The sequence below is a fragment of the Lynx canadensis genome, chromosome F1 (genome assembly GCF_007474595.2).
Source record: "Lynx canadensis isolate LIC74 chromosome F1, mLynCan4.pri.v2, whole genome shotgun sequence".
Classification (NCBI taxonomy): Eukaryota; Metazoa; Chordata; class Mammalia; order Carnivora; family Felidae; genus Lynx; species Lynx canadensis.
The window spans coordinates 18762499-19294415 of NC_044319.2; the positions used below are offsets into that span (position 1 = coordinate 18762499).

General features: G+C 41.7%; 1 protein-coding gene and 3 long non-coding RNA genes across 12 annotated transcripts; 1 reads left to right on the forward strand and 3 right to left on the reverse strand.

Annotated features, from left to right (window-relative positions):
• The first annotated feature begins 5294 nt into the window (after window positions 1-5294).
• Window positions 5295-127587, forward strand: BRINP2 (BMP/retinoic acid inducible neural specific 2). Its single transcript, XM_030302389.2, has 8 exons — window positions 5295-6080; window positions 63059-63408; window positions 104683-104873; window positions 105947-106155; window positions 118399-118504; window positions 121232-121468; window positions 123902-124124; window positions 125767-127587. Exons 2-8 carry the CDS (start codon window positions 63137-63139, stop codon window positions 126881-126883), a joined length of 2355 nt encoding a protein of 784 aa, XP_030158249.1. The 5' UTR covers window positions 5295-6080; window positions 63059-63136; the 3' UTR covers window positions 126884-127587.
• LOC115505040 lies at window positions 90703-125093 on the reverse strand. 8 transcript variants are annotated; one of them, XR_003965892.2, is made up of 10 exons: window positions 125012-125093; window positions 124793-124913; window positions 124051-124278; window positions 121258-122321; window positions 117381-117647; window positions 117055-117219; window positions 115706-115804; window positions 112363-112619; window positions 108917-109066; window positions 90703-90868 (listed from the first exon to the last, which is right to left on the reverse strand). It is a non-coding gene; the product is annotated as an uncharacterized LOC115505040 (long non-coding RNA). The 8 variants fall into 8 exon arrangements; XR_003965891.2 differs by lacking the exon at window positions 90703-90868 and adding an exon at window positions 106139-106380; XR_004343091.1 differs by lacking the exon at window positions 90703-90868 and having other exon boundaries at window positions 107301-109066; window positions 121258-121658; window positions 122067-122321.
• LOC116737836 lies at window positions 126760-133640 on the reverse strand. The gene is made up of 4 exons (XR_004343093.1): window positions 133568-133640; window positions 127587-130683; window positions 126958-127023; window positions 126760-126848 (listed from the first exon to the last, which is right to left on the reverse strand). It is a non-coding gene; the product is annotated as an uncharacterized LOC116737836 (long non-coding RNA).
• Window positions 133637-473989, reverse strand: LOC115505042. Of its 2 annotated transcripts, XR_003965900.1 has the most exons (8): window positions 473754-473989; window positions 473469-473588; window positions 366728-366818; window positions 267742-267886; window positions 246696-246757; window positions 198959-199080; window positions 147263-147376; window positions 133648-133720 (listed from the first exon to the last, which is right to left on the reverse strand). It is a non-coding gene; the product is annotated as an uncharacterized LOC115505042 (long non-coding RNA). The 2 variants fall into 2 exon arrangements; XR_003965901.1 differs by lacking the exon at window positions 147263-147376 and having other exon boundaries at window positions 133637-133720.
• Between the last annotated feature and the right edge of the window lie 57928 nt (window positions 473990-531917).

Consider the following 531917-nt stretch of genomic DNA (forward strand, 5'->3'; position numbering starts at 1 on the left):
CTCCCCCGGCACGAGCACGCTCTTGGCTAGGAACTACCTGCAGAGCGTTTTTTAAAAATCGGTCTTTGCAATGCAAAATCTTCCCTCTCGCATCATCATCCGGATGGCTCGGGAAGGGCACACAGGCACACACCTTAAAAGGCGTTTCCTGAGAGCAGGTGGGGGGGGGGGGGTCTTTCTAGATGCAAATGAGCCCCCCGTTATCTTGTCGGTGTAGGTGGCCCCATTCTTTTTTACCCACTGTTTGTGCAAATATATGTTGGATAAACGGGTGCTGAGAAATATGGATGTATATATTTTTACTCAGCACTACTTTGCAGAAATATTTAGAGGAAATACGTGGGTTGTAGATCTCTCAAGAGGTAGATGTGAACAGCAAAACAAAGCCAATGCACTGTATACAGTGAAGCTGAAGACCAGAAGTTTTATTGGCGATTTTTCTCTCCTTTGTTCCATTTCTGTTACAAATGTTATCTCTGGTAACCAATATAAAAATGATGTGGGGAGTGCTATAACTTACAGAAAAAGTAGAACTAGCCGGAAGAAATTGTTGAGCCTTTAATTTTAGAGAATCCAGTAAATAGATCAGAGCTGGAAGGACATGTGGAGACAAAGTGTCTAAGTACCCCTAACGAATTGGAACGGAATAAAAGAATGTCCCTCCGGTATGGACCAAGTCAGTCCCAGCCCCATCAGAAGTAGAACAGCGTAGATAACGGCAATAACCCATATAAGGTGTGTTTCCACTAGTGCTGGGCAGTGTTGCCTTAACAAAACAGTGACTATATGCAATAAACCGTGATAGAAAAGTGAAGTTTGTGTGTGCTGGAATCTGATGTTTTACTGAACTTTCTCTCACGTGATAACCAATAATTTCTTTTAAAAGTTTGCCCCTCCAACATCATTTATTCCATGCTGCTTAAATAGTGTTGTAAGTCTCCTATAGGTAGTTCCTACTCTCCAGGAATTTAATGCACCACACTCTCCAAAGAGGATCCCCATTTTAGAAACAATTTCATTCTCACTGTACCTGGTGTTAATGTATTGGCATATATGAATGTATGCCCTTTAAAAGAAAAAAAAAAAACCACCTTTGCCACATATTTCCCCGTGGCTACTCTAGTTGATGGATGAGAATAGAGAAAATGAGCCATGTTCAAGGGGTGAAAGACCTGTTTGGTATGAGAAAAAGAACAAAAATACTTTATTACAAGTTGTCTTTTGAATCTGATAAGCTGAGAACCATACTCTGAGAACTAACCACTGCAAAAAAGATTTATCAGCTAATGATCCTTCCCAAAACGCATCCTTCTCTTCATTACTTCCCTAGGAGGTACTGAGGAAGAGAAAGACCCTGTGATACCTTTTTTCCTACTCTCCCTATCATAAAAAACACTATTGAACTTAGTTATGCGACGTTTACCATTGAAAAACTAGAGTAGATGCCAGGAAAACATACTTAGTCATAAAATGGGAGAAATGGCATAAAACTACCAAATCATCTGTTAGTTCAGTCTCCCATTTAACACAGGAGGCACTTGAGGCCAGTGAAATAGGTGATTTGCCCAAGATCAATCTAAGAAGGGGTGGAGCTAAGACCGCAAAGGAGACTTCTTTGCCTAATGCTCTTTCCACAACACAGTTACATTACATTTCGGTGCACCCATGGATTATCATATCACAGTAATTCATTCAGTAAACATTTAGGTACCTACCATATGCTGGGCATTAGGCTAGGCACAGACAGATTCTAGAGGAAAAATACTCCTGCTTTTAAGTAGCATATAGTCTATTACTTTGAAATCTTTTTTTTTTCTAATTTTCTAAAGTGTCGAGTAACTTTAGAAACCCCATGTGAACCATTTTGGGTTGATTTTCTAATAAGTCAATATCTAGTATTCTTTGCCTATCTATAGTCATTTTTACACGGTTTCCTACTCACATTTACAAGAAAAAGTGTGTAGACTAAATGGTCATTGAAAAAATGAGTATTGAGTTGGAAATAGTTGGAAGTTGTTGACTCAAGCCTTTATAGACCTCTTGTCTTTCTCTATGGAAAGATCAGACAAAAGAACTGTACAAATAAATTGAGGTCAGATTTTTTCAGGGCACAGGATTCCTGTAAACATAGATACAATGTCACATGGCCTCCTCTTAGAGAATTAAATACCTAGAGATAGGGGAAAGGTTGAAGTTCACAAAAGCTAGACCATCTGTATCCTGTGATGTTTTACATTTAAATGGAACTGGGAGAAACTTGTAAGCATCTCAATCATTACCTTCTTGTACAGGCAACATGATGTAGTGAAACAACAGGTTGGGATTCAAGTCTAGAGTCTGTAATTTGCTTATTTGGAAGTGAGATTGGGCCATTCTTTTTTTTAAATGTTTATTTATTTTTGAGAGGGCGGGGGGGGGGGGAGGACCAGACAGAGAGGGGGAGACAGAATCTGAAATAGGCTCCAGGCTTTGAGCTGTCAGCACAGAGCCCTATGTGGGACTCAGACTCTAGAAGGGCAAGATTATGACCTAGGCCAAAGTCCATGCTTAACCACCTGAGCCACCCAGGCACCCTGAGATTGGACCATTCTTACCTTCTGTGTCCCCATCAGTGAAATGGAGTCCACAAGTAATACAAGCCACAGATAAGTGCAAATACTTATATTCACCAAGATGTATTCAATAGCAGATTCTGTTAATGTCTAATCTATCCCCTCTCCCCTGACAATACACATGTGCATTCCATTCCAATCAAATTAAAGCCTGTTTTCCATTTCCAGTCCTCCCATGCCATTTGGTCCAACTGGGATGCACTGCTCTGTGTTCTCCAGGTCGTGTCTCATCTCCCCAGACCAATCTCCAGCCTCATCTACGTAGTGGGTCCTTCTACCACATTCTTGTCTCACATAGCTCGTCACAGAGAGCATTTACATGCATGTACTCTCCACCTTACAAGGCCGAGGGCCACTTCCTAACATAAGGTCTTGCATTCGATATTCCTGTTTGCAAAATAGAAACATACATACTTTTTAGAGTAGTGAGAAGAAAATGAGGCTAACTGTATGGAAAGGATCTGACACATTTTAGGCATTTTAGTTAGTGTTCAGTAGTGTGATAGCCTTTGACCTTATTTCTTTATTCAATTATTGCAGATAGAAAGTAAGCTTCAGAATCTCCTTCATGAAATGGTCTCCCTTGTAGTAGCCAAAAGCAAAAGAAGTGATTTACACTCTTGGTGTATACCAAGGGTAAATGACTGCATGTGTTCACCAAAAGAAATGTACATGAACATTCATAGCAGGTTTACTTTTAATAATCACAAAAAAAAGGAATCAAAAAATGTGTCATTAGGAAAATAGATACATGGCTTATAGTCACACAATGGAATACTATACAACAATAGAAAATACACAAGCAGACACACGGATGAGTCTCACAGACATCATGATAAGCAAAAGAAATCAGACACAAAAGTAGGCATACATGCAGATTCTATATTTATGAAATTCAACAAAACGTAGCCATCAGTCTTTGATGATGGAAGTTAAAATAGCGATTATCTCTGGGGGTGAGGGGGATTTTGACTGAGAAGTGCAGACAAGCTTCCGGGGTGCTGGAAATGATGTAGGTAGTCATTGTGGATGCATATATAGGCAAAAATTCATCAAACTCTACACTTGTGGAGTTTTTAATGTATATTATACCTCATTAATTTTTTTAACATGGCTTAGAACTCCATACCTACAGTAAGAAGAAGGAAGGTCAAACTTGTATAATAAGATACAGAGGAGGTGAAAGTGATGGATGGGTGGGGCTAAGGGGGGGACCATATGAGAAATAGTTCTAATTTTTCCCCATTCATTCAGAACATCTGGCTCCTTGATGCTTTTTAGCTAATCCTGATGTATAATACTTGGGCATTCATTAAACCTCTGCTTTCTTTTACTTTTTTTCTAGTTTTTTACAAAATAATCTTTGATGTCGCTCTTCATTCAAGGAAGCTAAATCAAAACACTTATCTCCCTTTCTCTGTGTTTTTTTCTCTCTCCCTATTTTCCCCACCACAAGACTTGGTGTGAACTCCCCAAATTCCTTTGCCAGCTCCAGCCCCTAGCTCTTCTGTTGAATTGGATTTTTCTTTAACAATTACTCTCCCATGCTCTTGCCAAAATTTAGTGGAGTATGTTAGTTAGCTGGACATAAATCAGCTGTGCATCCCCATTAGGACATCAAGAATATATTTCACACTCTTTGATCCAAAGTTAATAATTTTTTTTCCTTAGTCTTGCCTTTTCTCCCTCCCCCGCCCCCCAACCCCTCAATTCATAGGCTCAGCAACAGCACCTGCTTCACAGAAACAAGGCTGGTCCTGTTCTGATTTCTTTAGTCTTCCTTTAAAAACCAAATGGAGATCAACAGTCCCTCTTCCTGACACACACTGAAGCAAAAAGAGACACACAGAAGGAGAGCACCAAAGGCAAAACAATTCTCTTTTTTTGGAAGCAGGACATTTTTCCCCTTTAATCTCTTCCCAGAAACCTGAAGTTCTCCTCTTTGCCTTTGTCTTCACAATCCTGGTTTTGGGGACAGAACGTTTCTTGATTTAGCTGTTCAGAGTCTCTCTCTACTCTTCTTACTGAGTTCCTGCTCTTTTTCCCTCCCTCTCTCACATCTCTGGGTGTGTGTGTGTGTGTGTGTGTGTGTGTGTGTGTGTGTGTGTGTGTGTGTGTGTGTGTGTGCGTGCGCGTGCCTGCCTGTGTGTGTGCCTGTGCGCGCGCGCACTGTAAGATAAGTATTTCTCACTTGGGGGCTCATTTCTAATTAAGCAATTCAGGACCAAGAGGCTAAAATGCACAAAACAACTGAATAAAACCTCAAATTAGAAGGAAAATGGCTCAAATGGGTCCCTATCTCTAGGAGTTCTAGTTAAGCAAGCAAACAAAATGGTCTGGGACAAATGATTATTGTAACTCAGGAAGATTAGAAGAAAATGTAATTAGCTCCCAGCTTCTTCCTGTTCGGCGGCCTTCTTACACCCTCCAACTCCCCAGCCAGCCGTGAATTTATCCAAGGCTTCGTAACCCACACCAAAAAGTCCCTGCTGCAAAGCCGGGAGGGTTAACAGAGCTGGTACCCCAGCCTGCCAGCTAACCAAAGGAGACAGCCGGTGAGACTCCGAGCCCGCCCCCTGCCCAGCCGCCCAGCCAATGGGCACCTGTGGGGAGTGTGGCGCTGTGTCTCATTGGCCGCCAACCTACGTGCATAAGAAAGAAAGAGAGGGGCTGGCAGGGCAGCATTGTTATCTTAAGACACTCATCTGGTGTCTGAGTCTGCAGGTGACACTGCTTAGGTACGGAGCGCGGAGTCGGAGCAGGGACGCGCCTGGGCTGCAGCCCTGGGATGGAATCCACCTGCCTCGGAAGCTGCTCGCGGCTGCTCCGGCAGCGCCTCCGCTGAGCTCGGAGGCTCCCGTTAACACTTGCCCAGGGACGTGCACCTGCCTTACCGCGCGAGCGCAGGGGCAGGTCTGCAGGCGGCCGGCAGAGCAGTGGAGCCGGAGGAACTGTCTTCGCCCAGGTGCAAGGCAGTGATTTCGGGAGAAGGAGCGGGCGGGTGAGTCTCTTTAGAGTTGGAAGGAAAGCAAGATCTTGGGTTTCTCTTCCTTGGAGGGACGGGGGACTCCCCCAGCTGGGTTTTGCACTTTCCTTCCCTCTTCCACCCGCGTGCGCCCCGGCCTGGCGCTGAAGCCCCACTTCAGACATGCTTTGGGCGACGGGGACCCTCGCTGCTCAGCAGGAAGGCAGCAGGCAAGTGGTCTAACGGCGGCGGCGGCAGCAGCAAAGCGGGGAGCAAGAGAATTATTTGAAAAGAGACATCCGCTCCCTCTCAAACGCTGAGGGGGAGGCATTCGCGTTTCCCCAAATGAGAAAGAGCCACAAGAAATCATGAAGTAAAAACTTTGGAAAGCTGCCACTGGAGATGTTGCACAAAACCCTGGAATCTTTTAGGAGTCTCCTCCCAGTCGGTGGAGGTTTGGGGAGCAGCTGATACAGCAAGGAGGGCTCTTGCAAGGATCCAAGGTAACAGTGCAGGGTTTTGGTAATATTTCTCTCTTCCCTTTTCGTTGTCCTTCCGTGTGTCCCTTGGTAAATGGATCATTTCGCCCTCCTACCACCCTCTTGCCCAGGTGCCTGGCAGTTAGAGGGAATGATCCCACCTCTTAGTTTCTGCCTTGTGGAGCTGAGCAGTGGACTTTGGGGTTTAGCAGGAGATCGCCCTGTTACTGCCTCCCTGGTGTTGCATGGCTGTCACAGGGCTTGGGCACTCTGCCTGACCTATATTGCTTTTGCCTGGTTTAAGTCCTCAAAGTTAGCGCAACTCCCATTAGCGTCAGAAAATCCAATCGGGCTGGATAATTGCAGAAGATGACGGGGACTTTCGCCTGCTCAGCGGCTGCTGGGCTGAACTGTATAGGCTGTTCGCTGTGTTTGGGAAGGGCCCCCAATTGCTGAGGGTGTGATACATGGTACATCTATATTCACATGCTCCTAGAGCTGGAAGGATTCACATGCTCCTAGAGCCCGTGGCATGTCGGTTAGCAGCTTCTTCCTCCCAGGCACATGCAGCCAAGAAAAAATTTCTGAAGAGTGCAACCCTGTGGGCTGCAAATAGTCTCCCCAGGGTGGTGGCAGAGCCCCATCGATTGAGTGGAGCCTGGCAGCACGCTGGAGATACGGGGAGAGAGCGGTGGTGTGCTGGGAAGGAGGGGCAGGCTGAGATTATAGAGCGATCCCTGTCCCTGGTTCTGTGATCATCTGGGTCCACAGTCTGGTGCTGCCTATGGTATGTGCGTGTGTTTATGTGTGTGCCTGTGCTCACAGCCGTATGCAGGAGGCAAGCTGCTGCCCAAAGAACCACGCGTGCACAGCTCTGCCTAGGAGAGATGCCTGGAGTGTTCCTTGCTAGTAAGAGCGTGAACTTGGGAGCCGTGGTTCCAGCCCGGAGGAGTTTTCTCCTCACCAAGCAGTCCCTCTGCATGGTACATATTTATCCAGGGTATATAGACCTAAGCCAAATATTAACTAATAATCAAGCTAATGCACTGTAACATGATTGAACAGACCCCTCTGTAAAGAACTGTGTGTGTGTGTGCTCTTCTTAGCCCTGGGAGCTGGGGTGCCCGGAGCAGGAACAAATGTTTTGTTAAAAGGGTAGCAATTGTAACAGGCCATGTGTATGGCTGGATAATCTGGGCCTTATTCAGCAGGAATAATGATATGTCCGCGTAGACCAATCAAGGAGGATAAAAGCTTTATCATAAGTCAAGCATTTCTGCCTCTGTCCTTCTCCAGACATGTGCATGTGGAGGGGACACTCTTTCTGACCATGTTCTCTAGGATGCATATAATGCCAGTATTAACCGAGCAGCTAAAGTATTTTACAGAATCCCCTGGGGGGCAGTCTGCTGACATCAGGCAACAGCAGAGTGATGCTGGAGTTGGTGTGTTTTCCCTCTTGATTTCACACAGTTGTGTGTATGTTATTTGTTTGAAGCAGGACCCTCCGGAGTTCCCTCTCACTCCCAATAAGTTGCTTTGCAGCACTGGAGACATGACCAAGCAAGGCTGCCACAGTGATCCTGAAATCTTAGCAATATCATAGCTGCTGCTCACTCTGGGGAAGGATGCATGCTTTGCTTCTTTCAGGAGGGATGAGATCTGGTAGGCGCAGAGCATAGATGCTATGAAATGTTTGAGGGAAAGGAAGCAAATGTCAGACCCCGGTCTTCCCTGCTGGGGGCGGGGGGGGGGGTGCGGTGGGGACTGGATCCACAGGGTTTCACAGCTGGGCAGCAGCCATGGAGAAGACAGAATCATCCTTGACTCTTTCTTCTCCCTCCTCTCCAAAAATGGGGCTGGCTTTGTCTCCCAGAATGGAGTGATGTGCACTGCAGTGTGGGCACCAGGAAGGAGGAGAGGAAGGAAGGACTGGGGAGGGTGCTCTACCAGCACTGGGCCAGGCTCAAGGATGGGGGCAGATCATCCTCTGGGCGTTCCCTTCTGGCCCTACTGACAGGTTGTTTACTGAGCAAGGCCAGAGGGCACAGAACATCCCTGCGTCATCAACTCCTTCTGATCGCCTTTCCCAAGGCACAGGCTGGCCACAGGGGAGCACCACATAAGAGATCCCTTCTGAGACGGTGCTCCAGAATCCCTCCCTAGCTCACAAACAAGAGGTAATCTGGAGGGACTTGAGACAGCTGCGTGGGCACTTTCTGCTGACGGGGATGCTTAGTGTCGAGGTTTCCTGGTTAGTGTTTTGTTTTCCCCACTGTGCAGTGTATTTTTGGCGATTCAACTCTTTCTCTTAAATAAGAAGAGCTTGTATCCGTTTTACAGTGGCATCCTTTTCCAATGGGCCAAGAGCATTTCAGGGAGCTCATCTAATTAAGCCTCGCACAGCTGATTGTCTCACTTATCTTTGATGACCCTAAGTGGAGCTTTCCTTCTTGGAAAAGCAAGGGCCGAGAACCTTGGAAGGATGAACTGCTTTACTTGGGGTCCCATGGAATGGGGTCTGGGGCTCAGCCCTCCTGGCCCAACCCCAGACTCCCCCGACTTCTCCTAAGGAATGGTTTCATCTCGGTAACTGAGATTTCATTCGATTGCTCTGTGCTTCACAGGAGTAGGAAGTGGCAGTGACGTAGGGCTTTGCCTCCAGCCCTGACCTAAGCGCTGCGAGGGATAAAAGTCTTAGAAGACCTTGCCTTGGCCCTCAGTGATCTTACAGTCTAGTTAGGAAAAGAGGCTACGTCTGGGAAAAAGATAAACGACAATATACATTCTCAGCAGCAGTTCAATACAAGAGATTCATGAGGCTGACCTAATTAATCCACGATTGATTTGTACAGATAACGAGAGCTATCAGTATTCCAAGGAAGGAGAATCTGAGTTGTGCCATGGGGGACGGGGTGGGATTTGCTTGGAGAGGAAGAAATGGAGAAAGGATTCCAGCTGACAGAGATGCCAACTGAGGCATAGTTAGAATGCTGGAAATTTCGAGGCTTGCACGTTTCCTTGGGGTTTACCCTGGGTCATTTCTCCCTTGGATCCTGGAAATACCATACACCTGAGTTAGTTACTTAAAGCATCTATTGGCCTAGAGGAAGCTACTCTCAGACCTTGGATACCTCATTAGGCGTTGAAAATTACCTAGCCTTCCAACCACCCTCAAGTCTAATCATACATGATGAGAAAAATAATGCTCAAGGTCAGGGACCTTATCAACATTGTATCAAAATTTTCGGTTGAAGATATTGGGGAAGAATCAGGCAAATTTCAAGAAAACATGAGAGAAATCTCCTCGTGGTTTAGAAACAGAATCTCCTAAGAGAGAGTCTCAATTTTCCTCCATTTCCGATTTCCCCACCCAGATGTCCCTATTGGGGTTTAGTTGAAACTGGCAAAATGCCAAAGCCCTTAGGCATTTAGCATTGAGCAGAAGATCTTCAATCTTAAGATTCTTGAGCACACCCATGTGCATAACCTCTTGCCTTCCCTCCTCTTTCCCTTTTAATAAAACATATGCTGTAGCCGTCACAAAGGAGGAGGCCACAGAAAGCAGGAGGGTGGGGCACAGAACCGCCCGCAGCTGTACCGGGTGCTGTGCTGCTCAGCCGAGCAGGAGAGGGAACCAGGCAGGCTGCCAGCCTGGGCAGCTTCAAGGAAGGGCCATGGGCTGCAGACGGCCAGGAGATGGCTGTGACCAGTCAGCCACACAGTTTGCTCCAGCAGCGAGCCTTGTCTCCTAGAGTAAAGGTCAAGGCAAACCATAGGTTCTGCGAGAGAACAACCACACTATTCATTGGTCTCCACTTGGCTTGAGACATCTATTCACCCTGCATGTCACTTGTTGCTTGGGTGGCCCCATTCCAAGATGGAGGCAGTTCCTAACAGGCACTGAGAGTAGAATGACCTACCTAAAGTCACACCATAATTGCCCTCAGGTCAAGAGGAAAATCCCCAGAACTTAGTTTGTGGGATCCCTTAGCCCCAAAGGGGCTGTCTGAGGACAGTCCTAAAGGATGTTTACTTTCTGTTTAAAATCTTCCCTTAGGCCTCCCTGTCGCCTTTGTTTTCTGTGTTCAGTGATCAGGCAGCCAGACGGTGGGTCTGATGCCTTTTTCTTTTCTGTTCAAGAAGTATCCATGCCATGTCGGGGGCCAAGGCAGAGGTCCAGGCCCATGGGTGTGTGGGGAGTGGTTGTGGGGTTAAAGGCTTTTCTCTTTGGAAGTGAAGAGAGGCCACTCAGCTGTGCTTCGGACTGGGGGCTGCGGTGGGTAGGGATCATCTGGCCAATGAGAATGCTGGTTGATCTCTTTTGAGATCTTTACTCTGCCACGCAGACGGAGATAAACTTGAGTAACGTCATTATAGCATGGAGTCTTCAACACCCAGTTCTATCATCCCTTTTCCTGGAACCCATGTGGAATGCAGATATGTCTGGAATGCAGGGTTGAGCAAGGGAATGGGTAATTTCACACCTCACAAGACGGAGTTCTAATCTGCGCTGTGCTCCTCATACAGTAGCCACGAGCCACATGTGGCTCTCGAGCACCTGAAATGCGTGCTGTGAGTATAAAGTGCATACTGAATTTTGAAAACATGGTTTAAAAGAACGCATGCAAAGTGTCTCATCACTAATTTTTAATATTGATTACCTGCTAAGATGATAATCTTCTAGATAGCTGGGGTTAAGTAAAATTTATTGAGATTAGGTTCACCCCCATTCTTTGTGCTTCTTCATGTGGCTATGAGAAGAGTTGAGATTGTGTATGTGGCTCACATCGCATTTCTTTTGGACGGTGCTGGTCCAGGGGCTGTAGAGTAGTGTCAGGTAATGTAGACAAAGGACAGAGGCGTGAGATAAGAGGAGCCAGAGACATGAAGAGATAGAACGTGGAGGGAGCGATGCCAAGCAGCCCAGAGGGCCTCGGGGTGTGTATTTCTGAAATCGAGAGTCGAGGAGGACACATGCGGCTTCCTTTGATTTACATTTGAGGGGCACCTCATCGACTATGATTCAGCCCACCCAAAGCATTTACAGAGCACTGCAGCCCTCATTTGACATTCAAACAACTCACAGATGACAGACCTGGTCATTTTATCCTAATGTTTTTGAGTTTCAGCCTGACAGTAGAAATAACCACGGAGATTATCTTGAGGGTTTCACCCCAAAGTGTGAGGACACAGCAGCTGGGACCAGCTAGGCGTGTTTGCTTTTCATATCTCCGTCTTTCTTCTCATCTCTACCACGTTATCATCTTTCCTTGGGAGAATTTTCCTTCAAACCAGATATGTTGCTCGTGTGGTAGGGAGAGAGAAGGGTCACTGCTGTGTGTTCAATATTCTTTTGTGGACCTATCAGTAAGAAGACTGAGGGGGAAGGCATCATGATTGAATTTTGTTTAATAATTACAGATTTAAACGTTATAATTCACTCATTGTTATCATTGTTCTTTTTTAACATTTTTATTTATTTTTGAGAGACAACACGAGTGGGAGAGGGACAGAGAGAGAGGGAGACACAGAATCCCAAGCAGGCTCCAGGCTCCGAGCCGTCAGCACAGAGCCCGATGCGGGGCTCGAACCCACGAACTGTGAGATCATGACCCGAGCTGAAGTCGGATGCTCAACCGACTGAGCCACCCGGGCGCCCTTCGTTGTTATTATTTTATTATTTTTAATTGCAGTGTGGTTTGGCGACAACTCGAACTCCACAAATTGCTCAGCATTTTATAGTTTACGAAGTATTTTCCAAGCTTTCTCTCACCCAATTCTCTGATTTTCCTTTCAAAGTTTTCCACGATCTGTCCCCAAACTACCTTTATTACTTTACTTTCTAATCCTTCTCTTGTATGCACTTCATTCAGTCTTGCTTAGTCAAACTGGTCTACTAACTGTTCTTCATGGTTAACCATGTAAAGTAGGGCTTATTACCTCTCTGAGCCTCCGTTTCATCATCTAGAAAATAAAAAGTAATAATGCTGCATCTCTCAAAGTGTTGTTCTAAATGTTAGACAGGACAAATTACATAAGGTTCCAAACACAGTTCCAGGAACATGGTTGATGCTCAACACATGTCAACCTCCTTTCCTACCAAAGGTCTTCGCTTTGATATTGCCAAGATTAAAATGTCCAAAGGTGAACTCACTACGTACAAATTTCACACATAAAATGAGTCCCCTCTCTAAATTCCCTGCTTTGGCTAAAGGCTCACCCAAACCCCCAGAGGCATAATTAAGAAATACAGGTTGTCCTGGGTTCTACTTCCTCTCACGAAGCCACCCACATCCAATCAATCCCAGAGGCCTGACAAGGTCTACCTCCTACTGGTTTCTCAAAGCCTCCCTTCCCTCCACCCCCCCCCCCCCCCCACTCTTTTGTCAGGCTCTCATTCCTTCTCATTTGGAGTTTCCCAATGCTCTGTCTCCCTGTTTCGTCTCTTAAAGCCTAGCCAGTCCAGTCTCCTCCCTGCAGCTAGGGCAAACTTTCAAGATGGTAAACTTGAGTACGCTTCTCCCCTTATTGTAATCCTCCAATGATCCCCACTACAGTCAGGGTAAGACCCTAAATGTCTTCACATGACAAACAGGAGATACTTCACAAGCCGGCCTAGCAGTCTCCCCATGCCTCTGTCCACGCCCCGCTTAGCACTCCAGCCGCCTGAAATGACAGACAGGACCGTTAGGTGTAGCTGTGGTTCTCCTGCAGGACCGTCCCCTGACCTGTCCTGCTTCTCCAGGGTTTCAGACCTTCAAGACTGTGTCAAGATGATCTCTTCTGTGAACACCTCCCCGAGATTCTGAGAAAGAATTAATTCCCTCCTCTTCTGTACTTGTACACATTTCACTCAGCCTGTCTTTTTGTGCTGTACCCACCGCACTATCATGAATTGTTAATATGGCCATCTCCTGCACTTAAAGGTATGGTTGGGATTGGCTTTCAAAGACGTATTTCTCAGAAAATATTTATTTAGTATATTATTAGGTATATGTGCCACGTATTCTTCTTAGGCACTGGGGATTCCACAGAGAACAACAGACAAAATCTCTGCCAGCAAGTTGCTCACCTTCCAGGGGGAAGATAGGGTAAGAATCGTAATAATGATTATTATTAAGATTGCTGATAATAGCTAACAGTTGAATAGCACTTATGTGTCAGGCATTGCTGAAAGCTTGACATACATTAGCTCGTTTACTTCACCTAAGGATCCTATAATTCTCATTTTGATAAGTCCTACATTCCCATTTCATAGGTGATGACTTGGAGGCCCAGCGAGGTTAAACAATTTGTCCAAGGTCACACCGTTAGTAAAGGGGGTATTTCGTGTTCTAACCCAGTTTCGATTCTGAACCTGTATTGTTTCTTACTATGGTATCCAGAAAAAATAGACATATAAACAAATAAGTGAGATCATTTCATGTGTTGGTAATGAAGATTATTAAAATGGAGTATTAGAGTGAGTGAAGTGGTGGTCAGGGAGGGTCTCTTCAAGGAAGAAACATTTTTTTAATATTTATTTTTGAGAGAGAGAGGGAGACAGAGCATGAGTGAGGGAGGGGCAGAGAGAGGGAGACACAGAATCCCAAGCAGGCTCCAGGCTCCAAGCTGTCAGCACAGAGCCTGACACGGGGCTCGAACTCACAAACCGCGAGATCATGACCTGAGCCGAAGTCGGACGTTCAACAGACTGAGCCACCCAGAGCCCCAAGGAGGGAACACATTTAAATTGAAACCTGATTGTCAATTGAGGAAGGTAGAAATCCCAGGGTGGGGAGGGATCAGGAGAAGAGAAGTTGTATGCTGTTTGTAATCCAGGCTCTAGCTGCTGTGATGTCCACTGCTCGTGGTAGGCACTCAGTCCTGAGTGGTCTTGGGGAGCGACAAATTGTCCAACTGTTCCCCAAACCTCTGCCATCAGTCCACCTGTCCCTTCTGTTCTTTTGGTTTAAAACATATCTCACAAGGTGTCTGGTTTGCTGCTCCCCAGAAAGGTAGAAGGTGCAGGGACACACACACACACACACGCGCGCACACACACACACACACACACACACACGCATCCCCGCTCTGCTGAACCACTTTATTTCACTTCTCTCCTGTGAATGACGTATCACTCAGAACCTTAGTGAAGTGACAGGCACAGGCACAGCGAAGAGGCTGGAGACAACCCAGAGGCATGAGCAAAAGGGGAAAAGAAAATTATTTTTTAACAAGACGAGAAGTGACTTGGACTGGCGGGAGAAAAGGGAATTGGATCAGGGAGGGGCATGCAGGGTGGGGGTGCTTTGTTTCCTCACCTGGGTGGTAGTTTGTGTTACAGTTTTTCATATGTGTTTTATGTATATCCACACGTATATGTATACACACGTATATACACAAACACACATATATATTTATATACAACACACTACATATATACACATATATACATATATATCTTCTCTATGAATATTTCTCATAATAAGGCTAAAAAAATTGGTGGAGCAAGTTCATACCTATTTAATGTGCATCCAAAGCCTACTTTATGACAAACATTGTACCAGGCTTGTTTTTACTTATATTGTTGTATTTAATTTTTTTAATTTATTTATTTTGAGAGAGTGAGTGGGGGAAGGGCAGAGAGAGAGAGGGAGAGAGAGAGAATCCCAAGCAGGCTCCTCACTGACAGTGCAGAGCCTGATGCGGGACTTGAACTCACAAACCTGAGCAGAAACCAAGAGACGCTTAGCTGACCGAACCACCCAGGTGTCCCTAATTTTTATTACCGCCTTTATGAAGTAAATATCATTCCTGTTTACAGACTGAAAAATAAGGAGGACAAAGAACAGAGGAGTTGCCATTGAGACCCAGGGCTCTTGCCCCCTGCACCATGCACTCTACCTTTTGCACGGGAAAGCTCCAAGGGTCAGCAAGGTGGGGAGGAAAGGCCCCTGATTTCTGGGTCAGGCAAACTTGGGCCTCAATGTAATCTTGGCCACTCACTAGCTGTTTGAGCTCAGATACACTTCATAACCCCTCTGAGCTTCAGTATCCCCATCTAGTGCAGTGGAGACAGTTAACCCCTTATCTGCACAAGTATCGTGATGATTGAAGAGGATTGAAAAATATCAGCAAAGTGTCTGCTACACAATGGGCACTCAAAAATGGCAGCTACTGTGTTCGTGTCCTGAAGTATTAAAGCTCATCAGACTTTGACTTTCGTGGAGAGCAATGATGGCATTTAGCTGCGGTCAGTGGGAGTCAGGTAGTATGTGCTGTTAGATGCCAGTGAGTCAGGAACTTCCGGGCAATAGTACCGTATGCCAGGCAGCATGCTAAGTGCTTTCCAGGCATTGTCTCATTTAATCATCCTACACCCCTCTGAGAAGACTTGTTCTCTTCTGTTTGTAGATGAGGACATTAAAGTTCAGAGAGATTAAAGAGCTAATCCAAGGTCACACCACTTGGAAGTGGCAGAGCCTAGTTTTGAACCCAGGTCTGTCAGGTCCCAGAGCTCATGCTCTTCCACATTGGGCTTTGCAAAGTGATCACGGTCTTAGGTCGTGTCCGGGGGAAAGGGCACATTTGTGGTCAAGGTAAGGGTATCTGTTCCAAGGTCTGGGCTAAATCAGTCAGGAGTGGACTGGAAACACTGTTAAACCCTTAGGGGATTTGTGGGGCAAGCCAAGAGAGTTACTACATGTTCAAAAATGCTGCCAAGTTTCAAGTGCAATGCCTTACACGTTCAAAAATGCTGCCAAGTTTCAAGTGCAATGCCTTACACGTCGGGGGTATTTTGTATGTGCGGGCTGAATATTTCAAGTACCTGTGTTTCTGAATACAGGCGTCGTTCCATTTTCAAAAGAGCAGGCAATTTTAAAACAAATAAAATGAATCGAGTCCCTAGGCTTGGAGGAGAAGTTTTCCCTGAATTATGCAAGGACATATTAGCAGTGGTTTTTAACCTTTAAAGAAGGAGACAAGTCTAATCAAATAAACCCTTACCCAGAACCCCAATAGATGAAGCAGATAAGAGTAGACTTCCCTGATTGGAGCAGGTCTGGGGACCTGGAGCTCCCCCACCTGTCACCTGTCACTTGTCTTTTCTCATCTGCATGTAGTCCTTGAGGAACCTCCTTGGAACCTAAAGTCTGTTCATGGTACGCTGCAAACCACTGCACTACAGAATTCCTTTAAAAAGCAAGACTTGGCGATTCATGTAAAATAATGGGTGACATATTGAAATTGATTTTAAAATAGGAAACTCTCAACCAGCCCCCAAACACCTGTGAATTGACTAATGACTGTTGTTCATTCTTGTTCTGGATTGAAGGTGCATGAAATTCGACGCGTAGAAATAAAATGTCTGCTTTGAGTCAGGCACAGTGCTAGTCACGGTATCACTGGCCGTAAGTTCAGTGTAACAAATCCCTACAAAGTAGGTATTATTCCCATTTGGCAGATGAGAAAAAATAAGTACAGAGAGGTTAAGTCGATTATCCAAGATCTCACAGCTAGTGAGTTGTGGAGTGGGGCTTCAAACTCAAGTCATAGGATGGATTAGAAAGCCAGAGTATAGCCACAAACCTGTGGCCTCTGCAAGCATGGATCAGGAGTGATACTGCCTCTCTCTGTCAACGTTTTTTGTTTTTTTTTTTTTCTTTTTTTGTCGTCGTCGTTGTTTGGTTTTTTGGTCTTTTGTTTGTGTTTTACTTTTCCCAATACTCCTCAGTGGTGAGATTTTACAGAAAAACTCTCTCTGGACCCTCTGACCTCCAATGACTCTGCTTTCTAGTGCACTGAGGCCTCCTGGGACCCCGGCCGAGGTCCTCCCTCACAGCCCCTTCCCCTCCTCATCCCTAACCTCAGGGAGGGACTGGCCATCAGGGTCCATCCAGCCTCAGTGGCAAGACCTTGGTGACCAGGAGGCAGCGAGTGTCCTGGGCACCAGGCTGCTGGGCTGAGGAAGTGTGGGGGATTCCTGCTCAGCTGAGGTCTGGTGGCCTGGAGATGGGGCTTACTGGGAGAGTGTGGGGTGGGGTTGTGGAAGGAAGTCCTTGGAATACCCTTAGAGGTATGGAAATGCTTAGGCACTCAGTAAGGAATGCGGGGGCGGTTAATTTCTGCCTCCCCCTCACTGGTGTTCAGCCATTTAGCATGTGCTATAAATAAGCCATCAGGCAGGAGCAGGGGAGATGGGTGAGCAGCCTTCCGGCGGGGAATGGGGTCCTGGGGGCTCCCTGCACGTGCCTCTTTCCCTTCCCGCGATCTTTGTCCTTTGGGATCTGAGCCCTGCGGGATAACGGAGCAAGGTCAACATCCTCCCGAAGCCTCGGGGCACTGGAGACCCCTAGAGGCAAAAGGCTGCATTACAAGCCCCCCGGTTGCAGAGGTGCAGGCGGGGAGCCTTGCCGGGAGCCTGCCGTACCTTTCCCAAGACCCGTGCCTGGAAGTGCAAGCCCGTAATCTCCCAAGGGACAAGGGCGGGTCGGAGGGCGGTTGTGTGTGGGATGGGGTGGGGGTGGTAGCAGCAGTACTGGCGACCCTCCCCCTCCCTGCCCCCACCCATTGTCCCTTCCGATGCCAGTGGCTGCTGCTGCCAGCTTCTTAGCCCCTGCAGCAGCCCCGTCAGCCCTCCCGGCAACTCCCCACCGCCTCCATCCAAATGATGTCTTTCCCTCAGGGCCTCCACGCCTCTCAGTAACCTGATCAACTAATTTGTCCTGAAGTATTAATGACTAATAATGATGCAATGTGCTGCCCTCTCAATTAACACTCGAGCACTTCTGAAGACAGATTCACATATTTTAACCCGAGTAGGAGACTGGTGTTTTTTCCGTTTTGAGAGGAATTTGTAGGCCCCTCAGAGGGAGCCATACAGACAGCTGCCTGTTCAGGACCTATGCTGCATTACTCCTAATCTTCGCGATGTTGGGGGCGTTATGCCCAAAGAAGGCCTGCTCTCACCCACAGTCCTTAAAAGCAGGGCTTGGTGCTGGTGATGGGCACACACAGGAGACCCTGTCTCTCCTGCCTCCTCTCCCACAGCTAAGTGGGGACTGAGAGAAACCCGAGGCGGCAGAATCCACCCTGACGCCCATGTAGCCTTCATTAGGAGAAGTCTGGAATGCAGGAGTTGCCATAGACGGCTTCCCGATGTCTCAGTATTACGTCTCTGGGCGTCTGGTGGGCTTTCACTCACTTGTGAGATGATCTAGGCGTCTAGAGATTCTGGCCCCGGGATGATTCACTTGGGTTCACGTGTCTGGCAGGCTCTGCTATGTGTTAGCTATGCACTGTGCCAAGGTAACCACACAAGCCTCAGTTCCCACATCTGTAAAATGGATGCAGTAAAACTCGTGTCACAGGATTATTTTGAGTCTGAAATGAAATGATGGAGAATTAGCACTTCCTGTAATGTTCGGTGCATGCACAGTACTCAGTAAACGACAGCTCTTTTTCCTAACCGTGTTGTTTTTGTTTTTACCATTTTTGCCCTATCCCAAACTTTCAGTGCAGGGCAGCATACAAAGGTCCTATTTATTAGTTAAAAGCAGGTGAAGCAGTGCAGCCTCCTAGGTGTGGTCGGTTTGGTAATGAACTAGATTTCTTTCCAGGTGACAGCACTGCATGGAGTTTTTGGGTTTGTCTCGGTCTTTTTTTTTTTTTTTTTTTTTTTTTGCCTCTGCTTGGTTTTTTTTAATGTATCTCACAAATGCAGTGAGCAAAATGGATTTGGCAGTGACTTAAAAAGACTTAATGCATTTTGAAAAGAAAAAAAAAGGCACAACAAAAACTGGTTTGTTTCTGTGATATATGGTTCGTGTGATATGACAAAAATCCATTTTTATGCTTAGGAAAATTGGCTAATTTTAAAACAGTTGACACATGCCGTATGCATATAGAGTAATGATAGATTTTGCTCAGGCAAACAACCAAAGAACACAGGGCCGGTGATATCTCTGTTAGGGCTTTAGTCGGTTAAATCCTTATTTGGTGGCAGACCCGTTCCACACAGGAGAGGAGAGTGAAATGACAAATGGACTCCTTGTGGCCTCAGGTGCTAGAGTCAGATATTTTATCATAAAGATACCAACCACCAAGCTTGGAACACACACTGTGTTTTCATGAAGCGAGCAAGAGCGGACAGACTTAGGAACCTACCTGAAGAGCAAGCTGTATGTGCAAAAAGGTGAACAGTTTTTAAAGATATTATCTGGACAAAACAGGGAGAATAGTGCAAGGGACACTGAATTGTTCAGCCACCCTGATCTGGTGAAATTTGCCTGGTCATTTCTCCTGCTGGACCCACGGATGCTTTTCGGACTCCTGATAGCAGCCTTTAGCATCCTCTGGTCACACTAAAAGGGGACGCCCACATAGTCCCCGTTACTGCCATTTAGGACAACGAGATTACATATGAAAATACGACACTACAGAAGTTGCGTGTGAACTAGAAAGTGATCATGAAAAGTTTAAGATGGAGACAAGCTCTCTGTTAGCTTGATGTCCCTCCCGTAGATTCCTCCACTTTTGGCTCCTAGTGTAGGTCAGCCAGGGACCCATCTCCATCACAGGCTAATGACATGCTTTCTATTTGACTCAAAAAAAGCCTTTGGCTTTTTGTTTTTATTTTATTTTATTTTATTTTATTTTATTTTATTTTATTTTATTTTATTTTATTTCATTTCATTTTATTTCATTTCATTTCATTTTATTATTTATTTCAAGGCAATATTTAATTAGTGACTGCAGAGGAAAAAAGCTGAACAGCTTAGAGAAGGTTTATGGTTCAGGTCTGCAACTGTCAGCAATTTGACATTCTAATCCTGTTATTTCTCACCTTAAACTGAACAGAGTCAGCAGGGTTGGGTTGTTTTTTTTTTTCTCCTCTTCCCATAATTCATCTAGCTATTAGGTTCCCCTCCCCTACTTCCTACGCTCCTCCTTTGCTTTATCTGACTTCTTTGTCCTGTTTTTTACTGCATTTCTTTCTGGATATCAAAACCAAAACAAATAAAAAAACCAAAACAGTATCTTGGTGGTTGATTGGTGACTGAACCACTTAGAAGAGAAATTAATTCTTCTACTCCCTACTTTGATTCCCAGAATGAGCCCCCTGTATCCCACGTGAACTTGACCGCTCAGGTGACTGCAGCTGAGAAACTGAGCAGTGTCCCTGGTTCTCTTCTTAGGTGTAGACTGTAAACATTTTGTAGCCAGGATCTGAGCCTTCTATCTAGCACAGGGAAAAATTTTTAATGTTTATTCAATTAAACAACCTCACCATCTACCCCCATAGCATCCACTTTTCATTAAATAAAATACAGGCTTCTGGGAGGTTAACAAGTATCCTTCCTGTTGCGAAAAATTTCGTATTCAGGATTTCAAATGTATAGAATTCCAAAATCAGGAAAGTGTTTTCTTTAATGCAGTGGTTCTCAAAATTTAATGTGCACCTGGGGAGCTTGTTAAAATGCAGACTCTTCAGTTCCTCCTTCGGAGAGTCTGATTCTATAGGTCTTGTATAAAATTCAGAAGACTGTGTTTTAATAAGCAGATGATCTAAAGACCACCCTTTGAGAAACACCATTTTAAGGCAAACCAAATAAAATGTCACCCAGTTCAGTCTGGCCGAACATTAGTGTCCCTTAAGCAGTTAATGGGTGTCATGAAGGAAATAAGGTCTGTGCTTGGAAGAGGTGGGGTCATGGTTCTCTTCTTCCCACCTGCCCTTCCTATACCATTGGAGGTTTATAATTCACTTAGCAGGCTAGAGGTTCTGAAATGTTTTGCAATAAAGAAACATACAATTTCACTTTATTTAGACAAATATTTCCAATATGTCTTGACCTTGACATTTTTAATCATTTAACTTTATGGCGAAAAACCTATGCAGTTGGGGCGAATTCCATACGGAAACCATTGTCATGGGGGGATGGGCAGCATCTACTGGACAAGGGAGATACAGCAGCCCGGCTCCACTATAATCAGATTTCCCAAGGAGAGAATGTGTAACATTCGTGTGGCACCACATTAGTGGGGGAACCACTGACCGTGGGAAGATCTTATCGTCCGGAGAAGTGTTGGTTATAATAGCTGTCATTGGTTAAGCATTTAGTATTCACCAGGTACTGTTCTGCATTTTTGAATATGTATTACCTTATTTACTTCTCAAAATAACCCTATGAGTCAGGCACTTTATCCCCATTTCACTGAGGATGAAACTGAGACACTGAGAGGCTACTATTTGCTTAAGATCACAGAGTTTGAAAATAGTTGACTAGGATCCGAACCCAGGCAGTGAGCCTCAAGAGCCTGTCCTGTTATCTGCTCTATCAGACAGCCTCTCGTGCAGTAGCGAAGGTTCTGGGAATTTCTGCCAGGGAGGAATGACAGCTCCAGCTACCTCTCAGTGCCTCAGGATTCTCTTCCTGCGTGAGGGCCTGGGATCATTGCCCCTTATTCATCAGAGAATTTATTATAATGACCGCCTGACCCTCTGAAAGATTTTGCTGTACTTAAACACAAAATATGCTTAGCAAAACAACCTGACAAGGATGATTCATGGAGAGCAATTAGGTGCAGAATCCTGTGCCTACCAAATAACGGACTGGGCTGAAGATCTGGCCATCCTGCTGACACCTTCATACGAAATGCAATCGCCTGGTCCTTGTCAGGCTAGCCTGGTCTCAACCCCTTCATGTACCTGACCATTGAAGGAGTCCCTGAAGGGGCAAGCTGGGCTGGGTGACACAGTTCCAATTTACTTCACCTCTTTGGCCCTCGGCTTCCTAGTCTTAATTCAAAAAGGGGAGGGAGACTAATGAGACCTGCATTGTGGCAAGGCATAAATCGGTATGTAGGTACATATATGTGTACGTATGTAGGACGAGTAGAGCTTTCCTGTCAGTTCCTTCAAAGGTGTTAATGAGGAGATAACAGGAGGTCAAAGTCATGGTCCTGGGGAGTGAGAGGGAATTGAGAAAGAAACATCTTGGCTCCCAGATCCTGGATCTCTTCCAAAATGCAGGTGGGATGTGGGTCACTGGAACTTACAATCCAGCCAGGAGTTTTTGGTTACTTTAATTTCCTTCTTTGTAAAAATGTGAATAATACTAGTTATAGACATATCCCACTGGGGAACTTGGACTCTCCTTTATTAATGAAAGCTGGAGAAGTGTCGCAGGATAACGGCGGAGAATTTCCCAACCCGATTTCCAAAGAACTAACACTTGCCAAGCATCCTTTTAGACACTCTACAAATTGTAGACTATTCAGTTGCCCCCTTGAAGATCAGGAAGCTGAAATTTAGGCAGGTTTGTTACCAAGAGTCAGATACTCAACCGACTGAGCCACCCAGGCTTTTTGTGCATCCAGGCTGCTGACCTGCCATCAGGCACCAGCCCCAGGAGCCCATCAAAAGAGCTGGTCTTCCAAGGTCTCTCCTTCTGAACTTACTCCTGTGGATCCTGAAGCCCCTTGGCAGTTAATGAGCTTAGTGGAAAATCCCTCCCTCCCAAACTGAGCACATACACTCACCAAAATAAGTCTTCTCAAAATAATTTTCCTTTGGATCAGGTCTCAGACGTGCCAAGCACAGGATCAGGACCAGAGCAGGGACTGAGCATTTCAATCCTGCGGGCTTCACGTGAAGCCTGGATAATCAACCGTGAGGAGCAGGAGGAGGAGGAGGACGACAAGGAGTGTGGGGGTTAGTTTAACTAAAGCAGACCTTGTGAGGGCTTTTCTAAGCACTCCCATGTGGAGAGCCCCACTCTTCTCAGAGGAATACAAATTCTATTCCTTTTACTTGATCATATAGCAAGTGCTTAAGATCACAAACTCTGGGAAGGCTGCCTGTAGATTTATCATTATTGGTTGAACCTGAGTGGCTGTGGGGGTACAGAAGGGTTCATAACATTCTTTCCACTTTCGTATACGTTTGGGAAAGTTCCATAATTAAAAGAATAAGATAAATCATGAATTTGGAGAGAGAGAGAGAGAGAGAGAGAGGGAGGGAGGGAGAGGGAGAGACTTGAACAGAAATTCCACACAAACACTTTCTTGCTGCGTTATCTGGGACCAATGATTTACATTTTCTGAGCCTTTGTTTTCTTACCAATACAATGGAGATAATATCTGTCTAAAAGGATTATTGTTGAAAAATAAATGAAATAGTGAAATAATGAACTTAGCTCAGCGACAGGCCCATAAAAATTGCTCGATGAATAACTATCTTTGTGGCTGTGTTATTTTTTATCTTTGTTGTTAGTATCATTTTGTGAGTTCCTTACAGCAGTTACTGTACCTTCTTGAGGTTCGTATTCATCCTATCTAGTTCAATTCCAAGCTCATATAACAAGAGCAACGAATATTTATTGAGCTTCTCCAAGGCGCCAGGCATTTTCTAGGAGCCAGAGATAGAGCAGTGAACAAAATAGACAGAAAATAATATCCCAGCCCTTATGGAGCTTATATTTTTGTGGGAGGAGACGAAATAAGCAAGAGTCATTATGAATAAGTGAGTGGTATTTTTTGCTAGAAGATAGTAAGTGCTGTGAGAAAAAAAATAGAGCAGGGGAGATTGGAACAGTCGAGGAGGGTTGCACAATTACATGGGATAGTTAGGGCAAGACCCAATGACAAGATAACATTTGAGCAAAGTCCACAAGAAGGTGGGAAAGTGGTTATGTGGTTATCGGGAGAATTTTCCCCACAGTGGGAAATTAATATATTTTGTTTAATAGCTCCTTGAGACCTATTTAACTCTTTTTTGAAAATATTTATTTATTTTTGAGAGAGATTGAGAGAGCACGAATGGGGCAGGAACAGAGAGATGGGGAGAGAATCCCAAGCGGGCTCTGTGCTATGTCAGCACAGAGCCCAACAGGGGGCTCGAACTCATGAACCATGAGATCATGACCTGAGCCAAAATCAAGAGTCAGATGCTCAACTGACGGAGCCACCCAGGTGCACTGAAACCTATTTAACTGTTATATCACCTCTTAACTTCCACGCTATGCATGCTTTATCCCATGGTAGGCTCCCTAAGAGCTTAGAGAATGTACCATAGTTTACATTTATGCTTAATCCCAGAGCTCTATAGGTTAAGAACTCAGTAATTGTTTATGGAAAATAAACTCACACCTATCTTTGCTGAGAGTTCTTTTTTGTAAAAGCAGAAACTGCATTGTATACGTTTGCAATAGAACTCACCCTCTTTACACATACCTTTATAAGACGTCCTTTTCTAAGTTTTATTAATGTGATGCTTTCAATTAAGCTAACTCAGGACACAGCACCAATTAATTATAGGGAAATCTGTAGCTCGGAAGAATTTGGGGGAGGTGAAAAAGGCGGACACAGGACACAGGACAGACACAACTGATGTCTTTAGTGCAGTCCTAACTGGGACAAAACGTTTTAAGAGTCTTAATGCAAATTAAGAATTGCAGTTATACATTATGTGACCTTAATTGAAAGCAATAGGCCCCAGTTAGATTTGATTCCACAAATCCAAACAAATGACCAAAGGCTGCTATTAAGGAAGCTGAAAAAAAGCTACCTGAAAAAAGTAATTTTCTTATGATGTTGTCAGCAAGATTTTCTGCCATGGAGTTCTCTCACAAGGTCCATTTGGTAATCATGTTCTTTAGTAACCACACCTCCCAGAACAGGATCCAAGACCGCTCCGCCTCTGGTCAAGCACCTGTCCACAGTGAATGGTGTTGAGAGACGGCAGAATGATTCATTTGGTTGCTCCTGATGTCTTCCAGAGAAGAACCACAGCCAACAATGGTAAATTACCTTCTGGATGGTAAATTACCTGCAGGCTTGTTGAAGATCCAACAGACAAAGACCCTGATCTCGCCTCCTTAACACAGACCTGCCCTGTCTGGTGCTGAGGAATCTGGACTTTTTTTTCTTCAAGTAACTTTATCAGTATAAATGCTTCTCAAATTGGGACCTACACAGCACAGATCATTATTTTCAACAGAGGCCTCTACATTGTGATGTTTTGTCCTCATAGAGCCTGACGGAGTAACAATACATTGTGTAACTGCCAATCTCCAGAGAGACCCTCACAAAAGCAGGTTGTCTGTCTCCTGTCTCCTAAGGCAATCTCATGAATAAACCATCTTAATGTTAAGTCATGTGCATAAATAACCTAAGCCAGGCTTGTGAGAGAAAACAAAAAGAGAGTATGTGGGACACTGATCACTCACCATCGGTGTTCCCTCAGCCAAGATTCGGGAGGGTTCCTTGAAGCTTGGTAACAGGTGGTTTACCCATAAGTTTCAACTGAACAGAAATTCCATTCCATTTTAATGTCCCCTTTCTGGAACTCAGCTGACAGTGAATAGGACTGATACAATTCTAAGCTTCCTCAGAATGTTCCCATCTTCTCCTCTGTGAGGCTGACTCCAAGCTAGAATGACTAGGGAAAGTTTCCTTTGGACATGAATATGGATCTTTAACTGCTTGGCAGGTGGGGGAACAAGTCACAGGTCTTTTGAATCCATCCATTGAAAGACTACAGAAACACCATGGAGAGGAGTTTACTTCTCTCGTTTCTGATTGTATCTCCTCACTCACTTTTTCTCCCTAGACTGGAGTTATGTGGCATTTAAAATAATGTCCTTTTAAGTCTATTTACCCATCTGTCTCCTAGATCAGTCTCTATCCCTCAATCTTCTCTACCACATGTATTTCAAATTCAAGTTTAGCTCTTTCTGCTTATGTCACACTTCTCTCCAATCTTTTCCCCTTGTTCTTTGTCAGCCAGCAAAAATCTCTCTCTTCCCATCTCCAGAACAGCCTACACACCATCTGTCGAGGTTGGCAGGCTCCTGTTCTCTCCTCTTTCTTCCCCTAGTGGGAGTCAGTCAGGAAAAGCATGTGGATCCCCTTTGAAGCAGCTATAGGCAGACCAGACCATCTGATGGTTCCTCCTTCACTAATGAACTACAGTTTCATGGGATAGGAAGTGCGCTTTGGGGGACCCGTCTGTCCGCTTGGACCCAGGGTGTGGTTAGAACAGACTCTTGGGTCAGATGGCTTGGTTTCAGTTCTGGGCTCTACTAGTGATGTGATCATGAGTGAGTCACTTAACAGAGCCAAGCTTCTTCATATAGAAAATGTTGTCGACCACTGTGTCTCTCACAGGGCTGTGGTGAAGATTAAGTGAGGTGATTCAGAGTTTAACACAGTTGCTTGGCCCATGAATGTTATGATATATCCCAAGCCAATGAGCAAAAGCCCAACGTTTCACTCAACAGTCCAGAGAAGATCCAACATCTTAATATGGCAGAGGGTCCCGGTGGTGTTGTTATGTGTCCAGAGAGCATTATCCCTTTAGGAGAGTATAATATTTCCATTTGCTTCTTTGCCACAGAGCACTAGTTTACTAATCCGGAGTCTTATCGCTAAAGAGTCCTATCAGAACTTGTGTCCTAATTGAACGAGTAGTAATTTGCACATAGAGCATTTCTGGGCTGAATTTCAAAGAGCAGCCAAGGCTTATGTCAGGAAGGCTTTCTAACAGCAACCACTGTTACCCCGACCTTTTCCTCCAGGAAATGCATTGCTGAAGACATTTGAAGTGAAAGTGGATAAAACTCTGGAGAGTATGAGGATGGGAACAAAGTACAGTAGCCCTTGGGGATGTAGGACTTAATGGTCTGGCAGGTCCCTTTCCAAAGCTGGTTCACTTGATTCATGTGTCTTTCACCTATAATGTATACAGAAGAAACCTAGATTAGAAACACAAAACATTTTCAGTTGTCCAGCTGCATATTTTGTAACTAGAAATTTATAGTGAATAGCCCTTGTGAAGATCGGATCTATTTTCTATGTTACATAAAATATGCATTTCTTCTTATATGTTCTTTGATACATGGCTTGCTTTAATCTTACATTAAAAAATAAAAAAATTATAATGGAAGACCATATTTCTTTGAAATAGGTTTTAAAGTGTCATCGATCAATTGGAATAATGAAAATAATGGAGAAACAAGTTTAAGTGTGGGATTCGTGATCACTAGTGGAACAATTATTCCAATAATTGCTCTGCTATGAGCAGAGATAATAGGGGTCTCATTTCCTGTCATTACTTCCCATCTTTGATGGAGGTTTCTCACCAATCTCATAAAGTTAAGAGTGTTTTGATTTGAACCTCCTTTAACATGGGAAGGATAAACCTTTAGCACTAAGATCAGAGACCTGAAGTCCTTCATTGACAGCCAGCTGTACATGTTATCATGCCTCTGTACGTACTTGTGCATGCCCACTTGGGCTGTGGGTGGATGGGTCTGGTAATTAGCAAAGGATTAGTCTAAGAGGGAAACGAGTTGCAGAAATATAAGTGAGATTACAGAGACCCACTGTGAAAGCCGTCTGGTTCCAAACTCAGTCTTAACTTTTTTTTTCCCCTTGCTACACTGCCTGTGTGTGCGTGTGTGTGTGTGTGTGTGTGTGTGTGTGTGTGGAGAGGAAATGAGCCCACCCAAGCTCTATTCTTATTAAGGACATCAGTCATCTCCCTGGTACAACTGATTTCCAAGTTTTATACTACACTGACCATGGGCTGACCCTATGTTCAACTTTGGATTATTTATAGTGGTGGGCTAGTGGAACATGAATAAATGTAATTCAGAGAACACTAAAACTTATTTTACCCAAGCCTTCCTATAAATATCTCATTGGAGCAATGAGCAAGGGCAAAAGAAATCAGGTTTTGCCCTGCGGAGCCAGCATGTAGAAATGAATGAGTAATCAGGTAGTCAAAAACAAGGTACAAAAGCAAAGACCCCGAATAACTTAAAAAAAAGACCAGATTTAGGAATATTCAAGATCGAGGAGCCCAAGAATAACAGATTTGACTGGATGGTAAGAGCCAGCCTACAGGGGCAGCCGGATGGGCCTGTTCCAGTGGAGGTAACTGCCCAGCAAATAGCAAACCATGGCCGGTGTGGGCTAGAAGAACCTTGGAAGAGGAAACCCACTTGGGTTGTGAGGCATCAGCTGCTCATGAGACCAGGCCCGTGTTCCCAGGTGGTGTAGCGAGGTCTAGGACAGGCTCTGTGCACTTTTCTCCTTCCTCTCTATGGTTCCAGTGTAGGGATGTCAGTACAAGTGTTCATTTCATCCTTTTGGAAGACAAGAGCATGTGGTGGGTGAAGGGAAGGAGCCACATCTCCTCAGTAACACTGTCATGTTTCCAAAGCTGTTTTGATCAGCAATAACAAATGCCTGGATTTGAGCAACTGCAAGTGATTTCCCAGGCTGTGAGGGGGAGGGATTAGGGAGACAATTAGACAAAATCGTCTGTGTTATCGTATTGAAAGCAAATATCTGCCTTATGTTAATGGCCTTTATAGGATCCACAGACGTAATACTAATGGAATTATAGGGGACATGGTCAGGAATGCCCAACAAGAGCCTATGGTAATTGAATTAGTAGAACCTTCGGGAACCATATAATTGCATGAAATTCTTAGTTTTCCCCTTGTTGGGCAACTTTAGAAAATCTTTATTTCTGTCTCTCTTCATGGAGAAGGATTAAAAGTGTGTCCTTCTTGAACTTGAGCCTTGCCACTCAAGCATCCCTCAAGTAGGATTTAACTGTGAGAACCTTGCCATGTCCAGCATGTGCCCTCAACAGAGGCAAGGTCTTTTCAGCAGACGTTGTTGGGTCCATTTATAGAATTGTGTTGTTCTAGGCTTGTCTTTCCCATCACATGGTGAAACTGTATTTAAAAAGTATTAGCCTGCCAGTGATGGAAGGAGACCCAGTCACCTCACCTGTGGTCATTCCAGTCACCCCGTTTTATTCAGGAGGTAACCAAAGCTCAGGGCTAACTTGTTCAAGGTCACAGAGCTAGTTATTGGCGAAAGCCACACCTGTAACTGGGGTCCCATTCTTCCCAGTCCGTTCTTCCCGTGGTCCTGGACTTTGGCACGCTCTTGTCACAATAGAAATGCTGGTGTTAGGACCAGACTGAGACGGGCAAGTGAAGAAGAAGCTAATGACACTTAGGAGATGATTCGCTGTGGATCTTATTGTTTGTATCATGTTAAAAGGGGTAACACTGGTGTTACTTATGTCCTGGCAGTATTCAATAGGAGAGGCATGGGCAGTTTTTTTATTTTTTCTCCAATAACATTTTTTAATGTTTATTTATTTTTGAGAAAGAGAGAGACAGAGTGTGAGCAGGGGAGGGGCAGAGAGGGAAACAGAATCTGAAAAAGCACAGAGCCTCACGCGGGGCTTGAACTCACAAATCATGAGGTTATATCCTGAGCCGAAGTCAGCCACTTAACCCACCTGAGCCACTCAGGTGCCCCTCCTCAATAACATTTTTAAGGTAACTTATAAGAAAACAAATTCTCTGGTCCTCCCAATACCCTAAAAATCTTCCTCTGTAATATGATCTCAGTCTTACTTCTTTCCATTAACAGAATAGCTTACTTCCCATTATTTTGACACCCACGACTTGAGGAGGATACGTAGTGGGGTTCTTTCCACCAGTAATATGCTTCTGAGAAGCCAGGTCTGGACAGAGGTCCTGGACTCCACTTGGACTCCACCTGCCCACGATACCCAACGTGTGAATGGACAGGATCATAAAGATGAGAAATGCCCATTTTCCTGGTATCAGCAACTAGGGATGAGATACATTCTTTTTTTTTTTCTCTTTCTTTTTTTGGGGGAATGAGACACATCCTTAATTTGCAGGCAAAACCTTGTGTCTAACCATTTAGTGTATCAAATCTCTTTCTATCCCCTTTTGATTTTAATAAGCCTTCATTTCTCCCTCTCTCCTGAACAGCTACCCATGACTAAGAAGATTTAACTTTCTTTCCATACATATAGGGATGCCTCGCACATATTTGCATATGAATAGAAAAGGTAGGACTATAAAGCGGTGTGTGTGTGTGTGTGTGTGTGTGTGTGTGTGTGTGTGTGTGTGTACGCGCGCACGCGCAGGTGCGCTCACGCCTACACCTGCGAGGGTGTGAAGCATGTATGTCAAGACCCGCATTACCCAATAAGAGTTGACCCAGAATTGGCCTATAGTCTCCTTGACAGGCTTAATGCTCTCTCCAATGATGCCCTACTAATCAGAGTATTTTTGGATATTCTTCTTAAAATATTACTTTCTGGGTCTCATAGCAAAATATTTTCCGCTCATCAAACGCCTGCTGGTCACTTATCCTACATCAAGCAGTATGGCAGGACCTGAACGTATAAAATAAAAGAAATGCTCCCCATTCTCGAGGAGGCTTACAGCCCAAGGTTTTCCCAACTCATCTTTACAGTCTTTGTTATTCATCATATTTGGTTCTGACTTTTAATCTAAACATAAATTATTCCCTCCAAGGACAAATATTTGCCACTGTTAATTATATTTACAAGAATGTGCTTCGGGTTTTGGAGGTACTTCCAAAAATATTTTTGGGTCGCCGCCACATCCCTGAAATAAAACAATGTACCGGAGGGACATCTTTGATGAGCAAACTACTTTTTTTGGAGATTTAAATTCCAGCCTATTTAGCAGACTATTGTGACTGTTTTATTTTTCTAAACCCTTTTTCATGTCTTTAAATATCCCTTTACATCATTAGTTTTCATGCTTTTTTGTGTTGCCACCATATGGAATGAAATTCACTTGCTGACGGCACCCTCACACGCATGCAAGACTGACTCCAACAGGTTGTAAGGAATAGCACTCACCCTTACAAAGAACGCTGGGCCTCTAATACTCCCCCCGCCACCCTTTTTTTTCCACCCTAACAAAACGCAGTAACTCAGTTCATGGCCCGTGAAGGCCCTCTACGTGACACTGTCATTTTATTAATTTTTAAATTACGTGTGTTTAAACACTTCCCGAAACACAATGTAGGAGGACTATGGCATCCGTCCCCCAAAGGAGCAATGTTCTGGAATCTCCTGCGGGTACCACGTTCCACAACAGCTTTATCCCATGTGGTTTTATTTATTTTTATGTTTATGTTTTCACTACTTTCTCTGTTTTTACCCTGTTCTTGATTTTGTAGTGGAAAAGGTGTTGCCAGTACACCTTAACGGTTTTTTTCTTTCTGCTTTTCACCTGTCTCTGTACTATATTTACTTCTAGGCTGATGGTATTTTCTTATTTAAGGACTTACCAGCTCTATGAAAATAAGCATTCAGTAAAGTTAGCCTTATTGTGTAATTGTGATTCTTTTATTATGATGGGCATCAGACTAACTTGACTTTATTTTTTTACCCTTGGACTCCTTTCACCCATTTTTTTTTTAAATTTTTTTTTCAACGTTTATTTATTTTTGGGACAGAGAGAGACAGAGCATGAACGGGGGAGGGGCAGAGAGAGAGGGAGACACAGAGTCGGAAACAGGCTCCAGGCTCTGAGCCATCAGCCCAGAGCCCGACGCGGGGCTCGAACTCACGGACGGCGAGATCGTGACCTGGCTGAAGTCGGACGCTTAACCGACTGCGCCACCCAGGCGCCCCTCCTTTCACCCATTTTAAAACAGCAGTGGTACTATTCTGTAGTCTAGTCTTCTGCTCACAAGCTCAGAAGGGGCCCTGGGCAGACTTGTGTTGGGCATAGCACATGCTCAATGCCTTCTCTTTCCTCGTCGCGCCCTTGTCCCTCTTCCCTGTCCATTCTTACCTTAAAGCATTTAGCCCTCCTAAGTTGTTTCTTACTTCATCTGGGTTTGAATCCCAGCTCTGCCATTCACTGACTGTGTGCATCTAGGCAGGCCACTGAGTTCCTCCGGACCGAAGTTTCCTTAACTATGGTTAAGATTGGGGAAATTGTGGGATGCTCTCAGTGGGCATAGTGGAGTCAAACCAACACCAGTGCCTGCGAGCAAGAGGGAGTCAGTTCTTGGAAAGCAGCTGGCAAAGAGCCGAGCCTACCTAGGGATGCCAAGGGGCAAAGCAGAAGTCATCGACCAGCCATAGAACCCGATATGCCAAAAGCCAAGTGGAGAAAAATGCTTGGAATCCAAGTCCTGGACGAGTAGCAAAGATGGCCTGTAGGTAGCATTGTTGGTAACAGATAGGCCAAGAGCAAAAAACCCGGCAGATGGCATTTTGCTGATTTGTTGCTTCTTTTAAGAGGGTTTGGTGTATATCCCCCTCCCTGGGCTGTTGCCTCAAAGCATTTGTAAAGAATAATGATACCTTCCTCACTGGGTTATTTTAAGATTTTGATGACACACTGAGTACGAAAGTGCTTTGAACACTGTAAAGTGCTCTACAAATGCTAATTTCTCTATTTACCCCTTTTCAAAACTGTTCAAAGCTGGCAATTTATATTGGGATAAGAGAAACAAATGTATGGTCCGGAGTAGAAGACTGCTAATGTTGCAGGAGATGCACATTTTAACAGATTGCATTCTCCTAGCCCAGTTGTTTTCCGCCCTAGATATGCATTAGAATCACCTGATGAGCTTGGAAAACTTAGTGCCCAGGCCCTAGACCTGGAGACGCTGCACTGATTGGTCTGGGGAGGGGCCCAGGTGTTTGGTGTAGAAGGTGATCTAATTGAGAACCACTGCCAGAGGAGGAGACCGCATATGTTAGAGTTTAGGTGAGCATCTAAAGGACAACCCGAGTCCGGCCCACCCTGTGTGCACACTCACAGATGCGGGGCACTCTGCACTGGTTTCTTCAATTGGAGCATAGTCATTGGGCAGCTGCTCTCTGTCCCGCAAATCCTGGGAAATCAAAGGGAAATAATACAGAGTTCCCAACCTCAAGCAGTTCAGTCCATGGAAGACATGGGCTTTCGCGTAGGGCACAAGTAGTTACAATTTCATGTGGTAAGTTCTGTAATGGGGTAGGGAAAATAGAGGTGTGAGACTACAGATTCGACCAGGAAATATCAAGGAAGCTTTTCAGCAAATGCGAAATTTAATATGAGTGATGACAAACGTACCTTTTGCCAGGCAAAGGATAATAGTGACCGCAAACATTCATTGGACAATTAGCATAAAGAGGCGCTGCTCTGAACTCTTTGTAACCCATCTAGTCGTCCCAATGACAAACTTAGGAGGTAGGTGTTAATATTAGCACAAATTCCCTACCAGTTGGTGGTAGGGAAGTGGTTCTCCAAATGCGGTGCCTCCCAGGCAGTGGCGTCATCACTAGGGACCTTGTTAAAAATGCAGGTTCTTCAGGGCGCCTGTGTGGCTCAGTTGGTTTGACTTCAGCTCAGGTTGTGATCTCGAATTCTTGAGTTCGAGCCTCCCGTCGGGCTACGCGTTGATGGAAGCTTGCATGGGATTCTGTCTCCTCCTCACTGCCCCTCCCCTGCTTGTTCTCTCTCTCTCTCAAACTAAATAAACTTAAAAAAAAAAAAAAAAGAAATGCAGGTTCTCAGTCCCCACCCCAGACCTACTGACTGAGAAACAGTTGGGTGGGCTTTGTAGCCTGTGTTTTAATAATCCCTTCAGTTGATTCTGATTCTGCTCTGTCTAAAACACCAATAGGTTAAGTATCCTGCTCAGTGTCACTCAGAGACTAAATGGTAGAAGGAGGATTCAGACCCAGGCAGTCTAGATCAAAGCACCCGCTCTTAACTTCTGTGCTGAGAAGAAGGAAAATCTGGGGCGTCTGGGTGGCTCAGTCAGTTAAGTGGCCGAGTTCAGCTCAGGTCATGATCTCACAGTCCGTGAGTTCGAGCCCCGTGTCGGGCTCTGTGCTGACAGCTCAGAGCCTGGAACCTGCTTCAGCTTCTGTGTCTCCCTCTCTCTCTGCCCCTCCCCTGCTTGCTCTCTCTCTCAAAAATAATAAATATTTTTTTTTAAAAATTAAAAAGGAGGAAAATCTTTTCCCAACTCATATGTTGAAGCCCTAAACGCAATGTGACTATATCTGAAGATAGGATCCTTAGCAGGTAACTAAGATGAAATGAAGTCATAGGGTGGAGCCCCAATACCATAGAGCTGTGTCCTAAGAAAAGGAAGAGAGAAAAGATCTCCCTCTCCCTCTCCCTCTCCCTCTCCCTCTCCCTCTCCCTCTCCCCTCCCCCTCCCCCTCCCCCTCCCCCTCCCCCTCCCCCTCCCCCTCCCTCGCACCATGGTCTCGGATTCCCAGCCTCCAGAACTGGGAGAAAATAGGTTTCTGTTGTTTAAGCCACCCAGTCTGTGATATTTTGTTATAGCGGATTTAGCTGGCTAACGCATACCCCCACCCAGGAAGAGGGCCTGGCATATGCAAAGGAGCAGAGACAGGAGAAAGCATGGGCTTTGCCCCGGGGCAGAGCTGAATAGGATGGGGAATAAGCTGTTGGATGAGGGGCAGTGATGGAGTGTAAGGTGTGACCAAAACAAGAGAGATTGAAGCCAGATCCTAAAGGCCCTTGCATACAAGGGAAAGGCACTCAGACCTTCTCATGTGAGCAATGAGAAGCCAATGGAAGATGTTAAGCAGACCAGATGGGCATTTAGAACAGTCACTATTAGGGGAGAAAAGGATGGATAGGAGTATGGTGATTTGGTGGGGGGGGGGGGGGCGTCGATTGATGAGTTGGGAAACTTGCTTGTTTTCACTTCAAAGCAAAGCAAACATGAAGTAAGGTCATAGAAAATTGGGTCTAACGTCTAAATCTAAGATGCACTGAAATCAAGATGTCTGTGGAAAATGCATATAGAGATAAAGAAATGCATACGTATAGAAACAGACTTACATACAGATTTAGACGAGCGTGGATTGGAGGATGTTAAGACCTGCACTAAGCTGTTAACGTTTCTTACTCCGAGCAGTGAAACTGGAGGGGGAAGCAGAATGAATGTGCCTCAGACTCTGTACTGTTTTCCTTGTTGCCGACAGCACGAGGTGCCGATTTCACCTTTTAATGAGCACAGTAATGACCACATCTGTGTGTGTTGTGTGTGCGCACACACACGTGCAGGTCTGGAGCTCAGGTTTGTAAATGGGGGCCGCGTTGCTGGATGGGCAACAGGGAAAATGTGGGAGCTCGGGAACCTTGGGAATGAGGAGGAAAGTCCTCCAAGAATGGTAGGGTCGGGCCTACTCGGTTCAAAGGATGGGCAAGAAGGGGCTCTTGGGTGGCTCATCCCGTTGAGCATGGGACTCTTGGCTTCTGCTCAGGTCATGATCTCACGGTTCATGGGTTCGAGCCCCAGGTAGGGCTCTGCGCTGCCAGCGAGGAACCTGCTTGGGATTCTCTCTCCTTCTCTCTCTGCCCCTCCCCTACTTGCACCCCCTCTCTCAAAATAAAAAGAATAAACTTAAGGAAATAAATAAAGGGCGGTCAAGGAAAGTGTAGGAGCATAGACCAGTCCCAGAATGCCGGAAGAGAGTCCGTGATCCTGGGGAAGCTGTTTCTTCGTCCCTCACTGTACCCCCAGTCCCTCCTGACACATACTAGGTGCTCGTGGTCCAACAATTGTGAAACGAAAGTATACCTTTTAGCAAGGGGAGTGACCTCGGTGTCTTGGGCTCAGGCTAGTCCTGCAAAATGGCAGTTGGGCAATTGGAGATTCTAAGAGTCAAAAGAAAGACGAATTGTATTTTCTTCTCTCTGTCCTCCCTCCTGTTGACATCTCCCGTGCTAATCCTGGAGAAATGCACTCTTGTAGATACGGAGTCACACGCCATATGTACAAGCTTCACACAGACATGGATGTTGTATTCTGTTTTCATCCCTGAGGTAATACTTTAGGGAAAAAAAACACCCTTAGATATTTTGCTCATCGCAAGATGGGGGTGGAGGTGGGGTAAGCGAATGTAAAGGTCCCCCACCCTTATACCTTATTGCTCTCGTAGGGTCAACGTAATAAACTTTTAAACTTGGCAGCATGATAATTCTCTGACAGACAGCAGTTGTAGGCCAAACTTGAGGAAAATCAATGAATGATCTATTTGCAGCCGGGTGGTGGTTTGCATTTCCAACTCTGGCCACATGTACTGGAGCAGCTTTTGTTTGACTTTTTAAGGGCAACTTTGCACAGCATGAGCCCAGCTTGCTCTGGAGAAGGAGGAGGATTAGCTGATAATTTTGATCACCAGCTCCTTCTGAGGCCCGCATCACAGAGAGGAGAGGACACTGGAGAACCGCCCAGCCCTCCCCCAGATGTCCCAGGCAGATCGGAATTGAGGGCTCTTTTAAGGACTCCTTCTCATTTTTCCTTACTGTTAGCTTCTGATCTGGATTTCCCTTGTCTCCATGTGGCCTCCGTCATGTTCCAGCTGAAGTGCTTTCTCTCATCTTTCCTCAGTGGAGATGCAAAAAAAAAAAAAAAAAAAAGGACAGCATTTTCAGGGTAAAAAGGGCTTCTTAGCATTCTAACTCTGAAAATTGTATTTAGGCTGAGCAATTTGGGATTCAGGCATATCCCAAGATGACTCTGTTGATGATGATGTATGAAAGAAGGGCAGGAAAGAGATCGAAGGGTGTCTTCTTTAAAAATAAAATGTGCTGGGGCTCCTGGATGGCTCAGTGGGTTAAGCGTCCGACTTCGGCTCAGGTCATGATTTTGCAGATCATGAGTTCAAGCCCCGTGTCGGGCTCTGTGCTGACAGCTCAGAGCCTGGAGCCCGCTTTGGATTCTGTGTCTCCCTCTCTCTCTGCCCCTCCCTTGCTCGTGCTCTCTCTGTCTCTCTCAAAAACAAATAAACATTAAAAAAAACGTACCGAATTCTAGAGCATGGCCAACTCCTTTTTCCCTTATGCTCCCAGCCAAGGCCTTGGTAGACATTGACAGCTCCACCTATGATCTATGGAGAGATTTGGACGATCGTTCACCATCTCCACAGTGACCTCCCTAGTCCAAGGCGGTGTCATTTTTTACCCAGTCCATTTTCTGACCTCTGACCTCTGACCTCATCTTTCCTCCACCCTTGGCATTCTAGATAGATTATCTTCTCAACAGAGCAGCCTTAGCAAACCTACTCCAGCATAACGTTGTACTCAGGTCAAGCTCACGCCTCGTGGTTCTTACAGAATCTGGTTGTGCTCTACCTATCTGACCTCATGCTCTCCTGCGCCCTCACTCCCTCGTGGCCCTGCTGCCACACCAGCCTCTGTGCCATTCCTCTCGCTGGCAAAGCAGGCTCATGCCTGCCTGCTCTTCTCCCTCAGCCTGATGTGCTTTATTCCTCCAAATGCCCTCTTAATGTTCCCATTTCACTTGCATCGAGTCTTTGCTCAAATATACCTATTACTTGAGTACTTGATATAAGATAACAACCCCCTCCCGACACTGTTGCTCTCTATCCTCTTGCCTTGCTGTACTCTTCTTCATGGAACTGTTCCCACCTGATATGTTATATATTTAATTATTGATATGTTTGCCATCTGTATTCTATCCCACTGGAATATAAATGTAAGAAGTAGTTGACTAGTGCTCAGCGTGTAGAAATTCGTCAATATTTTGTGGAATAAGTCTAAGATATAAAAATAGTATTTATCGTGACTCATAGTTTATAAAACAGGTGCTGAATAGAACCTGGACATTCAAGAGTTCTAGAAGCTTAAACTTAGGAGGGCACATCTGTGCAGATCATCTATTTTCTCCTACCTTGCCCCTCGTTGGATTAGGATGAGCTTGAATGGGAGTCTTCTGGCAATTTTAACTTCACCAACTGTATCATAAAGGACTATTTCTTGAATCAAAGAGAAGGTTTCTTAAGTTTTCTCTCGAGACCCTAAAATGGGTCCTTGCTTATTATAAGAAGTCCAAGATTTTGCCTTGTACTTCTTGGCAGCCCACATACACTTAACACATAGCCTTACATATAGTTGCTTGCCAACTTTTGTTGAAGAATTAACAATTGTTGGGTATTTGTCTGATTGTAGTTTTTTTTCTCCTGAATCCTAGGCTTACAAACTTTCATCTAACCTAGATCCATTGAGGTGAGGTGAGATCCAGTGCTCTAATATGAATGCACTGGGATGAAGTGGGGTACAAAAGCCATATCCAATTCACTTTTCCTCCATCCATCCATCCATCCATCCGTCTGTCCGTCCGTCCAAGGAACATTTTAAATGTTAGGTAATGTGTTAGATACTGGGGTTAAAATGACAAGCCAAAGCAAGTGATAATGCAGCCTTCATGGAACTCTCAGACTAGCGAGGGAGACACGCTTTGATCAAATAATGATCCAAACAAATATGTAAAATTATATTGGCAAGTTTTACGAGTAAAAGACAATGTTAACAGGTGCTTGTAGTCAGGAATTTGACTCTGACAGGGACATTCAAAGAAGGCTTCCTTAAAGAGGTGGGTTGAGTGAGAAATAGATGAACAGAGCCCTCAAGAGCATTTGCTCATCCAGAGGCAATGTGAGGAGCAAATGCCCCGTGGTTGAAGGCTATTAGACTCATCCCAGGCCTTTAAAGAAGGTCTACATGGCTAGTGCACAGAGCAAGGTAGAACATATGGGTTTGGGGAGGTGGGAGGAGCCAGATCATTCATATTAAGAGTGATGGGAAGCTGTTGAATGATTGCTGTGTTTTGGGGTTGAGAATGAGCAGGTCTATTAGTTTTCTTTTTCCTTTATTTCTTTTGTTTGTTTGTTTGTTTGTTTGTTTGTTTGTTTGTTTGTTTTTAGAGACAGAGAGAACAGGCAGGGGAGAGGGGCCGAGGGACAGAGAGAATCTTAAGCAGGCTCCACACTCATCACAGAGCCCAACGCAGGGCTCAATCCCACAACCCTGGGATCATGACCTGAGCTGAAATCAAGAGTTGGTAGCTCAACCCACTGAGCCACTCAGACACCCCAAAGGTCTATTTTCTATAGCTGCATAGCAGTTTAGCACAAATCTAGTGCTTTAAACCAACTCACATTAGTGATCTCCCAGTTCCCATGAGTCAGGAACATGTGCATGGCTTAGCTAGATCCTTTCCTCGGGGCTTCACGTGGCTGAAGTCAATGTGTTGGCCAGGCTATATTGTCCCTGGAAGCTCAGCTAAGGAAAATCCACTTTTACGACCTTGCCACTTGTTGGCAGAATTTACTTCCTTACAGTTTTAGGTCCGAGGGCCTCAGCTTCATACTGGCTGTCAGCTGGAGACTAACCTCAGGTCCTAGAGGCTGTCCACAGGCCACTGCCACATGGCCGTCTGCATAGGCAGTTCACAACCTGGCTGTTTGCTTCTTCAAGGCCAGCAATAGAATCTCTGTCTCCAGTCTGCTAAAATGGGGTCTTCCCTAATATAATATAATAGTGAGAGTGACATCCCATCACTGTTGCTGCATTCTGTTGATTAGAAGCAAGCTACAGGCCCTTCCTGTACTCAAGAGGAGGAAATTATACAAGGATCTGACTCACTGGGGGCCACGACAGCAGGTAAAAAGAGATGATATGTTCAGATCTGATGCATTATGCAAAAAGCATTGGAAGTCCAGATGAGAGAAGATCGTTTAGATTAAGGTGGTGGCAGTGAGAACAAAGACTTATGGTTAACTTTGAGCAACATTTTAGAAGTCAAATTGGTAGGATTTAGGGATAGGTGATACTTAAGGGACAAGAAAGAGGAAGATACCAAAATTACTGTGAGGTTTCTATTGAATAAGTATATCAGTGGCACTCAACGCTGTCCATTCATTAAAATCCTTTGAGGGGGCTTTAAAAAATACTCGCTGCAGGGCGTGACCCCACACTTTTTAATCAGAACCGTTAGGGGTTCAGGCATTGGTATTTTTAAAAAGGCTTTCCCGGTGATTCCAATGTGCAACCAGGATTGAGAACCCCAAGAACATATTATTCTGCCCTACACTTTGCTAAGATCATGAGCCACTTAAGATCATGAGGCTGATTTTGCACTTACTGACTTGAGAAAGTTTTGAGATGTCAAAGTACTCAGGTTGTACACAAATCCTATGAGCTCAGGAGGGAGGCCTGGGCTTGAGGCATGAATTTCTTATAATCTATGGGTAACTGCTTTCTGTGGCCACGAATGTGGGTTGACGCCTCCCAGGGTAGAGCATATAGGGAGAAGAGGGAAAGGTCTGGAACTGTACTTTGAGAAACTCTAACGTTTAATGACTTGGTATAGGAGTATGGGCCTGTTAGAGAGAAAGCAGAAAGAAAACAAAGTATGGGGTCAAGAAAACCAAGAGGAGGGCGTGTTTATGAAAGAGGCATTAGTCAATGGTGTCAAATGAACTTATGGAGGTGATGTGGGAGTCACTCTAATGCCTGACTCTCTCTCCAATAAAGGATGTCAGAAACCTCTAGTTACTTTTAATTGAACCCCTGACCTATAGCATCTGCAAACTTTCTCTCTTTTTTTCCTCACTACAGAGGTAATGAGTGTAAAATGTGGGCAATTTAGGAAACACAAAAGGAAGGAAATTTTAACTACCCATAAGCCTCCCAACCAATGATAACTACAGTTGGTATTTGGTATATATACATATACACGTACATACATACATACATACATACATACATACATACATACCATGGCTCCAAAGTGGTATCTGTGTGGTGTTCTTTTTTAAGCATATGTACATTATTTTTAATAGAGCAATGACTTGCATACTGTTTCATATCCTGTATTCACTTAATGTATCTTAAGCAATTTTCTGTATCATTAAATATTCTTATATAGCATACTTTTAAATGATTGTATTATACTGAATTGTATGGATATGCCATAATTTGCTCAATCTGTTGTACAACATTTAGGTGTCTTGAATTTTCCACTATCATAAGGACCACATTTTAAAATATAAAACATAATCGGGGGGCGCCTGGGTGGCGCAGTCGGTTAAGCGTCCGACTTCAGCCAGGTCACGATCTCGCGGTCCGGGAGTTCGAGCCCCGCGTCAGGCTCTGGGCTGATGGCTCAGAGCCCGGAGCCTGTTTCCGATTCTGTGTCTCCCTCTCTCTCTGCCCCTCCCCCGTTCATGCTCTGTCTCTCTCTGTCCCAAAAATAAAAAAATAAACGTTGAAAACATAATCGGGAGTGCGATGGGTCAACAAAAAGCACTTGGACCTTGGGAATCCATGGAAGAATAAGACACAGGTAGAGACGAGCTTCATTGCTGGAAAGAGAAGTACAGAATGTGACCTAGATCTGGAACTAAATCAGGCTTAGATACACAAGCCCTCCCATCGCCACCCCTCCGAGCCGACTGCCGTGCCACAGAAGCAGAGCTCCTGCGTTTTATTGGATGACAGGGAGCAGGCAGAATGCACATCCACTGCATGCAGACAGCTGGCAAAGACAAAGAAGTCTAGAACTAACGGGCCCAGACCAGCTTCAGTGTTCTCTCAAACTCACAGAATGAAGCATTCTTGGTGAGGAGAGAGACCAGGGCTGCTGCTCCTGGTGAAGTAGTCCCCATAGGTGGTAGCCAGCCTTCAAGATGGCCTTCAACGAGTCTCCGTTCCTGGTATCTACCCCCTTGGGTAGTCCCCTCCCCCAGAGTACCCGGTTAGATCCACGTGAGCGGTACCTGCAGCAGACATTGTGGTGCGCAACTTGCATGGCTGGGTTGCAAACATCGTGGTGGCTTCTGCCTTGCTCTCTTGTGGAGTACCCACTCCGGAGAAAGCCAGCTTCCGTGTTGCAAGGATATTTGAGTTGTCCTTCGGAGAGGTCTGTGTGAATGAAGAGTAATGGAGAGCTCCTACCGAGAGCCAGCGCCAACCCGCTGGCCTTGAGAATGAACCAACTTAGACTGGGGTCTTCTACCCCCAAATATTCAGATGCCCGTAGCCCTAGGCAACGTCATGAATGCAACCTGGTAAGAGACCCAGAGCCAGCCCGACTTCCTGACCCACAGAAATTGTGTGAGATAGTAAACATTTTTTTTTTTTTTAATTTTCAGCTGCTAAGTTTTGTGTTCATGGCTACACAGTAACAGGTAAAGAATATACTTCAGAAACATAAGTAGCTCAGTTTCTCTCTCTCCGCTGTTGTCAAGCAATAAACCATCCTTGTAGCTGAATCTCCGTGCGCATCTTCAGAACAATCGTCCAGAGATAGACTTGCTAGATCAAAGGAAATGCAGAATTGCAGTGTTACAGGGTCAAATCTTAAGTGTGTTGTTTCAGACACCATGACATTGGCCTTCACGCGTGTGCCCGTGCCATCACTTCTCTTGTCCCATTCATACCCATACAGATCCATGACTTTGTTTTCAGCCCGTAGGCAGTGAGGCTGGAACAGGAGTAGGGGCAGAACAATGACAGGAGTCCTCAAAGATTGGTCCCATGGCACGTGCTGACCTTTGGAGGGTCATCTTTGTGAACATAGAGAGGTTGGTGCTTAAGATGCTCGAGGTGGTTTCATTGACGAGACTGCCCTGGTGGAAGTGTTTGCTGCATTGGATGGAAACACACCGATATGTGGAAATGCAAAGATTCCTAGAAAGAAGAAAAAGGACACGTGTGGAGACCGGGAGAGAGATGAATGGAGAGAAGGGGAAGGAGGCAGGAGTAAAACAAAGAGGTCTAAAGCAATAGACTGCACATATGGCATTAGAGTTAGAGGAAGCCGTACCCACCACAGGAGAGGGAGGTTTCGGCTAATGATCGCACCCATGGCAAGCTGCTCCTGTTTATGGGCAGGAAGCTATCAAGTTCCAACAGCTGCAGCATCATGCTTTTCAAAGGCCTAATTTTAGAATGCTCCTGATAATGCCCCAGGAGTTGCTAGATCTGAATTAAAAACTCCAGGTCCTTTCCTCCCCCCCTTTTCTAAATAAAACGTTATTGATTTACTAATGGCCTTTGCATCCTGCTGAAAACAACCCTATAGAAGAAGAAAGATGTTAGTAGAGCCAGAGGGCTAACAGCTTGGAAAAACCCAGATCGCAGGTGGGCAGGTAGACAGAAGAGAAAGGGAGGGTAGAAATTCAGGGTACAGAGAGGCTTTGAAGGGGAAGAGTGGGCTGTGGAAAATCAATGTTGCCCTGGGATCGGGATCTGGATCCGTAAGCGTGGAAGTCCTGTGTGGATGATAGGCCCCTCGGGTCTTTGTTAAGACCACAGTTTTGTTGGAAGAGTGGGCTCCAGTGAAAGGTCTCTGGGTGGCAGAAACCTACCTAGATTCTCATGCCCGCCCATTATTAACTGGCCACATAGACCTAAACCTTGTAATCACAGTCTGGACTCTGGTTCTTCCTCTATGAAACATGGGGCCCTTCTACAAGTCTAGAATTCCAGATGTCAATTGCCAATGTAGTCGCCATCTTGCTGGGAGTCTTCTCTGTCATTATTACAGTTTTTTTCCTGGTTGCTTCCTTTCCCCGACCTGCAGGGCGGGAGAGGACAGAGCTGTGCTAATGGATAGAGGATGATATGAGTGAGCAGGAACCTGCTTTTGGAGCGGGGGGAGGCAGGCAAAGCGAGAGAAGTCGGAGATCAACAGAAGCAAAGGGAGAGAGAAGCCAGGTGGGAGAGGCCGGCAGTGCCTAAAGCTGCATAGAAGCCAGGGTGATGAGGGAGAATTGGACTGAGGAGGGTAGAACCCAGCGGTTACAAGCCGGCTCTGGACCGGACAACCCGTCCCGGCCATAAAACGCTGGCACCTTGACAAATTACTCAATCTCTTTAGCTCTTCATTTCCTCGTCCATAAAGGTAAAATATCCGTAGAACGCAAGGCTGTTTATTGTTCTGCGGATCCAGTGAGACAGTGTATGTAAAGCAGAGAGAACATCGCCTAGCACCCAGTTACTACTCAGTGAGTAGGAGCTACAGGTACTACAAGTACTAAAAGGTCCAGGTTTGGAGAGTGGAAAGTTGCTGTGGGTTTTGCCGAAGTCAAGCTCAGTGATGTTTGTGGAACGAGGGGTGGCCGTGTGTGGGTCGGTTCAAGAACAATGTTGAGAGGCATTTTGTAGTTGGGGGCGGGGATAGCTCTGTGTCTGTGAATACACCAAAAACGAAAATGGGAATTTAAGTGTTTGAAGAAGTACGCTTACCATTCCCTCCATGCCCATGGTGGTGGCAGTTATGACCCCCTAACTGCTGATAACTGCCCTTGAGAGAAATAGCTCCCAGCTGCTACATCTGTAAACCGTGCACATTACTCCCCGGCGTCTCCTCCCCCGCATTCCCTGTTTGTGTCACTGCCTCGAATGTTTGAACCCTTTCAAGCCACGTCAGGGGACTCTACTCTGGGGGCGTGTGGATGGTACCCAGAGGTGTCCTACGTGGTCCGACAAGTCTACCTTTGTTGTCCTTTGCCTTTTGGGTCTTTGCTTGCACGCGCTCTCTCTATCCCTTTACAGTCGTGGTGCATCAGCAACGTGGTGGCTTAACTGTCATTCCGGAGGTGAAGAGAAAATGCAGGATGCGGCAGGCCCTCGGATACGACTGCACGGGATACAACTGTGTTTTGCTCAACAACACAGGGAGCCATTTGCTTAGACTATGGAGTGAATGGTGTCTCTTGGCGTTTGCAACGACAGTCTGAACCCGGGTATTCAGTGGCCCTGTAGGGGAGGGGAGGGTCCTAAGTCAGGATGAGAAAAACAAGACAGAAGAACTGAGAGCATCTTTAATTGAAACTTCAGGGGACAGCGAGCCCAGAAAGCATATGGGTAATTGCTCCCCGGGTCCTCCACACCAGCTGCGATGTCAGGAGGGCACTTTCAGCCTTTGGGCCGCTCATTAGGGCACAGAGCGAGGATGGATGGAGTGAGACAGAAAGCCCCATCCTGCTGAATCACCAGTGCCAGTTCCAGGATCTGCCCGGGCCATCCCCATGGGCAGCCTGGCCAAGGACTGAATAAGCACAAGGCTGTAGATTTGGCAGGATATCAAGGATGGTGGGGCGGCAGGAGGGCTGAAGGAGCCGGAAGGAGCGACATTTGTGAATGAGTGTGATGAATTGTCTCTGTTTGTTTCCACTAAACCCCAGCTCCGCTTCACGCGCGGGGAGCAACCAAGTGTGAGCGGGTGAGATGGTTGGAAATGGCAGGATTAGCTGACCGGCTGTTCGCGTTGGTAGCTGAAGCTCTCTAGCCAGGGCAGCTGGCTCAGGTCTTGCTCAGTCATACAGATGATGGGACAAATAGAGATAGAGCAGCACTCCTAATATCTTACATTACTTTTTTTAATTAGAAAAAGGTGTTTTTTTTTCTGATTACAAAAATAATGCATTGTTTTGTAGAAAATTTGGACGTACCTAAAATCTAACAAAGGGAGTGAAGGGTATCCATGATTGCAGCACTTGGCAACAATTACCAGTATAAATTGACTTGTAACACTTTTCTCTGGGGAGAGCACAGCTTTGCAATATTTGCTCCTTTCATTCTGCACTGGAGGTGTGTGACCGTTGGTCTGAAGAGGGTAGAGCGTCTTCTTTATTGTTACCATGGAGAAGCCAAAATAGCAAATGTAGGGACTTGCTCAAAATCTTTGTGATGGCCACGTCCGCCGCTTTTGGCCTCTAATAATAAAAATAAACTGGACTATCAATGTCTGTCTAGTGCTTTTCATCGTAAAGAACTTGCCTCTTTGGTGCCATTCTGCCATGGATTTCCCCTGTTTATTTACCCAAGTGCTAGTCCGGAGGCGGCCATGATTTAAGGGCGGTTAATTTAGTAGGCGGAGGCAGAAAAGGAGGGGCCAGGACCTCTGGTCCCTTCACGTCTATGGAACCGTGCTTCACTCAAAGTCTTTATGCTTAATGGCAACAGGATGGAAAGAGTATCCTGCTCCGGATGGTGTAAAGTTAGAGTCTCTGTGTAGGGGAATGGTGTGAGCAATGTATCCCTAATGTACAGGGATACATAGGAGCAGATGAATTGTGGACCTATCCCGCCCCGTGTTGTCCGATATGATATGGTAGCTATGAGCCATATGGGGCTGTTGAGCACTTGATGTGTGGCTCGTGTGACGAAGAAACTAAGTTTCGAAATTTTACCTCATTTTCATCAATTTAAATTTCAAAACTTCTCAATTCAGTTATCAGAAAAAATTTAAGTGCGCTTGGAAATACGTTGGGTATGTGATTTCTTTTTTCAACTGTAGATTATTTCAAATCTAAACAAAGAATCAAGTATTCTTTTTTAAAAAATTAAAAAAAATGTTTTTAATGTTTGTTTATTTTTGAGAGAGAGAGGCACAGAGTGCGAGCAGGGGAGGGGCAGAGAGAGAGAGGGAGAGGGAGACACAGAATCTGAAGCAGGCTCCAGGCTCTGAGCTGACAGCATAGAACCCGACGTGGGGCTTGACCTCACCAACCATGAGATCATGACCTGAGCCGAAGTCGGACGCTTAACCAACTGAACCACCAGGCGCCCCTTAAAATGTTTTTTTAATGTTTATTATTTATTTTTGAGAGAGAGAGAGAGACAGAGTGCAAGCAGGGGAGGGGCAGAGGGAGAGGCAGACACAGAATCTGAAACAGGCTCCAGGCTCTGAGCTGTCAGCACAGAACCCGATGGGGGCCTCGAACTCACAAACCGCAAGATCATGACCTGAGCCGAAGTTGGACGCTTAACTAACTGAGCCACCCAGGCGCCCCAAGAATTAAGTATTGCTGATGAAAACTTAGCATCTCCACTGACATGAGCTGTAAGTGTAAAATATACCCTAGATTTCAGAGTCAGTGTGAAAAAATACAAAATATATTGGTAATAATTTTCTCATATTAATTACATATTCAAATGACAAAAATTTGTGTTTTTATTTTTCTAATTGAGATATAGGTGACATACAACATTAAATTAGTTTCAGGTGTATCATGTAATGATTTGACAATTACACTCATTATGAAAAGCTCACCATGATAAGATTAGTTACTGTCTGTCACCATACACAGTTATTTCAAATGACAATATGTTGGATTCACTAGGTTAAATAAAATATATCACTAAAATTGATTGCATCTGCTTAATTTTACCTTTTTAATGTAGCTGGTAATAAATTTAAAATATCTGTGTAGTTTGCATTATATTTTTATTGGACAATGCTGGATACAGCCACGTGTATCAAGTCTCTAGCTGTATCTCCTAAGATGTAAATAATGAGGGTCTGTCTGTCCTAAATAAGAAAGATCCGTCTGTATCTTAGATATCCCTCTACAGTTCAATAGACAAACATCTTTTTGAATTATGGATCGGTAATTCGCCCAGGTGTCAGAGTTAGAACAACTGTGGTTTCAGTGTTGGTTGCGTGAGCTCTGTAATCATGTATGAATTTCTTTTTTTTCCTTTTTCCTTTGTACAAGGAAATAATTTCAATCTCATAAAAAAAGTCATACAGGAGTACAAAGAACTCGCCAGATGCCCTTTATCCAGAGACCCTATTGAAGTTTTGCAACTGACCCAATAATGTCTTTTATAACAAAGGAGCCAACCCAGGACTGTACATTTCTTGTAGTTGGCGTGTCTTTTTTAAAGTGCCCTTCAATCTGGAACAATTAGTTCCTCGGTCATTCTCTGATCTTCGTGACCTTAACATTTTTGAAGATTATGGGCTTGCTATTTTATAGGATATCTCTCAGTTTAGGTTGTGTAATGTTTCTTCGTGCTGAATTCAAGTTGGGATTTTTTGCCTGGACTGTGCTAGAAGTGCTGTCATCTCACTGGATCCCGTCAGGTGGCACATGATTTCTCTTTGTCTAAATTCTAGTGATGTTAGGGGCACCCAGGTGGCTCAGTCGGTTAAGCATCAGACTCCGTTTTGGTTCAGGTCATGATCTCATGGTTCATGAGTTCAAGCCCCACATTGGCTCTGCACAAGACAGTACGGAGCCGGCTTGGGATCCTCTCCTTGCTCTCTGCCCCTCTCCCATTCTCTCTCTCTCTCTCTCTCTCTCTCTCTCTCTCTCTCTAAATGAATAAATAAACTTTAAAAAGAATTTTAAAAGGTTCTAAATTCTGGTGATGTTAAGTTGGATCACTAGAGTAAGATGGAAGCTATCAGTCTGTCCACTGTAAAGTTTTTTTTTTCTTTGTATAACTAGTAAGTATTTTGAGGAAGATCTTCTGAGACTGTGAAATATTCTTCTTTGATGAAGAATGGGGGTATTTCACAGTTTAGCACTGATTTATGTTTCTTTTCTGAATGGATTATCACCGTGAGAATTCCTAAATGATGGTTTTCTAATTCTATCCTTTTTTTTACATTTATTAGTTGTCATTCTATTATAAGAATTATAAGAAAGCTCCCCCCTCCCTGGGTATCGGTGTATGTGTGTGTAAATAATGTGGCCTCATAGATTCTTATTTTACTCAAAGGAATATAATCCATTACTATCAATATTTATTTTGATGTTCAAATTGTCCCAGAATTCATGACGGGAACCTTTTCAAGCTGGCTCTGTGTCCTTTTGACATGTATCCATCCTTCTTTGGAGATACATATACACATATGAACCCAGTAGTTTGCCAGAGCTTACAATGGCTTATGGGAGCCCACTGCAAAATTTTCAGGAAACGTGTGAGTCATTAACATTAAGTGGGTAGCTTGGAATCAGGCATGTTGGGAAGTATTTGCACCACGGAAACTGGCAAATGCTACGATCAGAACTTTTTCCTCCCGAGAGCTGGATGTTAAAAATTTGCCAGGACACCGATGTTTCTGTCATAAAAAGATGTTCCGAGTTCATGTTACACCTTAACTGCCACAGGCCTGTAATCATTCATTTCTCCAACAATCCCTGATTCCTTTTGGTGGAAGGAATAGGACTTAGAAACCAAGATCTTAAAGTGAGGTGAGTCCTACTGGACATACTTGGGGTGGACAGAATTGGGAGGGATAGCTTGTATGTGTGTGTATGTGTATGTATTGCATATAAATATGTATGCATTATTGTGTAGACATATATACACATATATACCTTATTGCCTATACGTACATATGTACATTTAATACATATATAATTTAATACAATAATATGTTATTGTATATATATGCATATATACACTTTAATTTTAAATAAACATTTTACTTTGGAATAATTTTATGTTTACAGAAGAGTTTGAAAGAGCACAGAGGTCTTGTGTGTCCTTCATCCAGCTTCTCCTAACTTTAATATCTTGTAACCGTGGTCCATTTGTCAAAAATAAGAAATTAACATAGGTGCAATACTATTAAGTAAACTATAAAATTTATTTAGATTACATCCATTTTCTACTAATACCCTTTTTTCTATTCCAGAATCCAACCCAGAATATCATATTATATTTAATGTGCAAACACACGCACACACACGCACACACTTCTATCTATCTATCTGACATCTATTTATCTCCCCGTCTGTTCATCTGTCAGTCTCTCTCTCTCTATCCTTCTATTTCTCTATCTAGATTTAGAAATATGAATTCGTACTTCTAATCAGGCCAAACCAGAGGGTTTATTCTAGCTTTTTTTCTTTCCATATTTCCAACTCCTCTCTTTGACCGTGAGAAATTTAGCTCCTGTTACCCTTAATATACTTACTTATTGGCTAACTGCCCCCCCCCGTATGAAACCAGTTTTCTGACTCCACTGGGCTCTACTGCTCCACTCAACTACCTGCCTTACATAGATCCAGATCCTTGCTAGTCCCCCCCCCCCCACGCTGCCCGCTGCACAGGCCTGCCTATTGGCTTTCTGACTGAACAGGAAGGAAGGAAGGAAGGGAGGGAGGGAAGGAGGTGCACAAGTTTCTAAATCTCTTAGAATCTCATTTTCCTTATATTATAACTGCTTGTGGATTAGTACTATCTACTTTGTTGATAGTAAAGTGCTTAGCACAGTGCCCAGTAGAAAATAATAACTCAATAAATAGGTCTTTTAACTGTTGTTGTTGTTGTTATCAAGGACCGATTAAACAGGAAACAGGAAGCCTAGAAGGAGGGATTGTGGGGATGAGAAGTTTTGGTCTTCACCACTGTGACATATGTTGGCAAACTAGGTGTGCATGAAAAACTTTTCTAAAAAGTTGGCCTTCCAGTATTCAGGGATACTGTATGAGTCTGAGATCATTAGAATTTGTTGGCCTAAGCCAGAGCTGCTCAATCTCAGCACTACTGACATTTGGAGTCAGGGAATTATTAGAACTGTCCTGTGGATTATAGGATGCTTAACAGCTACCTGGCCTTACCCACGAGAAATAGCACCCCTCTCCAAGTTGTTGCAACCAAATATTTCTCTGGAAATTGAGAAAGGTCTCATGGGGCAAATCTCTCTCTCTCTCTCTCTCTCTCTCTCTCTCTCACACACACACACACACACACACACACACACACACACACACTGGAGACCCATCAGAATAAATACTTGGCTCTGTCTTAACTGTATTCTCTGTTACCAAGTTTGAGGAATGGGATATTTGATTTAATTTCCCAAGTTCTTAGGAGTTACTCTCTACTGTTTTTCCAAAGATTTGGACTGAAAATCAATGATACAATTCAAAATTAGGCTGAGAATGATCTTCGCTTTGAATCAGAAGCTGCAGAGCCAAGCCTCAGTTGTCACTCAGTTGTGGACATCTGTAAATCCCAGTCAGCACAGTCATTCTAGTGTGGCTTTGGCTAATCAGGCTTGCCGCGAGAGAATTATTGTAAGGGTTTGCCCTCACCTTTCTTTGAAAGAAATCCCAGCGTTACCTTCCAGCCTCCCTTCCACCGTCCCCTTCGTGCATTTTACATTCTAGCTAAATGTTCGTTGTCCGACAAACATTAGTCGGATGAACGAATAGCTATTTATTAGCTTTCCTAAAAGGAAGGAAGTGGGGAAACTTATCGCCACATCTTCCAAAGGGTTTAATTTATCAGAAGTAGTATGGGTAGTCCGTGGCAGGGTGAGCCAGAAGGAAGTCTGCATTAAGATTTGTAGAGAATTACTCTAGCTCTTCTACCGGAAACTCGGAAACCTTTTTGCACAAGGACCCAGACGGTGCTGGAGCTGCCGCGGTCTACCTAGGTCTGCGGCTCCCCTTTGTAGTGGAGAGAGAACTTGGTGCTAAAGAGCCAGAGAGGGGGGCGCCTGGGTGGCTCAGTCGGTTAAGCGTCGGACTTCAGCTCGGGTCACGATCTCGCGGTCCATGAGTTCGAGCCCCGCATCGGGCTCTGGGCTGATGGCTCAGAGCCTGGGGCCTGCTTCCGATTCTGTGTCTCCCTCTCTCTCTGCCCCTCCCCCGTTCATGCTCTGTCTCTCTCTGTCTCAAAAATAAATAAAACGTTAAAAAAAAAATTAAAAAAAAAAAAAGCCAGAGAGGAACACGCACGGACAAATACATTCAATGGGCAACAGCGTGGCAGTTGCAGACGTTCAAAATGATGGGCACAAGTCAAACCTGAACTCCTCGGGGCCACACTGACGTCGCCCCGAATTCAGAGCGCCTTTCACTTTGCACCACCTCCTGGAGTGGGGTTTTGGCAGTCCGGGCAGAGCAGCGTGGGCTCTGCGTAACGCCCAGGATCGCAGGGCAACAAGGCTTCTCGGCCGAAGGCTGAACGAGAGCGCTCAGAAACCTCCTTCGGGATGCCGATTTTAGTGTGTGAACGCCAGCTTCGGGTAACCTGCCGTTATTCACTTAAGAGGCTGCTAATACGCAAGCAGCCAGTAGAAATCAGTGCGAGGGAAGGGGAGGCATTCGGCTCAAGAACGGGAGAGAGGACTGGCCGTGATGGATCAGCTTGCTTTCCGTCATGTCTCTCGAACCCGCCAGTGCGCTTCAGACCGTACTTCTAGAAATGGTTTCTCAAAGCCAGCAATCCCGAAAGGTGGACTGTGATTGCCTGGTCCATCCGGGAACCTCAGATGGGCTGGCTCTGGCCACCACCCCATACACACCACACCCAGCGCAGCAACCTTCCCGATCGTGCCCACTCGGTCACTGCATGCCACCCTCCCCCAGCTGCCCACCGGGACCAGTCAAGAGCCTGTGTGGGGGGGAAACGTTGCCTTCCTCAAAAAGCAAGCAAACAAACAGAAAAACCCACTTAGGGATGGGTTCCTTGGACTGTACTGCAGAAAAGGGATAATGATTCTTTCTCCGTGTACTTATTGACATTCATTGAGCAGCATATAGTTTATTTTAGCTAGACTTTGTGATGTAGCATCTATATTTAATTCCACAAGCTGTCGGGCAGCTCATATATTTACAAACACCATCCCGGAAACAATGTGTTTGCTGGTCACAGCTGCATCTGTAACATCTCGGGAGCTCTGTGCTGTTTGGCACAGCTCAGGGAATTATCATTTTACATTCTGGTCTGTGCCAAGGCCCAAACAGGGCAGAGCTTGGGCTAAAAGTTCAGATTCAGTGACAGGCATGGCGGGAAGCCAAGAGCAAGAGTAGCATTGAGGGCCGAGGGTCAGGATGGAGAGTTGCTCGTCAGCCCCACCTCGGTGGGGCTGCCCACAAGGTGGTGAGCAATTTCTACGTGATTGGCTTAGGTTTATTTTGGCTTCTCAGGCCTGAAAGAAATACTTAAATTGTCCTGTGTGTATATAGAAGCTGGCTCTGCTGGGAAGCGAGCTGGGGCTTGAGCAGCGGAAGCCGGGCTGGTGGGAAGGAGGCAGGATGGAGAAGGTTTCCTCTCTGGAGGATGGAACCAGCAGTCTGCTAGGGGTTGGAGCGAATGACTCAGTAGCTGGACCCAGGGAGGGGCACATCCAGAGGCAGGTGGCAATTGGCATGATCTCGGTCGCACGAGGACCAGCTTTGGCCAGCACGCATCAAGAGGAACACAAAAAGAGCTTGGGGGGGGGGGCAGTTCAGAATTAGGCAAAAGGGTAGGCAATTCTTGGAGGTCTGTCTCCTACAACAGCAAGTAGGGGAGCTGAGGGCAGCGGGTTCAGGAGTCAAGAAGGATGCGAACCCCTTACCTGAGATGCACACGCTAAGATTGGGTAGAATGGAGGGGATGGGGATCTTGGGCACAGGCCCATTTGGTTGGAGGGTCTGAGGAAAGAGCGCAGTAACTCAGGGGTTGTGCAGGAAACCAGCACCTATGGGTCGTCCACCCGGGCCCAGGTTGGGGGAACATGCCTGGCCTTATGAATTTTAAGATAGCACAAGTGATATGTAACTGCCTTCTCCTAAGGCCATGCTGACAGGCCACCTAAACAGGAGCCACACAGCTTCCCCAAAAGCAGAAGGCTTAAATGTCTTTATCCACGTCAGGAAAATGATTTTGGGCGAGACCTACTTTTAAACTCTAAGATTTTAGACTTTTCATCACTCTGTAGCAATTTTTTAAATGAGAGTGAGTGACCTAGAGGCATCCAGGATAACCTCTGTGACTACAGCTCCCTTAACAGAATAAAGTCTGTGGATCTTAGGTTTTAGGTCATTTTGACCATACTGAGGACTCTCTTGGAAGAACATTACTGGCTTCTCTGTTCTTGAGCGTTCCCCAGTGTAACACGGGCATAATAACAACATCCACCTCCTAAGGTTCTGTGAAAATTAAATGAGTCAATGAATGGAAAGTTTTAAAGACCAGTGTTTGGCACATAGTAGTTGATGCCTGTGCAATAATTGGTGATGATGACGATGGGGGCTCTGGAACTCAGGGGTTCCCACTTCTGGAAATGTCAATTTCTCACGGACACGTGTGAAATAGACAGAATAAGCTCTAGGCGTGGCATTGGGAGGCCAGGTTCACGTCCTGATTTGCCCCCAAGTCAGCGACGTGACTGTGAATAACTCGCCGCACCTCTGTGGCCCTACGTTTTCTCATCTCTTGTCCATTGTGAAGGGGATTCCATCACTGGCTCGCACTGGACAGTTGCATCAAAAGTTCCTTGGGGGATTTGCAAAATATTTCAAAACACAGAAATAGACCCCAACCTAGGACGTCAGTTATTTCTCCCTTTCCCTCCCTCTCTGTCTCTATACCAACCCCCACCCCCATGATCACTCTCACCAACACACATACACCGTACACACTCCAGGCTGCTGAGAACCACTGGATGATTTCCAGCTAATTTCCAGGATCTCACCCTGTTCCCCCCAGTTCTATGACATGATCAGGTGGAAATTAATCAGGGACCCAAAGAAGGCAAAGTTACCAAGTGATGAACACAGAGCCAAGCTTTGAGAAGTTTGTTGGAGAAAATGAGTCTAAAAGATGTCACAGGCAGACACAGACTCACGGAGGGGAGGGGGGGGCAGAAATGCACACAGTGTTAGGGCCCACAGGCAGATAACAAAGGCTCAGGTGACAGAGGCCACAGATAAAGGCAGATGGACTGCCCACTTCTGAGTCATTAACTATGGAGGGCCTGGGGAGCAGGACCGGTGAGGCCGCTCAGAGTGACCTCTAGAGATCCCCAAAGGCTAATGGGGACATATCTCTTTAACAGAGATTTTACCTTCTCAGGCTCCAGCGTTCTTACCTGTAAACAGCAACAAGCAAACAAAACCCCATAGTGGATGAGGCGGTGCCTGTGGACTCTTTTTGGCTCTGATACTTACGTTGAAGCGTTGGAAGAAATAACAGCGAACAGATACACAGCACTCACCACAGGCCAGGCACTTTTTAGAGGCTTTGTAAATGCTGGCTCGCTTAATCCCCACAACCCTATGAGGAGGCATGAGTATTGTTATCCTTTTTTTTTTTTTTATGATTTTTTTTTTTTTTTGGGACAGAGAGAGACAGAGCATGAATGGGGGAGGGGCAGAGAGAGAGGGAGACACAGAATCGGAAGCAGGCTCCAGGCTCCGAGCCATCAGCCCAGAGCCCGACGCGGGGCTCGAACTCACGGACCGCGAGATCGTGACCTGGCTGAAGTCGGACGCTTAACCGACTGCGCCACCCAGGCGCCCCTGTTATCCTTTTTTAATATACATCACAGAAGAGGAAACTGAGGCCAGGGAGCTGGAGCCAGCGTGAGAAACCGGGCAGCTCGACTCGCTGGCCTATGCTTGCGGCGCTTCTCCGTGGACCCGCTGGCGGGGGTCTCGGTGTGTGGCAGAGGAGGGCAGATGTATCTCAGGGCCACAAGGAACTGCTATTCTTTCCTAAAGGAGTATAATGGAAGTGGTTTCGAGGAAGGTTGATCTGCGTGGAGACCAGGTTTTAAAGGCTTTGAAATAGACAACCTTTCGCTTAGAGGTTCTGTTTGATCAGCACTGCCTTCTTTCCCTTTTCTGGAGGCCTCCGTGACCTCAAGAGAAGCTCCGGGGCACAGGGGCCTCCCTGGTCGCACACCGCGACCCGGGCTTTACCGCGTGAGGCTGTGGGCAAGCCTGTCAGGTGGCTTGTCTCTCCAAGGAAAGGGCCAAGGACATCCCCCAGGCGCGTACGAAGCCTCTACGACTGACAGATGAGTCCGCCCTTGACAAGTGAAGGGCTGGTTATCACACAGCAGAAACCTATAAATTTGGAGCCCTGAGGGGGTGGAGCCTACAAAGTCTAATTGTCACTAAAGCTGTGTGTGTGTGTGCGCGCATGGGCATATGCGTGTGTGTCGTTCTTTTAAACTCCTAGGACCCCCAAGTTCCTATACTTTCTTCCTGTTCCGAGGGTAAGTTCTGGGTCTGTGCATCAGATTTAGTGCCATCACCTAGGACATTCCTTGTGCATAGGAATTGCTTAACAACTGGCTGTTTGAAGGACAGAAGTGGGTGAGGATGAGGACAGCTGCAGTATAGGTCTTGGAGTCGGAATGTCTGAGTGTCCCTTCTGCTTCTCCGGAGTGACCTCGGCGAGGCCCTTCCCCTCTTCCACCCTCTCCTCTCAGAGGTCTCAGATGAATGTAAGAACATTTAGGAAACAGTCATTATAATTAGCTCTTACCTGTGCGCACATAATCATTAATCTTGCTCCCCTGATCTTACGCAGGGAGGACAACCATATGCCTCACCTATTTTAAGTTGTTTCCTGACCAGCGGTCGGGAAATGCAGCAAATGTAGCTTGATGGTTCCGGGCCGGTTCTGGGGGAGAAACCGAAGGTTGTGTCACGGAGCCTAGAGCAGACATGGCCGTCGGGGTGTGACATCTGCCTGGGCTCACACAGGGAACGACGGCCAAGACGGAAGCTCTCGGAAGTGCAACCAGGAGCCTATGACCAGGGCAAACGCGCCGTGGTTAGTCTCTGTGGGGGCTGGAGCTCATCCCGACGAGAGGGGAGACTGAAAGTCACTGAGGTGAACTAACAGCACTCCACATCTACCTGCCCTTTAGGAATCTCCACCCCAGAACGCCCTGTCATTTCTCTTGTCTGTCCGCCCTTTCTAGACAAAGGGGAGGCTGAATTCACACCAAGATGTGGTGGAGGACAAGGACAAATCACGCTTTCTGTGCGTTTCTACCAAAGACACCCTCAGATTTAGTCAAGAAAACATCTCCTCAATAGAGTTGGCCAATTAACCACTCAAATGGCTTGAAAACTTATTTAATGTCACTGCCTAATCATTTTATGAAATGTCACTGCTCCAACGGGCAAGGATTTTGGCTTTATACCTCACTTTTTATATGCTTCACTCCCTTCCTGAAACAGAGTTTCCTCCCAAGTAGGACTGAAATCTTAATGCCTTTCCCCATATATTTGCGCCCCTTGTATTTGCATAGAATCATGGAATTTCGGCACCGGGCGGGATCCTAGGGATCATCTTACCTCTGAAATCAATTCACTGATGACCAGAGGACGCTCCCAGAGGGAAGTGACTTGCTCCCAAGGGAACCTGTAAGTGGCAAAGCCTACGTAGTTTTATCGATGTGAATCATGTTAAGGGATACCGGAGGATCTGAAGAGGGTAGACCTGGGGGCGGCTGGGTGGCTCAGTTGGTTGAGCGTCCAACTTCAGCTCAGGTCATAATCTCATGGTTTGTGGGTTTGAGCCCCACTTTGGGCTCCGTGCTGACAGCGCAGAGCCTGGAGCTGGCTTCAGGTCCTGTGTCTCCCTCTGTCTCCACCCCTTCCCCACTTACTCTGTCTCTCTCAAAAATAAATCACCGTTAAAAAATGCTTTAAAGCAGGTAGACATTGATCTACCGCTGAAACACCTGATTCCCTCTTGCAGCTCACATCCATTCCTGGCCTCAGCATTTTCATCTGTTAAAAGGGGATAAAATCTGGAAGATGAAGTTCAAGTGTAATTTTATCACCTGTGCTTCTTCGTAAACAGTAACTGCCACACAAATATGAAGTGATTTATGCTGGCATTTATTAATGACCATTGTTGACAGAATGAATGATTTTGTTAATTATAATGACACTTTCTATTTCTCCTTCTCTTCTGGACTCTAACAGCAGCTTAGCTTGGCTGTGCCCTCAACCCCTCTGATAAGTGACCTTCCCTCTAGAATAGTTTTCAGAGAGGAAACTCTACTTCTTTAAAAATTTTTCTTTTGGGGCGCCTGGGTGGCGCAGTCGGTTAAGCGTCCGACTTCAGCCAGGTCACGATCTCGCGGTCCGTGAGTTCGAGCCCCGCGTCGGGCTCTGGGCTGATGGCTCGGAGCCTGGAGCCTGTTTCCGATTCTGTGTCTCCCTCTCTCTCTGCCCCTCCCCCGTTCATGCTCTGTCTCTCTCTGTCCCAAAAATAAATAAACGTTGAAAAAAAAAAATTAAAAAAAAAAATTTTTCTTTTGGGGCGTCTGGGTGGCGCAGTCGGTTAAGCGTCCGACTTCAGCCAGGTCACGATCTCGCGGTCCGTGAGTTCGAGCCCCGCGTCGGGCTCTGGGCTGATGGCTCAGAGCCTGGAGCCTGTTTCCGATTCTGTGTCTCCCTCTCTCTCTGCCCCTCCCCCGTTCATGCTCTGTCTCTCTCTCTGTCCCAAAAATAAATAAAAAACGTTGAAAAAAAAACTAAAAAAAATTTTTTTTTCTTTTAATTAGGCTTCACGCCCAGGGTGGAGTGCATTACAGGGCTTGAACTCACAACCCTGAGATAGAGACTAGAGCTGAGATCAAGAGTAGGACGCTTAACCAACCGAGCCACCCAGGAGTCCTGAGGAGACTCTATTCCTATCTCATTTGCCAAGATTTAGCACGGGAGCAGCAGATGCCCCAGATCCTAACTGCTCTGAATATCGACAGGTCCGGGCATAAATGGGAGATTGAGACCACCAGGAGAACATGACACTGTCCCCCCCCCAGGTCCTCAGCTGGTTGACAGAGTGGTGGAGATACGATTCTCTCCATTTCAAAGGCCGCACTGCCTGCTTCTCACGTGACTTGGTCTGTACTCGATTTTCTCTATTGGCAAAACCGTAATCCCTTTTATTCACGGCTCGATGAACTTATTTCACTTGTGCCTTTGGTCCAAGGCTAATTTATTATTTGTGTAGGTGTAAAACTCTGTCGTAGGTGTAGTGTAAGTAAATGGAATTATTTGGCTCTCACAAGTACATTTGTATTTTGTTCCTCAAGGAGCTAGCTCAGCCATGACTTTAACAATACTCACGCGGAACATGGAGGTTTACTTACACAGTCAGCTTTAGCATAAAACGACCCTTGGAAGCATTGTGGGGAAGGTGCTAATTGTTTCAACCTGCTGAATATTAGCAATCCCACCAGAAGTCAGGAGAATTGAGATGGTTATAATTTGCTGGACGTTTGCTGTTACAAAATCCCTGGTGACATTATTTGTGGAGCGTAAACAGGAAATGGCCCCAGAGCCCTTCCCCTGAAAGAGCCTAATTCTCCCACAACTGTCAATGCAGCCGTTACTTTGTCTCTTTTTTTTAAAGGTGAGGGAACACAGTCTAGAGATGTTTTAAGAGAAAGTTTTGAAACCAGTTTAAAACTTCTCCCTCTTGAAAAGAGATCTTTTCGTCAGGATGTCTTCAGATGCCGAGGAAAAGCGGCCAAATGTTTCCCGGGAGCAGTCAGCGCTGCATTCAGGCGATCCTGCTGCACTCAGCAGACTTGGCCCCGGCAATCAAAACCATTTGATTCCAAAGCTGATACTCCTAGAACCAGGCAGGTTCCAGCACATTGTGAGCTCTGAAAAAGCCTAATTACAAAGAATGGCAAGAAGCACACATTGACGGAACGGATCTCCTTTCTTTCAAAGAGCACACAGCCTTTCACACCTGTCCTCAGAAAACTCCTGATTGGCAGGCGAGGTGGCGGCCGCCACTGCCCCCCCCCCCCCCCCCCGTGTTAGAGCACAGGGCCCAAGAAGTTCAGGAGCTGAGCCAATGCCACGTGTTGCCCCTGGCTCACCGTGATCCCTCTATAAAACGCGCGGAATTGAGTCGTCACATAAATTTGAGGACGAACTATGTGTGAGGGCTGGAATGATAAAAGCAAAGACCTGAACTCTGACCTCGAGGGGTCTGTAATCTAGACAGCGGGGGGGGGATGGAGGTGAGCAGCACCACTCTGCTCAGGAAACTGCCATGCTAGCTTTCTCGCGTGCCGAGAACAACAGATGGTTCTTCCTCAGGGAGCACGGAAATCTCTCACCAGACCAGGCTTTTGCACAGGACGGGAGAGGAGTATTCCCACCTATTATGTTGTCTGTATTATTTTTTCTATTGCTGTGGAATGAATTGCCACCAACTTTGTGGCATCGAGCAGTACAAATTTACGGTCTCGCGGTTTCTGGGGGTCAGGAATCGGGTATGGGTTAGCCGGGTCCTCTTGCTCCAGGTCTCACCTGACTGAAATCAAGGTGTCAGTCAGGGAAGCGGTGCTTCCCTGGGGCCCCGGGTTTTCTTCCAGGCTCACGTGGCTGTTGGCAGAATTTGTTTTCTTGGGCTATGACTGTCATTCTCATTTTTTTTTTTTTTTTTACTAGCTGTTGACAGGGAATTGCTCTCAGTTCCTAGAGGTGACCCACAGTCCCTTGCTGCATGCCCCCCAAGAGGCCATTCACAGTATGGCTGTTTGCCTTCTTCATATCACCAGGAGCTTGTCTGACACTTCACTTTCTTTTAAGGGTTCTCATTCTCCTGATTAGGTCAGGCCCACCAAGGATACTTTCCCCTTTGAACAACTCAAAATTAAGTGATTAGTAACTGATTAGTAGTATCTGACCATATTCATAGGTCCTACTCCCACTCAAAGGGAGCAGATTATGCAAGGCGTGCACAGAAGGACATGGAGATTATGTGGGGGAGTGCACAGAGGGACACGGGAGTCCTGGGGGCCATTTTAGAATCCTGTCTTCCACAGTGTTCTCCCACCGGTCAACGCGTTTCCACTTCATAGTGTTTGCTGCCTTGGCCTGCGGAGTCAAGTAGCCCCAGTCTCCAAAATGACCCTTCTCCCTTCCCCTCCGTCAACATGCCTTTAAAAACAGAACAGTATTGGGGCGCCTGGGTGGCTCAGTCGGTTAAGCGTCCGACCTCGGCTCAGGTCATGATCTCGCGGTCCGTGGGTTTGAGCCCCGTGTCGGGCTCTGTGCTGACAGCTCGGAGCCTGGAGCCTGTTTCAGATTCTGTGTCTCCCTCTCTCTCTGACCCTCCCCCGTTCATGCTCTGGCTCTCTCTGTCTCAAAAATAAAATAAACGTTAAAAAAAATTAAAAAAAAAAACAGAACAGTATTTTATAAGAGGAATTAATCACCAATAGAGTTTCAGATAATGGAGCGAGCCCTTGCTTTTGTATAATCAATGCTTAGCATAGTGTCTTAGGAGTTCCCAATTTATGCTTCTCAAGAAATGAATGTGTGAATGATCAAATGAGAAATATTTTGGGCATCCTCATCGGATTACATCCTGTAAAAACAAGTCCTACCCCCCCCCATGTGCAAGGCGGACTCCTTTCAGTTTATATCACTTTTCCCCTGATTCAAGAGTAATGCATGCTTATTATAAAACACTCAGGGATTCTTCTTCCTTCTATGATTTTATTTTTTATATTTAACTTTTTAATCCATCTGGAACTAATTTCCCAATGCGATGTTTAAAATATTCCATCCCCTACCCGATTAGTCTGTAATGTTTTCATATGTATACGTGTATGCTTAGCTCTTGTTGATAATGAGCTCTATTTTTGAGCTGTCTGTTCTATATCATTGATCTGCCCATCCAGTTTGTGTGCCAGCATCACCTATTTTAATGATCAGAATTCTGTGCTATGTTGCGAGACCCAGTAAGGCAGGTGTCACCTCCGTGTTCTTCTTTTGGCCTCTGTCTCGACCAGTGCACGAAATGCGGGTCTGTCTTGTGGTGGCTCCGGCTCTTTAGGTAGGCACAGCCTTCTTGGCAAGGTCTGGACATGGAGCCAGATCTAAGCTCATATTCTGTCTCTGCATCTTCCTAGCGCAACTCCGCTGAGTCCCGGTGAGACGCAAACCTGTAATAATAACGCCATTGTAACAAACTTACTGTGAGAATCAACTGGGGCAGCTTCTAAGAATCACCCAGCACAGGGGTGCCTGGGCGGCTCAGTTGTTAAGCGTCTGACTTTGGCTCAGGTTGTGATCTCGCGGTTTGTGGGTTCGAGCCCCATGTCGGGCTCTGTGCTGACAGCTCTGAGCCTGGAGCCTGCTTCGGATTCTGTCTCCCTCTCTCTGCCCCTCCCCTGCTTGCGCTCTCTCTCTCTCTCTCTCTCTCTCAAAAATAAACATTAAAAAAAATTTTTTTTAAAGAATCACCCAGGAGCACATAGTAGGTGGTCAATACCTCCTAGCTGGGGTGGAGGAGTGAGTCTGAAGGTGCATATTCTCATGCATCCTTCCAAGAGGAGGCCACAACCCTCCTGAAAGCATCCTGTACAAATGCTGAGGCTCGGGTCTCTCACACTCGGGCCAGCCTTTAGGCTCTGGGTATCCAGGATTCATGCTTGGCCCCACCTCCCGGAAGCCTCTTCAGGGCTCACACCGGTCCAAGGGAAGTCTGGTGGTTTTGTTGAACTGGAGCCATTGCAGACGACACTGGGGACTCTGGAAGGGGGCGTGAATCAGATGCTGAAGGCTACTTTGTCTGCCCTTACAGGGCTCTGGAAGTACCAGAGAATTAACATCCTTGTTTCATCCCCAAGGAAGGAGCCTGTCTCCTTGGTTTTGGCAGCCAGAGAAAGTCCTCAAGGCCACAGATTACAGGTCCTGGGGGGTAGGGTCAGAAGGCATCCTAGCACATTCTAGCACTGAAGTGCTCCTGGCGAGGGGAGACGGCATGTGCTGTTCAAGATCTGAGGGACAAATGCAATTGTAAGGACCTCCATAGGATCGAATCAGTCCTCTGTGTCTGCCCACAGGTTTGTAAAGATGACTGTTTATTCTTAGACAAGGTGCAGGCACTGGAGATCGAAGGCCGTATGAAATATGAGGAGTCACAGGTAGTCAGGAGTTTTGAAGGCCAGATCTTCTTGCCTGGCCCCTTCCCTTCTACTCAGAGAAGGCCGGGCATATGCTCATTCACTCCTTCAAGGAGGGTCTCTAAACACCAGCTGTCTGCTCTCGGGACCTGGGACAGAAGAATACACAGCCCTGCCATCAGGGAGCTCCCATGCCCTGTGGAGACAGAACTACAGGCCTCGGGTGCACTCGGATCTGCTCTCTGACGGTAGGCGATCCGATTTCCCGCTCTAACGCCATTCCTGTGCGGCCTTCAGTAAGAGGGATCGGATCCTGAAAGCTGGAAGGAGTCTTAGATATGATCTCATCAAGCCCCTTTATTTTCTGTAGGAGAAAACTACAGCCAGAGAAGGGGAGTGATTTGTTCAAGTTCACCCAGCTTCCCAGCAACCACGGGACCTCCCTACTTCTGTGCCGCACGCTTGGCTGCCCGAGAACCGGGGTCTCCGTTCACCTGGCCTCAAGCTTTTCGAGGCAGTGGGGGCGCTGTGGGCCTGCGACGGACCCCCAGCGAACATTCTGAGGGAGGGAGACAGAAGCAGAGGGCGTTGAGTCAACACAGGAAGGGAAGCAATTTACTGGAACGGCTGGGCAGACCTCCAGGGTTCAAAAATGTGGTTTCTTCCTTCCCTCTTTATCTCCCTAACCCTCACCCTCACATGTGTGAAAATGAGGACGGCGGTCTTCCCCCTAGGATTGTTTTAAGGATCGAAGGGAACACGTGCCTCGAGCACTTTGCCCAGGGCCTGCGATGAAGAGGTGTCGTTAGCATATAAGGGGGTTCCTGACGTGCGAGGCGCACAGGCCCGCGCGGGCTGAGACCAGGGTGTCCAACTGACATCGCCGTGTCGGACTTTTCTAGTTCCAGGAGCCCTGGAGGAGCGGCACAGAGCGGGGGAGCGTGGCGAGAGAATGAAGAAACCAACCGCCCGGGAGAAGCATGAGGCGGCAGTGCGGCACTCGGCTTAGAGGGCTCGGGCGGGCGGCGGCCCCATGGGCAACCCTGCTGGCGCTGGGCCTCCCGGGCTGGGTGCTGGCGGTCTCGGCCACGGCCGCCGCCGCCGCGCTCCCCGAGCAGCATGCCCCCTCCGCCGGCCAGCCGCCCCTGGACTGGCTCCTCACCGACCGCGGCCCCTTCCACCGCGCCCAGGAGTATGCCGACTTCATGGAGCGCTACCGCCAGGGTTTCACCACCAGGTACAGGATCTACAGGTGAGTGGGGCCCGGCGGGTCAGGACCCGAGCCAGGCAGCACCCCCGCGCCCCCCCCCCCCACCGTCCGGAGCTGCAGGTGCTGTGCCAGCTCCCCGTGCCCCCAGACTGAACTGGGGGAGAGGGCGGGGGAGCAGCCGGCAGGGAAAATAAGCCTCCCATGTTGGTTTTTAAAAAAAGAAAGAAGAAAACACATACAAGCTGGAAAACCTGCTGATGCCTCCTGGGGAACTGAGCAAAAGGGTTTCTATTTATAGGCTGTGCTGCTTATAAATTGAGGACAAACCAGGCAGCATGGAGTCAGCGTGTGGCCCGTGCTGCCGCAGGAGGTCAGAGTCAAATGCTGGGGCCGGGTTTTAACTAATGGGTTAGATACTTTCATGAGTTGTAATTACCTAGACATGCAAATGAAGGAAGGGCAGCTCCAGCTCCTGCCTTCGAGGTCGGGGGAGATCTTCCAGGTCAGGGGGCAAGTCTGCCCTCATCCTTGTCCCCACCACAGCCGCGGCTGGCCTTGTGCGTGGACAAGGGCTATGTCTTCTTGGCCCTTTAGGCCCATCCTGGGGAGCGTCGGAGCTGAAAGTCAGCCATGAGGCTGGCCGGGCTCATCTGATGAGGGATGAACCTGGTTGCTGGACCAAGCATGTCAAAAATAGAAGGGTTCTCAAAATCCTCACCTTGGGTGACCCAGCCAGCCTCAGGGCTCCCACGAGTGCATCTCTGAATAAAAACTTCCCCTTCATCCCTCTGCCCACTCACCCTGTTGTCACCGCTCTTTTGTCCTCTTCACCTTGCCCGTGGCCTTCAGACAGCCCTGGGAGCTTTGCTGAAAGTTTTTTCTTTTATCAAAGACATCTATTTTTCCAATTACAAATTAGTTTCTAATGCAACAGAAAGAGAGAAAATAGGAAGAAGCACAAAAAGAAATAAAACCAGAACGTCCCTTGTTCCTTTTAGCAACTAGAGGTTGCTATTGTTAACCGTTTGGCGCGTGCATTTCTAGTCACATGAACATACTGAAATTTTCGGCCCCCTTGCTAGATTTTGCACTTTTCATGGCTTATGCACACGCGCTCATTCAATCCTTACAACAGTCCTACGTTGGAAGGACAGTTATTATCCGCTTTTTACAAATGAGCTCATTGAGGTCCAGAGAGGTTAAGGAACTTGAGGAAGGGCACACAGCTAGTAAGGGTGGAGCCAGGATTAGCTTCCTTGTAGCCAGACTCCAGAATCTGGGTTCTGACAGTATATTTAGAGACATTTTTCCGTTTCTGGGAGTTTTTTAAAGTTTCTGCGATAACTATGCAGTCTGTGTAGGCTAGTATAAGGTCTCAGAAATAAGGTTTCAGGGTATTCATCCCTGGAAGGTTCCCAAATGCTAAGAGCAGCCATTTATAGAAGCTGTTCTCCTGGGTTCCCACACGTGGATGCAGAGGAAGGGACAAGATCAGGCATTCGAGGGGCTGGTACAGAGAGAGAAAGTCCACTCTCAGGAGCAACCCACCCAGCTCTCCTTTCAGACCCTTTCTCTTTCTTCCATCGTGCTTGGATCCGGTCTGGTCTTGGACGGGATTGCAGTTCACAGTCTGCTTCAGTGGCTCTGGTCCGCGCCATCCTCTAAAGACTACGGAAGAAATTTGCTGGGGCCACTGAGGCAGAATGCCGCCAACTCAGGCTGGGAGAGGCAGAGTTAACGCCGGCTCAGGTGAAGGTAAATGGGCAGAAGAGTTTGACTTGACTTTCAGTAAATGTACAAGAAACTGAACATATGCACCCCCCCCCCCACAAATTTTCTATAAAGTAAATTCAGAATAATGATTCTCTTTATTAAAAAATTTTTTTCCCATCCTCAGAGACAGGGAGAGAGAGAGAGAGGGAGAGAGAGAAAATTCACCCTAGAATGTATTTAAGCAGCAAATCCCTCCAGTCCAGGAAAACAAGATTTAATTTACCTTAGACTTTTCAGTTCATCCCAATCTTTTAGAAGCACTTTTTTTTTTTTTAAGTATATTGGAACTGAAATGTTAGGCTGGGAATCCCAACACCACCATCCACTTCAAAGGGCTATAGAAACTGGAGTGAACAAACTATCACTTCTCCCTGAGTAGATTTTTCTTCTCATTGAGTCCCAGCCCCAAGCCTGGAAGCCGCTGGATGCTTGGGCGGGAGCTCCGAGCTGGCCCATGGGGAGTGTCTGTAATCACTTCTGCACCATCAACCGTTCTATCAGCTGGCAATGGTTTTCTGATCACTTAATGTGACAAGCTCTTACACTGTGCCATTCTGTTTCTCTGGGGTCAGTTATTGCACATGAACCTGTACTTGGGGAAACAGTAACCAGTCATTCTGACAGGAATGCGGCATTCTGATGGGTGACCCTTTGGTGGGGCGAAGAGAGAATGGTCACACACGGCTGCTCCAGGAGCATTCTGGGAGTTTTGCCTTTAGTTATTAAGCAAGATGGTGGATCCATGGATACTGTTGTAGGGAATCTACATTACTCCTGTGGGAATTCATTTTGATCCCTTCCTCTTTTGTCTCCAGTGGCAATTCTCTCTGCAAATTCAAGATGTTGCTTACTTTGACTAAAGTGGCCGCAGAAAACTGGTAAAATACACATTGAGGGTCGTCCCCAATGACCTGAAGGGCATTTTGTCTAGAAGGGCAGAGAGAGAAAATGCTTACAGGAAACATCAGTTCTGTGGTGAAATCCTGGGTTTCAAATGGCATTAGTGTTTTATTTGTTTCTTGAAGAAAGTTTTCAGGAGGTAGAAATCAGATGGTATCCATATGTGCCTTCCGTAGAAGAAAGGAGATGAACTGTGGTGTGGGAAGAAGAAGACCTCCCAGTGCGGCTAGAATGTTCGGTGCAGAGGCCGTGAAGCTCTCTCACACAATGAGAGAGAGGCCCTCCTTCTCTTGTGTGTAAACAGATCATAACTGGCAAAAAGCAAGTTTCTAATATTAAGCTCTGAATCCCATCTATTCTTACGTGGATATCAGAGTGTGCTCTCCCTTTGAGAAGATGCCTGGTTGTTCTAGAATAGCTTTGGCCTCTAACCGTGGGCCCCTGGAGATTGTTGCCCTGTCTGTTTCAAGTTTGTATTCATGTAGGCATAGATGCTTCAGAGTGAAAGTTCTGGAGCCAGATGACCCGGGTTCTAATCCTGGAGCTGCAGCTTCCTAGCTGTCTGTTGTTGGGGAAACTGTATAATTGCTTTGTTCCCCAATGTCCTTATTTATAAAACCAGGACAATAATAGTTGTCTGCCTAAAAGATTGATGTGAAAATTAAGTTAGTTAATTGATGTTAAGCACCTAGAACAGTATTTAATGAATATTCCCTATTATTAGATTGTCCTCAACAAATATTAGCCAATGAAAGAATGGCAATGAGGTAAGAGCCATGGGTGCTTTGTGATAATGTCTGCTGAAGTCTGTCCACATTCAACAGACTATATGACGAGGAGGGGGAAAAAAGCATATTAACCTTTATCCTTCAATCTCTCTCTCTTTGGGAGAGGAAACCAACCAAAGGATGAATGAATCATCTCTGGGGCACACACTCACTGGTCCCCACAGGTAAAAATCTTTCTCCTACAGTCAGGGCTTGCTAACTGAGCAGGCCTTCCCCAGGACATCCTACAGAAGCCAGTCACTGCCAACTTCTTGTCCCCAGGGACAAAACGAGCAATCTCGGCATGGCACTGTTATGAGAAGAAAGACAATAGGCGCTCTTGTCAAGCCTTCCTAAATAACAGGATGGGCTTGGCCATGATACCCAACTTGGGGCAAGCTTTTAAATGCCATTAATCAACTTCTCCCCGTGTCCTCCAGCCCTGTTAGATCAAGATCTGAGCAATCAGCCCATTTCTCAGACTCTGTCCTTTAACAGGCTAGTCATAAGAGCTAGAGGAGCAGAGCTCTTGTGTCCAATTCCATCTGTGACCTCCGTGCCCCCTCCCTTGCTTGACTCCATAGCCCCCACTAGAAATACACATAAGTGCTCCACCTCTCACAGCAGCCCTGTGAGGCAGATGGGGGCTGTTAGGGTCCAAAGCAGTGAGATGGACTTGTTCAAGGTCACAGCCAGAAATAGCACCCAGGGCTCCCGACTTCAGGTCTCCTGCCCATTACTCTAGCCCATGCCACTTCCCTCTGACTGGTAAGTGCATCTTCATTATACCACGCAACCTAATCAGGCACCTAAATTGAGCTGATGCAAATGTAAATATGGTTTCTCGAAACACTCTAGCGGTAATGTTCCATTCTCCCCTTGCTACAAATCAAAGTAATGAGCAGTCTGGTTTTTTTTTTTTTTTATTTCTTTTTGTATTAAAGCTTTAATAGAGAGATAATCATGGGATTGGAAAAAATCCAAGCCACTATGATGAAACGCTTGAAACTCGGAAAGAATAAATTAAAATTAAGAGAGAAAAGTTAGAAATCATACAGAACAATGAGCATAATATGGTGGTTGGGAGGAAAGCAAAACTAGGTATAATTCCAAATTATTGATCTTAGTTAGTCATTATTGCCTCCGTTTCTATCTGCTGCTTGTTTAGGAAGGAAGGGTCTGGGGCTACATTAGAAGCCTTTGGGGAGGAAAATGAACAAACAAAGAAAAAAGAAAGAAATTAAATAGGTGTCATCATTGACAAAAAGGATATTATACTTTCATCATATTCTGGGCAAATTTTGCAGATTTTGAGAACCAAAGTAGAACAAAGCTGGAAAACGAGAGAGGGGAGTGATACCCAAAGGTAGGTAGCATTGAGGCAGGAATGCATTTTTAGCAGGTGCATCTGGAAATTTCCAACGGGGCAAGCAGGGACAGAACCGGATGATGTGGTGAGTTAGGGCAGTGAAGGCAAAGAACTTTTCAGTAGACACCAGAGCAATAACCCTAAGAAAAGACAATCTTTGTGCAATTCATCAGGATGAAAAATAAGATTTGGCAATAGCTCACATGTGAGGGAAGTGAGAAACAGGAACAATCAAATGTTTGATCCGTGCTGCTCCAAGCGTGCCTGGTGCACCTGCAGCATCTGTGATAACGTGAGAGCTTGTAAGCAGTACGGGATCCCGGGCCTCATCCCAGACCTACAGAATCAGAATATGCACTTTAACAAGAGCCCCAGACGAACAGTATGACATGAAAGCTTGAGAAGTACCATATCTGATTGCACTAAGAGCTTGGGAGGTAGAGAGAAGAGCAGGACTGAGCAGGGTGGAGAAGGACAGAAGCCTCCGTGGTGAGGCAGCATCCCCCACGATGCGTTAATATTTACTGGAGATGTTACAAATGAAACAGAATAGTAGTCAAGGGAGGTTAAGTTCAGGAATTATTAGTGCCAAGGCCCATGAACGTGTAAGAATAGATCCAGCAGCTGGGAGAAAAGTTGAAAAGCAGAAAAGGCTGGAGGGCCTAGAAGCAGCCTGTGGGTGCCTCCCGGGAGATGGAGAGGTGAGGAATCGGAAAGCAGCTGTGGAAGCAATCACACAGGAGGAGCTCCAGAGCTGATTTATCATCCGGACCACGTCTCACGGACTAACAAATACTGATTTGGATAAACAGCGAACCCTGGGAGAGGCACCATCTCCAATTAAGAGATCACAATCCACATAAATAAACGGCAACCAAAGGCAACCTCAGGCTGCCTGGGTAAATCCCAGTGATTTCCGAGGCGTTCATTACAGCAACTGAGGTAGAGACGGGCTGTGTTATCATGCAGCTTCAGGGCACCACGAGGGAGGCCGTGCTTCTCAGGTGGATGAGACAGGCAGGAAGAAGGGGAGCTCTTCTGGAGAGAGGGCCTCACCCAAGTGAACTGGTTGATCTCTCAACTTCTCACTGGACCTATATTTTGACAAGGGAGCTGTGATGGAAGGAGAGAAATGAATGGTCTACAAACTAGAAAAAGACACACAAATTAGAGCAAAATTAGAGGCAATGAGCCTCTAGATCTGGTAACAGGTGCTATTTTTCTGTTCACAGGTGAGGCGTCAGGAAAGGGACAGAACAAAACATTTAGAATTTACTTTAACCAAGAGTTTGGTGCTAGCTAAAGGTACAGCACCTCTGACATATAGGATCTAATCTGGGCTGTGGACCCAGATTAAGGAATGAGCCTTTTCCTCACCCAAGGAATTTCCTTCCCGAAATGTCTGGAAGGCCCCCGAATCGGGTGTCGCATAGCCTCATCCTCAGACGGCAGGGTCCTGTCTCCGACTGTGACGTGGAAACATACTACACAATGCCACAGACATATACGAAGCTTCCATTGTGTAGAAATAACTGAATGAGAAAGTGTTCTGCTCTCTTGGAGCAAGAAGAAAGAGCACATAAATAATTGCAATTTAAGAGCATTACACAGAGCAAAATTCAATCAGTATTTTTGAGGGCCGACTCTGTGCTTGTGCTTCTACAAGATTGCGATCATACACCATGACAAGGAAGGACACAGTTCTTGATCTGATGGAACTCACAGATAAGTACGTTTGGAGAACCCTGCACAGAAAGGTCAAGGAAAGCTGGAATCAAAGGGAAAGTATAGACCAAACTCTGATGAATGAGAGGAAACTGTCCAGGTGGAGAGCTGCGGGAATGGTGTGGTGGGCACGGGAGCAGTGTAGCCAACGTCCTGGGAGCACAAATTGTGGTTTAGAAACTAGGCAGCCAGGCCCAGGTATTTAATGTAGATGTCAAGAAGCATGTGACTGTGTCTCTCCTTCACCTGCTCTGTGACACTATGTTATTTCTGCCGTGACTTGTCCCTCCAAAATGCCACAAGGGCCTCTTAGGCACTGGCTTCTTCCAGGGTTCAGTTTCAAAACACTCGCACCTGGAGGGGCACAGATTACTCATGTATTAGAGACGGGTAAAAATGAAGTAGAAGTAATTGTATATCCAGAGAAGGTAGAGCCAAATGCAATTCCTTCCATTTCTACCTTGGAAAAAAGGGATGTGAATGTTCCCCTGGTGAAAAAATGGTAAGCAGTGCTTTAAGGCCCAGTAAAGCTACTGGTTCATCTGAAAATCCTGCATCATTTATGCTTAAAAAATCAAATTCAGGTTAAGTTTACCACACTGCGTATTTGCTCACTCGGTCCTCTTACAAGTATTTATGGAGAGTCTCCTTTGGGCAAAACATGATTCTGGGTATGACGGCAGGCTACAAAAGAGAGAAACCAGGGTTCTGCTGATTTCTAGGAGTTCAGCGGTCCAGTTTGAATGACAGTCCACACACCGGAGAACATGTTGGAAGGTTGCATTTCATGCTGGGGAGAAGAAGACATTTAGTACATTCTCGATGATTGATGGACAGATTTGGCCCATAGATGCTGTGTCAGAATGAATTCTCGGGATGCCAGTTCCAGTTTCCCCAAGGGCAAAACGACTCTCGTCCCAAATGTTTTTATGTCTTTGAGGGCTATACCCAGGTTGTCCACCCTGGCTTGAAACAAGATTACAAAGATGGTCTGTGAAGAGGAAATGTAAAAATAAATATGTGCAAGAAATGAAGGGAAAAATCCAGGATGGCCAAGGGGAGAAAAGCAAGATCAGTTTTGTTTTCAGAGGAGATTTAGTAGTGAGATCTTGAGTCAGTCGGGCAGAGAAAAAGAGGATTAATTTTTGCTTCGAGAAATAATTAATTTTATTCATGAATGAATTGCTGCTTAGAGCCGTGTGTATGAGTGAGGTAGGCTTCATCTAGAAACCATCACGACACAGATGCTGGCAGACAGGGACACTGGCTCGTCATGTGGTCTTTTCCTTTTCTTTTTCTTTTTTTATTTTTTCTCCTCAAGAGAAGAGCTTTTTCTGGGTCAGGGATTCTCATTTTTTTTCTTTATTCCGCTTCTGCCACATTTATCCTACCTCAGGGCTTCCCACATCTCCCACAAGAAAATTATTTCAGTCTCGTGTTGCTTAGAACAGTGAATGGCACGTGGCAGGGCATTTATTCATTCAGCACATATTTCCTGAGCATGTGAGTGTTCTGGCCACTCCACAAGTGCTGGGGACACAGTGATGAAAGAGACGTGGCCCAGGCCTCAGGGGGCTCTGCCCTCAAGGAAGATTCACCGGAGCAGGTGGCTGGAGGTGGGGAGGTCTCTGAAGCGGCACAGGGTGCTGCGTGTGGGGAGTGTGGTTCCCACACCAATCCTCCACCTCTTCCAGGATTAGAAGCAGGTGAGTGTACTCACAAGGTGCTGAGGGCAAGTAGAACACATTTATTACCATCAAGCTGGGTGAGAGATGAAGGTCTGGACCCGAGTCAGAGGCAGGGTTCCTATCCCCACCATCCATCCCTGACTCAAAGTAGAGCCAACTGGAGCCCGCTGGTGACCTTGGCTGGACTGATCTGCCCAATCCTAAGCAAAGCCACTGGAGGAGGCATCGCTGGATACTGTGGATGGGCCAGCTCTGGTGGAGCTCCGCAAGAGCTGACGGTGAGAAGGGGGAAGCTCTCAGAGGGACTGTCGACTGGAGGGCATAGGTGACTGAGGGACAAGAACTGTTTGTGAGCAGAGATCTCAGGGCATCGACCACACAGTGATGAGTGTGAACCATAGGATAGCCGGCTCGTACCAACCTCCCCGATTTCCCCATGGGATTAGGTGCGTAGGGGGCAAAGAAAAGAGGTTGTTCTGTGAGTGCAGACATTGGGCAAAATTTCTATTTAATTTTGGAAAGAAAGCAAAATATTTATTATTAAATATTAATGTTAATAAATAATAACTATAGAATTATATATATAACTATATATAACTATATATAACTATATATAACTATATATATATATATATATATATATATAGTTATATATAGTACAATTATCCTAATGAGAAACCTACAAGGGAGATGCTGTCTGTATACATATATTACAGATGAAGACACTACGTTTTACAGGATGTCATGCATCTGGTAAGAGGAAGAGCCAGAACTCAAGCCATACAATAGAAGATCTAACTATTAAATATTATTGAATCAAATGCATAATTTTAGCCTGGGATTCTTTTTTTTTAAACATTTATTTATTTATTTATTTATTTATTATTTTTTAATATAAATTTTTTTAATATTTATTTTAGAGAGAGAATCAGAGCAGGGGAGGGGCAGAGAGAGAAGGAGACAGGCTCCGTCCGAAGCAGGCTCCAGGCTCTCAGCTGTCAGCACAGAGTCCAACGCAGGGCTTGAACTCATGAACCATGAGATCATGACCTTATCTGAAGCCAGATGCTTAACCAACTGAGCCACTCAGCGGCGCCTATTATTATTACTTTTTAATATAATTTATTGTCAAATTAGCTAACATACAGTGTATACAGTATGCTCTTGGCTTTAGGAGTGGATTCCCATGATTCATTGCTTACATACAACACCCAGTGCTCATCCCAACAAGTGCCCTCCTCAGTGCCCATCACCCATTTTCCCCTTTCTCCTACCCTCACCCCCCCACCATCAACCCTTAGTTTGTTCTCTGTATTTAAGAATCTATTATGGTTTGCCTCCCTCTCTGTTTAAAACTGTTTTCCCCTTCCCTTACCCCATGGTATTCTGTTAACGTTCTCAAATTCCACATATGAGTGAAAGCATAGGATATCTGTCTTTCTCTGACTGATCTATTTCACTTAGCATAATACCCTCCATTTCCATCCACATTGTTGCAGACGGCAAGGTTTCATTCTTTTTCACCTCCGATTAGTATTCCATTGTGTATATACACCACATCTTCTTTATCAATTCATCAGTTGGTGGACATTTGGCTCTTTCCATAATTTGGCTATTGTTGATAGTGGTGCTATAAACACTGGGGTGCATGTGCCCTTCTGAATCAGCTCTCCTTTATCCTTTGGATAAATTCCTACTAGTGCTATTGCTGGGTCATAGGGTAGTTCTATTTTACATTTTTTGTAGAACCTCAACACTGTTCCAGAGTGGCTGCACCAGTTTGCATTTCCACCAACAGTGCAAGAGGGTTCCCATTTCTCCACATCCTCGCCAACATCTGTTGTTTCCTGAGTTGTTAATGTTAGCCATTCTGACTGGTGTGATGTGGTATCTCAGTGTGGTTTTGAATTGTGTTTCCGTGATGATAAATAACGTTGAGCATCTTTTCATGTGTCTGTTGGCCATCTGGATGTCTTCTTTGGGAAAGTGTCTATTCATGTCTTTTGCCCATGTCTTCACTGGGTTATTTGTTTTTCGGGTGTTGAGTTCAGTAAGTTCATTATAGATTTTGGATACTAACCTTTATACCATATGTCATTTGCAAATATCTTCTCCCATTCCATCAGTAGCCTTTTAGTTTTGTTGATTGTTTCCTTTGCAGTGCAGAAGCTTTTTATCTTGATGAGGTCCCAATAGTTCATTTTTGCTTTTATTTCCCTTCAGAGATGTATCAAGTAAGAAGTTGCTGCAGCTGAGTCAAAGAGGTTGTTGCCTGTTTTCTCCTCTAGGGTTGTGATGTTTTTCTGTCTCACATTTAGGTCTTTTATCTATTTTGAGTTTTTTGTGTGTATGGTATAAGAAAGTGGTCCAGTTTCATTCTTCTGCATGTCGCTGTCCAGTTCTCCCAGCACCATTTGCTGAAAAGACTGTCTTTATTCCATTGGATACTCTTTCCTGCTTTGTCAAAGAGTAGTTAGTTGGTCATACATTTGTGGGCCCAATTCTGGGTTCTCTATTCTTTTCCTTTGGTCTTTGTGTCTGTTTTTGTGACAATACCATACTGTCTTCATGATTACAGCTTTGTCGTAGAGGATGAAGTCTGCGATTGTGATGCCTCATGCTTTGATTTTCTTTTTCTACATTACTTTGACTATTTGGGATATTTTGTGGTTCCATACAAATTTTAGGTTTGTTCTAGCTCTGCGAAGAATGCTGGTGCAATTTTGATTGGGATTGCATTGAATGTGTAGAATGCTTTGGGTGGTATTGACATTTTAACAGTATTTGTTCTTCCAATCCATGAGCATGGAATGTTTTTCCATTTCTTTGTGTCTTCTTCAATTTCTTTCATAAGTTTTCCATACTTTTCAGCATACAGATCTTTTCCATCTTTGGTTAGGTTTATTCCTAGGTATTTTATGGTTCTTGGTGCAATTGTAAATGGGATTGATTTCTTGATTTCTCTTTCTGTTGCTTCATTGTTGGTGTATAGAAATGCAACTGATTTCTGTAATTGATTTTGTATCCTGCAACTTTGCTAAATGCATGTGTCCATTCTAGCAGCTTTTTGGTGGAGTCTTTCAGGTTTTCCATATAGAGTATCATGTCATCTGCGAAAAGTGAATGTTTGACTTCTTCTTTGCCCCACTTTGGATGCCTTTTATTTCATTTTGTTGTCTGATTGCTGAGGCTAGGACTTCCAACGCTATGTTAAACAACAGTGGTGAGAGTGGATATCCCTGTCATGTTCCTGATCTCAGGGGGAAAGTTCTGTTTTTCCCCATTGAAGATGATATTAACTGGGCTTTTCATATATGGCTTTTTTGATGTTAAGGTATGTTCCTTCTATCCTGATATCTTGAGGTATTTTATTAAGAAAGGATGCTGCATTTTGTCAAATGCTTTTTCTGCATCTATTGACAGGGTCATATGGTTCTTATCCTTTCTTTTATTAATGTGATGAATCACATTGATTGATTTATGAATATTGAACCAGCCCTGTAGCCCAGGAATGAATCCCACCTGATCATGGTGAGTAACTCTTTTAATATACTGCTGAATTTGATTTGCTAGTATCTTGTTGAGAATTTTTTTTATTTTTTTAAATTTACATCCAAATTAGTTAGCATATAGTGCAACAATGATTTCAGGAGTAGATTCCTTAATTCCCCTTACCCATTTAGTCCATCCCCTCTCCCACCCTCTCCAGTAACGCTCTGTTTGTTCTCCATATTTAAGAGTCTCTTATGTTTTGTCCCCCTCCCTGTTTTTATATTATTTTTGCTTCCCTTCCCTTATGTTCATGTGTTTTGTATCTTAAAGTCCTCATATGAGTGAAGTCATATGATATTTGTCTTTCTCTGACTGACTGATTTCACTTAGCCTAATACCCTCTAGTTCCATCCACATAGGTGCAAATGGCAAGATTTCATTCTTTTCGATTGCCGAGTAATACTCCATTGTATGTATGTATGTGTGTAATATACATTTCCATACTTTTCAGTATGGAATACTGAATATACACACATACATACATACACACACCACATCTTCTTTATCCATTCATACATCAATGGACATTTGGGCTCTTTCCATACTTTGGCTATTATTGATAGTGCTGCTATGAACATTGGGGTGCATGTGCCCCTTCAAAACAGCATACCTGTATCCTTTGGATAAATACCTAGCAGTGAAATTGCTGGGTTGTAGGATAGTTCTAATTTTAATTTTTTGAGGAACCTCCATACTGTTTTCCAGAGTGGCTGCACCAGTTTGCATTCCCACCAGCAGCGCAAAAGAGATCCTCTTTCTCCACATCCTCTCCAACATCTCTTGTTGCCTGAGTTGTTAGTGTTAGCCATTCTGACAGATGTGAGGTGGTATCTCATTGTGGTTTTGATTTGTATTTCACGGATGATGAGTGAAGTTGAGCATTTTTTTCATGTGTCAGTTGGCCATCTGGATGTCTTCTTTGGAGAAGTGTCTATTCATGTCTTTTGCCCATTTCTTCACTGGATTATTTGTTTTTTGGGTGTTGAGTTTGATCAGTTCTTTATAAATTTTGGATAATAACCCTTTATCTGATATGTCGTTTGTAAATATCTTCTTCCATCCCATCAGCTGACTTTTAGTTTTGCTGATTGTTTCCTTCACCGTGCAGGATGAGGTCCCAATAATTCATTTTTGCTTTTGTTTCCCTTGCCTCCGGAGACATGTTGAGTAAGAAGTTGTTGTGGCCACGATCAAAGAGGTTTTTGCCTGCTTTCTCCTTGAGGATTTTGATGGCTTCCTGTCTTACCTTTAGGTCTTTCATCCACTTTGAGTTTATTTTTGTGTATGGTGTAAGAAAGTGGTCCAGGTTCATTCTTCTGCATGTCACTGTCCAGTTTTCCCAGCACCACTTGCCGAAGAGACGGTCTTTATTCCATTGGATATTCTTTCCTGCTTTGTCAGAGATTAGTTGGCCATACGTTTGTGGGTCTATTTATGGGTTCTCTATTCTGTTCCATTGATCTGAGCATCTGTTTTTGTGCCAGTACCATACTGTCTTGATGATTACAGCTTTGTAGTATAGCTTGAAGTCCAGGATTGTGATGCCTCCTGCTTTGGTTTTCTTTTTCAAGATTGCTTTGGCTATTGGGGTCTTTTCTGGTTCCATACAAATTTTAGGATTATTTGTTCTAGCCCTGTGAAGAATGATGGTGTTGTTTTGATAGGGATTGCATTGAATATGTAGATTGCTTTGGGTAGTATTGACATTTTAACAATATTTGTTCTTCCTATCCAGGAGCATGGGATATTTTTCCATTTTTTTGTGTCTTCTTCAATTTCTTTCATAAGCTTTCTATAGTTTACAGTGTATAGATTTTTCACCTCTTTGGTTAGATTTATTCCTAGGTATTTTATGGTTTTTGGTTCAATTGTAAATGGGATTGATTCCTTGATTTCTCTTTTTGTTGCTTCATTGTTGGTGTATAAGAATGCAGCTGATTTCTGTGCATTGATTTTATATCCTGCAACTTTGCTGAAATCATGAATCAGTTCTAGCATGTTTTTGGTGGAATCTTTTGGGTTTTCCATATAGAGTATCATGTCATCTGTGAAGAGTGAAAGTTTGACCTCCTCCTGGCCAATTTGGATGCCTTTTATTTCTTTGTGTTGTCTGATTGCAAAGGCAATCCAATACTATGTTGAATAACAGAGGCAAAAGTGGAGATCCCTCTCTTTTTCCTGACCTTAGGGGCAAAGCTCTTAGTTTTTCCCAATGAGGATGATATTAGTGTTGGGTCTTTCATATATGGCTTTTATGATCTTGGGGTATGATCCTTCTATCCCTACTTTCTTGAGGGTTTTTATCAAGAAAGGATGCTGTATTTTGTCAAATGCTTTTTCTGCATCTATTGAGAGGATTGTATGGTTCTTGTCCTCTCTTTTATTGATATGATGAATCACATTGATTGTTTTGTGGATATTAAACCAGCCCTGCATCCCAGGTGCAAATCCCACTTGGTTGTGGTGAATCATTTTTTTAATGTATTGTTGGATCCGGTTGGCTAATATCTTGTTGAGGATTTTTGCATCCATGTTCATCAGGGAAATTGGTCTATAGTTCTCCTTTTAGTGGGATCTCTGTCTGGTTTTGGAATGAAGGTAATGCTGGCTTCATAAAAAGAGACTGGAAGTTTTCCTTCCATTTCTATTTTTTGAAACAGCTTCAAGAGAATAGGTTTAACTCTTCCTTAAATGTTTGGTAGAATTCCCCTGGAAAGCCATCTGGCCCTGGACTCTTGTTTTCTGGGACATTTTTGATTACTAATTCAATTTCTTTACTGGTTTTGGGTCCATTCACATTTTCTGTTTCTTCCTGTTTCAGTTTTGGTAGTTTATGTTTCCAGGAATTTGTCCATTTCTTCCAGATTGCCCATCTTATTGGTGTGTAATTGCTCATAACGTTCTCTTATTATTGTTTTTATTTCTGTTGTGTTGATTGTGATCTCTCCTCTTTCATTCTTGATTTTATTTATTTGGGTCCTTTCCTTTTTCTTTTTGATCAAAGTGGCTAGTGGTTTATCAATTTTGTTAATTCTTTCAAAGAACCAGCTTCTGGTTTCATTGGTCTGTTCTACTGGTTTTTTGTTTGTTTGTTTGTTTCAGTAGCATTAATATCTGCTCTGATCTTTATTATTTCCTGTCTTCTACTGGTTTTGGGTTGCATTTGCTGTTCTTTTTCCAGCTCTTTAAGGTGTAAGGTTAGGTTGTGTATCTGAGATATTCTTCCTTCTTTAGGAAGTCCTGGATTTCTATATACTTTCCTCTTAAGACTGCCTTTCCTGCATCCCAGAAGTTTTGGGTTGTGGTGTTATCATTTTCATTGGCTTCCATGAACTTTTTAATTTCCTTTTTAACTTCTTGGTTAGCCCATTACTTCTTTAATAGGATGTTCTTTAGTCTCCAAGTATTTGTTACTTTCCAAATTTTTTTCTTGTGGTGGATTTCAAATTCCATAGCGTTGTGGTCTGAAAATATGCGTGGTATGATCTTGATCTTTTTGTACTTGTTGAGAGCTGATTTGTGCCCCAGTAGGTGGTCTATTCTGGAGAATGTTCCATGTGCACTGAAGAATGTATATTCCACTGCTTTAGGATGAAATGTTCTGAATATATCTGTTAAGTCCATCTGGTCCAGTGGGTCATTCAAAGCCATTGTTTCCTTGTTGATTTTTTTATTAGATGATCTGTCCATTGTTGTAAGTAGGGTATTGAAGTCCCCTACTATTATGATATTATTATCAGTGGGTTTCTTTATGTTTGTGATTAATTGATTTATATATTTGGGTTCTTCCACATTTGGCGCATAAATGTTTACAATTGTTAGGTCTTCTTGATGGATAGACCCCTTATTTATGATATAATGTCCTTCTTCATCTATTTATACAGTCTTTATTTTACAGTCTAGATTGTCTGATATAAGAATGGCTACTCCAGGGGTGCCTGGGTGGCTCAGTTGGTTAAGCGCCACCTTCAGCTCAGGTCATGATCTCACAGTTCGTGAGTTTGAGCCCCACTTTGGGCTCTGTGCTGACAGCTCAGACCCTGGAGCCTGCTTCAGATTCTGTGACTTCCTTTCTCTTTGCTCCTTCTCCACTCGTGCTCGATCTCTGTCTCCCAAAAATAAACATTAAAAAAATAATAATAAAGAAAGAATGGCTACTCTGGCTTTCTTTTGTTGACCATTAGCATGATAGATGGTTCTCCATCCCCTTACTTTCAATCTGAAGGTGTCTTTAGGTCTAAAATGGGTCTCTTGTAAACAGCATATAGATGGGTCTTGTTTTCTTATCCATTCTGTTACCCTGTGTCTTTTGATTGGAGCATTGAGTCCATTGACATTTAGAGTGAGTACTGAAAGATATGAATTTACTGCCATTATGTTGCTTGTAGAGTTGGGAGTTTCTGGTCCTTTATAGTCTTTGTTGCCTTTGGTCTTTATTTATTTTTTGTTTTTGTTTTTTCATCTTTTCTCCCCTCAGAGAGTCCCCCTTAAAATGTCTTGCAGGGCTGGTTTAGTGGTCACTATCTCCTTTAATTTTGTTTGTCTGGGAAACTTTTTCTCTCTCCTTCTATTTTGAATGACAGCCTTGCTGGATAAAGAATTCTTGGATGCATATTTTTCTGATTCAGCACATTGAATATATCCTGCCACTCCTTTCTGGTCTGCCAAGTTTCTGTGGATAGGTCTGCTGCAAACCTGATCTGTCTTCTCTTGTAGGTTAAGGACTTTTTTTCCCCTTGCTGCTTTCATGATTCTTTTCTTTCCTGAGTATTTTGTGAATTTGACTATGATATGCCTTGTTGATGGTCTGTTTTTGTTGAATCTAATGGGAGTCCTCTGTGCTTCCTGGATTTTGATGTCTGTGTGTTTTCCCAGGTTAGGAAAATTTTCCACTGTGATTTGCTCACTTAACCCTTCTACCCCTATTTGTCTCTTTTCCTCTTCTGGGACCCCTATGATTCTGATGTTGTTCCTTTTTAATGAGTCACTGATTTCTCTAATTCTTAAATCGTGCTCTTTTGCCTTAGTCTCTCTCTTTTTTTCTGCTTCATTATTCTCTATAAGTTTGTCCTCTATATCGCTGATTCTCTGTTCTGCCTCATCCTTCCTTGCTGCTGTGGCATCCATTTGAGATCAAGGCTCAGTTATAATGTTTTTTATTTCATCCTGACTAGCTTTTACTTCTTTTGTCTCCACAGAAAGGGATTCTAATCTATTTTCAACTCCAGCTAGTATTATTATCTATGTTGGTTATCTATCTATTATTATCTATTATCTATGTTGGTTAAATCCCTGGCTGTCATTACTTCCTGATCTTTCTTTTGGGGCATCATTTTGAAGGAAGTAAAGGAATTAATGAGGTTAAAAAAATTAAAATTAAAGAAAAATATTAAAATCAAAAAATTAAAAGCAAACACACACACACAAAAATCGAATAAATTATGCTAGATCCTAGGTGTGTTTTGGTCTGGGTGTTTAAAGAGGCTTGATAGATTAGAGAAAAAAGGGAAAAGAAAAAAAGGGAATCGTTTGAAAATTTGAAAAAATGAATACACTGAAGTAGAATAAAATGAACTGATGGAAGTAAAAGAGAATTTGAAAAAAAAATTTACACAGAAGTAAAAAAATTAAAGAAAAATATTTTTAATAAAAATTGAAAATAAAACATGATTTTTTCTCGTTCTGTATTTAAGAAAAAGAAAAGAGACAAAAAAGAAAAAAAAACAAAATTGAATAGATGCACTGGCAAACAGACTGAAATATGACAGAAATTCTTTCGTTTTCCCCTAGAAGTCAAACTATGAAGCGCTTTATAGTCCATATACTAAGCAGGTGGAGACACTTGTGTTCCTGAAGAGTGAGGTTGACTCAGTTGGGCAGGACTTAGTGTAATGGCTCCATTCTCCACTAGATGGCGCTGCTTAGCTTACTGGGGTGGGTTGTTGTGACGCTTGTAGGTGTGTATGCGCATGTGTGGGAGTTGTGAAAATGGTGTCCCCCAGCTACCCAGTCTCTAGTATTGGAACTCTGTTCTCCCCGATCAGCAATCGTGCACCTGTCCCTTGTCTTAAGCTTCCATCCACTGTTTGCTTTTACACTGTCCATGACCAAGCCCCAGGCAGCACCTCCCTCCTGAGTTTTATCTCAGATGTGGCTGTGTTTCCCAACCCCTTATTTCTGAGGGACTGCGGCTTTGACCCATTCTGCTCCTCTGCAGGAGGGTCTCACTGATCGATGGCCGGGTGCCAGCCGCATCCAGGAACGTTTGTGGGACCGTGCTGCTGCCGAGGCCCAGAGACTGAGGCCGGGTGCTAGCCCGCCCCAAGGGAAGTTCACAAGATAGTGTAGCAGCAGCATTTCAGGGATTATGGCAAGTCACAACACACATCTGTCACCAGGCTTCACCCCCAGCGACCTTGTTCCAGCACCAGTGAATGTGGTTGTTCTCCTGGGTCCACTGGCGCCTTTGTCTTTGGGGAAGTCACACAGCCTCTACCAGATGTCCTCTCAGCAGGGGAACCGGCTCTTCCCTTGTGGCCTGAAGACCCTGGACTCCACTCTGCTCCTGGGGATTCACCCTTCTCACCAGAGCTCGGCCAGGTATGGAGCTGCAGAGTTTCAACCTCTGTGCTACCCTGTTTATAGTCTTAATGGAATTTAAACCCTCTCCTTCCTCCTTTCTCCCTTTTTAGTTCAGTCCCTGCGACTATTACCACTTTCACTTTCTCTCCAGCTGGTTTTTTGGGGGGAGTGCTTTTCCCGTATTCTCCGTCCCTCCACCCCCACCCCCCATCTCTGTCCTCTGTCTGCACACAGAAGTGGCTCCCTGCCCTCCGCGGTTTTCTCTCCCCCAGTTCACCTCTGCACCATGTACCTGCTGAATTCTGTGGTTCAGGTTGTGCAGATTGTTATGTTAATCCTGAGATCTGTTTCCTAAGTGTGCAGGATGGTTTAGTGTTGGTCTGGCTGTATTTCATGGACCTCAGACACAAAAAAACTTCCATGCTGTTCCACCATCTTGGCTCCTCCCCTTGTTGAGAATTTTTGCATTCGTGTTCATCAGGGGTATTGGCCTGTAATTCTCCTTTTTAGTAGGGTCTCTGTCTGGTTTTGGAATAAAGGTAATGGTGTCTTTATAGAATGAGTCTGGAAGCTTTCTTTCTGTGTCTATTTTTTTGGAACAGCTTGAGAAGAATAGGTATTAACTTTGCTTTAAATGTCTGGTAGAATTCCCCAGGAAAGCCATCTGGCACAGGACTGTTATTTGTTGTGAGATTTTTGATAACTGATTCAATTTCTTCACTGGTTATGGGTTTGTTCAAATTTTCTATTCTTGTTTGAGTTTTGGTAGTGTGTGGTGTCTAGGAATTTTCCCATTTCTTCCAGGTTGTCCAGTTGGTTGGCATAGAATTTTTCATAGTATTCTCTAATAATTGTTTGTATTTCTGTGGTGTTGGTTGGGATCTTTTCATTCGTGATTTTATCTATTTGGGTTATCTCTCTTTTCTTTTTAAGAATTCTAGCTTGGGGTTTATCAATTTTGTTTATTTTTCCAAAAAACCAGCTCCTAGATTCATTGATCTGTTCTGGTGTTTCTTTTTTTTAATTCCAGTTGTTTATTTATGATTTAATATTTATTATTTCTCTTCTTCTGCTGGCTTTGGGGTTTCTTTGCTGTTCTGCTTCCAGTTCCTTTTGGTGTATGGTTAGGTTTTGTATTGGGGGTTTTTCTTGTTTCTTTAGATAGGCCTGGATTGCAATGTATTTTCCCCTTAGGACTGCCTTTGCTGCATCCCATAGGGTTTGGAATGTCATGTTTTCATTTTAATTTGCTTCCATATATTTTTTAATTTCTTCTTTAATTGCCTGTTTGGTGCATTCATTCTTTGGTAGGATGTTCTTTAACCTCCATGCATTTGGAGGTTTTCCAAATTTTTCCTTCTGATTGATGTCATTGTGATCTGAAAATATGCATGGTATGATCTCAGTTATTTTATATTTATTGAGGACTGTTTTGTGACCAAGTATGTGATCTATCTTGGAGAATGTTCCATGTGCACTCAAGAAGAATGTGTATTCTGCTGCTTTTGGATGAAAAGTTCTGAATATATCTGTCAAGTCCATCTGGTCCAGTTTCTTTATTGATTTTCTGCCATTGTTGTAAGGGGAGTATTAAAGTCCCCTGCAATTACCATATTCTTATTAACAAGACTGCTTATATTTGTGATTGATTTATATATTTGGTTCCTCAAGTTGGGGGCATAGGGGGCATAAACATTCACAATTGTTAGCTGTTCTTGATAGATAGACCCCATGATTATGATATAATGCCCTTCTTCATCTCTTGTTACAGCCTTTAGTTTAAAATCTCATTTGTCTTATATAAGTATGGCTACTCCAGCTTTCTTTTGACTTGTAGTAGCATGATAGCTGGTTCTCCATCCCCTTACTTTCAATGTGAAGGTGTCCTCAGGTGTAGAATGAGAATCTTGTAGACAGCATATAGATGGATCTTGCTTTTGGTCCATTCTGTTACCCTGTGTCTTTTAATTGGGGTATTTAGTCCATTTACTTTCAGAGTTATTATTGAAAGATATGTATTTAATGTCATTGTGTATCTGCAGGTTTCATGCTTCTGGTGATGTCTCTGGTCCTTTGTAGTCTTTGCAGCATTCCACTCACAGAGTCCTCCTTAGGATCTCTTGCAGGTCTGGTTTAGTGATGATGAACTTCTTCAGTTTTTGTTTTTCTGGGAAAGTCTTTATCTCTCCTTCTATTCTAAATGACAGCCTTGCTGGATAAAGGATTCTTGGCTGCGTATTTTTAATATTCAGCACATTGAATATTTCCTGCCACTCCCTTTTAGCCTGCCAAGTTTCAGTGGACAGGCCTGCTACTAGATGCTTTCAGAATTCTCTCTTTATCTTTGTATTTTGCTAATTTCACTATGATATGTTGTAGAGAAGACATATTCTTATTGAATCTGAAGGTAGTTGTCTGTGTCTCTTGGATTGGATGTCTTCTTCCTTCCCCAGATTAGGGAAGTTCTCAGCTATAATTTGTTCAAGTAAACCTTCTGCCTTTTTCTCTCCCTTATTCTGGAACTCCTATGATACAGGTATTATTACATTTCATTGAATCAGTTCTCTAATTTTCCCCTTATGGCCCAGTATTTTCTTATCTCTCTTTTTCTTGGCTTCACCATTTTCCATAATTTTATCTTCTGTTTCACTTATTCTCCACTCTGCTTCCTCCATCCTTGCTGTCACTGCATCTAGTTTATTTTGCACCTCATTTACAACATTTCTTAATTCATTGTGGTATTTCTTAGTTCCTTGATCTCTTGTAGCAATAGATTCTCTGCTGTCTTCTATGCTTTTTTCAAGCCCAGCTATTAATCTTATGACTATTACTCTCAATTCTTTATCACATATATTGTTTATATCTGTTTTGAGCAATTTTCTAGCTATCATTTCTTCCTGGAATTTCTTTTGAGAATTCTTCTATTTCATCATTTTGGCTAGTTTTCTGTCCTTTTTGTGTTTTAATAGCTTGTTATATATCCTGCATGTTTAGCACTACTATCCTAAAAAGGGGTCATACCCTATCCAGGGTCTGGCCCTTCAGGAGGTGTTTTTGGAGTGTGTTGCATGCTCTCTGTTGTTGTGACTCTGGTTGTTTTATCTACCTACTCATAGTGGTGGTTTGGACTTTCCACCAGGTGTGCTTTGATTTGTTCATTGAAGTAACCCTGGAAAAAATTATAAAAGGGAGGTGGTGGAAGAAGCCTTATTACATACAAAGACAGAAATGACAGGGGTGGGGAAAAAGAAAAGAGAGAAAAAAATTGACCAGGCAGAGAATCAGAGAAATTACATGGATTAATCGAGAGAGAGACAGAGAGGAAAATAAAGAAGGAGGTACAAAAGACGTGTAGAAAGAATAGATTAAAAATGTCTGCTTAAACCAACAACTAGAAAAGAGTAGGGAAAAATAAGAGGTAGCAAAGGAAGGAAAAAAAATGTGTGTGTGTGTGTGTGTGTGTGTATATACACATATGTGTGTGTGTGTGTATGTATGTATATGTATACATATATATACATCATATATATATATATATATATATATATATATATATATATATATAATAAGAATTGAGCAAGAATCAAATCAGAAAATGCAAAACCACTGGATGGGTATCTGATGGTCCTTTGGAACCAGTGGCTATGCTGGTCTGGAGGAGGGACTGTCTGGTTGGTCAGTGTCAATCTTGCTCCAGTAGATATGCAGTTACCAGGCATGGGGGAGGGGCGTGGTTTGGTGTAGGCAGATCCTGCTTCCACTATGGGCCTGTTGTTGGTTCCCTGAAGCACCACCTTGTTGGTGATGGGGAGAAAAATGGCAACACCCCAGTCTCTCCTCCCCAGACTGAGTGTCCCAGATCACTCTGTTCAGGCCATCCTCACAGTGCTGCGCAGGCACAAGCAGGCTGGTTTTTCCAGCTCCACAGTCTCCAGTGCTTCCCAGGCACTAGGCTGGGATTCAAACCCCACCACTCCTGCTCTGCACCCCCTCCCCCCCACCCCGTTTCCAGTGAAGTGCCACTCTGCCCAGCAAGCTGACAAAGGGCCTCTGGCTGGCAGACTCCTGCAGGGTCTTTTGTCCTTGAAGGCTATCTACCTTCTTCCCACAGTACTCAAGGGAGGAGATTGCTCTTTCTGACTGCATTTCTGAGCTTGCTGCTGAGACTGGGGTTGGCTCCCCTCCTTCCCAGGCATGGAAACAGGGTGGCCCCAGTACAGAGAAAGCCTTGCAACCCTGGAACAAGTTAGAAATTGGTTCTTCATTTTTTTCCATTCCCTGGTCCAAATACAATCCCTACATTTGTCCAAATACAATCCCTACACTTCCACAGCCTCTCTTTCTTTTCTTTTGGTCTCCCCACAGAAGAGGATCCCTCCCTTCCATGCCTTCACCACCTGTTTTATCTCTCCCAGTTCTCAATCATGCACCTATGGCCCGCCAAGTTGTTCCTGTGGATGGCTGGAGATGTTTCTGTCACTCTGTAGTCCAGATTCCTGGACTTCCAAGTCTTCTGGCCTCAACACTGCTGTGTTTGGGGGACGAGGGAACTTCGGGTACCCTACTTCTCCACCATGTTGACTCCTCCCCTGAGCCTGGGATTCTCAACGCTCCCAGAGAAATGGTACCCCCAGTTGTAGCCACCTGTGCTCTCTGCCCCTCCTGCCATTCCATGTGGCATTCTGGCAGATCTTTGGGACTCAGAAGATGGGCCTCAGGGGACTCAGTGGGGCCATCTCACTCAGAGATCCTGTAGTCCTGTTTCCACCAGAGTTCTCCCTCTGCGCCTGGGCTCTGGGGAACCCTCAGTGAGAGGAAGCTACAGATGAATCTTCCTGAAACAGTTCACCCACAGCAAATTCTGTATGTGTAGGCTCTACACTGCTGGCATATTTCTGTAAGGTTGCAGTGTAAATTAAATTTCTGTAAATCTAATCCTCTACTAGAGGGACACTTAATGCCATTCCAAAGTGCAGTATCTTATGTTTTTTTGCCTGGCAATGGCTTATAAAAATCCAGTGTTAAGTAAATCTATAGCTCCTGACTTGAGGACCAGGTAGCTACTGATTTATAAACACACGTATCCACTAGGAAATGTCTTACATTTCAAGGAATATTTTCATAAAGCCAGAAAAAAACTCTGGTGATGTAAATAACCTCTGCTTATTAGGATACTTTGTAAATTTGGAGTTCCTTACAATGACACTAGTGGCATATCCTTTGGTGTGCATCCACAGTACACCAAAGATGGAAAAGAAAGAGACCTGGAGGCTGGGGATCCCAAGGCAGTTTTGGGATTTACAGGGGTAGCTGTGGGCAGATGAGGGCTGTTCCACATGGGGCATGGTTCGAGGAAGATGGAAGGGTCTGGCACAGCTCCCTCTGCCTGCTGTTTTTCCACCTCTGCACCTGTTTAATGCTCCCTGCTTCTGCCACTGTAACAGGATCCTCCCTGAGCCTAGAAATGCGCCTCTTTCTCCCTCTTGCTGCAAAGAATGAACAAGCTCTGGATGTCACAGTGAGCCAGAGTGAACAAAAAGTCTCACTGGCCAGGCAGGAGGCCCTGGTGGGAGAAAAATGAGGTAGCCAGGACCAGCACTGTACCACCCTTCATTATCAGCCCCTGTGCCTGGGAGAATTCTCATTGTCCTGGTGTGCCAGGAGAGCCTGTGCTTTACCTGGGGACCTGCTAGTGACGGAGGAGGGACAGGAAGGAAGACTCTTTGGGGAGTGAGTTCTCCTGGATCCACAGAAGCATGTAAACACCCTCATGTAATGATCCCTCAACATGGGCTGCATAGTTGGTTTACTAGTAACGGGGTAAACTGTAGCACAGTAAGCCAGCCTTTGCCCAGCTGGTTCTGTATATGTTCTAAGCTGTGCGTCTGGTAAAGATGGAGAGGAGGGGGGACTGTGCTAGTCCATGAATGTCAGCCTCTGTCATCTGGAAACTCATGCTCAAATCAATAGAAGAAACGTGGCTGTCGAGGCTGATAGTACATGTTTTGCCTTCTGTTACCACTAAGTAGGGCAGTGTCCATGTTGATGCCTGTGGGTCAGGAGACTAAATCTAGGAACCACAGATTTAGTGGCTGGCCTGGGACACAAGGCCCAAGCTGAAAAGGCAGTGTCTGACAGAGGCCTGAGGGCATGGGGTGGCAGACTGGTACCCAGTGATGTTTGAATATGTGACTTAGAAGGAAATGTTAAGATCACCTGTTTCCTGGGGTGCCTGAGGGGCTTTGTCAGTTAAGCGTCTGACTTTGGCTCAGGTCATGATCTCATGGTTCGTGAGTTTGAGCCCTGAGTCAGGCTCTGTGCTGACAGCTCAGAGCCGAGAGCCTGCTTTGGATTCTGTGTCTCCCTCTCTCTCTGCCCCTCCCCAACTTGTGCTCTCTGTCTCTCTCTCTCAAAAATAAATAGATATTAAAAAATGAAAAAAAAAAGAGACCACCTGTTTCCTGCCCATTGCAGACAACCACTCTACAAATCCCCATGGAGGTTGTCGGCCAGGCTTGGCTTGAGCACACCCAGTCCTGCGTGTTCACTGAAGCCAATTTCCATTCATTAGCCCCAAATTCTAGAAGGACCTTTCTGGAACTGAATCAGTCTTTCTCTGCACAATTCCACTTACTGGTCCTGACTCTGCTTTCTTATTTCTTGACAATAAGTGTAAATGCCTCTTCTTCACAATAGGTCTCTAGATATTTGGAGATGATTATTCTCCTGATTCTTAGACTTGTCGGCACCGTGTAACTTCCCTCCAGAAGTTCTCTTTCTCTTTCCCCTTCTCGATGTTATTTCTCTCAAACCATCCTTGTTTCTTTTGCCCAAGTCCATCTTTCCATCTTTCTGCATAAGGAAAAGATCAGAAATTTACTTTGATGTAAGATTTTCTTCCACTTCTGGCTCCCTGAGAGCTTGCTTGCTTGCTCATCTTTCAAAGCAGTCAAGGCTTTTGTCATGGACCACTATGAGTTCACCATGCTGGAATTTCTCAGATCAGGCATTTTCTTCCCTACAGACTTCTTTAACTTCTTGCTTTCTAGGCAGTTTTCGAAGGTTACTGATGGGGGTTCTAGGGCGCAGGCACGCCTCAGAAGATGTGGTGACTTTTCTCTGGAACTGAAGCATCATTACTTCAAGAAAAGTTGGAAATATGTGCTGGGCTTATGGTCGGAGAATACAGATTTTTTCATCCAAGTTACATGTAGAGGGAAAAAATCCTAACTTTTTCCTCAGCTTTTCAAGGAACTGCAGCTACCTCCCATTTGATCTGATTTTGTGCACCTAGATTTGGTTTGTGGTAAAATCGTAGCCAGAACTGCACTCATCATGTTTCCTATGACACTTATGTCTCCTGTATTCCTTGCTGTGCTTCCTGGTATGGCAGCTGGAATGTCACAGCCACCGGGCACTGTAACTCCCACCTCTTCCTCATCCCCTCCCTGCATTTGAGTTGTGTGACTTCCATCTCAGAGCTTTCAAAGCCAGCTTCCTCTTTCTTCTCCTGGCTGCACTGTTTCCCGCTTGTAGTTTTCTGTCTTCTCCAGTCCAATCTGCCTGAGGTCCTCTGCTGGTCTTTCTGTGCCCAAAGGATAAAACCCAAATACATTTTCTTGGCATGAGAGTCCCTTCCAAATCCACACATTCTCTCTTTTGACAAATATCCAATGAACACTGACCCTGGGCTGCTGACTGTGCTGCACACTTTCTTCCTGCTGTCCTTTGTTCCAGTATCACTGAACAGGTACACATTTTCCCAGATACAGAAGACTCCTTCAGATGCCATGTGTCTTTCCATGTCTCATTCCCACTTCCCGCAAAGCTCCTTCCATCTTTCTCTTCCTACTCACCTCTCAAGCCCACTTAAATGTCAACTCCCTATGAAGTCTTCTTTGGTTCCTGCAAGAGAGTTGGTCATTACTACTTATGATTCCCCATTGATAGGTTCATATTTCTGCTGTATAACTTATCTTGTGTATTTATTTACTTGTATGTCTTTACTTGCTCTTCTCTTGGCTCTGACCTCCTTCAGGCAAAGAATATGTTTTATTTCATCCTTTTATCTCCGGTTCCTGGTACCATGTCTGCCACATGTTAAGGATATAATAAGAGAATGAAACCCCTCAGTATGAGTAGCATGTTCTGGGACTGAATTAGATGGAAGGAGAAAACAAGTGGTTGAGGTTCCCAGCTCTAGAGTCATACTGTATAGGTTTAAATGGTAGTCCTGCTACTTCTGGTGTGAACTTGTACAAGTTGTCTTTAATCGAGCTTAATTTTTTCTCATCAGTAAAATGGGTAGAATAATAGGATTTTCTTTATCAGGACTATTTGGTGATAACTAAAAGCACAGTTTGGTTTATTTCAAGGTAAGTGCATTATTCTTTGTGAGGGGTCTCCTGAGAGTAAATATGGAAAACAACAGAATGGGGAATCTTGAGAAGAGGGAAAAAGAGAAAATTCAGAGAGTTTAATTGAGAAAGAGGAAAGAAAGGAGGGGCAGTCTTTATCAAATTCTTTTTACTGAGTTTCCATACATTAATCAAATTTATCACTTAAAACCCACATTTTTTTTCTCCCTAACTATAGCCTGAATTAATCTATTCATTGATTTTATAGTTATAGATAGTTCAAAGTAAAACTTTCACAGTGACAGGTACTTTTCCCTTAGAGCAGGACTCACACACTATGATCCTACAGCATAAAAGTCAAGGGCTCAGAACTAACACCATTTTCATATAGACTCAGAAAACAAGAAAAAGAGAGATCCATATGGGAATGTTACTGAGCTGAGGAGAAATGGAAGCATGGATGCTTGACCACATAGACAATAAAATCAGGTAATTGAAAGAGACCCTTATCAAGATTGGCAATAAAATCAAGAGTGAAGATTCTTTTGCCAGGCTGGAATAGGGGATCAGCATGATCAAGGTATTAGAGTGGGTTAACTGCTGGAATAAACAGTCCCCAAATCTCAGTGAGTTAGTACAGATTTATTTAATTATTTATTCATTGCTCAAGTCCAGTGCAATTTATGAGATGGTTAAAAGGAGAGTGCTTCACGAAATCATTCAAGATTAAGACTCTGTCCATGTAGTCACTCTGTCATCATCTAGGGTCTCAGTGTCCTCCTCTGGGTCCTGGTAAACAAGGAAAGAGAGAAAGGTCTAATGAGTTGGGCCTGGGTTCACATTCCACTGGCCCAAACCCATTCACATGACTACATTTAAATGCAGAGGAAGCTGCGGAAATTTGTGTATCTGTGAACCCAAGGAGAAAGTAGAAATAGCTTAGAGAACACTTTCCAGTCTGCCATGGGGGATGGAATGCAATAAGGTGGTGAAGTGCAAAGCCCAAGATTTAAGTTCAAAATGTCAAGTTCACAAATGTAAGATATAGGTGGCTTGGCTCAGCAGTTAAGACAGAAACAAAAACAAATTGGGTTGGAAAAAACGTGGGGTTCTGGTTGGCCATAAGATTACAGTTTAGCCAAGAATACTTTCTTCTTCAAAAAAAGGAATGCAGGACACCTGATTGGCTCAGTCAGTTAAGGGTCCGACTTTGGCTCAGGTCATGATCTCATGGTTTGTGAGTTCAAGCCCTGCGTCAGGCTCTGTGCTGACAGCTCAGAGCCTGGAGCCTTCTTTGGATTCTGTGTCTCCCTCTCTTTCTGCCCCTCCCATGCTCATGCTGTCTCTCAAAAATACATATTAAAAGGGGCGCCTGGGTGGCGCAGTCGGTTAAGCGTCCGACTTCAGCCAGGTCACGACCTCGCGGTCCGTGAGTTCGAGCCCCGCGTCGGGCTCTGGGCTGATGGCTCGGAGCCTGGAGCCTGTTTCCGATTCTGTGTCTCCCTCTCTCTCTGCCCCTCCCCCGTTCATGCTCTGTCTCTCTCTGTCCCAAAAATAAATAAATGTTGAAAAAAAAAATTAAAAAAAAAAACATATTAAAAAATTTTTTTTAAAGGAATGCAAATGTGCCAACTATATTTCAAAAAAAAATAACAAAAATTTAAATGAATTTAGTATACAACTACTAAAACAAAAAAGGAATGAAATATTCAGGTGTGTTAACAAAGGAAATATATTTCCTTTACATACACACACACATACACACACACACACACACACACACACACACACACATGAAAGATCATAGACTATCTTCACTCTTTTGGTTAGCTGTGTGTCCTTGACTAGGATACTTAAATTATCTAAGCCTCAGCTAGCTCAGCTATAAAATAGGACTAAAGTTGTGGTGTATATCAGTGTATCAGTTAACTACTGCCATAATTATGGACTTAAACATAACCCCCATATTCAGCTTCAAACAATATCATTTTTCTCGCTCATGTATCTGGAGGTTGACTGAATTAGTATGCTTCAGGCTACAGGTCTGCAAGGGGACCATGTGGTGTTTTCTCCAATGATGTTTATCATGGGTCTCAGGCTGAAAGAGAAGCACTTGCCACTAAGTGGGGGAAGCAGTGCTCATGGCCAGGGCAGGCAGGCCAGAAAAAAATATGCAATGCCTTTTTAGGTCTTGGCCCAGTGTTGGTGCCTGGTCACTTCTGTCCATATCTGTTTGTCCAGAGTGAAGCCACATAGCCAAGTCCAGTGTCAATGGGGAAGGGAAATGAGGTCCATCTGTATGAGTGATGGGTACTGTGAAGTCACATATCAAAGGGCATTCTACAATAGGTGAGAATGAAGATTCAATCTGCCACACTGATATTTATAAGGTTGTGGTGATGATTTAAAAGTATGTAAAGCATCCACTACCATGACTGGTAACATAAGGGTTCAGTAGATAGACACAATGATGATAGTTACAATGATGATAATGATGTATTCAGAAATTGTATCCTATACTCTCCATGGCTCAGAACACAGCTACTGAATTGTGTTTAATTTTGGTTGCCATCTTTAAAAAGAAACACATTAACAAGCTAGATTGCATGCAGAGAAGTTTTAGCATAAGAGCCTAGGAATCTAGAAGCTATTGAAGGAACAAAAAATACTTAGTCCAAAGATCAGTTCACATAAGAAGTAAATACACCCAAATTCCAGAAGGGCTATCTCATTGCAAAAGGAATAAACTTGTAGAACAGTGGAAGGAGCTGCCAGTCTGGGGGAATTCTCTTAGAGTTAAGTAGATAATGGGAAGCCCATGGACATTTGCTGGGGAGAAGCATGGCACGGGCTGTTAGCTTGCTGAGCAAAGACACGCACGACGGGAGGCAAAGAGTAGTGAGCAGAGCCATTTTATCCACAGTCGAACAGATGAGCTGTGGGGAGCAGGTTGGGAGGTCAGAACAGAGCTGAGGTTTCTGAGTGGGAAAACACAGATCTTAGCTCCCCTTTCAGTTCATTCTGGTCTCACAGATTCACTGGCCCTTCATTCCAATGAGTGTGTTGTATTTCACATTGATTCTACAAACACACTGCCCTCAGTGCCCTCTTCAATCCCCCAAGTCCCAAATGGACAGTGTGAGATTCGCCAAGCAGTGACCCAGTCCTCCTCCTCTAAGCTTGAGTCTCCCCTCCCCATTTTTCCCAATCAGCCTTAATTAAACTGTTTGAAAGCTACAGCTTGATTTTAATTAGAGCAAAATTGGGAAGATTAGAATGAAATTGGCCAATCATTGTTTACGGGCCGTTGTTTGAGAACACAGCAGGCTGCTAAATTACCTACATGCTAGGCTTCTTGAATTCTACCAGATAGTGGGAAGGACAGGGGCACAGGGGCATTGGGGGAGGGCTGGCCCCATCTCTGCTCTGGTGCCTCCTAGGGTTGCATGGACTGAGGTATTATTTAACCAGCGGGCTCCTGGACTGAAACCTTCCTGTCTTGGAATTTCTCCCTGGTTAACAAGGCCAAAGGATTTCCTGGGAAGTATGATAGAGGCGTACCAGGATCCCTGAACTTGAGCACAGGTCATAGCCAAAGGCAGAAAATCATTCATGAGGTGGTCCGGGTTCTTGTCAAACTCTACCACTGATAAAAGGAGACTTGGGTCACTTTTTTCAGTTTCTTTGTCTCTTCATTTTTAACCTATAAAAGGTTAATAGTTGAGTAATGATATTTCTGCTTCCTTTTCCCCGAGGTTCTTGTATAGATAAAATAGTTGAGCTTGTGTGAAAATTGTGTACAAACATTTTTAAAAAGGAAAGGAAAGCTTACACCAATGTAAGAGATTATGGTTTTTATTATAATTTCTTTTTATAGCTCAGATTAATCATGTCTTATTCATTATAGCAGTAAAGGCTCTAATAGCTAAGTACATTACAGTAATCTGTTGTTGAGATAGAAATCTCCTGATGATGTGATGTGTCTAGAAATACTGCCTCTGTACAGGAGCCAAAACATGATATGTCCCTCAGTCCCTAAAATTGTCCAGCTAAAGAATGTGAAATCATCTTAGGTATCTCACTGAGGTAAATAACTCAATGGTGGCCCGAGTCCTGTGGTGGGAGCAGTAGCCCTGGATGTGAGGTATATTGGCAGAAGGATGAAAAAAAAAAAAAAAAAGGCTTCTTTGTGATCTGGGACTCTTCAGGAAAATAAGCAGTGCAATCCTCTGTGGTGTTTATTGAAATTCCTGTGTCAAATTGGCAAGTCTCAAGCTAGCTGGGGAAAGGCAACTCTCCAAGAGAAAGGTGAGCTCTGAGAACAAAGACGTTTGCATTTATCCAGAACTGGTTGGTATGTGAGAAATTTTCCCATGGTCATTGGTTGACAGTTCACATAGACAAAGTAAAGTCACAGGAAAAATGGAAAGAAAACTATTTGTGTCTTTAGCTAAGGCCAATTCATCTTTTTTTTTTGCTCCAAAGTTCTTAAATATTTAAATGACCTGTCCTGTGTCTCCCTTCATTTTTCAAGGAAAACCAGTCATATTTGTTTTTCTTCCAAGTATGGTTCCTAGCAAAAACCACCTTTTGGAGAATGATAACTCAGTCCCTTCAGCATTTGGCAGTCCCTTTGAACACTGAAGGTTGGAGGAGGGTGGTCCCCCAAAAGAGGTTATTGGAAATAGATCAGGAAGGCCAAAGAAGAGAGAAGGACAGTATTTCCTATCATGACAGCCTACTCTTTCTGCCATTGTTTTAAAAGTGGTGCTTGGAGGTGGGCATCCTGGGCTCCACAGCTACCATAAGACTTCTCCCCAACCTCTCTGGGAGTCCCAGCGCCTATTCTGAGAACTGCCGCCCGAGTGAGCAGGTGACGATTGGTTAGCTCTGCTGGAAACGGCACTGATTGTCTCCTCAGTAAACACAACCTGGGGTCTAACTCAGGAGGAACAAATGGGCTCCTAATACTCAAGGACATACTGATGCTGGGACGGGGTTGTGCCAAGCCTGCAAGGGGGCCACCCCAGAGGGGGTGGGTAGAGCTGCATATTCAGGGTACAGGAAATGAGACTTTCCAAATGACAGCCATAGTGGTGGCCTTGGAAAGGTGCCTGAACATGCTTTCCACACAGAAATGGAAAGATAGGTCTATTGGAAAACTGGTAACTATTAATTCACTATTAGCCCAAGGTCTCGGCACAAGTACCTGTGTGGTAGGTTGCAGTGTTCATGATTACTAGATTTCAGCCTCATTGAGGTGTAGTTGTGTTTTTATTTTTAGACTGTGGATTTCCTTGTAAAATACTCTCTCCTTGAAGGCTTCATAAGGAAGGGAGGTTTCTTAGGTAATGTCTCTTCACAGGGGCTGGATCAGTATTCTCAGTTTACAAGCCAGAAAGGTGGTGCTTCCGCACCGAGCTGCTGGAAACAGCACCGGGATGGAAGATCCCCAGCTGTGTTCTTTCCAAGTCTTTCAGAGCCAGGAGCCTGGGGTCCTGCAGGGGGGCACACGTGCTGCCAGAGTTCTCGTTGACCTTGTATTACTTGGAAGAACGCAGTGCCATGGCGTGGTGGGTGACATTAGACTTAGAGGCTGTGACTTGGAGACATTCTTTACTTACAACTTTCAAATTAGGAACACCTTGTAGCCAGTTAGTATTCTCATCAGAGCCCCTTTTGCTTCAAACCCAGAGCTGGTCCAGTCCCAAAGTCCTGCAGAAGCTCCTGTTGCCCGAGCTTGGCATGGCTGCGATTCTGCTTTCTTATTACAGGCCCTTTAGGTTCTGGGAAAATCCCTAAGTTCATGGACAACTAGAAACGTCATTTGTGGGCGATCTGGACCATTAGGGTTGAGCAGTGTGGGACACAGAAAGCTACCATCGTTTCAGAATATATAGAGAGATTTTGGATTTTGCCTACCATATTCTCTGTGTTGGTGTGTACAGATGCTATAACACACTGGGTTTTAGCCTCCGGTCTGGATTATACCTTTCCTAAATTCTGTTTTGGCTGTTATTAATAACTTTATGGGCATGTTAACCCTTTGACAAAAATGTATGTTGTTCACTCTGGGCTAATCTAAAATATGGTGGAAAATGGAATCAACTTCTTACTTATAGCAGCCTATTGGAGCATCCTTTCCGGGTACCACTTGAACAGCTTTGCAGGTGGAGTCCACGTTGGAGTGTTCTGGTCGCCCTTTGCTTTAACTGGGGAGCCCTTTAGTGGTCTCTGCTGTTCTAAAGGCACTTTCCACAGGGGCTTCACTACTGTTGGAGACGTTTGCTCTCTCAGACTGTTTACTGCCTGACAAACACAGTGGGGGAAGATTTTAAGAGAAATGGCTAAATTGAAATGGAGATTTACTTGATGTCTTAATTGAAACAAAGATGATGGCTTAATTGAAGTAGTGTGTTAATATAATTGATATATAGAAAACATCCTTTTCCTAGGGAAAAAAAAGAGCCTTGATTATTTTATTACTGGAAAAAAAACTGCTAAACGAGAAATCGGAAATGAACATTTATTCTCTGAATAGCTCAGGCTGCCTTCCAGTATTGCCTTCTGAGGTTTTCAGATGCTGGAAAGAACCAGGTTAATAAGTTCTGTAAGTACATTTTTACCACTTTCTGGCTCAAACTTCTTTCACAGATGTTTCCCCCATTATTTTGATTCAATGAAGGGCCCCCAAAGGGCAGGGAAGAAACTTAGCGAAGTAGAAGAGAAAACCACCAGGCACCCTCCGAGCCCGAACCTTCTTGCCAGCAGCTGAGGCCTATGCCTGATTCTGGGCTGATACCTGCACAAAATCGTGGTTGTTCTTTTGGGTCTCACAGGGTCGGTAGACTAGCATGGTGCTAAAAACTGTGGACTACAAAGCCAGACATCTTCTATTTAAACCCTGACTCTGCCACCTACTGGGTGTTCCCCAGTGGGCAAATTAACTTATTTGTGCCTCAATTTCCTCACCCATAAAATGAGGATAATGATATTTTCCCCCTTGTAGGGGTGTTTTGAATATTGTATTGGTTAATGCTTGTAAGATGCTTGGAATGCTTGGCACATACTAAGAATTCATTAAATGTTAACCATTATTTTTTATTATTTGCTCATAAAATGCTTCCTAAGACTGTATCATTCACTTTTTCTAAGTCATTTGTTATTCTGTGTTATGATTTCCTGAGAAGCCATAGGAGTTGGAATCAGGCCTTTATCTTTGATTTCTCCCATGGTACTCTGATTTTAACTAGGTCTCAATTTCTCCTTCTGCAAATGGGTGTGCTGAAGCCACCTTCATCCCAAAAGGTTTTGCTTTGCTGTATGTATTTTGGATGTACAGTCAATTCATGTTTATGTAGAGAACCAAAGGAATGAAATGTTCCAGGTGAGGAAATATTTTCATTGAAAGGTAATAAACATTTAAAAGTAAGTAGAATACCATAAAATACACTTAGTCTGCACAAGGGAAAATAGCGTTACAGAAACAGCAGTGAGGTATTGACCTGGGTTTTAATCTCAGCCACTTTCTAATTCTGTAACTTCATGCAAATGATTTTTTTCTCAACCTCTCCGGGTCTCGCTGTTGCTGTTGTCACCACCATCATGGTTGTTAAAAGCACTGTGGTGGGGTCAGGACACTAGCTTTTTGTTCTGGTTCTGGTACAAATTGGTTATATTGCTTTAAGCAAACTGCTTCCCTCTCGTTTTGCGGTTTTCAATCATAATGTAAGAGGAGAGGAATAGACCTTCTCAACGGGTATGCTTGCTGGCACCTGGTGGTACTGCAAATGGATATGGATAGGTATGGGCATGGCCATAGGTTGACCCTTCTGCTCTTGGGGCAACTGGGCAAAATCTGGGCAGCATATGTTGCTTATCTCCTCTTGTCTGATCCCAGTGCATCCCATGGAGAATTTTCAATGTACACAATAATATGAAAAAGATTGGCATATAGGACTAAAATGTTCCTTTTAATTCTAATAGCCCAAGTTTCCCTCTTGATAGTTGTGTGACATCAGGAAAATTAGCTTTCTGAGCTTCCACAGCTTGGTTCATTAAAGTAAGATGTGCTCAAAACTCTTTCTGGTTTGGGTAAAATACATATTGTCCCAAGTCTGATGTTGGACAAAAGAAGATGAAGACTAAGGAAAAGTGCGTAACTCCAAGATTGTTGCTTCTTTTGGTGACCTTGAACCTTAGGAGTGTGGCAGAAATTGTTATACCCATTGTAGGGGGGTGGGGCTGCTGATCATTAACATTAGATATAAACCACAGCCAGAGTCTGGATGGGGGCTCCATACTCACTGGACTTCAGAGTGTTGACCATGGGTTCAGAATGTACCTCAGGGTTTGGAAGTTGTCCATGTCCACTGGAAGAGGGCCCAGACTCAGTTTACCAAAGCATAAGAAAATACCATCAGTGCCTTGACTTACATATTAAAAATGCACAAAATCATCCCTGCAAATTATATTTCTATAAATCAAATCTAATTTTCCCATTGATATGAATACACATTTAGGATGCTTTACTTTCATTTCAGATCAATCATGAATTGGTAGTTGCTCCTATGTATCTCATCTTGTAGCTTTTTTTATCTAGTTGTCAATAATTTGCAAACAATTAAAGGATTAGTAGAGCTATGACAGTAAATAATTGACTATTTTGAATAAGTAAAATAAATGAGAGAATCTCCCATTCAACAAAGATATACCGAACATCCATTATTGTGTTGTTAGAAGTACTAGCATTGTTCTATTGCTGTTGAATAAGACCAAAAGAATCGATCTTGCCTTATAGAGTTTGTTTTACTGCGAGAGAAAGAAAATTTAAAAATATATTATGACAGTGATGAGTGCTAAAAAAGATACATAAAGCAGAGCATGGGACAGAGTGTGGGAGAGAGAGGGTGCTCTTTGAGATGGGATGGTCAGGGAAGGCTTTTTCTAGCAGGTACTCTTTGGCAGTCTTGAATAAAGAGACTAAGCAAGCAATGTGACCACCAATTTTTATTTATTAAATTTAATTAAAGTGGGAGCTACCTCTATGGTAAGGTGATCTTTCCTTTTGGTGAAGGTTTAGACCATTGTAAGAAATTATGAAAAATGGAAGAATGCCTGCTTTTTATTTCTCCTAGCAATTTAATTGATAGGATAGAAATTCTTTATTAGTTGATGAAGCCTATGTGTGGCCTACCACAAAGCAGGGAAGCTGGGTTTGGTATCAGATTAAAAATACTGTCACCATGATCCAAGTCAAGGAGCTTACTGCCTGTGCTTTCTTCTGAGTTTTATGGTTTCAGGGCTTAAGTTCAAGTCTTTAATTCATTTTGAGTTCATCTTTGTGTATGGTGGAAGATAGGGGTCAAGTTTAATTCTTTTGCATGTGGTTACTCAGTTTTCCCATTACCATTTACTGAAGAGACTGTCCTTTCCCCATTGTATATTTTTGGCTCTTTAGATACAAATTAATTGGCCATATATGTGTGAGTTTTGTTTCTGGGTTTCCTGTTCTGTTCCACTATCAATGCGTCTGTTTTTAGGCTAGGCCCATAATGTTTTGATACTATAGCTTTGTAATGTAGTTTGAAATTGGGAAGTGTGATGCCTCCAGCTTTGTTCTTTTTCTCAAGATTCTTTGGCTATTTGGGGTCTTTTGTGATTCCATACAAATTTTAGGATTGCTTTTTTTCTATTTTATGGAAAATGCCATTGGAAATTTTACAGGGATTGCAATGAATCTGTAGATTGCTTTGAATAGAATGGACATTTTAACAATATGGATTCTTCCAATCCATGAACTATCTTTCCATTTATTTGTGTCTTCAATTTCTTTCATCAATGTATTATACAACTTTCAGTGTATAGACAGACCTCTTGCACTCTTCATTAAATTTATTCCGAGGTATTTCATTCTTTTTGGTGCAACTGTAAATGGGATTATTTCCGTAATTTCTCTTTCTGATATTTTGTCATTAGTTTGTAGAAATGTAACTTATTTTCATATATTGATTTTTTTGTCTTGCAACTTTGCTAAATTTGTTTATTCTAAGTTTTCTTTGGTGGAGTCTTTAGGGTTTTCTATATATGATATGTCATCTGTAAACAGACAGTTTTACTTCTACCTTTCTGATCTGGAGGCTTTTTAATTCTTTTTCTTGCCTAATTGCACTGGCTAGGACTGCCAGTATTATGTTGAATAAAAGTGACAGAAGTGGGCAACTTTGTCTTGTTCTGATCTTAGAGAAAAAGCTTTCAGCTTGTCACCATTGAGTCTAATGTTAGCCGTGGGTTTGTCATATATGGTCTTTATTATGTTGAAGTATGTTCCCTCTACACATTTTTTGTTCAGGGTTTTTATCATAAATGGATGTTGAATTTTCTCAAATGCTTTTTTTTTGCATCTACTGAGATAATCATATGATTTTTATACTTAGTTTTACTAGTGTGATGTATCATATTGATTGACTTGCAAATGTTGAACCATCCTTTCATTCCTGGAATAAATCCCACTTGATTATGGTGTATGATTGTTTCCATGTACTGAATTCAGTTTGTTAATAGTTTTTTTGGAGATTTTTGCATATATGTGTATCAGGGATACTGGCCTATAACTTTCTTTTCTTGTAGTGTCCTTGTCTGGTTTTGGTATCAGGGTGATGCTGGCCTCATAAATTGAGTTTGGAAGTTTTCCCTCCTCTTCCATTTTTGGGAGAGTTTAGGAAACACTGGTAGGAATTTTTCTTTAAATGTTTGGTAGAATTCACCAGGGAAGCCATCTGATCCTGGACTTTTGTTTGTTGGGAGTTTTTTTATTACTGATTCAATCTTCTTTCTAGTAGTTGGTCTGTTCAGATTTTTCTATTTATTCATGATTCAGTCTTGGTAGGTTATATGTTTCTAGGAATTAATCTATTTCTCATAGATTGTCCAATCTATTAGTATACAATTGTTCATTAAAGTCTCTTGTGATCCTTTGTATTTGGGTGGTATCATTTGTAATGTCTCCTCTTTCAATTCCAATTTTATTTATTTGAGTCTTCTTTTTTTCTTGTTTAGTCTAGCTAATGATTTGTCTATTTTTCAAAATCTTTTCTGAAAAGCAAATTTTATTTTCATTGATCTCTGCTATTGTCTTTTTAGTCTCTATGCCATTCCTTTCCAGTCTAATCTTTGTTAATCCTTTTACTAACTTTGGGTTTAATATGTTCTACTTTTCTAGTTCCTTGGAGTGTGAATTTGGTTATTATTTAAGATCTTTATTTTTTCTTAGTGTAGGCATTTATCACTATAAACATCCCACTTAGAACTACTTTTGCTGCATCACATACATTTTGGTATTTGTGTTTCCATTTTCATTTGCCTCAAGATACTTTTTTATTTCTCCTTTGACATGTTGGTTATTCAAGAGCATGTTGTTTAATCTCCATGTATTTGTGAATTTTACACCTCTTGTACTTTCTAGTTTCATTCAATTGTGGTTGAAAATGATGCATGATATAATTTCAGTCTTCTTAAATCCATTAAAATTTGTTTTGTGACCTAACACATGATCTACTCTGAAGAATGTTCCATGTGCACTTGAGAATAATGTGTTTTCTCCTGCTATTGAATGGAATGTTCTGCATATATCTGTTATGTCTATCTGGTCTAATATGTATTTTTAAGGCTGATGTTCCCTTGTTGATGTTCTATCTGGATGGTCTATCCATGGTTGAAAGTGAGGTATTGAAGTCCCCTCCTATCGTTGGAACTGCTATTTCTCCTTTCAGATCTGTTAGTGTTTGCTTGATATGTGTAGTTGTTCCCATGTTGGGTGCATAACTATTTACAAATGTTGTATTTTGATGAGTTGATCCCTTTGTCATTATATAATGCCCTTCTATGTCTCTTGTTACAATCTGGATTAAGGTCTACTCTATCTGATATAAATATAACTACCCCAGGCTTCTTTTGGGTTTCCATTTGCATGGAGTATCTTTTTCCATCCTTCACTTTCAGTATAGGTGTCCTTAATGCTGAAGTGAGTCTCTTGTAGGCAGCATATAGTTGTTGCTGTTGTTTTTTTAACCTATTAAGTCACTCTGTCTTGATTGGCCATTTGGCCAGTTAGACATGAGATCAAGTGATTGCTCATCATGCTGCAGTGGGTTCTGGTATAGAAAACACTTTGACAGATATCCCGTACTTTAATTGAAGTTTAGCATTTCCTGTACAAAGGAAATAAATGATAATGTATTATTATGAACTTGCCTTCTTAGATAAATAAAGCCACACAATGGGAATTTTAAAAGACTTTGCTGGAACCTTGAATTATTAGTCGTCTCTTTTCTTTTGTTTCCCTGGTAATATTTGGCACATGCCCCTCCTCTCTGTCTCAGTCTCTATAGTTAGATGGGAGAATTCTTTAGGTTTAAATCGGGCATGGGTTTTTATTATTTTGGAGCTCTTTTTATTTTTCTGCAGCCCTGTCATTTGTAGTCCATGGATTTGGGGAGAAAGTTAGACCAAACTTCAGCACTGTCATAAAGAGCAGAGTGGGGATAGGTGAGAAGGTTGAGAAGACCTTGAATTTTGTTGTTCCCTAAGGCAATGGAGCTGGTCCTTCTGAGTATAATTTGAAAGGCTATGGAAAAGTACTTTCTCACTAATGGATGTGATCCTTTCAATTTCATCCCAGGACAGATTCCCCTTGGAAATGTGTCCCTTTCAGTGAGGATCATAGTATGAAGATTAAAGATCTAGATGGGACTAGAAAGGAATTTGGAATTTTGCCATCTTATAGAATAGGGCTTCTCAAAAGATGGGTTCTCTTAGGTCTTTTCAGGGTGTCCATATTGACATCTGCACTGATGGCACAAAAAGCCGTGGTGAATAAAACTACTGGCATCTGTGTTTGAATAAAGGCAATCTCACCAAATCACACCAGTCATCTCCATCATTACATACTTGCACCTAAGCGCACACAAACACACACACACGCTTGTTTTTATGCTAGATTCACATAAGAACGTCCTTGAAGCAGTTAAACTTATTAATTTTATTAGATATTGACCCTTAAGTATACACCTTTTTTTAAAATAGGCTCCATGCCCAGTGTGAGCCTTGAACTCATGACCTAGAGATCAAGAGTTGCATGCTCTACCAACTGAGCCAGCCAGGCACCCCTACACATCTTTTTAATATTTTGTATGATGAAATGTAAAATAAACATAAAATGAGTCTAAGGCTACTGAAGAATGATGATTGTCTCAGGGAAAGATGCTTTTGTGATTGAATTGTAAGCTGAACTAGTCATGTTTTCATTGGAACTGAATTTTTCTTCAAAGAACAGCCAACAGATAAACTGTGGTTATTTAGACACTTTAGTGTCTGGCAAACATTTTCTCAAAAAATAAAGGGGGGGGGGGAATAAAGTAAGCCTACCTCTTCAAGGAAAACAGCTAACAGTATCTGTTGCCAGTGATAAAATTTAAGCTTTCAAATGAAAATTAGAATTTTGGAAAACTTATATTTGTCATTATGAGTTTGGTAGCAGTTCCAGTACTTAGCAACTTTATGCATGGGATTTGTGATATTAACAAATATGGTGTTTTGACATTATATAATGAAGTATCACAATGTGGAAGACCTGAATAATTCAGTGATCCCATACTTTTTGGATGACCATGCGTGATGTTTCAAAATCATGAAGGGTAAAAAGACCCATTCAAAATACAATATAGAACACTGGATTTTAATGTAATAGAGTATAAAAAGTGTGTTGATGTGGTTTCAGATTCCACTCTGTAACCTTTAAGGAATGACATTTGTTGCATTTAGTGAATATCCACAAAGACTACATAAGAATACATGCAGAAGCAAATATGAGAAAGTAGCCTTCTTCTGGTAAGCCAAATATTAAAGACACTTGCAAAAATGCAAAGTAATACCACTCTTCTTGCTAAATTGGCTTTGTTTCAGAACATATGGTTATGGTAATAAAAATATGTCATTTATGTTATATGTAATAGATTTACTGCTGTTATCTTTAAGTGAACTAATAAATAAATTAAAATTTGCTGTTTTAATTTTTAAAGTGGTAATTATCAATAGAGATAAGCCGCATAAATATGGGGGACTCCGTCATTTGTTAAGAGTGTGAACGGGTCAAAATTTGAGAACTACTGTTGTAGACCATACTCCTCACTTTCAAATGGGTAACTGAGGCCATGATAGGTGATGTGACTCGTCCATTGAGTGGCAACTGTGACTAAATCATATCTCTGCAATCCATTGTTCTCATGTTTTCACTGTTTGCATAATTGTTTCCCCATACTACACTACTACATGACTACCTGCATATGAGTAAGCAAATCAGAGACCCCAGTGAGAAAGCAGATGGGAATAGGTTCTGATGGAAGTCAGTTGACAGCCTGGGAATGGGAAGCTGGGTGGAAGGCCAAACGGCCTCTTGCAGGCAGTGGGTGCCTCCATGTGGAGGGATGTGTGCTGAGGGGAGTGAGGAGGGTACAAGTGGAGGAAGAACATGACCTCTTTCAGATTTTATGTTTCTTGTTCTTAAATACATTGAGCTTTTCTTCATCCCTTGACTTTTCCTCCAGGGAGTTTGCCCGTTGGAAAGTAAACAACTTGGCTCTGGAAAGGAGGGACTTCTTCAGTTTGCCATTGCCTCTTGCCCCAGAATTTATCCGGAACATCCGCCTCCTCGGAAGGAGACCCAACTTACAACAGGTTACTGAAAACCTGATAAAAAAGTACGGCACTCATTTCTTACTTTCTGCCACCCTTGGAGGTAAGCAACATCATGATCTTACACTAATTGGCTGTCAGATCATTGAAAATAGCTTTAAGACCCAAGGAGTATAGCTTGAGTCTTCCTGGGTCTTTGTTGTTCCTTGCCTGGTACTGCCTGAGAAGTATTTTTCTTTCTGGTGCCTTTGAGAGCGGTATAATCTCTTGACATCCAAATTTACCTAGAACATTGCTGTTTGCTTATAAGCATACTCCTGAGGAGGGGGTGCGGGGTAAGGAGGTTGGGGGACTGACAGGCTCCTACTAAGCACTTGCCAGCAGGGGGCGCTCCTAGTTTTCTTTTGACAGAGCCTTCTCACCCAGAGGCTTTTCCACATCCTAATATTTGCTGTGGCTCTAGTTGTCAGACCCATGGGCAAAAAAGCAAATGTCCATTGAGTCCCTGACCCCTGCTTACCTCCCTAAAGATTGGTAACTGGACAAACCAATTCTAGTGATTCTGGGCTGGATAGGGACAAGGTTGGGAGTGGGGATGGTGTACCTGTGGCCAAATCAAAAGCTCTGAAGAGGCAGGGTTCTCTCTGCCCTGGGAAGAAGAAAGCAAGATTTATTATAACATTTAGCTCACTGTCTGATGGACAAAAAGGATCTCTCCAAGGGTTCAGGCCAGCTGCCGGCATGTGGTAGGTGTTGAGTGTTTGATGGGGAAGAGGGCGGGTGAGCTTCAAGGCTTTTGCCCTTTCTGAGGGAGCAGAAATATCCATGGTGACTTCTCATAAACAACTTGAGAGAGAAAATTTTATCTCCCCCATGGAGGTAGATTGCCTGAGACTGAGATCAATAAAGGATGTTAAATGGATAAGCTGGAGGGGAGGGGATGAGCTATGGGATAGTTAAAGAATGAAGGAAAAGGAGGAGGGCCTCTCAGGCAGTGATGCCGGTCACCTTCGGCACTGTGTGATGAGACTGTTCTAAAGACAGTGATGAGGAAGAGGTCGTCAGCAGGGGCAATGGGCTCCCTCTGAGCTCTGACTGTTCTGGCCAAGGGTTTCATGTTCTAATTGGCAGGGGATTCAGAAGGCCTCACCAATGGACCCATGTTGTTTGCTTTAGGAGAAGAGTCCCTAACCATTTTTGTGGACAAGCGGAAACTGAGCCGCAAGACAGAGACAGCAGGAAGTGCACCTGTAGTTGGGGGCAGTGGGAACAGCTCTGCCGTGTCCCTGGAGACTTTGCACCAGCTGGCAGCCTCCTACTTCATCGACAGAGAGAGCACTCTGAGGCGGCTGCACCATATCCAGATAGCCACGGGGGCCATCAAGGTAACAACTTGTGGAGTACTGGGAGAGGGAGGGCAGACAGCAGAGAGAAAGCAAGGGGGAGGCTAGGGTCTTAGCCAGCTCCAAATCAGTCAGACCCGACTGATGGACGTGGGGAAGAAGCTTTCTGAGACGAGGCACAACCGACCCTAAAAGGTGGCCCAGGTCTTCACTTGCACAGCAGATAGTCATGCAGCTTCTACTGGGAGGCAGTCTCCAGCCAACGGACTGTTGGTAGAAAGGCAGACAAGGTCCTTATTCTGTACCTGTTACGTTCTAGTGAAGGATGGGAATTTTACACAGGTAAAAGCAAAGTAATTTTAGATAAAGATAGAAAGAAAAGACAGAGTCATAAGGTATGGATTTCCTGGGGTGGGAAAGGAGCAGCTAATATTAGCCAGATTGGTCTGGGGAGGGAACTTTGGGTTTAAACTTTGAGGCTGAGTCTGAATGACCTCAGGGAAGAGTATTCAGACAGCAAGAACAGTAAGTGCTAAGGCCCTGAGGCAGCAACCGGCTTGGTGCCTTGGAACACAGAGAAGACTGTTGTGACTATAGTAAGGTGAACAAGAAGACACTGGTACAATATGACGTTCAGAAGTAGACTGGAATCAGATTACGTGGCCATGAAAAGGAATTTTAATATGTCAAAGTGCAATGGAAAACATCCAGAGAGTTTTAAGCACAGGAGTGATATAATGCCATGCATGTTGGAAAATGATCCAGTAGTTACTATAACATTAATAATCAGAACCTTCATCCTATCTTCTCTACTTGTATCTAGGATAATTCTAGGAAAACTCATTGTAATAGGGTAGAAGACCAATGACGATACTTGAGAATGCTGGATTATTTTATTCTAAATGTAGAGTTAAGATGGCAAGTAATGGTCAGTCTTCTCTTATATTCCGCTTTTTTTTTTTTAAATTTTTTTTTTTTCCAACGTTTATTTATTTTTGGGACAGAGAGAGACAGAGCATGAATGGGGGAGGGGCAGAGAGAGAGGGAGACACAGAATCAGAAACAGGCTCCAGGCTCTGAGCCATCAGCCCAGAGCCTGACGCGGGGCTCGAACTCACGCACTGCGAGATCGTGACCTGGCTGAAGTCGGACGCTTAACCGACTGCGCCACCCAGGCGCCCCTCTTATATTCCGCTTTTATCACACCCAGAATTTAGATGGTTTTGTTCATTTGTTTATTGGTTCAGTAGATATTTACTGAACACCTATTACGTGTCAGGTACTGCTCTAGGTACTGAGAATCCCAGAGTGAAGAATACATATAAAGTCCCTGCCCTCATGAAGCTTAAATTCTAGTGATGGAGATGTAATATAATGTCAGGTGGGATTAATGGTATGAAGAAGTGGAGCCAGGCAAGAGGATGGAGAGGGATAGGGACACCACACTTTAGGGAAGACCTGTGTGAAAAAATGCCATTTAAGCAGACATCTGAATGAAGGGAGGGAGCAAGCCACATGGGAGTGAGAGCAGGTGCAATTGCCCTGAAGCAGGAGTGTGCATGTTACGATCCAGAAACACTGCATAATGTAGCAGGAGTGCCATTACAAGAGGGATGAAGTAGGAGATGAGGCTGCAGAGAAAATTTTATCTCCCCCTGACGGTAGATTGCCTGAGACGGAGATCAATAAAGGATGTGAAGATCATGAGGGCATTACTGATCAGGGAAGAGAGGAGAAAGAGGGATCCTGGAGACTGATGCAGTGACTATTGCAATGGTCAAGGGAAGAAATAATGGTGGCTCGCTCAGACAAAGCTGGCTGTATAGAGGTAGTGAAAATTTGGCAGATGCCAAGATATATTTTGATGGTAGAGCCTACAGGCTTAGCTAATAAATTAGAAGAAAGGACTCAAGATTAACTGCAAGATTTTTGGCATGAGCAGCAAGATGAACAGTGATTGCATTTACTGAGAAGGACAACAGTGGGGCAGACGCCAATCTGAAAGAAGCAAATCAAGAGCTTGGTTTTAGATACAGTGAATTTGACATTCCTATTAGACATCCAAGTAGAGGTATCTAACAGGCAGTTGAATATAAACACTAGGCTTCAGAGAGAAAGGTCATGACTGAAGATGTAATTTTGGCATACAAATATATACACACATGTAGGTGGTATTTAATATCATGAGAAAGGATGAGATCACTTGAGGAGTGAATGTAGCTGGTAGAGCAGCCCTAAGGCTGCCCAGCCCTAAGGCTGAGTTGTGAAGCACATCAATATTCAGAAATGGGGACTAGGAGAAGGATCCAACAGAGAAGGCTGACACCAGGCAGAAAGGTATGAAGAGAATCAAAGCCACATCACAAGACGATATGAAGCAAGTGTTTCATAGAAGAAGGAGCAGACAACTGCGTTAGATGCTGTTAAACAGTCAGATAGAGAATGGACCTTCAATTTGGCAACATGGAGGTAACTAGCAACCTAGATAAGAGTGGTTTCAGTGTCATGACAGGTACAAAAGGCTGAGTGCAGAAGGTTCAAGAGAGAAAACAAAGCGAGGAACCAGAGGAGTAGAGACAATTCTTTAAGGGTTTTGCTGTAAAGGCAAACAGAAAAAAATGGGTGATAGCTGGAGAGGGTATAAGGTCAAGAGAGGTGGAATTTTTGTTTTTAAGATGAGAGATACTCAAGAATCTTGGCATGTTGATTGAAATGACTCAGGAGAGGGGGAGAAAATGATGATTCCGAAGTGATAGGAGACAACTGCAAGAGCAACTGGGCAGGCGGGAGGGGTGGCTCTTACACAGGAGCATAAACATCTCATCCTTTGTAGCAGGAGGCATTCAAATGCGCAGGACACATGTAGTAGGATGTAGACGTTGGGGGTCGGGATGCGGATGTCCCCTTCTGATTGATCCTATTTCCTTGATTACACAAGAAGCAGAGTCCTTGCCTAAAAGGAAGGAGAAGGGATTACTGAGAGAAGAATGCAGGGGATGGTTTCAGAAGAATAGGAGTTAGGTATTTTAATGGACTGGATAAATGTTGTGGGTTGTTGGGCAGCACTGAGGGCCCATTTGAGACCCATGGTCGTAATTACATGGGAACAGTCAGCATAGCTGTGAGTTTTATCAGCTACATTTGGCACTTCAAGTATAGGCAGGCATGGAGGAGGTGGAGACTTGATTGAACAGAAATATGTGTGTGTGTGTGTGTGTGTGCGCGTGTGTGTACATGAAGATGAAACAAAACGGGAGTTGAGAATATACACAAAGCAGTGATTATAGTGATGGACCAAGGGATTTGGGACTGTTAAGGGACGGCAGGAAGTGAAAAGTTGGTTAGGTCAAAAGATTGGAAGTCTAAGTAGGTTTGATAACTTGTTAGAGGGAAGTGACCAGGGGAAGTGCAAGTGTGTGATGATTTATGTTGAGATTGGAGAGAAAGTGCAATTAGCAAAACAAATCAGGTTCTGAACATGGCCATGAGTGTGGGTGGCTAAGACGGGGCTGGAGGACAAGATGAACGGAGAGGGGAGAAGGCTAGGGACCTGGGAGGCCAGGGTATTAAAGGGTTTTCTACATGGATGCTGAGGTCAACAGGAAAGATACAAACCTTTTGGTGATAACAAAGACAGTGGTAAGCAAGCTTAATACTGGAAATCCTTAACAACTGAATGGGACTAACAAGGGAAATAGACAGCAACAAGGAGGGGTCATGGGTGATAAAGTCCTGATGGTTCTGGCTTCAGAGGAGCCAGAGGTGGCTAGAGAGGAGGGGAAGCAGTGTTCAGGATAGTTGCATCGCACCTCACTCCTCTGCCCAGCCATGTGAGGTGTGGGAACACAGCCAGCCACTGCTAGGCAAGACTGCAAGGGAACCCTGTTTTCAGCATCTTCTGGACTATGCTTAATGCAAAAAGATGAAGCAGACTCTTGAGAGGAGATCAAGGTTATGGAGGACCTTGCTGAAGACTGATCATGAGACCGAGAGAGCACGATGGAAGTTACCTGAAGAGGTCAGATTAAGAGAGGTGCAGTGTCTGGAGTGAGAGCCTGAGACAGGACAGTGGCTGAAGTTAACAGGGATTTAGGGTACCTTTGGGATTCTGGTCTCTGAGGCAGCTTAAAATGATGAAAGAAGACTATTAGTAACATGGAGTGGGTTTTACCAAGAAGACAGAACTCTGGGGAAGCCCCTTTCCCCCTTCAGTCCTGTAGTGAGTCGGCTGTGTCAAAGTGGGAGAAGAATTGGTCTTATCTGGAAATAAAAGGTAGGTCTGGGTCAACAACTCAAAGGTCCCATTAATGTGCCTTCCTGTCCTTTGACCTGACCAGCTTTTCACTTTCTTCCCCCCTTCATGGCCTCATTTGCCTCACTATTTGCCTAACTTAGACTCCATGGTCCACCACTATAATCACGGCATTGGATATATCTTCAGCTTGCCCCTCACTGCCTTCTCATGTCCATGCCATCCCCTTAATTCAGGACCTCATCAACTCTTGCCCAGTTTTCTTGCATTATCTTTTTAACTAGTCTTCCTGTCTCCATTCTCAGCTCTTCTCTCTTATCCGCCCTCTCTGCTGCCTGCATGAGTGCAAAGCATCATGTACCATCCCCCCCCCCGCCCCGTTTAAACCACTGCGCCCCAGCCACGGTGGCAGTGTGACAATGGAGAGAACATAGGGTTGAACCCAAAAGTCTTTGCTGTGCCACTGCTCATGTGGGCTGCGAGCAAGTTACCAAACTACTCTGAACCTCACTTTTCTTATCCTTAAAACTGTTCAATAATTAAAATATTTTTTACCTTGAAGGATTTCTGTAAGGATCAAATAAAAAAACAGAGAGAGTGCATGAGCCACAGCACAAATGGAGCTTGAAAAAGAATAATTCCTCATCTTAACAAAACCATAAAGCCATTGAAGATTATCCCTAATGGTCTCTTTTGTCTCTTCTCAACCCGTTTCCCCCATCAACCCTTCACTTACAATTTCTATCATGTAGGCCCGTCCTGTTAGTCTGTTTAAAAAAATTTTATTATTTTGAGTGAGAGAAGGCTGGGGGGCAGGGGGAGAGAATGAATGGAGGATGGGCAGAGAAAAAGAAGAGAGAGAGAGAGAGAGAGAGAAAAGAACTCAAGCAGGTTCCACACTGTCAGTGCAGAGCCAGATGTGGGGCTTGACCCCACGAACTGTGAGATCACAGTTCAAAATCAAGAGTTGGACTCTTAACCAACTGAGCGGCCCAGGCATCCCACTAACTATTAGTCTTTATTCAAAGCCCCTGCTGTTTGCTTTGCTTGTCTGTTTACGTAAGTGTCTCTCCCTCACTCTTCTTTGCTCAAGTCAAAAAGGTTACTCTTTGGGGAAGCCTTTTCTGACTCCCAAGGTAGTTAAATGCTCTCTTTGGTGTATCAAGCACATGCCTCTTTTATAGGGCTTATCATTTGAACTATATTTGCTAGCTAACATGAAGTCCTTGAGGGAGGGACTGGTTCTTATTCATCTTTGGTTCCCAGTAGAAGTACAGAGCATATTCCATTATGGGTAATGAGTAAAGGTTTGTTGACTGACAGAATAAATGAATGAATGAATGAATGAGTCACTGTTTTCCACATAGGTTATGCTCTTTTCAGTGTATGTACAAGGGCATATAAACATGTTTAGTTGAAAGAAAACAAAGCTACTCCAAGTCACTTGAGCATAAACATGGTTTATAAAGAGGACTACGGTGAAGACTATCACATATCTCCAAGGACAAGACACTAAATGTCCAGACACATGGGTCTTATAAAAGGGCAGTAAGGCTCCCAGGTTACCTCATTTCTTGTTGGAACACATGTCATCTTTTTTTTTTTCATCTGCTTCACCTTCTAGCTTCTTTTCCAAGTTCTTTCCTTTGTTTTTTTTCTAGACCTTTCTGTATGCCAGTGACTTCAGCCTACATTTAGCTCTGCCTTGCTCTGGAGCTGACGCTGACTCTGGCCCGGACTGAATACTATTTTTCTGTTTTATCTCTCAGCTGGTGCCATTGGGGCAGGAACCACTCTTGTTCACTGCTGTATTCTCAGTTCCTGGCACTTAGTAATGCTTGATGATTATTTATTCTGAATTTTAAGGGTGTCCACCATCACCCTTTAAATTGTTTCTCTCAGTGTCACAGTTCTGACTTCTCTGGAGGGAAGTTTTGTTCAGAGTTCACTTTAGTCCACTATAAAGAGTTCAATACATAGTCTGAAATATGGCTTACCGGACTCATCTCTTTGGCAAAGTCTGCAGGTGGCACAGTGAGAGGCAGGAAGGTACCCAAAGCCACATCTATCGTAGTGCCTGGGGATGCACTTTCCAGAACTAGAGCCATTGCCCATCTCCCCAGAAGTGGGGCCGCCATCCTTGGAAGTTTCTTTTTGGAACTCCTCCAATCACACATGGAATGTGGGATGATAATTCATCTTCCACTAAGCTGATTAACCTGGAGTTTTCTCTGTTGAGGGGTGCAATGTACTCCTTCCATGGGATGCAATTCAGAAAAACATGAGAAAACAGGATTATTTTTTCCTACCTCCACTCCTCCTCGTCCTCATGCTCACATAACTTAGCTCTAGAGAACCACGTGACCTGTCCAAGAACACCCTGCTAGACTGAGGAGCAACGGGAGGTCTCGGCTCCCTATCCCACCACCGTGCTCACCTGATAGGGTTGACCTGCCCATTTTATCCTACTGTCAAATGTTCCACCAGAGACCATTCCTTTGCTTGATCACGCTTTTACAGATCCACATAGTAAGGGCCAGTAGGCTGGATGCATCCCGCAGCGTATCCCTGCTAGCTGATACTCCTTTACTGGGGCTGTAGCCCCTGCCACCTGCTTCCCTCTACTGAACATGCCTTTGCAGGAGTAGAGCTGGCTTCCACCAAGGCCATTACTCTGCATCGAGGTGGGTGGCATGAGGGGTTCTGCTCACCTGCTCAGCCTTGGGGAAGGGAAAACCCTCCAGCCTCTCTGCCTGTCTCTTATGTCTGTAAGCAGGTGTACTCTTACTTTTCCCCCCTTGTTAGCCACCTCTAGTTTACTAACATGCCCCTTTTGTTTATCTGACACATTCCTCTGAGACCCTACTGAACATCTCACTCTGTTGCAAGGTTTACCCTGCTCAGTGCACATCTCTCTTACAGGATTTGTCATATTATATTCCAGCTGTGTGCATCCCCACTGCCACGTCCCCACACCCACAGGCGTGGTAGGAGGGCTTGGAGCAGTTGGGACTCCGTAGCTTGCACACCATTTCTTCGCTGTGGCTGGCACGCAGTGAGGCACTAAATAGAATGCTTGGTAGGTGAAAGCTGGCTGCTTGGTTTAGTGGGAAACAAACTTGCTCAAGGGAGAAAGCTTGGGATCAAGTTTCAGTCTTTTTTTTTTTTTTTTTCTCAACGTTTATTTATTTTTGGGACAGAGACAGAGCATGAACGGGGGAAGGGCAGAGAGAGAGGGAGACACAGAATCGGAAACAGGCTCCAGGCTCCGAGCCATCAGCCCAGAGCCTGACGCGGAGCTCAAACTCACGGACTGCAAGATCGTGACCTGGCTGAAGTCGGACGCTTAACCGACTGCGCCACCCAGGCGCCCCTCAAGTTTCAGTCTTGATGCTCACCACTTGACTTCTCAACATCACCAGCTATTTGACTCACCTGTACCCAGGGCTTAGCTTCAGCTGACAGGGCTACACCAGCTATTAGAATATTAAACCACTTCCATATCAGCTGGTAAACAGTCTGCACCCAATCACCTGGGTGTCATCGTAACCACTGTTCTCTCTCCCTTAGAGCCCCCAGGTTTCCCGTTGATGGTAACCAAGGGGTGAATGGACCTCGGGAGGTCTCCAGAATGCTGCTGGTACCACTCCTGGCACCTCTTCTGATTAGCCCACCCACTCCTGTCTTACCTGCTGATTAATATTGTGAATCCCACCCCTGTCTCTGCCATGGGGTTGGGGTGACACCCAATGACACAGTCCACATGGAAACACTTGGCAAACTATAAAGGGCTGAATATATACACTGTACCTCCTGTCCGTGATGCCTGGGAAGGGATCAGAGCCATTAAGCAGAGGACCCTGTTCTCATTGGCAGCTCACCCTCTACTTAATCGAAGTGTGGGGAAGGACTTGGTTTGATATGTTCCAGAGCTTACTAAAAAGAGCCCACACAAAAGTTCAGATGGGTCCCAGGATGGCAAAATGGAGTGGTTCTCACAAAGCATCCTTAAAAAGACTTGTCTGTATTCCTCAGCGCACAGCCTGGGATTCAGTTTGCAGTTCTCTTAAGCACACAAACCATCAGCTGTGTTCACCCTGCCCAGCCCTATCGCTCACAATTAGAAGCCCATTTCTGTCCCTTTTAGCTTTGCAGGTGTCCCCCTAGGTAGGACAAGAGCAGCGGGGGAGGCAAAGGGCAGGGGGAGGAGAGCAGACTCACTGGAGTGAGTGTTCGCACGACCTAGTATTTATGGAAAATTGGATGTGCTAATGAACCTGAGATCCATCAGGGCTTTCTGAAGGCAGGACAGTCTCTGTCAACAGACCAATTAGCACACAATTATTTTCCCTTTCTGAAAGCTTATCTGAGATGCTCTTTGAATGTGTGTGCCTGAGTGAACTGCACTTTCCATTACCTCTATGGGCCTTTTCTATAATCTGCCAAAGCTGTCTGCCTCCGCTACAGAGAAAGCCCAGGGTTCTCTGGACTAACCCTCCAGAGACTCTGGTATTTTCATCACTTGGGGGAAGGGGCCTTCGGGCATCCTGTTACCAAGTCAGTGCCCAGGCAATATCTGCAAGAGGACCCTCTCCAGCTCCCTTTCTTCTTCCCATCTCCTTATATCTCTAGGGAGGACAGAGGTGGTTCAAAGCAGAATAGCAGTGGAAGGAGCAAGGACGTTGGGATCTAATGTAATCTGAGTGCCTTCCTCACTCTTGGAGATCTGGTGTGCCTCCTTATAAGGAGATGAGCTTGAGGATCACAGCCTTTGTCTCTTCTTCATGCCAGTTCTCATGGCGCAATTAACAAAGGGAAGCTACCCACATCCTTTCAATGCCTTTATCGATTTGATTGTCCACTTGTGGAATTAACCTTTGGGAGTAGCCAAGTAAAGGTCAAAAAACCACATCAGAGCCAGGCCCGGAACACTGCACAAGATGGCGGTGGTGGTGGGGAAGCAGATGGGTTGGCAGTACGTAGGTAGGGATTGTGCTGAGATAAAGGAGAGGAGAGTGGCTGTTCTCTGTTATCCTCCTTGAGGGGTCATCCTACTCCTACGTAAGGCATGTAGCTCCCTCCCTACCTGGACTTGATGCTGGTGAGCGACCAGCTCAGGGGTGGGTGGATGGAAAAGCCAGTGCAAAACTCAATGACAGTGTGAACAGCTTAGATGGAGGCGGGGACAGGCAAGTGTCCCAAAGACCAGACCCACCCGCCATCTCACCCATCATCCCACCCTGCCATTCAGTCCATCACATTCCAGAAGACCCGGGCTAGTCCTCGGCCAGGGCTCCTCTTACAGGGACTTAAACACCATAGAGATAAAGAAGACCTTACCTTGAAAGAAGCCTGGCGCTGCCTCCCTGCTGTAGTTTGACAGCTAGCCAATCACCCACTCGCTCTATACAGAGACATTATTCAGCACCTGGTGCCCACCTGTGGGGGGAGGCGAGTGCATGTGTAACAGCCCGAACACTGGGATTAGAGAAACATGTTTCTACTTGTCTGGAAACTCCTTATGGAAGTGACTGTGCCTCACTCACTCAGTGTGAGTTCTGGATGCTCCTTGCATATTTGTTAAATGAATAAATGAATGAATGAAAGAGTACATGAATGAGCGGAATGAATCCTAGCCCTGTAGGCAACTAGCCATATGACCTTGAATAAATCATTTAACTCATCTGGCCAAGGTCTTCCCATCTGTAATATTAGGATACTGTGATCTCAAGTCTATACAATTTGTTTTGCCCTGTGTTCACATTCTCAACAGAGGGCAGATCACTAAGCTATTTTGGATGAACTGTGCTGTTTACACTTGTTTTCAAAAGTGATGTCATCCAAAGGGCTTTAACTCACTTTATTTTCCTGAAGTCCTCTGATGTGCCCTCAGAGGAGACAGGAGGGACACTGACTGGGTGCTAGGATTCAAACGATAAGATCCCGTTCCAGCTGCGCATAGCTCTGTGGCCTGGCACACCGTAACTCTTGGAACCTTGCTTTCCTATTTTGGAGAGTGCTAGTAGTGCGACTTGTTTCAGAGTTTCTGTAAGGGTTAAATGGGATGATCCTGGAGGATGAACTTGGCAGCTGTAGAGAGGTTGTTCCTGCCCATGTCATGGGCTCGGTCCCATTCTTTATTCAGGCTGGGTTTTTCTGCTCTTCACGCACCGTGTCTAAGGCCGCCCCTTCTTCTTTGTCTGTAATTACCCCCCTTTTCTCCTAAATCTCTCTGCCTTCCCATCCATCCCCATTCATCCTTCATGGCTCACCTCTTCCATGAAGCCTAGTCAGACTACTTTACATCACAAGGATTTCTCCTGTCTCTCTCCCTACTGTATTTCCAGTCAGTATCAAATCATCTCTCATTGAATTACTCTGTTCCATGAGTATTTTTTAAAACTAAATAGACTAAACTCTCTTTGAAAATTTCATTTACACTCTGCTCTTCACCTGGTTACTTCACCTTGTAGCTTGTAGGGCGCTAGTCACGTACACTATACTTTTGAGCCCCCGCGGTGCCCCTTCCCCTTTCTCTCAGAGTGCCTGTCTTCCCTTCTTTCGCTGTCCACTTGTACTTATCTTTATTACTATTAATTTTATTTTATATTAATTGCAGTATAGCTAACATACAGTATCATGTTAGTTCCAGGTGTACGATATAGTGATTCAACAAGACTTCTACTTACCTTTAAGGACCAGCTCAGTTGAGTCTCCTCTGCCCTTCTTCCCTCACGTTCCCTTTGTTTAGAGCTGTGTTTTCCTCAGCGCTCACTGACACATAGCTTCCGCTCCACTTGGATGCATCTCGGCCCGTTGCATATGCACCTGCCTTCCCCACAGGTTGTAGTTCCCTAGAGGACACAGCATATAACTTGTGCATTTCTGTGCTCATTTCTCACCCCCCAAAGCCTGGAACGTATTACACATTCTCTAATGTATTAAATACCCGGTGTGCCAGGCACTGTGTTCATCGCGGCTGTCTACATGGTGAACAAAATAAACATGGGCTTACCCCTGTGGAGCGTTTGGTGTGTGGAGGACCCAGACTTTCACCCCACGTCCTCAGTAAAGGATGGAAAACTGCAACGCGTGTGCCTGCTGCAGGGCAGAGGTATCTTGGAGCCAGGACAGAAGGTCAGGGGTATCAGGGCCGACTCCTTGAAGAACTCCAGGAAAGGCGTTCTGTGAATGTTTGATGAATTGTATGGAATTCAACAGTGGCTGCTCAATAAATACTCGTTGATTGGTTGATTGATTGTTGGCAGAGCTTTCGCAGATCCTGAGAAGAAAGGGCCGCAGGTCCCCATCATTCTTATTATGGAATTATTTCAGTGCATTTAAAGCTCCCCATTTTTCATCTTATACTTTAAAAACATCAGGGAAAAACTGATAGGCCAACTTTATAATATTTTAAAATGATTCTGTGGTGTTTTGGAATATTACATGGCTATAAGAGTTTATGTATATTTAATATACTTATTAAAATATGCAGTAAGCCCATGGCTGATTTTCTCTAAGGACGTCTCAGCGCCGAGGTGGGACTTAAATGTTTAATACTAATAATAATACTCATAACTCATATTTCTCTAGTGCTTTTCATCTTCGGGATCCCTAAAGCCTGTGAGCACCACGCCGAGTGGATGCAGCTGGGCTCGCCAGCCGGCTGACAGCCTCCACATCTGGCCTCCTGTCTCCCTCTGGGGGAGGGAGAGGGGGGGACTCCAGCTCAGAGGTCCAGCTTCCTCAGCCTACGTTGAATCTTCTCTTCCCGGACGCAAATTCCCTTCGGCCCCCTCTGAAAGCCTCCCACTGTGTGCACCTGCCGCTGCCAGCCCTCTGCCGCTGAGAGTCTGTTAGAACAGGGAAGAAAAGTGGCTTTCTGCTCCCGGGGTAGGGAAACACATGCCATCCTCTGGCTGATCAAGGACAGGACACAGAGCCTGAGATCGGATGGCCGGAGAGGGAAGCGCATAGGGATGGTCTCCCCGTAGGGATGGTCTCTAAATCCACACTGTGCCCTCCTTCTCTAGGTCACGGAGACCAGGACGGGCCCTCTGGGCTGCAGCAACTACGACAATCTGGACTCAGTCAGCTCTGTGCTGGTACAGAGTCCGGAGAACAAAGTGCAGTTACTGGGTAAGCTGTACCGTGACGGGTGTCACACTGGGTGAAAAACTCAGACCACCAAGGAGCAGGAAAAAGCCCTCTGTGCCTCATTTGGCTAAACCCTTCTCTCTCTTTTTTTAATGTTTATTTGAGAGAGACAGAGAGAGAGAGGTGCAGTGTGAGCAAGCAGGGGAGGGGCAGAGAGAGAGAGGGAGACACAGAATCTGAAGCAGGCTCCAGGCTCCGAGCTGTCAGCAGAGAGCCTGGCACGGGGCTCAAACTCATGAACCATGAGATCATGACCTGAGCTGAAGGCGGACGCTTAACCAACCGAGCCACCCAGGCACCCCTGGCTAAACCGTATTTAAGACAAGAGCTACCAGGACTTCTGGGACGTGTATTTAACAACTTTCCCTCATTCTTTTGAGAAAACTTCTGAAATGGTTTACCCTGCATCCAAGACCATTGTTAGCACCACTCAACACCCAAACCCTCGGCATTCATAGTCCTCCCCAACCCCCAGTCACTATCCTGCATGAGTATCACATTCACCCTTATACACTTTGGTCTAGTTTGATGATCACCTTTGTTGCCCAAAGAACCCTCGGCTTTGTCCTAAGGACACATTGGGGTACGGTTAGTCTTTGCAGATGGTTATGGGGCCACCGTAGAGCTTTACAAACCATGGGACTATGGGCTACCCTGAGAGTGGTCCCTACTTTCTGCGATTGGTCTGTAATCCTCCGCGGGGGATCAAGGCCAGGAGAACAGTCTGAGACGAATGGGAGCCTCCGCTGGAGACAGAACTAGCTAAAACACACTTGCCAACGGGAAGGCGATAGGACAGGTAAGGGGAGGTAGGGGAGGTGCTTAGTTCCTGCTGTCTGCCCCGCAGGCATCCTGGGGGCAGGGCAATGCAAACGGATTCAGACAGGGCTGTTTGGCAGTCGGAAAAGTTCCTTTTTCTTGAGGCCTAACTGAATTGGACTCTGTTTAAGATATTATTGTCTTGGTATTATAAAATCAATAGCCCTCACCCAGGATCTACGATTACAAATTCCAGGCAACCTGAGCCAGATGCAACCCATCAGTTCTTTTGGAATCAAGGAATATATAATAAAAAGGAGTAAAAGACTGCTTTATTTAGAGCCACCTAATGCAATTAGCATCCCTCTTCTCCTCTGTCCATAGATGGGCTGGGTTTGCGTCTGGAAATTAGCGATGAGTGAAGTTCGGAATGTCTGGTGGTTCATTTGGAATAGTTTATGCCATTTAATTTTATAGCCCATCACTCATGCAGACAGTGCTCGGGGCACTTATTTTATAGCAATGGGAAGTGTTATGGTGAGGAGGAGGGAGGTAGTGGGGGAGGTGAAGAGAAAGGACTTGGATGGGTGTGTGTGGAAAGGCAGCATGTGGACCGCATATGTGGGGAGGGCCGCTCCAGTGCCACTGCAGGCACAGCATCAAGAGAGGAAACTTGAGGAGCAGTTCAGATAGGAGGTGGGTCTCAAACAGGACTTCTGCTGGTGCTGCCGTGCTAAGTTATGTTTTCAGGTCCACGGAGACTAGGATGCATACTTTGGGCTCTCTGATTTCCTGCCAAGGACACGGTCAAGGGTGTGACGATAAAGAGCTGGCAGGTATTTGAGGAAAGGGGAGCTCAGCGTATCCGAAGTTCTCACGTCCCCCACTCTCCTGGCACCGTCTCTCGCGATGTCCCTACTGGGGCAGCCTCTTGCAGGTCTGCCCTCGAACCTGGCCCAGGCGGCATCCAAAGGCATGCGTGTCCTTCACTCATCCCTTGATGTGCTTCCGACAGCCACCGTGTGTGGCTTGAAGCCAAAGAGGGGTGTATTCTGCTCCTGGTAAACTAAAACCCACCACCACAGATGGACAGGAAGACTGAAGCCTAGAGAAATTTAGTGGATTATATCCCAAGATCAGGGGAGCTAAAATTAGCAGGGAGAGCGGAGAACCATTCCTACCTACCCAGGCTTGACTGAACTTCCAAATCTCGGTGAGAGTTAAGCACACTGAGGCAGGGCAGCCAGTCCCAGACGTGCAGTACAAGCTGATGGTACCACGGCAGAGTGTGACACCAAGCCAACTTTACTAGTCCTGCGACGTGGGCAGGTCACTGTGGCCATCGGCCCTGGATTCTCAGTGTGCCCAGGGAGTCACATGCGATCGTATCTGGGAAGCACCTGGTGTGGTGCCTGGCCACTGCGTACCAACAACGCCTGTCCCTGCCTCCTGACCAGAGCAGTCTCCTTGGTCGTCAAGGGTGGGGTGGGACATCCCAGAACGTCTGTGACTTAGCAAAGCCAGAAACAGGATGGCTAGCTGAAGCAGAGCAAAAGCCCATCAAGCCTTGATTCCTCCTTCATGAGATTGTAAGGTCTTCTTTTATCTGAAATACCTTCCCATTTCCATCCTAGAGGTGCCGATGTGCAGCCAATAAGGCCATTCGTATGATACGCACGCTCTCAATTTGGCTGATGCGAGGGGTTCTCCGAAGCCTTGGGCTTCGATGCTCCTCATCTGCATTTTCAGACCCTCTCCCACCCGTCACTGGGGCAGCGGTAAGCCCCTCATCCCATCAGCTCCATAGAGTTAGGCCCTGGGGTGACCGTTCTTGGGCCCAGAATGCCCAAGTCAGCAGAACCCCAGCTGGCGATCCTGCAGCCTTAAGTGTGGGAAACCAGGTCCCCACTGGTCCTTGCCCCACAATTCCCTGATGCGTCCTTTCCCTAGGCCTACAGGTGCTGCTGCCCGAGTACCTGCGTGAGCGCTTTGTGGCGGCGGCACTCAGCTATATCACATGCAGCTCTGAGGGGGAGCTCGTCTGCAAGGAGAATGACTGTTGGTGCAAGTGCAGCCCCACCTTCCCAGAATGCAACTGTCCGGATGCTGACATCCAGGCCATGGAGGACAGCCTGCTGCAGATCCAGGACTCTTGGGTGACTCACAACCGGCAGTTTGAGGAGTCAGGTGAGCAGCTGACGGGCCCACACTTCCCTGTCAATGGGACATGCTCTGAGGTGCGGGACTAGAAGGTGGGGAACTTACCTTAGATCCTGCCTCATCCGCTTACCTGTGTCCTTGGCCCCTACCAGGTTATCTCACAACCTCACGTCTCAGGTGGTTGTCTTCTTGTTATCTGTGCAAATGGACGTGATCCCTACCAAAGACATGCGTCACGAGGACTTAATGAGCTAATGTGGATATATATGAGGGCGTTAGGACTTGCCTGGTTTGTTTGATACACGTTTGCTACAGATTGCCTGCGCACAGGTGCACAAGGAATGTTTGCTGGATGAATGAAGTACGTAGAATAGTTCTAGGAGGCACCCAGCACATACTAGTCCTCGCTTGTTACACGTATAGCTAATAGCAAGGTTACCTTGAGATGCAGATTTAGGGCTTGGTTTTGAACCCTTGTTCTGGGTTCTGGTTTGAATGTTTGCGTCCCGCCCCCCCCCCCCAAATTCATACGTTGAAAATCTAATGCCCAGGGAGGTGGGGGCCTTTGGGAGGTGATTAGGGATTAGTGCTCTTATAACGGAGGCCCCAGAGAGATCCTTCTCACCTTCGGCCATGTGAAGACACAGTGAGAAGTGAGCCACACTCGACCCAGAGAGGGCCTTCCCCAGAACCTGACCGTGGTGGCATTCTGATCTTGGACTTCCAGCTTCTTGAACCGTGAGCAATAAACTTCTGTTGTTTATAAGCCACTCGGTCTGTATTTTCTGAGAGCAGTCCCCAAAGACTGAGACACTCTGTTACTGACCAGCTTTGTGACCTCATGTGAGCCATGCAGCTTCAGAATACCTCCGTTCCTCATCTGTAAGAGAGGGAAAGTGATAATAATAGGTGGATGGAAGGCTCATATGGGATAATGTAGATAAAATTAATGTATAACTATCTCTACCTGATACACTCATACATTTCAACACTAAATGAGTGATAGTTATGTGGATAGATATAGCTCAGAAATATGTTGGGTTAAACAAAGTGAAAATGAAAAATGTTATATATACATATCATGTGAATAATACTATGATACAATATTATTAAATATGACACATATTTAATACTATTTATATGATGCTTAAAAACATACTGGCCAATACTTAATGTCTTTACAGATAAACATATGCAGAAAACATTAAGAAATATAATGATAAAGAAAACACCCAAGAGAGTGGTTACATCAAGATGGGAGATAGAAGGGAAGTTTAGGGCCTTCGACTGTATATTTTCTTTGCAGAATTTCTCTAAAACAAAACAAAAGACTGAAGTCAATGTGGCAAAGTGGCTAAATCTAGTTGGTGGGCACATGGGAGTTTATTCTGTTACTCCCTGTGCTCTTTTGTAAGCTTACATGTTTTATAAAAAAAACCTACGTACATGCTAGTTGTTAATGCCATCACTAGGTATGATTCTCCAACCACTGGGAAGTGGAAGAGGGGTATGAAGAACCAAGCTGAGGCGCCAGGCATTGACATTTCAAGTCCTAGACAGGTAGTTAGTTGCTAAGGAGAACATTCCAGTCCCCCCAACACCAGCTGCACAGGAGTTGTGATGGTGGGATGTGTTCAACGATGCTTAATGTGGGGCATGACTTCGGGCCCTCACATGACCACTGTGAGTTACTTACTGCTGAGTAAATGAGGGCTATCTGGGCCCCCATCAGGAGACAGTGGCTGCAGGTCCCAAGTAAAAGCAGATCTGGGCATAAATTCAGCCAATGTGTTGTGCCCAGGAAGCTCTGGGAAGAGCACAGACTTGGAGTAGGCAGCAAGGACCAGAAAGCATCTTGCTTCTGGATTAGCTACAGGAAAGAATGGGTGTCTGGCCTAGAGGTGAAGCTTGAAAGAGACAAAGGGTATTCCAGAGTCAGAGAGAAGGATGTGGACAGGAGCAGCTGGTCTCAGGGACTGGAAATTTTCTAAGAAGCTTTCTGAGCTAGGTGCTCAGTCTCCCTGGGTCCACATTTGTCAGCTGTGCCTGCCTTCCACCTTCCACAGGATGTTGTGGTGTTACTGAAGAATACCAGCCTGTGACAGTGTTGTGAATGACTTACAGGAAGTTATAAAGGGAGAAAGTGGTACATCCCAAGGTCATTGGCAAAAGCGTGACCTCTGGCCTGCTTGGGTCGTGACGGAAATCTGTTTTGAAATTCAGAAGCATATCAGGGACAGGAAAGATGGAAAAAAATCCTGCAGCTCTGTTTTATGGCATGTTATTCATTTTCCAAATAAAGCAGTTTAAAAAGAAATACATACAAGGGCTGGGAGAATGGCTATGGAGCCTCTTTCCTCAGGCAATGAGTCCGGAGGGCCGGCTGGGTCTAGGGAGCGCCCTGCCGTCCCCGAGTCTGCGTGACTCCCCCTCAGCTCAGCTCTGCGTCCTTGCCCACAGAGGAATTCCAGGCCCTGCTGAAAAGGCTGCCTGGAGACAGGTTCCTGAACTCCACAGCCATCTCCCAGTTCTGGGCCATGGACACCAGCCTTCAGCACCGCTACCAGCAGCTGGGAGCCAGCTTGAAATTGCTGTTCAAGAAGACCCACCGGATTGTCCGCAGGCTCTTCAACCTCTGCAAGCGCTGCCACCGGCAGCCTCGCTTCCGCCTGCCCAAGGAGAGGTGAGCACCCCAGCTGCCCGGGCCCAAGCCTGGCCCCTTCCCCTGAGGCTGCCGAGGCCAGGGGGCCCTCTGTCCAACATGGCAGATCTGGCGGCGGTGACCCAGATGAGGCCTTTTAGATTCTCTGCTCTCTTCACCTACTTGTGACTTGTGTCTGACATCGGAGAGAGCAAACAGAGAGAGGCTAATTTTACTTTTTATAAATTATAGTATATTCAAATGTTATTCTAGTCATGCTCTAATTCTCACTCATTTCTATTTTAAGAAGTTTTTTCAGGAAACAGAGGGGTGGAGTGGAAGCTCACACACCAATTACATACAGTGAGAATATACACACATTGGGTTGCTTGAAACAAGTGATTAGTTCTGAGTCACAAAAGGAAAGAAAGCTGAGCCCCACCCCAGCCCCGCCCTCAGGAGCAGAGGCAGGCTGTATCATCATAGGCCCTCACTGCACATCCACTCACACGCTCGTTTATTCAACAAGTGCACACTGCGTATCCTAATATTAAGCAGTGTGTGTGTGGGTCCTCGGGAAGACATAATAAATATATAGAAACACAAAAACTATAAAATGATACCTATGTGGCAGCCACTGAAATCCACATTTGTGGAACATAAATCAGAGGCATGGTCTAGTAAAAGCAAAAGCCCGAGAGAAGAGCTACCTTGGAGAAGGAAGTCTCAGCCAGCTTGTGTGGGAGAAGATAGAAATGGTACACGGAGACGGGGCCTTGCAGGGCGTGGAGGCTGCCTCGCAACCCGGAGATGCGGCTCTGACAGAGGCACCTGTAAGAAGGGAAGCGTCAGTGGAGAGCCTAGACTAGCAAAGGCTTTTGAGAGGGGTTCACTTTTTTTTTTTTAAGAAATCACTATTAAATGCTTACCAAGCGCCAGGAACAATCCTGGTTTCTGAGAACATGTTGGTGAAGAATAATGCAGTGTTACTGCTCTCGTGGCATTTTCAGAGAAGCCATCTGTGAACAGGGAAACAATAAACAATAATTTCCAATCCTGATCCTTGCTGTGGATTATATAAAAACAGGCTGATGTGATAGAGAGCGAGCGACTGGGTGGTTCTTTCAAAAAGGGTGTCACAGAAGACCTCTTTGAGGAGGTATCATAGGAGCGGAAATCTAAATCTAAAGAGGGAGCCAGCCATAGAAAATTCCTCTTCGTGGTGAAGGAGTGACAGAAGCAGTGGGAACAGGAAGGACAGGGACGGTAAGTGGGAAAGCAATGGATGGGAGTTGGGAAGTTTAGAGAACTAGGGATCGGACGGTCTTATTTAAAAAGCTGAAAACTACATTAGATGTTTTGGTACAGAGGGTGTGGGAGATCTTCTGTAGGCTTTTGAATAAGCGAAGGAAGTGGTACTTGGGAGGGATGAGCCCGGCTGCTGCCAGTACAAGTCTGATGTCAAGGATTTCTGGTGCTGATCCATCAGACAGACGCTGGGCTCTAGGCCTTACTCGATCATTCCAGAGTGGTGCAGTAGGGTTTCCATCATTCAGAGAACTCGGGGCTTTTATCTTTCTCATTACCTTCCCTGCCCATTAGTCAGTCTCCTCCTACCCTCAGGAGAGACGCCAAAGCGTGTCTCTGTGTGACTCTTTATTCATTCTTACCTCCCTTCCCAAAGGTCCTTGCCCTATTGGTGGAATCGCATCCAGTCCCTCCTCTACTGTGGAGAAAGCACCTTCCCCGGCACCTTCCTGGAACAGAGCCACAGCTGCACCTGCCCCTATGACCAGTCTTCCTGCCAGGGCCCCATCCCCTGTGCCTTGGGCGAAGGGCCCGCATGTGCCCACTGTGCTCCGGACAACAGCACGCGCTGCGGGGGCTGTAACCCAGGCTACGTGCTGGCCCAGGGGTTGTGCCGGCCAGAGGTGGCCGAGTCCCTGGAGAACTTTCTGGGGCTGGAGACAGACCTGCAGGACCTGGAGCTGAAGTACCTGTTGCAGAAGCGGGACAGCCGCATCGAGGTGCACTCCATCTTCATCAGCAACGACATGCGTCTGGGCAGCTGGTTTGACCCTTCCTGGAGGAAGCGCATGCTGCTCACGCTGAAGAGTAACAAGTACAAGCCCGGGCTGGTGCACGTGATGCTGGCCTTGTCCCTGCAGATCTGCCTCACCAAGAACAGCACCCTGGAGCCTGTCATGGCCATCTACGTCAACCCGTTTGGGGGCAGCCACTCTGAGAGCTGGTTCATGCCCGTGAATGAGGGCAGCTTCCCCGACTGGGAAAGGACTAACGTGGACGCAGCTGCCCAGTGCCAAAACTGGACTATCACCTTGGGGAACAGGTGGAAGACCTTCTTTGAGACAGTCCATGTTTACCTACGGAGCCGAATCAAGTCCCTGGATGACAGCTCCAATGAGACAATCTACTACGAGCCCCTGGAGATGACCGATCCCTCCAAGAACTTGGGCTACATGAAAATCAACACCTTGCAGGTCTTTGGCTACAGCCTCCCCTTTGACCCGGATGCTATCCGGGACTTAATTCTCCAGTTAGACTACCCGTACACTCAAGGTTCCCAGGACTCTGCCCTCTTGCAGCTTATAGAGCTTAGGGACCGGGTAAACCAGCTCTCTCCCCCGGGCAAAGTCCGGCTTGACCTTTTCTCCTGCTTGCTCCGGCATCGGCTCAAGCTGGCCAACAACGAGGTGGGCAGGATCCAGTCCTCCCTGAGGGCTTTCAATTCTAAGCTGCCAAACCCTGTGGAGTATGAGACAGGCAAACTGTGTAGCTAATGGGGGCCCCACTCCAGTGCTGGGCAGGGAGGTGATCCATGAATCCAGGGTGCAACGATCATCCAAGCCCTCACCTTAGTGCCAACAGGGTTCTCCCTTGAGACTTTCCGCACCCAGCCGATGGGACCTCAGGGCGTGGACTAAAGCAGGCAGGAGAGAAAGAGACCATCACCGCACACGTGTACACGCTCACCATGTGCGTGCACACACGCGCGCGCATACACATACACTCTCTCACTCACACAGGGAGGCTACGACTCAGCAGCCTCGAATCTGTGAAGTCGGTGCTTTCAAATGCATGCAGTTGAAGGAGAGGAGCCAAGGGAGAGATTAAGAAAAAGAACCAGCCAAACCGTGAAAACAAAATCCTTAAAAAGTGATTCTTATCATTCAAGAAAGCAAGAGGGGGCATGGGGGTAGGAACAGGAGCAGTTCCCCCTCCCCCACCATCGAGTCACTTTTGTATTCTTTTTAACCAGGTTTCTTAAAATGGCGTTGTTTCGTGATCCCCCCAGCGTTGGTTCTTACTTTTTGTATGCTGCCTCCTCTGTGCCCTCCCAGACACTGACTGCTTCTCAAGCCGGCTCCCCTGAGACACTCAAGGTGACACCAACAGAGGACCGTAAGGGCAGACAGGCAGGCTTGCTCTGCTCTCCACTCCTCCCTCCCTCCAGCCCCCTTGCTTCCTCAGCCCCCCCCCTACTTTGTTCCACATTCCCCTCGTGGTCCAGCCGGAACTCCTCTTCCAATGGCACCCGTCCTGTCCAAGAAAGCAGCTCTGTCAAGTTAGAAAGAGACAATGTATAGGGAAATGTTCTTTTTTAAAAACAAAACAAAAATATTTATTTTGTGATTGTTTTCTTTGTCAATCTGCTCCAGCCACATGAACGTATGAGTAAAAGTTTACCTGGTTTAATATATTTTCTTAAAAGGCCTTTTTTAGGGGAAAAGAGAAAACAAAAGAAGATTATGGTTCCCTGGGCTGCCTGGATTTTTTTTTTTAATTGCTCTGTGTGTGACACATGGACATCCATGGATGGTGGATAGGCCGTGGGGGAGGCTGGTTGATTAGTGTGTTTTCAAAAGCGAATGCATGTCTGGCTTGACTGGGGTGTGTGTGGCGGGGGTTGTTACATGAAGAATGGAGTGAGGCAGAACTCCGGGTCCCAGAGTTACCTGGCTACCCATCCCCCTCTTCCCAGACAGGAGAACACAAGTCTTACAGCCAGGACTCCTTGCTATCAGAGGAGTGATGTGAAGGTCCCTGCTCACAGGGGAGCTGCAGCCTCTGCGTTGGGTAAATGTGTACTGAGGCGGGCTTGGGGTGGGGGGGGGGGGTGTGCGCCTCTTTGCCAACACTGCTGCAGGCATCAGAAGAGTTTCCCATACTCGGCATCTTCTAGTCTGTGATCGCCTTTTGAGGAAACTGGGAAGGACGCAGACGTGGCATTGGTTTTCTCTGTTCTGATTACCACTTTCCCAGCCTAAAAAGCAGGTTGGATGTACGCCACACAGAATGAGGCATCATTCTCCCCAGAGTGCCTCCCCCAGGTGGTCCGAGAAGCATTTCACAGCAGATCTCTTGGAGAACCACTTCCTCTCTACTCTCCACAGGTTCCAATTTCTTCAGGCGAAAGTCACCACATAAATACTAAGTACTCCATTCCCTACGTGGGCTATATCTCAGTTGGTACAAAACGAACTGGGAGACAGAAAGGATGGTTGTGTCTATGCACCCAAGAGCCTTCGATGTTTATTGTTGCATACAGAAGAATTCAGCATCATATTTAATCATTGTACCCTATCTCAATCCACAACAACCTGAAATCCTTGGTAGACAAGCAGCCTCCAGCATTTCTTTCTTCAAAGTTCCCCTGGAGGCTTCTAGGGCAGAAATCCAGAGTGATGGGATAACCTAGGGGGTAACGCACACACTGGCTATTTCTACTGGGCCACTGCTTGCTTTGACGAATTTGTACCAAGCCACTCATCTGTGGAAGATGGAACCAGCAGATGTCCTCTTCATCAATGGGGTACTGATGTGCCAGAGGAGTATGCTTTGGTTGGGAAGGGGGTTGCAAGCGGTAGGAAGGCATTGACACTTTCCACTGACAGGGTTTGAGAGGTGCAAGAGAGATACCAGAGTCTGATTTCAGCACTGACTGTGCATGTCTCCACGCTGCAGGACTGGGTGGGCACATGCTTTCACCCATGAATTAATGGCAAACCATGTACAGCAATATTCAGAGTGAGGAGGAAAGCAGTTGAGAATGTGCTGTGCACAGAGTTAGCAGTGAGCACCTTCAGTAGCATGAAGGCAATTGCTCCGGTGAGAAGAGAGTCTGTACGTGGGGGCTCACGTCTTACCTGGGCCGGTCCCACAGTTGAGGGGTAGGAAACCTTAGCTATCAGTCTCTGAATCAGACCAGACTGGGGGAAAAGCATACCTATAGAGTTATTAGAAGGATGTTGTGTCTCCTTATTTTAGGAAGGCTCTGGAAAGATGATGGTGTGACATACTCAGGTTTTAGAAACAGATGCACCCAATCACAAAGATTTCCACTTCTTGCCTGCTAGAAGGCTTAAACCATGAAGCAGAGTTTATCAACTCCACTTAAAAGTACTATTACACATTAGTAAATATTTAGGAGTGCCCTTCTAAACCCAGATGTAAGTACCATATTGATAGAAGGCCTAAAAGACATTATTAATTAATCACAGTAGAAGGAATGTTTATATTTGACTGACCTACTCATCTGTTCTCTGTGATGGATGCCTGACTCTTGTGAGACAGTGATGGGTGTCTGGTGTACCAGAGCTTGGATCAAAGCAACAGACCAAAGATTTTGCTTCTAGAAAGCAGGTGAAAGACAGTGGGGGTGGCGGGGGTGGTAAAGTATGGACAAGATTCCTTAAGAGATTTTTAAAGGCTTGAGACCACACATTCAGCACAGAGGTTCTCAGAAAGCTAGGCTAAGAATGCCATAATACAAAAAGGCTGTCCCAGTCAAAATTGTCACCTTGAAAGTCTACAATAATCAGAAGATGTGAACAACCTATTCTTATACACAGTTGAAAATAAAGAATTGTCATTAATTAATTAGTCCTGGGCTGTCTGTCAATGTTGGTGAACTGAATGGAGAAGAGACAAATGGATATAACAATCACGAATCCAGGCCTTAATTGTAACCCCAAAGAACTAATACATCAAAAGCTAATCTGCCCTAATGCTCGAGACTAATACCTCTAATACTAAATAACATATTTAATCCCCCGTGCTAATAATAATAATGCTAAGCTCTGTAAGCATATTCATGCATCAACAGCCAAACATAAATGAAGATCTCTTCAAATACAGGGCATCACAAATAGTTCAGATTCCATTCTTGGCTTCTTTTCACAAATATGAAAATAGTGGTCATGATGGGGAGAGCTGCCTTATGAGTAGATGGAATATATTGCCTACAGAATGTCCTGCCCCCAAATATCACCTTCAAAGCCTGTAATTTCATCATGCAAGTCTGCTCTCTTGTATATAAGAGAGAGATTTCTTTGCCATTGTATTTTGTATGAAAATTAAAATGCCCTTAGGAAGAAATAAGTCTTAGAAGCTAACCCACTGGCAAAATAGAGGATTAGATTTTTGGAGCTAGAAGATTTTTCGAGGTCATCCAGTCCTACCCATTTCTGACATGAGGGGGAAGAGGTTACAGCACTTGCCTGAGGTTGTATCTATCAGAAGGGGAGGAAGTGCAGTCTTTCGTCTCTACCTCTCTCTTCCAGTAAATGACATTTGGGTCCTAGGGGGTGACAGAGACCCAGTTTCAGGGCTTGGGAGTATGAGGGTGGGGAAAGGAAGACACATTTCTGGGAAGGAGAGGAGAACTTCCGAGAGGTGGGAGAATCCTCACATCTTTTCCTGGGAGGTGATTCTAACAAAAGTAATCAGCTGCTGTAGCAATTGAAAGGAAAAGACTTAAGTCTCTCCCCTGAGAAGATTTAAGCATGGGGTAGACATATTTCCATCCAAGGCTGGAGATGCAGGGATCAATTTGCTGGTTTCCTGATAACTCTATCAGCTCAGTGATTTTTAATTACAGCATCCTGCCTCCACTTTCTTGCTGTTTTCTCTACCATCAGTTTGAGTTTGAATACCATTACAAATCTGATAACTTCTGCAAAGCATCTTTATTGTGAAGCGTAGAGATGTCTGGGTAACAACAACATGCAAAGGCTCTAGGCTGTGCAGTCACTGTGGTAAACATATGACCTAGGTCTAGGGCCACGGCAGAGAAGAGTGATGAGGCAATACACTCTGCTGTGCACTAAGAGTGCTTGTTCTGTCTAGCAGTAGAGCAAGAATACAGACCAAAGGAGCCACTGAGACACAACAGGCCTATGCTCCTGGCCTGGCGGGATAGGTTGAGAAACTCAGGTTCTGTGACCGGCTATAGACACATCCCCTTTTTAGATTCTTGTTCGGCTTCTGCCACCAGCCAGCTCTATAACTGTCAGCAGGTCACTTGACTTTCTTACACCGATACTAGGGGTCCTTCTGGTGCTATCCTTTCATGCCGTTGAAGGCAGTATGGCCCAAGAGACAGTGCAGGCCATTAAGTCAGACCTGAATTTACATGTTGGCTCTGCACTTATATTTAAGTGATCTTAATTCTTGACTTATCCCCTTATGTGTAACCCAAACACTTCACCCCCTAAGATTTCCCTAAGGTTTTTCTTTCCGTTCTCTTTCTGGATGCTCACCTCTCTGCATACTTTTGCCGAATCCTCTCCAGCTTACAGAATACATATATACCTTCAGTTCCCTAAAACTAAATCCCATTTCCTTCCTCTTTCCCTTCATCCTTCCCTCTTTCTTTCCCTCCCTTCCTTCCTTCCTCCCTCCCTCCCTATGGTAAGTGCTAGGCTCTAGGATAGGTGCAGAATAGTCAATACCTCTATGTGTTTCTGGGCCATGGAGAATTGTAAAATATAACGTAGGGGATGGAGATGCAGACACAATCCAGAGTGGCGCATTCTCTAGTACAGATGTACAAAGTATTGATGGTATACAGAGAGGGAGAAAATTACTCCCTGGGAGTCACTAATGACATTTGTTGCGAACCCTCTAATCACTATGGAAGCAATACCCCAGGCCTCCAAATGTTTTACATGTCAGTGGAGGGAAAGACCTAACGTGCCATGTGTGTGCCCCCTCTCAGAGAGCAGAAAGGAGCAATGGCAGCAGCAGAGCCCCTCCCCCCCCCGAAGGTGCACACTACATCTGGTGGGTGCCGTTATTTGGGACTCCCGAGCACCACATCAGCACCTTATTATTCCGTCCAAGGCACACTCAAAGGACAGCCAGGTCTGTTTGGTAGAGCAGCTGCCTCCACGCCTTGAGGGTGCAGTGTTCTGAAACCACTGCTTCTGCAACTTGAACGTGCATATGATTCACTTGCAGATTCTGATTCAGCGGGCCTGAGTAAGGCCCCAGATTCTGCACATCTAACAGCGCCCAGGTGATGCTGCAGCTGGTCCAAAGACCACACTTAGAGGAGACAGTTCCTAGAGAGCATGCCTGTCGTCTTCTTCAGCCCTCAGGATTCTAAAATGGGGGTCTACCAGAAACGGTAGGGGCCAAGAAGCCAAAAGGTCAATAATGTCTGGTGAGGAGGTGAGGTCCTCACTTATAAGAATCTTGGTGCTCTACTGGCACCCAATTTCTCAACCACACAGGAGCCAGGTATCTGACCTGTATATACCAGTGAGGTAAGAAAAGAGAGGAGAGAGGAAAGAAAGGAAACTTAAGTAAATCAAAATTCTGCACACTGAGAGCTCGCTTGCTTATGAATGTGTTTACAGATAAGCAGCCCCACAGACCAGCTGAATCATGCTGGCTGAGTAAAGGTCTTTCCCCCAAGCCTATCAGACAGAGTAAATCTGTTCAGAAGTGGGACAGGGAGTGCCTGTCACTCTGTGGAAACACACATCAGATAAGATGATTAAATCCCCACCAGCAATGTGCAAGCACCCAGAGGCCCAGACTTTAGACTGCTAAGGTGCCATGCAATTTCTAGGCACTTCATCTAAGAAATAAAATGAATTATTCCTGTTTTCAGTTCTGTCCTCCTCTCCTCCAGCCTGTGCGATTACTACCCTTGCATCGTTAATAAAAACAGCCACCAGAATTTATAGGGGGTCATTCTTCCAAGGATCTCAGCACTTGGAGAAATAAATCAATCAATGTTATTTATTGAGCATATTCAGCTAGGAGATGTGGGGAATAAAGCAAACATGTATTTAGTATGTACACTCTCTTAATTCAAAAACTTTTGGGATGGCTTAGAAAATATACCTTGTGGGGAGGCTATACAACGAGGTGACAGCAGAAGCTGGATTTGGCGTGCTTTCTGGAGTCCGGCTGCCTTGGTTCAAATCCCATCTCTGCCACTTACCAGCTGGGAGGGGTCGGGAATGCCATTTACTCTCTTTTAGCATCAGTGTGCACATCTGTGAAAGAGGGGCAATATCAGGCTGCTCTGATGGTCAAAGATGGGAAAGGATGCAGGCTCGCAGTACATAATGCTCAAGTGTGGGTTGTTTTTATGGCATTAGATGGTTCCTATGTTTAAGGAAAGGGAAGAAAAGCAAAGCAAAGGAAAAGGAAATACCCACGTGACTCACCTGCAGAAGCACACTCTTTCCTGGAAACAAGGAGAAACTTATCATCTGGGCCCTTGCATAAGGGTCATTGGGTAATATAGTGGAAAAGTCTTCAATTACAGCTTTACAGCAGACATAGATAAGCCATTCAAGTGGGTATTTCTTATACAGACCCTGTATAAAAGCACAGAATATAATAACATCACTCATTGCCAGAATGCCTGTGCCTAGCTGGGTCACGTGGCCCAGGTACCTTGTTTCTAATGATGTAACTCATTACAGTGATAGAGCTTGGAGGTACCTAGGAGAATAGCTGGTTAACGTGCCCATTAGACTGTCTTTTTCAAATAGCACATCTTAAGTGCACTTTTAGCAAGTATGGTTTGCAGTCAATTCCTAGTTGAATTCTTTGATGGGGAACCAGGGTGTAGGACTGCCATAAGGTTTTTAGAGCCAGATATGAGGAAGGCAGAGTTTATATTCCAGTTATATCCAAAGTATAAGATGTGGATGGGCAGAAAGCAAGGTAGAGAGAATGTTCTAAGAAGTGGGAGCAATACGTGTCTAGGCACACACTCATAGACACAATGATGAGTCAGCCCGATGTGCATGTTCCACATCCAGTCTCCTGCTCCAATGCCCTTTGTTTGTTTCTTCTTTTAAAAACAACAGCTCTACTGAGATACGATTCAGATATTGTAAGGTCATAAGATTCACCCCCTCTAAAGTGCACAATTCAGTAGTTTTTATTCAAAAAGCTCTGCATCGATCACCACTACCTAATTGCAGAATATTTACATCACCCAAGAAAGAATCCTGTACCTATTGGCAGTCACTTTCCATTCCTCTCCAAGCCTCCACCCTTGGCAAACACTCATCTATTTCCTATCTCTGTGTATTTACCTATTCCCCCAATTTTTGTACAAATTAAATCATATAATATGTATGACATACAAACATCACATGATTTAAAAATACAGTATCTTCTACCATTATGTGGACTTTCTTTTCACTTTCTTGATAGTGTCCTCGAAGTACAAAGTTTAGAATTTTGGATGAAGTTCAACTGATCTACTTTTTCTTTGCCGCTTATGTCTTGGATGTCATATTTAAAAAGCCATACACTTATACCTAAGTTTTCTTGTAATAATCTTAACAGTTTTAGCTCTTACCTTTAGGTTTCTGATCCATTTTGAGTTAATTTTTGTACATGGTATGACACAGGGGTCCAACTTCATTCTTTCACATATGAGTATCCAGTTGTCCTAGGACCATTTATTCAAAGACTTTCTTTCTCCTCTAAGAAGTTGTATTGGCACAGGTGTCAAAATTGATTGACCATAAAAATATGGCTTGATCTGGACTCTTAACTCTATTCAATTGATCTGTATGTCTAACTCTATGTGAATACCACAGTGTATTTATTACTGTAGATTTGTAGTAAATTTTGAAATTAAGAATGTGAGTCCTCTAAGTTCTTTTTCTTTGCCAAGATGTTATGGCTATTCTTAGTCTCTTTATTTTCCATATGATTTTGAGGTTCAGCTTGTCATTTTCTGTGAAAGCACAAAAAAAAGAAAGCTGGGATTTGATAGGAATTATGTTAACTATATGGATAAGTTTGGGGAGTATCATCATCTTAACAGTATAGTTATTCGGATCCATAAATAGGGAACGTCTCTCTATTTAAATCTTTCATTTCTTTGATGATGTTTTGTGGGTTTTGGTCTTAAAGTCTCACATTTATTTTGGTAAGGTTATTCCTAAGTATCTTATTCTTTTTTGATGCTATTATAAATGGAATTGTTTTCTTAATTTCATTTTTGGATTGTTCATTATTTGTGTATAGAAATACAATCGATTTTCATATATTGATCTTGTATCCTGCCACCTTGCTAACTTGTTATTGTTCTAGTGCTTTTTTTTCTGTGTGTGGCTTCCTTAGAATTTTCTATATACTAGAGCATATCATCTTCAAATGCAGTTTTCTTATATTCTTTATTCTTAATGACTCTTCTTCAACCAATGCATTCTTGTTCCTGCTGCCTCCTGTGGGAGCAGGAGAACTTCTTTATGCTCTTACTGGAAGCATCTGAGAAATTTATTGCAGAGACAGATTGGCCTTCGGAAATATGGATCACCCTTAGCACTGTCTGTGGGCGAACAAAGGCATTCAAAAGCTAACATGGTAAAAAGGTGAGAATAATCAATAATCTGTGGTGTTTGTTCAAAGTTCTTAGCCTATCTCCCAAGTTCTCGGCTGTCTCCATTCAATGGTAACAGTAATTGGATCGGCATTAATGAATGAGAACTCATGCACAGCCTCCATACTCGCCCCCATGGCTATTCAGTTCACACTTCCATAGTGCCAGGACTAGGACTGCCAATGAAAGAGATTAGCTTTTAGCAGTTGACCGAGTCATTCTGTCTGGTTGTTTAGCTCCTCACCCATAGTAGATGTTCTCTGCTGGTTGTTCACATGTAGTTCAAAAACCTTTATGCTTCCTGTCCACTTCCAGAGATCCACCCACCTGCCTTTTTCACAGACATTCCTTGTCTCTGATAGTCTAATCTTTCTCCTTCCAGGCCCTTAACCAACTAACCAACCATGTCATTCCACATTGCCCACAAGTTCATCTATATTTTACCTTAAGTCAGTTCTCTACACAAAGTTGATGACTAATTGCACTTAACATCAAAGCTGCCGATGGGGAGGCTTTCCCCCTCATCACTGTCCATCAACGCTAACCTATGAATGAAGCTGGGCCTTTCTACTTATCTGTTATCATCATAAAGGCCCTCTGTTAAGCCACAGATGTGAACTATAGGAGATACACGAGTGCAAACTGATTGATGGCATGGGGCTCTGGGCTACGTGCTTGATTAGCTTATAGTGTGCTCTCCAGCTCTGCTTGTTTCCAATCTTGGATGTACCATATCCATCTTAGAATGCACTGCCACAGAACTGGCCCCACCTTGTGACTTGGGGGCTTTGCATGAACCCAGTTCATGATGGATGGCTCTGGTCATAGGATCCCTTGTATCTCAGGGTCAGAAGCTCTGTATTTCCCAAGGGCAAGTAGCACACCAGTAAATGCTTATTGATGGTGATCATCCTCTGTTTTAGGTGGCAGGGACTTTCTCCAGAACCCCAGAAGTCTACATTGTGATTTATTGACTGGAGCTTCCCATCAACTCTGAACACTATTTTCTTCCACCATAGATGGCTCTGGTACCATAGGGTCTCCTAGGTTATATGGCTCATGTGTCAGACCATTTTCTCAAACCTGGTCCTTCTGCTGAGCTCTTTCTTGCTCTGGATACTACTCAAAGTTCACAGCCTCTTAATGTTATACAGCAAATGGGTGAAGGTGGTATTTCCAGGCATAGAATATGCTGCCTCCAGAACCTGAAGAGGCCATTAAGACTTACGCTACTTTCTCAGTAGTTGGAGGCATAAAATACAATTCTTTGTTGTTTCATTTGGAAGGGATGTTCTGGCATTCTCCAGAACCTGTAGATCCCTAAGAAGTTCACTAATATGCTGGGGTCCTGAAGCTTTAATCTCCACTTTCTGAAGCACATGTATTTTGCCAAGGCTTCCACATAGTAGCCACTTCTTTTTCATCTGGTCTTATTATCATGGCATTGTCAATATAATGGGCCAGTGTGATGTTCTGTGGACTATCAGACATTTCATCTCCTTGACAGTCTTATTACAACAGAGGGCCAAATCATTAACAAAACCTAAGACAAGACCATAATTAATACTCTTGTCCATCTCACATGAATATGAACTGCTTTGGATCTTTTCTTGTAGGGATGGAAAAGAATGCAGTCACCAGATCATGGTCATTTAATATGTATTGGAGGCTATATTCATCTGCTTTAGTAAAATCACATCTGGCTCTGCAGCTACAACTGGGGACAGTACTTGATTAAATTTACAGTAGTTATTCACTCAGTCATGATTCATTCCATTTTTATAGGGGCTATTCTGGTGAATTAAATGAGGATTTATCATAGATCATCACACTTGTATTCTCTGAAGGTAGCACTAATGTCTACCATTCTCACCAGGTTGCAATATTATCTTTTTATTTACTATGTTGACTTGGGGTGAAGGCACAGTTGCACCGGTTTTCATTTGGCTTTCTCTACTAAATTTCCTACTGTACAGGTTAAGGAACCAATACCGACTCCAAGGGTTTATGCCAAACTCCAAAAAGTATGTCTATTCCAATTATACCAGCAAATGATCATCAGGTGGGCCTGTGATTCCAGGAATCTGTGAAGCCAGACCTAAGGATTCCAGGATTCAATTACTTCCCTGGCCCCATACAGCCCTTCTGTATGGCAATACTCCCCCCACATTGATCTTTAAGATTCAACTGTAACAGGACGGTTATTATGGCATATTGAGTCCCATATTGGATATCAATGCTAATTCTGACTCCATGTCCCACAGTCCTTGAAGAGTTTGGGTATTGCTTTTTCCCAAATGGGCTGTTGCTTGAGTAAATGGTTATAGTCCATTGGCAAAGGGACTAGAACATTTCCAACTGAATACAATTGCTATGGAGTTGCAGGATTCCTTTTCATAGAAATCCAGCATCTCTTTCTGCCCCTGGTGTTCTGGGTCTGAGAACTGACTGAAGTTTGGAAACTTGACAAAGTACCATGGATTTTAATTTGAGAGATTTCCCTCAGCCTTCTTATCCATTCTTGATATCCTTTGCCTGTGTAAATTAAGAAATATCTCCTTTGCTCATCTAACATGCCTCTGGAAACACCAAGTTCCATTAATATCACCATAGCTCTTTGAAGGTTAGATTCTCCCTCTAGCCAAAACCAGATACCACTTAAATATTGCCACATATTGTGATATCAGGGCCACCTTGCTTCATTACAATAGTTGCAATTGCCTTGTTTCTGAGGGTTGAGTGCCATCACCTGGACCTTTATTGTTGGAGGATCTAATCAGGCTACTAGAAAGCCTAGTTCTGTATTAGCCTGTCCTATCTTCAGCCTTGGCCTATAGAGAACAGCTATCACTGAGCTGACCCATGTTCACCAGGTATTCCTTGGAGTGTCCTTTAGGCCCTCCCATGGAACATACTCCACTGGCACGTTTATGGCCTGATACAGTATATGCACTCTGTGTGCCAACTTCTTTGAGCTGTTTGAGCTCTTGCTTCACCATCCACCATGGCAGTTCTGGCATTTCTACTTCACATAGTGGGGTCTTTGCTTTTTCCAGATCCTAACAGCCCTTCTAGTAACAATCATCTCCAGGGCCTTTGCTAAGGCATCAAAGCATATAAACGGAGACCATTTCAATATTGATAAACTCTTGATTATCCAACCTTATGTTCCACACCTCTTGATCAGGTATCCAGGATTCAGTCCCATGCATATGCTAGTAGCCACTACAGGGACACGTTAGCTATGCCTTATAACAACTTTGGTGTATACACTCCTTCCATAAAATTCTCAGTGCATCTCTAGTCTGATTGTACTGGAATTTGATTTTCCTTATTGGATTGTTTGCCAGGGGAAGGGGTAGGGGATATTTCCTTAAGCAGGCAAGCTGTGTCTTGTAATGTGAATGTCTTAATCGAGGTCTCTGCATCATCTTCAAGGAAGGGGAGAGCTATGATCAAGGCTGAGGGGAGGAAGGGAGTTCTGAAGGTCCAGCAAGTCAAGGTACTAAGGTCTACTCAAATTGCCCTATTCCAAGTCTCAGCACCCTACTACTTTCCCATTAGGGACCTGCACCTGGCATAGGAGACTTACTGAATCTGAGAATTCAATCCTATCTGAAGCTCTACTACTTTAATGATTAAGTCCTGAGCCTAGTTTTCTATTCTCCTGGTACTCTGGCTGTAGGAGATTAGGATTTCCCTAAATGCTACTAAGGCCTTCTAGCTTTCATATTTTGTCTGGAAATGATGGTTATCATCTGAGCCTGTCATTATTTTCTTTCAAAAATCAATGGTGCTCAGCAAATCACCCAGTTCCATGGTCCTTATAATTACCACTCCCTTGTCCCTCTCAATCACAAGAAACACTGCACCACACCATGTACCCCCTTCTATGGATATCCCACATCAGTCTACTGCTGATGAAAGTTAACAGTCACACAGAAATTACCCTTGTTTCAACAGCTGCACTGCTACAATACCTCACAGGCTAGTTCTACCCCAGCTACAACCAGTGATGGGGTTTGCACCGCCAGAGAGCCAATGACTGACCCATCTCTAAAGTCCCATTTTGAAAGTCAACTTCCTAAAACTGCTTTTTGTATCAAAGAATTCTTAGGCGAGAATTGGCTGCAGAAGGTTTACTGGGGGAGTTCTTGAGGTATACATATGTGAGGAAGTGAAGAAGGCAAGTTTGGGCAGGAAGAGAAACTCGTATTGAGGTTGTAACTGAGACCGAAGCAGATTCTATGGGGAGTTCTAGAGCCTGAATGGCCCTTCAGAATTCTGCTAAAGTGAGGCAAGAGGGTTAGGCTTTAAAATCTCCAAGCAGGAGTCACTGGCCATGGGCTACCCGGGAGATGTGTAAGAGGGAAGGCTTAATTTTGGGCAAGGCAGTTCCTACTGACAGACATAGCTGTAAACTGTGAGTGGTCCTTAGATATTCTAAGAAGCTAGGACATTTGTGTATCAATCCTGAAGAGGGGACGCTGTTGCCTACCACAACATCTGTCACAATGACCATCGCTATTATCACCCCACTAGGACCACTGCCTGTCTTTCACAGTCTTACCAGACTGGAATTTCCAAACCTTTGCAGACAATATTGCTTATTCTAGATTTGGGATTGCTTTTTAGAGCAAAAAGAAAACACCCTCCTGCTACAGTTCCACCACACACGATCCACTAAGCTTGGCTGGCAAGTGGAGGCCACGGGTGACAACCTGATGCCAATTAGCAATGGGAAAGCTAGCCTAGCCCTCTGCTCTGTTGGCACTGCGGTCGCACAACTTTCCCTTTCTTTGGCTCACAATCTGACAAAATAGGTCTGGAATACGAGAGAGAAAAAATTTAGTTTGGCATTACAACTTCTTGACCATGACACTGTCCCAATTAATAATCACCTTGAAACTCCAGGTCATCACCCTCTAATTAATGTTGCCCCTCTCCTGCAGTATCCTGACTCTCAAGCCTCTGGGGTCAAGTGAGAACCCCAGTCTATCTTAGTCCCATCAGAGACAGAGAGTAAGAGAGAAAGTGACTGTGGCAAGGACTGACTACGTGTTCAACAAGCCTTTTCCCTATTTCTCCTTGACACACTAGTCTGTATTTGCCGGCCTCTTGAAGTTCAGTAGAGCAATGTGCCTGAACTCTGGACAAAGGAAGCAGACAGAGATCATGTACCCACTCCCAGACCTGGCCCGTGGATGCTCCCACATGCAATTCTCCTCTTTCTTTCCTTTCTTGTGAGAAGCCAGGAAAGGTATGAGGAGTGAAGACTGGAGGCTTAAAGTGTAAAGTACAAGTATCCTCAGATGTCTGCTGGGAAGAAAAGCTGTCCAGAGGAGCTATTCCTCCAAATAAGACTGTTATACAAAGAATCATTTGTTGTTATCCCAGTGGAATTTGGGTTTGTTTGTTACAGCAGTTGGCTTACTCTAATACAGGGATAGCAAATTAATGTGAGTCAGAGAGAACCCAAGGGAACCTGAGTTGTGTTTCTCACCAGCTCCAGGCACTAATTACTTGGTTACTTTTTTTAGATTCTCAGCACCCACCCAGTGACTTCAGCTAACCAAAATCATCATTTTGAAAATAAATAAATATTCATTTGAATATCACCTTGGTGGAAATAAGAAGAGTCAGAACTTCCCTATGATCAGAAGGGTCTTAATGAATCTAAGATGTGTAGCCTGTTACTCTTTGGACACCATGCATGGCGTTCTCATTAGGTAGAGAATGACCTATCTTTTCCCTGCCCTGCCCCAAGCTTCTCTCCACAGCATGAGCAACTCTGTCTAGAGGGCTATATCCTGCATCTATTCAGAAATGCATTTCCTTTTTCTTCCAAGCAATACAGAAACTGATGGTCTGTGCACAGGGGTTTGGCCAGGGGCATTCCCCAAGACAGCATGGGCACATCAAACTAAGGCAAGAAATGTGGGCTCTGGGGAAACATTTTTGCACTTAACCATGCCAGCCTGGCACTCCACAATGTTCGCACTCCTCCAATTAAGCTGTTCAGTTCTCAATCATCTGGAGCCGCTGCCAACTGCTGGCTGCTGATAGTCAGAGTGGCTGCTGCCCGGAATGTCAGCAGTTCTGCTTTTCTGCCTCTCCTGGACTGGCTCTACTACACCCTTCTTCCCAGCCTCCCCATGACAGCAAGCCGCTAACTTCCCTTCACCTGGGTGCTATTAAGAGAGACACCTGGGAAGGTGCAGTGGGGCTACTAGGCTGTGATTTCTTTTGGTGCTTGTAGTCTACACCTGGTACTATACCATTCCAGTGCTTTGACCACCACCTCATGCAAGTGAGGTGTCAATTCTTGTTCCTGGAGATATTGAACAGCTTGGGTCGTGGACAGAATGCCTGCTGAACATACATTCCCTGCTAGCCTGAGCTGGTGCTCTACATATAGAATCTTTACATCACCCAGGAAGATAAATACTATATATCGATTTTACAAACAAAGATGTTAGGAAAAGCTAAGTCTCCTGACAATCTATCACTTTCTTTTTTCTCTCTTCTCATTACCAACATCCTGCATTAGAAATATGCCATCTTAAAAAGAAAAGAGATGCATCATCTTCCCTTGACCTTGTAAAATCCAGCCTCTGGTTTTTGGCATCTAGATTCCTTCCTCTAGACATGTGTTGTTCAATATTATACCCATTAGCCACATGTGGCTACTGAGCACTTGAAATGTAGCTAGACAGAATCAAGATGTACTATAAGTGCAAATTACACACCAGACGTTGAAGACTTAGTACAATAAAGAATATAAAATATCTTATTAATGCTGTTTAATACTGATTACATGTTAAAATGATTATAATGCTTATATTTGGCTATAAGTCAAATAAAATATACTATCCAAATCAGGTTTTATTTTCCTTTTCCTTTTCAATTTTTTAAAATTTTATTTACTTATTTTAATATGATTTATTGTCAAGTTGGCTAACACAGTATGTACAGTGTTGTGCTCTTGGTTTTGGGGGTAGATTCCCGTGATTCATCACTTACAGCTTTTTCCTTTTTAATGTGGCTACTAGAAACTTCAGAGCTACACGTGTGGCTTGCCTTTGTACCTCACAATATCTGTGACTTGGATAATGAAGTGTCTAGAGATTGACCAGAATGTTCTGTTAGAGGCACAAACTGACCATAACACCTGCTGCTTCCCATAACCAGTAGGACAAATCCCATGGTCCTTAATATGGCTGACAAGTCCTTCCATGTTACGTCCCTCATCTCCCCTTGTTTCCTGAGCCTCCACATTTCATTTTACATTCCTGCTAACCTCCGCATGGGGTGCTTCCTCACCCCCACCACTGTTTCTAGCACCTCTACTTTGTTCATGCTCTTCCCTCTGCCTGGAATGTCTTTCTCCCCAGGAGTCCCCTGGAAAACTCCTTCCTGTTGGTCTTCTCAGACTTGATGACTGCTTCCAGAAACCTTCTCTAACCCTGCCCCTTGGCCCAGGGCCAGGACTAGGGTAAGACAGGCAGGGCCCCTATGGTACAAAGTTTAAGGAGGTGCTTCTATAAACCCTAGAGTAGCACCTCTTTACGTTTGGTGTCCCAGGTGCCTCTTCCTGTGAAGTCCCTGTGGAAGTCTGTGGCTGTGCTTCAGCAATGTCTTAAAATTATCCTGTGTGCTTTATTCACTGGTGAAACTCTGGCAGCATGTTTTCTACCAAAATATTGATCGTGACACTCAAGAAAGAAAACTTTGTCCTGAGGGAGCACTCTGTTCATCAGGCACTGTGCTAGGTGTTGGGAATTCAACAATGACATAGTCTATGATCTTAAAAATCATCACAAAACCTTGTTATGTGCCCTCTGCTTTCCTACTTCAAGTAGAAACTTCCAAGTTTTGAAATACTGACTACCTGTGCAGCCAGCTGAAGTACAGATTCTCAGGCCCCATCCCAGAGTGTCTGATTCTGTAGCTCTGCAATGGGGTCCAGATGTTCTATGATCAAATTTAGAGAAACATTCCTCTCCTACATTCATTTAGCTTTCATTTGACTATTATTGAGTGCCTACTCTGTGTAAGTCTTTGTGCTAGGGGCTGTCAAGGAAACAAAGATAATCAGGAAAGAATAATGTCTCTACTAGACTCCTAGAGTTTATGGAACGTCTCCATATGCGCAATTTTGTTTGATCAGTGGATTAAAGATTATCTCCCTTTTAGAGATAAGACCTATTTGCTCAAAATTCACACATAAGTAGGTAGTGGGACTAGGATCAAGGTCACAGTGAGAAAGCAGTGGGGAATGGAATCAAGGTCACATAGCTAAGGAGGTAGTGGGGACGACGGGAATTGAGGTCACATGGTAAGTAGTGGGGATTGGGAATGGAGCCCAGCATGCCTTCCACTTGACACAGGAGTTTGTCCTGCAAAGGTGATCTTGAGATGCCTAAATTTCAATACCTAGGACATGAGCCACCAGAAAGAAGGGAGGAGGAAGAAAGGAAGAGGATTCTGGAAGCCAGCTCATGGAGAGAAGAGGGGGAAGGCCAGCTAGTCTCTGGCTGCTACTCATCCCAGTGTGATAGGGGCAAAGGTGGGTTCTCCTGCACCTGTGGGCCTGAAGTGAGTTCTGGAATCCTCTTAAATTCTCCTCCTTTCACCCTTCCCTAGCCCCAGGAACCCATCCTATCCCAGCAAAGGTAGGAGGTCCTGAGACAGCCTGACTTCTCTATAACACAGGTGTCTTTTACCCCCATTTCCCCCTTCTTCCCCAGGATGGCTCGGAGAACAGAGAACATACTTCCCTAGTCCCTGCGCCCCTCCCCCAAGCTTGCTGAGTAGCCCAGGGACCCACCCCTGACAGGCCTAGGCAGGGTGGGCGTGGGGGTAGGTAGTGCAGGCAGCGGGCAACAACCCCTCAGCACTCCACCCCAGGCCAGCCCTCCCCTCTCCTGAGGCTGGGCTCCCAGGGCTCTGGAGACCAGGTTGTCAGTTAAAGCAGACCTGACAGCTGACAGCTTTCCAGAACAGCAGGAGCACGGTTAGCTTTCCTTCGGTTTTTTTTTTTTTTTTTCCCTCCTCTTTCTTTCCCCTGTTGTTGCAAGACTGGAAGCCTGACTGGAATTTAAAGCAAGGCTCTGGGATAAAAATGTATGATAACACCAAGCCCTGCTCTCTTGGCTTCCTCCTCCGATTGGCAGCTGTCCGCTTTCTGGGGTCTGAGAACAGAACACCTGCAAATTGTCAGAGGAGGGGTCTGAGGCAGGAAGGGAGGTGACCCCGCACTCTGAGGCCTGAGCAAGCCTTCTTCGCTGGGGCGCTGATCATGTTTTCACTTGGGGCACAGAAGGAGCAAGCGGCCCTCCTGGGAAGCACCTGTTATCTGTCCCCAGGTCCCCAAGCCCTTCCCTCTCCCGAAGTCTGGAATGCCCAGGAGGCTCCTGTGCCTGCCGCTAATCCATCCCACTCACGGAATCTGTCTGTTCCCCTATCAGTTCCTGCTTATGGCAGATAGATAAATAGATGGATAGATAGGAAGGAGAGACTCTAAGCAGCTTAGATAAACTATCCTATTTACATCTCTGGGTCCAATCTATCAATCCATCGGTCTGCCCATTGTGTTTGTGTTCTCTCTCAATCTGCCACTTCAGCCTCCATTAACCATTCATCTGTCTTCCTTTTGCCCTACACTTTCCCCTTCCACCCCCCATTTCCCAGCATCAAAATAAATCCAAAGCTGAGACACAATGAGGCACGCCCTTCCATTCCACTCCAGTTATCCCGGAAGGTTGGCCATGGCAGCTGACACTGGGGGCTTCCTTCCACTCACCTCCTCAGGAAATATGCAAATAAACCGTTGGAACACTCAGGGTACGAACACCAACAGTCAGGTCAGCCATGAGGCTGCTTCCAAATTCACAGTTCTGCAAACAGAGCCAATTGAGGCTCTCTTGGGATAAAGGGGGTGGTAGGGGATGGCAGTGGGCTGGGGCAAGGGGGAAGAGGAGGACATTGCATATCTGTACACAAAAGAGTTGGACCAACTATTAAATAAAGTGACAGAATGGGAGGAGAGAAAAAGGTAGGAATTTCACAAATTTCAGAATTAGTACTATTTGTTGACATTTAAACAGTTCATTTCTGTAGATCCTCTCAACTTCCTATTTCACTGCTAACAGCATAAGGGCTATTTCAAATGACCAGATTCCCAGTAAATGCAGTGAAAATTCATGATATTAATTGTATATAAAGTGTTTTAAAGAAAGAAAGAAAGAAAGAAAGAAAAGAAAGAAAGAAAGAAAAGAAAAGAAAAGAAAAGAAAAAGAAAAGAAAAGAAAAGAGGCCACCAGCCTCAGCAAATCAAGTGTCAGAGGCACCTTAAACAAATGCAAGGCACATAAACAAACAACAACAAACAAACAAACAAACAAACAAAGATAGAGCCTCTTGCCCTTTCCTTGAGACCACCAGGCATCTAATTTTGTTTGGCCCAGAATCCCGCAAGTCTCCAGCTTCCCATTGCCCTATGAAAACCACCGTAATCCTATTCCCATCATCTATCCCAGGACCCACGTCCCTAGCTGTTGGCCCTGGGGTCTCCTCTGGTGTCTACACATTCCTTCCATTAACTTCTGGATAGCTGTAAGCCAAGGAAGGCAGCACCTCTATCTCAAGACCCTTGAAAGGAGGAACTCAATAAGATATGGTAGGACTTAGTTTAAAATGAAAAATATAAATTCTGTGATTATCCCGATCCTCTGCCACACAGGTCAGAAACATGGGACCACCGGGGTTGGGGGGGCTGTTCCACCCGCCCCCGCCATAGGATGTGACTTGCCACGGGAGGGCAGCACCGTCCTGGACCCTGTGAAGTCTGAGGCAAGTACCAGAGGAATAGGGATAGAGGGGCTCCCAGCTGCCACACCCGTACTCCAGCAGATCTCATGACGGCTTTCAGAATTGCCTGGAGACCTGCGTGCCTGTCGACATTAGAGGCTGCTGGTGATGAATGGAACAGAGAGACAGAGGAGAAACAGGAGAAGTAGGCTTGAGGGGGGTGGGACCCTTTCCACTCTCCAGGGCTAGAGAAACTCCCAGGAAAAAACCTCTAGGCCCCACTGCAGCCCAGGAAAATAAAGCACAGCTAACAACATTTTTACTCGTCCACCATTTAATAGATGTTGGCTGGCTCAGTTTAGGGGCATGTGATATTTATTTATAAGCATACACTAGTGAATATCAGAAGACGTCAATAACTAATTATGAGCCCGGCAGAAGAAGAAAAGCCCATTCCTCAAACCAGCCAGATGCATGTTTGAAAGGTAGTATTTTTAAAATGGGAGAATACTGGTCTCACATACATTATTTTAGGATAAAAAAATTCTGAATAAACATTGTTTTAAGAAAAAAAAAAGGGGGAGAGATAGGAGATCTAAGCCCTACATTTCCTGATTCTGATGCTGGGAAAATCACTTAATATTCCTGCCTTTTATTTGGTTTATTTGTAAATGGTAAAATGGGGATGATGCAAACTTACATTTTGAGAACTGGGTCTCTTGAGGTCCCTCCAAACTATCTGATCAATGATTAGGAGGAATTCAAGGACTCATCATTTATGGGAAAAGCTTCCTTCTTACTTTAGAGATAATCCCTGGAAAGAGAAAAGCAAACAGTAAAGCAGAAAGGAGAGTCTTTCTATATCTCTACTTATTCAAGGCCAAAAAGGGAAATAAGAGGCTTTAAATCATGGGGTTTGCAATTACAAGAGATCTCCTGAGAAGGTATGCAGTGGAATACATTAGCACAGTGTCAGGCACATAGTAGGTGCACAACGTTTGTTTGAATAGATAGACGAATGAATGAAAGAATGAATGAACCAAGATGCACTGAGTTGTGGCTCTCTCATATGACCACTTGGTACAAAGAGCATCTCTAGCAAAGGAAGTTCTAAAAATTCCATGGAGGTCTCTAAAAAGAATAGATTATTTAGTGCAATGCTTTAGGAGTGGTTCTGTACAATGACAGTGGGAAAGGCTAGATCAGTGTGCCACATCTTTTGGGAGCTTGTTAAAAATACAGATTCCTGGGCACCACCTCAGATCTACTGAATCAGAATCTCCAGGGTGGTACATGGCAATGGCATTGATGAGCTCCTAGCTGATTCTCATGTAGCCAGCCTTTGCTAGTCCTCAGATCAGTGCTGGGGCACTACTGCTCTAGATGATATCTCGAGGGCCCTTCCAGCCCAAGGATCCCATGATCCTGTGGAATGGACACTGGGGAGAAGTGATCGAGACAAGGAGAATTCGTTCATCCCACGCTTATTGCGCATGTAACAGAAACATAACAGTCGTGTGGCTATGATCTCTCACTGAGCAAAAACCTGACCTCCAGGGAAGAGCTGTAGAAATCTACCCCCACCATTACCATCATCCTATAAGGGCAGGATGTTCTTTTTTTTGGGGGGGGGCGGTTCACAGAATAAAAGTACTTCCTTAGATTGTGTTAAGTTTTACATTTAATGAAGTGCTTTTGCACTTGGCATTCACATGATAATAACACGGCAAATATGGTTATTATCCCCATTTCATGAGTGAGAAAACCAAGGCTTAGAAAAGTTTAATTACTTCCTCAGCATCATTTAGCTTGTATGCAGTAGAGCCAGGAAGCCAACCAAATTTTGAAACTCCTAATACAATGCTATTTTAACTATTCCCTAGAGTTACATCATCTGTGGAGTGTGGCTTAAATGTCCCTGTGAAATTGCTGATATTTTTTCATATTTTATCTGTGTAATAATATTATCTCCTGAGGCAAAGAAAGTGCCATCTTCCCTGGTAAAATCTACAGGGAGAAGATCTACAGGGAGAAGGGGAGCTGGACTGTTTGACTTTGTTTTTTTTCCCCCAAGATTCATCTTTCCTTGGTGAAATTTCCCAAAGTGTGCTCCTCAGAACACCAATCCTACAGAAGTTTCCTGAAATGAGTGTTGCTTTGTCACTGAGGTTTGAGAAACACTGCACAACTCTTACTAATCTAGAGATGCACAATGCTTGTGATGTATTAAAGACTGTGGTAGGTTAAATGGTGACCCTACAAAAATATATATTCACTTTCTAATCCTTGGAGCCTGTGAATATTACCTAACATGGCAAAAGATGTGATTAACTTGAGGATCTTGAGAGGAGTTTATCCTGGATTAACTAGGTGGGCTCTAATTTCAGTCACACGTATCTTAATAAGAGAGAAACGGAGATTTCTCTCTCATTCTCTCTCTCTCCTACACACACACACACACACACACACACACACACACAAAGAGGTGATGTAAAGGTGGATCAGGGACAGATCTAAAGATGCTGTCTTTGGGGCACCTGGGTGGTGCGATTGGATAAGCTTCCAACTTCGGCTCAGGTAATGATCTCGCGGTTCATGAGTTTGAGCCCTACGTTAGGTTCTGTGCTGAGAGCTCAGAGCCTGGAGCCCGTTTCAGATTCTGTGTCTCCCTCTCTCTCTGCCCCTCCCCTATGCACACTCTGTCTCTCTCAAAATAAATAAACATTAGAAAAAAAGATACTGTCTCTGAAGATTAGGGTGATGGACACAAGTGAAGAAATGTGGACAACCACCAGAAGCTGGAAGAACTGATTCTCTCCTAGAGCTTATGGAGGGACCATCAACCTGGGGATACTGACTTCAGACTTCTAGGCTCCAGAACTGTGAGAGAATACAAGCCACCAAGTTTGTGGCAATTTGTTACAGCAGCCACAGGAAATTAGCAAAAAGGCCTTGAGGAGTCTTGCTAAGAGTCAACTCCTTTAAGATGTTTAACCCAACATTCCCCAAACTTGGTTGACCATGGCATCTTTTTCCCCATAAGTTTATTAATATCCAAACAGAACTCATATTATACGCAACCCACTTCGGAAAATGCTGCCTGAGGGAAATCTTTTGTTAATTACTAGGGCTCCTACTGCACATCTGGGGACAGAGCTGCTCATAGTTAATGTTCTGACCAAATATGAGCCAGGATCCTGTCCTGCCAACTCTGTAGTAGAGCTAAGACCAGGAGAATATTTAAATAAGACTTTCCTGAAGGCTGGGGATAGCAAAAGAGGAAAGTCAACGGGCTATGAATATAAAACTGGATGATCCTGCCGCCAAAGGACTTTTTGGGTGGGCCACTGGGGTACGCTGTAGGGATATGGTCTTGCCCAGCTCCTAACCACTACCATATCGCTCCAAACATCTATACAAACCCCAATACCCCAGAGCATACTGAAATGTCTCTAGACTTCTCTCTAGAAAGCAAGGCCCGCCTGTGCAAGGAGTCTGTCTGAGATGGCTCTTCTGCAATGCCCAAGACTTGGATGACGGCCTGTGGGCTTCAGTAGAGTAATTGCGCCTGATTACAGGGTACGTTGGCATTACACAAATACGGGAGAAGGCAAGGAGACCCATACTTCCTTTCATCTGGCTCCAGAGGACAGCCTCATCTTCAATACACAGTTCTGTATATTCAAGGACCACATCAAAACAGGAGGCACAAGATCAGTGCAGGTACCCCGACCCAGGAAGCAAATACGCGACTCTTGTTTTGTAGGAGTGACATAAAGAATCACAATAATGGGAAAGATGCGTTTTATTGCATCCCCCACTTCCAGCCTTCCTTCCCTAATATCTACTTGCTGTTATGACTATTATCATTATTTTACACACCTCTTTCACATGAATGCTTGGCTATAAAGCAGCACTTGTTTTGCTTTATTGCCATTTGCCTTATGTAGGCCATTAAGGCTTTACCGCTCAAGCAAGGAGGCTTAATTTTATTTTTAAATAAGAAGGTTCTATGACTTCAAGACATTTATAAACTCCAGCTGGAAGGTGATTCAACCTTTCTGTGGAAGGCAAAAGACCTGGTGTCCTGGTCACTGAGCAACGGGTCACCATGACATTTCAAGAGCCCCTGTCTAAGTTAGCCTGGCTGTAAATTCATAGAAAACACACACACACACACACACACACACGCATGCGCACACATGCACACCAACAAAAGGAACAAGAAAGAAAGATAGCTGCAAGATAGAAAGAATGTTTAGAGAAGACAAAACCTGTGAAGGCCACATGACAGACGGAAAAAAAGTGGCTGCTGGCTCAAGAGGCCAGGTTTCAGAGCAATTACTTAAAGCTAGGCTGCACGCTCCTCACTGACCTGATTCCTCTTGACAAGGAAGGGAGAGGGGCCGGGGAGGGAGGCAGACTTATTGTCTCTACCATGCGGGTGAATACTCTATGAACGCTCCTTTAAGTAGGGAGAATGGTGATGTGAACTCTATTGATATTCATAATGTACCAAAGCCAGCCTCCCATAATAGACTGAAAGCATTCACAAAAGCCCTACCATGAGGCATAGATAGAGGTGTGTGTCTCTTCTTGGGATCTGAATGGAATCCGTTTTTCAAAGAGTGACCTCATGTTCATACCAGGTTATCCTCCCAACTCGTGCTGCCCTGGAAGCTACAGAATTGCTTTATTAATAAGCTAAACAGGTGAGCCGGAGGGGGTTATCTTTAAGGGAGTATGTATAATTCCCCTTCAGTGATGGAAGAGGGAGCCATCGCTTCCTGTCAGGGCAAAGGACGGCAAACCCTCCCCGGGCAGCCTCCACAAGGAAGGAGAATGCATTCCGGGGGTTGGCAGGGTGGTCAGAGGAGGGAGACGTCACTCTGAAGGCTGAGCGGCAGGCAGCACCCTCCCCTCTGGCTGAGCACCCGGCAGCTTTGTGGATCCTCCTCAGAACAGTGACAGCCAGAAACAGGTGAATTGGTACAGATAAAAGAACCCATCCCTACCTCTGGAAGCATGAAAACAGTGTCTGCTAACCTTTCTATGAGGCATTTGCTCCCTTTCCACCATTGTCTCTGCTTTTCTGAAGCCCTGGACAGAGCCAGCTTTGTAAATACCCATGTGCCGATTAAAATGTAAGGATGGCAAGTCCAGCTGTGCCAAAGTCCATCGGTCTGCAATGGGACAGCGACAGGAAACAATTTGAAATCTAATGGACCCCCTTGGGGATCACCTGTCTCTACACATTGTTCCCTGCCATCATCACTGACCCAAAATGGGACCATCTGACGGGGAATGGGCTGTGCAATCCATAGACAGAGTCAGCGCCATATGGAACAGGCATTCCAATTGTCCACTGCAATACATAAAAACGATTCAGGATTCTAACTCTATTTCCCTGGCGATCGAATTTAGCTATCACTGGGCTCGCTATAATCAGATTCTGCCGCTATATTTATTAATATAAGTTGCTAAACATATGGCTCAAGGGATGGATAACAGGACATCAGCCAGGCATAGCAGGAGTATCATTTTCCAGGTCTGCCCCCAGGCACTCAAGGCTGACAGTGTCAAAGAGCCGATGGCTGTTCAGAGCCTAAGAAGAATGGGTCTTCTCAGTCACGGAACCCAATGGTGTATGTAGTTGTTTAGAAGTTACAACCAAAGAGGCCAAGATTATGGGCTCAATCCTAGTGCCAGATAGCTCTGCCTCCCTTTATTCATCCACCCTTTTAGTGAACACATAGTATGTACCATGCCAGTGTTATGACTTGATGATACCGAGCTGAGCAAATCATGGCCAATATACCTGTCTAGAAAGCCACTCAGTCTAACATGGGAGAAAACCCAGAAAACAGAAATTTCACCCTAGTGTAGTTTGTGCTGTAAAATAAATGGGCACAGACTCATGTGTTTGGGAGCCCAGAAGTGGGAACAACTAAAATTTAGTGTTTCCCATTATTTGTACAGAACTTTTCAGTTTATAATTTCTAAGCCTGACACAAAACTTAGAAGCAGAGGTACCTTCTCTTCCCAAGGGAAGGGGTTGAAATCAGAGACGCAATTAGCCAAGGTCATATGGCAGGCATGGGGAAAACACACTGCTCACCTGAGCCTTGCTGTCTGGTCTACGAACACAACTTACCTGTAGCACTGAGAGCCTGCTGGCAGATCAGGGAAGTCCCCTGTCAGGACCTGAAGTTCAGATCCCTCACTGACGACCTGCAGCAGCATCTTCACAGACTAAGAAAGTCTATGCATTAATTATCTGGATTGTGGCCCTCATTATTTATGGTTCACCATGGTGCGCGGAACCCAGAATCACAGGAGATGCATTGAGAAGAAGAAGTACAGTTGCAAGACTGGCAGATAACCACACCTGTGTATGTGTCTCCTCCTGCAACTCCACACACGGGGCAATAAAAGGATGTCTTTAAGGCTGCACACAGTCATAAGGGTCAAGAGAAAAACAAATGGGGAAACGGGCACAAAATTTTCATGCTGGAGAATAGTTGAACAAATGGTAGTAAACTTAGCATGTCGGAGGAGGCCAAACCCAAAGCCCACAGTGAGAAAAGCAGGCAGGTCTGTACCCGGGGAAGCCCAGCAAAGCCCAGGAATTGTGAGCCACAATACCTCTGGAAGTGAGAGTGAGGGCAGGGCTGAAAGTATTTGTTAAATGTCTACGTGGGAAGCAGATAGGTTCCCAGATACCCTCTATTAGTCTGCAAAGCTAGGTGGCTGTCAGATGCGGAGTTTCTGAAGAGGGACTTGGGCTCCGGGACATGAGACCCAGCGCAGGCAGCTGCATGTACAGAAAACAGTGGACTGAATGGGAAGTTGGCACAGTGCACCGGAGAACCTGGGCCCCTGGACCCCTGAGACGAGACACTAAAGCAGCCCAAGACATATACTCGTTGGAGGCTCTACAGTGAAATGTCCAGCAGATTACTTACCATGAAGCCCCCTTGTGTGCAAGCCAGCTGCAAACACACAGAGCATCCAATGAGCATTTCGATTCCTCACTGTAATATATCGCGAGACATTAGAGGAAAGCCTCACGAAAGAAAGAGACCACAGCAAACAGGAAAAAAAAAATGTAGAGACAAAGCAGGAAGCAAAAAAAGATTTTCAAGAAGAAATTTTGGGAGTGCGTGGGTGGCTCGGTTGGTTAAGCATCCCACTTTGGCTCAGGTCATGATCTCATGGTTTGTGAGTTTGAGTTCCGTGTTGGGCTCTGTGCTGGCAGCTTGGGGCCTGGAGCCTGCTTCGGATCCTTAGTCTCTCTCTCTCCCTTCCTCCCCTGCTTGTGCTTTCTCTCTCTCTCAAAAATAAATAAAAATACTTCAGAAGAAAAAAGAAAACTTTTATAATTGCTTCAGAAAGATGAGAAAATACAGCACATACATATTAATAAGAGTTGACATGTGCTGAGCATGTTCAATGTGCTAGCCCTGCTCCAAGTGCTTTGTTAGTAACTTACTGAGTCCTTGCAATAACCCTACAGGAAGCCTGTGGCGTTATTATCCCCATTTTACAGCTGAGGAAACTGAGGGTTTCAGTCCACTTGTTGAACGTCCCCCTGCTGGTTGAGCTGCTGAGCCGCATTTTGTACCCAGTCTGCCTCTTCTGCTTGTTAAGCTCAACTGCCCCACAAGGTAGGGGCAAAACTTGAACTTCTGTAATGGCAAAGAGACATTATGGATAGATATGAAAGCAGCCAACGAGGTTCACAAACTAGTGGAAGGGACAGGGAATCACAGGGTCCAGGCACATAAGTGCATGCGAGTAACCTACAACAGGCATGAGTTAAAAGGACGAAGGCTCTGCTAAGACTTGAGCCTAGCTTACCTCCTGTGGGGCAGCATTTCCTCTGTAAATCCGGCTTAGCCACAATTGTGATCAACACCAGAAGAACCTCTATTTCCCCAGTCTCTGCCACAATCTCTGCTGGGTGCTGTCAGTCGGCACCATCCAAAGAACAGAACTGTGAGGACTGGGGGGCATTTCTCCCACCAAAAGTCACAGTCCTTTCCCTTCCATTGTGGCTATCTTATTTCTAACTTTCTGCCTTCTCTAGTCTAAAAATACAGGTAGGCAAAAACATCAGTAGCTGTTGTGGAGGAACCTCTTTCTCTGGCTTCAAGCCTCCAAAGGAGGGACTGCCATTTGAATAAGCTTCCTGGCCTCTGCTCCTCTGGGAAGAAGAATAACTTCTTATTGATGCGTTTGGGAGAAGGAACTGAGCCTGGACTTTTCTCTCTTTGTGCAGCCTGCTCGCCGGGAAGACTCCTACTCTCTGTTTTTCCATGGGGTAAACTGGGAAGGCTGTTAATTTCTGACTCAGCCTAAGTGGGCAGGTTTATTCTGAAGTGTGTCAATAAGCCATCTACCCAAAGATCTAAGACACACCCTCCGACCTAGCTCTTTTCAGCAATAAAACTGCCATTTATTTTATTTTAGTTTAGTTTAGTTTAGTTTAGTTTAGTTTTTGTTTATTATTGAGAGAGAGAGAGCATGAGCATGGATGGGAGGGGCAGAGAGAGGGAGACACAGAATCCGAAGCAGGCTCCAGGCTCTGAGCTGTCGGCACAGAGCCCGACACGGGGCTCGAACTCACAAACCGCGAGATCATGACCTGAGCCAAAGTCGGATGCTCCCCCAAATGAACCACCCAGGCGCCCCTAAAACTGCATTTTGAACTCCCTCTGCCTGCTGTTCCCTCATAGCTCAGCAGTATCACACGTCTCCCACTCAGCTATGTGCTGTTGGCTCCTAGAACACACACCAAGCTGTTCCAGTCTCTGGGCCTCTGGGCCTGCTATCTCCTTTGCTTTCACTGGTTGGAACTCACTTCTTACAATTCTTTCTCTGACTGATTCCTTACTTTTCAGTTCTCTCAGTGAGGTCTTCCCACATCGTTTTAACTACAGTAGGCCCATCTCTGCTCATTTTTCCTCAGTCGTGGCTCCCTGTTTGTTGTCCTTATGGCACTAATCACAACTTTTATTCTTAAATATTTATGGATGTATTATATCTTCCCTATGTGATGGAAACCTCCATGGGACAAGGGCTTTATTTTGTTCTAAATCGTGCCTGCAGCACCAACCATCATGCCTTGCACATAGCAAGTCCCTTAATAAACAGTTGTTGAATCAATTAATGAAGTTAGTGGTTTCCACAAAGAAGTTCATGCTTTCTACATGTTGAGGTGTTAAAACGTGGAATAGCTCTGTTGTTAATATCACTAAATAGTTCAACAAGTAATACTTCTTCCTATTTCCTCTGTTTCCTTAGTTTACCTTATGCTGATGGCACTGGGGCTTCCCGGCCTACGATGTGTCCTTGGTTCTTGCCAGGGACATTCTGACTTAGCTACCTGCTTTCTTCAACCTGCAACATGAGTCCATATGCAGACTGTACTAGCTTCTACACAATTCAGCCACAAGTTAGTTATTATTTACCACATCATTCCATTCAAATCTATGTGTTTTTTCCCCCTATTTTACTCCTTTCTTCCTGTGTCTCCTCTGTCTCTTTGTCCAAAGGGAATTAGTGCCTCCTCTTTAATCAGGGATTTTTTTTCCCTTAGGATTTCTCCTTCATGGATTCATAGCACTGGCATTTAAAAATTAATATCTGTACATCTTCAAAGATTTTAAAAAATCATGAAGACACCACACTTATGTTTTAACAGAAATAATCTTCAGCCACAGTATAGATGGCATCCCTGGAATTTTGAACCACAGCTCTAGGAAGACTCTATGCTATCTCTTAAAGGGCTGAGTGAAACTCTGGAGTTGGAAGGAACTAGTGAGGTCAAAGGGCTCCCTCTGGAGCCAGAAACTCTCTAGGACCATCTGTCTTAGATGGTCCTGCCAGGACAAGGGCAAGGGACAAAGCAAATCATGAGAGGTTTGGTTCTCATGAGATTGGAGTTTGGCCGAACTATACTTGACCTGTAAGGTCCTTAGGTAGTTCAAAGTCATTCTTAGACTTTTCCAGAACTAGTATGAGATATAAAGTTTATACAGGTTTTGCCCATAATGACTAATTGTCTTAAAAGCCTTCTGCTTATGAATCAGAGCCATATATGTGTGTGTGTGTGTGTGTATATATATATATGAATATACTCATGAATATATATATATGAATATACTCATGAATACATATATATATGAATATACTCATGAATACATATATATGAATATACTCATGCAATACATACATATATATACATATATATATATATATATGAAAACCTATTTAAGGCAGAGTTGTAAATGGTTTTCGAAAATAGAAAATTATATATCTAATTGCAAGCAATGTTCCAAATTAGAATATACTTAATTTGGATATTTTCTTTGATCTTTCCTTCCTAAGAAGAGTGGTCTGGGGAACAGGCTGTTTTCATAGACTTTTCTGGATTTCAGTTTCAATTCTTCTTAGCCTGAGCTTCCTCGGACCTGGGAAATCCAGAGTCTTAAATAGGTGTATTTAGAAGAGTACTCTATTTAATACATAAATGGGCCCATATGGCTACATCTAGTGATGCCCAAGTAGCCCAAGGAAGTCCTCAATTACTGGCTGCATTCATGCTCTACACTTGGAAGAATATGTAGCAAGATAAGTACATTCAATTATTTTTTCCCCTATTTTACCTTAATTTTTTATTTCTTCATCCTACTATCTGATGAACAGAGCATATTTCTATTATGTCCAGTATTATAGACAGGCAAAGGCAATATTTACATTGTCTTATGTATTATTATATATGTGTACATATGCATATATATATGTACATATCTATATGTGTGTGTGTGTGTGTGTGTGTGTGTAAAAGAGAGAGAGAATCATATAATAATTGCATAGGTCCAATAAAACATCCTTGTTGTCACAGCTTGACCTAAAAAATACTTTGTTTCCATTTATGAGGACTCATTCATTGTCTCCTGGTTATAAATGTGGTTGGAAAATGTTCTGTGATGAGAGATACATGCTTATAGAAATCAAATCTTGAAAGGAGAAGGTATGTCTGATGACATGCTTAAGCCAAAGCTGTTGCTAGAGACACCTGAGTCTCTGTGAATAAAGTATTGATCAGAAACACAGAAATTGAAGGGTTTCTCAAGAAAAAAAGGTGTGTGTGGGGGGGGGTAGAGAGCAGGGTGGGGGGAGAGAGAGAAAGAACTATTGCACTCATGGGGGAAGCAGGCTTAAGGCTCTGTATGGCTTTTCTTACTCTTTCTGTGTCAGCCTAGCTAGAAGAGAGAAGACCAGGGGCATCAGAAAGAATAGAGCCGAGACCTGGAATTTAAAGGCCAAGTGAAATCTGTCCCTCTAAATCAAAGAAGTTGGGTAGCTGGTAATAAATAGCTAGAGACACAATCCAGACTCAGCAGTCTGCCCTTCCTCACCCACTCTGGTGAAACTCCCCAAGGAGTGAGATTCATGTACCCCCATTCCTGGTATACGCCATATGCCCTAGGCCTTCTCAGAGTAGTGCCAGATTCTAACTGGCATACTACGTAAAGCAGGACCTCAGAAGAAATATCATCCCCTAAGAGATAAAGAGAATGTCTCAGACCTTGGCTCAGTAGTAAAATCTCTTCGACTGCGGTCCATTTATACCACCCTTCTTCACTATGAGATGCAGTGTGGCAGGGTAGAAGAGGTAGAGAGGGCACAGAGGTAGAAGAGGTTAGAGAGGGTTGCAACTGAGCCTAGCACCTGGCTCTAAACCCGCAACAGTATGAATAGACCAATAATAATGGGGACAAAGGCAAAATGTCCCGGGGTCTCTGGCAGCCGAGCACCCCTCAGAGAGGCTGGTGGGGCAAAAAGGGTCCAGAGGCATGAGCAGTTCTGAACAGCAGCAGCACGAGGGGATCTGGAGTTCATAACAAAGGAAGAAGGTAATTTTAATCAAGGTATGAGGATAAGACGAGAATTAGATTACCATAATTTGCAAGAAATATTCTATAAGAGCTTGTTCTTTTGATTAGGTACATCATCAATAAATTACAAGTTGATAGTATAAAGTTTCTATATAAATGTCGCAATAAATATATGTTTATTTTCTTCTAAGGAAAAATGGCCAGGATGTAAGTAGTTACGCCTTGCAATGTTCCTGGTGCATAGTAGGTCTACTAAATATGCGTTGAATTAATGAATTACTGAATGAATAAACTATAGTCCATATTTTTAACTTTGTGGTTTTATAGTACTCATTTGCTTCCAGTGGCTGCATCCCTATTTGTAAGCAAAGTGCCAATGAAAAGAAATTGAACAATTCTGAAGTATTAGTAAATACCTACTGGGAAGGGGTTTGTGAGCTTATTTGTTTTGTGTCTGTGTTTGTTTTAATAAGGAATTAACTACCCATAGAGTGTATAAATGTTTGTACTGTTACTCTAGATGATTCAGGAGAGTCAAAGAAAACCCATTTCGGAAGTACTATCTTCTTTACTTGGAATTTATCTTGGTCTTTGGCACATTTTCTCAGATTTAGAACTCTGAAACAGTGAAACTCTCTTTATGATTCTAATGTCCCTGACTCATAAGTCACAGGAGAACTAATGACTTCACACTTTCAACTTTTCTAAAGCATTTAAGGGAATATTCATCGTCCAACATCAGACGAATGGACAAGTCCAGTGGGTTTTGGGAACCACCTCCTCACTGACAGTGATGGACTTTGCTTCTAGCCAAGAAGAGAACATAGGGGGCTGACACAGACTTTCTATTTTTTACTCTAATGAATGCTATTTTCATTTGCTTTAGAGAGCCAGTCCCTAAGAAGACTAGTGACAAGATGAAGGTTCACTGGTTTCCTTTTTCCCTGACAGGTTCAAAAGTGTGGTGCAGGTGGCAAATTAGACTTGGCTTCCCATTAATTGGTAGGAAGAAACTTTTCTCCTGCTGTTCAGATTGTCATTGGATCCTTTAGCACACATGGAGGTTTTGTGGAATTATTATTGTATTTATCATTGCTGCTGCTAATGCTGTAGGCAATTTTTCTGAGAAAATCATGAAGGGCTGATGTCAATTAGAAGCCCCTGTGAGTAAATGTCTTAAAGTAACTAGAAAGTTGAGGTACCTATTTGCTGCTGTGTGAGCAGCAAACCAACTGACATAAACTCTCAGCTCTGGGTTTGGTAAAGAACTTATCCTGTGATTGTCTTTAAAGACTCTGAGAAAATAACAACAACAAAATAATAATATTGAGATGACAATGATTATGATGTGTTTTTACTTATCAAACTTCTACCGTGTGCAGGCAACATACAGTGTTTTATCTTTATTTGGTAATTTAAGCTACACAGCTACTCTAAGAGATGATTATTTTTTGAGCCCCGGAGAAGTAAGGGATTGGCCCAGCTTCACACAGCTTGTAAGTGGTAAAGCCATTATTCAATCCCAGTTTATAACTGGAAGGACTACAAAAACGCAAACCACTAGGATGAGAAGCGGTAAATCCTTCCTTCCTAGGACATTCCAGCAAACAGAGCAAAGACTGCCATGGTGAGACTGGACAGGATTTAATACCAAAGAAGACAAGTAGAGGAAGAACAGAAGAGGAGAGTGTGTCTTTCTAAAACCTGGTGGTCTTTTCCATGGAATTCAGGGAAGATTCTTCTGACAGACCAGCCCTAGATATGTTATGGAATAAGAAGGACACATGTGTAAGCACTGAACACTGTGATGGCTTTGGGATGTGCTAACCTGGTAAGCTAACCTACACTCCTCCAAACTCCCTTTCTAGTATGTTTCTGATCAGGGTGGGCTACATGGGAGATTCTTTCATGAGAATCAGAGTGTCAAAGCGAGAAGGTAGCCATTTTGTAATATGCACACAGATTTCCCCAGTTTTAAATTAAGCATTAGTCTAGGATGCTCCAGTGAAGGAGTTTTTGGCTGCAATTAAAGTCCCAAATCAGTTGATTTTGAGTTAATCAAAAGAGATGATCCTTGATGGGCCTGACTTAATCAGGTAGAAGCCCTTTAAGAGGGACTAGGCCCTCCTGGAACAGAAAAGATTCAAGCAATAGAAGAGAAGGTAAACTGTAAATATTTCTACGTTCTGAGGTCTCTATGCTTTCCTTATTGTTGCAGATCTGCTGACTCACCTCATTGGCATGAAGCAGCAGCTGGGGCTGCTGCTGCTCTTTCCTTCCTGACTGTCTGCCCCTGCGGACTGCGGGATTATGAAGCCTGCTCCTGCAACTGCATAAGTGTGCTCCTTGTAGCAAATCTCGCTCTCTCTTTCGCTCTCTCTCAGCCCCCTCTCTCTCTCTCTCTCTCTCTCTCTCACACACACACACACACAACACACACACACCTCCTACCATCTCCCACTGGTTTTCTCCTCTGGTACTGAGGGACAGAAGAACCAGAGCACATCTGGACACCAGCGCTATTCAACAGTAAATAAGCTTATATAAGAAATTGTCTCTCCAGGAGAAGAGGAAGACACTGGTTGGCACAGCATTCTAGGCAAAGGAAGAAGCAGGAAAAGTTAATACAAAGCCACATCCAACAGGTAGGAAGGGGTGTACTTTTCATGGAACAACACACTGTATTAGTCTACTTGGGCTGTCAGAAAACAAACAAACAGAAAACACAGGACTGGGTGACTTAAATAAGAAAGCTCATTTTTCTCACAGTTCTGGAGGCTGGAAGTCCCAAGATCAAGTTCCCAGCACGGTGGTTTCAAGTAGGGGCCTCTCTTTCTGGTTTGCAGGTAGCTGTCTTCTGTGTCCTCACATGGCCTTTCCTCTGTGTGTGCAGAGACAGAGAACGCCTAGGTAGCTCTTCCCCTTCTTATAAAGACACTAACCTTATTAAATTAGGGTCCCACAATTATAAACCTCATTTATAAGAGGTTTGTGGAATTTGAGAAACTTAACAGATGAACATAGAGGAAGGGTAGGAAAATAAGACGAAAACAGAGACAGAGGCAAACCAATAAGGATTCTCACATACAGAAAGCAAACTGAGGGTTGATGGGGTGGGGCTGGGGAAATGGGTGACAGGCATGAAGGAGGGCATTGTCGGGATGAGCCCTGGGTGTCAATGTAAGTGATGAATCACTGGATTCTACTCCTGAAGCCAAGACTACACAGTATATTAACTAACTTGAGAATTAAAAAAAGAGGTTAATTACCTCCCCAAGTCCCTATTTGCCATATAGGAGCACTGGGAGTTAAGGCTTCAACCTATCATTTGGAAGGACATAATTCAGTCCGTAACATACATCTAGTGAACAAAAGAAGAAAATGTTTCCAAAACTAAGGAAATTGAAGGTTGGCCATTCCTCCTAAAGAATTGGCTACTTATTGGTAGAAAGAAGAATTCTTCTATTGTTCAGGTTGTCACTGGGTACCTCAGCACATTTTTTAATCCAACTTTCCTTTTGCCCTCTGCCAGATTCTATCACAATACTGACTCCTTCACTGTTTTCCAAAAAAAAAAAAAAAAAAAAAAAAAAAAAAAAAAAAAAAAAGAAAGGAAGAAAGAAAAAGAAAGTCCAGTCATAATTTGTTTATAGATGTTACTGAAGAATCATAAGAGAAACAGTAAAGGACAGTTTACACAACACACTCCAGAGCAAAATATTTCAAATCCTCTCACCAGATATAACTCTCCAATATTCTTACTATAGTTCTTACACCAAATTCCCACACACAAAGTCAGTCTTTTGTTCCTCTATCGTCTCAAGTAATTCTGCCCCTAACCTGCCCTAATCAGGCTATTGCTATTTCATATAAAGAAATTTGAGGTCTCAACCCACCAAACCAAGTGATTTATCAAGCAACACACAGTGGTCTCCCTCAGAGAAGTTCTAGTAAAACATACTTTTCTCCATCTTGCTTCAAGAATAAAAGCACTGTTAAAGGAATTTGATGCCTGTGCAATACAGGGACACTCGGTCCAAAAGACACTTCCGAGTAAAGGACTGTGGCGCATCAGTTGGTTAGTCATCGATGGAGTGGAGCCTGATTCGGGATGGACACACGTACAGAGGGAGGCAGGCCTCAAGTGACCAAAGATATTATTTTCCCACAAGCCAGACGCGGCAAACCTACTATCATTATAGTCATCTGCTCCTGATCACTGGGGAGAAACAGGCACTGTCTTGACAGCCTGTTGGGACAGTTGGGCTCACGGAATATAGGGCAGCTCCCCCTGAAGGAATTCTCTCTGCTGCTCATAAAATGGCTAATTTAACACAGCATCAAATTAATAATGGAACGTAACTTTGCCACGGCACTGAATGCCTCACATTTGTTTGCCGCACTGTTGAGACATGCCCTCCCTACACCCTTCCCTCATCTCATTACACAAGTGCCTCTTTCTGGAACTCACTGAGAATCGTTCCCTGTGGAACTCTTATACTTGGGTGCCTGACAAATGTTTCAGCAATTCAGTTTGGAGAGGCACATGGTATAACAGGAGGACTCTGGGGATAACGTTGTGTGAATGTGCTTTGTTAAGGTTAAGATAACACATACGTGTAAATTTTTCTCTAATGAGTCAGGGGCCCGAAGTACTTGTATCCATTCTAATGACCTTCAGCAAGTCCCTTTACCTTTAGAGAATTCAGTTTCCTTATTTTCGAAACTGTAGTATTTAACTAGATGCTGTCTAAGGTCCATTCTGGATCAATAACGCCCTTTGTCATCATGATGACTTGAACTTTATGGCACACCCAGGGCCCTCCTCTACTCCTCTTATATATACTACCTCATTTGGCCATCAAAACAATCCTATCAAAATAGTACATCATCCCCATTCTTAACATTAAAAACACCGAGGCACAATGACGTTAAGTAGCTTGTCCAAAGTCATGCAGCAGAAAGGGCTGAGCTACAATTTTAACCCAAATAAATGTGCTTCTAGTACCCATACTCAGCCACCGTACTATACCGCTACCATGAGTACGTTTTAATGATACATTCTATAAAAACAAAACCAGATTAAAAAACCCACAAAACCTTTGAATGGGCCAACACAACAACATCAGTAGGCATAGCCAGTAATAAAGTGGAATTTTTTTAAACGGTGGTGGCAGATCTTTCATAATCCATTTATGTTCTTGCCCAGGCTTCTTAGGACTAACATGGGATACTTGGACCGGGGTTAACAGCACAAACCCATGTAGTGAAACAGCAAAGCTAACTGGCTTACCCAGGACTGAAATCTTGACACTTGATCATTTGGAAATGTTCCACTTCCCAAGGTTTGACAGATATTTACTCCTGCTATGCCTATAGAACCAGGCTATAAGATCGCCAGCACTGTCTGCTTGGATTGTCTGTGCATGGGCAAATGGGATCTTGCCACATCTTCACCTTGGGAACCTTCCCAAAGGGCAAAACAAAATTCCAAAGAGGCAGCCTTTCACTTAGTATGTAGAGATGGCTAAGATGAAAGTAGGTTAGCTCTGACTGCTACACAGCTGAGCATATTTTCCATACCTTGAATGGCCTTCCCCATCTTCTCACTCACCCCAAACCTTCTCAACCCTCCAGAATGGCCATCCACATTGGTTTATCCTTCTTTGAACTCATGTTTTACCGTTAACTCTGCATCAGAGTTCGGTGCCCGATTATGAGTGTTATCCTGATGCTTTGTGATGGTTTCACGTGTAGCTGAGTCTCATTTGCCTCAACTGGTAGGTACCTCAGAAAAAATGAGGCATACTTCTTTAATTCTTCCATGGCACCCAGGTCAGTGATACATGGAACACGTGGTTTTCTTACCACTAGGAAAACATTTGCTGAACTGGCCTGAAAGGAGGAATTGCACACAGGGACTATCTTCTGGAAAAAAAAAAAAATCTTTAGAATCCAGGAGTCACTGGATAAATGAGAATGGCTGACCACAACGTGCATGGGGGCTCCTATCATCCTGACCACTACTTGGTGTGGCCACCACTGACATTTCTTCAGATTGTGAACATCAACTAAAGCTTTTAAAAAGACTAAGTGCCATCGCTAACTCAATTCCAATCAGGCTGGCAGAAAACCAAGAGGAAAGTTAGACCCCCATGGGAATCTCTTCAGCAAAGTACAAAGGTCACGGTTAAGGAGGGAGAGTCAGCTCCTGGACCACAACAACACAGAAGGCGAGGAAGATGGGAAAGTAGGAACACCAAAAACACGAAGTGAGGAAGCCAATGGAAAATACTGTTATTAGGCCAACCTTTGGGAATGCCTCTTGAGCACATTTCTGTGTAGATTCAAGACACTGCATTTCCTTAAGCAGGAGAGACCACAAAATAATACCAATACCATATCAGTTTACAATCTAAAGGAGCAAAAGGCTCTCTTTATGTTGTCTTGATCTGGTTTGGCATTCTAGGCCCCAATGGAATAGTGATGTCTTATTTCAAAGAAACCACTTTCTGTAGAGATCTTAGAACCATGGTTCTCTAAGAAGACTTACTGGGTTTAAGGAATGTTTGCACATCTTCCCTTCATGAGGTTTCCTACGGTGGGTGGTAGAATATCCGATCTGCTCAGCTGATTGTGTGCGAGCAGAGTCCTCTAAGTGCGTATGTGCTCAGGTCAGGATAGGGCAAGAGTGCGTTTGATTATTTCCATCGGAGTATGTGTGAGGTTGACAGGGAAACAAATGTAGGCAGTTCTGAGCCAAATGGCCATCGCTGTCCAAGGCATCTGCAAACCACATTTGTTTTTTGGCTGTGATGGAAAGGGTTGGCTATCTCTGTCTTGTCTTCCTTTACTGCCCTGATCCCCTGAGCCAGAGGAAGGTGCTGCCAGTGATGTCTTTCCCAGGCATGGTTTGTTGTTTTTCTTTGTAGATTTTATGCACTGGTGGCCAAAAGCCTTGAGTAAGGAAATGATTCTTTAGGAACAAAAAAGCTCTTTTGTATGTGACATTTAGGACATCAGGCAGAATGGTCTTTCCAGATAAAGTTGGCTGGCGATGGGAAGAGTGGCATCTACGGGTCATAAAGCACCATGTTTGTACATATTTCCTGCCGACAGGCACTTCCTCTGCATGCCAATCCCCTGTGTTAATGTCAGCACTTCCTTCTCCATGGGATGGCCTCTTGCTGAATAATTCTGCCTATGGAAGGTCCTTTGGTAGAGCTAGGAAGGAAGAATGCCCTGACCACAACACCTTCTCAAACAATTTCATTTATTAGTTGGCTATTTCTTAAATGTTTACATTTTTCTAAGAAGCAAAACGAAAAGACCAAAAAGAAAGAAGCAGTAGCCACCTAGTCATTCTTTCTTTCTTTCTTTCTTTTTTTTTTAAACTGGATTCAGAATTTAGAATTTGTCTGGGTATTGAATCTAGCCATACTGTAAACTTTTTGGAATACAAAAATACAGCCAAGAAAGTCCAAAGCCTCTATGGTACCAGAAGTGTCACAGAATAAGTGGGCACAAACATTAGCCACGTGCTAGAAGAGGAGCATCTTGTCAAAGTGACTGACTGCATAGGAAGACCTCTGCTCTTTTCTGTTAACCTTGTCGTATCTTCCAAACAGTTTTTTTTCTCCCCCTAGGGCATTTCTGTGATCTTTCGTGTCATGAAAAAACATATACGTGAATTGTATTTTTAAGCTCAAACTGGAATTATCTCACAGTGATTTGGAAAAAAAAATCATTTTGGGTTTCGTGTTGGGAGAAAGAGGGTGTTTTTCCCACCTTTTACCGATACTCCTTCTTATAAGGAAAAAAAGAAAACCTACAGAAAGGTGGAGAAAATGTGAGCTTGTCTGACCAATCTTTCCCCAAGATAATGGGAAGCTATAAATCTTAACTGAGCAATGGATAAGAGAAGTTCGACCACTTTCATTGATTTGCATAAATAGTGTATCATTATGATCAATGATTTAAAAAATTATTGTTTCAATTTTTATATGCTTTATAACTTTAGGTGAGGGTTTTTTAAAAAATATAGATAAAATGTAGGGCAACAAGGGGAAATTGAAAATGTCCGTTTTCATTCTTAAGTGAAATCAGTTGGATTCTTAAATAATATTTATTCAAAATATGTCACATTGGAAAAAGCAGATCTTTGCAGCTTCTCTGTGATGCTGTCCTCAGGGTCCATGCCTCAGTCTAAAAATATTTCATAATTCTGATGCTAAAAGGACAGAGCATTCAGTCTGAGGTAGGAGGATTCTGAAGAGAGACATATGAATTGCTTTCAATTATAGGGACCATTATTGCACGAGGGATGGCCGTCAAATGTTCTCTATTCCTAATGATGAGAAAAAGGGGAAAACTGAATAAAGAAAAGCTATAGTTAGATCCATAGGAAGAACTAGCTAATGGCGAGGCTTATTAAAATGGGAGAGAGAACACAGGGTATTTTCTTGTCTTCCTTTGAGAACTTTTTTTTTTTTTTTTTTTTTTTTTTTTTTTTTTAGCTTAGAAGATACCAGTAGACTGGAAGGTCCTTAGGACCTTAGCGCAAGGGAGGGACTAGGTCTTCTGACTCACAAAGTCTAAGGAACCAAAAAATTTAGTACAAACTTTGGTGTCACAAAAAACCATCTGGGAGTTTAAAATATGGATCCTGTGGCCATTTCCAGAAATGGTCATACAGTGGATTTGGGGTGGTAACTGAAGCATGTCAAGGTTTGAGATGCACAGATATAGTGGTAGGGCCTCTAACTTCGGTGCCAGCGGCCTGTGCTCCTCCTCTAGTCCACTGCTCATTCATCCAACGATCATGTCAAGCTGCAGCTTCCCTAGCTGAAAAATCCACACTTCACTTGGTCCTTCTGTGCTGAGAGGCTGCGGAAGGTTTTCTAAGGTAGACAGGCATTTTACGAATCTGATGGCATATTCTTTTTATCAAATTTTACATTCCTCGTTAATCACTCTCCGAAATTAATCAGAGAAGGCCCTCTCTCCTCCCAGCTAATTTTGCACATGGACTCTGAAATCCACAGATATTAATTAGGAGGCTGCCCTCTGTGCAGACCCATAGAAACCAGTTCTGCTACTTCCCACCTCTGTGATCTTGGGCAAATTATTCAAATGACCTGAGTTGCTATATCCTCATATGTGAAATGGGGACACTCTCTGCTGCCTCCCTGGTTGTCATGAACGTAAAGTCTATAAAGTCCCTGTTTCCTTACAGGTGCCTGGTTCTTGTTACCCACAGTCCTTCCCTTCCTCTTTTGCCATCTCTTTCTGCAATGGGAAATGGCTGTTTCCATTGACAGACAGACAATGACGTTTCCACTGTGTTTGGCAAAAACCAGGTTTGTGGAAGATAACCCAGGATGAACAGAAATAAGCTTTTTACTTTCTCCAAAAGCTGGTCAGAGTTCTCATTAAAAAATCTATCTCTATCTCCATCCCTATCCCTATCCCGATCTCTACATCCAGAAATGAGACAGCAGTGCCTATACCTGGGTCTGTGGCAAGGGACACAAAATTCCCTTAGGGCTTCTGCAAACTAGCTTTATTGAGAACTCAAGGTCCTTCAACAAACAGAACACATGGAATTTCCAGAAGGTCCTGTAATGATGCTAAAAAAGCAAACAAAGGTTTATTCATGGGATCTTTTCTGGCCTCAGCTCTGGGATATTTTTTGCACTCATTCTGCTAAAAAGAGACTTGGGGAGGGGAGGAAATAGCTTGTGGAAGCTCCAGTGTCACATGGGAGATCCTGACCCATGGTTTGGGTGGAACTTGAAGAAATAAAGCGATGGAACATTTTGTTCATAAAATCTCTGACATCAATAGAGAGCAGGGGAATTTGGGGGGAAGGAAGGTAAGTGAAGGAAGGAGGAAGGAAGGAAGGACGAAGTGCAGGACGGAGACGAAGAAGGGAAGGCAGGAAGAAGAAGGAAGAAGGAAGGAAGAAGACTGAAGGAAGGTACGAAGAAGGAAGGCACTAAATCCATCATCCTTCCCTCCCTACCCATCCTCCCCTCCATCCATTCGTCGTCCGTCCTTCCTTCCTCCTTCCTCCTTCCTTCCTTCCTTCCTTCTCGTCTGTCTCTCTCTCTGGAGGTTTAAAATATATTAGTGGACTGTAGCCTGTTGTGGGCATAACCACAGTTCTCAAAGAGAATATAACACATAACTAGAAATTGCCTACCATTTTCTTTCATTGCAGACAAGCCCAACACAATTCGGGAGATGTGCTTGGAACTTCAATCTGACAGTGCCTATAGAAGGTGGTGGTACTGGGAATCAACTGAGTGCCCTGGGCAGTTGTTACTGAAGCTACCATCACATCCCAAATGCTTAGAGGCAGAGGAGATCCTGAGGTGCAGGCTGGTCAGTAACGTCCCCGAGCACGGGGATGTGCGAGTAATCACACTGGAGCTCACACTGCCATCTTACCCTTTCTTCCTGCCCCCTTCCTCCACAACTCGCTGTGGCCCCCACTCTTCAGATGGAGTTCTGTGTGGGGGCCCTACCACCCTCCTGCGCCCACCTACTCGACTGATACTTTCTTTTCAATATAACCTTTCACCTCACTTTCTCCCAGAAACCCTCCCTGACCACCAACCCCCCCCCCCCCAAACTGCATGGGAACCTCTCCTGAGCTTTCCACCGTCATTTGTTTATCTATGTGTCTTTCCCCCATTACACTGGGAGCTCCTTTAAAGACTAGTGTTTGCATATTCATCTCTGCTCCCAGAACTAACACTGTTCAAAAGGACTCAGTAAATGTTAACTTGACTGATTACTTGAATGAACGGATGAATCCTTCCCCCTCTCCATCTCTCAAAACTCCACGATGTTGGAAGCTGGAGCTATTGTACTTTACATCTTCCTAGACCTAAGAGACACTTGGGGTGAGGAGCCCTGCTGACAGATGATCCTCTGAGTTCATCTGAGCGGAACACTCTAATCCCATCCCTGCCCCACAGACACAGTGCACCATGGGCTGAATGTTGGTGTCCTCCACCATTCTGTGGGCCAGTACGGGAGGTAAGATTTACTAGGGTTAGACCAGGTCATCACAGGGGAGCCCTCATGAAGGGGTCGATACCCTTACAGAAGAGGAAGAGACACAAGATCTTTCTCTGCCACGCGAGGGTACGGAGAGAAGGCAGCCATCCGCCAGCGAGTCCTCGCTGAACAGAATCAGCCAGCAGTTTGATCTCGGACTTTCAGGCCTCAGAACTGTGAGAACTAGATGTCTGTTGTTTCAGCCACTCAGGCTGGTGGCTTCGGTAACTGTTACAGCAGCCGAGCAGATGAAGACAGAAATTGGCACTGATGATGGGGCGCCGTAACAAACACCTAAACGTGTGGAAGCACCTTTGGAAGCGGGTAATGAGTAGAGGCCTGAAGAGTTTTGAGGCGCTTGCTCCAAAGAGCCGCCGCTGGCAGGAAAGGACGGGGAAAAGTCATTCTGGAGAGTGCTCGCTCACACCATGTGGGAGCAGCTGCCTCGGCCGCCTTCCTCTGAAGGCTCTGGGGTCTGCTCATAACGGTGCTTCTGCTCTGTGACATGGAAGCCTGTGTCGGCAGCGAGGGCCAAAGTGGAAGGACTGAAGGCCTGGGTCCTCCCCGTGCCGGTGGCAAAGACTGGCTTCTCAGGTTCAGCTCTGGAAGGAGGAGAGGGTTCTGGAAGGCCAACTTGGCATCTGTTAGCAGTTTGGAAAATAGCAGATTTAAAAAAAATTTTTTTTATCTTTAATTTTGAGAGAGAGAGAGACAGACAGAAAGACAGAACGTGAGCAGGGGAGGGGCGGAGAGAAGGAGACAAGAACCTGAAGCAGTCTCCAGGCTCCGAGCTGTCAGCACAGAGAATGATGCAGGGCTCGAGCCGAGAGAGTGTGACCTGAACCGAAGTTGGGCGCTTAACTGACTGAGCCACTCAGGCGCCCTAAGGAAAAGAGAACATTTTAAACAGAGAGAGAAATCTCCTGGGGGAAGGAATCCCGTAAGAGGTAAAGTGGGGAGAACTGACAGAGAGGACAAGGAGCTTGTTTGAAGTTTGAAAGGGAGACATTTTGTTGTGTGGTGTTTGGGGGGAGTTGTTGCAGAAAATGGTTCAGGCCCACTCAGACCCTTTGCTGGTCTTTCCTGCCACCGAACCCCACCCTCCAACTTGTTACAATGCGTGTAGTAATCCAACAGGTAGTTGCTGTCTCTTTATGGTGCGTTCAGCATTGTGCTAAGCCTGTGGGCCGCACAGAAAACACGGGAGACTCAGCTGAGTCCTCAAGCTGTTTGCAGCTTCGTGGAGGAAACAAGGCTGACTTGCGTGCAAACAAGCATGAAAACAACACCACACAACACTACGCGGTACAGTTTACAAAGTACCCTAGACAGTGGTTCTTTGCTGTGTCTCAGAATCACGTGGGAGAACTTTTAAAAATCTCGAGTCCAGGCCCTACCCCATATAAATGATATCGGAATTTCTGAGAGTGGGACCCAGACATCAGTGTATTTTAGTTTCCCGGGTGATTCCAACATACATCCAAGTTTGAGAAGCCATGCTAAAGAGCGTTAGCTGTAACTGAAAATAATCTGAGCTGTCCATTCATTAGCTCTGTATCCTGGGACTGGCCAATGAGGATCTACCTAGGGGGTCTGGCTACGCCAGAGATTTTTGTAAGTCTCATGAAAGATACTTTAGATCCCAAAAGATCAGCTTAATGACTGATACACAGAAGGTAACCAAAAGAGATGTATTTACTTAAATGAATAATATAGAGGGAGCTATTCAAGCTTGCAAATACATTTCATTAATAGTACATTACTAAATATACATTAATAATAGTACTTTTGTGAAAGATCGTTTAAAGATCAGCAATAACAGCTGTGGTATCAGGTTCCAAGGTATATGATAGAGAGAGCCCCAGTGTTTAACATGATGGCTATACCTAATGGTGCTCTACACAGGTCTGTTAAACTGACAGGTGCCTTGGGTGGATTAGAAGAATCAAGAGCAAAGCTTTTTCATTCACCTTGGGAAATTGCCTACCCCGTTGCTCTGGTCCCTGTTCATCTATCCAAGTACCAGTGAGACGTCAAGCCAATAAGCCATATGGCAGAGGTTCAGAAATGTATAGAGGATTAGAGAAGGAGAAGGAAAGAGAAAAGACAGGAGGAGGAGGAGAGGGAGAAGCAGGTAAGGAGTCCCGGGAAGGAGAGCAGAGCAAGAGTGTGACAACATTAACGGGGAGGGATGTGGGAGAGGTTGGAAAGGTGAAGAGTGACCGAAGAGACACTGGATGGGCACAATGGATCAAGGAGAGGAGGTGACAAGAAAGGTTTTATATTATGATGACTTGAAGGTCCCAGGAGATGGAGGCAGAGGAGAGAGGGGGTTGGACTTATAAAAGGTCGCTGATTAACCATAAGAATTCAGAGACCGGGGATATATAACCCACCAAGAGCATGTCAGGTTTTACTTTCCTGACACTTTGAAAGTCTGAAGGTTGTTAAATTGCCTCCCATTCCTGAAAAAGCCTGGGCAGGCGGCTCCCTCTGGGACTCGCATTAACCCTCGTGCTCCACTGCCAGAAACATGAGCTCATTCCACTCGTCCGTCTGCAGTCCTAGCAAGCACGATCAAACTTTATGAGGCTTGTTACAAGCAAATTACATGGGAAGCTGCAAAGGATCGGAGGGAGGGGGACAGCGGCGGGGGGCCAAGCACACTGCCGGGAAAGGGGAGCAGGGGTAGGGATGCTGGGCGCAGCCCAGACTTGGAAGGCACCGGAGCCCATCACTGAGCAGCTGGCAGCTCCTGCCTCCGGGGCCCAATTTTCCAAGTGAGGACTTGAGTGTTCACACCTGCACTGGCTGGGACCGATGCTCTCCCGCCGCAGAGGTAATGGAGCAAGCAGAACCCAGGAATGCTCTCAGCCACAGCAACGATTTCTCTCCTCCTTGGCCCCACCTTCTCTGCTGGCACAGTGGGTTTCTCTCCAGCTCTATGTCAGCTAGCTTCTCCTTCCAGACGCCTCTGCTGCTGAGGTGTGCAGATGTCCCAGCAAGGTGGCATCAGAGGGGCCTGCTCCAAGGCACAAAGAATCCCGGCACTTTTTTCCCCTTAGTGGAGCAGCTGGGTCTTGCCTCCTTCCCAATTAGCTTCCTCCTCCGCTTCCCAATATACAGAGCCCAAACTATTTAACATGTGACTTTCTCTTTCTGGTTATGTGAGATTGGACAATTCCTCTTTTTTTTTCTTTTTCTTTTTTTTTTTTTTTGCTTCCCCTAGTGCATTCTTCTGGAAACAGCCTGGGTGTGGAATAACAGAATATCCCAGGAGCTGGGATTCCTGTGGCTCTGTGTGGCTCCTACAGAGAGAAGCACAAAATTTTGCTGCAGCAAAATTTTGCTTAAACCCTTTGCCATAGCAATGGCTGCTTGGAGGGTTTCCATCACCAGGGGTCCTTTCTCTTCAGTGCTGGATCCCTGTGCTCGCACGCACTACATGCTCACTCAGAATCTTGCTGAAACGGACCAACCTGGAGTGTGCAAACAGGCCCTATGCTGTTTGGACAATTCAGGAGGTGGGTGCAGGGTATGTTCAACCCCGGGCAGGGATCTGGATAGATGCCTTAGACCAACCTGAATGCAGGAAGCCAAGGAAGCAAAGGAAGGATGCTGTGTGCATGTTGTTATATAAATTTCTCTCCCAGCACTGCCCGAGGTGGTTAGATGCTGTTTCCATCCAATGGGAGCTCCTTAAGCTCTCCCACTAATGCTGGAAAACATTCACTTAACAGTCTTGTCCAAACAATTCTTTTTTTAATTCAGACATGATGAGCTGCAGGGGGGGAGCGGAGCCCCAGGGCTGTCCGCCTCAATACCATCACTCCTGACAGGGCACAGAGCCACATGTTCACCTCAGCGGTCCATTAAAAAGCCTGATGGGGAAACTGCGTTTATGGTCAGGTTACAGAAACAGGCGGGAAGCAATTAATGCTTTCTGCATTGCCCCGTCCTTCGGTTTTCTCTCCTTCCCAACACCCACACAACACGTGCCCACAAGCCCGACTCCATCGCTTGCCTGCACTGTAATGCTCTTTCAAAGGCTCCTTCTGACCCCCGCCCACCGTCCTGCACACTCTCCCTTGTGCAACGGCTCTCTCGGAGTGCCACGTGCAAGGAGAGACATCTAGTCACACACGGACCACGCATTCACACTGACGCTCAAATCACAGCTGCACCCACAGCCTCTTTCTGCTCTCAGCTGACATTCTTTCCAAACACCTTCACTTGCCATTTTGTCTCTCTGACCTTGAACCCGCTCCCATCTTCCTTTCTCACACAGTCTCTCAGCAGAACATCTCTGCTCTTCCCCCTTCCCCTGACCCAACCCTCCCCCATGGCTCTTCTCTCTGTCCACCTCCCAGTGGCCACATCAGCACCCCTTCCCCAGCACTCACAGGGGCTCCTGCACGAGGCAGTTTTAGAACTGTATTATTGTTCCCTCTCTCTTTCAATATACTCCTATCCTTCTAACTGAACTAGATTCCCCTGAGTTAAAAACCTAACTTTGGATTATGTAACAAGTTCCTTGGGGAAAACATGAGGATTCAGCCAGTCACTTAGAAGTAAAGCAAACTGCCAAAAATAAATAAATAAATAAATTAATTAAAAAAAAAATGGCTAGTTTACCCAGGAACCTAATTAAGAGAGATCTAGTTGGTGGAAAGTAGTGAAAATAAAGGCAATTCTAGGCTGGGTAACGTTAGTTTCTTGTCCACCAGCCATTCTGCAAGCATTAACTGGATAAAAAATGCCATTGGGGAAAACGTGCATCTGTGAATACCTAATATGTGCTCCATGAGGTGCAAACTGTGTCGAATATAGCAGTATTTGCTGCAGCAATACGAAATATATGCCACAAGTGTGATTTATTAGCCAAAGACAATCTATACCATATGATATGAAGCATTCACTATTATGATGAAGTTTAATAATACCACATGTCACAGTATGATTAATACACAGTTGATTATTCAAACATGGCCGTGCTGTGCTTATAGATTCTTTGTAAGAAATGGAAATCATTGTAACACGTTCCACACATATTGCCATATATAACTTTTTTTTCCTGTGATATTTCAGAAAGTTGGATGTAGTCCCCATGTGATGCTCAAATGAAAATCGCGTGTACATTGAGTTTCACTGGCAGGCTGGCTTCCAAAAGAGCAGCATGAGCCGAGCAAAGTGTTGTGCAGGCGGCTGAGGGGCAGAGCAGAATAGAAAGAGAACAGGGAATACTGTTCTGCACTTGCCTTTGCAGCGGTGGCCCCGACTGACCAGAAAAGACACACGATAACAAATAATTGCTAAGCGGCTTCTTGTTGGGGAAATTTAGACTACTAAATCGAATTGACAGGCCAGCGCTTAAGATACTCTCCAGTGCAGGGGTCAGCAGATAGTAAATCTGCCAGTAAAAGAGCAGAGAGTACATTTTTTTGGCTTTGGGGGCCATATGGTCTCTGTCACACCTGCTCAACCCTGCCATCGAAGCGCGAAAGCAGTGGTGGGCAATAACCAGCCGGCATAGCTATGTTCCAATAAAACTTTATTTATGGACACTGACGTTTGAAATTCATATAATTTTCCCATGGCACAAAATATTATTCTTTTGATTTTTTTCAGCCATTTAAATATGCAGAAGCGATTCGTGGATCGTGGACTGTACAAAAACAGGCAACAGACTGGATGTGGCTCACAGGCAGTAGTTCACAGACCGTGATTTAGAGTGTTTTACGGCAGATACTTCCTGACTCTGCAAGTCCTTCCCTGCCCTGCCTTCTCCTCTGCCCCTGCCCACCTCTCTCCCTCTCCCTTTTTCTACACCTCCCACCTTCTGCCTGCCCTACCTCCCGTAGTTAGCAAGGGCTTACTGGTAGGCCAGATACTCTCTGCAGCTATGGAATCTGTGTTTGTTTGTGGTTGGGGTGTTGTTCAGAGGGAAGCTTTCCGTTATTTCCTCTAGAAAATGCCACTAAGGAAATGCCTTCCTGGACACCCTCATCAAAGAAACTGCTTCTTCTCGCTACAGAAGACAAGCACTTTTTGTTCCCGTTCAGGAGTAGGGAAGGAGTGTAAGAGGTGCCCTAGGACTGGCAATGTTTCTACGTGTTCCTACAATACAACCAGAGCCGACCCTTTGGCGAACGTGTGGAGGGTAAAGGGACGTGGTCAGTCATTCCAGCCACTGGCCAGGGTCTCACCGAGCACAGCTGCTGGCCTCCCCCATACCGGTTCCCTGCTGGAGGACCCAGAGTCCGCGTTAACACTCACTCTGCACTTCCAAGCTACAGGCAAAAGGGAGACACTCGGAGGCCGCCCGCATGTCCGTCTCTGAGGCGCCCACCCCCTCACAGAGCACTGGAGCTGGAAGCGGGCCCCCAGGGGTGGTGCATATTAATGTGGCCTCAGGCCAACCCTGATTTTTACAGGAGCCTCTGCCAGAGCTAGACAATACGTGAGGGGCCCAGCAAAGTGTTACATTACTCCCACTGAGGTTCAGAGTCACAAGTAATATGTCCACAATGAGATCCAACTGCACTTGAAAATCAAAAAGACTTACATTACACTTTTGCCTCTATTGCAAAAGTCCTGTGTGACGTTGTGTTCTTTTATTTGTCCTCAGTGGGCATTCTGGGATTTCTACAGCCCTGAAGTTTGCCAAAATGCAACTGCACCCGCTAAATGAATGTCATAGTCTAAGCACCCCCCACTTACACCTCAGGTTCTAGAGGGTGAGGGGGGAGAAAGTAGACTAGATCTCAAACAAGCAAAACTACGGACTAATACACATTGTAAATAAAAATATGAAGTCTCAGTCCCTGCCCTGGCACTGTCCTCCCCCAGATGACCCATGCTCCCTGCCGAATGAGCCACGCCTGCATAAAACCCATCAGCAAGGGGAGGTTTCTGAGAACTGGTGAATGTCTGAACGTGTCCACGGCATTTTAAATCTCTCTACATAGTCTGATGCCACTGCAAGCCCACATTCTCCCTCCAACTAGTTATTTTTAACCACAGCAGAACAACAGCAGCATAGCTGTAGGGATGGGCAGCCGGGAGGGGCTGTACCAATCACCAAACATCCCTTCCCCCTGCAAGCAGACAAGCAAAGCATTCTTCGTTGGCACGGAGAACGCATCCCTCCAGGGGCCTAGAATCCATATCGTATTAAACAATTGGTTGAGTCTCCTGGAACTGTTGGGGAAACAATAATGGCTTGTTACTCTGCATCGCAATTGCAAAGAGGTCAGGACAGATTTAATAAAAGCTCGTATTGTGTGGGCAAAAGGCAGGAATCGATATAAAAAATAAAACTGATATGTGGAAAGGGGTAATGATCAGCCAGGGTCTAGTTACTCGGAATCAAAAACCATGATCAAAGAGCATCATGCACTGCCAAGACACATCCGAGAGGATCTCGGTAGGAGTTTCTAAGTCTACTCCTCTAAAATATGAGCTATATGCTAAGCAAAGATTCTCAAATGTTCCATGAACCAAGCTAACAAAAGCCAACTGTTGAGCCTGTGTACCATCCTTTAGAAAGATCCAGAACATATGATCAATCTGGTCACCCAGTGTCTAGGATGTTGGGGAAGAGAGATGGATATACCCAAATCACATCCTTCAAGGCCACCTGAACAGAATTGTGCCTAAGCAACTCTTCAAAGAAACAACTCTGACGGGTAAGACCCAAAGGAGGATACTTCGGAAGCTCCTCACGGCAACTATTTCAATTGATTCCACCTCTTCAGAGCCAGTAATGAGGAACATGTTGGCGTGAGCTACCAAGCAGGAAGAGTGGTCTGGCACCCTGGCATGGGAGGAACGTATTACTACTTACTGTGGATACGCTCACTTTCAGAAATTCACATATTCCTTCATTCAGCAAACGTTCATTTAAACGCCTACTTTGTGCTAGGCTTTATCGTTGGGGCTGACGAAAACAAAAAACAACGAAACAAAAAGGCACGGTCCCTGCCATCAATGAACTTACACCCTAATAAGGACACGGACATGAGAATAAATAGTTACAACACAATGAAAGAACACCTAGAAAAAAGATGTATACCAGAAGGAGTTACAACTTGTGTCAAGCTTACTGGGTGACTTAGGGTCAGATCATTTATATCATTTACACGAAATTAAAAAGGCGTAAGAGCCCAGAACAAGTGTCTTAACCTTCCTAGGAAAGTCAGAGGGGCCTTCTCAAAGGAGATAATATTTAAGTTTTCCCAAAAAGCACGCAGGACCGCAAGCGTCCCAGACAGAAGAGACGGAGAACACATAAAGACAGGAGGAGGCGTGGCGTATTCAAGCAACTTCTAGTAAATCAGAGGCTTCCTCGGGAACCTGGCACAGTGGGGAGCTCCGCTAAACAGCACCTCCCACAAAGGAGGTGAGAAGTTATTCATAAAGCCCTGATTGCTTTTCTCCGGGGGAAGCACGGATACTCTGGCCCAGCTTGCACAGGCCCATGTGTAACCTCTCCATAGCCCCTTTCCTTATGCGTGCTCCATCCTCACCACACTGCTGATCCATCCTGACAGGAGCGACAGATTGCGCTCTGGTTTTCCAGGCAGTAGCCAGAGATAGGCCAAGCAGTGCTGCGGCTAGACTGGCCTCCACTTGTAACCTGGACCCCAGCCAGGGGCATATACGCTCCAAGGTCCTAGGGTGCAAGCATACTTCACTGCTGCTATGTCCAACCCTTAGTCCTAAATCTCTGTTATTTCTGCTGACACAGCCTGATATGAGGAGGCCAAAGGATCTCTGGGGGTCTCCTATTAATAACCATGGTTCTGCCATGTCTCTTAACCATTCTGGACCTCAGTTTCCACATCTTTAGAATGGATGGATTGGAGCAGGTGACTCCCAAGGTCTTTCTAGCTCTAAGATTTTCTGAGTTATTGCTACTCAGGGGACACAATGGGTAGAGGGTATCACCATATTCACAGTTCAGCCAGACTCAGTGTGATGCAAGATTATTCTAGAACACAGGTGGCAAACTACAGCCATAGGCCGTATCTGGCCTGTATCCTGTTTTTGTATATCCAACAAGCTAAAAATGATTTTTACATTTTTAAAAGAGTTATAAATAAAACAAAGAAGAATATGTGACAGACCACATGTGGCTCACAAAGCCTAAGACTGTCTATCTGGCCTTTTGCAGAAATAGTTTGCTGACTTTTATTCTAGAACGCTCAGAAACTGTCTGTATTGAAGGCCTTAGCCATTTAATATTCTATAAAACAGTGTTTCCTAACTCTACTCAGGCTCTGAGGCAGATTAAATGTGGCCGTGCTTTCTTTATTGGGAGGTGGGTCAGTGTTTTGACCCCTGGGCTCTGGGTGGGCACTGCAATTGCTTTGTTCAACAGGACACTGGTGTCATGTACCAACCCAGTGTTGGGTCTAGGCCTGGAGAAACTGGTCTCTCGGGACACTTCCTCTCTCTTGGGAGACTTTCTAGGAGACTTGAGTTGTATCCCTAGAAAGGTGACAGGCATGTGAAGCAAAGCCATCTTGGGCCCTTCAGACCAGCTCATCTGCTAGCTGAATATCACCAAGTGACCTTAACACCACATGGGAAAGAACTTCCCAGTCAGGCCCTGCTGAAATTCCTGACTCACAAAATCTGCATACATAATAAAATGATTGCTATTTTCAGCGTGTAGGTTTTGGAGTAGTTTGTTACACAGCAAGCGATAACCGGATAGGATCACAGTATGGGCTGCTTATGCAATATGGACCAGTCCCCTCCTTTGTCTTGGGTGGAGTCCTGGATCCATATTGTAATAAGGCCCTCCAGGAGATTCATACTACCAAACAACTTTGAGAATTAATCTTCATACTGGCTCTGTTTTGATAGCATGATTTTCCAGGCTGTGCTTGGAATTATTAAAAACAAAAAAAAAAAGAAAAGAAAAGCACCTGCTTTCTTCCATGGTACCACGGGACGGGGATATGGGGGCTCTAGGTATGGCCTGGATCTATTCACAGACCACTCCCTAACATTAGTCACCTCCAAGATACCGAGTTCCCTCTTTGGACCAAACTGTATCTAAGACACTGTTGGGATTAAACTGACTATAAGATGCTCAAAGGCCAGAGCTTGGTGTTATTTGTCATTGTATCCCTTGAACCTAGAAGCATCTAGCAGGGAACAAAGTAGCTGCTTCATATATATTATGGATTGAAAGCAAATAATAACAATTCCCATAAATTTATTGATCATTTACGTCATGGTGAGATGGCACTAAACGTTTTATACAGATTGTTTCATTTATCCTCTCAACCCCAAGAGGCAGATGTCATTAGCCTCGTCTTAGTAAGAGCAAAACTTGGGATGCCTGGTGGCTCAGTTGGTTTAAAGGTCTGACTCCTGATTTCGGTTCAGGTCATGATCTCACAGTTCATGAGTTCAAGCCCCTCATCGGGCTCTCTGCTGTTAGCACAGAGAGATCCTCTGTCCTCCTCTCTCTCTGCCCCTCCCTACCCTCAAAAATAGATAGATAGATAGATAGATAGATAGATAGATAGATAGATAGCAAAACCGAAGTTCAGCAGATGAATTTGCCCCAGACAGCAGATACAAAAGATATTCAGATAGGGTCTATTTGACTTCAGAGCTCTTCTCCACTGCGCACTTCCTCTCACAGGCCAGACATGTGGAGTCCCAGCCTCTGAGGGGCTTCGGACCTGGGGGAGCCAGAGCACAAACCCATGCCTGCAACGCTGTGCACAGCAAACCGTGCAGCTCTGTCAGCAGAGTGCTGTGGGGACCCCCGAGAGCTGAACTGGTTTACTATGCTCCAGAGCAAGTAAGTACAAACCTAATGGCTTCAAAGAAACCATTTATTAGCTCGCAGCGCTGTAGGTCAGAGGTCCTCACACGGCATGGCTGGGTTCTCTGCCAAGGCTAACATCAAGGTGTCACCAGTCTGCTTTCTCACCTGGAACCAGGGTCCTCTCTGAAGCTCACATGACAGTTGTGGTAGAATTCAGTGTCTTGCCGTTCTAGGCCTATGGCCCCTATTTCCTTGCTGGCTGTCAGCCACCGGCTGCCCTCAGCTCCTAGACATCACCCCATGGCCCTCTACCTTCAAAGCCAGAAGTGGACAGTCTCCTTGTGTTCAATCTCTCTCACACTTCAAACTCTTTAGGAGGAGCCCAGTCCCCTTTAAGGGTTCCTCTGATTAGGTCAGACTTTTCCAAGACACTCTCCTTTCCTTAGAGTCAACAGATTTGAGATCTTAATTACATCTGCGAGATCCCTTCACAGCAGCACCTACGTTAGTGTTTGCTGGAACACGTAGGTGCGCACCTGAGGTTGGGGATCTTGGGGGCCATCTTTCATTCTGCCTAATACAAGTGCACAGAGCAGGAGCAGATGGACAAAGAGAGGCTACCTCACAGGCGTGTCCTCACGCAAAGGTTTTATCTTTCTCTGTACTCAGAGGCCCCAGTGGAGAGGGATCCATTTTGGAACCTTAAGGCAGATAATTATATGGTGGTTTTTAATCTGAGAGTGGAGCTTGAAGGGGAGGGAGTGCTGGCCCATAAAACAATGACTCTGCATGTTAATGTGTGGTACAAAGGTACAGAGGCTGTGAAGAGTGGTACCCCATGCTGGTTCCCTGTCTTTCTGCTCCTAATAAGGTCTCTGTGGAGAACATTCGCCCCAGAGGTGCAAGCTGGGCAGGGTCTGGGTTTGCCTTTCCTCACAGTCCTACGTTCTCTGCAGAATCTGCTGCTTTTGCAGGGGGAATTGATTACTGAATAATGAATTATCATTCTTTTTTCATTTTCCAATCCTTTTCTGAAATGTGCTGCTACTTTTCTACCTATTGAGGCTCAAATATGGGAGGAAAAGAAAGAAGATTCTTTTTTCATCCAGAGGAGAAAAAAATCCCACAATCTTATCTAACAACCCTAGCTTATTCTTGGGGATGATAGTAATAATTGTTTTAATTAATTCAATTTCTGACTTCAGAGTAATTTCATTTCTTCCTTGACTGGACAATAATGTTTCCAATGAAGTGAAGCCTCACTAGAGAATACCAGGCAGGGCGGGGCCACTTGGTCAGATCAAAGAAGTTCTTACCCTCCTGGGGGGCATGAAGAGGGATCATGGAAACAAATGTGCCACTCGAGAAGAACAGAGGTGTTCCTGTGTCAGAGACCAAAGGCACGCTCACAAGTCCTCATGAGGCCATGGCGGACAGCTGCCCTCCACATCCCAGGTTGTGGAAGTTCCAGACTATAAAATTTATTCTCCCAAGAAGAAGGGTGCATACAGGGGCACCACCATGAGAGAAGAGATCAGTGGATTAGGTCAGGCAGCCACAGGGGAGGAAGGGTAGTGTCACCCACAGACATCTGAAGGAGGAAGCTAGAGTTCTCACAGGGCAGAGCTGGCAGAAAGAGCCCGAGGGTGGCTTCATGAAAACTGACTTGTGACCTGCGTTCAGTCCTTAACTTAATACACTCCAAAGTGAATACTCGAGAGAAGGAAAAGATAACAATCGGTTGATTCTGTGAATGACTGGTTCGGAGGACCTTCTTCAACAACGAATTTCAAGTTGTAAGTCATCCGTGAAGCTCTACTACAGGGATTTCAGTGTGTTTGAGAGTGTGTGTGAAGGTGTGCACGGGCTGTGAGAGGGTGGATCCAAGTGTGTGAGAGTGTGTGTGACGTTGTGTGCGTGGAAATGTGTGTGAGAGTGCATGTGTGGGTGTGAGAGTGCATGAGTGTGTGAGGGTATGTAAGAGTATATGTATGTGTTTGTGAGAGTGTGTAAGAGGGTGTGTGAGTGTGTATGTGGAGTGAAGATGTAAGGGAGATATATGTGACGTGAAAGGGTATGTGGGTATGTGTGAGTGTTGAGAGTGGGTGTGAGTGTGTGAGGGTGCATGTGAACAAAAGGGTGTGTCAAGTGTATGTGTCGGTGTGTGTGCATGTGTGAATATTGTGAATGTGAGTGTGCAAGGGTAAGTGTGTGTAAGGGTGTGAATGCACATGAGAGTATGTGGGAGGGTATGTGTGAGAGTGTGTGTGAGAGTATGTGGGAGGGTATGTGTGAGGGGTGAGTATGTGTATGAGAGAGAGAGAGAGAGAGCGAGAGAGAGCGAGAGAGAGATGAGAAAGAAGAGTGTGTGTATGCGTGTGTGTGTGCGCGTAAGGTGTGTGCAAGAGTGTGGGAGGGACAGCAGACAGGTTGTGGAGTGACTTAACGTCTTTACTGCCAATTATTGGTGGGGAGGGAAAAAGGTGAATAAGCAGCCTTGTGATGAGGAGTTTCCCTGGGGTTTGTGTGGGAGGAACAGAGCCAAAAAAGACCCCAAAACAAAAACCTGTTGTCCCAGAGATGGGAAGCACTGGACGGTCAAAGTCTGTTTTTAAACACATTAATGTTGGTATCTGGATTTCTTACTTTCTCTCATATTTACTCATCTCGAGTGTATGTATCCCTCCTTTCCCTTATCCTAGAATTTTGTAAACTCCCCAACCAGGGAGAAAGAATGGCTCATTCATTCAACAGACATTTCTTTCAGATCCTTCCTTTGGGTGGACTTCAGTTTTCTCCTTGGCACCTACTGCCAAGTGACATTTTCACTTTTCATCTTATTCACCCTCTAGATCCTCAGCCACAACGTAAGTTCCATGAGGACAGAGTTTGTCCAGAGTTTTCGGTACTACATCCCCACTGTATTAACAGTGCTTGATGCATAATAGATGATTTGGAAATGTTGAGCGTATGCGTAAATATGATGAATGCCTACTAATGCTCTGAACCCACTGCTAAACATCTGAGAGAAGGAAATTAATGAGAGCTCTACCCTTTCTTTTAGTTCCCAGGTTGGTGGTAGGATCAGAATTGTATGCAAATGGTTGGAGTCCAGGTAATTAAGGGCCAGCAGAAGTCCATGCATAGTGATTGTGAGAAGAAGCAAGGGCAGGGCAGGGGTGCCAGGTATTGAGCTGTAACAAGCAACTTATGGGAGGCGTCACAGAAAGGGGGATGTTTGAGGTGGTCTCTAGGATGAGCTGAGTTTGCCAGGTATAAACAGGGCTAGCAGGTGCAGGAGCAATGGAAAGGTGCTCCGTGGACAAGGCATGCACACTAGAAGGTGCTGAATAAACAGAATGGCATGCTCAAGAAGCTGCAAAATCTAGTGCACCCGGAACTGTGACTATAGATCAAAGGATGTGTGCCAGCGAACTGTGTGCCAGTTCAAGATTGGGGGTTTGGTTCTGCAGGATCCTGGGAGGTTTTGTTGGTTTTTGTTTTGTTTAGTTTAAGATTTCAGGCCAATTATCAATGGGATCAAATGGGCATTTATGGCAGAAGGTGAGCTGAGAAGGGAAAAGACTGACGGCAGAGGTGAGTTAGGAAGGTTCTGGATAGCCCTGGCAAGGCAGTGGAGGAGAGGAGTGGAGTGCATTCAACACTTAGAAAACAGAAACAATTGAACTGGGGACTGGAGACGGTGAGGGGACTGACAATAGAGCAGGAGTCAGGAGGAATCTGAGCTTCGGTTTGAACAGTTGGGCTAAGAACGGCACCAGAGAAGAGAGAAAATGGGAGCAAGGTAGATAGGACATCATGTGACGTGAGTGCACACCGTTGAGGGAACCACACAGGTCTTCAAGAAATAGTTCCTGGGACTCCTGGGTGGCTCAGTCGGTTGAGCTCTGACTCTCGATTTCAGCTGAGGTCATGATCCCAGGGTCATGGGATCAAACTCCGTGTAGGGCTCTGTGCGGAGCATGGAGCCTGCTTAAGATTCTCTCGCTCGCTCGCTCTCTCTCTCCCTCTGCCTCCTCTCCCCTACTTGCAGACATTCTCAAAAATACATTTTAAAAAAATGAAAAAAAAATAAGAACTATTCCCTGACCTCAGAGTCTTCAAACACTTTAGATGTGCTGTCACCTACAAACCGAACTTCCAGGAACATTATTTCCTGCCTCAATCATCAATCTGCCTTCCTCTCTGTCACCAAATTTTTCCCTCTGTCCTGCCTCCAAGCTTCGCTTTTTTTCTCTGCCCATCCCGTGTACCTGTTTTGTAAAATCAGCCTTAGTGCCACATTTTGTTGCCTCCAAACTGAACACAAGCACGGCCAAAGCACCAAGGAGATACCCCAGCTGTTTGTTGACTTGAACGACATAGAACTTAAAGATCCCAAAGAGAGAAAACTTGTCTGTAGTTTGTATACTGTCTAAAACTTTCTTGGCCTGATACCTGTTAAAGAAGTTTAGGAATACCAAAAAAATAGAAATGAAAATGAAAGTGGTGGTTTCTTCCCCTTAGGGAGACCTGGCCCCTCTCAATGCTTAGTTTATTCATCTGACTACCATTGGAACCAGCATTCTAGGCAAGTTGGTAGCCCCACAGTGGTTTAAGAAACTTTGTTAAAGGGGCACCTGGGTGGCTCAGTGAGTTGAGCATCAGACTTTGGCTCAGGTCATGATCTCGTGGTTCGTGAGTTCAAGCCCTGCACCGAACTCTCTGCTGTCAGCACGGAGCCCACTTTGGATCCTCTGTCCCCCTCTCTCTGCCCCTCTCCCACTTGTGTGCTTCCCCCTGTCTCCTCAAAATAAATAAACATTAAAAAAAACTTTGTTAAGGATGAGGGGAGATGAGATGGCATCATTCTCCAGCTTCAGTCAGGGACCTCTAGAAAGGACAAGTAACAAACTTGGAGACCAGGGGAACGGGTGGGGGCAGCTTCCCTGAAAAGTGGCCAGGCAGGCTCAGCCGTGACAGCAGGGCACATGACTCCTTCCTAAGTCACAGGAGGCTCCAACTGAGAGAGAGACTGTCTTTTCAGATGGTCCATTACTGGAGGATTACAATTAAAAAAAATTAACTAGCCCCCTTATGAGAGGGACCAGATTGAAGACAATATGCTGCTTTGTTTTCCTAGTTTTCTCCCATTGCAAACAAGGCTCTAAAAATGCTATGCAGAACTAAGCCATGAATCATGCAGGAGAGTGCAGTGAAGTCCAGATGAAGGAGAGGCCGCTGTAGCAAGTTGCCAAACAGCCACAGCAAGGGTGCTCATTGGCAGGAGCTGAAGGGTAAAAAGACTCGTGGCAGGAGTGATAGAAGCATGAGGAAAGACGAGGAAAAGAAATCTGAGGACTGAGGAAACTGGGGTGGAGGCATCTGGTTGAAGGCCCAAGCAGAGGGGCCAAGAACTTCATTCTGTGAATTGAGAAGTATCCCTGTGACAGGTCCCAGAACATGGTGGATTGGTGCCTGGAAGGGTGTGGAGAGCTTCCTACAGTCACAGGTCAAGTCACTTTCTGTCACCCCCAGCCTTTCCTTCTGGCACCTAGATCATTAGAGTCATAGAGATGAGCAATGATCTCAGTCTTCTGACTCAGCCATCACAAAAACAAAACCGTAGGGTGCCCAGGCAGGCCATATAAGTGAGTGCGCTCAGCCAGGTACAGGAAAAACCATCTGGATCTCTCCATAGATGGAAACACGGACAAAGACAAGTATTTCTCTACCATCAGGAAATCTGCAGTGTGAGAGGATGATAAAGGGCTACTTGCACTCAGTCTCAGTGTCAGAAGCTACTAGGGTGTGGTGGGAGAGGTGGCAAGCCAGATGGCTCATTCTAATGGTGGGGCCACACTTCCTAAAACCCACTGGCAATAAAGAAGACCGAGTGCCCTATGGCTGGCACAGATGACTTTCACAAGAAGCCACACTAATTTTGACATGATGTCTGCCAATGTTTAAATATTCAGATTTTTTAAAGACACAAAGTATTCAACCTGTATGTAGTCTATTTAAAATCTCTGATCTGCTCCAATATTCTCTCATTGTATAGATGAGGAACCTGAGGCCCACAGAGAAGTGAGGTCCTGCCCTCTGCTACACTGTGAGCTGGGGACAAGGCTACACCTGGAGTTAGCACCACCCCCCCCCCCCCCCCGTCCAGGCCCCCTCCACCTCCCATTGTTCTATACTGCTTCTCTGGGAGCCTTATCCTCCCCTCCGAGAAGCTGTCCCAGCCTCTTCCACTGCTCCCTGGCTGTCAGCAGCATCCCTGCAGCACCCCACTTGGGAAACACCCTGTCCACTGCACATATTTCACCTGCCAAAAGAAAATAAACCCAATACCTATCTTCCTTTCGGACCTGTACTGCATTGACCTGGAGAGCCCCACCCCCACCCCCCCACCCACGTATGTTCATATCCTAATCCCCAGAACCTGTGAATGCTACAAATGCTAGCTTTTTTGATCTTTGCAGATGTGGTTAAGTTAAAGCAGTTGAGATGAGGTCATTCTGGGTTATCCAGGTGGGGCCTAACCCAATGACCAGTGTCCTTACCAGGGGGAGGCAGAAGGAGATCACACAGACAAAAGAGGAGAAAAAAATGTGACCAAAGAGGCAGGGACTGGAGTGATGCAGCCAGAAATTGAAAAATGCCAGTAGCCACCAGAAGCTGGATGAGCCAAGAATGAATTTCCCCCACGGCCCCCAGAAGGATGGCCCTGCCAATACCTCGGCTTCGGGCTCTGGCCTCCGGAACTGTGAGAGAATAAACTGTGTTGTTTTAAACCACCTAGTCTATGGTAATATAGCAGTCCCAGGAAACCCATACAGGACCCTTCCTTCTGCTGGGGAGTAGGCATTTCCCGCGAGACTAAGAGCAGTAATGACTACCATTTGCTGAATGCTTCAGCTATACACCAGGTCCGCAGATTTTCCCAATCCTCACACCACTCTATTACATGGCGTTTTCTCCTCTCCTGCCCTCTTTCCCACCTAGGATACAAACAGGGAAACCGAGGCACTCTGAAGTCACACGGCTCTGAAGCAGCAGTGCCAAGATCTGAAGCCCACGCTCCTCACTCTCACCACCTTACCCCTGTGGGACTCCCAAGAGTAAGCTCTTATAACGTAACAGTGAACTTCCATAGCTCCAGGGTGGAACCCAATGGTGGACATTTCCACTGTCGGAACAGATCAGTGCAGACTCTTTCTTTGGACGATGGCCAAGTTCCTTAGATTTAAGACGTTATATTAAATTATGCCAATATCAAAGAAAGAGTTGTGCCTGCTGCATAGATCTGTGGGCAAGGGCACATCACTTTCAGATGCAGGCACTGCTAGACTGTACCAGAAGATGAACCACCACGAGGAACATCCCTGACTGTTCACACATTGATAATTTTGTTTCTTCAGACCTTTGGGAACAACCACCACACAAATGCGTAGTCAGAAAACAATGACTTCACACTAATAGAGCAGAGGCAAATCACAGGTTGACCAAAAATGGAATAGGTTTTACTAGAGAAAAGGGGAGGTACCTGGAACTGTATGATGTTTAAGTAACTAGAAATATTTTGAGGAGTTGATTTTAATCCAGAGGATAAGACCTAACTATGGATTTTAAATAGTAATCTTGAGTACTTAGACAATTGAAGTCAATCTCTTTGGGCTTCAATTTGAAAATCTGTAAATTCTAAGGATAGAAATAGTGTGTACATATCATATGGACCAGTATGTGGCACATATTTGATTCTCAATGAAATAATTAGATTATCATTATAGTTGTTGCTAATTGTCCTTGGCTCATCCCCTGTTTTATGATACAAAAATTTAACTCAAATATTCTGTAAGAGAATATCACAAAAATGATCCAATCACCAGTTTAATTTCTCTTTTTAGAGTTATATAAAAAATTGTAATTCCATACCAGAAATAAGCACCCTTTCAAATTATTCTCTAAAATAACTTGTTGCAAGCATACATAAATTCACTCCACGTATAATATTCTTTCAATTGACTTAGAGATGTGAAGGCAGACTTGTTAGAGGAAAAAAAAATCTATAAAGGCTGTACTCATTCATCCACCAGATATTTATGGAGGACTGTCTCCAGAATCAATTGCCCTAAGAGCTAAAATGCTGTAGGATTATACACAGAAAACACAGTGGAGTTTGCTAATGAAAAAATTAAGTGTAAACTCAAAAGAGGGAGAATTCCTTTCCAATATGACGTGGAGCTGTGGGAGATGGGAAATAAATAATAGCAAGGACAGCAAGGCATAAGGAGAAGCTCTAAGAAGGAGGTAGTCTTCTAGTGGAGTGTTAAAGGAAAAATCAGATTTTGACATGGGGGGGCAGGGCAAGGGTTTTCTAGACAAAAAGATGAAGACTGAAAATTTCTACGTGCCTGTGGCAAGCAGCAAATGAGTGTTCTGATGGAACAAAGAAATGAATATTTGATTTAATATTGGAAAGATAGATAGTAGAGACCTCAAATATGGCCAGAGCATTTTGAACCTTACTTGTTAGATAGTGAATGTCCTTAACATCCTTAATAGAGGAGAGATATAATCAGAAATGGGGATTTTGTAACTTAGGTGTGTAGCCTGTGCTAGTGGGAATAGATACAGAGAGACTAGTTAGGAGGCTAGGTGATAATCTATGTGAGAGAAAAATGAATAATCAACTAGGGGCACGAGTGGGATGGGAAGGGAGTAAAGACAAAAAGGAGTCAGGCAAAGGGCAAAAACTGTTTGGATGCGGTGGGCTGAGGCAGGGAGTTAAAGATGACTCAGAATTTTAGATCTAAATGCCTGAGAAAATCTCATAGTAATCTGAATAAGGAGCACAGCAAAGGGCAGACTTTTCTGGAAGAAATGATATGCTTAATTTGGGATGCATGCAGATGTCCACCATGCAAATGCAAAACAAAAATAAAAAACAAAATACCTTTAGTTTAGAAGAAAGTTTGGCTCTGGAGATTGAGAAGGGGAGAGTCCTTAGGGTGAATTGTTGATAATCTGGAGAAAGCTTCACATGACTAAAGGAGAACATAAAGAGAAAGAAAAAAACGAGACAAGAATAGTCACTGGAGAACAGCATCTAATTTCATGGGGTTTGGAGTAAAATGGCATCCAGAGAAAGAACAACCTGAGAGGTAGGAGGAAAATAAAATTGGTCCCATGTCTCTAGAGTGTTTGACAGTCAAGAAGGTACAGATACTTTAGAGACTAAGATCTTGGAGAAAGCTGTGCTTCTTGCCAATGCTGGTTGTCTGGAATGCGCACCTTGCCCCCGTCTCCATGTAGCCAATTCCAATTTATCCATGAGGCTCACTAGAAATGCCACCTCCTCTGTGAAGTCATCCTAGGCCATTTCCTAAGAAAAGATAGTTCTGTTCTCCCTCTGCTATAAGAATTCTCACTTTACGTTACCACTGCTTTTAGTCATGTGGTCACATGGTAGACATTCTTTAAGTGGGTGCCAGGGCTAGTACTGAAGGCATAAGAGAAGGGCCTAGTTTTGCTCAGCAGGAATGATACTTTTCTTGTAAGACAGACCGGAAGGAAAGACCTCTTGGCTCAGTATCTAGGACCTACAGGTTTCCCCATGACTTCAAATTATTTGAGATCCCAAAAATAAAAACAAAACAAAAAAACACCTCCAAATTTTGAAAACAAATGTGAAAGGCAAAAATAAATGTTTAAATATCCATAAAAGTTGTTATCTCAAATATTCAGCCATAAGTCTTCTATAATCACAAACAAATGTGATTTAATGTGGTATTTGGGTGCATTAAATACATGCATAATATACAAACAGGCTTAATATGGTTTGAGGTGATGCATCCAACAGTATGCCCAGAACCCGGGAAGACGTTAGACCATCCTGAGAGAAGCCCCTTGGAGGAATTTTGAAGTAGAAATGAGGGAAGACAACACATACTTTACAGGTCCTCTATGTTGGCCACTTTATTTCACATACATCACTAAAATAAAGGCATGAGGTTCTGGTAAAGACAGAGAAAACAATCCTCTAAAAATGTTCTATTCCTCGAGTCTGGTTATTACCTTCGACGCATCCTTGTAACACTGGTAGCAGTGACTGACATGGAGGCAGGTCTACCTTGACCTTTAGGAATGGAGACCATTCATCTAGTGCCCTAGCAGTCTAGTGATCTCAGTCCAAAGCCACAAATAACTGTTATAAAAATGTTTAAATTATTAATAAACACATATAGGAAAGCAAGCTCTCAACATTCCACAAAGAATAATTATGATGGTTTTAGAAACAAGCTATGACTTGCCAGAAAACTTGCTAGGCAACTTCCAGTCCATAGCAAATCTATATACTTAGTTTTGTTATCTTTATAAAGTATATTAACAAAAAATAGCAATAAGGCTTTGAAAAGATGTAATTCCTATATGAAGCCCTAAGAGGGTTTTTATGGAGTGAAGCAATCAGAGGACGGTAAGCAGTGGCTTTTCCCTTAAAAAATTTCAGTGGAGTTTTTTTTTATTAATTTCAGATTTAAAAATTATTAAAAATGAGACTACATGTACAAAATATAATCTCATTATGAAAATGACAGCCTAAAATCCTATTTCAAACCCAATTTCAATACATGGAAGTTGTTCCTGAGCATCTGAGTCATATTAGGATATTCTTGTTAAAATTACCATAGTCTGTGGAGAAAATTAACTTTCTGAAGTATCCCACAGGTGCCAAAGTTATAAGCTTTTTTTTAAATTACATTCAGGTTCTGAAATATATGCTGGGTCTTCCTAGGACTGTGGCTTTAAATAAAATAGGCATCACATGTATTAAATGTATACAAATTTGAACTGTACCACAGTTTTTAATACAACTATGGTACAATAATTGTATCTTAATGTATCCAACATTATATCAATCTCTCTACATATGCATCTTTCTCTCTGGTTATGTAAAATGAAATGGCTCATAGGTGTTTTATTAATGTGTCTCTGAGAAAGAAAGGCAGTTCTTTTCTGCCACATATTTTCAATTTTCATCATGAAATCGCATCTACGAAAAGTAGCCATGGAGGTGGGGAGGGGTGAGTGTTACGAGAAACCAAAGTGAAGAGGAAAAAATAAGTGAGAACTCTAAAGATCATTTCGAGGGGCAGATACAAGGCCAGGCTAAATTTTTTGAATAATCAAGCATAATCTTAACCTCTTATGTGTTGTTCTGGATATAAAGATGTGGCTTGGAATTATCTCCCTTCCCTGAAACCACACCAGAGCATCAAGAATATATGTCAGCTTCCTCTAACTGCTGCGGAGTTGGCAAAGAGGCAGGAGTCATGTGGAGTGACAGGGAGAGTCAGCCTGGCAGGTCCTAATTGCCCTATTTGCTCTTTAATGGTTCTCTCTGCTGACTTCCGTTTTGTAGAACTTCTATTAATGATCAACAGGCTATATGTACAAGGTACTTACTGTGCATTTAAAACTTTTTTAGACTACTTATAGCCACTTGCACATTTGGGAAGAATTCCATTTGCAGAGACCAAGCTATTACATTAGTTGAGCGAATATACATTTTAAGGAATGAATGTTAATGAGACCAAGTGAAATCTGGTCATTTGAACAACTGACCAGGCATGCAAATGCTCGGGCTCTGTGTACAAAAGGAAGTCAGGATTGGGTTGTTGATTTGCATAATCAAAATAATTCCCTTTGTCCTTTTCCTCACTCTGACCATAAAACTCGCCCAGACCATGGAGGAGTGTCTGCATTGTCAATCAGAATGATGGACACATTGGAAGCCTTCTTCTGCCCCAGATTTCAGGTAATCTGGTTTGCCTGGTATGTTAGACCAATTGAAAATGTTCTCCTGTGTTCAGATCAGGGAAAGAGAGAGAGTCAGAGTCATCACTTTCCACAGTCCTGAATTCTGGAATATGCTGGCTTAGTTCAGAGAAAGGGTATAGAAGGGAGATAAAAGAGTGGACGGGGGTGGGAATTAGGAGAACAGGTTTTCAATCTAGGCCTTGTGGCTCCTTAGTTGCATAAACACTGATCAATCATGTCCCCTCTCCAGCCCTCAAAAGACCCCAGGTAGAATGAGCAGGGAGCTAGGGTGAGGCCCTAGGGAAGAAATCTGGGTCGGATGGTATAAAACGACTTCTGGAAGCTCAAAGGTGACAAGCTCATCAGAGCAGGTTTGGGAAACCATGCTCAAGTTGGATGGAACACATGAAAAGACCATCTTATATGACAAAATAATGGCCGTTTTACATGGTTAAATTCAGCTATAAGGTGTCTATTTTGCTGGAGTGTCCTAACTAGGTATCCTCCTCAGTAAAAGGGTCTGGTGGGAGTGGCTGTTTGGAGAGGTCTTACAGGTACTGATGCCGATCCCTTCCAAACATTCTATTACCTCCTCAAATGTTGGCTTTAAAGAGCAAGTTTACAGGTAAAACAGGTATATCATTTGATACTTAAGAACTGCTTCAAAATATTTAATCTGATTGAGTCCTCACAGTCCTATCAGCAAATAAACCTTATCATATCTTGGCTCCCCACCCCTGTGGCACCACCCTATTTATTTCCCCATGCATGGTCCATTCTTTTTCTAACTTCCTAATTGGCTTTTCTGTGTTGACTACTTGTTCAAGGGTATTTCTCAAGGTTCAAGCATCCTTTTTTCCTCTTTTTCTACTCCAGAGACGTCATTCTTTTTTTTTAATTTTAAAGAAATAGCGCACATGAGTGTGAGTGGGGGAGGGGCAGAAGGTGAGAGAGAGAGATGGGGGGGGGAGAGAGAGAGAGAGAGAGAGCGAGCGAATGCACCTCAAGCAGGCTCCATGCTCAGCACTGAGCCTGACATGGGGCTTGATTCCATGAGCTGGGATTGAAAGAGCGGACCTAGACCGGCCGACTCCATTATGTTCTGTGTCCTCCATCTTGAGTGACTATGTCCCCGACATGGCCCCCTTTCCGGAAAAACAGCAGAAAGAAATTCCCGCTCAAACCTCAGACCATGCCTCCTCCCTTTGAGTAACTTCCCGCTCACCCTTCAAACTTCCCGTTCAAACCACGCCCGGCAACCCTGCGCAAAGGGACTCTGATCCTTCCCCAGCCAATCGGCTAAGGCCACGACCATCAACCCCCCCCCAACTACCCCTAGACCCCTATAAAACCTTTGTGCTTTTGAAACACGCTCTCTCTCCAGCATCTCACCACTGCCTTGGAGCAGGTAGGGGATTGAGCTCAAGCTAGCTCGAATAAGGCTCTTTGCTTTTGCATCGGGACTCGGCTCCCTGGTGACTTTTGGGGATCACGAATTCTGGGCATAACAGGATCATGACTTGAGCCGAAATCAAGAGTGGGGCGCTCAACCGACTGAGTCACCCAGGTGCCCCATCATTCATTTTCACATGACCTTCACATTTTTATCTACTACCTGGACCTTTTCCCTAAAATCATTTCTACCATTCAAACTGCCCACCAGACACTTAGTACTTAATTTTCCAGCATGTCTCCAACTCAACAACTTTCTAGCTAATTCATCATTATCTTATCCCTCTTCCCTTCATCCCTTGTGGCTCCTCCTTCTGACTTTCCACTTCTGTTAATGACATTATCATTCTCCCACTTACTAAGTGCAATGTTTCCATCATCTTGACCTCTTTCTCTCTTGTCCTCTACATTTCATCAGTTATCAAGGCCTTCTGATTATTGTTTCATAATTTCCCCTTCACCATCGGTGTCACGGAATGGAGGCAAGGAACTGGATAATTCACCCATTATTACCTGAAGACACTGTTACCTCACTAGTCTAAGGAACGCTCAGGTAATTTCCTCCATGTTCCATGGCATTTGTGCCTTAGACTTTCCCCTTTGAGTGCTAAGAATTCAAGATCATCAGATGAAAACCAAGCAAACAAAGCTTCCCTGAGGGTGCGTGGCTTATGATTGCTGGGTTGGGAACTGAGGTAGAAAGGGGCTTTTGTACAGGTTACTTAGGGGATCCAAACTTTAAATCCTGCAATACTAAATAAATGGAAAACAAGGAATTCAAGGAAGAGTAGAAAACTCTACAGAAGAAGATAGATTTGGCCCTGAGATCCCAATTTGCTGCAATTTCAAATATTATTTTAGCCCTCAGGACAAAGAAAGTGATACATTGCAAGTGTCAAAAAAAAAACAACACAAAACTACACCATTTTCTTTTCTATTTCTTCTTTCTGAGCAGAGGTATAGGTACAATTTACTCTTCAGACTGAGCTGATGGGGAAAATAAAGTAAAATTTTACATAAGTAATCTCAGTTAATTAGATGACTGGGGACATAGTACAAATATGACATGGACACAATGGAGAAAAATGTGGGCACCATGTAGATGCTTAACACCTTTAGGTTTCAGTAATTGTTGTAAATTATTACAATAATCAAGTATGCCTACAGTGCATGTAAAGATTATAAGGAGAGACTAAATCAGTAGACAAAAGGACTAAGCATATGACGTGTACATTAGAGAAAGCAATGATGTGTAAGTTATCATAACCAGGTATGCCCAAGCAACGATTACTGCCTTCATACCCTGGCATGTTATTTACAAAGAGACAATAAAGCAGAGGTTCAAAGAAGAAAAATTCATTCTGGACAGATTTGGATTTGAGTGTTTTCTTCTGCAAATTACCATGTTACTTAATTTTTAGACTTTAATTTCTTTATTTCTATAAAATGGGAATTAATTATTGATGGTCTATTTCACAGGCTGTGAGGATTTAATGAAATGATGCATGGAAAGCACTTAGCTTTAGTAAACTTTAGTAAGAAAGAGAACAATTATCAGAGTTTTTATTACCATTAGCATTCTGTTTGTCATGTAAATATGCATCAAGAAATCAAGTCAAGCTTGTGGACACTGCTGTTGGCTTTAGGCAAATCCTTGTACTTCTTAATCTAGAATCATGGATACATAGTGGAATATTGGTAGATGCTGGTGAATGTTGCTTGGTGAATTGGTAATAGTCTTAGGAGATGAGTTTCGAGCTCTTTTGTCCTTAAGCACAATAATTTAGTGTGCTTGAACATCCTACAACCATTTTAGCAAATTATCATCCATTTGGCATATTACCCTGCCGAGTGCTTTAATGAAAGCATGATGTTTGTCAGCTCTAACCTTAGTGTGAGTCTCCTTGAGCCAGAGAGCCATGGTTGGTATCTAGGCAGAGGCAGATCTCCCTAACATCTTCTATACGAATGGCACAGTGGTTCCCAAGGAGAAGAGGGGAAGATGAATATCTCAACACAACCTACTTGAATTGTTACAGAAGCAGTTCAAAGGGCACCCTAAAGGGAAACAGGTATTCCAGGAGGGAGGGAGGGAAGGAGGGAGGGAGGGAGAGAGAGAGAGAGAAAGAAGAAGAAAAAAAAAGAAGAAAGAAGAAGAAAGAAGAAGAAGAAGAAGAAGAAGAGGAAGAAAGAGAGAGGAGAGAGAGAGAGAAGGAAAGGGGGAGAGGAGGGCATTTTATGTTTCCTTCTAGTGAGATGGAAGGAATGGAAGATTCTCTTTTCAGGGACAGCATTATGACATCAAAATATTAATCATCCGACACTGTACACAAGGTGTTGGAGGGGAGAGCATGAAACCTCAGTCTTTCACAAGGAATAGGCTTAAAAAAGTTTTAAGGATTTTTTTTGCAAATTATAAATACACTTATTATTATTTATTGCAGAGATCAGCCTTCATTAAAGTTAAATGCACAGTTAATGGGCTACTTTGTGCTTTATCTTTTGCACCCTCATTAAAGTTGAGGGTAGGCACATGCATTCCCTTAAGTATGCTAGAAGGCAAAATGATTTGTTTTTTTGTATTGTTGCTTCTGTTGTTTCATTAGTAGCCAATTAATTGTTCCTAATGAATTATCAAAGGCACTAACAATATCTGGGTTCTTCTTTTCCACTAACCAGCTCAACTATAGAAAACTTAGTATTTTCTGGGAAGTTTTTTTTTTTTTAACCCATTTCTTCTGAACTCTGTTGAACTCAAAGGGATTCCTCCCACACTCCAAGAACAGCTAGAAGAAGGAGGGAGGAGAAGGTCAGAAGAGCACAGGGGTGGTAACAGCTCTCCTGAGCCTCAACCCAATGCCAGAGAAGGAGCTCCCGTAAGTAAATCAAGTCAACACCACCCCTCCCATTCCTTTGCCCTTTTATATGCAACTGTTAAATTAGCTTTAAGTTCCCTGAGGGTAGGAATAAGGTCTACTTTCCAACTGTGTTCAGGATCTAGCACCTTACTTAATGTTAAATAACAACAATGCATTTTAATTGGCCTACTTTCAGAGCACCAGATCAAATTATTCTCCTAATTAATTGGTTGATCTCATATTTCACTTATATTGTCAGGTTATTATTTTTCCCTTTAGGGCTCAAGACACCACTGACAGTTCAAATACGTCTTCATTAATTACCATGTCTTAGATTCCATATATCTTATTATTATTTTGATATCACATTTATTGGGGACCAACATGTATTAGGAGTGATTAAGAACAGAGAATTAGTTTCAACTTTTCCCACCTATATGCACACCGAGTTGATGCTCAAAATCTGATGGAAGGTATACTTGGCTTGGCAGATGAGAGGCCTCAATTAGGTTTAATTGGGCAGACATGAAATCAGTTTCGAGAAAGTGATCAATAAACATTTTATAACGTTGGATCAAGTTTCTTTTTCAGCAGCTAAACATTTCTTGTTAACTGGCTCATCTTTTCTTCCTTGGGTTGCTGTGATACCCAACTGAGCCAAGCCCTACACTATAAGGGGGAACTAGGCAAACCAGTAGTTTTCAAGAGAAAGGGAGGCAGGAGGGAAAAGGGTTTGAAAATCAGCACAAGACCTTTACAGGGTTAAAGGACTCTGTGTGTTTAGTCTGGAGAGCGGATGTGAATATTTAAGCCATGTGAATATTTAAATGAACTTCCATGGACAGGAAATGGGTTAATTGCATATAACAGAACAAAGTCAATGGGTTGGTGTGGCAGAGAAAGAAACTTTTGCACAATAGAAGAAAAACTAAACAAACTTTGGAATCATATATACACTGGGTACCCTAATACAGATAGCACCTTGTCACTCTTAAAAAGATATTAAAGAAGCTAGATCTTTTTTAATTCAAAAATAATTATGAATGCCTAATACACGAGACACGTTTATAAATAGACATGAATGGAGATGGGGCACCCGGATGGCTCAGTTGGCTAAGTGTTGGACTCCTGATTTTGGCTCAGGTCATGATCTCACCCATTGTGGGTTCAAGCCCCGCTTCAGCCTCTGAACTGTCAGTGTGGAGCCTGCTTGGGATTCTCTCTTTCCCCCTCTCTCTCTCTGCCCCTCGCCTGCCTCTCTCTCTCTCTCTCTCTCTCACACACACACACACACACAAAAGTAATAAACTTAAAAAAACAGATATGAACAAATCAAACTACAGGCTGCCAAGGAGCTTGGATTTTAGTGTGTGTTGTGGTGTGCGACAGGGGGGCGGGGCAGTTTGAGGACAGTACACAACATAAGCAGTCAAAGCACTTTTCCTCAGATAGAGGTATATGTTATGCCAGGGGGTCAGGGGAGTAAGGTCAGAGAGCCTGTGCAGGTCTAAGCATGTCAGTGATTTATGGAACGGGGTAGAGTTGGGATTTTAAACTAAGTGCAAAGAGGACCTTTGGAGGGTTTTAAGCAGAGAAGACATGATTTGAATTCCTTTTCTGAAAGACCACTCTGTCAGTTGTGTGGAGAAGGAATTAAGGAGGAGGAGAAGAATGGAAGCAGGGGCACCTGCGAGGAGACCACTGGTTGTGACAGGTGAGATGTGGTGGACAGATCTGGGGAAAGTTCGGGCAGCAGAGGTGCTGCTAGACAAGAAGGAACAGATGAGAGAACGGCGGGAGGGTGGCTCCCACCTCCAAGGAACGCTTGAACCAGGAATTCGGGTTTTAAGTGGGAGGTTGGAGATAAAGGTCTCTGAAGGCCCCTTCAACCCTGAAGTTGTGTAATGTTGTGGTAAATTTCAGGTGTGGCCACTCTAGATCCTCCATTTAATCTTTCTGCTAATGCAGGAGCACTTGGCGAGCACCGGCATTGATGTGGGGACGAGAGAGGGCACGGCGTCTCTGAAGGCAGAGACGTCCTACTGCTTTCCTCACTCCTGTACTTCCAGTGCCTGTGACCGTGCCTGGCGAATAACTAGTCTTCGGTGAGCGAACGAATAAAAAGATGAGAAGTGTATACATTGTTTACACCTGTAGTTGGCATTCAAACTAATTCATTCCTGGGGCGCCTGGGGGGCTCAGTCGGTTGGGCGTCCGACTTCGGCTCAGGTCATGATCTCGCGGTCCATGAGTTCGAGCCCCGCATCGGGCTCTGGGCTGACAGCTCAGAGCCTGGAGCCTGTTTCCGATTCTGTGTCTCCTTCTCTCTCTGACCCTCCCCCATTCATGCTCTGTCTCTCTCTGTCTCAAAAATAAATAAATGTTAAAAAAAAATTTAAAAAAAAACTAATTCATTCCTATTCAATCCACCTTGCTCTTACTGCGATGTAAGAGTTGTACTTGGCATCAACATAAAGAATAAATAGCTGCTTACTTACGTGTGTAGGTTTTCGAAGAATAGCAGTTGAGGTGGGTCAGAATGCTCTCCCCTCTCAAACTCATGGGTCTTGAACTTGTCTTTTCTTGTACACATATGCCACGTCTTCCAAATGAAGAAATGCTATAAAAACAGAAACAAATAACAAGCTGACATTCAGCAAAACCACTTGAAAGTGTTTGTGCTTGAAGGACATGTGTGCTATATGGACATAGGGAAGGTTTTCGCCAAATTGTATTGTTAGCCATACAGCCCAGCTCTGAGCAGGCCCTCAGTAAATGTCAGTGGATTCCCAAAGTCTAAGTTCATTGAGGGCGAGAACATGAATCAAGTGTGGTTCTTCAGTCTACCTGGAAGAGATTCAGCTCCGCTTAGGAAGTCCCCTGTTCTTATGATTCTCATTGGAATTAGACTATCACATCAAAATCTCCACATACCTGCCTTCAAATCATTCTAGATAAATTGCTTCCTGGCTTTTTGTTTTTGTCTTCATTCAATGTATAACTACCTGGTAGGTTCTAAAGACCCAACAGTGACCCCTCTAGGGGTTTTCTCTGCCTGCTCTTCCCTTTCTCTCCTATCACTCTTTGGACTGTTTCCTTTGTTTTACCTAATTCACAGAGTTGATTGTCCCTCTTGTATCATGAAGCAGAGGGAAAAACAATGATGAGGACCCAACACTAACCGGAACCTGCAACAAACAGAAGTTGTTGCCAAGGCAACCCAACCAGAGATTCCTGCATCCAGCCATCACAGGGTTGGGGGGAGTTTGGGATGAGATCACTTGAGGGGCAGGGGGACCTTTCAGGAAAAAAGCTGACCTGATAAAGGAACCAAGCAGTTGTCATTCCAAGTGATGTCTTTTTCCTTTTCCCTTTCTCAATAAAGAGAAGAACTTGCAAAAGCCTTGAAAGATAAGCAGGCTGAGTAAACTAGGTGGGATTTCAAAGGCTCCTGTTCAATTAATCTGACTGCAGCTAGATCAGAACAGTTGTGCTCCTGGGTACAAGCAGAGGGGAGACATTAGGGCAAGGAAACAGAAGGAAAGGGGACAAGGCATTAAACACACTTCTGAACCACTGTGTACGCTATAATAGGAGTGATCGCCTTTATTTATACAATGCCTTTTGTCCAGGATCCTGCGAGCACAGCACAGACATTACCTCCCTGGGCTTCCAAACACCTCTGTGAGCTGAGGATCAAGGACAGGGATTATTTTACAGATGGGAAAACTGGCACTCAAAAACCGCATATGTGCCAAGACCCCTTCACAAGATAGCGGCACAGCCAGAAACAGGATGCAGGTAAAAATAACGACAATCATTTTTTTAATTGCTTCTTAACATCGTCCCTGCTGGATCGAGATCTATTTCACAAAACTGACTTTAAAGGGCCAAAGTCTCTTCCCTCCTATCCTGGTGAGGCTGCATGCTCAGAATGTAGTTGTTTAAGCCCCTGACACATGGACTGAAGGGGGTCCCCGATGGGCTTGTGGACTACAGTGTCATTAAAATGCTCCTGGACAGCGGTGCAACCGCACACCTTGTTCTCTGCCCTTTTAGGGGATTCTTTTGGCACCTTTCTGCCCTGTGCATTCTCAAACTGGGAATCTTCATCAATCAAATGTTATTGATTGCCTACCAGGTCAGCCTGGTGCTATGAATGAATAGCAAATGTTACCTATAGTACTTACCTGCAAAAACGATCGTGTATACCACAGAGCCTTCTACAGAAGATGGAAGGGAAACACAGAGGAAACCAGGAATAAAGGAACAGAAAATGAACTGTTAAGATACCACAGACCAAATGGTGGTAGCAGGTGTGGCACGATTCTGAGAAAAAGCATAGTATGGTGACCTGAAGTCAGAGGAGGCTTGACCAAGGAAGGCCTCTTGAGCCACTTGCTAGAGATTTGGTCTGTGAGTGGAAGGAGGTGGTGCCTCTGTGAAACAGACCTCCACACACACCCTCTACACGTGCTCCACAGATAAGGACCTAGCATGCTATATTGTGAATATTTTTTGATTTACCCTGGCAACCTAACTCCTTCCTTGGACTGGGTCCTCCTGAGCAGAGACCGTGCTCTATTCTTCTCTGTATCCCAGTGCTTAGCTCTGTGCCTGGCACATAGTAGGCATCAGTAAACCTATGATAAGTGAGTAGATGGGTGAATCAGTGAATCAAAAATGTCCTGATGACAATAGCAACAACAATGATATCTAATGCTAGTTTCCATGCGGCAAGAATTCACAGCTAATGTTAAATAAATAAATGATAATTCTAAGTTCCCACAGAGTACAGTAGGCTGTGATTTGGGAGGCGGTTGGATCTTGGCTCAGCCACTTACTATCCTTATGGCCTTAGGACAAGGCTCCAGATCTCTGTTTCTTCACTTATAAAATATGAATGAAATAATTATATTTACCTCACTGGTTGTGGTAAGGTTGAAATTAAATAATGCATGCAAAAATGCTTCGTAAAGTGTAAATCAGCATACGAGTCCCAGTCATTATTGCCATCAATAGCGTAATTTAGCATACCATTAATTTATGTCACCCATTACATACATTTCCCACCGAAGTACTATTGTAAATCATAGGCCTTTTAAGGCTGAAATGTCCTAATCTGAAGATAAATAAGGCAAAGTTGACATAAAATAATTTCTCCCAAGGTCCAACAGGCAGGACTAGAGCTAGTCTAGTCTAGCAGACTCCTGACCTGTGCTCCCTCCACAAAGCAGCTCTGAGAAGCCCCCCTGAGCAGATTAGTCTCATAAAGATGGAAACTAAGTGGCTGCCTTTCTCCCTTCTTTGTTCTCATCATTCAGTGTCACCACATCAAAACAGAACTGGACACATTCCTGCAGTCACTTCTCGTCTCTACCCTCACTCAAGGCCAGATGCTACATCTCCTTCCTGAAGCTGTGGCAACGCGTGGCCAGCCTCCCAGCTCCAGTCCTACTCCCCACCTCCCATCTGGGCCCTGATGTTAAGTCATCTTTCTCAAGCACCATGTGAACCCATCTCAGACACTTCAAAAGCCTCCGGTTGCTTCTTTTCCTAAAAGCCCCCTTCATGAGGTTTGAACCTCTTAACACAGCCCTTCCCACTCTCACAGAGCCTCTTGGTTGGAGGCTGGGATGACTTCCGTTATCACTATCTACCAAGCCCCCACTAGATCCTCAGTACAAATTTATTAAACTAGAAGAATCATAACAAACCCTATGACATAACCACCCTCCCAGATTCCCCTCTCAGTTGTGACACACAAGCTCACAAATCCCTAGCCAAGCCTTCCTTCCATGCACAGATTCCATGGAACAGATTCCATGACACTTGAGAGAAGCAGCACCTCCAGGAGGGTGCTCATTCATGATATTAACCTTCTTCTCCCTTCTTGTCCATCAGCAGCTGTCCCTTGTTCACGGTCCCCACCCACTTTTCCTTAGCCAGTCAGCAGGAATCCCCTCACCTACCAACCCCACACACATACTCCCACTACCCCTTTGTACTTTGCACAATATACTTGCCATTATCCCCACACAACCACCCGCTCTGGTCTCCTTCAGCAAACCAGGCTCTTTTCCCATTTAGAACTGTGCCCAGGAGGAGGGGCCCTGCCAGACACCCTCACCGTATCTTCTTCCACGTGGTCTCTTTCAAAATGGGATTCTCTTCAGCAGCAGCCAATTAGTACAGAATGTCTGTTGTAGACAGCTCTTAGCATTAAGTGCCAAGAAAGCTACATGGTGTGTGTTTTAGTCTCTGCCTTTGGGGACCTTATGATATAGTTGGTGATACAAGAAATATGCAGAAAATAGTTACGTGGCTTCCAAGGTCCTTACATCTGCAGGCATTTCTCTCCCCACCTTCCATGTGATTTATTTATTCGGCTTGAGCCAGCTGCCGACTGGTTATTTTCATGTCTGTGTCCTTTTTGCACTGTGCTTGTTTATGAAGGTTTCTCTGAGTGTGTCACTTATGCTCAGAGGTATTTCTGTACATATTTTTTTTATGTATGCCCAAGCCCTCCCAGAACATAAGCTGGAGGGAGGGTTGTGGTAATTAGGTCCTTTCTATCACACCACAGACTGCTACATGCAGTGGCTTTCAGGAAATACTAGTGACGGAGGCTGGCTGAAAGAGGTCATCTGGCTCAGTTGTTACTGTCACACACACACACACACACACACACACACACACACATTTGGAAGTAGACTCAGTTAGAATCACAGTGCTACCTCTTCCAGAGGAATGTTAATCAACCCACATCACCTTCCTAGTGATCAAGGGACTCTCTAACTTAACATGACACCAGATGAGAAGTGACTAAATATGCAACCAGATGCCCAGGGTCACAAAAATTGCCAGATCACTCATACTGCACTGGCAACACAATTTTACCAAGTACCTCAGGGAATCACTTTCTCCATCCCCTTCTAAATTCAAAATATGCTGTTTCTTCTATGCTTTCCTCATGTAACATATGCTACCTCTTCCTGTTGATTCATTCATTCATTTGCAAATACTTGTTGAGCATCTCTCTATGCTGGTAATAAAACAGTGTGCCAATCAGTCTCTGCTCTTAAAGAGCTTACTGTCTAGTGACAAAACAAGCAGAAATGTAGGAAATCACAGAGTGATAAAGGTCAGAGAAGGCTTTGGTGAATGTCGATAAGAGAATTACCTAACTCAGAAAAGGCAGATTTCCTCAAGAAAGTAACCTGGAAGTTTGACCTATGGATGAGTAGGTCTCAGGCAAGATGTAGGAGGAAGGAGGGAAGTGTCTACAGATGTGAGCACCTTGTAAGCCACATAACTATTTTAGGCGTATTTCTTTGTATCACCAACTAAATCATAAGGCCCCTGAATACGGATTAAAACTTATATACCATGTCACTCTCTTGGCATCTAAAACTAAGACCTGTCTATAGCAGTCATTCAATACCTACTGGCTGTTGCTTTAGAAAACCCTATTTTGATGTATTGGAGCTCTCCAATTCTGAGGAAAAGCACTAGCCCTCAAGTGAGGTATCTCACCAGCCCACGTGGCTTAGTTGACAAAAAGGTGGTTGTAACATGCATCTGATGGGGAGTACTGTCATCCTTTCTTCCTCAGAGAGTTTAGAAAAAATGAGACTCCCCCACACCCCAGTCTTCTTCTGTCATGAGGTAGTGAGAGCTGGGAAGTCTAGAAATATTGGCAAGTAAGAGGAGCCATGGTTGAAGATTTTCTGGAGAGCCTCTGTTGTCCGGTCACTTAGAAACCTTGTTCAGAATCACCCCTGCTATGGACTTCTTGTTCTCATGATGCGGGAAACAAGGTAGGGTGGGGTGTTCACATTCAGGTAGGCACCTCCTCTGTGATCACCCCCGATGCGGGCAAACAGCCCAGTGAGGAGTAAAGAGATGTCAGGAAGGTATCAGAATCCCACCCTTTTTCTCCCCACTCAGCCCTACCTGGCTCTTTACCAAGTCGGACCGGAAGCACTGCCCGGGAGACAAGACTCCCAACCACCCAGGGCAAAGCATTCAGATGATTTACTCACATGCCGATGACACAAACCTTGGAGAACATAGATTTTAAAACGCATGACTTTTCTGAAAATGCCTGGATAGTGTGAGCTGCAAATAACTAATACTCAGCAAGTAAAACATGCTATCTGAACAGTAGGATTTTGGCTCTTAGGAGATTCTACCCATAAGTCTCCCAAGGCAAGATTCTTTGCAAAGTCATCTTCAGCTAAACTAGGAAATCTATTGAGAGAAATGGGAAAGATATCTATCTATCTATCTATCTATCTAGAGAGAGAGAGAGAGAGAGACTGACTGACTCCTGGCAAGAGGCAGGAGTAGGACAGCTTTCTTGTCTCCCTTTCAGGAAATGTGGGCTCTTGATACTGTGCTTACCATGGGGCTGGTATGTCACAGAGTCATTACAGAACATGGCAAACCATGAGATGAGAATTAAAACAAAAACCAAACCAAAACAAAAAAGGACAATGAAAAAAAAAGGGAGAAAAGAGAGCAAAGGGCATTTAGAAAACAGATAAAATACAGACTAGAAAATAAAAGACCAGAAACTTTAAAATGAGTTAGAGACAAGTGAAAGCAGTAAGACAAAGGAAAGAGTTGAACGTTAGGCTAAAGATTTCGCATGATTAAGAGTTGAAAAATAAGGCCGGGCAAACCGGTGAGAAAACAAAGGGAAGCTCAGAGCTATCAAGGTGAGAGATTAAAATGTGGAAGTTAAAAGATGCAAGGTTATGATAAAACTAAAATCCAAAGATAAGTTTAGAGCTGGGGGAAGTGGGGCTAGGAATAGAAAGAACAAGGGTAGGGGGTGGGGAGGAGAGGGCAGAGACAGAGAGAGAGCAGAGAAGAAAGGCGGGCACTGGGGGAGGAAGATAAGAGGGGAGGCCCTCAGCTTCTGCTGCACAGTGGAGACAATGTGTCCAGGCTTTCTCCCTTGGCCTCTTTTCCCAGAGGAAAAGCTCTGCTTGGGCCTCCTTCCCCAACTCCTTGTGGCCATCAGCCCTGCGTAAGGGCAGAGACTGAGAGTCAGAAATCTGGTGGTCAGGCCCCCACGCTGACTACTTCTATCAACCCCCTAACCCTTCTGGCGTTCACCACCATGTCTGAAGTAGAAAAGTTATCAGTAGCTAAATTGTACCCAGCCCATCAAAGACAGCCCCGGGCCAAGGAGATGCTGTGGGGTAGAGGCACTGGGATCTCCCTAGGTCCTGTCTCCTAGAGTCCCAGCTCTTTGCTCCCCTTTTGTTCTTGCTCCTCTTACCTCCACAGACCGATTTGGTTTGTCTCATTATCCCTCAGTGCCCTCCCTCCATTTGACCTTGTTTTTGGATCATTAAATGAACCCAACGTCTTTCTGGTTCTCTAGGGCGACTCCGGACTTCCCAGCGTGGATCTTAATTCTGCATAATGCTGGGCACGGCAGCTCTGTTTCTTCTGATGGTAACAAACTCGGATTCTAATTCCAACCAGCTGTCTTAGAGCATTGGCCACAAGGGAGATCAGGAGAATATGTGTGTTTGGTTCTACATAAACCCATCCTGACTGCTAGAAAAACAGAGCATGCTGTTCCTATGTGAGGGGGCAGCCCAATTCATTTTCTAAAATCAAGACACTTTGGGGGAAAGCAAATCTCATATTTCTCTTGTTCTTTGCCCTCAACTAATTCTTTGAAGTGTAAAGACAGCACCATGGGAGGAATATATCCTGGTGTTACTACCACAGAGAAATCCTGGGAAGTGAGAGGTTTTTGTTAGCATTGAGATGATGTCCATTCAAAGCTGTCATACCTGACATTGCTTCCTGTCTCTTCACCTTAATAATGAGTTCCCAGGTATCAAGTGAAGGCTCCCTGAGTAGTGCAACAGGAGAAGCATACATCTGCGGTGCTGCAAGTGACAACAGGGACTGATTTTCATGCTGCTTAAAGCACAAGATATGCCACTCTTACAGCACAGCAGCTCACAAAATCTCCACATGGTGATGATGCTAGAGAAGCATATCCACTCTGAAGTATCAGATCTTCCTCTTGATCAACTAAACCTGCAGACAGAGCAACTAATTGGGTCCCACGTGCTGGATGCAGAGGGACCTTAAAACTTTTTTTTTTCCCCAGAGTGACTTGAGGGTGGAGAACACAGTACAATTTAATGTAGACAACTGTGAAGTGTTGTCTTAGGGCAGGGAATCCATGGAGTGAGCCCAGTGTGCATGTTAAGTGAAACCAAAGAGCTCCAGAGTGGGTCAGGCAAGCCCTGCGAATGACTTGGCTTGGCTAGCTAGGATACCATAGCATCCTCTTGATAATGTGACCTCCTCTGAAGATCTAGGTCAAGGTAAGGGGAGGGAATATCTTTTGTTGGTTAATCCCAGTGCTATTCATTTCCCCTGCGGCTGGATTAGTGTCCTTTCAAAGAAAGAGCTAGGAAAACAGTAATCAGTGTGTCAGGTTATCAATTGAGGGCTCACAGCTTACCATTCAACCGAAAAAGCAGAGGAGGACTTAGGTAGGAATGTAGTCCTCTTCTAAAATCCCCAGACTTTCCTTTATCCACAAGCACGTTCCCCCCAAAACTTTCAGAACAGCACGCACACACCTCAGACATTTAGAAGGCTTACACCGTTGCCTGATGTGGATGTTCTTTGAGATACAGCTCTATAAAAGTCTATAATGATAAGTAATGAGTCCCATTATTCATTTGGGTTTGGCACACATGAAGCTGACACATGTCAGGTGTTTAACCACTCCTCCCTTCTCCTTTCAGGATTTTCTCCAGGTAGAATTTAGAGCGATGTTCAGCCTTCTTGGTGACTGAGGAATCCAACTCTGTTCTGTCTCGTTTTATTGGAAGCAGTGCTGGGATGCCTGGGTAGCTCAGTCGGTTGAGCGTCTGACTTCAGCTCAGGTCATGATCTCGCAGTTCACGAGTACAGGCCCTGAGTCAGGCTCTGTGCTGACAGCTCAGAGCCTGGAGCCTGATTGGGATTCTGTCTCCCCCTCTGCTCACACTCTGTCTCTCAAAAATAAATTTAAAAAAAAATTAAAAAATTAAAAAAAAAAAAAAGCAGTGTAGAGCTCAAAATGATTCACCTCCCATCCTCTCAAATCTCAGCTTGGTCACATCCCTAGATTCTGTTGACAAAACTTCCCCGAAACTCCTTTTTTGTGGATACGAGAATAGTCAATGACTCTTCAGCATCTGTGTTTTCAGGATTTTGTGAACATGCGCTCAACCTTTTGCATCTTCTTGTGTTATGAATTACTTGATGCATTTTGACTCACACTCCTTCTGAAACAGCACCTGAATTCATTTTCTTCATGAATCTTCTCTCTGTTGGAAACACTAAAGGCTTTACCGTTCTCCTCATAGGCCCAAGTACATGTTCCTTCCATAGAAGGACTTTTCTACCAGCAGAAATAAATCTCCTAGTATCATCTTAGCACAAATATTTTATTTTATTTCATTTTATTTATATTTTTTAATGAAATTTATTGTCAAATTGGTTTCCATACAACACCCAGTGCTCATCTAAACAGGTACCCTCCTCAATGCCCATCACCCACTTTCCCCTTCCCCAACCCCCCATCAACCCTCCATTTGTTCTCAGTATTTAAAAGTCTCTATGATTGGCCTCCTTCCCTCTCTGTAACTTTTTCCCCCCCATCCCCTCCCCTCTGGTCTTCTGTTGAGTTTCTCAGAATCCACATATGAGTGAAAACATATGGTATCTGTCTTTCTCTGCCTGACTTATTTCACTTAGCACAATACCCTCCAGCTCCATCCATGTTGCTATAAATGGCCAGATTTCATTCTTTCTCATTGCCAGTAGTATTCCACTGCATATATAAACCACATCTTCTTTATCCATTCGTCAGTTGATGGGCATTTGGGCTCTTTCCATAATTTGGCTATTGTTGAGAGTGCTGCTATAAACATTGGGGTACAAGTGCCCCTATGCATCAGCATTCCTATATCCCTTGGGTAAATTCCTAGCAGTTAGCACAAATATTTTAATAACCCAGTTTCTTTTAATACCTACTGAACCAATGGCGATGAAGACAGAGGATCCTCAACCCACAAAGATAATTACGATTTGGGGAGAATCACTAAATATGATAAAATTGTAAAAACCAAAAACAAACAAAATCTGTGAAGATGGAGTAAAATGTTCAGACTGCATGAGCATTACCTCCAACTCTTCTTTTTAACTCTCAGTGTTCTTGGTAAGTCACGCTGACACTGAGTAATAGCAAGAAAAAGAGTTAGGTTGAATTGAGGATAGCAAGAAGTTCAGGATTCCACAGCGAGTGACAAGAGGAACAAGAGATGATCATTTTTAAGATACCACCCATTGGAATATATCAATGATGTATGTTATTTTTAAAAAATAAGAAAAGAGTCAAGCGACTCAATTTTCTTTTACTAGTAGGAATTCAGCTAGAGTAGCTGTGCAAGATGGGGACATTTATTTTATTTTCAGATGCACATATTATGAAAACAGTCCACATGAGAGCCATGAATGTTACCATAATTCTTAAAGGAGCCATCAGAGAGAATGGGCTCTGGAGCTGGATAACAGATACGTATGTCCTTCTAGCGGCGTCACTAAGGAACAACGTGATCAGGACTGAAGTTGTGCACGCAGATTGCCTACACAACCGTATGTAAACTGAATGTCTCAGTGCTCCAGTATTGCCTGCCTGCCTTAAATCACCATTTCCTAGGTGCCTACCCAAAAGGCTTATCCTCTCCTGCACATCTAATGGGCAATCAAGTAAATGTAATACATTTAGACCTCTAGAGCCGTAGAGTTGGAGAAGACTTTAGTAATAGCCTTGTAACCCAGTTCTTCCTCAGTAATACTGTCTTTCCCTCACATTATAAAGTTGGCATTTGCACATTTTAAGGGATATACAGAAGAGTATGGAAATGAAATAATAATCTATAAATTCAATTATCAGAGTTCGGGATTTCTTTTCTGAGGGGGAAGGATGCTATATATATATATATATATATATATATATATATATATGTATATATATATTTAAATATTTGTATATATCAGTGAACATATGTATGTGTGTATATATATATATATATATATACATATATATACACACACACACACACATTTCTATATACATATGCATACATGGACACATACACTTTTAAGCTTACAAAATTGAGATTCTAACTCGTTTTTAACAATATGTACATAATGTGAATTTTCCCATGTCAATAACTATCCCTCAAAAACCACAATTAATTGGGGTGCCTGGGTGGCTCAGTCAGTTGAGTGTCCGACTTCAGCTCAGGTCATGGTCTCTCATTTCATGACTTTGAGCCCTGCGTTGGGCTCTTTGCTAACAAACAGCTCAGAGCCTGGAGCCTGCTTCAGATTCTGTGTCTCCCTCTCTTTCTCCCCCTCCTCTGCTCATGCTTGCCTCTGTCTCTCAAAAATAAATAAATGTTAAAAAAAATTAATTTATTGACATGAAATTCATATAACATAAAATTAACCATCTAAAAGTGAACAATTCAATGGCCTTTAGTACATTCATGCTGTGTGACTACCACCCTATCTAGGTCCAACACATTTGTCACTTCTAGATAAAACCCCAGACCCATTAAGGAGGTTTCCCCCATTCTTCCCTTCCTCCAGTGCCTGGACACTACCAATCTATCTTCTGTCTCTATTAATTCACCTCTTCTGGATATTTCACGTGGACGTCGTACAATACATGACCTTTTGTGTCTGGCTTCCTTCCCTTAGCATAATGTTTTCAGGGCTCATCAATACTTCATTCTTCTTTATGGATCAAAAATACTCTACCGTATGTATATGCCACAACTGGTTTACCCCTTCACCCATTAATGGGCATTTGGGCTGCTTCTACCTTCTGGTTATTGTGAGTAGTGCTGCTGTAAACAAGTGTGCACGTGTACTTCTTTGACTACCTGTTTTTTGGTCCTTTTGGGACTACACCAAGGAGAGGAACTACAGAGTCATATGGTCATTCTACGTTTAACTTTTTAAGGAAGTACCAAATTGTTTTCTATAGCTTTTTGATCAGTTTACATCTCTACTAGCATCAATGCACGAGGGTTCCAATATCTCCACATTCTCACCAGCCTTTTTTTTTTTTCTGTGATAGCCATCCATTACAGTGGGTGTGGAGTGATACCTCATTATGGCAAAACCACAATTTTTAAATGGCATCTGTTTTTTCCATAATATATTAAGTAGTCCCTGCCCTGTTGGCATTCAGGTTGCTTTGAAACTGTCCCTATTATAAATAACTATGTGATGAAATCTTTATTTAAATCTTTAATTAAATCTCATTATTTCCTTAGTGAAAGTTCCTGGGGGCAGTCATCTGACTTTGCAGGTCAAGAAGCTGAGTTAACAGGAGCTGAGATCAGAACTTGTGTTTTCTATACCTCAGTCAGTGCTTTCCTGTGATTTTCTGATGAGGTTGGGTCAGTATTTTATATGGCAGATATATAGCAAATTAGGTGGAACTCAGCTAAAAGCAGCGAATTCTTCAGCGTTGGGTCTGATGCTCTGTGGAAATAACTCCAAAGTCACTGCTGGCACTATTTTCACTCATTCTATTTTGCCGTAAGTAGAAAAAGGGCTGTAAACACAGCAGAATTCTATGCGCTCACACACAGTGTTGTATACTGTGTACCATCAACAATTTTACATGCATTGCCTTCAACAAAGGCTACCATAACTCCATCAATTCTGTAACACGCTATAGACTCTCGGTGGAGTGGGTTCAACCCAATCACACCAAGTCAGCTGCCCTTCTGTGACATTGTTTTTCCACCTCCACGGCATTCCATGGGTGGCTGGAAGAATGATGTGTCGATCTGTGCTGTCATTGATAGACCTCTAGTTAAATGGCATTTTCAATGAGGTTCGAGCTGGAAAGAGAGTGAGATCCAATGATACATTCTGAAGTTTTTAGTGAGATCCCAGAAAGAAATATATCCAGCCACATACAGTGCATAAAACTACAGTCTGTTTCCCCTCTAATTGGTAATAAATGTAAATGTTTAGTTATGCCTGACTAGGGAGCTATGAACAACACATCTGTCTGACTGCTTTTTCAGTCTTCACAAGGACTGCAGCATTTATACCATCTGTAGCTTGTGGAAGAAGAAAGAGACAGAGAGAAAGTAAGACTGAAATTTAGAGAATGGATGTTCTTGGAAGTACACCGGGAATGGATTCATTCAACAAATATTTATTGAGCATCTATATGGCCTGGGCACCAGGCAAGAAAAAGAAGATGCTGTTGATTTGGAGGAGATAATAAGTATCTTCCCTTCCTAAATTCTAAATTAACTGATGGGATATTGTCAGGCAAATGGAGACATAAATGTCAAATTTGGCATTGAAAAAAACTTCCCAGTATCCAGTATTAGGTTGGGGTAGGAGTGGGTTTCCTAAGAATGCATTCCACAATGATATAAGCCCACCTGTCCAGATGCAGGTGGCATGGGAGGACTGCAGGCCTTGTCCACAAGGGCAGAGCATGGACTGTTTATCTCAAGTCCTGGCCAGAAGCAGAGCAGGCAGGCTGTCTGCAGTTCAGCAGGGTCCAGAGAAGAAGAGGAGGAGGCCAGTCTTCCTCTTACACTCAGTGAGATGAGTAAAGTGGCAACAGAGAGACACCAGGACACAAACACAAATACTCTGGCTCTTGGCCCTGCCTCTAGGTTAGGGTCACATGGGAGCTTTAGCAAAACTGAGACTCAGTCCCCAAATCCAGAAATTCTGATTCCTCTGGATTCAGTTTGAGCCCAGGCATGGATATTTTTAAAACTCCCTCATGTAGCTGTAAATGTGCATCCAAGGGTAGGGAATCACCTAATAGAAAGTGAGGGGAAAGGAGTCCCCATTCCACACAACTCAGCAGATACAATGAGGGGTATGGATGAGGGGGAGCTCCTAACTTCCAGGCTCTCTCATTCTCCTGGGATAGACTCATGAAAGCAAGCACAATGCTATTTGCTGAGTGCTGTGGGTCCTCAGACAGTGGAAAGACCAAAAACCTGGGGTTCCAGAGACCCCAGGACCATAGATGGCCCAGGTTCTGAAGATCACTGTGGCAAGCTGTGGAAGACACAACCAAGAGAGGGAGGCGGGTGACCACAAGGCCTTCATATGAAGTTACAATAGAGCAAGAGGGAGAATGATGGAAAAACGAAGCAAGATAGCAAGGGACACAGACTGCTCATTAATTAGCATCCTTCAGGGTTCAGACTTGGGATAACAAGCCTTCCTTCTCAGAGCAAGCTGTCCGTGGTCTGCCTTAGCCATATGTACGGACTCCACTGGGGGGCTGTGGGGCGGTGCTGAGGAACTCAAGAGTCTTAAGTTACACTGAGGATTAGAGGAGAGGATGCATTTCGAGTGCATAGTCTAGAGGCCAGCACAGGGCATGTCCTGATAAGATGTTCAGTGCTACTGTGCGGTTTGCTTCGAGAAGGCAGAACCTGCAGCAGCACAGGGCTTTCCTTGGCTTGTTTGCTTGAGCTCTGATGCACCTGTGTGGAGGGGGAGATCTTTTTTTTTTTTTAAATGACTTTTCATGGGCTAAAAGTTTTACAGAAATGCCAGATATTTCAGTCCATTTGGGGGGTTCAAATATCATTAATGGCAAGAAAAGACAGAAAGAAAGAAAGAAAGAAAGAAAGAAAGAAAGAAAGAAAGAAAGAAAGAAAGAAAAGAAAGAAAAAGAAAAGAAAAGAAAAGAAAAGAAAGAAAGAAAGAAAGAAAGAAAGAAAGAAAGAAAAGAAAGAAAAGAAAAGAAAAGAAAAGAAAGAAAGAAAGAAAGAAAGAAAGAAAGAAAGAAAGAAAGAAAGAAAGAAGTTGTGCAATCCCAAACATTAGATCTTAATGAGTTTTACTGAGAACTAGGTCAAACAAGGATTCAGTACCAAACAAGTATTTTTTTCAATTCATTTGATGCTAGTAGCTAACCTGTAAGGTACATCTTTAAAAAAATTTTTAATGTTTATTTATTCTTTGAAAGAGAGACAGAGCACTAGTGAGGGAGGGACCGAGAGGGAGACACAGAATCTGAAGCAGGCTCCAGGCTCTGAGCTGTCAGAACAGAGCCTGACACGGGGCTCGAACTCAGGAACTGCGAGATCATAACCTGAGCCAAAGTTGGATACTTAACCGACTGAACCACCCAGACGCCCCTGTAAGGTACATTTTACAATCCCATTTTACAGACAAGAAACTGAGTTTAGGAGAAGTTAAATAATATTTCTAATGTCAGCTTTTAAGTGACAAAAGAAGGATGAAATATCAAGGCTTTAGGTTCATATCTGTCTCTGTGTCAATTATATTACAGGAACATAACAGTGCTTATTACTATCAGAGACAAGAGGATAGGAAAGCTATGATTCTTAAATCTTCCCGAAGCACTCCCTATAAGTCACCTTTGCGGCATACAGAGAAAGGATTTTACTAGTTTGAGAATTCCTGCTTTGCTCTATCATCCAGAGTCATCGCTCTTTCCCCTCTACAACACTGCAAAAATTCCTTGTGTGAAGGCAAGAGCAAATTAATATTCACACTTCCTACAAATTTATTTTTCAAGGGGTCTCTAGGAGACCCTGCAGACTGTGGAAAGATGAGAACTTTCTGAACTCAGAGTCACTTTCTCCCCCAAGTAACTGCTTGCCACGACCCTTACATGAGTGTCTTCACCGCTTGTTTTATGGGCCTGCAGACCATCCACGGGAAATACTGTGCAGAATATTGGCTGTAAACTCCTTAAATTTTCACTTGCAACTTGCGTTTGATGGATGGCCTGTGACCAAGTGAATGAATGAATGTTGGGGAAGACTGATATTGTGGAATTCAAAAGGTAGCAGAGATGCTGTGCTTTACCTAGCGAGCAGTTTTAAGAGGATCACAGCCTTCAAGGGCTGAGCATGTGAGGGTCCGACTCAATGGCTGTGGAGTCTGACAGGACGGTGGGAGGCTGAGAGGGAAACAGAGGTGTCCTCGTCTCTCCCAGGGTCTGGTAACAAAGCCCTTCGCTAGGGCTGTAAGTGCTTGATGTCGTTACTCATCTTAATTTCAAATTCGTTCTTTACTCGAATCAGTCACACCTCGTGTGTCAGCAGCGCCACACAATACCACTGGTCTCCAGGCCTTCCCGGAGGTCATATCTTGGCAGCACTTCCCGCTGACTTGCAATTATCTTCACCTGCCTTTTAAAAAGGCACTTGACAAGGAAATTCATCGTAAGGAGGAAGAAACGGTCACTCCGCATTCGCATTCTCGTAGTCTGTATTCTCGCGAGACGATCGCAAACCAAAGTGGTGCCTCGAAGGAGCTTCGTTCAGCATAGCGGCCTCAGTGCAATTCCATGCACATTTATGGAGCTCATTCTCTGCGTGGGACACTGTGATAGAGACTCTCTGAGCCTCAAGGATAAATGAGTCCTAGGCCTCATCTTTCAGGTGGAAACACTGTAGTGGGGACTAAGATATGTACGTAAGTAACAAGGCTTCCTGGAGTCTCTGTTGTTTAATAGCTACCTACAGTTAGATCACATGAAATTTCATTGCACTGACCGTGAACACCTATGTTACCATCCATCTTATTTAATATAGGTTTAGCCACAGATAAAAAAGTAAAAGGTCACACATATCATTGCAGCACTAACCACTCTGCTGTAGCATGTCATGTCATATTAGAAGTATTTTTGAATACAAGGTTTGAAACATCAGGGGCTATGAATGATGGAGAACTACGAACACACTCCTTTGTAACGTAAGGGTACTCCAATGGTGTTTTAGGTCTAAGAGTTTCCTATCGAGAACTCTTAAAGTTTCAGCCTCTCAGAGGGACTTTTGGATCAGCACACGTTTGTGGAATGCCTACTCTGTGCTGGCCATTAAGCTGGGTCCTAGGGAACAGGTACCGAGATAATTAAGAGACATTTCCTGCCTTTAAGGAGCCATCAGCCTGTGAGGTGTACAAAAACAGATAATTTCAATACCTGACGTTGGGGGCTTAGGCAGAGAATCACACGGCACACGGTACCGGCAGTCGACCCAGGACATGGATAGCCCAGCAGAGGGTTTGAAAGGCTTCTGGAAGAAATAACTGCTCTTCTAGGTCTTGAAGGTTAGTATTAGGCGAAGAAAAATGTGAAGGGCAGTTCAGGTAGAGGGAAAAGAAAAGGCACGGAGAACAGAAGTGTGTGGTGTTGGGGGAAATCCTTAGTTTTTCAGAGTTAAGCACAATTCAGAAGACGGTGGATGTTGTTGGACAGGCAGATAGGTCAGGACTAAGAAGGCCTTGGGCACCACGTTAGGTGGTTTAGGCCTCATCATAAAAAGGTGCCCTGAAAGCCACCAGGACTTCCAGGGGTGTCGGGAATGGGGTTACATGGAGCAAGGCAGAGGTGGGAAAGTGGGGAGCCTGGTTCAGGAGGCCACAACCAAGAGGTCGTGAAGGCCTGTGATAGGGCTGTGGAAATAAAGAGGAAGGGAAGGGTAAAATTTCAGAGTTGGAAATTGATTGGATGTGAATACTGAAGAAGAAAGAATTTAAAATGACTGAATTTTGGAGCTTGGATGCCTACATGCATGTTGGTATCACAGGCACTGGAAATAACAGATAAAAGGTTAGGAGCAGGGGAAGAAAAGTCCAGTTTGTGATATGTGTTGAATTTAAGGTGCCTATGGGACGAGTGGGGGAGATGTCAGATGAGATAGTGAATGCATAAGTCTGAAGTCCAGAGGAGGGGCTAGGGCTGGAAATACAAGCAGAGACTGTCTTCTGCTTCTCCTTAGATCAGAGCTTGGGAAGTAGTCAGCAAGGAAGTCAATAGCACATGTTTAAGGCTGAGCGCTTGGGGTTCCTAGGGGAGAGCTGTTTGCTATGGGAAAGAGGAATAAAGAAAATCTTTTAAGATTGTCTATGCCTTAAATTCTGCATTACAGAAAAATACTTTAGACCAAGAGAGGAGTTGGCTGTTAATCCCAGCCTGAAAGCATTTTTTTTTTTTTTTGCTACCTATTTTTGGTGTCACTCAGTTTATTTTTAGTCACCACTGGAATTAACTCTGGAGAATCTTCTCTTGGAGTTTATCCAGGAGAAGGTGACCTGGATAGTGAAGTATCTGGAAATCCTTTCATATGAGAATTGATTTAAATATCCAGGAGAAACACACAGACCTCCCCCCACCCCATAGCCCCACCCCTCCGCCAAACACACACACACACACACACACACACACACACACACACACACACACACACACACACAGCTGCATGACGATAAAGACTTCCTCCAAGTATTTGAAGGGCCATTAAATAGAAGAACACAGGCTTATGAAACACATCTCCAACAAATCAATGAGTGGAAGTTATATGCAGGTAGAGTGCACATTTACTCAGTAAATAAGTATTAAAGACCCATGTTTAGTAGGCAGCATTCTAGGTACAGATACAGGGATCGAATGAGGGACAAAATGAAATCCCTATTCTCCTGAAGCTCACATTCTAATAATGGGGAGACAGATAATCAACAAGATAAATGACTTCAGATAATGATTAGTACCCCGGGGAAAGGAGTGCAGTGAAAAAAGGTAGCGCATGATCAAGAGGAAGGGCACATGGTGGGGGAGGAGCTCACTGGATTGGGTGTTGGGAAAGACCTTCCAAGGAGGTGATATTTTCAAATCACAAAGATGATAAGCAACCAGTCTTAGGAAGAGCCTTCTGAGAAGGGTGAAAATCAAGTGCAAAAGCCGTAACTCAGGATTGAGCATGGGCTATTGAGGACAAGAAAGCAGGCCAGTGTGGCTGAAGGATGAATGGGGTATCAGATGAAGTCAGAGAGGTGACCAGAGGAAGCTCATTCAAAGCCTCTTCAGATTTTATTCCAAGTGTGATGGGAGACTTTTGTGTACGTTTTGGATAGGATTTGTTCAGGCGTAAACTTATATAAATTATTCTTTAAAAGATCCCCCTGTCTGTTGGGCAGAGGATGGAATATAGGGGGGTTAATCCTGTAGTAGAAGTTCAGGTGCCACAGAATGGCAGCTTGGAGCTGTATGGCAATGCTGTAGATAGGGAGAAATGGATGGATTCCAGAAACATTTTATAAATAGAAATGGCAGGAGCTACTGATGAAGTGGATGTTGAGTAGGGAAGCAGAGAGGAAAAGGGAGCATTAAAAATGACGCTTGGGTTTTTGACTTAACTCTTCAGTTGGCTGGTGCTGTCATTTATCAAGTTGGGGAAAGACTGGGAGGAGCAGTTTGTGGGCAATAGAGGGGATCATGAGTCGTGTTTTGGATATATTATGTTGACATTCCAACTTGACTCGCGAGTGGATAAACCATACAGGGATAACTAAATGAGCCTGGAGCTCAGGAAAGAGGTCATGGCTGGAGAAACAAAGATCTGGAATCATTAACACATAGGTGGGACGTGAGTCATGGGACTAGGGATAGAAAGAAAGAAGAGACCTCAAAACTGAGCCTTGGAAGATTTTGATATTCAGAGACCAATTAAGAGGTAGGGCTAAAAGACAGAATAAAAACAAGGAGAAGGTGGAATAATAAAAATCAAGAGAATAAAATATTTAAAGAGGAAGTCACTACATTTAGGAAAATTACATAAAATTGTTTTCTCCTAGCATGGACGGAATCTCCCCATCCCCTGTGAAGATCTTACTATTCCATCTCTCTTCTCTACTGGATGATGAAAACTGAACCTCACCAGCAGGCAAAGAGGATCCAGGCAAAGAGGACACTGAAGAAGGGAGAGATGTTTACTGGTTGTTCAAGTCTGGGCTTCTGGAAGTCTTGTTAAAGATTTTACTGTGCTCGTGGAGACTTCTTTCCCTAATGCGGGGTGTCCCATTCTCAGGTCTTCAGGAATGTTTTTCTTGCTTATTGCAGGACTCCTCCAGTTAGATTCTGACTTGCTGTCAGTCTTCATAACCAGCAATCGGCCCTCTACTGATGACCTCACTTCTCATGTGCTGTCACCTGTTGTTATGACCATGGTACTTCCCGATTAGAGACCAACTCAGACCCACATCCATGTGCCTTGCATAACCAGAACCTTAAACTTTTCTCAGCACCACAGACCTTTCTAGGTTCCAGCACTTACTTGCATATGGTCTGGGACAACTCACAGCACTAGAACCTGGTTATGACAGTCATGAGTGGCCACACTTAGGTGGAATGAACCATGTAGAAAGGGCCCTACTCTAAGGAAGATACGGGCCACACATGGAACTGTGATATGAATGACCTCTGCGGACCCTCCCAAAACCCAAGATTCTGTGGTATTTTCAGATACAACGTAAAGTCACAAATCCTGGGTTCCTTCTTAGGGAATCACTTTGAAAGCAAACATTTAATGAAGTACAATTACATTTATCTTGCTCTAGCATATGACTTCTCAATCTGAAATTCTGTTTTTATATTTCTCTCATATGTTTTGTTTTGGGTTGAGGAAGCTCTTATTTTGCTGACAGGATATTTTGCTTGAGGCTAGCATATTGCTACTCAGGCATAATTCCAAATGACAAGATTAGACACTAGAGAGTTCATGTCCTTCTGGTCAAAGCTGACCTGCTATTATTTTCTTGCACATAGTAGGCACTCAGTAAATATTTAATGAATTGAACGGAAGCCTTTTGAAAAGTGGTTTCCTTGCTAGAGCAAATGGCTTGTGTTGGTGTTCATTACCAGGATCTGACACAGGATGGGGAAGGCAGTTTGTGAAGCACATTTTCTGTTTCTTCCCTCATCTATCCTCCTGTTAATGTTAAGATGACAGGTTGATGCCTTTCTATTTGTACCAAGAGTTTTGACAAGAAATTATAAATTACAGACTTAGGAAATCTCAAAATATTTCTATAGTTATCTAGTAAATGGCATTAGCTTAGTATGTACGAATGTGAGGTGGGGGCATGTTACACTGCCATGTCCCCTATCCCCATCTCATGGCCACACTCTGTAGTGTAGGCTTGTGATGCCCAGGGTAGGGGAAGAATTGTAGCTAAGGTCTATCACAGAATTCATAACTGGTATTCTCCATTTCCATGTTGCTTAGCCAACAGAGGGTTTCCAAAACATTAAGAAGCCATGCATTCCCTAGGCCCCATTCCTCTCTACAGTACTTCTCCTTCCCTGTGTCATTCATTTTTGCTAGCTGCTAGGTTTGTAGATGCTTTTCAATGCACAGACCTGGTCAAAAACATGAAAGAACAGGAAATATGACAGTGCTTACAAACTGTCATACACAGGTTTTATTTGGACTGCAACAGTACCAAACATCACAAAGTTTTAAGATAAAAACAAATGTAAACCATAAGCAGTTTACTGAACAAGCTGAAATGAGAAAAGGGCAGGCAGAAAGCAACTTTATTCTCTCTCCCCACTGCCCCTTCATACTCCCTCTGTGGAACCGTTCTTCCTCACTGCTGGACATTTGCTGGTCATATCTTCATTTTCTTCATCACTTCCAGGCATTCGTGAAATATCTGGCTCGTAGAATGTTTGGGAAGTCCAGTCCAGTCCTATCTCAAGGCTTCAATTTCTCATCCAATTTACGTGCCCCCACTGCTCCACCCCACCTGTCAGCTAGAGACTCATTCAGGCCCCGATGCCTGGAATGAAGGGAGATGAGATGGTTTCTTCACTCTTTGTCCACTTCTGCTCTTGCTTTTCTCCTTCACCTCTTTCCCACTCTCTAGGCCTGTTTCTGATCCTCTCGAGCTTGGCTCAGGAGATGAGCAGTCAGAGACAGTGCCACATCTTGCTTTGCTGGTGTGTTCGTATCACAGCATGTGGGCCTTTTGTGTATCAGAAGCCCCAATGTGAGGAGTTGCTTTTGTGGGCCCTTCACATATCTCCCCATGTGCAGGTCTCTGACATGGAAATATCCCCTCTTCTCCCCTGGACTCGGACCCATCAACACAGACTTTCTCTCGGGGTGCCCCCTCTCTCCAGACTCTCCTATTGGGAAAGTTCCTTTTAATAAGTTCTCATATTACCTATTTTTTGTGGGTCCACATATGGCCCGTAGGAAAAAAATTTTTTTGAACCTGGTGACTTTGGAAATGCAGGCCATTACCAGTGAAGCCCTCTTCGCTCTACTGCTCCCACCACTGCACACAGCCCTTTGTCTACAGGCTTTTCAAGAGAAGTCAGTAGGTCCCTGAGTGTCTCAATCTCGAGGGGATACATATCAAGCTTCCCAAGCGGTTACATGAAGCCTTTCCCGCATTGGTGTGAGGTGGAGGGAAAGCACCCCTGTGCTCTCTCATGTCTTGGGGACACACCAGGAGAGAGCCACGACCAGCTTCTCCTATGCTGCCTGGAGTTGGCTGATAGAATAATGGGACAGAAACAGGTTTGGGTTTACCTCTTCCTAAGTCCTGCATAAATGATGCTGAGCCTCATTTGAGAATGCAGGAATACTTGCCCATCTATTATTCCTCAGCTTGTGGGTCTGAGCAATGAAACAGGAAAAGGAAGTATTATTTACACCCTGAGCTCCATAAAATAAAAACTCCCCTCTTCCCAAAAGCCAATCAATCTCTGCTTCTACTTTGGACCCCATTCCCTTTTGACTTTTAAAGGCAGTCTACCTCTCTTTTCTGCACAATCTCTCTCTCTCTCTCTCTCTCTCTCTCTCTCGACTGGAGTGGTGCCAGCAGCATCAAATGCGTCCTATAATCTCCCATCTTTACAAAATGCTAGTAAGTTCTCCTTTGACTCCACCTACTTCTCAGGTTACTGCAACACTTTTCTGTTCCTCTTCACAAACTTCCTAAAAGGTTTTCTCCACAAGCTGTCTCGACTCTCTGCATCTCCAATTTACTCTTCACCCAACATCTGACTTCCACCTCCATTACTACTCAGCTGAAACTGCTGTTGTCAAAGTTAACAACCTGCATGTTGCCAAATGCAATCGGCACTCTTCTCTCCTCATCTTTCTAAGTGTTTCACCAGCATTCAACCTAACTAACAAACTTCCTACTAGAAACACTGCCCTCTTTTGTCCCCAGGATATCACACTATCCTGGATCTGCTTATATTTGCCTGTGTCAAATTTCCTCCTAAGCCTCTCATCTTCTATTGACTGAGATTGTTAGACTTCCTGGGACCTTCTGGGATGTATTCTCTTCGTTCCTGGATGAAGTTCTCCATTTCCACTGCTCTAAATACCATCTATATTCCCCATGAACACAAAATCGCCATCTCCAGTCCAGTCCCCTCTACTCTGGTCTTGCATATTCAACTGATGTGCTGCAGCCTTCTTGCACTTAATATGCTCAAATCAGGAGTCAGTTTCCTTCTCAAAGCTGTTTCTCCCAGTCTTCCCCCATCTTTTCAGAAAATGACAATGCCCTTCCCCGCCACTGCAAATGCCATAAAATCTGGGAAATATTCTTGTTTCTCCTCCTCCCCCCATAATGCAATAAAATCACATATTTATTGGAGATTTGTCATGTCTTGCATTCCATCCTTCTCCAGTTCCTACTGATTCCACCTCCAAAATGTTTCCAGTGTTTCTACATCTTTCCCTTTTCCCAGCCACTGCCATCATGTCTAGCTCAACCATCACAAATGCCTTCTAATTGACATTCTTGCTTTCCATTTTCCCCTGGTGGCTCAGTCTCTACCTTTCTTTTCAACGTCAAATGTGGTTCCCATCTCTCACTCACAGCTCTGAGCTGTGTAGGTCTTTTGGTCCTAGGAACTAGCTGACCTCTTTCTTGCCTCAGGGTCTTTGCACTTGCCATCCTCTTTACACATCCTGTTCATTCTCATCCTTCAGGCTTCAGCGTAAGGTCACCTCTTCAGAGATGCTTCCTCGAACCAGCTTCTGTATGTTCCCTCTATCTTGGTACTCTAGTGTTTTTTTTTTTCTTTGTATCTCTCATAATAATTGTAATTATTTTCTTGCTGTTTAATGTTTATGACTCTGATAGAGTTTATGACTCTAAATTCCACAAGGGCAGAAACTCTCTCTGGCTTCCTCACAGTTGCATCCTCACCTACCACAGGATTTGATGGACAGAAGGCAGGCAAGAAAGATGAGGTACGTGAGTGAATGGATGCATATGAGTATATCTCACAAAGAAACATCTCGCTCCCTAACTGCCTTTCCAACTGCAATGAGTTTGACATCACAACATGGGAGAAACAGAAATATGTACGAATATTGGAACCATTCATTCATTCCACAAATATTTAAGGGCTATTCATTTACTATGTGCCTAGCACTGTTGTCTTCACTGGGGACACAGTATCTAACAAGATTCAAGTCTTCACCCTCATATAGCTTTTGTTCTCATTGGGGAAATGGATCATAATATATTTAACAAATAAAGATATGTCATGATGCCATTCCACAAGATATATGTTAAGAAGAAAAGTAGAGCAGGCAATAGGATAGAAAATGGCAGGATTAGGGCCATTTTAGAGCACATGGTTGGCAAGGAAGTTCTCTCTGGCCAAGTGACATATGACCAGAGAGGTGCAGGGAGAATATTTCTGGTGAGGGAGCAGCAAGTGTAAAGGCCCGGAGACAGGAATGAGTTTGAGAGGTTGGAGAGACGAAGAACAAATACTGTAGCAGTGGGGTGAGACAAGAATGGGAAGATGAGGTTGGAGAGGTGGTCAGGGGATCGATCACAGGGGTGTTAGAAGACACTGCAACAGGTTGAAATTTCATTCTAACTCAAATAGGAAGCTTTGTAGGGGTGAAACCAGGAGAGTAATGTGATCTCACTGACATTGTAGACAGACTCTCTGGCAGCTCTGTGGGAACTGACCAGAGGGAACTATGGACATAGGAAGGCCTATTAGGAGGCCACTGTAGTAGTAGAGATGAGTGATGAATATGGACATAGAGAAAAGTGCACAAGTTGATATCCTTTGAAGACAGGATCAAAACAACCTATGGGTGGATAGGCTGGGGGTGTGAGGCAAAGTCCAGGCAAGGTGCTAAATTCAGGCCTGAGTGACTGGGTGAATGTAGGTGCTGTTTACTGTGAAGGCAAAGCCTGGGCAGACACATTTTGGGGGATGGTGAACAAAGAGTTCTATTTTGGCCATGTTATGTTTGAATTGTATTGAAAATTGACATAAGCCAGTTTGATAATGCACAACTCTTAGGTTCATTGTGGTATACAACTACAGCCACAGAAAAAGTTGAAATGGGTGAATTAGTTACTGCCCCCACAACCTCATTACCAAGTTATAATGAAAGCAAGTCTCAGATCAGATTTCACTACATATGCAGACATAATGTCATTAACAAGTAGGCACAAAGCAATTTATACACCTGCTCTGTAAGCCTGATGTAGTCCCAACACACTGGCCTTCCAGTGCTCCAATCACTGCACGGCATGAGAAGTCTATTCAGCAGAAGATCATATTCCAAGGCGGTGTCAGACATCCAGAAATTCTTTGTTCTAATGACTAGAAACAGGATAGTTTAAGAATCAAGTTTCAGGTACTATCCCTAAATGTACAGCCCATTAGCCTTGCCAGATTCTTATACCCTGTTTTTATGTGGGTAGGGAATGTCCCTAAAATATTTTAGCCAATTCCCATATCTTGATTACCTCTAATTTGACCTATGAAAGCCCATTTCTAACATCCATTATGCTGATTAACAAGCCACTAATTTCACAAATGAAAACTCATTTTTGACTTCAGCATGCTAATTAGCAAAATGTCTGGTGTTGATCAGAGTTAAAGATAGCTGAAGTGCTTGTAGTGGCTGCCTCTGGAGAATGGCCTTTATGCAATGAAGCCAGCTGTAGTGCAAATTCCTGATTAGAGCAACTATCTGTGGCTTGAAGTAACTAACACACGCTTTTGGAGAACACTCTCTCTGTTACAGTATTACAAAGTAGTTGACAGACAATATCACAGGTTGTCTACAAGGAGGGATCTTATAAGTGGCTGAATAAACCAGTTCAATGCCCAGAACTGAAGGAGTGCATTTGTGAATCCCTGGCATACGAATGGTATTTAAAGCCATGAAACTAGATGAACTCGCTCAGGGAGCGAGTAGATATGAGAAGGAAAGAGGTCCAAGGTTGAGATCTGGGAGACTCCCAACCTTTAGGGACCACTTAAAAGAAGAGGATTTCGCCAAGGATATCAAGAAATGGCCAGTGATGTGGGCAGGTGATCAGAAAGGTTAACTGACCTGAAAGTTAAGTGAAAAAAAAAAAAGAGTTTCAGAAAGGAGGAATGGCCAAATGTGTCCAAGGTTTCAAGGGGCAAAGTAATGAGGACTGAAGACTGACCATTGGTCATTGCAATGTTGATAGGAGCAGCTCCCATACTGTGATGAATGTAAAAACCTGAGTAGGATGGGTTAAAGAGAGACTGTGAGGCAAGAAAGCAGAGAGAGAGTTTGGGCAGCTTTTTGGAGTTGCTTTCCTCTAGAGGGAAAAGGAGAAATGGAACAGCAGTGGCAGAACACAAGATGTCTGTGAGGTGTTTGTTCGGGTTGTTGTTTTTACTCTGTGAGATAGGACAGAAGGTTTGTATACAGGCAGAAATGCGCCATTACAGAAGGGAAATTCATGAAGGAGAGTGCCCCCTCCTGATGCTATGCCATAGGTGGGACACTGTTCCCACCTGTGACTTCTACCCCAGTGAGTAAATTCTCTCCCACCAAGCTAAATTTCCATCTTAGAATAGAGTTGTAGGAGTTGATTAGTCATTTATTGAGGTGGAAACATTTTTTTCCAGAAGATTTATAATTCTAAAATAATAGACCACCAAGGAAGACACACTCCAGGTTTTGCACTGCTAGACCATGGCCAGGAGTGGACGAGAGACTTCTCTTCTGTTAGCTGTTGTCAGTGGGAAATGTTCTAATTGCCTCGATCCCCAAGTCCCAGTGGGAAATGTTCTAATTGCCTCGATCCCCAAGTCCCAGACCCCTCTTGACCACCTGTTATATGAATGAGCCTCAGCCCCTGGTAACAAATTCAGAAATCTGCCAGCATCAGAGTGAAACTGAAGGGAAGAAACATCCGACCATGAACCAGAGAGGAACACTATGCCCCACTGGGTGGGTGCTGAAGCTCTCTTCCTGAGATGAGGAGTCTCAGGTTATTAACTGGGAAGCCTCTGTGCAAAGGGTAAACACTTGCAGACCCAGATACGTCCTGGAGCAGGGGAGCTGAATGCAACTGGGATCTCTGGCCCTCTGGCTGGGGGTCAGATGTGCACGGCTAGCCTCACTCTCCCATGGTTATTTATTCCGACGTTGCTGTGACCCTGACCAGGGACTTCACGAGGAAACGTGACGACCCCCACCCCCGAAAGGCCCATTCTGCCTCCTTTTGCATCCATGTCGAGTTTGCCATAGCTAGGAACTCCTAATCTTTGAATCTTTCACCTGAAACTTTGTAGCTGTCTTCTTCCTGCTAGCCTCTCCACTCCCTACACTTCCATTTATGGAATTAATTATCCCAAGAGAAACTTTCTCCTGCATTCCCGGCTGTATAACAAAACCTGCCATTTGTTCTCCATTGTCTGGAGACAGGAAGCAAATGCCTAATCAAGGATGCAAAACTCTTCCTAGACTGCCCTCACCTCTTTGAAGCCCTCTTTGGCTCTTTCCACTCCACGTTATCAAGCGTGCCGGGTTCTTGGCACAAGGTCAAAGACATAAGCTGTTTCCCTTCCTGGAAGTGCACTTTGACCTTTCCCTGGCAACCTCTTAATCATCTGTCAACACCCAGCCTACATGTCATTTCCCCCTCAACCCTACTGCTGTAGACCTTTTTGGCTACCCATCCAGCATCCAGTCTCTTCCTCCTTATACCACTTCCCATACCATCAATATTACTCAAAACAAATTTATTTCAGGGAAGGGGTCTTTTTGCAAAAGCCCATCATAAGAATCTCCTTCCTTTATGCGGCGCCTGGGTGGCATAGTGGGTTAACCCTCTGACTCTTGATCTCAGCTTGGGTCTGGATCTCAGGGTTGTGAGTTCAAGCCCCGCACTGGGCTCTGCGCTGGGTGTGAAGCCTACTTTAAAAAAAAAAGAAAAAAGAATTTCCTTCCTTTACAGTATCTCAGGTAGATGTTATAGTCCTAGGAATGGGCACACGATCTTAAGGGAAGAGATTTTCTTCCATGGTGTAACCAGAAGTTTTTCTCTTTTTACTTTCAGACACAAACAAGGAAGCTGCTGATCATCACCTTGCAGCCATTAGGGAAGCTCAGGTCAAGTCCAGCCCACAAAAGAGGGCAGAGCTGGGAGAAGAACAGAACAATGGAGCTGGTGCCCTGGCCACACTGTAACTTTTACCACCATGACGTGGACACTGTTTTGTGAGAGAATAAATAAATTCTGAACTGGGTTTGCTGGTACTTGCAGCCGAACACCCTCCTACATGATGTATCCACTCCTAAGTGCACAGACTTTGCATTCTTCAGTGCTCCCCTCCCGTAGGACTTTGTCACAGCACATTCACATCTCTCTCCCCACAGACTGTGACTTCATCGATATCTGTGTATTATCACTGTCTTGAATGAGTCCTAGCACGGTGCACGTTGAGATGTAGAAGGCATGAACAAATGAATGAATGGATCCCTTGGCAATCCCAAAAGGCATCCACTGAATCACAGGTTAAGAAGAAGGTAACAAATAAGAAACAAAGAGAGGAAAGAGCGTTTTCAAAGAGGACAGGGAAATAACTAAAGACATGTCAATGTTTTGGATTAATTAGTGCTTTTAAATTCAGTTTCCTATCATGTCCCTATTTGCAAAAGGGACAGGAAATTACAGTACAATTATGGCAGGGCATCTACTTAAGAGCTTACACAGAGGACAGATTTTTTGGTAGGTTCAAATCTTGTCTCCAGTACTTACCAGCAATTGACCTTGAGCAACCTCTCAGAGCTTCACTCCATTCTCTATAATATTAAGGTAATAATTTCTCACCGAGTTTCTTGAGGCTTAAACAAGGTTAAAATAAAAAGTATAGGGGCGCCTGGGTGGCGCAGTCGGTTAAGCGTCCGACTTCAGCCAGGTCACGATCTCGCGGTCCGTGAGTTCGAGCCCCGCGTCGGGCTCTGGGCTGATGGCTCAGAGCCTGGAGCCTGTTTCCGATTCTGTGTCTCCCTCTCTCTCTGCCCCTCCCCCGTTCATGCTCTGTCTCTCTCTGTCCCAAAAATAAATAAACGTTGAAAAAAAAATTTAAAAAAAAAGTATAGTATCTGGGCCAGAATAAATACCTAAGATCATCCAGGGAAGTGTGGGAGTTGGGGAAGTTATTATACGTTTGTTTTAATTGAGAATGGTTTCCTTAACAGAGAAGCTCACAATTCCCGTTGTCTTATAGCTAAGATTCTTGGTTTCTGTCTCTACTTGTATTTGAGCTTAGCCCAGATCCAACTGTGGAAATGAAGGCAGGACATCCCTTACGTGGTGACAGGAGCACAGCAGTTTGCCAGTTAAACAAATAGAGGAAGTAGGAAGAAGCTCAAGTAGGAAGCACAGCATGGAGAGGGCTGTTTGCTGGACCTCTCCTCCAGCTGGGGCAGCTGCTTTCCAAGCCTTGCATTCAGTGGTGGGGGTGTTATCACTCCCATCTTAACGAAAAGAGCTCCTAGGCTTATGGGCATAAAAACCTCCCCAAAGTTGCATGGTTAGTCAAGGGTAAAGTTTCTAATCTATGCCCATTGGGTTTGAGACTAAGAAGGAGACCAGAAGGCCAGAGAATCAGAGTCTGAGGGTCCTAGCAGGGAGTTGAGGCGAGACAGTGTTTATTTGCATTTTTTTTTCTTTGTCCTGAGAGAGAATGATCTATTAGTAATTTAATTCCTTCCCTGCAGTTGGTGCAACATAATTCTCTGACAATGTGCATTCAGGCCAGTCCACAGGGGGACCAGAAAAAATGAAGTAGGACTCTCAGAAATCATGTTCCTTACATGAAAATAGATCAGGCAGTGGGAGGGGGCGATCTGAAAATAGCCTGAGGGAGTGAGAGACAAAACATGTGAAACAGCGAGAGAGAGGCTGAGACAACTGTGATGTGGGGAAGAAAGGGCACAGTGCAGAGAGGAGCAGAAGAAGGGAAGGGATGGGATGGTTCTTTCCCGGATGCTGCTACACCATCCATTCGTCCCCTCAGGCAAAATCCTTCCTAAAAAGACAGGTTGTTGTAAATTATGCCAATTTAGTTAAAGTACCACCTCCTCAGTAGTCTACCTGCTCTTCCAGGACCATCTGAAGGAAATAAATAAGGAGACACACAGGTAGATAGATATCATTTCCCCTAGATTTGAAATTAACACACTTATTATATAAAATTTGCAAACTACAGAAAAGCATAATGAACATAATCACCTATCCCACCTCATAGATATAATTATTATTAGCACTTTATATGTTGACTTCAGGCTGTGTGTGTGTGTGTGTGTGTGTGTGTGTGTGTGTGCGCCTTGAGAGAAGTCCTGATGTTGCAAAGTAACAAAAAGAAACTTAAGAATCTCCAAATTACTCAACAGAGATACATGCTGCTGAGCCTCCTGAAGTCTCTGGAACTACCTGTGTTCTAGTTGATATCAGATCCCTATCTTCTCAAAGATTTTGAGCCTTCAATTATGCCCTATCTCTATTCTCTTCTGTATCATGAAATAGATTTTAAAATACTAAACACACACATTGCTCTATCTACCACCTCATTTTTCATCGCTATCTCTTAAAAGAATTGTCTTTTATAGGTTGGTGCCACTCCCATCTCTAACCCATTACTATTTAAAAATGTTCACATATATCATTTTATATTTGTCATTCTTGTATCATTTATTAGTTATGTAATTACATTGCTGATTAATTATATAATTGCATATACAATTAACAATTGATTGTTTTGAAATCTTGCTTCATTTTCCATGCCCTCCACAAATTCAGCCCCCAGTGAGTATTACTGGGAGCTCTGCTCTCTGGGTTCATTCTCCAATTTCTCCAGAAAAGACTACCAAGTTCTTCTCCGGACCTGCTAGAGTTCTGGGAGATAAATGGGGAAAGGAAGCTGGTGCTCTACTTTTCAAAATGCAGGCTTATACTTATTATGCTTGTTTTAGCAATCACCTCCCCACCTCTGCTATTTGTGGCATGAAAGAAATCTGGGATTCTAGCTGCTCTTCAGAGGACCTCCGTGCAGCAATCCATCTCATTTCCAGCCCATCCTCTCAGTTCTGCTATGGTCCTGTGTTTATGGACCTAATTCTTCACCCTCCTTTCATCCACGCCTTTCGGTGTGTGACTGTTGCTCCTCTCACTAAAGACCCAGAGTCTATTCCCACCCCTCACATTTAGGCTTTGGTTACGTGACTTGCTTTGCCCAATACAATGAGATGTGAGTGACCGTGTGCCAACTCTGAGCCTGGTCCCTAAGGGGTCTTGAAATTTTCACCCCATTTTTTGTCCCTGTTTCTCTAACCTCACTATGAGGGCGGCACAGGCGTGCTTGCGCAGTGGCCCTGGGGAGAGGACACGAGGCTTCTGGAGCAGAGACGCTCCAGCTGAGGAGGCCTGGTGGAGCCCAGCCTTGACAACAGCCTCAGCTGACCCACAAACACAGGGGCAGGCCAGGTAATCTTCACAGGTGGGAACAACGAAAGACTTCTATGGGCCGCTGAGGTTTGATGACTGTCACACCTTATTATTGTGACTAGAGCTAACCAATGCCCCACGTCCCTCCAATACTTAAGGTTTTTAGAGAGGGGTTGGGGAGGGTGGGAATATCACCTACTTTCTCTGTCATCTTCTTTTCAAACATTGACTACCTCTCCATCTAATTCATCTGATTTTCATGTTCAACATTTTGTTAATATCGCTCTTTCATTGTCTTTCACCCTCTTGTTCTCTTTGTCTTTCTTAACTTTACCTGTTTTACTCCTTTACTGTCATTTTAGAGGATAATTCCAGGGTTGGGAAAATAGGAGATAAATACATGTGTCTAATCAGGAGTCCCTCTTTCCTAAAACACTCTGTGTTTTTGGTATGACAGAGGCAATGCTATAGTTCACTAAACAGTTTTCATTTTTCTCCTGGGTACAGCCCTCCCAGCTGCTTGCCTCTAAGTTCTGGCCAACAGAATGTGAGCAGAAATGATTTATGCCATTTTCATGACTCTCTCATTTCCTTGCTATCTTATATGCAGTATATTGGTAGTAATTATTGTTTACTCTTAGGATTACAGAATATTAAAGTGAATTTCTGGCTATGCTAGGAAGGGAATGAACATTCTCCACACATAGACACATGAGATTTTGTATCTCTCCTTTTTTGGGGAGAGAAAGAATAACCTTTACTCATGCAATATATAAACACATGTTGTTAGGTGGGCGCACGACACTGATGTTGTTGTTTAGAAGTTAGATATGGAATGGAAGATATGTTTGGACACTGAGAATCCAAAGGGGTGGGCTGTACTGGATGTTATTTATTAAACTTTGTACCTTTGCTGCCGTTCTCAGCTCTTCTCTCTAGAAAGCCTAAAATTACATTTTTCAGACTTACTTAAAAGACAGTTTCTAATTAGATTCTGCTAATTAGAGGCACTCCTCTGACTCCCTCAGGAGGTTGTGAAGTCCAGACCACACCCTTTACTATCGAGTGGGCAGACCCCACTGAGAGACACTACCTTCTCTTGACAGGTTATTGGCAGTCCAGCCCATCAAGTGACTTATGGGAACCCACATTACTTTGATCTTCTCCCATGTGTTTTGGGATTTCTGGACCCAGAGACCCTGTCGTGTGCTTTCCATGTACATTATGCAGCTTTATTGATCTTGAGTGCAAATGTATGCTTCCAACAATCACAGCACAATGGTGTTAGAGAAGCCTGGCTGGATGTGACAGGATGACTCCAATGTCCCTGCCACGATAACTGACCTCAAGTACGGGACAAACAGTAAGGATACTTCCAGAAGGAGAGGCCCCTCACATATTCAAAATGAAACTGCCTCCAAAGGGAAGTCAATTGACCATAACTAACCATCTTCCAGTGCCTCCTCAAGTGATATCAGTGAATGAGTGTCACAGCTCTCAGGACTACAATGGTACAGGTTTCTGACAGTGGGATATAATGCACAGATACCATCTTTGGGAATTAGAAGGTAGATTGAGAGTATTTCCTGCAGAACTCTAGCAAAGATCTATGGAAATTGGCTGTAAACCAGGGCTTCCAGTCAAGGCTTAGATCTCAGTCACCTGTCCGTATCAGATGGGGCCAACACTGCATCGACCATAAACTGAGGTGGCAGAGTCAGACTAGAGCAAAGGACCGACATTCATACGTTATTGAATAAAGCCACTGATTGTGTCAGGTCAAGGGTCAGTGCTTTCTGCCAGATAATTTACAAGTCCCACAGCCCAAGCACTGGAGTCCAATATTTGGCCCTGCTAAATTTCTGGGCCTTGGTCTAGAATGTAACAAGCAATGAGGAATTTGAATATCTGCTACAATGCCTATATCTAAGAGTCTTCCCCCACCCCACCCCCACCAGGAATGATGCTCTGACAAGCCTAGTGTGGTTGCTGGCTTACTGTCTGCCCTATTTTGCATGGTGCTCAGTATTCAATTCCGGTCTTTCTCTCTCCCCACATTCTCTCTCGTGATGACATCATCAATTTTCATGGTTTCAAATATCATCTACATGCTGATATTCCTCAGCTATGTGCTGTACTTGTACCTTCAACTTTACTATCCTCAGCAACTGCATCACCAAACCCTCAGATGGATATCTCCATCTGAATGCCTTGCAAACATCTCAGATTTGACACGTTCCAAACTAGAACACTTGATATCTTTTTCTACTGCTAATACCCTTTTATATGCCATTCTTCCACCTGTCACATGGATATCATCATCTCTCACCTGGAACACAGATGCTCTCTTTGCTCCCCCACTACCTCATTCTTACAGCAGACAAAGTGATCTTCCAAAATTTAAACCAGATTTGTATCTTCATAATGACTTCCCACATAATTATTTAAAAATTCATTAGTCAGTTGGAGAATGTCTTCAATTAACCTCTTAAAAAAGAATTAGTCGGTAGTATATTTACCAGTCCGACATGAGTATGTTTTGAAGAACTGTTTGGCTGGATATAAAACTTGCGCTAATAATCTTTCCTCCCATAGCTACCAAAATTCCAGATGTTGCTCCATTGTTTTCTGCATTTATTGTTGAAGAAATTAAGTTGTCACCAGTCTAATAATAACGCCTCTGTAGACAAGCTCCCCATTTGTTATATTCCTTTCTTCAGAGGTACTCATAGGACTTCTTTCCTTCTTCATAATTCAAAAATTGTGCCTGGCTGTATCTAGGTATTGGTATCGTTTTATTAATTTTACCTGAAAAGTGAGCAGATTTGGTCATCCCAATGTGAGGTCTTTTCTCAAATCAAGAAATATTCCCAATAATATCTTTCCTAATTTAATCTTGTTCCGATGGTTTGGTTCCAAAAGAAACACTTTTAATTATCTGGTAAAGCTGCTGCCTTCTATCATCTATATTCATCATGTTCTTTCTCATGTTTCCACATTTATAGTGGGGCTTTTATTGCAATAAAAGAGCCAAGGATGAGCAGAGAAGAGGTAGAAGATGGGCGTCTACTCTGAGCAGACCAATTAAGTAAAGGCACCGCCTCGAGAGGAGGACCTAGTCCTGGAGGTGAGCACAAGGTCTCTTTGACTGGACATAACCTCATGTCAAAGAACCCAGCTTTGAGAATGGAGGAGGGACTGGATTCCAGCTTCTAGTTATGCCCTGGCACCTGGACGGTACACAAAATGTGTGGACACGTGGCAGCTCTGGTTCCAGGTTCTCCTAGGGTATGAGCTATCATTTCATGATTTAGTTGTCTTTTGTTTGTTTAAAGTAATTTCATCACTTATAACTAAATGACATTGGTAGGTCTGTTCATATGATACAATCATTCCTTCAAATGCTAACAAATAAATAGAGAAAGTGCTGGAGTCAGTGGTTGGCTGAGGCAGAACAGGATGTCTGAGAACAGTTTTTGTGGAGACAGCTTTAGGCAGCCTTACTAATGGGCAGAGAACATGTTAAGGAATAACCTGTGAGCTGAGGTTACACATATCCGCCAAAGTACTGGCTATCAAGGCAATGAGTTCCTGAGACACCGTCTCACAGTATCTTAGGGATGGGAATGAAGGCCATTTCCTTGGTTACCGGGACCAACTTAATAAGATAGAGTACAGTATATTTACATCATCTTGAACATTCAGAAGGGAAAAGACTTAAAAACAGATCTTCCAGTTCACAATGGAGTCCTTTCCTGGTTACCACTTAGACCCAGTGAATCAGTCTAGTCTCTGGGCCTCTGCCTTTCCCCCATATGGAGGGACCACCGTGCAACAATCCCTTTCTGTCAACAACGAAAGCGAGGAAGGGAGGGGGGGAAACACAGTAAGGTTAAAATATTGATATTAAAGTGAAATTCCTCTTAGAGATAGCTGTATCTTATAAATGGGGGAGGGGGTTGCCAAACTACTGGAATTAAGCTAAAAACATTAACTCCTAGTTTTTGTATCCCATCCCCTATGCTTATAAAAGTACATAGATAAAAAGTACATAGATAGCATAGATTACGTTTCCTGAGTGGGAAAATCCACATTGAATGCACCAGCATGAGCTGGGGAATAACTGTGGAAGTGCCCATGCGATACTCCTGAAACCATGCCTCTTCAGGGAAGCTACCCATGCCTGGTCCTCAGAGGCAGGTGATTTGTCCCTTGTGTTCTCAACAGACTGCACACATCTCCAGTAGCACTTTTTATATCTACTGTAATATTTTCTTCCATGTATGTCCTCGTTAGTTTAGGAATTTTTATCTTTGTATGCACAACATCTGCCCGCTAAAAGAGCGTATTAATCTTTAAGAAAATTAACCAACAAATGAAAGAAATGAGGGAATGAAAGTAAGCAGGGAGGCAGACAATATTCTAGTCTGTCCATACAGCACCTGTAAAGAGGTAGCAGAGTTCGTGTCACTGTGCGAGTTGAGATGTGGAATTTGGGGCTGCAACTGCTCCCTCTGAGCACCCTTCTCTCAAGTCTGTTAAAATTAAGAAATGAAAGCATTCTATTCACCTGGAAAGCTGTGACAATTGGCTTTTGCTGCGTAATAAACTACTCCCAATACTAATGGCTTGGTCCACCAGGCTCAAAGATGTTCCACACCCCTACCTTCTGTTTAGATGGTCATAGTCTGGGACAGGTCACGTCACACCCTGTGGCAACCTATACCAGCAAAATTCTGGATCATTCAGAGAAGTTGTATAGCCTCCACAATAAGTCATGTGACCTGCAGGGATGTACATGTGTATATGAGACACAAAGAGATAGTGTGAGAGGGAGAGACAGAGAGAAAGGGGGGGGGAAGGTAGAGGGAGAGAGAGAGGAAGAGGGAGAGAAAGAGAGGGAGAGAGGAAAAGAGGGAGAGAGGGAGAAAGGGAGAGGGTGGGAGGGGTGGGGAGAGGGAGAGAAGGGGAGAGAGGGAGAGAGGGGGAGAGGGAGAACCTGAAACATTTCCTGCCATAGCAGGGCATATAACCCGAGTACAGATAACCTAAAGTAAAAAATAATTTGCCAGACTGAGTCTAGGAATGGTGTCAGGAAAGACAGTTATTCATTGAGACTGCTCTTAGCTTTCAGGTCACTGCACTTACCTGCTGCAACTGTAACTTAGACAAAAAAAAATCTATGCAGATACGTACTAACAATGCACTTGGCAATGCCAGTGCCAGTTCACTGGCACCGATGCCACGGTTCACGCTAGGCTGTGGCTTCTGAATGAATCAGCTTTCTTCTCTGGCTGCAAAGAGTCGGCCACTTCTTAACCTGTGTGGTAAACCGTTTGGGTGTAAGTGCTAAACCAGATACCTGCTACCAAAACTTCGAGTCATTTTTACAGTTCTTTAATTTCTGTTTTCAGCACCACTCTGAACTCCAAAATGAGTTCATATGACCTTTTTGCCATGATAAATGGCTGGTCCATCCCCAGAACGTGCCTTTGCTGTCATATTTCTGCTTAGAAACTGCTCTTTTGCTCTCCCCACCCCCACCTACCTCTCCCTTGAGTTCAATCAGCCCATTAGACTCAGGTTGTGCTTTTTCTTTTGACATTTTTACCATCTAAATAAAGACTATTCTGGACACAATGTACTGAACCTTTCAATATAACACTGTGATTGGCAGCATTTTTTATTAGTGCAGAAGCCATGTCTCCGAAGTCGAACTAGCCAGGGGTGAGTCACTACAGTCTAGCTCAAGTCCACAATGCCATCCTGCCCCCTCATCCCCCACATGTGCAGACAGAGCTGTGCCTAACCTTCACTAGCCAAAGAAGGCAGAGAACTGGCATAATTGTCTAGATCATAAGGACAAAGCACTTCTCTCGTACACAGGCATGTATCTCCAACAGGCTCTCCAATCAAGCACAAGTAAAATAGCATAAAAAATGGGAATGGAATCACGTCCTATCCACTCTAATGATTTGGGAAGAATATCTGGCTTCTCAACGGAGTCTCATTTTAGAAGTGCAGGAGCTAGTCCCCAGAATGCAAACGCTTCTACTTAAAATGTTCTTTTGACTCAACAAGGCAGCATCTGCATATTGGGGGACCTGCTAGCACAAATTTTTTTCGGAAGAGAAGAAGAAATTTGCAAGCAATTGGTGCTCAGAGTCGTCTCACTTCCCAGTGCCTCAGAGGGAATGAGAGCTGTGGCGGAGACAGGCACAGATGCTGCTCCCAGTGCTTCCTCATTTAGAACATTCAAATCACCAGAACACTGAGACGCATTTATTTGCCACTCTGAAATGTTGGGGTTTTTTTAAGCTAAAAATATTTACTCTTTTGTCGGGCCTTAGAAAACCCAGTTTTGAAATCCCCTTCTCTCCCCTCCCCCATTTCTGTAAACATTCACAACAATTTACAAGCGGTCAAGGATGAACAGATCTATGGACTATTTGGTGGAAACCAACACAGTGACAAAGGTTTCAGAATCTCGTTCTGGTAGTCAAGGAACAGAGTTGAAACTAAAACCACCGCCTCCACAGCTAGTAACAAGGCAAGGAATCGTCACCAGAGAAGCTGCCTCAGAGGCATCAACATACAGCGGAAGGGCTTTTCTTTAATCTCATTTTACTCTGGGGTATGAGCATGGCTAATATCCAAATCAAGACACCTATTTATGCTGTCAAGAAGACAACATCTGCCCATATCAACCTGGAAACTAGAAAGGGTCATGAAATATTGATGAGATTGTAATAATAGAAGGTGACAGTTTGCAGGGTCCAGAAAGCAGAACAATGTAAGAGTGTTTGTGCACCACGGTCCAAGAGGAAACGACACTGTCAATGTTGCACTCCAGTTGCACCCCATATTCAGTACCTGAAGAGCTATCTTCTAGGGGAAAGCAAGGGCAATGTATTCTCTGCACACATCCTGGGTGATTTCACCCACTCTTATAGTTTTGCTTACAGATACATGCTGGGGACTCTCAAACTGAGATCCAGAGCTGCTGGACATTGCCACTTGGATGGCCCATAGACATCTCAAAATTTATAAATCTAAAACCCAACTCAGTGCCTTCTCCTTCATCACCAATCCTTGGACTTCCTTCTTTCTTAACTGCCATAATCAATCAATCAAATTCTATTAATTCTTCCTCTGTAATTTAATTCAAACTCCATCTCCAATATGGGTCTCTCCATCACAAATGCTACTACTTGATTCAGGCCTATCTCATGAATTACGTCGACAATCCTCTCTCTCTCTCTCTCTTTTATCTATCTATCTATCTATCTATCTATCTATCTATCTATCTACCTACCTACCTATCTACCTATCTATCTATCTTGAGACAGAGAGAGTGTGAATGGGGGAGGGGCAGAGAAAGAGGGAGAATCCCAAGCAGGCTCTGTGCTGTTAGCGCAGAGTGGCTCGAACTCAAGAAACCATGAGATCATGACCTGAGCCGAAATCAAGAGTCAGATGCTTAACCAACTGAGCCACCCAGGTGCCCCTCATCAACACTCTTCTAAATGGTTTCTTTGCCTCCATCAATTCAGTCTTCTTCAAACCTCTCACTCCACCATCGAAGTGACTTTTAAAACCACAAATATGATGATATCCTTGCCCTGCAATGACTAATTATTGTCTTCGGGCTAACTCCCAGATGCTTTATAAACTATTCTCCACCCTGCACAACTTATCCCCTCAACCTCATCTTCTCATTCCCCTCTTTGCACTCTATCTTCTGCCCTCCTGGACAATTTGCAGTTCCCTGGAGAAGCTACTCCCTCTTTCTTCACTACCTGCCCTAGCCCTTCTCTTCTCTTTTACCAAATTGGATCCTGCTCATTTTTCCAAACTCAGCTCAGGCACACCTGATCTAGAACATCTTCCCACAGCATTATTTAACATTACATATCAACCATTGTAAAGGATCCCTCTGATTAGGCTAGGACGTTGAAGGTAGGTATATCACGTTGTGTGTGACACATAATGACAGCTCAATAGGAATGTGCTCAAGTAAAGAAATCTGATCTTTTGTAGAGTATGTGGTATTTCTTGTAAAACTTTTCAAGTCCTTTTTGTTTTTATGAACAACTTTAAATTACTACTCATGTGCCTGTTACCTTGATATTGGGAAGAAATCTACCAGGGAGGGCATAAGAAATCCTAATACTAATAATGCACATTTTTCATTATAAAAAAGAATCTGAGTAATCAAACTCTGTGCTTAATCACTCATCATATATCAATTGTAGGACTATTTCCCCCAAGATGAACTGATGCAGGCGAGGGACTAAAATGTCAAAGGAGAGGTCACACTCTGTATCACGGCATACAGCCCCAGGACACAGGCCATGTGACCCTGCCAGGACCTGTGCCCTCTGGCTAACTAGCTTCAGGTGGCTGGTATCATCACAAAGGATGCAACAGTAGTGCAAGCTCTGCCTGACATCAAGCCATGAAGGAAACAGTGGCTAGAAAGCAGAATGAAGCGACAGACTTGCTGTCGGCCTTCACCTTCACGGAAACTGTTCAAAAGTTTACATTTGATTTCCTACTGATACAGATAGGCTCTCAAAGTAAATTCCTTCCATTCCTCTCACAGATGTTCAGTCAGTGGGAATCTATGAAAAACAAAGGAACCTATCTATCTTTTCCACACATACCTACTGTTAGGAAATCTTGAGGGTCCTCTTAGTATTCTGCTGGCTCTACCCACGGTAACACAGCAGGGGTAACCTTTCTGGATCTGACCCTGGGCATCTGGATAAAGTATCGAAGAAAACCACAAAAATGATAAAAACACTTATTTGCATAAAAAAATAGTATATTCAAATGTAGCAAGTTATCTCCCCTACTAATGCCAAGTCTCAGCCAGGGGCTATGGGTCTATACAGACAAGGAACAACAGTTTCCAACTCTCCTTCTTAGGTTAAAAGAGAAACATCCTACCACGAGGATTATTAAATATTAGATTTTTTCATCTGGAGTGAGAATACAATCACTTATTCTGAAAAGCTATAAAAAGAGCCAGTCTACATGCGATGCCAATTGTTGACCTGTCTGAGACAAGGCAATGGATTCTGCGGGCTCTTAGTTTCTCTGCTAGCTGCGTGATTCTATAAATCCTTCTAATTGAAGACTGTCAGATATGCCAAGTGATTTGTGTTTATTTTTCCTCTGAGGGAAAAAAAGGCTAAAATTACTGGCATGTGGCTCATCTGAAGTCCAAGCTTTTGAGAAAGAGAAGGCCTTTCCTCACCTTCTAAATGCCCAGTGGCCATCCTGTGGACTTGACTGACACTGCAAATGAGAGCCAGGAATAGAATTATAAGTCAGAAGAACATATCTGCAGTAGCTATGTATCCTAACATTGACTAGAAACCCACTCATGCCATCAGGTAACCTGGGTTGGTGCATGATAATAACAACAATGTGTTTGTTGCTAAAAATGTAACACTAGGATTTTAATGGAATCAAATACAAAAGACAATGGGAAAAATGAAAGAAAACTGCCCAAATCCATAGAGGGAGGAGGAGAATTCCAGATTCTCCAGCTGTTAGGAGAAAAGAGAGAAGAAGAGGTATCTTAGAGAAAGAATTCCATCGTGTAAAAGCATGACTTTTTTCTTCTTTCTTATTTTGTTATTTTATTTTTTATTTTTAAATTTGAGTATATTTGGCACACCATGTTACATTATTTCAGGTGCACAACATACTGATTTGACAAGTTTATACGTTACGTTATGCTCACACTTTAAAGCTTCATGAGGGAGGCTGTAAATGGCCAATAAAAAACAAAATTCTTAGTATTAGGAGGAAGAGCTCACTAAATTTTAAGACATATTTATGGATGTTTGACCATGATGACTAGAGTCCTACAAAATGTGAAATCATTAATATATTCTGTACTCAGCATTGTATGTTTAATATTGCATATAGTTATTTGGATACCCTTACATCTGTTCAGTAATTACTGGCAATGAGGCAAAGTATCACTGGAAAAATATTCTGCTGTTATGAGCATATATTACTTTAAAAACATAAATTAGAGGTTAAAATATATGTATCTGACAAATGTATATGAAATATTACATCCAACTGGTAAGGGGAATTTGTTTTAATAAATCCTTGAGTTTGTAATGAATCTCCATTTCAGGACTTTCAAAGTACTTTTCTGACATTATTGGTTAATTGCCACAAAAGCAAAATTTGGAAGGCAAAGGAACAAATTCAATTTTCAGGTGAGGAAACAGAGTGTTGACCTGAAATCCCTGGCTCTGCTTCTCCCTCAGTCAGGTGGGGGTTTTGAAGAACAATAACTGAGAGGATGAAGAAGAGAAGACATTCCATCCCTAGGTAACCTGTTCGGCCACTTTCTCCAATTTCTGTGAACTAAGAACCCAGCCTTAAAGAGCACCAGGGATTTGGAAATCCTGGACAAGTTCTTAATCGGCTCAGAAGGTATGACCCTATTTTAGAGATCTGTGCCAAACCTTAGCCTCTCTTATAGTCTGTGCCCAATCATCACACTGTTCCACAACAGCTAAAAACCTCCAGTCACAGAATGGCTAAATAAACTCTAGGAACGCTTTACTGTGAAAGTCTATGCAGCAGTTATAAATAACAACAAAATCCAAGTGTACTGACATATAAAGATCTTTGAGACATATTGCTGTGGTAGAAAAAGCATGTTACACAGTGATATATACATTATGACATTATTAATGTTACGAAACACAAACGACACTATATCTTACATATAACCAGTTTATTGGAAAATCTGATTTATTGCAATACAGATGTGAAATTGCTTTGTTATTTTTTTTTTTCAATCACTACCTTTAACTGTACTGAATCTCCTCCTTCTAGCCCTTAATGATGTGCGGGAATGATCCCATAGCTTTCCAATTACTTTCGCATATTCAACAGCCCAGGTTGGTCTTCTCCATTTATCCTGGTTTAAATAATCTATCTCACACCCTTCGTCCCACCTAGTTCAGCCTGACCCCAGCTGGAGAGACCTGGAATGGGGAGGATGAGGATGGCTGGCTTATTCTTTTGCTGCCCATCTTCCTCCTTCCTCTTCTAGGTCTCTCTCTTCCCTCTAGTGACCAGAAGTAGAGAGAGAGAATTGGGAGTCTTGATGCCATTGAACTGGCCAGCATCTTTTTTGAGAACCATGAGTGATTTCTTCCTGAAACAGATGAAAAGCTCTGTTTTGACCTCTGCTGACCCACTTTCTTAGAGGTTCAGACCTGATTCTCTTGCTGACAGGGTCTCTTCTTGTGGAAGCCAGCCATTTTGGTCAGGGTAATAATACGAATGTTCAAGCTACCTTCCTCCATGTCCACTTGAGGCACAGAAAACTCACCCTTGCCAAACCAAATAACATACAGCTGCTTCATTCTGTCCTCTGTATACAATTCTCTTTTTACCCTGCTTAAATAGGTGCTGAGTGAAGACCAACAAATCCACTCCGTAAGAAGATGTCCAACTAGGGCATTAGAGGCCAGTTTCTTCTTGCAACATTCTTCAAATATAAAAGTGTGGTTCTCCTGGAGACTTTTTCCTTTCACTTGAGTACCTCTTCTGACTCCCCAGAGAGATAAAAGGGAAGACCCACAGCACTCTCTCTAAACCAACAAATCACATTTCACTTCCTTTCTTATACATCTGGAGGAGAGACTTAAAGGGTGATGGTAGCAGGGTCAGTTCTAAAGCTTCTTAGAGAATCCTGCAGGGAGGTTCTCAAAGACACCTCAGCTGCACTCACATTCATCATCCTTTACATACAGCTATAGGTTCATAAAACTAATTGATTGACAGTGTTCTCCTCTGGTAGAGAAATGGGATGATGGGTGATGGTAGATTGACTTTAGGTTGTGGAGTTTTTTTAATGTTTGTTTATTTTTGAGAGACAGAGAGATACAGCATTAGTACATGTGAGCATACATGAGTGGGAGAGGGGCAGAGAGAGAGGGAGACAGAGAATCCAAAGCAGCTTTTATGCTGTCAGCACAGAACCTGATATGGGGCTCAATATCATGAACGATAAAATTATGACCTGAACTGAAATCAAGAGTTGGACGCTTAACCAACTGAGCCACCCAGCCAACCCTGTCTATAGAGTTTTTGTAGAGAGAATGTTTTCACATACTTCATTCATGAATACAAAAGAACACTGACTGATTCTAGACATACCATGGATGGTTTAAACAAGGCAGCCAAAGTTAGAATCTCAATAGCGACCGCCATATTGAGCTACACATCAATGACTCTATACTGGTAGAGCTTCTCCAAGTTTGACTGAGGAGTTGCACTTTCTCCAAGAGAATAACTGGCACGTGGAGCCACAGAACACAGCACAGACTCTTCACCCACGTTGCTGCTAATGGGACACAGACTACAAGTCATTGTTCCCCTCCATGTTCCACCTGCTACAAGTCTGTGTGATCATCTGCTAGACTCTAATGAGAGCAGCAGAAACCCTGCAGGGCGGAAGGGGCAGTCTGGCAAGAGCATACACAGGGAGAAAATAGCCTTGTTCTGCCATGCTGAGTGCCACATGGAGTTACCACTTGTCAAGGTTTCCTGACAAGCATTTAGAGGGCTGAGAGGGGGCTTAGTTAACATGCAAGAGGCCTGGGATACCCTCCTGCATGTTATTGTGCATATCCAGAATAAGAGAAGGTCCCCAAGGCACCTCTATTGGCAAGGAGAGGACGTAATATAGCCAGCTTCTATCAGGGGGGCAATGGGCAAATGAAAGTATAGTTTTTATATCTTTGCCAAGACTGAAGAATCTCAGTAGGTATCTGGAAAGGAGAGGAGTCTACCACCTCTAGCAAGCTTCACTGACATTGGACAGATGACTCAAGATTCAAAAGGGCAGGATTAAAAAGAGAAATCTGAAGGTTTCAGATAACAGTACAAATAATGTGATTCTGGTTCAAGACAAGTTTACTCTAGAGAGTACAGCTCTCTAAAACCTGCCCCAAATTTCCTCCATGACCTGTTCTTTAGCATCAAATTACAAGAGAGCTGTGATCTTTTCGTTTTAGAAATTACAACATACGCTCTTTCATTCTTAGCTTATGATCTGGGTTTCCATTATGCTACCTCTTTGACCCAAGACATAACAAAATTTAGTGTCGGAAAGGAATTTCAGAGGTAACCCAGTACAGCCATCTCATTATACTGATGGGAAAATGGGAGATGTGAAGGTAGCTGCCTGAGGGCTCATGATGTGGTGGCAGGAGAGGCAGTACTGGATCCAGCTCCTCAGATTCCCAAGTCCGTTATCTTTTTGGCCACAAAATGTTGCCCCTAGTGGCACAAAGGAGTAGCTCTAAGAGGTATGATTTACCTTCATGATTAGTTGTTCAACGTCAGGGCTGATGGTAGAGAATAATAAAGTTCCCTAAATGTTTACAGATGCTCACAATCTCATTTGACTACAACTCTGATAATCAAGCAGCAGAGCCATTATGAGGTCCATTTTGCAAATATGGCAACCAAGTTCAAGAGATTATTTGGTTTGCCTAAACTTGCACAGGAACTGTCAGTTTTGACTCTCAGTTTAACTTTACTTCCATATCATCAATCACAAGCCTTTATTTTTTCCACAAAATTTTAACATCATAATTGACTACTTTACACCTGAACTTGATGTTTTATTCATCTCCACATGGATAAACCACAGATCAAGCATGTGCTTATTTTCCGATGTGTCTGCTAGAATTTTATTATGAGAATATGGTGTATTGAAATTAACAGCCAGAAGCCACACTGACTCAAAGAAGTACAATAGGAGCCTGCTTTGCATTTTCTTAACTTGGGCTAGATGCCTTTGGGGAAAGACTTTAGTCTCTGCACACTCAGAGATACAACAGGAAGAGCATGGTCCATGACCTACAGGTGACTGCTTCCAGCATCTTTCCTCTTGCTTCATCCCCCAGAGGCTTATACCTACCTCCCACTCATTGTTCACCCTACATCCACAAAGGCACCCTCAGTTGGCTCTGTGAACAAGTAAAATAGGCTAGCTAAACCAGGCACACCTTGACACGTGGCTTGCTCAGCCTCTGGTGCCTACTGCTTCTTACCTTCAATACACACCACTTGGCCATATTAATTTTTGTCACAGGGGGGAGATTGGTCAGTGAAATCTAAATGGGCTTTTCCTATTTATTGATACAATTTCGTGGCAAGAGCAATTTTCAGAGCTTATTTTCCACTCCATTGAATCCCATGTTACTGCAAATGAATATATTCCTCGGTCAGTGCAATGGCAAAACACAGTTGTAAGTGCTTTATGCTTCATTTGGATAAAGAGTTCAGGATATTACCAAATATAAAAGGAAGTTAAGGGCCATATTTCATTAGAAAGCTGTCTCCCCTGTTAATAAAACCTGATGTTGGTGGTAGATGTGCAAAAAAAAAAAAAAAAAAAAGAAAAAATCAGAGCAGGGACTTGCAGCTCTGGCTGGCATTCAATAAGGCAGTCCGGTGGTTCCAAACACCACCTGAAAAGCACGCCCCCTCTCCAGTCAAACCAATATCAACAGCCCCCAAATCAGGAAGAAACTGGATTGTGAGCTGGATATTCTACAGAAAATTAAAAATCCAAACCCCAGGCTGAGGTATGTTCTTCCTCAGACAATGGCTTTGCTGCCATTAAAGGAAGACTCATGCTAATGCCGCAAAGTGTAGGAGGTAATGGGTAAGCTCTATGGGCTAATGTGTAGTGGCTTTAATAAATGACATAGTGGATGGGCTGCTTGTATTTTATCTGTTTGTTGGACACAGAAAAAGGTAGCACCATCTCGTTTCTCAAATGAGAAAACTTAGGAGCTGCCCTAGGCGAAGTTTAGGAATTCAGACTTTCATAAAAACTAGGTCACTCTCAAATTAAAGGCTTCCCAGTGTCACAAAGGGTGAAGAGAAAATTCCTTTCTGTATCTGGACCCATAACTTAGTCTTTTCTGTACCCTATCTCTATAGTGAATGATCCACATCATAACACACTCCACCAAATTATAGGTAGCTCATTTTATTTAGCCACCAACCCTCGAGAAACCATAGAAGTTATTCACTTTTATAGGTGCTACAAAGAATACCTTCAAAATCTAGGACATGAACATCCCTTTTCATCAGTTACTTGACAGGTACATTAGATCCCAAACTCTACTGTCACTGAACTTCTCTGAAAATTCCAAGTTAAGGTCAAGAGTTCTATCACTGGCTTGACTCTTTCTCATCACCCATTTTTAGGCAGATTCATGGGCCCAGCCCTGCTCCTGACCTCCACATTTCTGTTTCCTGTCTTGGTGATAAACTTTCATCCAAATTTCCATTTCTAATGCTAAAGCTACTATATATCATCAAACTCATTTTTGTGTCACCCAAGAAAGTATGAGGCCTCCTCATGCGTAGACCCGTGCCTTATCCACCCACTTGCCTTGTTTGTTCATGCCAAGAAAGCAGTTTCAAATCCAGGCATAAGCTGACAGTCCATGTCCCAGGATCAATACTCAATGTAACAGATATTGCTATGGAGTGTTCTGAGCCTTGAAACATTCTATTCCAAGCCGGCAAAGTCTAGATTCTGCCTTTTCTCTTGTGCTTACCCTGAAGCCTTTATCAGGTTTCATCTGTACACACATTTTGATTCTGGATACTGAGGTCTTCTTTGGTCGTGTTTCTGCCTGTGCTTTCTGTCCAACTGGGCCTTTTGAATATCAAGCCTGCCCTTCCAACTCAGGCTCCCCGCCTTTGCTATGCCCCCCAGCATGTCCTAACCCTTGACACACTGACCTTGGGTATACAACCTGGGTCTGCTACAAGTTTTCTAAACTCTCTGAAACTTATTTTCTTCATATTCTACCTGGTCTTTACTTAGTGTTCAAACATGGCAGCTGATGCCAAGTCTCTTACATTATTTCCTACCAGAGTCACAATTCACCAGAGAAACACCAATCAGAGTTAACCCTCTGGGCTTCAGAATTTAGGGAGTTTGATTTAGTGAGCTCAGTAGCTTGGAAATACTCACATCAAAGCTCGTTTGTAGCTAGATTTCATTCAGATTTGGATTTAACGCCTACATTCTAGAAAATTTGTATCTTTATTTAGGTGAGACTGTTTGCCGTGAACTTTTCCCTTGAGTTTTAGTTAAAGGCAAAATGTTTTAAAAGTCCAAAGTAATTTTGTCTCAACTAAGAGAAAACAAAACAACTCAGCTATCTTTTTTAATCAAAGCTTGACCAGCACACGCAAAGCCTTCTTTGCAGAGTTAATGTAGATGCATTAACACTGGGTCTCACACATAGTTAGTGCTCAATATTGGTCTCCTTGTTTCTTTTCCCAATTAATCTCCCTAATTATGATTTTCTATTTTTCTTCCTTAACTTAGCCCCTGTGTTGTCTTATTACAAATGAGTGAAGTAAAAATAAGGTCATTAAAGAACTCCTGGATACCATAAACATCTGCCCAGAAAGATCTATCTATAGTTTTAAAGTATTTTTTTCAGTATTCACAAATTCATTAATACACTGTTTCCAAATAGGCATTTATTAAACACTCACCATGTACCAGGCATTTAGCTGTGTTCCAGATTCTCAACATTCTTGACCTGAAGACTTTCTCTCTGTAGGGGAGATGAAGGTATAAGAGATAAATTTCACGCTATTCATTAAGTGTGACAGGACACTAAGATGACTCTTTGATATAAACATATGGAGAGCTCTAAGTTTTTCAAGTGAAACCCAAAGTCACAACTTAGGGGTTGATAGTTTATACACCCCATAATCAACTGTCTTATGTGAGAAGTACTATATTTTCCTGAAGAGCTAGAATGTGTCGAAAAGACTAATGAGAAACGAACATCCATGTGAATGTCAAGGAGACTGGTTGTCAAGATGGCAGGATGGGGCTGAGACCATGAAGGGACTGTGAGCATCAGCAGAGGGGTATTGGTTACAGAGGTGGATGAGCTTCTCCTCAGCAAAGGTGAGCAATGTCAGAGAATGATGACAGACAAAATACCAGAACATTATTTGAATGCTTGGAATTTAGACCACCTTTGGTAAGGAAAAGAAGAAAAAAATCCTAAACTGACTATTTATACAAAAAATCTGAGGAGGAAAATGGTATTAAAAGACTTTGTCTATCTTAAACAGGTAAGATTAAAATTCCTCCCATTGGTGGATGTTCAGACTCAAGATTTAAGGTAAATTCAGATATAAGGATATAAAGCTCAATTTGCACAATGGAGTCTGTAATTATGAAATCCACACCATCTACATACATAATCATAGTGTTTTTTAATATAAGAGATGGTGAACACTTTGGAAGAAAGATATGGTCTTGTTCACCTTCTGAAGAGTGAACAGAGTATAGATTTTGGGAATAAGTTCATATGATGTTTGAGTTTTAGCTCTGTTCATTTGTTGGCTGTATAAACTTTTGGAATCTCTATTTCCTCATCTGCAAACTATGGATCATGTAAGTTACCATATATCAAGGATGTTATGAAGATTTAATTAATGTGTGGGAGATATCTGGTACTCAATCCGTTAATGTTTTCTTTTTCCCCTGTATCTTTTCTTTTCCCAGCACATAGCAAAGAACATAACACATACCAGATACTCAATAAACACATGGCTTTCCCTGCCTGTAGCACCCTCCCCACTTGTATTGCCCAGCATGATCCTGGAACAGCATCTCCCTGCTCTTCCCTTAAACATTTCAAGTGGATCTTAATTAGACTCACTGTGTCTTTCAAGTCAAGAATGAATCATTAATGTTATTATTCCCATGTTGTAGACCAAGAAACTGAGGCACAGGATGGTTCAGGAACATCCTCAAAGTAACATAGCTAGTAAGATAGTGGAACCAAGATATGTCCAACTCCAGAGCCCATACCTCTAACCAATTTTCTCTCCTGATTCCAGTTCATCCAATTCCAAGCTCATACTCCTCTCATACTGCCATGCTCCTCCCTCCCACAGATCAGTTTTTCTTCTTATAAATTCCTCATTTGGTTTGAGATAGTTTTGACAAAGTTAAACTTTCAGTTCCCAGGGGAAGAACTTTGTAATTCTGAGCTCTACAAAGCACTATGGCATGCAGCCACCTTTTCAAATTTCTGCTAAATCAGCCAGCAAGCTCTTAGTGAGAACCAATATTTGGTATTGAGTTCTGAAGGATTTTGGAACTGCAACTGAAGATCTTGAGCCACGAAGACAGATGGGACACTGAAGTTAGCCTAATCAATGACATGCAGCTCCCTTAGACTTCTATTTTATCCATGGAGAGTGAAGCACCAGCTCAGGAGCTGTGGCGTGATGGAGCTTGGCAGTCCAACTCAAAGAAAGAGAAGAATCTAAAGACAACCTGCTCTTCGAACAAAAATTTCCTTGGATATTTGATAAGAGATGATAATCAGTAATGTTTCCTTCTATCCCTTAAATATCAAAGTAAGGATCTCTCACCCTCTAAGGCTGGCCACTTCCAGTACAATGCAGACTCCAAGAAAGCAGGGCCCATTGTCCATTATATCTCAAGTGCCCAGCACAGGACCTGACACATTGTAGGTTCTCAATAAATATTCACTGGAATAATAATCAAATGAATTTTCCTTCTTATTTTGAAAACTCTGACTCAGAAATATTGCATTCTGTCTCAGTTGACTCGATTTGGCTGTAGGGGATTGGTAGCAGTGGTGGTGGGAAGGGAAGGGAAGGGAAGGCAAGGGAAGGCAAGGGAAGGCAAGGGAAGGCAAGGGAAGGGATAGGCATTAACCATTACTCTATATCAGGCACGATGTTTCCTCTACATGATATTATTTAGTCCTCATCACAACCCTGTTAGGTATATATTAATACTCCATTTTACAGATAAGAAACTGGATCTCAGGGAGGTAAGGCAATCAGCCCAAGACAGCACAGCCAGAAATAATTTCTAAATCAATGTTTCCACTGTACTTGAGCAGTTTTCATGAAGGCCAAGAAACTGATGGATGTTCATGGTTTGCTTCCTCCTTAACATTGCTATTAGACAGACAGTTTGATCTAATAATCATTCATACTTAGTATAACATTTTGAGCACTTAGTATGTACCAGGAATTGTAGTGCTTTATGTATATTAGTACATTTGATTATTTCAGCATCCTGTGAGGTTAGTGATGTTATTGTTTCTATTTTATGGACAATGGGTAAAAATTTTGAGGCACAACCAATTTGTCTAAGGTCATATATCTAATAGGCAGTGGCCCTCTTTTCATATCCAGGCAGTTTGCTCAGTGCCCCAGCTCTTGGTCACTTTGCTATAAAAGTAGTGCTTTCCCCCCAAATCCCCACCCCTGGATAGTCTACTAGGAGAAGTCTAGGGCTACCAAAGCGTGGTTGGTCTCCACTGCCACAGTGAAGGGTACCCCTAAAGCAATTCATCACATTGTAGACATTAAGTAGCAACAAAGTAACCCTGTCAAATTCTGGGTTAGTTTGAATGGGGTAAGTTCTTGCCCTTTCATATAGGCATATTATTATTATTTTTTTTTAATTTTTTTTTTCAACGTTTATTTATTTTTGGGACAGAGAGAGACAGAGCATGAACGGGGGAGGGGCAGAGAGAGAGGGAGACACAGAATCGGAAACAGGCTCCAGGCTCTGAGCCATCAGCCCAGAGCCTGACGCGGGGCTCGAACTCACGGACCGCGAGATCGTGACCTGGCTGAAGTCGGACGCTTAACCGACTGCGCCACCCAGGCGCCCCCATATAGGCATATTAAATAGGGACTGCTTAGCATAACTTGGTTTGGAATTTTAGTACATTTGGATTGTCATTTCTTTTTTCTTCAGCTTTTTGCTTGTTTTAGTTTTAGCTTTTTAAATTTTTCAATGTTTATTTTTGAGAGAGAGGGCGGGGGAGGGGGGGAGAGAGAGAAAGAGAGAGAGAGAGAGAAAGAATGAATGAATATGAATGAGTGGGGGAGAGACAGAGAGAGGGAGACACAGAATCCGAAGCAGGCTACAGGCTCTGAGCTGTCAGCACAGAGCCTGACGTGGGGCTCGAATTCATGAACTGTGAGATCATGACCTGAGCTGAAGTCAGACACTTAACCAACTGAGCCACGCAGGTGCCCCTTAGTTTTTGTTTTAAGGAAGACTCACACAGTCATTGATTGCACCAAGTTTTATCAGTGCATGCTGATAATTCTGCTCAAAGTCACTAGATGCTCACCTTTAAAGAAACCTCAGAGAATCAATGATGCCGTCTGGCCCACTGGCACATTATACTGTAAAGTGGCTCAGGATGTGAATCAGAAAGAAGAGCTAAAAATCTAGAAGCATAAAGTATCATAGGCATATTCCTCTGAGAAAATAAGAGATGACCAGAGTCAGGTGCAGATGAACCAATCAAAGTGCAGAAGAATCTTCCTTCAATTTCCTCATCTATCCACTTCCCTAAAAACTCTACTGCTGCCCTGCCCTCAAAGCTAAAAATGAAAGTAATCTCTAAACATGAGATTGAAATTTAATTTTCCTGGTGACCTATCTTGTGAATACAATAAATAATACCTTTTTAATTTCTTTATTGTAACTATGTAATAAATATGGGGAATGGCATTTTTCATTCAATTCTCAAGAGTGAGATTTAACCAAATTATGCTGGTCATGTGTCTAAAATTATTCTCCCTTATGGAGAGCTGCTACTTTTTAAAATCAAGGGCAGTGACCAGTAGATGAAGCCTTAGCAATTAATCTGAAATTGAAGAAGAACATAACAGGCAGGTGTTTCCGTTTGAACTGCTCCTATCCCTGAGTCAGGCCAAACAGACACTATAATGAAGGGATTCTTCTTCATGGTCTGTTCTAGTAACACAACTGGAGTAAGAAGAGGCATTCTCTACAAGATAACATGCTACTGCAAGAATTATGAAGTGAACCACAGCCTCGCAAAAACAAAGAATGGCTACTCAGAAAGAAATGTTAGAAATACTAATCCCAGTGAGTACAACAAGCCCAAGACTGACAGGTCTACAAACCCAGCGATATCTTCTTCTCTAGCATCCACAAATCATGTTGAATTGGACATTAAGAAACACTGTTCATGTCTTGAAGTAACCACATGAGTTTGGACAAGCCACTTCACTCCTCTAGGTCTCCTTTTCCTCCTCCATAATGAGTGGCCACTGGATTATTAGATCAGATGGATGATCATGAACCCCCAATTCCTCAAACATAGTATGATTCTAAAGACAAGCATGTTGTTTCATTTACATTGATTCACAAATTCATATTTATTCACATAACTTGAGGGCACTGGGAGATTTTATTTTTTAGCAAAATAATGTCTAAATACCCCAAGGTGTCTCACATTAGGGATCATATTTTGCAGGGCAGATGAGGTTAAATTTAGATTTTGTGTTTTTACACTAGTGATGAATAAGATTCTTTAAAAGCAAAGTGACACGGGGCACTTGGGTGGCTCAGTCAGTTAAGCATCCGACACTTGGTTTTGACTCAGGTCATAATCTCATGGTTTGTGGGTTCAAGCCCCATATCCAGCTCTGCGCTGGCAGTGCAGAACCTGCTTGGGATTCTGTCTCCACGCCCCTCACTCTCAAAATAAGTAAATAAACTAAAAAAAAAACAAACCCAAAGTGATACATTTGGAAAGGGGGTGGTTTGGAAGGATGGAGGAAGGAAATATTATCGGTTCAGATGTACAGGAAGCAAACTTGTAGCTGCCAATGGCTGCCACCAATCAGCAGGTGACCTATATTTGTAATGTATTATTTACTACTCATGTTCGCCCAACCTGTTGGAAGCAGATACATGCAGTTCCTATCCTGAGGAGCAGATCAAGGACAGTGATAAGTAATATTGACTTAAGTCACTGTCATCAGTTCTAACTAAAACATAAGCACTGGGTCAATTTAACAAGCACATCGACCAACACAGCACAATGTCTGCACAAGGGACGTGATGCTATTGAGAGAGGATACAGATTTTTCCTGAAGCTTTGCTGAGCTTTACAAGAGATGGTTTATGGGCAGAGGACAGGGCTAGCTTTGCTGAATGTACAAGATACATGCTACATTGCATACAGGCTTTCTTTCTTACCACGTTACCAACGTTGCTTACATAAGTTTATGAAAATTGGAGGGTTCATTGAGTTAATATCAAGAATTATGAAAGTACTTGAACCCACGAAGAAGACCATAAATATAGCCACTGCTATTCTGAAGTCTAGACTATACTGCTGCAGTGGTCCCTAGTGTGCTATTTGGCATTCCTTTTAATTTCCCTCCAGTTGTAATGAGATAACCAAGGTTTATAATACAGTAAATGTATAATTAAATGAAGATTATATGGCATTCCTGGCAGAACAATTCAAGATGCTGGACTGGCACTACAAAAAACTATGACCACCACCTTGAACACAGTTTTGTTGTTCAGGGAGATAAAATCTATAGCAAAATGGCTCACTTACAAAAGTCCAAGCTGTTAACTCTAGTGTTGATTGGCAAACTTAGCCATTTCAAGCACCTTTTATTCAGTCATTCACTTAACAAATATTTGTTGGAGGCCTACTATGTGTCAGGCACCGTGCAGGGCCCTGTACACAACATACAGCCACATGCACCTAACATTCCACAGGGGAGATAGATAGTAAGCAGACACATTAATACACAGAAAAGTTACATATCAGGATAAGCTCTACACAGAAAACAAGCAAGGAGATGCTATAGGAACAATGGAGAAAGGTAGCATTTTTGGCCTATGTTACAAAACAAATTAGACAATTGAAGAAATCATCTAAGGAAACTGGTATAAGCCTGTTGGCTCCCTTATCTGAACCATTAAGGACACAGTACTAGTAAGATGCCCCTGTGGCTGTCAGGAGGGCTGGGGGAAGGCCTGAAATATAGTCAGCTTTCATGGGGAGACAGTATGATACCCAAGGTGATGAGTCAAAACACCTGGGCTCAATTTTTAGTTCTGCTCATTGCTGACTGTATTTTTGGACAAGTTAACTGCTTCAATTATTGCTTTTCTCATAATCAAAGTGGGATAATACCTGGTTTGCTTATTTCTATCATGGTGGTGTAGGGAATAAATTAATATGAAATTATAAAGTGCTTTGCAAATGTTAGTTGTGTGATTATTAGGTCAACCCTAAGAATATCCCATCCTTTCTCATACCTTCAAGATGCCAGCCATGGAGACATTACCCTGTTTCTTTTCCTCCTGGCTTTATATATAAAATGCCAGGAATATAAACCTTGCCTTCTAGCAAAATGTGTCCTCTGACATATAGTGTGCACAAACTTCAATCTGCAAGCAGAAGAGGGATCTTAAGTGCTCTGCACATCAGGAATTGGGAATATGCATATTAGTCAGTTGTTTGACATCTTGGTGGTAACTTCTTTTCAGTGATCAAGTTATATAAGGAAATAATCAGTAAATAGATAGATTGCCTCATTATGCAAAGTGAAATACAATCTGCCTTAGAAAGGAGAATCATGCCGAGAAGCTTGCTGAACAGACTCTGCCTCCAATTAAGCTCCGATTATAGAGCTGCACTTTAGTTGAAAATCCGTTCTCCAGAATGGCTGAGATTTCAAGGGACACGGTCAACACGATAATAATAATGATACCGTGCTGTTTTCTGCAATTCCTTTTCCCAAGGAACTCAGAGCTCCATCCTGACATTCTCTTGTCTTTTATATTCAAACGCGGTTGGGAGGATGAGGGGTAAAGACTCTTTCTCTCTGTCCTTCTAGACAGAACCAATGGGGGAAAAATATCCTGTAGGGTTTACCTGGGGAGCCAGGTTAGGAATCAAAGCCTGGGGCAGGGGCTGGGGGTGGGGGGTTGTTGTGGGGAAGGGAGGGAACACAGGTGCTTCCTCACCAATCTTCTTGGTTAGCATCATTTAGGTGCTGATGGGTATGTGGTGTTATACCAAGAGTTTTAAATAACAGAGAAGCTGGCTTGGCCTCTGAAACAACAAATATGTCAGTGGGGAAAAAAAGCACCCCAAGAAACACTGAACAAATTTACAAATTTAGTAAATCCTGAGGAATCCAAGGGGCATCTCATAAACATTACCATGTGTCCTATCATCTACTGTCCCACAAAGACCAACAGCATATTATTGCCAAATTGCATGAAACTGAAGGTGAGTATCAAGGCATGCCAGTATTTTTCCTTACTGTTAAGGTGCTAAGACGTATTTCTTTCTTAACACTGACTGTAGAACATACCTTGATTTTAGAGACGTTAAAATGTAGAGAGAAATGTGTTTTCGATTAATTAATACATTTGTTGTTTTTACCATGCCCCTAAAAGGACACACAAGAACTAAAGAAATCTCAGGAGATTGTATAGCTAATTTGATAGCAAAACTCAAGGGTCTTCTCCATAAGGAAAAACAAGGACTCTTCAGAAAAGCAGGGGCTTGAAGGTAAATATGAAAGAAGGCTGCAAAATCATGCCGGGTTCAGGGAGGGCACACAACATGAGGACTGCTAACCAAATCCTGGGAACCCAGAATGAGGGGAGTTCCTATGAGCTTAAAGAAAGAAATTTCAGAAGCAAAAGGATGTGTTATTTCACACAGCAGGCAGTCTACATAAGGAAATCATTACCCCTAGAGACAGCATAGACTAAAAAAAAGATAATTTGGTGCAAAAAGGGTTTTAGATAAATTCATGGGTGATAGATCCATAATGGAGTCCATCCTCTATACACTTAAATACTCTTATTAAGTCATCACTTCAGCATTTCCCTTCTGTGCTAAATAATAGTGCTTCCTCTAGCTTTCCCTGATAGTCCCCATTTTCCAATCCTTCAATTTTATCTGTCCTACTTTAAATCAGTGGTCCCTTTTAATGAGTTTTCCCCCTTTTAATGAGTCCCTGAAAACATTATCATGGAAAGTTCAGGTATAACGTAATCCCAAGTCACTATCAGAGTTTAAAGCTCTTTGAGGGCAGAGATGTTTCATTCACCTTTGAAATGTCATAGTACCCAGCAAAGTGCCTGGAATAAATTTCCATTGGATGCGTGTGTGAACAAATAAGTGAATGTGTATACTCCCAGTTCTCTGACACCCTTATTGATACCTAGGTCACCTAGGTCCCTCTGTGTGCATTGTTTATGTGTACCATGGCAGATGTTGGGGCAGGAGCTGGGAGGGAGGAGTGGTTGTTGTGGGAAAGGGAGGAAACACAGGTTTAAGTGTTTAGGGAATATGAAAGCTTAACCTGTGCCCCATAGTCAAGTGTCTGTTCTTGCCATTAGGACACAAGAAAAAAGAACAGAGTAGGTGGATAGGTAGGAAACTTAAGTAGGCAGTGTATATATGTATATATGATTATACATATATATATATACACACACATATGTATATACAGTGTGTGTGTATCTATATATATAGATAGATACACACACACACACATAAATATATGCACTATAGTTTTTCCTATAGTAACAACTCCCTTAAAAAAAGCCAAACAACTATTCCTTGCACAATCTACATGATTTGCAGCTGTCCATGGGGGGTCAGCTGACAGCCTTCTGGAAGTGCTGCAGAAGGAAGTTAACTGAGCTGTCGCTGCACCCTCAGGATTTCTGGTTTGAGAAAATCAGCTGTTCAAAGTTATGAAATACCCCACAGGAGATGAGACTGGAATAGTAGGAGTTGTCTAAGGTGGCAAGTAGTCAAAAATACTAGGAGATAACAGACTTGTAAGATTGGTTTCACTGCCTCTTACAAAGGCTCCCTCTTGGTCATGGAGCAGAGGGTTGGTGGAAGTTCTCTTAATTAGAAAGATCACCATTAACCAGAAGGTGGCTTTGGTGACCTGGGCAGGAATCCTCCAACAAGCCTGAACTGCATTCCAGCAATCCCCAAGTGTGGACTGGTAAAAAGCCTATCAGTGACATCATTTAGGACACACGTAAGGAAAAAAGGGCAGTTAATGCTGCTGTGAATGCAAGGGTCATGTCCCTCTGGCCTCCTTACTCAGCAGTCTAGATTTCTGCTGATGGGGAAATACTAAAGAAAAAATTATTATTCACACACACACACTCACACACACACGAATGTGTATTTATTTCTTCATAGCAGTTTTGGGACCTCTTTTGAGACAAGTTCTAAAACCTCACTTTGACAACAAACGCTCCTTTATGAACATTTGTCTTTTCCCCAGTGATCTGAGTTAGCACTCATCACTGTGTTCTTTATATACCGTATTTATGGAAATGACACCATGTGAGAATGAGATGCTTTATGACTGGTAATCTCTGTCTTGTTAGGTGGGATTTATGAGACCAGAGGGGCAGCCCTCCTCACTGGCCTTGAGCCTGATGTCAACATTTTATACATCTTCCCTTCCTCCTTGTTAAGGAATTGAAGATTCATTTTATCGTGTATTATCTATTGATTTTCCTTTCCTTTGGCCATATTTGCTAAATATTGAAAAAAATAAAGGAGTACTGCTTAAGTGCATCTTTTATAATGTGTTCCTGGATCTGTGTGCATATATCTGTCCCTGTGCACCTGTGTGTGTGCAAGCACCCGTTATGTGTGTACGCACACTTGCGTGTCTGTGTGTCTGAGTGGTTGGGACTACTTGAGGCCACACAAGGGACAAATCCTAGTCCCAAATAAAAAATATTCCATTTCCTCTAAGCACCCATCCCCATTCATCCGCTGTACCCCTGTCAACAGGTTTATAATCTGCAGGAGGCACAAAGGCAACAGCCACCTTCCATTGGATACACTGGCCACATTGCGAGTTTCCTCAACCTTCCCAGTCAGCAAGTACCATTTATCTTCACAGACAATTTGCCTCTACCATCACTCACGGGACATCCTTGTTGCTGTATTTCGCATAGGACAACGACAAATCATTTGGTGTCCCAGAGCTTCTAGACAAGGGGTCTGTCTTCTGTTCATGTCAAAGATGGACAGGGCTCAGTCTAGTGGGCCAGAACCAGGAACTGTTCAAAAGACTCATATTTATGGAATATCCTTCAAATGTGATGTGGAGAAAGAGGGGAGACACAGAAAAATGAGGAAACCTGTTGAGACATCAAGGCTCTAATTGCTTGCCTTGACCATCTTTGTAGGGACAAAAACAAATTTTCTACTGTGTGCAAGATACTATTTTCCATTCCCAGAGAGCTTCCATAGCTACTACTACACTAATATAAAATGGCATATCTCATCCCTCAGTTTCTGCATCTGTATATTGTTACCTCCATGCTACAGATGATGAAACTGAAGTGCAGAGAATTTGCAGGGCTGGCCCAAGAGCAATAATGGAGAACAGTGGCAGAGTTTCGGTTCAATCCCCAACACAGCAGTACAAAGCAAGGGCCAGGAGTAGGGCAACAGCACAACACCCTAAGATGCCACAGCTGCCTTCTGCTGACTTCCTCCCAATGAAAGGCCTCTGAGCCTTAGTTACCTCATAAGTGGGATCGCTAATGAGGGTGATTTCTACCTCATATGGGCTGATGAAATGACTGGATGAGATAATGAATGTAGAGCCATAAGCAGCGTACCTAGTCTGTAGTAAACTTACAATAATAGTTGGTATTTTTATTCTTATATTTCATGTTATTATTCTCAAAGAGAACCTTTGGAAGATTCACAGTGTTCCAGGGGTATCAGATGGTTCATTTTGGTAAAATGCATAAAATTTGCAGATGACCCAGAAGAATGGAAAGATAATTTTTCCGTGATAAAGAAACTTAGTATAAAGTTTTTATGAGCTAAAAATGTGTAGTAAAAAAGTAATAGAAAAAATCACCAAATCAAGTATTACCTGGGGCAATAAAAAAATTAAATCAATGTCTTTAATTATATTTGTAAGCTTCTAAATTGTAAAGGTTATTGGGGTCTAGCCTTCCTTGCATACCCTTAAAAATTAATCCTAGTTGTGTTCTATATTCCAATGATGGTGCAAGTATTTTCCTCTGCTTTCATGAAATTTTCTTGCTCTGCTCTATGGCATGGAGCTTTTTGACGTTAAAATCTGGCATTACCCATTTTCAGGGGTGGGGGAGGGCTAAGGAGGTTTCTAGGGAAATAAAGACCAAAATACATATCCTTTAGATTGAGATCATACTTTAGCTTTTGCTGCACATCAACCACACCACAACTTAGAGGCTTATAAACATTCCCATTATTTAAGTCATGATTCTCCCAGGTGGTTCTTTTGGCCTAGGCTGGGGTGGGTTCAGCAAATCTCAGCTAGGATTGTCATATTACACTCAGACTCACCTCTCACAGTACCTGATAGATACAAACAGAAAGCTGATCAGTGTTTTTTACCTTGATGGATTAATGAGTTAATGAATTAATGGGTGAATAAATGAAGTAATCTGCACATGGCCCTTTTTGGACACTCTTTGGTACAGGGCTTTCCCTTAGAGAACTAAGAAGCAATTAATTTATTTTCTTCAGCAACTTCCCAATGCCCCTTGTCTCTCAGATGGCTCCTACACATTCTGCCTCCCAGTTGGCCACAAATGTAGACCTGCCCTCCCTGAGTGCTGCCCCAAGTTAATCACACAACTTCTCCCGAATCTTCCCTTCCTTTTTTCCCTTTAACACTCCCATTCTTTTGGGGCACCTGGATGGCTCAACTGGTTGAGTATCTGACTCTTGATATCAGCTCAGGCCATGATCTCATGGGTTCAAGCCTCACATTAGGCTCTGTGCAGTCAGTGCGGAGCCTCTTCGGATTCTCTATCTTTCTGTCCCTTACCCCTCCCTCTCTCTCTCAAAATGAATACATAAATATTTTTAAAAATGTGTTAAAAAAAAAAAACCTCCCATTCTTTCAATGCCCTGAGAAAAAAGAGAAATTTGTCTCCCCTTAATGGGAAGAAATACAAAGTCACACTGCCATGGCAGGAGTACTGGGCAGATGCTGTGGCCATTTTGATGACCCATCCCAGGTCACAATCTATGGATTCTCAATGTGCCACACCATCCCAGACCACTAGGTAGCACAGAAGTGTTGCTACGTAAAAGAGAGCAGAACACTGCTTTCTAATATTCTTTTTTTCTATTAAAAAAAATGCTCCTGGAATGTCAGCAATTCTAACCTAAAATAGATGCCTCAGCCCCAGTCAAACAGCCTTTAAGTTCTTTAGAATGCATTCATCACAGACTGGAGAAGTGACAGACACACTCTGAAGAGGAAATCCCAAGACCAAAATAGTCATCTGTCACTGCTGACAGAGGAGGGCGTGTGTGCTGGGAGGGGAACATAAGGTGGAGAGGACAAGCCTATGGAGGGGCTGCTCTGGGCCCCCACATGCCACTCTGTGGGGGGGGGGGGAGTGGGACAGGGAATCTGGGACTTCACAGGGAATGTGGGAAATTGGAGACTCCATTCTGTGCAAGTCTGTTTTAGATAAGCTTGATTTCTTAGAGTAAATAATGGACTGGGCATGACTGGTGGTGAGCTCAGTCCTCTGTTTAACTGAACAGAGATGGCCACTTGGTCCTCATGCCAGAGCCTGAAAGAGGCAGATCATCAGCAGACACCCGTACCCCCAGTGGGGTAAAGGAAGGTTTTAATAGAAAGTGTCAAGGGACCAAACCCAAATTATCTGTATGTTTGTTCAGCTTCTGAGGGTGCATTCTAACTTGTCACACTCCCACTTCCACATGTTGTCACAGAGCTCCGTGCCATCAACTTGTGCAGGTTCTGTCGGCTCTATCTACTCCCCTCGCTCCCCACCCAAGGCCAGGCTATTGCCCACTTCATGCCCTCCCGGCTGCTGTGCAGAATCCTGAGCGTCCTCCCTCTGGGCTTTACCACCTTCATAGCAATTCTACTCTTTCTAGAATATAATTCTGACTGTGTCACTGTCCCCAGGCTCAGGTTCCACATAGCTCTCAGGATCAAGTTCAGATATTCTGGCTCTACCCTCCCCTACCTCTCTATTCTCCCACCTGCACACACACCTCACTTCCTCCCACCCACCCTCCCCACACACCTTCAAAACAGTCATTTGAAACTACTTGTGGTTCCTTAAAATACGACAGACTGCTTTCGGCTCCCAGTCCTTGCACATATTGTTCCCTCTTCGAGGACAACACTCTCTCCGCCCCCACGTCATCTAAGACTTACTCATCATTCTAAATTCAGCTGGAGCATCACCTCTTCCAAGAAACCTTTCTTGAGCTTCCTAATCTGATATAGATGCTCCTCTTCTGTGCTTCGAGCCTTGTTACCGCTGTCACGGCTTTGCCACATTATGCTGAAATGGGTGATCTATTAGCCTGTCTCTGCCACCTCTCTGTACGACTGTGTCTGATTCGACTCTCTTGGTGTCAAGCACAAAGCGAAAGCTGGCTAATTGTTTTTTCAGTGGGTGAATGAATGAAGGAACAAATTGGGTTATCTGTACTTGGCTCTCTTTAGACATTATGTGGTCTAGGGCTCACTCCTGGGGAACTGCAAGGTGATGAACTAATTGTTGCCAGCAATTCCCCACCACCAATTCACTATCTCTTGGGTTCATCCAGTACATTCTGCCTCTTAGTTAGACACATGCCTGGACTTACTCTTGACAAGTACATCACATAACTTCTCCCAAATCATCCCTTCCTTCTTTGCCTTTAAAACTCGCATTTTTAAAGACTATGCTTTCAGGGATCATTTCTATAGTTCGTATAAAATTCCCATTTTTCAATGTCCTCAGATAAAGAGAGAAAACTGACAGTAATATCATTTACAGTATTTACAATGAAATGGGAACAGCTGAAAATAATAACCTCTTACAATTATATGGTACTTGACAGTATATGAAACTCTCACCATTGTTACCTTTATCTTCCTAATAATCCCTGTGAAGTGGGCCACAGTTACTCCCATTTCATTTTAAACCTGAGAAAACTTCAGCTCACAGAAGTTTTGTAACTGTTAGAATCACATAAGCAATAAGCAGAAGTTTAATTTAGATATTTAAAATTTTTTTGCCATTTCATTTTTCTAAAGATTATTCTTGGATAGGTAAGCAAAACCTCAAGCCTAGAAGGAAAAAAGCATTACTAACCACAGAGCTAGAAAACAGACAAAAGGATCTCTCTAAATCCCCCAATAACACTGTTTGGACTGCTGTCTCTCCCTCTCTGCCTATGGCTGGCCAGGGCTAGTTGGAGGCAGAATGGTAACAGGTTCTAGACTCTGATTCTATATGTAATAAGAGTTAGTCTAGAAGCAATGTCCATTGCATAACAGATGTTGGAAACTCTTTACAAAACCACATTAATATGGTCATTAGTGGTCATGGCCGATGCCCTAAGGTCCTTGGTCTGCTCATCAAAAACCCTCAGCTTCTCAGCACAGATACATTTCTCCCAGAGCCCGCATCCAGGCCACAGTGGTCTGCTTGGCAGATCTACTAGGAGGCCTTCCTCACCCCCAGGGCAAACACACGTGCAGCAGGAACCAGGGCCTCCAGAGTAAGGGAGTGAGTGGAAGAGGAGAAAGGAGAGAAGAAACAGAAAGGGGAAGCTGAAAATCTCTAAGAAGAGTTCCAGACCATAATCAGTAGCTCTGCAACAAAGTTACATGATTGATTACAAAGATTATCACCCACATCTGTCCAAAGACCCTGAACAACTTCAGGACAGTCTGTTGTTCATCTCTTTGTTTATTTGCTTATAATTTCCCTAGACCCTGTTGCAGATTAGGTTCTCAGGAAACCTGAGCATGCAGAATGTTTATTAGGAAGTGCTCTTGGGACAACAGTGGAAAGAAGGCAAGCAAGCTGGATTGGGAGAGGGAGAAACTGAGTTCTGATGATGGTTTGAACAAGCACCTCAGACTACTTGTGGAGGAGTTGTGCAGCTAGAATGACCCATCAGAGTACTCCACACTGGGATGGAATGGCTGAGCCTTTAGACTGTTTCTCCTGTCAGCTGGTGAATGTGGAATGCTTCAGAAAGTTCACTGCTTTGAGAAAAGTGGCTTCTGAAGCTCAGAAAGTCTCTGAAGAGACTGACACCTGCAGCTTCTCACAGCACTCTCTGCTACTAGTGCAACAAGGCACTCCTTGGAGAAATCGGGAGGGCATGTACCCATATCCAGTACAGTCCACCTCTTCTATCACTTGGTCAACTTTTCATATGCTTTTCTGTGGAACAACTTCTCTAGCATTTCAGTGGGCATTTCTTCCTGTGGGAAATTTAGAAGTGAACTTTAGTGGCAGATCCAGGATGAGGCAAGCAAAACAACAAGGGCACAAAATTTAAGCGGGGGTTTGTACACACATAAGTGTTTCCTTAAATTTTGCATCCCAGATGCCTCATTCTTTTGTTTTTGGGTAGCTTTATTTATTTCTAATTCACACACCACAAAAATTCAACCTCTCAAAGTGAACACCTCAGTGGTTTTTAATTTTTGTGTTTAGTTTTTAGTATTTGTGAAGGCACATGTTTTAATTTTTATTGAACCTATAAGTGGAACTTCTGGGTCATCTTGTAACTCTAAATTTAGCTTTATGAGGAACCATTAGACCATATTCCAAGGTGGTTGCACCATTTTACATTTCCAAAAGCAATATGGAAGGATTCTAATTTTCCCACAATCTCACCAACACTTGCTATTATCCACCTTTTTTATTATAGCCATTGCATTTCTTGAATGACTAATGATGTTGAGCATCATTTCATGTACCCATAGGTCAATTTCACTGCTGATATTTCTGCTCGAATTTTTTGCCTACTTTTAAATCATGTTGTTTTTTAATTGTTGAATTGTAAAAGTCCTTCATATATTCTAGAGACTAAACCCTTACCAGATATATGATATGCAAATATTTTCTCCCATTATATGGATTAATTTCACTTTCTCAATGGTGTCCTTTAAAGCACAAATATTTTGTTTTGTTTTCATTTTAATGAGGTCCAATATATCTATTTTTTTGGTAGCTTTTGTTTGGTGTCATGTCTTAGATACCACTGCCTAATCCAAGGTCACGATGAGTGACATCTATTTTCTTCTAAGAGTTTTACAGTTTTAGCTCTTAAATTTAGGTATCACCTACATTTTGAGATAATTTTTGTATTAAGGTAATGCTGGCCTTGTAGAATGAGTTGAGAAGTATCCCTGCCTCTTCTAATTTTTTGGAATATTTTTTTGAAGGTTTGTTGTTAATTCTTTTTTCAATACTTTTTAGAATTCAGCAGTGAAGCCACCAGGTCCTGGACTTTAATTGGCTTTTTTTTTTCCTAACTTAATCTCACTACTTGTTTTATGTCTATTCATATTTTCTACTTCTTCTTCAGTGTCATTAGTTGTTATATTTCTTGGAATTTACCCATTTTATCTAGGTTATTTAACTTGTTAGTATACAATTATTTATTCTAGTCCCTTATAAGCTTTTTTTACTTCTGTGAGGTTGGTAGTGATGTCCCATATATCATTCCTGATTCTAGCAAATTTAGTCTTCTTTTTTTAACTTGGTCAGTCTAGCTAAAGATAAGTCAATTTTCTTGATCTTTTCAAATAGCCAACTTTCTATTGTATTCATTTTCTCTACTGCTTTTCTGTTCTGTATTTATTTCCACTCTAGTCTTTATTATTTCTTTCTTTCCGTTTGCCTTTGGGTTTAGTATGCTCTTCTTTTTCTAAAATTTTAAGGTGAAAGTTAGCATATCAGAAGATGTTTCTCAGAAGTAATATAATTCTTCACTGCAGATAGCATGGCCCTAAATCCAGAAATCCAAATTATCTTTTGATTCTCTTGTTGCATCTTGTCATAAACTCCACATGACATCTTTCCCATCACTGATATTTCTAATATGATAAAGTCTGCTGTATTATATGACCTATGTGGCAGGCTGCGTGGCTCATAGCCTGGACCTGTTGAAGAACCCTTTCCTGTGCTGAGCCCTATTCAAAGCTGGCAGCCTTTGTATCGCCTGCTATATGAATGAAGCAATATTCTCAGGTGTGAAATATACTTCTTCCAGGATCATAAAAGACTTATAGGTCTTTGCTTTTTTCTTTGTGATGGGGAGAAGCAAGATGCAATATTTTGCATTAATTTTGGAGGGAAGCTCCTAAAATGCCCCTGATCATTGGACTCACACAAATTTTACTGATATTGTAGGCCCCTCTTTCACCTTCTTGAAAGCATGTCTTACCAAGATTTCCAACATGCTAGTTAGTTCTTGCTTATTAAAGCAAATTAGCTTAATGTCCTTGATATAGTATATCAATGAGATGGTCTCTGATGTATCCACATGACCCAAATCTCTTTGGTTTGTATTATGACAGAAAACAGAAAACATAACATGGCCCTAGGGGTAAAATGCAAATATATATTGCTGTCCAATCCACAGAAATGCAAACAATTTCTGATTTTCTTTTCCAAACAGGGATAGGAAAGCAAACATTCACCAAATCAATTGACATATTTTGTATACTTGAGGCCATGTTAGCCTCTTTTAGCAAGAGATACCTCATTTGGCATGGCAGTTGTAATAGAGGTTACAACTTGGTTGAATTTGTGGTAGGATCAGTCTGGTTTTTCTACAGGTAGCAGACTAGGAATGTAAATGCAGATATGATGGGGACCACCACTCCTGATTCCTTTGTATTGTTTATGGTAGCACTAACTTCTATTCCACCCAATCCTGGAATGTAGAATTTTTAACTTACTATCTTGTCCAAAGGTAGGGAAGTTTAGGCATTTGCACTTGAGCTTCCCCATTATTATAGACAGTTCTTACCCCACTGGTCAAAAACACAATGAGGAGGTTGTACCAATTACCAAGTATTTCTAGTCCAATTATAGTTTGGGGGACTGGGAAAATTACCACAGGGTGATTCACAAACCAAGAAACATACAATAAGCTAGACCTTTGTCAAAGTCCATGTTTTACCCTGACCCCATAAGTCTCTATTTTAAGAGAACTACAAAAATATTTCATGTCTTCAGATGTCAATGTTAACTTCAACACTATGTCCAACAGTCCTTGACACAGTATTCCCTTTTCACAATGCCCTGAGTAAACTGTTATACATCTTTTTTGGGGACGAACTGGAAGAATCATTACTGCATACATTGCCATGATGTTGTAGTCTTTTGTTCCAGAGGCTTCGTTTCCCCTTTAAACAAGTTAGAGATCCAAAAACTGGCTCAGATCCAGAAAATGGGCAAGAACCATGACTTTTTATTGGGATGACTTCCCTCAGCCTCTTGATGATCCATCCTTGATGTCCTCTAATTATACAAATTGAATAATATCTTTGGGGCATACACATCTATTCTGCCCCTAGGGATACCACAGTCTGTTAACAATTCACAACTCTCTATAGATCACATCTTCTTGGCTGCCATTTCAACCTTGCAGTTCTTTATGAAAATTATGTCCACCCAGCTTCTGACAGTTAAGTGCTGCTAGCTGGCCTCGATTGTGTTAGGAATCCAATCAGACCATTGCTATCAGGGAGCTTTGTTCTGTAATAGTTTCTCCTATCATTAGCCATGGCCTATAAAGGAGAGGCATCACAGGACTTCTTGATGCTGTTGACCCTCTCATCAGAACTTTCCCTGGGGCCTTGGTAAATCTTCTGGGTCTTTCCATGGCACATAATCATCTGGTGAGGTTTTTAGCTTTACATAGTACATCCATTTTAGCATGCTATTTCCCGGAGTCTTTGGATAATTTCCTCCATCTTTTTCCATGGAAATTCTGCCATTTCAGCCTTACTCAGTGTGGGCTACTAATTTTTAATGCTTCCAGACTTTGTAAAAAGTCTGCCATATCTCTGGAGTCTTTGGTAGGGTATTTAATCCTGTGTCTCTGAAGAATACTCCTAATTCAAATAAAAATCCCCCTTATCTACCCATATATTTTAGTCCCCTTGCCCTAGGAATCCAGTCCTACATGTACTCTACCAGCTCCTGCAAGTATTTTCTGGCTAATTCTGAAGCTCCCTTAAAAGTATAGTCTCTCCACTATAAATGCTGGAGAAGATTTGGAGAAAACAGGAACCCTCTTGCACTGTTGGTGGGAATGCAAACTGGTGCAGCCACTCTGGAAAACAGTGTGGAGGTTCCTCAAAAAATTAAAAATAGATCTACCCTATGACACAGCAATAGTACTGCTAGGAATTTACCCAAGGGATACAGGAGTGCTGAAGCATAGGGGCACCTGTACCCCAGTGTTTATAGCAGCACTTTCAACAATAGCCAAATTATGGAAAGAGCCTAAATGTCCATCAATTGACGAATGGATAAAGAAGATGTGGTTTATATATACAATGGACTACTACCTGGCAATGAGAAAGAATGAAATCTGGCCATTTGTAGCAACGTGGATGGAACTGGAGAGTGTTATGCTAAGTGAAATAAGTCAGGCAGAGAAAGACAGATACCATATGTTTTCACTCATATGTGGATCCTGAGAAACTTAACAGAAGACCAGAGGGGAGGGGAAAGGGGGAAAAAGTTACAGAGAGGGAAGGAGGCAAACCATAAGAGACTCTTAAATACTGAGAACAAACTGAGGGTTGATGAGGGGTGGGGGAGAGGGGAAAATGGGTGATGGGCATTGAGGAGGGCACCTGTTGGGATGAGCACTGGGTGTTGTATGGAAACCAATTTGACAATAAATTACATATTAAAAAAAGTATAGTTTCTCCTTCCCTTGCAGGCCCTGAACACTTCTGGCTGTGAGTTATAGGTCTAGGGGCCAAGAGGGGAGATGAGGCAGATCCTGATGGGAGTATACATTGTTTCTCAAGGGACAGGTCTTTGCATTTTCTTCAAGCAAGCAAGGGAATATGTTAGCTCTTAGTGGGGATTGTTGGGCTACTTCCATAGGCTCAAAGAGTTCAGAAGAACCTAGAAGTTTAAGATTATTATCATACTGATATCCAGCTATCCCTATCCAATGTGTTAGTGTCCTCTTCTTTCCTAACCAGAGCCCTGAACTCAATAGATCCCCCTTGACAGGGAGTTTAACCTTCTTTGGAGCTCCGTTACTACACTGAGTAAGTCCTGGTTTGGCCCCATAGCTCTCTCTGCCCTCCCACCACCTGAGATGACAGCCTCTTTGTAGTGTGTCAAAAAGGTCTTGTGGGTTTCACGTTTGGTTTCCCAGTTTCTTGTTAATCATTCTAACTCTCTCTTTTTTTTTCTTTTACTTGAGCAGTGGTCAGCAAACTTTTTCTTTATAGGGATAGATAGCACATAGCACCAATCATTTTAGGCTATGAGGCCAGAAAATTGCTACCACAACTATTCAACTTGCCTTTGTAGTAAAAGCACAGTTATAAACAATACGCAGGATGAGTATGGATGTATTCTAATCAAACTTTATAAAAAGAAGCAATGGGCAGAATTTCATCAACGGGTCATGGTTTGCTACCCTGTAGTTTAGTGGGTCAACTAAGCTTAGCAATAGCCACTCAATTCCACTGTTATTCTGTTTACAATTTCTCCAACCCTTAATACATAGCATTCCTTTCCACTGGTATACCACCCCACCCTAGTGTAACTTTGAATAACTGAACTTCCTCCTTGTGCCAGAAGCTATCTGTGCTCTTTTATTGAGGGAATTCTCCTTACCAAATGGGAAATAGTCATCTGGCTCCAAAATTCCATCTTAATACTTGCTTTCTTGGACCCCCGGGCACCAACCACCACTGGCTGAGTTCTCTGGGAAGCAGACTAGGATGGAGGTCAGTATGGAGGATACTGATTAGGGAAGTACCTGTGGGAGAAAAAAAGAAAGAAGACTGGGTAGAGGGAGAAGCTGAGCTACAACACAAACCCAAAAGACAGCCTTGGCCAATCTCATGAAGAACTCTGGTGCTAAAATGCCCCAACAGAGTTGTCCTGCATTGGCCTGAAGTGGCTGAGCCTTTTTCCTCCCACTTCTATCAGTCTTTAGATGTAGGTCACTTCAGGAAGATGTGGCCTTTGACAAGAGGCTCTCTGCAGCTAATCCAATCCCTTAATGGACTGAGAGCTGAAAGCTGTCTGCAGAGAGCGTTCCCTGCAGCGGGGGCAACAATTTCTTCTTTGAAGGAGGACTGGGAAGTGCACTTCTAAGTATATCATAGGTCTCCAAACTTGGCCCTCTTGCCCACCAATCTTCCCCTTCCTGCTCTGCCCATCTGTGTCAGTCCCTCACCAGCCACACGGGCTTTGCTCCTACCTCTTTACTCATTCTGGCTGCAGTACTTTTCATGGTACCTTTCATGAGGTCTGCACCCCATGGGTTTTTTTTTTTCTTCTTTTGCTGACCAGTGCTCATTCTGTCTGGCTCCCACCACCGATTTTCTGCTTTTCTCAGAATAAAAGCTTTCCTCAACAACGATTTGCAGTGTTGTCTCTGCTGCCACTCCCGTTATGTTTCTGAGCATGGTGAGTGGGCAAGCACTTTTAACAATATTAATGCTTGTCCTCAAGAGCAAATAATTACAGACTTACTGGGGGTGGGAACAAAAACCAGCAGACAAATCAATTCAAAGTTTTGCTCTAAAGGGTCAGACAGGTGAATGTCTCCTGTTGAGTGGGACCCACAGAAGCATCCAGAGGAGACTGGGGAGCACTCAGCCCAGGCTAGTTTGTCTGGGGTACCGGAGCTAGTCCTCCCCTCTTGTCAGTCCATCTGTGTGTTGAGGAACAGAGCTTTTCACTTCTGCTTCTGTCCCCTGGGGGTTTCATGACCATGAATGATGCATGTTCTTTTGAAAATGTGATAAATAATATTACTTTGAGAAAATGGAAAATATCATAGAGGGGGAAGGAACAGACATGCAGGACAAAACTACAGAAGATGAGTTAGGCTTGAGATATGGAGGAAAAAATCAAGGTGAAGTAACAAACGAAGTGAAGAAAGTAGAATAGATAAGAAATAAAAGTGTGGGCAAGGACACCAAGGAAAGAAGCGGAAGAAGAGAAAGAGGAGGAAGCGGATGGAGAGGGGGAGAAACAGGACTTCCAGGAAGAGGAAAAAGAGAAGAGGGAGGAAAGGGGATCAGGAACACCAGGCTGAGCTCTAAACTTCACAGAGAACGGCATACTCCCTTTGATAAGCCGTATCACACACAGACTGAGCATAGTCTCATCATGGAAATGAAACTGACAATCTAGAAAGTGAAGGTAGGTAAAGAAGCCAAGATCTGAGACAGAATTTCTTCAACTAGAACCCTGATATGCCCTTTAGTTGTCAAATACAGTTTGTTGGCTGGGATACACAGTTCTCCCCAGAGTCCAGAAGGAGACCCTGAAATAAGTTCCTAGAGCAGTCAGAAAACAAACTCCAGCTCCCAATAAAGAACAGAAAGCACAGAGGCAGAAAATTACGCATGCAGATAGATCCAGGTCAGGTTCTCTGGTGTCCCATGCCGCTCACCCCACCATCTGAGCTTCTGTTGGGAAACCCAACCATAACCAGAAATTCTTTTTAAGGTCGGGAGAGAGTTGCACATTACCTTCGTCTGCAGATTTAACACTCAAAGAATGCCATAAGAAACTTAAGATAACTGGGATTGTTTCTTAAATATAGCTTTATTGTGCTCCACTCCCCTGCCAGCAGTAAAGTGGACTCCTTAAATAGGCCTTATAAAAGCAGATTATAAAAGCAAACATCCAAGAGAAGCAAACATTTAAGCACCCCACCTGCTGTACACGCCAGTCGCCAAGGACCTCTGAATGTGCATGCTGGAAACAAGCATAGATTTTATATTCACTTTGCCTCAATTATACAGGTATCATGCTCCCAGTCAATCTCCTTCACCTTTGGCAGTAATTATTCCCCATCTCAGCGTTTACCCTCTTCTTCTCTTTCCTCATGTATAATAGTTTTAGCCCTCCAGGGTGTAATCATTTCTTTGATCCAGAGAACAGAATCAAATTTGGTTTTATAAAGAATCTTTCCTGGCTATAGCACAGAACACTTGGAAAGGCAATGCTGATGCACGATGGTGAGTGGGAGAAAGGTTTGAACACCCACTTTTCTGTGTTTACTTAGGGATAAAGGCCTACTTGACCCATTTTTACCCAGTTGTTGGGGATCTGAGCACACCACTATAAGATACATGTGAACCCCTAAATGATTCTTAAACCAAGGAAATGGACTGTCCTTTCCCGGCAGTGTCTAAAAAGTAGACACTTCTTGTCTACTTCATTTACAAGGTCTTTGAAGTTCATGAGTTTGTGTAAACAAATGGGGTGAGGTGGAAAGGAGGGTGTTTAAATCTGACATGGGAAGAAACACTGAGGATGAGAAAGTCCCGAGGGCAGTATATACTGAGAAGTAATCTTAACATTCCCACTTATTAAATGCCCGTATGGGCCAGGTACATTACATAAATTATCTCTATTCAACGTATGAGGCAAAAGCCAAACCCAGGTTTAAATCTTAGCTCCACCTATTATCAGTTGTTATGACCTTGACGAATTAGTTTGCCTCTCTGTACCTTGGGTGTCTCATCTATCAATAGGAATAACAACACCTACCTTATAGAATAATTGAGAAGGATTAGTGCTGGGTAATGGAAAATGTTTACTACATGGTAACCACCATTATCATCTTCAATCCAACTCTGCATTTTATTACAAATAAGAAAATTGAGGCTCTAGAGTTTAAATAACTTGTTCAAGGACATACAGCCAAAGAAGAGCAGACCTGGGATTTGAGCCCAACTCTGCATGACTCTTTCCACTGTGTAATGACATCTCAGAGCACCCAAGATAGTATCCATGGCAACAGCAGAGTGACTTCGGTGATGCTTTTTCTAGTTATCAGCAATACACCAGTTCAACTTCTGGGTGTAAACATCTCCATCCTCTATTCCTGCCTGTTCAGTGCCTGGCTTAGCTTATTGAACTGACCTCCAGAAGGTTTATTTTGGTCCAGTAAGGAAAATACACCAGTAAAAAATGAATGATGGATAATTTTCTATCTTATAATAGAAAAACATTAGACATTAAACATTAGAGAAAGACCATAAAATGTATGCCCAGTATCACTCTGCCTGACCATTTTCCCTCTTCCAAATCTTTTTTATACATTCATTCAACTAATATTTATTGAGCACTTATCACATGTCAGGCACTATTCTAATGCTGGGAATGTAGCCATAAAGAAGAAGACAAGGCCCTTGCCCTCCAAACTAACAGGAATCATTGTAAAGACATCCTAACTGAATTATCAAGATGGAAAGGAAGCTTAAAGATCATTTTGTCAACATCATACCATCTAAGAATGTCTTCAATAAAAAATACATAATTATAATAATTGAAGAAACACATAATTGAACTAATTACATGAGTTAAATGAGAAAGAAAGAAGGGTCAGAGACTTTAATAGCACCATGATGGACAGATTTAGTTAATTAGATAAAGCATCCTTTTTACACTAATTCTTCCCAAAATGGGCTTGCCAGTCAGAGCTTGCCACACTCACAATCCCTTCTAAGGAAAATTGTCTACCCACAGCCTTTTCCTAATGAAAATGGTCATAGGGTGTTTTATAAACAAGGGTTGGCCATGGACTGGACATCACAGAAACCTGACCCAAGTGTGGCCAGTCACTGGTCACCACCCATCTGATACTCTCAGAAAAAAAAAAAAAAAAAAACCCTACATAATAGAGGTAATACAATTTTCTAGGAAATCTAGTATCTTTCTCCAGAGTTAGAAGAGGGGAAAATAGATAGAATATATTAGCAATAGGGCTTTAGAATATAAACTCATTAGTTCTTAAAACAACCAATGAGGTATCACTATTGCCTCCATTTTACAGATGAGAAGACTGAGGTTGGGTAACATGCACAATTAGTAAGGAATAGAATTAGGTATTTTAACTAGGTATTTTAGCTCCAGAATCTGTCTAGTCACTTTGGATATCCCAAGAGTTGATGGGCAATGAGAAAAGACACAAGGAGAAGCATAAACAGAAAGTACCGGACACTTGTTAACGGTGTTAGGGCAGAACTGTAGATTCTTACTCCCAGGGGAACACTAGAGAGGACTCTAGTTCTTAGCACTACCTAGGAATGTGGATTCCCATGAGCATACTGTCTTCTCTACTGTCACATGTGCCCTTTCAAGAAACGTCCACTACTAATATGACTTGAGCAAGTTTCCTGCAGCCCAAATACCCAACATTCTTTTTCAACTCTGAGTTCCCCATACATAGAATTCTATTAAAAATTTTTTTTGTTTATTTAATATATGAAACTTATTGTCAAATTGCAGAATTTGTAAGTCACGTCTTTTGCAACAACACTAGATCTTTTGTTTTTAAATTTCTTTCTTGTTTTTTTTTTTTTTTCTAGCCAATACAAACTGTGAATTGCTCTTGGTGAGGAAATCTAGGCAAAAGAGTACCTGGAGGTTCACTGGCCACCTGGACCTCTATCTCCTCTGTCTTTGGTACATGGAGATGTGGCTGCTAACTAAATCTGGTAAGGACACTGGGCATCATTCCATAGGAAACCTCAGCTAGTCAAACTTGCCATGCCTCACATGTTTGTCACTCTTGGACAAAGACAAAGATGTAAGTCTTCCGGGTATCTCTCTGTTCTTCATCTCACATTCCATGTTGCTTTGTCTATTCCAGGCTCTTCCCTATACTCTGAGACTGCCCTCTGAAGTTCTCATTCCTTATAAGTGAACTGCAGCTAAGTTCAGTAAAACCTTAGTTTGTGAGCATAATTCGTTCTGGAAACATGCTGTAATCCAAAGCACTTGTCTATCAAAGTGAATTGCCCCATAAGAAGCAATCGAAACTCAGATGATTCGTTCCACAATGCAAAAATATTCATATAAAAATGATTACAATAGTGTAATATAATACAAAATAAAGAAAATACAAAATATAATGAAAAATAAATTAACCTGCACTGACCTTTAAAAACCTTTGTGGCTGGTGTGAGGGAGGCATACTGTATACGACGACTTTCACTATCACTAATGGAATCACTGCTATCTATTGGCTCAATGGAATCTTTTTTTGCGTGGGGGCTACTGTATACACTCACATGGATGTTGACAACAGTACGGTATTAATAAACTCTTGTCATACAAAACAGATGAACATAAGGGAAGGGAAACAAAAATAATATAAAAACAGGGAGGGGGACAAAACAGAAGAGACTCATAAATATGGAGAAAAAACTGAGGATTGCTGGAGGGGTTGTGGGAGGAGGGGATGAGCTAAATGGGTAAGGGGCATTAAAGAATCTACTCCTGAAATCATTGTTGCACTATATGCTAATTTGGATGTAACTTTTAAAAAATAAAAAATAAAATAAAAAAATAAATTTCTGTCACATACTGTATTTAATATGACTGGCAATAAGGCAGCAGAAGAAAGGTCTGCAGGAAGCCTTACCTAGAATGAAGCAAAGCATTCCTAAGCTTACTCTTGTACAGAAAAGCATAGGACTGTCCATAGGTGCTTTGAAGTGACAAAAAATACACTAGTAACCAGTTGTCGGCAACTTCCAACGTTCTGAAAAATCACCAAACACTGAGGCCTGAGACCAAGCATCCAAGCATGTGAGATGATCACCCACAATCCCACAGTGAGAGAGAGAGAGAAGAACGATTGGCTCAGTGGTGATCATGTGATATTCTGTATCATGTACTACTCATATTGTAAGATATCACTTGTTTATCAAGTTAAAATTTATTATAAATGTTTGTTCATCTTGTAGAACACTCACAGAACAAGTTACTCACAAAGGTTTTCATGTATGTCCCTTCCTTCATATATAAAATAGGTCAATTAAATGGTAACCTCTTCATCCTCTTCGTTCTACCTTCTAAGCCCCCTTTTTGCTAATCTTTATACACACAGTCTACATATATATACAACCTGCTCCAACTCGCTTCAAAAATTCTTTTCAGGGGCACCTGGGTGGCTCAGTCAGTTAAGTGTTGACTTCAGCTCAGGTCATGATCTTACAGTTCATGGGTTCGAGCCCTACATTGGGCTCTGAGCTGACAGCTCAGATTCTTTGTCTTCCTCCCTCTCTCTCTCTCTGTCCCTCTTTCACTTGTACTCTCTCTCTCTCATGAAAATAAACAAACATTAAAAAAAATTTTAAATATATTTTCAGATTCTTTATTAGCTCAGAGTGGTCCACAGGTAATACCCACTATTTGTCTTTTTGCAAAAAGTATAGCTGCTTAGATAAAGGAAAATCTGAAGTTAGAATTTCATTTGTGCTAAAATAGGGGAGGATTCTGGGGTGGCAAGGTACCCTGAAGACAACCACCTCTCTTACTTACCATAATTGACTTTGATATTAGACCTGGATACAAATTAGTCTAACAGAAGATGAGAAACATTTATGGCTTGCAAGACTAGAACAAACTGTATGTATCATCCTTGATTAGAATAGGAGTATGTCTTTATCCTGTATGTCAATAGGATGGTGATATGGGATCTCCTCAGGCAATACAATGATGTTATTAGCAAGGAGAATGAAAACATGTAAATAACAACTCCATGTTATTTTTTATATTTAACTTAAAAGAAAAAAAAACAGTGGAAGTTTTCTCCTTCAAATTTTCCTTGTTTTTTTCTTTCACAGTAAAGATGACAACCTTGCAAAGTTTGAAGCTTATAGCTTTAGACATTTCTGAGTTACACAATCACAAGAAAGAGATTGAAGTATTTTATTTGAGAGGGGAACTTGGAGGGGGGAAAAAAGCCTGTGTGTTCTTAGACGCAGAGAAGCTTGTGAAATTGTATCAAACTTTTGAAAAAGAAAAAAAAAAAAACTCACTTCAGGATGAGCCATGAAGCATGGCCATTTCCAGGTTAACTGTTTTTGTGTTGAGAAAGATGAATATCCTGAAATGTCAGAGGAGAAATGGCACATGTCTCATAATTACATGGAGTTTCTGCATTATTCAGGGTCCACATCTACAGTTAGTTCCCCCTGACTCTAGCAATAGTCAGTCACACAAAAACACTGATTTCTAGAGAATAAATGTTTACAACATCTCCTGTATGATCCTCAAGTTAACTCTTGGATATGGATCCAGACCCCACCAAGATTAGATGACACATAAGTGTTAAATGGCACAGCCAAGAGTGAAATCCAGATTTTCTGAAGTCGTAAATTCATTTCAATAGGCCATAAAAGAATGGGTGTGCTAATCGATTAGGCTAAGTCACTGCATCACCGAAGCAAGATGCTACTCCGCATCTATCTCCCATCACCATCGGGTTGTAAAACTCAAAGCACATTTTTGGCCCACTAGAGAGGGACAAGAAAACCAAGACTCCTCTCGATGATAGCATAACTACCGTTAGTTTGTTCTACTCTGGACCAGAGAGAAAAGATCAACAGCTCTCAAATGGAACACTGAATCCAATGACATTAGTTTCTCCATGACACTTCTTAATTTTTTAAGTAAACTTGTAAATGCTAGAAAAAAATGCTGCATTCTATCACTAATCAAACATTATGAAGTTCCAGCTATGTCTTGTCCTAAGTTCTGGGAATATAAAGAAGAATAAAAGGTGTCTGATCTAAGATGACTTACTAGTATTGTGGAAGAACAAGAGTTATTACACAATACAAGTGTAATAAAACAGAATGGAGAAAGTACACAAGGAAGACTCTGCCACTGGGAGTCAGAGAAGTCTTTATAGAGGTGATATTTAAGTTTACGCTTGAAAGATGACTAGGAGAAAAGAGGTGAATTGCATTCTAGGAATTAGCTCTTTTATGCTATTTTGAATTGTGTTCAGAGCCAAGTGTGAGAAGTGGGGAGGGGCGACTTCCGAGATTATGCAGCATGTTATATGTTTCCAATGGTTGTCCTCTGGGTCATAATACTGGTTGGCTCTAGATTTATTAATTATATAAGTTTTGACCATGGCTTCAGGTTTTAAAGACCCAGACTTTGCCTTCATCTACAGAGGGACAGTGGAGTTTACTTTGTTCCAGGTTTACTGACACAAAATTGACATACAACATTGTGCAAGTTGAAGGTGTATGATGCCTTGATTTGGTATACTAGATATACTGCAAAATGTTTACCACTATACTGCTAGCTAACACCTCTGACATGTCACATAATTACCGTTTCTTTTTCATAATAAGAACATTTAAGATCTACTTTCTTAGCAACTGTCAAATGTATGACACAGTATTATTAACCATAATCACCATGTTATACATTAGATTCCCAAGATGGTAGATTTTATCAATGGACATTTTTATTTCATGAAAGACACAGTATCTTCTTGGATTAAGGAATTGAAAAAAAGCCTCAAAAAAAGGCCTATATCTGAATAGTCCCAAAGAATCAAGTTTGAGCAGAAAAGAAACTTAAGTTGTTGTTGTTTTTAATTTTTAATTTTGTTTTATTTTTTGAGAGAAAGAGAGCAGGAGTGAGACAAAGGGAAAGGGAGGGAGAGAATCCCAAGCAGGCCCCATGCCCAGCGTGGAGCCCGATGCAGGGCTTGATCTTACTGTTGTGAGATCATGACCTGAGCCAAAATTAAGAGTCAGATGCTTAACTGACTCAGCCACCCAGGGACCCCTAATTTGCTTTAAAAATACGCATTATTTTATTATCATATCAGGAGCTCTCAGAGAAAGGAAGAAAAGCTTTCCTTAGGAGATCTAAGAGGAATACATAAACCAAACCAAATAAGAAAAGAAAATCTTGGGGCCAATGGACAGATATAAAAGGGAAAAACAGATGTTCCAGGGTCAAGTGGCTCCAAAAGACAGGATTCAGAAAGGTGAAGGGATGTTTTACTTGTTCTATGCGCAAAAGGATCGTTCTAGTCCAAAGAAATTCCACAGAACAAGAGAGCAAGGGCCTAGTCTGACCAGTAGTGTTTCCCTAAAGGGAGCCTAGATATACAAAATGCTCAATGCCAATGCTCAGATGGAGATGGTCTCTGCTTGTAAGAGGAATTAGGGAAAAACTCTTGAGCGTGGGGACAGTTATATAAAGGGTTTCAGAATAAAAATAGACAACTTTAATAAAGACCAACATAAATACTCACAGCATTAACTGGGGGTGAGTTTCAAGGTCACTTAGTTATTATAGTTGGGGATGCAGTATTGTGATGGTTAATGTGTAACAACCCACTCTCCAGAAAGAAAAAAAAAGTAATAGCCTTATTTGTAGTGTTTGCCGATTTCTGAATACTCCCTCCATGGCTGATTTGAAGCCAATATCACTGAACATGGACTTGGGAAGAGATGTGCACAATGAAGCTTCTTGTGAGCCTACGTGAGCCAGCTCCAGCACACCACTGAGGGCAGGTATTTATTGGAGTAGGCTCAAAATTGTGTTAAATCTGGCCTCTAAGGAAATGAGAGGAACAAATAAAACATATTAACAGGGACCTGGAAAAGACAACAAAAGACGGAATCCTGGACTACTTTAGATATTGGTCAGCTGAGATAATATTTCCTAGATGAGGTTAACCAACTCAGGGTTAAGAAGTTGGATGGGGATTTGCTTGAAAATAGATGATCTTATTGACTAGAACACACGGACTTTTCATGTTTCACTGTAAGGGCTCCCAGAAGAAAAAATATATATATAAGCATAAATTTTTTAAAAGCCAGTGTCTAGGGCTGGACTGATATTCAGCAACAATGCACTGGTTCATAACAACACACCCTTATGCATCAATTAGTTAGAATCTCTTTTGATTGGTTGGTGCCTGTGCTATACTGAAGGTTAAATATTGAGTATCACTCCTGTCTAGGCCAGAAATCAAAAAGGAGAAAAGAGAGCACTCAGTCCAGTAAACATCGCCAGCCTTCCATGGGGTAGAGAAGGAAAGGAACTAACTAAAGAAGAAGGTTAAACTGTCAAAGCCTTAGCTAGGACTTTCTAAGGCACAGGGGAACTAGCAAGGAAAAGGAAGCACCAGAGGCATATCCCATTATTACAGAAAAAAATTATGAGAGAAAGAAACGTTACTTGAGGCCTGTAACATCCAAATGCACAGGAAAAATAAGAATCACATAGCAGATGTGCTTAGGGGCACAGACTTCAGAAATGACAACCACAACTTTAAGTTTAGGAACTTTCCAAGGGTAATGCTCTAGCTAAAAGGGATGTCAGGGCAAGGGTAAAAGCTTTCTCAAAGGACAGTTTCTTATGATTAAACAATGCCCCAGAGAAAGGCAATGGTGGGGCCACTGAGGCACAGGACTGGTAAATATCTGCACACGAAGCCCCAGTTGAGATTGTATCTCTAAACAGCCCACATCAACTTTGTCCATGGTGCCAGGTACACAGGCTCCAATGGGAAAAGGCAAAATAAGGGGTTCTGTATATGCAGGGTGGGTCAAAGGGGGTCTCAAATACTGATGGTTGGGACTACCATCACCGCATTAGCGTTCATTTGGAGAATGAACCCTCTCTTTCTGAGAAAGGGGATTGCGTGTATATTTGAGTTTCCCCTCAGCTCTGACAAACCCATGGCCATGAGGGGTTCCTTCAAGGGAACTCTATTCTGAGCTGGATTCAAATTCATAGGTCAGGGCATCAACTGAGCGGCATTCTGGAGAAGTTGCAACCACATTTCCTTCCTTTTGCTCTAGATTCTTTCAGATATGTTTAATCTCAATTATAGTCTTCGGTGAAGGCTAGCATCCTCTATGTAATAAATAACTACTCGCTGGCTGTACATATCTGAGAACTTGGCATTCTTGGAAGGGACACAATCCCAGCTCAATTCTAAGTTGGCGATTTCATTCTAAGTTGGTCATCTGGTGACCCAGATGTACTAGGTCAGCCTTTTTCAACAGGGGTTCACTAAAAAATGAAGACCTAATGAAGATCTACTGCCCTAAAGCATGCAGTGGCAAACTTTATTACAGAGCCAGACAGAACATATTTTAGACTTTGTCGGTATATTGTATATATTTTTAATTTTATGCATATTTCAATGTTTTGACACCTTAAAAAAACTTTTCTGGATGTATTTTCTGGATGCCAATCCCGGAACTAGCCAATTCTTAGAGAAAACGAAGGGCCCAACTGGAAACATTCTTCTGATATGTAAACTACGCACTCTAGAGCCATCAAACTAACCAATCCTAAACTGTTCATTCTGCTTTGCCTTTCCAGCAGAAACCTAGTAAGGCAGTGACCTAAGCACTTCACCCACTCCTGTCTTCTGCCTCTTGAGCACTCTGGTGTCTTTCTCATGTGGCTCCTCTGGTGGCAGCACCTGATCACCTCGTAAAAGAACACAGAACAGTGGGCATACGTTCTCTGTTCCAACTACTCAACTCTCCTGCTGTAGCATGAGTGCTGCCACAGACGATACATAAATGCAAGAACAGGCAGTGGGTTGAATGTGGTCCCAGTACTACTTTGACAAATGTTGCCTAAAGCATCCACAAGGTATGTAATAATTTGGCTGCTCTTCAGTGCATCTAGAATAATATTAGTCATATCAATCTTGAGAAAACAGTTCCTAAAATCATTTTTCTGTGTTTCTATGCTTTAGGCAAGGAACCATACTGGGAAAGGCTGAACTTGATAATGTTGATACCTTGATGATTCAAACAATCCCATACAAACTCTAAATTGTCTCTCTTAGGAGCACCTGGGTGGCCCAGTTGGTGAAGCATCCAATTCTTGATTTTGGCTCAGGTCACGATCTCACGGTCGTGATATCCAGCCCCACATCAGGCTCCACACCTAGTGCTGGAAAGGCAAAGCTCCACTAGGTGTGGAGCCTGCTTGGGATTCTCTCTCTCCCTCCCCACATCCCCACACACCTTCCCTGCTCACCCACACATTCTCTCTCTCTTAAAAAAAAAGTAAAATAAAATAAAATAAAATAAAAAATAAAATAAAATATCTTGGATTGAGTCCCCCTTCCACAATTCCTGCAGCTCCTTCACACAAACCTACTCCCTGTTTTTGCCTTATCCTAGATATAGAACTTAGCACCTTTCTAAATCCCATCAAAAATCCAATCATCCTAAAATAGGGGCTGGCGTCAACAAATGATGAAAGAGAAGTTTTACATACAATCTCTCACTGCAGACCTCTTAAATGTTCCCTCTGGAACATGTCTGTACCTCAAATTCCCCTCTCAGCCATGTCAATCCTGAGGGTCTCTGTGCATATGACTGTACAACTGCCCTTTTGCTTGTCACTACTCCTGGATCTTTCCTTGCCCCAGAAACTTCAACTTTCTTTCCCCTTCATTATGCAAAGCAATTCTTCTTGGCTCCAGGGCTGTACCCTCAACTTCACATAACCAAGCCTATTCTGCACTTCAGAAAAATGAAGACCTTGCTGTTGACAATATTAACCCTGCTTGGAAGCAGGCTGAGTTATATGTGGAAAATAAACCTTCTTGTGGCACAGACATAGTGTGTCAAGTGTTCCAAAATTGTGAGTGTGGGGAGAAAGGCATGCATATTTTTACTGTTAATGTTATCCACAAGCCATGTTGTTTGACCTTGGGACTCAAGCCATATGTGCCACCCGTAGTCTAGGATATCCTGACTCCTGAACAAATCTCCCATGCTAGCGAAGGCCTGAATGTTCAAAGTGTATGACTAGGATGCTGATGTTGCTAGAGGAAGAGGTGAGCAAGGGATACTGATGTGATCTAGAAGGCAGAAGATGGATCCTGGATGGGTAACCAAAGATACAATGATGTTAAGGAGCGTGGGCAGAGGCACCTGGCTAGCTCAGTTGGTACAGCAAATGGCTCTTGACCTCAGGGTTTTGAGTTCAAACCCCATGTTGGGTGTAGAGATTACTTAAAAATGAAACCTTAAAAAAAAGGAGCATGTGCAAACTATGTGAGAGGGAGCAAGCAATCATGTAGGATTCATGCAGGTGCATGATGATACACCATATTTAACCTAAAAGAATAAATTAGAATGGGAGAGAAGTCTGGTTTTATATACCTTTCTGAGATAGTTCCAAAGTTAATAAGCCTCTAAGCAGAAGGAACTCAAAATTGGATGAATGACAAACAACATGATTTCTCTGTGTGTCACTTATTTATGTCATTAATGCCTCTTGTTAACACCCACCCTGCTTCTCCACGTCAATGGCTTCATATCTTGCAGCTCTGTATTAACATCCCCTTTTCATTAGAGTTGCTTCTCTGGTAGAGTAGGTTAGGGTTATGATCCTATGGTCTACCAATAAAGTTCACACCTGCATGCTGTGGAGATAACTTTAGACACAGGAATGCCAAATAACTCTCAACGTGCATAACTAACACTAATTGATTGGTGGTGCCTACTTACACGTTGTATTGAGAAGAATTCTGAGGTCACGTTGAGGGTAAACAGGCAAAAGTTTTGTCTCCTTCGTTACTCTCAGTGCTGTTGGGCTGCCCCAGGGAACACAGATTTTCAAGGAAGCGTTTGGTAGAATGAAAAATATAAAAAAGCCTGCTTTGTAGAAAGACAAGTCTAGGTTCAAATGCTGACTCTTCTGCTAAGTATCTGCTTTAGGCAAAGAACTTAAAAGACTCTCTGAGTCCAGATACCCTTATTTGTGAAACCAGGGTAATAGCACCCACCCACAAAATTTCTAGAAAATAATTTATCACATAATAAAACCCAGCACAGTTCCTGGCACATGGTTAATATTTCAAAGTACATTAGTTCTCCTTCCCGACCACAAAGATATCATGCTCTCTCGTGTAAAAATCTCAAATCTATTAGCTGGTATAAAAATCAACCAGTGGAAGCACGACTGCCAGACTGTAGATCTTTTCAATCTAGGACAGAATGTTACAGAGACCAACACTGTCAACAAGTTTGTCTCTCTTTGAGGGACACAAAATTGCAAAGCAAGGACTTGAAGTGAATAAAAATGTAATTTAATTCACAATCAAATAAAACTCCACAGCTTAGGAATCAGAGAATATTCTTGGAATGGACTCTTTTCAGTACCATAAATTTAACCAACTGAATTCTTTAAGTATCTGCCTTGTCAACCTTTTGAAATGAAGGTTGATTAGGTTCAATGGGAAATCTGCATTTCATCATGAAAATGGAACACAACGTCCTTGGCTTAGCCTCCCAAAGAGTGGCAATTTGGGGCACTATGTGCAAAGCATGAAGTAAAAACACAGGTAGCAAATTTATTTCAAGCATGACAAAGGGGAGGCATGCATATGCATAGCCCAAGCACCATGAAAAGGCATGGCCTCTACTCTCACTATACAGACCTCTTTTAAAAACTCCCCCAAGGGGCTTCTCCAGCCTTTTATTTTACAAATAGTGGTTTATAAGAATGGAGACATTACAAGGAGACACTTTAGATGAAGTGAGTTGATGTACTTAAATAGTAGGGCAAAGAAGAACTCAATTATCAAGGGGAAGATGTAGCAAAAGTGAGTCTTGTCAAAAGAAACCAAACTCCACTGGGTGTTTCTCAAATCTTCACTTCTTTTGAGAAGGTTCAGTACACAACCCAAGAGAATTTGACTATCTAATAACCTGAACATATAAAAAAAAAGCGTAGACGAAGAAAAAGTGTACATATTATGCATGTCGTTTCTAAAACAACAGTGAATCGTACACTAGATTTAGCAGGTTAATTAGGGAGTCTGTTAGCAATGAAGTGAAAGCTGGCACATTCCCAATTCTGGCTGATACTAGCCAAGACATAGACATAACGAATGTTTCTCCGATATAACCAAGACGCGTCACCTAAGCCAGAGAAAACGCATTATCTATAACAGGCTTAAAGTTGGATGGGAGGTCAAAATGTTGCCAATGTTTTCAGATCAAGTAATAGGCCCCGGAAAAGCTGAGTAAGCTGGCTGGCTGGATGGAACAGTTAAAACTGAAGGGACAGTTCAATGGGCTGACACTGGTTAAGAAAATCATTTAGTCAAGTTCATGACATATTCTTCCTCAATCCTGCACCTTTATTTTTTTTTTGTATTTAATAAATTTGATGTGTTACACTTTGTAAATTTAAGGTGTACAGTGTGTTACTTTGATACATTCACATATTATAATATAATTACCACTGAAGCAATATTTATCACATCATTATGCTACAATACTATTGTCTATATTTATTATAACGTATATTAGATCTCTACAGCTTATTTAATACTTGTTACAGGTTTATACCCTTAAACACCATCAATCTTACCACCTCCCATCCTGCATCCCCTGGTAACCACAATTTTAATGTGTTTTTTTTTAATATAGGTTTGACTTTTTTTATATTCCACATGTGACACACAAAGTATTTGTCTTTCTCTGCCTAAGTTCATTTACCAAAATGTGCTCAAGGCCCATCCACGTAGTCACAAATGGCAGGCTATCCTCCTTTCTCATTACTGAATAATATTCCACTATGTATATATATCACATCTCTTTCATCCATTCATCATTGATGGGCATCTGGGGTGCTTCCATATCTTGGCTAGTGCTGTGATAAACAGGGGTGTGGCTATACCTTAGTGAAATTCTGTTTTTATTTCCTTTGGGTGCACCCTTAGAAGTGGAATTGCTGAATCCTATGGTAGATCTATTTTTAATTTTTTGAGAACTCTCCATATTGTTTTCTATAGTGGTTGGACTAACTGACATTCCTATCAACCGTATATAAGGGTTTTCTTTCCACCGCATCTTTGCTAGTACTTGTTGTGTCTTGTCTTTTTTTTTTTTTTTTAACGTTTATTTTTGAGACAGAGAGAGACAGAGCATGAACGGGGGAGGGTCAGAGAGAGGGAGACACAGAATCTGAAGTAGGCTCCAGGCTCTGAGCTGTCAGCACAGAGCCTGACGCGGGGCTCGAACTCACGGACTGTAAGACCATGACCTGAGCCGAAGCCGGCCGCTTAACCAACTGAGCCACGCAGGCGCCCCTTGTCTTCTTGATGATAGCCATTCTAACAGGTATGAGGAGACCTCTCATTGTTCTTTTTATTTGCATTTCCCTAATGGTTAGTAATGTTGAGTACCTTTTCATATGCCTATTCTCCACTCAATCTTGTATCTTTAGATCAACTTGACCTTCCCATGCAGTAGGTGGCTGTGGCTGATGGCCAGTTAAGATGAGAGGTTCCTGCAATTGTTCTGGCAATGAGCACCCATGCATGCCTGCTGAGATTCTGGAGCACTAAGAAAAGTCCAGCAAATGAGAAACCAAATTCAGTGTAATATGTATTAATAAGCATCTAGTATGCATCCAGCACTATGCTTGGTATTACAGACATTCTTGGTATTGTGGATATACTGATGAATGCAATATGACCCTGCCTCCAAAATGCTCACTTGAGTGGGGGAAAAAAGATCGTAAACAGTTACACGGCAAAATGGTAAAGTTGGATATAAACTGAAATGTGAAAAGATAGCTACTTCTGAATCGAGAAGGTGAAGTGGAGAAAAAAAAATATAGGACTGGTGATCTTTAGACAATTATTGTTTGTCCTGTGGGGTAAAAAGGAGAGTGCACTGCAAGCAATAGGAGATAAGAGCCAGTACATGGAGGGGCAACTCTGCATGGTATGACCAAGGAATAACACTAAAAGGTTTGAAGTGGCTAGAGTGGAGAAGCTGTGTCCCAACTCTGTCCTAACTCACGTCCTTTGAAACATAGAGCAGACATCTTGGTCCCTTCCACAGTGCTATGTAGTCCCCACCCTGAACACCCCACCCAGCTGAGACTACAGTCCTCGGGAGAAAAAGTCACTGTTGACAGCATCCCATATCCTTCACTCCCTCCTCTGATAAGATTTAATTGGGTTTATTTTCTTTCTTGAGAAGAGATTTTCTTTCAGCAAATAAGCATTGAGCATACTTTATGCTAGTATTAGAAAAGGCACTGAGACAGAAGTATTGTCATTACATAGAATTAGCATAGGTTAAAAGCGAAACTCTGGAAACAGACTGTCTGGGTTCAAAGGTTGGTTTCAACACTCACTAGCTGTGTCATTTTAGATAAGGAGTTTCTTTAAGTGGAGATATTACTGTATTCCACTGTAGCATGGCTATAGGATTAAATGAAACAAAGCATGTAAAAATTAACTTAGAACACTGTCTTAGAGTAAATGTTGGCTGTATTCCTGCTCTCTGGGTGCTAGAATGAGTACTGTGCAAAGTAAGTCTCAACATAACTGTTGAATATAAGGCTGTCTCTCTTATCTGCTTACCCACTGCCTCCTCACTGCTCCACTGACATTTCCCTCTTGCAACAGAAGTCACACCCTTTCTACATGGTTCCAGAAGGGTTTCTTGGGACTTCCAAAGAGTTCATTTTGTTGTGTTACTTTTCCTAGGAAATCATATTCACTCCTTACTAAGCATCATGGCCCCCCAAATTTAACCCAGTCCTTCTCAACTCCATCCCACACTCATATTCCCACGGACGGAAAACAAATGTTATTTGCAGCACCTGAAAAACTCATTTATTTCAACATGAAGTCAACTTGCTCCTGATGAATGGCGGCAAGAGAGGTAAGGGCCATGGGACTGTTCAGGGGTTGGTAGCTCCTGGAGTATTACAACCCAAAGTCTGACGTCAGTGGGATCCATGTGATTTTCACATTCAGCAGATTCAGCAGAAGAGAAGGACTAGAAAATCATGTTTATGCTGGGCATAAAGCCGGGAAGACTGGCTGGCCTCGGGGCCATATGGGCTCGGGGATAGAGGGAGTCAGCAAGATGCAGAAGGCCCAGGCTGCTCATGGCGGAATCTGAGTGCAAGGAAACCTAGAAATTTTGGGATTAGCATAAAGGAGGTGTTTCTTTCTCTAATTACTGAGCCTGAGTGATTCCAAAGAAGCCCAATGCATGGGGAAAGGAAAAAGGAGGAGGGAGAGGTAGATCAAAATGACTCATTGGCAACAAATAATAGGGAAAAATCAGTACAGGCAGCATACTGGTTTAAAATCTGTGCCAGCATCTACAGCAGGATGCCACCTGCAAGCCGGTCACTGTGACATTCTGAGAACAAAACCAAAAGGAGGTGTTCATGGTAACCAGCAGCTGCGGGGCTCTGGGAGATGGCAGCCGGGGCAGAACGCAACCAGTTTCGCCAAAGAGCTCTCATACAAGGCGATGCATCTGAGCGTGGCCAGTGCCCCACGGACAATAGATGATTCAGCTACAGCCTCCTGATTAGCCTGCCAGAAGTATAAGATCAGAGAGACGGACAGGGATGTACTAATGAAGCAATGCCTTAAAAAGAAAAACCCCAAACAGTCCGTTTTAGACAAGGAATTTGCTTTCCTGCCACAGTGTAGCCTCATTATCCCCCAGCTCCTCCCCCTAGGAAGCAGCCAAAGGCCATCTTTCCGAAGGATGGGGGCCCCCTATCATTCCCCCTCCTGCCACTATGGGAGGTGAGGGAGAATTCTGGTCTCAAATACTCTCCCCAGCAAAAATCATCCCTGGAAGTCTCTCTTCTCTGACATAACTTCCCAGCCATAAGTCCTCAAATTCTTTGAAAATACAGGTATCTCCAAGAACAAGTGGCATTTTAAGCAAGTGGCCACTTAGACTCCAATAAGAAGGATTTATAAGCAGGTTTTAACAGAGCAGTATAGTTCCTGCTCAATACATGTTTGCTAAGGGAGTCTGCACGAATTGTGTGTTGAAATTCACGAGAAAGAAGGAGTAACACCCAGAGGAGCTGAAATGTAAGACTAGTTTAAAGAAAACAGCCCGACAACAAAAAATAAATTACATAGCATATCAAAGTAGCAAGTCAAATTTCTAGTCACACATAATACACCTGCTTTTCAAAGGGGGAGGAGGCTGGGAAGGAGGAGGTGAGAGGAGCAGCAGCGAAAGGTGACGTTCTGAGCTGGCTGTGACTGTGATTGATGGTCCCGTGCTGCATTCGCACTCATGTAGAAAATGAGAGTGAGATCACTCCAGATACCGGCCCGTCTGAGTTCCTTCTTGCGTCCATCCCCTCCACCCGGTGACTCTCTCTTCCTGCCCGTGGGCTTCATTCTTCAAACTTCCAAGCAGAAGAAAGCAAAATACTTCTTTCTTTCCGGTTCTTTCTTTTTCTCTCTCTTCCGCTGTGGGGAATAAAATCGTCATTTTGAGGATTTCTTCCCTTGTGACTTGAGGGAAAATTCGTTTCTCTTGGTGCTTCAGGTTATTTTTCCAGAGGGTTCAAAAGCGACAGCGACAATTACTTCTGAGAGCATCTTCATCAAATCTGCCGTGGTGCCATCTCTGCTAAACTGGCCTGTCTCTCCACCCTCCACAGGGCGCCCCCGCTTCCTCCTACACATAGCCTGCTTTATACCAGGCAAGATTTATTGTGTAACTCTGCCTCTCCATTTAATTAGTTTGCTACCAATTTAGGCAGATCTCACAAGATTTCTGTTCCCATTCCAAGGGGTGGAGCAGTTGAGCATCTGTATCCTTCACAGGGTTCACACGTGCCCAAATCTGCCCTCAATCCAATCAGGGACAGTCATCTCCAAGACACTTTCAAAAGATGCCTCCAGGGGCGCCTGGTGGCTCAGCTGGTAAAGTCTCGGACCCTTGATCTCAGCTCAGGACTTGATCTCACAGGTTTGGTTCCTGAGTTAGAGCCCCAAGTTGAGCTCTGTGCTGATAGTGTAGAGTCTACTTGGAATTCTCTCTCTCCCTGTCTCTCTGCTCCTACCTCTCTTGTGTTCTCTTGCTCACTCTCTCTCTCAAAATAAATAAACATTAAAAAAATATGACTTCAGGAAGAATTAAGGTAGAATGTTGTAGTACCATTCGGTTTTAAAAGGATGGCATTCTATGAATGACATTCACTACACTCCCATTTATTTTTACAATCTCTGCTAATATATCACATTATAAAAATCCAAAGTTCACTGCAAAATTTGGGAAGTATGCATATTTAAAGTTCTCATTGTTTTGTTTCAACATGGAAGCCTGAAATATCTACCCAACCCAGGTTAAAGGGGAATTATATTTATCAAATTTGTCACGGAACATTCGTGCCAACAAACAGATAAATGAAAAATGCATATCCAATAAGCTATATATATGTCTGATATGAGGCAACCAAACCATATTTTCACTCTGTTCGTTTTTCTTTTTGAAGAAAACTTGTCATGAATCCTATAGCAAAGCAGATAAATTGAGATGGCAAGCTTCTGACCTCACTGCCTAAGAACAAGCGATGTGTTTGTAGCACATCAGGGATTTGAACCCATGGGGAAGAAAAGGGTGTTGAAAGATACCTTTTCACCCCCCCCACCCATCATCCTTTCACCCCACATCAAAAACACTCTACCTCTATTCTTCTCAAGTTCAGATCAGCACTGGGAATGTGGTTCCATCCAGCGGGGGATGCACAGTGTCAGGGGTGACCTTGGAAACAATTAGGCTCCACACTGTTAAAACTTTATAGATTAAACCCAGCAACTTGAATTGCATGAGGGAGTGTGGTGAGGCAGTGATGGACAATGGAGCTAAGACCTCCCCAGGCTGGACAGGTAGAAATGCCACTGGAAATATCAAGTGTGTCTCCAGTGAACTTTATTTTTAACATGAAGACCTTTCTCTGCAGGAGGACACTTGCTGAAACGTGATCTAAACTCACTTCAAGAAGAAGCGTACATGCCTGGAATTGAAACCAAGAGCTTTCTTTCCACTCTGGAGGCCCTTGGACCTCATGGGAAGTTACTCCCTTGAGCTTTATTGGAGGCCAGCCTTAGACAAAACAGCACGGAAAGAGTACCTCCCCTACTTCCTGGCTAGCTCTTTTTTCTGCTAGTCTAGACTTCCCCTGCTCTTCAGTTCAGTACCTGTTCTTCAATATGGCTTTGTTTTACCTTCTGGAGGATGTAGAAAGCCTTGGTTTCTGCCCCCAAATGGGCCCTTCTATTATTAAGCCCAGAGTCTTTTCTTAGACTTATGTCTGCTTCCTCAGGCCCCTTTTCAGTTCTTTTCATTTTATGAATCATCTATGTCGTTTTTCTCCCAAAGATCTGGCACTGGTGTGGAAAATGGTCTGCTCGGCTCTTTCCTCTTCCTTGTTTTCCCCACAATAACCATAAAGGCCCTTTTGGTTTTAAGGGTTTACTTTTAATAACTACTGAAAAAAAAAAAATAACGACACCAAAAAAACTAACACTGACAATAAAGACAGTGAAGTTACAAATCTTAAGAAAACCTTCAAAGTTTCTACAGCATTAGTCTCTAGGCTATAATTATGATTCCCCTTCAGATGGTAGCTGAAAACTACATTTGATTTCTGTTCCTCGTTTTTATTTTTGAGGTTGGACATACTAACCTCCCACCACCTCTACTTACACATTGATTGCCCTTCAGTTAAAGCCAAATTAGGGACCGTGTTCATCCTTAAAGGCCTTTCAAACTGTGTGGCCTTCATTTATCCTGGTCTCCACTTCATGTAGAATGGGTCCTTTAGCCATAGATATTTAAACAAACATTTAATCTCTACCTGATTCCCATCTTAAAAATCCCATTTGAATTTGGTACTTAAGCCTATTTACACTAAGAAGCTAGTAACTACTTACTAGGTTACCTATCTGGGTGTATTTACATTTAAAAAATACACCATTCCAGAGAGAAAGAGAAATAAAAAGAATGGCACTCTGATGGAGGTGGGCGGGGAGATTAGGCATTACAGTCACAGGTGACAGGGGAAATGGACTAATACACTTGAATTGTCCTCATGCCTAGGACGGAAAGTCCTAGCTCACCTCTGGTCTCTGTCCACTGTTAGAGGCTCTTAATATTAATGTGGGTCATAGCCAAGAGCTGTTCCAGCACATTCTTCACACCAAGATCAGAAGAATGTGGGTTATAAAACAGGGTCTAAATCTCAGTGGATGTGAACTGTGGCTAAACAGACCTGAGAGGCGCCAAATCAAAGAGCCGGCATCTGGCATGGAGCCTGGCATCCAGTTAGTGTGTCCAGGGCACCCGCGATTTGCTCAGCACCGTGCTAGGCACTCAACAGATCAAACAGCGCCTCCGCCCTCAGAACTTAAGTGAGGATGCATGATGGACACATATACAGTCAATGTTTGATTACAGAGGCTAATAATGTTGGGAAGCAATGGTGCAGGTAGCCAGAAGTAGTGGATCATCTGGAAAGTCTAAGTGCCCTGCTCCTACCATGGCTGTGGGAAGCAAAAGGAAGAAGAAAATCCAGCACCAGGCAACCCAAGGAAGACAAGCTGCTGGAGAGAACCAGAGGATGTGTTGGGCCATAATTTGCAACATAGCAACTGCCTTGGCAAATGGGTGTGACAGGATGTTTTGTATGTTTAATTATATGTGTTGGCTAAAAGATATAACTGTTTAATATACATCAGTTATACTGGCGTTTTTAAAAATTCAGGTGGTAGAGTCACTTGCTCAGAGAAAGCCCAGGGAAGATAATGATGGTAATAATCACAACAACAACAGAACAACAAATAAAGCTCAAGCTTGGAATTAGCCCTGTGATGATTTCACTAAAAGGCTCTGTTCCTTATTATTTTATGGTTTGTAGATTTATTAAAAGAACTGGTTAAATAAGAACTGTCACCTTAATTTCCCAGTCCATTTCAGACCAAGGGCGTTGACTCAAGCCTGCACCAAGAATCCCCTTGGCTCGCAATGTACTTAGTATCGCCACTGGTGTCCTTCAGGTGAAAAGGACCTCAGTGTATCCACCTCTTTCTTTGTGTCAGAGAAGCTTAATGAAAGAAGTAAGAGAAGAGTGCTGGTCTCCAGGCTTCAGCTCCCTTTTACCAAGGCCCTGGGGCCTGCCCACACATCTCTGCCCTTCTCCCCTAGGAACCCCCTCCAACGGTTTCTGCTGAAGGTACCTGTGCCCTCTTCCCCAAGTGAAAAGGAGGTTTGCCCACCCAAGAGAATAGTTTTTGTGGCATTTTTCAATTGCCAAATGTTTGAAACTCCATTGATCTCTGAGATTGGCCAGGCAGGAAGAGTTGGTGTAATCCCAGAGAAATCCACTGGAAACCTTGCTCATTTGCTCCTCACCCTGAGAGCCGAGGTCCAGCACAGTCCTCTGACTTTTCCCACATCAGGATAAATTCTCTGACTTCCTAGGACACCTTCCCAAGGGAATGCAGGGCAGGCTTTGTTCTCAGCTCCTTTCCTGGGTTCCCCAAAGTTCCTATCACAGTTCTTCCCCAGTGACTGAGGAGCCTTGGTGAAGACAGAACCCCGTGTAACCTGCTATGGCATAACAGAATTCCTGAGGTAACTATGCAGATTAGACCCCTCTATGATCCTGGGCGACTTTAATTTAAGGCAATGTGCTAATTAAGTACTAAGATGAGTGGTACAGGCAGCAGGTGCAAAAGGAGTTCAGAGCAGAGAGAAAGTTCATGTCCTTCTCAGTTCAATTTATCAGGAAGGCCAAAGAATTTTATTCTCTTTTCAATTCTCTCTTTAGTCCCTTCTCAAATACAACACTCCCCTGAACACACACAGGAAGAGACACACATCATACCATTCTATGTAACAATATGTAAGTGGAAACTCCAGGAGGTCCTTCACTATAGGAGTATTCTCAGTCTAAGCCCTGACACTGGGCCACCAAAGTGAAATCCAGCCCTAGAGTAAGCATGCAGTGAATGCCTACTATGTGTCAGGCACTGTGTATGACTCAGGAAATACAAACTTAACAAGACAAGGTCACTGTTCTCATGAAGACTACAGTCAGGGTGAGGGGATGTGTAAACATATCACCAGGTCATGAGGTACATGGTGAGAAGCACCTCCTTTGCGGTATGTCCAGGTTGTTGGGAAAGGAGAGGAGAAGAGGAGGGACTGAACACAGAAGAACTTTGCAGGAAAGAGCCCTGTGCACACTGTAGGCACAGGTGAGTGATACTCTCCCACAGCTTCTAACCTCCTGAGCCCAGAAAACTCTCCTGAAATTCAAAACGGGGAATAAAAGTACAGGTGGGTGAATACACATACATACATGGAGGTAAAAGTGAGAGATAAGGAGATGTCAGACTTTGAAAAAGAAGTTAGTGTGTGGCGATAAAACATAAAACACTTTTCAAATGCTTTGTGGCCAACAAAAGGCATATTTTGGTGAGTATCTGGACTAGAAAAAATTCTATAAATGCCAGTAGCACACACTTCTCATAGATTTGTATCTCTCTATTTTGATTTGAGGAAGAAACATCACATCATGATGATCTAGAGAAGTGAAATGTTGAGGGCACAACAGCAACAAGCAAATAAATGTCACAATTAATACTGAAGGTGATTCAAAATCCAAAGATGGAGAATGGACTGCAAAATTATTATGGACAGCCACCAATACAAGAGTCTACATCTAAATTCTAGGTTTAGACTTCTCTCACTTTGGAAACATGACCACAAAAAGACAGCATCTTTTGCATATGGCTGGGATAAATTATTTGGCTGACTGGGAATATAAAGAAAACTACCAAAAGATGTTGGCACCACAAATGTCTTGGTAAGTAATCTGAGTTACACACACACACATCTTCTGTTATGTTTACGTGTCAGGATTAACGATTTGATCAAGATACATACACACCTACACACATCTGTCATGAAACCAACCAAGGTGACTGGGAATCTGCTTCTGGTTTCCCATCAAGCACTCAGTCTTCTGAGTCCCAGGGCCCTGCTTGATTGCTCAAACCATTTAACTACAGCCTTAACCCTGATTAGCACTTTCCTGGAAAAGCCTGAAGGTTAGCTGGAACTTCCTCCGACCATGGGGCAAGGAGAAAGTCCTCCCAAGGGAGCCACTGTCAGCAGAGAAAGATGTATGTTGTTCAAGGACCACATCTGCACGTGTAGAAAGAAGCTGAACTTGAGACTTCACCTACGAGTTCATTCAAATTAGGATAATGAAATGACCTCAGTAAGTACAAGCGTTGTGGGGTGGATTATCAGAAGTTAGATTTGTCATCAAGGCTGAGAAAGAATTGAAAGTGACGAGCCAGAGGAGTCATCACTCACATTGGGAACATTTAGGGAGGCCCCAGCAATGGGACAGTGGGACAGCAGTCTCTGAAGAACTTATAAGGAAGCCAACATTTGAATATCTGCTATAATCAAAGACACTGAAAACCAAACAGGACCTCTCTTCTCATGGCGTGTTCCTTGGCACAATAATAGCAAAGTACATCCTTTGGGACATACTGGTTCACATTCATCATTCCCTCATCTTCACTCCTCAGTAGTTTGATTCCCAGTTTCCCCACTCTATGGCTGTTGACCTTTTAAAGACCAGTAATTGACCTGCAGTCCTCTTGCTTGACTCCTTTGGGGCATTTAACACTTTGGGTCACTTTCCCCTTCTTGAGATGTATTCTCTGATATTTGTAGCAGATTGTTTTTTGTTCTGGCTCTCTTTTTCCATTTTTGGATTATACCCCATACACTTTTAGATCTTTCTTCCTTTTAAATATTATTGGTGCTGGCATTCCATCCTTGGCCCTGCTCTCCTCTCATTCTGTATACTCTTCCCTGGTCATTTGTTCCATTCACCAACTTCCTTCTCATTAGTTCCTAGGACAGGAGGCAAAATGCATGCATATAGGAAATGGTTTTTCACAATTCTTCCTAACTGATCAATCTCTTTTAATGTAAAGTTCTCTGAGAACTACGTGTTTATTACAAGGAAGTGAAAACCGAAGTAGTGGCCTAAACACCCATCCCCAGTGATAGGTTTCTGACCATGGTCTGTCTCATGAAGCTCTAATGATGGGTGGGATGATAATGGCTCTTCTTGAAGCATACTTTGGCTTCTTCTGGTGCCTACTTTGAGAGCAAGTTAGGGGGTCCAATGCAATGTGAAATTCATCTAAACGAGTACTATCCATATCCCAAAGCTTGAAATAGGGACTCAATCTTCTTGTGAGAGACCTGATTCTTCATGACCTTGCTCTCCGTGATTGCTACAACAATGTATAATGCTTCCTAGACTATCCCATATGTTGAATCTAGAAAAATGATCTATCATTGTGGGTCTCATAAACACACAGAAAGACCTTATTACAAGTGTGACAAAAGAACAATGTGAGGTATTAGCTGTGGTTCCCCTGACACTTCCAATGATCTTATTGCCAATTCCCTCCCTTGGCATCTCCCAGGGCTCTTTCCTGCATTTAGTAGAAATACACATCTATATTAAGTATTTCAGTTAGAACAGAAATACTAAAGGAGAGTATAGTTTTTGAGTCTCAAAAGTGTTTTGAAATGATTACCAGAGACAATTTTTTGAGAAAAAAAAAAGACTTTTATGTTCCAAAATCTTGGCTTTTGAGTATCAAAACCAAAGTCTTCAAAGATTCCGAGGGTAAAGTTTGTTCCATGTAAACACAGGCTTAGGTAGAAAAGATGAAAGATCAGACCATCCTATCCCAACTCAGTCAAGAGTCCATCCCTGGGAGGGAGAGACGATACTCAAAAGGGAGAAGAAATGAGCTTAGATGCCAAGAGTTCTCTAAGAAAAAGTCCTGGCCTGTACCCTAAGCCACACCCTAAGCCTTCACATTAGTGAAGGGGAGGTTAGAAAATCCAAAAGAGTTTGAGAGTCTAAGATCAGTGAGGATCTGTGCTTTACAGGCCAAATAGAACCCAGGAAAGTGTCAAGGCACCAGAAATCCCCATGTCTGCATGAAGCAGCAGCTTCAGGGTAAAAATGAGTGTGAGTGCACAGAAAGGAAGGCCCTAAAGTAGCACCGCACTGCCCCCCACCACACCCTGGTTTCCCCATCCTTGAAGCACCTTTAGGAAAGCATATGGAATTTTTTCAGGTACCCAAAAGACCTGAGGAAGTAGACTACATAGGACTGGTGAATTTCAGTGGCCTCCCAGTTTCTTAAGAAAGGGACAGAATGATCTGAGTAGAATATTCAACTCACTCCGGATCACGTGAACTTGCAAACATCTCAGTGGGTGCCAAGAAAATGTAGCAGAGACCAAAGACCAGATAGGACCTCAATCACACTGATGATACATAGGATCCTGGCAATTTACAAGCCCTCGAGGAGAGAAGTAGGAAGGGGAGAAACTCTGGATTGACTGAGTTTATCTTGAATTGCTCAATATTAAATTTATCTGTGGAAATATGATATAGTTAATCTGAATTATAAAAACAGATATTTGAATTTGTGGATTTAGAGTTTGTAAATCCTACATGTTTTTGGCTTAAGTCAATTTTTAAAAAATACAGTGATGTCCAGGTCCCTTGGGCAAGCCCAACATAACAATTGGTCTAAATCTCCAAGCTTTAGAAACACTACCATCAACCTAACTTCTAACACTCACTCTTCCCCACCTCTCCTTCCCCAAGAGATCATCCAGATGACGTGAAGTGAGAAATGAGAGTGAATACTGGGTAGGGTGGGGCAGAGTCCCCCCCAAATGGCCCCAGAGCCAAAGCCTGAATAGTAGTTTCTGTACTCCTTTAAGAGTATAGAATGGGAAGAATGGAAAACCACTGCACAAATGAGCAGTCACACAGATCCCTTTCGGGACATTTGTGTTGCTGTCTGCCTCAGAGCTTCTGCTGAGTGGGGAGAAGAGGGCATCGTTAGCACAGAGCTGCTGGCAATGGTGCTCCCCCAGCCAGTCCTGCTGCTGTGGCTGCTGCCGTTGGTGGCTCTGCCTGCGGCAGCTCTCCTTTCCCACTGTGTGCCCACGCCCCCAACCTATCCTCGCCTTTTCAGAAAAAGGTGTGCAATCAGGCTGCAGCCTCCCACTGGGTCAGACCCATGCTTTCTGCACCCCAGGTGCTGGGGCTTCTAACTGCCCTTGGCAGGGCCCTAGGAAGCTTAGCCACAATGTCACCGGTTTAGGCCCCTTCTGTGGCTGAACTCTCCCAACTTCGAAACAGAGAGCTTCCTCGGGTACTTGCTAAGACCCAGGAGTCAAAGAACTAGCAAAAAAAGCCCTACAATTCAGGGGTTAGCATCTGGGGCTAGCTCTAAAGCAAACTGAATTTGAATCTGAATTTGAACATCTCAGTCTCTCAGAACTAAGCAGGGAGTTTCATCACCCAGAGGAACCACTATATTCTTGGCCAGCTGCATTCCCTTGAGGTACTGTGAGGATTAAGTTAAACTGGATTAATGGAAAAAACAAAAATTCATTGCTTATAAAGTGATGTTTAAATAGAAATTATTGTGTGTTCCAACATTAAATCTGAAAGGTGTTCTCTGCTGCTTAAAATAAGTGAGAAACAGGTGATGTAGTTGGATTAAAGATATATTAATCTTTTCTTAAATAACTAATCACAGCTGGGACAGGTAAAGGGTTTGGGGAAAACAAAACTGCCCTGAGTATTTTCTCTCTATCCAAACTTAAATGGAATGTTTGCAAGCTCATTAACTTTAATATTAGCAACTTGCTTGCCTCCAAGTTCCCTTCTCCATTCTGAATAGGAAATGAAAGCGCTGATGAATTTTGCAGACAGGGAATCCGTTTCACCAACACTGATGGGTCATTTGCTATGGGCCAGGCAACACGAGGGATACAAAGAGCATTAAAATACAGGCCAAGTCTTTAGAGGATTCAAAACCAGCAAAGCATACATATGTGCAAATATGTCTAATATCATGGGGAAATGGTATAGCAGTTTTAGGAGTACCATATAATGGGAATCCAAGAAAAGGAACAATTAATCCACTCTGGGGTGGGTTAAGGAAGCAGAGAAAAGTACGTAACGTTAGAAGTGAGGCTTCCCAGGGTATGCAGGGGTTTCTCAAGAAGACAAGTAGTGAACAGGGATTCTGGGAGGAGGAACCACAAACAAACTCACAGATACGGGACAGCCCTGATTTATTCCACCTGTTCAGTTCTTGGAGCAACGTGGCTAAAACCAAAGGTATATGGGACACAGCGAAAGCATAAGAGGCTGCAGAGGTCAACTGGGGCCTCATACAAGAAAATACCTGTAATGCCAGGTTAAGTTATTTAGTCCTTATTCCTAGGCATCACCGATGCTCTTAAGGAAGGTAGTGACTTGATTAGCAGGTGGGCGGGGGTTCAGACAGAAGCAAAGAGACCCTATAGGAAACAACTGCAATAGTAGAGGCAAGATGGGAAAAGGGGTGATTTCTTTTCTGGTTCAATGTAGACTGAGCAGAAGAATGCCTCACCAAATAACTGATTAAAAATATTAGTGGACTTACAAAACAGCTTGAACCATATGAAACTGCCATTTTTGTACATCAATAATTGTTGAGCGCCAGCAATTTCACACAATTCAATCTAATACAAAATGACTGCCCATAAGCTACTCTGAATTTAGGGAAGATACAAGAAGAACATACCTTAGAAGAATTAAATTTCTAGCACCAAGGATCATGTCTGTGTAACTTGCTTTGTACATTACCTACAACAGAATTGCCTATAGCTAGATTCTTAATGCTCTGATAAGGAACAAAAACCTGTCAAAAAAATTGCTTAGTATTTTGCTATTTCCTCCATCTCCCTTTGTTGTTTGTTTATTTAGAAGTGTGTTACAGAAGAAAGAAAACTATCACAGTGTACACAGAATAAGAAAAAGGAAGCTGAGATTCAAGGTGGTAGGAAAAGGGGAGAAATAAAGAAACTGAGGGCAGAGTTTGCTAACTGTAACTAGAGAAAATTAGAGTTACATTCTGGGGGTGGATTTGCCTGAGGAAACGTTAAGAGAATCTCTCTCGATTTCAGCTGGAGAGGGAAGAAATTCAAGGCCAGTGATGAGCAAAGGGGGATAACAGTATGATGGCGCTTACAGTGTGGGAAGAGGATGTGGGAAGATTTTAGGTAGATGTCTCTTCTAGCACAGATGCAGCATGATTTAGTTTGAATCCAGTCTTGGGAACATCAGCCCCCACCCCCACAAACATTTGCGCACATGCACGTGCTCACACACACACACACACTTCCACAGTTCTTCTCTGACTGCAAATTAACATTAAACTGTTCTATTCAAGGAACCAAGATTTTGCCATCACACCCAAAGAAGTGACAAGTTGCGATTTCCCACCATGTGGTGCTACGCAGAGAGCTGGAGCAGGGAAGGAGGGAGAGCAATCTGAAGAGGCAGAACGCAAGCAGGCCTGCAAGTGGGGAGGTTATGTCCTCACACTCCCCCCTCACCACCCCTCACCTCTGCGGCATGCTGCACCTGTTCAGACAAATGAACTTACACACAGCACTATACTCCCCACCCCGCGCTTAGGAGCCCCCTGGAACCCCCAACACTCACAACCTACAGAGGAAGTAAGTGGTCTCAAATCAGCATCTCCAGATCAAGAGTAAATTCTGAAGAGCCAACAGGTCCTGCTGTCTGAACTCCCCCTTTAACTCATCTTGAACTACCATCTGAGTTAATCTCAAGTCTCAACATGACCCAGGGTTTATAAGGGGGCGGGGGGGGGGGGGAGTGCAGAGGCAGAGGCAGGGTGACAGGTTCCTGATGAAGGACCCATGGTAGACTGCAAAGCCTGGGGTTAGACTGATCTGCTCTGCTACACCGAAGAGGCATTGCTAGGTTGCAAAACCGGCCACAGTGCTTTGTGACTCCTCCCATGAAGAGAAGTCTATTTCTCTAACACTTGGATCTGGCTGGCCTTGTGACTTGCTTTGACTAAAAGTGACACTGTCGGAGTTCCAAACCTGAGCTTCTAGAGCCCTTGGGAACCCTGAAATCATTACCAAATGAACCAGGTCTGCTAACCTGCTGGACAAGGGACAGTCTACCCACGAGCCAACGACCAGACAACATGAGTGAGACACTGCCTGTCAGCTGAAGTGCAGGACTGAAGCTGGTTGAGACCAGCAGAAATCCCCAAGTTGTGAGCTGAAAAAAACAGCTGTTTAAAGCCACTAAATTTTAAGGTAGCGTGTTATCCTGCAAAAACTGATAGAAAGGTGGTTGAAAAAAAGTGTACAAAATCATTATTTAAATTCTTACAGGAAGTATCATCCAGAAAAAAAAAAAAACTCCTTTCCTGAATTTTCCAGAAAAAAATTAATGAGTTTCCTGTTTTGCTATCTTGAGCAGAAATTTTTCTAAAAGGCATTATGTACTTTCCCATTCCTTTAACATAATGTACAGAACATGATTTAACCTTTCTTCAGGATCATGAAGCAGACATAAAATGATCACACTGTGCTATAGTCACATGAAGACTTCAACGCAGTAGTGGGGTCTATAGAGAGAAGCCAGAGTGACATGCGCTGTTGTTCTCCCCAAAAATGACATCCAGAATTTTGCTTTTTACCTTCATAAAAATGTTGCAATTTTTAACAATTCCATAAAGAAAGAATCATCACCTATGTTTAACAATTTATATCACTGATGTTCTATCATATTTCCAAGAAGTACAATTTTTCTCCTTTTTTATTTCAGGAAAATTCTGGTTAGGGGCTGGACAAAGGGGCATGTTAAGGTAGAGTATGGGCCCTGCCCAGGTGTGCCCCAACCCATGCCATCTTGCTTCTGTATTTATGCTTGTGGGTTATTTATGCTCTTACCAAATAGCCCCAAATCTTTGTCATTTTTGAGTTCTTATTCCAATATTTTGTTGTTTTTCCTATTTTTTGTTTTCTCTTGCTATTCAAGTTTAGGCATTAAATCTCCTTTCTCTCTGTAAGCCTGCTTCTAGAAACCTTTCTTCCTCCCTTCCTATTAATGCATTGCTGTTCAGAAAATCATATAATTAAGCATAAAATATAAAAAAATGAGTGCAAAATAAGGTGTAAGGACTCTGCTATGAGTGAAGCAAATCAAATGTAATGACTGTAATAATGTTATGGTGGACTAGACACTCTGAAAGCCTTTCCACTATGAGAGAACAATACCCTATGGCAAATTCAGATGTACCATGGGGACAAATGCCAATAACAGCCTGAAACTATGACATTACAGCCAGGGTGTGCTGCAAGGTGTGGGGGTTGGGTAGGGATGGAGCTCAACCTGAAATACCAGCATTAAGACAGGACCCTATAAGGGGGTTAAAGACATCCCACTCACTAGTGTCCCCAGCTTCTGAAGAAGTTAATACAAATCCTGTCTGGAAACCAAGGTTTTGAGTTAAAAGTAAACCAAAATTAGACCTTCAGGATTAAAACAGATTAAAGGAAATCAAGTGTGGACTCGCAATTTTTATAAAGTCACCAATCACCCATGGAAATAAACTATTAGAAACAAAAAGCTTGGGGGTGGGGAGGGGAGGGAATCAAAGATTTTAGAACCTCAAGGACTTTAGGTACCAGAATCAGCAGATTAAGAATATAAAATAAGTACCAAATCAGGTATTTTTCAAAAATATAAAGTAAAAATAAACATGAAACAAAATCCAATCAAATTGCCAGAAAAGCCCTCAACAAGTAAAAAAAAATTGATATCATACTATGCATATTTTCAGACCACAATGCTATGAAACTTAAAATCAGCTACAAGAAAAAATTTGGAAAGACCATGAATATTTGGAAATTAAAGAACACCTGACTAAAGAATGAATGGGTTAACCAAGAAATTAAAGATGAAATTAAAAAGTACATGGAAGCCAATGAAAATTGAAAATAGAACAGTCTAAAACCTCTGGGATGCAGCAAAGGGGGTTCATAAGGGGGAAGTATATAACAATCCAGGCTTTCCTAAAGAAGGAAGAAAGGTCTCAACTATACAACCTCAAATATACAATCCTAAAGGAGCTTGAAAAAGAACAAATAAAGCCCAAAAACAACAGAAGAAGGGAAATAATAAAGATTAGAGCAGAAATCAATGATAACAAAATAAAAAAAAAAACAATAGAACAAATCAGTGGAATCAGGAGCTGGTTCTTTGAAAAACTTAACAAAATTGATAAACCCCTAGCCAGACTGATCAAAAAAAGAAAAGGCCCCAAATAAATAAAATCATGAATGAAAGAGGAGAGATCACAACTGACACCACAAAAATACAAAGAATAATAAGAGAATATTATGAGCAATTATATGCCAACAAATTGGACAATTTGGAAGAAATGGACAAATTCCTAGAAACATATAAACTACTAAAACTAAAACAGGAAGAAAAATAAAATTTGAACAGACCCATACCAGTAAAGAAACTGAATCAGTAATTAAAAATCTCCCAACAAACAAGAGTCCAGGGCCGGATGGCTTCCAGGGGAATTATACCAAACATTTAAAGAAGAGTTAACACCTATTCATTTGAAGCTGTTCCAAGAAATGGAAATGGAAGGAAAACTTCCAAACTCATTCTATGAGGCCAGCATTATCTTGATTCCAAAACCAGACAAAGACCCCACTAAAAATCAGAAGAACTACAAAGCAATTTCCCTGATGAACATACATGCAAAAATTTTCAACAAGATACTAGCCAACCAGATCCAACAATACATTAAAAGAATTATTCACCATGATCAAGTGGGATTTATTCCTGGGATGCAGGGCTGATTCAATATCTAAAAATCAATCAATGTCATACATTACATTAATGAAAGAAAGAATAAGAACCACATGAACCTCTCAACAGATGCAGAAAAAGCATCTGACAAAATACAGCATCCTTTCTTGATAAAAACCCTCAAGAAAGTAGGGATAGAAGAATCACACCTGAAGGTAATAAAGGCTATATATGAAAGATCCACAGCTAATATCATCCTCAATGGGGAAACACTAAGAGCTTTCCCCCTACAGTCAGGAACTAGACAAGGAAGAATTGAGGAAGAAAGAGATGACACGAGAAAAGTAGCAATTTAGTTATTTACCCAGAAATGCAGAGTTAGGTGTTATTAATGAGTGGCTAGATCACACTTGACATTTTACTAAGTGACTTACATTCACACCTGTGTGTGGGGGTGCACGTGAACACACACACATACACATACACTCTTGCATATACCACATGTGGAGTAGAAAAAGAGGACAGAACTGGGTCTTATTCCTCACAGGATGTCCACTCTCACCACTGTTATTCAACATAGTGTTGGAAGTCCTAGCCTCAGCAATCAAATAACAAAAAGAAATAAAAAACATCCAAATCAGCAAGGAGGAAACCAAACTTTCACTTGTCACACAGAGTATGACATAATACTCTACGTGGAAAACCCAAAAGACTCCACCAAAAAACTGCTAGAACTGTTATATGAATTCAGCAAAGAGGATACAAAATCAACATACAGAAATCGGTTGCATTTCTATACACCAATAACGAAGCAACAGAAAGAGAAATGAAGGAATCGATACCAATTACAATTGCACTAAAAATCCTGACCAAAGAGGTAAAAGATCTGTACTCTGAAAACTATAGAAAGCTTATGAAAGAAACTGAAGAAGACACAAAGAAATGGAACAACTTCCATGCCCATGGATTGGAAGAACAAGTATTGTTAAAATGTCATTATTACCCAAAGCAATCTACATTTTCAGTGCAATCCCTATCAAAATAACACCAGTATTCTTCACAGAACTAGAACAAACAATTCTGAAATCTGTATGAAACCAGAAAAGACCCTGAATAGCCAAAGTAATGTTAAAAAAGAAAACCAGGGGCACCTGGGTGGCTTGGCTGGTTAAGTGACCGACTTCGGCTCAGGTCATGATCTGAGGTTTGTGGGTTCAAGCCCCTCATTGGGCTCTGTGCTGACAGCTCAGAACCTTGAACCTGCTTCAGATTCTGCATCTTCCTCTCTCTCTCTGCCTCTCCCCTGCTCATGTTCTGTATCTCTCTCTCAAAAATAAATACACATTAAAAATTAAAACAATAATAATAGTAATAATAATAATAATAATAATAATAATAAAAGAAGCAGCAGCAGCAGAAGAAGAAGCAGAAGCAGAAGCAGAAGCAGAAGAAGAAGAAGAAGAAGAAGAAGAAGAAGAAGAAGAAGAAAGCAAAGCTGGAGGCATCAAGATAGTATGGTACTGGCACAAAAACAGACACATAGATCAATGGAACAGAATAGAGATCCCAGAAATGGACCCACAAACATATGGCAAACTAATCTTTGACAAAGCAGGAAAGAATATCCAGTGGGGAAAAAAAGACAGTCTCTTCAGCAAATGGTGGTGGAAAAACTGGACACCAACATGCAGAAGAATGAACTGGGACCACTTTCTTACACCATACACAAAAATAAACTCAAAACGGATGAAAGGCCTAAATGTAAGAAGCCATCAAAATCCTAGAGGAGAAAACAGGCAGCAACCACTATGACCTTGGTCACAGCAACCTCTTACTTGACATGTCTCTGGAGGCAAGGGATATTAAGGCAAAAACGAACTACTGGGTCATCATCAAGATAAAAAAAAATCTGCACAGTGAAGGAAACAATCAGCAAAACTAAACGGCAACTGAAAGAATGGAAGAAGATATTTGCAAATGACATATCAGATAAAGGGTTACTATTCAAAACCTATAAAGAACTTATCAAACTCAACAATCAAAAAACAAATAATCCAGTGAAGATATGGGCAACAGACATGAATAGATACTTTTCCAAAGAAGACATCCAGATGGCTTACAGACACATGAAAAGATGCTCAACATCACTTATCATCTGAGAAATACAAATCAAAACCACAATGAGATACCACCACCTCAAACCTGTCAGAATGGCTAACATGAATGCAGGAAACAACAGATGTTGGTGAGGATGCAGAGAAAGGGGAATGCTTTCGCACTGCTGGTGGGAATGCAGACTAGTGCAGACACTCTGGAAAATAGATCAGAGGTTCCTCAGAGAATTAAAAATAGAACTAGCCTACAACCCAGCAATTGCACTACTAGGTATTTATTTGTACAAAGGATACAAAAATGCTGATTCAAAGGGGCATATGCACCCCAATGTTTATAGCAGCACTACTGACAACAGTCAAAGTATGAACAGAGCCCAAATGTCCATCCACTGTTGAATGGCTAAAGATGATATGGTATATATACATGATGGAATATTACTCAGTGATCAAAAAGAATGAAATCTTGCCATTTGCAACAACATGGATGGAACTAGAGTATATTATGCTAAGTGAAATAAGTCAGAGAAAGACAAATATCATATGATTTCACTCATATGTGGAATTTAAGAAATAAAACAGATGAACATAAGGGAAGGGAAATAAAAATAAGATAAAAACAGAGAGGGAGGCAAACCATAGGCAAACCAGAGAGGGAGGCAAACCATATACAGAGAATAAACTGTGGGTTGCTGGAGGGGTGTTGGGTGGGGGGATGGACTAAATGGGTGATGGGCATTAATGAGGGCACTTGTTGGGATGAGCACTGGGTGTTGTATGTAAGTGACAAATCACTAAACTCTATTCCTGAAATCATTATTACGCTTTATGTTAGCTAACTTGGATTTAAATAAAAAATAGAAAGAAAGAAAGAAAGAAAGAAAGAAAGAAAGAAAGAAAGAAAGAAAGAAAGAAAGAAGTTACCAGGAAAACCTATAAAACAAAATAAATAGAATTTTTAGAGGTAAAAACTATAATCAGTGAAATTAAAAGCACCCTGGACAGGCTGATTACAGATGAAGAAAGACTTACCCAGAAAGCAACAGAAAGACAACAAAAAGGAAACCAGTGAAAGAGAAAACAAGTAGCAAGAAGGATAGAATGAAAAGGCCTAATTTTTCATCAGAAGATCAGAGAAAACAAGAGAGGAAATATTTGAAACAATAATTAATGACAGTTTTCTAGAATTTATGAACATCAAGAATCCAGAGATAAAAACACACACAAGCCAGAAAAACACAAAGAAACCCTCAGGTAACTATTCTGTAGTAAAACATGAACACCAAAGGCAAAAGGATATACTAGAAGATGTCAGGGAGAAATGACAGATCACCTATGTAAGAATGAAAGACTTAATGCAGTCTTCTCAAGAGCTATAATGAAAGCTAGAAGACATATAATAATATTTGAAGGACTGAGAAAAAAAATATAGACACTCTCAGGCACAAAAAACTTAAGCAAGTTTACCACAAGTAGGCTTTCATTAAAAAGACTTCCAAAAGATAGATATTAAGAATAGGGAAAATGGCATCAGTAGGAAGGTCTGAGATACAAGAAATAGTGGTGAGAATAGGAAAAGCACTTCAAAATAAATATTTAGGAAGTAAAAGGAGGGAGGTAATAAAGATAAAAACAGAAAACAAGAATAATGGGTAAGATTTAAGAAAATCAAATAATGGCTCTTTGAAGAGACCAATGAGGAGACAAACTCCTGGTGAGATTAATTAAAAAAAAAAATACTAAGCTGGATGATGGAGGATAACTACCTAAAAACCCAGACAATTAAAAGCAATAAGAAAGTGGTGTGACTAGCTTAATGACAAAAACTGAAAAAGTATGTGAATTAGGCAAAATCATAGAAAAACAAACTTGTGAAAACCTACCTTAGAAGGCCTGTAACCATTAAAGAACTCAAATCAGTAGTTAAAATACTTCTACAAATAGTGAAAAAATTAATCCAGGAGTATATAAAAAATATGATGTCATAAACAGCTTGGCTTCATTTCAGGAGTGCAATGTAGTTTAACTTCAGAAAATCTAAAAGCAAATTCACTTATTAACATACTAAAGCAGTACAACTACATTATTAGTTTAATAGAAGCAGAAATAAGCATTTGATAATATTCGGTATCTAACTACAACAACAAACTGGAACTACAAAGTGACCTTTTTAATCTGAAAGAGGTTACCTACCCCAAGTCTACAGATATATCATTCTTACATATGAAATATTTAGAAGAAGTCCATTTTAAACCAGGAAAAGGATAGAACTATACCTGACTATTCAACATTTTACTGAATGTTCTACCCAGTGCAATAAAAAGAAGAACTGGAAAAGGAGAAAAATAACCACTTTTACAGATGATGTAACTATTCATAGAGAAATCCCTGATAGTTTACAGACAAATTGTTAGAATTCTTTTTAGAAGTTTAACAAATTTGCTAAATGTGTAATTGATACACAAAATAACATGATTTCTATATGCTTGCAGCAATTGTTTTTAAAAACCATTTAAAGAGATTCTTTACAGTAGCAAAAAACAAAATCAAAAATTAAAAGAGAAACAAAAAGAAAAAAAGAAAAGGAAAAAGAAGGTACTTATCAAGGATTTGTAAAATATCAGTATTTATGGTAAAAAATTTTTCATTTTATTTAAAGATATTAAAGAAGACCAAAAAAATAGATATATATGCCATGTCCACAGATAGTAGTTCAATACTATATCAAATTTAGCCAAATTAATCTTTATATTGAATGTAATTCCAATAAAATATTAAGGTTCACAGAAAGCCTATTCTAAAACCTATATGGAAGAACAAATATGGGATAGTGACGAATAGCCAGGGCTCTCCTGTAGAAGAGAAACATACAAATATCAAGATGTGTTTAAAATCTGTGTAATTAAGTTAATGTGGTATTGGTGTTGAAAATTAAAATTTTATGGGTGCCTGGCTGGCTCAGTCAGTAGAGCATGAGACTCTTGATCTCAAGGTTGTAAACTGAAGCCCCAAGTTTGGGTGTAAAGATTACTCAAAAATATAAACTATTTTTTTAAAAAAATAAATTGATAATTTAAACAAAGGAACAGAATACAAGACTCAAAAATAGACCTTTGCAAATATGAATGTTTTATATATGATTTAGGTATCACTGCAAATCAATGTAAAAACTGAATGGCTTAATATATAGGGATTAGAGATATTAGGATAAATGCAATTCACCTAGAGAAAAATACAATTTGATCTATACCTCATACCATATATAACATTAATTACAAAGACTTCATTGTGAAACCTCCAATTTTAAACATAAAATTGTAATTTGAGCTTTAAAAAGAGTTTCCTAAAGAAGCTCTAAAGAATAGTAAGCATATAAAAAATATTAATTTGACCACTTTACAATCAAGGCTTCTATTTCAACCAAATCACAAAGTAAGCAAAAAGACAAAGTACAGAGTGCGAGATTACTGCAATATATTTAATTGACAAAAGAAAAATATGAAGATATATAAAGTACAAAAAATCACATATATATCTCCAAACAGAAAAGTAGGCAAACAATATGGTTATTTTACAATAGAAGGAACTTGATAATGAGTTTGAAAAATGCTCAATATCATTTGAAATTCTGGAAATGCACAAAATAAACCATATTCTACTCCATCTAGAGTGCAAAACCCACTAAATTTTATAATACCAAATGACAGCAAATATGTGGAACACCAAGACCTCTAATGTTCTACTAATAGAGGTGTAAATGTGTACAATCATTCTGGTGTTAAAGCTGAATATGCTCAAGTCCTGTGATATGGCACTTTTACTGTGGATATACCCCTAGAGAAACTCTCACAAAGGCTTATGACAAGACGTGAGTAAAATCATTCAAATTGATATTATATGTAGTAACAGAAAGCTTGATATCATCCAAAAGCCAATCAACATGAGACTGGATTAATAAATTATAGTATATGTGAAATATTATATAGCAGTAAAAATGGATGAACTCCAAATAGATCCACAGTGTAAATGAATATATGTATATTTTCTTTAACAAATATACAAAGCACGATCTGTATGTCTGTTACTATTCTAAGTGATTTACAAATATTAACTTATTTAATTCTTATAAAAATGCAGTGATATAGGTACTATTATTACCTCCATTTTGCAGAGAGGGCCACTGGGCACAGAGAGTACAAGTAATTAATTAAATGAAAAATGCAAGTCCAGAAGACAACATATAGCACGATAATGTTATTTCAGTAAAGCTAAAAACCAAACAATACTCAAGATTATATTGTCTTGGAATATATATAGAAGAAAACGTTTTTCAAAGAACAGATGAATTATGGGCCTAAACCTTCAGAAAGTAGTTCTCCCTAGGAGGCTAGCAGTCCTCCAGATGAGAGATAGCTTTGGAGGTACTGGCGATGCTCTAGTTTTTATGACAGGTGGTGGACTCATCAGTGCTGATTATATCATTATACTTCGTAGCCTATATATGGATTGCATATAGTTTTGCTTCTACCAAAATTATATTTTAAGAAATTCAGCACCTGTACTTGTGACATTAACTATTCAGGAGACCTTTTTTTGCTTATTTTCTGGTTTTCAGCTGCACTCCAAAGAGATGGGATTGCAAGGTAGCTGACGTCCAGAAAGGCAAAACAAAGCTATAACTTTTTTTTCAGTGTGGGTATAGTCACTCTGATGATAAATCAGGTTCAAATAGATACTTAGAGGGGAAATGGATGGTCAAAACCTGATCTCTCCTTTTTGGCACACTAAATGCAAAAATGAATTTGACCACTGAGAAATATAAAGCGGCAGCTTCTATCTCCCTTAAACTAATATGCCTCCTTAAAGAGTTGGGATAACAATAGTAACAAAAATAACAATGACAACTTCCCGTTTCAGCTCTAACGTGTAAGAAGTTGAGGAGTTGTCACACTAGTCCTTATGACAAGAAAAAGCTTGACAAACTACAAACCAATGACTCTTCTTAAAACCACCAGGGAACTGAGTCTGTAGGGCTGCCACCCTCCAATGTGCACACACAGGCTCATTCAGAGATCCATCCAAGAGCTCCTTACCTGAAGCAGAAACTGTTGGAGCAACTGATAGGAACACTTAAATGGTAATTTTGATGAATTGTTGACTGTTGAGTGTGGATTAGCATGAGAATGAGAAAATCCTAGAGATCACAGTCTACGGGGTATACCATATGTTCATGGGTTTTACTTCCAAGCATCCCTCCAGGTCCTCACAGCAAAGAGCCAAGAAAAATATGCTTGTGGCTCTCATAAGGGTGGGGAGGGGAGAAAATCACTCAGAAATGCACTCAGAGCATTCTTTATAATGAAGACCTACACTCCAGGGAAAAACATTTACCAAAGCCCCATTCCAGCTGAGGAAGAGTGTTCCTCCCACTCTAGTCCCCTCTAGCCTTACTGTCTCACTTTAGGGATGAAGGAAAAACAAAACAAAACAAAACAAAACAAAACAAAACAAAGCCACCAGAAAAAAAAAAAAATACTGTGAGAGTCACAATCCAGAGCCACAAGCCTAGTAAAAGAGATTTAGTGGCAGGACTATAGTATGTTCCTTCTCCCCAACATCAGACTACCACACAACAGGGATCCAAAGAAAAGCAGTTGATAGCTGAAAGAATTGCAAGATGTAGGGCTGTCTCTTAAGAGGAGTACTTAGAGCATTTCAAAATCAAGAGGATAAATAGTAACAAAGACACTAGAGGAATCTGAAGTCTCAAGGCACCTATGGCTACAACAAACATTGAGCATAGACAAACTCATAGCCAGATAAATATAAATGTTCTCACTAACGGCCTAGGTACTTCAGTATTGGGTTACTTGATACATGTCCATCTTGTAACAAAAAAAAAAAAGAAGAAGAAGAAGAAGAAGAAGAAGAAGAAGAAGAAGAAGAAGAAGAAGAAAGAAGAAACAAACAATGCAAGCTTCAGAACCAGACTCAGATATGACACAAATGTCAGAGGTATCAGGGAATTTAAAATAACTATGATTAATATGTGAAGGGTTCAAATGCAAAAGTAAACAGTATGCAAGAATAGATGGGTAATATAAACAGAGAGATGGAAACACTAAGAAAAATCCAAAGGAAATGTGAGAAATTAAAAACAATGTAACATAAAGAATGCCTTTAATGGGCCTATCAGTAGACTACACACACTAAAGAAAGAATCGGTGCGGATGAAAATAGCTCAATAAAACTACAATGCAAAGAGAAAAAAAAAAGAACAACAAAAACAGACCTATAATAGAACATCCAGGAAATGTGGGACAATTTCAGAAGACGTAGTATATGAGTAATAAGAATATCAGAAGATGAGGAAAGAGAGAAAAGGGCATAAAAGAAATGTTTAAAGAAATAATGAACTTTGTGACATTAAATAAAAACACCACATGACAGATCCAGTGATCTGAGAAGATAAAGGAAAGATAAATAATGACAAGAATAATAACAAAGAACTACAGCAAAGCATGTCATATTCAAACTTCTGTAAACCAAAGACAAGGAGGAAATCCCAAAAGAAATCAGAGAACTATCACCTTCCCTAAGAACTACAGTGGACTCTCATCAGAAATCAGGCAAGTGAAGAAGGGAGTGAATTGAAATATTTAAAGTGTTAAAAGAAAAAGATACCAACCTAAAATCCAATAGCCAGTGAAACTACCCTTCAAAAGTGAAGGAGAAATAGAAATTTCCTTAAACAAACAAAAATTGAGGAATTACATCTTGGGCACATTTTCCATGAAAGAAATTTTTAAAGGTCTTCAGGGAGAAGAAAAATGATGTATATCAAAACACAAATATATATACAAAGCAATGGGAAGAGCAGCAGGAAGGGAATAGAGTTAAAGTCTTACCTTTTTTGTTCTTAATTGATCTAAAAGGTAACAGTTCAAAGTAATATTAACAACATATTGGGTAATTATAGCAAATACGGAATGACAACAGTGTCATAGTGGATGGGAGGGACTGAGAATACTCTGTCATAAGGAAGATATACGACATGTGAAACAGCATAGTGCTATTTGAAAATGGACTTAGATTAATTAAAAATGCATACTTCAAAGTCTAGGACAACCACTATTTTTTTTACATAAGTATAATTGATATGCCAAGAGATCATCATTTTAAACACTTAATTAAAACCAGGAAAGCAGATAAAAGGGGGGGGGGAGAACAAATGTAACTTTATAGAGAATAGTTAAAAATGTGATAGATATTAAGTCAACTACATCAATAATGATTTCAGGGGAGGGTGCCTGGGTGTCTCAGTCGGTTAAGCATCCAACTCTTGATTTCGGCTCAGGTCATGATCTCATGGTTCATGAGTTCAAGCCCTGCATTGAGCAATTGTGTTGCTAGCACAGAGCCTGCTTGGGATTCTGTCTCCCTGTCTCTCTGCCCCTCCCCTGCTCTATCTCTCTCTCCCTCAAAACAAATAAAAATAAAACAATTTTAAAGTAAAAAAAAAAGATTTCAAATGTGAATGAATTAAATTTATTAATGAAAAGACAGAGACTGTCAGAGGGATTTAAAAGACAGAGACCCAATCAAACAACTATATGTTGTCTACAAGAAACACATTTCAATATAAATAGTCAAATAGACTTTCTTTAATGGAAAAAAAGATATACCATGCTAGCAATAACCACAAGGAAACTGGAGTAGCTATTTTAATATCAGTCAAATGAGTCCTTAGAACAGGAAAAATTATCAGGCATGAGGAAGAGCATCTCATAATGAAAAAAAGGAGTCAATTCTCCAAGAAGACAGAGCAATCCTAAAGGTATATGCACTTAACAACACAGTGTCAAAAGCTGGTATCCCTGAAAAAAAAAGTAGGCAAATCCACTATTATAGTTGGAGGCTTTAATATGCCTCTTTCAGCAGTTGAGAAATCAAGCAAGCAGGTAGTCAGCAAAGATATAGTTGACCTAAACAACATTATAAATCAACTTGATAATTGGCATTTGTAGAATATGCTATCAACAATACCAGAATACACATTTTATACACATTCACATGGAAAGACCAACATAGATCCCATTCTGGGTCATAAAGCATAACTTAGACAATTTAAAAGAAGAGAACTCATACAAAGTATAGTCTCAGATTATAATGAAATTGAACTAGAAATCCAAAGAGAAAGATAGCTGGAAAATCTCCAAATATTTGGAAATTTAACCACACATTCCTACATAACACATGGCTCAAAGAAGAAACCTCAAGATTAAAACCAAAAATATTTTTAGCTAAATGAAAATACAACATACCAAAACTTGTCATACGTGGAGAAAGTAGCACTTCCAGGAAAAATTGTAGCATTAACTGTGTATATGAGAAAAGAAGCAAGATCTAAAACCAACAGCCTGAGCTTCCACCTTAGCAAAATAGAGAAAGAAGAGCAACTCAACCCTAAAGCCAGCAGAAGAATGAAATAACAAAAACTAGAGCAGAAACCAAGGAAACTGAAAACAAAAAAGCCAATGAAACCGAAACCTGATCCTAATTCATCAAAACGAGATTATGGGGGAAACCCTAGGTATAATCCATACATCTTATCAATTTGTGAAACGCAAGTAACAAGTTACCTTCTCCCAAAAAGACAATATTGGGAAAGGTAAAGGGTAACAGTTACAGACACTTACTTGAAAAAAACAGGGAGGAAATGAAGAAAAAAAAGGAACTGTCATTCCCAAGCAATTTCAAAATCCATCCAGGAAACCTCCATCTGGTTTCAAAACCTGGGGATAACCCGTGGTGATTCTCAGCTCTGCCCTTTGCCCCAATGGCTCTGCCCTCTCAGTCCTACTTCCGATTTCATGAAAGGTACACGCTTCTAATGATATAAGATTCTGAAATATTTCATGTGTCTCCTGTGTATGTCATGAGAACTCTATTAAACAAGACGTTCACAAATCTTTCCTAGATAATTTCATTTATATTCCTGGCTTCTCCTGAGATGGCTGAGGGGATTCACATACCTAATCTCTTCAAAAAGCCTTCTGTGTGACTAGATACGCTAACCTTCAGAGGCACAAGCAAAAGAGTATTGAGCCATGTCCTTGGCTTTTTCTCCAGAGCATACTTTCCTGACTGTGAATCACCAAATTTTACTGTCTTTTGTAATCCAGATAGGCTGAAAATTTCCCCAATCACCAAGGAAGGCCTGGCTCATTCTTGTTTAACAATGATTCTCTCAATCTATCTCTTTGCCTTCATATTTTGCTATAAAGAGCAACAGAACCAGACCATGCCTTCAATGCTTTGCTTGGATATCTCCTTAGTTAAATATCCAAGTTCACTGCTTATACATTTTGTTTTCGAGTCCTCATTCCCCTGGCAGTGACTTCAACACCCGTATTTCTACCAATAGTCTTTTCATAACAATTTAGGCATTCTCTAAGACTACATACCTTTTCTACCATACTCCTCACTTCTTTCTGAGTCCTCGTTAGCAGAATCATTACCATACACATTTTTATTATCAAAAACTTTATTATCCCAGCCTCTGTCCATTGCCTAATTTAAAAGCCAGTTCTCCATTTTTATTTGTTACCGTAGCACATCACTTCCAGATACTAGAGTCTATATTAATTTCCTATTGCTGCTGCAACGTATTACCACAAACTTCATGGTTTAAAACAACAGAAGGTTATTATCTTACAGTTCAGGAGGTCTGAAGTTTGAAATGGGTCTCACTGGGTTTAAAGTCAAGGTTTCAGTGTCAGCAGGGCTGTGTTCCTTTCTGAAGACTCTAAGGAGAATCCGTTTTGTTTAGTTTCTGCTTTTTCCATCCCTAGGAACTGCCCACATTCTTTAGTGTGTATGTCTGTGTGTGCTTATGCATGTGTACATGAGAGAGAGAGAGAGAGAGAGAGAGAGAGAGAGAGAGAGAGAATATGAAGAAAAGTAGTTACATTTATATTTATTTTTTTATTTTCATGGGGACCCAGGAGTGCATGGGCCAGATGTATTTGGGGTAAAGCCAGATGTGTGAAAGACAAGTATACCAGTAGAATTTGCAGTGACTTTAATAAGAGAGGCTTGAAGGAAAACATTCAATAATTTGGGCTGATTAAAATTTTGGCAGCAAAAGAGGATCAATGCACACTTTTCCTGCCTCCAGCCTTACATCCGCTATTACCCTGCTTCATCCTGACCTTCCTAAGGAACACCCACTCATGCTGCAAGATTTTCATTCAAATGTCACCTCTGAAAAACCACCCCAAAGCAGACTTACCCATTCTGCCTCTTGACATCTCACAGATTCTGGTATCTATTTCCATTCCAATTCAGCACATTGCATTGTAGTTTATTTTATTTTTCATTATTATAAAGTCTGTTTCCCCATCATCACTGCCAACCCCCATGTCTCTCCACCCTTAAAATTTAGGGCAGAGATTTTGTTTGATTCAAAAACTACAACTGTGGCTCCAGAACCTTGCCCGGTGCCTGGAAAATGGGAGGTGCTGAGAGAGGCAGGAGTTGGAGGGAGAGGGAGAGACTCCCATCAGCTCAAAGGGAAGCAAATGTACTGAAACTCAATAAACCCCATGTTGTGCTTAGCTTTGTTCCATGATCTGCAAGAGCCCAAGCAATTAGGTTTTTCAGAACATGCTACTCTTGGCTTTGGCTTTCCAGCCAACCTTTCCACATACTGCAGGGCCGATTTCCACTGAGACCTTTCTCACATTCTTCTATTTCTCTCCAGTCCCTTATGCATGGCAGCCCCCAATGGCAGCCTGCTACTTGAGAAGTGTGAGCTCACTGTGATTTATATTGCAGCTGCCTTCTGGAAGGGGCTGTGGTCCAGCTGCACATTTGTATATTCATTGAGCCGTACTCCCTATTCCACAGCCTCATGACAGCTGCAGATGGCACAACCATTTTTCATAAGGTATGTGAGAGGAGGGGTGGGACAGGCCTAAACATCACCTAGAGGAGATGGCAGCTTCAGAGCAACCAAGAGAGCAGGATTGATGGAGAATTAGAAACTGAATAGGGAGCAGATAGTATCTCCTTATTCTATTGACATCCACTTAAAGCTACTGTATAGCTACACCATCATCAATTACCATTACACACTGTGCAGAATATTCTAAACACCCTGGAACTCCATGGAGGAGCTTATAATCAAATGCTTTGAACTTCAGCTTTCTTTCACTTTCTTATTCTTTCTTTCAGTATGATCTTGCTGATCATAAGCCCTGGAGCGAACAGCTCAAGACCAAAACGAACAAGAAGTTGAGACGGCTGACGATATACAGGAAGCACGTTAGTAAAAAAGAAAAGGATCAGAAATCTAGCATTCTTGCCTTGAGTGGAGCTTACAGAGAAGAAATTACCCATGGGTCTGGGCTACTGTCTCTGTACCAGCAGCAGCCGTTGACACATCAAAAACAAGACTGCTGGCCCACATAAGGAATCCATAAACTCACAGCTGAACCAAGAGGTGTAGTTCTCCAAAGAGACATCCTTCATCTTAAGGGAAAAAGAGCAATGGGCCACCTACCTTGGTTACTGTCTCCTGTTATTCCAGGGTTTATAGTCTGCATTTTGGCTCTTGCTCACATAAAGCCTAACGTGACCCGCTTGTGCTGTTTTCTATATATTCCCTTCATAAATCTAATCTCAAGAATTACCTTCCTTTAGGACCAGAACTGAGTTACCCATTTTATTTTTCAAGCCTAATATTATTTAAAGTGGCTGTGGGCAGTTTGACCCTCCTCAAATACCTGTTCCTTCCCATAAACTGTTCAGGTAATAATACACACACTTTGTTTTCTCTATGATGAGGCAGATCATCATTGTATTCTGAAGAGAACTTTCATTTGATTCATTACTTTAAACTTCCCTGGATTTCTTTCTATTTTCTACTGAAAATTAGCCAAAAAAAAAAAACCCTTGAGATCTTTAATCTTCTTTCCTCTTCCCTCTTTTTTCTTCCCTTGTCTCTTCCATCTATCCATTAGATCCTACAGATGACTGAAGAAGAGCATTCCAGACACTACTGAGATAGAGCACATTTATACTATTTAACTGTAGGAGGAATAGGGGCAGGATGTGAGGGAAACTATATTATCTACAGTAATGGTGAAGGACTGGGCTTTCTTCAGGACCTAGCCACACTTTCATTCACGAGGGCTAGTAATGATATCACAGAGGTCACTTTACCTTTTGTGCTACAAAGCTACACAGTAGGACCCCACAGAGGAAAACTGACCTATTGCCTGCACATGGGGGTATTTGATGACAATCATACATGCACAGGAGATATACAATACTCCAGAAGAATAAATCTTGATGTGTCAGAACAAACTTTCTTCTATCAGAGAAAAACTTTAGGGATCGAAAAGAATCTACTTGGGAGTAGCATTTTCAGCGTATGGGACTCAGATGCCACTTCCCACCAATGTGATTCTTCTTTGTAATAAAAATAGGCTATGAAAGGAGTCGCACACAATCCTCCTTACACAATACCATCAGGGTTCTTATTTCTGGAGATATAGATTTAAAGTTATGTCGATAGGAAAAATATGTTATCCCTTTTCAGGGACTAAACTGCTTGCCCTCAGCTTACCATCCAAGAAGTGTTTGAATTTGGGAAACTCAGGAAGAAACTGATCCCAGTCCTCAGCAGGGAAGATATGGAACTGGAATCAAAGCATCTTTGTCACCATCACTCTGTTCAAGAGCCAGTATGTCCCTAGTTAGAGTCAACAAACCCCAAGGCAGAGGGAAGAATCTACTTTTTATCTACTTGAAACGTGGAATATTAGTGTTTTCAAAACACAAGTGGACACAGAGGCTCTAGATTCCTTTCTCATGGGTCTCAGATTGGCCACCTCACATTTGGGGAGAAAACACCTAAGAGTGATGCATAAGGAAGACAAGAGGAGGTTGAGGAATTAGAGAAGTGTCAGGAGAGAGGGTGTATGCACATGGATCTTTTCCAAAGTCCTAACCTATGAGGCAGAGGTCCCCCAAGCCCTTGTGTGGTACAAGAATGAGTTAGTGAGAAAAGGAGGAATGACCAATTATTGGTCTTCTCACTCTGTCCTATCTCGGGAAGCCTCCCCATTCTTCATGAAAAGGGTTGCCTGAACTTCTGTCAGGGTTCTAATGTGTGCAGTGAGAAGACAGGGATGGTCATGTTCAGGAATAGGGCAGGACCCTGACCACCATGTGGGTTCTGTTAGGCATGGGGCTGACAAGGGATCATGGTGATCATTAGTGTCTTCACCCTATCACTCATGGTTAGGACTATAGATTATGTGCAGAAGACCCTCAAAGCATAAGGTCCACCATGAGGCCGATGGGATATTAACGATCACTTCTTCTACCTGGTAGCAGCGAAAGAAGGGATCCTGCCGTTCCCAGAGTACAGAAGAGGTCTTGGTTAATGGCTCTAAATAAGAATCTGATTTGAGCCTGGAAACACACACACAAAGATACAGTAGAACGGTAAAGATGTATTTATCAAGTACATAAAGACAAAAAATACTGATTGGGAGGTAAAATATGTGACTCCAAAAGATTTCTAGTAATTGAGGCCAAGAAAGAGAATAGAAACTCAAGAACAACCCAGGTTACAACACAACTAGATGATTTCAAATTTTCTAGATTGAGAATCACCTAATCTAGTTTCAAGAGATAATCTTATATTTATGTTCCATTTTCATATTACCTCTCTTAACAAATTCTTATAACAATTCTAAACAGAGAAGATTTATACATTCATTACAGAATTTAGAGGTAACTAAATAGATAGGTTCTATGACCTTACCTCTTATCTTGCTTTTTCCTGTGTCCTTCAGGTCCCAGGGTCTACACTTTCCTTTCAGACTTTGTCTGCATTATAGAGACTTCTTGGACCCATGTCTAGCTCATGCTTTTTTCTCTGAGAATTGTCTATGAACCATGGACCTGGTTGAAGTGTGAATCAACCTTCCATGTTGGGGTCAAGTGACCCTCTGTCCTAGGACAAAGCTGACTAAATCTTGAATAGATTATTGACTCAAAGTGAGCTGTTATCTCTCCTAGGAATTTGGAGCTGGGACATGGAGAACCTAGTTAAAAGATGGTGGGCATAGGATCTGCAAGATCAAGTAGGAACTATAACCACAGAATCCACTTCCTACCTCATATATGCCAAGACAGATAAACCTTACCTCCATAGAGAAAAGAACAGAGCAAATGTGCTGACAGAAGTGGAGGTGGAAATTCTTGTTGCAGAGAAATATACAGAGAAGCCTAGAATTCAATTTTTCTAGTTCCTGGAATGTAGCTTTCCTTTTTTCCCCTGTGTTTTATAAATTTTCTCTAATCCCTTTCTTTAAAGTAGTCTCAGACTGTTTCTGTTTCTTACAACCACGATATCCCTGACAAAGAGATGCAGATTACCCCTTCAGTGGAGCCACACTGATGCCCTGCAAGCACCCACTAGTTGGGTAGGTCAAGCTGGACCAGACTTGATCGGCCTGTCTTCTGGTAGAAGTTAACCACGTCATCATCTCCATTCCATCCTCCACCACTGTTTCACTGACACGCATTCCCTCCACTGTCCTTCTTCCCAGCCAGCTCTTTTCACTAGAGCTAGAAACTGTATTTTGTAGAAAATTAAAACTTCTACTTTTTTAGCCATTCCATTTCTTACTAAATGGAAATAAGGTTGTCTGTGAAAGGATGTTTTCACTCGCAGATTATTCAAATGAGAAAGTATTCACTTCCATGCCATAAGTGCCATGGCACCATGAGAGGGAATCATCATTCGCCCAGCTCCCCTGTACCACTTTAGTGTCCCACCTCACCATAGAACTTTCTTTTGACTTAGAAATCAACCACTGTCTGCATCACTTTCTTGTATATATTACAAGACTTTATAAGACTTCAGAATCATCAAGCCCACCATCATTTGACATATAAGGAAACTGAAGCCCAGAGAGGTTGTGTGCTGGGGCATGGGACATGTGCTGAATTGATCTGTTGTAACTCATCATCATTGTTAAACCTTTTTACATGGCAGAGGTTTGCTATTATAAGTTTGGATTATTTCCAATATTCCTATTCTGCATATCTACTGTATATAAATATGCCTCAATTTAAAGAAAAAGTCTGTCTACTTGGAATACCTAGAACAATTTCTGTTTTTCTGACTCAAGACTTTAGAGGGGAAAAAAAATCTTTGTCTCTAATCCTTATACTTTCTTTCATGCAGAGAAAGTATCACTAGCTTTAACACCTACACTTTTTTTCTCCTGCCTGAGGTGTGGTTATCTAAATGATTTATGAGGCTATGGACCTAGGCATACATATATATCCATCTCTTCCTGTCCTCCTTTTAGAAGCTGACTTCTCTTCAAAGAGCATGTCTTCTTTCCTTTTTCTGATAATCTGGAAAGGGTCTGTCTCTCATTCCCCAAAAGTCTTCAGGGGTCGACAGCTTCCTAAGCCTGGGTGGCTATACCTACTGTTCTATGGGGTTCTATAAAACTCCTAACATTATAATTCAGTTATCTGTAGATAATACTCCATCTCTATGTGGCATCTTAGCATTCTCTCTCTTCACCCCATGCCCCTCCATGATCCTGTATTCCTCTATTTATAGACCATCAATTCAATAACCTAGCTCCAGATTTCCTTGATCCCTTTGACTGCAAGAGCTCTGTCCTTCACTCTAGGTAAAAACCCATTCCCACTGCTCTGCCACGACACACCCCAATCTGCTCCATGCCAAAGTTTAAATTCCATCTTTTTAAAGCTCACCCTTCAAAATGTCCAGCTCTCTGATTTCCTTTCCCCATTATCCTCCAATCCCATGGGTTATAGCCCACCTCTTAATACATCACTTTTCTCCAGTCTACCAGGCCTGTGAACTTCTGTAATTTCATAGGGAGTCTATATTCTATAGTTCATCAATCAACATCTTTCTGGCTTGCAACTCGAGCTCCTTCTACCTTGGTTCTTTAGCTATCTACCTTAAAGAAAGTCCCCCGAACAGGTCAATCTAAACATCCACATTTTGTATACTTACACTCTAGCAACTGGTGCTAATGGAGAAAATCCACTATCTTCTGGATTGATGCCACCCTTGCCCTAAGGTGTTCAACTTCAGCTGAATCTTCATTGATAAACTATAGTCTTTGTGTATTTCCTTGCTCTGAGACTGTCCAATTTACAGCTATTACAAACTGTAACATTCTTTGAACTCCTAATCTACCCTTTTCCCCTATACAGTCTGAAACTGACTTTGCTTCCCATCCTCACGGTAAGGACAACAGTGATCACTGGGTAACACTCATGAATTCTTACCCACTCTGTTACAGATGATTAAATCCACAACCATTCTCATTTTCTTTCCTTGGTCTTAGAGGAAGAAAGAGACCTGCCTAAAGTTCATCCTTCCTCCTTAAAGAAGGTTCCAGCCTAAGAACTCCAACCCCATCAATAAACTCTTCTGTGCAAATTCTCTTTCACTGGCTATTTCTTACTAGCATATGAGGATATGAGTAGCCTCAAGTCTCTTCTCTCTGAATAAAAATATCTTATCCCTTCATTCATTAGTAATTACCACCATATAATCTGTCTTTTTCCCACAAGTGAACTTATAAAATACCTCTCATTCCATCTTGTCAACCCATCTCAGGCATCTATTTTTGAGCTCCTATCATACATGAATTCTCAGTGACTTTCTTTGACTGACACTGTTGGCCAGGCTCTCCTTGAAACACCTTCTTCTCTGGGATTCTTTATGACCTCTTATAGTCTCCTTTACCTAATATGATAGCTTCTTATTATACTTCATAGCTCTTCTTCCACCATCTGCCTCTTAAATGCTTAATGTTCCCAGAAGGTTCTTTACTCAGTCAACTTCTCTTTTCATTTTGCACACCCTGTCTGCATGAGGTTTCCTGTATTCACAATTTCATCTACTGTGTATAAATACATGGCTTCAAAATCTTTACCTCTTACTCAGACTTTCTCCTGATTTGTACCAAAGCTGTTCACCAAACATTTCCACCTAGAATCCTCTATAGAAACTTCAAACTGAGCATTTTCCAAACCAAATTCATCATCATCAAACATAAAATCAGGTCCTTTTCTTTTATTTATTAACTCAATGATGTAGCCGTATCTACTGGGTAGCCCATGCCAAAAATCTATAAGTCATCCTGAACTTCTCCTTTATGTTCATATCCAACCTTCACAGTGTCTTCCCTTTTCTACTTTCTTAACACACCTCGTATCTATCACCTCCTTTGCATGTTTGTTATCATTTCCCTAGTAGTTCTTGCATTCACATTTTTTACTTAGACAACTGTAGAAGTTTCTTGAATGGTTTCTTGTATCTATCCTTATCTTTGTCCAATCTGCCTTATACACTAACACCAGGGAGATCTTTGTAGTACACACATCTGATCATGTCATTCTCTGGCTCAAGATGGTCCTCTGGCTCCCCAGGTTCCTTAAAAAAAAAATCCAAATTCCTTGACATAATAACCTGTAATACCTCACTGTTTAGCGGTGGCCAAGCTCCCTAGTCACACTCAATACAGGTTTGGTTAAACTGAATTGAAGGACTTAGCCAAGGTCATGCAGCTGGCAAATGGTGGCACAGGGGCTGAAATGTAAAGTCCTTGGACTCTATGCCCAGCATTTTCTTCACTGCTTCATCCCGCCCACAGACACTCACAGATGTCAAAAAAAAATCTAAAGACTATAAATAGCCCAATGCTCCTAGTCACTTCCATGGTCTGAGGTCCACAATTGAATGCTTTTGTGGTAAGCCAACCAAAGTCATCATTACCAAATGAAAGTTGGTCATTTTAGGAAGAAGCCGCTTCAGGTTCCCAATGAGCTCTTGGAAGAAGAGGCCCATTCCATGGTAATTGAATATTAATTAGAACTGCTGCAAAGCCAAAGCAAGGAATACAAAGTGGCTATTCCAGAGGGGACAACTTTGTCTGCAATTTCTGTGCAGCCCCAAATTCTGCCCAGTTTGGACTCTTTCCAAGTATTGTATTTCTGGGTAATACATTTTAAAATCTGCTTTTTGTTTGTTTGTTTGTTTGTTTGTTTGAAGTGGGTGAGTAGGTGAGAATACTTTTTTGGGTTTGACTAGCATTTAAATTCTTGAATCACTTTCCTGCCATAAAGAAATTAAAGTGAAATTTTCAGCCCTTCTGGGTCTGTGCTCATATGGAGCATGTCACTTAAGCCCCTCTCTTCGGTTTTCCTTTTGGTGCTGTTTCCAAGTCAGAATCCTCTTCTGACCTTTAATTATAAAGAAAGGGAGAAAATCTGAAGGAATCTAGAAGACACACCCAATGCCACCCAGTCATCTGAGGATGGGGTAAACTTAGAAAGCTCCTCACCAAATCTTCTAAGTCCCAGATTACTTCCCAGAACCCTGGACTTAACTCGCATGCTGTCCACTGCCAGGGGAATATCCTTTAGTGAAAGAAGTGACTATACAAAACAGACCCAGCAGAGGCTCGGCACCTTATTTCCAGAACTTGGTGGGACTAGTTTCTCAGCTCTTAGACCTGAGCCTGGGAGAGAGGAGTGCCTGTGTGTTCCATGGAGGTGTGACAGTGCAGTTAGTAACTCAGCAGGAGCCAGCCTCAAAACCCAGCCATGATGCAGCTTTTGTGAAAGAGCCTGAAGGTGTCTGCTGCACCTCACACGAATTTTTTCTCTCATAAAGAAGTTGGTGTAAAGTCATTTAATTGCTGAGTGTTAAGTGAACACCTAATTATGTCAAGTTGGTGAACTCCAGGCTCCCAGGGGATGATGAGTTTCTTTGTTTTATCCTTCCTTACAGCACCTACTTTGCCTTTCTCTCCTCACCCTTGGCTAAGTGGATCTTTTAGGCTTTAAAAAAAATAGTTATATTGAAGAATATAGAGTTATTCAATGCTAAATGAAATAATGACAATATCCTTTGAAGTTTTTTTAAAAACTAAGTATTTAAAAACTGGAAACTATGACATGGTGGGAGAGTGAGAGTTCTAGAATATAAAAGCTTGAGATTTAAATTCCACCTTTACCATCTGCCAGCCATTTGCCTTGGGCAGATTACTCGACTCCTCTGAGCCTTGGTTTCTGGAAAATGGATATGAAAAGAACTTTGAAGGTTTCCCTTCCTGTATCAGGCCAGGAAATTTGAGATTCCTAAAGGCTCATTTCTAAGCCCCCTTGTCTTATGTTTTCTTCCTTGATGGCCTCAATCACACTGATGGCTGCATTCATCCTCTTTGTGCAGGCACCTCACAGATTTCTATCTCAGACACAGATTTCTCCTCTCATTTGTGGACCTGGCAACTCCACTTGGATGATGCCAAAGAAACCCCAACGCAGCCCCTCCCCTACCCTGCCCCACATGGCCCTCTTCCAGAGCCCTCTATCTCAGGCTGTGGGGTCACCATCCATGCTGTTCCACAAGCCAAAAACTTGGGTATTATCCTTGACTGCTGCTTCTCCTTGTCCCCAATATTCAATCCATCAGCAACTCTATCAAGTTTAGCTCCTAATATTTATTGAATATGTACCATTTTCTCCATTTCCTTGGATGCCACACTATTACAAACTATCACCATTTCTCACTTTCAACATCCTCCTAACAGGTCTCTGTGTATTCATTATCGCCAGCTCTCTCCAAATCCATTTTCTTCCTAACATCCAAAGTGGTCTTACAACAAAAATTTAGTTATGTCATTGTCATCAACCTCAAACAGTTAAGTGACCCTTCATTGTTCTCATGATGGAGACCAAAATCCCTTCCAAGGCCCAGAAGTTCTAATCTGTTCTTTTATCCCCAAATTTCCTTTCCATTTTGCTATTACTCTGATCTGTAGTTTCACTGGATATTTTCTGTTTTTCAAGTAGATCCTGTTTCTTCTTGCCACAGGGCCTTTGCATACACAGTTCTCTTTGTCTGGAGCATTACTCCAACTCTCAACTCTATCAAATACAAGAATGCGTCTTTATTTATAATTAGTTTTACCCCTTTCCAAAAACAAGAGTTCCAACATCAATTTCTTGAAGAAGCCCTCCCAACTCAAGCTGCCATATACATTTGTGCAGCCTTCACCCCACACAAGAGCATTGGCTAAGGAGCAAATGATGGGTAGAAGTGAGTCATATTCCACCTGCCAATCCCTTTATTCTGACATAGACCTGCATCTCCTATGACATCGTTATCTAATTCTCTCAAAGGCATGGTGTGAGTTAGCAGCTCTGTCCTATATCGCCAAACTAGGTCAAAGCTCTGTATTTCTTGCTGCCATAAGAGCATATATTCTCATCCATAATACTTCCCACAATTGCTATTTTACACTTACTTGCATAAGATTATGTGGTTAGTGTCTATCTCTCCTAGTACAGTATCTCTCCGAGAAGCTCCCAGGAGCTATATTTAATTTCATCCACACTTTATCCATTGTCTGACATAAGCCTTGACATTTAATAGATGCTCAATAAATATTTGTGGAATGGATGAAAATGATGGACAATATTACTATGAGGATAGACTTTTGTTTGTGAAAGCAGCATGGCATTACCTAAAACCCAGCAAATACTTAATATATATTTGTTTGAATATGAAAATGAATGATCTGCCACTCAAATATTAAATGACCCAATTGGGGTCACAGTAATATTAAGTGGGCAGTGTGAGAAAATGCCTCCATTGTATGGAGATGCTCAGAGAATAGTTTTCTTTCAGTATCAAGGGTTTTGAAGACTGAACGTGTCCATCTGGGACATCAGAGTCTTGTCATTCTTTTCCAGGACCGTCTTCAAGGCAATATACAGGGAAAAGTGCCTTCTGGGGCTGTCTGCTTGCTTTTTTGGCAATGGTCAGATAAAGCTAGGCATTTATTTGGTTGGTGCCACTCAGAAAAATTGAACTGAGGGCAGAAGTCCAATAAGACCTCAGTCACTGTCTCAGATAAAAATCACTGGGATCATCTTAGTTGCATGTATTGAGTACTTTTGTGATAGGCATTATGATAAGTAATCTACATCCATTATTCATTTCACCGACAACAATCCTATGACGTCTTAAGCTGAGCTTTATGAAATTGTCAGTATTTGACCCCTTTGACCTACTAAAATGGCAATTTTATGTCGCAACCTAATAGATACCATTGTCCCCATTTTAAAGATTAGGAATTGAGGTTCCAAGAGCTAGGATTGGAACCAGGCAGCCCTAGGACCAGATGGCAAACAGCCCTATCTGGTTTCCCAAGGGGCCAGTCATGGGCAGGAACTAGAAACCAAGAGTCATGTCTCGGCTAATTAGCAAAAGTTATTTTCAGCTTTATAACTTCCCTATATTTACAATTTTGGCTCCCCAAACTCTGACTTTGTGCCGACTCATAGTAAAACTCTGTATGGTGAAATGAGCTGTGTGTGTGTGTCTCTGCACGAAGACTACACCCCACTTCCTACTCGGATCTGGGGAGAGAAGGACTTCAAGGGTGGAATGAGTGGCAGCAGTGTTGAAGAGGAAAGCAACTGCAGACTATCTCCAGGCTCTCCAGGAAAGGGGGGGGGGGGGCGGAGAAGAAGATGAAAAGCCCCTGTGGCACCTGCTAAGAAGTAAAAAAAAACCTGGGTGGAATTTTTGACAAGAACTGAAGCCCACACCATCGGCAGGCATGCCCCTTCCTACAGCATCAGCTGCCTGAGGACATGAAGTCCTATTCGGGTCTGGGCCTTTGCTAGGTCTAAACATTAGCACCAGAAACAAAGAACTGGAGGGAACTTTGCAGGTCACATGCTCTATATGTCTCTTTTTAAAGATAAGAACACTAATTAAACAACATTCACCGAGCACCTACTACAAGCCAAGACGTGCACTAGTTCTTGGTCCCAAAGGTGTGAACCAGAGAGACACACCCCTACCTACTCTCATGGGTGTACAAACTGAGCAGGGGGATGGTTGGTCACACTAAATTGCAGAATGATAAGAGGTAAAAGCCCAGAATGCGATGACAGCAGTGGACATGGCCAGGTGTGGAAATTTCCTAAGGAACGACTTAAACTGAGTCTTGAAGAATTTGAACAAAGCAGGAAAGCAAAGAGTAGCTGGCTACTGAAGCCAAGTGGTTCACTCAGCGTCACAAAATTAGCTTTGTAATGAGTGACAAATTACAAGCCTCTCTGTGCCTCATCAGTAAGCAGGGTAATATCCGTTAATTCATGGAACTGTGGTTACTGAATGGATAAGTATGTGCAAAATACTCAGTACATCATAGCTGCTCAATAAGGGTCTGTTCCCTTCCTCTATATTTTCCTGGTCCAACATATTTTCTAACATGAGACTTTATTCTGGTATGCCTTTGTTCTTTGGACACCAAGTCCTTCAGGGTCAGCAATTTAGATGGTTTTGATACCTGTTTAACTTGTTGTAATGTTGTTCTCAGGAACTGGAAACATGATTTGAAAAACGATGGCCTTTCTCTTACTGGGCCAAGAGCTTTTTGTTGCAGCCAGGGGCTGTGTTTTCATCTCAAACTACCATCCATGTTTTCTTATAATTAAAACTATTCACAGCTGACATTAGAAAAAAGAACAGCTCACATTATTTCAGGTATGTCCACTTTGTGATATCACTCTCAAATTGCCTAGTGCTCTGCTAGTTAGGGAAGCACTGTTTAGGAGGGAGTCCTTTCCCTCAATAATGTGTTAATATTATTATTAATAATGTTAATTATATAATTATTTTAATTATTGCATAATAACAATATTGTTGATATTATTATAATGGCTATTAACAAATAGGTTTTGTATGCATCAGGTGCTATTATAATTTCATTGCATGGATTACCTTATCTAATCCTCCAAATGTTATTCTGAGATAAGTACTATTATTATCCCCATTTTACAGATAGGGAAATGAAGACTCAGAAAGGGAAACAGACATATACGCATATCACTAAGATTACTGATGCTACAATTATGAGGACAGGATGCTATGAGGGCACCAGAGACAGGGAGGAAGGGCATCTAACCTATCCTGGGGAGACTAAGGACGGCATCCCAGGGGATGTGTGTCACTGAACTGAGTTTTAAAGACTCAGAATTATCCAGGCAGTAAGGAAGAAGGGCTTACTGGGCAGAGGACACAGCATAAGCACCGTCCAGAACCCTGATCTGAGTGGAGAATGGTAGGAAGTTCTGCCATGACACAATGATGGAGAGTATGAAGGATAATGGAAGATGGGGACGGGTGTGCGGGTCATCCTGCTGGAGGATGGGCAAGGATCAGATGATGAACAACCTGCCTAGTCTCCTGAGGAACCAGACAGGACACTACGTGTGATAGGAACTCTTTGGAGTTTATGGCAAAGAAATGACATGATCAGGTCTTAAGATAGGTAGATCCCTGAGGCAGTAAAGACAATGGATGGGAGGCAAGGAGATCAGGTAGGAGCCCAGGACAGAGATAATGACAGCCTCAGCTAGGAAGTGAGGGAAGGGAGGGAAGGGAAGGCAGAGGGGAAGTGGAAGGGGAAGGGGAAGGAGAAGGACTAAAATATATTTAGGAAACAAAAATCATCCAGATTGGGTGAATGACTGATAGCACCAGAGGTTGGGTAGAATGGAGGAGGAATACAGGATGGCATGACAAACCTAGAGGCAAAATAAAGAGAAAAGCAGACTAATCCTAGAGAAGGTTGAGACTGCAAAGTCAATTAATTTGTCAATTTTAGATGATGCTGGGACAAACAGGTAGCAGTGACTGGCTGGCAGCTGATATAGCAGTCTGAGGCTAAATTCAGAATTTAGACTAGGAATAAATATGGGGAGAGAGGGTGCATCTGCACACACACGACAGTTTGAACCCCAGAACTGGGTGGGAGCCCCAGGGGCAGTGGAAAGAGTGAGAAGATAAAGGGTCAGAGGACAAAATCCTGGGAAACACCAATGCTGGAAAAGCTAACAGAGAAAGAACTTACAAAGGAGAGGGAGAAAGGGGGAAGTAGAAGGCAGGTGTTGTGTAGAGCGTGGTGTCTACACCAGGAAAGGACATGGTGCCCAATGATGCAAAATCAAGGAGGGCGATAACTGAAATGCAGTGTTGAATGCCCATGTCGACATCACTGCTGACGCGGCAAAGCAGGCATCTAACACACTGATGGGCATGGAAGCCAATGGGCTGAGAAGGAAACGGGCTGTGAGAACACAGCTTCCAGTAATCCATATTGGATTATGTCTTCCAGGCTGAGGAGGGCATTGTTAGGGGTCCCTGTAACCAGAAACAAGATCCCATTACTCTTCTTTCTCCACCTTCTGCTTCTCCTCTAACTTTTCTGACTTCCTTCCTTTGTACTCCTAGATTCCAGATCCAGCTGTGATCAGGACCTGAGGCCCTAGCAGTAACAAGATCACAATTAGAGCACAATTTCCGGGGTGCTCTAATTTCAGTATGGTACTGTATGCCAGACAATCAGACTTGTGAAACAGAGTATCATCCTTCTACCCTGACAGTGACTGGGAGTGATTATGGAAAAGGCCACCTCTGCCACTACCCTCTATTCCAGGTCACCATCATTCCTCTCTGGACCAAAGCAAAAAATCCTTTGCATTCTGTCCCCTTATATCTGTATTCTACACTGCAACCAGAAGAATCCTTTCAAGGAGGGAATCAGATTAGCTCCCTCCCTTGCTCAAAGCCATTCAATGTCTTCCCATTTCACCTGGAATAAATCCCAGTCCTCATCACTGCCTAAGAATGCTAAGTAATCTGGCCCTAATCTAACTCTTCGATCTCATTTCCTATACCTTTCTCTGGTGCTACAACACTTTGGTGATACTAACCTCTTTGCTGCTCCTCCAACATGGCACGTACATACCCTATCTCTGCCACTAAGCAATCATTCTGCCTAGAATTCTCTCCCTCTAGAAGTTTGCACGGTTTCCTCCCTCACTTCCTTCAGGACTCTGCTTAAATATCATATATTTACATCATAAGTATATACATGCAGACTTTCTCCTCCCCCAAGAATGTAAGCTCTGTGAGACTATGAACTTTGTCTGTATCTCTAGCTCTTATCGGGCATTTAATACAAGTCCATTGAATGAAATAAGGGAATGAACAGCTGAAAATACATCCCAGAATCTGAACTAAAATAGAATGGAATAAACAGACACTAAAACCAGACTACAGTCCTCTGGCAGGTATGTACCAAACATTTCACCCTGTGTTGTTGTGATAGACACAATGTTAACTTAAACAAGTTTTGTCCTTTCTCATAATAAGCAGGCAGCGAAGTTGAGCAGACATAGTGAATAATTAGTAAATGAGACCATTTATAGAAAAGTAGTGGAAGTCTTTAAATTAAAGCTAATTAGTTAATAAATCTGTATCGCTTTGCTCTGAGCCACTGGATGTTTCCCACTCCCATCACTTCTCCTATCTCTGCCATAAATGTCTCCTTCCTACATGACTCTCCCTGTTAGGACCAACCACTGGAGCCCTGGCTTAACTCCTTGCTCACTTCCTCACTGAAACAGCCTTCTCATTTTGCTACTCAGGAATGTCCCAGTCACTGGCCTTAGCCCTTCTGGACCAGCATCTGCCCCCTTCAGTGCTGAAAGAAACTCAGGGATGTACGCAAGGAAGCAGACCTGTTATTAGAACCTGGTACATCCAAGTAACTGAGACTAGATACTAAGCGCTCTGTTTAACACTGATTCAGAAAGATTCTCCTACACCAACATATTATGGGACTTTCTGCCTACTATCTGGCCATTAGTCAAAATTTACCTATATGGTTCTTAATACTGCCACGCTGACTCTAAAAAGACACCAAAAAGGAAGTGAGAAATATATTGACCCATTTTCCTGTGGAGAGAGTGATGCAGAAAGAAGTGGGCTGCTGAGGATCAAGCTGTTGGAATAAGGGGCCAGGTCTTCCACGACTTGACCCATGTGTCTCCTCTTTATGGTCACGACTGATATACGAATGGGGTCTCAAGGTTCAGTGGAGAAGAAGAAAGAGCAGAGCCAATAACTGGATTTCTTGGCAAGGCCTTCGCCTCAGTAGGCTTTCCTGCAGACAAATCCCTGTAAGCAAAGTCTCACCAGATTACCTCACCAACTTGAAAGAGAACATATCCATGAGGATACATTAACTCAAAAGATGAATCCGGCAAAAGTGATGATCACACTACAATAAGACTTAAGAATCTTTTCTTTTGTGGGGCGCCTGGGTGGCGCAGTCGGTTAAGCGTCCGACTTCAGCCAGGTCACGATCTCGCGGTCCGTGAGTTCGAGCCCCGCGTCGGGCTCTGGGCTGATGGCTCGGAGCCTGGAGCCTGTTTCCGATTCTGTGTCTCCCTCTCTCTCTGCCCCTCCCCCGTTCATGCTCTGTCTCTCTCTGTCCCAAAAATAAAAAAAAAAAAAAAAAAAAACGTTGAAGAAGAATCTTTTCTTTTGTTGGACAGAAGTCGATATGGTAATGTTTGACCTCATTCACAATAATCAGTTGCCTGTATGTATAGCAAAGAAAATAAAGAAACATGATACAGTGTTTTGACATCTCTAAAAACAGGAGGTTCAGGATGCTTTACCTATATTCTTTCCTAAATTCAGAGGAAATAATTTGACTTGTTTCTTCAACTAACATGCATTACACAAATAAGCAGCACTAAAGTAAATAGGATGAAAAAGAAGGGATGTTGGGAAGGTATAATCTTCCATCTGTATTTCTGAGTAGACAAAAAAGAAGTGACATAAAAACCATCCATGGGGGTGCCTGGGTGGCTCAGTTGGTTAAGCATCTGACTCTTTATCTTGCCTCAGATCATGATCTCATGGTTCGTGGGATCGGACCCTGCACTGACAGCATGGAGCCTGCTTAGGATTCTCTTTCTCTGCCTTTTCCCCACTCGCTCTGTCTCCCTCTCAAAATAAGTAAATAAAAACTTTAAAAAACAAAAACTATCCATGGAAGGAGCAAAAGATTACAGTATAAGCTGTGTCAAAAGAAAAGGATAAGATGTAAAAAAGGGCCTGAGTAAAATAATAACAATTTTACAATTATTTCCTAAGCACCAACAACATCCTTAATATTATAAAGCATGAGACAAAGACACTACTTTGAAAGGTCTTAAATTTTACCAGAAAAGACAGAATATACACATTAAAGTTAAATAAAAATATGTGCAGCATAATATTATTTGATGATTGAATGGTAAAGCAGTGCATGTCATTTTCAAGAATTTGGGGAGAGTAAGTCACTCTGAATTGGTAAAATCATAGAAAGCTTCATGGAAGAGGTAGGAATTGATCCAGGTACTTAGACGAAGCATAAAATGTAAGCACTGTGAAGAGGAAATCCTTTCAGGGCAATGGGAACAATGCACGTAAGTTCATGGAGATGAGAAAGTACATGGCATGTAGGTTAGTAACACCTGCCACTATAACAAAAATGCAACAATCCCCAATGGCTAAATAAAATTAAAGTTTATTTCTTGTTCATAGACAGTCCAATTCAGATGTTCCCAGAGAGTAGGCCATTTAAGGACGCAATTCTTTTCATCTTATGGCTCTCTCCCCCTCTAGGTCTGTGGAGTCCTCTCCCTTTAGCTGTTGGGCAGGACCAAGAAAGAGTAAGGAGAACTGACTGTACGTGGAAATTTTTCACAAGAAGGCCTAGAAGTGATACGCTTCATTTCTGCCCACATTCCTTTGACTAGACCTCAATTCCAACACCACACCCACCTGCAAGGGAGGACAAGGAAGTAAGCAGTGGTAAACTCACAGCAGTCTGCCACATTGTGTTTGGGAGAAGGAAAGTCAACCCATGAGCTGGAAAAAGGGCTAGAGAACTAGACTGACCCCAAAATGGGAAAGACATGAGACTGCGCTCTAGGAGCTCAGGGCAGAAGGTTTAAAAAATAAACAAAAGAATGTGCCTGATTCTCCTGAAAGTGAAGCACTCAAAGGTGAAAGGGGACTCATGGCATTGAGAGGTTGCTCAGGGTGGCATGATTCGGAAAGGTTTTGAGGATATATGGACATAACGCTGAGCCTTTAAGGATGGTTCAGAGAGGCAGACAGTATAGTATGAATAGATGTCTCAGTGGGATAGGTATAGATGTGTAAAGGAGAGAGGGTAAATCCCGATAAAAAATAAGGAGTGAGGACCTAGAACATAAGCAAGGGGCAGAGAGATCATGGTACAGCTGCTGAAGGGAGGCAGTATTTATCAATGAGTGCCTTTTAATATTGGGAACAATTCTTGATTTATATGACTGCCACACAACACAGGACTTATAGCATCCCTAAACTCCACCCATCAAATGCTGGTCCTGCCCCTGAGTAATAGAGACTTTTAAAATTACCCCGTACTTCCAAATCTCTCCCTGGGGGTAGGTATGGACCAGTAATGCCTCCATTGAAGGCACTAGCCCAGAGTAAAGAGAGATGAGGTCAGAAAAACCTTTGTTCTAGGGTTCTGATGTGAAACTAAGAAAGTTAAGGCAGAGAAAATAGGAAATAGAAAGCTACTATTGGTCTTAAATGGGGACTGGGCTGAAAATAGTGTTCAAATCTGTTACCTCTAGGCTTGATGTCCAAGATGGTGGCACCACTAATTGGAAACTGTGTTTCAAATTCAACTTGGGGCATAACTCACAAAAGACTTATACCCAAATCAAGCCGATTAATCCAAATGTCACATACGGGCATTCAAATATTAAACAATAAATTCCTGAAAATGCAGGACACTCCTAAATTAAGACCACTAAATCAGTCTCCTACCTCCTGAGGCTAGAACTGTATGTAGATGGAAGTAACTTCCCCTAATGAAAGAAATCAATCTGGCAAGAAACCAGAGAAGTTAAAGTAATTTGAAAGTGTCTACATTTCCTGTACACAGGGCCTTATCCTGTGAGTGTTTCCACTATTTAAGAGAGCCACTGTGGTTACCTCAGACATGTCAGACCCTTCAGGACAGATACATCTTGCCCTGATTCCAAAACCACTGGAAATGGTTCTCTATCAAATAACAGAACTACTGATTTTCCAAGCTACACTTTGTTCCTGCACCCTTTGCCCCATGAGTGGCCCTTAAAATACGAGTTCTTAGCTGAAGAGCATGCTGAGTAAAATACAGCTAACCTATTGGTTGGGAATGCCTGCCACCCCACAATCACAGAGCCTTGTTTGGCCTTCATGGCACTGATGTGGGACAATCACAGAGGTCGGTTAGATGCACCTGCAGACCTGATGGGAAATGTCACTCAGAAATGCCTCAGCTGCAAAAAGACATCTGTAAATGGATGTTTGAAAATAACCATGATGAGACCCACAGACAGAGCACTTAAAATTTTCTGAAGGAAAAAAAGGCAGGTGCACAAAGAAACCAACAAACAAAACAATTCTAAGGAAATATCTCTCATAAAGGGAAACAGGCAATATTTTTTTCCCAAACTACCGACATCTCTTAAAATTCACTTGTAGTTTTTCATAACATTTCCAACATAAAAATATCCTGTAGATTAACAAGGCTCCTCTTTTGGAAATCCAGATATTCCCAAGAAGGCTCTGATGTAATTATTGGAACACCACAGTAAATTACCTGAATCAGATTATTTCCCTCCTTTCCTCTCAGGGAAATGCCCTCCATTGAGGGAACAGGGCTTTGGGTTGAAGAAGACAAGACATGGGTAACTTTGACATATGTGCAACTTCAAGGCTTAGGGCAACAGGAAGGTCTGTTGGGGTTTCAGGGCTTAGGGCACCAGGAAGGTTTGCTGGGGTTTCTTTTAATGTTTATTTTTTACTTTGAAAGAGGGGTGGAGAGCAGGAGAGGGACAGAGAGAGAGATGGGTAGAATCCCAAGGAGACTCCATGCTGTTAGTGCAGAGCCTGACATGGGGCTCAATCTCACAAACCGTGAGATCATGAATGGAGTCAAAAATCAAGAGTCGGAGGCTTAACTGAGTGAGCCACCCAGGTGCCCCCTGGAAGGTTTGCTCTTTAGGAAAAGAGGAAAGTGGGAGTTAGGAGAGAGATGGAAAAGGGAAGGGGAGCTTCTCATCCACATGCACATATGTCTCCCACTACCTCCAGAAAGAGATTAAGATTTTCTTTACGACAAGAAAGAACTACCATTCTTTTCACTCACAAATACTTAAGGAATGCGTACTTGATGCTAGGAAGTACCAGGTTCTGAGTATCCAGGAGCAAGCAACACAAACAAAACAAACTCCTATCATGTGAAGGCAGAAGAAGGGATTTCGTCAAATGGGAAAATCTGCAGCTTCTATGGAGAGTAGAAGTTTGGGAGCAACACCAAAAAAAGGCTGAGGTGAGGAAGTTAGAGAAAATGAGCTTGTGAGAAGGAAGAAAAGGCTGTGGGGGAACAGGTCTAAGTGGAGGTGAAGGTGAGGAAGCTAAGGTCATATGGCCAAGAACTTCTCAATAAGCTTGGAGGTACTTGCTGGGAGTAAAGTCTGAGAAGGGAGAAAATAAAGATAGTATAAAATACAGGAAATGTGTTCTTGACTTTGATAAGTATAGTTGTTTTCCTGCTTTTCACCCACTAGAGGTATGTGGTATTGTAATGCAGCCTGGTTCGAATGAGTTAATGTGCCAACATTTGCTAAAGTGCCAGTAATCAGCCTGAGATTTCCACCTCCTGAAGCCTGAAATGATATTCCAACAACCTGTTACATGCCCCTGTTGGTTCTAGCAAACTATGTTCTTTCTGATGTTGTAAGAGCTCATCTTTGAAATCAATTAATCAGTCTTTAGTACCAACAAACGCTTATTGAACACCTGAGAAATTAGACATAAAAGTTCAATGGCAACTTTACTGGGAAATTCAGACCCGCTCACTGCATTCCAACTGTACATCCTCGTCTTCCACCAAATACTCTAGAAGTACTCTCATCTCACTGGCTGTTTTCTCTGCAAATCTTCCTCGAGAGAATCACAGTCTACTCCTGCACCTCCACCTCCATCAAGTTTGGTTCAAATGTTATCTTCTCAGCAAGGCCAATCCTACAACCCTTTTTTTACAACTGTAACTTTACAGCACTTCCTCCTTCTTGCCCTCCTCCCATTTTTGCCACAGCCCTTAGCATCTTCAATATACTATGTAATTTAAAAAATTATTTATCTTTCCATATCCTGCCAAGAATAAATCTCTGCATGTATATGCTTTTGCTTTTGTTTTACTATCTTGTTGAAGAATGTAGATCAGGGATTGATTCAAAATAAATTATTTGCTGAGTGAATGAATAGTAGTTATGGCTCATTCTCTCTGAAAAGGAGTCTTTATCAGCACCTTCCTGCAGAATTTTCAGTTTCCGAACTCTTCAGTAATTGGTTCTAGAGTAAGATTACAACCAACACAGTCAAGAAATATCTGATGTCACTTATCAAGAACTATAACCAAAAGAACCAAAGGTAGCCCTAGGGGGGAGAAAAACAGAGGAGGAAGAGGGAAGGGGAGTGAGTGAGAAATGAGGAGACAAAACCACCAAGGAATGAGTGTGCAATGAGAAAGAGAGCCACAGATTTAGAGCAACAGAAGACTCAGCATGTAAAGGGGCAAATGGGCTGTCCTCTGCCATCTTCCTGACCTTCATATCATGAAGGAAAGTGGGGTCCAAGGACATGCCCCAGTTGGGCTAGGAACTTCCACTTGCTAGTCTCCCTCACCTCAAGTGTAAGAGGCAGGGTCTGTGTTCTTGTAGGTATCCTTTAATGGGACCGGGCAAGATCAAGTGGACTGATTACTGGTTTAGCCAACTGCTCACAGGAGTTTCCTCAGAGAATTAAATGCACTGTAGACTACATATTGACAGAAACAAAATGCTTCTCTGAGGTAAATGTTAGGATGCTTAAGAGTTGTTTTTATTGGGTCTTGTATTCAAGACCTTGAATTTCAGTGTGTGTGTTTTCTAATGGGAGTAAAACATTAAAATAATATCAAAACAGATTTGATAGACAAATATTAGCTTCATGTTCAACTTAATGTATCAAGTGCGTAAGACAAGGTCAACTTTTACTTTCCTGGGGAATTTTTTTTTAAAGTTTTCATTTAAATTCCAGTTAGCTAACATAGAGTGTAATATTAGTTTCTGGTGTACAATATAGTGATTTGACACTTCCATAGAACACCTGATGTCATCAGAAGTGCACTCCTTAATCCCCATCACCTATTTAACCCATCCCTCCACCAGCCTTCCCCCTGGTAATCATCAGTCTGTTCTCTATAGTTAAGAGTCTGTTTCTTGGTTTGCCTCTCTCTCTCTTTTTGCCCTTTTGCTCATTTGTTTTGTTTCTTAAATTCCCCATATGAGTAAAATAATATGATATTTATCTTTCTCTCACTGACTTATTTTGCTTAGCATAATACTCTCTAGATCCATCCACATTGTTGCAAATGGCAAGAATTCATTCTTGTTTTATGGCTAAATAATATTCCATTGTATTTTCCTGGGGACTTTTAAAACCCCCTCAGCCCTCATTACCTCCCAATAAAACATAAATTGGGAATTCTACAGTTGTTTTACTGTATAGACCCACTCCTACCCCTCTCCAATTTTTTTTTTCAGATCTGTAGAAACTTGCCTCCCACTTTGCATCATGGCAGATTTTAAAGCCTGGGGTTGCAGATGAGCATTAACAAGTGTGCTTAATCAGTACTCCAGGTGACACCACTATTAGACACCACACCAATACTTGAACAAGTGCATTGCTCTTCATTTACTTTGGAGGGCTATCTACATATAAGCTTTTATGCAGTGTTAATAAATGGGCATTTGAGTCTTAAAATCCTAAATTTGAACTCCATCTCATAGCTCATAAAACTTTGAATGTCCTCATCTCTAAAATGATACCATAATCTATGTCACATGATATCAGGAATATCAGCAGCTAAATACATAAAGGGCCTAGTATGGGCCTATCAACACAGTTGGGTTTCAAAGAGCAGCAGTTCCATTGCAACTCTCTGTTCCAACTTTCCCATCTTCTATGAGTTTTTCCCCTCTATTCAAAGCTTCCACAGATGTAAGGTTCTATGAATCCCTACCTCTTTTCAAACAAGGCTAATCTCACTCAAGGTACATAAATGGAACTGGCATGCTGACTCAGTACAGTCCTATAAAAATGTCCTCATCAGACAGTGAGAAATTGAAGCTACAGCTTAAGAGAAGATTGTCTCACTCAGGGAGGGATGGTCCCTGTTTTGTTTCCATTTTGAAGGGCATACAGCCTTATAAATATTAGTGACTTTGTTCAGTAAAGACCTCAAACTATTAAGCTGTTGTACTCCACCTGGTTAAAATTTCTCCTTTCTAAAGAGGACCACTTTCACCACTTTTATCAACATAGTACTAGAAATCCTAGCCATAGCAATCAGACAACAAAAAGAAAAAAGAGGCATTCATATTGGTAAAGAAGATAAACGTTTAGATGATATGATACTATACACAGAAAACCCTACAGACTCTACCAAAAAGCTACTAGAATAAATGAATTCAGTAAAGTTACAAGATACAAAATTAATACCCAGAAATCAGTAGCATTTCTATACACTAACAACAAAAGAGAAAAAAGAGAAATTAAGAAAACAATTCCATTTATAATTGCATTAAAGAATAAAATACCTAGGAATAAACTTAACCAAGTAAGTGAAAGATGCACACTTTGAAAACTATAAAACATGGATGAAAGATACTAAAGACAAAGCAAACAATTGGAAAGATATTCCATGCTCATAGACTGAAAAATTAATATCGTTAAAGTGTCTATACTACCCAAAGTAATCTACAGATTCAAAGCAATCCCTATCAAAGTACCAAGAACATTTATCATAGAAATAGAACAAATAATACTAAAATTTTTATGGAACCATGAAAGACCCCAAATAGCCAAAGCAATGTTGAGAAAGAAAACAAAGCTGCAGGTATCACAATTCCACATTTCAAGACATACTACAAAAATGTAGTAATCAAAACAGTATGATGATACTGGCACAAAAACAAACACATAGATCAATGGAATAGAATAGAAAGCCCAGAATAAAATCCATACTTATATGGTCAATAAATCTATGACAAAGGAAGCAAGAATAAACAATGGGAAAAAGCCTCCTCAATAACTGGTGCTGGGAAAACTGGACAGCTCTATGCAAAAGAATGAAACTGGGTCACTTTCTACTCCATATTCTAAAATAAACTTGAAATGGATTAAAGACCTAAGTGTGAGACCTGAAACCAAAATAAATCCTAGAAAAGAACACAGGCAGTAATTTCTCTGACACTGGCCATGGCACATTTTTCTACGTGTTTCTTCAAGCAAGAGAAACAAAAGCAAAAGCAGAAACAAACTACTGGAACTACATCAAAATAAAAACCTTTTACATTGCAAAGGAAACCATCAACAAAACTAAGAGGCAACCTACAGAATGGAAGAAGATATTTGCCAATGATACATCTGATAAGAAGTTAATGTCCAAAGTATATAAAAAACTTACACAACTCAACACCAGAACAAAACAAAAAACAAACAACAACAAAAAACCCAAACTATCTGATTTAAAAAATGGGCAGAGGACTTGGATACACATTTTTCTAAAAACATACAGATGGCCAATAGACACATGGGAAAATGTCCAACATCACTAATCAAATGCCAATCAAAACCACAATGAGATGTCATCTTAAATCTGTCAGAATGGCTAAAATAAAAAAGATAAGAAATAAGCACTGGTGAGGATGTGAAGAGGAAGGAATCCTCAGGCACCATTGGTGGGAAGGGAGATTGGTAAAGCTGCTATGGAAAACAGTACGGAGGTTCATCCAAAGACTAAAAATAGAAATATCATATAATCTAACAATTCCACTACTCAGTATTTACCCAGAGAAAATGAAAACACTAATTCAAAAAGATGTATGCACCCTATGTTTACTGCAGCATTATGTACAATAGCCAAGATATGGAAGCAACCCAAGTGTCCACTGATAGACAAATGGGTAAGGAAGATGCGGTACGTATACACATAAACACACACACACACACACACGGAGTATCACATAGCCACAAAAAAGGATAAGATCTTGCCATTTGCAACAACATGGATGGACAAAGAGGCTTTTACACTTAGTAAAATAAGTCAGACTGATAAAGACAGATACCAAATGATTTCACTCATATGTCGAATTGGAAAAAAACAAATGAATAAACAAACAAAAAACAGAATCAGACCTATAAATACATAGAACAAACTGATGGTTACCAGAGGAAAGGGGCAGAGAGGGGTATGGGAGATACAAGATAGTGGTTATGGAATGAATAATTATAGGAGTAAAAGGCACAGCATAAGGAATACAGTCAATGATACTGTAATAGCATTGTATGGTGAAGATGGTAGCTACACTTGTAGTGAGCACATCATAACATATAGAAATACTGAATCAATACGTTATACACCTGAAACTAATGTATCCCTGTCTATCAACTATATGCAAATAAAAAAAATTTAAGAAATTTCTCCTGTCTACATACAGAAAGAAAATACTTAATCATTCTTAACTAGAAACCTCAAATGAAGTACCAGGGAAATCACTATAATTATTATAATGAATACCACTTTATGTATGTATGTATGTACGTCTGTATGTATGTATAATTTATTGTCAAGTTGGCTAACAAACAGTGTATACAGTGTGCTCTGGGTTTCGGGAGTAGATTCCCATGATTCATCACCTACATACACGCTCAGTGCTCATTTCCAACAAGTGCCCTCCTCAGTGCCCATCACCCATCTACCCCTCTCCCCCGCTCCCTCCATCATCCCTCAGTTTGTTCTCTTATGGTTTGCCTCCCTCTCTCTTTGAAACTATTTTTTCCCCTTCCCTTCCCCCATGGTCTTCTGTTAAGTTTCTCAAATTCCATATATGAGTGAAATCATGATGTCTGTCTTTCTCTGACTTATTTCACTTAGCATAATACCCTCTAGTTCCATCCACGTTGCTGCAAATGGCAAGATTTCATTCTATCTCATTGCCAAGTAGTATTCCATTGTATATATAAACCACATCTTCTTTATCCATTCATCAGTTGATGGGCATTTGGGCTCTTTCCATAATTTGACTATTGTTGATACTGCTGCTATGAACAATGGGGTACATGTGCCCCTATGAATCAACACTCCTGTATCCTTTGGATAAATACCTAACAGTGCTCTTTCTGGGTCACAGGTTAATTCTATTTTTAATTTTTTGAGGAACCTACATACTATTTTCCAGAGTGGCTGCACCAGTTTTCATTGCCACTAACGGTGCAAGAGGGTTCCCATTTCTCCACACCCTCGCCAACATCTGTTGTTTCCTGAGTTGTTAATTTTAGCCACTCTGACTGGTATGAGGTGGTATCTAAATGCTGAATACCACTAATTTAGTATTATGTGTCAAAGAACATTTTCTCATTTAATTCTTATAAAATATTTTTGAGGTATGGGTGTCTGACTAGATTTCAGTTCAGGTCATGATCTCATGGTTCACGGGTTTGAGCCCCCGGGCTCTGCACTGGCAGCCTGGAGTCTACCTGAGGTTCTATGTCTCCCTATCTCTCTGCCCCTTCCCTGTGTGTACATTCGCACTCTGTCTCATTCTCTCTTCCCCTGTGTCTCAAAAGTAAATAAATATTTAAAAAAGTTTTTTTGAGCTATATCTATTTCTACATTTATAACAGTAAAATTAAGGAAACTTGGTTATAAGGTGAAGATAAAAGGAAATAATAAAAATGAGAACAGAAAGTTAAAAAAAAAAACAGGAAAAAAATACAGTTGATTAAAACCTGGACATACTACTCATCCAGTAAAACAAGTCCGTTACAAATTACAACTATCTGCGGGTGGGGGTGGAGGGGGAGAGTCTCCCTAAAGTATGTACTCACATTTAAAAAGATAATAGGGAACTTTATGCTTATAAATTCTGCAGCTTAAAAAAATGAACAAATTCCTCAAAAAATACACTTAACTGATATAAGACACAACAGAAAATTGGAAAACTCCTATATCTGCTTAGGAAAATCAATTTATTACATAAAAAAATCTTTTCCACAAAGAAAACACCAGTCTCAGGTGATTTTGTTGGTAAATTCTATCAGACATATAAGGAAGAAACAAAATCAAACATAAACAAGTTCTTTAAGAAAAAAGGAAAAAACTTCCCAACTAATTTTCTATGTCAAGAATGATGCTACTACCAGAACGTGAAATAGACATTGCAAAAAGAGAGACAAAGAGAACAAGAACTACTAATATCCTTCATGAACAAAGTGCAGAAATACTTAACAGAAATGGTAACTACGTTGGATCCATTGATATATAATCATGATGCAGGGAAAAAAACTGACAAATTTTTATGTCAACTCATGATTTTTATGAGTATTCATCAAACTAGAGGTAAAACAGAAATTCATTGACCTGATAAAAGTCATCTATAAAAAAAACATATTGTAATATTTTGTGATAAGGACTAAACATTTTTTCCATAAGATTATGAAGAAGATGTCCATTCTCACCATTCCTATTCAACATTTTACTGGAAGTGATGGCCACAGAAAAAAGTGAAGAAAAGGATGTAAAACACATAAAAATAAGAATATAAGGGGCGCCTGGGTGGCGCAGTCGGTTAAGCGTCCGACTTCAGCCAGGTCACGATCTCGCGGTCCGTGAGTTCGAGCCCCGCGTCGGGCTCTGGGCTGATGGCTCAGAGCCTGGAGCCTGTTTCCGATTCTGTGTCTCCCTCTCTCTCTGCCCCTCCCCCATTCATGCTCTGTCTCTCTCTGTCCCAAAAATAAATAAACGTTGAAAAAAAAATTAAAAAAAAAAAAAAAAGAATATAAGTAAAACTGTCTCTTTGCAAATGATATGAAGCTTAACACAAAAAATTGTAAGGAATTTGTAAAACATCTATTAGGAACAATAAGTGTATTTATCAAAATTGCATAATATAAAGTTAATACACAAAAATCCATAATATTTTACACTGTACCAATAATCATAAAATTTAGTGAAAACTATTCCTAAAATCATCAAATATCATCAAAAAATACTTACAAATAAATTTAGTATCTGTAAAGTGAAAATGAGAAAACACTGCAGAGAAATTTGAGACCTAAAAAGTTGAAAGATATACCATGTTCATGGATGGCAAGACTAAATACTGTAAAGCTGTCAATTATCCATAATTTAACCTCCAAAATTCTCTACAAATTTCTTGAATGCAATTTAAATAATTTCAGCCAACTTACTGTAGAAATTGATAATATGAAAAAATATATACTGAAATGCAAAAGACTTAAATATCCAAAATAATGTTTAAAAAGAATAAAGTTACACGATTTACACCACATGATTTCAGACTTAATAGAGATAGTGTAATCAAGAAACATGGCAATGACATAAAAGTCAATAAGTTAATGCAAAGGAACAGAATAAAGATCAGAAACATACCCACAGTTACATGGTAACTTAATTTCTGGCAAAATCTCAAAGCAATCCAATGTGGTAAGGAATATCTTATTAATGAATTATGAACAACTAAATACACATATATGGAAAAAAATGAACCTTGATCCTTACTTCACATAATACAGAAACATTAATTTACAGTGATTTCTAGTCCAAAAGTAAAAGCTAAAACTATTAATATTAATCATCATTACTTTTGATACTATTAATGTCATTCCAACTGGGGGGTAAGCAAAGTTTTCTTAAGCTGAATACAAAAATCAGTAACTATAAAAGAATTTATAAATTGGTTTTATCAAAATTAAAATATTCTGGTCATCCACTCTTCACAGATGACATGACACTCTATACGGAAAACCAAAAAGATTCCACCAAAAAAATGCTAGAACTGATTCATGGGTTCAGCAAAGTTGCAGGATATAAAATCAATCCACAGAAATGGGTTGAATTCCTATACAACAACAATGAAGCAACAGAAAGAGAAATCAAGGAATTGATTCTATTTACAATTGCACCAAAAACTATAAAATACCTAGGAATAAATCTAACCAAAGAGGTAGAAATCTATACACTGAAAACTATAGAAAGCTTATGAAAGAAATTGAAGACAACACACAAGAAAAGGAAAAATATTCCATGCTCCTGGATAGGAAGAATACATATTGTTAAAATGGCAATATTACCCAAAGCAATCTACATATTCAATGCAATCCCTATCAAAAAAACACCAGCATTCTTCACAGAGCTAGAACAAATAATCCTAAAATTTGTATGGAACCAGAAAAGACCCCGATTAGCAAAAGCAATCTTGAAAAAGAAAACCAAAGCAGGAGGCATCACAATCCTGGACTTCAAGCTACACTACAAAGCTATAATCATCAAGACAGTATGGTACTGGCACGAAAACAGACACTCAGATCAATGGAACAGAATAGAGAATCCAGAAATAGACCCACAAATGTATGGCCAACTAATCTTTGACAAAGCAGGAAAGAACATCCAATGTAATAAAGACAATCTCTTCAGCAAGTGGTACTGGGAAAACTAGACAGTGACATGCAAAAGAATGAACCTGGACCACTTTCTTACACCATACACAAAAATAAACTCAAAGTGGATGAAAGACCTAAATATAAGACAGGAAGCCATCAAAATCCTTGAGGAGAAAGTAGGCAAAAACCTCTTTGATCTTGGCCGCAGCAACTTCTTACTCAATACATCTCCAGAAGCAAGGGAAACCAAAGCAAAAATGAACTATTGGGACCTCATCATAATAAAAAGCTTCTGCACAGTGAAGGAAACAATCATCAAAACTAAAAGGCAACCAACTGGTGGAATGGGAGAAAATATTTGCAAATGACCTATCAGATAAAGGGTTAGTATCCAAAATCTATAAAGAACTTATCAAACTCAACACCCCCCAAAAAAACAAATAATCCAGTGAAGAAATGGGCAAAAGACATGAATAGACACTTCTCCAAAGAAGACATCCAGATGGCCAACTGACACATGAAAAAATGCTCCACATCACTCATCATCAGGGAAATACAAATCAAAACCACAATGAGATACCACCTCACACCTGTCAGAATGGCTCACATTAACTCAGGCAACAACAGATGTTGGCGAGAATGCAGAGAAAGAGGATCTCTTTTGCACTGCTGGTAGGAATGCAAGCTGGTGCAGCCACTCTGGAAACCAGTATGGAGGTTCCTCAAAAAATTAAAAATAGAACTACCCTATGACGCAGCAAGTGCACTACTAGGCATTTATCCAAGGGATACAGGTATGCTGTTTTGAAGGGGCACATGCACCCCCATGTTTATAGCAACACTGTCAACAATAGCCAGAGTATGGAAAGAGCCCAAATGTCCATTGATAGATGAATGGATAAAGAAGATGTGGTATTACTCAGAAATCAAAAAGAATGAAATCTTGCCATGTGCAACTATGTGGATGGAACTAGAGGGTATTATGCTAAGCGAAATTAGTCAAAGACAAATATCATATGACTTCACCCATATGAGGACTTTTGTATACAAAACAGATGAACATAAGGGAAAGGAAGCAAAAATAATATAAAAGCAGGGAGGGGGACAAAACACAAGAGACTCAAATATGGAAAACAAACAGAGGGTTACTGGAGGGGTTGTGGGAGGGGGGTGGGCTAAATGGGTAAGGGGTATTAAGGAATCTACTCCTGAAATCATTGTTGCACTATATGCTAACTAATTTGGATGTAAATTTTAAAAAATTAAAAAAAAATAAATAAACATACATACATACATACATAAAAATATTCTGGTCTTCAAAAAATAAAAAAAAAAATAAGAAAACATTGTTAAGTCACAGGCTAGGAAAAAATACTTGCAAAACTTACCCTTCACAAAGGGTTATCATCTAGTTAATATAAAAAAATTCCTACAACACATTATTAAAAATAAAACAACCTAATAATAAACAGGCTAAAGAGACACACCACAAAAGAAGATGTAAAAAAGGCCAATAAACATGAAAAAGTACTCAGTATCTTTAGTCCTCAAAGAAATGCATATACAATGGAATGTTACTCAGCAATCAAAAAGAATGAAATCTTGCCATTTGCAACATGGATGGAACTAGAGTGTATTATGCTAAGTGAAATAAGTCAGAGAAAAATATATGATTTCACTCATATGTGGAATTTAAGAAACACAAAAGACGAACATAAGGGAAGGGAAGGAAAAATAAGATAAAAATGGAGAGGGAGGCAAACCATGAGAGACTCTTAAATACAGAGAACAAACTAAAAGTTGCTGGTGGGGTGTTAAGTGGAGGAATGGGCTAAATGGGTGATGGGCATTAAGGACGGCACTTGCTGGGATGAGCACTGGGTGTTATATGTAAGTGATGAATCACTAAAATCTATTCCTAAAATCATTATTACAATACATGTTAACTAACTTGGATTTAAATAACAATTTCAGAAAAGAAAAAAAAAGAAATGCAATTGAAATTCACCATGAAATAAAATCATACAGTTAAAATAGTTAAAATGCTTAAAAAATAAACAGCATCCAATGGTGGTAACCCAGAGCTCTTATACACTGCATTGGAAATACTGAATGGTTCAACCACTTTGGGAAAATATCTGGCTGCCTATTATAAAAGTAAACATACACCTACCTTATAACCCAGAAATTCTACTCCTAGGAAGAACAAAGGAGCAGAAGAACAAAAACATGTCCCTCCAAAAAAATGCAGTTTTATTCATAAAGCTGATTTTCCTTTTCTTTCTGTTCACCAGGACTCAACTTCTATTCATCATATAAGTTAAGCACAACCATAGTAGGTTTCCCAACTGTCTCACCCTTGAACACCCTGATCTACTACCATCACCAGGCAGGAAATAGAAGAAAGAGCCAGAGACTTGGTGGAAACTTTGTTGAGAGCTTCTTTGAGTCTGGTTGTACTGGAACTGAGTGTTGGAATTGCTGCGACTCCTGCCATGTTGGAGAAGGTGTCTAAGCTGCACTCATTGAGGGGAAGCTAAAATAGCTGAGAGTATTAAAAGATGACACACAGATGTACATCTAGAAGTCTCCACTGACCAAACAGCTGAGAATAAGGCAGTACTAGGCTCATGAATGGTATTTCCATATAGTGTATAAATACCCAACAGCTAGTGCTTTGGCAGTTGAGGTGGAAACCTCATCATTCACTATGTAAACTTTCACTTAATAACCACGTATTCTGTATAGCACTAACACTCTGAGGAGCACTTTGTATTCCTGAGTCTAGACTTTCTATACTGCAATCTCTTTCTGGTTTCAGCTCCATATCACACTAGTCTTCAGATGTATTTTATGTCTCCAATTCCAAAGATTTTCTGAGGTTCCACAGTGTCGATAATCTTCCTCCTTTTTCACTTACTCCAATTGCATTAGTACACATTGTCTTTCTCCAGTATTCTATATTAGTTAATACTCACTCATCTTTTTTATTCTTCCTAGTTCTGTTGCTACTTCTCTTCACAATCTTCTCTCCAATTCTGTTTGTTCTTTTGGATTCAACATTTTATCATTATTTTTATTTTTAATTAGTTTATTTAAATTCAAGTTAGTTAATATACAATGTAGTATTGGTTTCAGAAGTAGAATCCAGTGATTCATCACTCACATATGACACCCAGTGCTCATCCCAAGTGTCCTCCTTAATACTCATCACCCATTTAGTCCGTCCCCCTACTACCTCCCCTTAGCAACTCTCAGTTTGTTCTCTGTATTTAAGGGTCTCTTGCGGTTTGCCTCCATATTTTTACCTTATCTTTCCTTCCCCTCCCCATGTTCATCTTTTGTGTTTTTTAAATTCCACATATCAGTGAAATCATACGATATTTGTCTTTCTCTGACTGAATTATCTCACTTAGCATAATACACTCTGGGGCCATCCACGTTGTTGCAAATGGCAAGATTTCATTATTTTGATCGCAGAATAACATTCCATTGTGTATGCATTTCCTTGAGTACTAAAGATACTGGATACTTTTTCATGTTTATTGGCCTTTTGTACATCTTCTTTTGTGATGTGTCTCCTCAGACTTTTTGCCTGTTTCTTATTTGCTGTTTTACTTTTGTTAATGAGTTGTAGAAATTAATGGTGGAATAACACACCGTATCTTCTTTACCCATTTGTCAGTCGATGGATATTTGGGCTTTTGCCATACTTTGTGTATTGTTGATAGTGCTGCTATAAACATTGGGGTGCATGTGCCCCTGTGAAACAGAATTTTTGTATCCTCTGGATAAATACCTAGTAGTGCAATTTCTGGGTCATAGGGTAGTTCTATTTTTAATTCTCTGAGTGTTTTCCAGAGTGCCTTCACCAGTATGCATTCCCACCAACAGTGCAAAAGGGTTCCCCTATCTCTGCATCTTGCCATCTGTTGTTTCCTGAGTTGTTCACTTTAGCCATTCTGACAGGTGTGAGGTGGTATATCACTGTAATTTTGTTTTGTATTTCTCCGATGAGTGATGCTAAGCATCTTTTTCATGGGCCTGTTAGCCATGTGGATGTCTTCTTTTGAAAACTCTCTATTCATGTCTTCTGCCCACTTCTTCACTGGAATATGGATTTAACATTTTAAAAAATTTACTTACTTTTACTGTTTTGTTTCAGGAGTGTTAGTTCTATGATTTTTTTTAATTTTTTTTTATTTTTTAATGTTTATTTATTTTTGAGACAGAGAGAGACAGAGCATGAATGGGGGAGGGTCAGAGAGAGAGGGAGACACAGAATCTGAAGCAGGCTCCAGGCTCTGAGCTGTCAGCACAGAGCCTGACACGGGGCTCGAACTCACGGACCGTAAGACCATGACCTGAGCCGAAGTCGGACGCTTAACGGACTGAGCCACCCAGGCGCCCCAGTTCTATGATTTTTAAAAGAATATTCTCTTTGCTACATCTCTTGACTTTTCTGTCATATTTTTCATCTTTTTTATACCACTGAGAAGCTTTTTCTGATTTCACTAATTCCCTTTTCAGCTGGGAAGGATATGCTTAACAGAATAATGATGTTTTACCTTATGTAACTTTTTTTCTATGTAAGTTTTAATCAATTCCTTTTTGAAACTGCCTAGCCTTTTTTAAATAGCATCTTGCTCTAAGTTATCTTTTTTTTCATTTATTTAATAATTTTACAGATATATCTCTTAGGTTGTTTGATAATCTCAAATTCATAACAATCCAATTCCCTGATGTTTGTGGTATATGCTGACTTGTGCATATGGTGGAATGTTCCCCTGTATTATATAATTTAAATTTTTATTTAATTTTCAATGACTCTTATCTGTAGAAATCAGTGTGGCCAAGATTAAAGATATATTCCTTAAGAATTTTTTTCTTTTGTGATTTCAAACAAATTTTAGGATTAATTGTTCTAGTTCTGTGAAAAATGCTGCTGGTGTTTTGATAGGGATTGCATTAAATCTGTAGACTGCTTTAGGTGGTATGGACATCTTAACAGTATTGGTTCAAATCCATAAACATGGAATAACTTTCTATTTGTGTTATCTTTGGTTTCTTTCATCAGTGTTTTATAGTTTTCAGAGTATAGGTCTTTCACCTCCTTAAGTTTCTTCATAGGTATTTTACTCTTTTTGGTGCAATTATAAATGTAATTGTTTTCTTAATTTCTTGTTCTGCTACTTCATTAGTGTGTAGAAATATAATTTCTGTATATTAATTTTGTATCTTTATTAGTTCTAGTAGGTTTTTGGTGGAGTCTTTAGGGTTTTCTATGTAGAGTATCATGTCATCTGCAAATAGTAAAAGTTTTACTTCCTTACAGGTATGGATGCCTTTTATTTCTTTTTGTTGTTTAATTGCTGTGGATAGGACTTCTGATGCTAGTTAAATAAAAGTAGTGAGAGTGGACATCCTTGCCTTCTTCCTGATCTTACATGAAAAGCTCTCAGTTTTTCACCCTTGAGTATGATGTTAGCTATGGGTTTTTCATATATGGCCTTATTACGTTAGGTGCATTCCCTCCAAACCTACTTTATTGAGTTTTTATAATGAATGGATGTTGTACTTTGTCAAATGAATCTCTGGAGATGATCATGTGGTTTTTATCCTTTCTGTTATTAATGTGCTGTGACTGATTTGCAAATACTGAATCATTCTTGCATGCCAAGAACAAATTTTACCTGTGGTGAATGACTTTTTAAAAAAATGTACTGTTGAATTCAGTCTGCTAATATGTTGTTGAGGAATACTGCACCTATGTTCATCAGAGATATTGGCCTGTAGTTTTCTTTTTTTGTAAGTGTCTTTATCTAATTTTGGTATCAGGGTAACACTGGCCTCATAGAATGACTTTAGAACCATTCCTTCCTCTTCTACTTTTTTTTGGGAATAGTTTGAGAAGAAGAGTTATTAATTCTTCTTTAAATATTGGTTGGATTCCTGTGAATCCATCTGATCCTGGACTTTTGTTTATTGGGAATTTTTTGACTACTGCCTCAATTTCATTGCTAGTAATTAGTCTATCAAATTTTCTATTTCTTCCTGATTCAGTTTTGGAAGGTTACATGTTTCTACCAATTTATCTATTTATTGTAGGTTGTCCAATTTGTTGGCATTTAATTTTTCATCATAATCTCTTATAATCCTTTGTATTTCTGTGGTGTCTGTTATTTCTCCTCTTTCATTTTTAAAAAATGTTTATTTATTTATTTTTGAGAGAGAAAGAGAGAGAAAGCACAAGCTGGGCAGGCACAGAGAGAGAGAGAGAGAGTAGGGGAGACAGAATCCCAAGAAAGCTCCATGCTGTCAGTGCAGATGCTGATGTGGGGCTCGAATTCATGAACGATGAGATCATTACCTGAGCCAAAAGCAAGAGCCAGATGCTTAACCAACTGAGCCACCCAAGCACCCCACTCCTCTTTCATTTCTGATTTTGAGTCCTTTCCCTCCCCTCTCCCCCCTTTCCTTTCCTCTCTCTCTCTCTCTCTCTCATCTGGCTAATGGCTTATCAATTTTGTTGATCTTTTCAAAGAACCAGCTCATGGTTTCATTGATCTGTTCTATTGGGTTTTCTTTTTAATTTCTATTTCATTTATTTCTGCTCTAATCTTTACTATTTCCTTCTTTCTATTGGCTTTGGGCTTTCTTTGTTCTTTTTCTAGCTTCTTTAGGTGTAAGGTTAGGTTGTTTATTTGAGATTTTTATTGCTTCTTGAAGTAGGCCTATGTTGCTATAATCTTATTTCAGAACAACTTTTGCTGCATCCTGAAGATTTTGGACCACTGTATTTTTACTTTCATATTTCTCCATGTTTTTTTTAACTTACTTTTTATTTCCTTGGTTGACCTAGTCATTGTTTAGGAGTATGTCATTTAGTCTCCATTTATTTGTGTTCTTTCCAGACTTTTTCTTGTGACCGATTTCTAGTTTCATATTTTTGTTGTTAGAAAAGAGGCATGAGGGGCGCCTGGGTGGCGCAGTCGGTTAAGCGTCCGACTTAGCCAGGTCACGATCTCGCGGTCCGTGAGTTCGAGCCCCGCGTCAGGCTCTGGGCTGATGGCTCAGAGCCTGGAGCCTGCTTCCGATTCTGTGTCTCCCTCTCTCTCTGCCCCTCCCCCGTTCATGCTCTGTCTCTCTCTGTCCCAAAAATAAATAAACGTTGAAAAAAATTAAAAAAAAAAAAAAAAAAAAAAAAAAGAAAAGAGGCATGATAGGGGCTCCCTCCCAGGTGACTCAGTCGATTAAGCGTCCAACTTTGGCCTAGGTCATGATCTCGCTGTTCCAAGTTCAAGCCCAGCATCAGGCTCTGTGCTGAGAGCTCCAAGCCTGGAGCCTGTTTCAGATTCTGTATCTCCCTCTCTCTCTGGCCCTCCCTCCCTCATGCTCTGTTTCTCTCTCTCAAAAATAAACAAACATTAAAAAAAGTAAAAAAAGAAAAGAGACATGATATTATTTTAGTCTTTTTGAATTTATTGAGACTTGTTTTGTGGCCTACCATGTGATTATTCTGGATAATGTTGCATGTGTACTTAAAAAATGTATACTGGGCTATTTTGGGATGGAATGTTCTGAATATATTTGTTAGGGCCATCTGGTCCAATGTGTCATTCAGCTACTATTTCTTTGTTGATTTTCTGTCTGGATGATCTATCCATTGATGTAAGTGGGGTGTTAAGTCCCCCTACTATTATTGTATTACTGTCAATTTCTTCTTTTATGTCTGTTAGTAGTTACTTTATCTCTTTGAGTGCTCTCATGCTGGGTACATAAATGTTTACAATTTTTATATCCTCCTGTCGGACTGTTCCCTTTATCATGGTGTAGTGTCCTTCTTTGTCTCGTTACAAAAATTGGTTTTTAGATCTATTTTGTCTGATGTAAGTATTGCTGCCCCAGATTTCTTTTTGCATCCATTTGCATGGTAAATGTTTTTTAACTCCTTTACTTTCAATTTGCACCTGCCTTTAGGTCTGAAGTGAGTCTCTTGTAAGCAGACATAGTTGGCTCTTGCTTTTCTATCCATTCAGTTACCCTATGCCTTTTGATTGGAGCAATTAGTCCATTTACATTCAAAGTAATTATTGATACCTATGTACTTATTGTTATTTTGTTATTTGTTTTACAGGTGTTTTTGTATTTCTCTGCTCATTTCTTCTCCTGCTCTCTTACATTGTGGTTTGATGGCTTTCTTTAGTAATATGCTTGGAGTCCTTTCTCTTTATTTTTTGCATATATATAATAGGGGTTTTTTTTTTAGTTTTTTTTTTAATTCCAGTATAGTTAACATACAGTGTTATATTAGTTCCAGGCATACCGTATAGTAATTCAATGCTTCCATATATTAGTGCTCATCAAAATGAGTGTACTCTTTTAACTTTTTTTTTAATCTTTACTTATTTTTGAAAGGACAGAGCATGAGTGGGGGAGGAGCAGAGAGAGAGGGAGACACAGAATCCAAACCAGGCTCCAGGCTCTGAGCTGTCAGCACAGAGCCCGATGCAGGGCTCGAACCCACAAACTGTGAGATCATGACCTGAGCTGAAGTCGGACGCTTAACTGACTGAGCCACCCAGGCACCAAAATGAGTGTACTCTTAATCACCTTCACCTATTTCACCCATCCCTCCACTCACCTCCCCTCTGGTAACCATCTGTTTATTCTCTATAGTTAAGAGTCTGATTTTTAGTTTGTCTCTTTTTTTCCCTTTGTTCATTTGTTTTGTTTCTTAAACTCCACATATATATGAGATCATATGGTATTTGTCTTTCTCTGACTGGCTTATTTCACTTAGCATTATACACTCTAGATCTATCCATGTTGTTAAATGGCAAGATTTCATTCTTTTTTTAATGGTGGAATAATATTCCATTGTGTGTGAGTATGCAGGGATACACACAAACACACACATATATGCATCCCATTTTCTTTATCCATTCATCACTGGACACGAGCTGTTGCTTCCATAGTTTGCCTACTTTAAGTAATGCTGCTATAAACACAGGGGTGCGTATATTTCTTCAAATTAGTGTTTTTGTATTCTTTGAGTAAATACCCAATTGTTCAACTAATGGGTCATAGGGTAGTTCTGTTTTTATTTTTTTGAGGACCTTCATATTGTCTTCCATAGTTGCTGCACCAGTTTGTATTCCCACCAACAGTGCATGAGGGCTCTGTTTTCTCCACATCCTCACCAACATTTATTGTTTCTTCTGTTCTTGATTTTAGCCATCTGACTGGTGTGAGGGAATATCTCATTGTGGTTGTGATTTGTATTCCTCTGATTATGAGTGATGCTGAGCACCTTTTCATGTGTCTGTTGGCCATCTGGATGTCTTCTTTGGAGAAATGTCTGTTCATATCTTCTGCCCCTTTTTAATTGGATTATTTGGTTTTTTGGGTGTTGAGTTTAGTAAGTTCTTTACATATTTTGGACACTAATCCTTTATCTGGTTATGTCATTTGCAAATATCTTCTCCCATGCTATAAGTTATCTTTTAGTTTTGTTGGCTGTTTCCTTCACTATGAAGAAGATTTTTATTTTGGTATATTCTCATAGTTTATTTTTGCTTTTGTTTACCTTGCCTCAGGAGACATATCTAGAAAGATGCTGCTACTGCCAGTATCAGAGAAATTATTGCCTGTGCTCTCTTCTAGGAGTTTTTATGGTTTCAGGTCTCACATTTATGTGCTTAAACCATTTTGAGTTTATTTTTGTGTATGGTGCAAGGAAGTGATCCAGTTTCTTTCTTTTGCATGTAGCTGTCCAGTTTTCCCAACACCATTTGTTGAAGAGACTTTTCCCCACTGGATATTTTTTCTTGCTTTGTTGAAGATTAATTGACCATATAATTGTGGGTTTGTTTCAGGGCTTTCTATTCTATTCCGTTGATCTATATTTGTGCCAGTATCCAAATATGGATTTTTTATTTATAGTTACCATTAGGCTCATATATATCATCTTATGCATATAGCGGTCTGTATTAAGTTGATGGTTGCTCAAATTTGAACCCATTCTAAAAGCACCAACTTTTTACTCCCCTATGACATTTTTTATGCATATGACATCACATGTGACATCATTTTATTTTGTGAAGCCCTTGTCTGATTTTTACAGATATAATTGATATTACTGCTTTTGTGGCTTAACCTCTGCCTGGTTTATAAGTTATTAATGTATTACTTTTATTATTTTGTATTCACCTGTGAAATTTTTCCCTTCCACAATTTTCCTACTCTTCATTATGGCCTTTTCTTTCAACTCAAAGAATTCCTTTCAATGTTTCTTGTAAGGCTGGTTTAGTGGTGATGAACTTCTTTAACTTTTGTTTGTCTGAGAAATTCTATCTCTCCTATTTTGAATGATAGTCTTGCCAGGTACAGTATCTTTGATTTCAAGTTTTCTTCCATTTAGCATTTTGAGTATACCATGCCACTTCCTTCTGGTCTGCAAAATTTCTGTTAAAAATCAGCTGAGGACCTTATGGAGCTTCCCTTGCATGCAACTGTTTTCTCTTCTCTTAATGCTTTAAAAATTCTCTCTTTATCACTACTGTTCTGTTTTAATTATTATGTGTCTTGGTGTGGATCTGATTGGGTTGATTTTGTTGGGAGCTCTCTGTGCCTCCTGGCTTGATTATGTCACTGAGTTCCCTTAACCTATTCCCATCTTTTATTTTTTTTTTCTTTTTGCTGTTCCCCTTGGTTGCTTTTCATTACTCTGTTTTCTAGTTCACTGGTTCTTTCTTCTGCCTCCTCTAGTCCATCAATTCCTTCTAGTGTACTTTCAATTTCAGTTGAGTTCTTCATCTCTTTTTTTATATTGTCTTTCACTTTGTTGAAGGTCTCACTGAAGTCTTCCACTTTTTTCTCAAGTCCAGTAAGTATCTTTATAATGATTACTTTGAATTCTTTATCAGGAATATTGTTTATCTCAATTTCACGTAGGTGTTTTGCTGTGGTTTTGTCCTGTTTCTTTTTTTTTTTTTCATTTGAGACATATTCTTCTATATCCTCATTTTGTTTAACTCTCTGTTTGTTTCTATGCATTAGGAAAGTCAGTTATGTCTTCTGATCTTGAAAGTACTATCCTGATGGAGAAGAGGTCCTATGATGCACTTTAGCACAATGTCCCCTGCTCACCAAAATCAGGAGCTTCAGGAGTGTCTCCTATGTGGGTTGAATGTGCTCTACTGTTGTGGCTGAGCCTAGTTTGCCTTCAGTCCATTTGGCTACAATAGCCCCCTTTGCCTATTGTGCCTACACCATGGGCTTGTAGTTGGGCAGTGTAAGCAGTCAGATCAGATGTCTGCCCTCAACCCATTTGCTGGGGCTGTCGTTGCACTGAGCTAGACTGCTTTCCTGTGCTGTTCCCTGAGAGGCTGGTATTGGTGGGTAGGGCTGGCAGTCAGATCAGAACCTACCCCCAGGACATGTGCTAGGGCTACAGGTGCACGGATCAGCAGGGTACTCTCTCTGCACTGCCAGTTATATGGTTTAGCTTCTGGGACTGCAGTGGAACTAGTGTGTATGGTTATCTTCCCCTCTACCCAAGGAAGGAGTCACTTTGGAGGTGGGGCTGTTCACTGCTGGGGCTGCCTGCATGATGAGACATGGCAGGAACTGCTTTGAAGGGACTCCTGCCACATGGGGCAGGTCGAATGGGTGAATCTGCAGGAGAATACAGGGGTGGGATGAGGGTAGACAGTATTTGCACTGGTTCCCACAGGTGTCAAGCTGTTCAGACTTGGGAGAAGGGGGATAGAAGTGGCTCCTACCAGCTCTTTTGTTCTTGGAGAAGTCTCCTAAAGATCCTCGCCTCTCCAAAACCTGTTCTGAGATTAGTAAATAACCCTCCTTTACATATACCTCAGGTGTTTTTCAAACTTCTACTTCTGTGCAGTATCTCCGTGGGATTGTTTGTTATGCTGCCTCTCTAAAGGGACAGGCTTAATTTCCTATTGCTCTCTGGCTCTCCCAAAACAAGTCCACTGATTTTTTTTTTTTTTTTTTTTTTTTTTTATATGAAGTTTATTGACAAATTGGTTTCCATACAACACCCAGTGCTCATCCCAAAAGGTGCCCTCCTCAATACCCATCACCCACCCGCCCCTCCCTCCCACCCCCCATCAACCCTCAGTTTGTTCTCAGTTTTTAACAGTCTCTTATGCTTTGGCTCTCTCCCACTCTAACGTCCTTTTTTTTTTTTTTTTTTTTTTTTTCCTTCCCCTCCCCCATGGGTTCCTGTTAAGTTTCTCAGGTTCCACATAAGAGTGAAACCATACGGTATCTGTCTTTCTCTGTATGGCTTATTTCACTTAGCATCACACTCTCCAGTTCCATCCACGTTGCTACAAAAGGCCATATTTCATTTTTTCTCATTGCCACGTAGTATTCCATTGTGTATATAAACCACAATTTCTTTATCCATTCATCAGTTGATGGACATTTAGGCTCTTTCCATAATTTGGCTATTGTTGAGAGTGCTGCTATGAACATTGGGGTACAAGTGCCCCTATGCATCAGTACTCCTGTATCCCTTGGGTAGATTCCTAGCAGTGCTATTGCTGGGTCATAGGGTAGGTCTATTTTTAATTTTCTGAGGAACCTCCACACTGCTTTCCAGAGCGGCTGCACCAATTTGCATTCCCACCAACAGTGCAAGAGGGTTCCCGTTAAGTCCACTGATTTTTAAAGTACCCAGAGTTAAGTCCCAGTACCTGTAAAAACTCATGAGGTTACGACTCACTGGTTTCCAAAACCAAATGTTATGGGAACTTGTCTTCCAAGTGCAGGCCCCTTGTACCTGGAGTGCTGGGGTCTGCTCCTGTCCCTTCTTCATGCTTGTGGTGCCGCTCCCATCACCAAAGGTGATGTGGTGCTAGGAGATATAGTCCAACCCAGCCTAGGTGGAAAGACCTCACTGAGCACTTCTTTATTCATTTGTGACACTAAAAAGTCTATAGTTCAGAGCAGGGGTCATAAATATCTTCTGTAAAGAATCATATAGTAAATATTTTAAGACTTACAGCCACATATAGTCATCTTTGTTTCTTCTACTCCTCCTTCAACTCTTTAAAAATGAAAAAAAAAAAAAAAAAACATTTTTAGCTATGGGCCATAGGAAAAAAAATTCAGGTCAGATTAGTTCCATGAGCCAAAATTTGCAGACGCTTTGCCTAGATTAAGGGCCACAGCCTAGCATAAGAACAATTTAGAGAGGATTCCTACACGCAAAGGTATAAAACCAAATCTGAAAGTTTTAAGGAGAGTCAGTATTTAACTCTCTGCCAAAACAAAACTAACATTGTATAAAGGAAGACAAGATAAAACAAACTGTCTAGCATATATTATACACAATGTCTATCTGCTAACAAAAATTTTCAGATAATTCCCATTTCCAATAATGGCAGAATATCCACAGATAGCTACTATAAAACCTGATAGTAAAAGAAACCATGAACAAAATGAAAAGGCAACCTACTGAATGGGAAAGAATATTTGAAAATGATATACCCAATAAGGGATTAATATCCAAAATATATGAAGAATTTATAAAACTCACCACCAAGAAAAAAATCCTACAACAATAACCCAATTTAAAAAATGTGATTAGACATTTTTCCAGAGAAGATATATAAATAGCCAATAGACATATGAAAACATGCTCAACATCACTAATCGTAAGTACAAACCAAAACCACAATGAGATATCACCCTATACCTGTCAGAATCTATCAGAAGCAAAAACACAAGAAACAACAAGTATACTGTTGATGGAAATGCAAACTGGTGCAGCCACTATGCTAACCAGTACGGAGGTTGTTCAGAAAATTAAAAATAGAAATGCCATATGATCTAGTAATTCTATTACTGGGTATTTGCCAAAAGAAAATGAAAACACTAATTCAAAAAGATATATTTCACCCCTATGTTTATTGCAGCATTATTTACAATAGCTGAGATATGGATGCAACCCAATGGATACAAAAATGTGGCATGTGGCACGCACAAACAAACACACACACACACACACACACACACCCATATACAAAAGAAGAAACATTCTTATATATACAAAGAACAGACTCATGACTGCCAAAGAGAAGAGGCATAGAGAGGCAAAATGGCAGAAAAAAGTTATAAATATAGACAAAGTATTTTATAAACAACAACTGGAAGGCAATGGAGAGTGACTGTTCTGAGTGGAACTGTGATTTCCCCCAAAAACGATTATTTGAAATCCTGACCCCCAATATCTCAGGATGCAACCTTATGCAGAAAGAGGTCTTTACACAGGTAATCAAGTTAATATGAGGTCATAAAAATAGACCCTGATCCAATAAGACTGGTGTCCATATAAAAACAGGAAATTTGGACACAGAAACACACACACAAAGGAAGAGCACCATGTAAAGATGAGAGCAGAGTTTGATGCACCTACAAGCCAAGCTGTGCCATATATTGCCAGCAAACCAGACGGTTGGAGGAAGGCATAGAGCAGATTCTCCCTCACAGCCCTCAGAAGGAACCAACCCTGCTAATACACTGATCTCAGACTTCTAGCCTCTAGAACTATGAAACAATAAATTTCTATTGGTTAAGCTTCCCTGTTTGTGGTGCTTTATTACAGAAAGCCTGAAAAACTAATTGAGTAATTAAGGCAGAAACTTTACAGGAATTGACTCTTGGAGAGTGAAGTCCATTAGGTTAGAGTTATATATGTGACCCTTCACCCAAGGCCATTTCTCAGTATATATGGTGTAGAGTAGAATAAAGTTGTAGTCTCACAGCTTGAGTAATCAGAGGAAGAAACTGGGGCTGTCAAAGTGGCTAGTGGGTTAGGGAGAAAATTATATGAAGAGTGGAGCCACAGGGTGGGATAAGCCTCTATATTGGAATACAAAGTCTGCCCAACACTTGGCTGATCACTAGAATACACATTCATGGGGAAAACTTCAAGGGAGTTAGTTAAAAACAGAACTGAAAAAGTCTAAGAGGGTATTTCATTAGCTGATCACAACAGGGAAGATACTGTTTGGAGGTTAAATCCAGCCCAATTAGCTTCAGGCTAGAACAAAAATCAACACTCAACAGAGGAAAATAGCAGAGTTCAAAGTCTCTAAAACACCATACACCCAGAGTCCAGTTCAGAACAAAATATTACTAGAGGCACCTGGGTGGGTTTATTTGGTTAAGAGTTCAACTCTTAATTTCGGCTCAGGTCATGATCTCACAAAGTCTAAGATCAAGCCCTGTGAAAGGCTCTGTGCTGACAGAGAAAGCCTGCGTGAGAGTCTCTCTCTGCCCATCCCCCCCCATAAAAATAAATATTTAAAAAAGAACAAAATATTAAAATTTTTTTTTCAACGTTTATTTATTTTGGGACAGAGAGAGACAGAGCATGAACGGGGGAGGGGCAGAGAGAGAGGGAGACACAGAATCGGAAACAGGCTCCAGGCTCTGAGCCATCAGCCCAGAGCCCGACGCGGGGCTCGAACTCACAGACCGCGAGATCGTGACCTGGCTGAAGTCGGACGCTTAACCGACTGCGCCACCCAGGCGCCCCTAAAAAGAACAAAATATTAATAGAGATACAAAGAAACAGAAAAATATGCCTAGAGTCAAGAGAGGAAGCATTCAATAGAAGCAGATACCCCAAAGAATCAAATGGTATAAACAGCATAAGGACTTCATATCAGTGGCATAAAGTATGTTCAGGACTTAAAAGAATCTGTGAAGAATTTTTTCATGTGGGAAATCTCAGCAGAAAAATGGAAACCATTAAAAAGATTAATACAAAAATACCACCAGAATTAAAGTGTACATAATTGCTATAATGAAAATTTAATGGAAATTCTTACCAGCATATTGGAGAAAGAAGAAAAAGAGTCATTTAACTTGAAGTTGTATCAATACAAACAAGCTAGTAGAAGAACAAGAAGAAAACATTTGACACAAATAAACATATTAAGTGACATGTAGGAAAATATTCTTCTGTGTAATACTCTCTTCATTAAAGTCTCAGAAGGAAAAAATATAAAATGTAAGAAAATGTACTTGAAAAATTTCTCAAGTTTAGGGAAAAATAAGTGACAGAACAAAGAATCTCCAAAATCTCAATAAAGGTAAACACAAAGAGAAACTCATCTAGGCATATCATAACCATACCACTGAAGGCCAAAGATAAAGATACAATCTTAAAAGTAATCTTAGGGGAAAAAAGAAACATAATATCGAGAAAAACAGCAAAAGAAATTACATTTAGCTTCACACAGAAATAAACCCCTATAACATCTTTAAAGTGTTGAAAACATTGTCATCCCAGAATCTTAAAGCTAGCAAAAATGTCCTTTAAATTAAATGACAAAATATTCAAAAAAAATTATTGAGATAATTCATCTCCAGCAGAACTGTACTAGAGAACAAAAAAGTTCTTTAGAATAAAGGGAAATGAGTGGTTTACTGAGATGCATGTTATGCTGAATCCCAAAGGTTACAGGTGGGGAATTTTTGAAGTATGTCCATGTTCAAATGGCGTTCAAAGAAGCCCAACTGAAATAATTCTGGACTGACAGTGACAACTGTAGATTGAACAAAAGTTCTTTATTTATTCTTGAGTGGGGGGAAGGGGCAGAAAGAGAGGGAGACACAGAATCTGAGGCGGGTTCCAGTCTCTGAGTGGTCAGCACAGAGCCTGATGTGGGACTCAAACTCACGAACTGGGAGTTCATGACCTGAGCTGAAGTTGGATGCTTAACTGACTGAGCCACCCAGACACCCCCAAAAGTTCTTTTTAAAAGGGTTATTTTGAAGGTAATGATTCTGACTTTGGAAAAACTACAGTGATTGGGAGTGGAAGGATTCACATGTAAAACTCCTTAAGTAAAAATTTATTGACTTAAATAAATTAAGGGAAATGATATCAGAAACTCAGATCTACAGAAAGGAATAATAATCAAAAAAACACAAATATAAAAGACTATGTTTTCTTTGCTTTTTAAAGTTTTTAAATTTATTTTTTACTGAGATAAAATTCCCAAGAATATAATATTCACATTTAAACATTTTAGAGTATAATCTTTGGAGTTTTTAGTATGTTCACAGTGATATACAACCATCATTAATGTGCATTTTTATATTTTTGTCACCCTCCAGAGAAGCTCCACATCTATTAAGCTGCCATCCCCATTTCATCCTTACCCTAGCCTATGACAACTGCTAATCTACTTTCTGTCTCAATGGATTTTCCCATTCAGGATGTTTCATATAAATGGAATCATATATTGTGGATTTTTGTGTCTGGATTCTTTCACGGAGCAAAATGTTTTCAAGATTCATCCATGTTGTAGCGTGCATTAGTACTTCTTTCCTTTTTATGGACAAATAATATCCCATTTTATAAGAAAACTACTATTTGCTTTTCCACTAATCAGTTGATGGATATTTGGGTGGTTCTACTGTTTTGGCTATGCTGAATAATATAGCTGTGAACATTCATGTACAAGTTTTTGTGTGAATATATGTTTTCAATTATCTTTGGCATATACAAAGTTCCACGTGTACTTCAGAAGAATGCCTGAATGTCTGTTAGATCTAGTAGGTTTATAGTGTAGTTCATTTACCTTTCTACTTCCTTGCTTTCTGTCAAGTTGTTCTATCCATTATTGAAACAGAATACTGAGGATTCCAACTATTATTTTTGAACTATCTCTCCCTGCAATTAAGTCAGCTTTGGTTTCATGTATTTTGTAGTTCTATTGTTTATAACTGTTATATTTTCTTGACGAATTGACCCTTTAAATGTCCTTTGTCTCTCATAATAATTTCTAGATTAGGGGCGGCTGGGTGGCGCAGTCAGTTAAGCGTCCGACTTCAGCCAGGTCACGATCTCGCGGTCCGTGAGTTCGAGCCCCGCGTCAGGCTCTGGGCTGATGGCTCGGAGCCTGGAGCCTGTTTCCGATTCTGTGTCTCCCTCTCTCTCTGCCCCTCCCCTGTTCATGCTCTGTCTCTCTCTGTCCCAAAAATAAATAAAAACGTTGAAAAAAAAATTTAAAAAAAAAATAATAATTTCTAGATTAAAGTAATTTTGTATATTAGTTTAGCCACTTCAGATCTCTTTTGTATACTGTTTTCAGGAGTATATTTTCCATACTTTTTTTTCAACCTATTTGAATATCTAAATCTAAAGTGAATCTCTTATAGAGATGTAGTTGAACCATGATTCTTTAATCCATTCTATTCATCTCTGTCTTTTAACTGGAGAATTTAATCCATTTACATTTAATTATTACTGATAAGGATTTGCTCTGCCATTTTGCTACTTGTTTTCTATATGTCACATCAGTTTTGTTCCTCAGTTCCTCTTATTACTATCTTATTTTGTGTTAAATATTTTCTAGTTTATCATTTTAATTCTATTTTTATTCTTTTATCATATAGTTTTGAGTTATTTTCTTAGTAGACGTCCTGGGTATTATACTTAACATCTTTATTTATAATAATATTAATTTATTACAATCTTAACTTATAATTCAATACCTATTTTTACACATACAAAAACTTCCTCCTACATATAAAAAAAACTGTCCCCTCTTATGTTATTGTCACAAATCATGTCTTTATACATTTGTGCCCACTGATATAGATTTATAATTATAGTTTGATGTAACTTACTTTAAATAATAGAAAAAAAGGAGTAAAAAAAACATTAATACAAATTTTATAATTTCATTTGTAGTTATCATTACTGGTGTTCTTTGTTTCTTTGTGTCCCTTCAAGTTACTGTATGCTAGCAATGAACTCTCCCAGTTTTTGTTTGTCTTGGAATGTCTCAATTTGCCAATCTTTGAGGGATAGTTTTGCTGGATAGAATTCTTGGTTGGCAGTTTCTTTTTTCTTTCAGTCCTCTGAATATATCATACAGATGTATTCTACCCTCTATGGTTTCTGATGCAAGATTAGCTGCTAATCTTATTAAGGATCCTTTGCTTATGACAAGTCACTTCTCTTGCTGTTTTCAGTATTCTTTGCCTTTCAACAGTTTGATTATAATGTATCTCAGTGTGGATCTATTTGAACTTATCTAATTGGAGTTCACTGAGACTCTTAGATATTCAGATTCAAATTTTTCATCAATTCTAGGAGGCCTCACTCATTATTTCTTCAAATATTCTTTCTTCACCTTTCTCTCCTCTCCCTCTAGGCCTCCTACTATATGCTTGACAGTATCCCATCAGTCTTTGAGGCTCTGATTATTTTTCTTCCTTTTTTTTCTATTCCTCAGACTGGACAATTTCAATTCACCTATCTTTAAGTTAACTGATTCTTCCTTCTATTGATAAAATCTGCTATTGAGATCCCCTAGTGAGTTTTTCACTTCAGTTACTGTTTTTATCCATACCAAAATATTTGGTTCCTTTAAAAATTTTCTGTCTCTACTGATGTACTGTATTTGAGATATCATTTTCATAATTCCTTTTAGTTCCTTTTTTTAAAAAAAAAATTTTTACATTTATTTATTTTTGAGAGACAGAGAGAGACAGAGTGTGAGCAGGGGAGGGGCAGAGAGAGAGCGAGACACAGAATCAGAAGCAGGCTCCAGGCTGTCAGCACAGAGCCCGATGTGGGGCTCAAACCCATGAATTGTGAGATCATCACCTGAGCCAAAGTCGGACGCTTAACCGACTGAGACACCCAGGTGCCCCAATAATTCCTTTTGGTTCCTTGCACATGGTTTCCTTAACTGAACATATTTAAACTTCTGACTTAAAGTATTTGTCTAATAAGTTCAATGTCAGTGCTTCCTCAGAAAGAGTTTCTGATGATTAATTTGCTTTTCCTGTATATGGGTCAGACTTTCTCATTTCGTTGCATAACTTCTAATTATTGAAAACTGGATATTTTGAATAATATGATACAGCAACTCTGGAAATCACATTCCCCTCCCTGCTCCATAGGTTTACCATTGCTGTCTGTTGTAATTATTGCTGGTTTCTTGTTTAGTGACTTTTTGAGCTAATTTTGTAACATCTGTAGGTTTTGTCACTTATGGCCCCTGAAGTCTCCGTTCCATTTGCTTAATGGCCAGATAGTGATGGGACATGGATTTCCCTAATGGTGTGGAATGCAAAAAACCTCCCAGTCTGGTAGATGAACTCTATGTGTGTATGCCTTCTACATTCAGCCACATAATTTACATCTCTGCCTTAACCTTCACTACCTGCTTGAACAAGGCAGAAAACAGATAGAAATGAGAGTCAGAACCTCCTCAGGGCTTTCTTGAGTATATGCACAGTCTAGGGGTGAATATTTCCAAGAATATGTCAGAGTTTTTCAGATTTCTTATTCCCCAAAACATTTCATTCATCAATCTCTCCTCCCAACTGTTTTTATGACATACTGTTTGCCTTAACTGTTATCCATTGCTTATGGAAACAACAAGTATCTTTGGCTATAAACATTTTTGACAAATGCACCCTGGGTAGCTGCTAGAGCAGTGGGATAATTCTGTGTTATGCATGATAAAGGCAAGCCTTTTGAACTGACCTACTAAGGAGGCACCAGACAGGTCAACACCATCACAAATTTTTGCTAATGTAGTTCATTCTGCTCCCTCTGGTGTTAGTGCCAGAATACAAACTTAATTTTCAACGGTACCACTGTGTTAGAGAGTAGGGAAGGATCCAAAAAAGTTTAAAATACCACAAAGCTCACTGTAATTATTTAGATCAAGCTAGGTTTTCCTGAGTAAGTATTCCCTGGTTTTTGCAAGCTTTTGATTAGTTTCCAGATTCTGTAAAATGTTGGCCCAGAAAGGTTTTTAAAAAATTTTTTGGGGCGCCTGGGTGGCGCAGTCGGTAAAGCGTCCGACTTCAGCCAGGTCACGATCTCGCGGTCCGTGAGTTCGAGCCCCGCATCAGGCTCTGGGCTGATGGCTCGGAGCCTGGAGCCTGTTTCCGATTCTGTGTCTCCCTCTCTCTCTGCCCCTCCCCCGTTCATGCTCTGTCTCTCTCTGTCCCAAAAATAAATAAAAACGTTGAAAAAAAAAAATTAAAAAAAAAATTTTTTTAACGTTTTTATTTATTTCTGAGAGAGAGAGAAGGCGGGGGGGAGGGAAGGCACTAGAGGGGGAGGGGCAGAGAGAGAGGGGGAGAGAGAGAGAATATCAAGCAGGCTTCATGCTGCCAGCTGCAGAGCCCAATGTGGAACCCATGAACCATTAAATCAGGACCTGAAATGAAATCAAGAGTTGGATGCTTAAACACGAAGCCACTCAGGTTCCTCTTGACCCAGATAGTTTTTAACAGTTTTTTTTCTCATTTTTTTTTTGGAAGCATAGACTTTTGGACTTCCTTACTCTGCCACCCCCTCCTCACGTAAATTTTTAAAAGACATATGGGTCTCTACTTTCACCCAAGATAGAAGAATAGGGACCAGATTTACTATCTCACCTGAAACAACTAAAAACCTGAGGAAATACATGAAACAATGTTTTTCAAGACACTGGCTATAAGCCAGTGAATAAAAGAGATCCTTAAGATAATGGAAACAAATGAAGTAAACCTTATGAAATCTTGAGCCAATTGTGTGGACAGAGGTTCCTAATTGTAAAAGGAAAAGAACCCAGACAGAACCTATTGGTCTTTCTGAATTGATGAGACAGAGCTGGAAGAATGGGGAGGCAAGGACAGCTAGAATACACAGGTCAGAATAACACAAAGGAGGGAGCTGCTGAGAAAGAGAGAAAACAAGAGTGGGAGGACTCTCCCAAATATTCAGATTATTTATCCTAAAACTCATGTGAGGAAACTACCGAAGGTTAGGGAAAGAACCAACCAGGAAAACAGTCCCCAGAGCTCACCTAGGTCTGAAGACAGTTTCACTTGCCAAAGTGGAAATACCTCATAATCTAGGGAGCAACAGGTAGAATCATAAGAATGGTTTTGCCTCAGTAGTGGAGCAAAATTAGCCCAAGACTAAACACTGTCCTGCTCCCAGAATCACAGAGACTGAAGAGCTAAAAGGATCAAACTGTCTCCAGGTAAATTAACCGTGTCAAAAAAAGAAGAAACACCTCAATAGTACTTACAATAGTAAAAATATCTTACCATCCACAAGGTAAAATTTGCAGTGTATGACAACCAATTAAATATTAGAAGCATGCAAAAAAGCTGAGTGGTAGAAAGACTTATAGCAATAAAAAAAAAGTCAATCAATCCAAACCATCCCCCCAAAAGACATGGATGACAGAATTAGGAGACAATGTTTTTTAAATAGTTACTATAATTCTATTCTCCATATTCAAGAAGCTAGAGGAAAAATTCAAATATTTACTGTAGGCTTAGAGGATGTTTTATAACAGCTCAATCAAAATTATAGAAATTAATTCTAACATGTGTAAGATAGAAATACACTAGATATGGAAAATGGCACATTAGATATTGTAGAAGAAAATATCAGTAAACATGAAGTGTAACAATATTGCTGTAATCCTAGAAACTCAATATCCAGCAAAAATATCTTTTATAAACTAACAAAATATCCTTTTCAGAAATAAAAAGGCTGAAATAATTTATTACCAACAGAAATAATGAAAAAGTAGATGTTACTATATACATACTACAGATTTTAAAAAGAAATTAAGAGAATATTATGAAAAATACACTATGACACTACATTTCTAAAAACTTAAATGATACATGCAACGGTTAATGAGCACATATAAAGTTCACAGCATCACCAGTTAGTAAAATGCAAAATAAATCCCTAAGATACTACCATTCACCCAATAGAGTTGCTAAAATAAGAAGCCTGCAAAGACTGAACTTTGGCCCAAAATTTGTATATTGCTGATGAAAGTGTTAATGATACAAACAATTAAAAAAATGTTTATTTCATGTAAAATTAAACAAACATCTACCCTATAAACCAGCAATTTCATTTTTAGATATATATCAAAGAGAAATAAAAACATTTATTTACAAAGTGAATTATATGGAAATGTTTATAGTTTTTTTCATAATAACCAAAAAAAGTAAAAAGAATGCAAACGCTCCTCACTGGAAAATGGGTAAACAAATTATTGTAGATTTAAAGGACTGAATACTACCCAGCAACACAAAAAAATTGCTTACATATGCATTAATAAAGATGACTCTGACATATATTTTTCTGAGTGAAAAAAGCCAGATCAAAAAAAAAATTATATCATATCATTTTACTTAGAGTGACGATCTAGAACAGTCAAAGCTGATCTCTGATGACAAAAATTACAACAGTGCTTTCCTCTGAGTGTCTCACTGACTAGAAAAAGCTATCAGAGAACATTTAGAGTGATGAAAATGTTTTGTATCTTAATACACGTGTTAGTTACATATCAAAACTCATTGACATTGTACATATAAGATTAATTCACTATGTACATTTTACTTTAAAAAGTTATAAATATTGGACCCTTGTTAATATATTTGCTTTTTACAGAGATAGGGGTTTGTAATTATGATACGACTTCTTTGCATTGCGTGCTATGGTGTGTAGGTCTTGCCATTAACTCACCCCATCAAGTGTGAACATCTCTTCACAGTTCTGTGTTCGCTGATGGAGTCATGTTGGTAGACTGAATTTGGCCATGGAGAAAGTATTCACACTATAAAAATAAGCAAATGTTATAAATATTTTTGTTTCAGTTTGTTTTTTGAAGAACAATTTATTAAACATTTGCAAGTATACTATTAACAAATATATTGAGAATATTGAAGCCAGGTTTCCCATTGTTGGAAAATGGATTTAAAATATGGGGACAAGGAAAAGTAAGATATATCCCATGGTATCTGATTAGAATTAAAGGTGTAAGAATAAACTGATGCTTTTCTTTAAAAATTTTTTAATATTTACTTTTGAAAGAGAGAGAGAGCATGAGCCAAGGAGGGGCAGAGTGAGAGGGAGACACAGAATCCAAAGCAGGCTCCATGCTCTGAGCTGTCAGCAGTGAACCCGACACAGGGCTCTAACTCACGTATGGCGAGATCATGACCTGAGCCAAAGTTGGCTGCGTGACCGACTGAGCCACCCAGGCGCCCCTAAACTCATGCTTTTTAATAAACAGATGCAGGTAGAATTAAGAATGTGTGTGTGTGTGTGTGTGTGTTTCCAAGTGATGGCACTTTGGTAACAATAAATACACACTCTGCCCATATCTTGGTTTCTAAATATTATTATCCTTACCATAAACCAAAGGCTCATAAAGAAATGATGATTCCAGGGCTAATGCAGAGAAACTACAAGCAATGCCTGGAGTATCTCATTGGTACAAAAACTAAAAAAATACTCAAAAAAACATGAAGATCTATCAAAATGCAACAGAAGACAGAGGGATTCTCCACTCATCAAACTTGGGATGAATATCTAATTAAATAAAGTGCTATATCTAATTAAATATAATGTGCTATATGTTACACATATATATTATTACATATGTATTATAATACATTAATAAAATCTAAAAATCGAAGAGACTTCCATCATAAAAACATATCAATAGGAGAGCAAAGAAAGTTTTCCTTATAGTAAAATCCGACTAATTAACATAGGGAGACTGGTGGAATTAGAACATTATTACTGGATGCTAAAACTGGTAGGCGAAAGTTTGATGATAGTTGTGTATTCATAGATTTTTAAAATATTTCACTGAAGTTACTTATTAATTACAAAGGGGAAATTTTTTAAGTAAAGAAACTTAGAAAATACCATTTTATCCAAGCCATCAAAGCTAACACAGCCAATTTGGGAGCAAACTGACATTATGTGCCTCCTAATAAGATTCACTGAGGAGAATACACTATCACTTCAGTAGTATTCTTGCCAAAAATGCATATCCTGAATCTAATCATGAAGAAACATCAGACAAATCAAAACTGAGGAACATTCTACAAAGCAGATGGCTGAAAGTCTTCAAAAATTTCAAGGTCAAAAAGCACAAAGAAAGGCTGAAGAACTGTTCCAAATTAGACACTAAAGAGATGTGACAACTGAATATAATTCAGGATCCTGGATTTGATCCTGGACTGGAACAATCAGTTACTATTCAGGACATTACTGGGACAATTGATAAAAAGGATGAGATGACATTATTGTATTAATATCAAATTTCCTGGTTTTTATAACTCTAATCTAGTTACATAAGAGGATGCCCTTGTTTCCTTAGTATATGCACACTGACATATTTAATGACATATTTAAGTATAAAGGGACATGATGTCTTGATCTTGCTCTCAAAAACTTTTTTTTTCAGGAAAAAATAGAGAAAGAGAAAGAGACACCAAGAGAGAGCAAGCAAATGGGCAAAATGTAAACGACTGGTGGAAATGAGTAAAAGGTACATGAGAATACCTTAAGGTATTTTTGAAACTTTTCTGTGCACGTGAAATTACATCAAAATATACTTCCATTTGAGCCAACATGGAGTAACAGGAACTGGATCCACCTTCTCGCTTAAAACAATTTTTAAAATGTGCAAAATATATAAAACAATGGTTTTCAAAACACAGAATATCAGGCAGTAGAAGACAATGATGCATGAGAAAAGGGAGACAAATGAGGGAGGATTACAATCGTCCCACCTTACTACGCGGAGTTAGCTCCCAAAATGCAGGGCAAGGGAGTTTCCCTGAGTTGAAGAGATACAGATGGGATACCAGGAAGGCCAATGTGACCAGAGTTCCACTGACAATGTACTGAAGAGGAAAAGTCTTTACTTAAAGAGGGAGAACTGCCTTAAGTCTTCAGCTGAATACTCTCAGAGTATGCATATAAAAAAATTACCCAAAGCTGGGGAAAGAAACACCCAAAAGAAACAGAGTTGAAAAAAATATCAGAGCTCACACATGGTCAGAAGAAATCCATGTTCCCACTGCCAGAGTAGAAAAACTGCACAATTCACAAGGGTACTGTAGTAGTGGTTGAAAGGCATGCCAAGATAAAAGCTTCTATGGTGCCACCTAAGAAAGCTGATAAGTGTACCTAAAAGAAATTAAATGGTTTTCAAGTAACTTAACTGTGTCTTAAAACATAGCTCAGGAACATTTATAAAAATATAAAATCATCCTGCAGTCCAACATGGTAATATACAAAATGGCTATCATCGAACCATAAATTATAACACATGAAAAAAGTTTAAAAAAATAAAGCCCATAATGAAGAGAAAAATAAAATCAACAGAAAAAGATATATAAATGCCATGATGACAATTAGTAGACAACAACATTAGCAGTTATTATAACTATATTTCACTTGTTCAAATATGTAGAATAAAGGTTACAACTGTTAGAGACAAGGAAGGCATTAAAAAGACCAAATCTGTGCTTCTAGAGATAAAACTACAATGTGTGAGGTGACAAAGTACACTGGTAGGTATTAAAAGTCATTTAGACTCAGTAGAAGAAAAGATTAGTAAACTTAAAGACACAGTGACAGAATCTCACCAAAGGTAAACACAGAGCAGAAGAAAAAGAAACAGCATCAATGACCTTCAATTATCCAATTTACATATTACAGGAGTCCCTTAAGAAGTGACACATAGTACAGAAAAAAATTTTTGCATATGTAACGGCCAAACGTTAGCTGAAAGAATTTATTATGCAAATCAACACTGCAGAAACTGTTAATGATAGCCCTTCAATCAGAAAGAAAATACCAGGGGTACCTGGGTGGCTCAGTTGGTTAAGCATCCGACTCTTGATTTAGGCTCAGGTCATGATCTCATCGTTTGTGAGACTGAGCCTCCGACAGCCCAGAGCCTGCTTGGGATTCTCTCTCTCCATCTCTCTCTGCCCCTCCCCAGCTTGCACAATCTCTCAATCTCTCTCTTTCTGTCTCACTCAAAATAAATTAATGAATACTTAAGAAAAAAAGAAAGAAAGAAAATACCAGATGGAAATCAGCAATTACACAAAAGAAATATTTCTAGAAATGGTAAATATACAGATACATACAAAAAGACTTCTTAATTTTAAAATTTCCTTAAAAGATAATGGATTATTTAACAGGCAAAAATAAGAGCAGTATGTTGAGTTTATAACATATGTAGAACTAAAATGTATGAAAATTGTATCAAAAGGATAGGGGAGGGAAAATGGAAGTATAGCACTGTAAGGCTCTTACACTATATGAGATAATAAACAATATTACTTGAAAGTACTTTAAAATGCATATTATTAACCCTAAAGCAATGACTACAAAAGAAAAGAGTTATAGCTAATGAAGCAAACCAAAGAAAACAAAATAAGTAGCTAACGTGGAATTGTAAATATTACTGAACTCGGGCACCTGGGTGGCTCAGTGTCTGACTTTGGTTCAGGTCATGATCTCATGCTTCGTGAGTTCCAGCACCCCATCGGGCTCCCTGTTGTCAGCACAGAGCCTGCTTTGGATCCTCTGTCTCTCTCTCTCTCCTCCCCTCCTCCACTCGATCTCGTTCTCTCTCTCTCTCTCTCTCTCTCTCTCTCTCACAAATAAACATTAAAAAAATAAATATTACCGAATTAATCTAGAAGAAATGAGTAAAAGAAAAGGGGACCAAAGAACAGATGGGATATATAGCAAGACAGAAGACTTAACCCCCATTATATCAATTTTCATTAAATGTAAAAATCACTAGACATATGAATAAGCAGGAAAACATAACTAATCTAGAGACAAAGCAATAGAAACAGATGCTGGAAACTGTATAAAAAGACCTTAAAACAGCTGCTAACCTTATGCACAATGATATTAAGGAAAAGATGGAATATGTGAACCAATGAGGAAATCTCAGAATAGCAATGAAAACTAAAATGAAAACCAAATAGAAAATCTAGATAACATACAACATCTGAAATAAATAATTTACTGGGCATGTGGCTTCTGCTACTTAATCCACAAAATCAAAATCGAAGTCATTAAAAAAAAATAGTAACATAAAATCCAAAAGGTTCCAAGACCTCAGAGGGGACCCAGAGTTGCTTGCATTCTTGCTGAAGTGGTCGCATGGGGAGGCAGCTGCTGTCAAAACAGTAAGAAGCAAAGAGCTGAATTCAAATTTTTAAAGCTCAGGGTGGGTATGGCAAGTAATGATTCCTGGAAGCCTCAGGCTCCAGGGGAGTCTGTACCCACTTCTCAGTCTTTTCTATGGGCCTTTCCAGTAGAATATGAGAAAGGCTGGGGTCAGAACAGGAGACAAGTCTCCCTCTGAGGTGCAGGTGAGAAGGGCCTGCTGAAGTCTCAGGATGGAGAAGAACTCAAAGAAACTCTGTGGTAACTCCAACTGATTTTTTGACAAGGATGCCAAGATAATTCAACAGGTGAGAAGAAAAGTCTTTTTGACACATATGAATGGACCAGCTGGATAACATCTAAGAAATACTAACATTTCAATCCCTGCTTCACACTATACACAAAAATACAATTCAACAAAATTATATATACATATATGTGTGTGTGTGTGTCTGTGTGTGTATGTATAAAAGCTAAAAAACTCCTAGAAGTTAAGACAGAAGAATATCTTCACAAACTTGTGGTTGCCAAGTATTTCTTACAGGGGACAAAATAAAGCACTAGTACTGTTAAGAATCATGTATAAGCAAAAAAAAAGAATTATGTATAAGAGTGAAGTCATATGATATTTGTCTTTCTCTGACTAATTTCACTTAGCATAATACCCTCTAGTTCCATCCACATAGTTGCAAATGGCAAGATTTCATTCTTTTTGATTGCCAAGTTATACTCTATTGTGCGTGTGTGTGTGTGTGTGTATACCTATATATACATATATACATACATATATATGTATGTATACATATACATATATATGTGTGCGTATATATATATATATATATACACACACACCACATCTTCTTTATCCATTCATCTGTTGATGGACATTTGGGCTCTTTCCATACTCTGGCTATTGTCGATAGTGCTGCTAGAAACATGGGGGTGAATGTGTCCCTTAGAAACAGCATACCTGTATCACTTGGATAAATACCTAGTAGTGCAATTAGTGGGTCACAGGGTAGTTCTATTTTTAATTTTTTGAGGAACCTCCATACTGTTTTCCAGAGTGGCTGCACCAGCTTGCATTTCCACCAGCAGTGCAAAAGAGATCCTCATATGACTTCACTCATATGAGGACTTGAAGATACAAAACAGATGAACATAAGGGAAGGGAAGCAAAAATAATATAAAAACAGGGAGGGGGACAAAACATAAGAGACTCAAAATATAGAGAACAAACAGAGGGTGACTGGACAGGTTGTGGGAGAGGGGATGATCTAAAATGGGCAAGGGGTTTAAGGAATCTACTCCTGAAAACACTGTTGCACTATGTGCTAACTTGGCTGTAAAATTTATAAAAAATAAATAGATTATAGGAAAAAAAAGAATCATGTATACGAACTGTTAAGAAAATACAAAGAAAATAAGAAAGGCATGTCACCATCTGGTAGAAAATATTTGCTACACACAGAGCTGACAAAGAATTTGTATCCAGAATATATAAAGAATTCCTATAAACTAATAATACAAAGATAAACAACCCCACTACAAAGTAGACTGTAGACTTGAACAGACATGTCACCTACACACAAAGGTATGAGGACACAATATAACACAGAAATAGCATAGAAGTATGTAAATAGGTGTTCAAAACCATTATCAGAGAATTGTAAGTTAAAAGGACGAAATACCACTTACTATTTCAAACCCACTGAAAGAGCTAAAATTAAAATGACAGACAATACCTACTGAGCTGAGAATGTGAAGCAAGTGGAATTCTCATGCACTGTTGCTGGCAGAAGGAGAAAATAGTAACTTCAAGAAAAGTGTTTGCCAGTTCCTTACAAATTTATTTTTATTTATTTATTTTAAGAGAGTGAGTGTGAGCAGGGGAAAGGGGGGAAGAGAGGGAGGGAGGGAGGGAGGGAGGGAGAGGGGGAGAGGGAGAGGGAGAGAGAGAGAGAGAGAGAGAGAGAGAGAGAGAATCCCAAGTAGGTTCTGCACTCAGTACAGAGCCTGATGTGGGGACTGATCTCACAAATCGTGAGATCATGACCTGAGCAGAAACCAAGAGTCAAATGCTTAAGTGACTAAACCACTCAGGCACCCCACTTTCTTAAAAATTTAAATACGCACATACCTGTATTTAATAATTCCATTGTTATATATGTAACCAAAATAAATGAAAATGTATGCCCATAAAAATACTTGCATAAGAATATTTATAGGGGCTCTATTAACAATAACCCAAAATTAGAAAAATCTCAATGTCCCTACGCAAGAGAATAAATAAGTTTATTTTAATTTATCCACATAATGGAATATTACCCATTATGAAAAGCATAAACTACTGAAACACACAACAACATGGATTAGTATTAAAACACTGCCTTGTGTAAAACCAGAAAGAAAACAGTGGCCCTAGTGTATGATTCCACTTATAGAATTCTCAAGAACAGGCATGACTAGGCTGTGTGATGGGATCAGGTTGCTGGTTGCTGGTTGCAAGGTGGACGTGGGAACTGACTAGAATCAGCATGGGAGAATTCTGTTGGTGATGAAAGCGATGTGACGTGTATTTATCAAAATTCAGGAAAATGAATGCTTAAAATTTGTAAATGTCACATGATGTAAATTCTGCTTCACCAAATAGAATCAAGCTATGGTAGAAAAATTTTACAAAGCAAATAATTCTTTAAAATTAACATTTCTTTGGAACGTGTTTTCATCCTAATATTTGTATATGAGCGGATCACCTAAAGTTCATCATATATCTTGAAGGAGATAACGAAGTCAGTCTTTCAAAAGGAAAAAAAAGAAGCCCTCTAGTACTGAAACTGTACTGTGCTGACAATCCCCCCCATCTGGAGGCAGCTCCCCCATCAGCTCGTGAAGACTGCGCCCACTTCCGTTGCGCTTCTGCTCCTGATTCCACCTCTCACTTGCCACAGCACACATACTGGCAATGCAGGCTAAGGGGCCATGTGACTGTGCCTGTATAATTCATCAAATGCCCCCTCCTCCTCCACAAGAGAGTAGTTTTGCTTTGTTTTGCTCTAAGCCTTTCACGATTCTAGATGAGGAATAAATATTTTCTGGACTGCCTGGAAAAACTCTCATTACTGCAATGCCTGATCGTCTGTGGCTATTCCTGCCTCACATAATAAATGTCCTCAGCTACAGATTGAAGAGCTAGCGTGTGATAAAATGTAGTCTTCTTTCGCTTTATTGATGTATAACTGGGGCTTTTTTTTATTGGAATGGGCGAGTTTTATTTTTTTATCCTTTTTTTTTAATATGACATTTATTGTCAAATTGGTTTCCATACAACACCCGGTGCTCATCCCAACAGGCGTAGGGCTTTGCTTTTTAACTCTGTAATGCCAATATACACGGGGTATGCCTGCACCTAACGAGTATCACCTCTCTTGCAGAAGACACAGCAAGTGAACAGCTTGGAGTGAGAGCCACTCCGTTTTTGCTTCTCTCTGATCTCACACCACAAACACTAAACCCTAATTTCAAATCGAAGTGCCACCATTCATTCTATGTTAAGTTTTTAGGTTCCCCTTAAATGTTTAATAAACAAACTATTAAGACATTTCCATTGGAAGTTGTTTTCACCCTGTGATCTGCCTGGATTTAAAATCAGGCAATCACACTGGCAAGTAGAATTATAGCTCTTTTGAATACAGCATTCATCACTATGTGCCTACAAATTCTGTGTTTCAGTACAGCTCTCTCGTCCCACCTCTGAGAGGTGGTCACATAATTGGTGAAGAGAAAACAGGTGTGGGAGCCTGAATCTGAGACACATGTGGGCGGCTCTTTGGAATGATGTATCTTCTAGAAACAACTCTACCATTAAGAGAGGATATAAACAAGAACAAGACTTACTGAATAAAAAGTAGAAAGACAGGAAGAGATTTAAGAAAATCTAGTTAGGGTTTATGAACAGGAAGGCAAATGAAAGAGGAACAGACCCAGACACTCTTCCACAGGTCCAAGCGGAAAACCAGAAATACGCTGATGTCAGTACATAAGGCAGGAAAGGTCTCCAAAAAAAAAAAAAAAAAAAAGCAACGTTACTAATGGACTTTCAAAAGGAGCTAAAAATACTGGGGGTTACTGACTTCTGGCAAAAGAAAGTGACATGCAGATTAAATGTTCTTCCTCTATTCAGGGAGGGTGGGATGAGTGAACAGCACATTTTTTTTTTCTGTTTGAACAACATGAGGAAATATCATTTACTACCATACTATCTGCACAGTAGTAAATTCCGTTGAATAAATGTTCACTTGAAAAAGATAGGAAGCTTTGAATTATGTCACATTACTTTTATGAATCCAAAATAGAAACTTCTTGGGAAATTTTAGAAAATCTAATAATATCCCCATTTATTTCTCGATTCCACAATTCAAGATCAGAAGAAAACTTTTAAGACCATGCCATCACCATTGCTCACAGTTCTGACCGTATAACATTAGTCACCATATACAGTGACAAGCCAGGCTCTCTCGGACATAGGGAAATGAGGCTCTTTCCCAAACCTAGAGATAGTATTATTTCAGAATGCTTGATATTATTCATCCTGGCAACTAAAGAAAAAAAATATGCTAGATAAATAAGGGGCTAAAAGGAGGTGAACATTTTACTAGAGAATTCAAAAATTTCCTCAGTCACCAAGTCTTTAGAAACTATCCCCTACAGAGGGTGAGCATCTTCTCTTGAACACTGTCTATATTCATTACTTTCTTTAACCAAACCGCAGTAGTTTTAATTCTCTATCTGTATGTGACATCCCGTATGGGCAAAATCAATACTGCTACTGATCCTCCATGAACAGGACAAGCAACACCGAGAGGAGATTCACACATAAACACCATTGTAATTGTCTTTCCTTTTTTTTTTCTTTAAAGCTTTTAACATTTATTTATTTGAAAGAGAGAGAAGGAGGAAGAGAGGGAGGGAGGGAGGGGCGGAGAGAGAGGGAGACAAAGAATCCGAAGCAGGCTCCAGGCTCTGAGCTGTCAGCACAGAGCCCAACGTGGGGCTTGAACCCACAAACCGTGAGATCAGGACCTGAGAGCCGAAATCAAGAGTCAGATGCTTAACCGACTGAGCCAACCAGGCGCCCCATTAACTTTACCCAAATACCCTCCACATGCCTAAATCCACTCACATTCCAAAAATGCAAATCTGTATGTCATTCTCCTGTTTAAAACCTTCAGAGCCTCTTAATGTCTTCAAAATAAATTTAACCTTCACACCATGCCATAGAGGGATTCTCATGATCTGCTTTTTTGCCCAGTTTCCTGGCCTCATCTGTTGACTGTCCCCACAGCCACCCAGGTGTCTCCTTTCATGGTAAGCTTGCTGTTCCCTACACACACCATGCTGTCACATACCTTAGTACTTTTCCTGAAGGGCCCCTCTCACTGGAGTACGAAACCCAACCCCATCTCCAATGCCCCAGCCAGGCTGATGTCTCCTTTGCTTTAACACTCTGCTCAAGCATCTCTTCTCCTTCGGAGAGTTTCCTTCCTAACACTCTCTCCTCAAAAATATGCCACCTCCCACCCCTTTCCCTTCATCTCTCTGCTTTCTACCACAAAGTTATTAGGTTTATGTACGTTTATATTTCTGCTCTGTACTTTCACAGCACTTCATGCACAACTCTTGTTCAGCACTCACACCACACCAGCATCTTTTATTTTCTCTCCTCTTTCTCCGCTAGACCTCTTTAAAGCAAGGTCTATACTAGTTTAATTTTTTACCAGTAGTGCCTAACAGTGTAGCTCATCCATAGAAGGTATCTAATACATGCAGGTTAAAAGGGGAAAAAAAAATGACTGAAGGGAGAAAGAATTTGTATTCTTTCAAATATTGTACTTGAATGCTTTGTATTGAATGCTTATATGCCCCCCAAATTCATATGTTGAACCCTAACCAAGATGGGATGGTATCTGGAGAGGGTACTTTGGGAATGAGGTTTAGATAAGATCATGAGGGTGAGGCCTTCATGATGGGATGAGTGTCCTGATAAGAAGAGACACCACAGAGCTTGCTCGCCCTCTTCCTGTGCACTGAGGAAAGGTCATGTGAGCACAAAGGAGGCAGGTAGCCACCTACAAACCATGAAGACAACCCTCACCAAGAACTGAATCAGCCTGTACTCTGATCTTGATCTTCCAGCCTCCAGAATGGTGAGATGATGAATGCATATTGTCTAAGCCACCCAATCTATGGTATTTTGTTATGGAAGCCTGAGCTCACTCAGAGAGGAAGGAAAGAATAAATAAACAAATGAATGAATAAGTAAAAATATGGACAACAGAGTCAACTAGTGGATATGCCCCTTGTACACTTTGTAACCGGTGGCTCACGGCTGCGATGACCAGCCACATGTAGAAATTCAGTCTGTGGTTCTTGTCTCTGTAGGGGTAATTGGCTCTCCTGGGGAGTCACATTATTGACCTTGCACTCATTAGTGCCCCCGAGATCTAATCAGAACTAACAGCACAGACAAAAAAGAGCCATTAAGCTGATGATTGTGTGGGGCAAAGGCCGTGAAGATCCCTTCCCTTTACTTGAAAATGTTAACCTCTCCTTTAGGAGACATATATGGGGATATTAAGGACATATGTGGAGTCTGCAATATTCATGAAATCTTAAATCATGAAAAATACTCACAACAAGAAAAACTCAAAATTGATTTAAGCAAATAAAAGGAAATACCTCATTACATAGTGGTATCTCTGCTTCCTTGCTTCCTACCCTGCTTCCCTCCCCATCAAAAGTCCACTCATTCTACCATCACTGAAGAGATTTTTTTTAGACCAGCCTTCTTAAAAATTTCAGCGGCTCTTCGTTGCCTTCACAATTCAAACCACACTTTCTGGTATCCATGCTTTTGTAAACCAGCACTTAGCATGCTAGCCAAAAAGGAGTAACAGCAAGCCCTCTCTCACCTCTTCTGCTTTGCATATGCTTTTCTTTCTACTTGTCACACCGCTCCACCCCCAACCACATTTCCCCCTACTCATCCTCCAGCTCTTAGCTAATGTATCATTTTGCCCAGGAAGTTCTGATTCCTCAAAGCTAGGTACTTACAACACACCCTCTAGTTCCCTCTAGAAAACTGTAATCACATGGAGTTTATTTGCTCATTTCACCTATAGACAAGAAGCTCCTGTAGGGCAGAAACTCTGGTATTCTCTATGCCCGCCACATGACTGGCAAATAGCAGGTGCTCCTTAAATAATTCTTGTTAAATGAGTAAATTAATGGGGATGCTCTAGAACTTGTGAATAGTCATAAGTCCAAGGACAACTCTGCATTTTTATGTTATTTTATGGTTGACTACGTGCCTTCAAAACTCAGTACCTCACTGAGGTTTTAAACAATTCAGTAAAGCAGGGCAGGCACTAATCAAACACTGTTGATTATTCACTCTAGAGCCACGTCTTCTCTGTTCCACATTGGGAAAGCCTCAGTTTTCTTCTGAAGTCCACTCCTCTCCCAAGGAGCTAGGACTAATCCTGACTAGTGGGAGGTGACTGTGGTGGTTGTGTCGGCCTGCTTCCCCAGAAACAGGGTGTCAGGCAAGGCTTACGTGTGATCACGTCAGTGGGAGGTGTGATGCCAGGGCATAAAGGGTGAAGGAGGAGGGAAGGGACGCAAGGAAGAATGGGAAGTAACTAAAAGTTGATGCTTTTCCATGGTGGCCACCATTTCACAAAGAGACACGGAGTTACTGAGGCACTCCAGATGTCTCCAGACAAGCTACATCAAAAACCCGCACTTCCAGAACATGCCCTCACAGGCGGAACAGAGAAGCATTCATCTACATTCTCCCAGTCTCTGTCTCCCACCGCGAAGAGGTTGGCCCATAAGGAGTAAGTGTTGGCATGGTGCTTCACCGAAGCGCACACATGGTGGGAGAAGCCAGAGACTCAGCAAAATGGCATGGGCTTACATGGACTGGCCAGGCTGCTGCTGTAGCTGTGAACACCCAAGGGCCCAGGAGGCAAGAGAATAGGAGGACCAACACAAAACAAGGCAGCTACAGTGGTACTTGCAGGGATTAGTTTCAGGGCTCGAATGCAGCAAGTCTGCTGCTAGAAGAGGAGTGGCATGGCAAAAGTTTTTAGAGACATTCTTTTCTTTTTTATGTAAATCCAAGTTAAGTTAGTTAACATATAGTGTAATAATGATTTCAGGAACAGAATTTACTGATTCATCACTTACACATAACACTCAGTGCTCATTCCAAGTGCCCTCCTTAATGCCCATGACCCATTTAGCCCATCCCTCCACCCACCTCCCCTCCAGCAACCCTCAGTTTGTTCTCTGTACTTGAGAGTCTCTTATGGTTTGTCTCCCTCTCTGTTTTTGTATTATTTTTGCTTCCTGTCCCTTATATTCATCTGTTTTGTATCTTAAACTCTACATATGAGTGAAGTCCCAAGCTAATTGTCTTTCTTTGACTTATTTTGCTTACCATAATACTCTCTAGTTTCATCCATGTTGTTGCAAATGGCAAGATTACATTCTTTTTGATCACTGAGTAATACTCCATTGTATGTGTATGTGTATGTGTATGTGTATGTGTATGTGTGTGCGTGCATGTATATACACACATCTTCTTTATCCGTTCATCAGTCGATGGACATTTAGGCTCTTTCCATACTGTGACTGTTGTCAGTAGTGCTGCTACAAATATTGGGGGTGCATATGCCCCTTTGAAACAGCACAAAGATACTAGGAAAACATACTGTATACTGTATTTCATTGATTGGACAACTCAGGATGCATCTGACAATAAACAGCTTGTCACAATCTAACTGGCAGTGCTGTTTCTTTTGTAGTGGTGTATAAAGTAATGGTGCAACTCACAGCCCATGACGACTTAGAATCTGTGGACTCCTTCAGTCACCTGTGTATGATTTTGTGAGACTAGGAACTGCCGCAACCCTCTTACATCCATGACAGGAGACCATCTGACAGTCTGAGGATGCAGAATGGAAAGGGGGGAAGAACCTGAGTCTTTTCAGTGAGGTCTTCTCCCCATTTGACAGATTAAGAAACTGAGAAGAAACAGCTGATGGGACTTTTCCAGGGTCACGTGGGGAGTTCAACAATGGAGCTGATGCTTTAACTCACGTCCTTGGTGTTCCTTCCTGTACAACTACAGCACAATTTTCAGTGCCCTTCACAGCTGGCCCACTTACTGCCCTAACCGCTAATCTCTTCCCATGTGTCTTTCCTAGTGTCTAGTTGTTCTTAAACTCGGGGTTTCCTGAAAACAACCTAAATCGGCTTCTCTAGCTTCTAACATTTTGGAAAACTTTTCAAACATTTTAGAAAAGTGGGGGGGGGGGGTAGTGAAGAATGCTAGCCCACTAAAGATTTATCATGGAGAAAGTGCAGAGATCTGGAGTTTTACCTCCAGCCTCTTTTTAAAAACAAACACTGTATGTATTTAATGTATGTATCTCCAGGCTTTTAAGGTTCAGTATATGGACAGCAGCACCATCCTTCCTTCAAAACATCTCGGTGCCACTGTCAAAACAAGAGCAGGCTGCATGCAGATGTGACACTCAAGCAACGAAACAACCAGAACACGAGGTACCCACCCATCAGAAGAGGCTCAGTATGGCCACATCAGCCAGTGTGTGCCCGCTAAACACCGCTCCTCCCCCTGGCTGTATGATCCCCAGTCGGCTCCAAAGCTCACGCTCACAGCTACCCAGTGACTTTTCCCAAGTAACTTTAAGAAGTATACACTGGCTGGCTTCGGCTCCTATTATTTGCACCTGCAAGCATTTCAGCCCAGGTAAATTAGTAAATGTCAGCAGAAGTTTGAAAAATCAGAAAACAATGTGTATAATAATTCAGGGCCTGATTACTCTGAGATGGGGAAAACGATTTATCCCTGATTTTTCCAATATGGCCAAGCATGAGAATAAAAACCCTAATAATCCAGAGAAATCTATTGATGAAGCAATGTAATGACTTAGTAGATTACTGCCTAAAAGAGTTTTTTAAGGCCCCGAGGGCATATGAGCACACAACAGAAACAAGGCAGCTGGTTTCTGCATGTGGGTGCCTCCAGCATTTGTGAATCTGCAGCTGGCTGTGAGTAATCTGGGTTTCATTTCCCATCTTCACCAGAAGAGCTGTATGGCTTGAGGTTCCCAAAGTCACCCTGTAGCAGCAAATGCAATAAGGCAATATCCCCAACATGCCAATCATCCCCATCTCAAGTTAGCAAACCTGCTCTTTCTTCTCTTTGTACCTAGCATCATGTGACCCTCCTCTGGTGCCTCCCCTTGATGGGAAGAGGGAAACTGCATATATTTAGGGATCCACTTCCAATAAATGGCTCAGGATGGAAATTAAGCCAATGGTTTGTTGTCTGAAAACTCCAAGAAAGCCTGGTGCAGAGAACCTAGAGCATTCAATAGTCTTCTCTTTTGCTGTTGTCCTTCTCTCCTAACTGGAGACCCAGAACAGCGGTGTGGCAGAGGCACCCCCACCATCCCACCTTTCTCCCAGTTCTCCAATGGCATAGAATTAAGTACATATGTGTAAATGTGTGCCAGGGGGGCTACAAGCTACCTGCTGGAAAGTTCATGAAATCTGATCTTCTTAGGAGAGAAACTGCAGGTGTTTAGTTCATTATGTTCTAAGCAGGACCAAGGGGGAAAGAGTGAGAAGATGACAGCGATGGTAAGTGCACTCAGGGTCCTTTGCTGTGTGGGCGCTGCCAAGTGAAGAAATATATTAGCCTTGCTTTTCTACTAGCTCCTCGCGAAGTAATCACTTAAATGGGTTCTCAGAGTTCAGGGGAATTGGGAGACTGGCATTAATAAGAGAAATATCGTGAATTTTCTTCCGAGGCACTCCAATAGCTTTGCGGACATTATTACGTTTCCCAGCTTCCCAGGTCCCAGGGCTTCCACCCCAAAAATATGTCAGCCTCGTGAGGGAGGAAATCTTCCCTTACAAACAAGAACAAAGCAAAGCAGAGGATTTGAGACTTACTGGGTATGGTTCCTGCCACTTCTGTAGCCCAGGATTCTGAAATGTTAGTCCATCCGTGAACATTTCAGGGGTTTAGAGTTCTTCTTTTAGGAATATAAAAGGGAGATGGCAGTGTTGACCCCCAAACTCCCTCTCTAAAAGGGAAACATTTGGAGGTCAACCTACATGCCAGTATCCTCTTTCCCCATGCCTGTTCCCCACAGTTCTGCACACATACACCCTTGGGGAGCTCTGAGCTATTTTGGGCTTCAACCTCATCTGCCTTTCACATTAGACTCTGCGTTAATTATGACGCTTCAGTGAAAACGAGCCTTCTGACAGTCTCAGGCTTGGAGAATGGAAGGAGGAATAAAGGCAACTCCAATTATAGGCTGTTAGCCCTAATTAATGCCCACCTCCTGTGCTTGGCATTCTAGACACAATCACCCCACTACTGGGGAGAAGAACTCAATTCACTCTGTGGCACAGGGACCAACAATATTAAGCCAGTCACTTGCTGGTCCCCATGGAACATGATCTTTCAGGCAAAGAAGCAATTTATATGCAATAACCAGGAGGAACGCATAATCCTGTGTTTCTCCTTTTAAACTGTCTTTTGACATTCTTGTGGCACATCTTCTTTTACGGGACAGAGAGTACAGCCTTTTAGAAACCGAAAATCCTTTTCCTTCTTTGGTTCTAGACCTCAAGCCAATCAAACAACCAAACACACAGAAACTCATGCATACACACCTATATACATACATACGCATATGTATCAGTGTGTGTGTATAAATTAAGTACTCTAATAGGCTCTGCAAGAAATATGAAGCCTACAAAATCGGGTTCCTCCTCTCAGAAATATGTCGTAAGCACAAACCTCACACTAAATCAGAATGTTTTCTGGGCAAGTAATACTTCCCTGCTGCTTTCTGAAGGACTTCTGCAATTAATTCTGCAGGGAGTAAATTCAAATGAAGAACGAGGCTGCCGTACAGCCCCTGACCAGAACCCTATTTAAAGCATTAAACTGCTCAAGTTTGTAGTGACTTCGGCTCTCTGCCTGTCCTCACGCTTTCTGTCCTCTCTGCGGCTTCCATTCCACCATTCCATTCGAAGCAGTTCCACAGATGGTCACTGAGGGTCGAGCACATGTGGCCCGGGGCCAGGAGTGGAGCAGATACCAAGGGAGCCACAGTCTGGGTTCCCTCATTCTGCAACTGCTCTCTTTGCAGTAGCCTTGTCCCCCGCCCCACTTGCTCTTCACTCACAATTCACCGGCCAGCACTTACCATGGCTGGAAGTCATCCTGTCTGTTCACATGCTTATTCGATTATCATCTGTCCTGCTAGAAAATAAGTTCCAAGAGGGTACAACCTTGTCTGGTTTGCCTCTGTATCCTTGGCACTTAGCACAGACCTTAGTATAATGCAAAACTTACGTTTCATAAATGAATGAGTAGAAAATCACATATCTAATTAACGTGTAAGAGTATCAGAGCTAGGAGAAAAGTTAACACAGCTTAATATGTAACTGATTAATATTTGTTGAGGGGCATTGGGGTGGCTTAGTCGGTTGAGCTTTCAGCTCTTAATTTCAGCTTAGGTCATGATCTCACAGTTGTGAGGTAGAGTCTGTGTCAGGCTCCATGCTGAGCGTAGAGGCTGTTTAAGGCTCGCGCGCGCTCTCTCTCTCTCTCTCTCTCTCTCTCCCCCCCCCCCCCCCCCCCGCTGCCCTGCTGTGCCCCTCTGCTGCTCACACCTTCTCTCTATGTAAAATTTTAAAAAAGGAGGGGGGGCACCTGGGTGGCTCAGTAAGTTAAGCGTCTGACTTCGGCTCAGGTCATAATCTCATGGTGGTCCATGGGCTCGAGCTGGGCATCAGGCTCTGTGCTGACAGCTCAGAGCCTGGAGCCTGTTTCAGATTCTGTCTCTGTCTCTCTGCCCCTACCCTGCTGGCTCGCGCGCGCTCTCTCTCTGTCAAAAATAAACACTAAAAACATTTTTTTTTAATTAAAAAAAACTGTTAATAGAGAAGACACCGCTAAGAACAGTGGATACAAAGATAAATAAGACATTGTCTTTAACTTCAAAGAGATTATAACTTAGTAGGGGCAAAAGACCTGCCCACACACATACACAATTCCATTTTCAGATCTCTTAAAATAATGCACATTAAGACACTGTAGAGCACCTGGGTGGCTCAGTTGGCTGAGAGACTTTGGCTCAGGTCATCTCATGGTTGACGAGTTCGAGTCCCACGTCGGGCTCTGTGCTGACAGCCTGGAGCCTGCTTCAGATTCTGTGTCTCCCTCTCTCTCTGCCCCTCCCCCTGTCATTCTCTGTCTCTGTCTCAAAAATGAACAAACATTAAAAAAAATTTAAGACTCTGTAATAGGCACTGTAAGATTCAAAGCAGTCTAAATCTCAAGTGACATATTACTTAGGCAGAGAGACTTACAGCATATATGAAAAGATAACTAATAGTACCGAATGCTAGCTGCTATCAGCCATGTGAATCATAGCCACCAGAACCACAAAAGGGAATGGTTATCATCACCCCTTTTATTTTTTAATTTTTATGTTTGTTTATTTTTGAGAGATAGAGACACAGAGTCTCTATCACAGAGTCAGCTGGGGAGGGGCAGAGAGAGAGGGAAACAAAACCCGAAGCAGGCTCCAGGCTCTGAGCTGTCAGCACAGAGCCTGATGCGGAGCTCAAACTCACATGACCTGAGCTGAAGTGGGATGCTTTAACCAACTGAGCCACCCAGGTGCCCCTATCATCATCCCCTTTAAATGGCTCAAAGACTTCCTTCTTCTTCCCCCACCGTTGAGGGGCAGCCTTGGCCTACAACCAGGAAGAAGGTGTTCCTGAGATAGCTGGGCAAGGAAGTATCCTTGCGCAAGGAATCTCAGGAGTGAGGAAATCATTCATCCCACTCACCTGTACAAAGAAGGCTGTTTTTCACCTTTATGGTCTTCAGAGCACTCAACACACTACCAGTTTGCAATAAATTACAATTAGTAATAACAGCATTTTTATTCTGGGTTTTATTATTAGAGGCATTAATTTTTAATGTTTGCTGTACTCAGATATGTGCGGAAGACTTGAAATGTATTTAGTCATGATAACTTCCATCTTCCAAGCTCTAGTAACAGTCTAGTGGGATATCAGCAAACTACACCTTGCTCTGAGCAGAATGAGGCAGTGAGAAAGAGCAGGAAAGTGAGGGGGAAAGCTCTGAGCTGAGAAAGACTGTATGCTCTGTAGCATCTGAAACCCATTAGGCCTCCACCTGCAGGTCAGGGGTATGTTCTGGAGTCTAAAAGGTCTCTCTCTGGCCCAGCCTGGCAGGGCAGACCCTAAGAACTCCAAGGTAAAAAGGCTCAGAAAGACTTGCTCTGAATTTAGAACATTCTTAAAGGGAGCTGAGAAAGGAACTCTCTGTGTGAGGGGGTACCAGGGCTCTGCTCACACCTCCCCACATTTCCAGGCCACAAGCCTCCTTGGGGCTCTGAAAGCTGGTGATTCCCACCAGTTCCAGCTCAGGCTGACAAATCACCCTCCCCTGCTTCCTTCCGCAGGCCCGACTAGGCTGGATACAGAGATACAAGATGGCGGCAGGGGTGAGCAGCTCCTGTCCAGGTTCCACCCTGACTCCCGCTGTGGTCTTGGACATCAGGTCTTTCTGTTTAAATGACGCCTTCTCAACCCTGCCCTAAAGACACCGGCCCCAAACTCGTGATGAAGGTAATTTACCCTATGCAGAAGCTGCCTTTGCATTTTCATAAATTAGACTGGGATATACCAAAGTCAGCCTTCAGACCTGGGGCTTGGCCAAAATCTCTTCTTCTGTTTGATTATGGCCATTGGAAGGCTAAATAGGCAAAGGCCCGCTTCAACATAATTTCCAGGACCCCTGAAAGTATGTGTGATCACTGAGTGTGTGATCACCTAGTTCACCAGCTTTTCTATTCACGACTATTCCTTTAAAGAAAAAAAAAAGCCATGTCATTTGAATTTATTGTTAATATCTGGGTATTCACTTTCAAATATATGAAAGCATTGCACACAGACTTTGAAATGAACATCTCCTTATGTGCTTTATGTGTTGAAACTCTATCAGTCGGTTATGGTTTAAATATACATTTATTACTGCAAGGCTAAAATGCCTCAAAAATTAATGGTGATTGTGAAAGCTGTTAATTTTAAGAACAAAACTAATTATTTAGAACTTTCAAATTGCTAAATAAATGGGGAAATGAGAAAATTAATGGGGAGTTAATATGAGTGTGTTATGTAGACAATTTTAGGAAGAGCACCACATCCTTTGGCAACTACACATGTTTATTACAATATAAATAACCATTCAAGGCAGAGTAATAGAGATTAAATAAAATCTTATTTCTAATCTTTGCTGATTTTTTACAAATGTGGCATTTATAACATTAAACAAAATAATCTTGAAAAAATGTATCAGCTCTTTACCTTTAAAGGCACACTTCCCACTAGTCCACCCACCTAAGCTGAGCATGAGTGTAGTTATACAGCCTGGTGGTGGCTTCATTTAACATTAGATCAACATGTGCATTCTACGCACCTCCTGGGCTTCTCTCGCTGACCTCGCCTCTCAGCAAGAACAAGTAACGACTTCCTAGGAAAGTCTACATAAAGAGCCTGAAACAATCAACTAGTAAATGATCTCTCCGGTAGTAAGTTTCTGTTACCTCTTTAAGTTAGAAGTACCGTTGTCTGCCTCCATCATGCTCTGCACACCCAGCCTATGGTTATGCCTTTCCAGCACAGGTGGTCCCACCCCGTGACATCGGAAAGACCACGGACAGTGCCTTCTCTCTCATGCTTCTGTCCAGAGGTTCCAGGACCTCCCTCCTTGCTCCTGCCCAGCTCGGGAGCCCAGGGTTCTCCCCCCTGGTATCTCTTCTTCCCTAGGACAGGCTGCCCACCAACACAACAGACAGATGCATTCTTGTGCCTGAGGGGAAGACCCACAAGTCTGTATTTGTCTAGAGTAGGACATATTTTACGTTTTTACTGACCTCTAGGGTTGAAAAGCTTTGAACTTGGAGAGCTCAAGTGACTTCGTTTCACTGAGTCAGCATTAAAAGAAAAGCTAATTCCTCTACATCTTGAGTCCACACACGACCAGGAAGAAAAGCAGGCATTGACTCCAGCTCTCTCAGACAGGGCTGCAGTGCTCCACAGACACACGTAGGTGACCCAACCCACTTGTGCCTCCCATCACGGCTACCTCCTTAGACATGTTACAACTTGCCACGGCAAAGCATTGCCTGTGCAACCTAGCGCAGTAAACATGCCAGCGTAATTAATGTCTTAACAACTTATTACAATCCTCAGATAATTAATCACAAAAGCTAAACATGCTGTCTCACCCTCCTAATGTGCTAATGCTCTAATTATTATGCCTCAATTAAGAGGAAGTCAATGCTCCTTGCTTAGAAGTGCATGCTAAATAAGGGCTCATGTGTGGCTCCAGCAAACAGTAGCATGTGTAGGGAGGGAAGAGGAGAGACCTCTTTAATGAAGCTTTAGAGGCAGCTTCAGGCAAGAAACCGACAGCCCCCTTTTCCTGAATTTCATCCTTGGATGAATGCTGAATTCTAAGAATCTACCAGGGCTTAGGGATGTCTCCCAGAGCTGGGCGGGGGGGGGGGGGGGGTGTGCTCTTCCAAGTGAAGGTGTGCATATGTGCTGGCACGTGTGTGTGTTACCTGTGACTGTAGACAGCACTAATTCCCTTTAAGAGATTCATGTGTGAGTGTAGACCATGTGGCTGGCTACCTCCTGGAAAACACAGGACTCAGTGTGCTGGTCACTGGGGGAAGGGGCTCAAAGAGTGAAGGGTCTCCCTCTAAATTAGATCTTTCACTTGCCTCCAAATTGTCTTGAATAGTGGTTTCCCTTTTTTAAAATGTATTTTAAGCTTATTTGAAATAGAGTCTACATTGTTATTTAGGACATACACATACACATCCATAAATACACAACACTAAAACAAAGTTTCCCAAAATAAAACCATCATTCATGAAGACACTTTCATATTTTATTGTCTCTTTTATTCCAATTTTTAAAAATGCTGGTTGCAGCCCACTAAATTGATCTCATAACCCACTACTATATCTCAATCCAGAGGATGAAAAACACTGGTCTAGAAGCTCAAGAGCTCACAAGGAGACTCTCCTTTTTCTAGGCCTCTCAGCTGACTCTGAGACTGGGATCTCACTTCCTAGTCCTGAGGGTCATTTATCAACCAATTGACAAAAACTGACTAAGCAGTCACATATCTCTCACCTCCTGGAGCTTCATCCATCTGCCTCCTTTTCTGGCTATTTAGAATTCAGAATGACCAATTAGTCTTGAAGCCTAACTACACACATGCGTGTGCATGTGTACACACACACACACACACACACACATTCCACAAGGTTTCAAGATAATAAATAGTAACTTAAAAAAATGGTTTCGGACCAAAAGTTTTAGAGGAGTCATTTAGTGTAAATAGAACTTTTGAACCACTTTGAATATTAGAACTAAGAGAAGCTAGAGATCACTCCAGCCCTTGCTTAGAGCCATTTTATTTTTATATTTTTCATTTACCATGGCTGGAAAGTTCTCTCATTAATACCACACCATGTGGATTACACCGGGGTGGAGTCTGGTATGAAGAGGACAGCATACCTTCCACTGTGAGAGCCTGGTCTAGCCAGTGCACCTGCACTCCCCTGACTCCACTCCACTTGTGTCTGGTCCCTGGATTCTGCACGCGCACGCACACACACACACACACACCCTGTGGCTGTGACATGCCTATTGGATAGGAATACTAAGACTCCACAATCCTATATCAATTCATAATTAGAAGGCAACTTGTATTCCTTTTGTGTTAGACACTACTTCTTGAACTTTGGGAGATGCTGAGAAGCATCAGACACAGCTTCAGCTCTTTAACAGCTTACAAACTTGTTGGGAAGAAGAGACATAAAAGCATGAAAAAGGAAAAGCTCTTAGCTCAGAGCAGTACTTGATAAATGGCCCATAAATGATATTTGTTTAGAAGACAGATTTCTGAAGTGTTCGATGAAGTCTTGCTAGAGTAGTGGCAGCTGGAGCTGGCCCTTGAAGGAGGACAGATACTCACCTTGCAGATCTATAAATCCTGGAGTCATCCCTGTTTATTCTTTTATACTCCCATCCAAATTCTATCAGCTGTACCTACAAAATACATACAGAACCTGACTACTACTTCTTGTATCCATCACTATCTCTTGGCCAAACCCATCATCTCCCACCTGGATAACTGTAATTGCCTCCTAATTAGTTTCCCCACTTTCGGGTTTGCCCCCACTACAGACTATTTTCCACACAGTAGTTAGGAAGGTCCAATTAAAACTTAAGTCAGACATGTCACTCTTCTGGCTTCTTGTCTCATTGCCTTCATCTACTACTACTTTCCTTCAACACCCCCCCCCCCAACTCCATTTCAATCACACAGAGGCTCTTAATATTCTCCAAACATACCTGGTATACTCACTGAATTCTCAGATGACTGTCGGGCTCACCCTTACCTCCTTCAGGTCATCGTTCAAATGGCATCTTCTCAGTGAAACATTCCCAGAACATCCTAATTAACATTGCAGCCCTCTCCCCCATGACTCTCTAATACCCACCTGTTATCTTTCTCTGTAACTCTTATCACCTATTGTTGTCATCAGTGACATCTTACTTGTTAGTAGTGTCTATTTACTTAAATGCAAAGGGGCATAAAGGAAGACATTTTTATATATTTCACAGCACCCAGAACAGTACCTGCCACATAACTGGCGTGGCTGGGAAAGAACACTGGGGCAGGAGAATGGTGTGAATAAAATCACAAAGGTGGGAAACCACCTGGTGTGGTGGGAGGGGAGGCAGTGGGGAGGCTCGCCTCGCAGGAGGGGGGTTTTGCCTACAGGAAAGTGGGATTGAAACTGAAAAGGTGAGGGTGAGAGAGCCCTGTCTTCTAGACTATGAGGACACTCCCATCCCCATCTAGCACCCCCTGCCACAGCCACAGAAGGCTGATGCTACTCTTAACATCTATTAAAAACTCCAACCTTTTTGTCAGGAGGAACCATTTTCATTTATCTGAAGTCTTAGGTCACGTTCTAACTTGGAACATCCTGTGAACACAAATAACAAAGAAGGCTTCCCTGGACAACATATGAGTCCCTGCTTCGTTGGCAGAAAATTAAAAAATGGCTTTATGGGAAGCCTGGGTGGCTCAGTCGGTTGAGCATCCGACTTCGGCTCAGGTCATGGTCTCATGGTTCCCGAATTTGGGCCCCGCATCAGGCTCTGTGCTAATAGCTCAGAGCCTGGGGCCTGCCTCAGATTCTGTGTCTCCCTCTCTCTCTGCCCCTCCCCCACACGCACTCTGTCTCTCTCTGCCTCTCAGAAATAAAGAAAATTTAAAAAATTTTTTAAAAATGGCTTTAATTTTAAGGAAGTGGATCATGAGACAGACAAACCACTGTGCCATTCACGTAAGTGTTTTCCCAGAATTCAGCATGCTCCCCAGGAGAACTGCTGTGGGAAATAGAGACATCTTTGGACTTTGATGCAGTCTGTTGGATGTGTAGATGCAGAGGCCATGGAAGAGAGAGAAAGCTTTCAGTCATGGGGTCTGGAGAATGGGGTGGAGTCTTCCTTGAGCTTAGGGCCAGAGCCTTCTCCACCCTGTCACTGGCCTGAATAGATTCACTTAAGCCATATGAGAAAAGCAAGATTCAGTTCACCCAGTGAGTGAGTTTACGCATGTGTATGTGTGAGTCACCAATAAAATAAATCAAGAACTAGTTATGTAAAACAGGAGCTCTAGAATGACAAGGAAGATGCTGCTCCCAGGATCTCATGAGAGCAAACTGTCTTTCCAAATGGTTGGCCCCAGGCTCTCTGATTGGCAAAGAAGAAGGCAAAATAGTGAACTCATGAGGGCAGGAGACTTGACCAGAAGCTGTCCCTTGCTTGGATTCTCGTTCTCTCATTTACTAGCTACATACTATATGGCAAGTCAGGAGACATCTCTGAGCTTAAGCTTCCTTCCACCAGAGGTATAAGGGGGTAGTAGTGGTTTCAGCCTCACAAAATTACCATGAGATTCACATGAGGCAGTGTCTATGGATGTGCTTTGAAAGGTGCTATATCAGTTTGTTATTGCCAAAAACAAAAAATTGTGCTGCCTAGAAAAACAGCCCTAAACTCAGTGGCTTAAAGAATTAATTTCTCCTCCCTGAAGTGTGGGTTGTCTGAACCAGTGGGGGCTTCTCTGAGCAGCTTTCCTAATTTCAGCAGGCTTTACTCACACGTCTTTTTTTTATTATCATTTAAATCCAAGTTAGTTAACATATAGTGTAATAATGATTTCAGGAATATAACTTAATGATTCATCACTTATATATAACACCTAGTGCTCAACCCAACAAGTGCCCTCCTAAATGGTCATTGCCCATTTAGCCCATCCCCTTCAGCCACCTCCCCTCCAGAAACCCTCAGTTCACTGTATTTAAGAATCTCTTATGGTTTGTCTCCCTCTCTGTTTTCATCTTATTTTTGCTTCCCTTCCCTTATGTTCATCTGTTTTGTAGCTTAAATTCCACATGTGAGTGAAATCATATGGTATTTGTCTTTCTCTGACTGACTTATTTTGCTTAGCATAATACACTCTGGTTCCATCCACGTTGTTGCAAATGGCAAGATCTCATTCTTTTAGATCTCCAAGTAGTATTCCATTGTGTGTGTGTGTGTGTGTGTGTGTGTATATACATATATATATATATATATATACATACACCACATCTTTATATGATGGATTTATATGATTTTTTGATGGACATTTGGGCTCTTTCCATGATTTGGCTATTGTTGCTAATACTGCCATAAATATTGGGGTGCATGTGCCCCTTTGAATCAGCATTTTTGTATTCTTTGGATAAATATCTAGTAGTGCAATTGCTGGGTCATAAGGTATTTCTATTTTTAATTGGTTGAGGAACCTCTGAACTGTTTTCCAGAGTGGCTGCACCAGTTTGCATTCTCACCAACAGTGCAGAAGTGTTCCTTCCCCTTTCACTGCATCCTTGCCAACATCTGTTGTTTCCTGAGTTGTTAATTTTAGCCACTCTGACAGGTGTGAGGGGGTATTTCATTGTGGTTTTGATTTGTATTTCAATGATGATGAGTGATGGTGAGCATCTTTTCATGTGTCTGTTAGCCATCTGGATATCTTCTTTGGAAAAGTGTCTATTCATGCCTTTTTCCCATTTCTTCACTGGATTATTTGTTTTTTGGGTGTTGAATTTGATAATTTCTTTATAGATTTTGGATACTAACCCCTTTCACATGTCTTGTGGTCAGACTGGAGTTGACTGGTCCAGGCAGGGCTCAGAGAGGCAGACCATCTCTGGTCCATCTGTTCCTCATCCTCCTCCTGAAATCAGCAGGCTAGCCCAGTCATGTTCTTCCCAGGACCATGGGATAGGCATAATAGGGCAAGCCAGTCACACAAGAGCTTCTCAAGCCTTGGATCACTTGATGCCTTCTAACATTCCATCAGCCAAAACAAGTCACATTGGTGAACCTGAAGTAAGGGGTGAAGGGCATGATCTGCCTCTGTGGTGGGTGAAACTGGAATGTTCCAAGGCAAAGGGCACGGATGCAGGGAAGAGTAAAGAGTTAGGATTGTTAGTACACTCTTCTAGAAGTATTTTTTTTAATGTAAGACATTATCGTCAACATGTTCTGGAGAACTAGGGAAGGAACAGGAGTCTTTTTGGTTTCTCCATGTTGGACTCTTCCAAATTCCAATGGATCATTCTTTTCTGCCATCAGATCCAACTCTCCAGTTGGTCAAGTCCAGGGAAACTATTCATTATCAGCCATCACAGAAGGCAGGACACTCTGCTGGTGAAGAAGACAGGCTTGGTGGTCAGACAGACCAGGATTTAAGTCACTGATCTGCCATTGCTACACGATATAGGGTAAGTTGTTTAACTGCCCTAAGTCTTAGTTTCTTTACTATTATTATTATTATTATTATTATTATTATTTCCTTGGTTATCTTATCCACGCTCATGGCTTTAAACATCATCCATATGCTGATGATACTAAAATGTAGATTTATAATGTGAACTTCTTCCCTAACTCCATATTTGTACATCTCCTATTCCACATCTAAACTTGAGTATCTCACCAGCACCTAGAACTGAACATATGTAGAATAGAGCTGCTAATATCTCCCCTACACCTGTTTCTCCCATCCTCTTTTCTGAGCTAATTACCTGGCATCTTCATTCTTCCAACTGATTAGGTCTAAACCCTTATTATCATCATCTTTCTTTTATACCCCATATCCAATGTGCAGGGAAATCCTGTTGGCTCTACCTTTAAAACATATCCTTAACCTAAACTCTTTTTTTTTTTTTTAGAGAGACAGAGACAGAATGCAGGTGGGTTAGGGGCAGAGAGAGGGAGACACAGAATATGAAGTAGGCTCCAGGCTCTGAGCTGTCAGCACAGAACCCAACGTGGGGCTTGAACCCACAAGCTGTGAGATCATGACCTGAGCCAAAGTCAGATGCTCAACCGACTGAGCCACCCAGGCACCCCTCAACTCTTTTTTACCAAGTCCAATTCTAGAACCCTTGTCCAAGCCACCATCATCTCATGCAGACAACTGTGAGTTTCCCAATTCTCTCTCTGCCCCACACACCTTCAGTGAAGCCATTAACCAGTGAGTCAGACTGCATCTTTTACTTGCTCAAACTATCGGATGGTTTCCCATCTCACTCACTGTAAATGCCAGATTCCTTATGGGGTACCTACAAGGCATCATGATCTCACCTCCCAGCATCCACTCTCTGCTCATTCCCATGATAGCCAAGGGCCTCCTTGCTGTTCTCTGGGGCTTTGCACTTTAGGCTTCCTGTCTCTGCAATATTCTTTTCCCAAGTACTTACATGGCTCACTCCTTTCCCCTTTCAGGTCTGTACTCAACATTCACCTTCTCTCTGAAGCCTTCCCGGCCATCCTGTCCTTTCCTACCCCGTTTTTTCCCTTAAACCTTATCACCAATTCACACACTGATTATTTTACTTATTTATTTTGCTTATTATCTGTTTCAACTACCAGAAGGTAAGGTCAATATGAGTGGTATTTTTGTCCATAATATACATTATTGTACTCTCTGGACCTAGGACATTTCCAGGCACATAACAGGTGTTCAATACAGATTTGTTGAATAAATGAGAATAGGAATATTATACAGATGAAATGAAATAATATGTGTAACTTAGCATAATACCTAATGCACAGTTAGTATACAAGAAATGAACAGTTCAATATAAACAGCAAAGAGAATGCAAAGTCCTGGGATTCTGAGGTTTAGATCTGACTCTAAAAACTGTGATTTTACTAATATTCTCTGATGTGCCTTTTCACTGGGAGCCCAAATTAGCTCTCTCTTCCCAGTACCTGAGCAGCTGATGCCCAATATATTTTTATTCAATCCAAGGAAAAGCAGATGAGTCGAAAGTTGCGGGTGACTGGCCAGGTTGTTCCCTCTGGTGCTGATCAGAGTCTAAAGAGAGCTGTGTTCTGAGGAGTAAGCACTGGGACTGCACGGGGCCTGACACAGAGTCTACTGCAGGATTTTAAATCCAGTGGGCACTGCAGACACTGGGCTTTCACATAGGTAGACAGATGCCTGCCTACTCCACAAGCTCTCTTTCTCCCATCTCCAGGGGTCGTCAGAATAATCCTATTTCCTATGAGTGTAGAAATTCCTTTATATTTATAGTTATCCCAGGAACAATATTCCTGGGAAAATATTATATACATCTATAGCATTAATTTCCTCTTAAAGTCACAGAGTATGATTCATTCTCCCAACAGGAGATTGACAAATGGGTATTTCTAGATGTGCTTGATGAGGCTCCAGCTTAATTCCCTGTCACTTCACTTAAGAAGAAAGGATGCTGCATCTGTGAATAGCATCTCTCCTCTCAATGATGCATAAAAGTACCAACAGAGATAACTCCAACACCACACTCCCAAATCTGAATTCTTACAAAGGCAACTCTGCTTGGGGGCATGTTTTCATTTCCTGTTACATAATTCAGCTTCTACCTCTAATTTGTCTGGTTATGGCATGTATTCATCAACACAAGATGCATTTATGGAGCATCGACTATGATGCTTTGTGTTGGGGCTCAGGTTGCAGAGCCCAGAGATGATCACAATAAAAGTTCAATACTAATCCTAGAATTAAACAACATGAAACAAACCAAGAAATTTATAAGGTGGTGGGGCGCCTGGGTGGCGCAGTCGGTTAAGCGTCTGACTTCAGCCAGGTCACGATCTCACGGTCCGTGAGTTCGAGCCCCGCGTCAGGCTCTGGGCTGACGGCTCAGAGCCTGGAGCCTGTTTCCGATTCTGTGTCTCCCTCTCTCTCTGCCCCTCCCCCGTTCATGCTCTGTCTCTCTCTGTCCCAAAAATAAATAAACGTTAAAAAAAAAAAAAATTAAAAAAAAAAAAAAAAAAAAAAAGAAATTTATAAGGTGGCCGGTGATTACATGTCTGGTAATGCCACATGGACATTACATGTCTGGTAATGTAATGTGGACATTACATTAGCCAGACCATGCTGGCAAAAATCCGCAGGGAAGGCTTTATGGAAGAGATACTACTTGAGTAGAGGCTTAAGAAAGAAAAGAATTAATTACAGTAGACTCAGAGTAAATGCATATACAGAAGTGAGCAATGCTTAAGAGTTTGAGGCCCAAATTTTCCATGCATTTTACACTAAAACTGTATCATCAGTAAAATGTCAAATATAAAGTCTAGATCCTACCACCACCCCCACATTTACCAAATGTAAATGTTATTGGTAGAAAAAAAAAGGTTGTAAAATATAGTTGGGCCAACATGATTTTTTAAAAAGGTATGGGACAATTAAAACCTTTCTTCTAAGTTAAAGGCTCCTCCTGGGTTTTAGAGTGACTATTTTCTGAGATTTTTACTACTAGTCCTGATTCTGACACTGCCTTGCCATTACACCCTCCACAAGGGGAGCTGACCGCTTCTCTTCCTCTAACCACCATGATAACCCCAGATCTTTTCTTCTTCTTAATCCTGGAGGATCTTCTTGGCCTCCTGCTTTATCTGCTAAAGCCCAAAGCAGCTTTACATCACCTCTGCTTCCTGGCAGATCCCTGCAGCCAAACGACTCCTCACCACATGTTCCTCATTTTCCAGGCTGATAACCTTCACTCCTTTTTCTGCTTCTGCTTGTCCAGGGCAGAGGCAGGAAGAAGCTCAAGCCTCAGGTCGCTTCATGCTGCACCTTTCATGGTGGACTAGAATCTGCTTGATCATTTCCAAGGACTGAGGGTTTTACAAAACAAGGTCCTGATACACTGTCACATAAAAAATTGGGAAAACTACCAAATATACCAAACAAGCATTTTATCAGTCTATTGTTTTAGGATCAGTGAGTCTTCCACCTCCCATGTGTAACAGACATACATCATTTTTATTTTCTTGAGGACATATGAAAACTAAATTTTCCAGCCTTTCTCGCAATTAGGTCAGAGGCTATGCAACTCTGTTTTGGCCAATGAAAGGTAGATAGAAGCGATGTAAGGCCACTTCTAGCCCTGGCTCTTAAAAGCTACGTGCCAGTATTTCCCACTGCTTCTCTTTCCACTGAAACCATGGGTCTTAGCTGACATAACTGCATGATGGAAGAATCCCAGATCCCTGAGTCACCTCCTGGAGGAGAACCACCTAATCCATGTCACAATATGACATGAGCAATGAATACACCTTTCTCGTGTTAAGCCACACATATTTCAAAGTTTTACTTTAACAAAGTATAGCCTATATTGATGAATACACCCTGGGGAAAAGATGGCAAACTGAAGTCAGATTATTGTTTTCACAGATAATAACTGCTATTAAGGACCTAGTCTATGCCAGGCACTGAGATGAGCATTTGATCAATGAAAGCACTAAAATATATATCATTCTTGCCATTTTACATCTGTTTTACAAATGGGGAGACTGAGACCCAGAGAGATTTACAAAAAGCTGCTCCAAGGTCAAGCAGTTGGCGATAAAGATTTTTCTGATGGCTGAGATTATGCTATTTCAATGGTAAAGATTCTCTCTTCCCATTTTTTGTAGGAAGAGACTATCTCAATTATATCCACTCTTCTTTATTAAAAGCCTACTGTTATTTCTACCAAATTCAGAATTTTCTGAATATTCCTTCATTACTTGCTCTACAAAGTCACTAAACACAATAGAGTTTCCAGCACTTTCTGTATTGTTAATCATATGAAAGCCCAGTGAGAACTATCACTTTCAGTCCTTATTCTGAACATGAGAACTTGCCCACTAATTTAGCTGTGATCTAATCAAAACTGAGGCATGACAGAAAAAGTCACTTAGGTCTATGCCATTGCAGTCATTAAAATGTTAACGATACCTGGACCAATTTTAGATAAAATAAATCTAGTCCACAAATGTGTATTGAGCCTCCTCTGTCTATAAGACATCAAACAGGCAAAATGGTTTCAGGGTTTATTTCTGGAACTCTCGGTCCTACTGAGCCCCATGAGATATGTCCTCAAGCAACAAGTCTGGCTTCCAAATATATATATTTTTCACATTGAAAGAGGAAAAAACATTAGGCTTAATTTCTAATGAGATAAAATACATTAAGATCTTATTTTAGTAGTGTATAACATGTGTGTGCACCCCAGTGCTTTCATGTCTATAATTTTATAATCCTAGAGATCCTATGAAACACCTAAAATGGCTATAATTATCCCCATTTGTCCATGGCAAAATTGAGGCTCAGTGACGTGGTGAAGCTCTCTCAGCAGAACTGAGAGTGGATCTAGATCTCCAGAATTCTCATACTGAGCAATCTATGCATTTCCTATAAAAGAGCACTTGGTATTGGATGTAATTTCACAACCTTCCATCCTACCCTAATCACACAGATCACTACTAGCAAACCTTTTTCAAGAACCAGTGTATGTAGGAAGAGCTTTAGGTATTTTTCAATATTCCTTTTACACTTACCCTTCTTTTTCTTTCTTTGTTTAAATTCAAGTTAGTCTACAGTGTAGCACTGGTTTCAGGAGTAGAACTCAGTGATTCATCACTTAACATATAACACCCAGCGCTCATCACAAGTGTCCTTAATCACCCATTTAGCCCATCCCCCTCCCACCCACTTCCCCTCCAGCAACCCTCAGTTTGTTCTATTTAAGACTCTCTAATGGTTTACCTCCCTCTTTTTTTATCTTATCATCCCTTCCCTTCCCCTATATTCAACTGTTGTGTTTCTTAAATATCCTACCTTTTCTTTTCTCACTTAAAAATATATGTCTGCTGAATCACATGGATTTGATCCACTACACCTCTTCCTCTGACCTTTTTTCATCAGTGAACACATTATTCACATCAAAACTTTATCATCTTATATGCTCCCATAAGCTATGCATATAAAACCTACAATATAGTGTCTTCATTCAAAGTAGAATATTCTGACCCCATTTTTTTAGAAGTAAGCTTCAATTTTCTATAATTAATTGCTTTTGATATTTCCATAGTGAGCCCCTTGATGGCCATGAAAGAAAGGTCCAGGCAGGTTATGGGCAAGGTGAACAGAGAGCTTATTTGCCAAATAATTTATTTGGAAACTGTAATATATTGTGTTTCCCTCAGAATCTCAATGGAAAATGCAATATACCCCAAATGGCTCTAATGAAGAGATCTCTGTAAAGGGGTTACCTATAGAGTGATGGGTGGGGATACTGAGGCACCTAGGGACTAAAATCTGATAAAAGCTGTTACACTTCCAGGGTAGAAGGGACAAGGGGAAGAATTAGGGTACTCAGAACCCAAAAAAGGCTACAGTGATTGCAGGGTATAGCTACTGCCAGAAACACAGCACTAAGAGAGAGAGAAAAACACGGAGAGAGCAGGAAAGAAATACCATAATCTCTCTCCTCTCCTCTGGTCTTTTACTGATGTCTCCCACTGGCCAAACTCAATCAAGGGCCAGTGGCAGAGGGGCCCAGGTGATGCAATCTGCAGTAGACAGCCTCCCAAGAGCAAAGCAAGGCAGGGAAGGACAGAAAATGGAATTGGGCTCGGATGGGGGTCACTGGGGTATGCTACAGAGAATAACCAGTGCATCTGTTTATTCACAGGCCTTCAGTTGTACATTCTGTCTATAAGGGTGGGAGATGCATTTTATAAGAATGAAGCCCCTTTTTCACAATTCTACCATTTGATGCACACATAAAATACTGGTGTAAAAATGGCTGTAGCCTGAATACACATTGATGTTTTTTAATGTGTTAGTAAATACAGTCGTTGGCTGTTCCACGAGTGAATTATGCATTATCAACTGACATAAAAGGGAGTGTAATGTCATCCTCAATTGCTGTTAGAAGAAATAGTATGAAATGATGAGCAATTAGGAAAAGAAATATTGTATCCCTATGGCAGCTCAGGTTTTACTGAAAATCCTGTTGGATTGGTTATGTCAGCCGCCACATAAACGTTTGGGGCCCACGCCCAGGCAGAGGGAAGAGTTATGACCTGGGAGTATGTTTCCATGGTAAAGCTTTGGGGAATTTAATGCCCTGAAATAGCTTCAAGCACATCAATGGCACAAGGTCAATGAAGAAACCTGTTCTAAACATGAGGAGTGTTTACAAGCATTCTGTAAATGTGATTTAGAAAACTCTTATCTCACAGATGCCAATATTTAAGATAACAAATGACTCACGAGAAAAACAAGAGCAGTCCCCTCAAGGGAATCTTGTGCCAAGAAAATACAGATCTGGATCTAAGGGAATGGGAATGGGGGCTGTGGCTTAGTCCTGAACAAACAGCATCTGTCTTCAGAAGTGGATTTCAATTTTAGTTGACTATGTATGATGACTTTGTAATGTCAATCAATTAACTTTCTCCTTGAGAAAGGATCACAGTTCTAACGCCCATTTGTTCTGAACTGGGGAAGGCCTAGCTCGACCTCTGAAATGTTGTTGAAAGAGAGTTGGAGTTCTTCAAACTATGAAATTAAATACAATCTTTTCACCCTAGTATTCAAGGCCTTGACCCACCTTCTCAGGTTTGCCTCACAGTGTTTCTTACAAACCAGCTGAATTTAATCCTCTGCCACTTTGATTTGATTGTTCCTTCTATCACTAATCTCTAGCAACTGATGATCATTAACCTGTTCATTCTTCAAGACCATCTTCTCTATGAAACATTTCCTTGTCCTCTGCAAACATACTAATCCCTTCGTCTTTGAACATTCAGAGCATCCTATTTGTTAACATAAATGGTAATTTCTTCTACTTTGCCTTACAGTCACTTGCTTACTGTTCTCTAAGAAGTTAGAAGTTCCTTGAAGGGAGGGTTTACTCCTTTTGTAAAACCTACAGTACCTAATACAGTGACTTTCCTACACTTCAGGCCTGGTCATGGTGTTGAATTAACTTGATTAGTATTGGTGAAGATGAAGAACTGAATCATAAAAATAATCTCAAGATCTTTCTACCTGAATCCATATATACACAATGGAATATTACTTAGCCATCAAAATGAAGTCTTGCCATTTGCAATGACATGGATGGAGCTAGACTGTATTATGCTAAGCGAAATAAGTCAATCAGAGAAAGAAAAATACCATATGATTTCACTAATATGTGGAATTTATGAAACAAAACAGATGAATATATGGGAAGGGGTGCAGGGATAGGAGAAAGAGAAACAAACCACAAGAGACTTTTTTTTAATGCTTGTTTTTTGAGAAAGAGAGGAAGACACAGCATGAGCGGGGGAAGGGGGGGGAGGGAGAGAGAGAGAGAGAGAGAGAGAAAGGGAGGGAGGGAGGGAGACACACACAGAATCTGAAGCAGGCTCCAGGCTCTGAGCTGTCAGCATAGAGCCTGATGCGGGGCTCGAACTCACAGACTGTGAGATCATGACCTGAACTGAAGTCAGACGCTTAACGGACTGAGCCACCCAGGCGCCCCAGAGACTCTTAATGATAGAGAACAAACAGGGTTGATGGAGGGAGGTGGGTGGGGGATGCACTAAAATGAATAATGGGTATTAAGGAGGACACCTGTTGTGATGAGCACTAGGTGTTGTATGTAAGTGATAAACCACTGGATTCTACTCTTAAAACCAATACTGTGCTATACGTTAGCAAAATTGTATTTAAATTAAAAAAAAGAAAAGATGCCTCTAGGCAAAGGGGACTCAACACTCTAGACTGCTTCATCAGTATAAGAGATGGTTTAATGCCAAGAAGCATCTTCTAAGCCCGCTTAATGCTTCCCCAAAGGTGATTTCATTCATACCAATAGTGCACAATTCTTACATGCTGATAACTTCTATATATAAATTCCTAGATCCCACTTCTCTCCACAGAGCCAGTCTTTTGTCACAACTTGCCTCCTGACTACATCCCCTTGGATTTCCCAAAGGCATCTGGAATTCAGCATAGGATACATTTGAAATCCATGACCTCCATTCCCCTTTCCCTTGCTCCCATGCTCACAACTCTTCTGCACTCCAAATTCCCCACCTCAGTTAACAGCATCTTCATCGATCAGGCTTCATCCTCTACTGCCCTAAAAACACCCACAAGACTGCAGAGAAGAATGCCATGGTGCCTTCATGGAGACCTGCCTCAGTCCCTGCCCCACTCTAAATACAGGCTAAATCCTGTCACTTCCCAGCCTTAATTCCAGCACTTACAAAGCATAATCAAATCCTCTAGCAGGACACCCAAGGCCCTTCATCACCCAGCCCCTCCCTAGCCACATCTCCCATGAGTCCCATTCTTTCAGAACCCCACATTTGCCTCTTCTCACCCTTCTCCCTAAAATAAATTCCTACTCATTTGTAGGGACCCCTTTAAATATCACCTCATGTGCAAAGCCTTTTTCTGAACCCCTTTCTCCATACCTCTCCAAGGAAGTCATCCACTCTCTTCTCTACTTTCATGGTTGCATTCTTTTGCTCTCAAAATAGCTGGGGCAAGTGTCTCACATGCACCATGTGAGGCATTGAGGAGAGAGGCATGAACAGAGAGACTTGCCCTTCAGATCTGACACCTTCTTAAGGTGTCACATATGTCACACTGCACGTATTATGTAATAACATTTAACAGGTATTTATCTCCCTTAATCTCCTTCTCCAATGCTGATTATGATTCAGTAAGCCAAGTCTGTGTCTTGATTATTCCAGGATCTTTAGCAACTATTTACAGCTATTTCTTTGTGCCCTTGTCCAATGGTACATAATACTTAGGTGTTCAGTGGATATGTAATAAATACTGTTCATCAAAGTAAATGATTGGCTCACTGTGTAATTTCCTAACCTATTAGACATAAAGATTATCTGTTCTTTTACAAAGATTACCTGTGCCTTGCATTTACTAGTGAGGCAACTCTACACAGTTGTCTTTTTGGTACCAAGTACAGAAAACTGATTGGAGCAGAAGCCATTTAAACGCCCTATGTCTAGGATAAGTTCACACTTTTTTGCATGACTTTTCATGGGAAAGGCAAAGTCTCTGTGTCCTGAAACTGTGGTATCTTGGCAAGAGGATGAAGCAACAGGAAAAAATGGGACTGAAATTGATATGAAGCTAGAGATTTAGGTCACAGAAAATGAGAAAAAAACACGCAGGAGCCCCAATCTCTATACAGTGGATGATGTGGTGGGTTAGGAACTGAACTTAAAATCAAAAAGACCCATATTCAAGTCTTCATTTTCTATTTTCTAATTGGATTGCCTTAGGCAAGTCACCTAATTTTCTTGGGCCTCTGTTTTTCTTTATCTGTAAAACCGGGATAATGATAGTTACTTTATAGTATTATTGAAGGGGTTCCAATTAGATTTTGAAGATGAGCTACAATTTTAAATCATTAATAAAATGTAAACTTTCATATAAGTGCATTGAGGATCTCCTTGGGACTGAAGGAGGGATAGATCTCACCACCAGGTGCCTTGCCCATGGAGTGAGAAAGAAATGTAAGAATCACATTCAGAAGACAAAACAAGATTCATAATTGAAACTCAAATAGTTTATGAGTATTTCATAAGCGGTATTTCTAAGAGGCAGGATTAAAGAATGGGTAAATTATGAAAAAGAAAGGACCAAGAAGCTACAAAAATTACAAGCAAGTCACATGCAGGGAGCCAGGTATTAAATCCATGAACAATGAGAACAGAATGTGCCAGGTTTATATTCAGCCAAGGTCACTGCTAGCCCAGGAGAGAACCCTTAAAGAAGCTGAGCTGGGCTCCAGGGAGAAGGACATGCAGACAGAAGGAACATGAACAAAGCTGACATAGCAGAAAAAAGTTCAACATGGACCAAGGGAAAATGGAAAATCACCTTCCCCAGGGGTGAGCCTAAATCAGATGTTTCTATGGCCTCGTACTCAGAAGTAAAGTCCAGGGAGACATAGATAGCTGTACTCTGGTTCTTCAGTCCTCCCTGAGCACAAAGTAAAAGAGGAACTGAAAACATATATCCCCAAATATATTAGGGGGATTTCATCCCCAAATCCTGTTGTAGAGGTCTTAGAAGGACATTATTTCTGCCACCAAGGGAAATGAGGCAAGTCACAAAATTCCAGTTTACCGTAGGGCCCCAGGATGCAAATGGCCCCCTGGAATGAACTTTGGACAAGCACTAGGTGTCCCTGCTGATAGCAAAGCCATCTGCAGAGGCCTGTGGTTTGCTGATCTGTCATCTGAGGTACCCAAGCTCCTGGCAGTGGGACGTACACTGCGCTCAGTGTAGTCTTTCCAAAGTCTTCCTAAAGAGAAGAGGTAAACATCCTACCTTCTAGCTAGGATATATCTAGGCATTAAAAGAGAGGCCTTCTGGAAAAGTTTGGGTTGGGAGCCGCTTCTCTGCATTTTCTAACAGGGAAAGAGGAACAGGCTATCATTCTTTCTCCTCTGGCTCCAAGTGATCAACTTTTCTCACCTTCCCTTAGCCTCCACCCCAGGGAAAGCACCCGGGTAGCCACGATGCACAAAGCCCCAACTCTGGGGACAAATCCTCATCCACACCCATTAAACCATGGGACTGAATGGATTTCCCATTGATCTTACTTCAGCTCAGGCATAAAATCCAGGGCTCTGTGCAATGCAGCTACTTCTTAAAATATCCTTATAAATCTTGGCCATCGTATTAATTAATTACAGCTCAGCCAGGACTCTGGCTGTTAGTTCTGGGTGGCAACTTCATTCATTCCCACATTAAATGCTTTATTTCCATAGAGCTATTTCAGTCTTGCCCCATTACTTACCTTACCCACAAATAAACCTCCCCAGCCGTGTCATCAAGGAATTTTTTTCAAAAAGAGACCTGCCCCACATTTTTAAAAAAAGAGATAAAATACCCAAGTTATTCTGAACTATTTAGTTAATCACTAAATAGTAACAGCTAAACATTTATTGAGTCTTACTATGTCCCACGCACTGTACAAAGGGCTTTGTACAGAACAATTTGACCCACAGAACAATTCTTTAAGACAAGTATTATCACTGTCCTTGTTTTATGAACTGAGGATTAGAAAGATTAAGTAACTGGCCCAAAGATATGTGGGTAGGGTCACCACTGGAATTCAGGTTTGCCTGATTCCAAATCTCAAACTCTTATCAACAGAACTATAGTAATTCCAAAATGGTAACTTTAGGCACTAGTAGGCCATAGTATGGAGATATGCAATAAAAAAATAATAAGTATAGCATTTTGCAGCTTAAGAGACCTTTAAAATGTTTTAATCCAATCTCCACACTGAGCAGATGGGCACTGGATCCCCTAGGGGTGAGGCACTGTGCTCAGGGTCACAAAGCTAGTAGAGGTAGAGCCAAGACTGAAACTCAAGCCTCCTCATTTTTAGCTACATGCTCTCCCTGTGATAGTCTACTGCTGTCCAAATGCTCTATTACATTGGAATTTGTTTTCCCCTGGGTACAGATGAGAGTAGAAGGATCTGTGGAGTGGTGTTAAGTGAATTGAATGTTCCTTCTGCAAATGAAAATGAGAGGCTAATTAGATTCCATAATCACTCTCTCTGATTAAAGTTGCCCTCCCTCCTCCACCAACTTCTACACCTCTAACGTCCCTCAGTTGTGACTTAAGGTATCCCTTGCTTATTCTAAATTTGTCTCCTCATGTATCTGACCTGATCACAAAGCCTGATCTATTTCGTCCTCTAATATCAGAGAATGATCCCAGCTGGATGGGACTTGGGAACTTGAAATCATGCTTGTTCTTACTGTTGAAAGTCATCAGGTTCTTACTCTATGGTGGTAAAGTTGTGACTCAGGGGCTTTAAACTAAAATCTGAGATTGAAGAATCAGAGGCTTGGTAGGAAACTGAAACAAGATTAGTCGGTAGGTATTAGGATACCGATATCTCAAAACAGTGCACCACAGGGGCTTCACACCTCCCTAAAATGAGCAGCTGCCCATCTCCAGCTAGTGACTGCTGGGGATTCTGTCTCCCTGATGATAAAATAAGTTCCATGAGGGTAGAGATTTGGTCTCATACCCTGCTTCATTTATAATGCTTGAAAGGGGTCTGGTACAGAGTAGGCACTCAATGAATATCTCCTAAATGGATGAGACTTCCATTTTGGGAGTTCTACAGTGTATTCTGTAGGCACAGTCCTTGATCTATTAAAGGAGTATAGTACATCTGATTGCTCTGGAATAATGAAAACAATATAATGATGTAGATTTCAACCACAGGGCACTTACAGTCATAACTAATGGCCACTACCAGGATGGAGAGAGTGACAAAGAGTGGTGAACCCTGCAAGCCTGGAAAGTACCATGTGATGGTAGGAAGAAGTCCTGGTAGGAAGGTCTAACCTCAAGCACTGAAAAATTATGGGACCTTAAACAGATCTGGCCCCTCTCTGACTCTGCTTTCCTCTCTTTAAAAGGCTTTAATAGGATTGGTCAACTATTTTGTGAAAGAAACATGCCTAGGAGTCTCAAGAGTCATTAATAATTGATAAAGAGAAAACTGATGGCACAGAAATACATAAGAAACTACTACGAACAATTATACACCAACTAATTGGACAACCTAGAAGAAATGGACAAATTCCTAGAAACATACAACCTACCAAGGCTGAATCATGCTGAAAAAGAAAATCTGAACAGACCAATTACTAGTAAAGAGATTGAATCAGCAATCAAAAACCTTTCAACAAAGAAAAGTCCAGGACCAGATACCTTTACTGGTGAATTCTACCAAATATGCAAAGAATTAATGCCAATCCTCAAACTCTTCCAAAAAATTCAAGAGGAGAGAATACTTCCAAATTCATTTTTAAGAGGCCAATATTAGCCTCATACTAAAGCCAGTTAAGGATGCCATAACAAAATTATAGACCAATATCACTAATGAACATAGATGCAAAAATGGTCAATGGAATACTAGCAAACTGAATTTAACAGCACATTAAAAGAATCACATACCATAACCAAGTGGAATTTATTCTTGGGAAGCAAGGATGGATGAACATACATAGAAAACAATAAATGTGATAACTGAATTAACAGAATGAAGGATAAAAATCATATGATTATCTCAGTAGATGAAGAAAAAGCATTTAACAAAACTCAACATCTTTTCATGGTAAAAACTCACAAAAAATTAGGTATATAAGGAATGTACCTCAATAAAATAAAAGCCATACATGACAAGATTATAATAGCTAACATTATAATCAATGGTGAAAAGCCAAAAGCTTTTCCTCTAAAATCAGGAACAAGAAAAGTGTGCCCATTCTTGCCACTTCTACTCAATACAGTGCTAGAAATTCTAGCCACAGCAACTAGGCAAGAGAAAGAAATGAAAGCCATTGAAATCAGAAAGGAAGAAGTAAAATTGTCTGTTTGTAGGTGACAGGATCTTAGAGAAAAGCCTAAAGACTCTACTTAAAAAAAACTGTTAAAACTAATAAATCAATTCAGCAAAAATTACAAAATGTAGCATCAACTTACAGAAATCGGTTGCATTTCTATACAGTAACAACAAACTATCTGGAAAGAAAACTAAGACAACAATCCAATTTATGATAGCATCAAAAAGAATAAAATGCTTGAGAATAATTCAACCAAGGAGATGAAAGATGGGTGCACTGAACACTGTGATACATTTATGAAAGAAACTGAAGAAAACACAAATAAATGTAAAAATATCTCATGCTCATGGACTGGAAGAATTAATATTGTTAAAATGTCCACACTACCCAAAATTATCTACAGATTTAATGCAACTCCTATCAAAATTCCAGTGCTGTTTTTCACAGAAATAGGAAAAAAAATTCCTAAAATTTGTAGAACTGAAAAAATCCAGATACTAAAACATTTTAAGAACAACAAAAGCTTGAGGAATCACATGTCCTGATTTCAAACTATATCACAAAGCCATAGTAATCAAAATAATATGGTACTGGCATGAAAACAGATGCACAGACCCATGGAACAGGACAGTCCAGAAACCCACTCATATATAATCAACTAATCTGTGACCAGGGTGCCAAGAATACGGAATGGGGAAAGGATAGTGTTACCAATAAATGGGGTTGGGGAAATTGGGTACCCACATACCAAAGAATAACAACAGACCCTTACCTTACACCATACACAAGTATTAACTTAAAATAAATTAAAGACTTAACTGTTATGCCAGAAACCATAAAACTCCTGGACGGAAACAGGAAAAAGCTCCTTGACAATGATTTTTTGTGTGTATGGAAATGAAGCCAAAAGCAAAGGCAACAAATGCAAAAATAAACAAATGGGACTACACTGAACGAAAAAGCTCCTATACAGCAAAGGAAACAATCAACAAAATGAAAAGGTAACATATGAATGGGAGAATTTCTTTGTAAATCATGTATCTGATAAGGGGTTAATAGCCAAAAAATAAAAATAACTGATACAACTCAATAGCTAACAACAACAATATAATCAACAATAACCAAATAACCCTATTTTAAAATGGGCAAAGGACTTGAATTGACATTTTTCCAAAGACGACATATAAATGATCAATTGGTATATGAAGAAGTGCTAAATATCACTAATCATCAGGGAAATGAAAATCAAAATCACCATGAGCTATCATCTCACACCTGTTAGGAAGGCTATTATCAAAAGGTTAAGAGATAACTAGTGTTGGTAAGGGTGTGGAGATAAGAGTACCTTGCACACTGTTGGTGGGAATGTAAACTGGCATAGCCATTTGGAAAATAATATGGGTGTTCCTCAAAAAAAAAAAATAGCACTTGCATATGTCCCAGAAATCCCATTTCTGGATATACATACATACATACATCCACACACACACAAAAGAAACGAAATCAGTATCCGGAAGAGATATCTGCACCCCTATGTTCATTATAGTATTATTCCCAATAGCAAAAATATGGAAACAACCTAAGTATCTGTTGATAAATGAATAGATTATAAAATGTGGTATGTGTATGTATGTATGTATGTGTATGTATGTGTGTGTGTGTGTGTGTATGCAAGAGAATTCTTAAAAAGAAAGTCCTGCCATTTGTGACAACATGGGTGGACCCTGAGGACATTATGCTAAGTTTAATAAGCCACACACAAAGATAAGAACTGTATGACCTCAGTTATATGTGGAATATGAATAAGTCAAACTCACAGAGGCAGAGTGGAATGGCGGTCACCAGTGATTGAGGGCTGGGGGAAATGGAGAGATGTTGGTTAACGGGTATAAACTTTTAGTTATAAAATGAATAAGCTCTGGGGACCTAATGTACAGCATAGTGACTATAGTTAATACTGTATGTATACTTGAAATCCACGAAGAGAATATATCTTATGTACTCTTCGCCAAAAAAAACAAAACAAAATAAAAAACTATGTGAGGTGATGGATGTGTTGATTATTTTGACTGTGGGAATCATGTCACAATGGACATGCACAGTAGTTCTCCCCTTATCCATAGCTTCACTTTCTGCAGTTTCAGTTACTGGTGGTCCAGAAGCAGCTGATCCTCTTTCTGACATCATCAGGTCAAGAGCAGCCTAACACTGCATCATGAAGTCTGTCATTCACCTCATGTCATCATCTCACATCATCATGAGAAGAAGGGTAAGTACAGTACAATATTAAAGAGAGAGACCATGTTCATATAACTTGTATTACAGTATATTGTTATATTTGTTCTATTTTATTATTAGTTATTGTTGTTCATCTCTTACTGTGCCTCATTTATAAATTAAACTGCATCATACATATGTATGTATAGGAAAAAGACATAGTATACATAGGGTCCAGTACCATCCTTGGTTTCTGACATTCCCTGAGGGTCTCGGAATTTATCCCCTGCGGATAACGGAAGATTACCATATATAAAATCATGTTATACACCTTAAAAATATGCAAATTTTACCTGTCATTTCTACCTCAATAAAGGAGGTAAAAAAATAAACAAATAATAAAGAGCCAAATCCACCACCCACTTCACGTAGCTGATGTTTGAGACACCATGAGCTCAGCAGCCGTAAACAGAGTGACTGACGTGTATGCATATAAACGTAGCCCAGCTAACGCTCATCATTCATAGATTTAATTCCTGATCTCTCCATTTCATGCATTTACATTACTTATTCCATCCTGCCAAGACGGGCACTATTCACAATTGATTCTGCCTCTCAGGACGAAGACCTAGTTCTGTCCTCTTTTTCTACTCTACATGTGGTGTGTGTGTGTGTACATATGTGTGTGTGTGTGTGTGTGTGTGTGTACGCACGCACGCACCCACATGCACAGGTGTGAATGTAAGTCACTTTGTAAAATGTCAAGTGTGATCTAGCCACTCATTAATAACACCTAACTCTGCATTTCTGGGTAAGTAACTAAATTGCTACTTTTCTTGTGTCATCTCTTTCTGCCTGTGTTGTCACTTTGGTACTTCAAAAGATCAAAATGTGGAAACTCTTTTAGTTCTTAAAAATGTTATCTTCAAAGGAAAAATTATACAACTGACCTGAATCGACATGAATGACTCCATATTGTTATTCCTCCCTACCCAGGTTCCAAATTTTAAAATGCTATTTGTGGGTTTTTTTTTTCTAATATCACACATAATAATTCGTTATAATTAGGAATAAATTGCTTCTAGTGATGAGAAAAGCACCTAATTGTGTTAAAAAGAAATATGCCTTTTATGTCAAGGCAGCTTATTTATTTATATTAAGTACAGAGACCCAAGTAAGGAACCTGGAAATTTCCTTAGGTGAAGGCTGAGACTCATTTGCACTGGGGCTTCTGGGTTTCAAGGAGGGAAGACAGAGCATAGGCCAAGGAAATGAAGGTCTCAGGTTCTGGGACTCATGCTACTTCATGCATATATAGTGAGATCTGATGTCTAGAATTTTCTCTTAAAAAGTAGATTGAAACGAGAGGTCCTATCAAAGGAGGTGATTTATGACACAGAATACTCTAGAAGTATTTGAATGAGCCCAGAACACTTTCTGCTTGGAAAGCAGGAATATAATAGTCACAAGTGTAAAACCCACCAGATGAATTGAAGCACAAGAGAGGGACGTTGTTTTCATCATGCATACTTTAGGAGCAAAACATTCTGGGATTCAAGCCTGAGGTGATAGGGCCTTAGAATGAGGATACATGAGAAGAGATAGGGCTGAGAGACAGACAACCCAGACATCCACAGGTGATGTTGTGAGGGAAATATCAATATTTCCTGCTGTGGCTCTGTGCTCCATAAATCCCTAGCTAATAAGGTACCTATGACAGAGGTGCTCTTTAATAACTTCGAGGGTGTAATAATTGATGGCATAGCCAGCTGGTTGCTGTGATCAGTATAAATTAAATCATCTTTATTGTTTTATGTTTCCTCTAACTCCCTACCCACCCCCACCCAATCAAACCACCATTTCAGCCTCTTTTAACCAATCCTAAGAAAAGAATTTGTCTGCATTGCTTACCAAATGATGAGAGCTAGAAGGAAAGAGAGGGAAGACAATGAGAAACAAGTAAATGATTCTCTGTTCTTTGGGCGAGAGATTAGGTATTTTTTTCAAATGCATAATAATTCCTTCGCTCTTGTACTTTCTTGGCCCGCCTGTACCAGGTCTAGCAGTAAGTAAGCATCCTTTCATTCAGAAAGCATGCCTTGAAGGCCTGTGGTGGGCCAGGCTCTGCACCAGACACTTGGGCACAAGATGATGAAGACACAGTCATTCCCTCAAGGAGTTCATTGTCAGAGTGGTAGAGAAGGGGCAAGGGACACATACTGTCATGACAAGATGTAACAGGTGCCACATGGAGACATAACTGACAGGACAAAGGACGATGAGGTAAGTGCAGCCCAAGTGGGGGAAAATCAGGGTAGGTTTTTAGAAGCAAACAGAAGAGAGGCAGGAAGGCACAGTCACAGTGTCAGGGAAGATCTTATTCTTCAATAGGAAGGCTTATTCTGCAATACCTCCCCTCCCTCTCACTTTTTTGTCCTAAAAGTAAGGGTCCAGGCAGCAATTTAGTGCCTTAAAGCAGAGACAAATCTGAGTGGTTTGCCCCAGCTGCCTCTCAGTCCGTCTCCAGGAACCACTCTTCTTTCACTTGATCACTCAGCAAATAAACTCCCGGATGCTGCTAGGTGCCAGGCAGTGTGCCCAGAGCTGAGGACAAAGAGATGTTCGAGATACACTCCCTGCCTTTGAGGCTGCAGCCTAATTAGGACAAAAGCCTTGGGAATAGGTTACAACCCACCATGGAAGGGGAATGTGATGAAGGCCCAGGTGCTGACAGCAAACTGCCTAGCTCTCAATCCTGACTCTGCCACTTACTAGCTAGATGACCTTTAGCAAGTTACTGATCTCTCTGTGCCTCAATTCCTCCTCTGTATCCTAGCAATAGTACCAACCTCACAGGGTTATTGGGAGGATTAGATGGGTCGGTAAATGTTAAAGTCTTAGCACAAAGCCTGGCATTCACAAGGATGGGCTGTACACAGCACTGTATGAGTAACAGGAACAGTCTTATTAGCTGAATTAGACACAATGTGCTTTGCAAGCACAGAGGGAGGAGATCTATGCCTGGGTGATAGGAAGGTTTCTCGGAGGAGGTGGTGTTTAGACTCACTAACAAAGAAGTCTTTGCATCCTTTGCCTATAGGCACCTTCTCAGGAGTAGCCAGATGTCACTATTGGGATAGAAAAAAACAGAGAAAGAGACCCAACAGAGAGGAGGCATCAGGCCAAGGGTGACACAGAGGTGGCTTATTTGAGGTCTGTTCCTGAGGAGTCAGTATGTGACAGAATCCTATCTTAAGGCACCAGGAAAGGTTCCTATGTAAAGAAGCTCTTTAGATTCTTGCTTAGGTGTCTTACTATCTAAAATTCTATCTTTATTTATACAGACACATTTTAACCACTTATCTTTATTTGTCTATAGAGACTTCTGCCTCCCTGATTGGCTTATATATGGGGCAAGTTACCAAACCTTTCAAACACCTCAGTGTTTGAGACGTGGAAATAATAAGTGACTTTTTAAGGTGGTTGAGACCATTTAAAGAATCTATTCTCATAAAATACTTCTAAGAGTGACAACATAATAAATATTCAATAACTGATGGTTGCTGTGTTAACTTACAATGACTCTGAAGTTGATGGTACGAACATGGAGACATGAGGTCATAAATGGGTCATAAAATGCCTCTCACTCATTTTAGCTCTTCCAAGGTTTTGCATCTCTATTATCTGTAACTCCTCCATTCAGTTTAATACCACTCTCCGTGCTCTGGCAGTGCTTCTTTTCAAAGAAATATGGATCAGACTTTTGTTGATTGAATAAAAAATCTAGATGGGTGAACATTTGGAGAGAAGGGAGAGACAGACATGCTTGTTCATTCTGAGCCCTTAAAATGTCTGGCTCTGGCTCCCTGCTCATAGACTGCAGCCCAGCAGACAAGGGCGAACAGCAAAGTGATCTGGCGGTGATCAGGTGGGACTATCAATCATGATGAGGGTTGAAATTGAATCAAATGGGGGCACCTGTGCACAGTATTTCACACTGCAAGCAACACAGAAAACATAATCTTGTGAAATAAACCAAGTTGCTGGCCATTGCGCAACAATCCCTTCCACCCCTCCCTTATGGCTTGAACCGCTTCCCAACTCTCAAGAGGAAGAGTAATTCAGAGACTCTCACAAACATTTCACTATATATCTTACTATCTACAGAAGGATTCCTAGCCAAAACAAGAAAAAAAAAGGCAGTGAAATCCTGGAGAAAGGTGATTTATGGAAAGCAGGTAGAGCCGAGCTGGAGGTAAGTGGGCAGCAGGGGCCAAGGTTGATTCTCTGAATGGTAGGTGGCTGCCTACCATTTGGTAATAATTTTCAGGGTTCCAGGATGCTGAGAAGCTTCCCCATCACCCCCATGCCCTCCTCATTCTAACTCAACACATGAAATGGCAAAATGCAAGAGTAAATTTTTTATTCCCTGTCAAAAAGCAGAACCCTACCCCACAAGAGGTAATCACCAGGCTTATGTTAATGTGAGCAAATTTATCAGGTCCTGGTTGACAGTCAGTGCTGATGGTTCATGGGGATGGAGAGAGAGGCAGATACACTATATCTCACTGGGTTCTCAGAAGTCAGGAATGTTGGGAGAGGCATGGTAGGGATAAGAAAGGAAGCAGATACAGAAGAGAGCAACAAGGCTACTAAGAACACTTACCTATTTCATAGCATAATGTACAGCTGGCCACGGCCCAGGCCCTGGGGAAGACAGAGGACTGGGGGAGAAGAGCAAAGAGAGAGCCAGACATCCAACTTGGAATCTGTCCAGAGGTTTCCTGCCTCCCCGCCCCCCCATCAAACATACGCAAATGGCAATGGTAATAAACTCAGATAATGATAGAGTCAGCATTTAAACTAACCACACAATGCATAAATTACAGGGGAGACTGTTAACAGATGCAAAGGCTGGATGCTTTATTGCTGGGGAGAGGATGGATATTCCGCTAACTCGGTAACTCAGGCCAGGCAGGGAATGCCATTCCTGAGAATCCTACAAGGCTTCCTACAAGGAGAGAAGTCTGAGGCCAGGCTATGCTGCTGTTGGGTATTGACACTGCCCTAGTAGGTAGGCTCAATGGTTATTTTTTCCAGCCAGCCAAAGCATCCTAGATTCCTCCTTTGCAACATACCCGCCTGCTCACACCTTTCTAGCTTTACAGGCTGCTTTGCTATTCCTAGAACCTGTTAGGCACACTCTTGCCTCTGCACTGTTTCTGCTGTCAGCATCCTTCCTTCACTTTCAGGTCTAAGCTCAAATATCCCTTTCTCAATGAGAATTACCCATACTACCCTATTCCTTTTTTTTAAACTTGTTTCATTTTTTATTTTTTTTTAATTTACATCCAAATTAGATAGCATATGGTGCAACAAAGATTTCAGGAGTAGATTCCTTAGTGCCCTTACCCATTTAGTCCATCCCCCCTCCCATAACCCCTCCAGTAACCCTCAGTTTATTCTCCATATTTATGAGTCTCTTCTGTTTTGCCCCCTCCCTGTTTTTATATTATTTTTGTTTCCCTTCCCTTATGTTCATCTGTTTTGTCTCTTAAAGTCCTCATAGGAGTGAAGTCATATGATTTTTGTCCTTCTGTGACTAATTTCACTTCGCATAATATCCTCTAGTTCTATCCACGTAGTTGCAAATGGCAAGATTTCATTCTTTTTAATTGCCAAGTAATACTCCATTGTGTATATATACCACATCTTCTTTATCCATTCATCCATCGATGGACATTTGGCTCTTTCCATACTTTGGCTATTGTTGATAGTGCTGCTATAAACATGGGGGTGCATGTGTCCCTTCAAAACAGCACACCTGTATCCCTTGGATAAATACCTAGTAGTGCAATTGCTGGGTTGTAGGGTAGTTGTTTTTAGTTTTTTGAGGAACCTCCATACTGTTTTCCAGAGTGGCTGCACCAGCTTGCATTGCCACCAACAATGCAAAAGAGATCCTCTTTCTCCGCATCCTAGCCAACATCTGTTGTTGCCTGAGTTGTTAATGTTAGCCATTCTGACAGGTGTCAGGTGGTATCTCATTGTGGTTTTGATTTGTATTTCCCAGATGATGAGTGATGTGGAGCATTTTTTCATGTGTCGGTTGGCCATCTGGATGTCTTCTTTGGAGAAGTGTCTATTCATGTCTTTTGCCCATTTCTTCACTGGATTATTTGTTTTTTGGGTGTTGAGTTTGATCAGTTCGTTATAGATTTTGGATACTAACCCTTTATCTGATATGTCATTTGTAAATAGCTTCTCCCATTCTGTTGGTTGCCTTTTAGTGTTGCTGATTGTTTCCTTCGCTTTGCAGAAGCTTTTTATCTTGATGAGGTCCCAGTAGTTCATTTTTGCTTTTGTTTCTTTGCTTCTGGAGACATTTCAAGTAAGAAGTTGCTGCGGCCAAGACCAAAGAGATTTTTGCCTGCTTTCTCCTCCAGGATTTTGATGGCTTCCTGTCTAACATTAGGTCTTTCATCCATTTTGAGTTTCTTTTTGTGTATGGTGTAAGAAAGTGGTCTAGGTTCATTCTTCTGCGTGTCCAGTTTTCCCAGCACCACTTGCTGAAGAGACTGTCTTTATTCCATTGGATATTCTTTCCTGCTTTGTCAAAGATTAGTTGGCCATACGTTTGCGGGTCCATTTCTGGGTTCTCTATCACACTACCCTATTTCTAATTACAACCCTCCATTCCCCCTTACCCTTGTCCAAAGAATTTAGCATTTTAAAACATAGTATATAATTTACTTTTTGCTATATACTTTAGTTAGTTATTGGGCATATTGTTTATTACCTTTCTCCCTCCACTAAGATATAAGCTCTTTGAAAGTAGGGAATTTTGTCTTTTATCTTGCATGTGTGTGCGCGCACACACACACACACACACACACACACTGCCCCAAGTGTCTAAAACAGAGCCTGGTACATAATAGGTATTTATTAATTAAATATCTGCTAAACGCATTTTTTAAAAAAATGTCTCCTTTCAGACTGCAGAAGGAGTTCTTCTCAATAAACGTAACCAAAATTTGCAAGATACTTGCAACATTCCTGTCTCAGGCACTCTCTTCATTCCCAAACTTGTGGTTACTGACTCAGAATGGAATACTCTTACCAATTAGTGCAACACATATGGTTCAAACGCATAACATCTCCCCAAAATAAAAGGGAATAGAAGCCTAGGGAGCTGGGGCAAGTATGCATCAGTTTGATTTCCACTGTGCTCACATACAGACCAACTTGAAAAGTCATTATATATACTATGACTTTTAGAACTAGAAATGGACTTGCATCCTGTCTAATCATCTTATTTGACAAATAAGGCTTGGGGAAATGAAATGGTTGGTCCCAGCTCACATATCTAATTAGTAGGAGCAGTGAGACCAATTCCCATGTCTGTTGATTCTCTATCCAGTATGTGCCTCTTCTTCCCCATGTTGTCTCTTGTGCTACATAGGTTTTGTATCTATGTATTCCATGAAGCATGTAGAATTCACTGAGTAGTTCCTTTATTAAGTTTATTTATTTATTTTGAGAGAGAGAGAGAGAGAGAGAAAAAAAAAAAAAAACAAGCAGGGGGTGGAGGCAGAGAGAAAGGGAGAGAGACAGAATCCCAAGCAGGCTCCACACCTTGCAGATGCTTTATCAACCAAGCCATGCAGGTGCCCCTCTGAGTAGTTCCTTTTTAAGGGCTCTGTCAGGGATCCATTTTTATCAAGATCATGAATATCCCTGTTTCATCATCTCCTCAATGGACAGCAGCCAATTCACCTTATTTTAGGCAGTCTGTGCTTTACTAAACATTTGATTCCTTTCATTTGTATTTATATAATTAGTCGATGCTCATCCTTTGCCTTCAAAGTAAGCCTTTTCAGAGGGTTTGATGATCCATGGCCATTTCTCAGTAACCTGTATGTCTACTGGTCTAGACAGATTGTTCAGCCTGTGGGCATTACAGTGTTAATGCCCAAAGCAAATTCTAAAACTAGTAATTCTAAAACTAAAGCTAGTAGACACTTTGGTATTAAATAAATATACATATATCCACATCAACAAATGAAAATAACTTTCCTTCAGTGACTTTTAAAAACTGCATTACAAATTTCCAAAAGAGTTGTGAAGTATGCATTATTTCTCAATCTAAATTGACCATAAAGCCTTTTATTGTGCAGTATCTCATAGATCCGATGAGAACACGCTTAGGAAACGCTCCTCTACAAGGCCAAAATCTAAGGGCAGGAGGGAAAGAGCTATGGGTAGCACTGGAGAAGTAAAGCAGAAGCTAAGATAAATTAATAAGGGGAGGGGGGCATGCATAGGAGTCCAAGAATAGTGGAGCTATGGAATAGTAAAAATATATGGATAAATCCAAGATTCACCAGATCTTTCAAGACAAGAGGACTCTCTCCTAGATCTGGGAAATATAACTTCCCCATAAGATGCCTAGCTGCTCATTAGCAGGGCCCAAGGCTCTGAAGTTCTAAATACAAATCACCAAGGAGCTAAAATCTACCCCTAAGCCTCTGATTTTAGCGGCTTATGCCTTTCCAGTAGAATTACCTTGCCTACTGAAATGGCTCCTGCTCAGGGCTGGAAAGTTTGAAAAAATGTATTTAGCTACTATCTAAAGATCTTAAGTCATTGAGCTAAATGCAAGAGCCTTTTGTTAAAAATCACACTCAACTAGATATTGAGGTTTATTACATACTTTCTCCAATTTTCCATCTCCTTTTATGTAATCTCAGCTGGGCTGATTTGCCTGCATTCTTTCCAGTGGAATCTTCTTATTACTCCCAAGACACAACAGAGAATCACCAACCCTGAACAGAGGGGCACACGGCTGCATCTGGATTAGAAAAAGAGGACTATTTATACCAAAATCAATAGGCAGATTTTAGCATAACACTTGCAGGCTTTCTGCAAAGAGAATGAAAGAAAACAAAATGCAGTTCCTTTTCCATTCTTCTTTACTGTATTATTTGCCCCATAGTATGCTTGTCACATGGCCCAAGAGCAGTGTGATCTAATAATGATAGGCCTGCTTGGCACAAGGGAGGGGAAAATCCAGCTGCACTGGGGGTTTCAGGGGATATCTCAGACAGCTGGCCCAGCCCTCACCCCCTGTGTGTTTCAGGGTTTAAAAAAAAACCCGGATGTTGCTGATCTCACTTGCATTAATTCTTCCCAGTGCTAAACTGGACGCTGGGTCAGGGCCATTCAGAGCCTCCTGCCTAAGATCAGAGGCCAGAAAACATTGGATAATGCCAAAAGTAAACAAACCTGAGGGCACAGAAGTTTTTGATTCCATTCCAGCTGGGAGGCTCTCCAAGTTTGTGCTCAAACTGGCCAGACTGTAGCCTCCCAGCCCGATGTAAGGAAGAACCAAACAGCCTGCCTCTTTCTGCAGCTTTAATTAACCCCTATGCTTTGTCAATCCGGTAGGAAATGCTTTAAGATGAGAGATTCACGAATTAAACACTTGAAACTTTAAAAGGGAAGAATGGGTGGCCCCTTCATAATCCTGAAGGAGGCAGAATAGAACATGAACTTCCTCTGTACCAGCTCTAGGGAGCACGTGGGTCATGTTAGCCACTCCAGGGAGACTCATCAGGACTAGACGAACTGGCAGCGCACACAGCAGAAACACTAGTCTTCTAAGTCTGTTTGTGCCAAGCTGTCAGTGCCCTCTGTCATTCACAGGACAAATTTCCCCCTTTCGTCTTATTGCACCTGCTAAGTCTCAGTGCCAGGAACAGTAACTCATGCCTACTCAGTCACTGCATAAAGGCATATAAGAAAATTCCTGGCTGCTGTCACCCAATCCATTCTCCTGTTCATCTTCCCAGACACTCAGCCTGCCGTGAACAGTGACTGTAGGAAGAGTTCTGAATGTCAGAGAAACAGAGTCCAGCAGCCCTCCCACCTTAAAACAGCCAGTAAGATTTCCAACTCCTCTTCCTTCCTGCTTGCACTAACTTGTAAGCCTGGAATCTGATCACCTCAATGAAACCCCATGTTTATATCCAATTATAGCAAGAGTTCACAACTGACAATAGTTAGACTATTCACCTAAAATTATCACGATAAGTGACTGTTGCATGGATAGAGGAAATTTCTGCCAGGCATCCACTGTGTTCTCACTTCAGAACTAGAAAGAAAGTGAGAAGGACATCAGATTTCACCAAAACCCCTAGAAGTGAATATTACAGGGTTCAAAATCATAGTACTAGACCATGTATCAAGTCTCAGGAAGAAATTAAATAACAATAACTCTTGGTATAGAAAAATACAGGAGACGTAAAATATGTAAAATTTCTGGGATTTTAAAAAAGCATTTTATAAAATGTCTCAAGAGGGAGATAAGATGCACTTCTGCCCTTCCATAAAATGTTGTAGACTGGGGCACCTGAGTGGCTCAGCGGGTTGAGGGTTCGAATCTTGATTTCAGCTCAGGTCATGACCCTAGGGTTGTGGGATCAAGTGCTGCATCAGGCTCTGCACTGAGCATGGAACCTGCTTAAGATTCTCTCTCACCCTCTGCTCCTCTCCCCCCCTCACCTCTCTAAAATAAAAAAATAATTTAAAAAATGTTTTTAATGCTGTGGACTTCCTAAGAATGTACTTTCTTAATTACTATATTAGAAAAACATCTCCCAAGCGATATGCTAAACAATAAAACAAAATAAAACCTTAAAGAGATATATGTCATTATATAAAGCCATGTGTCAAAAGGCAACTTCATTAAGTACTCAAAATTGGATGAGCATTAAAGATGATGGAAGGTCTTGGTATGCTTGATAGCATGGAACATCTAACCTGATGTCCTGTTTCTGACCACCAAAAAAAAAAAGGGAATAGGTCTCTCAAAATAAATATCTAGATTATGCAAGTTAGGGTAAGGCACACAGCATTATTATAGCAAACCAATTCCAAAAATTCAGCACCCTTACAAAATAAAAGTGCATTTCTCACTTAAATAGCAAATCCAATGTAGGGGTTCCTAGTAGATAAGCTGCTTTTCTCCACTTGGTGAAAGACCCAAGTTCATGAAACATCTTATGCATTTGTTATTCCTCTAGAGCCTTGAAACCATCTGTTCTGCTCTGGCAGATGGAAAAATAGAAGGCAGAAAAGCCGCACCTCTTTTTAATATCCTTGGCCTTAAGGTGACATCATTATTTTTGTTTGTATTCCATTGGTGAGAACTAGTACATGGCCTTCCTAGATGCAGAAGATGGGGACATGTAACTCTCGAATATGGAGCTGCTTTACAGTGACAACCCAACAGTATGGAAGCTCAAGCAGGAATTTTGGTTTAGCTTTTGCCATCTCTGCCACAGAAATACATACCAAAGCAAACCACGATAATACGACTTGGCCAGACTGGAAGAGTAATGGTCCAAGTGTCGTTATTTTGTGTTAGTGAAAAGGAGGTGACTCCAGGAAAGAGGTAAAACAGATACTGAAGTAATCCAACATATTTTAATCGTTTGGCTTTTCCCACAATTCTTCTTCCCAAGCTGGTTACTCAATTTTGATAAACTGTTAAGCTAGTAAACATTGTAAGGGGATTTCCATGTAAAGCTGGCAGAGTAAGGAAGGACATTTTTACTCATAATCTCTTTAACTCCAGAAAACAACAACAACAAAATTTTTAATATTTTTTTAACGTTTATTTTTGAGAGACAGAAAGAGACAGAGTGTGAGCAGGGGAGGGGCATAGAGAGAGGGAGACACAGAATTTGAAGCAGGTTCCAGCTTGGAGCTCTGAGCTGTCAGTACAGAGCTCAATGCGGGGCTTGAACCCACAAACCGTGAGAGCATGACCTGAACCAAAGTTGGACACTGAACTGACTGAGCCACCCTGGTGCCCTACAACAACAAAAAATTGTTAACTCTGGGAGTAAGAAAACAACTGTAAACAATGAAGCATACATGCTAAATAGTGAGAAACCCAGACCAAGATGAAGGAGAATTCTAGGAGCTGGCATAACTAGCTCCTCAGTTCCTCAATAAGACCCTTAAAAGTAATTATACAGGAAAGGCTAGTTAACCAACTACTGGTCCAAAATGTTTGGGGAACTTGAAGAAAACAAAAGCAAAAATAAACTATTGGGGCCACATCAAGATAAAAAGCATCTGCACAGAAAAGGAAACAACAAAACTAAAGACAACCTATGGAATGGGAGAAGATATTTGCAAATGACATATCCGATAAAGGTTTAGTATCAAAAATACATAAATAACTTATAACACTCAACACCCAAAAACCAAATAATCCAATTAAAAATGGACAGAAGACTTGACCAGACATTTCCTCAAAGCAGGTATCTACATGGCCAACAGACACATGTAAGGATGTTCATCATCACCATCAGGGAAATGCAAATCAAAAGATATCACCTCACACCTGTCAGAATGGCTAATCAAAAGCACACACACACAAGAGTGTTAGCAAATATATGGAGAAAAAGGAACACTTTTGAACTGTTGATGGGAATGCAAACTAGTGCAGCTATTCTGTAAAAATAGTATGAGTTCCTCAAAAAGTTCAAAACACAATTACCCTACAATCAAGCAGTTGAGTATTTACCCAAAGAATATGAAAACTAACTCAAAGGGATACATGCACCCCTACATTTATGGCAGCATTACTTACAATAGCTAAGATTAGAAGAAACCTAAGTGTCCATCTACTGATGAAATGGATAAAGAAGATGTGGTATATATACATAATGGAATATTATTCAGCCATAAAAAAGAACAAAATCTTACCATGTGCAATGACATGGATGGAACTAGAGAGTATAATGCTAAGCAAAATAAGTCAGTCACACAAAGACAAATACCATATGATTTCACTCAGTGGAATTAAGAAAACAAGGGGCACCTGGGTGGCTCAGCTCAGGTGGTTAAGCGTCCAACTTCAGCTCAGATCATAATCTCATGGCTAGTAAATTCAAGCCCTGCGTCAGGCTCTGTGCTGACAGCTCAGAGCCTGCAGCCTGTGTCAGATTCTGTCTCCCTTTCTCTCTGCCCTTCCCCTGCTTGCACTCTGTCTCTCTCAAATATAAAAAAACATTAAAAAAATTTTTTTTTAAAGAAACAAAACAAACAAGCACGGGGAAAAAAGAGAGAGAGAAATTGAGAAACAAACTATTAACTATGGAGAACAAACTGACGGTTACCAGAGAGGAGGGGGTTAGGGGAAGGGTAATATAGGTGATGGGGATTAAGGAGTGCAATTGTCATGATGAGCTCTGGATGGTGTACGGAATTGTTGAATCACTACATTATACACCTAAAACTAACACTGTATATTAACTAACTGGAATTAAAATAAAAATTTTTAATAAAAAAATAAAATGATATAAAAATGTTTGGGAGAAGCAGATGAACAATACGGTACTCAGGGGAGGAGACATTTAAGGAAAAACAATGCCGACATCTCATTTTATTGTCGCTGACCCTAACCCCTAGCCGAGGGAAATCACTGAGATGAATCCAGTGAGGAAGACACCATGATCGTAGTAACCAGATCACAAGACAGAAAGCCTGTAATTTCTGAGACCTTCCTCTAAGCTGAACCAACATCTTAGAAGCTGAAAACTGGGGGCAGCCATGACCCCCAGACCAAAATAAAGAACTGAGTAAAGGGACATGAAAAAAATCACATGAAAATTACATTATACATTTGAAAAGGAATCACCAAAAGAGAGGGAATATCATTTTAAAAGTAATTCCTTTTTTAAAAATTTTTAATATTTGTTTATTTATTTAGGAGAGAGAGAGAGAGACAGAGACAGACAGAGTACAAATGGGGGAGGGGCAGAGAGAAAGGGAGACACAGAATTTGAAGCAGGCTCCAGGCTCAGAGCTGTCAGCACAGAGCCCAACACGGGGCTCAAACTCACGAATCATGAGATCGTGACCTGAGCTGAAGTAGGACACTTAAATGACTGAGCTACTGGTCACCCCTAAAAAATAATTCTTACCTTCAAAAACTTATATACTACTGACATCTCTCCTACCAAATAATAATTAAAAAAACTGAAACATACATTCAAAGGAGAAAAATAAGAGTTTGAGAAAATATTATAAAACAACAAACACAAAATGTTCTGGGGGGTAGGGAGTATGTTGGTGAAGTTCCTCCAAGTTAGACCTCATAAGCCTCTCATAAAATGTGTTCCAATAAGTATAGTTCACAATAAAAGTCACAAAATTCAGGGTAAAAAAGCCACCATTTGTGAAAATCAGCTAGGAATAATAGTGACAATAATAAAAGACTTTAGATATTTGAATTATCAGATAGAGAATTATAAAATAGCTATTTTAGTACGTTAGAGAATTAGAAAAGGAATTTATAAAATAAGGAGCAACATGGGGTGCCTGGGTGGCTCAGTCGGCTGAGTGTCCAACTCCAGCTCAGGTCATGATCTCACTGTCGGTGGGTTCGAGCCCCATGTCAGGCTCTGCACTGACAGCTCAGAGCCTGGACCCTGCTTCAGATTCTGTGTCTCCCTCCCTCTCTGCCCCTCCCCCACTCACACTCTGTCTCTTGAAAATAAATAAATGTTAAAAAAAAATTTTTAAATAAGGAGCAACAGACTATCAAACATGACCAGGCAGATTTTAAAAACAACTCAATATAACTTCTTGAAATTAACAATGAAGTAACTGAGAAGTTAAACAAAAGTAACTGGAAAGAGACCAAGAAACTTTTTGCAGTAATTGTGATGTTTTCTATTTTGTTATGGGTGGTTGTTAAATGATTATATACATTGTCTAAACTCATCAAATGAATATCTAAGAACTGTGCAGCTCATTGTATGTTAATTACACCTCCATTAAAAAAATCTCAATGAAAGGATTAAACAGAATAAATACATCAAAGTGAGAGTTAGAAAATAAGAAATACGCAAAATGCCGCTCAGAGATATGATTAAAATAGCAAACATTAAATAGAAATCAATAAACTCAAGAATACAGACTCAGAAGACCAAACACAGATTTAATGAGTCCAGCATTCAGAAGGACACTGAAACTAGAAGGCAAAAAAGAGCCAATATTCAAATGCCAATGAGCAAGAATTCTCCAGAACTGCTGAAAGACATGAAATCTCACTTTAGGAATCTTGACAAGTGCAACATTAACCACAGTAAAATTTCAGAACACCAAAAATAAACCAGAGACCTCAAAAGAAACCAGAGATTGCTTGCATAGTCATAGTAATTAAATTGATAGCTAATATCCCAACAGCAGCAGTGGATTCAGAATATAATATTGTAATTTCTCCTGTGATGACAAAAAGTAAGTTCAGTAAAATCTCCAAGCAGTAATGCATTTCTTCATAAGTAGATACACATATAATACAATTGAAGATAGGCTCCTTCTCTCGCTCCAGTTCTTATCATGTACAGATCAAAGGTTAAAGAGGTAAGGAAAGTGGAAAAAAGATGATTCTCAATTTCCCCAACTAAATAAGAGATCCTTAGAATCATGGTTACTCTCTTGGAAATCTCAGCCTACCATGGAGCCCAGAAATGTCCCATCAATATTTAAGCTGATAGACACATCTGGCCACCAGACTGTGCCTAAGTAATTCTGAGATCTACACAGATTTGCATCATACAGCTACAACTAGGGAAACCGTAGCCAGTTTGGTTCAATCAAATTGTCTCAACCTGAAAATAATGTGACCCTGCATTTTATAAAAATGAATATTTGGGCTCATGCTTAATACATCATGCTAAAGTTGTACACTAATATGAGCTATATCTCAGGAACAGAGATGAAATAAAGATATTTTTAGCTATAAAAATCTCTTTACCACTACTAAATCTTTACTAAAGAAAATTTTAAAGCATGTGTCTCAAGAAGAAAGGAAACAGCAAGAAGGTCTAACATACAAGAAAGAATATGATTGAAATAAAAAGTAAACATATTGTGTTCATTTTGGCAGCACATATACTGAAATAAAAAGTAAATATATATGTATTTATATTTATATAAAAACTGACTCTATAAAATGATAAAAAAAAGTGTCTAATTTATGATCTAATAAAAAAGAGAGCTAAAAGGGTGGACATCTAGACAATGGTAAGAGGTGACTAAAATTAAACCATTCTAAGGCCTTATATTTTGGGGGAGGGAGGTAAAAATATTAATTAAGTTTATATTGTGTTAAGCATATATTTTAAAAATTTCAAAGGTAGCCACTTAAAAGAAATAAAAATCTTCAAAAGCAGATTTTATTCAGATGTGGAATTTAAGAAACAAAACAGATGAACATATGGAAAGTAGGGGATACAAGAGAAGAAAGGGAAATAAACCACAAGAGACTCTTAATGACAGAGAACAAACTGAGGGTTGATGAAGGGAGGTGGGTGGGAGATGGGCTAGATGGGTGATGGGTACTAAGGAGGGCATTTGTTGTGATGAGCACTGAATGTTTTATGTAAGTGATGAATCACTGAATTATACTTCTGAAACTGATATTGAACTGTATATTAACCAACCAAACAAAATATAAATAAAACATATATATACATACACATGGCAGTAGAGAATAAAAAAATACTTGCATCAATTAAAATAAAGGCAAGAAAGGAAGGAAAAAAAGAACACAGCAAACGCAAAACAAAAAGGAATCATAAGGTAAAATAGAAAAAATAAAGCTAAATATATCAGTAATTCCAATAAAGAAAATAAACTCTGGTTAAAAGGCACAGATTGTCAAAAAGGACCTTTTAAAAAAGACTATGAAGTCTTTATAAGAGATATACCTAAAACATAAAGGCACAAAAGACTGAAAGTAAAAATATGGAAAAATTATATATGATATAAACATAAACCAAAAGAAAAATCCTATAGCTGTGTTCATATCAGGCAAAGATAGACTTTAAAGCTAAGGCATTACCAGAGATAAAGAAAATAATTTCATAATGGTAAAAGTATTTGCTTCCCCCAAAAGATACAATTTTATATTTGAATATACTGAATAAAACAGTTTAAAATGCATAAAACAAAAAATGAAAGAACTTCCTAGAGAAAGAACATCTATAATGGTATGGCAAAATTTTAACACACCTCTCTCAGAAATTGATAGAGTATGAAATATTTGGACAACACAGTACACAAACTTGGGTTATATAAGACATATATACAGGCTATGCAACCAATAATTTGGTAACTTTTCTTTTTACAAACATACAGGGGATATTTATGAAAACTGAGCACATACTAACTGAGCACATATTTATTTATTTTTGAGAGAGAGAGCAAGAGAGCGACTGAGCATGAGTAGGGGAGGGGAAGAGAGAGAGGGAGACACAGAATCTGAAGCAGGCTCTAGGCTCCAAGCTGTCCTCACAGAGCCCGACGCAGGGCTCAAACTCATGAACTATGAGATCATGACCTGAGCTGAAGTCAGTCGCTCAATTGACTGAGCCACCCAGGCATCCCCCTTTTTTAAATTTTTTTTAAGTTTATTTGAGAGAGCAAGAGAGAGAGAGAGAAGGAGGGAGGGAGGGGGGGGAGAGAGAAAGAGAATGAGCAGGGGAGGGGCAGGGAGAGGGAGAGACAGAATCCCAAGTAGACTCCATGCTGTCAGCACAGAGCCCCATGTGGGGCCAAAGTCGGGGTCTGAACTCAGGACCGTGAGATGTTGGCCAGAGCAGACGTCAAGAGTAGGATGCTGAACTGACTGAACTACCCAGGTGCTCCAACATGCAACTGTTCTCAATAATTACTATCACAAAGGCCAGATATTTCTGACCACAATGCAATTTAAAAAACAAACATATGAATGGAAAACAAAGGTGTGCACATGTATGTGTGCACACACACAAGCTTCTAAATAATTCACGGGTAGAGGACGAAGACCCACAATCAAACTACCAGTCATCAAACTTTGTAGGTCATAGGCAAAGTGATGCTTAGAAAAAATTTTTATAGATTTAAATACTTAGAAAAGAGGAAGGGGTAAAACCTCGTAAGGTAAACAACCCAGGAAGTGAGGGAGAATAAAACAAGAGAATAAACCCCAAAAAAGTACAAGAAAGTAATTAATAAAGAAAGGATAAGTTGGGAAACTAGAAACAAAGTTATTAACAAAATTCTTTCCCCACAAGACATCTCACACTCTTTGGCCAACAGTGATATTCAAAGTTGAAAACCCACCAAATGCTGAGAGCTTCTAAATAAATTTTTAGTCTCTGGCTCTCAGTCATTAATATACAACCAAAGATTATCAGATATACAAGAAAGCCTCTAACATGAAAGGCAAACAAAACTGAACAAATGGGAGGGGGGCAACTTAAATAAAGCAAAGATTTCTCAGAAAGGGAAGGAAAAAAGTTTTAAGTTACCATTAGTATCTTCAGAGATACAAGAAAAGACAAAGTTTTAATGAAGTAATAGCAGAATGTGAGAATAAAAGGAACATGTAGGAAACAAAACTGAATGTGTAATAGCAGAAATAAAACTCAGGAAGGGGGACTGCTAAATAAATTTAAGAAATTTTACCATAAAGTAAAAAGACAATAAATTATTCCGAGTAGAAAAAAAAGATAATCTAATTAGAAATCCATTTCAGTATGTCCAGCATCCAAAAAGAGAGAAAAGATAAAGCAGAATATCATCAATGAAATAATTCAAGGAGATTTATCAAGAATGAAAGACACAATTTTCAAGACTGAAAAGGGTACAGCACAATGGATGGAAGCAAGCCCACTCTAAGGCATATTGCTGTGAAATTTCAGACCACTGAGAAGAAGAAAAAGATCCTAAAACTTCTAGAGGGAAAAAACAGGTAACATAGATAGGATCGAGAATCACAATAGCTTCGGATATCTGTATACCAATATGGAAAACTAACAGACACTTAAACAATGACTTCAAAGTTCTAAAGGAAAATGTTTTCTACATTCTATTTCTATACCAACCAAATACCAATTAAATGGATGGGAGAAGTACAGATGTTTTCAGACATAGATAATCTAAAATTTTTTCCTGCTACAGACGCTTTCTCAGAATACTACTAAAGAATGTATTCCATCAAAGCTAGGAAGTAAATCAAGAAAGAGAAATACATGACACACAAGAAATGAAAGCCCGGTGCAAAAGAAAGATGAAATCATGCCCAAGAGGATATCAGATGAGGAGGTGTAAGATAGGAAACAATTCAAATTGTATCATGTTTGAAATTTCTGGACAACAAAAATTAAGGACTGCATAAAAATACCTCCTCTTTCTTCTAAAATATATGAGTGGGCATAATAAAAGTCAATAGAGGACATTATTTGTCCTGATGAGGTCCAAAGGTATAAGGCTGAATCTGAAAGACAACAAGGAGATTCTTAAAATAAGTAGATTCACTAAACCTGGTAATTCTTTTTTGGCCAAAATAATAAGCAAAACCTTTTAGATACCCACAAACTGAAACGCAATCTGAAACAGAAGTTATCCTACATATGCATATATATTTGTATATACCTAGAATATCTCTGGAAAGAAACGTGATTGCCTCTGGGAAGAACTTGGCAAAAGGGATATGGGGAAGATTTATTTTTCACCATTTACCCCTTTGTTTCTTTTGAATTGTACACACATGCATGTTTGGTTTACCCAAAATGAGTAAAATAAAATATATTCCTGTACCCTTTGATCTAATAATTTTGCTCCTAGGAATTTATCCTAAGATACATCTGCACAAGTGTAGAATGACAAATGTTCAAAGTTAGTAGCATAAGATAGTATAAAATTTAGGTCCTTTGACCAAAAAAAAAAAAAAAAAAAAAAAAAAAACAACCCTGATAAAATAAACTACATATATCCATATAGGATTATATTATGTATCCACAAAAGAAAATGAAAGCATTGATCTTTCCCGATATGGAAAATTACTATTCCATATATTATTGAGTGCAAGAGTTTAGAGGAACAAAAGCATATTTCCAATTAAGAAAGTGTTGAACTATTTACTTATATATACTTATTTTTACATATATGTATCCTTATCTAGAAGGATATGCAAGAAATTGATAACAGTAATTAGAGGGTAATTTAATGGCAGAAAAACAAGAAAGAGAGAGAGATTTTCCACTGTATATCCTTCTTGGCCTCCTGAATTTTAACCACATAAATACATTACCTATGCAAAAAGTACAAAAAATAAAATTAAGATAAAGATATAAAAAGAGAGTAATAATATTTGAAAGAGGGATACAACCAGTAATACAGCAAAGAGATAAACGATATCAATTATCATTAATCGTATACCAGTGTATGTTAAAATGTAGAGAAAATCCACAAATTCCTGAATCATTTATCAAAAATGGCCCAAAAAGAATAGAAAAACACTGGTCATACAAGACACTGAGCCAGCAATTTTTAAATATTCTACCAAGTAAACACTGGTCTCAAAACGTTTTATAGGTAAATTCTGCCAAATATTCAAGGAACAACAAAACATAAGGAAATAAAGGTAAGGATTTTTATCTGTTTTGTTCTGTGCTATATCCCCAATCTCCAGAGCAATTTTTGGCATTAGTTCATTTTATGGGATTAGTATGAACTTAATTCTGAAGACACACATGAACAGTACATGTATACAGTATCTTCCTAAACCTAGTAAATGACATCTTACCAAAAACCTGGAAGAAACATCACCTCAATAGAGAATTGTTAGTATTATTTTCTGTAGAATCAGTAACAGGATAAAGTTTCCTAATAAAATAACTCCTATTTAGCACTGGAGAGCCTAATCCATATATTATTATTAAAGAAAATAAAAGCTATAAAGATTGGAATCATAGAAACAAACTGTCATTATTCACAGATGATATGATTATCTACACAGAAAATCCAAATGATTTTGCAAATTCCTAGAATTAGTAAGAAAATATGGCAGCAGCTAGACTAAAATTCATATACAGATATTCTACTTCTCTGTAACAGCAGTAAACAGAAAATAGTTTTAAATATTTGAAGTACCATAAAAACATATAAAGTACCTGGGCATAAATATATCAAAACGTGGGCAATGTTTTTATGGAGAAAGTACAAACCAAAAGTGAAAGACAATAAAGAGAACTACATAAATGTAAATTTGTACCATATTCATAGTTAAGGATACTCTCTACCATGAAAATATCAGTTGTCCTACATTATATATAGAGATTTATGCAATCTCAATTAAAACATTAGCAGTCTTTCAAGGAATGCAAAAGTGACTCCAAAATTCACACGGAAATGCAAAGGAGAATACAGAAAAGTAGAGACTTCAGACAGCACAGAAAAAATAAAAATCAAGGAAGACTTGAGCTATACTAGCAACCAACTTGATCTGATATCTACAGAACATTGCAACTCACAAGAAGAAACAGAGACAAGGGAAACAAATACCATATGACTTCACTCATATGTGGGATTTAATTAAAAAAACCAAATGAGCAAAAGGGGGGAAAAAGAGAGAGGCAAACCAAGAAACAGACTCTTAAGTATAGAGAACAAACTGATGGTTACCAGAAGGGCATGGGTGAGGGAATAGATGCAACAGGTGATGGAGATTAAGGATGATCCTTAACGACCCTTGCCATGATGAGCACGGGGGGTGTATGATGTGCTGAATCGCTATATTGTATACCTGAAATATTACACTGTATATTAACTAACTAGAATTTAAATAAAACTTAAAAAAAAAAACAAGCAGATTATCAGAGCAGACTTAGTGTAATATATAATGTAAATATAAGCAGTTCAAATACACTAATCACAAGACAGAAATACAGTGTATTAAAAAATTTCCCAACTATATGTTGCCTATAAGAAACTTACCTTGTTTTTTTTTTTTTAATGTTTATTTATTTTGAAAGAGAGAGACTGTGAGCAGGAGGGGCAGAGAGAAGAGAATGAATCCCAAGCAGGCTCCATGTTGTCATGTCAGCACAGAGCGAGATGCAGGGGTCACGACCTGAGCCAAAATCGAGAGTCAGACACTTAACCAACTGAGCCACCCAAGCACCCCAAGTACCTCACTTTATTTATTTAAAAAAAAATTTTTACATTTATTTATTTTTGAGAGACAGAACACAAGTGGGGGAGGGGCAGAGAGAGAAGGAGACACAGAATCCGAAGCAGGCTCCAAACTCCAAGCTGTCAGCACAGAGCCCAATAGGGAGCTCGAACTCACAAATCGTTAGATCACGACCTGAGCCGAAGTCAGGTGCTTAACTGACTGAGCCACCCTGGTGCCCCAACAACCTCACTTTAAGTACAATACAGGTATCTCAAAAGTAAGAGAACAGAAAAAGAGCATGCTAATGTTAACTGAAAACTAAACTAGATGAATCGGTTAAAAGTAAAACAATGAAAAAAGATATCTATCAATCAGAATAAAATATCTAATATAGTTAGGGCACCTGGGTGGCTCAGTCTGTGCTGACAGCTCAGAGCCTGGAGCCCATTTCAGATTCTGTGTCCCCCTCTCTGCCCCTCCTCCATTCACACACTCTCTCAAAAATAAACATTAAAAAATTAAAAAATATATATCTAACATAGCTATATTAATTTCAGAAAAGGGGACTTCAGAACAAGGACTATTATCATGAATTAGGAAGGACTTTTTTAATGGTAAGAACTTGAAGAAGAGAGAACAATCCGAATTGTGCACATATCTAATAAAAGAGCTTCAAAATTCATAAAGCAATGACTGACAGAACTGAAAGGAGAAATAGACTAACCCCTATTGGAGTTAAAACTTCAACATTCTGCAAGTGTTTTAAGTAGTTTCTAAATATAAATAAAGAAACTAAGAGAGGAATGAATAGAAATCTTTTAGTAAAATGATTCAAGAGGGGCACCTGGGTGGCTCAGTCAGTTAAGCATCCGACTTCAGCTCAGGTCACGGTCTCATGGTTCACAAGTTCAAGCACCGCATCAGGCTCTGTGCTGACTGCTCACAGCCTTGAGCCTGCTTTGGATTCTGTGTGTGTTGTGTCTCTCTCTCTCTGCCCCTTCCCTGCTTGCATTCTGTCTCGCTCTCTCTCAAAAATAAATAAATATTAAAAATTTTTAAAAATGATTCAAGAGTAGCTGATAGCTATGGAAGACAAAAGAGATCAACCATACACATAATCAATTGTTTGTAACAAATAGAATACACCAAATGGTACAGAATACTTTAAAAACTCTCTAATTAATTGGAAAATGCTTGAGCCTGAAGACTGACGCTATACAAGGGAGAAAAATATTGAGTTGTCTACAAGGATACTAGAAACCCATATTATCCTGGATGGCTTCACAGCCAATAGTCAGTGCCAGAAGACAACAGAACATAATTCCTGGCTTTTTACTTTGTATTAGTCTGTGAAGCTCAAATTAAAAAACGAAAAGTATATGTCTTATTTACAGCTTTATGGGGAGATAGAATGAAGGATAGAAGAATGTGCACTATGCTGAGTAATAGAATTCTGGGGCCCATGTCCCAGATCTCTTTTATACTGTTTGTGTCCTTGAGCAAGCTACTTCACCTGTCCTAACACAAGGTGAAAACTATGAAAAATTACACCCTCAAAAGTATGGTGATGGCCTGGCTGCCAAACCTGGTCCTGAGGAGCAGGTCAATGGCTCCATACCCTATGTCCATAAGGAGTAGTTACATCAGGCATGATCCAGGAGAATGCCTGTATTAGGAAGATCCAATCTGGTGAGCAAAGAAAGTGCACCAGGAAAGGTGAGCAGATATGGGCTATGCCTGAATGGCAACATGAAGTGGGTAAGAACATAAGCTTTAGGGTTAAACCTTTGCGTATTAGAATCAGATGTCTGCCACCTTACTAGCTCTGTGACCTGGGGTAAATCACAGAGCCTCACTTTCCTCATCTGTAATATAAAGATAATAATCCTGCTCTCATAGAATTAAGTTTCACAGTGTTTGCAAAACACCCATAATAGTGTCTGCTACAGAACTGGCACTTGATAAACCACGACTATCATTATTCAACAAATTCTAGGCCTTCCCAGATGTGAGCCAAAGACTGTTGCTAAGGGTCCTGCCCTAGTTTATACTGGCTTAGAAATGGACGGGGTTGAGTCTGTTCATTTCCTTATGCCTCTGCAGGGACCTAGGTAAGGCAGGAGAAGACACGCTGCCTCTTTGCTTCAATTCTGTCATCCTGCAATAAAAGGATTGAATCAGACAATCTCTAAGGCCTTCATAGCTCATAGCTCTAAAACTCTTTGATCTGTGAACCAAATCTAATGCGTATTCTATGTTTAGAATTGATATATTGTTAGATCAGCTGGGAATTGCTAAAATCATATCATCTATTGATTTATATAAAGGGTTATGGTAAATGACCTTGGATAAAGAATATAATCTAAAATGGTATTTGTAACATCAAATGGAGTGTAAAGATTTAACGGCTTACCCTTTGGACTGAGGACCTCTTAGACTCATATGTTCTTACAGTTTAAAGTGATCTCAGACGCTAACTTGTCAAACCTCCCAACCATTGGAGGAACCACTTCAGCAGCATCTCTACAGTGCTCACCACCTGGCTTGAATATATCTCACGACAGGGACCTTACTACCTCATGAGATGCCTTTTCCATTTCTGGAATTCTACTATTAAAGCACTCTTTATGTTTATCTCGAGACCAAAGCGTTTTATTCCTCAAACTTTTCCTTCTCGGACAAATTGGCCCTTCATGTTTGAAACAACTGTCAGCCTTCTCCTTCACTTCTTTTCCAGGCTAGACATCCTTAACCACTTCAGTCTTTTTCTATGTATGTTCCAGACCGCACAGCATGCTGTCTGCCTTTCTGGGGACCACTCTGTAGCTCAGTTACAATGTAACCCCTGAATTAAGTACATTATTCCAATGTGGTGCAAGAAAGAACAGTCATCTCTGGTACGTGGAACACAAATGCCCTTTTTAATGTTGCCAAAGCCCTGAATAGACATTTCTCCAAAGAAGACATTCAAATGGCCAATAGGTACATTTTTTTTTAAATGCTGTCACTAATCTTGGGAGAAATGCAAATCAAAACCACAGTAAGATGTTACTTCACTCTTATCAGGATGGTTATTATCAAAAAAAGTTAACAGGCATTAGCAAGGATGTGGAGAAATTAGACTATTTGTGCGCTGTTAGTTGGAACAAAAATGATGCAGCTTCTTTGGTAAACAGTATGTAAAATTAAAAATAGAACTATGTGATCCAGCAATCCTACTTCTGGGTATTTATCTAAATGAATTGAAATTAGAATCTCAAAGCGATAATAGCTTTATCCTATGTTCATTGCAGCATTATTTATAACCACCAAGATGTGGGAAGAAAACCCAAATGTCCATTGACAAATAAATAGATAAAGAAAACTGGGATACACATAGAATGGAATACTATTCCACCTTTAAAAAGAAGGAAATTCTGCCATGCGTGACAACATAGATGAACCTTCAGGACATTATGCTGAGTAAAATAAGCCCATCAGAGAAAGACAAATACTGCATAATTTCACTTATATGAAATATGTGAAAGAGTCAAAGTCACAGAATCAAGGAGTGGAATGGTAGTTTCCAAGTGAGCCAGGCAGGGAGACATAGGGAGTTACAAATCAACAGGCATAAAGATTCAGTTGAGCAAGAGGAACAAGTGCTAAAGATCTGCTGTATAGCATTGTACATATTGCCAACAATAATGCACTGTACAGTTAATAATTTAAGAGGTTAGATCTCACTTTAAATGTTCTTACCACAATAATTTTTTTCTAAAAAATGGAATCATACTAAAAAAAATGGGTTTTATGTTCAAGAAGGCCCCTTTCACTGTTAGTTCATATTACACTCATTAGTTTGGCCATGGCATCCTCATGAACAATACAAGTGCTTAGGCTATAAGGTCAAAGGCACTTCTTTAAAAGAGTTGTGTGAACTCTTACTTCAAATGGAACCATATTTGTATCCCCAACAGGGAAACAGAACCAATGGAAGTGTGCTGGTTTTGTTTGCCTCATTGGATCTCTGCCCACCCAGTTACTCACCCCACTGCTCTTGGAGGGGACCTATAAAGGCATTGCCCAGAAAGCGCAAAGAATCCATGAATATCCTGATCTCTCAATTTCCTACAAGCCCTGTTATTCTAAAATGTTCGCGTGAACTGCTACCACGGAGTACAGCACAGTAGTTACCAGGTCAGTTGAACCCTACCTCTACCATTCTGTGGGTATATGACATTGGGAGAATTCTGGTGCCTGTGGAATGGGGAAAATAACTTCCCTTATTCATAGGGATGCCGTTAGGATTAAATGGTTTCACTTACAGAGAGCTCTCAGAATGGTACCTGGTACTTAGTTAGCTTCCTATCAGGTGCCAGCTCAAGCCCCCCCTCCGCAATCTTGACTCACATAATTAAATTTCTGAACCTACACTCAGGACATTAAGCTTTTCTGCATTTAAATTTTTTCTTCTTGGTGTAGACTCGGCATTCAGGATTCAGGCTCAGGATCATTTTGAATCTTGACTCCTTTGTCTTTTCCCTTGGCTATCTCTCCCAGGTTTCTGGCACCTGCATTTTTGATAGGCCTTTATCCAGGTCACCAGTTTCTTCCTAAATTTCAAATTTGACTTTATTGAGTAGCTATGATCATAAAGATAACATGCCAGTATTTAACCAAAATGTATGTGGATATCATAAAGATGATATTTGGGTAAAACGCAGTAAATTCCTATTTGGACTTCCAGAGGTCAGACATTCTGAAAATAAGGTAAAAGTGAGCATATTACTTATCACAGTGAATTAGAAGTACATAAGATTTTAGATACTAGTAATTACCTAAACTTTGAAGTAGCTCAATCAATTAATTTTTTGAATTAGTTAGAAACCAAAGGAAATTTGAGAACCCAACAACTGATAAGCCACAAAGTGTTAAGATAATTTCTTATGGAAGCAATGAGTTTTTGCTTCTTTTCAGTCTCCAAAACTCCATTCAATCCAGAAACCTTTCTTAGCACTGATAGAGTATATCTCAGTTCCCTAACATGGCTCATGGCATTTCTACAACTCACCTGCCTCTCTTAATATTCCAGTCACATAAAATTTGTTCTTTTTATGAATATACCATATACTTTTATACTTATGATATCTGATATACTATTCCTTCTGCCTCTTAAATTTCCCTCCTTTTTGAGTGCTGATGCATAGGGACACATGTATCCCAATGCTTACAGCAGTGCTTTTAACAATAGCCAAATTATGGAAAGAGCCTAAATGTCATCAACTAATGAATGGATAAAGAAGATGTGGTTTATATATACAATGGAATACTACTTGGCAATGACAAAGAATGAAATCATGCCATTTGCAGCAATGTGGATGGAAGGAAGGTATCATACTGAATGAAATAAGTCAGAGAAGGACAGATACCATATGTTTTCACTCATATGTGGATCTTGAGAAACTTAGAAGATGACCATGGGGGGAAGGGAAGGGGGAAAAAATAGTTACAAACAGAGAGGGAGGGAGGCAAACCACAAGAGACTCTTAAATACAGAGAACAAACTGAGGGTGGATGGGGGGGTGGGGGAGAGGGAAAATGGGTGATGGGCATTGAGGCACTTGTTGGGATGAGCACTGGGTGTTGTATGTAAATCAATTTGACAGTAAATTATATTCATAAATAAATAAATAAATGAATGAATAAATAAATAAATAAATATCCCTCCTTTTCTAAGGCAAACTTTCATCCATTCTTACAGACCCACTTCTTTTGTGAAGTTAACTCCAATTCCAAAATCACTCCTCCTTCTTCTGAGCTTCCCACTGGATTCGATTCTGCAATTCCTCTTTTATAGCCCTCACAACACTATACTGTGATCAGTTGCTTCCAAGTATGTCTCAGTGGTAAAAGCTAGCTAGGGGACATTGTATGACACCTCAACAAAAGCCCCTCGTTTTAGGCATACTGTAGAACTTAGATTTTGAGCCAATGGCATAGGACTGACTTGCCATGAATATCATTACTTCTGTGGGAAAATATGAACAATGTTCTCAATAGGAGAATTTCAAATTACCTTTGGGAACACAATCTATCACTGATTTGCTCTTCCATTCAACAAATGTTTCTTGAGCACTTACTATATCTCAGGCATTGTTTGAGTCACAAGAGCAAGCAAATCAGCCAAATATCTCACCCTCATGGAGCTTCTACTCCAATGGGGAAGATAAAATTTAAAAATAAAATTAGTTTAAGAATATGGTATGTCTGGAGGCACCTGGGTGGCTCAGTTCGTTAAGCATCCAACTCTTGATTTTGGCTCAGGACATGATCTCATGGTTCATGAGATCAAGCCTTGTCTCTCCTGACAGTGCAGAGCCTGCTTGAGATTCTTTCCTCTCCTTCTCTCTCTGCTCCGCTCCCCTCACACTCTCTCTCTCTCAAAATAAATAAACTTAAAAAAAAGTTGGGGTGCCTGGGTGGCTCAGTCAGTTGAGTGTCCAACTTCGGCCCAGGTCATGATCTCACAGTTCGTGAGATTCAGCCCTGCGTCGGGCTCTGTGCTGACAGCTCAGAGCCTGGAGCCTGCTTTGGATTCTCTGTCTCCCTCTCTGCTCCTTCCCTGCTCACACTCTGTCTCTCAAAAATAAATAAAGATTAGAAAAAAATTTAAAAAAAGAATATGTTATGGCAAGAGGGAAAATAAATCATGGTAGAGGCACAGAAAATATCAGGGAATTAATTGAAATTTTTCAATAAGTGATCAGGAAGTGATCAGAGATGCTGCACTTAAGTAAAGATATGAGGAAAGTGAGTGAACCATGTGAATAGCTGGGAAAAGAGCACACCTGGCAGAGGAAACAGCAAGGTCAAGACCTAGAAGGGGAAGACTGCCTGGCATATGCAAAGTGGCTGAAGTGGAAAGAGCAAGAGTAATAACAGAAATAGCCAGGAGCCAGGAGCCAGGAGCCAGGTCACACAGAGCCCCACAGGTGATCATGAGGACTTTGGGTTTCAGTCTGATGACAATGGAATCCAATGACAGTAATAAGCAGAAGGATGATATGACTTGATTTATATTTTCATAGGGTCACTTTGGATGCTTTGGTACGAACAGATTTAGAGGGAGGCAGGGAGAACAAAGACACAGGCAAAACATCAGATAGGGAGTTATGTGATAACATAAGTGAGACATAATGGGAATTGTGACAAGTGGTCAAATTTTAGAAGAATTTGTCAGGATTTTCTGATGGATCAATGACTGTTGTTGAGAAAAAGGGAAGAGTTAAAGCTGAGTATCAAGATTTTTTTTATCCTAGCAATTTAAAAACATGAAGTTCCATGAAATGAAATGGAGAAGAGAGTAAGAAAACCTGGTTTAGAGAAAGATCCAGAGCTTAGCTTTGGAGATGTTAAATTTGCAGCCCCTATTAGACATCCAAGTATAGATGTCAAGTGGGCAGTAGGATGTATGAATCTCAGAGAAGACAACTGGGTTGAAGAATTTGGATGACATCAACACAGAGATGCTATTTAAAGCCATAAATCTAGACTAGATCACCTATGAAGTGACAATGGATAGAAAAAATGAAGAGATCCAAGGTCTAAGCACTGCGGTACTCAGTTCCTTTAGATGAGGAAATAAGGGGTAAAACAGGGGAAAAAGGAAAATAAAAAGACTGAGAAAGAACATTTATAAAAGTAGATGAAAAACCAAGCAAGTGTGATTATCTTGGAAGCCAAGAGAAAGAGTTTCACAGAAAAGAGAGTGAACAGCTGTGTGTCAAGTGCTGTTGAGATTTTAAGTAAGATGAAGACTGAATGTAACCATTGGATTTAGCAACACTGAAATCAAAGGTGACCTTGACAAATACAGTTTCAGGAGAATAGCAGTAGTGAAGGCCTGATTAAGGTACTTTCAGGTGAGAGTGGGAGGAGATAAATTAATTTTTAAAACTTAACATGCTTTGAAGTAATAAGGAGATTAAATAGTTACTAGAATGGGAACTGAGGTCAAGAGGAGTTTTCTTTTAGGATGGGAGAAACAATGAATGCAGTAGAGAGGGGATATTCAGTGGAGAGGGGAAGTTTGGTGATGGAGGAGAATGGAAGAATTGCCAGAGTGATGTCCTTGAGCAGGCTTTAGGGAACACAGCAGCATATGCTATCTGAGAGCAGTGATATGAGCAGAATATGGACAATGGTCAGATACTGGGAAGGCAATTACAAATCAAGGATGTAGAATGAAGGGAAGGATCAGGGTTGTAGGTTGAGGTTGGGGACCAAGTCAGGAACATGCAGGCCAAGCACAAGTAAACAAGAGGACCAGAGTCAGAAGAGCAATTTGAGACTAATCCAGGAGGTGACTATAAAGTCAAGGCAAAGGAAACTAGAAAGCATGCACTTATGACTAATGATACCGCACAGAGCGCATTTTGTGCCAACATTCCTTGTGAGGGCCAGTACTCCTTTCCCATGGATCTTCTTCCTCTGGTTCCTGAATCTCATGGCCAATGTATCTTTTCTAAGAGATGGCCTTTATCATTATTTTAATGAACAGTTATATTTGTATACAAAAAGTATTACTGAATGTGTAATGTACCAAGAGCTCTGAAAATCATTTGGCTATTCCAGAAAGTCTCATCATTGCTTCCAAAACCCACAGAAGCAATCACACAGTGGCAAATGCTAGGGTGGTCACCAAACTATTTTTGACTTCCTGGGCACTCACCTTGCTATCTTTTCTGCCTATGTGCATCTATTTGTGGTCATATGACACTGAAATGTTAGAGTTGCAAGAATGAAACCATTGGGAGTCCCGGAGTCCCTGGGTACCTGGAAGACAGCAGCATGGGGTGGTGGGGGGGTGGGGGCACGTTCAACCTGCATCAGATTCTGATAAAAATAAGAAATCAACCTTTGTTGCATTAAGTCAATGACACTTATTTTTTCCCACAGCATAGCCTACCTAACATGACCCTGACTGTAACACAGACACACCATCTTAGAACAGAGACAACCATTTGGCCTATAAATGCCAATGCTTTAAGTCATAGCAAGCATCACAGATGCTTAAATAACAAGTTCCCTTAGGATATAAAACGTAATTTGATCCACAACAATTTGGCTTTCACACAGCACATCTGGTTTTCAGAAATACATCTATGTAAATTGAGTTACCTCCATAATGATATTGTATTTGCATCTGAGGAACTGAAAAGACAAGACTGACTGCAGGTTAAATAAAAAGCACCTAGGTCTATCCTGATTTGCTCTCCAAGCTCCTGTGATAACATGTGTAAATACCCTGTGGGTGATTAGATTTTAAATTCTTCACTGTAATGATCCAGGTGTCACTGGAACGATGGTTTTAAAAAAAGGCATTTTTCCTACAGAAGGTTACAGCATATGATTTTCCCCCCTTTTTAATTAAACCTCTGCATAGTGAATAATGCACCTGATTTAGACGTTCAAGTCTTCCCAACCACCACCCCCACCCTAACTCGGCTAAGAGAGCTGGTCTAGCTGATTCAGTCAATTGTGTTGCCTTATAAAACACTGTCCCCAAAGAATCCTTTATAGCCACTCAGAGCTGACATAGAGTCAATTATTAAGGTTTCTACCTGTATTGCTCAGTCTGCACTTCAGCCCTTAGTACTGTCCTTATTAATCTGCTCAGGAACCACTTTGCTATTTCTGATGCTGAGGTAGGGATTGTTCAGGTATCTGTTTTGATTTTCTTTGGTTGTTTTAACACTAGAGGAGAACAGAAATGGTAGCAGCAGGCTGATATGTGGGTTTAGACCATGCCACCTACTCCAGATGTTGAAGACAGGGTTTCTGGAATGTGTCCTGCATCATGAACCTCTTATTGAAAGTACTTTCTACTCCATTGACAAAATGACAGGATTTATTAACCAGAATTTATCTCTACTGGTTCTTTTATCACCGACAGTAAGTTCCCATAACAGCTTCACTGTCCCAAATATTTGTTAAAGGCTTAAACAGTTTCAAATATGTGCTCCTTTATTTAATTTACAGCTGTTTCTGAAAATACACCATTCAGTATTAGATGAAATTGCTTCTATCTCCTGTCATATTTCACATTTTGTTTTATGGTCTGGTAGATTTCATGGTGATCTCTTTTTAACCAGTAAAATTTGTTTTAGGGACGATGATTCATTTTCTTTAAATAGTCAAGCTGCAGAAAGAGTCCTATATCATGAAGCCTTTTCACTGCCTACATATCAACAGTAGGTCCTGTAGACCTTTAAAAAATATTTGGGCCTCTTCATTCTCAGGGAGACTGGTTGCAGTCTCTCATGGCCTCATTTCACAAAAGCAACTGTAGTGCAGTAAAAGGCATGCTGGACCTGAGCTCTGTTCACCTGGTCTAAATCCAGACTCTGCCACTTACAAAATTTTTGACAAATTACTTAACTTCTTTAAGTCTCATCACTCTCATCTGTGAATTGGGACTAATCACACTTGTTCACAGGGGTATTCGAAGGAGTCCATAACAGTACCCACGTAAAAGTGCCTAGCATTGAGCCTGGCCCAAAACAGGCAATCAAGATTCATTGTTAGAATCTCTAGGACACATACAATTCATCTAGTATGAGATCACATGAGTTAATAGCTTCCAAAGAGTCTGCTAAAGGAAAACAATATGGAGCACTCCATGGAAATTTAAGGTGTTCTGGCCATTTTATATTTACCAGATTTATATCCAACCTCTTGTGCTTATCCTTCAGTAACACAGGTCTTGAAGTTCTACTATTTTGTTTTGGGAAATTTATTTTTTACTCTCCCCACCAAGGAACAGCCCTGAGGATTATCCACCAGTGTTCTGGTTTCCTGTCTCTCCCTACTGACCTGGCCTCACTCAAGTGTCAGCAGAGCCCAAGAAGTACCCAGCAAGACTTTGCTTTTAACTCAGACATGCAGGTGTCTGGGGCTGGAGTGGACGGTACTAATCTACTTTCTTTTCCTAAGAAAATCTGCTTGGATGAATCCATGTCTGGAGTACAAAGGAGTCTCCTCCAAACATTCCCTGTAAGAACCTACTTGCTGCCAAGTTCAGGCTGTGGGAAGGAACCTGGGTTCAGGGCCAACAGTGACACTGTGTTCTCCTCCTTTCAACCTACAGGCAAGTCCTTCTGGGGCAGAGAGCACTTCTGTCCAATCTGTACCGAGCTAACATACAATCCCCTAACCCAACGAGTGCCTGTGGGCCTGTATCTAATGTAGCTTAAATAATTCTCTCCTCTCCCTCTCACCATTCTTTGCCATGTAAGTGACTGGCTTTCAAACTTTGTTGACTAACCTACAGATAAGAAATACATGTTACTTTGCAACACAGTATTCACACATACATGTGTGCACACACACAGAGCAATCAAAAATATGATGACACAATTATTCCCCTTGCTGTGTATGGGGTACTTTATCTTCCACTCTATTATATTTTATTTCATTTTTTAAAATGCTGGTCATGACCTATCAAATCAATTTTATGACTCATCAGTGGGCCACAGCTTGTAGTTTTAGAAATACTGATAAGGAGCTATTAATATTTAGCTATTTAATAAGGAACTACTAGTCTGGAAGAGGAGAATATGAAAACCATACTTTGAAGTATATGGAAAGTTTAAGTATTACTAAAAGTATATGGACAGTTCTGGTAAGACAGAAAAGATATGTTTTAACCTATTCCCCTAAGTACAACGAAAAACTCTAGAAATTATATATAAAATAAACATAAAATTCCCAATGATGGAAGAAGGGATACTGACTAGGAACTAGAGGACCCAAGGAATGACACACTGTTGTTGAGTTCTCTGGTTACCTTTTGGCCTCATATATCTCAGAGTAGGAGCTGAAGAAGCTGGCAGTCTGGAAATGCCAGCAAGCGCAGACAAAAGTCAACTCTCTCTAAACAAAGCACCAAGAAAGGGGAATACTACAAAGACAAAACTTTTAGACAATAATCACTCTATGCCAACACAACAGGTAAAACTGTGGCCCCATCCCCACCCATTTCAGCGAAGGCCAAGTGGAAAGCCTAGACAAGGCTATAACTCACTTTAACCCACAGGACACCTTAACCCACTGAATCTGGGGATGTCCAAGAAGTATAAGTAGGGGCTGCAACTGCCATCCCAATTGGATGGTAATGAGTTACTCTCACCCCTGTGAACAGTGACATCAGAGATATCATGAGGAGTCCGGACTTCAACCTCCACCCAGAAATACCAAGACAGACCTCCCCTTCCCACGAGGGTGGTGTCAGCAGAAGCCTAGTGAAGGGTCAAGACTTTCACCACTGTCCAGTGGTAACAAGGCCACCCCCACTAGGTAGTACAGACCATGTGAGGAACAATAATGGGGAACTTTTATTTCCCACAGCCAGAGAGGTATCAGACTCAAGCCAGAATTCCCACCCCTGCCCAGCATTAACAAGGAGCCTCCACTCTGCTGTCTGTGGAAGGTTAGTGGGAAACCTGAACTTCCACCTCCATATGGCAGTAATGAGTTTGTGAACCTCCCTCACCTTCCAGAGGGGTTTCATAGGACATCAATTAAAACTCAGAGTTTTGGGGCGCCTGGGTGGCTCAGTTGGTTAAGCGTCCAACTTCGGCTCAGGTCATGATCTCGCGGTCTGTGGGTTCGAGCCCCGCGTCGGGCTCTGTGCTGACAGCTCAGAGCCTGGAGCCTGTTTCAGATTCTATGCCTCCCTCTTCCTCTGACCCTCCCCTGTTCATGCTCTCTCTCTCTCTGTCTCAAAAATAAATAAATGTCAAAAAAAAAAAAAATTAAAAAAAAAAAAAAACTCAGAGTTTTAATGAGTTCTAGAGTCTTCTAACAGAATACCCACAAGGTCCAGGTCTAAGTAGAAAATCACTCATCATAACAAGAAACAGCAATATGCTGAACTGAATAATAAAAAAAGATGATACATACCCTCACTGAGATGACAGAGATGTTAGAATTACATGATATGACAAATATTTTAAAGCACCCATCATAAAAAGTGCTTCAATTACAGGTTACAGACATACTTGAAATAGATGAAAAAATATAAAATCTAGACAAAGAAACAGAAATCCCCAGAAAATAAACAAGATACAAGGAAGAACCAACTGGAAACTTTAGAACTGAAAAGTACAAAAACCAAATTAAAAAAATTAACAGCAGAATGAATAAGGCAATGGAAAGAATCAATGAACTGGAACATAGAACAGAAATGAGCCAGTCAGAAAAAGAAAGTCATCCATATGTGGAATTTAAAAAACAAATGAGGGGCGCCTGGGTGGCGCAGTCGGTTAAACGTCCGACTTCAGCCAGGTCACGATCTCGCGGTCCGTGAGTTCGAGCCCCGCGTCACAGGCTCTGGGCTGATGGCTCAGAGCCTGGAGCCTGTTTCCGATTCTGTGTCTCCCTCTCTCTCTGCCCCTCCCCCGTTCATGCTCTGTCTCTCTCTGTCCCAAAAATAAATAAACGTTGAAAAAAAAAATTTAAAAAAATAAAAAACAAATGAGCACAGGGAGAAAATGAGAGAGAAAGAGAGGGAGGGAAAGACAGAGAGAGAGAGAAAAACCAAGATACAGACTCTTAGCTACAGAGAGCAAACTGATGGTCACCAGAGGGGAGGTGGGTGGGGGCACGGGGGAAATAGGTGATGCAGATTAAGGAGTGCACTTGTCAGGATGAGCATTGAGGTGTTAGATTCACAGAATTGCTGAATCGCTTTATTGTATACTGAAACTAATAGAACACTGTATGTTAACTATACTGGAATTAAAATTTAAAAACAATTTTAAAAAAGTTAAAAAAAGAACATCTTTGACTTCCAGTTTTTGGTCCACCATATAATAAGCTTGTAAGTTGCCACTGCATCTTAATAAGTAAAAAGGCTGAACAAACCAGAAAATCAATAAATCTTCTTGGATCCAAAAGAGAAGTGAGGTTACAGGACAAACCACTGACCTCAAAACTGCAGAGATTGATGGGTGAATACAGAGAATCATGATTAACCTGAGCAGAAACTCAGGAGTTTAAACCTCCAAAGAAACAGGTGCTCAGAAGGAAAACCTGAAGTGTAGTTGACAACTGCTGGAGGTTCAGTGTGCACAACTCTTGACAGTTAAAAACCCCAAGGAGATGCATTCATAGGAGACCTCACATATTTCTGAGTTTTACCTCCATGAGCTTGACTTCGTTTTCACAGTGAGCAGCAGACAAAATCCTTCTCATGCTTCCAGCAAGGGGCAGGGAAAAGGAACCATTTTGGAAAATGCCGGAGGGCTCTATTCTACCTAACAAGGTCTGCCCTCAGAGAAGTTATTCAACCAGAGCCTAACCTGTTGAGGTTTTATCAGAGCCTAACTCAGTGGGAAGAGAAATATTAAAAAACAAAACAAACAAGAAAAAAACCCAGCCATTTTTAGTCTTCCACATGGAGGAAGGGAAATACTCAACCATCCCCCTTTAACCTTCCCTGTGAGAAAAGAGAAGTATCCAACTCCCAACACATTCTAATCTTCCTGTCTCAGTATAAGGCAGCAGGAGGGAGGAAGAGTGAGAAATACATGCGGGGTTTACAGCCTAGAGAAACTAAGATTCGCTAAAAGGCTGAGACCTAATCATAGGACTTAGAACTCTCCCCCAACTGCACATTACTAACAGCCCATTTGTGGTACTCTCTTTTACCTAGCACATCATGTCACTTATATCAAGAAAAAAATTTTTTTGAAAAAATTAAGCCAAGCATCAAAACCAGACTCCTATATGGCAGGAATGTTGAAATTATCAGACCAGGATTTAAAACACTATGATTTATATGCTAAGGGCTCCAACAGATAAAAACAGCATACAAGGACATACAGGCAATGGAAGCAGAGAGACAGGCATTCTAAGAAAGAACCAAAAGGAGACGCTATACATAAAAAACACTGTAAGAGAAATGAAGAACACCCTTGATAAGCTTATTAGCAGACTGGATATGCTGAAGAAAGACATGCCGTGCTTGAGGATATCTCAATACAAACCTCCAAAACCAAAATGCAAACAGAAACAAAACAAAACAAAAAACACACAGAAAAAACCAGGACAGAATGTCCAAGAACTTCGGATAACTAAAATAGGTGTAATATATATACAATGGAAATACTAGAAAAGAAGAAAAAGAAAGGAACAGAAGAAATATTTGGAACAATAGGGACTGTTAATTTTCCCAAATTAATGTCAGACACCAAACCACAGATCTAGAAGCTCAGAGAACACCAAGAACAATAAATGATAGAAAAACTACACCTATGTGGATCATTTTCAAATGACAGAAAATTAAAATCCTTAAAGCAGAGGGAAAGAACACTTAGACTATAAAAGAATTATATCTGACTTCTCAGAAACTATGTAAGCAAGAAGAGAATGAAATAAAATATTTAAACTGTTGACAGAAAAAATAAATACCAACCTAGAATTCTGTGCCCTGCGAAATTATCCTTCGAAAGTGAGAAAAATATTTTCTCAAAAAAAATTGACAGAATTTGTTGTTGACAGGCCTGCCTTGCAAGAAATGCTAAAAGAAGTCCTTTAGAGAAGAAAAGTGATAAAAGTCAGAAACTCAGATCTACAAAGAAAGTAACAGAATCAGAGAAGAAATAAGTGATAAAATAAAAATATGTTATAAAAGCTTTTTTATTCTTGGGCTCCTGGGTGGCTCAGCTGGTTAAGTGTACGACTTCAGCTCAGGTCATGATCTCACGGTTTGTGAGTTCAAGCCCCATGTGGTGCTACTAGCTCAGAGCCTGGAGCCTGCTTCAGATTCTGTGTCTCCCTCTCTCTCTACCCCTCCCCCACCTGTGCTCTCTTTCTCTCTCAAAAATAAACATTGATTAAAAAAATTTTTAAAAAGCTTTTCATTCTTAACTGATATAACAGATACATTTGTTCAAAATATTAATAGCCACAATGTTTTTGATTATTGTGCTTTATAGTTCTTTAATATACATGTTTAATATTAATATATTCAAATATTGGTAAATTTAACATATACAATGAGAGCTATGTATGCTTATGTATAAGTGACATGAATGACAGCAAAACAAAAGAAATAAGAAGGAAGAAATCAAGATTATTTTGTTTCTATAAGGTACTCACACTGTGAAATGACAAAGTGTTATATGAAAACAGACTTGAATTAGTTGTAAATGTGTATTTCAAACTCTAGGGCAACCACTAAAAAAAGTAACAAAAAAAAAGAATTAATATGCTAAGAAAGTTAGAAAATTATTTAAAATGCTCAATTAAACAACAAAGTTCAGAAAAAAAGTGGAAGACACAAATAGGAACAAAGAACAAGAGCAACAAATAGAAACATTAAAAATTATGGCAAATATTAATATAATTATATCAATAGTCACTTCGAATGTCAATGGTCTAGATGCGTCAATTAAAAGACAGAAATCATCAGAGATAAGGCTCAATTACATATTAGCTACAAGAAATCCACTTTAAATCCAAAGACATATAGTTAAAAGTAAATGGATGGAAAATGTATATGCCATGCTAACACTAATCAAAAGAAAGCAGAAGTAGCTACATTTAATTTCACACAGAGCAGATTTCAAAGCAAGGAAAGTTATCAGGGATAGAGGGGGCATTACATAGTGATCAAGGGGTCAATTCACCCAGAAGACATAACAATGCTTAGCATGTATGGACCTAAGAATAGAGTGTCAAAATATATGAGACAAAAACTGATAGAACTGCCAGGAGAAATAGATGAATCCATTATTATAGTTGGATATTTCAGCACCCCTCTATCAGAAGTGGACAGACCCAGCAGCCAGAAAATCAGTAAGGACATAGTTGAACTCAATAGCACCATTAATCAACTGAATATAATGGATATCTATAGACTATTTCATCTCAAAACAGCAGAATACACATTCTTCTTAAGCTCATATGGAACATTCACCAAGATAGAGCCCATTCTAGGCCATAAAATACATTTTACCAATTTAAAAGAACAGAAATCATACAATGTCTGCTCTTAGGCTACAGTGGAATTAAACTAGAAATCAGTAACAGAAAGATGGCTGGAAAATTCCAAAATACCTGGAGATTAAAGAACACATTTCTTTTTATTTTTTTTTTTTATTTTTTTTTTTAATTTTTTTTTTTCAACGTTTATTTTATTTTTGGGACAGAGAGAGACAGAGCATGAACGGGGGAGGGGCAGAGAGAGAGGGAGACACAGAATCAGAAACAGGCTCCAGGCTCTGAGCCATCAGCCCAGAGCCCGATGCGGGGCTCGAACTCACGGACCGCGAGATCGTGACCTGGCTGAAGTCGGACGCTTAACCGACTGCGCCACCCAGGCGCCCCAAAGAACACATTTCTTTTTTTTAAATTTTTTTTTTCAACGTTTTTATTTATTTTTGGGACAGAGAGAGACAGAGCATGAACGGGGGAGGGGCAGAGAGAGAGGGAGACACAGAATCGGAAACAGGCTCCAGGCTCCGAGCCAGCAGCCCAGAGCCTGACGCGGGGCTCGAACTCACGGACGGCGAGATCGTGACCTGGCTGAAGTCGGACGCTTAACCGACTGCGCCACCCAGAAGCCCCAAGAACACATTTCTAAATAACACATAGGTCAAAGAAGAAATCTTAAGAACAATTTTAAAATATTTTGAAGTAAATTAAAATAAAAACACAGCTTATCCAAACTGTGGAATGCAACAAAAGCAGTGCTTAGAGGGAAATTATAGCAATGAATGCATACATTAGAAAAGACAAAAGATCTAAAATTAATCATCTAGGGGCGCCTGGGTGGCGCAGTCGGTTAAGCGTCCGACTTCAGCCAGGTCACGATCTCGCGGTCTGTGAGTTCGAGCCCCGCGTCAGGCTCTGGGCTGATGGCTCAGAGCCTGGAGCCTGTTTCCGATTCTGTGTCTCCCTCTCTCTCTGCCCCTCGCCCGTTCATGCTCTGTCTCTCTCTGTCCCAAAAATAAATAAACGTTGAAAAAAAAAATTTTTTTTTAAAATAAAATAAAATTAATCATCTAAATGTCCATCCAAGGAAACTAGGAAAATAGTGAATTAAATCCAAAGTCAGCAGAAGAAAAAAATAATAAATATCAGAGTAGAAAAAAAATCAGAGCAGAAACCAATGGAATTGAAAATAGAAATCAATATGGGGAAAAATAGAAATCAATATGGGGAAATCAATATGGGGAAAAAACTGAAACTAAAGCTTGTTCTTTAAAAAAATAAAATAAAATCAGTAAGCCTCTAGCCAGGTTAACTAAGAGAAAAAGAGAGAGGACACAAATCACTAATAACAGAAACAAAAGAAGGGTCATCACTACAGACACCATGGACACTAAAAGCATAATAAAGAAATACTATGAATAACTCTATGCCCACAAATTTGATAACCTAGATGAAATGGATCAATTCCTTAAAAAGCACATCCTGCCAAAATTCACACAAGAAGAAATAGGCTACCTGAATAGGCCTATAGCTATTAAAGATATTGAATCAATAATTAATAACTTTCTAAAATAGAAAGCACAGGCCCAGGTTGGTTCACTGGTAAATTCCACCAAACATTTAAGGGAAAAAAATTATTCCAATTCTCTATAATCTCCTTCAGAAGGCAGAAGCAGAGAAAATACTTCCTAACTCATTTTATGAGGACAGACAGCATTACCCTATGACTAAAAGCAGACAAATTACAATAAAACTTCAAAATTGTATGAAAACATTCCATAAACCTAGATACAAAAACTCTCAACAAAATGTTGACAAATTGAATCCAACAATGTAAAAAAGTAATTATATACTACAAGCAGGTGTGATTTGCCTCAGGTATGTAAAGCTAGTTCAACATGTGAAAAACAATTAATACAATCTACCATTTCAAAAGGCCAGAGAAGAAGAAAAATCACAAGATCATCTCAATATGTGCAGAAAAATTACTTGACAAAATCCTACATCCATTGATTTTTTTAAAATCTTAGTAAACAAATAATAGAAACCTTCTCAACTTGATACCGAATATCTATATAAAATCTACACAGAACATTATACCTAAGCATTAGAAACTCTAAGCTTTCCCACTAAGTTCAGCAACAAGGCAAAGATGTCTCTGCTCACTATTGCTTTTCAATATCATACTGGGATCCATAGCAAATGCAGCAAAATTAAAAAAAGAAAAAAAGATATTCAGACCGGGGAGGAAGCAATAAAACTGTCTTTGCAGGTGATATGACAATCTAGGTTGAATATCCAAAAAGATCAATAAAACATTCCTCAAACGTTGTATACAAAATTAATACACAAAGGTTATTTGCTTTCCTATATATCAACAATGAACAAGTGGAATTCGAAATTTAAAACCCAATACTATCTACACTTGCACTCCTAAAAATGAAATACTTAGGTATAAATCTAATAAAATATACACAAGATCGGTATGAGAAAAACTATAAAACTTTATGAAAGAAATCAAAGACAAACTAAATAGAGATAAATGTTCATGGGTAGTAATATCTCAATAATGTCAAAATGTCAGTTCTTCCCAATTTTATCCACAGATTCAATGTAATCCAAATCAAAATCCCAGCAAGTTGTTTTCTGAATGTTGACAAATTCAATCTAAAGTTTATATGGAGAGGCAAAAGACCCCAAATAGCCAACACAATATTGAATAACAACAACAAAAAAAAGGCCAAGGACTGACAGCATTCCATTTCAAAATTTACTAAAAAGCTAAAGTAATCCAAACATGTTGGTTAAAGAACAGACAAGTAGAAAGAATAGAGAACCCAGAAATAGACCTATATAAATATAGTCAAACTAACTTTGACAAAGCAATATAATGGAGAAAAGATAGTGTTTTCAGTAAATGGAGTTGGAATGACCAGACATTCACATATGAAAAACTTGAGTCTAGATTTTTAAAAATGTAGAATACCCATCCAATGGAATATCATTCAGCCAAAAAAAATGAAGTTCTGATACATGCTGTAAGATGGATGAGCCGTGAACTCAGTCAGACATAAAAGGACAAATACTGCATGATTTCACTTACATGAAATATGTAGAACAGACAAATTCATACAGACCAAAGTAGATTAGAGGCTACCACAGGCTGGGAGGAGGGGGAAAGGGAGGGTGCTTGCTTAATGAATGCAGAGTTTCTGTTTGAGGTGATAAAAAGGGTTTAGAAATACATAGTTAATATGGTTATACAACACTGCAAATGTAATTGATGCCACTGAATTGTATACTTAAAAATTATTAAAACGTATTATGCTAAGCAAAATAAGTCAATCAGAGAAAGACAAAAACCATGTGATTTCACTCACATGTGGAATTTAAGAAACAAAGCAGATCAACACATGGGAAACGTGGGGGAAGAGAAGAGAGGTAAACAAACCACAAGAGACTCATAATGACAGAAAACAAACTGAGGGTTGATAGAGGGGGATTGGTGGGAGATAGGCTAGATGGATGATGGGTATTAAGGGCGGCACCTGTGACGAGCACTGGGTGTCGTATGTAACAAATCACCGAATTCTACTCCTAACACCAATATTGCACTATATGTTAACTAAAATTTAAATAAAGAAAATTATTAAAATGGAAAACTTTGTTATATATGTTTCACTACAATAAAAAAGAATTCAAGTAAATCCCCAAAAGGATAAACCTAAAGAAAACTACACCAAGGCACGTCATAGTCAAATTCTGAAAACTAAAGAGTAAGAAATAATCTTAAGAGCAGCCAGAGAATAATACCTCATCTACAGACAGAAAAAACATTTGAACGACAGCATATATCTCTTCAAAAGTGATGGAGGTGAAAGGAAGTAGCACAATAGTTTTCAAGTGCTGAAAGAACAGAACTGTCAATACAGAATCCTATATCCAGTGAAAATATCTTTTAGGAGTAAACAGAAAATCATGACATTTTCAGATGAAGAAAAACTAACGATTTGGCACCAGTATATCCATCCTAAAAATAGCAGCTAAAGAAGTTTTCTAAACACAAAAGAACGGATAAGAAAGGGAGAAAGGGAGAAAGGGAGAAAGGGAGAAAGGGAGAAAGAAAGAAAGAAAGAAAGAAAGAAAGAAAGAAAGAAAGAAAGAAAGAAAGAAAGAAAGAGAGAGAGAGGGGTAGGGAGGTAAGCAAAATACAGTATCACATTGATTATCTATTTTTTTATTGAAGTATACATAGTGGACACACAATGTCACATTAGTTTCTGGTGTACAACATAGTGACTTGACAACTCTATACATTATGCTATGTTTACCATAAGTGTAACTATCACACCATCCATGGATCCCTGGCATAAACTCCATTTTATTAATACTTAATATTTTAATATTAAACCATCTTATGTATCCCTGGAATAAACTCCATTTGGTCATAGAATATAATTCTTTTTATATATTGCTAAACTATATTTGCCAATATTTTATTAAACATATTCTCATGAAGGATATTTGAAGTTTTATTTTTTGTACTTTGTTTAATTTTGGTATCAAGGAAATACAAGCTTTAAAAAATGAATTGGGAAGTATTTCCTCTTTTTCTATTTTCTGGTAGAACTTGTTGAAAATTGTTTCATTCCTGATACTGGTAATTTATGACTTCTCTATTTTTTGTCAATATTGTGAGAAGTGTTACAATTTTAATGATCTTTTTAACCAGATTTTTGTTTCTTCTATTTCCTCTATTGTTTTTATTTTCCATTTCATTGATTTCTGCTCTTATTTTTATGATTTCCTTCCTTTTGCTTGCTTTGGGTTTATCTGCTCTTCTTTTTCTAGCTTCTTGAGCAGAGTTTTGATGGCTGATTTGAGACTCTTCCTCTTTTCTAATGTATACATTCAGTGCTATAAATTTCCTTCTCAGCAATGCTTTAGCTATGTCCTACATATTTGACTTCCATTACTCTTATTCAAAGCAGTTCAAGAAGTTCTAGCCAATGCAATAAAGAAAATAAAGTTAATTATAAACTTATTGGAAGGAAGAAATAGAACCGTCTCTAATTTTTAGGTGATGTGACTGTCTTCATATGAATTTCTTTTTCATATGAAAATACTCCATATTAAATACTTTTTGAATATTTTAACTCAAAAAATGTTTTAATTCATGTAATAAGTGAGCTCACCAAGGTTGGAAAATACAAATAAACATACAAAAGCAAGTGTATTTACATATCTCAGCAATAAACATGGAGACACCAAAATTAAAAATACAGTACCATTTATAATAACTCAAAAAAACTAACAAAATATATGTACAGAGTTTATATGCTAAAAACTGTAAAATTCTAATGAAATATCAAACAAGATCTAATTAACGGAGAGACATACCATGTTCACAGATTGGAAGAATCAACATAGTATAGATTCCAATTTTTCCCAAAGGGATATGAAAGTTCAATGAATTTTCTACCAATTTTTTTTTAAAAATCTGTGGATATAGAGATTATTGTAAAATTCATATGGAAAAGTGAAGGAACTAAAACAGCTAAAAACAACTGTGAATAGTAAGACTATTCTACTTGATTCTGTGACTTAGTATAAAACCCCAGTAGTCAATACTGTGTGGTATTGGTGGATCAATCAGCAGATGGATCACTGGAACAGAAAAGAAGACCCAGGTATAGACCACATAAATATGCCCAACTTATTTCTGATAAAGGTACAAGAGTAATTCAATGAAGGGAAGAGTTTTTTCAACAAATGATACTAGATCAAATTAAATCAGAATTCAACAACAACAACAACAACAACAAAACCCACCTTGACCTGGGTCTTACCCCTTCCACAAAAGTGAATTCAAAATATATCATAGACCTAAATGTAAAATATAAAACTATAATGTTTTAGAAAACAATATCAGAACATCTTTGGAATCTAGGGCTAGTCAAAGAGTTCTTAGACTTGATACCAAAACATGATGCATATAAGGAAAAACTGATAAACTGGACTTCATCAAAATTTTAAAAATGATGCTCTGCAAAAGATCTTGCTAATAGGCTAAAAACACAAGCTACAGTCTGGGGAAAAAATACGTACAAACCACATATGTAATGAAGAACAAGTATCTAGAATATACAAGTAGCTTCTCAACAGTCAAAATAAATAATAAAAAAAAACAAACAAAAAAAGAGAAGGCAATTAGATAATAAGCAGAAGAAGACATAAAGGGACATTTCATTAAAGTGGAAATAGAGATGGCAGATAAGCATGTAAAAATATGTTCAACATAATTAGTCATTAAAGAAATGCATATTAAAATCACAATAAGATCATTACACATCTATCAGAATGACTACAATCAAAAATAGTGACACCAAAGGCTGGGAGGATGTGGAAAAATGGGATCACTCATGCATTGGTGATGGGAACATAAAATGGTACACCCAGCTCTGGAAAACAGTTTGGCACTTCCTGAAACAACTAAACATGCAACTATCATAGAAGCCAGAAAATGCACTCCTGGGCATTCGTCCCAGAGAAATAAAAACTTACATTCATGCAAGAACCTACAGAAATGTTTATAGCAGCCTTATTTTGATATTCCAAACTAAAAACAACCCGCATGTGTCCTTCAATGGATGAATGGTTACACATACTGTGGTGGTTCCTCCATAACATGGAATGCTAGTCAACAATTAAAAAAAAAAAAAAAAAACCTACTGATACATACATCAACCTGGACACATCTTCAGAGTATTATGCTAAGGGAAAAAGCCAATCCTGAAAAGATGAATACCACATTGTTTTGTTTATATAACAATTTATGAAATGACAAAGTTATAAAAATGGAGAACAGATTAGTGATTGTCAGAAGTTAAAGAAGGGTTAGGGGAAGGAGGTAAGTGAGATCCACGAGGTGATGGAAATGTTCTGTATCTTGACTAAATCACTGTCAATATCCTGACTGTGATACTGTACCATACTTTTGGAAGATGTTACCACTGAGGAAAACTGGGTAAAGAAAGGTAATATAAATCTTTGTGAGGGGCGCCTGGGTGGCGCAGTCGGTTAAGCGTCCGACTTCAGCCAGGTCACGGTCTCGCGGTCCATGAGTTCGAGCCCCGCGTCAGGCTCTGGGCTGATGGCTCAGAGCCTGGAGCCTGTTTCCGATTCTGTCTCTCCCTCTCTCTCTGCCCCTCCCCCCGTTCATGCTCTGTCTCTCTCTGTCCCAAAAATAAATAAACGTTGAAAAAAAAAATCTTTGTGTACTACTTCGTACAAATAATGTGAATATACACTTATTTCAAAATAAAAAAGTTAATTTTTTTAAAGCATATTGACAGCATGAGCTTGAGACCTGAATTTTTTAACTTTCATCCATTAGGCATGTCACTTCACCTCCCTAAGCTTCAGTTTTCTTACCTGTGGAGTGGAATGGCAAAGGCCTGCTCAAAGTTCACTTGATGTTGATGTATAAATATAGAAAGCAAAAGCAGGATGAAGGAAGTGTGCACAGAGTGATATTACCAGCCTTGCCTACTTTATGGGGCTGTTTTGAAAATGGTATGACAGAGAATATCCTGAAGTGAACTGAAAACCACAAAGTACTATGCTAAAATTAGTCATTATTGCATTCTTTCTAGGGGGGCAGGGGAGGGGATCTGGATACATTCTGAAGGTTAAAATAATAATTGGGTTAAATTGCCTTGGATTATCATGTAGAAAGAGTAACACTTGATATGGCTTTATTGCCTCTTTTCTCTACCCTTCTGCCTCCTGAGGCTGGACAGAGACTCTTACAGCCCAAGGCTGTAAGCTCTGGGAGTCTCCCACATCCACACAGGAGCAGGGAGGACAGGTATTGTAAGTAACAATAAGCAGACTCCCAAAAGCTAACATTGGTGTTGGCACCCATTCTCAAGACACAATGCACTTCATCCTCTTCCAGAAAAAAAAAAAAAAAAAGAGAATAATATTTTATAGATTGGAGGTGGGAGAGAAGTGGGAATAAGAGAATAAGAACTAGGGACCTTAAGTCATCCAATGACAACTGGCAACCCATAAGATGAGCCCTAGAACACTCAAGAAAGCATTCTCTTCAAGGTCACTCACAAAGCCAGGGAGACAGATAAATAAAGGGAGCAAGGAAAGGCAAAGGTAACTGAGCACAGCAGTCTGGAGAATGAGAGGCTTTTTCTGACACCTGGCATGTGGGAAAAGGATAGTCCAACATCAACAGATAAGAAATTAATTTGCCACCCATCATAAAAACACAGCAGCAGCCGCTTAGAAGTACATTTATAACCCCTAATTTCAGAGAAGTATGTAGCAGAAGACAGAAGGTCCACTCTGTCAAAAAAAAAAAAAAGGAAAATGGAGAGGTTGGTTTCATTTCTAATAGGGCACCTGAAGTAAAAGAAGAAAGAGAAAAGAGGCCTTAGGACACTTATGAGACAGAAATAATGGAAAGGCTCCTGACCTTCTTTGAAGATGTGAGGTCTTCCTAAGCCTAGGACCCTCATACTTCCAGACAGCCAAGGACAGGGCTTCAGGCAAAAAGAAAAGAACTGGGGCAAACTGGTAGATAATTGTGTACAAGACAAATCCCTTCGCCTCCGTTGGTTGTGAACACTACTATTCAAATAATATCCACAGTTCCTCACTTGCTGACACTTATTAGAACTTTTAGAATTTTATAGAAGTACCCTACAAAACAAAAATTTTTTCTAATGCCTTTCTAAACAAAAATTAGGATTTGTCAGCAAAGGGCATCGTTTAGTAAATGGCCCATTCCTGGACATAACAGAGTATTCCTAACAATGTAACTCACAGAGAACAAAAAAAAACATTTACTTCCAGATGGAAGATTCTTCTTTCTCCACCCACTGCCCCATGCTCTGCAGCTTTGGTCTGATGTAATTAGCATATAACACTGCATAAATCTAAGGTATACAACGGTGATAATTAAGTGTACATATATAATGTTAAATGATTACCACAATACGGTTACTTAACAACTCCATCATGTCACATAATTACCCTGGGTGTGGTAAGAGGATTTCAGAACTACTCTCTTAGAAACTCTCAAGCATATAGTATCGTTAACTACTGTCACCATGCTACACATTAGATCCCCCAAACTTATTCATCTTGTAACAGGAAGTTGGCACCCTTTGTCCTACAGCTCCCCACTTTGCAGTCCCTGGAAACCACCATTCTATGCTCTGTTTATGTGAGTTTGACTTTTATAGGTGGAAGATTGTTCTTAAGTTCCATTGCTAAATCATACATTGCTAAATCATACATGGCTAAACAATTAACTGTATCTAAATGCAACAAGTTTATAATTAAGAAAAAAACCAAAGAGCCCTGTGTATAGTGTATAGATGATTAACTTACAAATTTCAATCTATTAAAGATAACTTAGAGATCACATATATGTATGCGCACAGAATATTTGAAAATGGGATTTTCTCCTTGTTTCCAAATCTATCCATTCAATAAATTTACATGAACTACTGAGGGGTCAAGATGGAGGAACAGCATGGAAGGCTTTTTTTTATTTTGCATCCCTGAAATACAGCCAGATCAACACTAAACCACCCTGCACACCTAGAAAACTGATTTGAGGATTAACACAACAATCGGCACAACCTGAATCACAGAACTCAGAAGGTATGCAGCACAGAGAGGTCAAATGGGGGAGAGAGAAGCCACAAAGGACAGGGAGCTGCTTTTGCTTGCAGAGAGAAGACAGAGATGGGGGGTGGGGGAGGGAGGTGGTGGGATGGGGTATGGGAAATCATCCACCCCTCTGCCCGAAAGCAGCTGTAGAGAAAAGAAAGAGTACATGAGGGACTGAACAAAACAAGGGAAAAAGGAGAAAGAGGATTTAAATTCCAGTGAGACTCTATTAACAGGGGGAGTGAAGACTATGAAACTCCATAGGTCAATACCTGGCAGTGCTCTGGCAAATCTCTGGAAAATCCCCAGGAGCAGACAGCGAGATCCAAGGTGTCCTTGGGCCACATGGGAGAGGCGATTCCCCTGCTGGGAGGACATTTGATAGAGGCTGTGCAGCCACCCCACAGGCAAAGGTCCCAGAAGACCCTGGAGAATAACCACATTCACTGGTGCTGGGACAAGAACAAGCCTAGAGCCAGATATGTGTTGTGATTTACCATAATCCCAGAAACAATGCTGCTAAACGATCATGTGAAACTTTTCTGGGGCGGGATGGGACCTAGCCACAGTCTCTACGCATCAGAAGCAGCATGGTCTCATGAACATTCCTGGGGGCAAGGGGACACACGGCCATTGCTCAGTGAGACCCTCCCCCAGGGCGTCTGAACGGGTCAAAGCCGCAGTCCCTCAGAAATAATGGGTTGGGAAACACAGCCACATCTGAAGTAAAACTCAGGAGGGAGGTGCCGCCTGACAACCTGATGGCTTGGTCACAGACAGTGTAAAAGCGGGGAGTGGACTCAAGCCAGAGACAAAGGAGGGGTGCGTGATTGCTGGTCAGGGAGAAGAGAGTTCTGATACCAGGGACTGGGTGCCATTTTCACCCTTCATGCATGCACATAAAAACCTACATGTGCCACAACAATCCACCCCAGTAAACTAAGCAGCAGCATCTAGTAGACAATGGTTTAGCCATTACACTAAGCCCTGCCCAACTGGGCCAACCACGCTCTTCAGAAACACCACAAGTCTCTCCACCTGCTTAGTTTATGGACTATAAAGTGCTTCATAGCTTGACTTCTAGGAGAAACTGATGTAATTTCAATGGTATTTCAGTATGTTCGCTGGTCCATCTATTTAATTTTTTTCTTTTTCTTTTTACAGAAAGAGAAAAAAATTATTTTTACTTCCCATTTTTATTAAAAATATTTTTCTTTAGGGGCGCCTGGGTGGCTCAGTCGGTTGGGCGTCCGTCTTCGGCTCAGGTCATGATCTCGCGGTCCGTGAGTTGGAGCCCCGCATCGGGCTCTGTGCTGACAGCTCAGAGCCTGGAGCCTGTTTCAGATTCTGTGTTTCCCTCTCTCTCTGACCTTCCCCCATTCATGCTCTGTCTCTCTCTGTCTCAAAAATGAATAAATGTTAAAAAAAAATTTTTTTTTAAAAAATATATTTTTCTTTGGGGCGCCTGGGTGGCTCAGTCGGTTGGGCGTCCGTCTTCGGCTCAGGTCATGATCTCGCGGTCCGTGAGTTCGAGCCCCGTGTCGGGCTCTGGGCTGATGGCTCAGAGCCTGGAGCCTGTTTCCGATTCTGTGTCTCCCTCTCTCTCTGCCCCTCCCCCGTTCATGCTCTGTCTCTCTCTGTCCCAAAAATAAATAAACGTTGAAAAATTAAAAAATATATATATATATATTTTTTTTTCTTTAATTTTTTACTATATTTTTTACTTTTTTGCAAATTTCCCACACTCTATTTTACTTCCATTTCATTTTATTTTATTTCATTGTATTAATTTTTTCAAATTTTCAAACATTTTCCTTTTTTTCTTTCTTCTTTTTCTTTTCTTATCTTTCCCTGTTCTTCTCTAATCTATCAAGCTCCTTTCAATAGCCAGACCAAAACACACCTAAGATCTAGCATCATTTATTTGTTTTATGTGTTGTTTTAAATTTTTTAATTTTATTTTTTTACCTTATCGATTCTTTTTCTTCCTTCAAAATGACAAACCAAAAAATTTACCCAAAAAGGAAGAACAGGAAGAAATGACAACCAGAGACTTCATCAACACAGATACAATCAAGATGACTGAACCAGAATTTAGAATCAAAATAATAATACTAGGCTGGGGTTGAAAACAGATTAGAATCCCTTTCTGCAGACATAAAAGCTAGGAAGGATGAAATAAAAAATGCTAAAACTGAGCTGCAATCTCAAATGGATGCCACAGTGACAAGGATGGATGAAGCAGAGCAGTGTATCACTGTTGTAGAGGACAAACTTATGGAGAAAAATGAAGCAGAAAAAAAAAAGGGAGACTAAAGCAAAGAGCATAACTTAAGAACGAGAGAAATCAGTGACTCATTAAGATGGAACAACATCAGAATCATAAGGATCCCAGAAGAGGAAGAAAGAAAAAAAGGGGTAGAAGGGTTATATGAGCAAATCATAGTGGAAAACTTTCCTAACTTGGGAAAGACACAGTCATCAAAATCTAGGAAGCGCAGAGGACTCCTATTAGATTGAGCAAAAACCGACCATCAATAAGGCATATCATAGTCAAATTCACAAAATACTCAGGCAAGGAAAGAATCATGAAAGCAGCAAGGTAAAAAAGTCCTTAACCTACCAGGGAAGATAGATCAGGTTTGCAACAGACCTATCCACAGAAACTTGGCAGGCCAGAAAGGAGTGGCAGGATGTATTCAATGTGCTGAATCAGAAAAACATGCAGCCAAGAATTCTTTATCCAGCAAGGCTGTCATTCAAAATAGAAGGAGAGATAATAATTTTCCCAAACAAAAATTAAAGGAGTTAGTGACCACTAAACCAGCCCTGCAAGAAATTTTAAGGGGGAATTTCTGAGAGGAGAAAAGACAAAAAAAAAAAAAAAAAAAAAAAAAAAAAAAAAAAAAAGCACCAAAGACTAGAAAGTACCAGAGGTCACCACCAGAAACTCCAACTCTACAAGCAACATAATGGCAATAAATTTGTATCTTTCAATACTCACTCTAAATGTCAATGGATTCAATGCTCCAATCAAAAGACACAGGGTAACAGAATGGATAAGAAAACAAGATCCATCAATATGCTGTTTATAAGAGACTCATTTTAGACCTAAAGACACCTTCAGATTGAAAGTAAGGGGATGAAGAACCATCTATCATGCTAATGGTCACCAAAAGAAAGCTGGAGTAGCCATACTTATATCAGACAATATAGACTTTAAAGACTGTAACAAGAGATGAAGAAGGGCGTTATATCATAATTAAAGGGTCTACCACCAAGACCTAACAACTGTAAACATTTATGCTCCAAATGTGGAAAAACCGAAATATATAAATCAATTAATCACAAAGACAAAGAAACTCATTGATAGTAACACCACAGTAGTAGGAACTTCAACACCCCACTTACAGCAATGGACATTTCATCTGAACAGAAAATTAACAAGGAAACAATGACTCTGAATGACATAGTGGACCGGATGGACTTAACAGATATAGTCAGAACATTTCATCCTAAAGCAGCAGAATACACATTCTTCTCCAGTGCACATGGAACATTATCCAGAATAGATCACATACTGGGACACAAATCAGCCCTCACAAGTACAAAAAGACTGAGTTCCTTACTGTGCATATTTTCAGGCAACAATGCTAGGAAACTCAAAATCAACCACGAGAAAAAAAGTGGAAAGATAACAAATACTTGGAGACTAAAGACCATCCTACTAAAGAATGAAAGGCTGACCAAGAAAAAGGGGAAACTAAAAGTACATAGAAGCCAATGAAAATGGTAACACCACAGCCCAAAACCTCTGGGACACAGCAAAGGTGGTCATAAGAGGAAAGTATATAGCAATCCAGGCCTTCCTAAAGAAGGAAGAAAGGTCTTAGATACACAACATAACATTACACCTTAAAGAGCTGGATAAAGAAGAGCAAATACAACCCAAAACCAGCAGAAGACAGGAAATAAACATTAGAGCAGAAATCAATGCTATCAAAACCAAAAAAACAGATCAATGAAATCAGAAGCTGGTTCTTTGAAAGAATTAACAAAAGTGATAAACCACTAGCCAGTTTGATCAAAAGGAAAAAGGACCCAAAGAAATAAAATTAAGAATGAAAGAGGAGAGATCACAACCAACACAGCAGAAATACAAACAATAATAAGAGAATATTATGAGCAATTATATGCCAATAAAATGGGCAATCTGGAAGAAATGGACAAATTCCTAGAAACATATACACTACCAAAACTGAAACAGGAAGAAATAGAAAATTTGAACAGACCCATAACCAGTAAAGAAATTGAATCAGTAATCAGAAATTTCCTAAAAAACAAGAGTCCAGCGCCAGATGGCTTTCCAGGGGAATTCTACTGAACATTTAAAGAAGAGTTAATAGCTATTCTCTTGAAGCTGTTCCAAAAAAATAGAAATGGAAGGAAAAATTGCAAACTCTTTCTATGAAGCCAGCATTACCTTGATTCCAAAACCAGACAGAGACCCCACTAAAAACGAGAACCACAGACCAATTTCCCTGATGAACATGGATGCAAAAATCCTTAACAAGATATTAGCCAACCAGATCCAACAATACATTAAAAAAATTATTCACCACAACCAAGCAGGATTTATACCTGGGATGCAGGGCTGGTTCAATATCCACAAAACAATTAACGTGATTCATCACATCAATAAAAGAAAGAACAAGAACCACATGATCCTCTCAATAGATGCAAGAAAGCATTTGACAAAATACAGCATTCTTTCTTGATAAAAACCCTCAAGAAAGTAGAGATAGAAGGACATACCTCGAGATCATTAAAGCCATATACAAAAGACCCAATGCTAATATCATCCTCAATGGGGAAAAATTGAGAGCTTTCCCCTTAAGGTCAGGAACAAGACAGGGGATGTCCACTCTCACCACTGTTATTCAACACAGTATTGGAAGTCTTAGCCTCAGCAATCAGACAACACAAAGAAATAAAAGGCATCCAAATTGGCCAGGAGGAGATCAAACTTTCACTTTTCGCAGATGACATGATCCTCTATATGGAAAACCCAAAAGATTCTGCCAAGAAACTGCTAGAACTGATCCATGAATTCAGCAAAGTCACAGGATATAAAATCAATCCACAGAAATCAGTTGCATTCCTATACACCAACAATGAAGCAACAGAAAGAGAAATCAAGGAATCGATCCCATTTACAGTTGCACAAAAAACTATAAAATACCTAGGAATGAATCTAACCAAAGAGGTGAAAAATCTACACACTGAAAACTATAGAAAGCTTATGAAAGAAATTGAATAAGACACAAAAAAATGGAAAAATATTCCATGCTCCTGGATAGGAAGAGCACATATTGTTAAAATATCAATATTACCCAAAGCAATCTACATATTTAATACAATACCTATCAAATAACACCAGCATTCTTCACAGACCTAGAAGAAACAATCCTAAAATTTGTATGGAACCAGAAAAGACCCTGAATAGCCAAAGCAATCTTGAAAAAGAAAACCAAAGCAGGAGGTATCACAATCCACAATATATAGTTGTACAATATATACAACTACATATTGTATATAGTTCAATATACAAACTATATTGAATATAGTTTGTTTTCAAGCTATATACAAAGCTGTAATCATCAAGACAGTATGGTACTGACACAAAAACAGACACTCAGATCAATGAAACAGAATAGAGAACCCAGAAATGGACCCACAAATGTATGACCAACTAATCTTTGACAAAGCAGGAAAGAACATCCAATGGAATAAAGACAGTCCCTTCAACAAATGGTGCTGTGAAAAATGGACAGTGACATGTAGAAAAATGAACCTGGATCACTTTCTTATACCATACACAAAAAGAAACTCAAAGTAGATGAAAGACCTAAATGTAAGACAGGAAGCCATCAGAATCCTCAAGGAGAAAGCAGGCAAAAACCTCTCTGACCTTGGCCACAGCAACTTCTTACTGAACACATCTCTGGAGCCAAGGGAAACCAAAGCAAAAATGAACTATTGGGACCTCATCAAAATAAAAAACTTCTGCACAGTGAAGGAAACAATCAGCAAAACTAAGAGGCAACCAATGGAATGGGAGAAGATAGCTGTAAATGACCCATCAGATAAAGGGTTAGTATCCAAAATCTATAAAGAACTTATCAAACTCAAACCCAAAAGACAATCCAGCGAAGAAACGGGCAAAACACATGAATAGACACTTCTTCAAAGAAGACATCTAGATGACCAATCGACACATGAAAAAATGCTCAACATCACTCATCATCAGGGAAATAGAAATGAAAACCATGATGAGCTACCAGCTCACACCTGTCAGAATGGCTAATATTAACAACTCAGGCAATAACAGATGTTGGTGAGGATGCGGAGAAAGAGGATTTCTTTTCCACTGCTGGTGGGAATGCAAACTGGTGCAGCCACTCTGGAAAACAGTGTGAAGGTTTCTCAAAAATTAAAAATACAACTACCCTACGACCCAGCAATTTCACTACTAGGTATTTTTCCAAGGGATACAGGTATGCTGTTTCGAAGAGGCATATGAACCCCAATGTTTATAGCAACACTATTGACAATAGCCAAAGTATGGCAAGATCCCAAATGTCCATCGATGGATTAATGGATAAAGATGTGGTACACATATACAATGGAGTACTACTCAGCAATCAAAAAGAATGAAATCTTGCCATTTGCAACTATGTAAATGGAACTAGAGTGTATTATGCTAAATGAAATTAGAAAAAGACAAATATATGACTTCACTCATATTAGACTTTAAGATACAAAACAGATGAACTTAAGGGAAGGGAAGCAAAAATAATATAAAATCAGGGAGGGGGATAAAACATAAGAGACTCTTAAAAATAGAGAACAGAGGGTTGCTGGAGGGGTTATGGAAGGGGAGATGGGCTAAATGGATAAGGGGATTAATGAATCTACTCCTGAATCACTGTTGCACTATATGCTAACTTGAATGTAAATTAAAAAATAAATTCTTTTAAGAAATAAATAAATAAATAAAAATTTACATGAATGCCTGCTATATAGTTACCAGTGTGCTAGGCACAGAGTTGCAATGATGACTGATATACAGTCAAATAGGAGAGAGAGATGGGTACTTATAATTTCAAAATAATGAGCTGTTTGGGCATGACGGTAAGAACAAGACAGCATGATTGACAAAAGGGGATGATATGTTCTAGTTGATGGAGAAGGTGCAGTGGGAAGATAGAGTGTTAGTGGAAGGATAGGAGAAGCACACAAAAAGTCAATGGTCACTCTTTAGTTATGACATATAACTGGCTTGAAACGAAGAAGGAATTGTGTAGGCACAAACTAAGTGAGTGACTGGTTCTTGATGAACAAATTCCTAAGTAATGATTACAGTTATTTCATTGGTATTTCTTGACTATCTGATTTACTTTCCTAAAACATAAGAGCGACATTAGAATGACTTCTTCCATGGGAATTGATTTATTGAGTTTGATGATACTTGTGGTAAATTTTTCACTGTAATTTTCCCCTTCTAGCTTTTCCTAACATAATATTTACCTGAAAGAAATTGCAAAAAAAGATGTAATCACCTTGACTCAAGGCATGACACCCTTGATTTCCTGTCCTTTTATCTCTCCTGTAACGCTGCTCTGACCACAAATACCAGGAAATCTGAAGCAAACAAACACGGTGATGTTTGTGGGACATGTTCTTCTTGCAAGGTCTAAATGCAACTTCCTATATCTGGCCTGAAACATGATTCTTGCTGTTTACTTCTTCTTGTATTTCCCATGACAACTAAGATTCCAGTTTGATTTTAGACCAAACTGCATTAGACCATCTACAATGGGGAGTTCATACGAGAAACAAGGGTAATCTCTCTGTAGCCAGAGATCCATTCATTTTAGAGTGAGGCAAGGGTAAAATCAGAGCCACAGGTTAAAAGCCCCATGCCCATAATTTTCTCCTTTATTCGCTTTTTCTGTGATGCACTTGGAGACATGCTCATGCACTGATGAACAATTGTACTCTGCATTTTGCATTCTGCTTTGTTTGTGGAGACCTGGAGAGATTTGTGGACACTGGGATAAATTATGTGAGGTGATGGGACTATTCTTTACTGTTCTGGGTGATGAGAGCTGGAAGCCCATGGACATCTAGAGAAATTATTTTCAGAAAATGAGCAGTGGTGGTGGATCATGTGATGAACTCTGGGCACAGAAATAAATTATGGTCTGAAACAGCCTGGACATTCGTTATTCCTGATGGAGCTAGGCCCTCATTTGGGTTTGGAGATTGTTGTGATGTATGTACCTCAAGCAGAAAATTCCTCAACCCTTTGTTACAAAATGAACTCACGAGCTGCAGGTAAGGTATGAGCCACTGATCATCCAAAATTTGAGAGCTGTTTTCCTTGCTCTCATTTCCATATTTACGATATACTGGAGAAGGGTTCTGAAAATTAACCCCTTCACTGATCATTAAGCCACAGTAAACTCTTAGACTGCATTACAGGAATTTTAGAGTCCCTCTAAATTCATGAATCCAGTTATGCACAAAAATTTCTCACAAGGATAATTTGAGGGGCTTTTCTTTCAAGGGACATAATAAAAACAACAGATCTTATCTTTCATTGGATAAAGCCATTTAAAAATTGAGCATTTCATTTGGCGCCATGGTAGCTGCATAATGAACCAATTAGAAGATGTCCTGTCTTGATTACATGATAAAAGCCTAGATAATTCTCTGATGTTGACTTTTCATGAATCGTGGCTTCCATCACAGAAAAGCTATTTAAAATATCCAAAATAGAAAGTTTCCGTTTTCTGGCACAGAACAACATCCTTTTCTTTCTTCCTTTCCTGATTACAACAATCTCAAGGCACAGCACACTTTATTTCTATCAATTTGGATCTCATTTCTGGCCTCATGCCTACTGGGCCTGGTTATGTTAAGGGCATTTTGGAATGTGTTAAGCGGCAGGTGTAATCACTTGCATTTTTATACCTCTGAGCATGGTTCAGAAGGGATCCCCAGCATCAGTCTCCTGGATCCTTGGCCCAGGGTTGTGGTATGGCAGGATGTGACTGGCTTGCTCAATAAAGGTCACCTAGCTCTGTATAACTTTTGTCAGGAGATTCTTAGATGCCAATTTTGACTTAAGAATTTAGCTTTAGGAAATGAGTTGATTTCGTTTTCTGATGTTCTGCTAAAGCTGCCATCCTGAGTCTCTAATATGTTAAAGCAGTGCCTAATAGTCAGCAGAAGGACCACTGTCAGCATCCAACTGTTGTGTCTAATAGGGAAAGCTGGATACTCTCTGCCTGTGGACTCTGTGTCACTTGGGAGGCTTGCCTGACTGCTTCTTTTCCAATTCAAACATGTACCTTATAATGTTTTCCTTGGGAGCCGAAAACAACAGTGAATAAGCAAATCCTCTGTTGGGGCTGAGTGAGTGGCAAACCTCATAAAGAAAAAGATGATATGAGCCTTATATGGAACACCTAACTCTGAGCTGACTGCTAGCATACTGGGGTGTGTGATCTCTAGAAGCATCTTCCCCTAGCTTATCTGGGAGTACCCATGACCTGGGGCTGGCTTATCAGTCAGTCCTACTGTGACCTCATAGAGATCACAGATAGCTAATGTTAAATACCTAGGTGGTACCCACAGCAATTTGGCCTCAGTGGCCAAGGACTCAACTAGAATGGTGTGATTCACTACCTAAGCTCATGGCAGTGAGCCTTAGAAAGTAGCTAAAATCACAGGGAGCACGCACAACAGCGTGGGAAAGAGTTGTAGAGCAAGATGCACAGGATTTGGGTTTTGACTACAGCATTTACCATCTGGGTGACCTAAGGCAAGCCTTCCTAATGTTTGATTTTCTCATCCATCCAATCACTTGTTTGACAAATACATATTTACCAACTACTCAGTGTGATGTGCTACAGTAGTGACCAGGAAGCAAGAACAAAGTTGCACAGAGCCTGCAGTCTAGTTGGGGGAGACAATGAACAAAATAAATAGGCAAAACAAAATATGTTTGGTAAGAATGATATTGGAATAAAGCAATACCTATTTCTTAGAATTGCTATGCAGATATATGAAATAATATCTGGCCCTAAACAAGCTCTAATATTGCAAGAGACACTATCATTAGCAAAGTACTGATAGGAAACAAATTATTTCTGATTGAAGTCCATCTTCTCCAACAAGTTTATAATCTATTAAATTGGGGGAAGCAAGAGTCCAAAAGGACCAAACAGATCACACAAAATATGACCTATATAGGATCACTACTCTGTCCTAGGCTCTCACAACCTTCCTCTTTCTCTCTTTCCATGAACTTGAAGATTCAGGTCTTCTCGAAACCTGCCATAATCCACCCAGGACAAGACAAAGGTTCCTCTTCTCTGTCACTGATGGCTAAGTAGAATGGAGTCTCCTCTTACAACATAATGGATAACAAGCTTTGCATCCTTTTCATTTAATCTGTTTTTCTGCTATTTCCATATAAAATCAGTTATTTAATAATAATTACAAAAATTAATAAACTTGGGGAACTTACAAGGCCTCCAGCAGCATTGTCCCCGATCTGTGTTTCTGACTTCAGAGGTACTCAGGGACTGAACAACCCCAATCCTATTCTTTTTGCTCAACACCCTACCCTCTTTCTCCTTCCATTTTCCGGGTCCCTTAGACCTTTGCTACTCAAACTGTGGTCCACGGACCAGGAACACCAGCATTATCTGAGAGCTTGTTAAAGATTCAGAGCCTCACAAAGTATGGAAAGAGCCCAAATGTCTACTGACTGATGAATGGATAAAGAAGATGTGGAGATATATAAATACATAGAGATATAGATAGACAGATATAGATATATATAGATATCTACACACACACACACACACACACACACACACACACACACAGTGGAACTATTCTAGTGTCCCTTTGTCTTAGTAAATTGCAGGATTTCCCATCTCAGGATGTCCCTTGTTCCATGTTTCATATGGGAAGAATCACCTCACAGTATAAACTCGCAGGAAATCCAGGCATCAGAGAAGCCAGAAACCTAGCAAGGCACAACTGTGTACAGAGTACTACTCGGGGTTCAAAAAGAAAGAAATCTTGCCATTTGCAACAATGTGGATGGAACTAGAGTGTATTATGCTAAGTGAAATATGTCAGAGAAAGACAAATATCATGATTTCATCTATATGTGGAATTTAAGAAACAAAACAGATGAACATAGGGGAAAGGAAGCAAAAATAAGATAAAAACAGAGAAGGGAGACAAACTATAAGAGACTCTTAATTATAGAGAATAAACTGAGAGTTCCTGGCAGGGTGGTGGGTGGGGGATGGACTAAATGGGTGACTGGTATTAAGAAGGGCACTTGTTGGGATGAGCACTGGGCATTATATGTAAGTAATGAATCACCAGATTCTATTCCTGAAATCATTATTACACTATATGTTAACTAATGTGGATTTAAATTTTAAAAAATTCAGAGGCTCAGAGCTGCTAAATAAAAATTCTCATTTTAACAAGGTCCTCTGGAGATTTGTATGCACACTGACATTCAAGGAGCACTGCTAGGTTTCTCTGTCTTGCAGAGTGAAGACAGGATAGCAGGTGTCAAAAAATGATTATGATGATAATAGTAAGAACAATCACAGCATGACTACTACTACTGCTACTAACAACAACAACAGGATTTACTGAGAGTGTACTACTTGAAAGGACCACACTAAGGGCTTTCTGTTCATTAGCTCCTTTAACTACTACCTATTCTAGTGTCCCTTTGTCTTAGTAAATTGCAGGATTTCCCATCTCAGGATGTCCCTTGTTCCATGTTTCATATGGGAAGAATCACCTCACAGTATAAACTCGCAGGAAATCCAGGCATCAGAGAAGCCAGAAGCCTAGCAAGGCACAATGTCCACACAAATAGCAATGGGGAGAGCTTTCAGAGTGACCAGAAAAGCAGGCAGCCATGGGGAGAGTCACCAGAACTAGGGTGTGAGAGCAGGGCCAAACAGGAAGGACAGAGGAAGCTAGGCTCTGGGAACAAGCAAAGGATTGCTAGAGAGGCAGCCTGTTCCAGGTCCACTGCCATTACTATCCCTTACCCTTCTGAGTCCATCTCAAGAAAGCTCAACCTTCTACCTACAAGATAATAACATCTAGATACACACACACCCCACCCTGATTGCAAGTATTTAGGCAGAGTCAAAGAAGGGCAGGAAACAAACAGCTCCTTCTGACTGAGATGGGACTAGACTGCAGGTCCAGATCCAGATACATGTACCAGCCCTGTAAGGATACAAGCCCCAGGGACTGCGGGATGCTGCAGGAGACTGTGATTGAGCAGATAACTAGGGCCATAATATGAGGAAGCCACGGTTGTATGTCAGTCTTCACATGCATCAGACTGTGGTGGTCCACATCCACAGACACATCCTTGAAAGTCGCTTCACTGTCCTAAAACCAAGAATACCTGGGGACAGAAGAATTGAGTGGGAAAGTGGCCACAAATGGGCACAAGTGCTCCCCAATACTGTGTATGTCCTACCCCTGAGGGCCAGCAGTATTTTCTTCCTATATGAAAGACAATCAAATTAGATCACGGGCTCCCTGAAGCTGGGGAGTAAATATTCTTTCATCTCAGCAGGACCTGGTACAATGACTAACGCATCACAGAAAATGAGTGTCTGATCATTAAACAGGAGAAACAAAGACTCATTTCTGGACTAAGCTGAGTAAAAGGGTTAACTTTGCAATGCCTATACCTAAGTCTGTTTTTACTCAAGATTTTCCCACTGTTCAAATAAAGAAAAATGAAGGCCAAAGAGGACATTATCTCTACTTCCTTGGATCTTGAAAGCTGTTTTCCTACTGCTGTTACAGCCCTACACAATTGACACGACTATGTCATATATGTATGTTAACTCCTCTTTATACTGTAAGCTTATTATGAGGAAGGACAAGCTTGATCTTCCTTACATCCCATCACATACAGGACAATGTCTAGAACAAAACAGAGACCCAGCAAGTAACTGTTGAAGTGGAATTGACTTTGAATCCTGGACCCTCTGACTAGCTTGAACCTAAAGGCCAGCTGTGATAAACTCCACTCTAGATTACATCTCTTCTCAAGACATTGTCTTCTAGATCATTGATCTCTGCTCATAGATATGAATGGGTTTCAGCAACATCTAATATCAGGACTGTTGCTGGGAGTGAAACCTACACTCATCTGGGCCATCAATCACGATCTCATATGCTTAAACCAAATGATGTATTGATCCTGACTGCCTGGAAATACACTTGACAAGGACTAGGTGACATTTCAAAGGAGGGACAAGATATTTTCAAGTCAATTAGAAGCATCAGAATATTCAATGCACAGAGGAGGAGCTTACCTCAAAGGAGCAGCCCCTGAGAATGTGAATTAAACCCCCTCTGATACACCAAATCCTCCAGTACCCTCCAACATCTAAGAGATATTGTTGCCTGCCCCATCACACATGCCACCATAAAGGTCCATGTGTTTCTGCACCAGATCTATAAAATGCAAAGTGGTTGCGATTGTCAGGAAAAATGTAGAGAATATTCACTCACATGGAATCCCAATCTAAGCACCTAAAAATCTTAGGTTTGGACGATGGTTGCTTTGACTTGATAAATAAAACATAATCCCTTCTGTTTCTAAAGCACTCTGTACTTCTCAGACAACTTTAGTCTCTCATTTAATCTCAGTGGCACCTACTATAATCCTGTAAGAAAGACCAGGCTATCATAATTATGCTCAGATGAGAGGTGAGGAAATTGGAGTCTAAAAAGATATACTGACTTGGTCAAATTCACCCGATTAGATAGTGTCTGACTTTCAACTAGAATCAGACTATCCCAGGGATCTTTCCATTTAACCTTACAAGCTTCAACTCTGACTAGGGTGGGGGAAGAAAGCTTTAGGAAAGGCAAGATACTCCAGGGGATTTCAATTCTGTACATGAGTTTAAAACAAGGGATTGGAAGGGTCATTCATTAGGTCTGCCTGTAGCTTTAATGCCAGACTTACAGTGAGGTAGACAGAGTCCTGCCCTAGAAAGGAGGAGAACTCCTGAGCCTGGATTTCCAAAGACAAGTCAATTACCCAGGGGCGGATTCAGGCTTTACTGAGCCTAAAGCTTATAAATTTGGGAATTTATGTTTTAGAAAAGAATATAAAATGACAAACTCAAAGTTAAGTGTGAAAGTAAATATCTGTTTAGAATGAGAAAATAAATCACAATAAAGCATATATTTTTAAAAGCTGACAAATACCACAAATAGCAAAAGTTTTCAGATTTTAAAAAGTAAACTAATACTATTATTAATTGCTTGACAAATCTCTGCATTGCTTCTCTTTTCATACATTATTAAATGCAAAATCACCTCTTCATATGGCAGTTGTAAGTTTCTATAGAGAGAACAGAAAGACAATTTAATCTTTCCTCTACATAGTTGGTGAGCATTTATTAATAATTTATAGAAGTTTCTTCAAGCTTCATACTTGTAATTAGCAATGCCGTGTACATTTTTAGTATTGTTGGAAAACTTGGGAAAACTTCTGCCAAGTTTCTCTCATATGTGAATATGTGAGCTGAAAGATTTAAAAGATTTTTCCATAGACTAGCTTCTAACTGTCCATTTCAAAACTTGTTTCTCCTCTACTAACTACACACATCCAGTACCAGGCAAAACAGCACATCTTCATATCATGATAGGACTTCCAGGCCTACAACTCTGGAGGCTGGCGATGGCACAGCAGGTGGCAAAAATATTCCTGGCAGCCATTCCTATACTGGGGCAGCTGGCAATAACATAACTATGCGTGGAACCTATATTATCATACCCACTAAACACAAACGAGATGGCTCGCCGCAGCTTCTCCTTAACGGAATTCCAAAATGCCCACAGACATTGCAACATCTCCCTGCACAAGGGAAGCGAAACAGAGGGGAACTTGGAGTTGAAAGAGACAGCAATCTTAAGCAACTGCACTAAAAACATAAACAAAACAAAAACAAAAACTTTTCTATTCAAAACGTATAATCACATGAATATGTTACCAAGGTCTCTCCCAGATCCTTTGAAAGGGTCTCTGCTAGAGAGACACTCTGCAAATGTCCCTTTTGCCCACTGGTGTTCTTGCCTATCAATCAGAGGAGGCAGCCAATCATTTCTACTCGTTTAAGAAGATGTAGGACTGACCTGGATTAGAGATGACTTCACAGGGACTAAAGGGGTTCTTACATCCTGGTCCACAATGTCTGGTATCTGCCACACCCATCCTCAGCTGGAGGTGCAGGATCAAATGGGATCAGCTGAATACTGTGTGGGGTACAGAAAGCACTTAGAACTGCTTGAAGACAGAACAAATTAAACACAAGTCAAACACAAAGAATACAAAAAGGTTGTTTTGTAGACTCCCTGGAGTCTGCTATTAAGCCTTCTCCGCTCTGGTACTGAAAGGCTGGTCAATTAATCCCACCGCACCCTGGCATCCTGGCTTCCATGTCTCTCCAGTGTCCAGGCTTTAATGCAGATCTGGATAATGGCTCTCTCCTCCCTGCAACCAGGCCAGGCAGCCTCATGGCGCTTTACTCCAACAAATCTCCGACAGCGCCAGTAACTGCTGCCACTCACTGCTTCTTTAAGGGTCTTAACAAAACTTGCTTAATCCTCCTGGCATGGAACCCAGCTGCAGCAGGGCAGGTTTTATGGAGTGTGTAATCACAGGATTTTGTACCCATCGTTACAGGGCTCCAGCTTCCTTAGCGTGACGTGTGCCACCCCCACTGCCCTGTGCACTGCAGGGCAGTCCCTAGCACTGCTCTGCTCTGCTCCTCTCCCTACCGCTGCTGCGCAGTGTGGACTGAGTTTTGTGTTATTCTGTGCAGAGTGCAGAACAGGGAGGGAGAGGGGAAGGGAAATAAACAGGGAAGGAAGACAGATGTCGAAAAGACAAAGGTAGAGACAAAGTGAAGAAAAAGTTAGAGAAAACTGTATCGAGTCCCTAAGGAAATCAGATGGAGATGTTCTTTTAGCTCAGCCAAAGGAAAGAGTGAGCTTGTGTTTTTAAGCCCGCAGGCTGTTGGCAAGGAAAATAAACCTCCTAACAGACCCTGAATCTGATGGTAGCAAGGAGGAAAGGATAGGAAAGTGAGGACAGTTGAGTGGGAGAGTTGGGAGAGACCCCTAAAGAATCCTAGAAGAATACTTTGAAAGCAGAGTGTTGTTTTACTCAGGAACGCTTGGCACTGACTTCAGCCACTGACTTTTCCATTACAGGTTGTGGATCAGTGAAATAAACCAGCATTTACATTAATGTAGAGATCAAATGGATGAATCCTGAGTGTACTGTAGCCTGGGGAGGTAGGAACTTCATGGCATGCCAAACTCAATGGTTATTATTGTCACGGATATCATCAACAATACCACTTTCATCATTATTGCTCTTTTAGATGAGAAAACTCTTCAAGAATAGGCTCCTGTAATTTTAACTTCCCTCCCCACCTTGTGTCTTCTGCTTTAACAGACCCCAGGGCACAGCAGCACAGACATCTTCCCCATGTAGCTCTCTGTGCTCTCCCCTTGCCCTTCAAAGTTCTTCCATATATGTGATTGTGTGGATTCTGGTGTGACATCAAACCATGGAGTTGTAGGGAGAAACAAGAGAAAAGGACAAAGAGAAAAGACCAAGAAAAAAGCAACAGAATTTAAACATAGAATTGCCTGAAATGTACAAGCACTGTTTATCTAGGTCCTCAGAAACCATATGCAGATCACATGCAAATGAACCCATGGCCCTCTTAACTAATTTGCTACACCTGGATGTGGCTCTTGGGGAAAACCTAATGGAGACACCTGCTATGAACACTGAAGGAATAGTCCCCTTGGTAGTATTTCACCCCTTCTGTTTCTGCTACCAATTTTAACTAGGGGAAGTAATGAGCTGGTGCAAAACAATAACTAAGAGCTGGGGGGGGAAATGTAACCGTTGAATTTCATTCAAACTGTCATTATTTTGTGCTGAGAAATTACCAGAGGGCATCGACCTACCCATCAAACCTCAAAATGCAAAACACACTTCACATCCTATGCAAGGGACTAAAGGCAAATTAGAGGTACCAGTGTTTCCAGGCTCTCCCTTTCGTGATGGGAGAGAAGGGGCCCTGTTTCTGCTGTCTGGGACAGGGGAAGGGAGTGTCAGCCTTCATCTCCCAGCTAGCTCCCAGCAGTCAGCAGGGGGGCCAGGGGAAACAGTTGGACCAAGCCGGCTTCTTGTTTGGAACTTTCTCTGATCTTGGACTGAGCGACAGGTCTGTGATGTTCCCACACTGCGGTAGGAGAAAGCAAATTATGCTCCCTCCTTCATCTGCCTGCCCCACGCTGGAAGGGCTGCTATCAGGGTCTTCTGCACTAACTTCCCAGCTGAGCCCTTTCCTTGAAGTCTCCCACCCACCTGGCTCCTGCGGAGAGGTTGGTCTTTTAGGCTGAGGATGATTCAGGACCAGACAGTCTCAAATTTCCCAAAGATTCAAATGAAGAAGGGGGAGCAGGGATGAAAAGGAGGAATACATGTACAGCAAAGGGGACACTTAATAGGTACTTGAAAGAGGCTTGTGCAACATTAATACATTTTTCATCCTCTAAACATGACTTCCTATATGTGTGGACCATGTAAGATTTGGGGTCCATTTCCCAGAACAGAAAATGGGAAAACATGTTTGTGTGTGTGTGGTCACAGGAACACTATCCTCAAGTCCCCAGGCGGCAGTCTTATGGGAATTCACGGGGTTCACTTCTCTATCTCAATCTGTATCAGTCAGGGTTCAAAGAGGCAGAACCACTAGGATTGTTGATAGGCAGGCAGACAGACAGAGGGACAGACAGGTTTAGTACAGGGATTGGACTTTATGCAACCTGAAACCTGGTTAAATAGGTTTCTTCTATCATCACAGCTGATGCTAGAGCTTGGAGACCGTGGGGCGGGCAGGCAGTCAGGAGGGTGGGGGAAAGTAAGAACCAGCAGGAACTCAGAAACCACAGGATGGGCTGATTCCTGCCTCTGGCCTTGGTGATGCGGCTCTCCTAAAGCCAGGCTCCTGTATCACAGAGCCAAATACACACATCTGGCCTTAGAGTCAAGGAGACTGGAAGATCCAGAAGAGGGTGCGGCACCTGTAGGCCCAGTGGCTGCTTGGAGCTAACAACGTACAGGAGCTACATAATGGCCGCTGCTTCACTTGCACCCCCCAATTCTCACTCATGAATCTTGCCTGTGCCTTACCTTTGCAAGAAACTTACAGGAAAGGGAGTTCTAGGAAATATAGTTCGACCTGCCCAAGTCTACACATTGCAAAGCCACCACACCATCTAAAGTCTCTCTCTTGGCAACAATTAGGCTCCAGGCTTAGCTTCTGCCAGCAGACTGGGTCTTGTCACAAGCAGGAGTTCTAGGCTTGCAGCACTGGCCCCTAAAAGGGCTGGAGGAAGGACACAGAAGCACATCTGAGCGACCGAGTTTACAGAGTCACCTAAACATGCCAAGGGCCAGAGATGGAGAGGGGAGCCTGGCCTGACACAGCCTTCACTCCTCTCCTTCCCCAGCCCCAGGGCACTTGCACCAGTGAAGTGACTATATACTGCCATCTTGCCAACCTCACTGGCAGATGTTGTGGTCTCCTCCTGGGCTGGGGACTTGTTCATCATTCAACTCTGACTGCTAGAGAAAGAGGCTACAGATTTTCTGGAAGACACAAACAGGAAGGCTCTCTTCATCCCTAATTTTCACTTTGATAGTGGGTTTCAATGCAGGGACTTGCAATCAGCTGGGTTCTACTAGTGCTACTGTGGAAACGAAGGAAAATTGCCTGGGGTTGGATAAAAAGGAGCTAGATGTTCCGGCCCCCTGTTGGCATGCACAGAGATTATTAAACTCATTAACTGAACTAGGGCTTTGCCAGGACCCCAGGCAAGTGTGTGGGACTGAGCACACGCATGACTCATAAGAGAATGAGTGCATCCAAAAGGTGACAGTGATGGTTGGAGAAGAGGTGGGTAGCTAATCCCTGACACTCCTTTCAGTGAGGCAGGGCTCAGAAATGCCCCCCTTTCCTGGACAGCCCTGTGGGAATGTTAGCCACTCAATCCTAGAGAGGCCTGTTTCAGCACAACAGACATGCACCCCCGTGCTGATGCTCAATCTAACTTACCAGATGGCATTGAAAAGTCACAGCTTCCGTTTATCTTACCCTGACAAGGTTGCAGAAGGGTAGAAATGAAACACTTCTTCCAAGTGAAATAGTGTCTGTTCTGGCCCCGGGAGGCTTCCTTCCAACACAAAAGTGCGGAGGCTTGCATGTGCATGTGTGCACGTGTCTGTGTGCTGTGTGAGCAGGAGGCTGGGGCAGGGATGGGAGAAAGTGTGATCCCAAAACCCTACTCTCTTCTTGTGTCCTTGAAAACTCTAACGCTGAAAACCAAATAGCCTAGGTCACAGAACGGGCACACAGACCAGTCTTCACATGCATCAGGTAAAAAACAAATTAAATGTACAAGTAGTTAATTCAAAATCAGTCTTCACAGTCTAGAATGTCAGCAGTGTATCTTAATCAGGGGCATCAAGAAAGTCAAGCAGCCAGGACAAAGATGGCCCCAGGTTGGAGCTCTGTTCTCACTGATACAGTACCTTCAATTATCAAGTCGTGGTACACTGCTGTAAATTAGGAGTTGCTCTGCAAAAGCAGTTCAGGGGAGCTGGTCAAGATCATCAGAGATGCTAGAGCTAAAAGTGATACTAGGAGAGACTAAGAAATCAGTGAACTGTGGCAGAATAGGCAGTGAGAGGTACAGAAAGCACAACTAGCTTAGTCTCTACTTCCAGGGAATGACAGGACAGATCCCTAGCCTCGGTTTCCTCACCTGTAATATCAAGATAACCTATCTCTATCCCAGGGTTTCTCCCCAAATAACTAAGAAGGTATGCATAAATATGTATACCCGATTTAAAAAAATAAAGCTAATATTTGAGACCTTCAAAATGTCCGTAATAGCTCTCATTCTATTCATTAGTTATTTGATTCTTTGAATGTTTCATTTTACATATGAGGAAACTGAATCTCAACAGGTTAAGAATCCTGTCCAAAGTCACACCAATAATAAACAGAAAAGCTAAGATTTCAAATCAGGCTGCTGACATCAGAGACCACCTGTTCATCTTCTTCCATTCTGCTTGCCTTTCAATGCCATGATTGGCCATATCAACCAAAAGCATTTCCCCATTCACACTTCTGGGTTCAGGCTTTCTCAGCTCTGGGACTTTGCAGAAATGTAAGTAGAGTAAGTTTGATATTCACATCACAGTGTTATGAAAGCTGCATCTCTGTTGTAGCTTACCTGAGCCTGGATTTCAAAACTTTTGCCTGCCACAACCTGCTCTTTAACCTTCAATTCTGGACCCTATATGTGCCTCTTGGAAGAATAAGTTCTTAATTATATTCTTGCCTGAGACCTCCTAGACATTCTTCCAGGGGCAGAATCTACTAACACTGACCCGTAAGTCTTTCTGAGACTCAGCCTTGCCTCTTAGGGTAGCTAACATCTTGTTTCTTCCAATACCATAGATAAATGCATTCTGGGTCATGCATTCTTTGTGTCTGGCCCAGCAAAAACATTAGAGCCTCTGTACTGGGCTTGGTCCCAGTATAAGAAATCCTACTCCTTCTTCTTGATAATCCATGTAGACTGGCAGGGGAGGTATCTACTGAGCACCAAGCTTGAGCCACTGCGAAGAAAGCTGATCCTTGCATTGGTCAGGGCAGGAGGAGAATGTAGCCAAATTTTGGCATCATTAAACCGGTCAACCAGCTGCAAGACATTACCAGCTGCTGTGTTAATCATTAATGAGGCAGACAGTGCCTGTTGCCTGTGTAGTGAACCAAACATTATGACTTGGGTTTTCATTTCATTTAAAATTAACTCGCTGAAGGAAGAATCGGCCTCCAGCTTGTGAGAGACGGAGCTGTTGGCACCAAGAGGGGACTGGCAGGCCAGAAGCACAAAAGGAACATAAAGTCCTCACTGACATGATCCAACTGTTTGTATGTGGGCCGTGTCTTCTAATTCAATTCGATCTCAGCTCCTCAAACCTGCCGATCAAAATATTTCTGTGTTCCCAAGCAGAGCCTCCACGTGTCACAGCTCCTTTCCACTGTGGCATGTGCTGATGGCTCTCTAAATTACTTTTACTATGGCTTCAAAACTAGGCCAAGTGCGCCCACTTGGGAGCGGTCCCACTCTGTATTTTTGGGTTGTACTTTCTTATTCAAAGAAAAGATAAGTGATTTTGAAAACTTTTTAACATGTTTAAACACACACAAAGGCAGAAAGAATAATAGAATGAACACCCACCCACATTTTCCTTCAGTAGCAATCGATATTTTACCAATCCTGTATCTATCTTCTCAGGTTTGTTATTTTTGCTTTCCCTGGAAAATTTTGAAGCAAATTAAAGACTTCATGCCATTCTGCCCCAATTCTTTAGTGTGGATTTCTGACTGATAAGAACATTACCTATCCATCTATGAATATATAACCACTATGCCATTATTAAACCTAAAAAAAACTGACAAGTATTTATTACCATGAAACAATGTAAATATATTCAAATCTCCTGGATTGTCTCAAATCTGTCAGTTTACAATTGGTTGTTCTACTCAGCATCTAAACATGGTCCACACGTTGCATTTGGTTATCAGGTTTTATTTTGTAACACTCCTCCCTTTTCTTCATTCTCATCCTTTTTCTCAGAACAGTTAGTAAAACTGGGTCAACAGTTCTCTAAAATGTCCTATATTCCAAATTTGGTTGATTGCTTCCTCATGGTGTTACTGAACTTGTTCTTCTATCCTCCGTATTTACTATAAACTGGAGGTTAAAGCTGGAGGTTTGATTAGATTCAGGTACATTTTTTTTTTATAAAAAGATTTATAGTTGGTGCTGTATGCATCTTATTGCACCATATCATAAGGTATATAGTATTTGGGGTCCCATTTTCACTGATGCTAAGATTGAACAATGGAGTCAGTGGATTCTGCCATTATAATATTCTTCACTAACCTCTCTCCTAAAAATTGTGCATCACTTGATCAACTGATGACCCGTTGTCTCATTAGAGGTTGCAAATGAGAATTTTAAATTCCATTAACGAATTCTGTAAAAAGGACCTGTCTTTACCAGCCACTGATTTTCCTGAATACAGTTCCTACAGGAAAGGCAAGATAACTGTGTAACTCTTTCCCATTTTTTAACCAATCTTCAGAGTAATGAACTGTGCCCTAGAAGTGCCCTAGAAGTGCCCAACACTGACCACTTTTTATTATCAATTTGAAGTCATGGGTTCTTATATGTTTCATGTGTTTCAACTAAATGTAGTTATTGTTCTTTTTAATGATCAACTTTTCCAATGGAGCCAGCTGGAAGTCTTCACAATTTGGCGTCATTGTTCTTTTGACATGACTATTAGCTTTTTAAAAATATTTTTATTGTAGTATAATATATATGACCAAAATTTGCCACTTTTACCATTTTTAAATGTACAGTAGCATTAATTACATTTGAAATGTTGCACAATAATCACCACTATTTCCAACTTTTCCATTACTCCAAACAGAAACTCTGTACCCAGTAAATAATAATTCTTCATCCACACCCCCAGCCTCTAATAACCAGTAATCTATGTCTCTAGGAGTTTGACAATTCCAGATACTTCTTATAAATGAATCATACAATATTTGTCCTTCTGTGTCTGGTTTAGTTCACTGAACAACTTTTCCAAGATTCATCTATTTCCATCATGTATCCATCTATGTTCACTCATTTTTATGGTTTAATAATATTTCATTGTATGGACTACATTTTGTTTATCATCTATCAATGGACAGCTGGAATTGTTTCCACCCTTTGGCTGTTGTAAATAATGTTGCAATAAACAATAGCACATCTTCATCTGTTTAAGCCACTGCGTTTGGATATATACCTAGGAGTGGAATTGCTAAGTTAATTCTATGTTTAAATTTTCTGAAAAACTGTTGAACTTTTTAAGCCAAACTGTTTTTCACAGCAGTTGAACCATTTTACCACCAGCAATGTACAAGGGTTCCAATTTCTCCACATGCTCATTGATGTGACCCATAAGTCTTTGATTGCTTGCCAGTTTTCTGGCATAACATGATGCTCAAAATAATCTTGTATATTTATCGCTCTAAACTTAGAGTCAGCCATTTCTCCAAGGATTCCTGGGTTCTTTGAATTAAAAATAGTATTTAGAGAACACAAACTAGGTACTAGGGGTGCTCATAGATGCCGGGTTATTGTTGCTTCTGAGTCATTTCAATGAACAGAGATCTTTACCCTACTGGTGGCTCTTTTAATTCCCAGCTTTTTCAGCTGGCAAAAGTTCTTTAAGTAAGAATAAATTCAAATTCAGCACAAAGACCAAATGCAGGGCACTGCCAGTACAACTGGCCTCAAGGTAAAGATCAAATTAAGAGCGGCTACAAGACTTCTTGTTAAGAGTTCAGAAGGATTTGTGGCATTGTCTCAAACACCATCAACTAAACAAAAAAACCTTCTAAGGATCTTTTGGGCATTGTACTAAAGCACCCTAACTTGCAGCTCAAACTGGAAAGAGGTCTACCTCAAAGAGATTTATAGGTGCCTTTCTAAAATAGAAGTGAACCCCCAATAAGATTCATAGAATATTTATAAAGTTTTAAAGATAATTTTACGGGGCGCCTGGGTGGCGCAGTCGGTTAAGCGTCCGACTTCAGCCAGGTCACGATCTCGCGGTCCGTGAGTTCGAGCCCCGCGTCACAGGCTCTGGGCTGATGGCTCAGAGCCTGGAGCCTGTTTCCGATTCTGTGTCTCCCTCTCTCTCTGCCCCTCCCCCGTTCATGCTCTGTCTCTCTCTGTCCCAAAAATAAATAAACGTTGAAAAAAAAAAAAAAAAAATTTAAAGATAATTTTACTAAAAAGCAACACATGTTTGGACTAAAATGCACAGAAAGAAAGGAGACTTGAACAGACATTTAAAGAAGGCTAAGAAAGTTATTCACTTGAAAAATTAGACCACTTCCTAAGGATACCTCAGAGATCATAGTCCAGATCCCAGAGGACAGAGCCAAAAGCTGCAGAGAACCAGTCTCAAAAAGCAGAACTGTGCCTTCATCATGAAATGTCCCACAGTCTCCAGAGCAGGGGGTACTATGGATATAAGCCCAACTGGATTTTATAATTGCTGTGGGCCACTGACAGCTATATGCCTTCCATTTCTCCCTTTTTAAATAGGAGTGATTAGTACAGTTACTGTAACACTGTCTTATTGTTTATGTTGGATGGGGGAGGAGGGAGCAGTAATTTTTCCTCCACACTGAAAAGAAGTGCACTTGAGAAGCCCTATCCACATCTGGACTTGATAGAGATCATGAGATGCTGGAGTTGAGCCTGATGCCATAACTAGGAGGGACTTTTGTGGCCTTGAAGGGAGGTTGTGGTGTAGTTTTCACATTGGAGGGAAGTGAATTATTGTGGCCAGAGGAAAGAATGGGATAGATGGTCTCCAGAATAGCTACCATCAATTCTTCCTCTCCTGTACACACATGCTATTCCACATTCTAAGTGGTGACATCTCGGTCAAACATGAGACTTGCTCTGAACAGGAGAATGCATCAGAAATTATGTTATAGGATTTACCAATCCAGACCTTAAGAGAACTTATAACTTCTACATCTTCTTTCTTGGAAACTAGGCACAGTATATGAAAAACCCAATTACCCTAGGGCCATCATTCTGTGAGGAAGCCAAAGTTAGCAACTTGAAGAGGCCTAAAAGAATGAGAGAAAGACCAGTCAGCTTCCAACTCTTCTGAAAAACTATACTGGTAAAAGAACTGCAATTCTGAGCACCAAATATATGAGTGAAGAAACCAATATGGCAATCTGAGGCCCAGCAGATACTACATGGAGCAGAACTGCCCAACTAAGCTCAACCCAGATAGCAGAGTAAGCAAAATTCAAGTTGTTATCCTTTAAAGATCCTGCTTGTGGCACTCCGTCATGCAGCAATAGATAACTGAAATGCTGACTAAATTAACTCTTTATTTCGTTTAATTTTTTAATTTTTATTTCTAGCATATCTACTTGGTCCTTTTTTTACAGATTCTATTCCTCCTTGAAATTCCCCCATTTATTTCTGCATGTTGTTCACCTTTGTTTTACTAGGTCTATTGACTATTTTAATGTTCTTTGATAATTTCAACATTCTGTTCATCTAAGGGTCTGTTTCTATTGATTCTTTTTCTCTTGATTATGTGTCATATGTTCTTGTTTCTTCCATTGACCATAATTTTTTACCATTCCAGACACTGTGTGTTGAAAACAAAATGTACTAGAAAAATATTTGTTCCCAGAAAATGATGCATCCTTTCTCCTATCAGGCCACTACTGTAAGGGTCTGTTTCAATCTAATCTGTTTCAAACTGGGCTTTGTTGCAATTTTACTTAGATTAGTTTACAAGTGGATTTAAATATTTTGAGAGCAGGATTAGAACATCTCCTTTAGCACAACTTAGGATACAAACACCAGGGAGACTCTGGAGATTTTTTTAATGCTTTGAATCCCAGTCACCAACTTTCAGAACCATGAGCTATCTCTGCTCTGCAGCCTGACCACCAGTGTTTGGGTCACTGGGGAGTTACCTTTTCTTTCTAGCCCCACTTCTAACTTTATGTACTTCAGGAGATCACTCTGAACTTTGATGTTCTCTCTAGTTTTTAGAGGACTGTGGCAATGGCAAAGACCTGAAGTGTCTAGAAGGGATTTTGTTCCACCTGTGCTGCTCTTCCCTCAGCCTTCAGGGAGCATCTTCAGTGCATTTGGGGGAATATCCAGTGAGAGATTCAGTGAGACTTATGCCAGCCTTCAGTGGGCTATAAATTCTCCTATACTTACACCAGCCTTCAGGGGGCTATTACTTTGTAGTCAGGAAAACCCCATACATCTAGGTGGAGGATTTGTTCAGTTCAGATGCTCTCCTCTAGCATTCATCAGGCCACTTCATTGCACTTGGAGAAGGTCCTTGCCTTTCTCTTAGAAAGACCCCATGTTTCTCAGGGGAATTTCTGTCAGCTCTCTTGCCCAGTTCCCACCTTTGAAATTCTTTCCCTGTGCCCTTAATAAAGAAAGATGAGGTTGGCAGGTTGATACTGACACATTCCATGACTGAGTACCCACACTAGTCCCCACGTGGTCATTAAAATCCATAGTCGACTTGGTTTCTCTTTACCCCTGTCTACGGTGGGATCTTCTCTTTCCTACCGTTCTCCCAGTGAGGAACACAACCATATGTCTCCTTTCTTCTCAAATATAACTCACACAGGCTTCTTTGCATCTTCAGCTCCCTGATGGATTTTCTTTAATTATGATTTCATATCTTACCCAGCTTATTCTCGTTACTTAGGTTAAAAAAATAAGCTGCATCAAGAATTGAAATTTTCAGACTTTCTATTGAGTTTTAGTTCCACAAAACTCAGCTTCTCCATTTTAAAACAGGTGCCACCTACCCTCAAAAAGCTGTGAAGATTAAATAGTAAACAGTAGTCAAATATCTAAAAATGGGGAAGGGGGTAAAATGCCTGTTTTGATCTAGACACAACTCACCTACCTGTTTGCTTCATCCCCCTTGCTCACTATCCTCCATGGCTCTAATTTCCCTTCAGTAAGTACCTTCAAAGTCTCATGTGCACTAGCCTCTGAACACACTGTTCTTTTTTAGGAACACTTGCTACCTCTTCCCACATTTTTCCTTCTTAACTCTTACATGTTATTTCTTCTGGGAAACCTTCCCTGACTCTCACCCCTCCAGCTAAATGCTTCCCCATCAGAGCACTTACCGCTCTGTATTACAACTGTGTATTACATGTATACACTCCTCACTGGACATACTAAGTATTTGTGCATAAATAAATAAATGAGTGAATGAATAATTCACTCTGGATAGTGCTTTTCTTTGTTTTGGAAATTTTTATCAGACACCTATTTGGTACACAGCATGATGCTAGATGCTCTTTGAACAACAATGTGTATCTATAACACACAGCTCCCAGCCTTAAGGAATATAACATCTATTTGGCAAGAAGGGAGATAAAAGAAAATAGAGGACACTTTAAACAGCAATCAAATATTCAAAAAAAATAAGGTGGTCATATAGAAAAAAATAATTTCAATTAGGAAAGATAAGATCAACTTTTAAGAGTACCAAGTGTTGGTGATAGAACAAAAGATATAAAATCTGAGAATAAGCCTTTATGTTTGGCAGTTAGGAGGTTAGCAATGAACCCTGAGAGAAACTTCAGAATTTGGTGACAACAGAAGCCAGATTTCAGGGCATTTGGAGTGAAATAGTGGTGAGGAAGCCCAGTCCGTGGGTGGAGACCACATATTCAAGAAGTTTTTGGCAAGGAGAGAACAGAGGACAATTCTTTTGGAGGCAATAGATCAAGCCAGCTTAAAGGCAGATGGGAATGATCCTACAGGGAGGAAGAGAGATTGAAAATGCCCAGGAAAAGCAGCACCTGATAGAACATCATTCGGAAAGAGGTGACAGAAACTAGCACTACCTAGTGGAGCCAGGAGTGAGCTTAGCAAAGAGTGACTCCTCCTTCTTCAAGACAGGAGGAGAATAAAGGCAGAGACTTTGAGGGAGCAGGTGGAGAAGAAGAAACTGCCAGATGGCTTCCATCGTCTCAGAAAAGCACAAAGCAATACCATTTGCTGGGAGGAAAAGAGGACTGTGGGAGACTTAAGGAGAGTAGAGAAGGTCTGGAAGAACTAATAGGAAGAAGTGTCCTCTCTTGGAACACGGCCTATGTCAGATTGCCCTATAGTCAACAAAACAGTGCAGATACATAAAGGACACATGACATAAAACCTTCCCCTGTGATTGGGCTGGTTTCTCCCAGACAGGCTACAGAATTCTGATAGGGAAGACAAAGTCATTTTCAAATACCTCCTATGGTAGAGTAGGGGGAAAAGAAGGAAAATAAAACCCAGAGGAGTGTCGCATCAGATCCCACAGTATAGGAGAAAAATGCTCAGCATCTAATCAAAAAGGTAAAGACCAAGCTGAATAGTGATGACTGAAACAGGAGCTTTGAAGCAAACACAGAAACAGAGATAGGTATCAGAGTTCTAACTAGTGAAGTTCAGAGAACTCTTATTACTTCACAACACCCCAGGCTATTTGGCTATATTTTTATCAAGCCATCCACAATTGCAGCCATTTTCTTCCTAGAACATATTAAAGGTATGTTTGGCCTTTGGCATCAACAAACAAGCAGGTGGTGGCACAGAGAAATGTGTCACAGCCAGCAGGGCTCAAGGTCAATGTCAGGATCTAACACAAGACAAGTTCACAGTCCTGGAAAGGGCTAAACCACTGAGGTATTACCAAACAGAACTGGCACAAAGGGGCAAGTCAAAAGCTTTACACTAGAATCGAGATTGCATTCTGAAGGTTAGTTCTTGAGAAAAGAGGTAGGGTAGTCCATGTATTAAAGAATTTGGGACAGAGAAGTGACCAGGACTAAAAAATATGACTAATCTTGGGCCTCTAACTAGTTACAAGGGTCACATTAAATTAGTTTCTCCTGCCACCATCAACATGAGTTTGGGAACTCCAAAAGGACTGAGCCAGCAGTGACAATGTATAGGCCCAGGACATGGTGCCCAAAGATTCTGGAGACAGAATCCAAGATTTGGTTGGCCAGAGAGAAGCTACTACACAAGACTCATGAACTAGGTCTAGAACCACAAAGTCAGGGAAGTGGAAATAATCATCATAACAGCACACAGAAATAAAGAATACTGGTCTGACATAAGTAGACACTAAGGTATTTCTGAAAAGAGAAATGTAAATAAGATGGGATAATCGTGACTGCCCACAAGGAATTCTGTGCTCCCAATTTTTAAGGCCTGTGTTCAGCCTGGGGAAACAAGTAGACCTCCATAGGGGCATATAGTATAGGAACCAAAAAGACACAAAGGAATCAGCACAAGGAAGCTTCTAAAGTGAGGTCACATGCTATATAAGTAAAGCTGGGCTGAAATCTGAGAGCCTTTCCGATCTTAGGAAATTAGAATTGAGAGAGGACAGTTTGGTGAGAGTGACCACAGGTAACAACTAAAATGTGCAGTGGACAGCTGTAGTTTTGTTTTTTTTTGTTTTTTTTTTTTTTTTTGCTGCCCAGCATCCCTCCTCTTACCTTATGAGGAAATATCCTTCCACCTGTTTCTCTATGATGTTGGGCATGGGTTTGTATATGAAGGCACAGTGCCTCCAAGTACCATCTTCCATTACACAAGCTGAAAGAACCCAGATCCCAGTTCTTCCTATATTTTGCCATCCTAGAAAAGAGGCACTGGTCTCTTCGCTCATCCAATCGGACTCTACGACTCTGAATCCTGAACACATAAGACAAGGAGGTGGGGACTGGTGGACACCGCAGTGGACAGTAAGAGGATCCTTGATTCCTTCTAATTTTCTAAGTCTATGCCTGATCTCATCAATTCTCTGAGCCCCTCATATCTTTCCAATCTATGCCCTTTCTGGGTAAAATTATAACAGACAGTTTCAATCACTTGCAACCAAAACTGCAAATTGATACACACAGTGGTAGACAGTCAGAAGGATGAGAACATATCTAGTTGTTAGCAAGGGCAATATTGATGTAACTGACCTTGAAACAGAGATTACACTAGAAGTCCAGAACACAGAGAAAGAAATTACCATTGAGGTGAAACCGAGGAGTCAAAAGGTAAGAAAGTTGTGGGCATGAGTGGGTTTTAGAGAGAGAGAAACTATGTAAGTTAGCAGGGGCTTTGGAAAGGATGAGAGTCTGGTGGACACACAGAGTTTACTGTCTAGCAAAGACAAGAAAGTAATATAAATAATTACCACAAAACGTGGTAAGTGTCATAGTTAAGAATGTGAGTTTTGAAGTAAAAATAAATGTATTTAAATTCCACCCCTCACGAGTTATATGAATTCTGAGTACCTAAGTTCCTTTATATGTAAAATGTGATAGTATCATATACATGGAAAACAATTCAAATAGTGCAGAAAACCTGGCATAGACTCAAGAAACTGTTATTTCTTTGTATAGGGAATGTAGGGTGTTCCATGGAAGCATAAAGCCATTCACCTAACCTGGTCTTGGAAAAGGAGCAGAAGTTAGTGGTAACAAAGGAAGTGGTATTTAAACTAAGACCTGGGGCGCCTGGGTGGCGCAGTCGGTTAAGCGTCTGACTTCAGCCAGGTCACGATCTCGCGGTCCGGGAGTTCGAGCCCCGCGTCAGGCTCTGGGCTGATGGCTCAGAGCCTGGAGCCTGTTTCCGATTCTGTGTCTCCCTCTCTCTCTGCCCCTCCCCCATTCATGCTCTGTCTCTCTCTGTCCCAAAAATAAATAAACTTTGAAAAAAAAATTTAAAAAAAATAAAAAAATAAAAAAAATAAACTAAGACCTGAAAGATGAATAATAACAACAGTGGCAATAATTACTAACATTTATTGAGCTCTTTCATGTGCCAGGAGTATTAACCTCCTTTACTCTTCACAAGAGCCCTACAAGGCAGGCACCAGTATTATCTCCATTTTGCGGATGAAAGAATGTGCTCAGAAGTTAAGTGCCCGCACCAAAATCACTACATTAACTAGACAATGGGGAAAATGAGGAGTGGGAGAGGGGCAGAGGGGTAACATATTCGAGACTACTCAAAATAAACTTCTGATCTGCAGTCCTGTGAAATTCCTCATTGCCACAGACCCTACCTTCACCCCTTCAGAGTGGAGGTATTTTTCTGCCTACAAACATCCTCAGTTTTACAACATAAGATGTTCAGAGGACACAATTCCTTAAATTAAATTTTGTTTTCCACCATACTTTTCAAGAGATGTATTTTTCAGAATCAAAGAGTAACTGATGTGGTTACTGATCATGATGAAATTAATAGATTTTAATTTGACTCGTGCCAGAGCACGTCTCAAAGCTGGCTCTCAAAATCCTGCTGTTTCCTCCTGCTTCTGATTTAAGAAAAAAACATGCTAAACACTCTCCTTTCTGTTCAGAGAGGCGCCACATTTGTCCTGCACACTAATAAAAAAAAAAAAAAAAAAAATGTGTTCTCGTCTTTTCCCGATTTGAGCCCCGACTTCATTACTAAAATGTGGTGTCGGCTGAGGTGGGTGACTGGGGCAGCTGTTGAACATATGCCTTGCAACACACAACAGCCCACAAGTCCAGGAAGTGAGGGATGCTGTATCCCTTCAACACTGAAGGGGAAATTGTAAGTAAACTTAAAGTAATTACCCAGTTGGAACCTGTCCAGGCCATGTTCAATGCAATTGAAAGCTTTTGTCCTTGATGCCAACCTTCTCCAGCTTAGGGAGGTCAGAGAATTTGGAGTATTTTCACCACTCTGTGCTGCAGAGACCTGATCTGCTTTGAAGATCTGTCTGAAATTCACTGAGGTCACTGAGGGGAGGGATTACCGCCTTCCCAGCCAAAGAACATCCTGTCTCCTGAGAGTTAATATCATTTCAAATGCTCTTTGGTTCCTGTTAAATATTGCTGCTTTCTCTCTTCCTGTGTGTAGTGGTGAACAGAGCGCCTTCCACAGATATCATCCTACTGAGCAGCACAACAACCATGTGAGAGAAACAGGGCATGTATTCTCACTCTCAATTCAGAGACAAGGAAACTTGACGACAGAGAGCATAACTGATTTAGTGGGGATGGAGTCATGGTCTTCTGAGTTTTGTCATCTGGGCAGTTAGTGTTCGTTTTTCTTTACCCAGTTTCGCCTCTAACACCATGATTCCCAATTATGATGGTTAATTTTAGGTGTCAACTTGACTGGGCCAAGATTAATTTATTTCTGGGTGTGTTTGTGAGGGTTTTTCCAGATGAGATTAGCATTTGAATCGGTGGACTCAGTAAAGCAGACTGCCCTCCCCAGTGTGGGTGCACACCATCCAATCTATTGAGGGCCTGAACAGAACAAAACTTGGAGGGAGGAGGAATTCACCCCTTTGCTTCCTGCTTGCCTGCTTCGGCTAAGACACCAGCCTTCTCATGCCCCTGCACTGGGGTTTACAACACTGGCTCCCTCAGTTCTCAGGCTATCAGGCTCAGACCAGAATTATACCACCACCAGCTCTCTTGAGTGTCCAGCTTACAGACAGCACATGGTGGGACTTCCTAGCCGCCATAATCACATGAGTCAGTTCCTCATGATAAATCTCTTCCTTTATTTATTTGTTTATTTGGGGTTCTGGTTCTCTGGAGAACGCTTGTTAATACACAAACCGACCCTCATTTGGGCACATCTGAGGTTTGTTTTTTTTTACTTGCCTCAAAGGTCTTCAAGAAATAGCCCCTCAAAAATATTTTTGTCAAAATAAAAGTCACAGTAAGTAATATTTTTAAAGATAGACAGGCTTCTGGATCTTATGAGGATGATGACCGAGTACTTGCTGACTCCTTCAAATTCAACCTGGAGTACATGAATAAGCAGGAGGAACATGTGACTCTTTGGAGCTAATAAAAGAGCATGTGAATCTCATGGGAGGCTGGAAGATGTTTTGAACTGGTACGTGGGGAGTGCACTGCATCCTGAGATAAAAGGCTGTGAGAGGTAGCAGTGAGAAAGAAGACTGGAGAAAAGCTTTTCACTGTAGCTCTTGACTTTCTTCCGTCACTGTTTTGAGAAAATTATCACCAGCCTCCACCCCCCAAAAGTCCTTTTACATTCCACACAATCGTTGGCAGTGAAATAAGCAGTGGCGACACATGCTGGCGCGAGGAGATGCCGAAAGTGGAGCAGCTGACCAGGCCCTCCTGGAAAGCCACTACCGGAACATGTAATGCTGTGTGTGTGTTAGGAAAAGGCACCCCTGCCTCCAGACAGGCACGGCCTCACACCAGGGCACACAGCTTGAGAGTGGAGGTGGGTGGCAGCGTCTATTCCCCCCTCCCATGAATGGGAGCCACCTGCACAATTATGAGCAGCAGCCTTAGCCTTTCAGTATCCTGACCCCCACCAACTCCTCCCCCAAACTCCCTTGCCTGCAAGAATTACACTCTGTGGAGAGTGACTCATCCCAAGACTGCTTCTCCCCAATAATTTGATTTAAAGGAGAACCCCACCCAAGGAAGTTGCCCAGGGGACAGGCAATAAAGACAATGATACCAAGTGCTTTAATGGCACCCGTTGTGCTACGGCCTAGGGCTCAACACATCCCATTGTTTAAAATGTGTCTAAATAGAGACTAATATTGATAGTTGGCCTTGTCCAACAAATATTACCAGGTAGATTAGCTGATATCCACAGCAGAACATGAGTTTATAAACCCAAATAACTAGAGTCTAGTAAAGAGAGACAAAAACAGAACATCATACGCTATCTGAAGCAGAAACATTTCAACAAATGGAAGAATACAACATTAGTAAGATAACTAGGCTTAAGGAGATGTGGGATGATATTAGTGAAGAATAAGATATTTTACAAAGAAAGTGAAATACTAGATACAAAAAAAAATATGTAGTTGTAATACATAACAGGTGGAATGGAGCTAGAGAAAGAATTAGTGAATTGGATCAGACTGAGAAATTCTTCATAAAAGCAACAGGAAAGAATAGACAGAAAATATAATTAGAGAAAAATCTTAAAGCTAGGACTACGGAACTCACAAGTAGAAGTATCTAGATAATAGGAACCCTGAGGGAATGGCGTGGAGAAATGGAAAAAGCAAAATATTTGAAGAAATAATGTAGATAAATATTCCAGGATTAATAAATGGTAACACCCTTCAGAATGAAAAGGTTCTTAGAGTACCCAATAGGACAGATAAGGAAAAACCCACACCTATTTGCATTATAATAACATCTTAAAATATTAAAGCACAGAAAAATATTTAAAGCTTCCAAAATGGAAGGGTAAAAGGTTCCCTGTGAAGTAAATAGTCAGGTTAACACTAGAATTTTCAAGAACAATGAAAACAAGATGATAATGGAATTTTTTTTAATGTAATGGAGTATAATTTTCAAGCACTGAAGGAAAATGTAATTTCAAAACTAGAATGTTATTATAATTCACGTATGAGGGCATAAAAATATTTTCAACTTTTTAAGACTTCAGGAGGTTGACATACAAAAATCCCCACTAAAACCACTCTTGCAGAATATACTCAAATAAGAAAAAAAAGCAGAAGTGCTGCATGATATAGGCAAAGGAAACACAGCTGAATAGTCTCGATGTTCAAGTTGGCTCTTTGAACAAATCAAAGCAATAGAAAGTAAACTCTGGTAAAACTGATCAAAGAATATTAGAAATATACCAGTAAATAAAATACAGGGGAAAAACAGCAAATAACTATAAATACAACAAAGATCTAAAGAATAATACTGTAAACTACACATATTAATAACTTTGAGACACATAAGAAATAGAAAATGTCAAGTGCCAAAATTAGTGCAAGGTGAAATAGAAGACATGAATGGGCAGATAAGTATACATTTAAAAGGCAATATTTAAGTTAAAGACCTCTCCTTCCAAAAAAATTTATAATCCCCACGTTCGGATTATAGTGAACTGCCAAAAGTCTCAAGATTGGCTATTTTCTAAGTTGTAAAAATTTTTCAAGAGAAAAGAAAAAGCAAAAAAAAAAAACCCAGCTAATTTAATGAGGCAACAATAACCAATATTTTCTTTAAAATCAAATAAAGATAATATAAGAAATTAATCATGTTAAATGTAGATGAAAAATCTAAATAAAACACTTGCTAAATGGTTAAACATAAACGCATCTTAATGATCTAGTAATTATGTGGTTTTAAAGATCTTTCCTTTGAAAGGTACATACTGAAGCATTTTTTTATGAAATGGAGAATGTCTGGAATTTGCTTCAAATGATCCAGTCTGGGGGGTGTGAAGAAAGGGCAATAGTTGAAGCAGATGGACCACAGTTGATAATTATTGAACCTAGGTGGTAGGTATATGAGATGGTTATATTATTCTCTGTACATTTTATTTTTAATTTTGCACAAGAAAAAACAAAAAATGATTATTAGTCATTCCAGTATTGAAAGAGTAGTTTAAAAAAATCAGAGAAATCTATAAATGTAATTTATAATAGTAACAGACTTAAAAATAAAAATATGATTCTCTCAATTAATGCAGAAACAGTATTTCACATGGTTCAGTATCTCCATTTATGATGACATTAAAAAATATATATTCTTATCAAATCAGAAATCCAGACAACTTCCTTAACTTTTTCAAGGTCATATCACAAGAACGTATAGCGACATTATAATTAATGAATAATTTTGGGCGTTTTCCCTATAAAATTGACAGCAAGAAAAGAAAGTCATTATTAGCACTAACATTTTTTAACATAGTATTAGAAGTCCTAGCCAACACTATAAAGAAAGAAAAAAAAAAGACGTAAGACGGAAATAAGGCATTTCAAGAAAGAGACATAACTGTCATTATTTACAGACTGATTAAAAAGAGAATCCAGCAAGTCTGGAAGGTACAAGATCAATTTATAAAAGTTAATAGGATTTTAATATCATAAAGATGTCAGTTCTCCCCCAAATTAATCTATAAATTCAATGCAATCTCATTTAAATTACCAGCTGGAATTTTGAGAAACTCAATAAACTCATTTGAAATCTTACATGGAAAATTAAAGATCCATAAATATTTAAGTCAACCTTGAAAAAATAAGCTTAGACCTTTTGCAGAAGATGGCGGCGCAGGAGGACGCTGGGCTCACCGCGTCCTGCGGCTCACTTAGATTCCACCCACACCTGCCTAAATAACCCAGAAAACCACCAGAGGACTAGCAGAATGGATTCTCTGGAGCCAAGCATAGATGGAAGGCCCACGGAAGAGGGTAGGAAGGGCGGAGAGGCTGTGCATGCTACATGGACTGGCGGGAGGGAGCCAGGGCAGAGGGGCAGCCCGCCAGCAAAGCAGAGCCCCCGAGTCTGACTTGCAAAAGCTGAGGGGCCAGTTGGAGTGTGTTCTGACAGCGAGCGGGACTTAACATCTGGAAGGTTGTAAGTTAACAGCTCTGCTCGGAGAGCGGGAGGGCTGGAGGACAAAGGGAGGGAGAGTTGTTGAGCCCCGGAGGACAGAGTGCAGCTTGGCAGGGAACAAAGGTGCTCACCAGCGCCAGCGCCATCTCCCTCACCCATCCCCCAGCCAAAGTCCCAAAAGGAACCAGTTCCTGTCAGGGTACTTGCTTACATCGCGCAAACACCCAACGCTTCTGCGGACCCATCCCTCCGGCAGGTCTGCCTCCCTCCCGGTGCCACAGGGCCCCTCCCAAAGCAGACCTCCAAAGGAAAAGCGAGCTGAGCCTGCCCCTCCCACCCCTGTGCACCTTGCCCATCCACCCAAGCTAATACGACAGATGCCATGGAAGCAGCACCACAAGCCTGGCAGGGTGCAAGTAGCCCAGACGGGCCACGCCACCCCACAGTGAATCCCGCCCCTAGGAGAGGGGAAGAGAAGGCACACACCAGTCTGACTGTGGCCCCAGCAGTGGGCTGGGGGCAGACATCAGGTCTGACTGCGGCCCCAGCAGTGGGCTGGGGGCAGACATCAGGTCTGACTGCGGCCCCGCCCACCAACGCAAGTTATTCAAGACAGCACAGGGGAAGTGCCCCGCAGTCCCGCACCACTCCAGGGACTATCCAAAATGACGAAACAGAAGAATTCCCCTCAGAAAAACGTCCAGGAAATAACAACAGCTAACGAACTCATCAAAAATGATTTCAACAATATAACAGAAAGTGAATTTAGAATAACAGTCATAAAATTAATCTCTGGGCTTGAAAACAGTATAAAGGACAGCAGAGAATCTCTTGCTACAGAGATCAAGGGACTAAGGAACAGCCAGGAGGAGCTAAAAAATGCTATTAATGAGCTACAAAATAAAATGGAGACAATCACGGCTCAGACAAAAGAGGCAGAGGAGAGAATAGGTGAACTAGAAGATAAAGTTATGGAAAAAGAAGCTGAGAAAAAGAGAGATAAAAAAATCCAGGAGTATGAGGGGAAAATTAGAGAACTAAGTGATGCACTAAAGAGAAATAACCTATGCATAATTGGTATTCCAAAGGAGGAAGAGAGAGGGAAAGGTGCTGAAGGTATACTTGAACAAATCATAGCTGAGAACTTCCCTGATCTGGGGAAGGAAAAAGGCACTGGAATCCAAGAGGCACAGAGAACTCCCTTCAGACGGAACTTGAATCGATCTTCTGCATGACACATCATAGTGAAACTGGCAAAATACAAGGATAAAGAGAAAATTCTGAAAGCAGCTAGGGATAAACATGCTCTAACATATAAAGGGAGACCGATAAGAGTAGTGATGGATCTCTCTACTGAAACTTGGCAGGCCAGAAAGGAATGGCAGGAAATCTTCCATGTGATGAACAGAAAAAATATGCAGCTGAGAATCCTTTATCCAGCAATCTGTCATTTAGAATAGAAGGAGAGATAAAGGTCTTCCCAAACAAACAAAAACTGAAGGAATTTGTCACCACTAAACCAGCCCTACAAGAGATCCTAAGGGGGATCCTGTGAGACAAAGTACCAGAGACATCGCTACAAGCATGAAACCTACAGACATCACAATGACTCTAAACCCGTATCTTTCTATAATAACACTGAACGTAAATGGACTAAATGCGCCAACCAAAAGACATAGGGTATCAGAATGGATAAAAAAACAAGACCCATCTATTTGCTGTCTACAAGAGACTCATTTTAGACCCAAGGACACTTTCAGATTGAAAGTGAGGGGATGGAGAATTATCTATCATGCTACTGGAAATCAAAAGAAAGCTGGAGTAGCCATATTTATATCAGACAAACTAGACCTTAAATTACAGGCTGTAACAAGAGATGAAGAAGGGCATTATATAATAATTAGAGGGTCTATCCATCAAGAAGAACTAACAATTATAAATGTCTATGTGCCAAATACAGGAGCTCCCAAATATATAAAACAATTAATCACAAACATAAACAACCTTATCGACAAGAATGTGGTAATTGCAGGGGACTTTAATACCCCACTTACAACAATGGATAGATCATCTAGACACACGGTCAATAAAGAAACAAGGGCCCTGAATGATACATTGGATCAGATGGACTTGACAGATATATTTAGAACTCTACATCCCAAAGCAACAGAATATACTTTCTTCCCGAGTGCACATGGAACATGCTCCAAGATAGATCACATACTGGGTCACAAAACAGCCCTTCATAAGTATACAAGAATTGAGATCATACCATGCATACTTTCGGACCACAATGCTATGAAGCTTGAAATCAACCACAGGAAAAAGTCTGGAAAACCTCCAAAAGCATGGAGGTTAAAGAACACCCTACTGAAGAATGAATGGGTCAACCAGGCAATTAGAGAAGAAATTTAAAAATATATGGAAACAAATGAAAATGAAAATACAACAATCCAAATGCTTTGGGATGCAGCGAAGGCAGTCCTGAGAGGAAAATACATTGCAATCCAGGCCTATCTCAAGAAACAAGAAAAATCCCAAATACAAAATCTAACAGCACACCTAAAGGAAATAGAAGCAGAACAGCAAAGACACCCCAAACCAAGCAGAAGAAGAGAAATAATAAAGATCAGAGCAGAAATAAACAATATAAAATCTAAAAAAACTGTAGAGCAGATCAACGAAACCAAGAGTTGGTTTTTTGAAAAAATAAACAAAATTGATAAACGTCTAGCCAGGCTTCTCAAAAAGAAAAGGGAGATGACCCAAATAGATAAACTCATGAATGAAAATGGAATTATTACAACCAATCCCTCAGAGATACAAGCAATTATCAGGGAATACTATGAAAAATTATATGCCAACAAACTGAACAACCTGGAAGAAATGGACAAATTCCTAAACACCCACACACTTCCAAAACTCAAACAGGAGGAAAGAGAAAGCTTGAACAGACCCATAACCAGCAAAGAAATTGAATCAGTTATCAAAAATCTCCCAACAAATAAGAGTCCAGGACCAGATGGCTTCCCCCGGGAATTCTACCAGACATTTAAAGCAGAGATAATACCTATCCTTCTCAAGCTATTCCAAAAAATAGAAAGGGAAGGAAAACTTCCAGACTCATTCTATGAAGCCAGTATCACTCTGATTCCTAAACCAGACAGAGACCCAGTAAAAAAAGAGAACTACAGGCCAATATCCCTGATGAATATGGATGCAAAAATTCTCAATAAGATACTAGCAAATCGAATTCAACAGCTTATAAAAAGAATTATTCACCATGATCAAGTGGGATTCATTCCTGGGACACAGGGCTTGTTCAATATTCGCAAATCAATCAACGTGATACATCACATTAATAAAAGAAAAGATAAGAACCATAATGATCCTGTCAATCGATGAAGAAAAAGCATTTGACAAAATTCAGCATCCTTTCTTAATAAAAACCCTCGAGAAAGTCGAGATAGAAGGAACATACTTAAATATCATAAAAGCCATTTATGAAAAGCCCACAGCTAATATCATCCTCAATGGGGAAAAACTGAGAGCTTTTTCCCTGAGATCAGGAACACAACAGGGATGTCCACTCTCACCGCTGTTGTTTAACATAGTGTTGGAAGTGCTAGCATCAGCAATCAGACAAAAAAAGGAAATCAAAGGCATCAAAATTGGCAAAGATGAAGTCAAGCTTTCACTTTTTGCAGATGACATGATATTATACATGGAAAATCCGAAAGACTCCACCAAAAGTCTGCTAGAACTGATACATGAATTCAGCAAAGTTGCAGGATACAAAAATCAATGTACAGAAATCAGTTGCGTTCTTATACACTAATAATGAAGCAACAGAAAGACAAATAAAGAAACTGATCCCATTCACAACTGCACCAAGAAGCATAAAATACCTAGGAATAAATCTAACCAAAGATGTACAAAATCTGTATGCTGAAAACTATAGAAAGCTTATGAAGGAAATTGAAGAAGATATAAAGAAATGGAAAAACATTCCGTGCTCATGGGTTGGAAGAATAAATATTGTTAAAATGTCAATACTACCCAAAGCTATCTACACATTCAATGCAATCCCAATCAAAATTGCACCAGCATTTTTCTCGAACCTAGAACAAGCAATCCTAAATTTCACATGGAACCACAAAAGGCCCCGAATAGCCAAAGTAATTCTGAAGAAGAAGACCAAAGCAGGAGGCATCACAATCCCAGACTTTAGCCTCTACTACAAAGCTGTAATCATCAAGACAGCATGGTATTGGCACAAAAACAGACACACAGACCAATGGAATAGAAGGGAAACCCCAGAACTAGACCCACAAAAGTATGGCCAACTAATCTCTGACAAAGCAGGAAAGAATATCCAATGGAAAAAAGACAGTCTCTTTAACAAATGGTGCTGGGAGAACTGGACAGCAACATGCAGAAGATTGAAACTAGACCACTTTCTCACACCATTCACAAAAATAAACTCAAAATGGATAAAGGACCTGAATGTGAGACAGGAAACCATCAAAACCCTAGAGGAGAAAGCAGGAAAAGACCTCTCTGACCCCAGCCGCAGCAATTTCTTACTTGACACATCCCCAAAGGCAAGGGAATTCAAAGCAAAAATGAACTATTGGGACCTCATGAAGATAAAAAGTTTCTGCACAGCAAAGGAAACAATCAACAAACTAAAAGGCAACCAACAAAATGGGAAAAGATATTTGCAAATGACATATCGGACAAAGGGCTAGTATCCAAAATCTATAAAGAGCTCACCAAACTCCATACCCGAAAAACAAATAATCCAGTGAAGAAATGGGCAGAAAACATGAATAGACACTTCTCTAAAGAAGACATGCGGATGGCCAACAGGCACATGAAAAGATGCTCAACGTCGCTCCTCATCAGGGAAATACAAATCAAAACCACGCTCAGATATCACCTCACGCCAGTCAGAGTGGCCAAAATGAACAAATCAGGAGACTATAGAGGCTGGCGAGGATGTGAAGAAACGGGAACCCTCTTGCACTGTTGGTGGGAATGCAAACTGGTGCAGCCACTCTGGAAAACAGTGTGGAGGTTCCTCAAAAAATTAAAAATAGACCTACCCTATGACCCAGCAGTAGCACTGCTAGGAATTTACCCAAGGGATACAGGAGTACTGATGGCATAGGAGCACTTGGACCCCAATGTTTATAGCAGCACTCTCAACAATAGCTAAATTGTGGAAAAAGCCTAAATGTCCATTAACTGATGAATGGATAAAGAAATTGTGGTTTATATACACAATGGAGTACTACATGGCAATGAGAAAGAATGAAATATGGCCCTTTATAGCAATGTGGATGGAAATGGAGAGTGTGATGCTAAGTGAAATAAGCCACACAGAGAAAGACAGATACCATATGGTTTCACTCTTATTGTGGATCCTGAGAAACTTAACAGAAACCCATGGGGGAGGGGAAGGGAAAAAAAAAAGAGGTTAGAGTGGAAGAGAGCCAAAGCATAGGAGACTCTTAAAAACTGAGAACAAACTGAGGGTTGATGGGGGGTGGGAGGGAGGGGAGGGTAGATGATGGGTACTAAAGAGGGCATCTTTTGGGATGAGCACTGGGTGTTGTATGGAAACCAATTTGACAATAAATTTCATATACTAAAAAATAAACAGAATCATAAATATTAAAAAAAAGAAAAAATAAGCTTAAAAGATAGAAGCAGGCAGTTATTCTATCAGATATTAAATATAGTAATAAAGTCCTAGCAATGAAAATAAGAGGATATTGACTTGAAGACAAAATATGGACAATGGAAAAGCACTGTCCCATCGAGAACAGTAAGAGCTAAGAGACAGCGAGCATGTATGCATGAGAACTTAATGCATGATAAAGATGGCACCACAAATCAAAGAGGAAAAATGGTGTTTAGTGAACAAGATTGGGAAAGTTAGCTCATTACATGGACAAAAATTAAATGAGACCTCTACTTAATATCTTATATAAAGCTGGAAAAAAGCTGTATTAGAGTATCTGTGTGGCCTAGGTATGAAGAAGGGCACAAGTCATAAAGACCAAAAAGAAGAGTGTGCATCAAAATTAAATACTTCTCTATTCAACAAAGGGCATCAAAAAGTTTATAAAGAGATAACAGATTAGGAGAATAGATTTGCAATGTCTCAAACAAACAAAAAAAATCTACCTGGAACATACAAGGAACTTGTAACAAGTCAACATTAAAAATATATATCCAGGAACATCAGTTTGCAAATGGGTGAAGTATAGGAACATGTAATTCACAGAGAAGAAATCTAAATGGCTACCAAACATATGAAGATATGCTCAAAATTAGTAGTAATCAGAAAACCATAAAGAGGTACCTGGGTGGCTCAATCAGTTAAGGTCTGACTTCAGCTCAGGTCATGATCTCACAGTTCATCAGTTTATGAGATGGAGCCTTGCATCAGGCTCTCTGCTGTCAGCAGGGAGCCCACTTCAGATCCTCTGTCCCCCCGTTTCTCCCCAGCTTACACACACACACACTCTCTCTCTTAAAAATAAGTATTTTTTTAAAAAAAGAAAAATACATGTATGTAAAACAATAATTTACATTTTAAGATAATACATCCCAACCAAAGGATGCACATTAGACTTTAGAATGGTTGCCTACTGGGGCGCCTGGGTGGCTTGGTCGGTTGAGTGTCCGACTTCGGCTCAGGTCATGATCTCTCAGTTCATGAGTTCGAGCCCCGCGTTGGGCTCTGTGCTGACAGCTCAGAGCCCGGAGCCTGTTTCGGATTCTATGTCTCCCTCACTCTCTGCCCCTCCCCCACTCATGCTCTGTCTCTCTCTTTCTCAGAAATAAACATTAAAAAAAATTAGAATGGTTGCCTATTGATACAGAGAAGGAAATGGGGCAAAAGGAAATGAATGAATGAATGAATGAGTGAATGAATGAATGAGTGAATAACCTTACATGGATTAATGATAATGTATCATGAACAGGGGGGTAAAAACAACATTCATTAGGTTTCATAACAAACAAATAAGAATTCATCAGTTCCTGTGTCAGCATTAAGAGAAACAGTGAAGAGATGAGGCAGAACAGTTAAGCATACAAGGCAAAATCAGCTCCACGCAGCAAATAAACAAAGGCTGAAAATTCTTGCTTTGGTTCATGGTTCACACACTTGTTTGGTCTCTGGACCACTTTCTTCATCAAGACCAGAGACCCTAAGAAGCACCAACCCTACCCACTCCTGCCTATTCTCATCCCTCTAAATCCTTTCTGAGTGCCTAGGAAGATGACCACAGCTTTTTATGAGAGGCTGATGAAGACAGACGCAAGCAAAGGATGACTCATACCAGGAACGTTACAAAGACCTGCCATGATCCCAAAATATTTCCCTTTAACCCTAAGCTGCAAAATAAAGCTTTGGAATTCTGACATCTACAGAGAAGTAAAAAGGTAGAATCTTTAATGGTGAAATTTGTGACATTATTGACTAGTGAAATATCAAAATAACCTTACCCTTAGCTGTAGAGCCCAACTGTCCCAGGGTTCTTGTTTCTCTTTCTCCTTCCCGTCTGCCCTGCCCTGACATGGTCAGAAAACAAGGCAGGAAGCAAAAAATTATATAACTGGTTTTTTGCCTAAGAAGACCTCCCAGTGGACCTCTGCATCACCAGGGTTTATAGCAGCTTGCAGAAGTATCATCTTCACTGCTACAATGACTGAGATCCTGGCACTGACCTGTTCCTCCCCGTAAGGGAAGCCTTTCCACCCCTGCTGTCCCCATGCAGATCCACTCTTAATTATGTTCTACATGACTCTGTTTCCCACAAGTTCTCACCTATGTGTCCTCTGGCTTCCAGTCGAGTTTGGTCAATCAGGAGTAATGGCAGGAGACCAGAATAGTGAGGAATTTCCCCAGTTTCCCTCCTGAAGGGCTGTTACAAGGCTGTCTGTGTTCCAGCAATCTCAACCATAGTCAAATGATGCTCCCCAGAAGCTCTTAATGTCTTAGGGTTCCAGAAACCATACATCTCCCCCCCACACACACACTCCTTTTTAGACTGAGGGCTGGTACCAGAGCCCACTGTTGTTAGCTCCAGGGTTCTGCACTGTTGCTGGTAGTTTTTCTACACCATACCTTTAAAAATGATTCTTTTAATAAAAATCTCCTGAAATGATCCCAATGTAATCCTGCCATCTGTTTCCTACAGCAACCATGACTGCTGCACCCAACCTGCTCCATATTTGGCAAAGGTGGTAGAAATAAGTTCGCCTTTTTTGAGGACCATCTTTAAACCCTTGTGAACACTCAGAGTTTCAAATTTTGATGTTACTTAGAGGTTGTGAGTCAAAGTTATAAACCATACTGGTTTGGGGCCCTGGTCTCAATCACCAAAAATATGCCAAGAGGACCCTTGAAAATGACGGACCAAAGCTTTCCTCAATCTGTTTTCAGAGGTATCATCACACCCTTCTGGGAAATTTTGCCAGAGAATACCCTCTGTGCTTTTATAGGTTTCATTATAATTGTAACAGTTTTATGTTTCACTGTTAAGAGTTGAATAAAACTTTACTCATAAAAAGTAAATCGATGCAAATCCCTAGACAAATGGAATGGTCTCAGCATCATAATATTAATTTATATGGCATATGCAGCATAACTTTCATCTGCAGAGCACCTCAGATTAAAATGACTTACAGGGTTAAAGAATAGTTGGGGCAGGCTGAGAAGGAGCTAGTCCACAAGACAAATGTACCAAATGGATATCGATAAGCTAACCGGGGATCACTTCACCACTCTACTGGGTGCCAGACAACTTGGAGGTAAAATACCACAGCTGTTAACTGCTAGAGCAGAGAGTCTCAATTTAAGAAGGAGAATAAAGAAAAACGGCCTGCCGACAAGTACTGCACAAGGGGAGTTTAGAAGGCACAGCACAATGAGTACAAGTAGAGTCACTTGGGAGAGCCACAGAGTTTCATCTCCTGCAACGCAGCCTTGTTCACTAACTACACTATTACTTAAGGCAAGGTATTGGTGTTACTTTTTTTTGTAAGTTTATTTATTTTTTAGAGAGACAGAGACAGCATGAGTGGGGGAGGGGTAGAGAGAGGGAGAGAGCGAGAATCCCAAGCAGGCTCAGGGCTGCCAGCTGTGGAGCCTGACGCAGGGCTCAAACCTACGAACCATGGAGATCATGACCTGAGCCACCAAGAGTCAGACGCTTAACTGACTGAGCCACCCATGTGCCCCTGGTGTCACTTTTTTATATACACTCTCCCCACTGCACACCCCATTCAGAGACACACATTTATGGGATACATACACAGAAGAGTCAGTGTTCAAGAGTACCTATCAACCAGTCACTCAGCAAATGTGTCCTATGTTCCTGGCACTGTCTGAGCCCTGAGAAACGAACAGTAAACAAAACAGTTCTTGGTCTCATGAAACTTACATTCCAGTTGTCCATGTTGTTGGGTGGAGTGGGGAAGGGGACAGTAAATAATAAACCAATATGCAAGATGGCAAATAGTACAAAAGGCTAAGGGGAAAAAATGATCCAAATGAGAGTGACAGAAGATGCTATTTTACAAAGTTTGGACAAGGGAGCCAATAGCTAGGAAAGATAGACAAGTCAGATAAGATCCTCTCATCTGGGAAGGTATTCACATTTTTTGATACAGTGGTACACAGTGGGTGTACTTAGTACACAGTAGGGACTAACCAAATCATGTAGACTGGATGTGACCACAAGTAGACCAGACTTCAGCCTTTCCTAAAGTGACTCTGCTGCTGAGGCCAGTCCTATGGTGTCCTGGAGAAGACAATGCATTGCCAGCACCATCCCCCATGAGCCGGATTTTATACACTCTTTTGATTCTGAGATGCAGTGACAGATAAAGCTCTATAGGAAGGGATCAAGAGGAAGGTAAGTGACAGGTACCAAGTGAGTCCCACAGGCTATAAACCTGTCACAAGGAAAATAAGGATGATAAGAGTTTATATCTGCAAAGCTCTAGCCTCCAAGGAAATCATGAGTCTCTTTCCAGATTGCCCACTGAAGTAATTAAACATCAGGACCTCCCTTACTGATACAGGGAAACTCTCCTTGGCTTCATTTCATAGATGGTAAAACTGAGGCCCTGAGACATTCTTTAATTACCCTATCTAAGGTTAACTATGATTAGCAGAGGCAAAACATAGGGCTGGGCAATTGGCTACATTTTTAAAAGGGAAAGATATAGCCCAGACTACTGGGGAACTTCTGCCTGTATTCCATAAAGTGACTACATTTACCTAACAATTGTTTCCCTCCTCCCTTCACTATGCTTATAAGGTCATGTCAGAGATCATTAAGGAGGTTTGAGAAATGGTAAGTCACAGTTGAAAGAACACATTCACATTTGAAAGGCCATTCAAATGAACACACATTTTACAAGAACACAAAAACAAATATAAACAAATAAGCCACTCCTTTACCTGACGCAAAAATCAAACAAATACCCTATGTATGACAGTGAAGCTGACCTACCTTGAAGACTGACCCAGTGGCTCTCTGACAAGTCCTTAGCTTTTCTCAATCCAAGCGTCATGCTCTGAAAAAGAGACATAATAATATAGATAGCCCCTATCATTAGTTTTCAAAATTACTGCACGTGCAAAGAACGCCATGGTAGACTACAGTAATGCTTGCCAATATGCAGTTCTTTTCCTTCTTGGTCACATGTAAGATTATGAAGTTTAGTTTGTGAAGCCACATAAAAAGTGATTCTGGATGAGTCAGCAAAAAGTCTCAGTGACGTTCTCCAGCCTCCATCTTTCCCTTTGGTCGAGAGTTTGGGGGCTATGTATCTCGATGGTAGGGCCAAAATTACTGAAGAAGGATGGATGGATGGGTGGATGCATCGATGGATGGACAGATGCATGGACGGATGGGTGGGTGGGGACAGCTTCCTGGATAGCTGCAGGAAACCACAATGGATTTTGCAGGAGCAAAAATAAATAAATAAATAAACCCTTGCTGTTAAAACACTGAGATATCAGAGTTGTTTACTACTGCAAAATGGTTTAATCCAACATGATTTATAAACATGCAGTTATCACTGGTGTCCTTTCCTGTATAGCCAGGAACAGCTAACCTCAGATCCTACAGGACAGGAGTGCCGGGAGGAAATCAAGCAATGGTCTGCTAGCCTTTTGAACTTTTAATGTGAGGCTAGGGACTGGGCATGAAGAGCTGGGAATGGGGAAATAAGCCATGGTCAACTATTAGAGTTTAGAACACTCAGTTCATGTTCAGGCATCACTGTATAAACCTCACTAGCTTGTCTCTGGGAGGGAGCTTACCCTAATCCATGAAACTGTCCCCTAGATCATCCAGTCCTCTGTGCATTTTTCACTAGGAGCCACTAAAGCCCAGAACAAATCCCCTTATGTGAAGATTTTACAGTAGCCCTTCCCCTGCCTCTGAGTAATAGGAGTTGTCTGTTATCTCTAGCTAGAAAATTAAAGTTTTACTTGGTCACAGCCAAAAGGTAATATAATTCTATAACCTTGTGGTTTCATCTGTTTATTACTTACTGTTTGGGGAGAGGACAATAAATAAAATATCTGCGCATGTAATATCCCCTTTCCCTCTAGGGACTCATAGAGGTTCCAAATTTCTAAATAACCTCAGTGTGAAGCAATGTTTGTAAACAGTCCACCAGCTTCTTTATGGCTCTCTCATTAACCTTTTCAACCTTCCAATTCCTATTTCTTGGGTCTGATAATTTCTATTTAATAATCCCAGTACAAACTATCGCATAGACTAAAATAACAGAACAGGCACATCCTCACAATGCTCAAAGGGTGCCCCAGCCCCTGTGTAATTACAAGACAGACTATAAAACATCAAGAGGGGGCCATAGGACACAGAGGAGGCTATCCATGAATAATAACGTAAGTCATAGAAAAACTGATCTTGGTCATACTATCCAGCAGCTGGTTCCCCACCCAAGACCTCTATGTTCACTCCCTCCCAGCTGTCTTCAGGAGAAAAATGCAGGAGCCAGCAACTGTGCAAGAAGAACCGCCAAAAAGCACGAGAACAGATCCTCACAACCTTGCAAGATTCTGATCTTCAGTTTTCAGATGCCCTGGAAAGAGTAAAGGGATCCGAGGATATTGTGGGGGGGATAGTGGTTTACTAAGTATAGTCTGCTCCCTGTCACCCCCACCTCTCCTCTCCTGCTGCTCTGATTTGAGCTTGATACATCACTTCTACAATATGAGCCAGAGGGACACTGGGCCTCAGGCATTTTCATTTCTTAAAGACTCCTGATGACTCATTAAGATTCCAGGGTAAGAGTCACCCTGATGTGGTTGTTTCCAATGTCGTCTGCCCAGTCTTGATCTCCTGGTCCTTCGCCTTCTCATTGCTTCAGTCAAAACCAGAAGAGGATTCCATAACCTCCAGTCTTTTACAACTTGATAAAACACCTTCATAATAATGCATTAGTTCTCCTACGTAATTTTAAGGCTCTTATCTTTAATTGTAGAATTAAGGATTTTATGTCCCATGAAAGGAACTTCTCACATCAACTAGGAAAAATGTGCAGGGTAGACGTGAAAGGGAGCTTCCTAGGGCTCCTACAAAACCACACTGAGTCTTGGGGGACCCAAAGCCAGTACTGCTTCAGGAACATGAGTGACGGGGGTCAGAGGAGACAGCCTGAGTCAGAGAGCTGTGACTGCTCTGCTTTCTTCCTCACTCAGCTGTCCTCAGTGCACTTATCTGTGTTGCTTCCTAAGAAGCTCTTTTGTACAGTGCCTTCGAGGGAAGAAAATCCTGTAATTACTGGTTTCTGGCATCAAAGCCCCTGGTCCTGGAACCAGAGGATCTGAGCCTCCTTCCCTTCCTTGGTCTTCCAGAATCCTATACCCTGGGCCTATACAGTCCAGTCTTTCTGTCTCTCCATCTCCCCTCCCCAGAGTCACCCTCTCTGACCTGTTTGTGCCCCTTCACCAAATGTGCACCCCCCTCACTGCTGTCCCTGTCCCTCTAGAAAGACTGCCCACTTCCTCAAAGCAGAGAGTTCTCTGCCTTGAGGTCTTTAGCAAAAGGATACCTTGGAAGTGTGAGAGGGAAAGAGATGGAAACTTCCTATTGTTCAATAAGTATCAGCTCCAGAGGTAGGAAAGCTTAGGTGATCACAAAGGAAGCTGCAGTCATGGGAGAGGTAGAGCCAACAGAGATATGCGAACCTGACCTGGGATATTTACCACCTTCCCTTCATATGGGCGCGCGCGCGTGCGTGCGTGCGTGAGAGAGAGAGAGAGAGAACATAAGGGTGTTGAGGGAAAATTGACATCTTTGACAATAATTTTAGTTACGAAGAAACTTTAAAAGTGAGAAAAAGAACTGAAACTTTGGCTAGCTGAAAGTAATACTAATTACAGCCTTTATGCAAATTAACTCTAATTATCATGCAACGCAATAATACGTCTATCACTACAATGTGTCAGATTAACTTTCTTGTAAATTTTCCATAACAATTCTGAGCTTTCTTCACGTGCAAGAATTGTACAAGTAAAAACTATAAATTAGCAGGATGACATCGTCTTTTCAAGCCCTGTGTTCGTATTTCTACATGCCTGTTTATCTTTTTCCTTAGTGATTTTTAAACGGTTTTTATGCATTTAGGAGAGAATTCATCTACTACATGTAGATACTTTCTCCAGTTTGGAATTTGTCTTTTAATTTTGATGGTGTATTACATTATGCAGAAAAAATTGGTCTGATTGGATCCTTCATAATCATACTTCATGTGCTCACTTTCCATGAAGCATACTCTCCCACTCACAATTTTTTTAAAAATACAGGAAAAAGTACCCATTATATCCATTTGCTGAAGCCTGAAATTCCTTTGAACAAGAAATAATCTTTCATTCCACAATTAGAGATAAAAGGTTTACAAATGCATGGAACCTTAGAGATAATACATTAATGTGTCTCAGGTAAGTGTATATGATGGTAACAGTCTTGCCTGTTTATGGGAGGGGGGCTCACTTAGAAAGCAATAGAGAATTTGGTGCCAGAATGGGCGAGGAAGGGAGGCCACCAAGAGCAGTTCAGAGTCTGAGACTGACTACCTCCTAGAACCTTCCCTGACCTCCACATCAGAGATAGATATACCTCTCGCCTGTGGTCCCACAGCACCCATGTATATTCCCGTTATATCCCATGGATTGTACAGCAATACAATTGCTCTTTACTTCTGTCTTGCCCACTTTGCTATAAGGTGCTTAGAGGGCAGGGACTGCACCTAACTAGTTGGCCATCATACCCACAGCACCATGCCTCATAACTTTTCAATAAATAGTCACTGAATGCATAAGCAAAAGAATACATCAATAAACCAATATTATTATTTTCCTCAGGGCTTAGGTGACCGGATCACTATCTCTGTTGTAGAAAGATAGGAAGGAACTGGATATTAAAGGAAAAGTTTGAGTCTCTGTAGGATAACCACCACCTTTCCTGGGATTTAGCCCCCAAAGTCCCCAGAAATAAATTCCACTCAAAGACCATGCCCTCCCTCAGAATTCAGATTCCAATGTATCAAGAGGAATGGGGGGAATTCCTCCCTCCCCTCAGTCCCCAAGAGAAACAGAGCTTCCCTAACCAGCTGAGATCCTCTAGTACGGGTGGTGAAATCCTGATGAAGGGACAAAAGGGTTTTGAGGACCTGCCCGGGAAAGAAGTCTTCACTCAGCAGGGCACTCTGTCCAGGTCAGAGCTCTTTAGCATTCTCCTGAGTATTTTATGATTAACTGGCTTAAACCTCTTTACTTTCTTGGAATTTTGCTGAGCTTTCGATCCTCCATTAGCTGACCTCAGATAACACCACATCCTGCTGTCTCTACCTGTGACCATCTGCAACGAATCTCAGAGTCCCATCTAGACGGCCGTAGGCTTTATCCAACACGCCACCAGGGCTGACCTCTCCTCTGGTCTTCCTGGAAAGTTCTGACTGACTGCCCCTGGGCTCCGCCTAGTTCTGGTGCCTTGTGCAAACAGGCACTTCCCCATTTCCTGGCCCACTCTCTGTTAATACACTTAGCCCTGACCAAACACCCCTGCCTGCCCAGGTCTGCCTGGACCTGGGCATTTCCTGGCCCACTCTCTGTTAATACACTTAGCCCTGACCAAACACCTCTGCCTGCTGGACCAGGTCAGCTCTTCCTGGCAAGATCTATGTACGTGCATCACACATCAGGGGGTTGTTTGCTATTCTAGTTTATTCTTGCGTCCAGGGCTGTGTGAGTATCCCCACTTGCTTACCTGTTTCAAAACACTTGCTGTCCAAATGCTTCAACCTGGGCTTCTAAACTCCTATCATCCTAGCATGGGCTTGGATTCCCCCTCCTGGTTACTCAGTGATCATTTTTCTGGGAACCACCAAGGCTGCCTCTCAGAATTCAGGACTGATCTCTCCTCTGTTGCTGTTAACTGCAGGCACCTTCAGATAGTGCCTGAGTACCCTCCCCACCGCACACACTGTTCTTCAGTCCCAGGGGGCACCCTCCCAGCAGTGCTCACGCAGTTCACCATCGTCCAGCTCTGCAAAGGGGATAAAAGTACAACCACCACCTGTGCCACAGAAAATAAAATCAGACTTCTTTTGAGCAGTTCACTGGGAGAATAGCAGAGTGTACGGGTTCTCATCCCGGAGAGAGGCTTCTGAATACAGCAAAGCTGGGTACACCATGGAAAGGGCTCTAGTAGAAAGAACCTATCCCATACTGTTCTAAAAAAAGTTTATAGGCAAAGGGGGCTGAGGAACACCTAGTTGACTGTGTGACCACAAGAGCTTTAGGACTGAAGAGATCAGCTGCTGGTATCGGTCAGGCTTTCTAGGGAGCTGACCCACATGGTTGATCCAGCTTCTGGCTATACTACCAAGAGCAGGAGGAAATAAGCCTCAAGACCAACCATATAGGTCTTCCCTCCAGCCCCCAGCCCCAACCTGAGTCCCCAGTCTTACCCACACAAATCTATTCTCAGCTCTTACACAGACATCCATAGCCTGCTTCCTTCGTGGGTCCCAGCAAGATGAAAGGTTCACAAATGCACAGAGCCTTCAAGATAATACATTGGTGTTTCCTGAAAAAGTGCGTGATAAGAGTGTCTTTCCTAGGTCTGTGGGAAAGAGTTTTATCTAGAAACCAGTAGAGAGTTCCATGCCACCATGGGTAAGGGAGTGAAGCCACCAAGAGAGGCACCTGAGCTGCTCCAGAGTCGGCAGTTTTCCTCATTGCGGGAACCCTGTCAAAGTTTATGTCATTTTGCAATCTCCTGCCCATATTCCACCAAAATTCACCCATCTTCTAATTCATTCTCCCAGGACCGTGCTCTCTAACAGAACTACAGAGTCATAGAATTTTAGGTTCTACCCCAGTACAGGAAAGTCAGAGAACACTTCTCATACGAGGTGGGATTTTTGGTCTTTGGGTTCCCCTCCTTTATTGACTGGTCCCATTTCTTCTCTATAGTGCCCTGCCCCCTATCTTTCTAAATCATCAGCTGTTTAATCCTGGGCAACTGTCTAAATCTCCCTGTGCCTTTGTTTTCACATTCAGCAAAATGGAATTATATTGTACCTTTTTCAAAGGATTGGCCAGAGGATTCAAGACAACCTTATGTGAATCACTTAGCATGGTACCTGAGGCACTCCATAAATGTTAGCTCTTATTATTCCTTTAAGCCTTTGTAGTAGCTCTTAATCTTCAAGAAAATCAACCCAAGTCAATCCCTCTACTAAACAGTATTTAAGGGCAAGGTATAACCTGAAAGTATGTTTTCATCCAATGAAAGATGAACCTGGAGAATGCCAGGTTTCCTGGAAGATGGAGTAGGGAAGTACTTTGGGGGAAGTGGGATTCACAGATTCCTGAGGTCAAGTGAAGTAGGTAGATGCCTATTGCCGTAACATGTAGAGAATGACTTGGGCTTGTTGTCCAGAGTCCTTAAAGCCCCAAATGGAAAATGACAACCTGGACTTACTTTCTTCACATCTCTATTAGAAAAGGAAGTTATGACAGATCATTTCATTTCTCCTGCTCATGCTATATAGTCTCTTTCTTTTTAATTTTGCTTAAGAGTTAAAGCACGACATGACTAATTTAATTTAAATACCCAAACTTACGCTATTTAACAACTATAGCAATGTTTATTTTTATACTTTTATAGATTTTTTTCTACGTCCAAATCAATTCCACTATTCTGCTAAACACTGACATCAGTTTTGGCAGACATTTATTGCAAAGGTGTTTCTAGCTTTCCAAAGGCTGATATTTTTCCTAGTTTATTTAATTCTACACAAACACCAAAAATTCTCCTCAGGCAAGCTCCCCATCCTGAACTCCCTTCCAGTTTTGATTAGCAGGGCTATTTCCTAATGGAAAGCCAAAGGTGTACCATGTTTCCTTCCCTGCTTTTTTATCAAATGCTCCTGTGGAGGAGTGTTCATTGCCTGTTAATTGTCTGAGTTTACTTCCTTCATCTCTCTTATTAGAGCAGAGTTGGCAGAGGGGGCGACAGGGAATGTAGCTGTACCTCAGCAACTTTCAAAGTCATCTTTAATCTTATAATCGCCTTCATCCATCAGCCAGCCTCTCTTTTCCCTTGCCTCCATTTTTTCCTGGTTATTCAGAAAAGCCTTTCTCATTCTCATTTGCTCACATTAATTCACCCTGCTCTTTGGCTGCCCTAACTTGTGTTGCATATTCTCATTTGATTCCCTCCTGTTCCTTTCCTTTCCAAGTCAGGTTTTTTTTGCTCATAGGTTTTTAAGCCACCCTTTGTAAATCCACTTTGCAAAGAGCAAGCAATCTCCAATCTTCTTTTCCAGAGCAATTGTAATCCACTATGCTTTAATTATAATGTCTATTCACACGTTCAAAATTCCATCCCCTTATAGATTTTAATACTTCTTCCCTCTGCACCATATTTATTAGATTGATTAATTCCCCAAATGTGCTTTTTTGAAGTTTAATACCCTCGGTCTTTGAAGCCACTGCTTAAGGAATTCAAGAAGATCATGGTTACTGGTAACAAGGCAGCTGCCTTGGGTTTAACTACATAATTCAGCTGTTGCTATTCCCAGTTAGCCCTAGTGCTGTTCCGCTCTAAGCTTGAGTTGCCAGCATCTCAGTCAAAACATTGTCCTCTTCCTGCCCTGGGACACACTGTGACAGATATGGTTTTTGTCTATAACCATAGACAGATGGAGGATCTACACCCAAGAAGTTTCATGCAAAGACAAGCAAATCAGAATTCGCTTCCTTTTTATTACTGCTCATATTAGATGATTGATAAGTAAGCTGGAGCAACTCACATTTATCTGGACCTTCATTTTCATACAAGTGAAATGAAGAAGGAAGTCTAGATGGTTTTTAACATACCTTCTAGCTCTTGTAAATGCTGTGCTTTCCCAAATTGTGGAGTTGTGTTTCTGGCACATTAATCTGAGCTATGGAATGATTTATTTTTAAAAATAAATATTTTATTTTAGATAAATTGAGTAAAACCTATCTGATCCTTTTAGCAGCTTTAAGGTAAATTGGCATACAATAATGTGCACATCTGTAAAGTGTGCAATTTGATAAGCTTTGCCGTATGTATATACTCGTTAATCACCACAATCAAGAGAATATCCATCACCCCTACTTTGGGATTAGTTGAGTATCCCTTATGATTCCATATTATCTACCTTGTCGGATTTTTAGCTAGAATTCTTGGTAGTTTTATTTCAATACTAGACTATGGTTTACATAATACGTATACATCTTAAACCTACTGCAACCTACCTTAAAGTGACATTGTATCACTTCACATACAGTTCAAGAACCTAGCAACCAAAAATTTCATTTCTTGTCTCTTAACTTTCGTGATACTATCTTCACACATTTTTAAAAATTTATTTATTTACTGAAGTATAGTTGACACACAATAGTATATTTCAGTTAAACATCACAGTGATTCGACAACTCTAAACATTATGCTGTGCACACAAGTGTAGCTGCCATCTGTCACTATGCAATGGCTATTACTGTACCAGTGACCACATACTTTGCTTCTATGTTACAAACTCCAACACAGCTATGATTTTTGCTTTAAAGGATCATTTTCTTTTAAAGAAATTAAAATAATTGTTTAAAGTCTTATATTTACCCATAGAGTTACCATGTCTGATGCTCTTTATTCCTTTGTATAGATTCACATCCATTGTATCATTTTCCTTCTGTCTAAGGACATGTTTTCCTATAGTAAGAATGTGTGGTACCAAGTTTTTTCAGTTTTTGTACATCTGAAAAATCTTTTAGCATTAGCTTCTGAAACATTGTCACTGGGTATAAAATTCTAAGTTAACAGTTACTGTTCCATCAGTACTTTAGATGTTGACCCACTCTCTTTTCTTGTATTGTTTCTGATCAACAAATCTGTTGTCATCCTGACCTTTTTTCCTCTATACATAATGTATCCTTTTTCCTTTGGCTGCTTTTAAGATTTTTCCCTTGATCACTGAGTGTTACCCAATTTGATTGTGATGTGCTTTGGTGTACTTTTCTTCATGTTTCTTGGGCATTGATGAGCCTTGAAATCATGGATCTATAGTTTTCATCAAATTTGGACGTTTGGCCACTATACCTTCAATTTTTTTTTTTTTTTTTTTTTTTTTTTTTTTTTTTTTTTTTTTTTTTTGCTGCTCTGCTCCCCTCTCTTTGAGGACACCAATTACATGTATCTCAGGCCACTGGAAGTACACTACAGTTCACTGAAGCTCTGTTCATTATCTTCCCCCTGTGTTTCATTTTGGATAGTTTCTACTGTGTTTGTATGTTCAATTATCTTTTCTTCTGCATTGTGTAATCTGCCATTAATCCTACCTAGTGTATTTTTCATCTCATAAATTGTAATTTTTATCGCTAAAAGTTTTTTAATATATTTCCCACAATATGATCTTTAATGTGCTCAATCTTTTCTCTAGCTTCTTCAGCATACAAAATGTCTTTGTCTAATAATTTTGTCATCTATGCCATTTCTGGGTTGGCAGTGATTGATTTTTCTCCTGATTATGGATCATATATTTTCTTGCTTCTTTGCATGCCTGGTAATTTTTTATTGGATGCCAGACATTGTGAATTTTATCTTGTTGCGTGCTGGATATTTTTGTACTTCTATTAATAATCTTGAGTTTTGTTCTGCTTCATCATTAATTTAGTTGGAAACAGTTTGATCCTTTTCAGCCACTCTTTTAAGCTTTGCTAAGGCAGGATGAGAGCAGCGCTTCGTCTAGGACTAATTTCAACCCACTGCTGGAGAAGGACCCTTCTGACCCATCTACCTGATGTCTCATGAATTACGAGATTTTCCACTCAGGTGGGAGAATATATTCCCAGTCTTGTTTTGAGTTTTGGAAACTGTCCCTTCTAATCCTCTCAAGTTATTCCATCCCCAGCTTCAGGGAGTTTCCTTATAAGCACATGCTGATAAGTACCGAGATGCAGACCGCAGGGAGACTGTCTGCAGATCCCCAAAGCTCTCTATGCAGCTGTCTCCTGACAGCACTCTGCCCTGCAAAATCCAGTCACAGTGGCCTCCCTAAACTATCAACTCTGTCTGCTCAAACCAAGGAGACCCGCAAGGTTCTTCTGCATTTCCCCTCCATGTAGCATGGCCTGGAAAATCTTTCTCTGCAGTACCCTGGAATAATCAGAAGAGTCACATCATTTGTTTTCTCCCTTTCAGGGACCACTATCCCTTTTCTCTGAAGCCTAACATCTCACAAATTGTTTGATACTAGTTGTCCAACTGTTCAGTTGTTTCATGCGAGTAGGTAAATCTAGTCTCTGTTACTCCATCTTGGCCAGAAGCAGAAGTGATACATGTGGACTAGAACTACTGTGGAACTCTCATTTGGATGAGCATCCCTCTAAGTATTTAATAACTGTGTGCCACAGACCACCTATTGGTCTTCCCATACCACAACTTCAAGTCATTCTCAACAACCTTTCTTAGCTCTGCAACTAAATACATATTTATATTTTGTTTCATTAACTTTTTCTTCAGTAAACAGCTTCATAAAAACATCATGAATGCTTGCTTGCTTTCTATCTTGGTTTCCACTATTTGTAAATCACACTCTTCCAGAAGTCTTAGTAGAGGCAAGCTTATCAGTGCTGGTTTCACTTCAGTTCCAAGAACCAGAAAAAAGGTTCAGTCATTTTGGTGGCCTCATTCTGAGTCTATTTTACATGTTTCAGATTTACACATTTGGTGATGACTTCTAAGGACAGGGGAAAGTTTTCTCCTGGGGAAAAAATGGTCTTTGTGCACAAGAAAGAAACCCCCCTTCCAATTACTCACGGTTTCCAAAGTATAAACTGGCCCTGATTTCCCAACAATGCCACAAATGGATTGTAATGATTTGTGCAAAATTGGTTCTTATTTATTCGGCTTCCTTCTGTTTATCACGTATTCTCCTATTCCATCTCATATTTAATGGCTGAATTTAATACCAACACATACACACACTTCTATCTAGTGCTGTGTTCATGCCAATACAGACTGTTTCTGAACCCATTTTATCATGTACTATAATAAAAGAAAAAGCTAATGCTACAAAATAAATAAATGATACCAGGACTGAGGTCCTGGGAGAACCCATTCAATTGAAAGCCTCTTAATAGACACTAAAGTGCCCAGTGCCCTAGGGAAGAAAGGTGCTAAAAAACCTATAATATTGTTGCCACAGTTAGACCAGCTCTATAGTACACAAAAGAGCAGAGACATTTCCTTTAATCTAGTTCCTGTGATTTCACCATGTCACCTTGATTTTACATCAGGTGACAGAATAAAAAGTTTTCCGTCCCAACTCCTGTCTTCCCAGTGGGCCTATCCTCCACGCTGACATGCCACTGTTTTCTGTTCTCCTAGCAGCAGGGAAGCATTCAAACACTATGGATGAGATTGGCAACCTATCAGGAGCCTGAGGGCGCAGCCTCATCATCCAGGAACAGAGGGAACCAAGCTGCAGGCTCAACACATGCTCCCCGTATGTGGTCAGGGCAATTAGATCAGTCAGACCATTTCTGAGCTCAGTTGCCTACAGTCACAGAAGGGTCACTCTGGTCCACTGAAGGCCCATTTCTCTCAGACCCTTCTTTGCAGGCCTACCAGAGGAGCAAACAAGGAATTGTTAGACCATGCATTTTCTCAAAAGCCATTTTTTGCCTTCAACGTCAGCCCCCACAAACTGATACAGTCAATCTTTTTTTTTTTTTTAATTTTTTTTTTCAACGTTTATTTATTTTTGGGACAGAGAGAGACAGAGCATGAACGGGGGAGGGGCAGAGAGAGAGGGAGACACAGAATCGGAAACAGGCTCCAGGCTCTGAGCCATCAGCCCAGAGCCCGACGCGGGGCTCGAACTCACGGACCGCGAGATCGTGACCTGGCTAAAGTCGGACGCTTAACCGACTGCGCCACCCAGGCGCCCCACTGATACAGTCAATCTTATGAAACAGGTCTTCCAGACGTTTTCAGGGATGAGTGACCAACAAAGGCTCCTTCCTAACCCTAGAAAGGGGCACAGGGTGTTGGAAAATGCCAATGACCTTCGGAAATGAAACAACCTTATTTGGTTCTTCTTTACTAACACATTTCCTCCTCCCCCCCCCCCCACACACACACTGCTTATAGTTGAGAAACTCTTTATATTTGCTTATTTAACAAATATGTACCAGACTTCTGTTCTGCACCAGGCACAATGCTAGGAGGTGGATGTGTGGAAATGAGCACGGCAGACTGGGCCCTGGCCTTCATGGGGCTCACAGTTGAAAAATTCAGATAAGACAAAAGCACTTACAACAGGGATGCCCAGGATGGAAACACACATAAGAGGGGCACTGCATCCAGGCTTTGAAAATTTAGGGAAAACATTCCTGTGGAAGTCCTGCCTGAGTTGAAATCTGCCAAATGAGGAAAAACACAGGCTCAAAGAAGTGCAGGGGGAGAGACAAAAGAGTGTTCCAGGCAGAGGGACCATCAGGAAATAAGTAAGATCACTGTGAGTGGTTTCTCAAAACTGGAGTCCAGTGTGGACTTTGAGATGGGAGGGGAATATAATAAGAGGGGAGGTGTGGGGTGGTGGCAGGGGCCCAATTAAAGGCTATGGGACTATAACATGCAAGGTGCTTGAATTTTAACCTGCTGGCAGCAGAGTACCACTGAAAGCAAGGCCCGACAGAATGAGGTGCACATTTTAGAAAGATCACTCGTGTTGGCAGCATGTGGGGCACGGGGAGAAAGGAAGAGGAGGAAAATAATTAGGAAACTCTTGTTACCTAAACAAGGCACAACTCTGGTCTGAACCAAGCTAGTGGCAGTGGTATTTCAGAAAAGTAGATACATTTGGAAATCCATATGAGGTAGACTCAACGAAAGTACATGAGGGAGAGGTGGAGGCCAGGCAAGATGCTTCCATGAAGGGGATGGCGGAACCATCGGATGAAAGGAAACAGAAGAGGAGACAGAGGTCCACAGTGGGCTCTAAGTTTTTCTTTTATTGATTTGGTTCAGGTGCCTGTGGGAAGTGAGGGAAGTAGAGAGGTCAGATGGTCACCGGGCACTCCTATACCCATCCTCACTTGTGAGAGGAGGGTGACAGGCAGGATACTAAAAGGCAGAGAGGCTGAGACATGAAAAGAAGATGTTCCTTAAGGACTCACAGAAAATTCATGGTTGGGTCCCCAAGTTTTGGTCCAAAGCTCCAACTTTCTAACCTGGCATCCTTATCAAAAGGGATTTCTGATTGCATATTAAATGCCAGATAGTGGTTTTGAGTAGATCCAGAGGCCCCAGAGCTAGAGATATGTATTAAATGAGTCAAGATAGATGAATAAATCTGAGGCTACTGAGACCAGCTTGTTACCTTCGGGCTTGATTGTGCCAACAACTGCCTTGCTTAGGACAAATGGAGACAGTTGAAGGCTAATCCCACCTGCCCCCAAGGCTGTATTCAGCAGGCCCGCCCCTTTCCTCTGTCTCTTACTCCTCCTGTTGGAGATACTGAGCTTCCCGGTCCTGTTATCAGTGCTCTCATCCCCAGATGTGTTTCTTCTCTTTAGACCCTTCTCTCGTTTCTCCTGCCACCTGTATGCCACACACATTAGAAGAGATCCACTTTCCTGACAACCTGAAAATGCACCATGCCTCCTTCAAGCCCCTAGTCCTGGATTCAGGCTGCAAACAGATCCCTAAGCCACCATGACCACCCTCTGTCTTCCAAAACTGCAAATGAATAACTGGGCTATGATTTTGCTGGGGAACTCTTGTTCCATACAGGCACATCAGACTGTGGAATCAATGCTCTCTCCCAGAGAGCTGGAAATGTAAATAGAGAGAGAAAAATGGCTGTGCCAGTGAAATGCTCCACAGGGCTCCTAAGGACCTAATTATGAATGGACATTAAATATTTAATCTCATGTTTAACCCTCAAGGCCGAGGTCCAGAGTGAGCCTGACTTACTCCACTGGCAGAACTCCATAGGATTTTCCCGCATTAATTTCTCTCCCATGAATAGTTTAGCCTCGCTTCCAAAATGCATCCCCTTTTCTCTCCACTTATGGAAACAGACTTCCTCCTATCCTGATGCCTACCTTCCTTCTTCCCAGTGAATCTCTCTCAGCTTAAAAATCAGTGGTTTTACGTTAGCCCCATTTTTATTTCACAGCAACAATGATAATGACAATAGCTGACATCTACTGGGTGCCCACCATGTAGCAGGCCATGGTGGATGCTTTAGAAACCTTATGTATATTCTCTCATTTAATATTCATAAAACCCTATGAGGGGAATTTTATTATGCCTATTTCACATATAGAAAACTGCAGCTCAGACAGAATAACTGGCCCAAGTTATATTGTGTGTAATTGGCAAAAGTAGGATTCAAACCCAGGTCTCTGACTTCACAGCCCATGCTCATTTACCATATGATAAAAATAATAATAAAAAACCCACTCCAGAACTCAATGAAATCCTAATATCCCCTTTTTTAATTTTATTTTTTATTTTTTAAATTTACATCCAAATTAGCATATAGTGCAGCAATGATTTCAGGAGTAGATTCCTTAGTACCCCTTACCCATTTAGCCCATTCCCCCTCCCACCACCCCTCCATTAACCCTCAGTTTGTTCTCCATATTTATGAGTCTCTTCTGTTTTGTCCTCCTCCCTGTTTTTATATTATTTTTGTTTCCCTTCCCTCATGTTCATCTGTTTTGTCTCTTAAAGTCCTCATACGAGTTAAGTCACATGATTTTTGTCTTTCTCTGACTAATTTCACTTCGCATAATACCCTCCAGTTCCATCCATGTAGTTGAAAATGGCAAGATTTCATTCTTTTTGATTGCCACGTTAATACTCCATTGTATATATATATACCACATCTTCTTTATCCATTCATCCATCGATGGACATTTGGGATCTTGCCATACTTTGGCTATTGTTGATAGTGCTGCTATAAACATGGGGATGCATGTGTCCCTTCAAAACAGCACATCTGTATCCCTTGGATAAATGCCTAGTAGTGCAATTGCTGGCTCACAGGGTAGTTCTATTTTTAGTTTTTTAAGGAACCTCCATACTGGTTTCCAGAGTGGCTGCACCAGCTTGCATTCCCACCAACCATGCAAAAGAGATCCTCTCTCTCCTCATCCTCGCCAACATCTGTTGTTGCCTGACTTGTTAATGTTAGCCATTCTGACAGGTGTCAGGTGGTATCTCATTGTGATTTTGATTTGTATTTCCCTGATGATGAGTGATGTGGAGCATTTTTTCATGTGTCAGTTGGCCATCTGGATGTCTTCTTTGGAGAAGTGTCTATTCATGCCTTTTGCCCATATCTTCACTGGATCATTTGTTTTTGGGTGTTGAGTTTGATAAGTTCTTTATAGATTTTGGCTACTAACCCTTTATCTGATATGTCGTTTGCAAATATCTTCTCCCATTCTGTCGGTTGCCTTTCAGTTTTGCTGATTGTCTCCTTCTCTGTACAGAAGCTTTTTTACCTTGATGAGATCCCAATAGTTCATTTCTGTTTTGGTTTCCCTTGCCTCTGGAGACATGTTGAGTAAGAAGTTGCTGTGGCAAAGGTCAAAGAGGTTTTTCCCTGCTTTCTCCTTGAGGATTTTGATGGCTTCCTGTCTTACATTTAGGTCTTTCATCCATTTTGAGTTTCTTTTTGTGTATGGTGTAAGAAAGTGGTCCAGGTTGGCACAAAAACAGACACACAGACCAATGGAATAGAATAGAAACCCCAGAACTAGACCCACAAACGTATGGCCAACTCATCTTTGACAAAGCAGGAAAGAACATCCAATGGAAAAAAGACAGCCTCTTTAACAAATGGTGCTGGGAGAACTGGACAGCAACATGCAGAAGGTTGAAACTAGACCACTTTCTCACACCATTTACAAAAATAAACTCAAAATGGATAAAGGACCTGAATGTGAGACAGGAAACCATCAAAACCTTAGAGGAGAAAGCAGGAAAAGATCTCTCTGACCTCAGCCGTAGCAATCTCTTACTCGACACATCCCCAAAGGCAAGGGAATTAAAAGCAAAAGTGAATTACTGGGACCTTATGAAGATAAAAAGCTTCTGCACAGCAAAGGAAACAACCAACAAAACTAAAAGGCAACCAACGGAATGGGAAAAGATATTTGCAAATGACATATCGGACAAAGGGCTAGTATCCAAAATCTATAAAGAGCTCACCAAACTCCACACCCAAAAAACAAATAACCCAGTGAAGAAATGGGCAGAAAACATGAATAGACACTTCTCTAAAGAAGACATCCAGATGGCCAACAGGCACATGAAAAGATGTTCAGCGTCGCTCCTTATCAGGGAAATACAAATCAAAACCACACTCAGGTATCACCTCACGCCAGTCAGAGTGGCCAAAATGAACAAATCAGGAGACTATAGATGCTGGAGAGGATGTGGAGAAACGGGAACCCTCTTGCACTGTTGGTGGGAATGCAAATTGGTGCAGCCGCTCTGGAAAGCAGTGTGGAGGTTCCTCAAAAAATTAAAAATAGACCTACCCTATGACCCAGCAATAGCACTGCTAGGAATTTATCCAAGGGATACAGGAGTACTGATGCATAGGGGCACTTGTACCCCAATGTTCATAGCAGCACTCTCAACAATAGCCAAATTATGGAAAGAGCCTAAATGTCCATCAACTGATGAATGGATAAAGAAATTGTGGTATATATACACAATGGAGTACTATGTGGCAATGAGAAAAAATGAAATATGGCCCTTTGTAGCAACGTGGATGGAACTGGAGAGTGTAATGCTAAGTGAAATAAGCCATACAGAGAAAGACAGATACCATATGGTTTCACTCTTATGTGGATCCTGAGAAACTTAACAGGAACCCATGGGGGAGGGGAAGGAAAAAAAAAAAAAAAGAGGTTAGAGTGGGAGAGAGCCAAAGCATAAGAGACTGTTAAAAACTGAGAACAAACTGAGGGTTGATGGGGGGTGGGAGGGAGGGGAGGGTGGGTGATGGGTATTGAGGAGGGCACCTTTTGGGATGAGCACTGGGTGTTGTATGGAAACCAATTTGTCAATAAATTTCATAAAAAAAAAAAAAAAAAAAAAGAAAGTGGTCCAGGTTCATTCTTCTGCGTGTCCAGTTTTCCCAGCACCACTTGCTGAAGAGACTGTCTTTATTCCATTGGATATTCTTTCCTGCTTTGTCAAAGATTAGTTGGCCATACGTTTGTGGGTCCATTTCTGGGTCCTCTATTATGTTCCATTGATCTGAGTGTCTGTTTTTGTGCCAGTACCACACTGTCTTGATGATTACAGCTTTGTAGTATAGCTTGAAGTCAGGGATTGTGATGCCTCCTGCTTTGGTTTTGTTTCTCAAGACTGCTTTGGCTATTCGGGGTCTTTTCTGGTTCCATACAAATTTTAGGATTGTTTGTTCTAGGTGTGTGAAGAATGCTGGTGTTATTTTGATAGGGATTGCATTGAATATGTACATTGCTTTGGACAGTATCGACATTTTCACAATATTTGTTCTTCGTCCTAATACCCCTTTTAAGCATCAATGATCCTGTCTTAACTTTGGCTCTCTCCAAGATCCCATACGGAGATGTGCACTGCAAGTCAAACTAGGTCATTTCCAAAGTACAGAGAAGAGGAGAGGAGTATATAGAGTACCATGCAGGCGCCAAAGTCCCGGAAGCATTCTACCCTATTGAACCTTTATCACCCCCCGTGGACAGCTATCATCGTGTTAGTTTTTCCAGTGAGCAATCTTACATGACTTGTACCTACTATCATAGACCAGGAGAGTTGTGGCACAGAGTTGATCTGTATCACTTTCTTTGCCAAGCCCAAGAGTTTTCTGATCCCACCTATCACAACACACAGAAAGCAGGGCCACTTCCCTCCTTGTTAATTTCCGGGAGATGCCTGACATGATGGCCAGCAATGCCTTCTGTCCCTCTGGGGTAGTGGCCACCGAAAACTTGATGTCTGACTTTATCCTTTATCTCCTTCTATTCCAAGAGGCACATGTTTTATGAGAGACTACAGTGATGTCTGCCCAAAAGTAAAGGTAAATCTCAGAGTGTCACTTACAACATGGCCCAGGAAACACAGTTCTCCTGTGACATTAACTTTCCCACAGAGAACAATAAACTCTGGGGAAAAAATTCAAAGAAAAAAAAACAATAACCTGAAGACTCTGAAGAGTGGAAAATCAAAGCAAGCAGATTTTGGAGGGGTGTCAAGACTTTGAAGAAGGAAATTGCATGGAAGGAGTTTCCCATTCTTACAAGTTTAAGAAAGAGAGAGAATTTTATAGGGTGGTTTAAACTTAGGTAGTCAAAACAGAAAACCATAATCTTTCTGGCCAGAAGAACAAGAAGACAGAATTTAGCACATTTACAGTCACTGGAAAGCGAGTATCCCAGAAAGAAAAGAGAGTTGGATAGATCGTCCCCCACATTCTGTGAATAAAGTCTACCCTTGCTCAAGCCTCTGGCTCACTCACCCTTAAACTACCCGGTACCAGACAAACTGAAAAGCAGTTCAGCTAAGGATAAAATAACTACATTTGGCGACTGGCCAATAGACAGGATGTGTAGTTTAAATCTAACCAAATTAATTGCCTGGTAAAACAAAAAGGCAATAGTCTTCAAAGACATAAAACTAAGTCTGGAGTGTCCACAACAAAACTGACAGTATTGAGGGTAAAGTCAAAATTATTTTTGACATTCTCAACAGGTCAGACAGGGAAAGACAAATACTGTATGATGCCACTTATATACTGAATCTTAAAAACAAAACAAACAAACAAAATGCAGAAACAGACCCATAAATACAGAAAACTGATAGTTGCCTGAGGGGTAGGAGTTGGGGGGCAGACAAAATGGGTGAAAGGGAGTAGGAGATACAGGCTTCAAGTTATGGAAGCAGTAAGTCACAGGAATAAAAGGCACTGCACAGGGAACATATTCAATGATACTGTAACAGTGACATATCAGGACAGATCATAGCTACACTTGTGGTGAACACAGCATAACACAGAGAGCTGTCGAATCACTATGTTGTTCACCTAAAATTAATGTTAACATTGCGTGTCAACTTTACTTCAATAAAAAAAAATTTGATATTCTCAGAACCATGAAAATTCAAAGGAATGAGAAAAAAAGTTATCAACAGAGATTAACAACAAGTCGACCCAAATATTGGAATTAGCAGAGAAGGACTTTAAAGCAAGTATTATAACTCTGCTCAAAAATTATGAAGTAAAAATATGTGCACAATGAACAAAAGATATGAAATCTTGGCAGAGAAACTATTTTTTTTTAAACTGGAAATTCAGAGACTAAAAACCATGTATTCTGAAGTTTAAAATTCATGAGATGGGCCTAATGGCAGAATGAGAGGACAGAAGACAGAGTCAGGGAACTTGAAGATAAATAATCCAATCTGAAGATTGGGGTAAAACTTATTATAAAATGGACAAAACCTTAATGTGGGGGTACATTATCAAAACATCTAATGTATGCATAATTGGACTGTGAGAATAGGAGGGACAACAGGACCAAAACAAACATTTGAAGAAATAATGACCAAAATTTCCCCAAATTTGATGATAAACAGAATCGAGAATCTCAGGGCTATAAGATAATTGTGAAGAAAATTATGCCCAGGCATATCATAAACAAACTGTAAAAAAAGAAAAAGAAAAGTAAAAAGAGAAAGAAAATCTTGCAATCATACAGAGGAAAGCAACATATTACATACAGAAGAACAAAAAATAACAATTACCATAGCCCTCTTGTTAGAAACTTTGCAATCCAAAAGACAGTGGAACAACATCTTTAAAGTGCTAGAAGAAAAACTGTTAACCCAGGTTTCTGTATCCAGCAAAAGTGCCCTTCAAGAATGAGGCAAAATTCAGGCATTTTCAGGTATTTTCTAAAAATAAGAACTCATCATCAGTAAATTTGCACTATATTAAATGCTAAAGGAAGCTCTCTGGGATAAAACAAAATGATACCAGACTGAAACTCATCCTTAGGAAGGAATGAAGCATACTGGAAATAACAAATATATAAGTAAATAAAAAAATACTGTTTTTTCTTTTAATTCTATACAGTACATATGACTATTTAAAGAAAAATGATAATATATAGGGTTATATAATTACAACACATAGATATCTTATAGGGTTTATATAGATTTAATACATATGCCGACTATAGCATAAAGGACTGGTTGGGGTTGATGGAGGTAAATGAACCTAAACAGTTGCAAAGTCTCTATATTTTATAAAAATTGGTACAATATTAACCCTTAATTGATTGTGAAAAGTTCAGAATTTATATTGTAGTCTCTAGAACAACCAGTAAAAATGCAAAAAAAAAATAACAATTTAATAGATAAATTAATGTGGCATTCTAAAATTATTTGATCCAAAAATAAGGAGGGGAGGAGAAAGAGCAAAACAAAGTATACAAAGATAAAAAAATAAAAGATGAACCAAAATCCAAACATATCAATAATTACATTTAACATTAATGGACTAAACACTCCAATATAAATCAGAAATCGTAAAAATGGATTTAAAAAAGCAAGACCCAACTATGTGCTGCCTATAGGAGATCCATTTTAAATAGAAATAGATAGGAGAACCCTCTTACACTGTTGGTGGGAATGTCAACTTATGCAGCCACTCTGGAAAACAGTACTGGTGGGGGGGGGGGGGTCTCAAAAAGTTAAAAACAGAACTATCCTGTGACCCAACAACTGCACTATTTACCCAAAGGACACAAAAATACTGATTCCAAGGGGCACATGCACCTGATGTTTATAATAGCATTATCAACAGCAGCCAAACTATGAAAAGAGCCCAAACATCCCATCAACTGATAAATGGATGAAGATGTATGTATGTAAGTATGTATGTATATGTGTGTGTATATGTATGCGTGTGTATTTTTGTATACACACACACACAATGGAATATTACTCAGCCATCAAAAAGAGTGAAATCTTGACATTTGCAATGATGTGGATGGAACGAGAGTATACCATGCTAAGCAAAATAAGTCAGTCAGAGAAAGACAAGTATTGTATGATTACAACCATATGTGGAATTTAAGAAACAAATGAACAGAGGGGAAGGAGAAAAAAGAGAGGCAAACCATAAAACAGACTCTTAACTATAAAGAACTGAGAGTTGCTTGAGGGAAATGGGCAGGGGATGGGCTAGATGGGCGATGGATACTAAGGAGGGCACTTGTTGTGATGAGCACTTGGTGTTGTCTGTAAGTGATGAATCATTAAATTCTACTCCTGAAACCAATATTACACTGTATGTTAACTAACTAGAATTTAAATAAAAACTTGAAACAAACAAAAGAGATAGGTTGAAAGAAAATGTATGGAAATGTATATACTAGGCAAACAGCAAAACATAGGAAGGCCAGAGCAGCTATTTTAATATCAGATAAAACAGACTTAAAGATAAAAAGTAACATTAAAGATAAAGGACATTTCAATGTGACAAATGGATCAATTCATCAATTGGATGTAATAATCATCAATGTGGCATGTATCTAATAGCAGAGCTACAAAACACTTAAACCAAAAATTTACAGAATTTAAAGAGAAACAGACAATTCCACAACATGGTAGGATATTTCAACACCCGTCTATCAACAACTAATAGAACACTTCAGACAACAACAACCATAAAAATCAGTAGAGACATAGGTGACCTAAATTATACTTTCCAACCACCTTGACCTACAACTGAAGAATACATATTCTTTTTAAGTGTGCGTGGTATCTTCATCAAAACAGACCATATGCTGGGTCATAAAAGAAGTTTCAATAAATTTTAAACCACTGAAAATATAATAGCTCTCCGTGGAACCTAAAATTTAAACTACATAAGATCAGAGACTCTTTGTTCTCAGATGTATCTCTGAATCAGGCAGGGTTCTCTAGAGAAACAGACTAATGGGAGATATATACCTATATATATCACATATATTATATAAAAAATAATATATAGATTATGTTTTATCTTTTAAGTGTGTGTGTGTGTATTTAATAGTATATGGATTTATTTTAAGGAATTGGCTTATGCAATTGTGAGAGCTAATAAGTCTAAAATCTGTAGGGCAGGCCAACAGGCTGGAAACTCAAGCAGGAATTTGCTTCAGTCTTGAAGCAAAATTTCTTCTCCAGAAAAACTGTCTTTACTATTAAAGCCTTCAACTGATTAGATATGGCTCACCCATCTTATCAAGGGTAATCTCCTTTACTTAAGCGGACTGTAGATGTTAATCACATCTACAAAATACCTTTGAGGAACACCTAGGTATGTGTTTCATTAAATAAATGGGTACCACAATCTCACCAGGCTGACACATAAAGTTAACCATCACAATCTCTAAAGCCAAGAACAGTGACTGATACTTAGAAATTTCCAATAATTTGTTGAGTGGATGCTGAATATAGAATTACGGGATCATGGAGCCAAAATCTGAAGGTAGGGCATAACTTTAGAGACTAGGCTAGAATTTTCAAGCTTCAGATTCCCCATGCTTCATCTTCCAGAGCATCTATGCCAAGAGCCAGGGTAGAGTCCAAGAAGTAGTTTTTCACAAACATACTACATGGGGATGGGCAAATTATTCAATGTACTACTCAATCCCATTGCCCCACTAGCACCCACACATGATTCTGATGCAAGTAATTCACAGACCACAGTCTGAAAACTCTGAGGTTACTGACTCATCAAATACAATAATACTATCTCTGATATTCCAGGCAATAGCCCTTTAGCATCTTGAAGGAGTGTGTGTTCACTACCTACTCAAGCAGCCTATTTTGTCTTTAAGCAGCTGATTATTAAAAGTTCTTCACTGGGGCACATGGGTGGCTCAGTAGGTAAGCCTCTGACTTTGGCTCAGGTCATGATCCCACAGTTCATGAGTTCGAGTCCCACATTAGGTGAGCTCAAGCCCCACAGCAGGTGAGCTTAGGTTCAGATGGTGGTTTATAAGACTTGGTCCCCATGAGGCTTTTGCTCACTTGTGAAAGGACATACTGTAAGCCTGATATACTGGCGAGTGTGCTAACATGTGGAATTGTCTCGGAAGAGTCCCCCAAAGGCACTGACTATCTAGGACAGCATCAGGAATACCCAGAGGGCCATGGTGGTACAGTGAGCCATGGAAACCTGCTTCAAAAAAGTAGTTTGCAATGGCAAATACCCAGTTCTGCTTAGTAGAGGACGGGCTACTGGACCTAACAAAAACACCAACTTATAAATACACAGTAAGGAACTAGAATAAAGCTGCTTAAGATGACTAGAAACAGCAAAAGAAATTTGGAATTAAGACAATACTGGGGCTTTTCTACCTTAGCTGACACAAGCTGCTATACATCAGTCCTTTGACACCCTTAGCCATTCATTCCGTGATTCACTAATTCGTGCATTCACTAAGTATCGATTATGTGCTTACTGTAACCCAGTACAAGGAATGGGTGGCAAACAAAAGTAACAGGGTCTCTTCCCCCATGGAATTCAGGTCTGGTCGGGGTGACACAGTAAAGAAGCCAAAATGTAAGAACGTTAAATAACAAGCACGTTAAAAACGAACAGGGTATCTTTGTATAGAAAATAACAAGGCAGACCATGTGTTCAGGGAAAGCTAGAGCATGAGATCTGAGGGTGAAGAGTTTACTGAGTGCTTATAGGCACAGGCATACGAGACTCAGAGGCAAGAAAGAACGCAGCACACACGAGAATCAGAAAGGACGCCAGTGTAGTGGAAGCAGGGGAAAAGCGAGTCTGTGGTTCAAGAGGAGGCCGCAGAGGTCAACACGACCGCCATCATGGTAAATATTAGAAATAGGAAGCCATTAAAAGTTAAAAAGCAGAAATCTGAATAATTCACGTTTAAGGGGATTACTGTGGTTATTTTTGGAGAATGGAAGGGGAAAAGACTGAAGGAGGTTACTTCATAAGTAATTGCCCAAATGAGAAATTTGGTGGTAAGAACTAGGGTATCTGGGGGAAGAATCTGAGAAAGGCAGATGAATTCAAAATATACTCATCAGTTGGAGTGAGTATATTCCATGAGAGGACAGACCATGTCTGTTTTGCTTAGCAGAGTAATGTCACTATCACAGCATCCAGCACATAACTATTAATACAGTCAATCCTCAATATTCACTGATTCCCTATTTGTGATTCTGCCTACTCGCTAAACTTTATCCCAAAATCAGTATTCACGGCACACATATGCACACATGCAGACAGGTGAGAAATTTGAGTTTCCTGACACACGTGCTCCTAGCCCAGGTCCAACAAGGCAACACTCTGCTTTCTTGTTTCAGCTCTCATGCTGCATGAACAAATGTCTTTTTCCCTGTATATTTAGTGCCACTTTGTGTTTTCATGCTTTCTGCCAGCGTTTTTACCATTTAAAAGAGTCCCTTAGTGCTCAAGTGTTTCTTAGGGTTCCTAAGTGACAAATGGCTGTGATGGGCCTTGCAGAGAAAATACTTGTTAGATAAACCTTGTTCAGAAATGAGATGTAATGCCGTTGGCCCAAGTTCAATGTTAATGAATCAACAATATATATTAAAGGCATCTTTTGTGATGGGTATTGAGGAGGGCACCTTTTGGGATGAGCACTGGGTGTTGTATGGAAACCAATTTGACAATAAATTTCATATACTGAAAAAAATAAAAAATAAATAAAAAATAAAAAAATAAAAAATAAAAAATAAAGGCATCTTTTAGCAAAAACACACATAAAACCTACTGAGCGGCTGATAAAGATGTTGTGACCAGAGGCTCACAAGAACACTGTATTTTCCCTAGGGGCAATGGTCCAGTATTCCCTAAATTTGTGTTCTCTATGACTTTATAGCACAAAACTAACTCAAATAATGAGAACTGACTATAACCGCTAATTGAACAAATGAATGCAATAGATGTGACAGCACTTATTCATGAATTGAGAGCTTCAGGCTAGAACAATTACGTTGATGTTGGCATCATTTACGGAAACAGGATATTCTGGGAAAGGAGTGGGTAAGAGGGGAAAATGAACAATTCCATTTTTACATGTTTCCTTTGAGATACCTGATGTGATGACACCCAAGTAGAGACATCAAGTAGCCAGGTGGATATAGGAGTCTGAATCTCAGAGGAGATTTCTGGACTAGAGACTTAAGTTTATGAGTTATCGGCATTACAGATGGCAGTTATAGCTACAGGGATAGAGGGGATCGTGTAGGAAGCAAGTGCAGGCACAGGAGAAGGCCCAGAGCTAAGCCCTCAAGCACAACCCCACTCAGAAAGCCCAGCCAGACTGAAGGGAGTAGCCAGCAGGGAAAAGGACCACCAGGAAATGTGTGGATTCACAGAAGCCAAGAGAGGACCGTGCTGAGGGGAAACGTGGCCAGCCCTGGAGATGGTGGCCAGAGACTGATTAACATGAACACTGAAAAGCTGTCCTTGGACAGTGTGAGGAAAGGGTCAGTGAGCTTGAGCCACCTTCTGGACAAAGGAGCAGACTGCAGAATGAATGGAAGAGGGGAGGAAATAAACACAATTTGACAACTTGTAGATGTTTGGTTCTGGGGGCTCCTGGGTGGCTCACTCAGTTAAACGTCCGACTCTTGATCTAGGCTCAGGTCACAATCTCAGGGTTTGTGCCTTCAAGCCCCACGTGGGACTTTGCGTTGACAGCATAGGGCCTGTTTGGGATTCTGTCTCTCCCTCTCTCTCTGCCCCTCCCCTGCCTGCTCTCTCAAAATAAATACATAAAACTTAAAAAAAAAAAAAAGTTTGGTTCTAAAGGGAAGCAAAGAATTGAGACATTGGCTGGAGCCAATAAGGGGTCAAGACAGGATTTTTTTTTTAAGTTTATTTATTTTGAAAGAGACACAGACAGCACAAGTGGGGAAAGGGCAGAGACAGAAGGAGACAGAGAATCCCTAGCAGGCTTTGCGCTGCCAACGCAGAGCCCCAACACAGGGCTTGGACTCATGAAACCATGAGATCACAACCCGAGCTGAAACCGAGAGTTGGATGCTTAACCGACTGAGCCACTCGGGTGCCCCCCAAGACAGGATTTTATTTTGACTGGATGTTAACTTGGAAAATACTACAACATGTGTGCAAACAGGTAGGAATGATGCAGTAAGAAAGGGAAAAATCGGTGATGATAAAGAGAAAAGAAACCGAAAATGCCATGGAAGAAATAACGGGAATATAAAGAAGTACAGAGGCAGACTAAGAAGTGATTGATAATTAGAGCCAATCTTATTCCACTTGATATCCTTTTTTTAACCAGGAGTACAGAGTTAGGTTGCTACAGACCAATTTACACTTTATTCTGTTTTAATAAAGAGGGCTCTGATTTTTTTTTTAAAGCAGATGTGATTTGATTATGTGCTAATCTCTGCCCAATTAATAGTGTTACTCAGACTGTCTCCAAAGTGCATAAAAACAACTAGTTAAAAAGGAAGAATTAAGTAAAATCCATTTTTGGCATTAGCTGGGTGTGTTGGGGGCATACCTGGGGACACCTGATTTTACAACCTCTTTGTGACATTCAAACCACCCTGTGTCCATAGGCACAGGCCCAAGACAATGACAGCCAGATTTTCAAATCTAGCTTCTCATAGACCCCACAGCCCCCACAGAGGCAGGAGAGGGTTTGGTGGTGGTTTGTCTAATTAACAGCAAAACGTGGGAGTAAAAACCCACACCACGACCCAAATGCTTTATCACCATTTCAAACAAGTTTTGGGAACAAAGAGTTTTGTCAGGTGCAGCTGCACAAGACAGAGGGGGTGAGGGCAACACA

Bases quoted from the DNA above. Each gene is read 5' to 3' on its own strand.
- BRINP2 (XM_030302389.2), top strand. From the start codon at position 63,137: ATGAGGCGGCAGTGCGGCACTCGGCTTAGAGGGCTCGGGCGGGCGGCG. The intron at 104,874-105,946 runs GTAAGCAACATC...TGTTTGCTTTAG, and splicing joins ACTTTCTGCCACCCTTGGAG to GAGAAGAGTCCCTAACCATT. The intron at 106,156-118,398 runs GTAACAACTTGT...CTCCTTCTCTAG, and splicing joins TAGCCACGGGGGCCATCAAG to GTCACGGAGACCAGGACGGG.